The sequence below is a fragment of the Aythya ferina genome, assembly GCF_964211825.1.
Source record: "Aythya ferina genome assembly, chromosome: 20".
Lineage (NCBI taxonomy): Eukaryota > Metazoa > Chordata > Aves > Anseriformes > Anatidae > Aythya > Aythya ferina.
This window is the reverse complement of record NC_140318.1, coordinates 3,506,793-4,019,292: the sequence shown is the minus strand read 5'-3', so window position 1 is coordinate 4,019,292 and position 512,500 is coordinate 3,506,793. Positions and strand designations below refer to the sequence as shown.

At 52.0% G+C, this 512,500-nt stretch overlaps 28 protein-coding genes and 13 long non-coding RNA genes across 109 annotated transcripts in view; 18 read left to right on the top strand and 23 right to left on the bottom strand.

Annotated features, from left to right (window-relative positions):
• The window catches only part of FNBP1 (formin binding protein 1), a 96,495-nt gene extending 71,329 nt beyond the window's left edge, over positions 1-25,166 (top strand). For 5 of the 22 annotated variants that reach the window (XM_084493973.1, XM_084493969.1, XM_084493965.1 and 2 more), the window contains 6 exons: positions 11,050-11,159; positions 13,797-13,929; positions 15,090-15,211; positions 15,683-15,822; positions 16,691-16,849; positions 19,533-19,793. In XM_084493973.1, coding sequence (XP_084350099.1) covers positions 11,050-11,159; positions 13,797-13,929; positions 15,090-15,211; positions 15,683-15,822; positions 16,691-16,849; positions 19,533-19,567 — 699 coding nt within the window. In that variant the 3' untranslated portion in view covers positions 19,568-19,793. Of the gene's footprint in view, positions 1-4,003; positions 4,106-7,445; positions 7,461-7,609; positions 7,646-11,049; positions 11,160-13,796; positions 13,930-15,089; positions 15,212-15,682; positions 15,823-16,690; positions 18,825-19,532; positions 19,794-21,970 lie in introns of those variants that run through there. The other 17 variants (XM_084493967.1, XM_084493975.1, XM_084493970.1 and 14 more) reach the window with 10 other exon arrangements.
• LOC311421733 lies at positions 14,264-15,742 on the bottom strand. The gene is made up of 2 exons (XR_014684984.1): positions 15,598-15,742; positions 14,264-15,447 (listed from the first exon to the last, which is right to left on the bottom strand). It is a non-coding gene; the product is annotated as an uncharacterized lncRNA (long non-coding RNA).
• On the bottom strand, positions 20,092-50,036 carry USP20 (ubiquitin specific peptidase 20). Of its 9 annotated transcripts, none has more exons than XM_084493962.1 (27): positions 49,881-50,030; positions 49,495-49,632; positions 49,041-49,079; positions 46,469-46,573; positions 46,051-46,104; positions 45,277-45,339; positions 45,003-45,134; positions 44,325-44,421; positions 44,094-44,163; positions 43,368-43,481; positions 42,178-42,256; positions 40,440-40,881; positions 39,389-39,526; positions 38,274-38,386; positions 37,655-37,827; positions 37,075-37,169; positions 36,471-36,504; positions 35,970-36,015; positions 35,519-35,699; positions 34,955-35,081; positions 34,673-34,842; positions 33,949-34,030; positions 33,437-33,545; positions 32,942-33,044; positions 32,609-32,680; positions 31,389-31,573; positions 20,092-21,644 (listed from the first exon to the last, which is right to left on the bottom strand). In XM_084493962.1, exons 4-26 carry the CDS (start codon positions 46,547-46,549, stop codon positions 31,413-31,415), a joined length of 2,736 nt encoding a protein of 911 aa, XP_084350088.1. In that variant the 5' UTR covers positions 46,550-46,573; positions 49,041-49,079; positions 49,495-49,632; positions 49,881-50,030; the 3' UTR covers positions 20,092-21,644; positions 31,389-31,412. The 9 variants fall into 9 exon arrangements, with proteins under 9 accessions (XP_084350088.1, XP_084350085.1, XP_084350087.1 ...); XM_084493959.1 differs by lacking the exon at positions 20,092-21,644 and adding an exon at positions 24,670-26,372; XM_084493961.1 differs by lacking the exon at positions 20,092-21,644 and adding an exon at positions 26,411-26,610.
• Positions 50,037-50,093: 57 nt separating this feature from the next.
• Positions 50,094-55,228, top strand: LOC311421731 (splicing factor C9orf78). The gene is made up of 9 exons (XM_084493985.1): positions 50,094-50,251; positions 51,088-51,147; positions 51,845-51,896; positions 52,096-52,166; positions 52,337-52,414; positions 52,889-53,086; positions 53,464-53,600; positions 54,361-54,459; positions 54,908-55,228. Exons 1-9 carry the CDS (start codon positions 50,139-50,141, stop codon positions 54,997-54,999), a joined length of 900 nt encoding a protein of 299 aa, XP_084350111.1. The 5' UTR covers positions 50,094-50,138; the 3' UTR covers positions 55,000-55,228.
• An 895-nt stretch (positions 55,229-56,123) lies between these two features.
• On the top strand, positions 56,124-61,753 carry TOR1A (torsin family 1 member A). Its single transcript, XM_084493952.1, has 5 exons — positions 56,124-56,392; positions 57,108-57,373; positions 59,387-59,562; positions 59,654-59,781; positions 60,412-61,753. The coding sequence occupies exons 1-5, from the start codon at positions 56,161-56,163 to the stop codon at positions 60,660-60,662; spliced, it is 1,053 nt and encodes a 350-aa protein (XP_084350078.1). The 5' UTR covers positions 56,124-56,160; the 3' UTR covers positions 60,663-61,753.
• A 1,026-nt stretch (positions 61,754-62,779) lies between these two features.
• On the bottom strand, positions 62,780-67,996 carry TOR1B (torsin family 1 member B). Its single transcript, XM_084493953.1, has 5 exons — positions 67,747-67,996; positions 67,397-67,662; positions 66,404-66,579; positions 65,253-65,380; positions 62,780-64,839 (listed from the first exon to the last, which is right to left on the bottom strand). The coding sequence occupies exons 1-5, from the start codon at positions 67,934-67,936 to the stop codon at positions 64,562-64,564; spliced, it is 1,038 nt and encodes a 345-aa protein (XP_084350079.1). The 5' UTR covers positions 67,937-67,996; the 3' UTR covers positions 62,780-64,561.
• A 795-nt stretch (positions 67,997-68,791) lies between these two features.
• Positions 68,792-71,701, bottom strand: LOC311421725 (torsin-1A-like). The gene is made up of 5 exons (XM_084493951.1): positions 71,403-71,701; positions 70,074-70,342; positions 69,816-69,991; positions 69,516-69,643; positions 68,792-69,383 (listed from the first exon to the last, which is right to left on the bottom strand). The coding sequence occupies exons 1-5, from the start codon at positions 71,587-71,589 to the stop codon at positions 69,139-69,141; spliced, it is 1,005 nt and encodes a 334-aa protein (XP_084350077.1). The 5' UTR covers positions 71,590-71,701; the 3' UTR covers positions 68,792-69,138.
• A 1,038-nt stretch (positions 71,702-72,739) lies between these two features.
• On the top strand, positions 72,740-90,383 carry PTGES (prostaglandin E synthase). 6 transcript variants are annotated; one of them, XM_084493948.1, is made up of 5 exons: positions 72,740-73,035; positions 83,658-83,787; positions 84,464-84,651; positions 86,459-86,541; positions 88,581-90,383. In XM_084493948.1, the coding sequence occupies exons 3-5, from the start codon at positions 84,544-84,546 to the stop codon at positions 88,828-88,830; spliced, it is 441 nt and encodes a 146-aa protein (XP_084350074.1). In that variant the 5' UTR covers positions 72,740-73,035; positions 83,658-83,787; positions 84,464-84,543; the 3' UTR covers positions 88,831-90,383. The 6 variants fall into 6 exon arrangements, with proteins under 6 accessions (XP_084350074.1, XP_084350072.1, XP_084350073.1 ...); XM_084493946.1 differs by having other exon boundaries at positions 72,743-73,035; positions 84,363-84,651; XM_084493947.1 differs by lacking the exon at positions 72,740-73,035 and adding an exon at positions 75,893-75,919 and having other exon boundaries at positions 84,363-84,651.
• A 5,258-nt stretch (positions 90,384-95,641) lies between these two features.
• PRRX2 (paired related homeobox 2) lies at positions 95,642-115,665 on the bottom strand (the record flags this gene model as incomplete). Its single annotated transcript, XM_084493944.1, has 4 exons — positions 95,642-98,159; positions 98,672-98,850; positions 98,984-99,168; positions 115,422-115,665. The coding sequence occupies 4 exons, from the start codon at positions 115,663-115,665 to the stop codon at positions 98,024-98,026; spliced, it is 744 nt and encodes a 247-aa protein (XP_084350070.1). The 3' UTR covers positions 95,642-98,023.
• On the top strand, positions 112,773-114,390 carry LOC311421723. Its single transcript, XR_014684983.1, has 3 exons — positions 112,773-112,791; positions 113,138-113,471; positions 113,684-114,390. It is a non-coding gene; the product is annotated as an uncharacterized lncRNA (long non-coding RNA).
• Positions 115,666-121,064: 5,399 nt separating the features above from the next.
• On the top strand, positions 121,065-125,435 carry ASB6 (ankyrin repeat and SOCS box containing 6). Of its 2 annotated transcripts, none has more exons than XM_084493939.1 (7): positions 121,065-121,128; positions 121,530-121,727; positions 122,012-122,193; positions 122,274-122,380; positions 122,681-122,789; positions 122,907-122,993; positions 123,502-125,435. In XM_084493939.1, the coding sequence occupies exons 2-7, from the start codon at positions 121,633-121,635 to the stop codon at positions 124,179-124,181; spliced, it is 1,260 nt and encodes a 419-aa protein (XP_084350065.1). In that variant the 5' UTR covers positions 121,065-121,128; positions 121,530-121,632; the 3' UTR covers positions 124,182-125,435. The 2 variants fall into 2 exon arrangements, with proteins under 2 accessions (XP_084350065.1, XP_084350064.1); XM_084493938.1 differs by having other exon boundaries at positions 121,067-121,128; positions 121,530-121,745.
• A 697-nt stretch (positions 125,436-126,132) lies between these two features.
• Positions 126,133-129,072, bottom strand: NTMT1 (N-terminal Xaa-Pro-Lys N-methyltransferase 1). Of its 4 annotated transcripts, none has more exons than XM_084493940.1 (5): positions 129,004-129,072; positions 128,302-128,349; positions 127,361-127,543; positions 126,998-127,250; positions 126,133-126,669 (listed from the first exon to the last, which is right to left on the bottom strand). In XM_084493940.1, exons 3-5 carry the CDS (start codon positions 127,520-127,522, stop codon positions 126,413-126,415), a joined length of 672 nt encoding a protein of 223 aa, XP_084350066.1. In that variant the 5' UTR covers positions 127,523-127,543; positions 128,302-128,349; positions 129,004-129,072; the 3' UTR covers positions 126,133-126,412. The 4 variants fall into 4 exon arrangements, with proteins under 4 accessions (XP_084350066.1, XP_084350067.1, XP_084350068.1 ...); XM_084493941.1 differs by having other exon boundaries at positions 129,025-129,059; XM_084493942.1 differs by having other exon boundaries at positions 127,361-127,548; positions 129,025-129,039.
• Positions 129,073-133,245: 4,173 nt separating this feature from the next.
• LOC311421994 lies at positions 133,246-136,150 on the top strand. The gene is made up of 2 exons (XR_014685124.1): positions 133,246-134,891; positions 135,777-136,150. It is a non-coding gene; the product is annotated as an uncharacterized lncRNA (long non-coding RNA).
• Positions 136,151-137,905: 1,755 nt separating this feature from the next.
• On the bottom strand, positions 137,906-151,349 carry LOC311421719. The gene is made up of 3 exons (XR_014684982.1): positions 151,051-151,349; positions 149,980-150,098; positions 137,906-142,002 (listed from the first exon to the last, which is right to left on the bottom strand). It is a non-coding gene; the product is annotated as an uncharacterized lncRNA (long non-coding RNA).
• Positions 151,350-162,020: 10,671 nt separating this feature from the next.
• Positions 162,021-184,461, bottom strand: LOC311421716. Of its 3 annotated transcripts, none has more exons than XR_014684977.1 (2): positions 184,410-184,461; positions 162,021-162,214 (listed from the first exon to the last, which is right to left on the bottom strand). It is a non-coding gene; the product is annotated as an uncharacterized lncRNA (long non-coding RNA). The 3 variants fall into 3 exon arrangements; XR_014684978.1 differs by lacking the exon at positions 184,410-184,461 and adding an exon at positions 180,574-181,422; XR_014684979.1 differs by lacking the exon at positions 184,410-184,461 and adding an exon at positions 173,122-173,214.
• Positions 184,462-203,864: 19,403 nt separating this feature from the next.
• On the bottom strand, positions 203,865-215,339 carry LOC311421718. Its single transcript, XR_014684981.1, has 2 exons — positions 213,698-215,339; positions 203,865-205,051 (listed from the first exon to the last, which is right to left on the bottom strand). It is a non-coding gene; the product is annotated as an uncharacterized lncRNA (long non-coding RNA).
• Positions 215,340-216,318: 979 nt separating this feature from the next.
• On the bottom strand, positions 216,319-227,248 carry LOC311421717. The gene is made up of 3 exons (XR_014684980.1): positions 227,024-227,248; positions 216,974-217,031; positions 216,319-216,683 (listed from the first exon to the last, which is right to left on the bottom strand). It is a non-coding gene; the product is annotated as an uncharacterized lncRNA (long non-coding RNA).
• A 15,458-nt stretch (positions 227,249-242,706) lies between these two features.
• IER5L (immediate early response 5 like) lies at positions 242,707-244,165 on the top strand. Its single transcript, XM_084493937.1, has one exon. It carries the CDS (start codon positions 243,148-243,150, stop codon positions 244,135-244,137), a length of 990 nt encoding a protein of 329 aa, XP_084350063.1. The 5' UTR covers positions 242,707-243,147; the 3' UTR covers positions 244,138-244,165.
• Positions 244,166-254,559: 10,394 nt separating this feature from the next.
• PTPA (protein phosphatase 2 phosphatase activator) lies at positions 254,560-275,348 on the bottom strand. Of its 2 annotated transcripts, none has more exons than XM_084493934.1 (10): positions 275,289-275,348; positions 273,797-273,897; positions 272,514-272,600; positions 267,977-268,102; positions 267,171-267,288; positions 265,633-265,732; positions 264,234-264,358; positions 263,633-263,733; positions 259,235-259,342; positions 254,560-254,996 (listed from the first exon to the last, which is right to left on the bottom strand). In XM_084493934.1, exons 1-10 carry the CDS (start codon positions 275,311-275,313, stop codon positions 254,922-254,924), a joined length of 966 nt encoding a protein of 321 aa, XP_084350060.1. In that variant the 5' UTR covers positions 275,314-275,348; the 3' UTR covers positions 254,560-254,921. The 2 variants fall into 2 exon arrangements, with proteins under 2 accessions (XP_084350060.1, XP_084350059.1); XM_084493933.1 differs by having other exon boundaries at positions 275,293-275,321.
• Positions 256,504-259,228, bottom strand: LOC311421713. The gene is made up of 2 exons (XR_014684976.1): positions 258,512-259,228; positions 256,504-258,343 (listed from the first exon to the last, which is right to left on the bottom strand). It is a non-coding gene; the product is annotated as an uncharacterized lncRNA (long non-coding RNA).
• A 336-nt stretch (positions 275,349-275,684) lies between the features above and the next one.
• Positions 275,685-292,089, top strand: CRAT (carnitine O-acetyltransferase). Its single transcript, XM_084493932.1, is given in 16 exon segments — positions 275,685-275,837; positions 275,839-275,873; positions 277,451-277,553; positions 278,643-278,906; positions 279,337-279,455; positions 281,779-281,832; positions 282,831-282,996; positions 283,561-283,735; positions 284,237-284,415; positions 285,496-285,596; positions 286,027-286,146; positions 286,641-286,763; positions 286,976-287,111; positions 287,578-287,640; positions 288,142-288,279; positions 288,821-292,089. Coding segments are annotated over 16 exon segments (2,130 nt in total). The 5' UTR covers positions 275,685-275,699; the 3' UTR covers positions 289,037-292,089.
• Positions 292,090-294,644: 2,555 nt separating this feature from the next.
• DOLPP1 (dolichyldiphosphatase 1) lies at positions 294,645-306,884 on the bottom strand. 2 transcript variants are annotated; one of them, XM_084493935.1, is made up of 8 exons: positions 306,757-306,884; positions 300,844-300,944; positions 299,143-299,227; positions 298,799-298,898; positions 297,859-297,957; positions 296,413-296,541; positions 295,638-295,727; positions 294,645-295,162 (listed from the first exon to the last, which is right to left on the bottom strand). In XM_084493935.1, exons 1-8 carry the CDS (start codon positions 306,830-306,832, stop codon positions 295,126-295,128), a joined length of 717 nt encoding a protein of 238 aa, XP_084350061.1. In that variant the 5' UTR covers positions 306,833-306,884; the 3' UTR covers positions 294,645-295,125. The 2 variants fall into 2 exon arrangements, with proteins under 2 accessions (XP_084350061.1, XP_084350062.1); XM_084493936.1 differs by lacking the exon at positions 297,859-297,957.
• A 321-nt stretch (positions 306,885-307,205) lies between these two features.
• LOC311422013 lies at positions 307,206-323,021 on the top strand. Its single transcript, XR_014685138.1, has 3 exons — positions 307,206-307,352; positions 307,511-307,579; positions 322,889-323,021. It is a non-coding gene; the product is annotated as an uncharacterized lncRNA (long non-coding RNA).
• MIGA2 (mitoguardin 2) lies at positions 309,252-324,750 on the bottom strand. 2 transcript variants are annotated; one of them, XM_084494610.1, is made up of 15 exons: positions 323,752-324,750; positions 322,923-323,118; positions 321,786-321,898; positions 319,667-319,784; positions 319,053-319,192; positions 317,719-317,836; positions 317,452-317,552; positions 316,978-317,093; positions 316,592-316,664; positions 316,165-316,251; positions 315,461-315,559; positions 315,077-315,211; positions 314,358-314,411; positions 313,772-313,888; positions 309,252-313,145 (listed from the first exon to the last, which is right to left on the bottom strand). In XM_084494610.1, exons 1-15 carry the CDS (start codon positions 323,845-323,847, stop codon positions 312,945-312,947), a joined length of 1,764 nt encoding a protein of 587 aa, XP_084350736.1. In that variant the 5' UTR covers positions 323,848-324,750; the 3' UTR covers positions 309,252-312,944. The 2 variants fall into 2 exon arrangements, with proteins under 2 accessions (XP_084350736.1, XP_084350735.1); XM_084494609.1 differs by having other exon boundaries at positions 322,923-323,133; positions 323,752-324,748.
• Positions 324,751-326,100: 1,350 nt separating this feature from the next.
• Positions 326,101-347,943, top strand: SH3GLB2 (SH3 domain containing GRB2 like, endophilin B2). Of its 5 annotated transcripts, XM_084494611.1 has the most exons (12): positions 326,101-326,315; positions 333,151-333,292; positions 333,629-333,757; positions 334,924-335,057; positions 335,554-335,646; positions 339,080-339,142; positions 342,305-342,328; positions 344,328-344,417; positions 344,621-344,721; positions 345,008-345,022; positions 345,576-345,840; positions 346,490-347,943. In XM_084494611.1, exons 1-12 carry the CDS (start codon positions 326,253-326,255, stop codon positions 346,595-346,597), a joined length of 1,227 nt encoding a protein of 408 aa, XP_084350737.1. In that variant the 5' UTR covers positions 326,101-326,252; the 3' UTR covers positions 346,598-347,943. The 5 variants fall into 5 exon arrangements, with proteins under 5 accessions (XP_084350737.1, XP_084350739.1, XP_084350738.1 ...); XM_084494613.1 differs by lacking the exon at positions 339,080-339,142 and having other exon boundaries at positions 326,102-326,315; XM_084494612.1 differs by lacking the exon at positions 345,008-345,022 and having other exon boundaries at positions 326,103-326,315.
• On the top strand, positions 327,617-332,896 carry LOC311422014. The gene is made up of 2 exons (XR_014685139.1): positions 327,617-332,058; positions 332,146-332,896. It is a non-coding gene; the product is annotated as an uncharacterized lncRNA (long non-coding RNA).
• Positions 347,944-349,754: 1,811 nt separating the features above from the next.
• Positions 349,755-378,005, bottom strand: NUP188 (nucleoporin 188). 2 transcript variants are annotated; one of them, XM_084493931.1, is made up of 44 exons: positions 377,962-378,005; positions 375,913-375,967; positions 375,240-375,313; positions 374,559-374,643; positions 373,798-373,878; positions 373,289-373,333; positions 372,585-372,677; positions 372,327-372,446; positions 371,699-371,910; positions 370,828-370,942; positions 370,122-370,322; positions 369,290-369,379; positions 368,602-368,667; positions 367,953-368,072; positions 367,335-367,461; positions 367,059-367,214; positions 366,579-366,705; positions 365,884-365,971; positions 365,718-365,794; positions 365,423-365,537; positions 364,965-365,085; positions 364,667-364,733; positions 364,115-364,243; positions 363,240-363,373; positions 362,733-362,839; positions 361,773-361,979; positions 360,926-361,095; positions 360,506-360,575; positions 359,816-359,883; positions 359,402-359,597; positions 358,800-358,877; positions 358,352-358,437; positions 357,776-357,921; positions 356,412-356,593; positions 355,834-356,034; positions 355,080-355,172; positions 354,714-354,872; positions 353,840-353,977; positions 353,347-353,421; positions 352,442-352,651; positions 351,620-351,751; positions 351,415-351,485; positions 350,825-350,954; positions 349,755-350,608 (listed from the first exon to the last, which is right to left on the bottom strand). In XM_084493931.1, the coding sequence occupies exons 1-44, from the start codon at positions 377,985-377,987 to the stop codon at positions 350,438-350,440; spliced, it is 5,214 nt and encodes a 1,737-aa protein (XP_084350057.1). In that variant the 5' UTR covers positions 377,988-378,005; the 3' UTR covers positions 349,755-350,437. The 2 variants fall into 2 exon arrangements, with proteins under 2 accessions (XP_084350057.1, XP_084350056.1); XM_084493930.1 differs by having other exon boundaries at positions 364,115-364,240; positions 377,962-377,998.
• Positions 378,006-378,042: 37 nt separating this feature from the next.
• On the top strand, positions 378,043-382,586 carry DOLK (dolichol kinase). Its single transcript, XM_084493927.1, has 2 exons — positions 378,043-378,121; positions 380,079-382,586. Exon 2 carries the CDS (start codon positions 380,184-380,186, stop codon positions 381,753-381,755), a length of 1,572 nt encoding a protein of 523 aa, XP_084350053.1. The 5' UTR covers positions 378,043-378,121; positions 380,079-380,183; the 3' UTR covers positions 381,756-382,586.
• Positions 382,587-383,953: 1,367 nt separating this feature from the next.
• On the bottom strand, positions 383,954-391,030 carry PHYHD1 (phytanoyl-CoA dioxygenase domain containing 1). Of its 2 annotated transcripts, XM_084493929.1 has the most exons (11): positions 390,745-391,030; positions 389,587-389,745; positions 389,267-389,342; positions 389,102-389,149; positions 387,698-387,753; positions 387,443-387,505; positions 387,322-387,343; positions 386,842-386,970; positions 385,642-385,758; positions 385,372-385,498; positions 383,954-384,460 (listed from the first exon to the last, which is right to left on the bottom strand). In XM_084493929.1, the coding sequence occupies exons 1-11, from the start codon at positions 390,775-390,777 to the stop codon at positions 384,415-384,417; spliced, it is 876 nt and encodes a 291-aa protein (XP_084350055.1). In that variant the 5' UTR covers positions 390,778-391,030; the 3' UTR covers positions 383,954-384,414. The 2 variants fall into 2 exon arrangements, with proteins under 2 accessions (XP_084350055.1, XP_084350054.1); XM_084493928.1 differs by lacking the exon at positions 386,842-386,970 and having other exon boundaries at positions 390,745-390,892.
• Positions 391,031-394,443: 3,413 nt separating this feature from the next.
• LRRC8A (leucine rich repeat containing 8 VRAC subunit A) lies at positions 394,444-415,443 on the bottom strand. Of its 12 annotated transcripts, none has more exons than XR_014684970.1 (6): positions 415,236-415,338; positions 413,934-414,059; positions 402,916-405,079; positions 396,336-400,021; positions 396,149-396,220; positions 394,444-395,522 (listed from the first exon to the last, which is right to left on the bottom strand). XR_014684970.1 is itself a non-coding variant. In XM_084493917.1 (5 exons), exons 4-5 carry the CDS (start codon positions 405,070-405,072, stop codon positions 399,746-399,748), a joined length of 2,433 nt encoding a protein of 810 aa, XP_084350043.1. In that variant the 5' UTR covers positions 405,073-405,079; positions 413,410-413,551; positions 413,934-414,059; positions 415,236-415,338; the 3' UTR covers positions 394,444-399,745. The 12 variants fall into 12 exon arrangements, 4 of the variants coding, with proteins under 4 accessions (XP_084350043.1, XP_084350041.1, XP_084350040.1 ...); XR_014684971.1 differs by having other exon boundaries at positions 394,444-395,138; XR_014684974.1 differs by having other exon boundaries at positions 399,257-400,021.
• A 2,575-nt stretch (positions 415,444-418,018) lies between these two features.
• Positions 418,019-427,542, top strand: KYAT1 (kynurenine aminotransferase 1). 4 transcript variants are annotated; one of them, XM_084493920.1, is made up of 14 exons: positions 418,019-418,157; positions 419,697-419,818; positions 422,093-422,151; positions 423,066-423,216; positions 423,492-423,641; positions 423,730-423,816; positions 423,931-424,059; positions 424,317-424,437; positions 424,849-424,925; positions 425,041-425,130; positions 425,221-425,407; positions 425,621-425,697; positions 426,061-426,147; positions 426,543-427,542. In XM_084493920.1, exons 2-14 carry the CDS (start codon positions 419,735-419,737, stop codon positions 426,609-426,611), a joined length of 1,368 nt encoding a protein of 455 aa, XP_084350046.1. In that variant the 5' UTR covers positions 418,019-418,157; positions 419,697-419,734; the 3' UTR covers positions 426,612-427,542. The 4 variants fall into 4 exon arrangements, with proteins under 4 accessions (XP_084350046.1, XP_084350049.1, XP_084350047.1 ...); XM_084493921.1 differs by lacking the exon at positions 418,019-418,157 and adding an exon at positions 419,511-419,616; XM_084493923.1 differs by lacking the exon at positions 424,849-424,925 and having other exon boundaries at positions 424,317-424,427; positions 425,077-425,130.
• Positions 427,543-427,976: 434 nt separating this feature from the next.
• LOC311421705 (putative methyltransferase C9orf114) lies at positions 427,977-432,679 on the top strand. The gene is made up of 12 exons (XM_084493925.1): positions 427,977-428,077; positions 428,201-428,243; positions 428,337-428,462; positions 428,740-428,899; positions 429,258-429,347; positions 429,656-429,705; positions 429,945-430,075; positions 430,495-430,567; positions 430,932-431,030; positions 431,694-431,796; positions 431,950-432,097; positions 432,283-432,679. Exons 1-12 carry the CDS (start codon positions 428,042-428,044, stop codon positions 432,355-432,357), a joined length of 1,134 nt encoding a protein of 377 aa, XP_084350051.1. The 5' UTR covers positions 427,977-428,041; the 3' UTR covers positions 432,358-432,679.
• Positions 432,680-433,081: 402 nt separating this feature from the next.
• ENDOG (endonuclease G) lies at positions 433,082-435,741 on the bottom strand. Its single transcript, XM_084493926.1, has 3 exons — positions 435,084-435,741; positions 434,421-434,530; positions 433,082-433,791 (listed from the first exon to the last, which is right to left on the bottom strand). Exons 1-3 carry the CDS (start codon positions 435,597-435,599, stop codon positions 433,506-433,508), a joined length of 912 nt encoding a protein of 303 aa, XP_084350052.1. The 5' UTR covers positions 435,600-435,741; the 3' UTR covers positions 433,082-433,505.
• A 20-nt stretch (positions 435,742-435,761) lies between these two features.
• TBC1D13 (TBC1 domain family member 13) lies at positions 435,762-447,756 on the bottom strand. 2 transcript variants are annotated; one of them, XR_014684975.1, is made up of 13 exons: positions 447,645-447,756; positions 447,461-447,534; positions 447,302-447,342; positions 446,809-446,870; positions 446,411-446,510; positions 444,975-445,057; positions 444,657-444,816; positions 443,649-443,856; positions 442,734-442,897; positions 441,068-441,228; positions 440,782-440,839; positions 436,360-439,807; positions 435,762-436,321 (listed from the first exon to the last, which is right to left on the bottom strand). XR_014684975.1 is itself a non-coding variant. In XM_084493924.1 (12 exons), the coding sequence occupies exons 1-12, from the start codon at positions 447,752-447,754 to the stop codon at positions 439,742-439,744; spliced, it is 1,287 nt and encodes a 428-aa protein (XP_084350050.1). In that variant the 5' UTR covers positions 447,755-447,756; the 3' UTR covers positions 435,762-439,741. The 2 variants fall into 2 exon arrangements, 1 of the variants encoding a protein (XP_084350050.1); XM_084493924.1 differs by having other exon boundaries at positions 435,762-439,807.
• A 237-nt stretch (positions 447,757-447,993) lies between these two features.
• On the top strand, positions 447,994-469,533 carry ZER1 (zyg-11 related cell cycle regulator). Its single transcript, XM_084493912.1, has 16 exons — positions 447,994-448,134; positions 452,428-452,691; positions 453,535-453,685; positions 453,957-454,393; positions 455,805-455,981; positions 457,119-457,233; positions 457,757-457,903; positions 458,156-458,329; positions 459,029-459,244; positions 459,929-459,970; positions 460,326-460,445; positions 460,899-461,014; positions 461,364-461,552; positions 462,514-462,611; positions 463,014-463,116; positions 464,199-469,533. The coding sequence occupies exons 2-16, from the start codon at positions 452,534-452,536 to the stop codon at positions 464,254-464,256; spliced, it is 2,301 nt and encodes a 766-aa protein (XP_084350038.1). The 5' UTR covers positions 447,994-448,134; positions 452,428-452,533; the 3' UTR covers positions 464,257-469,533.
• On the bottom strand, positions 448,892-460,939 carry LOC311421700. Of its 4 annotated transcripts, none has more exons than XR_014684963.1 (4): positions 460,802-460,939; positions 460,219-460,439; positions 450,755-450,939; positions 448,892-449,130 (listed from the first exon to the last, which is right to left on the bottom strand). It is a non-coding gene; the product is annotated as an uncharacterized lncRNA (long non-coding RNA). The 4 variants fall into 4 exon arrangements; XR_014684964.1 differs by having other exon boundaries at positions 450,755-450,929; XR_014684965.1 differs by lacking the exon at positions 448,892-449,130 and adding an exon at positions 449,290-450,648 and having other exon boundaries at positions 450,755-450,929.
• Positions 468,401-472,608, bottom strand: LOC311421699. Its single transcript, XR_014684962.1, has 2 exons — positions 472,485-472,608; positions 468,401-470,648 (listed from the first exon to the last, which is right to left on the bottom strand). It is a non-coding gene; the product is annotated as an uncharacterized lncRNA (long non-coding RNA).
• On the top strand, positions 470,643-477,400 carry ZDHHC12 (zDHHC palmitoyltransferase 12). The gene is made up of 5 exons (XM_084493913.1): positions 470,643-472,050; positions 472,492-472,628; positions 473,616-473,702; positions 474,576-474,742; positions 475,336-477,400. The coding sequence occupies exons 1-5, from the start codon at positions 471,966-471,968 to the stop codon at positions 475,643-475,645; spliced, it is 786 nt and encodes a 261-aa protein (XP_084350039.1). The 5' UTR covers positions 470,643-471,965; the 3' UTR covers positions 475,646-477,400.
• An 871-nt stretch (positions 477,401-478,271) lies between these two features.
• On the bottom strand, positions 478,272-497,763 carry PKN3 (protein kinase N3). 2 transcript variants are annotated; one of them, XM_084493911.1, is made up of 22 exons: positions 497,620-497,763; positions 493,942-494,224; positions 493,261-493,415; positions 491,624-491,753; positions 491,368-491,519; positions 490,818-491,013; positions 490,212-490,403; positions 489,840-489,949; positions 489,202-489,345; positions 488,193-488,268; positions 487,039-487,225; positions 485,919-486,030; positions 485,118-485,191; positions 483,683-483,749; positions 483,006-483,097; positions 482,454-482,630; positions 482,302-482,364; positions 481,643-481,719; positions 480,968-481,110; positions 480,603-480,710; positions 479,962-480,042; positions 478,272-479,151 (listed from the first exon to the last, which is right to left on the bottom strand). In XM_084493911.1, the coding sequence occupies exons 1-22, from the start codon at positions 497,638-497,640 to the stop codon at positions 478,939-478,941; spliced, it is 2,853 nt and encodes a 950-aa protein (XP_084350037.1). In that variant the 5' UTR covers positions 497,641-497,763; the 3' UTR covers positions 478,272-478,938. The 2 variants fall into 2 exon arrangements, with proteins under 2 accessions (XP_084350037.1, XP_084350036.1); XM_084493910.1 differs by lacking the exon at positions 497,620-497,763 and adding an exon at positions 495,058-495,143.
• A 5,081-nt stretch (positions 497,764-502,844) lies between these two features.
• On the bottom strand, positions 502,845-510,959 carry SET (SET nuclear proto-oncogene). The gene is made up of 8 exons (XM_084493909.1): positions 510,469-510,959; positions 508,848-508,905; positions 507,689-507,831; positions 506,902-507,005; positions 506,616-506,729; positions 504,924-505,094; positions 504,677-504,823; positions 502,845-503,756 (listed from the first exon to the last, which is right to left on the bottom strand). The coding sequence occupies exons 1-8, from the start codon at positions 510,539-510,541 to the stop codon at positions 503,733-503,735; spliced, it is 834 nt and encodes a 277-aa protein (XP_084350035.1). The 5' UTR covers positions 510,542-510,959; the 3' UTR covers positions 502,845-503,732.
• Positions 510,960-511,099: 140 nt separating this feature from the next.
• Positions 511,100-512,500, top strand: part of LOC311421693 — an 8,506-nt gene continuing 7,105 nt past the window's right edge. Inside the window, exon 1 of the long non-coding RNA XR_014684960.1 lies at positions 511,100-512,494. This is a non-coding gene — a long non-coding RNA (uncharacterized lncRNA). The remainder of the gene's footprint in view (positions 512,495-512,500) is intronic.

Below are 512,500 nucleotides of genomic sequence, written 5' to 3'. Positions count from 1 at the left end.
CAACAAACTCAGACATCATGACTGTGCTGAGAATTTGCTAGTGCAGTATTGCTTTGGCTCTTGGGTTAAGGGTTTTAAAATCATTGTTACAAAAATTACAGGAAGGAGACACAACAGTTCAATATCTTACAGCCTGGTCTAAAACACATTTTAACAGCAAGGAAGTAACTATATTAAAAAGCCCAAATTCTGCTCCAGGGACTGCACTGACATTTAGGGATGAAGGCTGGAGCGGTATAAAAGTAGAGATGATTTCAGTGGGGAACTTCAGTGGTTAGTCACAGAGAATTGAAAACACTGTCGTAAACAGTATTCTGTCTCATCTGGTTACAGACAGGACACTTTAAAAAAAAAAAAAAAAAAAGCAGTTTTTGGTTCTTTTCTAAGGAATTGTTTAATGATGTATTCAGGCTAGAATCAAAAAAAAAAAAAAAAAACCAACGAAAAAACCCTAACCCTTTTCTGGTGCTTGTCACTGGGGAAGCGGGAAGTTTCCAACTTGTCCTAGGGCAGGTTCTATAAGCGTAGCTCCTTCCCTCCCCTCAGTTGCAGTTTGGCTCAGAGCATCTCTTCTGGGTAGATTTTAAGGGGGGAAAACAGTCTTTCAGTTCTGCTTCTGTACCAGCAGGCTTGCAGGGTGTGCTGGCAGTGGCTGTCTTCATGGCACTGCCATGGTGGGCTGGCTTCTGGTGGTCCTGAGATGCTTGAGCCAGTAAGCCCCTGCTGAAGGTGGGAGTTTAGTCCTCCAGTAGTGCTGTTCACCAAACAGATGATTTGAAATAATGTGGAATATTTCTAATTCAAGTTAGAAATGCTAGTTTACGGGTCCCTGGGCAATTCACCAGCTCATATTTCAAATGTACAAATTCTTCTTTAGTGAGTATTTGGCCATGTAAGCAATTATGAGTAGTTGCTTTTAATATTAGCCTGAAGAAATGCCAACATGTGTTATCTGGGAAGTGCAAGCGAGTCTTAAGCATGCTTTGTTTTACACTGGTTTGTGTGAAAAGTGAAATGATGAGAATATTTTCCTCTAGCTTTCTCTGGAGTCCCTCTAATTTCTGCTGACAAGTTCATTAAAAATGTGAAAAAGGCGGCTCTTGCTAAATCTTGATTTGAACCTTTTGCGAAGGTCTCCGGTTTTGTTTCCTTCCCCTGTTTGCTACCAGGATGTTTGTATCTAAATGGTTTTCCTGCCTGACTCATCCAACAAAGTTGGTGGCCAGCATTCAGGTCTTTGTAGCTTTTTCTAGAGGGGCAAATTCAGGCCACTGAGTGCGTCTAGAAACACGGAGCAGGAGGAGCTGCTGAGACCTGGCAGCTTGCTCTGTCTGACTGGAGAATTTGTAAAGTTCACATATCAAAGGTCCTTGGTGATTTGGGCTTTCAGGCTAAAAGGTCAAGAAAGTGCTTTATGTTCTTCAGAAATAAAATTCTAACCAGGCAAAAAAAAGACAATCCTCTCCCCCCAATCCTGGTTGTTTATGAGATGAAAAATGAGTTGTTGGCATTTGTTTCATCTGAGAGCTCTGATGTGGCCCGTTTATATTCAGCATAGCTAGATAATACTGTTAATTCTGCTTTTACACTGTTACATTTTGTAAGATTTCCTTTTCTCAGCTCCTCTCCATCTTCTTGTCCTACTGCCAAATCCAAGAGCATCTGAATTTGCTCACGAGCAGTAATGTTGCAAATACTGGATTGTGATCTTACCAGAGAAATCAGATGAGGAGGTGGGGAGAAGCTCTCTGCACAGAATGTTTCACCCGTACAGATACACGGGAGTGAAGCAACTTCTGGAAAGGTCACACAGGGAACCGAGAGGACAGCACAACGTTATGGGTGCTTGGCTTTGGACACTGAAGAATTTCATTTGCTTTGAAAATTGTCTCTGCACTGCTGGTTGTGTTCAGAGGCAAAATGCCACTCTAGCCAGACACCTTGCAGTAAAGGTGGCCACAGCATTTCAGCATTTAGGTAATTAAAATTATCGTAGATTATTCAAGCAAATTGTCAAGAAGCGGGTCATGGAATCATAGCATCATTAAGGCTGGAAAAGCCCTCCAGGATCATCTGGTCAGGCCACCCCCTACCACCAATATTACCCACTAAACCATGTCCCTAGGTACGTGTCCTGGGACCATGTCAGGTCCTTCCTGGCTTTGTGGATAAACTGAGCTGTTAGCTCCTACAAAAGGCAGTGTAACAATTTGTTTATTTCAGAGGAAACTCCTTTTTTGCACTAGTTTAAGGAAGAAGTGCATGGAAAGGAACTACTTATTGTGAGCAGGCCCAGTAGATAACAAAAGCTTAGCAGGATAAATGCAAGCAGCAGAACTGCGTGTTGTAATTGATCCTTGAAATGGGAGGGAATGGATTCCCATACAATTCCTCCATGAAGTCTTTGAGATCTGAATGTGTCTGGAGAGGCAGCATGTTTTATTAATTTCCTTTAGAAGTTCTGGGTTAGCATCTTATGTTGCATTTGGAAAGAGAAATTACAAAACTAAAGCAGAAAAATCACTGGTGACTGTTAAAATGAATTATGTAATTAGTAATGATATGTCCTGTGCCCTGTCTGGTTTTAATTTTGCTTCCAAACTAAAAATCCAGTGAATCTTGTTTTCATGGAAGGAAACAGATGCCTGGGCAATTTAGAACAGATGCAAGGTTAATGTAGAGGTACCTCTACCAGTATCAGTGGTCACTGTCAATACAAAACCCTAGCCTCTTTGTTTTAAAAAAAAAAAAAAGGGGGGGAGGACAAAAAAAAAAAAAAAAGGTGCTGACTCTTGTCAGCATCTGTGGTTTTCTAATCATGTTTTCCTATTTTCTTTAAAGTTTCTTCCAACCCCAACAGCAGAAATGCCCACTGTAGTGGATAATGTAAAATTGTTACAGCATTTGCCATGGATCAGAACTAGAAGAGGAGGGGAAAAAAGTCTTCTAAGCAGAGTTTTTCAGTGCTGTTTTTAATAACACTTTAAAAAGATGGTTTAAAAAAAAAAAAAAGTATAGTGCTTAAAATCAACTGTTTCTTTAGGGAAGTTAAAGCCAGAAGAGTACAAAAATGAGGAACCACTTACATAAGTCATAATTTCATTTATGCTTGCTCTGCTTTTTCTAATTCCATTTTGAGGACAAAGAAAACTCGGTACTCTGCTAGTTGATGTTAATTTTGTGTTCTTTTCTTTTATTGCTATACCGGCAGTAACATCAGCACCTTTATTTAAAGAGCAATACTTCTGAACTAACAAAATCCAGGGGTAGAACTTACACCTTCGAGCTGCCGCGTGCCACTGTGCTGGTTTGCTTTTCCTCTCTTCGCTCAGAGACTGGGCTGGGAGTAAGCAGAAGATGGGGCTGGGAGTTGGGATGCAGATCCTGCTGTCGCTACCCAAGCCCCAGTCTCCCGGCAGCCCTGTAAGGCACAGTGGAGGGATTTTTGTGGTTTCCTTCTTAGTGGAAGTTGTTGACTTCATTACGATGGCGTTTGATTTCCATTGCACCAGTTACCGTTTCCCCTTACCACCTTGTCCTGCCTGTGTGATGCCCTGCGCACTCTTCCCCCAGTGCTTGGTGGTTGGGCTGCCTTAGTGACTGTTACTTGGCTTGTTCTGTGAGTGAGCAGAAACAGCAAACAAACCCAACCACCCCTTTTCACCTGCTGTGCTCCCCGCCTGTAGGAATACTCGTTATTGTATGCAAGTGTGTGTGTGTGTCTCTGCCGGGTGTTGGGTGGGTGGGGTCGGTAAAGCTGTGGTTTATTCCAGCAGAGATGTTTTCTGACCTGACGTCTTTAAGCTAGCCTTTAAAAAATATGAGATGTAAATGTTATGAGAGTGCTAAACCCTACTAATACTCACCTAGTATCTAACAAGCTTCCACTTTGCACTTAAAGGTTCGTTAAGCGCCAAGCTGTCTTTTGCTGTAGAAGCAGTAAACGCAGGTGCTGTGCTAGTCTCCACCGTAACGGATGTGTTTTCTTTTGCTGACTCACCAGCAGACACAGTCTTTGTATTTTCACAAAGAACTCATGAAGAGGACTTTAGGGACACCCACGTGTGCCATTGAGGCTAGGGAATATGTTGTAAGTCCGCGTATGGTGTGATCAGCCCATACCGTCGCTGCACAGTCGCTAACCCCACTTACAACGCCGCTAGAGTGTGCTTTGGAAATGTGCTTTGTCAAAGATAAATGGCAAACTGCAGCCTTGGTGAGAGGCAAGTTGCAGCTTACTGTGTTGTGTGCAGGAAGATTTGTCTGCTAGTCCTGGAAATGCTGAAATTGGCAGAATTAAAGCAGCTGGACCTGTGAAATTCAGACTACAGTGGGAACCGCTTAAAGTGTGCGTGGCTGTAAAAGAAATAACTAAAAAAAAAATAAATTGGTTAAGCTTGTAGGCTTACCCAACCTGCTTTTACAGCTCAGTTGTTCTGGGTAAAAAGAACTACAGGTGGGTTCCATGCGTTTATTCTGAATTATTTTATGAGTGCAGTCTGGACCAGCAGGAGCCAACCCCTGATTCACAGCAGTGCAGTGACACGTTCTCTGCCTTGGTGGTAGAGTGCTCTGAAAAGCTTTCTGAAGCTTCCCCGAGCTCTCTCTAATGATAGTTCATGGAATCAGTACTTGTGACCTCTAAATCTGATACCCAGATAAAGCATTGTATAGGGCAGATTGCTACAGGAGCACTAAAAAAAGAAAATTTCCTCTAGGAAGCGGAGTGCTTTATTTCAACCCTGTTTTTTGTAAGTGAGGTTAGTGTCTGTGACTGTCCAATAACACATGGACTTGCTGGCTTTCATGCTCTCATGTGTTATTGAAGCTTGTGGCTCTTAGGCTCTTCATCTTTTCCCTGCAAGACTAAGCTAGACGTGGTTTAAATTGACATCTTGAAACAGATTTGTGTATTTTATAGCAACGCAATTTATTTGATCGTTTGGAGGGAAAAATGCTCCGGTTCTTCCAGGAGCTGTAAGCAAGTTTCTAGCTTTGAAAACCCAACTGAGTGGGCAAAAGTAATTATTTAGTGAATGTTTAATGCAGATTTATTTTGTCTGCTTATATTTGCTTATAGCAGTTGAATCGCTGTCATGTAAAATCACCAATGCATTTCAAAAATGAAAAACGGACTATGACGTATTTCAGCATTTCACTGTTTTCAGTCCATGAGCTGCTTTGTTATTTGTACTGGTTGTAACAAGCCCCGATGTGGTCTTTTTGGAAATGCTTTTAATAAGTTCTCTATTTTTGTCATATTTAACAGTGTACGAATTTGGCATACAGTGTCTGTAATCACTTTCAAATTTGCTGAATTCACAGCGAAAGACTAGTCTTGATGCAGATGGTTCCTCGCAGTAGCGTAGTGCCTTTAGAGTGAGTAGTGTGTAGAAACTAGCGCATGTAGCCTACATTTGTGCCTTTGATAGAGCGCTTCATAGGTAAATATTTCTTCCGCACCATAAGTCTTGTCTGTATCTCTATGTATGAGGATCTCAGTTTGTGCTGATCACGTCTATGCTAAAGTTCACAGGAACGCTAAAGCAATTACGCAAACCAAAGCTGCCTCCGCTGAATTTCTTCAGCAACACGTTTTAGCTCATTTTCTCTTCTTCTGTGATTATTCTCTCAAAAGGATTAGTTGTGTTTGGTTTTTCAGTGGCCTCTTAGCTAAGAGAGTAAATTTCTTTACTGCACTGTGATTGTCAAGTGTTTACGTACTAGAAGAATGAACTTCAGAGGGAAGTTTAACTGCTGCATTGTCAGTTCAAAGGGATTTCACTATTTAAGACCATATATTTTCCTTGAACGGTTGGTGTATATCACTGTATAAATTCTAACTAGTGATAATTATTCTATTTGAAAATCCTGTATTTGCTAGGCATGCTGTCAAAAACACCATAGATGTAGAGCCACCTTTATTTTAAATCCAATCTGAAAGAACTGTGCTCCTGCTAAAAAATACAAAATACAAAATGGAGCATCTGATTCTGAGAGCACCATATCTGGGAGCTATTAGTGGTAATAATTACAGAGAACTCTTGAAAAGAACATGCAGAAGTCTGACGATATGCTCATCACCTAGAGCAAGAGGTGTTTCCCTATTTTCACTTTTCAGCTGTCTTTAGCATACAGCACACACATTTATGCACTTCAGTTTGTTGCATGGATTGAGCATTTCACGACTGTCCCCAGAGATCTGGTAGCACAGTCACAGTGCAGGTTACTGGAAGAGGAGGCTGGACGCAGGTTTGATTTTCCCTTTCAAATCTGGGTTTGTATCTTGAATAGCAGTCAGCTTGTGCTCCTTGGCATAGAGCAGAAAGGCGCTGTGACCAAGAGGCTCCCTATCTCTTGGAAAACGTCACGAATAGCAGCTGTCATAACATCTTGCAACACTGGAAGAGGGCTTTGGTAATTTTGGTGGTCGCCTGCCCAAGCACATTTGTCCACCTGTCACTTTGAGGCCCTGCAGCACTGTTGAGAGCTGGATGTGTAAGTGATGTAGGACAGAGGCGAGCTGTGCTGCTGTGTAGGTTTTTAAGCGTGTACACTTCACTTTTTGCAGTCTCTTTTCTTTCCCAGAGTAAGTAAAAGATAACGTTTTGGCTCTGTACCAGGAAACGTGTTAACCTTTGAAAAATTAGATCATGTAAATCATTTAAGGGGCTTGAATAATGTCATACTGGGCTGTCATTGAATCGATTTGGTATAAAGAGAAGGGATTCTTTTTTTTCCTTGTTCTTGGTCCTGACCTTGTCTGACCGTGTGGCCAAAATAAATTTGAGATGATGAGTGTCTGTGTTTGAATTGTTCAAGAACATGAAATGGCTTAAAGGACTGCCCGGATGGCGCTGTCCCCAGTAAATAGGGATATTTGGCCACGGGCCTGACAGCGAGGCTCTGGCTCCTGGAAGTGCCTGGAGATGGCACCATGCAGCAGGAGGCTGAGCAATAGCACCTTGCCTCTTCATGGCATTTTGGCCAGGCGTGATCATCCCCTTCTCTTGCATAAAGCAGCTGATGCTTGTGACTGCGTTTCAACATTTTTGATCTAAAGCCACTTGCATACATTTGCAAGCTCAGAGGGCTTTTTCCACTTCAAAGTTGTTGCGTTAATGAGAGAATCACTGTGGTAGCTGCTGTAAATGAGCCAGGCCAGGGCAGATTTTCACCTGCAGTACTGAAGCACACATGCAGAGGTACAACAAACACTTCCATCCCTGCTCCTGGCGAGGAAATGGCAGCTGGCTGGTAATGCTGGGCCCTCTTGTGAACTTTTGCACAGATCTGTTAGCGTTACCCATTTTGCGTTCCAACAGCAAGGGGAGTATGTGTCATTGTATTGTAACGTCAGCCTGAAAAAGTTCCTCTTCTACTGATGCACTGTTGTTTTTTCTCTTTTTCCCCCCACCCTGTATCTCTCCAATTTTTACATGAAGCTTTCTCTCAAGCTGGTAAGCACATTTACAGCATGCCTGTCCTGTGTTTTAATCACAATTTTCTGTGTGTGTTAATGTGCACTGTGCCACATGTGACATGACACTGAAATTGTTAAATTTGTTTCTTCTTTGTGTTTGCTTTTTTTTTTTTTGATGTTTATCAGATAACTCTGAATACACAGGTCTGGAGTCTAATAGAGGTGATCGGAACTCAGTCTTTCTAATAAGTTGCTAAAAAAAATTAACTCTAATATCTAGTTTAGCTTTCATTTTTGTAATCCAGGGCTACGAAAATGTAGAAAAACAGTATCAAGTAATTCTGCTACTGTATAAGTATAAATTAAAACATTAAAAGAAATAAAGGTGTCCATATTTGGACCCTTTTCAGAGAGAAATGCATGCATTTTGTTTAACTGTAACATAGCTGCCAAGTTTACTTTCTGTGTCCAGGTATTACTGGAAATCTGCATCACCGCCTACATTTTACAGCCCTATGTAGTCCTTCCGAATAACTAATAATGATATTAATTACAGTTCTGTAAACCTTAACCAACAAGGTTAACTCAGTCTGATTTGAACTTGCAAATTATGTGTACAAATCCTAAATTCTATCTCGGATGCAGCTGCGAAGGTTGCTTGAACTACGGTAAGCTAATGTTACTGGGTTGGAAAGGGAACGGGTGAGCCTCATGGGGAAAGCAAATTGGGTGCTCAGCTTTACATTCAAGGTACTGTACTGCTTGAGATATTCCACGCCTTGATGTTCCTGATAGCTTGTGGAGATTCCTTTTGCCTTTGATGATTCCAGTCACAAGGGGAATGCGACTGGTTTGCTGACCCACTTGGTGCAAGCATGCTGGAGCCACAAATGACTGGTTGCAATTTCAGGGAGCTTCCGAGGATCCCCAGTAGCTCCTGAACTGCATTAGCTTCAAAGTTTTCTTGTTCCTCACCAGTCAGTGCCTTTAGGTGCACTCTGCCTCTTACTCCTCTCCTCCCTGCACACACCTTGTTCATGGATGCATCATTTTGGACCTGTTCTGTTCGTAGCAGCTTATTCTGAGGAAAGGGCTGTGCGCTGAGAGCTGCCTGCTGTAGCTCTGGTATGTCTCTGGAGGTTTCAAGCCCTGCTGCTGCACTGTGCACCACAGCAACTCGCTTTGGCTTCACTGCAGTATTGCTTCCCTGAAGACCTGTGGTAGGCCTGAGGGATGATGGAGATCCCTAGCTTACTTGCAAACCTTGTTCTTTTGGCTGTTGCCATCCGCTGGCCTGTTAGCCCAAAGGGTTTATACCAAGAATTTCCATTTGTTGTTTTCCTGGCCACAAAGTCAGCGTGCTGGGTAGCTGAGCCAAGCCTTAGTGAGTAGGAACACAGCCTCCCCAAACAAATGGCTGACCTGGCCTTTCCCCAAGAACTACACAAACCAAAAAGATGTGCGTTTCTAGAAAACACAGGCAGTGCTTACTACTAAAGAGATAGCCCAGGCGTCTTTTGCTTGAGAGCATGAAATGTGCCCAGCATGTGCAAAAACTGCTCCTTGACTCTTTTCTGCTAGAAGAGGATCTGTAGCTTCTGTTCTGGTGGGAAGTTACCAAGCACGGAATCAAGTCTCAGTGAGTTCACCTGCTCTCAGGCATGCGTTCCCACGCGACACTAGTGCTTTGGTCTGAAGCATTGTCAGCACAGATATGGAATTTAGCCCAGCCTGGAGCTTTTGAGTGAGGTTGAAGCAAAGAATCAAAAATAAAAAAAGCTTTTCCAAGTTGGTTTGACTAAATCTAGTATAACAGGGGATATTTTCAAGCATCTCTGTCTCTTCTGGATAGAATTGAGTAGAACATCTTAAAAACCTTTCTTTTAACTACTCATTTATGAAGCTATATCCAGATGCTTTGCCTTAAAAACATATGCATGGCTTTAGTGTGCAGATTAGACTGTTTTAATATATTTTACAGTTAATGTGATGGGGGGGGGGGGGTTACTATGAAGCAAAATGCTATCAACATTAAAGAACTAATTAAAATACAGCTTTCCTGTACCATGAGCAGTAATTCGGAACTGCAAGGACTGCAAATGACGCAAGTTTTAGAATGAGTCCAACTTATTTAGTTTCCCTCATTTATTTTAAATTTGCTTTCCCATTGTATCATAAAATGGAATTTTAAGAGTTTGTTACACAGAAGATCAGGCTTTGATTTAGCTGCATGTGCTGTCTTGTACTGAACATTTCGTTAGGCTCTGCTCTGCTTTCTTGCAATTACTAGAGCAGAAGAGGAGGAGATTACCTCTCTGTAGTTCTCCATCCCTCTGACACCCGCATGCTTTCTTTATAGATAGCATGTCTTGTGAACGCAGAAGAGAGTGCCCTGTCTCAGAGGGCACACTCAGTGCAGAGCCAAAGGAGTCTAATGGGCAGCTTTGTGGCCAAGTGTCCACTAAACCACTTTCCTCTCAGAGAAACATTTGGCATTTGAGCAAAACTAATGTTGTAACTTCACTCACCAGCTTTCAGTAAGTTCCTGAGCTATTGAATTGCATTACTCAGCTTTGTGGTTTTTCCCCTTCTGTCTCGCACATGCCAGTATTCCCTCTTAGAAATGGCATGTGGAATGAGCAGAAACCAAGACAAGAAAAACCTTTACAAATTGTAGATTACATGAAAGAAACTCATTCTTTGACAATGCAGCTAGTTATCATTGACATGTGTTTGTTATAGCTCACCCAAACTTTCCTCCTTGCCTTCTTAGAAGCCAAAAACTGTTGGTACTTTGAAAATAGTGTGGGCACATTTTATGTAAGTCTACCTGCAATATCACATTGGGACGATCAAGAATAGCCATAGCAGTCTGAGGGCAGAAAAGGGGAGTTTTAAGTAGAATCACACAAGGGGAACCACAGTGGTCTTCCATTTTTTTTTCCTTGAGTTATGGCTTCAATCTATTTGAAGTGGCTTTGATAAAATTCCTGATTGCTATGCCAACAGAAGTAAGAAAGGAAATACTGAGGCTTGGATGTGAAACGTGGATTCCAGAGAGTGTGCAACGTGCTCTTAAATTGTATAACCCCGTATTAAGTGCTTCTGTTACCTTCCTGTGTTCAGGAGAGTCCTGACATAAGTTAAGCACGTTGGACCAACCCTCAGACTATGTAGAGCAAGCCAGCAATTAGTAGTGGGCACAAGAAGCATGACTATGAAACAGGAGTAGAAGCTAGCGACTGCTCGAAAGGGTTGCTGTCTGTAGAAGAGTAGGGAAAGACAGGGATAGCAAACTTTCCATTCGAATGGAACTCTGTTAAAATCTGCTATTAAATGTGGATAAAAATGGGTTTTCAGCTTTGCCATTGAATTCTGGCATTCTTTAGTTGCTGATCTCCAATAGCCATTTGGTAGGAAAGTGGGACGAGGTCCAGGGATTAGTAGTTAGGCACTCAGATTCCTAGCCATTTAGGGACTGATAAGTACTAGTACAAGCAGTAACAATGCTTCAGACCATTCGTTGTGTTTTTTCACAGATTTTTGTGAGATATTGTCAAAATGCAATCCTGAAATGATTCTTTTAGATCCTGACTTTTTCTTTTTTCCCTCATTCCACTCTGCAGGGAGCTGGGCCAGAAGACTTCAGCAATCTCCCACCTGAGCAAAGAAGAAAGAAGCTTCAGCAGAAAGTCGATGAACTAAACAAAGACATTCAGAAGGAAATGGATCAAAGGTAAGCCAACGCCCCCCAGTGAAAAATGAAATAGGTGGTCTTATACAGCAGACCTGAAACAACTGCAAAGTAAGAGCAAGGTTCTAGGGTTTTCTAAGGTGCTGTTCCAAGAAAAGGCACAGAGGTTACATATTGCGAAAAATGGGAATTAGATATGCGATAACTGCAAACAATTTTTCCTTCTTTGTGGAGATTCTGTCTTGGCTCTTTGCAGCAGAGTAGTAGCAGTTTAGTCACGATCTAGACAAAGATCAGTGTTAGATACACAATTTTGTACACAGTTTTTGGCTGATGTGATCTGGTACTGGGGGTGGGTGATGGCGGTGTGGTTTCTGTTTTGTTTGTTTATTTTAGGTAAGTACAGGGTGTAAGTACATTCTCAATCAGGAGCACAATCAGACCTCTCAGCACTTAGCAGGTCAGCTATAAACATATGATGGGCAAAGGTGGGCACGGGTAGATCCCAACAAAAGAGGTTTTATGAGCATGATAACATCGTCAGAAGTGCAGATTGATTGGTCTGCTACTCTGGTCTGTAGCATACATTTCCTGGAAGCAGAAAAGATGAGTCCTGTGCTTTTGTGGATGTTTTCTCTACAAGGCTTTGTTTATCATTGTGGTTGAGAACAAGACCATTTTAGTTACACACTTTTTATTGATTCTGGCAGCTTGTATTTGTTGCTTCCAGTGATTGCTGGTATTCTGGCTCCTGCAGTTGCATTAAAGATTCAGCATGCTCTGTTCGTAGGAGACAATTTTTTTCTTCTCTGAATGATTTTAAGACTAAGCCTCACTGGTGTTAGTCCATCACAAAATACTGCTTCGCATTTGCGAAGATATGCCTACGTTTTCTGCTGTTTTGCTTTGAAGATCCTATTTACGTTGGTTTGGTAACCCAGACCATCTCTTTTACACTTTATATCATAAAAGAGAAAGGAAGACTGCACATGGTTATATTACTTCTATAGCATTTTTCCCTCTGTGATAAGTTAATGTTTGTTTCTGTATGTACTTTCCTTTCTGCTCTGTATTGATTCTGAGGTAACCCAATATTAAAACCTGATATGAAATCAGAGCAGAATGAAGCAATTTTAAAATGAAGATAGTATATGATTGAGGAAGTAGCACCAGCAGTTAAGCAAGAGTTAAAAAATTAAAATCATCATGACTCATAGGTTTGCAATATTGTCCCTTAGGGCTTCAACCACAGAGCAGTCCCGCTTCCTTGCCACCCACTCTTTTTCTCATTTTCTCTACACACAAAGCAAAAGCAGGCACAGGATTGCAATTGTCAAGAGTTTGGTGGGAAACTCTAAAATATAAAGAGTGTTAACTTGAGTCGTGGGACTGACATTAACCTTTCTCCCCCCAAGTAATGCCTAGAGAAAAGCCGAATAGCTGTGCCAGTAATACAGGAAATTGGCTCGTAAGTCAGCCATCTCTCAGCTCTGAAACGTTCATCATGCAGATAACTTTTTTCCTTAAGTTCAGCTTCAGCTTGCCTCACGTCAAAGGCAGCACATTGCTGTCAGTGAAAGCTCCGCAGGCTTCCCTAAGGGATCTCATGCATGTACTACATTCATGTTGGTAAATTCATCATAGTAGGCCCTAAAATTAACAACTCTGAAACCCAAGGCATTTGGCATCTGGGTTGATATGAAACACAGCCCCCAGAAACAGTCTAGTAAAAATAATGTATAACTTAACAGGATGCGGGGTCGCATTATGTGGCCTAAGGTCCATCTGTTGCTATGCTGTGACACATGCAAACCATCTGGATTTCGCTTCATTTTAAGCAGTGTGAAATAAATATCTTACAAATAATTTGCATTGCAAAGGACAAAATCCAACAAGCAAGGTAGGAATTCCTGGTTATCACTCCGTTTTTGTTATTAATACGTCCATGAACAGCTCTTCGTCCTAGCTTCTCAATTGGATTTCAGCCTGTGATGGAGGAGAATGATGCAATTGTTTGTTGTACCCCCTCGAGATTGCCACCCCACCCTTTGGGCTGGCAAGTGGAAATCATAGTACTAAGTAAAACACTGTGTCAGGCTAAAAGTCAATACCAAATTCATTCTTTTGCCTTGCAAAAGGCAATTATCCAAGCGTCCAGTCACATCTCTGCTGAGGTTCTTCATGTGGGCCACATGGAGCTCAAGTCATTTGGTCTCAATGCAGTGTGTGCTTGTAGCAGTGCAGTACATCTGTGTGGCCAAACGGTTCTCTGGTGATGTTCCAGCTGCCAGCCTTGCTCATTTAAAAAAACCCTCTGCTGGTTGTAGAGTAAGAAGCTCCTTTTAATGTAAGGACTGAAGAGTTAGGCTTGTGGACAGTGCCTCTCATTACCTTGTAGGTAAAGGTATCACACACTCATGCTTTTTTTTTTTTTTCCTTCCACCTCTGACAATGTGAATTCTTTTGGTGAGTGATTTTGCTGTCACTTTTTGATGGTTGGTTCTATACAAGACAAAAGTCCCTGTCTGGATGTTCCCCATTACCATTTTAACAGATAAGACTTGAACCACAGAGTAAAGAAAAGGCAGTCTATTATCCTTTTGCCTTCCCTTGTTTAGAGAAAGAGATTTGCCCCCAGGTGCACTAACATTTATATGCTTTGTTTTTCTTCTCTTTCAGAGATGCCTTAACGAAAATGAAAGATGTGTATATCAAGAACCCACAGATGGGAGATCCAGCAAGTGTGGACCACAGATTAGCAGAACTCGGCCAGAACATTGAAAAGCTACGATTAGAAGTTCAGAAATTTGAGGTATGGGAAGAGATACAAGAATAAATGTACATTAGTGATGCTCGTCTAAGTGAATACGCCTTGCTGGAAAGTAGCTCAGCACATGCTCGATTCTAAGCAGGTGCTTCAGTGCGTTTCTAGATAGAGATGTATTGAAGCATTTTCTCCCTATGTATGGGGAAGTGCTACTTAAGCACTTAAGTTAATTGAGATCTTTCAGCCTATTTGTGTAACATAAATATGTACCATCTCTTGTGATTATCAGCCAACTTGCATGCTCTTTAATTTGCCACAGAAAACAAGCTATGCTAAGTAGAGAATAAGAGAAAATGTAGCACTCTCTGGACTGCTCAGAGGGGTTCGGATGCTTATTTAATTAAATAATCTGAAGCATCATGTTACAGATGTCTGTGGAAAATCAGAGGAACGTAAATGTGAAGTACTGTTTAAAGTCTTAACAGCAAGACAGAAGCCATCAGAAGAAATACATTTTAAGGAACAGTCTGCCATTAACAGAAGGCTTCTTAGAGATGCAAAATCTCAAGAGTATGAGAAATATTTAGAATATAAGAAGCAATTATAAGTGTATCCCATTATAATTACACCGGAAGGATTATAGGACTGAGGAAAGGTTTCACTCTCTAAGTTAGGCTATGAACATAAAAAGATATAAAGCTCGTTAATTTTAGATGTTTCTTGCAGTCGTTGGCTTTACTATCCATTGCTTGCTTAGCCATTTGAAAATCACTGGCTCTTTTTTTCTCCCCAGATTACTCCTCTTGCATTCAGCAGTCACTAAGACTGCTGCGTGTCTGATGTTATTGAGACTACTTAAACTGCCACATATCTTCGTACTTTATTGTGACGAGAGCAGCAGCATGTCCAAACAGCTATTAACTGCTCCTCTTAACTCAATGTTTTCAGCACCCAGCATCACAAAAGAATCAAGTTTTCAGTAAGCGTGTTTTGTGGCAAGACCATGAGTTTTAATAAATGTTGAACATACAGAATCTATTTATACCCAACAACTGCAACTCAAAAGAAAACTTTTAAATATTTACAATCTGGTTTTAGTTCCGTAGTCTGAATGTCAAACATAACAAAGCAAAGTAAAAACAACATATGTCCCCCTGCAAGTCTAAGCACCGGGGATGTGTGAGACCGCTGCTTTTCCTTCGCAGGGCTGGCTGGCCGAGGTGGAGGGCAGGCTGCCCATGCGGACTGAACAAGCCCGACGGCAGAGCGGGTTGTATGAAGCCCAGAACACCTCAGCAGTAAACAGCTGCGCACAGGACCGGGAGAGGTACAGTATCTGTACAGAGCTGACTTGTTTGGAATGACATTAAACCTGATTTCCTGAGCTTCTTAAACAGGAAAGCTGTTGCTCTGCAGCGTTCAGAAGTTTATTCGATGAGCAGACAAAAGGCAGGCACTCCGTGAAGGGAGTCTTGCTCACTCTTTTTAACATATAGAAGATTCCAACTTGAACAGCTGCTTTTCTAAGTATGATGAAATTTATAATAGCCCCAGTGCTCAGTGCTGTGAAGGCAAGTGAGGTGGACATATTTTACAGCTTTTGAAGAGAAAAATGACTAGTCTTACCCATTGTGTTGTGACAGCTGCTAGTGGTAGCAGCCTGTCCTGAGCATGCTTTGGAATTGCTGAGTGGCTCCAGCTCGAGTTGCTCACCTTGCCTTAAGCATCTGGTAAACAAGCCGTCCTCTTTGCTCCCGAGGCTGGTTGCTATAGTTGCTCTGTATTTTCCTCTCTTGAGCAGCCCAGATGGCAGTTACACAGAAGAGCAAAGTCAGGAGACTGAGATGAAAGTACCTGCAACGGATTTTGATGATGAATTTGATGATGAAGAACCACTACCAACCATAGGAACATGTAAAGCGCTCTATACGTTTGAAGGTATTACTCAGCATTTACTCTTGTTTTGCTTACTGTTTTGTTTGGTTCCTATGACAAGTGGGAAACATCCGTTTAACCCCTTCAGCACTTAAGTAGGCAAAGAAAGGCTGAGTGAGGCTTTGGTGTGATTCTGTTTTGCAGAGGCATCAGGACAATGATTTCCTTTGCATTTTGCAGGGCCTCAGCAAGGAAAAAAATTATCTAGAACTGTGCATCCTTATAGTGCCAGGGAGAAATAGGGAATAAAACATTATCTATTTAAGGCATTTCCTTCCCTCAGTGTGCTTTATCCCATACTTACTGAAGGTCTCTACGAGAATTTTTTGACTGGGATTGCTTGCTGGGAGATAAGCTCTAATCATATTATCACAGGAGCACTGTACAAACCGCTGGTGGAAAAATCTGTTATGTTACGTGTTTGGGAGTTCTGCTGCGAGGAGAAATTTGTGTAAAGGTAGCATTATTTAGGATTATGATACTCATTCGAAGTCAGTTCTTAGTGGTACGTACATTGCCCTGTAATTTTAGGCTGCCTGTGGTAAATAAACGCTCTGGCCTGTGATTACTGCTTTCCAATAGAGCAGTTGTAAAAGCTGGACATTAGCTACACGAAATTTTGTGAGGCTCATGGGTGCTTTCTCTCTGTTGGTGGCAATAGCATTTCCTATGGCAACCCTGATGTTAGGATCACATTTCTCTGGTTCTTTGAGCGTGCTCTCTTGGCTCCAGAATCATATATTCTTGTTCATGCTGCAGTGACACAAAAAGGTGTCAGCACCCTGCCCCTACATGCCATAAGCATCCCCCACTCCATCTGTGATCCCCATTGCACAGGGTAGCCTAAAATCCATGTTATTGTGTCTTTCAGGTCAGAATGAAGGAACAATTTCTGTAGCAGAAGGAGAAATGCTCTATGTAATAGAAGAAGACAAAGGTGACGGGTGGACGCGAATCCGAAGGAATGAAGATGAGGAGGGCTACGTCCCCACGTCGTATGTTGAAGTCTATTTGGACAAAAATGCCAAAGGTGCTATGACTTATATTTAATACCGTTATTATTATTACTTTATTTGCTTTCACAGAGATACCCAACCCTGCAACTGCTCTGCGTTGCAGAGAGAGCCTTTTAAAAGTCTGTACAATGCCACAAAGTGCATTATTTTGTACGTGGACTAATACCGTGTGCTGTACGCAAAACATGCTTTTTATTGATCAGAGGAGGATAGTGTGGTAGAGGGAAAATGCAGCCTTTCCTAGTAGGTGCTTATTCAACTGTCACTGCCATTGCACACCCAACTTAGTGCAGGAAACAGCCGTTTGGAATGATTATTGGCTTTCCTTAGATATCCAGGGGGCATCTCAGAGGTATTCACAAGTCAATTGTTCCAAACTGGTTCAGTGAACCGTTACATAGGAAATATTTAGCTGCTGTTTTGTATCTCAGTCTTGTAGCTTTTCAGAGCTTAATGAGTTCTGTGGACCTTTTGAATTGAAAGCTGTTCATCATTTAGTTAGCCTCCTTGGAAGAGCAAGGAGAGATCTTGCCAGGTGTCTACACGGCACTGTGTCATCCTTAAATCATTGACATTAAGGAAGATCCTCTATTCTTTTCCATCTTGATACATTTCAGAAAATGGCCTTTTGGATGTATTTGCTATTTCAGATGAAATACGGTTATTTCAGATGACCCATAAGAAATGGCTTCATCTTTTGCTCACACGCAATCAATGGAGGCATGCTGAGTTTAGACTGGGCTATCTTCTGCTTCCTTTTTTGCTTTTGACTCCTCACAAATAGATGTTTTGTGTAAGCAAGCAGAGCAGACAGGGAAATACTGGCTAGAACACATGCTAACATGTAAACGCCTGGTAATATAATACACAAATTATTTTAATCCTGTTCCAAAACAGGACATTTGTTCCAAAACAGTTATTTTTTTAGTCAATTAACCCTTCAGGTTATTGTGTGTCCTAGCCCTTGAAGTTCTGGGTGTGAAGCAAGGTGCCTCATCCAATTTAAAAGAAAGTTGAACCATTCTTACAGGGGTTTGCAGACAGTTGGGAGAGAGTAGAGCTCTCTCTGTAAACAAGCACTATAACTTGATTAGTTTGCTGTTCCTGGATTCAGTATTAAACAGTGCAGTGCCTTGTCTGCTGCAGATGAATGTCAGGGGTCTTGTATTTTGCCATCATAAAGTAGTTTTGTTTGTGTTGGCAAATACAGAGTCAGTTGAGATGCAAAAGAGCGCAGAAAGCTTAGCGCCTCTCTGTCTGCTTTTGTTAACCTTTGAAAGACGGCTGTGGATCGTACGTTTTCCTTCATGTTCAGAACAAGACAGCACAGAATGAGAGACCCCTTCTTACAATTCCATGTTTTCTCCTTTGGAGATTGACTGCTCTATGTATGGCAGTAGCTGAAAGCCACATTATTATTTTGCTGGAGAAATTTGCTTTCAGCAGAGTAGGCTGCCTGAAACAGCTAAGCTAGTATGGCATTTAAATCTGTCCCAAGGAGCAAGCATGACTCTCCACAAGGTGTGGTTCACATCAGAGGGCAGGTACAGCAAATCACCTCCTTATGAGCAGAGCAGTGGGTTGGATAGGAAATGAAACAAAGCATCTCTCTGGGTAGGATGACAAATTCTGGCACAGTCCTGTTAACTGGAGCAGTGAAAGTTTTCTTTAACTTACTCTCCTGAAAAAAGAATATTGCAGGAGCATTACAATACCAGCCAGAAGATAATGTTAGTCTGTTAATGGTATAATGCAAATTACAACATGAAACTGAATGGTCCTAAACAGGCAGTCTGTGCTTGGGGGTAGGTAGGTGAGTGCTGCTACAGTTGCAGTTACTTCTGCAGCAGCAGTGGGGGCTTTCCTGACCCCTTAAGTTTTTCCATTAATTTTGCTGGACTTTAAGAACAAAATCAAGTGGATGTGTGAATATCTGATGTAAATTAACTATGATATTTACATCTTTTTTCTCAAATCTCTGCTGAAAAATTTAAATTCCCCAAAAATGTCACAGTAGCAGTATAAAGATTTGTGGGAGATGCTGCTGTGTTTAAAAGTCAAACTTTATTGCAAGTTGAATATTCTCATTTGATATTAATACATCGGTAGAAGTGACTTACTCAGTCCTTGCATACTTAAAATGGGAGCTACAGCTTTCCTGAAAATGTCACTAAGTGCTAAGGCATTTATAACCTTTGGTAATTCTTTCCTGCTTTTGAAAAGATGCTCGAGCAGCTGGTACCTCTAAATGTAGTTGTGTGAAGTGCTAAGAGCATTTCCACCAACTGAGCATGTTCATGACTCTTGCAGCCAGCAGAATCGATAGCATTGCAGGCCTGCCTGCATGATGAGGCTTTGCCTGTCATGAGCTGCAGGTTCCTGAGAATGGGGTTGTTAAATGCACTGTGAAAAGCCACTTGGCAACTGGTGTGGTTTTCCAGTTAGCTGAAAGCTGTGTTGTCAGGGCTGTAGTGCTACAGCACCTGAGATGGATGGGACAGGTAAGTCGTGTGCTGCAGCCACCCTTCTGACCATAGTCGTCATGCAAGCCAGCCTAGGGCTGTGTGTTTCTGCAAATACTTGCATGAGGGCTGCCTGTAAAGTTTACAATACCTCCAGTCAGAAGCTGGTAGCAAACCCTATTGCAAAAAGAACAGTAATGTCTATCTTGTTTTGCCTTTTTTTTTTTTTTTTCAGATGTGTACAAATCACTTCAGAAAATCTCTGAGTAGGTTTGCATAGGCCTGTTCACCTTTTATCCTACTGGTTTGCTGCTACGATTGTTTTAAGAGATCTATTTCAGAAGGTTTTCTTTTAGAAGAGATGAATGCACAAGTCATATCTCCATCACTGAAAGACTCCGTTAGGTACCGTTCCCTGGGCTGATGCATGTATAAGTTCTCCTTGAAATTTAAATGTGCATCACTGCCAATAAAAGTACTGGCCTGATTGTACCAATTCAGTTGTAAACAGCATTGTTGTCCTTCCTAACATAAAGGAGAGCCAACACGGTTCATTCTCCTTGTGATGCATGCAGGAAATTATTATAAATGCTAAAACCGTGCAGACTCAGAACTGGATCTCTTGGCTGTAAGCTCACATTTTGGGATTTGTGCCAACCTCTAACTGCTAGGGGACAAGGAACACAATTCCTCTGCGCACGTTGGTGTCGCTTCTTGCAGGGCTTTTACCTGTCAGGTGTCTGGTGCTGACAACAGACAAATACTGGAACTAGTTGGACCTTTTTGCCCAAGACTGACCATTCCGTGTTATTAAATGTGGTACCTCAATCTGCTTGGGAACAAAGCTCCCTTTCACTGAGGGATGTTGTGAAATAAAATGTGATACACACGAGAAACTTGCACGAAGTAACTGGTGTTCTGTAAACTCTGCATTGCACCGAGCAAAAATGCTGTGTGCTCCCACCAGAAGGACTGGCTGCTTGGGTTGATGCGCAGTGAGCAGACTGATGTGTGAAATTAAACTTCCTGGGGGGAGAACAACAACAAGGAAAAACAGCTTTGGAGCCCTGAGCTGATTAGCATTTCAGTTCCTTTGCCACTGTGGGTCTGTTCCTGTTTACCTCCCCACCCCCCAGTTATATAAATAAATCCCTTACAGACAGCATTGTGGCTCTGCTGTTTGCTTGCTCTAACCATTAGGCAGAGCCTTGACTTATATAAATAAATAGGTGAAAGTTAACCATGCTGATGCACTTTTTATCTAGGATATATCTGATTATTTAATGCTTGCCAAATTATTTAGGAAATGGTAATTAATTATAAACTGGACCGTGTCTTTTTTTTTAAATCCTTTTGTTAAATACTTGTCCTTAGTTCTCCCAGTATAAAAAAAAAATTGTATATAACATAACTTAAAAAACTAAAGTTACTTGAATTTGAATTGGTTTTATCCTTTTATATAAATATATAAATATAAATGGTTTTATAGGTTGTTGTTCTGCTTAACCTAGCTGTTGTTTTGGTAACTATTCAGTCCTTACATTGATAAGCCTTTTTGGTTACTCAGCTGCCTGCATCTGGTTGGAATTGCATAGAAACTTTTGTTTTGTGTTAAAGTTTGTTACATCTGGCCAGTGTGGTTGTTCCATTTCTATTCCTATTTTTTGAAGAATCATCATCTGTCAGGAATCTCTTTATAGCTTGATGTACCGTGGTGTCTTCTTCTAATAAACATTATATTTTCTCATTCCTGTGAGTTTATTAATGGCTATTCATTTAAGTTTAACTTTATTAATGGCAAAGAAATGGTCCAGAGCTGCTTTTCACTTGCTTCCCACACAGAGATACACAAAGTATAAATGCAGTTCTTTTTCAGGAATAATATTTTGTTGTGAATCTGTGAAAACATTTTTTGTGCTATTGTTTTGGAATCTTTTCTTTTGTTATTGTTATGGAAGTGGGTGCAAAGGAGATCTGAAGGTTCCAACCTGCTCCCAAGTGTCAGGGAAGTTTGGACTCATCTTATATCCATCCCCTTTGATACAGCAGCCTCTTCAGCCAAATCAAACTCCTGGATTGTAGCTTTATTTGACCACAGAGAAAACTTACCCTCAGCCAGCGGTCTGTGGCTACAGGGATGTGACAAAGCGTGAGTTTAGAAGCTAAGAGCACTGTCACTTACCTGCTTCTTACCAGGCTTCCCTTAGAAGTGAAGGATCTTCACAGCCTGTTGTGTAAAGGATAGCTAGTCTGGTCTCATCTGCGAAATTCTTTGTGTTTTAGCTTCATGTTGTTCTTCAGTATCAGTCATGGTCTTTGGAGCTATCACCTGATCAGCTACAGCACTCTGAGCAGATCAAAAAGGAGAAAGCTGTTTGTTTTCTCTACTGTTGCACTGAGAAAGTGCTGGCAGGGTCCTGCTCCAGGGTTTTACATCCTCCTCCCAGGGGGGAGCAGTGATCCAGTGATGCTTCCTGGAGGGAAGGGCTGAGGGTGAATGATGACTGCTGGTGATGTATGCCTGAGTTCAGGAGCTTGTCTTAACTCTTTGTAATCTGGTAGGTGCTTGGATTTCCTTTAATCTCCTGCAGGCAGTGCAACTCTTAAGGGATTCCTTTTTCCCCAGTCTCTTTCTAATCCAGTCTCTTTCTTTTTGTCTTTCTTATGTTTTAGATTCCTAAAGGTGTTTGTGCTGGTGCAAGAACCTCGGGGCGAGCTTGTCACAGAAGGAGAAACAAAATGGTCTGTTTACCCTGCAGGCAGTTAAAATACACCCACGGAAAGCCAGACTCCCAGTCTTGTCTGGAGTTCCCACTTGAAAAACTCAGACCTAAATTCCATCCCAGTACCATTCAGATGCTTGCTCTTTTTCATGGCATGCTACTTGTGGCTCAGATTAACTTATCAGCCTTCCTTACTCTTCTGCCAGCTTGGCACTGCCCTTCCATAAAAAATAACCAACACTTCCCCCACCCAGTTGCTCCCGATACCGGTCACAGGACCGCTGGCTGCCCTTTGCAAAGGGTAACCAGGGAGTCCCACGCATGTACTGGTCTGTCTTCTCTCCTCCCTTGTCCCTCAGTCCATCTGAATGTACGCACTGGTCCATCAGCATTTCACGTGGTGCCTTTAGCGCTAATCCTGCGGGTAGTTTCATCAGGTAGCTTGGAAAGGAGGTGTAATACACACAGAAAGCCACTCCGGGAACAGTGTTACGGCAGCTGGACTGGACTCTGAATTTGCGGATATTAAACTTTATCCACGTGCATTATTCAATACTCTGCTTTCCCCAAAAGGTCACTAATACTTTTCAGCCTTTATTTTTTTTTAAATCTAGGCTGATGCTCATTCCAAGTATTAAATCCCTAAGACCTTGCTGTTTCCTGAAAGCCTTCAAGCTCACGTATGTACACTTGCTTTCCTGCTTGTTCTCTCAGCTCCCTCCTCTTTACTCCCCCTTCCTTTCTCCCTCCTCTTCCTCACACACACACACAGACACACACACACAAACACAGACACTGGCGTTTTGGTTTGAAGCCCCATTTTGCTTGTCACAAAGACCTCATTTTGCTCTTGTTTCGGTCTGCATGCTCGCCCTGTTGCCTTGCCTGCGCCCACCTTCCTGAGGGCCACGTTATTTTGTGGCTCGTCGTTAATCTCGTTGCAGTTTTCTTTTGTTGGTTTGTTTTTCAGCATTTCAGACTTGCCTTCTCCTTTTGCATGACCTCTTTGTGCGTTCTCATCAGTTAATGTTTGAGTAACAGAATTTTTTTAGAAAAATAAAAGAGAAGAAAAAAAGAAACTGCACTCTATTTCGTTCTCCCACCTTGTCGTGGACTGGACCTCGACCCAGAAGCCAGACAGGAATTGTGACTTACTCCTCAGCCACCCTGTTTCCACGTGGTTTTATTTGAAGCAGAAGTAGCATAAGCGATGCTGTACTGTATCATGTCATGCAGTGGAGAGGAAGCTTTAATATCTCCAAATACCACATGATCTGGACCTAAACTGCCTAAAAAAGGGGTCAATTGCTTTCTAAACCTCTGTACTTTAAAAGTGTTGGTTTCCCCTGCATCTTTACTGTTGCTAGGATATTCATCTTGTACGTGGTTAAGCCCTGTAAGAGTCAGTTGTTCCCAATAGCTCCTGAGGGCCTAATTTATTCATAAATCAGCCCATCACTGGGGGAAATCTACTTGCTCTTAGGGAACCTCAGCATCTCTTGTAAAATCCCCAGAATTGGAGGAAATTGCTATGGAAGCCGCTCTGGCTAGCAACCCTAAAATGCAGCCTCTCAGGTTTAGTTTGCAGACAAACGTGTGTGCGTGGCGTTTTGCTGCCTGCTGCGCTTCTGTGCGGGGTCAGCATACGGAAACGTGTCCAGGAATCATGTGCTCTCCACGCTGGGGACTGCTTTGGTCATCCCCACTCAGGATGAAGTAACTTTTGAATTAGTTTCATGTTGTCTCCATGACTTTTGTCCCTTTCTCTCCATTCAAGATCCCGATTTTTGTTTCCAGTAGCACAACGTCCCTCAGCCCTACAATTAGGACTGTAGCTGTCGTATTATGGTGCTTAATACCTGCGAGCATCAACCAGCAAAAGGTTATACGTTTTTTTTAAGCTAATTAAAGGGGCTCAGGAGCCTGCACCTTTGGGCAGGCACAACCAGCACTGACACCTCAGCTACAGTGTTACCGGAGTCGGAAGGGTCATCCCCAAGGGAATTGCCATCCTTATTGCTGCTACCGTGGTCCCTGAACTGCTTAGATCCACGAGCCTCTGAGAGCCTCGGCACCCGTGGCTTCGGCCAGGGATCCGTGACAGCGGTGCGAAGGCGTTGTTGCACTGCACAGCCAACGTTACGGCCGTCAGGGGATCCAAATGGTTAAGCAGTTAACAGGCGTGCAAGAATATCTTTAAAATATTTTAGCTGCAGTATTTTTATTCTCATGTCCAATGCACTGTTGAATCAGCAGCTAGGAGAATTCGTTTTCACCTATTGTTGTGCCATCTATGTACAAATTAGATAAAAGTTTGCTTTTATATATTTAATCTAGGTGGACAGTATATTATTGTCAGCCTCTGTGGAACATTTGAACAATTGCAATGTCTGTGTCGCTAAATAGCGCTTTAGAAGGAGCATTAGCTTTAGCTGCCTGGTTTTCTTTGACCGTTTTAATGAAAAGGCCAGAGTTTACAGAGTTTTTATAAACTTGGCAAGTAGTTCCCAAATGCCTGGATCTTAAAACTAAATACAAGAAAAACTAGTGACAGTCACATATTGTAGCCTACACATCTTTATTCTGCTGCCTTTATTCAGGGTAAAGAATGGGTCATTTTTGTTGAGTTTATCTTTACAGAATCTGAAGGACTAAATATGTGACTGGCTTATAAAAACTCTGCTTGAATTTACTAATCCTGCCCAGAACTGTGGACTGTACAGCCTACAAAATCGCGTTGTCCTCAGCAAAAGTCTCTAATGCCCTTTCTTAACATCTGTAAATAGAGAAGAAACATATTTACTGATACGGAAAGTTGTGTTTAATGCTGAGTATTTTTCAGAGGTTCATTTAGTTTGATGCATATTGTTTGTTTGTTTTTTTCCTGCCTGAAGTGTCAAAAGACCTAAAAAAAAAAAACAAAACAAAAAAAAAAAAAAAAAAGCCAAATTCTATTTTAACATGATGATGTCGAGCACTTTTTTTATTTGTGTATGTGTGTGTATGTGTGTTTGAGCACTGATCTCTAGATTTCGGTGGCATCTCAGTATTGTGATTTCATTGCCAATGTAAAAGGTTCTGGTGTTGCCCATTCATTTCTGGAGACAGAATTCAACTTAAATAAAGTGCTTCCATTTGAAAGCGAATATTGACCTTGTAACAATGAAAGGAAAGTCATCCACATATTTAAATAAACATTTAATTCCAGAAGTCTAGTTCACTGGACCCTTTTGATCTTCCAGGGAAGAAGAAAAATGGTTTTGTTCCTTTTCTTTCCCAATAAAAAAGGCTCTGCCTCTTTGCCGGGGCCTCCCTGATTTGTCGAGGCATTATATCCATTGCTCTCCAGTGACCGTTCTGTCTTGCCACAAACATTTCCAGTGGAGAAAGGGAATTTAGCTGTGACTTATTGTTTCAGCCAGACATCAGTTTTATAGCCTGAAACTCCCCTAAGCTGCTCTCCTACTCCTCAGCATTCACCTTGCCTGGGAATGGATGTTGTAGTCAGATCTAGCTGTAAAATTTTCAGCGGAGAAGCGGAAACAGCCTGCTCCAGCGCAGTGTTTGTGGCTAGCTGCTGTATTCACAAGAATGATGGCATCCTTACTCACGGCGCTTGGCTTTTGGTTCTGTTTCTCATACCAGAATTTGCAGGTGTTTGGAGTATTGATGTGGCTCTGGCTGGTACCTTTGGGTGGCTGTCCTACGCAGCCAGTTCCCAGCAGGTCACTTTGAGACACAATTTTATCAAAGTTTTACCTTTCCAGAAGCTGGCACTGAACGTTAAAAAGGTTGGGGGGGGGGTTGTTATTTTTTTTTAATTTGGTTATTCGAGGGGGAAAAAAAAAAGCATCGTTCTGGTTGGAGTTGTTGGTGCACTTGGGTAAGGCAGGTATTCTTTGCTTGTTGTCTATTTTTTGTTTTATTTTAAAACTTTCCTACCTCAGGAGGAGGACACAGGAACTGGAAGCTCGGGGAAAATATTCCCTCTAACACAGAATTGTGCCTTGTGGTGCCCATAGTGAGTGCTTTGGTTTAACTGGAAGGTTTGGCAGATGGTTTTGATCCTAATTGTTTATAAACTGAAATTAAGTCTTGTGTGACCCTAGCAAATAATGCACTTGTATGTGCATGCAGGAACAGACAGAGGTACAAAATACAGTACTGTTTCCCTTCACTGAATAATCTGAAAACCAGATACATTTCTGTAAGGCTGGATAAGGATATTTAGAATTCTATTTTAATGTGCAAGGGGTGGTCAACAGTGGATGGATGGGGCTCCAAAGAAATCTTCTGCCAGGTGCTGTGGGTACTGTGCATGTACTTTGCTGGAGCTGGCTGCCTTTATTTTCCTTTAGAAGAGAAACAAAAAAACATCTTTAGAAGATTGCATTTTAAATGCCTGAAGCTCACCACAGCCCCGGAGAGATCTGAAATGAGCGCCGAGGTGCTGCTTTGTTTCTCAGCCCATGCTTGTGCTTTCCAGCATTTGCACGTGTTACAGCTGTCTCCTGTTTGAGCTCTTTCTGCCCAGGTTTGGGGAAAGGTGGTTCATCGGAGGGGATGGGAACCTGGCTCCCTGGCCAGCACCTGGATGGGGAGTCATGAAAAAAATGTAAGGGATGCAGCTGAACACAGCAGTTGGTGGGTGTCTGTGCAGAGAACTGAGACAGTCCCTCCCTGCAGACATTTTTCTGGCCACCGAGCTACGGGGAGGGAACAGCAGCCAGACAGCGATGGGGGGGAAAAGGGCACAGGGCTCACAAGTGCATGGTTTAGGACTCAGACAACTTGTGAAGTTCCTTTGGCAACTTTAGCCTTGCTTTTATGTCTTTTGTCCAGCGTTAACAGCACAAAGTAACTGTGGCTGGACCAAATCTCCCTTCCTCTTTTTTAAGAGAGAAACAGCTTGTGCCAAAGAGGAAGCGATCCTGGACTGGCGGATGGGGAGTTCCCTCGGCTCCTTCAAATGCTGCGGTAGGAAAGCAGGGGCTCTATAAATCAGGGCGTCAGGGAAATGGAGAGAAATGGGCAGGTAATTAAAGTGTAACACAACTTTCTCACTCTGGGAATCAGCACGTCCTCTACCCTCTGCTTGGTTGTGGGGCTGAAGTGGTGTGCCAGATTCATGGACGGTGCTGTGTGGTGCCGTGTTGCACAGTGCTGCTCTGCTGACACTCTGACCTTGCAATTAAGCTCTAGATTGACCTAAAAAGGCTTCCCTGTCCTTGAGAACATTAATCTAAGAATCTCTTCTTCCTCTCTCTAGCTGAGCCAAAAAGTTGAGTAGCTTCTGGACAGCTTCTTCATCACCTGTTAGCCCAGATCATTGGAAGTAGCCTCATCTAGGAACCGTGAGGATTTGCAGTTGTGTCGCTCATAGTAGGTGATACTTCTACTTGAAGCAGTTATATAGAGATCTAAGATCAGATTGCTGTTTTGTTTAACAATTTCAGTTGTTCTTTGTCAGCACTTACTAACAACACTTATTAAAACCGGGCAGAGAGATAATGTGCTTCATGCCTTTGCATTTTTGGGGGAAACAACGAACAGCAGGGAGTGTCAGTCTGGTGCTTTCATTTTTATCTTAAGCGGTATTATTAGCATTGCGAACTTGAAATAGAAACAGCACAACCAAATGAGTGAGTGAAGGCAGGAAACTGAAGCCAAGGTGAGCAGTAACTAGGAGAATAATAAAATGAGCTTTACATACACCAGGTATGTTGCTGGACACGTCCCAAATACAGAATGCTATTTACTTTGGTCATTCTGGAGGGTGGAGAGGTGCCACTGGCACCAATGTGGTACAGAATAAGGCTGTGACCAGGTAAGAAGTCACGAAGATAAGCTGTGGGGTGCAGCTCCAGTACGTTGGCCCTGCATCACCGAAGGAAGAGCTATTGATTTCTCCTTTACAGGGGTGGAGGTGTGATACGTACACCATAAGGTAAGGGTGTGTGCAGGTCACTGCAGGGTACTGAACATCTCTGTATCACAGCCTCAGCTGCCTCAAAACTGTGTCTGTAAGGCCGTAGTCTAAGCATGAGTAGGCAACAGAGCAGCAGCTCGTGTAAAGCAAAGTCCCCAGTACTTGCAGAAGACTGGGGAAGGGAGCAAATAAGCTAACTAGCGAGGCTAGCTCCATCAGTCCGATGCAGGAACAGTTCTTTCCTCTTTTTACAATGAGCAAGAGACTTGATAAAATAGAGGGAAAAGGAAGTGATTTGCAAAAAGAGCTGATACAGCTCAGCCATAACATTTGGCTGACATTGACAATGGGTCACAGAGCTAGCTGCAGTGAGAGGTGCTCAGAAAATACCCCAGACACCTACTATGAGAGGCAGAGAACAGCAACAATGAGGTCAGCTTTCCAATGAAATATAGATGCAGAACTAAGCTTTTGAGTGTTTTAATGGGTAGAGAATAACAAAAAGTACCGCTCTGGTTTTGCCAGTGCAGTGCTCGAGCCGTTTGTCTAGACACTATATAATCCACCCCTAGGGGAGGTAGTTTGTTAACGTCTCCTGGAATGCTACAAACTGTTCTCAGTTGCTGAGGTTACGGGGTTTGTTTGCTAGATGCAAGTTTTGACGGTCGACTTCAAGTTGCTAGAGAACGAGCTGCGTGTCCTTATTAACCCAGCTCCAGCTCTGTTTCTTCACATAGTCCAAATTTCAGCTAATGCAGTAACATTTGCCAAGCTGGCAGCGAGCCGCCCGCCTCTTCCAGCCCCGCACCCCTGGGGGCAGTGTTCCTATCACCTACCTCTTTTAGCAACCTCGTTGCTCACAAGGGCAGAACTCGCCAGCCTGTTAGTTAGCGTTTCCTGGCACGCGGTGGCAATGCTGCTGTCTGCATCGTGCCCACGAGCAAAGCTATGCACATGAGTGTGATTAGAGAAGAGGTTTGGATCAGTAATGAAATTGTCAGCCACCCAAGGCTGACAGAAAACCACACAGGCTCTAAGAACAGCTCCGTGGAACTTCAGCCTCTCCCCTCGCTTGTTACTTCCATCACGCTGATGGTCACGGATAGCACCTGCTTCCTGGACAACACGGGCTTTCTGAGATACAGGCAGCTGAAACTCAGCAATGAAGCAACACGAACAGGAAATCTTCATAAACAGAGGCTGCAAGGGGAGGGTGCAAGTGCAGTATGATTTCATGGACTGGGCTACTGCTGCTGCTCAGAAGGATCTGTTATTGCGAGGCCTCCTGGCAGCAAGAAACTTGTTTTTTTTCTGTGTGTTTTTTTCATTAACACTGTAGGTGCCATGGAAACTGTCAGACCCTCTGGCCCTGCAGGCAGCAGTCATGCAACTCGTTGAATGCACATATATTTATTGTAACACATTTTTAGCACAGAGTTTAACACTTAAGCACGGGAGTGTTATTACAATCTGTACAGCATCCTCCGAACAGCACAGACAACACAGACATGCAGCCCTACAGGCTCTGCAGCAGCTTCAAAGAAGGCTGCAGTGGCTAACAAAGCTTAAAACAAAGAGAAATCCCAACAGTGGCTCATTCTTTGACCTCCCCTTGGGCCTGGCTGGATATATACAAGCATCCAATAAACAGGATAGTAAAACTAACATGCTGAACCATTTACAGACACTCTTTTTAAAGAAGAATTTGCTGTTGGCAGCAAACATTTGGTCTAAAAAATCTGAAGGCCACATTTTTCTAACTCTCCTCTCCTACACACTTTTCCACCTTTTATCTGCGAGTCAAAGAGCAGCCTTCCTCTTACCCCCTCCCTTTCTTTCCCTTTTCACGTGGAGAGCTCAGAGCCCCAGACCACCACAGGGTGGCCAGACTTGGTGCTGTGGAATCATGCAGGTTCCAGCACCACGATGAGCACGCGCTTCGGGTCCTCAGCCCAAGAAAGGTCAGCTCTGCCTTGCCAGCTCTGCCTCACTCCGATTCCACTAAAGCTCACTGAAACATTTGCACAGGCGTACAAGGTGATACTAGTGCCTCGCTGGCTTAGATGAAGGAAGAACTTTTGGAAATAGCCTTGCTAAGAAAAGTAGTGTTTAGCCTCTTGTCTTTGTGCCTCTCTGTTGGCTGTTATCAGATACTCTATGGCTGCATTAGCGGCAGTAGATTAAGGAGCTAGTTACTTCTGTTCGTTACATGAGCCACTGTATACACAAGTAACATCTGCATTGAGAAGCTAGAATGACCTCAGCACACAGGTGGGGGCTTGTTTGCAGAAAGCAGCTCGTTCCTAAAAAGCTGCTTCAACAGCCTGGACCTGCTCAACCAGGCACCTTCCCCAGCGCTGAATGACTGCCCCAGCCAAGGCTGACCCATCTGAATAGGCCCTGTGCAAACAAATGGGCTCCTCCTCCTCCCTCACACACCCTCTGCTTCTTAGGACAGCCGTGGAGCCAGGTCTAGGCTTACAGCAGGGTCCTTCTCAGAACAGAAACCGGGCTTATGAACCAGCCCAGGAGCCCTAAAGCCTGCAGCAGAGCAGTCCTGTATCCTGCTCCAAGGAAATCTAACCATCAAACAGCTTTATGATGAAGCTGCTCGCGTCCCAACCCTATGGGTTTAATACCTGGAAGGCTGCATCCCATATCTACAGAGCTGCCAGGAGCTTTAGAGGAAACAGTACAGCGGGAAGCCAGTGTGCAGGAGAACTTGTCTTCCAGCTTTGTTCTCTGAAAACATGCTGAACACATGACATCAGATACAAGGAGAAGAAAAGTCTACCAGGATGGTGAAGGTGCGACTTTAGGGCTTGGGGGAGAAAGAAACAGCTTATTTCAAAATTTCTGAGTTGCAACTGAAGTTGCAGGAATTAGATAAAGAGCAAAACTAGGAAGTTGTGACAGCTGTGCACCATCAGCACAAAACTACAAGGAGACCTTGTGGCTTTAGTTAACTTCAAATAAACAGGTTTCTCTAGTTGCAACATTGCTCACTGGAAACATAAATAACATTTCATTTTGTCTTTACACATTTGGGTTAAAAAGGAAAGTGCCAAAAGCAAAACCTGCAAAGGAGCAGAGAGATTCAGTTTGCTCGGGGCAAGCTGGGAGTGCTGATTTCTTGTAAGCAAACAAAAGGGAGAGGGCTCAGGTCAAAACAGATCCTAGTGACGTTTAGTTGCAGTCTCACCACCATTTTTTTCCCCACTGGGGCTGCAAAGCTGAGTTACAGAGAAATGATTTCTCCCGGTCTTTCCCAGCACTACCCCTATATTCAAAGCCCCATGAAAGGATGGCAGAGGAAACCTGCCTTCCCCAGCAGTGGTGGTGGGAGCTGCACACACCTCGAGTACCAGATAAAGGAAGCGTTTTGACTCCTCAGGGTTCCCCAGCCATCCATCCCCACGCAGACATATTTGTGCCGTACCTTCCCTGCCCCCTCCTGCACAGATCACACAGCCCGGGTCTCTGCTTCGATCTTCTGCTCCCCGTGTAGGTTTTCCAGTTCTTGGACCTGGGCCACGTTCTGTCTGATAGCAATCTCTGGCCCCCCTCCATACAGTGTGCTTAAATAAATCCACGTCTCCTCGGAAATCTGCCCATAATCAGCACCTGAAAAGGACAGCAGACATGCAGATAAGCAGACGTGCAGCCGTCGGACAGAAAGGACATGAACTGTGTCCTAACTGAAACCAGGACATACATCACAGCACGGAGGACATCTTCCCAAAAGCAAGGCACACCTGGTGCCTGCAGCTGCACTGTCCAAGGCACGCAAAGCCCACGCCCGGTGGCAGCCCTGCACCAGAGCTGCAGCAGCAGCAGCCGTCTCCTCCAGCCCTCTGCAGTGCCACCTGCTGCTGGAAGCCACCGAGGCTCCGCTGCAGTTCGGTTGACAGTTTTGGAACCCACTGCAGTCACTTCTTCCTGGCCTCAAAGGGAACTGAGCAGCAGCAGGCCACAACAGCAGGGCCTGCCTGGCCACCTCTCTCGTGCCCAGCAGTGAATGAGCTCTGGCAGCCCAAGGGGCCTACAGAAATGCACTCAGACACACCAGTCCCAGGCAGCTGGGGCTCCACTGCTTCAGAGACTAAAAACACTCCTCTAAGCTGTCCTAAGAGGGACAAAAAGTGGTCAAAACACAAAGCAGGGATAGCAGAGACCTTTGTTAATGAAGGTTACAGAGAAGGAGGAGAACAGAAGCAGTTGCTTTGAGAGATAACCAAGATACAAATGCAATCTTCATCTGCTTGGCAGGAGAGCCCAGCAGTCCAGTGAGGACAGCATAATCAGTGCTGTTTCACAAGCTGGACCACAGCAGATGTTGAGTAAAGACAAGGCAAGAGCAACACAAGATCACAGATACAACACGAGGAAAGGGAAATGATGGAAAGGATCTGGGGACAGCAACAGCAGGAGATGGAGGTCAATGGGATTTGCTGTAAGAGGTCATATCAGCAAGCTGGTCATGCAGGAGCTGCCAATGGAGAAGCGAGATGGCTCACTCAGGGCTGTCAGCACAGGGATGTGCAGAGAACTGTGTTCCTCTGCAACACCATCGTGTTCTGTTCCTGCTTCATTACAGACAGACAGACCCAGGGGAATACTCTCCCTCAAGCACTACGAGATGGCAAGGACATGCCTTACCCTGCTTAACTTGCACGTGGCCACCTGCTTTTGTGAGTGCAATCTTGCTGTTGTCAATTGGTCCAGGAGGTTCTGTAAGAGAAGAATCAACACGTTTAAAACCATTCTGCATTCCTTGTTGCCACCCAGTTCAGCTTATTTCCCATGCTAGTTCTCTTGTTATTTCTGCCCTGCCCTGGGGGCCCTGCAGGCAGTCTGGGTGGCTGGACTCCTCGCAGCCCCAAGTCGTTCCTGCCAGGTACAGCACTCATGGAGGAGGCACACCGAGCATACACACTTCTTGCCATTCTACCTCTCACCACCACCAGTCTCCAGAGGTCTCTGGCTCCTTACCATTATCTTTTCCTTTGACAAAGGCTTCCCACTCACGGAACCACTGCATGCTGATACAGTAGATGACACTTGGAGACTCCTCTGCCTGGAAAGCCTTGTTCAGCTGGGAGAGCAGAGAGATGCAGGAAAGATTTAGTCACTGCTGAGATCCAGAGGAGCCCCTTCCATTAACTGTAAGGCAGCCTTTCCACTCTTCAGAACTACCCTTTGTAATTCCACCACCTTCTTTGCAACCTGTTCCTGCTAACTAGAGCAGGCAAGAGACTAGGATGGCTTCAAGCTTTACATCTCTGCACAGTCACACACAACATTATTGTATTCCAGCTGTCCTTCCCCATGGTGTTAGCTATGCAGAACCCCAGGATGAGTCTCCTGACCGTGTTCTGAATTATGTTTGAAAAATGAGGGTGACAGTTTTCCACTGACTGCCTGTGACAGATCTCCATTTCCCACCTCAACCTTTTGCCATTACCTCCAGATCCTTCCCATACAAACCTTGATGAAGGTGTCGATTTCAATTCTCCTGCGTTTGGCAAGCGCTTCGATCTCCACTTGGCAAATGGAGCACACGTATAGATGGTTCACGGCAGGGCCGCCCCCAAACCTGAGCACAGGAAGAGAGGGAGAGGAATGCAGAACTGCAGGAAAATGGAAGTGCTTCCCAGCCCTGAATACCACACAGAGAGATTCTTACACTGCTCCAGACAGCGCTGAAGGAGATGCATCTGCAGCTACTCTCTGAATGGAGACTGCTGCCTTTATGCAACACAGAATGGGTTCTGGGACAATTTTGTTCTGGGACAATGCACTGATACAGCTCCTTTTGGTTTAGATCAGTAGGCTCTACCAAACACAAGTCTTTGCCAGTCCACACCAAGTACTTCATACTTTTAACATGCCATTGGAAGGCATTGTGTCTTCGTAAGTGCCTGAGATGGGAATACCCCAAGCAGACTATCTAATAAAACAAAATACATTGGGACAAATAACAAAATGGTAACGTTTACCTGTTGTAGAGATACTCCCACACGTTCTGGGGCAGAATCAGAACCAGGTCATCAATGTAATGGTATTTATTAGGAGGGATGCCTGCGAAAGAAAGGCAAGGAGGAGAATTAACCAGGGAACTTGTTATTGCTGGATAGACACAAATAGCAAAAAGAGAGATCTTCCTTGCTGAAAACTCCCTGATTCCAGAATCTGCTTCCTCTGGTAACAGAAGATCCTAAAGAGTTTATTGATTTTGAAAGCTCCTTGATTCACAGCCTCAATTTTGAATCAAGTGCTTCATTTCCAATTGGAGATACACAAACACAAGGGCTCCTAAGCATGATGGATGTAAGAGAACAGTAAAATGTGGTATCAGCTCCCTTCAGCAGTGTGTGCTCCATTGTCCAAACACTGAAGAACAACCTTGCTGATAGGGTAACACAGATCAACATTGTCTCATGTGCTTTCTACAGGTTTGTTTTTAAAAACAAGTAGGGAACTGAACGCTGTTGTTTCCCAGCACTAGCCATTCCTCCGGTCCTCTGATCAGCAGGACAATGGGGTAATTTTCTCATCTCTCCCTGAGCGGGCTGGAGCTTCTGCAAATGAAGCAGATCCTACTGAAGCACGCACTGTAACAGATCTACAGCTGAAGCTTTTTTTCTGCATTTGTTAATGCACCAGGCAGCAAAAAAGCATAGCTGAAAGTTGCTTTTCCCAGGTTCAGCAGCACCGTCTTACCTCCATGAGAGCACAGAAAGGTGTGATTGGTGATGGGACCAGGCTCAGCAAAGGTGTTGAATTTGTTGAGCCATTCTCGAGAAATGTAGAACTGGAGTAAACTGTGCTCCTTCATGCTGGCAAGGGACACGACTTTCTGACGCTCTCGCACAGCCTCTTCACTGCTTTTCCTTAAGGAGGGAAAGAAAGAGAAAATGAAGCAATTCCTGAATTAGTTTTCCACCAATATTTCTAAGTATTCTGCAGCCATGAAGAGACTGCTGCGTCTGGGGTGCTGCTCACCTGTAGAACAAGACATAGGCTTCTGCATTCTGCACCACGGTCTCATGGACTTCGGTGACATACTGGTCATCAAACTCGTACCACTGGCCATTGATCACGTTCTGACAGTAGGCTATGTAATGCCCACCTGCATCAAAAAGAAATACAACACAGCTGAGATTCAGAGTGCAGGTGGAACTCAGGCCCGGGGTAAGGTCAGCAGCACAACAGGATTAGCTGCTAGCAGAAACAGGAGAGAGAACAAAATAATAATAGTAATAATAATTCCTGTTCAGGCAGCTTTGCAGGAGCAGGGCAGTCTGTCACTGTCACCATGGTTTGCCTTCCTGTGAAAGGGCCTCTAGGCCAACCCATGGGTGAGGCCACAGCAGCTGCAGAGAATCTGTCAGAAGCTGTCGAGTTCACTTCTCAAAGGGCAGAGGCTGAGCAAGGCTGGGAAATGGAGGAGCAGACCTCACACTGCACTTGATCCCAGAAGAGGGATAGCAGAACACACTCTGCCTTGCTCATACTTGTCTTGTTCCCGTTCACCTCTGCCGCGTACTCCCAGGAAGGAGGACTTACTGCCTGCTGTGCCGTGATGGCAGATGACTGACAGCAGGTCGTAGGTGGTGATCTGGGAGACACACTCCTTGGCTAGGAAAGGTCGCAGGTCCAGCCCTTCCAAGGGGAAGGAGACGTGACTGTTGATCTTGAAGGAATACATCACCTCGTGCCGGAACCGTTTCAAGTGGATGCAGAGAATCTAAAAGACCAAAGACAGACAACAACAAAGTGCAGTTTTGCTGTGGGTATTCTGATCCAACAGCGTATCTCTGGGCATCTGATCTTTGCAAAGCTTTTTTTCCTTTTAGCCACAAATCCTGCTGGCTCATCAGCTTAAAATGGGAAAGTCTCTTCTGGTCTAGATATAGGATTTTGCCACCAAAACTGATACTTCAGTTCTACATCCAGCCTTACCTCCTCAAACAGCAGATGCTGAAAGAAAAGTAAGAAACAAAGTGCTCTTACTCACCTCTGGTAGCCGGAGGACTTTGCAGTACTTTACTCCATTCCTCAATCTGAGGGAGAGAGAAACTAGCTGTGAGAAAACTCTCAAGCAAAGGGATGCCAAAAGGCAAGGCAACTGTCTGGCTGCATCTTGCTCACTTTGAAATCCAAGACAAATGCTGACTTGCAGCAGCAACAAATTCAGGCTTTTTGCAACATCCCTCCCAAAGGAGGCACGACACGAGCGGTTTGTCACACCTCTTCTTTCTAATGCAGTAACTCCATTGCTGCCAAGCCATGTCCCTGTCCATACCCTTCTTCCTTTCTTTCTCCCCCTCTGAAGCAAGCACTTCTCCTACCTGCAGTCAGTGTCTCAACACTCAGTATGAGAAACTCAGTATAAGACAAGGCAGATTTTACATGACACTCAACAGAAGAAATGTCAAGGCAGAGGGTATAACAAAACGTTTAACCGTAGGATAAAGAAACAAATTCCAGAGGTATAATACATGGAAAGCAGACTTACTTTTTACACCGTTCACAACTGTACATGTTGTCCCCTGTAGACAAAGAGAAGAAAGTCGTTATGCAGTTACTCAGAGCACACAACTCTGATATGAATACATTTCCATCTCATGCAGAAAGATCACATTAAGTTGATCCTGAAACTCTTCTAAGGGTGAGAAGAGATCCAAATAACTATTTCCCTTAATAAATGTAGGCAAGAGAATGGAATCACCTAGGAGAAAAATTCACACAGAAGTGAATACAGCAAATTTTTTAAGTCCTTAGGGAATTTTTTAAGACTTAGGGAATGAATGGAGAAAGCAAAGAATCTGAGAAGGCAAAGGATCCGTAGCACTTAGAGACAACTAACAGCCATGTCTGCTCCATGTCTGCTCCTTGCTAAGAACAGTCTCATCTGCATTCAAAATGAACAAACAGCACCCTTGAGAGCATGGGAAAACTCATTTCTGCTCAGAGAAGCTGAACTATCAAGTATTGGTAGTGTCAGATCCTAAGTGAAATACTACAGCATGCCTTCCAGACTTAATCCGCCCCCCAAATGCATGTGAAACGCTGCAGTTTTTCTTGTTTCTGGCTGTCAGACCCCACCAAAGCTAACTCACCTTTCAGCTCATCCGCTGCAAAAAAGGCAGCAAGACAATCCTCCAGCGTCACAACAGGACCCCAAAACCAGCTAGGGATACAGGACACCACGAATCTGCAGAGGAGAGGAGATCAAGAGAAAGAGTTACACGTACAGCAGTTGGGCACTTTGGCTTACAAAACCCCACGTGGACGGGCGTTCTTCTAGCTGTACATCCTCAGCTCATCACACACCCTCATGGCACAGGGAAAGCACGATTTCTCCCAGCTGATAACCCTATTCTAATTGCTCAAACTGGAAGTGATTTGGAGAACTATACTGCTAATTCATTTGCTCTGGAGGGCAAGACAGAGCTAAAGGCAGAACTGAGGGATTATCATTTGCACACGAGATCTCAAGGTGAACGACAGAAGCAGAACAGCAGCTGCTGGCTTATGTGAAAAGGCCAAAACAGACCCGTGAGGTACCACACACTGTCCTTGTCCAAGGAACGGTTACAACTGGCATTTCTGCTGTAAGCACCACTGCCTAGGGACAGCTGCCTTCCAGCCACTGCAGGGCAAACCCCAGAAGAAAGAGGTCCCACGCAGGGAACACACCTCCGGATATACTCCATGATGAAAGCAATCCAGCCTTGTGAGGCATAGTTGTCCCCACATGCCCCTGTCTTAGCTGGCACGTTTTGGTAGATGGCAGAGTGCAGCTTGGCCAGGTCCTCCTTCCCTGGGATTGGGAGTGACAGGTCCTGGAACGTCTCCACTGTTGTAGAAACCTGGAAATATCCAAGAGGAAGAGTTCTGGGTTTCTTGTGCATGTAACGGAGCTGCGACCTGACTTTCATCATCACCTTTTATCACTGCTTGGATTTTGTCTGGGCTAGAAACCTGGCCTGGCGCTAAGAGAAGCTCTCTCTGTCTAATTATTGAATTGCTGTCAGCAGGAAGACTCCTGTCATGTTTGTGGCACTGGAATCTGCTTTCTGATGTGAATGTGATATTGCTAGACCAACTAAGTGACACAGATAAACAGACCACTATGGAGGCAGACAGTTTCTTGGCACAGCAGGTCTCTCACACCTCCTCCACCACCCCCCTCTCAACATTTTAGCTGGCCTCCAAAATGCATCCCACAGTATTTGGCAATAGGAGCTCCATTTCCAAAGAAGAGCTCTATGAGCTAGAAGACTGCTCTTGGACTGACAGCTACCAGGAGACTCACTCTGTCACAGGTGAGGCACTGCACCAGGCTGAGAATGGAGCCATCGAAGATGTCCGAAATCACACTGCGATAACGAAGTTCTTTCTTCTTTTTCCCAGAAGCCTGCATCTGGGCTGAAAGAGAGACAGACCATCATGTAGTAGCTCTTTCCCAGTCTCTGGTCTCATGCAGAGTCACACAGACACGCATTAACACAGGACAAGAACTGATTGATGCTGTGTGTTTTGCTCTAAGCTTTACACTTGACTTCCTGTCCCCCTCACCTGTCCGTGTATTTTGTCCCTTTTTTCCCCTCTAACATTTACCAGGTGTTCACCAGGTGTCTTGTGCTGGAGAAGACTGCACAGCAGGGACTGGCCAAACACAGAGTTTTGGTTAATCACAAACCTCCTTCCCTAGGCACATAGGCATGGAGACAGAGCGCTTTTCATCAGGCCAGAACATCTGCGGCTGTGCTGACCTCAGCCAAGGGGCTGGGGCACGGTTTTGGACAGAACAGTATTATTGAACAGCTGTAGGGACGGTGGTATAAGCACATGTCATTGTGCTTGCTGGCTACGCAATGCTGAGATTTTGTTCTGCAATTTGCTTGGGACAAAGAGGACAGTTGGACACAACAGAAACCAGGCTCTGAACTGTAACAATGCTCCCGGCACCAGACTGACATTTGCAGCTTAATTCTATTACTGTGAGCCCAAGACATCTAGGAGCCCAGAAGCTCTCTCTCAGTAAAACATCATCTGACACTTCCTGGACCCACGCGCTATGACGTGCGAGCCTGGCAGACAAACGTTTACACACGCTTCCCTAAAAGGACGGGGCTCGTGCCTAGGACTTCATAGCTTTATTTTTTAAACACAGCATGCAGACATAGACATGGAAATCATTTCATGCCCCAGTATGAGCATACTAGAACATCTGTTGTACCCAGAGAGTTACCTGTGGGTTTCCTGTAGTCTTTGCCTGGCATGATTTTATAAAGCACTGATATTCCAGGGGGATCAGCACTTCTTACAACTGCTAACCAAGGATCACGAAATCTTTCTTTCCTCTTTGAACCCCTCATCCACGTGCTCCCCTTTGCCTCCCAGCATACCCCGACCCCTTTGCACTACCTTTCTTGAGGACGTAGGAAGGTCCGAGCCTGGCAGGACTGGAGCGAGGAGGACTGCTAGAGAGCTTGGAGTGCATTTCGTGATGGACAGGACTGCAGGGGCGTGAGGAGCAGCGCACATAGGCATCGTTATCAGGTTCTGTTTGGGAAAAAGGGGAGGCAGAAGAGCACTGGTGAAAACCTGTTATGAAAATCAACTCTGTTAGAGTCAGTGTCAGCCCAGCTCTGTGTTCCAGCACAGAACCTTTCTCAGCACTCACAGTTCAGATGTTATGAATTGTCTTACTTGCATGGGTTGGCAGATACAGCTCTCAGTGCACTTATAAGAGTGCATACAGAGCTATACTGAACAGCTAATAATTATATATATAGAAAAAAAAAATGCTATTTTTTCACACTTGTGACTAATTAGGTTTTACAGCTTGCTCCTGTATCCCTAATCCACATAAACAACATTGCCTTCAGTGCCAGTTGGCAGAATAAGACTCTTACATAAAGAAGTGTTGAAAGATCGGATATGTTCAGTTCGGGGTGACTCCACACCTACATCTTAACAGCTGCTCTTTTCCCTAACACACCAAAAGGCACAAACTGTGCATCACCCTCTTCTCTCGAGTCTGTAGTCCAACATTAATGAACATTTTCTTCCATGTCTTTTTTCCACAGCCAACATTTCCCCAAGCCCGCCTATCAGATAAAGCAATGTATATACATCAAAACTTTTTCTTAAGTTAGGAAAATGCACAAATGCTGCATCTGCAGGCTTGGCAGAGGCAGCTATTGCTGCCTCAGGATGTAGGCTTCGCTCAGTTCCATAAGCACTTCAACCTGACTAAGCACCTCCCTGGCTCACTTAGGTTTTCTTACAGAAGCAAGCGTGCACTAAGGCAGAAGGACTGCCAGAGACACTGCAGAGAGTCTTGGATGTCAAATTTTTTGAAACCCACAGAAGGAACACACACATCATGTGCTGTGTGCCACTGCACTACACCACCACCCATGTAGGACAACACCACATCTCACAAAACACCGTGACTGGAAGAAGTTTATACCTGGTGTCCTGCATGGGCTGGCAGGACGGGGAGCTGGAAGCATCTCGGGTGAGGCTCTGCCATCCACTGGCATCATGGTAGTGTCCACATCTGCATCCTCGTCCACCTGCTCCGAGTTGCTGCGCCGATGGCCACAGGAGAACTTTCTGTCCTTCATCCTCTCTTTCTCAGAGATCCCTCTCCCCGCTTCATCCTGGATCAACAACTCTGTCTCTGCCAGGGAGCTGCTGCCCACGCTCCCTGTGGTCCGGCTTTGACCATCTCCTTCACCCCTGTCACTGCTCGAGTCACAGGAGAGGAACTCGTCTTCTGAAGGACTTCGGTCACCCTCTCGCTTGTCATCCTGGTCACCGGTATCCAAATCTCTCGTCTCTGCAACGATCGGTTCCTTCAGTTCCTCGTGGAGCTGGTCCATCAGGCAGCGCAGGAACTCCTGAGTGTCCTGAAAAGCAGCAGTATTTCCATGTTAGCATCCATCCAGAAATCGGGCAAACAAGGGACAAAAAACAGATACAGCTCCATTCACAGCCTCTTTCAATGCTGCCCACGAGTTATCCAGCTCCGTAACACACGGAGACCCTCCTAAAGCAGGGAGTTGGAGTTGTATTTTTACCTGAACATCTTCAGCTGAAAAACACAGAGGAAAACTAGAGAGCAGCTGCAACATGCAAACCACGACCTTATTTGTCAGGGTTTTACCACTGATAAGAAGCAAGAGACCAGGAGAAAGCCGAGGAAGGCAGCAGGCCATAGAAAACAGACTCCTAACCACAAAACAATTTTCATGAACACTGATGTCTGCTTATAGGAATCCCTCTCTTAGAGAGGGCAGATTAAAATCTTTAGTAAATAGGGAATGAAACCAGGCAGAAACCAAAGACTATACAGTCAAGGTGCAAGCTCCTAAATTTGCAATGCATTGTAAAAGAAGTGATATGTTGCCTTCAAAGGAACTGCTGAAAGCAACTTGGTATTTTGACAATTCCAGAAAGTTAATTATGATGTTTCTGTTATTTTAAAGAAGCTTGGCTTTCAGCCTGCCCTGTCTTCCTTTCAACTCTATCTCATAACAGCTAAGTTTTCCAATCCAATATACTTCACATCAAAGATAAATATAGAAATTCTTTCATTAATCATTATTTTTATCCTCTGTTTTGACTTGCTGTCAGAATCACAGTTTAGATATACTGTCTACTGTCATTTTCTTTTGTAAATTTTCAAATCAAACATAGTTTGATGTTTACATTTTATTCTAAAGAATAAACACTGGAGACCACGATAAATACTTCAAAGAAGAAGATACTATCTTTCAAATGAGATTTAGTCGGCTGTAATTCCCCAGAAAAAGAATATAGATCATCGGTATTTTTAGCTTCTCAGTACAGATTAATCCACGTTTCTCAGCTATAATATCAATAAACAATACCCAACTTATATAGCACTTATCGATAGATCTCAAAGCCCTTTATAGAGGAGGTCACCATCAATTTTAGAGGTGATAAAGCTGACACAGGAAGATGCACTGACTTGGAACCAGCAAGCCAGAGGCAGAGCCTAGAAGAGAACCCATTCTCCTGAATCCCACCCAAGTGCTCCATCAGATCACTAATATTGACACAAGACAGGCGTGACACCTGAGCTCAAGCTCTTCTGTCTATTCACAAGCACCACCATTGCAGGAAGGAAAAAAAAAAATCACCATCTTTGTAATAATGGCATGTTTGTGTTGAGGCCCCACCTGCTGTGCATAGCCTCGGAACATGGGGTTGACGAGTTTAATTCCATGAGATAGACTGCTTGGAACAACATAACTCGGGCTGTTTAAATATGGAGAAAAAAAGAAGTTAGTTTGCTTATCAGGCCTGGAGCCAGTTTGTGTAATAAGCAACAGAACAGGGTGTGGTCGCTAGTTAAAGAGGACAAAAAATAATTATGCACCTGCAAATCCTGGTCTTAGTTCCTCTATTAGCTGGGTGACATACAAATCAAGAGAAGGAAAACATCTTAGTCATTTCAGCCTATCCTTCCAGAGAGAATCGTCCCCAGAGCACATTTAATTTAAAGCTCTGTTCACACTTTGAATTGTCTCAAGTGATTCTCTCTATAGCAGGGTTTTGCAGTTAGTTACTCAGTTTCCTTTTGCAGCAGCACGTCTGTCTCAAAATCTGGGTGGGCTGGCCAGGGACCAGTAAATGAGGCAAGTCAAAACCAATACTAAATTGATATTTTTCTGCTTCAAAGTCTGCAGCCTGGTACATAAAGTTACAGTTCACTCTTGCTCTGCATCTTGCTTATCCCTTGTTAAAATCTAACCTGAAACAAACATCAGACCAGGAATCCAAATGGTATTGCATTTTTCCCCCTCAATCAATTACAGTTGCACAGAGCAGACGTTTAATTTCAGCAGAGCTGCATTATTTTCCACTGTGCTTTGAACTAGTCTAGAAGGTGAGCCACTAGCAAACACTTCCCAAAAAGCCACCTGCATTTTCCACTCTCTTTGGTAAAATCTCAGTGTCAGCTCTGTACCACTTTCTCCATCCAAATCATCAGTCCCTCTCCTAACCAAGAACAGTGCTTTCAAGCACCAGTCAGTCCATGCAACAGACTCAGAAATAGCCAAGAGAGTTCCATTATCCCACCATTTTTTCCTTCTCTGCCAACAGAAAAGGTATATATAAAAAAATCTCTTCCTTTTAAAAGTTATTAAGAATGTATTATTTTGATCACTGACAACAACATGCACCAGAACAGCATGTAGGATCTCCTAGATAAGGGGAAATCCATGCATACCTGTCTATGCAGGGTTTGACTGCCCTAGAAGGTGCCTTTATCACTGAAGATCCCACTTCTTTTTGCTGATGCTGTATTTCAGAACCAACATATACATGAAAACTGTCCAGATTAGATTAGGGAGCGACCACTCACCGTTTCTTATGCCAAACCTCAGACACCAGCTTCTGGTAACTTTTGCACAGTGCTGGTTTCTTATCTGTGCGGACCAGTCCACCACATTCCAGAAAAAACTGTGTGAGAGGTGGGCTACCAGGAAAAAACAAAGAATTCAGCACATAGAGACTTCTCTTTTGCCTCTATATAAGAGCAATCAAAACTTCAATGCATGTCTTTTTAAAAACATGCATAGGATACTGCTTTTAAATCAAGGGAAGAATTGATTTCAGATGCAGACTTAGTTTCTAACTTAAAATAGAAAAAGCTGATGTGAATCTGTCACCAGGTATAGAGAAGAGATCCTGAAACTAGTTTTCAGCAGGATGGCTACCGAATATTTTAGGATAGGAGTTGTTACAATGATATCACCTGGGAGAACAGAAAGAGGTGACATGCTTTCCCATGTGATAAATACATTTCTTTCACAGTGGAAAGAAGATTTACTTCCATTATTCATCTATACACAAGCCACGAGTTCACCCATTTCCTACTTTAAAACTTCTGTTTTCACTCATTTTCCTATGGTAAAACTTCTGGTTTCCTAAACACTAAATTTTTCACACTCCTTTTCATATTCCTTTTTCTGCACCTAGCCTGGCTGATTTCTCTTTGCATGACTCACAAAGGACTCAGATCAGAGGTGCCACTTTTGATATTTAGTGTAGTCTAGTAAAGACTCAACTGAAAGGCCCTAATGCCTACCAGTTAGAGAGAGCCTGAAGTGCTGCATTCATGTAGCAGGAGTTCCCAAGATTTTTCATTCCAGTAAGGCCTAAAGCACAAACAAGAGAAGCATGAAACTTTCCAGAAGTGCTGCTTTCTACATTCCTTCCCAAAGGAGAGGGAATCTGGCCCTTGCTAGGGAGGCTCTGCACTCTGCTCCTATTGCAGAGTTACCCTCACAGCCCTTTCATCAACTCGATGCAGCGTTACCTCTTGGTTTCAAATCATCATCCTCGGATTCGGATTCGCCTTCATCAGCCACTGCAATTGGAACGGCCTTCAAAGGGTGAGCAGGCAATGGAGAATCCTAGATTAAAGACAGAAAAATAAGCATCAGTGAGAGTCCTACTTCAGAAGATGAGTTACGAGAGGTATCATCTTATATGTAAATCTAGCCAGCCTTTAGAAAAGCACATTTGGGAGAGAAGAACCAGTTGTGCTGTCTGTCCTTCTCAGTAATGCACACAGGAAATAGAAATGATACAATTACTGCTTCCAGTGTGCATGATGAAAGAGGCATTGGGAATACGCAGCAGTGTCACAAGTACATGCGTTTCCAGTCTGACAGCTAAAATTTTGATAGGCTATGCAATGAAAATTAAGACGTTATAGCTGCTGTCATACCTCCCAGAAACAGATGCCCCACAGAAGAGGCTAGGAAAGGTTAGAAAAAAATCAAAATGGATATTGAATTCATTTGGAAGTCATGTGGGGAGATTCTGTAAGATAAAGCTATTGGAATATGACTACAGTTTGCCACCTTCAGCGAAAGAGTTCTTATCACAACAACAGCCTGGACAATAGTGGAAATTTCTTGGCTAATTTTGCAAGGGGTAAACAAAAACCCTGTTAAGCATCCAACCCTGCCGTGCTGCGTCACAGACCCACCGGTTCAGTGAACTTCACTGGCGGTGACTGCGGGTGCGCGGCCAGCCGCTGGTCCAAGAACACCTCCTTCTCACAGGCGTAACACCAGACCCGGAAAGTGGTCAGATTCACTGTCAGGTTGTGCTTTTTGGCCTAGAAATTGAAAGATGAAATAACGATTTGACAGCTGGCTCAAACTGAAGCACATGACCACCAGATTACCATAGAAGAGGATTAGGTAATGGGAAAAATCCAACTCTCCCTGTTTTAAGGTGGGCAGCAGAGAAAAGCTCACCTGTGCGTGAAGCGTGCTGTGGTCAGCAAAGGACTCCCCACAACCAACATAAGAACAACCGAGCTGGTGAGAGAAAGAGCAAAAGTACAGTGGCACAGCAAATTAAAACCTTCACAAAACAGTCTGCAACCCCAGTCCTACCAGCAGCTGCAACTTCAGAACTGATCTTGCCATTTTTCTAGCCTTTTTCTTTTTTTCCAGGGCCCAGAATAAGACAGAAATTTGGAATTGCTGAATTTAAGAAAAGAAAACCTGCAAACCCTACATGGGTTTGCACCTGTGTAACCTCCCCATTCCAAGGCAACTGCTCCAACAGGCAGCTCATTTGCCAAATCTCCAAGCATCTGGGCATTCCAGTGTAAAAATAAACTGCCCCTGCCCACCCTTGTGCCCTTTGTCATTCCTTTCTGCCTCACTGCCCTGAGCACCTGCCCTCTCTTCTAAAGTCTCACACTTGCAGCCTCCCTTCACAGCTGCCAGCAGAGGCAGTCGATGCTGGGAATGATATTCATTCCTAGTGGGGCTATTCGGGGGGAAATCACCTATGAGAAGCAAACTGTTAAATCTGAGTGTATTTTGACAGCATTAGCTTTTAATCTAGGGAGACTTTTTCTTGGAATCCATCAAAAAACAGTGCATATTTCTACCGTGAAGTCCACTCTTCATTTTTATTTTTCCCCTGGTCAAATACATCTTCTTTTTATATTTTTAATTAGATTTATATTGAAGAAAAGCCCCACCATATCATGCACACAAATAGCAAGCCATTTTTACCTGAAGACAAGCCCAGAGATTTGGTCCCACAGCTCCACATGACTGGCAGGTTCCCTGCATATTCATGATAAAAGAAGGTTTGTTTGCTTGTTTGTTTAAAGTAATCTAGTCCTTCAGGATTGGGAAACTTCTCAGTGAGACGGGCCTCCCCAGCCTGCAGCTCACAGTATTTCATTTCTTAAACCCATGCTTCTGATTAAATATGCAATTTGCAGTGCCTTAGGTAGGTGACACATCTGAGCAGGATACAGTGTCAGTGAGAAATACACCAGATGGGACTGACAGGGGCTTATTTTATGGGACATGTGCAAGGTACTCTTCTCTACAGAGACAGGCAGCATTTTCTTTGAAAACCAAATATGCAAAAGCATGCACAATAGCAAAAAGGGAAAGGACTGACAATCAGAACACCCTGTACCTTGGATTTGAGCAGCAGATCATCCCTGGTCACCTCTCCTATGGAATCCAGGTGAGGACAGATGTCTCTTGTCTCCCCCATTCTCACCTGTGGGAAGGTGTTTTCCTAGGACAGGAAAGGATAGCTCTACTCAGTCACATGTCAGAATTGCTCTCACAGGCTGCAAGAAGAGAAATTAGCTTGTTTTGTATATTGGAGGTTAAAATATTCATCTTAAAGGTTCAGTGAGACCAAAACAAATCTAAATCTGGACCCACTGACATCAGGTAGCACAGTTCTGACCCCCTTTAGAGCGGCTGTGTTATGATATTGTAGGTAAGTGAGCGAGGGAATGGGGTGTGGAGGAAACACATGAACAAAGCTAATAATGTGTGTAATGTGCAATGTGTGTTCAGAAATGTAGGAGGGTGCTCAGCACGCAGCGACAGCAGCAGGAGCACGGCTGCTGGTTTGGTTTCAGGTAAGCTATCAAGCCGAGGGACGATTTGCTGTAGCTGGTAAAATCACACCACAAAATGAAAGCAGTGGTACAGTGAGCCACTGACCACCCTCATCTTAATCTCAGACTCCCAGACTGATCACGTAGCATCTCTGAATGATGCAGGGGCCTAAAGCAATAAATAAAAACTGCCATTAATTCACACATGCCTCGCCTACGTACCTTAACTGGGCTTATATGCCATGAATACACTACTCCATTAACCTGACTAGGCTGATAAACTCCACTTTTCCCCCTAGAAAATGGGTTTTATGTTCTAGCTCAGCAGGTAGGGTGGGAAAATAAATGTGGTGGTCTGAACGTAATTCCTCTTGCCAAACAAACACGCAGCACAAAGAGATACAAATCTAAGTAGCTTGTTTGCATGAAATTCAAATTAAAAGCAAAAGGGCACTGCAGCCCAAGACAAGTACTTAGCATACGGTGTCTGGGGGCCTCGAGGTGCCCATACTGTGCTGATTTGTATCTAACCTTTAGTCCCTTATCACGCTACTTTATCAAACGTTAAAAATACAATGATTGTTTTAATGAAGCTGTGCAAGAGGGAGTAAGACTTAAAAGATCTGTAACTGATAACCAGTCTTCAGCCTCTGAGGAGTTTAGTATTTAATATAGGTTTTTAGCGAGTCACAAAGCTCTCAAAGACTGTACGAAATGTAACACCCTGTTCCACCCATCTCATGCATCCAAGCGCTGCAAGCACAGAGGATTTCAGAGCTGCATGCTTCCGAGCACAATAAACACTTTCATGGTGGTCCACGGGCACATTAAAGACTTGAAACATGTCTCAGAAACGTGCAGCTACAAAAAGAAGATAAAAAGGGTTTGTGTTTCTTAAGCATAGAGCAAGGAACCTCACTTGTGACTGTTTAAAAAAAAAAAAAAAAGATAAGTAATATTAACAACACAACCCAGGATCCAAAATATTGCTGTTGGCTGGACACAGAGCAGACATGAAAAGTTTACATCATTACCAAAAAAACTAAAAATTTGGATGAACTTAAAGTTAACAACGGTTGCTACTCTGTGTTCTTTTCACATTTTGAGGACATTTGAAAGAATTTCCAGTGCTACTTGGTCTGAATCACTAACAGTACAGAGAAAAAAAAAAAAAAGAAAAAAAAAGAGAGGAAAACAAATAAGCCATTTCAGCATCCTGGGAGCCGAAAAGCTTGCCTAGCACCTTGCCTTGGCAGAAGACAAACCCCAAGGATAATTTTGTAACAGTGTTTTTGCAACACTCTTTGGAACTGAATTGGAAGAGCAAAGCAAAACTGGAGGGGGAAGGAATCATACTGACATCCTACAAACAGCTGTGGTTGGAACCAGGATCACAGCAACCTGTGAAGAGATGCTTAACAAACAACCGAGTAACGTCAGGCAGCTTCACAGACAGGCAGAGCAGTGCCTCGTAACAGACACTGATTTAACAGACAAGTGACAAGACCGCTGTATCCGTGGCTAACACAGAAAACTGGGACGCTTTCAGACTCAGAGATCCTTCTACAAAACCGACTCCTTTTAGTATCAATGCCATTTTTGCTATTTCGCCTTCCCTGGTTTCTTATCCCTTTCCCAAAAGAGGTTTCCCAGAAAACCAAATTAACAAAATATTGCTTTAAAACGAACTCCAGACCCCCTGATCTCCAGCAGTTTAAGCTAACTGGGGACTGCTTTTGGAACTCGCTACGTTAAGCACAGTCTTGTGGATGGTTTTACTGCATTCCACGGGACCACCCCTCCATTCCAAATTAAAACCGTGCCTTTCAGCCTTCCAGCGCCAGGATGCCGAGGTTCCCACCTACACTTTCCTTTCCTTTCCTAAATAAAAGAGCAAAATCATCATTTTCTCCTCTCAGCCCTGACCAAACACATCAGAAAGGTTCGAGCTGTGGCTGTTCAGAGGAAAGTACTAAATCCCTGCCTCCCCACGGCTCTGCCCCAAGAGCTTTACCTGGCGCAAAGAGCTCTCAAACGCTGCTCAGGAAACTAGGAATTTAATAACAAAAGCACTGCCAGAAAGCTTAGCTTTGCTTGTCAGAACGTATTGAGCACAATAGGAAAAAAAGTTACCTTAAAACAAGTCCTCCAGCCTGTCTCTCTCAAGAAGCGCTGGGGAAGAACAGGACGTGAACATGTCAGAACAATTCCACGGCAACTGCAACCTACTTTCGCTCGCTTCAGTCGCTGCCAAAATCAGCGGCTGTGCCTGCACGGCGACACGTTTCTCTTGTTATTTTCATTTCAAAACAACTGCTCGGTCTGCTACCGGAACGAAAGCCGGTTTTCAACAGTTCAGATTCAGAGCGTGTAGATTCGGAGAGGGAACGAATAAAAAATAAATAAATAAACAAATAAAACCAAGCCAGGCACAAACCAAACCAAGCCCCGGCGCTGCTTTCACGAAGGTGATCACCAGATCTGCTCGCTCATCCCGCACAACCCACCGCCACGACAGGAATTACGAAGGGAATTAATGACTTACCGAAGGGAATTAATGACTTACCGAAGGGAATTAATGACTTACCCAACCGCTCTCTGGACGAGAAAGAGCCAGAACCCAGGGGCTCCTCAGCACGGCGCGGGCTCGGCTCTCCTCACGGGCACGTCTCCACCGAGCCTTAGCCCTGGGGGGTCAGCACGGCGCGGAGATTTGGGCACCTGGCTGAAAACAAATATTAAACACTGAGGGTCTGGGGATCGCCCTAGATATATAAACACCCTCACAGCGGCTGGGGCTCGCCCCTCTTTTACCAGGGGCTCCCCGAGGGGCTCTGCAGGCCCCTCCCGAGGCTTCCTCAGCCCAGCCCCGAGCCCCGGGGCCCCGCTGCTGAGGCCCACGGGCGCCGTTGCGGCCTCTGCGCCTCGGGAGCGGGGCCGAGGGCCGGGACCCAGCCTCCGCCTCCCGCTCACCTGCTCGCGGCCCAACCTCTGGGGATCCCTGAAGGACCCCAGGGCGATCTCCGCGGCCGCAGCCCCCGCCCCGCCGCCGGGAAGGGAGCGGGAGGGCGGCGGGGGGAACGTTTGAGGCGGGGGGGGAACCAAAGGAGCGGGGCCGCGGGGCGCGGCCGGAGCGGAGGGAGCGGGGCACGCCCCTCGTTTTGCCAGGCCGAAGCCCTGGCGGAAGGGGCGGTGTCGGCGCGGCGGAGTGACGTCATCACCCCGCGACGGATGGGGAGGGGAGGGGAGGGGCGGGGCGGCATGGCGGCCGCCAGGACGTTCAGGAAGCGCCGGGAGGAGCCCGAGGAGGATGAGGAGGACGAGGAGCTGGCCAGGGAGGTCAGGTGAGAGCACGGGGGCCGCGGGGGAGGTAGGCCAAGGCCGCTGCTTGGGCCTGCCGCGCCGCCGTGATGTCATGTCGCGGCATATCGCGTTATATCGCGTTGTATCGCGTCGTGTCGCGGCGTCACATCGCGCTGCCGTGCCGCAGCGTGACGTCATACCGCCGCGCCACGCCGCTGTGTCGCGTCACGGCATCGCTGCGCGGCGTCGCGCTGCCTCATGTCACATTGTGCTGTGTCATATCGCGTGCTATCGCGTCATATCGCGACCTTCCCCGCCGCTTCCCTGCGTTTACACCCCGCGGAGCCCTGCGGGCGGGATTTCCTGAGGCGCTGACATCTCCGTGAGCTCTCGGCCCCAGAGCTGCCCTTGGTTTTGCCCAAAACGAGCGTTTTGTCGCATCCCTGTGACAGAAGCGGCTGCGTCGTTCTGTGAGCTCACGGGGGTGGCTGCAGGGGTAAAGGAGCCCTGCGTTAGCTCCTCGTGTCCCTCTGCCTTACTGCCAGGGGGGTCTTCGTTGTCTGGAGGTCTCAACAAACTGAATCCAGGGGCAGGGATCCCCGGCTCGTGTTTTCCATATTGGCTCCTCGAAGCCTTGCGGGGTCTGGGTGTTTTGCTCCTCATCTGAGGGCAGATCTGTTGGAGGGGCAGCCCAGCAGACGCCACGTGTTTCTTCTGGTCTCTTTAACAAAACCTTTAATAAAGTAAAATAGAAAATATCTACTTAATGTGTAACCAGAAGCGTAGGTGGGCACTAATACGTAAATGCATGAAACCAAACCAAGTGAAATAACTAAAACCAAAGCATCAGGTACCAAGTCCAACGTTTTTTCTTCAGGTTAAAACTCGAGGAAGCCAAAGAAGTGCAGAGCCTCAGGAAGCGACCCAATGGGGTGAGGTAAGGGCTGCAGCACCGGGGGGGTGAGGATGTGCTCTGTCTGGTGCTGTAGGGAGCAGTGAATTTCTCCATTGCTCTGTGCCTCCTTTCCATAGGAAGCTGCTTGTCCAGCAGTGCCAAAAGGATGTTATTGATAGAGAGGTTTATACGTTAAAGCCTGAGGATGGAAAAGAGGGCGAGTCAGTTACAGGCACACAGTTCAGTATCAGTTTACAGCGTGCAAAGTCTAAAAAAAAAAAAAAGATTAAAAAGATTTTAAAAAAATATTAAAATTGGGATTTATGATGAAATGCGTTTAATCAGGTTACATCTGTCCCGTACACATAACAGAATGGTAGGTGTAACTTGAGCCCCTTCTCATCTGCATCCTAATTTCCCTCTTTCCTCTCTTACCTACTGTCACTGGTTAGCTGGTGAGCTATTTGAAAAGTGCCCCAGCAGTGAGCTGTGTTCCTTGTTTTGGTGACTAAAACCTAAATTAGTAAGGCACTAAAATTTCTCTGCATTATCTTCTCATCTCCCTAAAATTTGATAGGTCCTCTGCCCATGTGAAGGGATTAAGAGGATTGAGAACTCAGCACGAGTGAAATGTTTGAGATCGCATGTTAGATTTGGTGAGGGGCGAACAAAGGTGGTGCTGTTGGCAATATGTTTAATTCTACTGATTTTTAATTTTTTACTTTATCTGCCTGATTAGCGCTGTAGCTCTGCTTGTGGGAGAGAAGCTGCAAGAAGAAGCAACGCTTGTGGTAAGTTCTCGATGCTTTCAGCACCTCACTGCTAAGCTGTAACGATGAGAGATCAGCGGTGTGGTGCAGTGGGTCAGTCTGGCCTGGAATAGGGCTGATGTCACAGCTCAGTGGTTTTCTTTGTTTTCATTCAGATTTTGAAAACTAGCATTAAGCTGATGGGAAGCTTCAGGGTTTCTCATTTTTTCTTAAATTCCAGGATGACCCATTTAAGATAAAATCTGGGGGGATGGTGGACATGAAGAAACTGAAAGAACGAGGCAAGGACAGGTGGGTGCGTGTGAGCTCTGAAGACCTTTCCCTGGACTTGGTATTAAGACACAGCAATAAACTGACCAGATGCTGAAGAATTTAATATAATTCAGTTTGGCTAGCTCCTGTTTTGTTAACCTGTCACATCAGGTAAAACAAACAACTGCAGCGCTGTGGTTTCCATTTAGGATTAATGAAGAGGAAGATCTCAACTTGGGAACCTCCTTCTCGGCTGAGACCAACAGGCGAGATGAAGATGCTGACATGTAAGTTGAGCTGCACTGTGCGACTGGGATGTTGAATTCTGGGTTGGCTGTCCTCTTTCAGTTGTTGTGGCTGTTTGTTTTCCTATGTTCAGTACTGCGTGTTCCCAAAACATCCTCCTGATTCTCACAGAAACCTTTGCTTGCTCTTTCACCTTTTGGCTGCCAGACTTAAGGCGGCATTTTGGGCAAAGCTGGGAGGTGCCAATCAGCCGGGCAATGTGGCATTAAACACCAGCAGCCGCCTTCCCTGCTGGTTGTGAAAGAGCTTGGAGGATCCGATCATTTCTTGGACAGAGTTGAAAATACCTTGTTTCATGCGGTTGATGTTAGCTGAGTGCTTTTGGAAACATTTTTCATTCCTCCCTCCCAGCCACTGAGCGCTCACAGAGTGCTCGCAGCTGTGCGCAGCAGCGTTGGGACAGAGTACAGAAAGCAGAGCTAAATACCACGTGTCCCTTGTGTGCTGCACTTTAGGATGAAGTACATTGAGACAGAGCTGAAGAAGAGGAAAGGAATTGTGGAGAATGAGGAGCAGAAGGTGAAGCTTAAGAATGCTGAGGACTCTCTGTATGAGCTGCCAGAAAACATCCGTGTCTCCTCTGCCAAGAAGACTGAAGAGATGCTGTCCAACCAGATGCTAAGCGGCATCCCTGAAGTGGACCTGGGAATCGAGTACGTTGTTCACAGAGCTGGTAGTCGTGGCCTGACGTGGCAGTGGGAGCATTGTGACTAGAGACTGTTGACTGGCACAGCAGTGGTGTGGTTGGATTATCCAGCTCCCACTGCGCTCTGTGATGGGGTTCAGCCTTGGTCTGGATTAGTGAGGTGTTCAGCAGATGTGAGCTTAACCTTGTGCTTTGGAAGCAAAGCATCTAAGCATCAAAGTTTCTATAGCTCTGCTTCCTCCCTCAGAAAGCATATCAAATACAATAGCAACACTATTACTACACCCAAATCCTTCTGCTTAGGATAATTCCTTTGCCTGTTACCCTTCTTAAATATGATTTTGTTGTTGTTGTTTTTAAATATGATTTTTTTTTTCCTTCTAGTGCAAAAATTAAAAACATTATCTCAACTGAAGAGGCAAAGGCCAAGCTGCTGGCAGAGCAGCAGAACAAAAAGAAAGACAGCGAAACTTCCTTTGTTCCTACGAACATGGCTGTGAACTATGTCCAGCACAACAGATGTAAGTCTCCTGGAGCTCTCCTGACCCAGGTGTGACCTGCTCCTTTCTGCTTTCTTTCTGCTAAAGAGCATCGGTCAGCTGGGATGGAGTCTGGTTCAGGAGAAATTAGTTCATGGATCAGCACAAGCAGCTGTCTGATTCCTTTCTCTGGGATGCTCGTATAGACCCCATGTGGCTTGGCCTGTTTTTCCCATCCATCAGCAAGGAGGGGGACATATTACTGACGGCCTAACTTTCTGCTCTTGAACTCCCAGCTGACAGTGCCTCATAAATTTCCAGACTTTTTCTTTAAGTTGTTCCGTGAACGTGTGCTGTAAATGCCTGCCTTGTCTGTGATTATAAATGATGGGTTATAATTTAGAGAATCAATTTTCCGGGCTGCCAAAGCACACAGGTGGTCAAGCATACATAGATCTTACTAGACAGGAGATGGGAATTAATTTCCGGGAGAGACGCTCATACTGCAGCCATCTGGAGGAACGGCAGCCTTCTACTGTGTCTAACCACGCCTACAGAGGTGATTTGGAGTCAGATTTGTGTGTTCCAAAGGAAATGAAGAATCTTTGGACCACTTCTGATGAAACAGTGCTACTGAAATTTGCTGTATCCCATCTTGCATGCATTGATTATCCATATAAGCCAATTACAGGAATGCTTGTTCTGTTCTTTCTGCTAAAGATCAGTTGTAACAAATAGAAATACGTCTGTCTAAATAACACGCCTCTGAAATGTTCCTTATCTGATGTTTTCCCTCCTTTAGTTTATCACGAGGAGCTAAATGCACCAGTGAGAAGAAATAAAGAAGAGCCAAAGCCCCGTCCTCTGAGAGTGGGGGATACAGAGAGGCCAGAACCTGAGCGTAAGTTCCGAACTTGAAATGTCGTAAGAGGAAGATGCTGAAACGTAACAGAGAACCGATCTAGCTGCTCTTGCTTTCTCTTCTCTGGGTGCCCTGAGTTAGTGGGGAAGTGAAGCAATCTGTATTTGAAGTCCATAGGGGGCAGTTACACTTGTACCCATGGCAGGTCACACAGGATGGAGGATGTTTTAGGGATTCCTGAAGGTGAAGTAGCAAAGGTCAGAACTGAAACACATTGGCCAAGCTGATGGGCAAGGGTTTGCTGAAAGCTGGGATGACAAAGGGCACTAGATTAAGGAGCACGGGTTACTAAAGGAATACCTTTTCTCATGGCAAGGGGCTGTAGTTCTGTGGAGTTTGTAAGGGAAGTGGTAGAATTAAAACTTCTTTCTGTTGCGTATGTGAAAGGACAGGAAATGTTATTTATTTCCTTCTCTGTTGTTTGAAGGGTCTCCTCCAAATCGCAAACGTCCACCCAATGAAAAAGCAACCGATGATTATCACTATGAGAAATTCAAGAAGATGAACAGGCGATACTAATGAACGTGGACTGAAGTCTTTGCAGAAGTTCTTGTTTTCTACTAATAAAGAATTCTGTGTCAGTGTCCTGAAACGGAGGTGGAGAGAGTCACTGCCTTTGCGTGCTGGTGTTAACTACTAACCTTTTCTTGTGATCTTGTAGTGAATCAGTTTGCAGGTGGTTGTGAACTCTGGTCGGTAAAATTGTGTATATAATTTATTTTCAGTTATAAAACTTCTTTTATAAAAATGTGAGCTTTCGTCTTTTTTTATTGGGAAAACACATTTGCTTTTACAGATTCTTACACCTTAAACACTATGGAAAACATAGGTAGTTTAAAAGCAGCAGTGCTGTTTGCCTTGTGAATTTGAAGGGAAGGTTTAAAGCCATCTTGGGGAGGATGCAACTTTGTAAAACACTTCTTCTGTGTTCCCAAGGGCCCTCGCTGCATGTAGTGCAGTGCAGAGCAGTGAGCTCGGTGCTCCTGGAGGAGCCCAGTGCTGTCGTGTCACAGTGTGAGGAGTGACAGCAGGCACCCAGCATGGGGATTATGGGCTTTGTACTGTGTGTGGCCTTTTGTATTTTTCTGCCTGTAGGCCTCTGCAGCAGCTCACTGCCTGCTGTGTGGCTGTACCTGGGGAGCCTGAGGAACATCTCATTTCAGCTCCCTGGGCAGCTGGGGGTGAGCCCCTGCAGCCTTCCAGCCGGGAAATGCCCTGTGGGCGAGCCTGAAGGCAAAACTTTGAATTTAAAAACAATAAAAGTGTTTTGAAACTGTGGTAAATGAACTTTTTTTTTTTTTTTTTCTTTCTGGGTTGGGCACAGCTGCCTTTACAGCTGATGATGCCCCTCTGCAGGGCCGGGGGCTAATCCCAATTGCTCCTTTAGCCAAAAATTGGGGGTGGAAAAAAACAAAACAAAACAAAACAAAACGTCCAGGGTAGCTGACTGCGGTCTTTGGCCCATCCTTAATGAGCAGCCCTTAATTACAGCACCCTCCCAACATGGCCGCCGCCACACCCAAGATGGTCGCCGCCACCCTCAAAGCGCCATCTGCCCCTCCCAAGATGGCCGCCGCCCCGCCCGCCAGCTCCGCCTCTGCCCGGTCCCAAGATGGCGGCGGCGGAAGCGGCGCGGCGGGGCCGAAGCGTTGGCGGGGAGGCGGCGGGGCCGTGAGGGCCATGACGGGGCGGCGGGGCGGCCCGCGGGCGGCCCCGGGGCTGGCGCTGCTCCTGCTGCTCCTGCTGCTGCCGCCGCTGCCCGGGCCCGTGGGCGCTGTGGAGCCCATCAGCCTGGGGCTGGCCCTCGCCGGTGCCGCCGCCTCGGCGCTCACCGGCTTCATCTCGTACCCGCGGCTCTACTGCTACTTCAGGGAGTGCTGCCTGCAGCGCCACGACCCGCGGGCTGCCGCCGGTACCGGGCGGGGAGGGGATGAGGGGATGGTGGGGACTCGGCCTGTGGTGGCTGCGGGAGGATTGGGGGGGGTCCCGGGGGTCCTGGGGGATGGGGACGGGGAGTTGGGGTCCCAGGGGACAGGGAAGGGGGCCCCAAAGTATGGGGAAGGGGGGCAGGAAATTTGGGGATGGGGGAATGGGGAGTTGGGGTCCCGGGGATGAGGAAGGGAAACTGGGGGTGTTGGGGCTTCTGAGGGCAGGGGGCTGGGTCCTAGGGGGGTGGGGAGGGGGATTAGGGGGTCTGGGGGTTAGGGGGTGTCGAGGGATGGGGAAGGGGGATAGGGGAAGGGGGTGAGGAATTGGTGCTCTGGGGGATGGGGTCTTGCAGGGATGGGGAAGGGGGATGGGGAATTGGGGTCCTGGGGGATGAGGAAGGGAACCTGAGGGTAGGGGGCCCTGGGGCTCTGCAGGATGGGGAATTGGGTCCTGGGGGGATAGGGAAGGGGGACCCCAAAGGACCCCAAGGAACAGGGAAGGGGGCCCTGGAGCATGGGGAATTTAAGGATAGGGAAGGGGGACGGGGAATTAGGGCCTGGAGGACAGGGAGGGGACAGCGGGTTGACTCCAGCTTGGCCAGCCCTTTGATCCCGTGGCTCCCGTGAGGCTGGGGAAGGGCCGGGAGCCGCGGGCGGTTCCTCCCGTCTCGCCTCTGACCTCGTCGTCCTGCTCCCCAGCCCTGCAGGAGAACCTGGACAGAAAGCTCTTCGGGCAGCACCTGGTGAGCAAGGTGATCGTGAAGGCCGTGAAGGGCTTCCTCAACAACGAGAACGCCAAAAAGCCTCTCGCCCTCTCCTTGCACGGCTGGACTGGAACAGGCAAAAACTTTGTCAGTAAGATAATTGCCGAAAGCATTTATAAAAACGGTCTGAAAAGTAAATACGTCCATCAGTTCGTGGCTACGTTGCATTTCCCTCACGCTCAGGACATCAACACCTACAAGGTAAGGCAGAACTCGCGGCAGGGGGCAGCAGTCACTGCTGCGTTCACTTGTGAACGTTACAACCTCGTGGTGCTATAATTATTAACCTTTATGGTTTGAGACACATGGCTGAGTTTTTCATAAGAAGAGGAACGTTCCTTGTGCCTAACAGCTGGCAGTGGAGGGGTATTTGCACCTCCTGTACCCAACCTAAGGCATTTTGGGCTGTGCCACCCCACGGGCTCTGCCAGCACTGACTGCACGCCCAAGCCCAAATGCTTTTTCACTACGATCGTGGTTAATAAAACTTCTGTCTGAGCTGTCTAAAATCATATTCTCATTATTGTATGTTCGGACTTCCTATGTTCTCTGACACCACCATCACAGCTAAAAACCTAGGTGCTCTTTTATGCTGTAAAATGTACCCAATTGCAGAAGATTCCAAAACTGCCTAGAATTGGGTAAATCCTAACATACAGCAGGACGGGTTTTCCCATGAAAGTAAAGACTTTTTTTTTTTTTTTTTTTTTAATGTGTTTTGAGCCTCTCTTTAGGGAAGAACAACATGGTTAATTTTTATCATTCTCCACTCTACTTAGAGATGTGTGTGACTTAAAGCTAACAGTCAATGGGCAGGTTTCCATGGTTAGGTGATTTGCTGAGGGGCACTGAGAAAGACAAGGAATAGTTTGTGGCACTGGAGAGCTGTCTGGTGGCCGCCAGGCACGTTAGGTACTGTGGAAAGCTGAAGCTTGCTGTCTGAGGCACGTGTGTAACTTCCTGCTTCTTGTACTAAGCAAATTGTTTAGTTTTGCTATGCTACCATCTCCCAGCTGTAAAACAAAATAACAGAATGTTGTGTTGCCAGAAGGGTGTAGGTAAATTTAGTTGGAATCATTCCCAGGGTTTGGGAAGCATCAGTGCAGCGTTGTAGGCAGGTGGATATCATGGGGCAGTATTTCAGATGCATGTTTTCTGTTGTGTTTTTTGTTGTTGTTGTTGTTTTAACCGTGTTAACAGCAGAGTTTGAATGAGTAGGGCTGCGTTTTCTAGTACCGGATGTTTATAATCCATTTGTGAATGTCGAAAATAGGAATAGGTCTACAAGCCTACTTTCTAAATGGCAGAAGTAAGTGTTTCCTCTTTTACAGCTTGCTTTTATCCTCCTTGCAGCTGAGCTGATCTAAAATAAAACAGACCCTTTTCTGCTTTTCTTTTGAGATGAATACACTGCTTGGTAAAGTTGCTGCCCGTGGCAGTAGGAGGAACTATCACTCCTTGTCCACAATATATCCAATGCCACCTTCCTTTGCTGCCTGGTTGTGCAGTGAATCTCAAAGAATGATGAATCATTGGAAACGGTCAGAGCGGTTACTTCTCATTCATTTGCCAGCAGATCAACCCATTTTTTTCTGATTTACTTTGTTATTGATCTTAAATGTCACACGAGAGGAAGACATAACCATTAAGCGAGAGAATCTTTACAGTAAAGCATTAGCCTGTCTGAGCAATGCTGTGGTTTAAGAAGGGCCCATAATTGTCTTCATTTAACTTCAGAATGATTAGGGGCTGAGAACTGAATTCTGTTTCTACTTGTGCTGGTGACTACAGGTGGCATTTCTTGGTGGTGCTGTTCACGTAGTAAATATAACACTGTTTGTAGTTTTGACCAAAGTGCTGCCAAAAGTAATCAGCTCACTTGACAGGGCTTTGCTTTGTGTTGCTGTTCCTTGGTGGTACCTGTCCTTTGTCCTGATGACAGGCTTTCATTTTTGATACATTTTCAGGAACATCTGTTGAGGAGATTTCCTGCTTGTTCAGTCTTGTCTCTTGGTGTCTTCAAAATTTCTCAGCACTAGCATGACATTTGGTTTTATAAGTTTTATTTACAGCTTTCAGCCATGTTTTAGCCAAGAAACCAAAGCTATTGAAATGACACAATTGAAAAGAATACAAAACCCAATAGGCACCAGTCCTGTTTTCTGTCTTTTCAACACAAATTCTCTCAGCTGCTTCTGTTTTCATGCCACTCAGGACCAGTTGCAATCATGGATTCGGGGAAACGTGAGCATCTGTCCCCGATCAATCTTCATATTTGATGAAATGGATAAAATGCACGCAGGACTCATCGACTCCATCAAGCCATTCCTGGACTATTACGAGCTCCTGGATGGAGTGTCGTACCGGAAAGCCATCTTCATATTCCTCAGGTAGGAGGTGACACCTCAGGCTTGATGTCCTGTGCGCTCGGTGCCTTTTAAAACTACCTTCGGGTACAACCTTTGTTTTCTCTTTACTTAGCAATGCTGGTGCTGAAAAGATAACGGAGCTGGCGCTAGATTTCTGGAGAAACGGGAGGACGAGGGAAGACATAGAGCTCACAGACATACAGAACTCACTGTCCGTGTCTGTCTTCAACAACAAAAATAGTGAGTGAAACTGTGATCGTTTTGGAGGTGCTGAAAGCCCCACAAAAGCGATGGTCTCGTTTAGTGTACGAGCTGTACTTTGACTGCTGTGGGTTTCTGCTTGGTGTTACCTCTGGGGTTTGGCTACTGAGGAGCCACAGAGCAGTCTGGGGGCCTGTGGGACAGCTCCTGTGAGGAAATAGAGGTTAGGAGCTCTGCGTGCACCTTGGTTGGCTCACATACGTGGGGGGAAGTCTGTGCTCTGCATTTATTGACATGCCCATGGGCTAAGGGAAAGCAAAAATAAAAGAAATCTAAGGCTTGATGAAGGCTCTGGGGAAAAAAAAAAAAAAATCAGCTCTCCCAGAGCAGCTTTTCTTGCTCTTAACAGAAAATTTGCTCTTCTCTGCGTGAAAAAGGTGAAGGTGTGAGACCAGTGTCTGGGGAGCAAATGTGTTTGTTGGAAAGAGATCCAACAGGCCGTGCACATCTGTGTGTGTAAGATCATGCAAAAAGCACCATGAGAATGAACTGACTTGTGTGTTACAGGGCTCTAAAAATACAGATGAATGCTTACTGGTTGGTAGCAGAGGGCTGTGATCTCGTTGTGTTTAACCAGAGGAAACAAGGCCCTTGTCTTTCCCTTTGTAGGTGGATTTTGGCACAGCACCTTGATTGACAAAAACCTCATTGACTACTTTGTTCCCTTCCTGCCTCTGGAATACAAACATGTGAAAATGTGTGTCAGGGTTGAGATCCAATCACGTGGCTACACCGTGGATGAAGACATTTTAACCAGGATAGCGGACGAGATGACCTACTTCCCCCGAGAGGAGAGAATTTACTCGGATAAAGGCTGTAAAACTGTGGATGCGAAGCTGGATTATTACTATGACTTCTAAGGCTTTATTGCTGCGAATTTAACTTAATCACAAAATGAGGAGCCTGGGACATTTCATTTTTAAGCACTTTGTAAAGAAAGGACCGTTGTTTTAAACTGGTGTATAAATAAGTGGCAGTGCCTCTGCGTTTTTATTGTCACGGCTCCCACGTACGTCGTGTTGTGCCATCAAGGTAAGGAAGAGCTGCTCTGTGAACGTGGGGACTCTTTGATCATGCCCAAGACTCCTCTCAAATCGTGTATCGATCGCCGGAACCGTTCGGCGGGCTGCTGGCACATAGATTGGGACTAAGATTATGACCTGATTTTAATTGGGTTTTGGTTTGATGTGGATGGTCTCTAGGAAAGATTGAGAATCGTGGTCAAAGTCCCTGCCTGTGAAAGCCAGCACTGGGCTTGTGTGGGTAAATTCCTGTAACAGCATTAAAAGCAAACGTGCGTTTTCTCCCCAAGTAGCTTGGCCACAGTAAAGATAAGGGAACATTCTGTAATTAAAAAATACGTATGTTCTTTCCAGTGCTGTGCAGTAACGATGTCTGTCTCAGTACAGTGCTATAAATTGGCTTCCTTTGAGTCAAAATTAGTGTGAAACTCTTTGGTGTGAATACTGTTCAGCGGGAAGACTTAGTATGAAGTAGAAAGAGGAAATAAGTGAAAATCCTTGACTGTATACTGTAGTTGGTTCCAGTTTTTGGTTATTTTTTTAATGGATAAAGTTGCCCACAGTGCTCTGTCCTAAGAGTGATCCTCCTGGGAGAGAAGCCTGCTGTGTGAGTGCTGGGTCAGCTTCATGGGAAGGCTGTAACGTAATGGGAAATGTGTACAGGTTAAATTTTACACCAAGGAACTGGAAAAGAGGTTTCTCCTCTTCACCCCCCTGTAGAATTCAGAAGCCAAATTGTGGGGTTCTGCCTTTCCTGTTCTCACAACCCCGCATGCCTTGGAGGTAAGGATGAAGAGCAATACAAATGCGTTTGTGACCAATGTGAAAGCTCTCAGCTGAAGTGACTGCAGAGTGCCCAACTTCCTTCTAAATGCAGAGGCTTTTTTCATTCCAGTTTCTATTACAAATAAACTTTCCTCATCAGAAACCTATTTCGTAGCTACCTTCTGGTGTTTTTGCGTTGAGTGACCTGATGTTTTCTGAAGCGTTCTGCAGTGCTTGAGTGCAGGTATTTCCCTTTCTGAGTACAAAGGGAATGGGTGCAGGGAGCTGTGCTTCTTTTTTCTGCTGCCTGGTGAAAGGGAAACAAGTGGACTTTGTACTGGAAACTAGATCGTTAATACTGGCTGCGCTCAGATGCTTTTTGCAGAGGGCTTTGTAGCTACAGATGTGCTAAATGCTGTTGTAAGGATGAACTTGTCTTCTATAAAGAAGGTAAGGTAGTGGGGTAAAACCCCACTTCTCATACCCTCCCACCATGATGCCACTGCCTACCTACCTTCCAGGCTGTGATCGAGGCCATATGCGTTTTCAGAAGCAGCATCTTCAAGTTTTCTCCCCAAAGGGATTAAAAAGAAGTCATTAAGACTTCAGCTGTCCAGTTCTGCTCTGAAGCTGTGCAATGTGCTAATGAACTTAATGGGCCTAGATTCTGACAGTGAGTGCTCTGGCCTCAGGTATTTATTTGCTGCTTTGACCTCATGATTTTAGCAAATGACTAATTGATGGAAAAAAAGCAGGCGTGTGAATGATAAACTTGTGGTGCTGACTGGCAGCTTCTCAGAGGAAACTGTCCAAAGGAGCAGCACCGTGGCTCTTCCAACCTCTTAGTTGTGCTTCATGTGCTATTGCAGCATTAACAGGAGCATTTGACAGGCACTGGCAGCAAGTGTTTCAGTATATCCGAGCCCGAGGTGGCTTAGGGTGGATGGAAGAAGCTTCCTCCAGAGGTGGAAGTGATGGTGGAAGGGTGGAGACCGGCTCCCTGTCACATCTCCCCTCTCTAAACCAGACCTGGCTCGGAGCATCGCCTGCAGCTGGGTGAGAGAAGTGTTCGTGCGCCTGACCCCGCTCCCGGAGTTGATCCTTCTGATCCTGCAGGACTAAAGGAGGCTTAGTGGAAAGCTGCCATAAAACAGGACTTCTCTAGGGCTGGAAATAATCAAGGCAAGAGACAAAGTGACTTACGATTTATTCCGACTGCAGTACAGCAGGGTTACTTAGTGTTTTGAAACTGCACGAGTAGTTGGCACTTGGAGTAACTGAACCTGGTGACGCTTACACCTATGAATAAGTCAGTTAAGAGGCAAAACGCTGCTTAGGAAAAGCAACAGTCCAATGTCCCAAGGTTAACAGCTCGCCAGCATTTGGCTCTGGAGATTGCATCAGTGTCAAAGAGTTTGCCAACGTCTGACAAACTCCACGTGGAGCTGTAAAAGGCAACTGACACTTCTGATTTAGAGCCTTACATAAACGCTGGGCTCTCTGTTGCAACTTCTCAACATTATTATGTTAATTTGCTTATAAGTTTTGCATCACAGTTGTAAGCCTAAGCACGGGTGAGGGGTTAGATGCTGCAGTTCGAAGAGCCCGCTGCCTTAAAACAGTTTAAAAACACTGCAGTCAGACAGGTGATAGGTACTGCTGCCCTGCACCAGGGATGGATAGGTGATGAAAGAATTGAAGCTGTAACAACGTCTAACCCCAGCCTTACCACACACGTGAAGGTTAAACCAATCTTTCCCAGCCTCCTAAACTGTCACTCACCCTTCCACACAGACACCACTTCGCATTAAAAGCTCCTATAAAACAAGCTTCACTAGATAGGTGTGGGGTTATCGGAGGCTGAGCTCCTTCCCCAGACTCCCTTCTCTGGTTCTCTAGCATTGCATTTTTGTTGCTTACACTTCAGTATAAAAATACACTCTTAAAAATAACTTCAGCCATGGACGTGTCTTCCAAGCAGCACGAGAGGGGGATTACCCACTCCTAGGCTCTTGGGTGCAGCTCGGGGGACTGACGAAGATCTTGAGAACTTCAGATTGTTGGAACAAACGCCCAGCCTAACCTGACGAGCTGCAGCAGTCAAATCCTCGAGTTTTCTGCTTAAGAAGAAGACACCAGCCTAGTAGGTTGCAAGTGACACCCCTCTGTTTAGGAAGACAGACACTCTGGAGTTACCGTGTAAGTTCAGTCCCTTCAGAAAAGTATTAAAAGAGAAAATATCACCATTTCTTTTTCCCCAGAGGAGTGGAGTGGCAAGTCATTACATTCATTCCCTTTCTCCCCCATTTAGTACCAGATCTTCTGAGCTCATCGTGACTTTCTCTATTACCACAGCAGGAGACGTGCTAGGATGTAACAGTCAAACCAGAATCCTGCTGTTCCGTTCCTAAATAGCTGGATCTCATCGGCAGAAGCCACAACAGCACCAGACTGCTGTGAAGGACAGGGAGCCTTCCAACACTGCACCTTCTCCCTGCGATATATCGAGGTATGTACCCTTGCAGACAACATCACAGGCAGGATCACACCATAAACTCCTCTAACTTCGCTAGCCCATGACCTTCTGTGTACGTGGAAGGGCGTATAATGGCCTGCAAGAGTTCCTCAGTTTTGAATTGTTTTGTGGAAAGGCAAATCAGGGATTTAACTATCCCAGCAATTAATAAATCAGGAGAGGCTTTATCCAGCGCTGTATGTGCCATGCTCAGAAGTTTTCTATAGGTTAAAAAAAGGGGGCAATATTTGGGTATCAGCCAGTTTAGAGATGAACAGTGGGATTTTATGTTTTTGTTTTTAAAAAAAAAAGGTTTAAAAGCCCACACTGCTCTCTCCAGAATTTTCATCATATTCCCTGCAATAGTAAAAAAAACCCAACCAACCAAAAAAAAAAAAAAGTGCAAATAGACAAGTTTCCAAAAGCTCTGGCAGTGCTTTGGAGAGGTGAGGGGTAATCAATCCTTGGCATTCGTGTATTTCACTGCGATGTCTTCGTGAATATCCAGCTTGGCCTGTACAGTCTTGCAGCCTTTATCGGAGTAGAGTTTTTCTTCTTTTGGGAAGTAAGTCATTTCGTCTGCCACTGCCTCCACAACCTTCTCATCGACAGCATGGCCACGGGCTTTCATTTCAGCTCGGACGCACATCTTCACGTGCTTGTGCTCCAGGGGCAGGAAGGGAACAAAGTAGTCGATGAGGTTCCTGTCGATGAGGCTGCTGTGCCATAGTCCACCTGCAGGAGAAGGGGGAATTAAAACAGCTACTGAGGAAGGATTTCCTCTTAATTTGGGCCTGCACAGGGCAGGATCAGCCGACCAGGCTGAATTCACAAAGCAATTTATCTCGACTGCTGCCCAGGGAGGCAAGGCGTGCTGGTTAGCTGCATGGAGCAGAGGGATTGCACCTTGCAGTTGTTGCTGCTACTCTTCAGTGTCCCCACATAGCACCCTCTGTGCTGAGAGCTTTCTCCTGGCAGGATGACATTGGAGTGAAGGGACAAAAGGGCAGGGAGCTGGGACACCACAGGAAGGTGTGGGGGTGTCACAGGAAGCAGGACAGGGTCATGGCAGGTGAGGAGCAGATTGCAGAAATAACCCTGTCTCAAGAAGTAAGGGAACTTCCCATTTTCTGGGGAAAGTGACTTACTGTTCTTGTTGTTGAAGACTCCCACGGATAGCACACGCTCCAGGTCTTTCAGCTGAATCTCTTCCCTGTCCTTCCCACTTGTCCAGAAGTCAAGTACTGCTTTATTAATTAAGTCACCACCGGCATTGCTGTCCATAAAAGAAAAGTTCACAGCAGTGAGCTGAGACACAATTAAGCCAGAATTCCTTTTTAGCTGGTTACATGAATTGCTAGTCACCTTGAAGTCGCAAAAGTAACCGAAACAGAAAGATGTAAGCCAAAATGTAAGGGAAAATCTCCGCTTCTTATCAACTGCCATCAGTGTGGGGCAGGTTGACCCCAGCCAGCAGCCAAGCACTCCCACAGCCACTTTCACTTCCCCACAGTGCCCCCAGCATGACAGGAGTTAAAAATAGGAAAAACAGAAGTGAGGAGACTTGTTGGTCAAAACAAAGACAGTTGAGTAGATAAGGGAAAGAGAAAGGACAATAATAAAAATTTAAAAGAAGCACATGGCTAAGGAAATCCCTCGCCATCCTCCCAGGCAGACCAGTGCCCAGCCAGTCTCTCAACAACTGTCCTTCTGGAGGCTGACACCTCACACTTCCTTCTCTACCCCAATTTTTCTTGCTGAGCATGGCACTACGTGGTTCAGGTCAGCTCTTCTGGCTGTGTCCCCTCCCAGTGCCTTGTCCACCCCCAGCCTGCTCTCTCTGTGTGCGTGGGGGGGGAAAATCCTTGAGGCTGTGCAAACACTGTTCAGCAACAGCCAAAGCACTGGGGTGTTATCAGCACTGCTTTAGCTACAAATGCAAAACAGCACCAAACAGGCTGCACGGGGGAAGTTAACTCCATCCCAGCCAGACCCGGTACACGGTGCACCCACCCCAGAGAACTGTCCCAAAATCTGAGCTCTCAGCTTAACCGTGCTCTGGGCCAGTCTCCCGAGCTCAGCACACTGCAGTGAGCTGCTGCGCTGTCAGAACTGCTCCACCACAGCCACGGGCCCTGCGCTCACAAGTGCAGGGTGCTGCCTTCTGTCTTTGAGGGATGGTCTTCACCCCAGGGCAGCTCTTCTGCTGTACCTGAGCTAGGTCTCAGGGGAACATCGTTAGCATCATAAATACAGATTTATTTGGATGTCTCCAACAACTGAAAGAAGTGCTACTGACCTGAGGAAGATGAAGATGGCTTTCCTATACGACACCCCATCGACCTGCTCGTAATAGTCTAAGAAGGGTTTGATGGCGTCGATAAGGCCCTGGTGCATCTTGTCCATCTCATCAAAAATGAAGACGGAGTAAGGACAGGCACTAACATTGCCCCGAATCCAGCTCTGCAATTGCTCCTGGAACAAGAAGGTGAGAAACACTGAAAAGCCAGGGCTGCAGGGGACGTACTGCACGGTGGCCACGTGTCACAGACTCCAGGGGCACCCTTGCAGCCGCCCAGATCCTGCGCTCACTGGTTGTATCCTGTACCCTAGAGAGGACCATAAAAATGTTTGCGATTGAACCTTTGATGTGACACTGAATTTAACTGAATTCAGATCCTGCTCACAAATCAGAGACTTTCATTTTCTTCCTGCTTAGCATACGGCTGTGACACTACAATCAGGCTAGGATGGGAAGTCTTGGAGAAATGAAAGTATTTTCTGTTTGATTTCACAGCATTTCCTCCTCCATGCAGAAACCACGCCTACCAGCTCATCAGCCTGGGGCAGCTTCAAGCATTGAAACGTGAAGCTGAGAAGTCCCTTGTTTCAAGGACTGAAGTCACCTGAAAGCTCTCAAGCAAGTTACACTTCCTCGTGGCCCAGCAATGTGGTTCTTAGTGCTCTGCACGGTGCTACATGGTGCAAAACACTCCTTGGTGACTCCAGGCCAGCTCTCCCACCTGCATCCCCCTCCCAGCCTCTCGCCCACCTCCTCCCAGCCCACTATGGAAGAAGCAAATGAGCCCTGAGGCTGCTCCAGCCACAACCCCAAAGCACAGCGTGACAAAGGGTGACAAAGGGCTCCAGTTCTCGGGAGGGCTTTTAACAACAGGCTCCTCTCCCACAAAGCCAGCAGCAGGTAGCACCAGCGGGCAGGACGGCTCTGGGGCAGCCGCTCTGCCCATTCCCTGTCCCCTCTCCCAAAATTTCGTGCCTCTCCCATGCTCACCTGGTAGAGCTGCAGCTGCTGCGGGTGCGGGAAGTGCAGGGTGGCCAGGAAGAGGTGCACGAACTTACTGCGCAGCCCGGCGGGGTGGACGTGGCGGGCCAGCAGCTGGCTGAGGAAATTCTTCCCCGTGCCGGCCCAGCCGTGCAGCGACAGCGTCAGCGGCTTCTTGGGGCTGGGGTTGTGGCTGAAACCCGTCACGGCCCGCAACACCACCTCCTTGGCCAGGTGCTGCCCGAACAGCCGCTCGTCCAGCTGCTCCCGTAGCGCTGCGGGGAGATGCCACCCTCAGAACCCAGCCCTGGGCTCCCCGCTGTCCCCCGTCCCCTTCCCCTTGTCCCCAACCCCAGTACCGGTGGCGTTGATGCGGTGCCCGGCGCTGGGGCAGCACTCCACGTAGCTGCAGTAGAAGTTAGGGTGGGACAGGTAACCGGTGAGCGCTGAGGCGACGCCGATGGCCAGCCCCACGCTGAGCGGCTCCAGCGCCGCCAGCCCCGGCAGCAGCAGCAGCAGCGGCAGCAGCAGCCCCGCCGCCCCCGGCATGGCGGCTCCGCGGCCCCGCTTCCGTCCCGCCGGCAGCGGGCGGGAGGATGAAGCCGGGCCTGCTCCGCCTGTAGCCGCCGCCGCCATCTTTGTTAAGGGCGTTTCAGGGAGGGGGGGTGCGCTTTTAGGTGATTCGGGAGGGCTGTGACGTGATCTTGGGGTGACGTCACGGCTCGGAGTGACAGCATGAGGGCCTGGTGATGTCATGGGGGAGCTGGGACCGGGGCTTGGTGCCTCAGCTCCCAGCTGAGCCCTGCTGAGGGGGCTGTGTGGGCACAATCCCACCTCATGCCTGAGGGGCAGCGGGAACAAAACCCATGTTGACAGCGACATCAGGGTTGGGAAACCTCTGAGCCCACCGGGTCCAACCGGCCCCCTGCCACCCGTGTCACTGCTGCACCCCGTCCCAAGCACCACGTCCAGCCTTGCCCCTGAAGAAGCTTCCAGAGCGCAGCGTGGCTGCCCTCTGTGCGCATCCCCTAGGCTCCCAACCGTAGATGTTAACCGCATGCAGAGCATAGAGCAGAGTGGAGACACTAAAAACGGCTCCCTGGGCATCACCCCCAGCTCCTTTAACCTCTCACACCACAGTGCCTCAGCCCCCAGCCTCCTTTCTGCTCCCTCACCACAGCCTGAGGGAACAGTGTGGCAGCCTGGGCAGGGTGGGATGGCCCCGTCGGCGTGAGGTAGTGGTGCCGTGCGGGTGGGCTGCTGACCCCAGACCTCTGGCTGGGTTTGGAGCACTCGGTCTCCTCCTTCCTGCTTTGGTTTCCACGCCTGTAAAGCAGGAGCTGTGGTGCTGATCTGCGTGATTGCTGTGAAGAAGGTGGGTGACTGTAAAAAGCAGGCAGATACTACTCCACACGATGGTTATTTATTAATAGATCGTATTAATTAGTGTAATGCTGGGTGCAAACAGTCCTGCCACAAAAGCAGGAGATTGTCCTCTTTGAAATACTTATATTTGGGAGTGATCGTGTGGCAAGGAGAGCAAACCTCATCCTCCATGTACGTCCCTCTTCCGCTTACTCTGTGCTGTGATTGTTGCATTGCCCTTTGTGTTTATCTCAAGGCCCCTCTGCTATGGAAAAGCCCGAATCCCATCAAGGAAGAACATGTAGCTTGATGGGGAAGGGAGTTACTGGTTCTTTCATCTACTTTGGTCTTGCAGTAAGAACACAAGGCGTTTGGCCTCGTGAGGTCTAGATGCTCAGAATCACTCTGGAGGCAACAGTCTTGCAGCCTTTGCTGGAGTAGATGCTTTCCTCACTGGGGTAGTCGGTCATTGCCGAGGCAATCTCTGTGATGAGGCCCTCGTCCTCAGGATGCCCTTGTGCACGCAGCTCCTCCCGGACACACTCTTTCACGTGTTTATATTCAAGAGGAAGGAAAGGGATGAAATAGTCAATCAGGTTCTTCTGGATCAGTTGACTTTGAAAGAAACCACCTAGAAGAGAGAATGGGGAGCTTTCCCATCCGAGTGCTGCGGAGGCCAGCGCGTTGCTGCCCACCTCCTGGAGCAGTCTGCAGAAGACACCGGACATCAGCGGTCCTGGAACCTGCAGCCAGAGGTACTCACTGTTTGTGTTCCTGAAAATTTCCTCAGATAGCAGATCCTGGAGCTCCTTCACAGGGATGTCTTCTCTTCTCTTTGGCCTTCTCCAGTAATCAAGAGTCATCTCTGTTATCTTATCTCCGCCTGCATTGCTGTTCGGAAAGAGATTCATGGGCTCATTAGAGCTGTGTCTGCCATCTGTATTGCTCAGATCTTGGCAGTGGTTTAAGTTGCAGTCAGCCACAAACCTATTACAAAACTGTTACTCCCTTTGTCCCTGCTGATTCTTTGGGACTGTAATTCCCTTTTTTAAGCTTTCCTTACTTCAAGAAGATGAAGATCGCCTTGCCATAATAAACTCCATCAATCTCTTCATGGTAACCAAGGAACGGCGTAATCGAGTCTATCAGGCCATGTGGCATCTGATCCATTTCAGAGAAGATAAAAAGGGACCGTGGACAGGCACTGACATTGCCCCGAATCCAGTTCTGCAGCTGTTCCTGTGAGAAGAGGCAACGTTATCTGGGGCTTGCACTCACAGTTGCAGACAAATTAGAGAAAATGAGGTGAAGCTGGAAGTACCTTATAGAGATGGACACGTGAGGCATGTGGGAAATGCAGCACCGTGTTGAAGTGGTGCACAAAACTCCTTCTTGGTGCACCAGGCTGATAGAGGTTCTCTGCGATGATACTGCTGAGAAACGTTTTGCCTGTTCCAGTCCAGCCATGGAAGGACATCACCAGGGGTTTCTTGGGCCGTTTGGAGTAAATATTTGCATTCAGAGCTCTCAGAACTAATTGGACAGCGAGATGCTGGCCAAAGACTTTTCGCTCCAAATCCATCTTCACAACTGGAAGAATGAGAGGGGAGGCAGAAAATGCCATTTATTCCTCCCTTTTTTCAGCTATAGCTGAACGACCATCAGAGAGAACAAATATTCCCTGCCCTCAGCCCATGATGAGACTGAACCAGCAGAGATGGGCAGACATCCCAGCAGCACGGTACCTATTGCCTCCTGTGAAGCTCTGGGATGGGATCTAATTTACTTGCAGAGACATTTTCTACATGCGCTAAATTCTCCTTAACAGTTTTTGTGGCATCAAGCACACCTCATATTTATAGAAATAAGTCCTTCTGTTGCTGTATCACATCCTCTTAAAAAAGAACCACGACTCTTTTTCAGTGTTAAAAACCGTTCTGTTTGTAACCAGCCAAATCCAGAGCCGGTGTGAAGAGATGCACTGAAGTACCTGGAGGCACACAGTTCTCAAGTGCTTGAGAATTCCCTTTGAAATCTGTGTCCCAGCTCTGAAATGAAACAATATTTGTAGTCCTATGACAAAGGGATTGGGGATTTTCGAGTGGCAGGATCTGAAAATTTATGGTTGAAAGGTTGTGTAAGCTTTTTTCAGACTCTGCACTAGTTCCCCACAGGCAGGGTGAGCCAGCTGCCCGTCTTCCCCTTTCTCAGGAGACTTCCAGCCTGCTTGGCCCGGGGAAATGAAACGGCAAATGTTCTGACTCCTAGAGCTACCACTGATTGCTGCTCGCTTGATATCAATTATAGGACACTGGTGACTGGGGGCTGGGATACCACCGGGGTGTCCATCTCATGACATGGGATTTTTGGCTCTTAGCCTTAAATTTGCCAACAGAATTTTGCCTGCTTCTGCCAATGAAAACCAAGACACGAGCGAGGAAAATGCTCCAGTCCTTGTATGACAAACAGGGTACGTGGCCACGTGCGGGATAAGCTTTATGAGAAGCTTTTGCCTTCTGGAGAGGCTTTGACTCTCATCTTTCCACGACCACCCGAGGATGCTGGCGTTACGAGGGAAGCCCTCGCCACCCTGGGACCATCAGCAGGCCCCACTGGCAGCTGGCTCCTGATGCCCTTGCCACTGCCTTACCTGAGAAGTTCAGCGTGTCCTTCACATTGCAGCACTCCAGGAGACGGCACTTGAGCCAGGAGTGCGGGGAGAAGAGCTGCCAGGTGACCGCGGCCCCCCCCATGAGGAGCGAAGCGCTGAGAGGGTCCAAGGCTGGCACCAAGGCGGGCACGAGAAGAAAGAACACACCAAGGCTCAGAGGCTTCATGGTGGAAACTGAAAGCCAGCCTGGCTCAGGAGGGAAACAAAGCGAAACAGAAATTGCAGAGCAACTCCCTGCAGTGTGGTGCTTCAGGCTGCGCCAGCGAATGGGAGCCGAATTTCCTGGAAGCTGGATGTGACGATGATTTCGTGTCAAGGGCAGGGTTACGGCTCTGTGCCGGGAGAAGTGAAAGTGTCTGAGCAGGGCATCGCCCAGGAGCGGGCGGTACCGCGTGGGGAGAGTGAGAATTTGATCAGAACAAGCCCAGCTCTGAGGGGAGCAGGACTGGAGCCTCACGGCATCTGAGGCGAGGTGCTAATTGATCTGGTGATTACAGGAACATAGCGGCGCTTGTTCTGGGCTCGGCGCGGGGCTCTGCGCCCAGCCCAGAGGTCTCCTTCTGTGCAGCTCACAGGACTGAACACATCAGAAAGCTGCTTTTTGCAAGCAGGTTCTCAGAGCGGGTATTTCGTCCTGACAGCTTCGTGATCCCTGCCCTGCCAAAAGAGCGTGCTTGCACAGGGGAGGGACAGGCGGCAAAACATTTTTCATTTTCTCAGTAAACAGTTTTTAAAACGATAAAACGTGAAAAGCAGATGTAAATAATCCCCGCTTTATTTTTAAAAGCCTCGCTGGAAAAACACCAAAGAGCATTATTTGGTAGCCAGTACACACATTCAAGATGTGATGTCTCTTGAAACCAGGTTTGCCCTGTGCCGCTTATGGGGAAAGCGATGGCGTTGCCCATTTCAGGTGCTCGCTGTCAGCTGCCCTCGAGCTCCTGCTCTTTGCTCTTTATTCCAAAGCAGCTTGCCCAGGCGGCTCCCCCACGGGGGTGTCCCCAAAACCCCAAAACCTCAGCTCCTGGGCTGCCCAGGAGCTGAGGCACACGGAGCTGGGCTCGCTGGGCTGTCAGGCTGCCACCTCTCCTTCAGCTCAGCCAGAGGCTGCCTGGAGGAAGGGATCAGCACTGGAGGCATCGTGCAGGTTTCCTCATTGCCTGGACTCTCCTGAGGTGAGTTCAAAGGATATTTTTACAGAAGTGGCTTGATACGGCTGAGAAAAATACTGGGAATTTTCCAGCCAGCGCTGTTTCCTCGGCGCACCGCTCCTCTGCACTTGGCTGGGCTGAACGCTAGATGGGGTGTCAGACAAAGGGTTTGGGCCAGAATTTACGGGGGTAGGAGGACTGCAGGGACTGAACGTAATTCCTGAGCAAAACAGGAAAGGAGGTTTTTAAAAACATCGCCTTAAAAACAGAGGTTGGGTTGTGAAATGTGATTTCTTGGGACACCAGACAGGACAGTGCTCAGGGCTGCTCGGGCTCCACCAGGCAACCTCAGAGGGGGCTGAGGGCAGCCCGAGTTATCTCCTGAAGGAGGACGGAGAGTTTGAATAAAGAAACGAGGCGGCAGAGCTGCGATCGGGAGCTTCTTTGGCTGCACATCCGAGGTAAAGGTGCAGGCAGGTTGCACCGCTCACCCTGCAGATGTTTTCCCCTTCCTCTGTAGGGATAGCAGGGTCCTGAGCACGGTGAGCTGGGCGCTCAGCCCTGAATCCCTCTGGGATAAAGCACAGCAGCAAGTTGTGTCTTAGGAAGGGTGTGTAGGCTTCACAGATGATAATCTATGTTTTCTCCTCAAATATATCTGGAAACGAGCCTCTTCTGACTGACTGTGTGAGGGGGACAAATCCTTCACTTCGGTCTTGTGTCCTCCCACAAGCTTCCACCAGCCTGCAGGGGACCACATCTCCCAAACTGGGTTAAAAAATGTAAAGTGACACGCTAGAAACAACGCAGAGAAGGCGAATTATCTCATTCACGTACAAAGAAGGGGTAGCATGGGACACATCTATAGATCTTCCCCTTTCCATATGGGAGGGAGGTGGCATATATTTCCTATACAACAATAGGATGTATGCTGCCTAACAGGTACCAGATGGGTGTTTAAATAACCTTCAGCTGCAACATGTCATGCTGTTATCTCATTATCCCTTACAAGTTAAATGGGTTCAAGCTGGGCCCGGACATGGATGAGATGTCTAATAGCGGTGCTGAGGCTGACACTGATGGCAATTTCCTCCAACAGCTGTCTGGAAGCTCCAAGTGGAGCACAGACCCCGCACACGCAGCGTGCGCCGCGCCGTCTTGTTGCCAATTGTGCTGTGCTGTTGAGCACCTCGCTCAGCACCCTCCTGTGCCCCCAAAAAAAACCCCAAACTGGCCTCCTGTCCTGTGCTGACACCGGCCCCCATGGGCGTAGGGCTGGGGGCGGTCAGCCAGCAGCCAGTCATGGTGAATCAGCCGCCCCAGGCTGAGGGAGCTGGAAATTTGTGGCTGGGAAGAATTTTCCGAAAGTGTTTGGGGTGTAAGGGGTGGTTTGGGGTGCCCGTGATGGGTGGTGGGAGTGGGAGGGGGGAAAGGCGAGGGTGTGGGAGGGGTAAAGGCATGGGGGAATTACAAAACGGGGGAAAGGAGGGATTTGGGGAGGGGTGGGGTGGGCTGGAGGATGTGGGGTGTTTGCAGGGGGTAGGCAGGGGTGGGATAGGGGATAGGGGAGGAGGTGGGCAGGGTGTGTTGCACAGGGAGAGACAGGGGATGCAGAGGTGGAGTGCTGAAGGCCAAGGGTGAGGAGAAGAAAGTCCCAGGAGAGAGCTTTGCCTGCCCTTTCTCTGCTTTCCGTATGTTGAAATTTGCTGTCACCCGCCCACGGTTTGATTTGTGCGTTGTTGGTTTCAAGGCAGCGCTCCCGGGGCTGGCTGCGAGCTCGCAGCCCCGTGGCTGAACTGAGGGAGTTTGGGACAGGGCTGGTTAGCAGGGCTGGGTACCTGCAGAGCCAGGAAAAAACATCTTCAGTCTTGGGGCAAGGCAATAGGGATCGGGGTTTCAGCCCTGCCTGGTGTCCTTGGAGTGCAGGAGGTATCCGGGAAGAGTTGTATGGTCAAGGAAGCGATGCTTTTTCCAAAAAAAGTCAGTGTTTTTGTTGCAAAATGTGTATATTCTCTATATTTCCAAGGTTCTCTGTATTTTCCTCCATGAGAGAGGTTTGGTTTCCCATCATTATTTTAATCTCTACCTAAGCACACCTCTTTCCACATGCTCCTCTCCCTGCAGTCTGACCCTAGCTAGACCCTCTCTGATGCTCGAAATTGTTCTGAAGAGACTTTTATTTTTACTTTTTTTTTTTTTTCTCCTCTTCTGTATGTGCGGTTTGGGTTTGTTTTCTTCCCCTTCTTCAATTTCAGCAGCATCTTTCCAAGCCCTGAGCACAGAGACGAGGCAGCGACAGGAAAAGGCTGTCGCTCTGACGTACTTTGGGACCTCTGAAGGAGGGGGTTGCGGTGGGCTTTATCCAAATACCGAGCTCTGAGGACGGCACCGACGCTGCGGGAAGGCTCTGACTCACCGGAATGTGTTCGTTGGCCTTTCTGCAACGTGGTGGTTATAGAAATAACACCGGGCACCGTAAACCTACATTAACGATGAGCAAACATTGTCTAATCCTGGCAACACCCCGGGAGTCAAGAGACTGTCATCCTCCTCCCGTAGGTAGGGAAATTGAGGTTTGGAGGCAATGGAAGTTCTTAATGTGACCGTTCATACCTGGAAAGCTTATAGCGAAGGGATTAGCAGCTCTGCTCTCTCTCTGATGTCTTTGCTGAAGAGCCTGAGATGTGATTTGCCTTGAGCAGGTTTAAAAATCCTTGTCTGGGACACAAAATCAGAGTTCCTCACGTCAGCGTGTGCTGCTGGGGGCGGACAGTCCAACAAGGAATGGTACGGAGGAGTTTGGGGTGTGGGTGAAGGGGAAACCTCGTGCCCATGTCCAAAAACCTCTGCTCGTGTGAAATAATCCCTTTGTCTGAACCCCTGCGAAGTGCTGATGTACCTGTAGGATTTTTTCCTCTGGATGCTGTCTCCGGAGAGCACAGCTGAGAGGTTCTTCCCTACAAGAGGAAAGGATTTCCCAGCTGGGTGCCCAACCTGAAATCTTTTATCCAGAGCCTGTATTGCGGTCGGGGGGCAGCCTCAGCACGCTGTACGAGCAGCACCTACCCCGAGCAAGGTGCAGCAGCTGAGGGGGAAGCGAGGTTCATCAACGCTCCTGATGCTGCTGGGTGAATGCTGAAGGTCTGCAGAGAGAGGAAAAAATAAAAAGGGATTTTTAATCTGATAGCGGGTGGTTTTCAGCAGGTGGAGCCAGCCGGGTGGTGTGAGCTGGTGGGGACAGGAGCAAAAGGAGGAGGAAAGGTGTTCACAGCCACGCTGGGTCTACAGCACCGGTGTGGGTGAGCGAAGCTGCTGCCTTGCCTCCTGTGGGATCTCCCCTGGAAGGTAATGTTTTAGGGGTAGGTGCAGGGTGGCCGGGTGCCCCTCTGCTCCTTAAAGCTCTGCTAGGAGCTGTTGCTGAGGTGCCTGTCTGACTTTGAGCTGTATTCATCCCCTCCAGCAATGAGGAAGGAGAGGGATGGAGAAGTGCTCTCAGGACAAGCACAGGGAGGTGTTTGAGTGCCCAGCACCCAACCTGGCTCTGCTCCTCCTCACCCCACAGCGTGCCCATGGGGGAGAAGGGACGGTGGGGCAGCGCTTTGGCTTTGGGAGGACAGAACTTTCTGCACGAGGAGATGCCAGGACTGCTGGAGTGACAGGCTCTGAGAATGGGGTTTTCAAATCCATAGCTGTGCAATTTTAACAGGTGTTTGTTCCTGAAATGGATTTTGGTGGCATCAACACACTCCAGGTGTTTCTAGTTTTGGTGCCAGGAGGGAAGAGGTTAAGATACAGTTTGGAGAAAACCTCTGTAAAGGATTTAAGTACCTGAGCTGCGAGGACAATGGGGCTCCAGGTGTTTTGTGTGCTGGCCCCGGTGTCTCTGGTTACAGGGCAGAATAGTCCAGGTCTGACGGTGTCACCTAAAGCCAGGTGCACAACACAGCAGCCACAGGAGGACCATGCAAATCCTCCTGGGCTGAGAGAGGCAAAGCAGGAGGGGGCCGGTGTGCCACCAGCATCACCTCGTCACCCCTCACTGCCCAGGGCTGGCTCCTCTCCTGCCTCCTTGCCTCTGGGCTTGGATTTCAGTGCCTGTGTTGTGCAAGATCGAGAGTGAAAAATGGGCAAATTTGAGATGACAGCCAGCGGACGGGCTATCAGGTTGCGCTGCGTGCTGCTGGTTAGTCTCTGTTTTGACTCGTAAGCTCCCGGTGCAGACATCACATCATCTGTGGTTCAGTGACCAGGTCTGGGGACTGCACTGCCACCCCAAATGTCTGGCCACGGAGGTGTCACCCTGTGCAGAAGTCACCTTAGCTGCTCTGTGAGCTCCTCATTGGTGGGGTGGCGATGCTGTGAGGCTGGGTTTTGCCCGTCTCACTCCCATATTTATTTTTTTTTTTCAATTGAGATCAGAATCTGAAACTGGGGACTCTTGTGGGGTTCCAGTCTGGAGCCGGGATCTGCTTTCTGGTTTTGTTCTCCAGGCTGGCTCGGAAGCAGCTGGAGCGGAGTGGTTCTCGTCCGAGCCCGTTTGTGTAGCAATAGTTCTCACCGAGAGAGCAAGAAATAATAGGGAAACTCTACCCCGTGTTTCCTTCTCTCTTAAAACTTGATTTCTATTGCAAAAAATAATAACTTGGGGATGAAAACTGTGTGAAAGGATGAAACCTGAACCTGACTAAGTAAGAAAACACTGCACTCAACGTGGCGGGGGAGGATCGCTACGGGAAGAGGATTATAGGGCGTAAGTAACCAGTGCCCTCCGGTCATGGCCTCTCTGATGTGGCGAGTGGCTTGTATCTCATCCAATGTACATAAGGTGGTGGAGCTATTAACCAGGAATCATCGTCCAGCGCTCCGGGACCCTTAGGTGAAAGAGGGTTTGAAAGTGTTCAGGAGGCTTTGGGCTGGACTCGAATCACGGGCTGCGTTTGCCTCGGGGTTTGCAAAGCTAAACACCCTGCTCCTTCGCCCATCTCCTGTGGAAGAGCAGTAAACACAGGCCACCAAATTTAGTCCTGCCAAGCAGCTATTCCAACTGGCGCCTCTCTTTTTCCTGCTCCTCTAGTTCATGCTTGGGTAAGGACCTCTGCCTCGTTTTAACCTGGCTTTGAGGGACATGTAGATCCACCAGGAGGTAGCCATGTGCTGCTGTAATTGTTCCCCAATTTGTTCTGACAGGCAGAGCCTGGCTGCCCTTGGAGGTTTCCGAGCTGGGCTGGTGCTTGCTGGCTGCTCACAAGGCACGAGGAGGCTGTTTGCCAGCATCAGGGAGGGATCTGAAAAGGTTCGGTTCTCTTTCCAGGAGAAATGTGGTCTAACAGGGAGGAGAACGGACTCTGCTATGAATAGCCGATGGCACGCAGGGCTTCAGTTTCCAGCTATTGTTAAAATGTGTGTGAGAGCTGGGAACCCTGTGGCTGGCAGTGAGCTGGAGCGAGATGAAAACAGCACGGACACGCTCGACAAAGAACAGTGCTTGGGCTATGCTAGCAGCAGAGGAGATTGTGCTGGGGGATACAGAAACACCCTGGAAAAACAGAGATGAGAAGGCAGATCTGCTGCCGGATGGCTGCGGGGTGAGTGTCCCGGGCTTGTCTCCTGCCAGAACATAGCTGGAATTCCTTCAGTTTGGAAGTAGCCCCTCCAGAGAACTAAACAACTTGGTGCGGAGTCATCCTAGCCCCCCTCAGTGAGGACTGGTGGCATTTAAAAGACAAACGAGCTCTTAGCAGGCCGGAGGACGGTCGGAGCGTAGAGAGCTGGGAGTCATGTGCTGGTCATCTGCTTGCTTCAGCGTTGGAGGGAAATAAGAAAGTATGACTGGGATAATCAAAAGCACGGAGGAATCTCCTTTGAAGAGAGATGAAAGTGAATGGGACTGTGATAAAGCTGAGTAAGAGGTGGTTTCACAGATATGTATCAAAGGAGGAGTACGCTAGACAAAGCTGAGCAAGAACTGCCGTTCTTCCTAACCCCCGGCGTGCCTCTGTGACATGAACAAGAGGGGAGGCAGATCCTATAAAAAGATTATTATCATCATCTTAACTTAAACTGTGTTTTATTACGGAACTCATTGTCTGTAGCGAGTTCACTGTCCATTGTCAGCCGGGCAATTTAATTTTAGCAGTTTGGGAAAGTGACTCGAGACGTGTAATTATCAAGCATTACCGTCAGCTATGACAACAACAACTTGGGAAAGAGAATTAAACCTCGTGATTCAGAGCTTAAATTAATCCCCAACCTTTGAAGGTCAGCAGGGTGTGTATGGGGCCAGCGAGCCCCAGTCCATTGCTTTTTTACCCCCGGTAGGTGATGGAAATGGTGGTGGACCTGAGGCATGGCTGGGCAGCTCCCTGCTCCCTTCCACCAGCAAGTGTCCCACAAAACCCTTTTAATCACCCAAGTCCCCTTTTGGGGCAGCTCCAGCCCTGATAACGTGGCCTCGGCATCCTGCAGCCCCCATCTCTTCCCACCTGGTCCAGCTTCCCCCTTGTTAATGGGTGAGCTTGTTCGGTTTTGGCCAAGCCGGTGGCACTGTCCACAGAAACGTGCCGTGCTAGGCAGATGCCTTCTGCAGCGGTGTAAATATTTGTACATGAGAACCTCTCTCCTCGTGGAGGGCTGTGTAAAGCAGTCGTGGTTGCATAAACACAGCGTGGAGCAGATTTCTGGAGCGCACGTCATGGACACGGGAATACGGCCGGCGAGTCAGGAGAGCCATCGAGGCACCGGGCCCGTCAGGTTGCTGGAGGCCTGCTGGTGGGTCGCTCATTGAAGCTGTAGGACGGTTTATCTACATTTATGATGCGGCCCATGATGTCACTTGGACATTCCCTCTGGGAGGTTAGCTGGTCCTACAACCCCTTCTTCCTTGTTGTGGGTTTAGAAAACCCGCTAAGGAGCCACCAAAGCAGCCTGATTTCACCTCAGGCAAGGTAACCGAGCTCCTGGGTGGGGGGAGGAGAGGAGGGCAGGGAGAGGAAGTGCAGTTTTTTGGTTGATTTAAGCTCTTCACGGTGGCTGCCACATCATTCTCGGTGACTAAGCTCGGAAAGCATGGCTGAGGTGAGGTGAGGAGCTCGGGGCGATTCGCGGAGGCCTGCTGGGGAAGGAGGACAAGTGCCTCGCCCCGAGCAGTGCGAGCCTCCAGGAGATCGGCGTGTGTGATAAAGGGGTTTAGAAAACATGACCTATGAGGAGGGGAGGGAGGAATTAGCCCTGTTTAGTCTAGGGGCGACGGAGGGGACGGAGAGGACTCGGGGGTTTTGAAAAGAAGCGCCGTGTTTTGGAAAGGTTTGCGGTGGGTGAGGCTACGTGGCAGGCTGTGAAGGGAGGCTCTCTGTGGAGCTGCTCTCGCCAGGACGGTGTCACTGATCCGCTGGTTTTGGGAGAAGTGAGGACATGCTGCCCCTTCCCTTCCCCTTGTGCTACCTTTGTGTCGCTGCAGCAGCCTGAAAACGCCTTTTTAAGACCCGTTTTCAACAGAAAGCTTCAAAATGGGTGAGTTCTGCTGTTCATCCCAGGTCTCAAGGCAGGGGCAGTGAGGAGCTGAGAGGTTCCCACCTGCCCCAAATAGGTCCCAGCCATTGAGGTGGGCACCGCACTGTGTTCCTGAGGGCGATCAGAGCCCTGTGGGGCAGCCCAGCAGGTCACAGTGTGCTCAGCCCCTGGAGAAAAGCCTCCTTGGGTTGTTTTCTTCTTCAAGCTCCTCTGGAAGGCTGAAACGTGGCCCCACATCTGCGCTCTGTCCCGGCCGTGTTAGGCAGAGCTCTCACAGCTGTAAAACGTGCCCCGAAACACGGCGTGTGAGGGCAGGACCGTGCAGCATCACCTACCTTCACTCTTGCTCAAGAGCATCCCAGCAGGGCATCTGTAATTGTTTTGTACGTTTGCAAATGCTTGCTTCAAGTCTCAGAAACGCTTCCTGATTTTGGAATTTTTGGCAGCGGGATTTATTTCTCTTCTCTCCCCAGCCTGGCTGGGAAACCCCCTCGTTTTGGCCAATAACTTAAGTGTTTTTTTTTTTTTTGTTTTGTTTTTTTTCATGCTGTTTACAGCTGGTAGGATCTGGTTCTGGGGAAAAGAAACACATCGTGAGTTGATGCAGTGTGAAGCAAGAGAAGCTGGCTTCATGTGCCCCGTCCCCTGTCGCCCACCCTCACCCCATGGCAGCAGTGGCAGGTGCAGCTCTACAAGGAGCCAGCCTTTGGGCCAGCTGGGTAAAAGGGAGAAAAAAAAAAAAAAAGCAGGGGAGAGGAGAGGAGCTTCCCTCCCAGCTGGGCCGCATCCTTGTGTGCGCTGCAGCCCAGCCAAGGAATTCTTTCCTCTAAGAGAAAGCTCAGGCGTGAATCCATGGGAAGCTCAGACCAAGAAAAAATAATCTGCCTCCCACATGCTCGCAGCCTGATGGCCTCACCTCCTTGGGGCTACAGCGGGGCTGGGAGCAGGGCAGCAGCCCCGTGGGGTTTGGGAGCAGATGGAGCCCTGAGGGAGAAGCGGGGAGGACGTGCCACTGCCTCGTGCACTTGGCCTTGGTGAGGAGGAACAGGAGCTGCCTCCGCTCCTCTGCTGTGTCGGGGACCCCGAGCCACTGCACCCCTTCCCCAGGCCCCTCTGCTGCTGCCAGCATCTGGTCTTCCCCAGCACAAAGCACAATTTGGGAGAGTCCCATCGCACATTCCTTGTGCCTGAGGCCTCCGAGGCAGCTCCTGCCAGTACAGCTGCGGGGAAGAGTGCTTTACAAAGCGACAGACAAAATCTCTGAGAGTTTGCAGGAAGGCTGAAGCAGCTTCGGGAGATGCTCACGCTGCTGGTTTCATTGCCGAGTTACTTTGTGGTGTCTTCTCCTGTCCCATACACCCCAAAGAGCAGCGCAGACCCCCAGGGGACAGGGAGCTGCGCGTGGGGCAAGGGCATTTCACTGCCAGCTGGGGCAGGGCCCAACTGCGTCACCCTGGCTTCATGCAGGCTGAGCAGGGAGCGCAGGTGGAGCGCTTTTCTGGTTGATAAATAGCCGAAACGACTCATGCCTTTACTTGAAAACGTGGCTGTGTTTGAGCTGGAGCAGCTCTGCCTGCCGTGGATCACTGGGTTCCCCAGGGCTGGCACCCGTCTGCCTGCTCCTGGGCTTGGTGCTGGGAGAAGTGGGGCAGGAGGCACCTGCGCTGGCAGCAGCCTCGGATCAAGTTGGGAATGTGGCTGAAAATCCCAGCTGTGCTCGGGGAAGGGCTCTGCACCCTGGCCAGCAGCAGGCAGGAGCACCCTGGGGCCATGCAGCAAAATCCTCTTCCTTTCCCCACAGCTCCTGGGGTCACTCTCACCCAGCGACTAAGCCTTCAACCCTTTCAAAGCCTGGCCCTGATTCTTATTAATCGTTTTCCAAAGAACGCTGTGTTTTTTGCTAGCAGGGTTGTTTTGGGGTGTTTCTTTTTTTTTTTTCCTGAGCTGAGACCTTGTGCCCTAAAGGCTTTAGGGCAGGGCTTGTGTTGTGAAGCCATACTGCCCTTAGGACACGGTTTATGTTCAAGCAGTGGCTCTGTCCCAGCAGGATGCGATCCGTGTAGGAGGATCAGCACGCTGACAGTAACAGCCTGCTTCCTCCTGACCCTGTGGGGGGGCTGAACTTGCTCCTGGCAGCCGGCGTTGCCCCGTGCCAGGAAGGTGCCGCCCTGCAGAGGCTGTGTCCCGCAGTGTGAGGACCCCAAAAGGTGAGGCTGGGATCCCAGGGGCATCCCCTCTGCCTTCAAAGGTGGCTTCTGCCCCTCGTCCCCATCCAAGCACTGGGCTTCAGCCCCGTGGGAAGGAGGCTGAAATGCAGAAACCCACAGCAGAAGGCCCTTTCTGTGCCTGCTGCAGGTTTAAACACCCTGGATCCCACCCCACACATCCAGCGTGTGTGTCTGGGTCTGCTCCAGGGGCTTGCACCTAAAACTGTGTTTCCTGATCACTTCGTGTAATTGATATTGATGTAATTGGCCGGGACATCCTGCCAGTGCTTGAATAACACCGCAGAGAAAGTCTGTCCGTCCGTCCGTCCGTCTCCAGCTGCCAGGAGAAGTCCTGGCTTGCCTGCAGGTGGTACCGAGCTCGTGCCATCCTGCTGCTCAGCAGGGCATGCTGCTGCCTCAGGAGGGGAAGGCACAAGATGAAGGCACTGCGGGATGCCTGTGGGCTCGGCTGGCAAACCCAGAGCAGGGTGTGAGGGGTCGGAGAGGGGCCCGGCAGCCTGCCCTGGCTCCAGGCTCCCAGAGGAACCCTCGCTCCTGTGGCAGGGCTGGTCTGTGCCTCGCATCACCCAGCCCTTGGGCACCGAGGTCCTTCTTGCCAAGAGCATCCCTCACCCATCAAAGCGCTCATTTTCCTGCTCACAACATCGTGGGGCTGAGCCGGTGCACAGCAGGGGGCTGGCACAGCACCTTGGGGTCCACGGCATCACCGCAGAGGAGATCATCACGGCGAGGGAGATCCAGAGGTGGATGCAAAGAGGTGGCAGAGCTCTGCGCCAGGAGAGGGGGGCTCCTGCTCTCCGTCCTGCCCCGAGCCCCCCCAGAGAGGGGGCTGCGAGCTGCTGGGGTTAAATCTGTCCTCGTGGAGCAGGGAGGGGCTGTGGTTGGTACCTGAGCTTGGTCCTGGCTCCTCCTGGAGCAAAGCTTGCTCAGTGGGTAGTTAAAAGGTTAAAAAGCACAAAAGAGCAGGAGCAGACCCAGAAGCAGCAGTGCTTCGGGAGATTCTTTCGACAGATACCGCCCATCCTACCCTGCTCATTGGTTTTCTGGGCTTTTTTTTTCTGTGGCTGGAAACAACTTTTTCTAGTCTAAAACAACAGCTAATGAAAAAACCGCTGACATCCTCAAGGCACTCATTTTCCGCTCGATCTCTGGGAGTTTCCATGTGCCTGACACACGTCTTGGTGTGCTTTAAAGAAACCCAGCCCCAGATCCAGGCTGGGGGAGCCCCTCTGTGCCCCTTGCTGCGGGCTGGGGAAGGAGGAGTTAAAGGCTCACAGCAGAGCTGCGACCCCTCCGTGAAGGCTTAAATCCTGCTCTTTTTTTTCTTTTTTTCTTTTTTTTTTTAGCTGGCTGAGGAAAGGCAGCTCCAAATTTAGGTGCCGCTTTTCCAGACCTGGAATCACGTCGTACCTGGCTCCCCTGCTTCACCTTGCTGGAGAAATCCCAAGCCTCGCTGTCCCCGGGACGGGAGACTCGGTGAGTTTTCCTTCTGCTGCTCGGGGCTTTGGGGTTTTATTGGTGCTCGGGGGCTTCGGGAGCACCCCAGTGCCCTTTTGGGACAAGGGAGGGCTCTGCTGTCCCCTGTCCCTTGGCAGGTGGCAGCGGAGGGGAGAGCTGCCTGCCTCTGCCAGGGGAGCGCTCAGCCCATGCTGGGCAGGACTGGGAGCACTGGGAGCACTGCCACGGTGGGGGTGGCTGTGGGATCGGAGGGGTGGCTGCGGGATCCAGGACAGAGGGAGCACAGCAGCACGGGCTGGGTGCAGCCGAGGTAGGTGCCCTCCTTCTCCCCACCTCCTCCTCCCTCCCACCCATCACTGATGGGTGAGGGATGCTCTTGGCAGCTCCAGACACAACCGGGAGCGGAGCTGGGTCTGGGGGGCCGTGGTGGGTGGTTTTAGGGCTGGGTGGTACTTGCTGCACCCCCTAAGCAGCTGAGGGAGCCGTGTCCCAGCTCAGGACATCCCAGGGGGGGCACGAGAAGCACGGAGCAGGGCGAGCGGCTCGCTCTGCTGCCCACCCTTGGTTTTCACTCGTTGTTTGCTTCTGCCCAGCTCCGAGAGGCTGTGGGCTTGCACCGAGAGAGCAACCGTGCCGAAACACCCCTGCTCCTGCCTGCAGCCCCGCTGACACGCCGCTGTCCCTGCCCCTGCAGAGCCCTCGCAGCCCAGGCAGGAGCTCCGGGGGCTGGAAGCGCTGCAGACGGCCCCGGGTGGCTCTGAGCCTCTCCCCAAGATGATGGAGAACAAAGTGTTCCTGTCGTTTGCGTTCTACAGCACGGTCCTGATTGTGAAAATGTACGTCGTCGCCATCATTACGGGGCAAGTGAGACTCAGAAATAAGGTACGCTCCGTTTTCTTTTCCCTTCCTCACCCATTTCTGCTTTTTCGCCTGGGTTTCTGTTTGGGTTTTCTGCGAGCCCTTTCTTCTTTTAATCCTGGAAAGGCCGCCACAAAGTTTTGCAGAAGCAAGGCGGGTTTCCTTTGACTTGAGTTGAAAGCAAAACATGTTTTATAGCTGTGGCAGATAAATATCTCACTTCTCTTTGGCTCTTTTTGTTTGTTTCTACCATCTGTAGCTTGATGTTTATCGTTCCTGAATCCTAATCTAAATAGCAATTTCAGATTTCAAATGCCATGCAGGTGAGCTGCTTCTGGAAGGAGGCTCTGTTTACAGTTAATTTGCTGTGTCTGGAAGAACAGGAGAAAAAAAAAAAAGAAAGGTTTGAGCACAGATCGTTGAAATGCCAGAAGAAACGATTGTGATGGAGCAGAAAGCTCTCGTGTGCTTTCAGAGGCCGAATCGCTTCGTGGGCGCTCCAGGAGAGCGAAAAGTCGTGGTGAACAAAAACAATAGCGGGAGGAAATGGGTCTTGGACACAGAGAGAAAAGGAGCAGGAGCTTGACTGCCTGCAGCCCAGTGGGAGCTGGTGGCAAAACTCCGCTGTCTGTAAAAATAACTTGAAAACCATTCGAGACATTTCCTGCGGCATCAGGGGAGTGCGAGGGAGAAATTTCTGCTCTCAGGCAAAATGCAAAGATGGACACTCCTGTGCTGCGGCATCATTGTAGCTAACAATTTGGCTTCTTCCTCAGTTTGTGAGAGATGCTGCAGCCCTGGCACAGCCTGGGCTTGTAACACGACTGAAGGAAGTGCCAGGGTCCCTTGCAGGCTGCAGAGCGAAGCTGTCGCGTGTAAACAGGTCCCTGCCGAGCAGCTTCTGAGCATAGGTGGGGAGCTTGCATTAATCATTTCAATTTGTGAGCCTATTGATGACGAATCCAACTCCCCTGGGGCCTGTTTCAGTCCCAGAGCATCAGTGCCCAAAAGCCAGCCAGGGAATTTTCTGTCTCGGTAGGGCAAACCGATCTGTCATTCCCTGTTATCTTTTGGATGCTTCCTTCACCGTCTGCAAGCGTCGTGCCAGGAGTGATCTCATTCGGGGGTTGGCAAAGGCTCTTCCAAAAGGGTTTCACAGAGAGAAGTGGGCTGGGGCCAGGCCAGCACGGGACCCCTGGGAGCTTGGAGCCCAGATTTCTGATCTGCTCAGGGGGCAGTGGGATTTTCAGGGGACCGAGCGGGGCTTAACCCCCAGGGTGGTGCACGTGGAGGTGCGTTTGCCCTTGTGTTCATGAAGGGTGGTGAGAAACAGGCTCAGAGAGCTCCTTGGTCTCGAGGGCCAGGGGCAAAAAGCCCACCTGTAGAGTTCCAGGAAGCGTTGTAAGCTCTCCGAAAAGCGATGGGGACATTGGGGTGGAAACTCCCAGCTCCAGCTGGGACCTCCTGCAATAAATGTGGCAGATCAACCACATCTCCTTGGCATCCAGACAAGATGTTGACCCTTCCTCAGCCCTGCGTGCTGCCCAGGGTGGGCTGGGGGCCCCGCGGTGAGCTGAGGATGGGAGCCTGGCAGGGATCTGCACCACCAAGGGCACCCAAATGATCTCCAGCACGCCCCGAGGTGCAGCACAGGAGGCCCCGAGCGAGCACTGACTGTGCTCCTCCCATCCGGCTGAGCGGATTTAACGATTTTTTTTTAACCTCCCCATTTAAGATTTGCACGGAAATCCACACAAAACCCCTAAATGAAGCTCCCACATTGGAGACGTGTCCCCTGACAGCCCCCCCTTGGGGGATTTTTCTCTTGCAGGCCTTCGCCAACCCCGAGGACGCACTGCGCAACGGGGGGCTGCAGTACTACCGCCAGGACCCCGATGTGGAGCGCTGCCGCAGGCGAGTACCGGGGCCGCCGTGGAAAGCTAAAAGGGTCATTAATTAAGTAATTACCCAGATGGGTGGAATGCCTGCAGGTCCGAGGCAGGCCCCTGTACACCAGGGCAGCCTAATGTTTAACGGGAGCCTGGTGTGTGCTAGAGCGAGGAGAAGTGGAAGGACGCGGGTTTGGGGCCAGCAGACACCACAAAACCCCGGTGCTCAGAGCCCTGCTGGTCCTTGGGGGCTTGTCCCATGCCCACAGCTGACACGACCCCAATTTCAGCGTGACTGCTCCCAGCGCTGGGTGGGCTTTGCAAAACCTCCCGTATCACCAAGTTCCTGGGCTGCCAGGGGTTAGGAGGAGGAGGCAGTGAGCTGTTCGCTTGCTAGGGGAAAGAAAATAATAGAAGCAATGTTAATCATAACCCTTTTGTTGGTTACTCAGAAGAAAAACAGGCTGCCATAAAAAATTAATAACCGGAGCTGGAGGAGCAGCCTGGGGAAGTCTGGGGCTTGAACTGTGCGGTGAGCACAAGCCAGGTCTGACCTTACAAATCCTTTTGCAGCCCTGGGGGAGCCAAATTAAACCCGAGGCCTCTGTCCCCATTAGGGTGCAGCAGGGTGCTCGGCCCTGGTGCTGTGCTGGGGGCTGTGGGGGCTGCGTGGAGCAAGCGAGGTTTCCCCCTCGCCTTGCCTGGAGGCCCCTGGCTGAGCTTCAGCCCTGGAAGGACAATTTGCTTTTTTTTTAACAAAACAAAACAAAACACTTTTCTCCTCCCTGTTTTTCACTGGTCCTTCCAGCCCCGCCACAGCTCTGCCAGGCTGGGTTGCTGGGGACTGGTTTGGATGTGGCAGGGACGAGCAGCCACGAGCTGAAACCCGTGCACAGCACCCACAGCAGCACGGTGGGGCTGAGGGACTCATTTCAGTGCCTCCTCCAGGCCAGTTCCTCCCTCCTGTCCCAAAACCCTGCAGAGAGCTGCTGCAATGGGCTGTCCAGCGGGCTCCTTGCCACGTCCATCCCTCCTTGCTGGGGGACAGGGCCCTGAGGCCGGGCTCTGCCCCTCCTGGAGGTGGATGTAGTGGGCAGAGCCCTCGTGCTGCTGCTGCATGTGGGGCTCACGGGGTGCTGGAAGCCCTGGATGAAGCTTTCCTGGGCATCACCCTCACACTGCAGCAAAGCCAGGGCTGGAAGCAACTCAGGTTTTGGCAGACGTTGTCCTGAGGAGCTTGGTGTTTTTGGGGTGCAGCAGCCAGGGCAGACACCAGGACATCTCCCCCGCTATGAGCCGCCTCCAGGGGCAGGAGAGGGGCTTTATAACACAGCTCCTCTTCTGTTTGCAAAGCCAGCCTCCAGCCAGGCTCCTCGCAGCCGTGTCTGCACTAATGAGCTGGGTCTGAGCAGCCTAAAACCTCACGGCCACTTCTCAGCTTGCACAGAGTAGCAGAAGCATCTTGGCTTTTGCTTCAGAGAAGAAATTATCGCAGATTTTCTCTAGGCTTTGTGGACATTTGAACATGCTGGGGCACAGGAGTTAGGGAGCGGGCAGGGTTTGGCCCCGTGGCCATCCATGGGTCACCCTTTGGGCCACGGCTGTCACCACAGCCCCAACACACCTCGGTTCCACGGGCAGGGGGCGAAGGGTGAACACACCACGAGTCCTCCCATCCCAGGGACACATCTGCCTGCAAACCACCCGCTTGTTGAGCAACTCGGCCGCATTTGGGGCCGTGCCGCGCTGGCCCCTCGCCAGCTCGCAGCGTTTCGCAGCTCCGCGCAGGGTCTTTGTTTGGCTTTGTTTGGCTTTGTTTGTTTATAACTCCAGCCCTCGAGCTGTCAGCCACCGCGCCAAAGGCGTCCCAGGCATGGAGGGCAGCTCGCCGCCAGTTTTGGGAGCGCAGCATCCCCTCCGGAGGGATGCCAGGTGCAAAATCCCGCTGCGTGCATGCGTAGGGCGGCGGATCGGAGCCTTTTGGGGGCTGCATCCACCCCTTCGGTGGGCTGGGAGACAGCGGGGAACCCCACTGGGAACGAGCAACCTTCTCTCCCTTTCCAGGGCGCACCGCAACGACATGGAGAACATCTTCCCCTTCCTCTTCCTCGGAGCCATCTACTCCCTGCTGGAGCCCAGCCCCGCGGTGGCGAGGCTCCACTTCTTCGTCTTCTGCGCGGGGCGCGTGGTGCACACCCTGGCTTACCTCCTGCGGCTCAGGGCGCCCACGCGCTCCGTGGCCTACAGCGTGGCGCAGCTGCCCTGCTTCTCCATGGCCCTGCAGATCCTCCTCGCCGCCGCCCCGTATTGGTAACGCCCAACAAGACCGGCCACCCAAAACCCTCCTCGTCCTGCTCTCTGCAGCTGCGTCGGCACCAGGATGGCCCCGGCTGGAGCGGGTTGGGGTGTGGGGGTGCTGCTGGCGCTGCGGGGATTTGTGACGTGGCCGCTGTGAGGTCCCCGTGTCGGCGGTGGAAAATAGGCAGGGGAGACCCCCGGGGGGAAGGGAGGGGATGCTGAGCAGGTTTCCCTCGCTCCTGCACACATCCTGTCCTCGAAGAAGGGGTTTCACCGAAGGAAAATGGGTTTTCTGGCTAACTGACCCAGACTGGGGTGGGGAAGATGTGTCCTTTCTCCTCAGTCACTGACACCCCATGCATCAGGGAGAAAAAAGCCAACAGCAGTCCCACGGCCCAACAGAAGCCCTCGTTTGGCAGACGTGGGTGCTGGCAGAGGGACAAAAGCAAACACCCTTCTGGTGCCAGGAGCGCCGCAAAGCCAGCGCAGCGGGGGCGAGCGCAGCCCCCTGCAGCCCCTCTTATGATCAGGGGCAGCTACTCCAGGCTTTGGGTCTCGGCCCCATCACGGGATGCACCAGGGACGTGCCCAAAACAGCCGGCAGGAACTGCCTGCCCTGCAGGGAGCTGCGCCCTCGCCCGCATTGCATCCACACGCTGATGCTTGGAAAGGCTCCTGGGGCTGCGGGGTAAATCTCTTCTCTTCCGCTCGCAGCCTTTCCCTGGCTGCGGGGCAGCCCGTTGCTATTTGGGGAACGTGCCGTGGCCGCTTTGGGGTTGTTTCCTTTCAGCTGTCCCCCTGCTGTCCGCCGCTGCTGCGATCAGCTGGTGCTGGCAGGGAGCTCTGGAAACGAGCGGAGCCGCTTTGAACACGCGCCCAAAAATGTGCCCCTGCGGGAGGAGGGTGCTGCTGCTGCTCCGTGGTGCTGCGTGAAGGGCTGGTGGTGGAGCAGAGGGGTTGGGACCGGAGCCTTGCAGGAGGACAAGCCCTGCAGGAGGACAAGCACTGCAGGACAAGCCCTCTGCTGCCACGCAGCTGTCCCCCAGCACCGAGCGGCAGCAGGCGATGGGGCGCCCCTTTGGAGGGCAGGGCAGGAGGGAGGAAGCCTCTGCTGCTCAGGGCCTCCTCTGAGGGCAACGCAGGGCTTGCTAAGATCACAGGGAGATGGCAGGATGAGCAGAAAATAAACTCCCTTTCCAGCTGTCCTGAGCACAAAAGCTCTTCCCTTTGCTACACTCTCCTCTTGGGTGCTCTTACCGAGAGCGCACGGGGGGCAAAGGCAGCTCAGGCTCTGAACCCACACCCAATTTGGGGAGCAGCCCCCATCCAGAGCCCCCAGCAGAGACGTGGCCTCAGGCTGAGCAGTTCGGGGAGGGCTCAGCAGATTGTCCCTGGCCTCATCTCGCTGGCACAGCCCCGGCTCAGCAGATGGCCGGGGGGTTCCCCTCGTCACGAGCCTTCGCTGGCTCACGCGGCGCACGAGGTCTCAAGCCCCCTGCGCGTTCCTCTGCTGCCGCACATGCATCCTGGTGGCAGGAAGCAAATATTCCCAATAAAAACAAATCATTATGCTCTGATACATCCTTCCTTCGGGAGCAGCCGATGCAGCTGGCCAGCAGCTGGGCCCAGCCCCAGCAGTGCCCCCGGGGCTCCTGGAGAGACCAGGACCCCCTCCTCCAGGCCCACCTGCCCTGGAGAGGAATTTTTTTTTCCAGGTGGGCATCGTTTGTGCTGATCCTTTAAATTTAGCAGAGCTGGGGCTCGCAAAGCAGCTGTGTTTGGCTGTCCTGTCAGAGCAGCAGGCTGCTGTAAGGTTTGGTGTGCCCCCAGCCCCTCTCCATGCCTGTTCCCAAGGGGAGATGCTTTTTCCAAGCAAGTTTTCTCCCTGCACTCCTTCCTCGTGGAGCCAAGCTGGTGCTTAAATCCTGGAGGGCTGGAGATGTGCAGGTAAGCTGTAGTTGTTTTCCATGCTGTCCTTGTGGCTTATACAGGAGCCACCTGTGTTTTCTGAGCTCAGCAGCCCCCTCCTTTTGCTGGAACTCACTAGGAAGCAGAGCCCTCACCTCCCCGATTCCCTCCTGTTTCCTTAAGCTGTCGGTGGTCGGGAGGCGCTGCCTGCCCCGTGCCTGCACGAGGTGGCTGGGGTGGACAAAATGGTTCCCCTGGCAGGCGCTCCTTTCCCTCTGCTTTTTGTTTTCAAGCAAGGGAGGCGGTGGCTTTGTGGGATGGCCTCCATCCAGTACACGTTGCTGTGCGTTGGGATGGAGCTGGACTGAGGCTCGGGATGGGAAGGAAGAAGCGGGGCTGCAGGAACCCCAACCCCCAGAGCTGCGATTCCTTCCAGCCTCCTCCCAGCTGCTGGTTTGGTGCCTGGGGCTGGTGCCCTGCTCGGGGAAGCCAAGGTTATGTGCAGAGCTCTGCTTGCTTTTTTTTTTTTTTTTTTTATTAAAAAAATAATAAACCCTGCTGCACTGGCTGTAGGGAAAAAAAGCTTGGGAACGTGAACTCTCCTGGCTCCAAGAAAACAAACAGAGAAAGCCCACAAGGCAGACTTCAGAGAGGCCCAGCCATCGCGTTTGTTTTGAAACCCTGGAGGGAGGTGGGTGGGGGACCGGACAGAGCCCGGCTGGGCCCTGCGTGGCCGGGACTGGGACCAGCACCGTGTCACTGGGAGCTGCTGGCTGCGCGTGGGGGAGCGGGGAGCCTGGGTGGGCACCCAGCAGGCTCGGTGGGGAGCCAGGGTGTTGCAGGGTGGTTTTTTTGGGGGGGGAGAGGTGGGTGATGGAGCCAGATATCCTCCCTCTTGCCCTGAGGAGCTCAGGGCTGCTCACCATTAGTGCCAAGGTGCTGTCCCCTGGGGCAGGAGGGTGCAGAGCAGCGAGGAGCTCCCTGCCTGCACCCTGCGGGCAGCACCTTCACCCAGCGCTGCTCCCTGTGCTGAGCCCTTCCACCTCCGTCTGGCTTTGGGCATCTGGCTCAAACGTTATCCTGAAGCTCCAAATTTCCTGCTCTGGCCTCGGTGCAGTGGGAAGGGATCCCCGGTGTCCCCTGCAGCTCCTGGAGGGGCTGTGGCTGCAGCTACCAGTCCCCAGGTTAGCGTGTGTGTGCCACGTGTGCCAAGGGCTTGTTTTCCACACCTGGCTCAGACACGAAGCGCTCACCCTGCACACCCCCCCTGGGACCAAACATCTGCGGCGTTCGGTGCCGAGGGATTTGAATATGAGTCACTCCGCCAGCACACCCTGAGCCCTGGGACCCTGGAGGTGGGGGAAAAAAGCAAGCGGGGACCCAGCGAGGAGCCCCTTCCCCTGCTGCAGCCAGCTCAGGACCCCTCGCTCCCCCGGGCTCTGTGCTTGCCCCTTCCCACCCCGCTCCATCCTGACCTTCCCCTGGGTTTTGGGGCATCTCCACGTGTGCCCAGCCTGCTCTGCCCTCACCCCAAATCCCATTTCCTCTAGCAAGCGTGTTTTGTTTGTCCCCTTTGTGTTTTTTTGCCATGCAAATCCTGTTATTTTCCGTGAGGATTCCGTGTTCCTGTGACTCACAGGGACAGCGAGGAGCCAGCTCTACAGGTACAGGCATCCAGCAGGCTTGGCCTTTAGGGAAATGATGAGTGTTCCCCTCCTGGTCCCTGGCATTTACAGGGCTCAAGGTAGCCTGTGGAAAGCTTTATTTTGGAGGATTTTTGCTATTGAGCCATGGGGTGTGCCCTGGGGACACCCAGGAAGAGGGAGCTGGGCAGGGGTGGGTGCGGAGAGGGCAGAGCGGTGTGGTGGGGGGCTGTGGCTTTTGGGGCAAGTAGGATGAGGCTGGGGGGTCCCCCCGCTTTGTGAGATGAGGGGAGATATTTCCAACCCCTGCTGGAAAAGCCGGTGGGAAGGAGCTGCGGGGCCGAGCTGTGTCCCCAGGGCCACCCGGCGCGGCGCTGCGTGGTGCTGCAGCACCCTCGTGTGGCAGCGGGCCGGGGGGGCACCCCAAAGCCACCCTCAGCCCCTGGGGACAAGGAGGGGACCCCCCCCCCGGGAGTCGGGGTGCTGGAGGGGGCTGAGGGTCCTGGGCAGGACAAGGAGAGGGGGTTGGAGCTGGGGGACCCCCTCCTCTGTGCCCAAAGTCGAGCCCCTCGGTCCCCTGCTGAGGGTTTGGTGACTTTGCTCCTTGGGGTTGTCATCGGGGAGGGTTTGGGGAGGGGTCCTGGGGCAGCTGCTTGGGGAAGGGGCACGGGGGGCTCCCAGCAGCAAGCCTGCCGTGTGGCTTTGTGACACCGGCTGCAAAGCGGGTCTCGCTTCCCAAACTGTCCCAAATTTAAGGGGCAGCCCCCTAAAGCCCCGCATCCACCTCGGGCTGCGTCCTCTGGGGGCTTGGGGAAGGCGCAGCGAGGAGCAAAGCGCCCGCTGCAGGGCGGGGGGGGGTGCTCCCTCCGAACAGCTCGGGTTTGGGGGGGGGATTGTCGCATCCCCTGGGCCAGGAGGGGACTCTGTGGGTGCCCTGCGGCGGGGATTTGGTGGCTGGGGGGGGCCCTGCGCCTTCCCCTTGCCACCAGAGGGCTCAGCGCAGCCGGAGGGGAGGGTGCTGTGCCGCTAGGTGCTGGCCGGGGATAACGGGGCTGGACAGGGATAACGGGGCTGGCATCCCTGCGAGCTGGAAAATGTGAGCTCTGTTTTGTCTCGCTGCCGTGGTAGCCGGTGCTGATGACAACACAAAAAAAAAAAAAATTAAAAAATTGCGTTAAAACATCGCCGGGGCAGACTTCAGGTTCCCATCGGGCGGAAAGCCCCGTGCGGGCATCGGGCTGTGAGGTCGGGGACGAGGAGAGGGGTGCGGGATGGTCCTCCCATCATCCGAGACCTCTCGCTTGGGACTCGGCTGGCTGAAAACCAGCTGCTTCAGGGAAGGAAACGGCCCTGAAAACCACGGCCCTGCAACCCCCCCAGCCTCCAGCCTGAGCTAGGGCGTGGGGATGGAGACCAGAAGCTGGTTCTGGTGCTGGATGTGGCCGTGACGGACCGCTGCCGAGGAGGAGAAGCCCCCTGTGCTGGGAGACGAGGAGGCAGCACGGTGCCTTTGAGCTCCCCATCCCTGGCAGATCCCTTCCCCGGTGATGTGTGGACCCTGCCTGGCTCCTGGCTTGCAGCCCACCAGCTCCTGGAGCCAGCGGGACATCGGCTGGGACCTCCTGCTCGAGCTGGGGGCAGCAGAGGCAGGAAATAAGTGACATATTTCCAGCAGCTAACGGGAATGAGTCACTGGAGCAATCTGCCCTGGGATCTGCGAGGTCTTCGCTTCCAAGGGTCTCTTGACTCGGGGCTGGATGCCCTCCAAGGGGATGTTCTGCACTGGCCACATGCTGAGGATGTGAGGATGCTGCCTGGGTGATGTCCTCTGCCTGGGGCCAGGCGGGACGAATGGCCATAAAGCTCTGCGAGTCCCTTCCTGAAGGGGTAAATAAGTGGATATGGAGCAGCAGTGAAGCAGCACGGAGCCCATGGGGGGGTCAAGCTGCTGCTGAGTGGGACCATGGCTAGCAGAGGGGTCGGTGTCACTGTCGGTGATGCCAGCTGGCTCAGGGGGACCGAGGCAGGTGGTAGAAAGCAGCAAACAGGCGGTGTCCTCCCCACTGAGCCCTTCTGCTGTGTGCATGGCTCCATCTGGGCCACGTCTCGCTGCCGCAGATCCACCCGCCGTTGGCTTTCTGACCCTCTCCGAATCCACTTCACCCCTTTTGGTCTCCTGCTCCACCCAAGCAGCGCTGGACGGGGCTGCTCGGTGGCACCTCCGCTGTCCTCCTGCGTTTTGGAGCCCTGTGCTGTGAGCTGTGCCTTGTTCCTGCCCTTCTGATCTTCACGTTCGCCAGCTGTGGGTGCTGGGTCCGATGTGCCAGGTCAGTGCCTGCCTTGGTGTGCAGGGTTTGGTGCTGCCTCCTGCTCCTGGCGATGCTCAGCCCCTACCGAGTCGGTGCCCTTGGGATCAGCACGGGGCTGCGATGAGAGCACAGGCAGCCACCTCCTTAGCTCGGGTTCTTCTCCAGGCAGATCCAGATCTTTCTGCCTGTCCTGTTGGCTCCCAAATTTGTGTGCTTTTCTGGTCTCTGCTGTGCCTGCAGACAAGCGCTCATCCTGGGAGGACAGGCCTTCTGGAGCAGATGCTCACCCCTGACATCTGTGGAGCATCAATTAGTGGTTGGAGGCTCCCACCCCCATTTGTGATGCTGGATTTGACCTGACAACGTAGCAGTGAGGGGCTCTGCTGGCTGCTGCTGGCCTCGTCCCATCTCAGCCCCTTGCCCTGCTGCAGGGGGACGTGTGGGTGCTGCTTTGGGGGGGTCTGCAGGCTGCTGGGGGCAGGTCCCTGTTGTTCTGCTGCTCCTAGCATGGATCTAAAGGGGAAAAGTGAGCTGAGCCCACCTTGTGGGTGCTCCCTTCCCTCTGTAGCCTGCTCTCATTGCCTTGTAATGAACTGAGATGGACCTGGCAAGGTGCTGCAGTTTGAGCATCTCCAGTTTGAGCATCCCCAGCCTGAGGACAGGGCTTGGCTGCAGGACCGAGGTCCCCTGCCCCATCCTGGCTCCGTGGGGCCCCCCAGCACGCTCCCCCCTGCCCCTCTCCCAGGGTGCAGGGACCAATTGGGACCCCAGGATGCAATTTGGATCCTAACGGGGGCAGGTGTGAAGGCAGATGGGGGTTTCTCCCCATCCTTCAAAGCCTCCCAGGGGACCTGCAGCAGCTCCTGGTGTGAGCAGCAACAACCCTGGGCAGAGCAAATCCCTCAGCAGCCTGGGGGGGCTGCGAGGTGCCGCTTGGCCAGGGCAGGTAGGGGAGCCGACAAGTCTCTACTCAGTAAAATATTTATTCCTCCATTATTTCACAAGAGTTGTTTTTACAGAAACCTTACAAAAAATTCCAAAAAAACACAGACATGCAAAAAAAAAAAAAAATTAAAAATCCACCGTGGATCTTGTTACAAGTAATTGAAATGTACAAATAGAAAGGGAGAGAGCAAGCTCAGGTTACACTAATCCCTCCGTCCTGATACCCCTCCGTGGGTGCAATTTGCGTCTCGTCTCGGTGAGGCTTCGACGCTGACTGACAATCTGTGATAAGCTGCCAAGAGCGTGGCGAAGGAGGGGCCCGAAGATTAGGAACGAATGTTTTCAAATATATATATACATATAGATATTTAGTGAAGAAATATTTATTCCCTGCTTTTTTTAGGTTTACAGAAACGGCATCTGCAAACTATTAGATGGGTTTATTTTCATTAATGCTCGCAAAGAGGCAGCGACATTTATATCCCTGTGGTTTCAGCTCGTACGGCTGGAAAAAGAGCCCCGTGTGCTTTCCATGGGAATGGGACCCCCTCGCCCCCTGCCCCAGCGCTGTTCCTGGGGGGGTTGCTCTGCGGGGAAGCTGCCCCCACCCCGGCAGCTCTTGGAGGTCCCCGCGGTGTCTCGCTGTGGCTATCCATGGAGCTGCGTCCTTCCCACCCAGCAAAGAGGGGGAGAAGATAGAGCTGAGGACTCAGGTTGGGCTTTTGGGGTGAGCGCATCCCCCTTGGGGTGTCTGTACCCCCGTGAGGGGTGGGCGGTGTTGGCTGTGCCCCCTCCCTGGCTGCAGAGCATGGGGCAGGGAGGTTGGAGCAGGGTAGGGGCCAGGCTTATCCCAGCTCGGCTGCTGTGGGGGCTCTGGGTACTGGGTGAAGCCCCCGGGCAGGCACCACCTGGGGTGTCCCCGAGGTCCTGGTGTCACTGCTGGGAGCTGCACAGGGCTGTGGCCAGAGCCCTGGGGGGGGTGGAGAGGGGCAGGATACCCTCGGGTGGGCACGTGAGGGGTTTGGGTGCTTTTGGCCTTGGCTTTGCGCACCGGTGGGTGCTCATCTTGGTGTTCCCGGCCTTTGTGCTCAGCTCTGCTGCTGCATTTCAATGATCTCTCAAGGTCCCTTGACAATTCTGTGATTTTTCCACTCAGTATTCGCTCCACCAGCCCGTCTGGGTGAAGCCCTTCTGCAGAGGCAGGGCCGGTGCCTTCTCCACCCGTCCAACCTGGCACTGGGCTGCTGCTCCTTGCCTTGGGTGCCGCGGCCTCCCGAGGACGTTTTCCCTGGGCTCCAACCTCCACCACCCCAGCACCAGCTCGTCCCGCGTCGCTGCGATATCAGAGCTGGAGCCCTGGGGCGAGGCCGCCTCCCCCGTGCCCATTTTACAAAAAGGAGCCCCCTGGTTCGGCTGCGTGCTGGGGTGGGGCGAGGGGGAAACCATTTCCTTTGGGCACGAACACAAAAATGCCCCATGGAGCCTCCGGCCGCGGGCTCCGCGGCACATCTGCGGAGCTGCCGCCGGGGAGGCTGTGCCTCCGGAAGACGAAGCCGGCTCTGCCGTTGGCACGAAGCGCCGGGAGCCGCCTACTCAGCTGAAACCAACAGCTTTTTCCAATTTTCTCTTTCCCTGGGACGGTTCAATGACCTGGGGCTCTGCAGGATTGCTGGCAAAGCCCCGGCCAACCGTGGGGCGGCGGTGCCTGGCCGGGGCGCGGTGATGTCCCCCCCACAGCTCGAGGGCTCCCGGTGAGGATTTTGGGATGCTCCAACCCCGCTCAGTCTTCTGGGGAGGGGCAGAGCCCGGTGGGACAGGCACTGGGAAAGAGCCTTTGGCTTGAAAAAGTCTCTGCCGAGCCCCACGGCTGGCGATGAGCGAGGAGTTGAAGGCACGGGTCGGCTTCGGCCGCACGGGCGAGCACCGCGGGTCGCAGCCCGGCACAAAGTGGGGGGGCCCTAAAAATGGGCCTCGTGCAGCTTCATGATCCTCCCGGCGCTGCGTGCCGGCCCTGCGGGAGGAGAAGACCCAATAACTCTTTGGCTCTCCGGGCAAGATACCCAAATTGGTCAAATCCAAAAGTCCAAGATCCTTCCATGTTTGGAAGCAAATTCTTGTTCGCTTGGCAAGTCTGTTTGTCCTCGAAGAGCGTGCGGGGGGTATGTGTGTGTATATATAGCCTTTATTATAAGGGTGTGCGGAAAAGCAAGTTTCTAACCAAGTTTGCTCCATATGTGGCTATAATTATGTGCCACTTCGGACTGGGACTTGACTCTACCTTCGAAAGGGAAGAGGAGAGGAGAGGAGAGGTGCTGAGCCGTCGGGTGGGCAGCGGGGTCGTGCCGGCCGGTGCAGGACCCTGCTCTGCGTCCTGGATGAGGCCACGGGGGGGGGTCTCCCCCGGTCAGTTCACGGTCGGCACCTGGTTCTGATGGAGGCTGAACTCTTTGGCTTTGAGGCGCAGGCTGGCGATGCTGTTGGCCATGTTCACCCCTTGGGTGGGCGTCGCGGTCCCGCTGGAGCTGTAGGACGGCACAGTGCTGCGGGGGGGAGCGGGGAGGAATGAGGCTCGGCCCAGGAGCCCCCGCGCCCCGCCGGCTTCCCAGCCCTCATCGGCTGCTCCCTCTTAGGGCATCTCCCACAAGAGCAGTCAAGGCTCTTCGGCATTTTTATGTGGCTGGACGCATGTGGGAACCCCTCGAAGTATGTGCCAGGAGGCCCTGCCGCTGGCTTTTGGAGAGCTGGGAACCGAAGGGACCCGCTCCACCTCCTGCACCGAGATGTGGGAAGGGTCAGCACGAGGCCAGGAGGGCCCCTTGTGGGGACCAGCCCCTCCCCGGCCCCAAAACGCATGGAGGCTGCTCTGCAGGGGGCAGAGGATGTGCAGCCAGGGCTGGTGTGGATTCCCCAAAACAAACCCGTGTGCGCTCCTGCCCCTAGGTCCTTTGACCCCCAGGAAGCTCCCCGTGTCCTCAGCAGTGGCACGGGGCTGCCGTGGAGCTGGGGACGGTCCCTGCCCCTGCACCCTGTCCCTGTCGGTGCCTGCACCCACCTGTACGGGGAGGTGCTGGTCCAGGAGAGGTACTCGGGGCTGAGCGCCGTGGGCCGCGGTGCCATGGGCTGCTCGATGGCGGCTTCTTGGCTGTAGGACTTGAGGAGCGACGCCGACCTGTTGGCCAGCATCGCCCTCTCGTTACGGCGGAATTTGGCCCTCCGGTTCTGAAACCAGACCTGCACGGGGAAGGGGAGGCATTAGCGGGGTCCCGGGGACGTCCCCGGTGTCCCTCCCATCACCCAGACCCCGGTGGCGTGCGGGGGAGGAAGGCAGAGGGGTCCTTCTTCTGCCTCACAAACCTGCGCTCACCTGGACCCTCGCCTCGCTGAGGTTCACCCTCCTGGCCAGCTCCTCCCGCACGAAGGCGTCGGGGTAGTGCGTCCTCTCAAAGACTCTCTCCAGAGCCTGGAGCTGGCTGCTGTTGAACGTGGTGCGGTTCCTTCGCTGCTTCTTCTTCCTCTTGGCTGCCCCGCGGCTCGGGCTCAGGCTCTCGCCTAGGGGGGAGATCCCAGAAGAGGCCCCGTGAGACCCCACGGACCCCACCAGGCTCGGGACCAGCCCCGCTCCCCTGGGCATGCGTGATGGCCACACGCGCACAACCCTGCAGCATTCACAAGAATCCAAACCTATTTCGGGACCTGCTGGAGTTTGGGGTTAAACCCAGCACCTTTGGTGTCCTCACGCCTGGCTAAATCCCTCCGGGATCTGATTTCTGCTGCCAGCCTCCGGAGACTCCCGTGGGGCAGCGCTTGTCCCAAACCCAGACCTCAGAGGTGCCCTGGGCTTGGCCCTTCCTAAACCTTCCTAACCCAAGGTTCAGCACCAACACCCCTGAGATCTGGGGCTCCGCTCCCACCTCCAGCAGCCTCCGGAGCTCTGTCGGAACAACACCATCCCACAGCCAAAACCCCAATGCTCCCCAAACCCCATCCACGCAGCCAGGGAGAGACACAACCGCGTCCCTTGGGGCTCAGCTCCCCCCGGGTTTGTTTCAGCCTCCGCTGGCTCGTGGCAGCACGGAGCGCAGGGTGTAGCTTCATTTCTCCCTATTGATCCTGGGCTTTCCGCCAGGCCGGGATTAATCTGCTCTTTGTCACTAGATCCTCAGGTTTAGGCAAGTTTGTGAAGAATTTTATTTTATTTTTTTCTGATACCCGGCCTGCTGCCTGCGAAGGCTTCATGGGAAAGGCATCGCGCTGCTGATCTTCCTCATGGAGGTACTGGGTAATTATTTTTTCCGTTAATAAAGCATCTGGATCCAATCTGTACCTACTGGTGGGAAAGTATTTGGGAATTATTTGAAATGTTAATAGTTTTATGGCATCGCTCTGATTCATAGCAGGGTTATATTCGGGTTTTCTGTTCTGTATCAGTGCAGAGGCCACGATGGCAGGAATTACTGCTCCCTGTCTGTGCTGAAGAAACAAATACTTGCTAATAAGCTATCCTGATACTTATTAAATAGATGTGCAGGGTTCTCAGACGATACGAGAGCAACAAAATCTACTGGAAAAGATCTTAACTCCCCTGCTTCGAGACACCACCGAGATGTCGAGCAGGAGGAAACAACATGTTCCAAGATCTTAAGGCCAAAAAACCCTTCTTGGCCCTTAATTCCGAATAACTCAAGCTGTGAAACCTCTGCCAGCAAGCTCTCCACCAAGCCCCTTGGGTCCCTTTGTGCATCACGCTCCGGGGCAGCCCGCCCCGAAACACAAATGGCTCAGGGGGTGCAGCAAGAGCAGGAGGGGCTGCAGGTCGGTTCTCTCCATCGCTGGCCATGATTTGGAAGGAGCAGGTCAATTTTCCAGGGCTTGGCCACACGAGGACCAGAGGCAGGGTCTGGGAGCTCCGGGTGCCTCCAGCACCACGACCCACGGGGGGACCGAGCAGGAGGCGCAGGGACGCGGCACCGTCCCCGGTCCCCGGGCGCACACAGGGATGCTGCAACATTTTGGTCATGATGGGGCCAAGCTGCTGGGACCGTGGGGAAGAAAAACTGTCCTGGGGCTGGAGGGGATGGCCAGGAGGACAAGCAGCTCCATCCAACCCCGTGGCATTGCTTCAGCCACCGTCTCTTATGGTGCTCTGGGTGCTTTTGGACCTTGGTTGGCCGTGCGCTGGGCTGGGAGCTGCCCGTGCTGCTGTAGGTGGGACGTGGGCTTCTCGGTAGGGTGAAGATGTTGTGGTCGGTGTCGTGCTGGTGATAACGTGTGGGTTTGGGGCCCTTCTCCTGCCTGGGAGAATGCAGGCTGCCCCTCGCTGCGGTTGGCGTAAAGGCTCACAAATAAAATTCCCCGGATTCCCTCCAAGCCCTTGTTTCTGCCGCTTCAAATGTTCTGCCAGTCTCCGCTTTCCAGTTGCCCCTTTTAGTTAAACTCCTTTTTTGGTCCTGTTTTCCTTCAGCGAGCTAACGAGCCGCTGGATTAAAATACATGGAGGCCGGCCGTGGTTGTCCCTGAGTTTTTTGGGAGCCAGGGACCGAATCGGGGCCACGGGTTGGGAAGGACGTGCGGGATGGAGCGGGTGAGCGGTGCCTGCTCCTGGGCTGTGCTCACTTTGGAGGCTCCTGGAGAAGCGTGGGACCTGGTTTTGGGTCAGAAAGTGCTGTCCCCCACGGCCCCCACCCAGCTGGCTCCGAGCGATGGTTTCAACAGACCCCTATTAAATGTATAAATAAAATTTATGGACCCCGTTTGATTTCCTCCCGGTTAAAATTCTGGCTATAGGACTTGTCCGTAAGCAATGGCTGCTCTCGCCCATCCTGAATTGGAAAAAAAAAAAAAAGGAAAAAAAAAAGGAGGAGAAGGGCTTGCTTAACTTGACTCTCAAAGCACCCAGGGAGCGGGGATGGGGACAGGTTGGGTCCCATCCCCGTGTCACTGCCACCGTGGAGCCCAAAGACCTGCTGCCACCTCGCTGCCAGCCGGAGGGAATCAGATTTAACCAAACTCACCGAAACCTTCACAGAAGAATCAGAAAACCTTTCCGCACCCTGATGGCTTTCCAAGAAGAAGAGTCGCAATTGCCCGAAGTCAAAAACAGCTCGACACTGAATTTCTTTTGCCCCCAAAGCCTCACCTGGGGAGGCTGGGGGGAGGTTTTGGTGAAAGCTGAGCCCCCAAGTTTGTCACTTGTAACCTGGGGGGGCTGCCAGCGGCGTGGCTGGGGCTTTGGTTGATTGTCCAAGCCGGAGGTCAGAGGGGACGTCTGAGCAACCCCCCCTCGCCTCGGTGTATTTACCTTCCACTGATTACAATTTCCTCCAAAGGGAAAAAAAAAAAAAAGAAAAAAAAAAAGAAAAAAAAAATAAGAAAAAAAAAGGAAAAAAAAAAAAAAAAAGAAAAAAAAAAGGAAAAAGAAGGAAAAAAAAGCATGGGGAAGGGGGCAAAATGGGGATACCATTACTGCCCAGCAAAGGATGGCACTGGGGAGGGCAGAGGGCATCTCGCACAGCCCCATGGCTCACGGCACAACACGTCCCGATGGGGCCGAGCACCAGGGCTGCCACCACGGGCATCCCCCAAATCACTTCGGGACCCCCAGCCGTGCCCCCAAATTGTGCTAACGAGGGCAGGAGCCCCGCCAGGACCGCGTGCTGCTGGAGAACGGCCCCGCAGCAGGGGCAGGGGCAGGGGGGGAGCGCGCGGTCGTGGCCCATTTGCAGGAGCAGTGGCCCCAGCGCTGCTGGGTCAGAGCCGTGTTGGTTTAGCTGAGCACGGAGCGAGCCCGCTTTTCCGCCTCTTGCCCTTTTCCTTCCCGTTTTGACTCGTTTTCCGCAGGAACGGCGCGCCGGGCTGTGAATTGGTGATCCGTGCTGGATTTCCACCCGGGCTCCGGCTTGGATTTAGGATCGTGGGGCCGTGCCCAGCTCCAGCGCTGGCCTCGTGGGGATGCTCGCAGGATCCTCCCCACCCTCCAGATGGATTTTGGTGCTCCTTCTCCTCCCGTGCTTTCCATTTTCCATCGCAGCGCCGACCCCGAGCCCTGGCCCGGCCGCAGTTGTCTGCCATTAAATTATTTCACACGTTCCATTTATTTGCAAGCCCTTTGCCAAGGCCCTTTTAAGCCTTAAATTCCATCCCCCCCCCAGCCAGATGATCAAATCTGCCATACCATTTACTTTCCTGCTCCTCCTGGAACAGCATTTTTTTTCCTTCTTTCTTTCTTTCTTCTTCTTGGGTATAATTTAAGGGTTGAAATAGCCTGGAGGGAATTAGCTGTAAATTCTTCCTAAGACAAATAAATTCAGCCCTCTAAGTTTCTACGTTTCTCAAACTGTTGAGAGACGTTTTAGGTTTGTTTTACTTGAAATAATGATCGCGGCATATCTGACCCTCAGGCTGCGGCCAGCTCTAACCAAATAAATAGCTTTTATTAATTAAGGTTTATCCTTAACAAATAAAACCCCAATTTGATCTCGGCCGGCTGAATTAGCAAAAATAAACAACTGGTTCTCCGGGCACTTGATGTGGATTTAACAAATTAACGCTGGGCCTTCATCAGGGAAGCCGCAGGGTGGTGGAGGCCTTTTACAGCCAAGAAATCCTTTGGAAAAACAATGTCTTTCGTTTCTCCCATGGTCTCTCTCTCTCGGTAAACATGTGGACTGCCTTCATCCCGTTATATACTCGGGGGAAGCGAGGAGGCTCCAGCGATGACGTCCGTGCGCGGCCGGTTAACTTGTTCCTCGCGGCCCCGTAATTGGGGAGGAAGCGCTGCCCTCGGGGTCGTGCCGGGCTCCCTGCTCCGGGAATTTCTCCCTCTGGGGGTTTCCCCCCTGCCCTGCTCCGGATCCTTTTTTTTTTTTTCCCGTAACTTGCGGCCGAGCTGCCCGAAGCAGCGGCTGGGGGCATTGGGGCAGTGCTCTGGATGGAGCCGGGTGAAGGATGGGGATGTGGAGAGGGGTCTGCTGGGCACAGGGCTGGTGGCAGAAATGATGCTGGGAACCACCCCACCTCTGATCTCCCCAAATCATCTCCGAAAGCCCAGGGAAGGTGAGGAGCAGCTGGAAGCTCCCGCAGAGAAACCCTTGGGGCCACCAGCCCCGGGGTGCCGGCGCCCAGCTTTACTCAGGATGATGCCGCATCGCCCAAACCCACCCCAGGACCACCCCACGGGCATGGGGACGGGGTGTCCCGGGGCTGCCAGCCCCACTCCGGGCTCTCCTGCTGTCGACACAGGGCTCCAGCCCCTGCCCCATCCCACCACCGCTCCCTGCGCCTCCAGGGCAGCCCCAGCTCCCCCAAAACCCCAGCAAAGCCCCAGCCTCAGTGGGGGGCTGGAGAGACCCAGGGGGGGGGTCCAAATGTGCTGAGTCCGAAGGAAACTTTCCCGGCTCAAGTGGCCTACATGAAAAATTTAAGAGAGGGGCAAGTCTCAGCTACCGGAGAAACATTACAGCGAAATGTTTCCGAGGATGTTTCACCTCATTAATTGTGAAAAAACTGAAACGCTGACACGTTTTTACAGGCTGCCAGTTTTGCTGGGGGAAAAGTGTCTCCGTTAAAAAGGAGCAGCGAAAGCCTGTACCAAGAAAGAGGCCAAGGCTGTCCCGGGAGGGTCTTAGCCTCCGCTCACTGACAGGCAGCAGCCGACTGTTTTATGGTTATGGAGCCGCCGCTGCACCAGCCAGCAGCCACCCAGCGCCGTGGACACCCACATTTCGGCAGGGTCCTGCCTGCGGGGAACCCGGGGAAGGTTCTGGGGAAAGGGCAGCAGGACCTCGTCCCGCATCCCCGCGGGGATGTGCCCAGCCTGGGCTCTGAAGCCTCCGTCGGCTGCTAAGTGGCACCAAAGCCATGGTCACCCATCCCTATAGACAGCGTGGTGGGACCGTGAGGCTTTTATGGGGTCTTGGGGCTAGAACGAAGCTGGAAAAGAGCAGCCCGGTCCCATGGGATGCTGCATCTCGTAGGGACGGTCTGAGCCCCGCAGCAGCCACTCTCACAGCCCAGAGCCAGCCCTCCAGAAAAGGCAGTGATTTTTCTGCTGCAAACCCAAGCGCCCCGGAGGAACGAGATCGGGATCTGTCACAGCGAGGAGGGGACAAGGAGCCGGGCAGGGGAGCAGCCAGGAGATGACCGGGATGCTGTGGTTTGGGGAGGACACCCTGGAAGACGAAGCCTGTGCTTTCATCCAGCTCTCCTCCAGCGCAACCCCTGGCTGCTCGTTGGATTGATTCGGGGACAAGGGCCTGGTCCTGCCCTTCCCTTCCCCAGAACAACCCCAGTGGGGACACAAAACTCCCCGGTGACACTCCGGGTGTGCCTCGCTCGCACAACTCTCCCGAGCTGCTGGCTGCTACCAGGACACAGCACCTGGTGAATAAATGAGCACTCATCCTGCACCCCGCTTTCCCTGGCGGCACGGGGAGAGCTCAGCGACTCAGGGGGGGGATCCAGGCTCCTGGGGGCACACGGAGCCCTAAAAAACTCCCTGGTGCCAGTCCTGCTGTGGGATGCCCCTCGAAAATGCCCCAAATTTGGGCAAAAGGCCGACACGAAGGCTATCAGGACGCGGTGCGTGTGGTGGGGCTGTGCCCGAGGATGCGCGCAGAGCGCACAGCGGACGGGGGGCTCCTCGGGGTGGGGGGGGGACGCTCGTGGCCGGAGCTGCACCGCAGCGGGTTGGTGGTGCTGAGCCAGGCCGAGCTCCGAGCGGCACAGAAGCGACGGGGGACCAGGAATTTTTAATTTTCTCCTCCCGAAAAAAACCTGCCAGCCCCCGCGGTGGGGGCCCACGGGCCAACAAAAGGCGCTGGCTCTGCCCCAGCCGCCGGTGGGGAGCCTCCCCGGCCAGGAGGCATTTTTTTTTGGGGGGGGGGGAATTTTGCCTTCATCTGCCGGCCAGGAGAGCTTTAGTGGTGGGAAGAGCTCAGCACAGGGTCTGTGCTGAGCCCCAGGGCTGCTGCATCGCCCTGCCAAGGGGCCCCCGGGCACCCACCCGGGGCGCAGCCTCTCGGTTTCACCAGCGCCGCCGGTGCCGTGCAGGAAAAGAGCCGAGAGCGGGGCCTGGCAGCGCCCTGATGGCTAACAGATGTGGGAACGGGCTGCTGCGGGGAGCCAGGAATCGGGGAGAGGGGCAGGAGAAAGCTGCAGACATGGAGAGGTTTGGGGCAGCCCCGGGGGACTCCGGGGTTGGTGGCGGGGTGGGGAGAGGGGATGGGAACTGTGGGGTGGGGTGGGGTGGGGATGGGGATGGGGATGGAGATGGGATGGGATGGGATGGGATGGGATGGGATGGGATGGGATGGGATGGGATGGGATGGGATGGGGACAGGGACGAAGATGGGATGGGGATGGGGATGGGGATGGGGATGGGGATGGGGATGGGGATGGGGATGGGGATGGGGATGGGGATGGGGATGGGGATGGGGATGGGGATGGGGATGGGGATGGGGACGGGGACGAAGATGGGATGGGATGGGATGGGGATGGGGATGGGATGGAGTGATGAATGGTGCTGGGACTGATGATACTGGGACAGACAATACTGGGATGGAAGATAATGGGATGGATAATACTGGGATGGACGATACTGGGATGGACCCCACCATCCTGCACCCAGGCCGATGGGGCCAGATGCTGCTTCCCTCCCACCCCACAGGCACAACCACTTTCAGACCCACTTGGTGCACCCAGAACCATGACCCCGCAGCTCCCCGGTCACAGCCACGGAGGTGCTAACACCGCTCACCTGCCCTACCAGCAGGGCACTGGGCATGTGCAGCTAATTAACGCTAACGAGACTTGTGCAGCACCCACCTGCGATCGCAAAAAACCTGCTGAAAACTCCTCTCTGACTACAAAGTGGATTTACCCGGGGATGGGGGGTGGGTGCCCTGCATGGATAGCGCCCGGGGAGTTTTGCAGGGTGCTTCGAAAATCCAAATGCTCGGGGATGGCCGCGCAGCAGGAACGCCGTGTAGGGGGCTGGCCCCCAGCCAGAGCCCCCTGGCATGGCAATCGCAGCCTTCCTCTCCACCCCCGGCAAAAAAAAAAAAAAAAAAAAAAAGTAAAAAAAAAAAAAAAAAAAGTGGTTTCTTGAAATTTAATAAGCAAAAGCCCGTAGCGAGCCAGCCCCAATGGCATCTGGCACTGAAACCCAACACCAGCCCTCCAGGTTAGAGCGCAGCCCTAATTGCATTAGGGTCATTGCCAAGACGGGGGGAAGAGGGCGTGCAGGGACCGGGGGGGACGGCGCAAACCCCGCAGGACCCCCCCTCAGGCCAGCTCTGGGCACCGGGACCAGCCCCTGGCACCCGTCTGCCTCTCTGCTCCTTCCTGAGCCCGGCTGGGGGCTGAGATGCCACCGAGCGCCCGTGTCACCAGCAGGCACCGACAGCAGCACCTGCCAAAAACCCACCCTGCAGCCCACGGCCACGGGTCAGGGTGCCAGGACGGGGCCATCGGCAAGTTTGGGTGGGCGAGGGCCGGGCACGAGGTGCCTGCAGGGACCCCGTCCCCCCCCTCCTGCTCCAAGGAGCACCCCATGGGCGCCTGCACACGCATTCATCCTGGAAACCCTCGCCAGCCAGCAGAATTGCTGTCCTTCGGTCTGGTTTTCATTTGAGGTCGGTGGCCTCTCGCCAAATTTATTGTAAAACATTCATTTTAATAAGTGGCTCGTATCTTTTTTCTTTTTCTTTTTTTTTTTTTTTTTTTTTTTTTCTCAACCCAGCCCATTTAACCGTTTCCAGGTTAAGGCGCAGGGTCCTGGATCGGGATCCCCGGGGGCAGGTGCTGGCTGCGGGAGGATGCTGGGGGGGGGTGCTCGGAGGTGCTGGGGTTGGGGGGCTGCTTCGGGGTCCTGCTCTGGAAAGGGTGGCAGAGCCAAGACCCTCGCGTTCATCACACCAGCACCGTCCCCTCTGGTTCCTTGGGGAGACAAGCGCCTTCTTGCCATGCTTGGGACCCCAAAACCCATCCAGGAGCGCAGTGGGGGACACATTGGGGCTGCTTTTTGGGGTCCCGGGGCACCATTCAGCAACCTCTGGGTTCTTTTCTACGAAACTCGTTAAAATGTATGACCCGATGGGTACCCTGGTGGTGCCGGAGCCAACGCACACACCGAGGGGACAGTGCCTGGTAGTTCAGTTCTGACATTTGTTTTAGGTTTCACAAACCCCTAATACTAATAGAAATGCTGCAGTGTCTTTTAATTTAAACGAAAACAGTTATTTTTTTAATTTAGGAATCCCCCGGAGGTATTTACAACCCCCAAATTACAGCCATGTGGCCGGCCGAGGATGAGAAAGTGAAATCGGGGAGGAGGCAGCGTCCCACGGCCACGGTCGTGCGGGGCTCGGGGCGCGATGCGGGGCTCCCCCATCACCGATCCCCCCCGATTTGGGGTGCGGTGGGATCCACCCGCCTCGAAACTCCTCAATCCCACGCACCAAGGGTCTGTGCAGAGATGCTCCTGCCCCTCTTGCAGCGCCTGCACGGCTCGGGGTTCAGTGCCACTCCCCCACGGTGGCCCTGCAACGTCCCTGCTGGATTTGGGGTCCGGCTTGGGGTGCGCTGCAGCTCCCCACCACCACCACCACTGCAATGCCCTGCGCAGCTCAGGGAGCGAGGGAACCCCCCCCCCCAAAAAAAAATCTCCTGCAACGGCTCTGGGGGCAGTGCAAGCCGCTCGCAAACTCTGCCATGCTCTGTATGGCTTGGGGTGGTGATGCCACCCCCAAAAAATGCTGTGGTCTGTACAGCTTGGGGAGTGATGCCACCCCCCAAAATATGCCATGGTTCTGTATAGCTCAGGGTGCGGTGCCACCCCCCCAAAGCCCCCCCGTGCTCTGTAGATCTCCGGGTGCAATGCACCTCCCCAAACAGCCGTGCCCTGAGCACCTCAGGGTGCGACGCCACCCCCCAAAAACCCCCAAGCTCTGCACATCTCCTGGTGCAATTCCCCCCCCCATAACACCGCCGTGCCCCGCACACCTCAGGCTGCCATCCCACCCTGTTTTAACACCCCGCAGACCCCGGGGAGCAGCCCGCACCTCGTGGAGCCACCGCCACGGCCGCGCTGCCCCCTCTCCGGGTGCTCCCCCCCCAGGAGGGGGGGACGCCGGGCTCTGCCCCCTCCCCTGCGCTGCCATGTGCTCCCCGGCGCTCCCCCGGCTCCCCTGCCATGTGCACTCCAGTTTCCTTGCGTGTGAAGCCTGCAGCCTCTCAGATTCAGTGGCTGGAAAGGATGGCGCCTCCACACATCTGGTTCAATGCGAGAGCCTGGCGCCTGGCTTAGCCACAGTCTCCATTCAGAGACACACAGACTTTAATAGACTCATACAATTCTTCCTGATCTATCGCTGCAGCCGCAGCTGAAAAGCTGCTTTATTATACCCGCTCCAAAAGGGGGAAGAGGAGGGAAGGAGGAGGGGGCCGGCGGCTGGCGCTGCCGCTCTCTGAAGGCTCCGGAGCCCCCCGGAGGTTTCGCTCCCGCTCCCCCAGCCCGCCCGCTGTCCCCCCAACCCCGGGGGCAAGGAGCAGCACGGTGGCGGCCTCGTTAGGTCCTCTGCTTAATTAGCGCCTGCCCGGGGAGCTGCTGTTTGCAGCCCGGTGCCAGGCACTGCTCGGTTCCCGATGGGGACCCCGCTTGTGCTCCTGGTGTCCCCAGCGGTGTGCCCTGCCCCGAGGTGGGACAATCTCTCCAGATCCTCCAGAGCCAGCGGCCCCTTTACCCCCTGCCCCACTCGGGGGCACGCAGGAGGGTCCTGTCCCCGCAGCATCCCCCGTTCCCTGTGCCGGGGGGGGGGTCCCTGGGGCAGGGAGGGATGCTGCTGGTTTCGCTGCGCCGTGGGAAGGTCGCCCGCAGCCACGCGTCCCTTGGGCTGGGAACGCCTCGAGGGTGAGGGTGTTTTGTTTTGTTTTGTGTTTTTTTTTTTAAACAAATTCTCAGAAATTTGGGGGTGTCCAGAGAAAATAAAAACAAAACACACAAAAAAACCTTTTCTGCAGCACGGTGGGAAGCGGGTGATAGATCTCGCCCTGAAAGCCCGAGGCAGCCCCTTCCCAGCAGGAGGGCTGGCTGGCCCCATCCTCCCTGGCCACCGCCAGCCCCACGCAGGGGATGGTTCCTCGTGGCCACCGGTGCCCGGAGCTTCTTCCCTCTTCCCCGCTGCTTTTTCCAGCCGGGATAAAACCCAGCCGTGTTGGCCCTGGGCTAAACCCTTCCCCGTTCCCAGCTCAGCCCCCGACCCTGAAGTTTTACAGGATGCTCTGGGCTTCCCCCATGGCACGGGGATGCTGTCCCAGCCTCGCCACCCCCCGCGGGATAAATCCTTCCAGCTGCTGCTCCCGCCGAGCGCGCCGCAGGCAGGGACACGGTGCCAGCCCGGGGGACGCCCAGGCTCTGCCAGCCCCGAGCCACCGGGGACTTAAACCGCAGCAAAGCACCCGGGCCCCATCCTGCCTCCAACCCCATCCCTTCGGCTCAATCATTTCACAGCCCCCCCGGGGGGGTAAAAAATTGCCTGTTGCCAGAGGAAAGCAGCCCTGGGAAAGGGGGCGATCGCCCCGCTCCCTGGGAGAGGGGAAGGGTTTCTAACGAGGCAGCCTCAAAGCCCTAAATCATTTCATCAGCCTCCCAGCTACAGACACACGCCCAGGCTCTCTTAAAATGCTGATTCGTTGAAATTCGCCCATCTTGGCTGTGCGGAGCCGAAAATTTCATATTTTTCCTGTGAATCAGCCCCGTTCCCTGAAATAACAGCCCAAAAGGAGAGGGGAAATAGTCTCGCACTGAGCTGTTCCTGGTCATGCTAGACATAACAGCCCGGGGGGGCGGGCAAGGTGTCCCCGTGTCCGGGCTCTCCCAGGGCTGGGCACGGTGGCACCAGGCACCCGGAGCTGTTGGGGGGGCTCTTGATGGAGCAGGGCAAAACCCTGTGTCCCCAAGGCACACAGGACCCCTCTGTACCCTCCGGACCCCACCAAGAAAAGGTTTCCACACCCGTTTCTTGCTGGAAAGGAGGGGGGAAGGAGCATCCCCTGCGGCGCTGCCACAAAAACCCAGCTCGCTGGGGGCGCAGAGGGGAGAAAAATCACATCAATAGGGGAAAAGGGGGATTTCCAGGTGCTTGGTTTAGGATTTTTTTGTCTTTTCCCCATGGCAATGGCTTGCTTTACCCCGCCACAGAGGCGAGCAGCCCCGCGGAGCTGTGCAAACGCTGCAGGACACGTGCTGGTAGTTCTTTGCTGGGAAGGGCTCTGAGCGCACAGCACCGCTGCCAGGGGCTGCAGGTCCCCGAGCTGCGAGGTGTCCACACCGGGAGGGGGGTCCCGGAGCCCAGCTGGGGGCGTTCGGCCCTTTTGTGGGCAAATCCAACCCAAATTGGAGCCCAGGTGCCACCGGTCTGCAAGGGCTTGAAAGCAGCCTGGGGCTGGGAGCATCCTCCCAGGGCATGGAGCAGAGGGCGATGGCACCCTTGGGGGCTGGAGGAGGATGGGGAGCAGTGGTTCTGGGGTACCCACGCCCAAAACCCCATTTGTAGCTGGGGTATCTCCGTGCCTGGCAGTGGTTTGTGCTGTTTTGGGGTGGTTTGCAGGGTTTTGGGATGCGCAAGACCCGGGGACCTGTCCCACTGCACCTGGGGGACCACCAGGTAGGATGGGGGGTCCTGCAGCAGGAGTGTGGGGTGACCGTGGTGGGGGGGTCCCCATTTGGGGAGCGGGTGTCTGGCCGTAGGGTCTGTGCTGCAGACTGGGGGGTTAGGGCCAAGGTGGGTCCCTCCCCATTATTTTTTTTTGCCTGGGATGCTCTCAGATCCTGCCGGTGAAGCTGGCCAGGATTAATTAATTAGCAATTAATCAACCTGCACGATGGATGCTGCACCTCTGGGGGAGTGCTGGGCTCCGACACCCAGCCTGGTGGTGCTGTGTCCCCCCCCCCAGCTCCACGGGCAGCACCCCTGTGCGGACACAACCCCTCGCCATTGGGTTTGCATCCTTCCCTGCAGGGCAGGAGATGTCCCCACACCCTGGGGACAGCGACGGTGGCACGCAGCCCCTGGACACCACGGCCAAGTGAGTTTTGCTCCTGTCCCAGCCCCGTGTGCCACCCGTGCTGGCTGTGCTGGCCTTACAAGGACCGAGGCAGCTCGCCTCCCCCGGCACCCCCAGCGGGGGAGGCACAGGGGAAATTCCTGCAGATTTAGGGCTGAGATGTGCCGGTCCCCACGGGCCTGTACTCCCCTGGGCCAGGCGCAGGGGTTGGCCATGAGTTAACGATGGTGTCCCTAATTGCAGCCCAGTGCACAGATTCCCCAAGGAAGGAGCCCCCAGGGCCTCAAAGGCACAAACCGACTCTTTTCCAGCAGCCGAGGTGTCCCCGAGCTGTGCCCCTGCCCGGTGGGGACACGCAGCGTTTGGGAAGGCAGGAAAGGCACGGCACAAAATGCGTTTTGTGACCTAGGACCCCGGGAAATTTTGGGACTGCTTGGGACAACCGGCCAGCCCCTGACCCCAAAAGCGAGCCCCTTGCTGTCACCAAGCCCCTGCTTCACCTCTCCTTTTTCCATCTGCCCTTGTTTGTGTAATTAAAAGGGATTTGCTGTAACATCCATCACCTCAACCCCCTCTGCCCCTTTGGGTGCAGCCTCTCGCTTCACCCCAGGACCAAGGGCGATTCGTCCACCCCACATCCTGGCGAGGGGACGGGGAGAGGAAGGGTCTGGACCTGCTGGTGGGGTGCCCGGGGCTGCCACCCAGCCCCATCCCATCGCCCGCTCCCATCTGGGACCAGCCAAAATCTCCCGGTGTGCAGGCGATGGACACTTTCTCCCCCACCCCACCCCATCCCTGGGGATGTTCCCATGGGGTCGCAGCCCTTCCCCAAGCCCATGACAACCTCGGCTCACTCCAAGCTCCCAGCCAGCCCCCAAAGCATCCCCTGGAGCCAGTGCCCGACCCTCTCCCATCGGCAGGCAGCACCAAAAGGCCGCTCATTGTTTGAAAAGCCATCAGTCAGGGCCTGCTGGCTAAAATTACCCTCCTGCTTTATCATCTTGAGAACATTAAGGGCTGTTGTTAACAGATGTTTCGCGTTACACATTATTTGTTAGTCTAATGAAAGGAGGTGAACAAGCTTTCAAGACCTCAGAAGTTGTGCGGAAGGTTTTCGCCGGGAGGCTGCCGCGCCGCTCCGGGGGAGGACGGGGATGGGGACGGGGACGGGGACGGGGATGGGGACGAGCCCTTGCTGCCCCCGTGGCATTTCCCATTTCCTCTGCCGCTGTCCTGCCTGGCTTGTGGGGTTTCTGCCTCTTATCTTTGGGGAGAAATGTGTCGCAGAGCTGTTATCTGTGCCCAGCCCTCGGCAAGGATGCGCTGGGTGCCCTCGGGGCTGGGTTGGGGCAGGGGCTGGGCAGCCCAGGACCTCAAATACAGGGCTGTGGGACTTGGGGTGCTGAGGAAGGGCCTGGATCCTCCTCAGGAAAGCATAAAACCCTCCCTTTTCCAGCATGGTGAGCCCTGCACAGAGGATGGGGTGCCTGCAGCAGGTTTGGGGCCACCCTTCCTCAGCCCAGCAGCGCAATGACCCCAATAACCACCGCCCAGCCGGACACCGAGCTGCACCCTGCGGAGAGACATCGGATACAGGGCTCGTTTGCTCTGATAATTAACCTGCTGCCACCAACCCGTGGGGCTCCAGACCTGCACCCAGCAGGAGGAAAAAAAGCGAGGGTGAAGAGGAAGAAGAGAGAAGACGCCAGGAGCCCGTTTCGCTTTAGGGCGATGACAAAAGCTAGCGCTACCAGAAAAAAACTCCTCTGCTGTCATCACGCTGATGCATGGTGAGATCTGAAGGGCAAGGGCAGGGCTTTCGCCTGGTATTTGGTGTTTCCCCATCCCGACTTCGGAAAGTGCATCCCAGCCCCGGCGGTGCCGGTGGTGGCAGCCCCACAGGTCAGCGTGTTCACACACTGGGGTTTTCTCGCTCCGTTTCCTTGCTCGTCTTCCTGCTGCTTTCAGCTCCCATCCCTCAGGTATTTCCTTCCCTCTCCAGGTGGGATGGTGGGGAGAAAGGTTTCCATTCCTGCGCACGCTGCTGGCGCATCCCAGGTGCCGATGGTGTCTTCGTCCCCGTGCCTTCGCAGAAGCAGGTGCCAACGGGAAGCATCCCCCTCCTCCAGCGGTGCCAGGATCAGCGTGCCAAAACCCACGGGGCTCTGCCCCGAGAAGAATGGGCTTTCAGGGTAAAAAAATGGGCTGGTGAGGATCAGCCGGCCCCCTCGGCTCTCTCTCTGGTACTTGCAGCACTCCTGGTCCCCGCTGAGCCCCTTTGGAGAGTGCTGGGATTTCAGCAGTGCGGTGATTTCTCTGCCCTTCTGCAAATAGCCCCGCGAGACGAGCTGTAGGATGGGATGGGGGTCCGAAAGCTGTGCCCGCCCCGTGCTGCCTGCAGCCCCCCCCGTATGGTCCCATCCGTGGGCGAAAACTTCCCCCGTGGTCCCAAAGGCAACGTGAGAAACGCAAACAAACCCCAAGGGAAGGGGAAGGAGGATGGAAAACACCACCAAAAGTACCCGAAACCACCCCAGAAAGCAGCCCCCAGCCCTCAGCACCCCGAGCAGGGTGGGGGGCTCTCCCTGTGGGGGAAGAAGGTTGTGCAGGGAATAAGTTGAGGGCAAAAAGGGTGCTTCAGCCCCAAAGCATGCACACAAGGAGGGGGCACGGGGAGCACCCTGCTCCCGTCAGGACCCCTCACTGCAGCTCTGGGGGGGCTGAGCCCCCTGCCCCTGCCCAGGCACGGGTCAGGCCCTGGCCAGGGCACGAAACGAGCTGGGGGTACCCGAGCCCAGCCTGGCAGCAGGTTTGGGGTCTGCACCTCCACCCCGAGCTCCCCAGCCCCTTCTCCCTTCCAGCACCCCGGGGGGGCTTCCAGGTACCCCAGGAGCGGGGCCGTGCAGCGGGGACGGGGCCAATCCTGCTCGCTCCGGAGCCGGGATGCGCCCGGGCGGAGCGGGTTTGTCCCGGTACAAGTGCTCCTCCCGCTCAGATCGGACGAGAACCGGGGTACCGGGACCTTCCCCGGCCCCAGCCCCGTCCCCAGCCCCCCGGGACACGATGAGACCCGCTCCGGGGGCTGCGCTCCGGGGGCTGCACCGGCTCCCACCTCTGGCCCGGGGGGGAGCGCACGGACAAAGGCCGGTCCCGGGGCCGGTCCCCCCGCTCCCCCCGGGGTCGCCTCCGCTCCCGAGGCGCAGAAACCGACCCGGGGAGCCCCGGGATGGGGGGGGGGGGGGGCGCAGCCTCGCAGCCCCGGCACGCACCGGGAGGGAGCTCGGCACCGGCACGCCCGGTGGCAGCGGTGTCCCCAAGCCCCCGGCGCGGTGTCCCCGGCCGGTGCCGTGCCCGTGTCCCCCCTCCTCGACCTCCGGTGCCCGGTGCCTCCCCCCCCCGGCGCGATGTCCCCCTGTCCCCGGTGTCCCTGTCCCCCTGTCCCAGCCGTCGGGGGCTTTCGGGGCGGCGGCGGCTCCTTTCCCACCGGCATCCCGGAGCCCCCCCCCGGTCGCCCACCTCTCCGACGGCCCCCCCTCAGCCTCCCCCCGCCACATCCTCACCCCCCATCCCGCCTCCCCCCCCATCGGGGTACCCCGAGCCCTTTTGTCCCCCCTGCTCAGCGCTGCCCACGGGCCGTAACCTGGCCCGGGGGGGGGGGGGCAAAGGGGTGCAGGGGGGTCACCCCAACCCCAAGGCTACCGGGGCCGGGGGGGGGGACATCCCGGGGCGGCGGCACTCACCGTCCTGGGGCGCTGCTTCGCTGCCGCTGCTGCCTCCCGACGGCTCCGGCATCGCCTTGCCGCCCCCGGCGGGTGGGGGGCCGGCGGGGGGGGTCCCGTTCATGCCGGCCGCCACCTCCTCCAGGTCGAGGAGGTGGCTGACGCTGAAGTTTTTCCTGCCCTGGGGGTTTTCGGGAGGCTCCGGAGCGCGCACGGTGCCGGGGGCGAACGGCTTGTCCATGGCGAAGGCTGGCGCCGAGTCCATGGCTCCCACCCCCAGCCCACCCCGAGGTGCCGGGCCGCTCCCCGGCCCCTTCCCCTTCTCCACCCTCCCCCCCCCCCCCACACACACCCCCCTCCAAGTAAATAGTAATAATAATAATAATAAAAAAATAATAAAATAATAATAATTAAAAAGGCAAAAATAAATAAAATAAATCCCGGCTGCCCTGCGAGTCCGGCTCCCTCCCCAGCCCCTGTTCCGCCTTGTGCTGACGTCTGGGGAAAAAAACCACGCTCCCAGCCCAAACTTTTTTCCCCTGCTCTTTGCTCTGGAGCTGTTCAAACAAACGCCCCTGCTCCGAGCCGAGCGGGGCGGCCCCTCGCCCCTCGCCCCTCGCCCCTCGCCCCTCGCCCCCCGGGCCGGCGACCTGCCCCCTGCCAGGGGCCGAGCACCGGCGGCAGCGGAGCCCGGGGGGGGGGTTAGGGGGAAGGTTTATGGGGAGGGGGGGGGGCAGAGCCCCGCTATCCCCTCTTTGCCCCCCCCGCGAGCCCCCCCAGCCCTTCTCCAAGTGCTTCTATCAACAAGTGGAAGCGGCCGCGCTCCGCGGGGGGGGGGGCTGCGCCACCCCGACCCCAAATGGGGCTGGAGGGGGAGAGGTGACCCGCGGGTGACAGGGGGACACGGCCCCCCCCTACCCCCTCTTTTTCCACCTCTACCCCCCTCCTCTAAGCCCCAGCAACCCCGGAGCAAGGTCACCTCTCCTGGGAAAAGCCTGGCTCTCTCGCCTTAATGAGATAATTACGTCCTGCACCACAGTTAAAAACTCATAGGCTGCTTCCCTTGGGGCTGCGAAAGAAACCTCCCTAATGAAAACCAGCCGCCGGGAGAGGAAAAAGGAGTTTTTCCCCCCTTCTTTTAAAATCCAGTCCCGCTAGGGGTATACGTGTGTGTGTGTGTAGATGGAGGAGGCGATGGGAGAGAAGGGGGCAGAGCTGGAGGGGGTTTGGGGCTGGGGGGCGATGGGGCTGCGGGCGCATGCCCATGGTGCAGGGCGCAGGGGGGTTTCGAGGTGAAACCGTGCAAGTTTGGGTGCTGGAGCCCGGCTCTGAGCTCCCAAAAAGCCCCGTCCCGGGGAGGCGAGCCCCCGGCTGAGTTATTTTAACATTTGTCGCAAGCTTTTTCCTTGCGCTCCCTCTCCCCTTCAAGTCGGAGGCGTGCGGATTTCGAAGCGAGCCAGCGCTGCCAAATCTGATCTCCCTGACGGGGGAAGCAGCTTCCCAGAGCTCGGCAGATTGGAAGGGGTGTAGCTGAAGGCAAGATTTTGGCTCTCCGAGTCCGCGGGGGGGCTCCCGCAGCGTGCAAAAAAAAAAAAAAAAAAAAAAAAAACGAGCCAGCCCGGCCTCCCAACCCCCCTCCTGCTTTTTTTGGGGGCTGTTTTACTGCCCCTCCTGGCCCGATCTGCTGGCCCCAGGGTTGAATACAGGCCGGAATCAGCTCCGGATCCCCATCCTCCCCTTGCCCGTGTAAACCTGGAGGTGGTGTCACTCCGGTTTTGCCGTGCCACCCAGCATGGCACGGGGCACACGGGTGGCACACGTCGCCGCCAGCCCTCCGGGCAGCTTTGGGGGGCGACGTGCCACGTGCTGGGGCCGTGTGAGGAGCCAGCACATCCCCTCCTTGGCCCAATATCCACTTTATTCCGCTTTTTTTCCCCACGGTGGCTTCCAGGACGTGCTGTCCCCAGGATGGGGGGGACACCGGGTGCTGCACAAACGGCTCCAGGGACAGCCCGGCCCCTGCAGATGGTGGCGACCCCTTGGAGCTTGGTGTCCTGGTGGCGATGCGCCCGGCTCCGTCGGGGTTTTGGGGGTTATCTGGGGGGCTGGGGGGCTTGGGGGTTGTTGGGGTGGGAGGGGGCAGCCCCGGGCACTGCCCCCCTGCCTCCTCGCTCAGGGCCAGAGCTCGTTCTGGAAGCGTTTGGCTCTTCCAGGGGAGAGGCCTTTCGCTCAGCCCCTGGCATTAAATAATTAAACGGGGGGGAATAATCGTCGGCGAAACCCCCTCGGGTTCGCACTTCCTCGGGCCCTGTGATTGCCGATATTTTTTTGGGTGAAATATGACCTTTTTTATGATCAAAGGGGATCGGAGTTCCAAAGGAAAGTGAAAAAAAAAAAAAAGAGAGAGAGAGAGAGAAAAAAAAAAAAAAAGAGGGCAAGCATTTTCTTTTTCCCAATCCTAGCGGTCTGGTAAAGTTTCTTTAGACATGCAAAGATTTACACACCTTTCTGCAGGGTGCCTTAAATTACCCTCCGACTCTTTACACATTTCCATGAGCAGAGCAAGAACAGTAAGTCATTGAGAAATTAACTGGCCTTTCAGTAATATCCCCTGTCGGCCTTTCAGAAGGAGAATGTCTAATGACTTTTTTGAAGTAGAGGTCAGGGTTTGCTTTTTTTAAATAAAACAATCTGTATTAATGCAATTTCCTTTTTAGCTCTAGGATTTGCTTTTTTTTTTTTTTTTTTTTTTTTTAAGCATCATTTTTTTTTTAACTCCGCCAGCCACACAAGGCATCTGAAGCTAGACCCATTTGTCTGAAACCCGCTCTCCTGTCGTTCCCCAAGCCTCTCGTGTGAGATCTTCTCCTTTTTTTTTTTTTTTTTTTTTTTGAAAAATGCATTTTAAGCGATCAAAACTGGACCTTCGGAGCTGGCAAGGTGGCTCTCAGCCGTGCTGAGCAAAGCATGTTTGGTGAAAACGCAGCCAAGCACGTTTGCTGTGCCTAAACCCGAGCGGGGCGAGCGCTCCGACACCGCCGAGAGGGGCTGGGGGACCAAAGCTCAGCTCCCTGAGGGTGCCTTAAAAAAAAAAAAAAAAAAAAAAGAAGGACAATTTAATTTGGGTTCATCTCAATTTATGTCCTTCTAGGGGATTCCTGGTGTTCCTGAGCCACCTCCCGTGGCTGTGCCGCGCTGGGTGGGAGCGCCGCGGGCACCGGTGCTGCGTGGTGCACTCGGGGCTCCTTTCAGTACCAAAATGCTCATTCTCCTCGATATTCCCCAAATCTTGCCCTTTCTATATTATTCTGCAAAGAAACTGGGTTGGGGTGCCCGCATCCCCAGGGTTTCTGGTTATGTGCCCCGTAACGAGGAGGACGCACGGGATGGAGACGGGGGCTCGTGGTGCCTGGCCAGGACATGGAGAGGGTCTTGGGGTGGGTGGCACCACTGTGCCCTGCTCCATGCCAAGCCCCCTCCCCAAAATTAGGCTGGAACAGCCTCGGGATGGCACCTCTGTGCCCCCCCCCAGGGGATGGGGTCAGCCATCCCCACAGCAGCACCCCAAACCTCGCAGCGCTGGAGGTGCAGAAGGGCCCTGTTGACCCACGAGGATGGGGCAGCTCGGGGCCAGCTGAGCCACCACGGGGGGGTATCGGGGCAAGCACCGTGCTCGGTTTGGCCCCCAAAATATGGGCACCCCCCCCATATTTCAGCATCCACAAGTGGCTCCCAGCCCTGCAAGCACCCAAGGGTGCCTCGTGCCCCACCTTGTGCCCCATGCTTCATCCTTGCCCCCCCCCCACAGCTCCTTGTCCCTGGTGGCATCGTGCCCCCCCCCAGCCCGTGGTAAAGGTTTTTCTCCTTTTCTCCCCCATTCCCCGTTCCCCCCGGTTCTGTCTCTTTCTTTTCGCTCATTCTTTCTCTCGCTCTCTTTCTTTCCCTGCCAGGAATCCCAGTCCCAGATGAACCAATACTCCGTGGCTCTGCTATTTCCCTTTTATTCCCCCCCCCCTACAACCCCCCCCAACCCCCTTCAACGGCGAGATGGGAAAAGAGTGAACTAAAAAAAAAAAAAAAAAAAAAAGAAAGAAAAAAAAAAAAAAAGAAAAGAAAGAAAGAAAGAAAAAAAATCAAAGCTGCACATATTGGATCCAGATGTGCTCACAGCCCTTTCCAGCAATTTAATTAAATTCCCCCAGACAGCCAGGAGGATTTCTTAATGATCAAATTTCCCTGGCTTTCCTCCTAAAATGCCCCTCTTTCTTCGGCTCGCCGCTGCTCTGTCTCCCTGATGGATCGCCAGCTCGCATTCTTCCCCGGCCGCCCCGCCAAGGCGCTGGGGAGGCCGGGGCTGATCCCGGCCGGGCACCGGCACGACGCCCGCCGTGACCCCAGGGGGGGTCTTTGGGGTCGGGGTCCCCCTCGTGTCCTGCTCACCAGCGTTCAGTTTTTTGTCTCAGACCCCTTTTGGGGTGAATTCCCTCCAAATGGGGAAATTTCCTCCGGGGGAGGTTGGGTCTAGGAGGTCTCCAGTGGTGCTGTGCGCACGGGGATGGTGGCGATGCCCGGTCCGCGGAGGATTTGGGGACCCACAGAGGATTTTGGGGGGGTTCATGGAGAACTTGGGGGATCCATGAAGGGTTTTGGGGCCATGGAGTGTTTTTGGGGGATCCACGGAGGGTTTTGGGGATGGGGGCAGGAGAAAAGCGCCCAGGCAGGGTGACCTCCTCGCCCCCCCTGCCTCACGCCGCGAGCTGGAAGCGCCCCGCCAGAATGAAAGAAATCCCCCGAATAAAATAAAATTAAAATAAAATAAAAAATAAAATAAAATAAAATAAAATAAAATAAAATAAAATAAAGTAAAATAAAATAAAATAAAATAAAGTAAAATAAAATAAAATAAAATAAAATAAAATAAAATAAAATAAAATAAAATAAAATAAAATAAAATAAAATAAAATAATAAATAAAAGTAAATAGGAAACTTGAGGCGGCTTCGGTTAGGGCCGGCTCTCCGGAGCTCCATGCAGCTGGAAATTCCACCGGAATAACAATAATAATAAAAATTAATAATAATAATAACAAAAACAGTAATAATAATAATAATAATAATAATAATAATAATAATAATAATAATAATAATAATAATAATGATAACGGCAGGGAGGGGGCACCCGCACCCTTGGGTGCTTCCTGGGGGATGGAGGAGGTCGGGGCACGGGGTGGGGGTGTGCATGGCTGGGTGTGCACGGGGTGAGCGTGCACTGGGTGTGCGCGTGCACGGACGCGCGTGAGCGTGCAATGCGTGTGCACGGAGCAGTGTGCAAGGAGGGGGGCGGTGCGCGTGCACCTTGTACGTGCACGCGCCCGGCTGAGCACGCCCCCCCCCCCCCCCGTGCGCGCCCCCGCCGCCGCCGCTCCCCCCCCCCCGCCGTTCCCCACCTGCCGCGCGGCCTCTGCTGCCCCCTGGCGGGCGCGCGCACCAGGCCACGCCCCCTTTAGACCACGCCCACTCAAACCACGCCCCCCTTAAACGACACCCCAATGATCCCCTAGACCACGCCCCCTTAGACCACGCCCAAACTGCCTCCCACCCAAACCACGCCCCATATATGAGGCCACGCCCCCTTGTAGTCCACGCCCCCCTGTTTGACCACGCCCCCTCCGGGCTTAGCCGCCGGCTTCCGCTTCCGCTCCGGGCAGTGGCGGCGGCGGCGGCGGGCAGGTGGGGGCGGCGGAGGGAGGGCTGCGGCACCGGGACCCCCCCAGGGGCCTTGTGGGACCCTCGTGAGCCTCAGGGGGCGGCTGGGAGGCCCCGGGGCCGTGCTCCGGGCTCTGTCCCGGGTTTGGGAGGGTTTTGGGAGGGTTTGGGGGGGGTTTGGGGCTCGCCCCCCCCCGGTGAGGGGCCTGCAGGGCCCTGGGGCCCGGCCCTGTGTGTGGGGTCTGGGCCTGTGCGGGTGGGGCCGGCCCCGGGCCCGGCTCTGCCCTGTGCTGCCCGCAGGAGATAAGGGCGAGGGGTGTGGGGGGGCTGTGCTGCCCTTTGTGGCCTTTTATAAAGCTCTAAGGCGGCTGGGGGGTGTTTTTGAACTGTTAAATCTCTCAAAACCCGCGTTTGTTTGGAAACAGGGGGAATCCCGTGGAATTCAGGCCCTGCTGGCGTCTGCCCGCCACAGTCCTGCGTGGGGCAAGGCGCCACTGCCATGCAGGGGCCCCCCCGGGCGGCAGCAGCATGCCCTTCCTGCACGGCTTCCGCAGGATCATCTTCGAGTACCAGCCCCTGGTGGACAAGATCCTGGGGCTGCTGGCGCTGCAGGACGCGGCGAGGCGGAGCGAGCTGGAGAGGTGACGGGATGGGGCTGGAAACGGAGCTGTCCCGGGGGGCTGCCGGTCCCAGGGACCCTTTGGGAGCGTGGGGTTGGAGCAGCGCAAGCACGGGGCTGTGTGTGCTCCCCAGGAGCCTGCCTACGTCAATAAAACCGCACCAGGTTGCGGGACAAGAGGAGAGAGCAGGGCTTTTTCTTCCTCTTGGGTGCTGCTTTGACCTCTGCAAACCCGTCTGAGACGTGTAATGCTCAGATGAGTGACCGTCTCTCTCTGTGCATCCCCAGCCATGCCTGCCTGGGCAGCGACAGGAGCCAGCTCTCGGCTGTGAGGCGAGTTTTGGAGAGGGAGACCCACTCCCCCTTCTACCAGGAAGGCGTGAGCTATGCCCTGCTGAAGGTCACCGAGCTGGGGCTTGTCACCGCCGCGGAAATCCTCCTGGAGTTTGGCGCTGACCTCAGCTTCGAAGGTACGGCTGCTGGGAAGGGGGGTGGGGGGCGTGCGGGGCTGCTCCCTTCTCCAAAAAACACGGCGTGTTTCTGCCCCCAGACCCCGTCACCTACTACACCCCGCTGCACATCGCGGTGCTCCGCAACCAGCCCGACGTGGTGGAGCTGCTGGTGCGCCACGGGGCGGACATCAACCGCAGAGACCGGGTACGGACCTGGCTGCCTGGGGACAGCTCCCCCCTCGTGTGTCACCTGCTGTTGGGGGCCTCCTGAGACGCTGCCTTTGGCCAAACAAACCCGTCCCTGCTGCGGTGGGTGGGAGGAGGTTGGGTTAACCCAGCTGTGGTCACTGGGATGCTGTGGAGGGGCTGTCGCTCTTGATTTTAATGGGATGGGGTGAAATAAATGCTCTGATGTTGGCCGTGATGAAGCCCTAGCAGGGGGTTTATAGAGGAGCTCACAAAGAGGCGTTAATGCTTGTGTTTTTCTCCCCCTCGATCTCTGCAGATCCATGAGAGCAGTCCCCTTGATCTGGCCAGCGAGGAGCCCGAGCGGCTGTCGTGCCTCCAGAGGCTGCTTCAGCTGGGGGCTGACGTCAACGCAGCCGACAAAAACGGTGGGTGTGCCCCCCCGGGTGCTCCTGCAGAGAGCAGGGAGCCGCTTCTGGGGTGAGCGTTTCTAGGTGGAGCTCTTTTTTTTTTTTATTATTTTTATCTGTCTTCTCCCGCTGCAGGAAAGACAGCCTTGCTGCACGCCCTGGCCAGCAGCGACGGCGTCCAGATCCACAACACTGAGAGCATCCGTCTGCTGCTGGAAGGAGGTGAGGAGAAGCTCCCCTCTGCACACAAAAAGCCCCTCCAGGCTGATTCTTTGTACAGCAGCAGGTGCTGCCCTCCCGACTCTTTTACGTTCCTGACTGAGCAAGAGTAAAGCCCGGCAGAGGCAGGGTTAGGGCTGTCCTGGTCTCTCTGGCTGTGTTTTTTCCAAAGGATGCTTCCTAGATAAACGTATCAGATACAGAAATCATGCTCTCTGCTTCTTGCTTCTGGCAGGAGGTAGAATAGGATAAAGAGAAAAGCGTCTTTCTCAGAAATCAGGGCCTGCAGCGTGGCTCCTCGTGGAGCACGTGTTGGGCTTCTCATAACAGGGAGACAACGATCTTGTCCTGGTGTTTAAGTTCTGCCTGGGGCAGGCAGCGGGGAGGCCCTGGGAATTCTGTGGTCTCCTGGGCCCGTCCCTGGAAGGAGAAGGGAGCAGAGGAGGGTTTGGTGCTGGGTGCCCTCCGTTTCTCTGCGTTCCCAGTTCCGTTCTCCGTGTCTCCCCCCCAGGTGCAGACGTCAGGGCCACCACCAAGGACGGCGACACCGTCTTCACCTCCCTCATCTTCCTGCTGGGCGAGGGGGTGTGCAGCAGCAGCACGGAGGAGGCGCGGGTGACAAATGGCTTCTGCTTCCGCGTCGCCCAGCTGCTGCTGGCCCACGGGGCCAACCCCAGCGAGTGCCCGGCCCCCGAATCCCTCACCCATCTCTGCCTCAGCAACTTCAAGCACCACTTCGCGCTCCTGCGCTTCCTCCTCGAGTCGGGCGCTGCCTACAACTGCTGCCTCCACGGCCCTGCCTGCTGGTCGGGCTTCCAGCTCGTCTTCGAGTGCCTCTGCTCTCACCTCAGTGTCTCCGAAGAGGACAGCTTCTACGCGGACCTCCTGCAGAAGGGTCAGACTCTGCTGGAGCTCATGATGGCCAGCTCGCAAGCCATCCGGCTGCCCAGCAACTTTGAGGTCAACACCAGCAGCTGTAGGTACCACGGGGACAAGGTCAGGACTCTCTTCTGCTCCCTGAAGCAGCTGGAGCACACCCCCCAGGCACTGAAACATCTCTGCAGGGTGTTTATCCGGCAGCGCCTTAAGCCTTGGCCTGTAGATGTTAAAATCAAAGCTCTACCTCTTCCGGACAGGCTGAAGTGGTACCTGCTCATCGACCACGCTGCTGTTGGGCACGAGGACCTCTGAGCCTGGCTGGTGCCTCTCCACCTCCCCTCTCCACGCTCGTGGTGCCCGTGGCCAGCCAGCAGCTCGCTGCTCTGCACTGGGTCTCCCTGCAGCGAGGGGTGCTGCCCTCCCCGTGCCCACGGGGCCTCTCTGCTGTGTTTCAGGGCCGTGCTTCTCCGTGCACGGTGCTGCACGCGTGTCCTTGGAGGCTCTGAGATGAACACCTGCTTATTTTGATTTAATTTTACACCAGAAGGAGCCCGGGGGATACTCCTCGAGCACCTTGTTAGGGAGGTTGGCCCTCTGCGGGTGAAGAGGGCTGCTGGAAATCAGGGAGACACTGGGGAGAAAGGGTTGTGTGGGTGTTGGGTGAAGGGCCAGTGTGGCTGCACAGCTCCCCTCCTTCCAGCCGTGCTGGCTCTGCAGTGGGCAAAGCAGTGCCTTGGATGAGGGGCAGAGCTGTGAGACGCCTCTGGGTGCTGAGAGAAGAGGTGTTGCCTGTCCCAGGGGCTGAGCAGCAGCACGGAGAGGTGCCAAGTGCAGCCAGACCCCCAGGGGAGCGCTGGCATCCAGTTCTGTGCCTCCTGCTCTGCTGTGACGGGGGCAGGCCCTGCCTCTGCACCCCGATGTGGTGCTTTCAGCAGCCCGGCTGCTGAGCGCCCTCAGAGCTTTTGCCAAGAGCACTCGATCCTCTCGGCACGGGGGATGCGTCTTGGAGGCGCTGGGCTCTGAGATAAGTGGCTGTTTTTCGGTGTTGTGCGTGCAGGGAGGAGGATTGGGCAGCTACCTGCTCCGTGCCTTGCTTCTCCCTATCCCTGGGCCTTTTACACGCTCCTCTTTCACGAGCTCCAGCGCCTCCTGCCCAGGAAGAAAAAATTGCAGCAGAGCTCGGGGTTTTCTTGCCAGGCTGCTACAGAAAGCCCCGACCTTTGGAACTGGGCATGAAGGTCTCGTGTCCCAACCTGCTGCAGCCGTCTGGCAGCTCCTGGGCATCCCTGTGAAGTCCAAAAGATGCCGTGGAGCTGAGCCTTGCCCTCAGAACGGATGCAGAAGAGGAAGGAAATCATCTCCTGTGGGCAGGTATTCACAGCAAGCAGAGCTGGGATCTGCAGGGGTGTCTCCCCACGCTGCCCTCCCGGCAGCTCCTGTGCTTCACCTTCTCCCACCCTGTGGAATCCGGGCTGTGCGTCCCGAGGAACTGATGTTCAAAAACAAAACAACAAAATGTGAAATCCCTTGGAAAAGAGAAATTAAACAAAGCCTTTTGTAACAGCAGCCAGGGGCTCGTTTCTTCTGCAGGGGGGCTGGGGTGGTGACGAGGGCTCTGCGTGGGACCTGCCCGCTCGTTTCACCTCTGTGCTGGGTGGGAGGAATTGCACGGGAGGAGGCTTGGCAGAAATGCTCTGGATGTGGCAGGGGAGGAGCTGGGAGCGTTCAAAGCCGGGGGAGCAGTGCCAGGGTGTGGGGGGGCAGCTCAGAGCAGGTGCCCTGCTAACACCGAGTGCTCACTGGATCCCTTCTCAGGGTCACCGGGGCTGGTAAAAGTGCTCCAGGAGGCAGGGCAGGGCTTTGTCTGCGCTACCACATCTCCGGAGAACACGAGGGAGCCAGGATTACAGCTCCCTTCTCTTTTGCTGTGCACGTGGGAGGCCTCCTGGTGGGTTTAAAACCCACCTCAGAACCCCAGAAGCCGTAGCCCACTGCAAGGAAACACCGGGGGGGTTCTCCCATTTGCTTTACCCAGCTTGTTGCTGAGTTAAACCCTTGCTTCTGTGAGCAGCAGCGAGCTCGGGAGTGGGAAAAGGGGCAAACTCCCACGCGAGGAGGGGCGTCCAGCCCGTCACAGCCACACCAAGCCCTTAGTGAAGCAGGGAGCACCCATGGGTGCCCAAGGAGCGAGTGGTGTTGGGCAGAGCCCCCGAGCGTGGCCTCAAACCACGGCGCTGCGCCTGACAAAGCCCACGTGCAGGAGTGCGACAGCAGGAGCGTGTATTTGGCAAACACCTCTTTTTTTTTTTCTTTTTTTTTTTTTTTTCCACAACCAGCAGCAACTTTGGAAGACAAAGCCCCGTCCTCGCCACCAGCCCCGGAGGAGGGGGAGTCGCGACGCCCTCGCCGCTGGCCACCCCCCGGCGGTGAAGGCACGGTCCTCGCCCCCTCCCGGCCCCGGCAGGACCTTCTGTCCTTGCCCTTGCTGCTCCGAGCTGGCCTTGGAGAGAGACCCCCCCCCCCTCTCCGGCCGTCGGGCAGCCTCATCTCATGGCGAAGGTGTAGACGTGGTAGATCTCGTCGGGGAAGTTCTCCTGGCGTTCCTCGGCCAGGAGGTGCAGCCCGGCGCGGCGGATGATCTTGCGGACCACGTCCAGGTCCCTGCAGACGCTGCTGTCCACATCGTCCATGATCACTCCCTCCTGAGCCATGTTGTCCTTGATGACCACGATGCCGTTGGGCCGCAGCCCGGCGCGGCAGCGCTTCAGGAAATCGGAGAGGTGGTTGTCCGTGAGGTGTCCTAGGGGGGGAGCAGAGCAGAGAGGGGGGTTAGCGGGTGTGAGACCACCCCCCCGGGCAGCGTGATGGAGAAGGGGAGGCTGTTAGGATCCCTCCTGCTCCAAGCAGTCAAAATATTTGAGCTATTTTCAAGGGAGAGCTTGGGGGAGGGTCCAACTTGCATCCCATGGGCTCAATCCAGCTCTGTCCCACCCACGCCCTGGCCTTGAGGGTTTGGGGGAAAAAGACCCTACAGTGTGACACCCTCCACGGGGCAGATCCCAATCCCAGCCCTCCCTGGTGCCCGTGGGGCTGGACGGGGAGAGGACAGGCCACGGAGCGCCCCTCACCGATGACCCACTGGATCCAGATGACATCGTAGGAGTTGGGCTCGGGGCTGAAGTCCTGGAGGCCGCAGCAGAAGTAGTTGCGCACCCGCCTGCCCTCCTCGCCCAGGTAGCTCTTGGCCTTGGTGAGGAAATCCTCCGTCACGTCCACCATGTCCACCGTCTTGAAGAGGGGCAGCAGCAGCCGCTTGGTGATGCGGCCGATGCCCGCCCCGCAGTCCAGAGCGCGGCTCGTCCCCGTCCTGTTGGGGCCATCCTGGGAACGAAAACCACGAGGGGCTGAGCTCCCCGGAGAGGCAACCGAGCAGGAGCAGCCCAGAGGGAAGAGCTTTGGGCTTTGGGAGCACCTCGTCCCGTGTTACCTACCCGCAGGAAGCGCTGCAGGAATTTCCTGGAGCTGTTGATGTCGATGCTGGAGATGTGGCCGTAGCCCCCCAGCATGCCGTCCACCGTGGCGGGCACGTCCTTCCAGTACTTCTCCGCCTTGGAGTAGAACTCAAACTCGTCCTCCACCACCTCGCTCGACATGCTGGCCCAGCGGGGGACTCGCTGCTCTTCCAGGAGGGGAAAAAACACGGGTTGGGAACAAAGAAGCCCCCCAGCGTGAAGCCCCCCCAACCCAGTTAGGGCTCCCGGTGAGCCCCACAGTGGGACAGCACCACCGCCATCCCCAGCTCGGTGTCACGGCTGTGGGATCAGCTCTCTGAGCGTCCCAATATGTGCCTGACACCCCTTTCCCTCCCACCAGGGCTACTTCAAACCCTAAAAACTTCTAGGAACAACAAGCAGGAACAAGGACCTCAGTGCTGGAGAGTTTTGGAGACCCTCCTGGGCAGGGAGGGTCTCCAAAATATCCAACATACCCTAAAATCCCCAATTTTTTTTTTTTTGAAGGCTGACCCACCCATTTCACCTCTTCTGCCTCCTCTCTTCCCATTTTAAGAGCATTACCAGATCAAAACCCCCCAGGTCCAGGGGGAGTTGCTGGAAGTCCCCCCAAGCACCTCCCCAAGGGCTGTAAATCTCAGCCGTGCCCGTGAGCTAAGGCATTTGTGATATAACAAAACCAGGCTCTAAATCAGCCCTACAAGCCATAAATCCCCCTGGACACCCCATAACTCACCCCCCCAGGGGTCTGATTAACGCCGGGGGGGGATTAGCAGCGAGATTTGAGGTGGCCCAAGGCTAAATTCAGCCCCTTCCAACACCTCCACAGACAGAAATACGAGGGGTTCGTGGTGTCAGAGCACCCCAAAACCTTCCCCGGGGGGGCTTGGGGTGGGTTTGGAGACCCCCAAGGACCTCACCTCACTCCTGGGGGGCCAGCTTGGCGTGGAGCCGCTCTGCGCTGGGCTCTAGGGGGAGAAAAAAACATGTTTTTAGCCCCAAAATACTGCAGTGCTGCAGGTGGGGGGGGGGGGAACCCACCGCGGCCCCGAGGAGGTGGAGGTGAGACCCCCCCCTCCCCCCCCAGACCCCATGGGGACCCTGTGGGCACCCCCTGGCCCCACAGCCCCGTTTTGGGGGGGAATCCCCAAATCTGGGGAGGCTGCAGGCCGGGGAGGGGGCCTGGTTTTAGGCCTGGGGACCCCCCCCCGTTCCCTACACCCCCACCTCGGGGGTCTATAGGTGGGGGTCCCGGTAACCGGTGCTGGGGGTGCCCCTGCCCCCCCCACCCATTTGGGGGGCGCTGGGGGGGGGTCCCTATGCTGGGGGAGGGGGCACAAACCGGAGGGGTTGGGGGGGGGCTGGTGAGAGGCAGCGAGGCCTAAACGGACCCCCCCCACCTCCCCACCCCCCCCCCAGCTCCGTGTGGCCCCGCTGTGTGCGGGGGGGTCCCGGTGGCAACGGGGGGGTTCCTAATTTAAGGGGGGGGGTCCCGGTGTGGGGCTCCCGGTGCTTCCCCTTCTCCCCCCCACCCCCCAACCCCGTACCCGCTCCCCCCGGTGCTCCCCCCCCCCTTTTTCCCCCAAAATCCCCTCTTTTTCTCCTCCCCCCCCCCCCCTCACCGGGCGGCCACGGGCACCCACCGGGCGGCGGCGCTCCCCGTGACGTCACCGCGACGGGGGGGGGGGGCACGGGGGGGGCGGGGCCTCCCTCCGTTACCGGCGGGGGGGGTGGGGGGGGAGCACCGGGAAACGGGGGGGGGGGGGGGTATTAAGGGGAGGGGGGCTGCGAACGGGGCTCTATGGAAGGGGGGGGTCCGGTGGGGGGGGGGGGGGGGGGGGGGGGGGGGGGGGGCCCCGTGGTCCCGGTGCTGTCCCGTCCCCGGGAGCCGTGCCCCCCCCCGGCCGCGCGGTGCCGCTGTTGCCCCGCTGGAGGACGAGCGGGGGGCGCCGGCGGGCAGCGGCTGCTGCTGGGGGGCGGCACGGGAACGGGGGGTGTCCGCACACGGAGGGTGTGCGGGTGGCACTGCAAGGATTAAAAGACCCCCGCCTGTCACCTCTCAGTCTGTCACCCCCCAGGCTGTCACCCCCTGGCCTGTCACCCTCCGTCTTGTCACCCCCCATCCTGTCACCCCCCAGCCCGTCACCCCCTGGCCTGTCACCCCTCACTGTCACCCCTCAGCCTGTCACCCCCCATCCTGTCACCCCCTGGCCTGTCACCCCTCACTCTGTCACCCCCCAGCCCGTCACCCCTCAGCCTGTCACCCCCTGGCCTGTCACCCCCCAGCCTGTCACCCCGTGGCCTGTCACCCCTCATTCTGTCACCCCTCTCTCTGTCACCCCTTGTCCTGTCACCCCTCTCTTTGTCACCCCCCGTCCTGTCCCCCCTCATCCTCTTGCCCCTCATCCTGTCACCTCTCCCCACAAAGCCCACCTTCTCCCCCCATCATGCCCCAAACCCTCCCATTTTTGCCTCCCCTCGCCCCATCCCGCCGCTGCCCCCCTGCTGCCTCTGCACCCGTCCCACCCCCGACACCCCCCTTTGCTCCCACAACCTTAACACGGAGGCCGGTTTTGGACCCTGGCCCAAAATTATGACAAAAACAAACAAAAAACAAACAAACAAAAAAACAGAAATAGAAATGGGTTGAACACCCCTAAGCACCCATGGACACCCGGACTAGGACAAGGCCCCAGAGACACCACAGGGCCCCAGCACCCAGTCTGAATAATGGGAAATTGCCCCCAAATTGCTGCCTCCAAAACCCCGAGGGCTGTGGAGACCCCCGAGGGCAGGAGTGGCGGTGGGGGCTTCGCCTCTCTGAATGTGGAAGGTTCCAGAAGGCAGCAGCTTGCTCTTCTCACCCAGTGCTGGCTGTGCCAGGCCAACGGCCCTCACGATTTTACTCAACAGAAAGAAAAAGCTATGCATAGAGTTGTGTTTCTTTTTTTTTTTTTTAACGAAAATCCCCCATTTCACAGCAAACCCAAAATATCCCCTCCCCAGCCCAAGGCCCTGGCCCTGTGGTCCGTTTTACCCCGCTCCCGGCTGGGTTGTGCAAAACCCAGTGAACACCGCCCAAACACACTCCAGGTGCTTAATCACCCTTATTGCCCTTTTCTGATGAATTAATTCTAATTCGTTTTGCACCAGCATTTGGAGGAGAGGTGACCAGGGCAGTGTGAGCTGCTCCAGGTGATGGGCAAGGCGCATCCCTCTGCGTGCCCTGCTCATGATCTGAATAACTCGGGGGGCTCAGGGCTCACCCCCTGCAAGCCCCCAACTCCTTCAGCCAAGGCCCGGTCTGGGCAGTCGTGATGAATGAGCTCAGGCTTCTCCCCACACCGGTGGTGATGTGGGTGCCCCAGCACCGGCCCCAGCAGCTCCAAGCCCCCCCAGCCCCAGTGCCGGTGTCCACCCGGTGCAGCCAGGGCTTTGTCCCCGCGTCCCCAAGAGCCGAAACGTGGCTGGTTTGGGTGACCCTGCCCTCACCGTGTGCGTGCCTAGGGGCAGAGGTCATCGTCCCTTTGCTGTTTGTCTGGTGCCCGGCAGTTCTAAGTATATAAAATCGATTTATTACATGGGAAGTGTAGTCTATGCTATGTGCTATATGCTATATGCTATGTGCTGTGTGCTATATGTTATATGTTATATGTTATATGTTATACACTATACACTATATATATAGTATATAGTATATATATATATAGGTATATATATACTATATACTATATACTATATTTTACTTTATACTGCCTTATACTATAAGCTATATACTATTTACTTTATACTATATGCTATACATTTTATATTATAAGCTATATATGAGATACTTTGTACTATACGTTGTATAGTATTTATATGTTATATACTAGATACCGGATAATAGATAACATAATGTATATATATATAAATTATCTCCATAGACCGTGTGTATAACATTATGAGTACAATACCATGTATATGAGTGCATGTATATACATACCCATAGAGCAATTGGACTATGTATATCCATACAAATACTTATGGATACATGCATATACATGTATGTAGATGTACTGTATACACCATGCCTACATACAGCTATTTTTATACACCAGATAGTCAGATATACATGTAAGTATATGGGTACCTGTATACATATGCATACATATACACAGAAACTATGTATACATATATAAAACTTTTTAATATGTATGTCTGGTGTGGTGGGGAGGGAGAGAGAAAGAGCAAGCGAGCAAGAGAGTGCGCGTAGGGTGCAGCATCGTGTCTGATCAGCAGAGCCGTGGTGAGCACTACGTGCATCCCTCGTGTCCCAGCTCGGTGACGGTGACACGGCCCCGGCGCGCGGTGCGGGGCAGAGGGGAGGGAGAGGCGGCGGCACAGAGGGAGAGAGGCGGGCGAAGGCAAACTGCTCCGAGTTACAACGCTCCCTGTTTGATTAATTGTACTTTCTGTTTGATAAATGTTACTCGTGAGTATAAAATACGCAAGGCACTTAGCAAGTTCACACTGTTTAAAGAACTCAACTAACCAAATTAAAATTCTATGCTAGGAGCCGAGCCGCTGCAGAGCAGCGTGGGGAGGTGACGCTTGGGGAGCTGACCCCTGCCCGTGCCAGGGCCACCCTGCAGCCCACGGGAAGGCGCCTCGATCCCCTGGGGCTTTGGTGAGGCCGTGGGCAAGGGCTTCTCATGCAGCCCCTGTGCTGTATGTGACGAAGCTGACCACTGCCAGCACGCTGGGGCAGGGGCACGCTGCTGGCTTGGGTGCAGGACTCAATACTTCGCCCTAATTCCAATCATTTCGAGTGGCAGCAGCCAAGTGCTCAGAATCTCCCCAAAATATGTGTGGCTCTGGTGGGGCACCCAAACCCCCAAAACAGGGGTTTTCCTCCACTTCTGAGCCCTGATGCAGCACATTCCCCCCTGTAACACCTCCACTGAGCCACGGCATCGTGGTACCCTGGCAATGTGACACCTCCCTGCGTGCTCACACTGCTCTGTCCCCTTCCGAAACAGCACCCTGGGATGAGCAGGAGCCCCCAGCTGCCCCAGAGAGGGAAAGAGAGCAGCAGCCTCAGGCTTTGGCACTGGCTTTGCTTGTGCCCCCATGGGATGGAGTTTCCCTGTAGGTCCTGATGACTTTCTGGTCGCTCTTGCAGCTCTCCATGGGTAAAACCTTCTGCAAGGCGTGACCCACACAGTGCAGCCCCACCTGGGACAGACCAAAGTGAAACGCATTTTGCAAAGCCTCCCACCACTTTTGGGTGCTGCATGGAGGAGCCAGAGCGTGGCCCCCCCGCACCTTGTCAGCCTGTCCCTGCAGTCTGAGCAATGCTTTAGCACCCATTAACTCATGTGGCTGTAAATCCTTGCTCAGGCAAGCCCCAAATACTCATTTCGGGCGCTGCAGTTTGTGTCGTTTCAGCATTAGCATGCACACTCTTATTAATTAATACTTGCTAAACCGGGACTAAAAATAAAGCGCTCGGCGTCTCCTTTCGGCAAACGCCTCCTGCCCTTGCGGAGCAGTGTGCCTGGGCTTCGACGGGCTCGGCACACGGGGCTTTATCCCTTCCACAGCCAGAAAAAAAAAAGAAAAAAAAAGGGCTTCACAGAGCCAGGAATGCCGATAAAGCAAAACCTTCTCCTTCCATCCAGGCAAAAGCACCCGTGGCAGCTATTGCTTCTGCACGCCACAGCGTGAGGCTCACGCTCACCTCCGCGCCTGCCCGGGATGAGCTTTGGGGTCAGAGGGCTGCCGCATCCGGGGCGGGGAGTTAACGTTCCTTTTCCATCCCAACTTAACTTTTTTTTTTTTTTCTTTGCTGCTTTTTTCCTTCCTGGGCTGGGCTGCTTTGGTTGCACTTCCCACTCGGAGCTGATCTCTGGATTGCCACCGAGGGAAGGGTTTAAGCAGCTGGGTGCTGCGGGTGGGTTTGTGCACGCACAGCTGCTGGTTTTGATTAAACTGAAGGCCAGCGGTTGTTGCAAAAGTCCCTTTTCCCTGCGAGGGGCTGCTGCTACCCACCGGCACCCCCCTGATTGCAAAGCTGCTGCATCCTTCACCCCGTCCCAGCTGGGAGCAGCTTGGACTGTGCACAACACGTGGATCTGGGGGCACAGCTCCGAGATGCTGAGCTGGGACAAGGGAGGACCACAGGGATCAGGGGGACGTGATGGAGCCCCCGGGACAGCACCGTGGAGGGGACACGGGGAAGGGGCAGGTGGCATCTCGGGGCCGGGGCTGGAGGGCATCGCCGCGGGCTGGGGTTGTGCAGGTGTTGCAGAAATCGTGTGAGTTATTGCAAGGGGCAGCAGTATTGAGATAATTATAGTAGTGGTAATAATAATGGTAATAAGGAATTAATTCATCTTTATTAATCTTTATTAAAGAAAAAAAAAAAAGAAAAAAAAAGAAGCCCACAACTTTATGCAAGGCCGGGACAGCCCAGGGCCACCAACCTGCATCACATAAAACTCCAACTCCTGCAAGATTTAGAGCTGCTCTTTCCCCCCAGCTCAGATCCCATCCCTGGAGCACTTTGGCTGTCATTTGTCCAAAACCCCCAAGTTTCCAGCCAGCCCAGAGGCTGCAGAGCAAAGCCTGAAGCCAGGATCCCCCTGGGCACGGCCAGGGCTGAGCACCGCTAGGAGCACCCTGCTCCCCTCCCCGCTGTGCCCTTCGTTTTCCTAAAAGACCGGGGTGACAAAAATAAAGCAGCCCCCTCCAGGGGTGAGGATGGGGCCAGGCGAGGGTGCCTGGAGGGGTCAGGGCTGGTTCCCCTGTCCCTCACCCCCCCGGCCAACGCCAGGCCCCGCAGCGAGGGCTGCGCTTGGTGCTGCAGCGCGGCTGGCTCGCGCCAGGAGTGAATGTCAATGGTGCTGAGCTCCTCAGAGAAACGCTCAGATTCTCCCTCTAAACCAGGGAGGAAAAGAAGGAGAAGGGGGGAGGAGGGGAAACCAGCTCCGCAGATTAATTCTGCTGATGAAAATTAAAATCGGGCATCTCCAAAGCGAGCCCAGAAGGAGCTGCCTCAGCGCTGCAGCCCCTGCGAAAACCCAGCTTGGCTTCAGTCTCCTCCAGGGTCGGGTCGTGTGAGCAGGCATTTGTCCTGGCTTTGCTCATGCTTGGCCCACCAAAAACGTGCTGAGGCAGCGGCTCCCCGTGCAGGTAAACGTGCTGCAGGTGGTGGGGCAGGATCGGGCCCCCAGGATGCTCCGAGCTGGCCATGGGCATGGGGAGGGCGCACGCCTCCTTTGGGAGGGCAAGTCGGCCTCCCGAAATCGTGAGGTTAGTTGCAATGCCAAGGGTTTAAAAAACAAGCTGTGGAGGGCTTTTTTTATAATCGTCATTAACTTTCTGGGCTTTGGGGCTCTGCGGTGTACTTTTTTGTCCCTGTGCTGGATGGTGAGGACAGCTCCAAAGATCCCCCAGGGTTGGGATGAAGGCAGAGAGCGCGGGACTCCGGGAGCTGCTGCTTTATAAATGAAACCATCCGGGCAAGGTAAGCGCTGGGAGCTGCTGCAGGATCCGACCCTCCTGGCCAGAACCTACCTCCTGCTCTGCTCCCACAGAGCTGGGAAACCTCGCGGGGTGTCCCTGTGGCACGGACACAGCTCCGGGAGGGCAGTTACAGGGTGGCTGTGGGGACAGGAGGGGACTTTCCTCTGCTCGGACAGCTTTGGGCACATGGGAGGGCACCGGGCACTGCGGAGAGGGGCCTCGAGGTGTTGGGGTTGGGCACCCAAGGGTGGGACCCCTGCTGTGCACCCCGCTGCGCCCCACCTTGTGGCTCCCCCGGCAGCGTCCCCGCTCCCTGGCGGCGAGCTGGGTTTTATCTCCGGCTGCTTCCCTCCTCCCTCCCTCCGCCCGCTCCCTTCTCCTCCTCGCTGCCAAGTCCGCAGGTTTCCTGCTGTGACCTTGAGCTCGTTCCTGGAGCTGGTTGTGGGCTTCTTAAAGGAGCCGTGTGGGCAGTGGGGCCCCCAAAAGTCCCCTCCTGATGTCCCCACCCTCACCGGGAGCCCCCAGGGCTGGGGGGCACCGGGACGAGAGAGCACGGTGGCCCCTGAGCGCACCAAAACTGGGAGAGGGTGCAGGTGGCCAATTTGGCATCCCCAGGGCCATGGTGGTGGTGCTCCCACAGCGCTGTGAAAGGGATTTCGGTGGCAAAACCTCTGCCCATGCTGGGGGTCCCAGCAGTGCCAAGACCCCCAGGGGTGGCAGTGGCATCAAGAGGCTGGGGGTGCGCCCACTGCCCCGCACCAACACAGACGGGTGGCCGTCGATGGCACCATGGTGGCCCTAGGTGGCAGCTCGGTGGCCCTCGATGGCAGCACTGCTTCTGACAGTGGTAAAGAAAAAGTTTGAAAGCTGTGTCCTCTGCTCCCAGCTCCGCTCGGGACCCCTCGAGCATCCCCCCGGGGGCTGTCGGTGCCACTCAGGAGCAGCACCCGGAGCCGCAGCGAGGCAGAAAGCGCCCCGGCTGCCCTCACCCCGCGTGCCAAGCACACAGCTCGGACTCACCTTCCAGGAAAATCCTTCTCCGTGGGAGACCCCACCTGGGGAGCTGGCCTGGGCTCAGATTTAGGAGCCGAAAACCCAAGGGGAAGCACAGCCAGCATCCCATGCCACGGAGGTCTGAAGCTTGGTAAGCTGGATGGGCTGAGGTTCCAGCCTTGCTCAGGACACGCTAAAAGCTCCGTCGGCTGGAGAGGACCCCGATCAATAAGTGCCTTGGAGGCACGTAATAAAACTTTGAAATTATGCAGGCGTCGCCTGGCGCTGCGCAGGGAAGGCGGTGGTCAATTCACGGGGGTGCCCCTGGGGAGCCAGGGCTGAAATTAGGGAGCTAGGACGAGGGCCCCAGTGCTGGTTTTCTGTGGGTTTTGCCACATCAAGGACTACGTTAGCCATAGCCCTGGAATTACGTGCTGATAGCCATCCTTCGTGCTATCGGGCAGCAACCTTGGTGACTTGTAGCTGCTGGCCAGGTGGTGCCAGGGCGAGATCTGCAAGCCTGACGCAGCCAGGGCATGATGCGAATTAAAAAAATCAGCACCTAGAAAGAGGGTTAAGGGAAATAGGAATTGTAGGAGTCACCAGAAAGGCATGAACCTGCTCGAGGGGGGGGGGATTGTGCACCCCTGTGGCACCGTCCCCAGGCTGGAGCGAAGCACATGGGGGGTGCTGCATGCCATCGCTCCCTGGGTGCATGGATTTGGGGACCGTGGAGATCAGCGTGGGGATCCCAGGCCCTTTGAGCTGGGAACCAGCCCCGGCTCCAGCCCCAGGCCCAGCCCCGGCTGGCTCGGGGTGTTCTCAGCACCAGCTCTTACAGCTACATGTGGGGAAACTGAGGCACGGTGCAGTTACAGATGGAGAAGGAATAAACGACAGGGGAGAACCTCAGCAGGGCTCATGCCCAAGAGCAAACCAACCCCGCAGAGGATGATATTTTACAGCTTTCCCTGTGTCACTGAAAATACAAGGGCCATGACATAAAGGCTCTAACGGGCCACTAAATTCCCAGCCCGCTAGCCAGGACACCCGACAGGAGCTCATCATCTCCCCAAAGGAGAGGTGAAACCACCCCTCAGCGATCCTCAGGTGGGGTGCTGAGCCCCATGCTCAGTGCTGGCCCACGGGAGATGGGCCCAAACCTCCAGGGCTGTGGGATGGCACGGGATGAGCAGCCCAGGGCTGCCACCGAGCACGGGGACGGCTCTACAAAACCCCATCCCGCACCCCGCTGGGACTCAACCTCCACCTTTCCCAAGCCCTTCTGGCAGCACCAAGCCGGGGTTAGGCGGGAGGGAGCCGGAGGAGGCTGGCGAGAGGGAAGAAAAAGAGAAAAATGAGTTTTCCTGCTGCCCCAGCGGTGTGGCGATTGATCGGGTGCAGGTTAGTGTGGAGCGGTGCTGAGAGCCTCATTCCCAACCGCCGGCTCACAATTATTGGAAAAAAACCCGCGCTGCTGCTGCAGCGAAATTAGTTATTGATCTCTTGTCTGGGTGACGAGCGCGGCGCTGGGGCTGCGGGGCTGCTCTCCCCCGGGGGGCTGCAGCCTCCCCGCTGTGTTCGGATGGGGTTGGAGGGCTGGGTGCTGGGGTGCTGGGTGCTGGGGTGCTGGGTGCTGGGGTGCTCAAGGTGCTGGGGTGCTCGGTGCAGCTCCAGCGCAGCTCCCTGGGGGCACCCCAGCCGCAAACTCAGGGGATAAAAAGGCTCCGAGCACCCCCAGCTGCCCTGTGCCGGCCCCCAGCAGAGCTTTGCCGGGGGTCCCAGCCCTTAGGGAGCCGTGGCCCGGGGCATCTTCTGCCTCCTGGTAATGGTTGGGGGGATCCGGGAGGTTTTGTGGCCCCAGAGGCTCCTCGCCCCCCAGCCCCGGGCTGGTTGGAGAGGCTGGAGCAGCGTCAGCGCCCCCAGCACCAAGGGGATGGGGACGGGAAGGGGGAGCTGAGGTGGGACAAAACCTTTCCACCCATCCCAGGGCTGCTTTCACAGCTTCGATACACACACAAAACCAAACTAACAGAGGTTTATTTTCTGTGATTCCAGCTGCAGAGCAGGAGCAGGCAGCATCCGAGGTGCTCCCATCCAGGGGCTGCCCTCCGGAGGGTTCGTTTTGGGTCTCACCCTTTGCTTTTGGTTAATTCTGGAGGTTTTTGGTTTTTTTTTTTTGCACAGCACAACAGCATCACGGGCAAGGGAGGTGGCTGGAGGTTTCCGTGGGCATATCAGGGTTGTTTCACCCTCCGAAGGTTTTATTCCCCCCAGCTTTTTGCCCCAGAAGGAGGCTGCCTGAAGCGACGCCTGCCCAGGGCGTTGGTGCCTTGGCTTTTGGGATGCGAAATAAGAAGTGACCCGAGGGGCTCCTGGTGGGCAGGGGTCTCTGCAGCACCCCCAGGCTTTGATTTGGGCTTTTTCCATCAGGACGCAGCCAGTGCCCCCCTCCTCTGAGGTCCCATGGGTGCAGGGACCCCCCCACATTACCATCTGGGGGTGCCCGGGGGGGTACCCACGTAAAGACCCTAAGGCTGGTGGCGATGTGACACCAGGAGGGGACACAGCGGGGACAGGACGAGCAGCAGCTCCCTTCTCCTGCCTCCAGGGACAGGCAAAAAGGGCCGGGGGGGGCCTCCTGCCTCAGGCTCAGCACCCCGGGCAGCTCAGGACCCCATCCGCATGGGGGTCCCTGGGGGAAGCCGGGGGGGTCCCGGCCCCTTCCCCTAACAAAAGCCTGGGAACAAAAGGCTGCTCGAGGCGGGGAGGCATCCCCAGGCCGGGGGGGGGGTTATTTGTTTAACCCACGGGGGAGGTGGAAGGGGGAGAGGAAACTGCATTTCAAAGCCTCTCGCCCTTTGTCAGCCCCTGGCAGCCCCCCCTCGGCGCAGGCATTCCTGGCGCAGGGCCGCGCAGGGGGGTCCGGTTACACAGCGGCCCCCTCCCCACGGCCCCTGCCAGGGGGTCCTGGCCCCTTCCCACAGACCTCCTCTGGGGGTGGGGGGCACAAGGGGAGAAGGAAAAATGCAGCTGGGAATGGGGCAGAGCGGCCCCAGAGCGCGTTCCCCTGGCTCAGCCCCGTTTTGGGGAGCTGAAGGTGGGGGTCCCGGCTGTGCCACTGGCCTGGGGGCCGCCGTGCACAGCCACAGAAAGGGGTTTCCTGGTTTTTGGGGGGGTTTGGGTGGACTAAAAGCATCCCTTTGCCCCCTCCCCAAGGCTCCTGGTCCAGGCGGGGAGGCTGAACACAACTCCCCCTTGGTGCCTCCTTGGAGAGGCAGCTCCCCAGTTTGGCACTGGGCACCTTGCTGGGGAGAGCCGAGCTCGTCTCACCCAGCGCTGGCACCGCACGAGCACAGCCCCAAAACCCCCAAAACCCCACCGCTGGGATCCTAAAACCTCCTGACAGCCTCCATGGAATTAATAATGAACAAGGGGCCCCGAAACAACCCGCTGCATCGCGCCCCTGGCACCCGGGGTTTGCTGGGCCAGGCCAGGCTGCTTACACCCCCAAATGCTTTCCACCCGATATTTGTCCACCCTAAAGGCTGCCCTGGCTGTCACGGCTCCGTGTCACACAACCAAACGCAGGGACAAACGCAGAACGACAGGGACAAACACCACCCCGACCCCGTCCCCATCCTGCCCCGCTCGTCGGAGCTGGCTGAAGCCAAGCCGGGGCCGAAAGCAGAGGCTGGGCAGATGGGAAGACCAAATGATGGCTTTGCAGGGGGGCTCGGATTTGTTTGAGCCGTCGCTGTCTCGGTGAGCGCCTTCGAAGAAGGGACACACTTGAGAAAATCGCCATCTGCTCCCGGACCATTGGCAACCGGAGGAAAAGGTGAAAGAAATTCAGCGGCTGCGGCACCCGCCCGGCCCCGACACCGGCACCGGGGTTGTGCTTTGTGCCGTGTCCTGAAAGGAATTGGGGAATGAGAGGATGGTTTTGGGGCGAGCAAAGCCCAGAAATTAGGAAAGGGTGGATGAGGAGAGGAGCTGGGCTCGAGCGCCAGCAGCGAGGCTCTCCGAGCACCCCGGTTTTGGTGAATTTGGCAGCAAGATGAAATCTTGCCAGATTGATTTTTTTTTTTTTTTTTCTTTCCTTCCATCTCTGGGTTTCTAGTGCCTCCTGCTTCCAGCTGGGCTGGAAATACCACAAAAACAGATGCTACAATGCAGCACTTCAGTGCTTCGAAGCCGGCAAGAAAACGACATGAAAAATAAAAGCAGGCAGGGGGCGAGAGCCCAGGGCACCGGGAGGTGACCGCAGGGCTCCTGCCCCTTTTTTTTTTTGGTCTGTGCTGGGCACCCCAGGGCACGAGCCTGGGGAAACTCCACCCAAGGTGACACTGCTGGCTGTCACCCCGGCCACCTCCCCCAGCCTGAAAGCTCCCCGTGGGGCCCACAGCTCCAGTTTTGGGTTTTCCAGCTGGCTGGAGGTGGGCAAGAGGCTTCCCAAAACGCTGCTGGTTTGTTCCCAGAGGGCAAAATGCTGCCGTGCTGCTGAGCTGTGCCTGTTGGGGAGCTCTGGGCTGGCTGTTCCTGCTGGGAGACCCCATCCCAGGGCCTGGGGGGGCTCCAGAATGGGGGCTCTGCCCCACGGTCAGCCCCCCCTGGAGCCACACAGGGGTTTCCATCAGAGTCCTGGGCATGGTGGTGCCGGGTGGCGATGGGTTTGGTGCCCTGGTGTGCGTTTTGGGTTGGTGTGGGTGCAAGCATCGCTTCTGGAGGGTGCTGTGGCCAAAGGGGATGGCACACAGAGCCCCCCAAGGACCCCAGCAGCCCCTGGGCACACCAAACCCTGCACCGAGGGCAGCTCTCACCCTGCACAGCACACGGCAAGGAGCAAGGAGCCCGGAGCGGGGAGCAAACCCAGCCGGACACCCGGTGAGGAAGAGGCTGAGGCTGAAGAAAAGGAGGCAGAAAGGCAGGAGGAAAAGCTCAGCCGAGCTGCAGCGAGCAGGAGAGGCTCAGGCACGGCCGGGCGAGGGAGAGGGAGCCGAAATCTGCCGGGCAGGCTGCGCCTCGCTGTCAGCCGGCTCTGATTAACGGGCTGCCTTCCAGCTCCGCGCCGGCTGCGTTCCTGGCAGCAGCCGCGGCCCCACGGCTTCCTGCCGTAGGAGCGGCTTGCTGAAAGGTTACATTTGCACAATGTGCCGCTGGAAAAAGCGGTGCCAGAGGTTGCAGGCGGGGGAGCCGGGCGCGCGAGGCAGCTCCGCGCTCGCTCTGCCTGTGTCATGGAAAAAACCCTCGGGGTGCGGGGGGGGACGCGCAGGAAAAGAGCGCAAGGCGGCTGCGGAGCGGGGGCAGCCGCCCTGCCAGGGGATGGGGGGCACGGGGAGAGGGGTAGGGGGCTGCCAGTGCACCCCCCTGTAAGCTGGATGCTGCTCGGTGCCAGCCCAAACGGGGGGAAAATCGGGGCGGTTTGGGTTCTGCCCACCCGGCCCGTTGCCGCTCGCCGAAACGCCGCTTCGTGTCGCCTGGCACGTGCCGTGATGGAGATCTGGGGGGTGCTGCCCCTTGGTGGGGAAATTTGGGGTTGTTCAGGGGGAATTCACAAACCTGGCCAGGATTATTGCCTTCGGTGGAGCCTCTGAGCCGGAGCGCTGCAATTTCTGGTGCTGGGCACGGCCGTGGCTGCGCCCGCCCGCACGCGCTGCCCATCCCGAGCCGTCCCCAGGATTTTTGGACCAGCTCCTCGTGGGCTCGCTGAGCCCACCCCAGCTGCTCTCTGCTCCACAGCTTCCCCTAAAAACCTCCGCTCGCCTCCTCCACCGCACCTCCCGCACCAAAAATCTCCTCCAAGTGGCCCAGGCTGCGGCCGAAGCCACCTTGGCACGCGGGATTTCCCTCGTGGAGCCATCCCGACCTGCCAAACGCTCCCGATCCCTCCTTCAAGGCAAAGGACTCCGTCTTCAGCCACTTGCCCCCCCCGTATCGCCCTTCCTTTCACCTTCTCCCCCTTCTCCTGCCCCCCTCACCTTTGTGCCCCAGCACGGCAGCATCCAGCCTCACCCCGGGGTGCTGTGGCCGGCTTGCTGCACCTCGCAGGAGCCGACGTTTTCCTTTTTGTCTCCCTCGTTTCCTTGGTTTCAAGGTTTTTCTTCCTCACTGAGCCCCTAATTAACGAAAAACAACAAGGAGGATTCCCAGATTCAGGGTGCTGCAGGGCTGGGAAGGGGGATCACAGGTGCCCCAGCCTGGTTCTCCCTCCCTGACCCAAAGGTTTTGCCCCAGTTCCTTGGTTTTGCCCCAGATTTTTTATAATCTCCTTCCCCCTGTGCTGTATCTCTCTACCAGAGCTGCCCGGACCCCAAACCAAGCCACATCCACCCCACACAGCATCACCCAACCCCAGCCCCATCACGCTTGGATGCGAGCCCTCCCCCTGCAACGTCCCCAGCTTCCCTCTGTGTCTGTTTCCATCGGGATTTGGAGATAAGCTCCAAAATCAAGGCAGTGCTTTTGCCCCTCTGCCTTATCAGCCAGCATCCCCCAGCGTTCCCAACGGGGTGGCACGGGAAGGGGAACAGAGACCCCAAATCTCTTGGACTCCCCTTCCCCACATGCAGAGCAGCCCCACAGCCCGTGGCGGGGCTCCAGAAGGTGCTGGAGATTTTGGGAATCCAGCTGTGCACCGAGCAGCCCCTGCCCGGGGACGGCAGCGTGCGGCACCCATGGGTGTGGGCACAGCCCAGGGACCTCGGCACACCTGGGTTTCATTCCTGGTTCTGCTGCTGGCCCAGGGATGCCCTTGGGCGAGTTGTTTCCCTTCCTGTGCTTCCTCTCCTGTTTTATCTCGCACTATCACAGCCTTTTTGTTTTTATTTTTAACCACTGGCTCTGCCCGTTGAGGTCTCACCAGCCCGTGGCTGCCTCTGTCTGTCGGGCATCACTGGCAGGCAGCATCTGGCCAAGTGAGTGTGCCATGAAGACAGCAGCATTTGGGCCACTTAAAAAAAATAATATATATATATATATTAAAAAAAATAAAAAATAAAGACCAAAAAAATCAACAAAAACCGTGGCCCAGGCGAAACAGCTGCTCCCTGCGGAGCTGCATCCTGGCCACCACCACCACGGGGAGATTTTGCATCAAGCCCCCAAAATTTGTGCAAACGAGCCCTGAGCATCCCCAGGGGACAGCAGGAGCAGCCCCTGAGTGCACAGGGAAGCCCCCCCCCTGCTTTGAGCCCCCTGCCCACGAGGCGCTGGTTGTCCCGTGCTGGGTTTTATGGCACAGAGCACCCAGGATCCAGCCCAGCTGCAGGCGGCTTCCATCCCCCTGCTGCTCCAGGGAAAGCAGCTCCTGCATGAGCCTCCCCACGGGATCTTCCCCCGGTGCAGGACTGGGAGATGTCCCCCCAAAAATCCTTGGGGGCCTTGCAGGAGGGCAGAGGTGCAAGTGGGACCTGGGACGAGGGGCAGCGGGGGCGATTTTAGCCCCCGAAGTGCCTCCGGTGTGGACCAGATGTTGAGAAGAGCTCGGCTCCCGGCCACCCCCGCTGCAAGCCCCGTTGCCAGATCATGCGAAGAATCCTGGCCCCGAAGCAGAGCCAAGACACCCAGCTCCTGGGGGAGCCAGACCTGGCCAGCTAGAGGCAATCAGCGGTGGTTTTGGGGACAAACGTGTCACCCTACAGCTGCTGGCTCCTCTCGCCTCCTCCCCGCACCCTGGAGGCAGAGCCCGTTCCCAGGACGAGGCTTTTTCCCCCTCGCCCCTTTCCCCAAACGACGTCTCTGGCCGTGGCAAAACGCACCGAGCCTGCCGAGCACTCGCCTGTGGACGGCGGAGATCTGGCTGCTCGCACGGGCTTGGCTTTCCTCCTCGTTTCCAGCTGCTAAATTGCATTATAGGCCGTTAAAAACACGGCGCATACTTTCCTAATGTGGCTTTTCCGCGGTAAGCGAGCAAGCGCGGCCGCCACCGAGATGCTGGGCGACGGCGAGCGGGCTGGGGGGGGTCACGGGGAGACCCGAGCCCCAAATTGGACCCCAAAAGAAGAGAATTGTGTGGTCCCGTGGGGGCAGCTTGCTGCCCTGCCCCGTGCCTCAGTTTCCCCAGCAGTGGGAGCTTTGGTGGTGCTGCCTCTGCGATGAGATCTGGCAGCAAGCAGGACGCGTGTGCAGCACCTCGGTGTTCTTTAGGGGGGAGCTTTACAGGAAAAGGGGCTTTTGCTCAGAAATTGGGGCTTGATAGAAGTCCAGAACCGAGCTAGAAGCGCTCTGTTAACGGTGTAATGGCACAAAAAACCTGATTTCTGGGCACGACTGGAAGTGCCACGCGGCACCCCAAATGGAGACCGCGTCCTGTCCGAGGCAGCAGCAGTGCCGCGAGCTCAGAGCCATCTCCCCGCAGCACCGATGTCCCCATGGGCCTGTGGCTACAAAACCACCTCCTTTGGCTCGCTGCAGCACTGCGAGGAGCAACCCAAGTGCCTGAGCGGGTAGGGATGGGTTCCTTCGGGGCTGGGAGACATCCCAGTGAGAATTTGACCACGTTTGGGGCTGGGGCACAGGCGCTGTGCCCGAGCAGGGGGTTGGGGAGCTCTGCCACCCCCCCAGGGCTCCCAAACGCCTCCTCCCTTGCCGAGGACTGGGCATGGAGGTGACAAAGGCGCTGCAGAAGCTGTCACACCTCCTCGGACCTGCAGCACCACGATGCTGAGGGCTGCAGGCACCCTCCTAGGGCACCCAGCCCAGCTCCATTCGGTGCCGGTGGCGCAGGGAGCTGCGCACCCATGGGTGCCAGGGTGAAGGTGCCAGGGTGAGGGTGCCAGGGCAGCCCTCAGCTCCTGGCAAGGGGCTTGAGGCTGCTTCCAGCCCACTGCAACCCCTGCAGGCACCTCCTGCACCTCCAGAGGAGCCAGGAGAGCCCCACAGGCAGCACCCAGCACCCAGCGAGAAGGGGAGAGCCGCGAGAGGGCGAGGAAGGAGTTAAAGCCCGGCGCAGGCAGCCCCCACCCTCTCCCTTCTCTGCTAACTTTGGGAGGAAGGGAATAGCATAAAGGTAAGAGTGGAGGAAGGAGAGCGAGGAGACAGATGAGGGAAGGAGAGAGAGAGAGAGAGAGAGGGAGAGGGGGAGCCGGGAGAGGAACAGACGGCAGAGAGGGAGCGCGTGGGGGGGAAGATGCTGACGCTTCTCCTCCATCTCCGCGAGATGCGGAGAGAGGGGAGCCATAAAAAAAAAAAATAAAATAAATATAAAAAAAAAAGAGGCAAAGACCGAGGGAACATGGGAGAGGGAGAAGGAAGGAGCCCGAGCGAGGGAGCATGTGTGAAAGTCGCAGCGAGAGAAGGGGCCTCTTTGATTCCCCGTGCCTCATACCAGACAGTGTCTAGACTGCAGCAATTATTGTCAGCTCAGAACACCCAGGCATTGCCATTTCAGCTGAAAGGGAGCTTAACAAAGAGCGGGGAAGGAAAAAAAAAATAAAAAATACCCTGCCAGCGGCGAGCTGGTCTCCCTGCAGCACAAGGGGCTCTTCGGAGGGCCCTCGGTCACCCCTCGCTCCCCGCAGACCCCGGCCCCGTGTGCCCTGCGTGGCGGGGGGGTGACGGGTGCCAGCCCCGGCCCGCAGACCCTGGGGGTGGCAGCGGGTCCTGCTGCAGCCCTGGGGCTCTTTGCTGCTTTTGGGGTGGTTTTTTGGGCTGTCTGGGTGCCGGGGTGCAGGGATTGGGGTTGGGGAGGTCGGTGCTTCAGGCTCCCCGTGGGTACCCGAGGTGTGCTGCTCCGGCAGGGCAAGCTCTCCAGCTCTGCTGGTTTAAGGAAAGGATGGGAATTCTCCTGGGTAAAATCCCAGGAAAATCTCCTTCCCTCTCCCTGCTGCTCCCTTCCCCTCCCCGTCCTCCCTCCCCGCTGCTCTCAGACGAGTTACCCCTTCCCCTCTCAGGCCCTTTGCCCTCTGAGAGGTTTTTGTGCCTTTGGAGCCTCCTAGCAGGGAATTAACACCGAAAACTGGCCGAGAGTCAGGAATTCCTGCCGTGCACCCAAATGCCCACGCCGTGCCCACCCCGACCCTCCGGCGAGAGCCAGCTCTGAGTAAGACGGAGAGGAAGAGGCCAGGAGGAAGGCTGGGTGTCCTCCCTCTGCCCTGCCTCCAGTTTGGGGAGCCGAAACGATCCCACCCCACGTCTCCAAGGCTTCGCTGCCCGTCCCCAAAATGTGGGTGCCGAGAGCTGAGCGAGGAGGGGAACTTCCCCTGCCCTATGGCTCTGGGGACCGTCCCCACGGCCCCTCTGCTGGGAAAGGCAGCTGATCCCTCCCTGCACCGAGCACAGCCCGGGATTAATTAGTGCTGTTAATGCTCAGAAGGGAGGCGCAGGGAAATACCCGGGGGCTCGCAGGGTTTGCGCACTGGAGAGCCGGGCTGGGGGCGAGGGAGCTCCAGGTTGCGTGGCCAGGACGGGGTGACCCTGCCCCAGGGGCTGAATGTGGGTGACCCCCACCGAGACCCAGCAGAGCAGGGGCACCTCGGCCAGGAGGCTGAGAGGTTTTGTTGGTTTAAAGCAAAATTAGATGGAAAAAAATTGCAAACTGCTCTGCAGTTCGAGAGGCGCCCGCTCCCTGCTCCGAACCCAGTCTGGCTCAGGTGAACTCTTTGTCATCGTCACCTTTGGGGAACAGGATCCATTTTCTGGCCATGTCTGCTAAAACAAGGACTTCTCCTTGAGAAGATGGCACCGACGTTGCTGTGTGGCCAAATCCAGACCCGTTCTGGATCTGGCCCCTGCAGCAGACCAGAAAAAAATGGCAGCAGAAGTCCTACAAAGGACCGAGATGGCAACGCCTGTATGGGGAGGCACTCGTGCCCCTTGTTCGAGGTGGGCTGGCCATGCAGAGCCACATTTCCCCACCCAGGGCTCTCCAGGTGATGGTCCCAGGAGGAGAGCACCCTCCCTGCCCACTGCTCACGTCCCTGGGGTCTGGGCAGCGCGGGGGGAGCAGGGCTGCAGCGAGCAGCACAAGAAAGCACAAAAATGAGGATTTCTACCAAGGAGAACGAGATGTTTTATGGAAGGACTCGGGCTGGTGGTGCAGCTATGGGGGACACCGAGTTTCCACGCAAATGTGGGTGCTGCAGCAATGCAGAAGTACTGGGGGTGTGCAGCTCTTCACCTCATGGGCTTGGGGAAGGCTTTGGCCTTCACGGGGAGCTTTGTGCCAGCCCGTGCTGGCCCTGGGCAAGGGGGAGCCTGGCTTGCAGCGTGTCCCACCACGGTCCCATCAGGGCTGCGAAGCCACCACGGGCTTTGTACCTCAGACCAAACACATCCACGTAACGCAGTGGGAACGGCACCAAGAGGGATCTGCAGCTCGCCCGTGCCAGACTCCCACTGCAGCGTTGTTGGGCAATGAAAGAAGCAAGACCTCACTTTCTCCTCTGCCATACCTCCTCTCCAGCTGCCTGAAAAAAAACAAACCAAAACCTCCCTCAGGCAGCCTGGCCAGCCTTCCAGAGCGATTTGGGGACCCCCAGCTCCCCATGGAGCCCCTGCCAGCCCCAGCCCCACAAGGCTGCAGAGCCCCCCACTTGCAAGCAAAGGCTGGGAGGAAACCCAGGCACATCCTGCAGCCCTGGGGCACCCAGCGGGGACACCCCCAGGCAGGGCTGGCACCGCTCTGTGTCCCCCTGCCCATGCACCAGGCACCCCAGCACCTCGCCACCCCCCTTCTGCCAAGCTGTGTGCAAATGCCAACTGCTTGTTTTCCTGTTCCTCCAGATTTACCCCCTCTTTTTTTATTTTATTTTATTTTTTTATTTTTCTACCCCCTCCCCTTTCCTTCCTTTCTTCTTCCTGGGTTAAAAATAATCAAGTTTCTGGGAAGCAGCAACTCCTGCTGCGCCTGCCTCCCCGCACTCGCCCCGGAGAATAGCAGCGCTCGGCGCTGGGCTCCGGCCCCTCCTCGCTGCCTGCTCCTTCCTCCTCCCCACCCCCTACAGGGATCTGACTAATATGCTTGGGCTCTGCTTGCCAGCTCAGCTGGAAAGGAATTTAACCGTTGCGTGCTCTGTTGGGAAGAGCGGGGAGCCGGGGGCTCCCCCAGGCAGGAGCCACCCGCGCTCCATCGCCCCGGCACCCCTGGGTGGGCTCGGTGCCCGGCCACGCTGCCCTGGGCACGGGGAGAAGGGTGATGGAGGAGGTGGGATGCGTCGTGCTGGCACCCCTGGGTCCCAACCCCGAGCCCCGAGTGGGTGCGATGATCCCAGGGGCTCCCTTGGACGTGTCCTGGCTTCCCGTGGGGGAGGCGAGGCGGAACGCGGCACCCCAGGTGCCGTGCTCCCCGCGGAGCTCCTCACCCACCCCGGCTGCTCTCCAGGGCACCTAAACCCCAAAGCTCCGAGCCTGCGACTTGCCACAGGCCTCAGCAAAAGCTGAGGTGCGAGCTGGAGCCCCACGGATGCTGGCAGGGGTCTCGGAGCTGCCCCACGGCCCCAGGTTTCTCCTCCGGTCCCCCGATGGGGCTGGCAAGCCCCGGGCGCGGGGAGCTGCGGCTCAGAGCTCTGCAGTGCAGCTCTGGCAGGAGCCAGCAGCCTCTCCTCCAGCTCCGTGGGTAGGAAGCAGCAAGCAAAGGCAATGTCATGCCTGGGTGAAAACCCCGCGGGGAGAGAGCTCCCCCGCCACCCCCCCTGGTAAAGGCTAGCTGCTAAAAAAGCAGGTTTTTTGGGGGGGACCCTCTGCTCCCCTCCCTTCCCAGCCAGGGGTTTGGCACAAGCGGGTTTAGCAGCACGGCAGGAGGAGCAGGGAGTCCTGTTTGAAAGCAGGGCAAGCCCCACAAAAAGCCTCGACCGAGGTTATCCCAGCAAGGCTGTGGCAGAGGCAGGAGCTGACCCCGTTCCCCGAGGCTCCAGCTCGCTGCTGTACTGCAGCACCCCCCTGCTCAGCCAAAAACTCCCCTCGAAGCCTCCTGGCCGTGGCAGAAACACTTCAAAGCCAGGAAAGCCAAGCCCAGCACCCCGGCGCTGAGCAGAGCCAGGAGGCTCAGGAGGCTGCTGCTCACCCTGGTTCAGCGAGAAATGGGGCTGAGATGGGGCTGCGGAGGAGAAAAGGGCTCCGGGCACGAAGCACGGGGAGCTGGGGAGGCTCAGGGGGGGCTGCAGCCAGCAGGGGACCCTTTATCTGCTGGGATGCTCGCAGCAAGGTGCGGCGTGCCCCAGGGGATGGGGATTGCTCTGGCAGGAGGGAATTGGAAAGAGGAAGATGGGGCTCTGCTCCGAACCCTCAGTTTTGTAGGACAGGGCAGGATGGAGCCGAGTTTTTTTTTTTTTCTCTGCAGGACCCAAGCTCAGCCTGGGACTGCAGCGCCGGGCTGGGCTCCTCGCTGGCAGCGCCGCAGCACCGAGGTTTCTGCAGCCCTGGGTTCTGCTCGTGTAAGCATCCTGGCACAGCCACTGCCCGGGGCAGGGACGTGGGACACGGCGTGCCACCTCCCTGGCTCGGCAGAGGGACGGGGAACGGGCACCCGCTGCGCTCCCACCTCGGGAAGCAGCAGCCGGGGCTGCACAACCAGAGCCTGCTCCAAAACCAGAGCCTGCTGCAAAATCAGAGCCTGTGGTCAGGGGATGAAGCAGCAGCCAGGAGCAGGGTCAGGCTCCAAACATCCCCGGGCGAGCCAGGACGCATCCGTTTGCTCCTCGATCCCAAATTTCCTGGTGTCTCCGGTGCCTGGGGAGCTCCCCCAAAGGGTTTCGCTGCTCCCCTGCTGCTCCCCCCATGCCCTGCGGCAACCTCAGCGGCCAGGAAACGCTGGCAGGAGGGAAAGGGGGGTTGAGAAACTGCAGGCAGCAGGATGAGGCACGAGCCAGCACAAGCAGGATGTGACTCGGGGTGACGGGGACTGCTGGAGGGGTGCCACGAGGAAGCAGTGCCCGGGGGGCATCCTGTAGCCTCCCCCCTGCGCTCCAGCCCCAGCCAGGGCTCGGCTCCCTTGCACGTCACCCCGGCCCTTCCCCGGCCCTTCCCCACCACCTAAATCCTGTCCCGAGTGACTCCTTCTCCCTCTGGCTGCTGTAGGGTGCTGCGCTCCCCGCCCCGGGCACACACAGGGCTGTCACCCAGCCTCCCAGCCCTGTCTTGGTGTCTTCCTGGCAAACCTGGCAGTTCCCAGCGATTCCTCAGCACAGGCTCGGTGGAAACGTGGGGAGGTTTTGGGGTGGAGGGGCTTCAGGACGAGACCTGGCCCTCATCTCTCCTCAAACCGGCTGCGTTAGCGCTGCAGGAAAAGGGAGAGGAGGGGATGGAGGAGGAGGAGAAGCAGGGAAAGGAGAGAAAAACAAACAAAGAAAAAAGAACGGAGAGATTACTTTTGCCCCCAAAAATGGTGCCCAAGGCAGCTTTGCTTGGTTTTCCCTCTGGATTTATCTGGCCCCAAGGTGCTGCCCCCTCCCCAGCTCCCGGCTCCTTGTCCATCCCCTGCCTGTCCCCTCCTGCCTGGTGGGGACCCAGAGCATCTCCTTGGGTTTCGTAGCTCCAACAAGGCCAAGAAAAGCCCGTCCGTCAGCCCCTCCTGCACAACGAGCTCCAACCCCAGGCACAAACCACAGCACCCACCCCAATAAAAGCCAAGGAGGGAGATGCAAATCACTCCCCCAGCCCTGCCACACCAAAACATGTCACAAAGCATCACAAAGACCCTGATGGCTAAGGGCACGCACAGATATTTGCTTCGTGGCCATTCACCATCGCTCTTGGCTGCAGCTCGCCCCGGTGCCGGGCTGTGCAGAAGGGATGTTTTTTGTTTTTTCCCTGGGGAGGAGGTGGGAGATGTCGCCCACCGCTGCTTCCCAGGGAGACGGCTCGGACAAAAAGCCAGCGCTCAGCAAAGAGCTTTAGCTGGGTCAGCACCCTCCAGCCGAGGGGTTGAGCTCCATTTCCAGCCCCTACCTGCACCCAGACCCACCACCACCTCTCCACATGGGGATGGATTTACAAGGAGATGAAGCCAGCCAAGCCCACAGATGGCTGAGCTGCTTCCTCGCACCAGGACAAGGAGCCTCTCTGCTCCCTGCAGCATCCAGGGCATCAGCCTGGTGGGGCCAAGCCCTGCTGCTAGCCCCAAGCCCCAGGCGCTGTCCTCCCGGGTGGCCAAAAGGGTCTGGGGAGGGGGCTGGAGCCTCAAGGGAACGATGCTCCGGTGCCTCTCGGGCTGAGCAGGCAGCCCTCACCTGCTACAGCACGTCCTGGACACTGGGAAGGGATCCCACATCCCTCGGGGAAGAGGCAAGGTGGAGAAGACCCCGTTATACCCCAACACCACCCCCCAGACAACAAAATCTCCAGGGCTCCGGGATGCTGCAGCTCTGCTGTTCCTTCTCGGCAGGGTTGTGGTGGGTGTGGGGCAGGGAAGGAGGCTCTGAAGATGCAAACCTTCCTCTTCCATCGTGCACGTGATGGATCGGTGTGTTTGGGCACTTTCTAAAATAATTTTGTGACCTTTTCATTCCAATAAATCTACTTTTTTTTTTTTTTTCCAGCTCAAATATAATCTCAGTGTGAAAGAGGAGACCTAAAAAAAAATATAAGTTAAGCACCCTCCAAGCACGATGAAACCAAAACCTTTCTGCCCAAAGCAGACCTGAAACAAACATTCATGCTGGTTTGGGGTACATTGTGGGTCCTTTTTTCCCCCTTTGTGAGAAAGTCCCTCATAAATCCCAGCTCTGGGTTGCCCTGGCCCAGCTCCCACACCAGACACGACCCCTTTGGGCACCAACCATTGCCCCCCATTTGTTTTCCCAGCAATGTGGTTCACCATCCATGGACCAGACCCGTTGGACTCTCGTCTCCAAGAGCAAGGAAAGCTTGGGTTCACCTTGCTCACCTCCAAGCCTGCCCTGAGCATCCCCCGGAGGATCCTCACCTGACCTCCAACCCCCGGTTTTGGAGGAAAAAAAGCCTCCTTCCTCCTCCATAACTCAACATCATGGCAGAAAACTGTTTTTACGCTGGAGGAACCTCCTCTGGTGTGGATGTCTCTCCTCAGGAGCCCTTCCCAGCCCAACCCAAGCTTCCTGCCACCACCCAGGTCCCATTTTCCAACCCTCCTACCCAGGGGAGGTGGCGTTACGGCGAGCACCAAGCTGATGGGGACGCTTTGTGGGGAGGGGGCTACACAAAGAGGTGCTGGGCTGCGTTTCCAGCCGCCCACCCCTCGCTGCAGAAGGAAGCAGCGGCAGGGCCGTGCCCTCCGACCCGAGGCAGAGAAGTGAAACCCCGGCGAAGTAGCAAACAAGTCGAGGCGTAAACACGGCACGGATCCGCGGCGCTTCACCGCGGCTCGTTATCTCCGGTTAGACTGGAGACGGTAGAGCCGGGTTTGAGAAACGCAGAAATCTCAGCAATTAAAGATATGTCGTGTCAAAAAAACTCTAAACTGATTAAAGTTGAAGGCTCCGTTTTCTTCTTTTCATCAGAGAACGGAATCAAAACCTGCCTGGAAAGACGCGCTCCCCCCGTTCCCAGCGCTCCGAAGGCAGCGCCTGCATCCGTCCTGCTGTGTCCCTGCATTTTAATTACCACCTTATTAATATTCATGAGGATAGGCACTCAAGGGGGATTGCAGTCTGTCATTCTCTCTCTCTTTCTCTCCCCCCGCCACCTCTCCCTCTCTCTCTCTCTCTCTCTCTCTCTCGCGGCTGAATCTGTTTTTTTTTTTTTCTCCCCTTCCCAACAGTTGGCGTGCTGCAGATCCGTGCGCGGCCGCGTGTGCACGCAGAGCCGCGGCGCTGTGCGCGCAAGGGGAGGGCACCCATGGGTGCCACGGGGTGGGAACGGGATTACCCTTGTGGCATGGGGCAGCCCTGGCACCCGGAGATGAAATTGAGCCCTGCTGCTCCGGTGGGGAGTGAGTGTGTGTGCGCCTCCGTGGCTGCTGTGCGCTCGGTGCCGGCACGGCAGCGGGGAGGCCCGGTGGCTGGTGCACGTGCGAGGGTGTGCACGAGGGTTGTGTGCACGGCTGCGGGTGTTCACGCTCACTTGCATCGCTCTCGGCATCTCTGAGCACTCGGGTTACGGTGTGGGGCCTCGTGGAGCTGCAGGCTGGGCCCTGAGGGTGAGGTGTGGGACCTCGCGGGTGCTGCACGCACCCAGCAAAGGTGGGGACAGCCCCGGCTGTGCCCCGTTTGGTGGCGCGGCGTGCTGGCCAGGCACAGAGGGTCCTGGCTGCTCTCGAAGGTCTACAGCACTGGCATGCCCTGGGAGGAGAAGCAGGAGAAAGCCACGGGTGCAGGAGGGAACAGGTTGGTGGTGGAGCTGGAGGAAAATGGATTTTCTCATCCCTAAGTTGAACAACGCGGGGTTCGCCCACCCCTGGCTGCCCTGCAGCGCGGAGCCTGTTCTATGTTCCCTACTGAACATGAAGGCCACGTGGCGGTGGAGAGGAGCTGGCTTCCTTTATGCAAACCCACACGTGCCCTGCTCCCCTCTCGCTGCAGGGAACCTCACAAGGGCTGTTCCCAACCAGGTCCCAGTCCCTGACCCTGTAGGACAGCGCTGGGGCGATGCAGGGCCCGGAGCTGTGGGCTCGCAGCCCTACACAAACCTCCCAACCACCACCAGCCCAAGCACCAAGACCCCACGTGCTGCACCTGGACCACGGCCCCGTCTTCCTCCATCATCTTCCTCTTGGCTAACGCCACCCAAAGCGCCGTCAGGAGCCCAAAGCCCCCTTTGAGGAGACTCCTTCAGCCCGGCGCGCGGCCCCGCCGTCACCAACCACCTGCAAGAAACCTGCCTAGAGACACTCCAACTCGGCGGCTCCCCAACGCCCCACTTGCTCAGCTCCACAAATATTTGAATTAAGGTCCCCTGGGGAGCCGCAGTCACAGAGTAACTGATTTCTCCTCCTTCATTATATCTCTGTGTAATTTACCGAGGGACGGCGGCGTGTGCCTCCGTTCGAGTGAATTCCCAGCAGGACTCCCCAGAGCTCACAAATCAGGCAAAGGCAAGGCATTAGAATATGAAAGGTGAGGCTGGTCTCCCCACCAAGACTCATCTCGCTCTTCCCCGGCTCCGGCAGCCCCGAATTACGTTTTATTTCCGCCTGCCGCCTGCGAGCGGGTTGGAGCTGGGCACGGGGCCGTGTCCCCGGCTCCGTCCCCAACAGCTCCCTTCTGGGCAGGGAGGGGAGCGGGGTCACCTCCCTCCCGGCAGCATCTCGGGAACCAGAGGTGCAACGAGCACAAAGGGAGCCAAGGTTTCCAAGAGAAAGCCAGCAGAGATCCTTGCCCTGAGCTCCGACTGCTTTTCATGAGTAGCCCGTGCCTCAGTTTCCTCACCTAACGGATAAGAGCAATCGCTCCCTCCATTTACTGGTCTAAGACCCCAACTTTTAAATGTTGGAGGTCTGTTAAGCCAAGCAGGACGGATCCATCTCCAGCCAGGAGGAGCTGGAGGACAAGTTTGCCCGTGCGCCTCGATGGTTACCTGGAAGAGATGAAATGAGCACCGAGAAGAAACAGAGGGAAAGGGAGGGACGGAGGAATTTGGTCTCAGGATGCACACGGAAGCTGCTCAGGGCTGTTATTGTACGAAACGCAGTGCGAGGAGCTTGGTCTTCAGCAGACCCAACTTGGTCCAAACTGAACCCAAAGCTACGCCCTGCGTTGATGTGCAGGGTGGGAGCCCCGAGAGCGGGAGGCGTTTGGGATCGGGGGCTGGTGGAGGGGCACAGGACCTCCTGCGGGTCTGCTCAGCGCCTCCAGGCTGGGCAGGAGCTGTCCCTCCCCGAGCCTCCTGGCATGGGATTGAGGGGCTGTGGTGCCGGAGCACGGCACCAGCTGGGCTGCGAGGCAGCGAGCTGTGTTCCAGATCCTCAGCAAACAGTGGAGGGCAACATTTTGCTTCCTGGAAACCCAGAGAAAGAAGTGTTTTTTCCGAAGAGCCGCAGCTCAGAAGCAACCTGTAATGGAGAGCTCGGAAAGCTGGGTGTTCCCCCTGCCACCTCCTCTGCGAAGACAAAGCCTTGGCAGATGGTGGTGGCGCGTCGCAGCGCTCCTGCTCGGGTTTGCTCTGGGAGCTGGGTGCACGAACCCCGATTCTGTTTCCTCCCTTTAGGGGTTCGAGCAGTGTAAAATCAGCCCGTCCCTCGGACACCTCAACTTCCCAGAGCCCACCTACTGCCTCCCCGCACGAGCTGACTTGAAGACCTCAGGCTGTTCAATCTGGAACAAAGAACTCCTTTCTCCCAAACGTTCGCCAGAGAGAAACGGGCTGTGCTGAAACCAAAAAAAAAAAAAAAAAAGAAACAAAGCCCCTGCAAAAGGCAGCTCCAAATCCCCAGCCCCAGCAGGACAAGTTCCCTCCCCGAGCCTGGGCGAGCCCCGTCCCGGTGCCAGGGCTCAGGAGCACGGGCAGGTGAGCTGGTGTAGGGCTTCCTCCTGTGCTGGGCATTTGTAGAAGGCTGTGAGAAGATACCTGGGAGGAAAATGCGCCACTAACCCTGCTCCAGAGCATCTGCAGGGGATGCCAGCCACGATCTTGGAGCCGCAGAAAGCCCTGGAGCAGGTCCTGAGCTGTCCCCGTGGGCACCCCACGGTGCTCGCACGTCCCCCAAGGGTTGTCCCCAGTGGGACCCTTCCAAAAGCTCTGCCCATCCCACCCCCTGGATATCCCCAGCGGGTGCTTCCACCCCACCCCATCCCATCCCACCCCACCCCATTCAGGGCCAGGTCCCCCCCAATGGGGCAGCAAGGAGCCGAGCAGAGAGGTGACAGCAAATGAGGGGTCTCCATCCTCCAGATGGGGGGAATTTTGTGGCAATAATGGGCAGAGAGCACCCCGGGGAGGGTTGCTGCTGGCTCCTGGGGGTGAGCTGTGAGCCCAGGACCCCTCGCCTGGGGGGCTCGGAGCGGGATCAAAGCGCCGAGCGCAGCCTGAGGCCGGGGGAGGCAGGCGGCGCGAGATGAAACGGAGCAAAAAGTTCCCCGGGTTCGGACGCGGGACTTGGAAAGGATTCGACGGCAGCTTGGAAAAGGAGGAGGAGAGGGCCGGGAGCAGCAGCGTTCAGCAGAAAGGAATGTCCTGATGGGCCGGCAGCCTGAACGCCAGCCAGGACCCCCCCACACACACCCCCCCTTCCCGAGGCTGTTTAAAAGCCCCGGACCTCTCCAAGCCCTTTAATTGGAGCTTTAAAAAACTTCCTTGTTCCTTGACGCGGCGAGCTTTGCGTTTCATGCCCAAAATGACTCAATTCCCCCTCTCCCTCCCCCCCCCAATGCAAGAAATCTCCTTTGAAAGGTCTGCGAGGAGCCAGCTCCGTCCCCTCCCCACCAGCCCCGGTAGCCCCCCAGCCCTCGCCACCCCCCTCTCCAGCCCCCTGTGTGCGTTCTCCCCTAATAACCCCCAGCCCAGCTGCCTCCCTCTCCCTTCGCCCTCCTCCTCCCTCCCTGCCTCTCTCGCTCCCTCTTTTCTCTCTCCTCCCCCCCCTCCCCGCCGCCTCCCCCCTTTCCATAACTCAAAAGCTTGTCAGGCTGGTTCCAGACTGCTGGCGCCAGGCTTCACTCCAGGAAAAAAAAATAAAGCAAAAGAGAAAGGCATGCAAGGCAAAACAGCCCCGCCACATGAACACACATCAAACCAGCCCTTTATCTCCCCGGAATGCTCTCCCCTCTCTCTCTGCACAGCTCCCTACCCCGTCCGACACACGCACACGCTGTAACCCTAATGCAGCACCGCCAGGCTGCGAGCGCGCACGCCCCGCCGGAGAACAGCGAAGGAGCAAATCCCAGATCTATTATTTATCAGCCTATCAATTATTTAGGGCCCCGTCGCGGGGAAAGGGTGGGGAGAGGAGGCCTTGGCGGAGGAGGTTTTTACCCCGGTAATTCGGGCGAAGGGGGGGTGCTGCCCCCAACCCGCTGCCCACCCGCGGGGAGGTTACGGGGTGCCTCTGGCTCCAACCTTCTCCCTTATGGCCCACCCCAGTGCTTCCCCAGAGCTTGGCAGCCCCGTTATCCCACCCCAACAGCACCCCAGTCCCAAAGACATCAGACCCTTTACCCCGAGGGGTGATGGCTCCGGCTCCCCCCTGCCTCCTGGTGCAGCCCCCGGTAATGGGAATTTGGGTTTTGATGCGCAACGCCAACCCCACTTGCCTGGTTCAGCAGCAGATCCTACACGTCTCTGTGGCACCTCTTCCCGGGACCACCACCGATGGCCACCCCAAATGGTGGCTGGTGTAGGGCTCTGGAGCCCCAGGGGAGCCCCACGTGCAACCAGTCCCCACGGGGCCACGTACGGACCCAAGACCCCGTGGAGCTGCTCCTGAAAGTCCCTTCCCTTCAGGAGGTGCAAGGGCCATGTCTCTCCACCTCACGTGGGATTTGGGGTTGGTCTGGACCCCAAAAGGTCAAACCCAACAACGTGGGACCCAACCCATCCTTTGGGGGAGGACTACACCAAGGTACACGGCCTCTCCACGCCCTTCCAGCCCTGTTTTCTCCTGGATTTTGGAGCAAGCCCCAGCCCCCTATTTTTGTGATGGCCCCAATCCCCAGGCAGGTGCCACCCCGGGGTGCTGTGCCCATGGGCTATTGCCGCAAGCTCCCAGATGGCCACTGCAGCCCCCCTCGAGGTAGCCGCGTTTCGGCAGCAGATCACACTGAAGGAGCTACAGCGGGAACGTGTGAGGAGGTGGGTGTGCTGCGAAGATTTTTTTTTGGCAGACTTCAGGATGACTTTATTGCTCACAAGTTTTCGAGTCATGGCTGAGTAACACACTCATCGCATGTCTGAAGCAAAAAAAATATATATATAAAAAAAAAAATCCCTTACCCCAGCACAAAATAAATAGCCTGGACGGAGCGTGGTTGCTTTGCTCCCCTTCCCCGCTCCGGCTCTGCACAGCCGGGGGCTGTAAGGCTCCACGGGGGCTGCAGGCAGGCGGTGCTGGCACAGGGGGAGGTTGTTTCCCCTGCAGTTTGGCAGGGAGGTTTGCAGGGATGCGAAGATGCAAGCACGAGCACCAGCCCCTTCCCAAGACGTCCCCTCTGAGCGAGGGATGGGGTACGTGGGGCTGAGCCGCGCCGTCCCCTCAGGCAGGACCTCAGGGGATGATTTGCACTGGAGTGGCACAGCCTCAGGTGTTTTCTTCTCTTGGCACCAAGAATTTTGCAAAGCCTCCGGGGCCAGAAGGAGCGAGTGGCCCAGGGCACGTCCGTCACGCCAAGAGCTCGGCCCTGGCACCACGTCCCCAGGCAGGAGATGTGGTTGCATAGCCCTAAACCTACAGAAAACTGCTGCTCCTGGGCAGAACCAGGCACACCGAGCTTCTGGCACATGGCTTGCTTTGGGTGCTGCTTCTGGGCACCAGGGAACATGGAGCTTTGCTGGCTCAGGACAAAACGCCTCCATCTCTGGTGCTTTCCAGTCCTGTAAAGCAGGAGCTGCTCCTGAAAAGCGCCCGGAGGTTCCTAAACCAGGAGGAAAACTCCTGCCCCTTGCTCCATCCGAGTGGGTCGTGGTTGACCAAACTCCTGCAACAACTCAGCACGATCACAGGGCATTAAATAAACCCATGGGTGCAAAGACAGAGCCCTCCTCTTCCCCAGGTCGGGGAACCAAGGCAAAGAGGGACAAAGCAGCCTTCATAAGGTCACCAGAAAGTGGGATGGAGAGCCGGGAAGGGACCCCAGAACACGGGGGCTCTGCCGTGCTGCTCCCAAATCCTCACATCCACCCTGACCCCCCTGATTTCTGAGCAAAGAGAGAGGAGATGGTTGGGGTGTGAATCCCTCCAGGTGTTGAGTTTTCGGTGGCAACAGCATCACGAGCTCCCAGGGCTCCTCTAGAGCACCAAAGGAAGACAACCGGGGGGAAAATCCTCCCCCCTTGCGCAAAGAAAGAGCAAAGCAAAGAGCTGCTCCTTGCCATCCGCTGTCCCAGCCCTTCCACACCAAAAGCTTAGAGCAGATAAGAACTAGCTTGAGAAAGGTGAGGAAAAACAATAAAACTTATTAATCCCACTCTAATTTAATAGGTTCAAAAAAGATATTTTCCTTTTTTTTTTTTTTTTCCCTAGTATACTTGTTATCCTTTTTTCAAAAAGCAACATTGCAGAAAAAAACATTCCCTGTGCTCGCTGCTACTCCTCCTGAGGGAGCTTATCTCAGGGAGGAGAAGAGGGCGACTTAGGGAAGGAAGAAATTTCACTGAAGATTGAGGGGGAAAAGCAGAAGGACGGGAGGAACCCTTCATTTAGAAATGTCACAGGCAGTTTTGCGAAGAAGGGAAAAATTCCATTATGTTGAGATTTTTTTTTTTTTTTTTTCTTTTCACGAAAACTTTGCGTGCGTTTGTTTTTAAGGGCTGGTTGTTGGGGCCTTTTTTTTTTTTTTTTCCAGCTAAAAATAAAACTCCACATGCAAAAAAAAAAAAAAAAAAAAAAAAAAAAAAAAGTCAGCCATCCTTGGGCAGAGCTGGGAGCACTTGCAGGGACAGCAGCGACCCTGGGACGGCTTGTGCCACTTCCAAACACATGGCCCCAGTCGCCGTGACACTGCCGGGGAAGGCTCGATGGCCAAAACCTGTCCTGTGCTGCCTTTATCACCACCCAGGGCACAGAGAACCAGGTCTGGATGCACCGTGGCTGTCAGCAGTGGGGTTTGCAGCGAGCAGGGATGCTGAGCACGAGATGGGGGCTGGCTCCTCCAGCTGCCCACCCATGGCACGGGGACGCAGCCACACGTGAGCACCGCGCTCGGTGGCACCAGGCTGGATGCTTTTGCTGCAATCCCTGCGCACTGGGAGGCACAGGAGGGGTATAGAAAGGATCCAACCAGCTTCCCTGGACCACGCTGGGATGCTCCATCCACAACGCGTGCCCTTAGGAAAGGGGGAAGAGGCAAATCCAACAGCGAGGGCCAGCGCGTGCCGGTGCACAGGGCGCGGACGGTGGCGGCGCTGGCCGGTCCCAGCTGTATCCTCTCCCCATTTCCCTTCCATGCGTGCAGCCGGGCTCCCCACCCCGCTCCCGCCCCGCTGAGGTCAGCTCCGGCTATTCTCTCCTCTGCTTCCCCTGCTCCTGCCACGCACTTCCCCTTCTCCCTTTGATATTTCACCTTCACTGCGTCATTCCCCGCGTGCCGTTTCGGGGCTCGGTTGCACGGGGACGTGCTGTTCCTCACCGCCCTCACAGGGTGAAGTAGGGCTGACCCTCACCATTGGGGTGCACATCACCAAAGGCCAGCCAGCCTGGTCCTTTTGGGGGCTCATCTCAGGCCAGGTAGAAGAGATGGGGTGGGTAAGGAGCAGAAAGGCAGCCTGGCTCCCTGCGCCAGCACCCAGCACCATCAGGCACTCCCTCAGCTGCTGGCTGGGTGTGCACACAAGAAATAAGCCATCAGGCACTGATGAATATTCAACTTTTAAGAGATTTAAGAGATCTTTTAAGAGATTACCAACCCAGGAACCCTCCAACCCTACGGAGGTGCTGACTTGCAGGTCTCTGCCCAGCACCATGAGCCAGGCGCTCGAGCACCCACCCCACTGGCACCAGCAGCAATGTGCCAAACCCGGAGCAAAGCCCCTGAGCGGCTTCCTCGTGCTCCCCCAACCCCACAGTGAGCTAAACGCCAAGAGAAGCAGCTGGGCTCCTCCCCATGCTGCCTGATCACCGCTCGGTAGCGAGCCCACATCCCATTTGGGTGAAACGTCCTCTCCAACAAGGAGCTGCTGGGCTGGGAACAATTCCCCGCTGGCCTCGGGCACTCCCTGCCCACACAGCCCACGGGCACCAAGCCAGGACCCTCAACAAAAGCACGAACCAAAGGACAGCACGCGTTAGCTCTGCGGTGGGTTTCCCTGGAGGGTCTTCCTCCAAACCCCATCGCCCCAAGCCCACGGCAGGCTCATCTCCTGGGCTCACTCAGGCACCTCCCCGGGCCCGTGGTGTCCCCAGGCACCGCTCCGGCTCCTCGCCACCGCCAGCCAACATCTGCTGGAGACCTCCCGAGCACCGTGCCCGTGTCAGCGAGCTGCAGAGCTGAGCACGGGGGCTGCTCCCTGCGGTTTTAGGGAGGAGGCGGAGGGATTCTCCTGACACGACAGCCTGGAAGAGGAGCCTGACCCCAGCTTATAGATTTTCTCCGGTTTCGATGGCAATCACTGACAAACGCTCGCAAGTACATTTCTTGGGAGGAACAGAAGCGCATTAAGACAGGAGAATGAAGGGAAAGGGTTCAGTCCTTCGCCCCCGTGCTCCTTGCCCATCTCCTCCAGCCCGGATCCATCCTGCCACTGGGTGTGCGCCGCAGATGGGCCTCGCAGCCAGCCCCATCCTGCCCTGCAGACGGTTCCCAGCAAAGCACAGCACAGCATTGTTATGGGTGAGACCTCAAGCATTTGTTTTTAAATACCTTTAGGCCTTCCCTACCTCCTCGGACAGCATGCACCTCCACCACTGCTGTGGGATGGACTAGGGTGGCCCCAGTCTTCCACCCCTCTGCCCTTTCCAAGCCGTGAGCTATCACACGGCCACAAATGTGCTCCCAAACCATCAAAGACAGCACTGCTTGCTTCAAGTCTCTCAGATATCACTCAAAGGGGGGAAAAAAAAACCTCAATGCTCCTTCCCAGCCCCACAGAGCACCCAAAACATGCAGGAACCATGAGCTCCATCCACACAGATTGGGAGTAGGGCACAAGCAGAGCAGAGGCTTGGCACAAAAAGGCACCTGCTCGGGGTCTTTTCACCAAGCAGGCACTGCGGTGGTGGGAGTCATGCTGCAGGACACAGCAGGGCGCAAACAGCTCCAGAAGATGTTGGATAAGAAGGTGGAAGAGGCACCGTCAGCAAGCAGGTACAAGAAGTGTCGGCCAATATTCCCAAACCTCCTCCCTGCCTCTTGCAGCTCACAGATGCTCCCTCCAGGGGTTGCAGCCTTCAAGCACCAGCACAGCCGCCCCTCTACCTATACCCTGGGGGTCCTACAGGAGCAAGGAGGGCGCTGAGAGAGGGGAGACGTAGCAAAAAGGAGCAGTGATGGGCTGGGGACTAGGTGGCCCCATTGCCCAAGGGAGAAGGACCCAGCTCTGGGTGGTGGCGGTCTCCCAGCACATTGCGAGGGGCAGCAGGGAGCAGGCACCATTTTGTGGTTTCGGGCTCAAATGCAAATCACTGGAGTGAGTCACAGGGATTTTTGCCTCTCTCCTGGAGGCCTTTCATTCATTCTTTTTGTCATTTCTGATAACCTGAAATATTAGTCAGCTGGACCGAAGCTGCACCCACCACCTCCAAAGGAAAACACGGCCCCAGCACCGAAGGTAAGCAGAGCGCAAACACAGCGGGGTCAGCTCCGAGCATTCACATCTCCCAAAGATTTCCAGACCCTGGAAAAAACAGGGAACAGCTTTTAAAATGATGAGATTTGCAAGAGAAAAAAGGAAGGAGAGGAAAAAAAGGAAGGAGAGTGGCTGGCTTGTTTTTATTTCCCTACTGGCTTTTGAGCCTGTAGGCCACTCTTACATCACGCTGCTGCGCTCCTCTCTGCTACGGCAAGGAAAGGAGCCCTGAAAGCAGCCAACCCCCTGCCAGCACTCTGCAGCCACACGGCTTCAAAAAATGAGGTTTTAAGGAACGAAGGAAGAGATGAGAGATGAGGCAAATGGTGGGAGCAGTGCCCTCCGAGCCCCTCTCCATCTGCAGCCACCCCAGTGGGCTACCAGGAGGGCTCTGGGGAGCACGGCACAGCCAGGTCTCTCTCGGCACTCAAGGAGGGTCCCAGCAAAGTGAAAAGACTTCCAGCACATCTCAGCAATTTCTCTCCGCTCCCAGAGGAAGGCTGTTTATTGGAAGCCATTTTCTGCATAAATAGCCTTTTCCTGCACTTCTCACAAACTCGGGCTAAAATCATTTCCTAGGCTTGAGGACGCCAAACCACAGCCTCCTAGATGAATGGGCAGAGCCTGACCTTATGCAGGACACCAAAGACATCCCTTAAATACCATCCAGAGCCCACCCGACTGTCCCAGAGATGCTCCTGAAGTTTCTCATCCCCTCCCCAGCAGCACTGGTACCAGCTCGGAGCTGCCACAGCCCCCCAGCTCCTCCTGAGCGTTTTTCCCTTGGGGGGTCTCAAAGCCCAGTTACCCCCCATGCAGCAAGCGTGGCCCCAGATCCCTGCTCAGCACACAAAGAGCAGGGAGCAGCCCAAAGGCAGCGTGTGCTACGAGCTAAACCTGCTTTATGCATGCCTTGAACAGTGTGCAAGGCAAACAGCAGAAATGGAGGCAGCTCTCCCACCTCACCCTAACGTGGGACACCGGGTCTGCTCCTGAGCTGGTGATGGGGACAGGCAGACACAGGGGCACAGCAGGATTTGGGGGGCTAAAGAGGAAAATAGCAGAGCTGTGGAGCTGCAGAGGCAGCGCTGCCCGGGGCAAGGACTGCAATGGGGACCCCTCTGCTCTCCCCATTTTGTAGCCCTGCACGGGGTCCCGCCAGGCTCCACTGCTCCTCCTGGACTGGGACAGGCTGAGCCTGGCAAGAAAACCTCCTGAAGACCACAGCAGGGTGCAAACCACCCTGCACGTGGCCTGACCTTCCCCAGCAGGGTCCTCACCCTGCCCTCCATGGGTAAGCAGCCCCCAGCCACCGCTGATATCCTTGAGCTTGGGGCAGGGAGCAGAGGAGGATTTGGAGAGGTCTCTGCTTGAAGCTGCTCAGGGGGTCAGAGGCAGATGGAGAGCAGCGCTCTGGAGCTGGACATAGGCAGGACACAGCCAACACCCAGTTCCTCGTGCTGGAACAGGAGGAACTCAGCTTCATACACCCCATGCGGGATGCCACAAGGGGACAAAGAGCCCCAGAGCCCTGCGTGGCTGCGGGAAATTGCCCCAAGCAGGGGCACGGCCCCAAGGGACAGAGCCACACGTGGCCAGGAGAAGCCAGGGAGCTCCAAAACCGTGATGGCACCGAGCCACCAGCTCCAACCATGCCACAGGGGCGACATCTCAACCCGGGGACTGCCACCCTGGCCGGGCACGGACGCATCCCCATGCGTGGCGTGGGGCAGGGGGCTTCGCACCGCCTCGCTCGCCGGCTCGGGGAAGCAAATACAAAGGCTGGGCTCCCCAGCCCTCGCTGATGGTCGACCTCTCCGTTGTCCTCGCTGCACGCCTGTCCCAGTTCCAGCAGCCGGTTGCTACAGCAACTGAGCTCTGACTAATCATTTGCGCAATGACCTTTTTTCCCCCCAGAGAGAGGGAGGGAGGGAGATGGAGAGGAGGGAGGGAGGGGAGGAGAGGCAAACCGAGTGGAGGTTAGCGAGAAAAAAAGCAGCCGGGGAGAAGGGGGTTTTTTTAGGAGATGCGAGATCTAGGGGGACAAAAGGGGGGAGGAAAAAAGGGGGGTGTTATGCGGGTGCCCCCATGCCCCAGCCGGCTCCGATGGGGAGAGCGGAGGGGGCCAAGCTGCGTGCCGGGGGGTGCAGCGTCTTGCTGGGGCTGTTTTCATGGTGAGGGGGTGGTGGAGGCAAAACGGGGCTCGAACACAACACATCCCTCCTCCTCCCCACCCCACACCCCCCCGCCAAGGGCCAAAAGTCAAGAATTTGGCTCCGCTGTTGAGTGCTCGCACAGGGCTGACGGTCAGCCCGCCTCGCGCGCCCCCGGCACAGCACCACAAGAGTGGGTGCAGCTCCGGGGGGCTACAAGGGGCTGAGCCCAGCCCCAAGCACCACACCAAGGGGCAGCAGGGCCAGACACTGCTGCTGGGCCACCAGATCCATCCAGCAAGAAACCTGAGCCCAGCTCCGGCCACCGGCACCGTGCCACCAGGAGGGGTTCGCTCCCTCCGCCGCCGATCTCAGCCGGGCGAGAGCAGGGTCAGGGCTGGCTCCGGCTTCACAGCTCGGTAAATAATGCACGAGCCTCTCTGCACAGCCCCGAGGAACACACGTGGGATCGCATCCGCCTGATTTTTGGGGGGGAGAAAGTTAGTTTAGGGGTTGCAGGGATCTCTGCTCCTCGCTGGCACGTCCCCAGGAGGCAGAAGTGGTGAGAGCAGGAGCGGTGGCAGGCGGGTGCTCACTGAGGGTGGATCGCTGTGCCACCAGCCCTGCGTTTCCACAGCAAAAGGATTTGTGCTTGTTTCCAGTGGGAGCAGAAAAAAGAGCCACATCTGACCTTGACCAAGCGCAGAGAGCTGAAGCCAGCGGAGATAGCCAGCAATGGAGATCCCCAGTGGCCGAGGGCTGAAATCTATGGAGATTCATGGGAGAATGGGTTGGCTGCTGGGGGGAAAAAAAATAAGAAAACGAGAATAGGGATTTTGAAGAAAACAAAATGTTTCTGTGGAGAGAGATTCCACAACTGGGAAAAAGCCTGACAAGCTCTGCAATACTGCGGGGTGAGTTGGCAAGTTTGGGGAATGAGGAGAGGAGGAGAGCTGGTGTGGCTGAGGAGCAAAGCAGGGGAAGGGCGAGCTGTGCCCGGGGTGCTGAGCACGCACCCCCATGCAGGAGCTTGAGGACACCCCGAAAATGCTGAGCTCTGCTCAGCACAGACCCAGAATTGCTCTGAGATGTTCTGGTGGCGTTGGCCAGCCTGTCCTTGCCCTTTTTGTGCTGAAAATGGACCCTTAGGGACGCTCAGACAAAATCCTTGCTCCAAACACCTCCAACGTTTGGCCCCAGAGCCAGAGCACGTTTGCTTTTTCGCTAAGGCTTGGCACCTACAGAAATTTCCCCCGCAGGATGTGACCCCAACCCTGGCAAAACCCACAGGGACTTCACAGAGGGCTCGGAGCACACCCATAGCAGTGCCAGCACTGCACGGTGCGCTGCAGGCAGCCACAGCTCGCTCCGCTGGAGCTCGAGCAGATCAAAGCCATGTCAAGCCCAACGCGATACGCGCTGCTGAACGGCAAGAGACAGAAACTCGGGCTTGGTGCTACACAACGCGGCCACACAGCTCCCAGATCGGGCCCAGGGCATGGAGACCCCCAGCTCATGCCTGCCTCCGAGCCACCTTGTAGCCAGGGGCCACCGCGAGACTGAAAGGCAGAGCGCAGAAATAAAACTGCTTGCCACCTCTTTTCGGTTAAATCCCTGCAGCTCGCAGAGCTCCACCAAGGACAATTATTTCCAGCGTGTGCCGTGCGTGAGCGCTGCAAGCAAGGCAGGGATGGAGTTTCATCACAGCCCGGCTTTGTGTGCAGGGCGAAGGAGGAGGAAAGAAAAAAAAAAAAAAAAAGGAACTTGGAACTCAAGGCCCCCCCGGCCTCACCCTGATCCCGAGGAGGCTCCGCTCTGCTCTTGCTCAACCCGACACCGAGAATGAGGAAGCGGAGGAGACAGGCGGGGGAGGCGGAGGAACGGTCAAGCTGAAGACAAACAGCCTCCACGCCGCGCCGCTGGGGAAGCTTGGCGAGCCAGAGGGCACGGGAGCAAAGGGCGCTCCCAGCAGAGCCCCCGGGCTCCTCGGGGTTGGGGTCCCCGTGGCACAGAGCTGGGGGTTTGATCCTGGTTTAGGTCTTCGGGTTTGTGGCGTCCAGCACCCGGAGACAGAAGGCCAGCACGGAGCTCGCCTTCCCAGGTGACAGCCGAGCCACCACCCGGTGCTGCCCTGTCCTAGCAGTGCACGGGGACACGGCAGCCGTGCCAAGCCGAGCTGTGCCATGCCAGCCAGAGCCAGCCCTCTGCCTTCCTTGCTTGGTTCTAGCCAGCAGCTCCCTCACTCACCTCTGCCCTCCTGAACGCCAGGAACCACAACCCCTCAATCGCTGCGAGCAGAAGTTAGCACAAAAAAATTAAACCCAGCCAGGCATGAGGCGTTCTTGGCAGCTGCTGGAGCCCGGGGCCCTTTCCCTTCCCCAAGCCCCTGGTCCCAGCAGCACTATCACCATCCCCATCCTCCCCATCTCGACACACAACTGGTCTCCCTCCTCATCTTGACCCCAAGAGAAAGAGAAATCCATCCCGGTGAGGTGAGCCCTGTGCACCCACAGCCCTGTTGGTTTGCTCTTCCACCTGGTAGGACAGCCAGGAGGTGCCTTGATCCTCTTAGAGGAAAAAAAAAAATATTGTAGCAAGGACGTCAAGGGACTTGCCTTCTAATCTCTCTGGGAGAAGCAAGAACGAGCCCACAGGGATGGGGACGGAGCTCGTTGCAGGTGCCCAAGCAGGACCATGGCTAGGCTCTGGGAAACCTACTCCAAAAGGTTTGCTGTTTTCCAAGAAGAGCAGCAAATCCCACGGGAAGGAGACCTTCAGGAGAGCCGAGGAGGCAACCAAACCCAGACAGGGACCAGACAGGAGAATGCAAACCCAGCAAAGCCCCTGGGGAAAGGAAACCCTGCAGAGCCCAGTGAAAAGAGGAGTTTTCTTTCCCCTCCCTGCAGCCATCCCAGTGCAGGAGTTGGGGTGAGGGTGCCGTCACCCTCTGCCTGTGCCAGCCAGGTACTTTTAGCCAGGAGCAGAGCCCGATGGCAGAGGTGCCGTGGGAAGGCAGACGAGCGCTGGGACCCGTGTGATTGCCCCCAGCAAGCGGCAAATCCTGCGAGTTTACACCCGGCTCGCATCTGACCCTGGGGGCATTCTGCATCCAGAGCATCCCTGGAAGGGAAAACCAGCTGCCAAGACGCAGGAGCTCCGCCTGCCCAGAGTTTGCATTTCCAATTTGGCTGGGAAACTAGAAAAAAAAAATCAGACCTGGAAAGCCAATTCCCCCCAGAACATCCATCACCACCCCCAAAATACACCGGGCTCCAGCCCAGCAAGGTGCCAGGCTGGCTGTGGGTAGTGGGGGCACCATTTGCTGCAGCAGTGCCTCCATCGAGGGGCAGCTTTTTTGGAAGTGAGGCCGAGGGAATGGCAAATATGCCAGGATGGGGTCCGGGTGCACCTGCTCAACACCTTTTGAGTGACCCAAAAATGAGCAAACCCATCCCTACAGCCCCATCCGCGGGACCAGGCGAGGAGTGAGCCCCTCTTAGCAACAGCACCAGATTTAAATAAATAAATGTAATTCTGCTGAGAGGGGGAAAAAAAATAAAAGGAATAAAGGATGTGCCTCTCCAGCTCCTCCTCCCCTCCCAGAAACCTGTGTGCTATGCAAATATATGCAAACGAGACATGGAAGGGGGGGATGAAACTGGCTGTCTAAACCAGCATGGTTTTAGACTGGGAAGCGTTGGAAGCAGCTCGGTGGAAAGTTGAGGCAGAAATAGCTGCAGCAGGAGAGGGACAGGCGGTGACGACTGGAGGGTGCGTGTCCCAAAACGCCTCCGGCAGCGGGATCAGCTCTCGCAGCAGCAGCCCCAATCCTCCCTCTCGACACCCCATTCCTGCAGCCGATGCTAAAGTGCTCGCAAAATCCCTCTTTCCCTTCATCTAGGAAAAAAAATAAAGCAGAAAGCTCGCTTTGCTGCTGCTTATGATTCCCAACGCACCCAGCAAGGGATGGCAGAAAGCACCGCAGCGCCTGCGAGCCCTTTGCCACCGCGGTGCCCGGTGCTGAGCAGGGGCTGGGGACCACGGGGTCACGCTCTGCAGGGTGGGCGCTCGCCCCGGGGACTGCTGGAGGAGCGACACCTTTCCTACATGAAGAATGGGATCGTGTGAATTCCGGCTCATTTGTTCCAGGCAATTTATCCACCCCGGTATTGCCTTGTTTGGTAACATTTTCTCAAGGGGGTTCTGCCGAGAAGCAGGTGAAATCTAGAAAGTCTGAAGGCTTCGGGGTGTAAACACCATTTGCCTGAGCGATGCTGCTCACGTTGATAGTCAACGCCTGAGCATTTTTACTCAGAAACAGGAGGATTTTTTTTTTTGGATGTTAAACATGCTCTGCTTGAGAACAGACCTGGCTGAAGCAGTAGCACTTTTCTTCCTTTTGAATCAGCCTAGATTTTTTTTTTTTAATTTATTTTTTTTCACAGAAATAGCTGAGATGTTCTGAACTCAGTGGAAAGTTTCTGATAAAGTGCCAAGTGCCCGGGCAGCCCTGGACCATGGCAGCCTCGTGTCGGTCAGTGTGTGATTTCTGCCAGCACTCACAGGCTGCAGCATGAAGGTGCTCCCAAAACCCAGCCCCAACGTCAGGATGGAGGGGACAGAGCAGCAGAGAGGGGCTGGTTCCAGGCTAGGGTTAGAGCACTCTCTATCAGCCCCAAGGCTGATATTTGATGCGTATATGGGGCGAGAACAAAGCATCTCTGGCTGTTCCCTATGTTTTTCCATCCTTCCATCCACCCTTTTTGCCATATTTCCCCGGCACCTCTTGGGGAGCCGCTCCAGCACCCTGAGAAGGATGCATTTCAACACATGCACTTTTACCAACCAGAACGGTGCTAAACAAGCCTACAGAGCATGCAACAGCGGGTGCCAACAGCATTTTGTGACCTGTAAAAAATTACAGCCACCCCCAGACCCCAAAGAGAAAGGTACCACGAGGATGTCATGGATGAGTTCCTGGGGAAGGGGAGCGAGCTGCTGCTCACTGCCCCCTCCCCAGCTCCTGCTTCCCACCCAGCAGCCACCGATTTCCCCCCAGCCACACAGCAAAGCCCTGCACAGAGCTCCCTGCAGGTTGCACGGCACAAGCAGGTCTGGGGGCAGACTTCTCAGCAAATCACATCACCCTAAAACAACAACAAAAAAAACACAACACCAAGATCGACCCCACGGCTCCGCAGACGGTTGTATGCAAAGGGTTACATGGGGGTGGGAGTTATCGCCCTTTCTCTCAGAGGCTAAAACCAACCCCATAAACCTGAGGAATAAAAGGTGCAGACTAGCTGGGATTTCAAATTCTGTGATTAAGGACGGAGGCAATTTTTCCCCTCCCCGGGCTGCTGGAGCACGCAGCGGATGAGGCCAGCTTTCCGCGCGCTGCCAGCAGCTGCGATATGCGCCTCTGCCGTCACCAAGCAGAGAGATTATTCCCTGGATCTCCCAGGCTGTTTATCGGGAACGTTCGCTGCTGCGGCCCTTAAAGCAGCTTAAACACCAAAATTAAAAAGTAATGATAATCAAAAAATCACTTCCTGAACCTAAGAAGGAAAGGGAAGGGGAGGTTAGAGCACCTGGGAGATGAGTTGGGGTCTTAAAACAGCCCTGGGCAGTGCTAGGAAGCCAGCAGGGAGGTTTGGGGGGGATAAAGTTGGCCATGCCCACACGCACACATCTCCTTCAGCAGCAAATTTTGGAAGAGAGTACCCAAGGAAGAGGCACAGGGCAGTGCCCCTTCGCCACGCAGGGCTGGGGAGGCAGCAGCACACGGCAGGGATAACAAACTGCATGAGAGCTGGGAGCTGGGGACTGCACTGGAAGAGAAGCCACGAGGTCTGATTTCCTCGGGCATCCGGAGCCTTTGAAGATCAGAAAGCAGCCGAGTGCAAGGCAGGCTTTCAAGCTGCCAGCACGGGTTGGTGGTGGGCCTGGGACTCCCTGGGGAGCCAAAGATGCAGGATCCCAGCGGCTGGGTCCGATCCTGCCTCCCTGCCACACATGGGCAGAGGGGGAACAGCTCTGTTGTCATCACAGGAGCTCATCCTCCCTGGGTCATTAATTAGGACATGGGTGCGAGCTCAGGAGCACCCAGCTGGTTGCTCAGAGCTGGCTGGGTGCTCGCTGGTGTTGGATCGCCCCAGCACAACCCCCTGCTCCCTGTCCCCTTGCGGCTTCTGTTGGGAAAACTTCCCATGCTGGAGGTGGGTACAGCCCTGGGGACTGCAGCTGGGACCCCCAGGAGCATCCCCTTTGGATGGAGGGCTCCTGCCCTGCTTTGGAGGCAGAGTGGGAGCCTCCAAACCTTCCTCTCCCCTAAAACTCAGGACGAGAGAGACCCTTCCTGGGGCTTCTGGCAGGCAGGGAACATCCCAGCCACTTGCATGAAAGGTTAAGACCACTTTCCAATTAGAGAGGCAGGAGCCATCGCAATAAAGCTCTTCTGAGGGGATATTAATCAGGGCATCTTCCTCTTGCGGAAATGCAAATCAGCCAAATGGAAATGGGAGTGATTAGAGCCAGTGATTAACGTGGGCACCTCGATCCCTGCTCTCGGCATGGACACAGGGGTGGAGGAAAACTGCCCCGAGACCCCACCTGGGAGAGCTCAGCAGCAATCCCCGGGTCAGTGCCTAATGCCCCCAGTCCCCCCAAGCTCTCCAGCTGGCTGCAGGCTTTTGGACCCTCCTCTCCCAGCCAAGAGCAGCAGTGGTCTCATGGGGAGCTGCTCAGCAAGGGCACGGGAGGCTGGAGGAGACGTGGGTGAGGGACCTGGCAGGAGGGAGAGCAAAAGGAGGAGCGAAGCAATGGAAAAATGGGCTGGAAGAAAGGCAACGAGGAAAGGGGCCAAAAGTGGTGGCCCCACTTCTCCCTCCCCTGCCCGGAGAAGTGCAGCACCGAGGCCGGAGCCGGCTCTGCTCCTCGCGGCAGGAGGCATTAGATCCAGCTGAGCTGCTTCAACGCAGCATGCATGTAAATCAGCCGGACAGGCAGAGAGGAGAAAAACAAGGGGGATGAGATAAGAGGATGGAGAGAGAGAGAGAGAGGCAAGGGGAGGAGGAGAGGGAGAGAAAAAAGGGGAGGGAAGGAGAGGAGCAGGTGTGGAGAGAGAGAAGCAGAGAGGGCAAAGGGAGGAGGAGGGCAGGGAGAGGGGCACAGGGAGCCATGGGCAGGGGCTCCCAGCACTCCAGGGGGTGCACAGGGTGCCCACATGTGGCCAGGCCACGATGACCATGTGCAGTGACACCCCTCCTGCACCCTGCAGCACCGCCACCGAGCCCACTGCCACCTCCACCCATGTCCTTCCCAAAGGTTTGGGGGTCCCCAAGCACCACAGCACGCTTTTGCAGCCACGAGGGGAGATTTTGGCACCCAGTCACGTTGCCAAGCAAGCAGCCAGAGTGCCATCCTATAATCCCTCCTGGAAATGTGATTCCCCTGAGTCACCTGCCCTGAAACCTGATGTGCATTTATTATGGACGAGTTGGTGGGCACCAGCCTGGAGGTGACTGCACCTGGGGGGGGTGAAGTAACTGAGACACATCGCTCATTTAAGTCAGCAATATCTTGCAAAGCACACTGGCTGCTGAAAAACAACAGCCTGGCACCGTCCCTTTCAGGCAGGGAACTCAAAGGCAAAATATTATTATTATTTTAAACCCCTGCGTTGAGGATCAGCAGCTTCATGAGAAGTTCTCATAACTGGGCAGGACACAACGCTCGCCTGACATCAACACGCACCAAGCAACCAACGCTGATGCAAATACCACCTGCTGTAATCATGACATCACCCCTAATTGTATAACAAGCAAGGATGACACCAGGCGTGGAGTCCTGACATCACCAGCAGAGCTGGAAAAAGGTCCGGAACAGGATGATCAAAAAACACGAGTCCACAGGAGGAAGACCTCAGCCTGGAAAACAAGCAGCCAGCGAGGCATGTTTGTGGCCTCAAGAAGGTGAACCAAGATTGATTGCTCGCTGCATCTCCCAATAAAAGAATTAGGAGGCATCCAATAACATTAAGAGGCAGCGGGTTCAACAGACACAAGAGGAGACGGTTCTTCACGTGATACGTGGTTAAGCAGTGGAAGCCCTTGCCACAGCTCTCTGGGGATGATTAAAGCTTATGTGTTTACAAAAATCAACTAGACAAATTCATGGGAAATCCATTGAGGAGTATTAGAGACAAAACGCCACTCCGGCTGGGGAAGTCCCCGAGCTGCCACGTGCTCGGGAGGCACTTTGAGCCTGGCTCTGCTCCTCGCACCACGCTGAAGATCACAGGTGCCATCTCCAAGCCCAGTCACTGCTGTCAGTGCCTCCTGCATCACACCCTGGGTGATCCCCCAACCCCAACACCCCTCTATTTCATTTCCAGCCCCATCTCAGGAGGCACAGAGCCCCCAAAACCGGTGTTGTCGTCATTGCCACTGCTCTTATAGAACAGCCCTGGGTTTTACGCCAGGTAGTAAAAAACCACCCAGCCCAGCACCAGCTCACAGTGCCAAAAGCTGCTCCCAAGGCCTCCAGCCCCGCTCCATCCCCTGGGACCCCAGACTCCCTCTTCCCCACGAGCAGCACCCACAGAGGCAGGCGCGCAGAGCCCACGCACGTAGCCACCCCAATTAAAGCCGAGCGCATCGCAACGGGGCCTGGCAGCGCTGCATTTATCAGCCTGCCTGGAAGGGGCTTGTGCAAGCTGTCCCCCTGGCTGACGGATTAGACAGCAGACAATTAGGTTTCAGGCACACACACACGCACACACACACACGCAAGCACACGCACACAAATCCTTTTCTCCATCCATCTGCACGGCCGAGGCGGCTGAGCACAGCTGTGCGGCTGTCCGGTGCTTCTGACGCTGCGTGCGGCTGAATAAGAAAGAGCCCCCGCGCCTCGGCTTTCAGCGGCCGCTCGCAAAATGAGCGAGAGGTCCCCAAAGAGATGACACAATCGCAATGGAAATGATTAACCCTTCCCGGGCTGGCTTCACCGCCTCCTCCCCGCTCCAGCCCGGCCGCACGCTGCTCCCGCTCGTTGGGTTTCAAGGACGAAGCCGGAGCAACTTAGTGCTCAGGCAGCTCAACCATCACTGAAAACGAGTGTCCTCCTGAAATCACATCTCACAGCCTCAGCCTGGGCTATTGGGGATCATTTTAGGCACATCTCATCACCAGGAGGTCCCCGGCTCCGCTAAGCAGGGATTGTCTCAACACACGCAGCACTTCTGCGAGCATCCCACCAAAACATCCCTCTCGGCACCCGAGAGCAGAAGCTTCGATTGCTACATCCAGATCCTAGGCACAACGAAAGCCGGTGGTGCTCCTCAGATCATCCCTTCTGAGGGCTATTCAGAACAATAACTCAATAGCAGGCAAATTAATTGAAACATTACATGGCTAAGAGAGGAACGGAGCAAACTGGGGGCTTCTGAAAGGTGAGGCATGCACGTCTGCTCTGGGAGATGATTTCTGATGGAATCAACAAAACAATGGATAAAGGGAACGCAGTAGATATAATTTACTGGGATTATCCTAAAGCCTTTAATAAAATCCCACATGAGATGCTATTAAGGAACCCAGGCATTACTGGGCGAGATGCAAAGTGCTGCCGAGGAGCAGGACAGAAAGAAGGGCCAGAGAACGGGCAGGTAATGCCCCTGTCTGGAGGGAGGTCAGGAAAACCTTGATCCTCACCCAGCTGCCCACTCCCTGAGAGGGTCTGTCTGAAATGGTCTGTCCCTGCTGCCTGTCCTCCCATGTTAGCCAGGGCAGCAGGGCATTGAGCAGCTCCATTCTGCTGTCGCTCACACATCCTTGAGGTTAGATAAGCTGAACATGACACCAAGAAGGACTGTGTCAGCCCCTGGCCTCGCACTCACAACCCTTGATCTCCCCCGTGTCCTTCCAAGCAGTCTTTCATCTGCCCATCTGGAGAGGAGAAAGCCCAAGGAGAGACATCTCACATCCTTCATTAGGTAGGGGATATGCAGGGGAGGGAGGATCCTCCAGAAATGCCACTCAGCTGCACCTAAAGCTTCCTGAAAACACCTCATTTTAATTTTTCTTGTAGCTTTGAGGAAAGGGAGATCAGGTCAGAAGAGCCATCTCAGTGCATGGTACCCCTATCAGAGGCATCTCCAAGACAAGTGCCCAGGTAGAACCAACCAAAAGGACAACTCAGCCCATGCCTCAAATCAGTGAGCAATTTTCTGTGTTTCATTTACAAAAACAACATAGATATCAGCCCTAGTGTTACAAGATACATCACCCACTAAGGTAGGGAACTCTCCAGATGCACTGGGGAACATCCAAATGTTTGCCAAGGAAGCCTGCTGCTCTCTGAGCTCTGAATATTATTAGGAACACAACACCGGACACGTGAGGATGGCCCCAGCCTCACAGAGCACATCACACAGGAATTTAGGACTGGCTGGAGGCTGCCAGTTCATTGCCTGAGAGCAGCCAGGTCATGCAGACAGTTCTGCCCCATCTCCAAACCTGCTGGCTTCCTCAAATGCTCCAATGGGGCTGGACAAGATCCTCATCCCCGCCTCCAGCTCCTCACTTCTCACCCTGAACTTACTCCTGGGCAGTTCAGAGCCACTTGGTTGCACACCAACAAGACCTGTACAAGATCTGTCTGTGAATCAGCTCATCTCTCACCCCATGTCCTGTGGTCTACCTGCTTCTCAAAACCAAGTCTGCAGAGTCCCAGGACATGGACCACTCGCTGCTGCTCCTTGGGGACTTGACCACCATCTCTTGAACCAATCCATAAATCACCCCTTCAGATTTACCAAGGACCTCTACATTTCCCTCTGCAGCACTAAGCATGGTGTCAGGGAGAATTTTCTGATAACTACACTACATTTTCCTCCCTTTCTCTTATCCCATTACCCATATCCCTTAGACCACTCTAAATAATTACTCAGCCGGGTGTTTATGACCTTCAGATATTTGCCCAGACCCAGTTTTAGGTGAACTCTTAGCCGAGCTACACTTAATATTTAGACTGCACAGAGAAATGCTCATGTTCAAAGTACTTCCAGGACAAGAGGAGGGGAGAAAAGGGGCAGAAAGCAGCTTCCCAGGCACTGCTGTGCAGGTTGGGAAACTGAGGCATGGGGAAGCACCCACAGATTGATCCCCCATCCTACCACCTCCAGACCCCCAGGACACTGGCCAGAAAGCACGTAAGACCAGGGGATTTGATAAAAAATGGTGGTTATGCAAAGTTTACTACAGGTTTGAGGCCTTTCTTCAACCTCAGGCAGCTTTCTGCTTCCTCAGCCATGGAATACTTTCCTGTGAAGAATCCCAACGCCTGGAAACCTCAACTGTGTGCTTCCCCCTCCTTAGTCTGGGAAAAGGGATGAAGGAGCTGTCTGTATGGGGTGGTTTGCATGGGGCTGGGAGGTCAGAGGCTCTGCCCCCACGCTTCCAGCTGCATCTAAACACCCCCAGCCACCTCCTTTGCAATGAAGAGCTGGGTTGTATGGAAAAAAAACATAAACACATTGGAAATCACAGGCAGCAACTGTCGGTGCAGCTCATGAGGAGCCAGCCTCCAAAACAACAGCTACAGAGCTTTCCTTTGTGCCAGGAACATCACCGGCACAGGCATAAACACATGGTGGAAGCCAGGCAGGGAGGGAAGGGCTCCATGTCCCTTCCCAGCCCCCCAGGACAAACACCTCTCCTCCAACAGCCCAGGCAGAGCCAGACAGCAGGACTTCAGAGGGTGGCATTAAAGAATGAGTGCCTATGGAGAGCTCAGCTTGGGCTGGTTATCACACAGCTTCGGCTTCCTGGTGTTTTAGGTCACGTTTTCCTTCTGCTAGAAGAATTGCAAAGCCTACCTTCAGCTTTTTTAATTCAAGCTGAGACCTCATGACCACCAGACTGCATGAGCTGGGGCTTTAAAGGCAGCGTTTGCCGCTGAATAAACAAAGGGAAGAGGTGGGTGCCACGGGTCCCTGGGCAAGCCCCCAGCCCCACACAAGGATTCTCCCCAGTGCAGACCTTGGCCGAGCCCACAGGCAGCCCGGGTTTCTGTTCCTGAGAGCTTGGCCTCGACGGTTGGTCCCCATCTACACCCTGCGAGAGGCCCGGGGTTGACTCACGGAGGGGAAATGACTCGTCGTGGTTACAAAGCACCACTTGGCCAAAAAGGAAAGCGATCTGGCATGCGAAACAGAAGCTCCTTCCTCCCGTAAAAGCCAGGCATCACCTTTCAGGAGCCGACAGACGAGGCAGCCCAGCCCGCACACCATCTGGATAACGAGCCTTGGATCCTCCACACCGCGAGTTTCTCGGCTCAGTCACCAAAACCTCTCCTGGCGAGTTCCCAGTCCAGCGATGGAGACAAAGGGCTCTTGTGGGGCTTCTTGGGGAAGACAGGGAAAGGCGTTTCCACCAAGCTTGTGACAGCCCAGGGATCTCCACATCCAGCTCTCAGCCCTCCAACATCTAACCCCAAACCTGTTCAGGTCTTCCCTGGGGGGACAGGGCTGCCCCCAGACCCTTAGCCCCAAAGGGAACTGCTTTGGCCGCATCCAGCCCTACAGAAGAGCATCCTCCACTCGCTCCCTTCAGCCCCAAAACTGCAGAGAAACAACTCAGCACCTCCTTGATGTCTCCAGCTCCTCAGGGAGGAAAACCGAATAGGAGGGAGGGAAAACTGAAAGAGAGGAGGGAAGCCAGGAGTGGGGCAGGGGAGCGGGGGCCTGGCTATGGGCCCTGCAGGCCTCACCCCACACCAGGCGATTTTCTGCCTTCCCTCTTCCTCATCACATCGCCATGGCAACCCATCAGCCCGAGCAGCTCTGCTCCAGCTCCACTTCCCTCCCCATGGAGGTTTTGGGGGGCTTTTTCCCCCCTCTTCAACCTCCCATCCTTCTTCTCACCCTAATTTTCCTCCCCATGCCCACCTCAGCCCCCATCCCCAGAGGCTCCCAGCTCCAAGCGAGGATTTACAGGGGTGCTCATCATCCCCCTCATGCAGCAGGGTTTGGGGGGACATTTCCAGGACCCCCAACCCCATTAAAGGGAGAGGGCAGTGGATGGAGCACCCATGGAGCAGCAGCAGGGGCACAGCTCTTATCTCCAGCCCCAGGGGCTCCAAGCACCTCCCCATCACAAAGGGGACACACAAAGCATTTGGGCAGCACCCATGGGAGCAGTGCTGCAGGCCTCAGCCAGAGGAAGCCCCAGGGAGCAGGGTGACAGACCCTACCTGCTGGGGAGGAGTTGGGTAAGGGTAAAATTATTAGGTAAAATCCTCCTGCCACGGGGGTACGTCAGTGCCAAAGGGTCCCTTTCTAGCCCTGTTTTCCAGAACCAGTAATCAGAGAAGGCTAAATGTGTCATTAAAATGTTAGCTGAGCCAGAACCACAGGTAAGCCTGTGTTTTTGTAATCAAATAGAGAGAGAGAGAAACGTAACAAAAGTCAAAATGGCCATGGAAGATGCAGAGGAGCTGGAAGGAGAGGGCACAGCAGGAAGAAGAAAGGCTCCTGGGCTCAGCTCAGACACATCCAGGAGCAATAACAGAGAGCCACGAGGAAGAGGGGGTGTTGGGAGCACCCCCCAGCATTAGGTGCTTTCTTCCACTTACTATCACAGCTTTCCTTTTGTTCTTTGAAAGCCCCAGCATTAAATAATGAGCAAAATCCCTGGCCACATGAGAGCCCAACTTTGGGGAGACCAGATTCATCCCCAAAGTACAATCTCATCTTCCATGCCTAGCATTTGGTCCTGCTGAGAGCCAGGCGGGCGCATCCCCACAGCTCACACATCCCCGAGCCTGCCAGCTCCTCAACAGGACAGCAGAGCTCCTCTGGTTTGTTTCGCATTGTTTTTGGTGCTTGCAAAATAGCTGTGGCTGGAAACAGAGGCTGGGTTAATCTGACCCTGTCATACACATCAGATGTGCAGCAGAAACAGCCCTCCAGTAAATGTTACCACGCTGTTTGTGGAGGCTTTTTTTTTTTCTTTTTTATAGCAGACATCTGCAGCAGGAGAAAAGGGATGGAGCAGAGAGAGGACTCAGAAGGGACCGCAATTCTCCCAAAAGCTGAACCCCAGTGGCTTGAAGCTCCCTGGCCCCAAGCCCCAATTTGCTCTGCCCAAAAGCAAGGCAGAGGGGAGCAGCCCAGGCTCAGGGCCATGCAGCACAAGCCCCTTGCACACAGTTATCCCCGCGCACGTCCGCACCAAGCTCGAGGTCTCTTTATGCGCAGAATCACGCCGCCTTAACTTAAGGTGCAATTTTGCAACCGCTGCAGACACTTGCTCTTGAAGCCGAGCTCCTTTCAATGTGGTCTAAGTCAATTAGGAGCAGGTTGAAGCTGAAGGGAATTAAAGCATTCAGCCCCAAATACAAGTGCCTGCCTGGAGGAGAGGGGAGGGGAAGGCAGCTCTGCGCCACTTTTAGCTAATCCAGCGCAGTTCGACCAATATAAATCTGAGAACAGACAAGGCAGCATCCTTTTCTCCCTCCTCCTCCCTGTTCTCACTTCGCTCCCCCCTTCGTGCTTCCCCCATCCCCTCCCCGAAGACACTCCTGCTGTTCATCCTTCCCCGCGCGCAGCCCCCCCTCCGTGCCCACATGCGCGAGGGGGCCGCGAAGCAGTTGGAGAGCAAACTCCTGGCAGCGCCGAGGCATCGGACGTGCCGAGAGCCTGAGACAGCTCCGGAGCAGGGAGGCAAAGGAGTGGGATGGGCGAGAAGCAGGGGAACCGCGCGCAGCTTTAGGGTATAAGGAGGCAGGGGAGAGCGGCTGCTTCACGGCACCGAGCACATGCAGTCGGTGGGTTGTGCCCCCACACAGATCTGCCCCAACCCAGCATTTTTGAGGTGCTTTAAGCCCAAATTTTAAGGTGTTTAGAAGTCTGTAAGGAATTTTAATCAAGCAGGAGGATGCATTAATGTGGACGCCATGGGGTATTTTGAAAGTTTAAATGCCCCTGAAATACCACCTTCCCCTATCCCTCAAGGAGAGCCCTCAACCTCCCAGACTGACATTTGATTTTCCTCAGATCTTTAATTTCTCCTAGATCTCATCCAGCTATTCAGGTGTCAAATCCCTGGGAGGAGGATCGCTTCTTGACAGGGTCCCACTCAGCCCCACGCTGTGATGGCAGAGGGCAGGGGCAGCTCCTGCACACACCAGGAGCCAGCTCCAGCTGCCCTTTGCAGCTTCCCTCAGCAAGGGGAAGAGCACAAAGAGGATCAAACAGCCCCACACCTGGGCTCTTGGACCACACAGGGCTTCTCTGTGGCTGCAGAGCATCTTCATCCATCCCCTGCAGCCACGAGCGGGGCTTCCCCAGGAGGCTGGGAGAGAAGAGGATGAGGATGCCAGCAGCCTGACCCCACAGAGCTGCTCAGATGCAAAATTCCCACTGCAGGCCATGGGATGCTGAAAAGCTCAGTGCAGAGATACCTTCCATGCTCCGGCTGCTACCTGGGATTCGCACATGACACAAAGAGCCTGCACAGACAACACGCAGCCACAACAAAACCCCCCCGCACCCTGCTCCGCACCACAGGCTGAGCTGCAAAATCCTCATCCCTGGGTGCTCTTTGCAAAAGGGCAAAGGCACCAGCTATTTCCAGAGCTCCCTGCTGCAGGTTGAGCAGGAGCGCTGTGAAGCTGGTCTCCGTGGTTCACGGCATTGGCTGCTGCCAGCAAAGAAAAGGAGGAACTGTTGGGGAGAGCAGAACAAACACAGTGTGAGGATGATTAATTAGAAAAGCTGCCCGAGATGTGGGCTTTCTAGATAAACTTTGGGCCGTCCCTCCAGTCCTCATCAGTGCAAATGAAATGGGAGGACCTGGGGGACACCCTGGGCTCCCCTTTTGGGTTTATACCTGGATAACAGGGTAACGAGGCTGGCTCTCCTCAGCCCTGGTGTCCCCCAGCCCATGGCTGCAGCCTTTTTAGCATCCAGCAGCACCAGCTCAGACAAGGATGTGGGAGCTGAACCTGCTGTGCTTCTAAAGGAGGCATCACCAGAAAAAAAAACAACACAGTGTGGACAGACAAAGGAACCTACAGACACCTCTCCCCCTGTCTGCTTCCCCCCAGCAGACCCCATGGCCACCCCTGCTTGGTAACGAGGCTACACCCTGCATTTGCTCTGAGAGCATCCTTCAGCTGCTGCTTCCCTTTACATCCTGGGAGCAATGAGGAGAATTGAATAGATGGAGAAAATACGACATAGATACACACCAACTACCTGCTCTCAGTTCAGGGGGAGAAAGATCCAGAGCACAAAGCAGGGAACGACAGAATTGCACAAGGACACGAGGAGTGACGTGGAGCAGACGTGTGCTGAGGGCTGAAGAGGAAGGCTGGGCACACGGGGCACGAAGCCAGAGCCCATTCCTGGCTCTGCCACCAGCTCCCTCCCTGACCTTGGACAAGCTCCAGGGGCACCAGATATTCAGGCAACTTCTGCTCCTCTTTGGGCCCAGACCTCCCCAGGCTGGGTCTGCTTTGGCACACGGATCACAAAGCCCCACAGCTCCTCGTCCTTCTGGAAGGGCTTCTTCAAGGCTGCTCTCCTGCGACCCCATTTCCAGCTCATTTGTCAGAGGCACTTGGGTAGGAAGGAGATGCTGCTTCAGATCGGTGCTGGGGGAAAGTCCCTGTCCTCCGGAATGGCTTAGGGGAGCCCAGAAAAAGAAGCAAAAAGAAGAAAATCCACCCTTGAAACCAAACAAAAGCAGTGGGTGCTTGCAGATAGTCAGGGTGGATACAGGAGTCTCATTGTATCAAAGGAGGTCAAGCACTGGAAAATCCTTCTGAGCTGAGCTGCAGCAAGGCTTGAAAAGGACTTGGAGGGGACTCTGATTTCTCCCCAGTTCTCTGGGGTGCCTGGAGCCTAAAGCTGCCCCAGAACAGGCAACACCTCTGCTTTAAATGCTTGCACAGACACAAGGAGCTAAGAAAAAGCAGCAGAAGCACAGGGGCTGCGTGCTGCCCTCTGAGCCCCAGCACCCACTGGACCAGGCTGGCCTCTGCTCCCCTTCTTGCTGTCCCCAGCAGAGGTGCAGCTGTTGGCCAGCGCAGCTTTTTGGAGACCCTTTGGGTCAGGGCAACCAGGGCGAGCCGGCACCTAACCCTGCAACGTCAGCTCAGAGCTCCAGCCCTGACAGCAGCAACAAGGAGTGGAAAAATACAGAAAGGATCTCAGCAGAGCTCCCCGTTAAAGGGGCTCAGGCCACGCTTTGGACCCGATCTTCCACCTTTGGTCCTTTGTCTTGACAGCTGCAGCGTATCCACACACAGGGAGCAGATCCAAGCTGCAAACTTTGGGGAGGGGGAAGAAAAAAAAAAAAAAAGAGAGAAAAAAAGGAGAGAGGGAACGAGCAAGCGAGAGAGAGAGAGAGAGAGTGTCTGACTACAGCCCTAAGGGCTGTCACAACAGATAAAACCTCAGCCAGGCTTCGCAGTTTGAGCTCCTGCACGCTAATGCACAGCAGAGCTAAAAATACCGACGTGTGGAAAAGCAGAGGCTGCTGCTGCTGCGCTTGGAGCTGCTCGCAGGCTCCAGCTTCCCGGCCAGCTGCGTGCCCAAGGAGGGGGGAATGCAACCCCAGGCAGGGGTAGGGGCACCCAGGGGTGTCCCCAGCACGGCCACGGGGCTGGATGTGCCTGTCCGAGCCGTCTGATGGAAAGGGTTGGGTTTGTGCTGATGTGGAGCAAAATATCTGGGCCAGGCGCTTCTGCTCTGCAGGCAGGGAGGAGGAGAGGAGCGGCCTTGGGGAGAAGGCTCGATGTGCTGAGCGAGGGAAGGAAAGGACGGAGCCTGGGGTGGGGATGACGCAGGGAGGCTTTGCGGGATGGCAGAGGGACAGGACAAAGCCAGGGCCCTGTCCCTTGGGCTGGGAAGCGAGCGGTCCCAAAATCAGCCTCGTGTGATGTGGCAACGAGCTCCCGGCTGTGTCGCAAGCCCAGCTCCTGATTTATCGGGGCCGGCTTCCCTCCCGCAGTCGTTACCCTATCTGAGGCCGGGGAACGGGAACACACTTCACCATACACTTAAATTCAAGCACGCACTTCAAGTCTATTCTCCTCAATGGAACAGAAGGACATGCTTAAGGGCTAGCACGTGATGAGCTGCTTTCAGCAGAGGTCACTTCTCCGAGCCAGGGCCTCCAGGGGCCTCCTCATCCCAAATCTGGGGAGGACACCCGGGTGCTGTTGGGCTGCTACATCCCCGACCATGAATTCAGGCAAAACCCACTGCTCCTGGGGCTGATCCCCCTCCAAAAGGCGGATGTCCTGCTCCCTGGGGAAGGTTTGGGCTGACCCCAGCATCCAAAAACCACGGCCCCACAGAGCAGGGGGCACAGCAGCAGCTGAGAGCTGATGAGCTCCCCTAAAAGCAGCCAGCTCACAGGGGATCAGGATGCTTTTAGAAGCCATCTCCATGCTGAAGGCTCGGGTGGTCTCTCCCTCAGCTCAAGGATGGACAGATCACGTTTCTCACACCCTGTGCTCCAGCTCCATCCCACAAGCAGCTCAGGGGCACTTGGCCCCAAGACCCGGAGCCCAAACTCAGCTCAGAGGCACTGAAACAGAGCCTCCAAGCCCTCACCTGAGCACAACCACCACAGGCTCACCTTCCCCACCCAGCACCCCCATTTCAGCCCTGCTTTGTGCCTTCCACACTGGTGCTGACCCCCCTGCTGAGTTCACAGCCCAGTTAGCCCACATTTCACCCCATTTCTTTCCCACTCACAATAACATCCGCGACACAAAGTCCCCACAGGTCCGTTTCAAGCTGCACTATCAGCACATCCAGCTTTTTCATCACTGCCCCCTACAAGAGGCCAATTTATCTTTATCCCCAGAGGCTGTGCTCCCCTCCAGGCAGCGGCCGTGCCGTTCGCAGCCCCCCTGTGCTGTGCCACGTCCCCATCCAGGCACACGGCCAGGGAAGCAGGGACAGCCCCAGCCCCACAGCACCAATCCCCCAGGTCCCTCTGAGCCCGAATGGGAGATTTTCACCCTAGCAGAGCCAGCCAAATAGCAAGGCAGCTCCCGAATAACAGCCATTACTCAGATTAATTAATTGATGCTTCCACAGTGCATTGAGGGATTAAAAGAGGGAGAAGGGCGAAGGACGGGGCAAAACAACCCCAGGAGAAGTGCTGCATAAGCTCAGAGCATAAGCAGTGTGCAAGAAGAGAGGAGGGAGCTTTGTAGCACCGACAGCATCAGCATTTGGGGTTACCCCAGGAGGAGCTGATAGCAGCTGGGCCAGCCTTGCATTGGGGTCCTCTCTCTTTGAGCCTGGCACAACCCATCCCTACTGAGCATCAGGCACTCAAACACCAAAAAAAGTCAAAATTCAGGCTACTTTAAAAAAGAAAAAAATAAATAAAAATCAAATACTCACCAGCCAGCCCAGCCCCACACTTCCAGCATTTTAAGGACTCCTCCAGCCCTCTTTTTTTTACTGCACAGAAGCATATTCGTATATCTACACTAGATACATAAACCTTACACATCACCATCCTGTTATAACTCACTGCTGGCAAATAGCACAGCAATATCACAGGATGGTGCAAAGCCTTTTGACTTCACAAAGCCCAGCTCCCAGAGTCACAAAGTTAAGGAAGAAAAAAAAAAAATCCAGAGCCCACAACTCTTCTTTCATTAAAGAAAGAAATTCACAGCCCTTGTGGTTAGAGGCAAGAGGGTGAGAGTATGAGTCCTGAAAACATGGCTCCTGACCACACGAAGCAGAAAGCACATGGAAATCAAGATTTTTCACACAAGTCTTCCAGCACCCTTTTGATTTGGGTGCAGCAGCTGACATTACAATCACTTATTTGCTTATGCTTGAGGAGATGAAGAGGATAGCTCCAACAGAACAGCATTCACAGCCCAGACTGCTCCTCCAAGGACAGGGATGCTCACATCAAAGCCTAAGGATGAGCTGATCCCACCTAACAAGCAGCCCTATAGCCCAACCACCCAAAAAAACCCTTGGTCAAGCAAGGACCCCAGTGTGCTCCCACCCCTAGCTCCCAAAAAGCAGCCCCAGCTCCTACCTCTCTGCTGCTGAAGACCTTGGGCAGCTCTTAGCACTTCTGCCAAACCACCCCACAGCTTCCTCACCGACTTTTTAACTGAGAACCAACCCTTTAGGGGCTGTGCTGCCCCAGCTGCGGTCACTCGGGAAGGTCTCACCTCGTTAACACTAATTAAAGGGGTGGCTCAGCCAGCGGGGAAAGGGGCAGGGGGCTCTCACCTGGAGTGCTCAGTGCCAGGACCTGAATGCAGCTCCCCAGTTTTGGGGTCTGATGCCCTGAGTGACCCCATGAGGCTGTACTCCTTCCTTACTACATCCTTGCTCCCTCCTTACTCCCACCCCTACTAGGACTGCAAGATCCATGGGGTAAGGAGCACCTTACTCTAACAAACCTAAGCAGCAGCTCAGCTGGCTCCTAACCAACATTGCCAGACCCATCACCGTGCCTTGTTGGGGTTGACCGTGTCCCAAAAAGAGAGGGGCTTTGGGCTTTCACACCTCACCGTGCCTCCATCGGGGTCGCGAGCCAGCACGCAGAGCTCACCCTACAGGCTTTGGGGCAGGTCAGCCAGCCCCACCTGCAGCCTCCGTGCCCCATCCCCAACATTTTTTTGGGGGAAAACCCAAAGCCATTCAGAGCTGCAGGCGGTCATCGGGGCAAAAAGCAAGGTGTTTGGGCAACGTGCAATGTCCCAGAGCCTGTCCTGGCACCAAACTCCTAGAGATGCTCCTGATCTGGCGGGCGCTGCCCCGCTCCTGCCACGAGGTCTCTCCGCCAGCTCCCGCCTCTTGAAATTCTGCACACTAATAAAATCCTTGCTCATTTACATCCGAGATGGGGAGTGAGTGGCAGCAGTTGCTATAGAAACCCTCTCCCGAGCCCTGGCTCCCGGCTTTCTCTCCGGGAGGACACGTTCGAAGCCAGGTCCCCTGGTCCCGGTGGCACGGGACATCCCTTGGTGTCCGGCCCCACAGGGGCTGACCCCAAATCTGCTGCCCCTGGTCCTGATTAAAAAGGGAGAGGGGGTCCCCATCCTCCTCCAGTCTCCATCCCTGAAGCCCCCTGGCACCACCTGTCCCCAAAAAGCATTTAATCGTGGGCTCCTGGAGGTGGGGGTCCACGTGCGAAGCCCCTCTCTGGTAAGGAGAAAGCAAAGCACGAAGGGTGACAAGGCAGAAAGGCTGGCTGAGCCTCCAGGCTTTGGGGGAAAGCTGGCAGACCTGAGCCAAGTTGCTCACCAAGAGAAGGGAAATGTGCTTACCGTGTAACGTGGCTGTTTTGCGTGGTTTTGTTGGGTTTTTGTTTTTTTTGTGTGTGTTTTTTTTTTGGAAGTTGCGCTGATGATTATTCAGCACACGACCCGTGGCGGGGTTAATGCTCTGGATTGATAGCAGAGCTTACACAAGACCTTCCTTTGGCTCTGCCCGGGCTGAGCCCTGGTTTGTAGCAGCTCAGCTTCCAGCCTGAACCTGGGCCGGCCACCGGGGACTCCCCACTCCCTGACAGCATTGGCACGGAGACGGCACCTCTCCGAGGCGAAGCGCCTAGGAGTGAGCTTTTTGAGCCAAAAAGCGAGCAGAGGACACCCTATCCACCAGCCACCAGTGTGAGGGAGGGGAAAAAGCAGCTCCCCTTTCAGCAAAACAAAGAGGAGAGGCACACTGAGCCTCACCCCCAGCTGCACCGCCACCAGTGCTGTGCCCTAACCTGTGCTGGTGGCACCTGGATGCAGCCCCGCTCGTGGCAGCGCACGGGAGGGTCGGTGAGGTCCCCTGGGCCAGATCCTGCTCTCGTTTACAGCCAGAGGAAACAGGAGGGAATCCGTTTTTGAGCTGGCACATCAGCTGGTGCGTCGAGGAGTGCCAAGTGCCCGTGTCCTGGACACGTGCCGGTGGGGATGGGGAGAATGCCTTTCCTCTCCTGGGGACGCGTTCCTTGGGTCTTCCTGGGGGCAGGATCCAGCCCACAGCACTCCTGGACCAACTCCCCTCCTTTCCCTTGGCCAAGATATCAAGGCTGTATGAAGGTCACGCTGCAGGGACACCTCCCTCGTCCTGCAGACGTGCTGTGCCACGGGGGCACCGTGAATCTGGGATGGGCTCATCCCTGTCCCCAGCACAAGCCCCCCCCAACATGCCTCAGAAGCTATTTCTCCCTCCCTGCAGACCTCAGCCGCCTGCTCCATCGCACGGGGAAAAACTGACTCAGAGCTTCCCAAGATAAGGAGACCACATCTGCAGCCCAGCTCCCCAGGAATGCAATCAAAATAGCGACCGGCAGGCGAGGCGAGGGAAGGAGGGGGCAGCATTTTTCGCTGCTGACTCCGGCCCCCTGATGGACTGTTGCTATGGAAAGGCAGCGAGCAGACCCAGCTGGGGTCCTGCTGAAGGATTTTCCCTGCTTGGCCTGAGGCTAGGGCATGGGGAAGGAGGGGGGAGAGCTGCACAAGGGCTTGCATCTGGCTGCGAGCGGGCTCCCCCGTCACCAGGTGCAGAGCTCACCTCCCACTTGGCTGGAGCATCCGGAGAGGTTTTTGCATCCAGCACCAGGCTCAGGTGCTGCTCGGCACCGTTTGAAGCCTGGTGCAGGAGCGCAGCTAATAAAGCCAGCTCCTAATTAATGACAGAGGTGGCAGGGAAGGGACGGAGAGACGGTAACCTAAGCCTGGCCAGTCCTCCTCCGAGACTGTGAGCCTCCGGGGCACCCGTCCAGCTCCTCTCCCCTTCAGCTTGTTTCCAGTCCCTCGTTTTGGCATGAAGAAATAGGACAGTGATTTCTCTCCTGTGGGGAGAAACAATACAGAAGCTAAAGCAGACCCCTTGCAGGCTGCAGGAGCAGGCTGACATTCGGGGGAAGATTTGCACAACTTTCTCGTTGTTAAAAAAAAGAAAAACAACACTCGGTGACAGCATCGGGCCGGCACCCGCACAGCAGGAGACCCTCGGCTCCCTCAGCAGCCCCTTCCCATGTCAGCTGCCACCTGCGGGGGCAGGATTCATTGGAAAACCCACAAGGACACACGTGGGGCTCCTCTGAAACCTCCCAGCGACAGCACTGGGAGGTGTTGTGCCTCCTGCCCAGCTCTCCCCGCACCATTTCTGTGGTCAAAGCCCCTTCCAGCCAGCAGCAGCCTGAGGATGAGCACCGAGCTGTGCTCCTACCCTCAAACCACGCCAACCGCTGAGCTGAGGTCGAGGCTCCGTGCCTGGCTGCAGGCACTCGCCCCTGCTGGGACCCTGCCTTCCCCGTGGCCGTGGCCACCTCCACGCTCTTGCTCCGTGCGCTGAGATGAGGAGGGGGCGGCCGGAGCTGGGGGCTGCCTCCTTCCACCAGCGCCTTGGCACCAGCCACCGCGGGATCTGCTGCCAGCAGCAGGCACCCAGAGGAGCCGTCACCCCTCCCGCTGCCTCGCTGGGAGCTGGCAGGAGGGGACGGACAGCTGCTTTTCCATAATCATTTCTCCGCCGCTGATGACAGGCTGGAGCTAATTTTCGGAAGACACCTTGGGAAGAAGAATGCGTTTGCAACAGCCGAAGCAACAGGGAGAGCGTCTCTTTCCAGAGACCAAGGATGCGCAGCAAAATAAAATGTCGCTTCTTGTTAACCCTTGCAGGCTTTGAAAAACCATCCCATGCCCAGGAGGGGAAAGGAGAGCTAGAGAAGGTGAAAGGAAGGGAGGGGGGACGCCACCTGCTTATTGATCTGCCTGCATGAAAAGGGTTTTTCCTCTGGTTCCCGAGCTGGAGACGGGAACCTATTGGATAAAACCCGCAGCTCTCCTGCTGCCCTGCTTTCAGCCTCTCCAGGCTGCTGGTTAATTAGATGAGCGGGAGCAGAAAGGCAGCTGGGCGGCCAGGAGGGGCCCGCTCTCTGCGCCCACGGACGCCGGCCACGGGGCTGTGCCACCCGGGCACCCACACGTCTCCTCCGTGCAGACGGCCGAGGACCAGCCCAGGCAGCATCGTGCAGAGCCCTGGGCTCCCTCCCAGGACCCATTCGCCCAACAGAATGCAGCCATTAGCCTCTTTCCCCCGGATTTCAGCTGGTTTCTGGCTAGAGCAGCTCCTCTCGCACCACCCCCGGGGTCAGCTCAGCCTGGCCCTGAGCGCGGGGCCACCGGGAGCCAAGGGGGTTGGAGAGCAGAGCAGAGCATTTTTCCTGCCTGCATCCTTTCTGGGGGGAAATTACAACAAAGTCGTGAAGGATTTGTGGTTATTTTCACACTCCTTTTCCCAGATTAACACGTGGATCTGCTTTCTGTTCTGCAGTCAGAGTGCCTTGTCTCTGTCGCAACCTCGCTGTCCCGCATCCCCGGGCTTCCCAGCGCCCCACCGATGGGTATGGGATGTGAACAGGAGCTCGCTTTAATTAGCGCGCGTTTCTTAATTGGGCTGAGAGCTTCCCAGCAAGTCAACTAGTATTTTGTCTTCATTTTTCAGACCTGGGAGAGAGAAGGCTGCGGGAGGAGCAAGGGACGTGACCAAGGGGCAGCAAGAAGCTGGTGGATCATCGGAGAAACCCGAGGAGTCCCCCTGTCCCCATTGCCTCCCCTGACCCCAGCGGTGACACTGCCTGGTGACAGCTCACCAGAGCGCTCTGTTTGCAGGGAATAATGGAAAGATCCCAGGTTAGCCACTTGCATAAGCCAGCCTCTCTCCCTTGCTATCAGCGGAGCGACACAGATTTGAGGAAACTGGGTTAGCTCCACGTTTGTATTGGGATGCAACGCTCACAGGTTAAACAAAGTTCCCCTGACTGATGCCAGATTACCCACAGGATGTTCAAAAGAGAGAAGGGAGCTGGGCGCCCAGCTCCTGTTGGATTTAATTTCTTTCCACTTGCTTTAAACCTGCAGCCTCGGAGCTGCCCGCCCTCGCAGGGATCCGCTCCGCACGGAGCGATCGATGCCGGAGAGGGAGAGGTGCACGCGTGCTCGTGCCCACCTTGCACACCTCGCTCTGCACGAGGCAAGCGCAGGCATACGGACCCCAGCCAAAAGCTGAGCCCCAAAAATAACAACACCCCAAACATCCCCGGGCAGCTCCGTGCACGCGTGCGCAGCACCGAGGCACCGCGGGGAGGTTTTCTCCCGAGCGATCCTGCCCGACCCCAGCCCCGCAGGCGCATGAAAAGCCCCAGCTTGGGAGAGAGGGGGTAATTGTATGCCGGGGGAGCAGCTGATTCAAGCCCGTGCTGACCCCAGGCTGAAGAGTTCTCCTGATCGATCACGGAGATGCTCTTTCATTTTCCTCGGGCGTTTCGCTGACGGATGGAAAAATCAATGCCCCACCGAGGAGTCTGGAGGGGGTGGAGCAAGGGGAAGAGAGGGGGAGAAAAGGGAACGAGGGAGCAGAAGGGAGGTGAAGGGAGAGGGGAGCATGCCGGGGGAGGCTGTGGGTCTTCATGGGGTGGGTTGGTGGCACCTACAGCCACCCCCTGCCCCTGTGGTTTGGGGTCTCCTTGCTGCAGGAGGAGCAAGGCTGCCCCACACCCAGCACCACTCCTGCAGCCCCGATGGAAGCCCCAAATCCACACCTTGTGTTCCCCTTGCCGAGCCACTGCTGCTTTCCGTGGAAACGCCTCCCCGTTTCAGACATCCCTGGTACCCACGGCCCAATCTAGGAGAAGAAGCCCACCAGGTCCTCGAGGATTTTCCCCCTTAGCTCGTTTCTCATGAATATTCCTGTGCTGAGCTCCCCCAGCTCGGGCTCCCTGCATATACACAGCCCAAACAGCACCTCGGGGTCCCATCCTGCCCACGCGGGGTGCCCAGGCGGGGGCACCTCTGCCCTGGTGGGCTCTGCCTCTCCAGCATCTTGCCAGTCCTGCTGAGCCGAGATGCTGGCAAGCAGGACTTCATCCCTTCGGGGGCTAAATCTTTGCTACAGAGCGAGCTAAGCCCCACGTGAGTCATTCGGCTCCTGGGCTCTGCCTGCTGTGGTTTTCAGAGGGACGGCCGAGCCTCTCTGGTAAGCTCTGTGCCTGCTGACAGCAGTCGCTGGAAAAGACACCTCCAAATCTCCCCTCGGGTCGGGGAAAAGCCAGGCCCACGCTGCTGGACACAGATGAAGCAGCGGCTTGACTCGAGCTGTTGGGGCTTTCCAGTGTTTTCTTCCCCACGTCCTATTAATAATTAACCGAGCTGCAACGAGGCTGGCTCTTAAGAAGCTGCACCGCCACGGGCTGGATTTCAGCCCCTCTTCCAGCAGCAAAGGTTTATCTGTAACCACTGGAAACCGGGAAGGCTGCGGTCTTGGCCGGGGATGCCAGCCCCACGGGAAGCCGTCTGTGTCCCCCCGGACTGAGCCAAACCTCCCCATCGTGCTGCTGGAGCCATCAGCTCCTTCCCCACATCCCATCCTCAGCTGGAGACGGCTCCTGGTGCCACTTAAAAACCAGCACCCTCTTCTCCTCCTGGCTGAGCAGGCTGTGAGCTCACTGGGCAGGAGGACGGGCGAATGCTCACCCTTGAGACGGGCTTTGGAGGTTAAAGGGCAGAGCACAGCGCTCGGGGTGACCTCTGCCCACGGACGCACAGCCCCTGGTGTCTGCCAAGCGGTGGGCACGTGCCCAGGGAGCCAAACCAGAGCAGCTCCGTGTGGGTTGCTCCTTGGGGTGTTTTGCAAGATCTCCATCCATTTGCCAAGAGCACTGCCCTTTGTAAATGGGGGGGGAGCACCCTCCCGACCACCACAGCTCCCCGCTGCCCGGCCGTGCCCTGAGCCCCCCGAGAAGGGCGAGCAGGGCTCGAGCCACCCCGAAACACACGGTCTGGATGCAGCGATCACCACTCCAACGCCTCGCTGGGGAGAAAGGCAAGCAGAAACCGAGGCACGATGGAAACCAAAGCCAGGTTGGAGCCCCGGGGCTGCCGGCAGAGCCGTGCTTGCTGCGGCCGGCCCCACGCGGCGCGGCAGCACCAGCCCGGCCGGTTCCAGCGGTGGCGGCGCCCCGGGAGGCAGCGCGGGCCCTGGCGAGGAGCAGCTTCCCCGTGTGCTGCGTTGCCTAACCGCCCACTCCCCGCCCTGAAATACCAGGGAAATTATTCATCCGGGAGCCAGCGACCTGAGCAGTGGCGGTGGCGTTTGGCCACGGGTGCCCCACGGGGTCCGTGAGCACCCCGTTGCCCCGGAGTGCGCGGCACCGCCAGCGCATCCCATGGACACGCTGCAGGAGCCCCAAACACCAGCCCCAAGTGTGGGCACTGATGCTGGCAAACCCCTTTGAACCTCCTTTTCAACACAAAGCTCTCCAGTTCTCCTCCTCCCTGTGCTGCAGAGTGGGCTCGTCCCACACTCTTTGCGCCCTCGAGCCTCTCCTCTGGTGCTGGCTGGATCCTGCAAACAGCTCCCGAGGAGCAAACCCACCCAGGCTCGAACCCATAACAGCCTTTTACCTCCAGCAACAGCATCCCAGCCCCCCTCACCCTCCTCTCTATGGCAAAACCTCTCCAATTAGGGTTTGGGAAGGAGGCAGCCGTGGAGACACCGGGGACACGCTGCCCGACGGGAGCCCAGCGCCGTCCCCGTGCCCAGCAGCCTCCAGGGCTGATAAAGCACCTCCGAAAGGCAGTGAGCAGGCAGGGCTGCGGCTCGCTGGCATCCCGGCGGGTTTACGAGGGGATTTTAGCAGCACCAGGACCAGTCCCCGGATTAGAGCTCAGGCTTCAAAAGGAGCTGATGAGCGCGGGAGCCGAGGGCTGGAGTCACCACGGCTTAAAAGGGAAGGCTGCACATTATAAATAGCTGCCTCCCTGGCAGCACATCTGTTTCAGGCAGCGGCTCTGGAAGGCTGCGCGTGTTCTGTTTTGGCTATTTTGGGGGGAAGAGATTTGAAACTCACTCATTATTATTGTTTGCCCGAGAGATGTGAGTGATGCGCGTTTCTTCTGTGCCTTTTGGAAAAAAAAAAAAAAAAAAAAAAAAAAAAAGGAAAGGAAACAAAACGGGATGTGTTTCAAAGCGTGCTGCTGCTGCAGTCGGGTCCCCAGGAGCTGCAGCTCGTGCTGGGCTGTGGTACCCACACCCTGTGCCACCGGCTCAAGAGGTGATGGCACTGGATATGGCAGCACCATGCCAGCCCTGGGGATGGCCACAGGAGGGGACAACATAGCCCTCCCCGCTCAGCCGTGAGCCACGGGACTGAAACCAGGCACTGACGTGGCTCTGAGCCCTCTGGGTGCTGCGGGAGATGCCAAAGCCCTGGGAGGGCAAGCTTGGCACGGCGGGGATGGGGTGGGGTGGGTTATGGGGAGGGGATGGGGATGGGATGGGATTGGAGATGAGAATGGAATGGGATGGGGATGGGGAATGGGGACTGGGAAGGGATGGGATTGGGGATGGAATGGGGATGGGATGGGATTGGGGATGGGATGGGGATGGAACGGGATGGGAGTGGGGTAGGGACAGGGATTGGGAATGGGGACGGGGATTGGGATGGGATTGGGGATTGGGACTGGGAATGGGGATGGAGATTGGGATGGGGTATGGATTGGATGAGATGGGGATGGGATATGGGGATGGGGATGGGATGGGACAGACATTGCAGTCCCAAGGATGCTCCACCACCACCACCAGCACTCCTGGGGACACCTCTCCATCCCTCGAGGTGCCGATGGCCCGCGGGGCACCACCTGCCCGGGCAGGGCAGAGCTGGATCTGCCCGGGGCGAGCAGAGGAAGGCGGCTGGGGTCTGGTGGCAGCAGATCAGCCCCGCGGCGCCCGTCCCGGCCCGAGCACAGCCGTGCAGCCCAGCGCCGGCTCATTAATCACTCAGCACCGCCGCGGGATCGAGGGCCTCACCGCCCGCCGCCAATCCCCGCGCCGTTACCACAGAAACAACCCTTACCCTTCACAGGCTTCAAAGGGTTTTGTGCGTGTGCCTGTGTGTGTTTCTGCATTTCTTCCCCCCCCCCTTTCCCTCCCTTCCCTCCCTTCCCTTTCCCCGGTTGTTGTTTTGTGTGTGTGTGTGTGTGCGCGAGCGAGAAAAGAGTTTTTTCTCCTTCCCGGGAAGCGCTTGGCACCGGGGCTCAGATCATGTGAAAAGCGAGCGAGGGAGAGACAGGCAGACGGAGCAAAGGCGAACAAGCAGAGTCGTGATAGTTGCAAGGCTGTCGGGGGCTTCGGGAAGGAAAAAGGGAAGGGTTTTGTGTGTTGTTTTTTTTTTTTTTTTTTTTTTGTGGGGGGGGTTGGGGGGAGAGTGGCGGCTGCGGTGGTAACGACTCAAAAATAAATATTTATACGGGGAGAGTTTTAAAACCCTATTTTGCATCGTTCTGATAAATTATTCATCCGCTGGTTTCTCCCTGCCTGCCTCTCCTGTTGGGGAGCCGGGAAGGGGGCTGGTGGGGAGGGTTAGGGGGTGGATGAAGGGGGTCACGGATGAACAGGACCCAGAAACGGGGCCACCCCGTGCCCACGGGCATCCTGGGGACAGGGGCTGGGGGTTTGGGGAGCGGAGAAGGACCCAGACCCAGCTCGAGGCTGACGATACCAGATGGTGCGGGGTCAGGAGAGGTGGGAGCTCCACAGCTCCCGACCCCCCTGCCCACAACCCTTTACCCCCACACATGTGCCAAAGCAGGGGAGGGGATGGGGGGAGCCCTGCACCACCTGGGGCACGGCTTCCAGGACCCATCCTCTCCATTTCTCTTCCACCTATGTGCTCCCACCCAGCGCAGCCCCCTGCAAAGCTCGCTGTGGGCTCCCCGTCAGGACCTTCGGCAGCATCCTCGAGGCTGCCCCAGCCTCGATCCTGACCCCTCTGGGCACAGCAAAACGTTTGTTTTGGTTGCTATCGCGTGTCCCAGTGGGCTCTGATTGCAGCTGCCGTCATTCCCACTGGCGTACGAGGGCTGAAAAGAGCCACCGTGCACAAAGGAAAGGTTTTTTTGGAGGAGCGGCTTCGCCGGGGCTATTTCCAGGCTTGCTGCAGTCGCGCCTGCCAGAACTGCTGCAACAGAGACAAAAAGCACGGAGAGGGAAAGCAAAGAGCCCGGCTGAGCAAGACACAAAAAGCTCCTTGCCTTGCCGAAGGCTTCCAGCACACAGAAGGGGAGCTAAAGGGGGACAGCGAGGATGAAAAATGATCGTTTGGATCACCCTGCTCCCCTCGGCTCCCCACAGCCATCCCCGCCAGCTGCCCCCATGACCTGCCCCTCGGGGCATGCAGGCAGCCCCCTCGGTGCCTCAGCCACGAGATGTCTGAGCACCAGACCTAAATCTCCCTCAGCGCCGCAGTTGGAGCCCGTAACTTCTTGTCCTACCCACGGGAGGACACGGGGAATCGTTTATTCCCACCCTGTTTGCGGCAGCTGCTGACACGTTTTTGAAGGCTGTTATCACATTTCACCTTCAGTCTCAGACCTTTTCATGAAAGATGGAGCAGGAACACGGGGCTGTGACGGGGAAGGAAGGACAGAATAACAACGAGGGTTCCTGGATCACACGTGGGAACCAGGAAACCCGGTGAAAAGGCAGGGAGCCAAGGCAAGGGGCAGCGCACAGCACTGAAAAGCAGCCTCGGTGCCCGCAGCCAAGTCCAGGGCACGGGGAGAGACGCCGGAGACAGATCAGCGGAGAGGAAAAGCGGTGAAACGAGGGTCGTGGTGACATGGTTGAGAGCTCCGAGACAAAATGGGCCCTGGGTTCCCATGCAAGGTGATCTGGCCGTGCCAGGAAGGGCTGCCGTGCCTGATCCGAGGAGCTCGCTGGCCTTGCTGTCACCGTTCCTTGCGCCTGGCAGCGTGCCGCCGCGCTCCCGGGTGCTGCCCAGCCAGGCTGGAGCGGTGCAAGAGAGGAGCACGGAGAGGGGAAGGGCAGGAACCCAGCGCTGCGATATGCTCATCACGCCTTTACACGTGTCAAACGTACTTACGAGAGGGAGATAATCTAATTTGATAAGGGAGAGGGTAGAGGAGCAACACTGTGGGCACGGATATCAGGAGCAGGAAACAAAGGAGAGGCTGCGGCAGGCATCTGCTCCAGACCCCCAGGACTTGAGGAGAGAAAGAAAGAACAAAAAGATTCCTGCACCAACTATCAAAGAGCTCGCAAACACAGGATACTTGTACTCAGGGGGCACTTTAACCACCCAGACATCTGTTGGGCGACAAACACATCAAACCCCAGCCGGAACGGTCTCTTAGTTGTGCGGAGGACAATTTACAGATGAAGGAAGTAGAAAGGCTCCACAAATCTACTCGCCAGTAAAAAAAAGAAGCTGTTAAAAAGGCAAGCGTAATGGGGGAAGTTTGGAGCCTGTGATCACAAGCGACACGAATTCGCCCGAGCGAGGACCCAGCGGCACGAGATATTTATTGGCAGCAAAGAGGGGATGTGGCTGCTTAGGGCAGCCCTGTGCCTTGCCCCGTTGGACACCACGGCTGATAACAGGGGACAGAAAAAGCTTCCCAAACACCACGGAAAGAAGAGAAGCAGAAGAAGCAGCCCTTTGCATCGGAGACAGCCCTAAACTCTTGCCCAGAGCGAGGGGAGGTGAAGGAAGGACCGGGCTGCCTGCAAGAGCTCCGGACTCGTGGTCATCAAGGCTTTCCGTGCCTGTTGCATGAACAGAACCAGCCCTTGCACATCACCAGAGAAGCTGAGCACGTCCAAACACCCAGCCCCTTCTTGAACATCCCCCCTTGATCCCTCTGACAGCGTGCCAAAAGCAGAGACGAGGGCTGTGCTTTGCAGAGCCCCAGCACAGGGCTGGGCACGGCCAGGCTGTTGTTCTGCTCTGGCTGCTGCCTGACCCCCCCTGAGATGCGGGGGCACGTCCGTGCGGGCTGCTGGAAAGGGCTTTCACAACACCCGGGCGCTGCAGAGACACAAAACACTCTTGCACAACTGGAGATGCAAAAGTAAACATCCCTGACAAGCCTGCGCCGCAGCCCAGGGGGTTTCCCAGGGCAAAAAAAAGCCCGGTTTTGGCTCAGGAAAGGAAAGGAAGGAGCCCCTCGGAGGTGGTTTTGGGGAGGATTTTTGGGAAAGGTGCTCCAGGCAGAGCCTCGGGGGGCACAAGTAGAAGGAGGCTGCCTGCAGCCCCCCCGTGGTGCTCCCTCCCCGCAGCCCCACGCCGTGCGGGGCGCCCAGCCAGGATCAGCAGCTCTGTAAAACAGGGCTCTGGCTCCACGTGACGGGGTTCAGAACTCAAACAAACATGAAAATCCGGCCCTCGGACGTTTAAAGGACCTAAATTTTGTCAAAAAGGGTGGGAGGCAGCACGAACCTTCATCTCTCTTCCAGAATGATCAGGGCGAGGAGGGGGCACCTCATCCCCTGCTTCCCACCCCACGAGCCAGGACCTTGGTTTGGTGGGGGACTGCTTAGTGTCAGGTCAGAGGTTGGACCAGGTGATCCTGGAGGTCTCTTCCAACCTGGATGTGATTCTGTGACTTCTTCAGCCTCCTTCGTTACCTCCAAGCAGGTGCAAAACCCAGAGATCTGCAACTTCAACCAACAGGACTTTAAAAAGCAATATAATCACCTGGGGATGGGAAAAGCTACCCTGCTTTTGGCCACCAAAGGTGGTTCCCACATCTTGGTGCTGGCTGGTGCACACCCTTTCCCATTTTACTCCTACAGACGTAGAGCTAGATATACAAGTGTCCAAGTTTCACGGGTGCTGGCTTTGAAGTGCTCTGGAAAAATACAGCCACTAAAAAAAAAAAAGGAAGGAAAAGAAAGCAGCAGCAGCCATACACCACCCTTTGCTGGGAACACCTCTGGACACCTCGCCCTTTATTTACCAAAGAGGAGACACCCCTGCTTTTCAGGACCGAAGCCCCAACTTTGGTTGCAACACGTGTCTATTTATCGGGAGAAAAACGGCGTCTTTCCCCTATCACAAGATTATTGCCAGTGCCTGGATTTTTCCCTAACCTCCAGCTAAAATCCTCTGAGCCAACACTCTGAAAATGGACCGGCATACGAAATCCACGCTCCGACTCTCCGAGTTGGAGGCCTCGCCCCCCCCCCCCCCTTTTCTCCCAATAAACAATTTTGCATATATTTAAACCTCCCTCCTCTGCTTTCCCAACTCCTCCTGCCTCGCCGTCCCCCCCCACCCCTCCCCAACCAAGAAATTACGAAAATCCGTCATTTCTCTCTTTTCCCTTGCACCTCCATCTATCAGCGTTTCAAAGGCAGTCTCCTCGAATGCCGAGCGGAGCAGGAGATGGGCAGCGGTAATGGGAATGTGCTCCTGACTGTGCAAACCCACACAGAGAGTGAGGACAGGAGAGACTGCATTTGCATACATATTAAACGAGAGCAGTAAAAAATGCAGACGTGCAAACCATTTGGACATGGCTCGCCTCGGCGATGTGCCCTGCAAGGGAATCAATCTTCTGCATTCTTAAAGGGAAAAACCTGTTACGGAGCAAAAAAGCAAAGCCAGAAAGGCGGCCGCTCGCCAACACGGGCGAGGTTTGAAGGCGATCTGACCTTCTGCCTTCGCTGGCAAAGGCTGCCACGTAGGAGGGTGAGGCCCTTGAGTGAGTTTCCACCTCCAGCTGCTGTCCCTGGGGGGCAAGCTCGTGGGATCCCCATCCCGAGCCAACCCCGTGGCTCCTTGCTTGAGCTGGAGCCCAATGCTCCAGGCACGGAGACCCTGAAATAGCCTAAGCAGGGCTCCACGGAGGAAATGGGTGACACCTGGGTGTGCTGAAGAAGCCCAAGCTCCACATCCCAGCTTGGCACCTGAAACCCAGAGAAGTGGGCAGGAAGAGTCACATCCTGCGTTGGCCCTGGGTGCAATCCCAGTTGCAGCCAGCTCCAAAAATCGAGGCTCTGAGCCTGGAGAGCGTGGCTCCCAGCAATGGCTTTGGTCCAAAGCTTTCGGGAGTCTCTGCTGGCCCCATGGAGCTTTGCATCTGCCCTGCCACAGCACTGTGCACGCAGGTTTGTCTTTTCAAGGGCATCTCCCATGCCCCAGGACCCACCCCAAACTCACCTCCGTCCATCCCACTGTCCTTCTCGGGACGTTCCCAAGGTGGGATGTCACCCCCAAGACAAGCTCAGTGAGGTTACGGAGCTGATCACCCCCAGGTGCCTGCAAGGGTGCGGAGCTAACGAGGCAAATCACACAGGCAGACCGACTGATTTCAAAGTCTGCAGGTTCAGATGCATAAAAAGTGCAAAATCAGTAACTTTGTGTTGCCACTCAAGGAGCCACAAAGATAAAAGCGATATTCTGGGAGTGAAGGTGCCGTGAATATTTCTCATCTGCACTTATAAGGGATATTTGGGACCAACGGCTCGATTCCGCGTTAGCCTTGTTCAAATGAGATAATTTACATTCCCTGCCGGCTGCAAACAGGCTGTCAACATATTTACTTGTGTCAGCTTTCACTTCCCCAACCACGGCGCTGAAAAAACGCACGTGGGGAGCGGAGGTGAGCTCCGGGACCCGCAGGAACGGCGAGGACGGGGCCCGGTGCGGGCACCCCAGTGGGCTCCGAGCCAGCCAAGCACAAAGGTCCCTTGGGGAGGGACACGAGGAGGCACCAGCAGCTGCCGTCCTGTGTCACATCCCCCTGGCTCTGTCCTCCCTCTGTGACACCAGGAGCTTGCCAGGCTCAGCTGTCCATCCCCGAAGGTCCCAGGGCTGCGGACGGACGGCGGGACGCGGCTCCGTGTCCCCGTTACTGCGGGCACCACCTCCTGCTGCCCAAACCTCACCCCAGCAGGGCTCGGCCCCTCTGTTCCTGTGGGAAACGCTGGCTTGGAGCCTCCCTCCTCCTCCTCCTCCCCTAGCAGCTACCCCCTGCTAGGGCCAGATTTAATCTCACCGCCTGCCGGGAGGCGGCTGACTCAGCCCCGCCTGCCCTTGCACCTACAGACCCTAAAGGGGAATGGGGATTTTCGGCTAACCTTCCCCACCAGCCCCGCTCCGTCCAGGTTCCCCCAAGCCGTGGTCATCAAGGCTGCGTTTAATTGCCCCTCTGCCCACCTCCCAACAAGCCCCCGGCCGGAGAAGCGAACGAAGCGAACGTGGATTCTCCGGTGGCTCGTAAGGGTTGGGTTCGCACGCAGTTGCCGAGCGCTCGAGTCTCTCCTCTTTAGCCACCCACCCATTTTCACAAGACTTGCGGGAGCCGTGCAAGAGCTCTACCCTTCAGCCAAACGTAATTGAAACTCGTCGCTGGGTAGAAAACAGGGGGAGGCGGGAACAAATGGAGAGAGAGAGAGAGAGAAAGAAAGAGGCACGTACACGCACATGCACAGACTGGATCGTGGAGGCCCTATTCCCTTAAAAAAAATAGGGAAAGAACAAAAAAAAAGAAAATTAAAAAGAAAAATTAAACCCAAAGTAAGACTACGGTGGCAATGGGCACCAGCTGAGCTGTTTGCTCGCGCCGCACGATCCCAGCCCTCTGGGTCAGCTGCTGGGGATTTGCCGGCACAAATGCTCCGGGCAGAGTCGGTGCCGCCGTTCGTGCAGCACCCCGCACAAGAGCGGCCCCATTCCCAACAGCAAGCAGCGATACGTAGCTATTTTACGCTGCTAATTATAGTCTGATTACATTTTTTGCAGTCACGGTGCCCCCCATGAAAGGACAGCAATCCTGCCCCCATGAAAGGACAGGATCTCAAAGGGGAACTTGGGGATTTCCACCCAGAAATTGTCCCCGTGTCTCACCAGAGACATAAGGCAGAAGAAAGTGGAGTTCAAGAAAGCAACAGGAAAACAACTTATTGGCTATCGTCATTTGGAAAGTGTAAATATATTACTGACTGTGTTGATATTAGGCTCATACCAAATTAGCTAAATTTGATAATTGCCCGTACCGAGAACTTAAAGAAAAAAAAAAAAGACACAACACAACCATCAAGTCTATTGCCACTGGCATCTGAAATGCCTCTTTTGGTTGAATAAATTTCATTTTTTAGCTTATCTGGAGTTAATAAGAAAGTTATGGTGTAGCCACTATCCCAAACCAAGCCCCTTTTAATTCCATTACTGACTGATCTCCCCTTGCGCCCTTTTTGACTGATCTTATTTTGGCATCAGCCTGACAGCCTGGAGCAACCGAGGGCCAGGGACTTTATTTATCACTTTGGGGTAGATTAAACGACAGTAGGGGGAAAAAAAAAAAAAAAAAGAAGAAAAGGAAATTCTTTTGCGTCCCCCTTGAGGCAGCCTCACACGTCCAGGAGCCGGGAGCGAGGCTGCCGGCAGGAGGGCCAGGAGCACACACGAGGCGTCCCAGCACAAGTCAGCGATGTCAAACTCACCCCACGAGTGCCCCCGAACGACATTTTTAGAGAGGCTGTGTTATCTGAGCCTACGAAATTAGCGCCCTGCAGCAGCCTCGCTCCGCAAGATGGTTCCTGCCAGCGTGGATGGCTGTGCTGCGCGAGGACCCAAGGTAAAGCACGGCCCTCGAGCCGCAGCAAACCAAAAAAAAAATAAATCTCCAGAGTGAAAAATTATGCCTGCCGCTTGCCTAAATTAGGCAACCCACGCGCACAATTCTTCAGGAATATCCAAGAGTCGTTTGTCTGAGAATTTAGCCGTAAAAGCATCGCCCTTCTGCCGAAGAGTTAACAGCCCTGGGAGTAAATCAGCAGGCTCGCTCTTGCTGGGGGACTTCTCCCAGTGACACCACGTTCCCACTTGGAGACAAGTTTCTTTGTTTGTTTTTCCCCAGTTATATAAGGGATATAAATTTTTGGTGCAGAGAGAACTCCAGGCAGCCTGCATCTCCCCTCCGAGGCGTCTCGCTACGTTTCGGCTTGAGTTCTGCTGCTGTGGCTGCAATTTTCCAGCTCCTGCGTCTGCACTAACCCCTCTCCCATGCCCCAGGAAGCAGGAACCCACACAAAACGCATTGTTCAACCCTTTGGGGGGCATCCAAAGCCTTTTGCCACCCCCTCGTCCCCAACTTTGGCATCATAAAGGCAGAGAGGTGAGCAAGGAGGAGCCACAAAACCTTGGGCCAGCACCAGGATGAGCCCGGAGACGCTCCCTTGCTCAGGAGCATTTTGGGGAGCCCAGGGGAACGCTGCTTGGCAGCTTGACCCTTTTCCAGCTCTCCTCCAGCCCCTGATTTTGCTCTCCCGGCAGGTCCCAGCTCCCCAGCCCCATGGCTCAGTGCTGGGGGGGAAGAGCAGGGGAGGGGAGGCCGTGCCGGGAAGGTCTCACAGCGCTCGGGCGAGGGCTGGGTGCTCGCGGCCGGCCGGCGCCGCATTGCACGCATACCAGCAAACCTCAGCAGCCCCGGAAGGGGAACACAGCAGCAGCAGCAGCAGCAGCAGCAGGCGGCTGCTCCCAGGCTGGGCAGTGAGGAAGCCTTAACCCCTTCCCCGCTACCAGCAAGAGGCTCCTGGAGAGCTGGGAGGCAGCGGGAGAGAGGAATCCACCCAAAGGCCAAGCATCGCCGTGCTGCATCCCTCCCTCCCTAAAAAAAAATAATCCATGCACTGCCCTAAAACGTCCCTGGGAATGTGGCTCTGCTCTTCTCCTTCCCATGGCCCCGAAGGGGGAGGCAGGGGACAATCTGGCCAAAAGCCATACATGCTCTCAGCACAGCCCCAGACACCACGGAGCCCTCCCCAGTGCCCGAGCACCCCTCTGCTCGGAGCCAACGACTGGGAAACTCACACCCTGCACACTGGTCCCCATGGGGGACCCAAGGAATGGCCACAGCCTGGTGAGGTTTATGCTGCACCCAGGGGAGCAGGCACTTTGGGCACCTCCATCCCCAGCACCTAAAATCATGGCTAGCAAGGAGGGTTCCTCATCAATGCTGGTGGAGGAGGAATCCTTCGAGATGTGGTTTTGGTTAGTCAGGGTGAATCCTCCTGGGACTTAAAGGCAGAGCTGTGCTTGCACTAGGCAAGAGAATGCCCCCATCCTTAGGTGCCCAGGGAAATCCCACCCATCCTGGGTTTCTCTGGACCTCCACCCCCAAATGCACTTGGCTCTGCTCTCCTGCGCAAGGCGCAGCCACTGCCTGCGTCCCCAAGAGCCAGGGCAGGAGGAGGTGGCACGTCACCGGGGGCAGGCACCAGCACTGAAAAACCCGCAGCCGGGTGGTGCCCCAGCTCCTGCGAATGAACCCAAAATGCCCCGAGCAGGGCTGGGCCACCCCATTTGGAAACCAGCTCAGTCTGAGCTGTTTCCAGCCACACTTTCATGAGCAAAAAAAATAAATAAATAAATCACACTTCTGGATCCAACAAGACAGCAAAGACTTTTCCCTTTTTTTTTTTTCTCCTTTTTGATTAAGTGGAGAAAAAAAAAAATAAGAAAATGGACAAAGCCCTTCCTAGCACGTGTAAAACCACTGAACCCCAGGGCTGAGCCCCTGGCTCCAGCAGGCAGAAGGAGCAGCAGCAGCTCTGGGGGCAGCGGGTCCAAGCCAGCCCCGCGGCTGCCCTCGGTCCGGCGCCGATATTCAGCCCTGCTCGGTTCTCGCCAGCGCCAGGAGGATCAGATCAGGCCCAACAGGATTAACCACATAACAGCGCCAGCAGAAAGCAGATTTGCCATTTAACAAGAAAGACACGCACACGCCCCAAAGCCCGTGTTAAAGGAACTGCCTCGGTGCGAAAGTGGCCTCCAAATTTAGGTTTTCTAAAATTAAGATTTCGTATTTTTATACGGATAGAATTAGACCCTCCATAACAAATTAATAATCAAAGGCCCACAGAAATGTTTCCATGAACTCTTTTTTTTTTTTTTTTTTTTTTAATTCCGAAGGAAACCATTTGTTTAAAAGAAGCAAGTGTTCCCCTGCAGAGTCGGCACTCCAGTAATTGCAGCATGATGATAGAAAATGGGGCTGGATAGTAAAAATAACTTAAAACTATTCTAAACAACCATGAAGCTGAGTAATCTGTTTCAAAGTCCAAGTGGAGATATCCCAGTGACAGGGCGCGCAGAAAATGCTAAGGTGCATAGTTAGAAGGGGAGGGGAGAAACAAAAACAAACAGTAAAAATAGTACAAATTCCTTCGGATACTATTTGGGACAAAAGATGAAAGCTGGGATTTTCATCTGCTTCCCAACATCCCTCCTGCCCTGCAGCTCGGGGGCTTCGCGAGGGGTTCTTCACATCAGAACCCCCAAACGCAGCGGTCCCACGGGTGCAAAATGAATACTGAACACCAGAGCATGGCCTTCCTCTGAAAATATCAAAGAAAAATCAAAGATAAATCAAGGCACCTTCTCCCCAGCTGGTATCAGCCAGCACAACCCCACAAAGAACAGGGGAAGGACAGGCCAAGCCCCGATCTCTCGGGCTGTTGTGCTCCGTCCTGCCTCATCCGCGCTGCTGTCACGTTACGAAACGTGTAAGTGGCTGTGTCGGCGGTGGCAAGGTGCCACCAGCATAAATACATTCGTATCTGCACAAAGGATCTGTCCCCAAGTCAGGATCTTCATTAAAAATGAGTGGGTAAGCATTTCCCTTCATTCTTTTGGTTCCTTTCCACCAAAACAAAACGTGGCGCTGCGGCAAGGTTGCGAGGACACCCAGCACCGGAGCGGACCCAGGGCTCGGCGCTTGGACCAAGCCAGCTGGGTTCACGCTGTGCTCCCAGCTCTCCCAGGCTGGTCGAGGTGGGGATTTAAAGTTGTGGCAGGGAGAATGATCAGCAGGAGTTATATTGATGGGTACGCCTCAAGCACAGCCCGGGGTGGCTGCAGCACGGCCACGGGGAGAGCACGGCGCAGGAACGGGCGTCCCACGCGGGTGCCCAGAGGTCATGGGAAGAGAGTGCCAAAGCCACAAGGAATAAAACCACCCTGGCTATCCAAGCACGGGGATGCAGGGCCGGCACCTTGCTCAGGAGGCTTCTCAGAGGCCATTGCTGGAGGTGGGAGATCTCTGAGGGAAGGTCTCGGCACGCTGCTCATGTGCTCTCCCTCACCACCTCCCTGCCAAGCAGCCCTGGCTAGTCCTTGACACCCCACTAATTCAAAGCTACTTGAGGTAGATCTGGAACGTGTTGCCCACACCAAGTTGACAGCAAGGCACTTGAAAGGCAACTGGAACTTGCTTCAAACAAGCACGCGATGAACAGCGGCGTTTTGGGGAGCTGCTTCCAAATCAGCTCAGCACCACGGGGTCCCCAAGACCCGGGGGAAATCCGCTGTGGCCAGGCTCCAGGGACAATTGCCCCGAAATTTCACAAGCAGGTGACAAAAGTGGGAACCCCCGAAGGAAGTGCCAAAGCGACAGCAATGCCCGTGGGAACAAGGGGCAGGGACAGCCCTCTCCGTGTGCGTGCTCGACAAAGGCACGTTGGAAACCTCAGGGCCGTTCTTTCCGCAGACACCCGTCTCTCTCCAAAAATCCCTGCAGCCTTCCCTCCCCTCTTCTTCAATATCCGACCACCTTAAATTCCGCCCCGTGCTGCTGCAGCAAGGGACAGGCTCTTGCTTTCTGACCACTGAGGAGGAACCAACGTCCAAAAAATGAGCATGGATCCGAGGCAGACAGAGCTTGCAGGGAGAGGCCGTCGCTTTTATCAGGCCAACCAACAGAGCCGGAAAAACAACAGGCTGAATTTGGGGCACAACTGGCTTTCTTCAAGGTCTTTCTACGTTGGATGCAGGACAAGCCTCTAGTTCAGACAGGGTGTTCCAGTTTTTTTTTTTTTTTTCCTAGGCTGCACCCTGAGTTAAAAACACCACTGGCTGAAGAGCTGGAAAAAAAAATAAATAAAAAAAAAAGAGGAGTTCAAACAGGCAGGGAGCTGAGAGGGGGATTTCCAGAGAGGTGGGGAAGAAACCATCAAAGCAAGATTTCCAAAGAGCTCGGTGCGTGGGGTGCTCTTTGGGCAGGGAAAGTTTTCCAAGATCTGACTCCAGCACAACTTCAAGACGTCGACGCGCGGAGCTGCCGCAGTCCCCTCTCCTCCGACAGAGGTGCAGGCAGACAGCTGGGGCTAGGAACAAAGCACGAGGGAAGATCTGAACCTCCTGTCCCTGTCACACAACACTCTCATCGGAAAGAAGCCATAAAGCAGAACTATTTTAACTCTCCTTTTCAGCAGAGAGAGGCATGAAAGGGAGGCAGTGCGCAGAGAGCCAAGCCTCACACCTTCATCACCACGATTTGATCGTCCACCAACCAGTAGCCAGGCAGAAAGGCTTTGGGATTTATCCCAGGTCACTGCTGGAGTGGGGAAACGTCTTCCACGTCAGACGTTACTGCATCAGGGGTCAGGAACCCGCTGGGTTTGATGCCTGGTGGAGAGAAGAAGGTCCCCTCATCTGCCAGCAGAGTATGGGTTGTTCCCTAATGGCAATCACCAGGTAGATTCACCCAGCCTCACCCAGAAGATTGCTCCCTCTCACACCTGAATGTCTCAGCCTGTCATTAAATTCCCAGGTCTCACCATTTCCCACGTGCTTGCCCTCTAACCACCCCGAGAAGCGAGGCAGCACTCACCCATCGTTCACAGATGATCAGAGACAAAGCCCCCGTGTCCCTCTGCTTCCTCAGAGCACCAGGGCTGGAGATCCCGTGGTGCTCAGCCACCTGAACCTTGCTCTGAGGGGTAAGGAACCAACCCTAAAATCCCAGAACCCTGGAGCCCTGCCTGCTGCCCCCCTTACAACGTCCTAAAGAGCCGAGATCTCTCTCCTAGGCTTCATCCCCTGCTCCGGGTTGTCTCGGAGGATCAGCACGTGCTGCTCGCAGAACAAAACCCTGCCTTTGCTGCTGTTGGCGCTTCCTCCACCAGTCGCTTTGAGGATTAGGGCCAGAGCCTTCCGTTGGCTTCAGGAACTGATGGGGAGCCAGTGGAGCAGCTTGAGCTCCCGGTGGCCTGGCCCTTCGGGCAGCTGGGTGGCCGTGCCCTGCACCAGCTGGTCCCACCACCGCAACGCTTCTGCTCAGCTTCGGCTACAAGGCAGCAGAAGAGGAGGAGAAGGCAGCATTTCTGGAAATGGTTACTGGAAATGGTTACTGTCTTATCTTCACAGCTAGCACAGAGACAAGTGAGACCAGGATGCTCCAACCCTCCCCTCCCGGCCCAAGGCTGCCTGCTGACAGCAGAAGGCAGGGTGTCACCGCTGGCTTCTCCAGCCTGCCCTCAGCAAGACCCAGCTGCTCGTACCCCACGTCCCACGGCAGCAGCACCTCCGGTGGCGGTGCCAGCTGGGAACAAGCACCGCATGGCATTTCCCCCTCCTCGCCCCCCATCCCCAGGCTGCCCGACTTGGGGACGACGGGCAGCAGCAAGAGCAAAGTGTCCCGGGGGTAAGGAGGTGGGAGGAAGGCTGGGAGCGTGAACAGCCCCGATGGGAGCCCAGAGTGGGAACGTGCAGGCACGTTTTGAGTTTCTCTCTGGGTTTTTCACCGGACCAGTTCCACGCCCACAGTCTTAGGCTCTGCACACCCACAAACACGTGCACAAAGGGACCATCTCTGCTCCGATCAGTACAGTTTCAGCACGGATTACTGCCTGCGGAGTCCTGCACGCAGAGCTCAGACAAAAGCTCCAGCCCCCGGACCACGTCCCCTCCCTGGCTCTCCCAGCTGGGAGCCGTGGATCGGCACAGTGGGGTTGCGCCCGCACCCAAAACCCACACCCTTTTCCCAAATTCCCCAGCCCCTTTGCAGGCTCAAAGGATGCTACGGGAGGAGGCACACAGACCACGAGAAGCTACAGCTCCTCTCCCCACTCAGGCTGAATCCCCAAACGAGGGAGGAGATCCACGCATGACAAACTTGCTTCCAAAGCATCTCCCTGCGCCAGGGCACAGGGGCAGTGAGGCGCTCGGTGCCGCCAAGTGACATGCATCGAGGGAACATGTAGCACAGCCACAGCCACTCTATTAATTTAAGTTAATTTCCTGCAGTTCTGTCTTAGTTTTCCAGCAGATTCAGGACTTAAAGGTTAAAGCGTAACCTTGTCTCAGTAGCTTGCTATTCGCTCCATGCAAATGTCTACCTACAGCCTGGTAATTACATGCATTTCCAAAGAGCCAATCCGCCGTCAGCCTGACAGATACTGATCTTCCCGTTTTATTTTTAGCTCTGTGCTTCCCCCTCTAGATGCAAAAAAAAATTCTGTTTGTTCCATCTTTGCTGCAGCCTCTTTTTTCCCCGACTCACCAGCGAGCTCCTGCCTCCGCCGGGCTGGAGCCAGCAGTGGCGCGGGGCAGTGGGGGGCACCTGGTGGGACACCTCCACGGGTCTCAAAGCAGGGTAAAAGAGGGTGGTGGTCGGCTCCTTTTGGGCCACCGAGGGAATTTGTCTCCTCTGGCAGAGGGGAGCATTTAAATGGGAAACTCGACCGAGGCAGAAGGAGCTGCAGCCCCCTCGGTGCGCACGCGTGCCTGTGCCATGCAGGGGAGCTGGGCGCTTTCTCTTTGGGACACCACCAGCACGCACACGCACAGGCAGCCAGGTCCCAGCAGGGAGAAAAAGGGCCAAATCTGGCAAAATCCAGCCACGTGTTCCTGGCTCTGCAAGCCCAGGATCTTTTTGCCTCGTGGGGCCACCCAGAGAGAGGAGGTGATGCTGGGAGCGGGGGCAGTGGAGGCAGGTCAGGCACATGTAGGCAAGGCTCAGTTGACGCTTCCAGCCCTTAAAATGGGCACACATGAGATTAAATGTGTGCAGTGCTGCTGAAGCCAACACGCTGCCCACCTCCATGAGCTGCCCCGGTGGCTGTGGGGAAGAGGCGAGGAGCGCAAGCCGCTAGAAATGTGAATCCTGCAGGAGTTCGGCCCAATCTGGACGCCCACCGCCAGAGAGAAGCCCAAAAAGCTGTCTGTAAATCATGAGACTTGGAAGAAACGGGGTCAGGTTCTTCTTATTCGCCTTTCCTTCTGGAAAGTCTTGGAGTGGGGATGGGTTGGGCTTTGAGGGGTGAGGTCTGCACGCCTCCCTCTCTCTCCCAAATGCATATTTTACATTTAAACCAGAACAGGCTCGCACAAACTTTAGTTACATGATGGAGAAAAAAAGACACCGAGCCTCACAAGCAGCGTGGTGGGAAAGGGCTGGCTGTCGGCACCATGGCACAGAGGCCAAGCTCACCATGGGCAGCGTTGGCACATGCTGCACAGCTCTGGGACGTTAAGGGGGTAGGAGAGGGCAGTGCACAGAGCACAGAAAGGACACCTGGATGCAGGGAAGCCAGGTAAGAAAATGCTTGACATAAACAGCTGAAGAGGAAGGAACAAAGAGGAGCAGGGATGGGGTGAAGCAGAAGGAAGGTCTGGGAGGTGTCTAACCCCTACCAGACTCCAGTAAGAGCAGACAGAGCTGGGGCTGATGCCTCTCTCCAACACCACCAACACCTCCCTGGTGCTCAGCCCTGCGCCAGTGGCAGCCCCCACCACGCTGGAAGTCATAATTACATCTCGTTCCTGCAAGGAAAGGATTGCTTATCTCGTTATGCCTGCAAGGATCCTCCTGGTCAGAACAGCACAAAAATCCAGGAGTTATCCCCGCACGGTATTACATTTCCAGGGCGGTCTCCTCTGAGATCCTGCACAAATAAAGCACGCGACGCTGGAAGATGCCTGTCCGGTGGCCTTCAAACATTTCCAACAGGTGGCTTTAGGCAGCTGGTGGGAACAAAGCCTTCACAGAGCTCCACGGCCCCAGCTTTCCCCTCCCATACCCATAACCTACAGGCCAGGCTGACCCACCACTGGGGAGCAGGAGCCAGCCCAAAGCTGCAGGAGACCACAGGAAGGCAGAGCAGAGCGCACGGAGCAGGACGCACCCATCCCCATGGCAGAAGAGCCCAGGAACAGAAATTCAGCTATTTACTTAACAGCCCACGAGCTCGGAATGGAGCTCAGATCCCAAATCCCCATCCTTCTGCACAGAAACAGATAAATGAAGAAGCTTCACGTTAAGGAGGGGGTTAGGGAACTCCTGGGGAGCTCTGCCACCCGCAGCACCTCTCCAAGCCCCACATGGACACGCGCCGTGGCCGTGCCCCACACAAACCGATTCCTCCAATGCCAACGAGTTCAGCCAAAGGAATTCAGGGCGAGCAATGAGAAAAGGCTGGTGCAAAGCTACCCCTTCACCACGCTCCTGCGAAACATCTTTAAATCGGAGAGCTTTGCATAATCGTGTTTTAAACAATTCAAACCTGGCACTGCCAGCGTTTCGTTTGCGAGTCGCTTTCTTGCTGCTGGCTCATTTGTTTTTTTAACCGCTATTCAGCCTCCATCCTCCTTTGTGCAATTCAATCACGTCGCTCCCACCTTAGCTTGAAATTTGAAAGGCTGGGCACCCCTAAGCCTTTTTCCTTGTGTTTGCACCCTGATTTTAGAAAGAACAGGGACAGCCCCTGCCACTCGCCACCTAACCAAGGCCAGCACCCTGGGCTTTGGTTGTTCACCACATCCTGGACACCCCCTGCAAAGCAGCCGGCAGAATCCGGGGCCTTAACTCTTTGAACCTCTCCTCCCACACTCACCCCTCAGGCTCTGTGTCATCACGGTGCCTTTCTCCAAATCCCTTCCCAGTGGGTTTCCACCTGAATGTCATTGCAGCGCCCAGGCTTGGGCACTGGGAAACAGCGCTGCGAGCGCAGGCAGCGGAGGAAGAAGGAGGGTAGTGTCTCCAGGGCTGTCTGACACGCGGCCTCAGCATCTGTTGCCCCAAAAATATCAAAAGGCAGAGCTTGCTTTTACACAAGACACGCACAACAGAGGGTTTGAGCTTCTCTGCAGCCATAGCTGGCTTCAGAGCTGGATCCCCACCAGCGCCGTTTTGACCAGTGCTTACACCGTGCTCTCCAGCCACGTGCTGCAGTTTATCCTAAGTCTTCTGGCTCCTCAGATGATCTGCAAGAAGCTTTCCTTCTGGATCTCTCTTGCTGTTATACCCACTTGCCATTCACCAAGTCACATAGCTATTTGTGCCCTCTCACAGCTAACCTGCCCAGGTTTTCTCTCTCTGCCTTTCCTCCTTGGTATTTTCAGCTTCTATCTGCATCTAACGAATACATTCACCAGCATCTGGGAGAGGGCTGGAAATGCTGATGTCAAGGTGCTGGTGGGCAGCGTGCTGAATGACCCCAGGCACGCACAAGGTGCTCCCTGTCCCTCAGCCTCCTCCTGCTCACCTGCAGCTTTCACCTCCAGCACCTTGCTCAACGTTTTGGCATTGAAATCGCAGCGAGGTGTCTGGAGGCACCGGGTAAATCTTGCTGTGGAGCATCACATCCATGGAGTTCCCTTGGGCTGCCGAGACCCACAAAAAAGCCCTCGTGCTTGCCATGAAGTGCTCTTCCAGCAGCCCTGGAGCACTGTTTGGGGCACCACGGAAATGAATGTTTAACTTTGGGTGCATTGCCAGGAGCCATTTGAGCACCACGTCTCCTCCGTGCCTGCTCTGCTCCTTCACAAGAGACTCACACCAAGAGGACACATGGAAATCACCCAAACCAACCCCTTTTTCTCCCTCCATCTCCCCTTGCCACGTGCTTTCCTCTTGCAGCCACAACATGGGCAAGGTGCACGTGGCAGCCCCGCAGCAGGGACATCCCCGAGCTGTGTCCGGGGAGCCGAGGGGATTTCCCCCCCCCATGACTTCACCAGCCCTGGCTTCGTTCCACCGTTCCTCTCGGCCTGCCTGCTGCCTCGTGGGCTGCTCTTCTATTTTGGAGCCCCTGATTGTATCTGACAAGGTCTCCTAATTGTCTCCACTGATTTTACCAGAGACTGATTTTAAAAGCAGCTCAGTAACTTCGTCACTTCGGTATCGTCGCTGAATTCAGCTCCCTCATTTATTAATGGCTCTACTTCTGCTCTTTCTCCCCTGATATGTTTGCAAAAATCTCTTTTTATATCTCTTAACCCCTTTGGCTAACATTAACAAGCAAAAACTCAGTAATATTTGATATTATATGTGTATAAATAAAAGCAGGAAAAGATCTTATTCACTCCTGTTATAGCAGCTAAAGCGGGCCTAGGGCTCTGGAATAGCAGTTTTACTGCACACTTTAAATATCTCCATTACTTTATTAATGTGCAGAACGTTGGAATTTTATCGGATAGTTTGGTTATTTACCTTATAAAGCAACACGGGCATCACAAACCACAAAAAGAGGGTATTTAGCACCTCCTCCTTAAGTCTGCCTCGCTACAAACTGAGTCCAGGCAAGGCTGCAAAACCCAAACCCCGCGTGCTATAAATGATCTGCCTTTCTCTTCCAGGAGGTGGAGAGGAAGGGGAAGAGGGGAGAACGGCACTTATCCTGGCAGCGATGCCATTGCAAATTTTTGCTCACCAGGAATTCGTAAGGGCAGTTTGCACAGAGCAACCTGAGCCTCCTTGGATGGCCACGACAACCACCGCCAAGTGCGAAGCGCCTCTCAAATGCCAGAAGGAGGTCCTGGGGTACCAGCTTCAACAGCCTGCACCAGCACTGGCACGAGAGATTGAAACAAAAACAATCCAAAACCCAACACAGGAGCAGTTTGCAAGAAAGAATTTTTCATTTTCCATCCTTTGTTGACTTCCCATCCACGGTTCAAGTGATGCGCTGAACTGTCAGCAAATCTGGAATAGTCGGACCCACGTAGCACAGTGCCCAAAAAACACTTCCAAAAGTCCTAGAAAGACTTTTGAAAGGACTAAAATAAACTGGATAAGCAAAGTCAACCCTGCTGAAAGAGGCCAGCCTCCCAACTGCAGGCTGGACTTTTATTTATCATCCTTTAAATCGCTGCCTCCAAGACCCCCCCAACCTGGGCACCCGGAGAGCTGCTGCAGCTCCCTGCAGGCAGAAGCTGACCAGAGAAACTCAGGTGATCACTGGAAAGAGCTGCTGGAGGCTCCCATCCAAGTCCTCAGCTTTGCAGCTCCCTTGGGAACCTCAGACTGGGGTGCAGAGGCAAGTGAGACCAGCTTAGGGAGTGCCTTTTGGAGCCGTGGGACATCTGTGCTGGATGCCCCAAGCAGACATTCACAGCACTCACCTTTCTGATGTAAAGCTGGGGTAGAACCACTGATACCAAAGAAAGAGGAAAAATGAAAAAGGGAGAAGCCAAAAATAGGCACGAGGGTCTCAGCATCTCTCTGTTTCCCCCAGACCAACCAGTACTGGTCCCCAGGGGGCCAAAGAGACAGGAGCGTGGCTGCCACAAGGTGGGACAAACCCCCGGGGGCCAAGGTGCAACAGGAGGATGAGCAGGGGGAGGAAGGATGCTCGGACCCCACCTCTGCCAGGCACACCACGGGTGGGCAGGAAAGGAGCCGGGAGGCACAGCTACGGGATGAAACCCCCAGGTCACCCCCCCAAGCAGGGGGGAGGTGACAAGGACAAGCATCACCCCTGCAAACACCTCCCAGCCTCTTTTCTGGGGGGCGCAGAAACTGCAGCAGCCCGGATCCCTCCCCTTCCCCATCATCCTCAGCCACGCTCCCTTTTTTTTTTTTTTTTTAAAGCATAAAACTTCCCCCACCACCCACCTATTTTTAAACCCGGCCAAGGCCAAGCAGGGGCCGGGATCCTCTTTTTTCCCCGGGGGCTGTGGCTGCAGGCGAGGCGGGGAGGCAGGAGCACCCGCGGCCACCACCCCGCAGCCGCGCGCGGGGCTCCAGCGGAGCAGAGCGAGGGCAGGAGAGCAGGCTCCCCTTGCAAAGTCTGTCCTGTGCTGTCTAATAACACAAGGTGTCATTGTATACCCAAATCAGTGCCTGGAGCTTTATTTATAACAACTGAAACACAAAACCCAGCAGGCCAGAGACAGCGAAGGGAGCGAGAGAGCGGAGAGGGCAGGGGAGCAGCCGGGCGAAATCTCCCCATGTTGCGGGATTTGCCCCGAGGTTTTAAAGCCGGGTTGGGGCTGGGGGGGCTGCAGGGGGCCACGGGAGGGGGAAAAAGATGAAAGGGAGGGGAGAGCGTGCTCGCAGAGCATCGGTGCCTCCCTGGCCACGGCAGGGTGACAGAGCTGTCACCACGACACGGAGCCGTGGGGGTGCTCCGCTCGCAGCCCCCCACCAGCTGGCAAAGGGAGAGGAGGGACGAGCTCCAGCTCCCCTGGGACTCTTGGGCTTTTACAGCTAAGCTTCTTTAAAGGCCTTTTGGGGGCTTTTCAGCCATCCCCTCGTGCCAGGAAGAGCTTTGCAGCTCAGCAGCTGGCTCCAGCGCACTCCCTCTCGCTCTGCACCCGCTGCCTCTGCGCCCTTGGCAGGAGCCACCCGAAAGGGACTCGCCCAGCCCAGCAGGCAGCAGCCCCGGCACGCTGCCTCGGGCACACCTGCGACCAGACCCGACTCCTGCGAGCAGCTCGGTGCCCTGAACTCTCGCTGAACTCAGCAGAGGCGTCTCGGCACCGAAAGGTCCCAACCCTGCACTTACGGCATCGGGAGATGCGCTTCTCCTCGGGTGGGTCCAGATGTTATCGGCACCGCCGCCGCCACCACCCCCGGCGGCTCCTTCGGCTGCTCCCTTGCGCCCGAGGCTCCTGCTGCTGGTGGAACATCCCTCCTGCTCTCCTCCGTGGCTCCTGGGCAAAGCCTGGCAGCTTGCCCTCAAGCCCCTTTCCCCAAGGAGATGAAAGGAGGCTGCTGCCAGCCCTCGTACTGGGGCGGCTGAGGTGGGAGCATTCGTGTCCCACTCTTCTGAGCTGGGGTTGGAGGTGGGAAGGAGATAGCAAACAGCTGGGGGGGGAGAAAGGGGAAGGAAACCTCTCGAGGAGGTACCCAGGGATGCCGTTTGGTGCTCACCTCCCCTGCAGACAGATATTTAAATCGCCAGGTGCAAAAGCCACTGAAAGTTCAGGCTGAGTCACGGCTCCCAGGCTTGACCCATTACCAGGAACGAGGGTGGGCCCGTCAGGAGAGGAGGCTGAATGAGGCTGGGTCCTCTCTTGTGGGGTCTCTCCTGCTCCCAGGACCCCTTTGGGCCCCTTTGGCCCAGCTTTGGTTCTCCTGGAGGCAGCAGGAGCCCGACCGTGCTCCTTGCAACCAAAACCCAGCCAAGCTACAACAGTGAATCCATAATCAGCGAGGGAAAGGGCTCCCACCAACTTGACCAAGGGCTTAAAACTCTCCCTCTCCTCCCACTCTGCCCCGGCGTTGGTGTCAGATGTTTTCTCGCTCTCCATCTGATAAGGGAACACAAAGCAGCACCAAACCCGCACTTGCAGAACCTCCACCCGGGAAATGTGCGGCGAAATGCTGTGAAATCAGCGTGCCTGGGATCAGACGTTCCCCGTGTAGTGCAACGAGCGTGCCGGCAAATCTGCCTCCGCCTTTAGCCATGCTGCTGCAAAAAAAAAAAAAAAAAAGGAGAGGCAAAAACCCCCCGGCTTGTCGCGTGTCCCCACCTCGGTGCTGGGGATCCCGGTCCTCACAAAGCCACAGGGCTGCAGGGCACGGCCTAAATCCTTCCCCGAGGGCTTTGGGGAGCACGGCAGCAGGAGGAACGGTGAGATCAGGGCTCTGCAGAGCTCTCTGCGCACATGGGCGAGGTGCAGAGCATGAAAACGAGGGCTCAGAAAGCACAGGGTACTGCCCGACGAGCTGCAGCACGCAGGGACTAAAGGACACGGGTGATCCCGGCCGCTTGGTTTCCTCGAGGTGAAAAGAAGTGATTAGGAACAGCAGGACCCCAGGGAACTCAGGGCTGCCCGGCACCTTCAGGGTAAGCGAGTCAAGAGGGTGCGAGTTGTGCCCCTTCAGCCCACACAAGGGGGTCACCGGTTACTCCAGAACAGGGCTCAGAAAACCCAAACCTCACTGGAAATTTCTGGCAGGTTGCTGCAGAAGGGTTTGTCCTATACAGTAGGAGGGCAGAGATTTTTCTTGTAAGGTCTTTGTGGACAGGAAGACATCTCTCCTCCTCCTCTCTGAGCTCACCATCCCAGTCTCATGTCCCACTAGGGCAAGGCACCGGACAGATCCTGGAGGGTGAGCAGAGCAGGAAGGGTCCTTGTGCTGGTTGATTGCCACAAACCCATTGACAGTGCACGTTTTGGGGGGAGAATACCCAAGGGGAAAGCCTCAGCAGGCAAAACCTTACGGCAGAGCATCCTCATGCTGGATGGAGAGAAGCAGCGCGGCAGCGGCACCCCGACACACACAACCTGAAGCCATGGCCACGTAGGAAGCTGCAAATTTCCACCAGGCAATGGCCAAGCTTCACGGAGCATCCAGCAGAGGATGCCAACCTGTTGTCTGAACACACGGTTGAGGAGATCTCCTTAGAGGAGGGTAGGAGGTTTTCCGCATGAAGCAGCACGTTCCCCAGCCTGATCCAGGGGTTGCAGCTAGCATGCAAATACCTGATATTATTTCTCACCTGCTGATGGGTCCTGACCGTGGGAGGATTACACAGTCGGCCCCAGACGGCCCTACAGGCTGCAACAAGGGCTCCCCGACGGGGCGGCCTCTCCCTCCCCAGCCACCCTGCCTGCACCGCCCTCGCTCGGGGCTGCCCACCTCCTCCCGCTCTGCCTCCAGAGCTCTGAAACGGTAACAAAAAAAAAAAAAAAAAGCCCCAAGCTGAACTTTGAGGCCAAAACGGGGTTTGAAGCGCGTGGGGAGGGGGGTGGCGAGGGAAGGAATCTGAGTTGCATCACTTGGAAATACCCGCGCGCCGCGGAGATGTACGTACATGTTCAGCTTCCTACTGCCTCTTCAGGAAACTGCTGGGGAACAGCAAGGCGACACCAGAAAGAGCCCGGTGACATTTGCCTACAGCAAGTAAAAACAGCCTTGAAACGAGCACAAGTTGGCCCACGTGCGAAATATTCCCCTCCTCGGAGCTAGGTGCTTGGTGGGGGCTTGGCTCTCCAGGCAGCCAAGTGGGGCAGGAGAGGTTTGAAACAAAAACCAGTCGAGAACTTTTGCCCTTTGACCGGCCTCAAAACCAACCCAGAGATTTTTAAGAACAGGGACTGAAACTGCCTTTCTTTCCCTTCAACAGAATCGACCGCCGTGCCTTCATGACGAGGAAAATAAATCGGAGAGGAGAGCTTTATTTCCAGCCAAAGTTTCATTCCTTCGGAAGCCCAGGCTGCCTCCCAAGCAGCTCTCCTGCAGACAGAGCTGCAGCCAGCCCCGAGAGCCTGCCGCCACCCACACAGGCTCGCTGAAACCCGGGGAGAGCACGTGGACGGTGCTGCAGGCGTGATCCTGCTGCTGAGATGGGACGTGGCTCTGGAGGGGCCAGCCTGGATGCTTGGTTAGCTCGTAAAACTCAAAGGAACTGCGTCGGGTCCGGCTCAGCCATTTGATGTGCTGGGCTAGAGCAGACCCGGCACTTCCCTCCCAGCTTCAGTCGAGGCTTTGCTCCGCTGCAAAAGGCAGATCCACCCTGCTGACCCTCCAGGTTCTCCCTTCTGCAAGGGAAAAAGAGGGAAATGTGACAACCGGGGGCTTGATGCTCCATTTCCAAAGCCGCCGTGAGCCACCGAGGCAGCCTGGAGCATCCCGGCTCGACGCCTGCAGCCCTGGGGAGGGGGCTGCTGGCCGAGGCCGGTCCCTCTCCCTGCAGCATCCCCAGCCCCTGCTCCCCCCTCCACGTCCCCTGGCGAGGTGCCCGGCCTCTCCCCCTGCCCGGTTGCGCACCGGGGTTGGTGCAGCGGGGAGGCCAGGTGGCTCCGCTGCGTGCCAAGCGGCTCCGTCTCACCTGCAGCGACTTGTCGAGGGGGGAGCTGCGTCTCTGCCCTTTCTTGTCTGGCTTTAATCTGCCTGGGGAGAAGGGAGGAAAAAAAAAAAAAAAGAAAAAAAAGGAGCGGGGAAGGGTAAACACAGCTTAGGCAGCTGCAAGTCCCGGCAACTGAAGGGCTGAGCAGGTGATTCGGAGCGGGGGGCCGACGGACACCCCCTGCCTCCCACCGACGGCTCCTGGGAGGTGCTGGGGGGAGCGAGACGGCTGCTGGGGCTGCAGCATCCATCGCTGGTCCAGCAAAAGCAGGACCTGGGGTAAAGTATTGCCTCTCTCTCTGCTTTACCACCTCCCTTCCAAGTCTGGTGCCACCCAAAGGATGCAGGACCCCGGACGAGCAGGCATGAGTATGTGTGACCCCTCCTCAGACACTTCGACAGCATTGAAGCTACAAAATGTGGCTGCAGCAACTGCCCCAGCTCGCAGCTTCCTCAGCATCACCCTGTGCTGCAGGACTGTGCTGTCTTCCACAAGCCCTTGGGCTCAGCAGCTTCGCCACCGACCCGTCCTGGCATCAGCAGCTCCCGCGCCCTGGGCAGAGACAGGAGCCCAGGCACAACCAGGCGGAGGCTCATTTCCATCTCTGCCTTCCCACAACCCAAAGAAAATCCCAGTTAAATGCATTAAAAATAATAATAATAATAAAAATAAAAATAAAGGGGGTTGAAGGCTTTTGGTACACAAACATATGACTTTTCACGGTGTCACAGCCATGGTGCAACCCGACCCAGCTCCTCCCGTGCCCTTTGGGATGCAGGAAAACCCACAACAGAGCTGAGCCCAACCCCGGGGGTTTGCACAGACGCCCGTGCGTGGTGGGAAGGCTCAGGACCAGCAGTGTTTGGTCTTCAGCCAGCCACGGAGACAGATGCTGCCGTGGCTCAGGAGAGGAGGGAGCCTCTTCCAACGCAACCAAACCACTGAAGCCGCAGCCCGAACGTTGCCCAAGCCCTGATACCCAGCCCAGCCGAGCAGGCAGGGATGCTGGGACTGACCCAACCTCACTGGTGAGGTGCTCCAGGACAGGGCAGGAACACGAGCAGCGATGGATGAACACAGGGCAGGCAAGAAGAAAGGGTCAGACGGGCAGGGACGGGCAGCGACTGCCTCAAAACTAGGGCACGGCTCTGGAGAAGACGGGAGACGTCTCCCCGGGCACCACCCACGCGGGATGAGGGAGAGGAGCCGGGCTGGCCCCACGCGCGACAGCCACCCCACGCGACCCACGCCGGCCCCACAGGCAGGGCTGGGCAGGCAGCACGAGCCCCAAGCCCTGCTGCAAATCCAGGAGAGCCGCCGGGCTCCCACCCACGCTCCATCCCTCCTCCTCTGCTTCCCCCCCGGGGGCACGGGGTTACCGACGGCTGGGTGAGGCTTCTTGTCCCTGCAGGGACTTTTTGGCTGCTCGGTGGCTCTGGGAACAGCCAGGACCTCGCAGATCCCCTGCCCCTACCTGCCTGGACCCCGCTCTCCGTGCAGGGCACGGCTGCACCCAGCGCACCCCGACATCTGCCCCAGCCTCGGCCCCGGGGAGACGGGCGAGCCAGTCAGACCGGGCGAGGAGCCGGCCTCACCTGGGAAGCATGGGGAGACCAGTGCTCCCAGTTACCTCCCCAGCAGGTCAGGACGAGGGCCCTTCATCTCCCAAGCCTTTGCCCTAGTTATTTTCATTCCTGTCCCCACACCCTGCCCGTAGCAGCGGGGGATCAGGATGCCTATTAGGGCACAGCGAGGCGCTGCCCTGGCTGCAGGGAGCGCAGGGGAGGTGAAGTGGCCAAGCCAGAAGGGAAGAAAGGGCTCAGCAGGGCCAGCCTGCGAGGCTGAACCCGATCCCACACACATTTGGGGTGCATTTGGGGCAGGGCAGGTGAGAGGACGGGGCTGGAGGGTCCCGACTGCAGATGCAGACACCGAGCTGGGTCGGTGCCCATGCACACAGGCAGCTCGATGCTGCTACATCCATGCTGGCTTCTGAGGCTGTGATGGGCAAGAACGCCCCCAAAAAAGTCACATCGATTCCTAATCGGCACCTCCTGGTGCCCCAAGTGGCACCTGTGTGTGGTGAGGGCTAAACACACCTCAAACTTTCAGCCTAACCAACACCAGAGGGATAATAGGACGGGGGAAGAAACCTGCGGGTAGGGAAGGACAAATCAGCCTGAACAACGCTGAAAGAATGAAATTAGAAGAAAAAATGGTGGGGAAAATAGAAATGTGGGCAGAACTAGTCAGGCTCTGGCAGCAGTTTAAACTTCCATGTGTTTAGATCCCTGATTCGCCGGCCAGAGATGCTACAACAAATGTCACCTTCACGCCCGCACCAGAACTGCAATTTTCTCATCATCCTTTTTTTTTTTTTTTTTTTTTTTTGTTTCTCCACCCTTTCTATCCCTTTCTGAAGCCTGTTCGGAGGCGAACCTGTTGGGGGCAACCCCCCGGTACCCTCGCACGAGCCGAGTTTTCCCTCCTCGCTTTCCCTCCCCTCTTTGTCCTGCTCCGCCGCTCCCGCACGCACCGGCTCCCTGTCAAGTTTTCTGGCGGATCCGGAGGGAGACGCGGGTCCTGCCAGCCCCAGCATCCAGCCAACTGCTCTTCCCCGGGCGCTGCAGTAACCATAGAAACTGCAGCCAACGCGCAGGCTCCGCTGGGGGGGCCCCGACGCGATGCTCAGCCACATGCACGGGCAGGTAGGGAACCAAACCAGACAGGGCTCCACCAAAAAAACGCCTCCAAAACCCTGCCCGGGCCGGCCGATGCGCCAGGAGGAGGCTGACGGCGGAGGCTGAGCTCCCCCGGAGCCTCCCCAGGTTGCTCCCGAGGCTCGGGGTGATGGCAGGAGGTTTTTCGGCTGCTGGCTGGTCGTGGAGCTGACGGTGCATTTTATGGGGAGATGGGAGAGGTAAAATCGGGAGGATTCTGGTGCTCGGCTGTCTCCGTCTGCCCCGCGCTGTGGCTGCAGGCGAGGTGGGGACCCGGGGCTCCCGCAGTAATCAGCTCTTAATCCTCCAGTCCTTTTTGCACCGTGGGTATAACCAGGCCAAATCCCGTCCCCGGCTGTGCTGGGGAGGCACACGCACCTCCAAGGGTGAGATTTGGAGCGGCACAGCTCGGTAAGGAGCTGATCCAACACCGCGTTGGAGAGACCAGGCTGGCACACGGATATAGGCAAAGACATAAAACGGGGACACCTCGGTGCCACCAGCTGTTGAGCTCATCCCTCGTCCCCATCGCTCCGGCACCGACACCAGCAGAGCTCCCATTTTGCAGGGAAAAGTAAGAGCCTACAGGAAATTAGGGGGGGTTAAAAATACCAACACTTCTACCTTTTTAAGCACACACACCCGAAAATGAGTTCGCGCAACTGCCCGGCCCCCTCCTTCATTTCTTCCCACCCACCCCCCAGCTCCAGGCCATAAATACCCCACGAAAACCCCACGCGCAAACAAGCCGCGGCCTCTGCGTAAAGAGGCCCAGCCTCCGAAGGAGCCACCCGGCTCCTATTTTGGGCTGTGACTCCTCAGGGTGGAACAAGCCGGCTCAGCTGTCCTCCCTATCCACAGCCCCGGGCTCCAAGCCCTCAATGGCCCCATTGTTCGGGGCCGGGAGCTGTGCTGCGGGGCCAGGGTGGCCCCCCTGGCTCCCCGACATCCAGCAGGGCACGGGGCTCCAGCGGGGCACCCGGCACCCTGCAGCCCCCCCCCAGATGAAGGAGAGGAGGGGGATGCGCCCCAGCATACTCAGGGTTCCCTCCCTCCCCGAGGATGACGTGGGGTGAGACAGACTTTTCTCCACGGGAAGGATTTTTTTTGGGGGGTGGGTAAAATGTGGGAGTACAGCAAAATGAGAGGCTTGGGAGTTGAGGTCTCTTCTCCCACCCCAAAGACATGGTGTAAAATCTTGCTTCTTCCCCATCCAGCTGTCCTTGTCTTGCTTCTTTCTGCCAAACCCGGGGGGGTGAAAGCACTCCCCTGGGCATCTCCTGTCCCCAAAACATCCCCAAAGCAGGCCGAGGGATGGCCGGACACGCACGCAATCCCTCCGAGACGCCCGGAACAGGTCCCTGCCCAGGCTGGCGTCAAGACGGACACACTCGAGCAGATCCCAGATCGGCAGGAGATCCGGCACCCAGGGAGGTGCTCGGGGACGGGCCGGCCCTCCCGCGGCTCGGCACCCCGCCAGCGAAAATCAGAGCCCTCGAGCTACGGCGCTGAGCAGCTCCGGCACCCTCCGCCCAGGCGGCGGCTTCAAGGGCTCTGCTCGACACGCAGCCACCTCCACCAGGGGCTGAAATTTTCCTAGAGGTCAGCATCAACATTTATTTCTTTTTTTTTTTTAAAAAAAAAAACTCCCAGGAGTTTCCCGGTGAAAGATGCAAGGGAAAGGGTTGAAAAAATCCCTTCCTTGCGCAGCGCGAGTGAAGCAGCCTCAGCCAGCTTCAAACACCACCCGAGGAAAATAAAATAAAATAAAATAAAATAAAATAAAAAGAATAAAGAATCTTTTAAAAAAAAGAATATTCTTGGAAAAGAATAAAGAATAAATCTCACACAGATTTAGCCTGGGGGGGGCTCCCCGTCTAACCCCAGCACACCCCACGTGCCCACCACAGACCTCCCCGAGCCAGCCCCGTGCGCAGCGGTGCCACCGCGTGCCGGCGGGTGCTGCCTATGGACACGAGACGTGCCTGCTTTCTGCACAGCTCCTTTCTCTCTCCTGAATGAGAATAGCTCTCCTGGCAGCGGCAGGAGCCCACGCGCAGGAACAGCTTGCTGCTCGCACTCGAAGCAGGGAAGCAGCACCCGGCCCTGCTCCGCTCGCTGCTGCCGACGGCGTTATCGGGGTGTTAGCGACTGCTGCCCTGGTGCGAGGCTGTGCTGACCCGAGCAGGGATCAGCAAAGCAAAGTCCTCCTTTTTTGCTTTTTTTTTTTTGGATTTTCCCTCGCACACACACACGCAAGGCGCCAATGGGGGCGGGGAGGCCCAGGCTGCGCTGATTTATTGGAGGAGATACAACTTCAAACCCGCTCCCCCCTCCCGGCAGCTCCGCAGCTTTTCGTATGTAGCGTGAGCACTTCTCGTGCTATCCACGCAGATTGCCTCCCGCGCCTCGAGCCCAAACGAAGAAAGCAGCCAAGCGGTCCCCAAACCAGCTACGGCCAACACGTGGCTCCCAAAACCAGGGGGAGAGGCAGCATGAACCTCTTCCTCCCTGCACGTCCCCAGACCAAATTCGGGGGAGAAGACAACCCATCACCCCAACGCACTGAAGGTCACGCAGTTTCACCGACCTCCCATGCTCTTCTCGCCCCCAGTGTCCGTTCCCCTCTTTTGGAGAGTTTCTTTGGTGGATTCAAGGAAAAAGCCAAGCACAAACCTAACTGGACCCTCTCCCTCACCAGCTTTCCTTGTAGGATTTCTCTGCTATGGCCTGACCCCTCCCTGTGCCACGCAGGCCCTTCTGCATCATTCCTGAAGGTCGTTTAGCAATTGCTTCCTTCCCGTCTCGACCTCTTGTATCTTTTATTCTGCCACTCGCCCCACCTCAGCTCGCACAGGAGGATCTAGCAGAACAGCCAGGTCCTTGCTTAAGACCTGGAAGAGCCCCGTGATGGGCCTTGCAAGCTCAGGAGGTGCTTTTGTGGAGCAGGTTTTGTGGCTCCATAGCTCCACGTCCCCAAATTGCTGCTGGAGACAGCAGCAGCAGAGCCCGCTGTTGCTGCAGCCCCTCTGCTTGCCCTTCAAGCTCTGGGTGCTCTGGACATCCCAGAAGGGATTTGTTTGCTATTGTTGAATCCAAACACCCAGGGAACCGAGCTTTGGCAGCAGAGAGCCCCGTGAAGCCATTCGTGTGCCTTCCTCGAGCGGTTTCACCCAAAGAGCCTGCACGCGATGTCACATCCAGCAGCGAGGCGCTGCGAGAGCCCTGTGCCAGATCTGTGCTGATAGCTCCAGAAGATGATTCACCCGAGAAATATTCAACCCAGGGTCTCCCCGTCCAAAGGGAATACCCAGGGATCTGATCTCCCAGGCACTATATTTTACTCAGCATTTAACACTGGCAAAACACTTGATAGGACCCAGGGGGATTTCTGCATCTGCTAACCCGCCGCCTCTCCTCTCGGTTCCTGTCCAAGTTTTCATTGTTGCCTCAGATTTGGCTCCAGCCAGCTTCCTTTAAGGTATGAGGCTGATAGGATCACACCGTTATCTCCCCAGAAGTTGTAAACCTACTGACCCACTTCCAGCCCAGCTTTTCGGGGCAGGTGGAGACCTCAGGCGGCGCTCCTGCAGCCGCGGGGCGCGATGGTGGGCCAGGCTGGGATGCAAACTGCTTGGACATCACTCTGCACGCACAGAGAGAGACACGACGACTTCCCCTCACCACCGGGAAACAAAACAAAACAAGCTTTCGGTATCAGAGCCCATGGTTTCAAACCCAGCTGCTAGACAAAGGCGGGGAGTTGGGCATCGCAGGCTCCAGCCCCACAAAGCAGCACATCCAACACCACTCACCTATGAGGCCAGAAGCGAGGTGAGACCCAATGTGCACCTCAGGCACCTCCAGCCTGCTTGTCCATGCCTCAAAGCAGCAGCTCTGGCCCCAAATATTTACTGGAGGGGCTGTTTTTGGGCCGGCCACGCTGCTCCCCCACCAGAGAGCCCAAGACCCGCCAGCGATCCCCGCAGACCCACGGCACGCCTGCCCCCAGCGCTGCTCAGCACCAGACGCTTTCCCAGGAGCTGCCAAATTAAAACAGAAAGCCCAAGGACCCCAGCACTAACGAGCCATGGGTAAAGAGCAGGAGAGATCAAGGACACTGCAAACACCTCGTGTTTCTGCAAGAGCGAGGCAAAATCCCCCGGGGATCCCGGGAGAGGGATTGAGCCCCATGCTACAGAGCAGGGCTCCCGCCAGCACAGCCAGATCCAGGATCAGAGAACTCAAACCTCGTGGGCAGCAGCCCCCCAGAGAGGCATCCTGGAGCTGCAGCATCCCCAAGGAGCACCAGCACTGCCTTCCCTTTGCAGCACGCCTCTTGCTGTGCCCAATCTCCCCGTTTAGAAGACAGCAGAAAAAAAAAAAAATAACTTCAGGTGCCAGCTTGCTACACCAAGGGCTGCAATGAAAAAAAAAAATAAAAAATAAAAAATCATGGAGAAAGCCTGGAGAAAGCCTTCAAACAAAGGATTTGGGATCACCCCAACCAATTGAATTGCTCCCCCTCTGTATCTCCTCCTGCACACCAGGAGGAGATACAGCCCTGTGTTAGCCCCCAGCCACAGGAACGAGGTGGGAGAGGGTCACAGACCCCCACCACATCCCCCAAACCCAGAGGGAGGTTGCCTGACCCCCACCACATCCCAGCCACCCAACCACCCTGCTCCAGCCCGTTACTGGACGTCCCATTTCATTAGGAACGAGCCACCGGCGCGCCGGCTCACGCAGCCTCCCCAGCCGGCTGCCCAATTTGCGCAGCCAGCCCCAACTCGGGGCTGCAAATCTGTGCCAGGCGACCTGAGGTTGTTATCTGATTAGCCCGTTTGATATCGCGGCGCCTGGTTCAGTACCCGTCCAAATCAAAGGCCCCTTGATCTCCTCGGGGCCCGGCTCCCTCCAGCCGAGCACAACCACCCCGTCGTCACCAGGCGCTCCGGCAGCCCGGGCCACTGCTGCATAATTAGAGGGCACGACGCAGGGTTTAACCCAACGCACCAAAATGTTCTTTTTTTTCCTTAACAATGGTGAATAATTTCCCCTCGCTGTGGACTTCCATCCCCGAGGGAGTTAAGTGCCGTTAAAAGCTTCCCTAACCGCTCGCATCCGAGGATCTCAAAGCACCGCCGAGACACCAGGGAGCTGCGTCGGCGGCTCTCCCAGGAGATTTTGAGCAGGATTTAATACGAGGTGGAAAGGGAAAGCACCGGGGGATTAAATTGGGTCCATCCCAAACCGTTCCTGGGCCCAGTCATCCCCTTACTCTCACTGCAGACCCAAGTCAGAAGTGGCTACCTCGAGCCGGAGCGCCGCGGAGAGCGCAGGAACCTGGCCCGTTGCACGCAAGCTGCAATTTGAGATGCTATTTATTTTTCTTCTGCTCATTCAGGAGCAGAGCTGCCCATGTTAGCAGACACGTCAGTGCTTGGCGCCGCGGGACCCGGGCTGAAGGACAACGCAGCGAAGGGAAGCGCAAACCGGAGGCTGCTCCACGCTGTGTAAACGAGAGGAGGAGCAGTTCTGGGAACCTGGCGTCTTCCGGAGCCAAAAGGGACGTGGGATCCCAGTCCTTGAACCCCAGGGGGCTGGGTTCCCGGTTTAGACCCTTACAAAACCCATCTGGAGCTGCGGGAGGACAACCACGAGGATCGAGTTATCGCTGAGCCTTGGAGCCTGCATGAACCCAGAACGCCGTAGGGTGGGTGACAATAAAAGTGGGGCTCAGAGCTCCCCTCCAACAACGTCCCAGCAGGGCTGGGGGCAGCACAGGGAAGCAGAGCTCCTGCCTCGGGCCCAGGAGAGGTTCCCTTTGCTGCTCCAGCATCAGCAGCCGAGATGGTAAAAGCCTTCTGCATGAGCAGGGGGGGAGAGAAGAACAGGGCTGGCAGCGAGCAGGACAGAGCCTCGCTTGCTGCAGCGGTCACTTCCCATCCCGTTCTGCTGAGAGAAGGACAACGACCCCCAATAAATAAATAAACACACCAAATAAAACACCAGGGTTGGGGGAAAAGGAGAAAACCCCATCGCTAAGCACGTCTGGCTGGATGGCAGCGCGGCTGAGCAGCAGGAACAGCAAACAGCAGAGCTCACAGCAACGGCACCGGGAGCTGCAGGGCGGGTGGTTTATGGGCCAAAAAGTGGCTTTATAAAGCCGGATCTTTAAATATTTGCTCCGATGTGCCTTCCAAGTCACATCTGCCACGGCAGTGAAACGCTCGCTGTCCTCGCACGTGGCCGGCTCCGGCACGGCACGCGGCGACCCCTGCCCCGGGGAGAGGGGTCCCCAGGGGCTAAGCGGGGAACACCAAGGTCCTGAGGCTCTGGGACCCCAATTTAAGAGACAAAGCAGCTTTGGATCTCGGCCATGCCGTGGGATTAGAGGCTCCAGGAGGTAACATCCCCGTGGGGGAGAGAGAGAGGCTGAAGCCAGACACAGTGGTGCAGAGCCCGGACCCAGGGTACCCAAACGCCGGAATTTCCATTCAAACCCAGCCCCGACCTCCCCAGGCTGAGTAAGAAATGTGACGAACGTAGCACAAGCAGCTTCCCCGCCGACTTCCAGCACAGCAAAAAGAAACACGAGGAGGCTGAATTCCTCCCCGTGCCACCCAGAGCCCAGCCTGGATGCCTCTGGGCTTCGCAGAGCCCTGCTGAAATCCCGGGGGCTTTCCGAGCAGCTCCGGCAGCGCAGAGGAGGCAGGAGGAGACCTCGGCTGGGAGGAATTTAAGCCTGGGCACACAGAAGGTGCTGAGCTGGGAGACCCCAAAGCACCGTGGATGCACATTAATATCTGCTTTACCTGCCAGAGAAAGGGCCAAGGGGCAGGGATGCGTGCAGGAGGGGACAGGCAGCCAAGGAGAAATAGGAGGCAGTGGGAAGAGAGGCTCCGGGGGTCTGTAGGAGAGGTGGGGACACCTCAGGGGACAGCCCTGAGTCCAGCAGGATGAGCCACACACATCGCTGCCCACTCCTTACCAAGGGTTTTTTTTTTTTTTTTGCTGGGTTTTCCACCTCTCACCTCCTTCTCTTCCCATGCTCGGGGGCTCTGCACGGAAACTCCCACGGTCCTTTTTGCAAAAGCAGCAGCCTCCAGCTCCGCACAGCCCCAGGATGTCCCCCCCCTGCTCCTAGCACAGGATTTTGGGGTGACCAGAGACTGTTTACAGCCCCCCCTCAACCCCTGCTGCCTGCCCGCCCTATACAGGGACAGGATTTGGGATTTTTCTGGCGCTGGACTGGGAGAAGGCTCCTGACCGAGCCCTCGTGGGGCATCAGCATGGGCAGAAACCTCACCTCGATGCCTGGAAGAGCCAGAGGGACTCCAGCCACCCCGGGGCCAAACACCCTCGTTTGTGTACGAGGAGCCTGAAGGTGCCTCTGTGGCACAGGGGAGCAGCATCCAGGCTGCTTCATTTTCCTGCTCTTCCCTTCCCCTGCCCCTTGGCTGGGGCACAGGAGCCTTTTTCTCCTCGCTCCACGCTACTGAGCAGCCTCCAGCTCCCCAGCTCTAAAAAAAAAAAAATAATAATAACATTTCTTCCCCCTCCCTTTGCACCGGATCCGCTGAGCAGCTCGGGAGCAGGCGGCATGAAAGGTACTGACAAAATAAAGTTGGATTGTACTGCATTATTGAAAAAGTGACCTCCAGTGGTCAATAAAGCCTTTGCCCACCGTTTCCAGGCAGCGGTGCCTGTTGTCAGCCTCTGTCTCGGTTCAGCGGGACGGCGCTCCGGCTCTCCCAGTCCCGGCTCTCCCACGGGTGGCTCGTTAAAACTTGGAGCCAGCACTTTGGTAACGAGGAGCTCGGAGCCTTTGGAGGCACGGCTGCAAGCACGAAGGGAAACGGGCTGCGGGCAGGAGAGCGGCGTGCCACCAGCCCCGTCCCCCAGGCTGGCTCCGGGCAGAAGCGCGGGGTCCGATCAGGGAGGCTGGCAGGAGGAGAGGTTCAAGGACGAGGCTTTTTGGGGTTTTTACTGCAAAACCTCCAGCCGCGCAGCACGGGGAGAGGGAGGGGAAATCCGAGGGATGCCGAGCGCGGAGGCTGGAGCAGGAGGAGGCGATGGGGTGGGTGCAGGTGGCACAGGGTTCCCCGCGAAGGTGCCCTCCTCCGTGCCACCACCTTCCTGCTCCTTTCACGGGTCATTTCTAGGAACAATCACGCAAGCAGCTGCCTCCTTTCCTTCCTTCCCCTCAGCCCAGCTGCAGGAGGAGGAGAACCCCGACGCAGCCCACTCCCAGCACGGGACGTCCCCTGGGACGAGCAGAGGCTGCTCCCCTCCGTGCCGCACACGGAGAGCTGTGGGCACACGGCTGGGGGCTCCAGGGGAGGTTTTCCTCATTGGGATTAACTCCAGGTAGGGCCCAGCTGCAAGAGGTCGAGGTGCTCAGGATGTCAGGAGGGAACAGAAAAAGATTTAGCATCCCCCAGAGAAATGGAGGGGAGGCCCTAAAGAAGGGTGGATTTTAAGAATCCCCCTTTTAAGGATGCCCCTGACCCTCCTATTTTGGGGAGGGAACACAACAGCAGCTTTCTGCTCCAAGTCCTGCACCACCTCAGGACCAACGCTGCTCAGAGCCATCATCCCACCTTGTCCAGGATCTGGGTGAGAGCAAGGAACGACCCCAGCACCTTCCCAAACTGGGCTGGACTGGGAATTGCTCCCACACCTTGGCAGACGCTTGTGAGGGGAGCTGGAGCCTCCCCACCAGGGAAAGCTGCACGGGGCAGAGAAAAGCTCCACAGATGCCTTTCAGAGGGGGTCACCAGCCAGGAGGGGGGCTGTGAAACACCAGCAGTGAGGAGCAGGGGCTAATTAACCATCGCCACCCCCACGGGGGCTGGTTTAGACGGCACCAAAGATTAAAGGTCTCACGGATGCAAGGGGAGCTGCCGGGGAAGAGCTTCCAGGTCCAGGCACAGCACAGAGCTCGTAGGGGCACTGAGGACCGGGATGAGACCCGTGGGCATGATCCAGTGCACAGGGCAAGGAGATAACCAGATGAAAGGTGCTCCCCTCAAGTCAGTACCCACGGTGCTCGTCATCTCCCAACTTTCACCCTCGCAGCACACCCCACGAGCTGGGCAAGGCTCACGTCCATCGACGGTTGCCTCAGAAGAGGCTTCACCCACTGATTTCACCCCAGCTGGTCACAAATCCCCCCTTCCAGGTGCTGGTGGCATTCAGTCCCCTCTCCTGTTAGCGGTGAGAGCAGCTCTGGCAAGGATGCCTTCCCCTCCAGCCCCCTAGGAGAGGGTAAAGGCAGGCATCAGGGACCCAAATTTCACTTTGTGCCTCTTCTCGCAGCACCAAGCATCACGTCACACGGATGCAGGCATTGCTCTGGGCTCTGAAGGTGTCCAGCAGGACCCGCCAGGCTCAGCCACACATTTTCTCCCCAGAGAGATGAGGACATGCCATACCCTAGGAGTACAAGTCACGGCAGGATTTGGGGATGCCACATGCCAGGTTCACCCCTCCAAAGCTTTGACACCAAAGCTACAGTCTAAAGCCAGGCCCCACGGCTGGGTGGAGGCAAGGGACAGGCTGACACCTTCACCAGTGCCCCTTGGGGCTGCACCAGCCCCCAGCACGCATCCAGAAACCACATCCAACCTCACATCCCCATCCCCATCCCCAGCCGATGGGGTCTATCCAACGAACCTGGGCCCAAGTCCCAGCTTTTCAGCTTCAAGGCTCAGAAGTTTTGAACAAGCCCAAGCCTCACATCCCGCATCCAGCTGCCTTTTGCCTCGCCCAAAGCCTCATCCAGCGCTGAACCAGACAGGCAGGGACCAGGAAACCTTCCCGTCCTACCTCCGCGGCGAGGCTGCGCACCCTGCCTGCCCCTGGGGTACCCGGCTGGCAGGCAGAGCAATTTTTTGTTCTTCCAGGCAGCCTCATCCCACAGCCCCTCCGTCATTAGGGCTGGATCTTGCCTCCAATTCCACCCAAAGTCGAGCCCTTCCCGGGGGGACACAGCTGGGGATGGAGGGGACACCTACAGGAGGGGACAACTGGGGGCCACCGCGCACCAAGAGGCCGGCAGCGAGCTGCAGGGGCTGCTCCCTTTTCCGTGCTTCCCTCCTGTCCCTGCAAATCCCTCTGGGTTTCACCTCGTGAGCCCCAAAGCAAGAGACAGCGGGGTTGTACCTGCACGTGGGGGTGAGTCAGAGCCGGCCAGACACGCACAGGGCGCTCCCCAGCCCCTTCCAGCCTCTGCCTCCTTGGCGTGCCCTCACCAGCAGCTTAAAAAAAAAGCTTTTTTTCCTCCTTTTTCTTATTTTTTTTCCCCCCTCTTCTTTTATTTTGTTTTACAGTCTTTTTCTTTTCCCTGTCTTCAGTCCTCCTAGTGGGTGGGGAAAATCCCGGGTGTCAGACTTCAAAAGGGAAGGCAGCCTTTGCATCCATCGCGCTCACGGCCGGGGCTCAGCCCAACCGCAGGCTCCTGCCAGCACCCACAGCAGGGCACCCCGTGCTGGGCCACCCCTGGGTGCTCCTGGAGGGCACAGCAATGCCCGCTGCCTCCCCAGCCCGAGCCCCTTTCCAGCAGAGGACATCCCCACGAGACATCTCGGTGGCACAGCACGCTCCGAGGCTGCTTTATACCAGATTTTGCTTTGGGCATTTGGATTTCACTCCCGGGCCAGGTGATTTTGGCCAGGCAGACACAGCCAGCTCCCAGCCGCGCAGAGCGGCCGCACCGAGGAGGAGGCAGGGCGCAGACCAGCTCGGAAGCACCAGATGCACTCCGCCGTGCAGCCAAAAACCCATATTCTGCAACCAAAAACCCAGCTGGGCTGGAACACTGGAGGCAGCTCGTCCTCTCCAAGCGTTTCAATCCGTAGGAACAGCTAAACCAAGCCATCCGCCCCAAACCCACTGTGCCACGCTGAGCCCAGTGCTCTCTGCACACCCCAGAGCCCAACACAGGGCAGCAGAGCCCCCAGCCCACGGCAGCAGCCCCACCAACACCTCCTTCGCCTCCCCTGGCTGCCAGGTAGCAGAGCAGGGCAGCTCCGACCCGGTGCTGTCACAACAAAACGTGTTTTCTTTCCCCAAATTCACCTGCAACAAAGACAACCGGGCGCACAGACAGCCGGAGGAGAGGTGGCATCTGTTTGATTTCCTATTGTCCTCCTGAATAGGATGCTCAAGCCTATTCAGAGCTGATTTGGGTCTGGGTTTGGTGGCGTTTGAGACCCTCGCGGGGAGATGAGCTCCTGCTGCAGAGGAGCTGCCAGGAGCCAAAGCAGCAGGGTTGGGAGCCAGGTCCAGAAACCCATACAGCAAGGGGAACGGGGCTGCTCGGAGCTGGGGAGACAAAAAAAAAAAACCCTGTGCTCACACCACGAGCCCACATTTAGAGGTAGGAGAGAGATTTGCTCCCTGCCAGGAGTGGAGAGAAACACCAGGGTTACCCGGGCGGCTTTCTGCTGAAAGGCAACGAGCAGCAGCGTGGGAGGCTGCGGCGCTGCTCCCTCCCCGGAGGAAAGGGCACAGTTTTCAGCAAGGAAAAGCCGTCCCTGCTTGGTAGCCGTGCTAGGGAGGCTTGGGAGTGCTGGATGGGGGGCATCACAGCCTCCCCTGACACCCAGGGATGTCCCAGGGCAGTGCTGACACCCAGAGTGACCCTCAGCACCTCGCAAAGACACAAACCTTGGTCCTGCCCTCTCCATCGGGTGCCCAGCCGGGCTTCAGCAGATGTGTATAACCAGGAAAAAAGCCCTTTCTGATTGCATTTGCCATCTGCTGTCCCTGCAGGTAGGCAGGACCCCATTAGCACCCCAACACGCTGATGGGGCGAAGGATGCTTTGCGCAGCACCCGCTGCCATGGGACGAGGCACCTCTCCGTGGGACAAACCCAGCCCAGGAGGCCCCCAGCAGCCCCCCAGCAGCCCCTCCGCAGGGTTTTCCACTGCGGGCAGGAGGCCAGGAGCTGAGGGAAGGGGGCTGCCACCCCCCAAGCCTGCGAGCCAAAGGGGACGCACGTGACGAGGCGCTGGCTTGGATTTCCAAGCCCTGCCACGGCACCAGCTGCTCCTGCCCATCCCTTCGCGCCCAGAGGGGCCCGCAGATTGGGTTTCCCGAGCAGATAACACCCAGGTGAGTCCCCGCAGACCTGGCCAAGGTCCCCCTGTCCCCAGCCATCCCAGGGAGACGCTGGCCCAGCCCTGCACGGGCGAGCACCGGAGCAGCCCCGTGGGGACGAAGGCAGCCGGGGCTCCGCGCCCCCACCGACACCGGGGATGTGAGCACGGCACTGGGCAGGGACTCACCCCGGCAGAAACTAGATCTGGGCTGCTCCAGGACCAAAAATAACCCGCCAGCTGCCCGGGAAGAGACGCCCAGATCATGCACATGTCAGGAGGGGAGTCATCTGCACCCACCTTCGGGGGTAACCGGGGGGGAGCGCGGCTCTCGGTGCCATTCGGGGGATAGCGGCAGTGCAAAACAGCCTGCAGGTAATTTGGGGGAGCCAAGCAGCAGACGGCTAACACCCCCAGGGCTCTGTCCTCCATCTGGGGATGAGCTGCGATGCCTCGGAGCCGCGGGGACCCTGGTGCAGCTGTGCCAAGGAGCAGAGACCCCTGCTCCTTCCTTCCCTCCTCTCGTCCCCCAAGAGGCAGCAGCGGGGACCCCGAGGGATCAGCACTTTTGTGTTGGGTAAGAGGGTGTCCCTCCACACCCCGCTGCAGCCGTGGGGATGTGCAGGAGCAGCATTTACCAAGGAAACCCTCCCGACCTGAGCAGAGGTGCCTGGTGCTTGGAGCAGGCTGGAGAAGATGGAGGGGGAAAAAAAATCCAGAAGAATAAAGGCAACGTGGACCCTTCGTTTCCCATCCCCAGCACCCTGCCAGAGGACACAAACCACAAGCTGCTGCTTCTCAAAACCACAAAGCGAGAGCCTCGATCCTCACGGCTTTCATGGCTTTTTTTTTTCGGATTAGCTGTGATGTCCTCCCAGGGGATGGGGGCAATGGGGGCACAGCATCCAGAGCTGCCTTGGGGGTGAACGCAGGCAGTCAGACCCCATAAACAGCCACCCGCTGGGCAGGCAGGAGTTACCACATCCCACACGCATCCCACCAACTAAGAACAAAACTCTCAGTCACCAAAAACCTCTGCTACCAGCACTGGAGAGATGCAGCTCCTACTGCAGGGCTCCCTGGTGCTCCGTCGCTCAAGGACGCTGTCCCTGAGGGATGTTCCCAAGCAAGGGCACAGGTTTTCCACCATCAGAAAAATGTGATTGTCCAACTAGCATGATTACGTGAGGATCACCACCCGTACTGGCATGTAGGGCTAGGCTGAACTAGAGAAACGCATTATAAAATTCCTGCACCAACCCATGCTTCCAGCAGCTATTTTCCCCTAAATCTTCCCCCAGTATTTCCGCTTTTCCTGCTTCTTCCTGCCAACGAGGCACCTGCAAAATGAGATTTCAGGACCTGTCACCTCAAAGCAGGTCAGCACCTGCCCCGAAACGCAGGCAAGGACCAGACAGACCTGGCACGAGTCGCTCACAGCCCTGTTTTCACCGGCGTACCGAAGGCACCAGCGGTGCTCATCACCAAATACCGGTCCCGCAGCCCGAGGGAGGGCATTCACGGGGCACAGCTCATGGAACAGCTCCATAAAAACGGGGCCAAGCCCTTGGCAGGTACGAGCTGACCTCAGGGGGAAGGCAGGAGGCTTTCCAGCCAGCCCTGGGAGGGGAGCTGGCAAGAGCAGCGCGAGGGCGCAGCGCTGCGGGATGCCAGAGCCTCCCAGGGTTGCGCACGGGATCGGGGCTGCTCCTGCTTCCCTGGGCAGGAGGAGACAAGCAGGGAGCTCGTGGAGTTTCCATTCTCTTCCCTGCTGTGGTGAGGGAAGAAAGCAGCGAACGCTGAACAAGTCTGGGGCTGCCAGGTGCCCGGCACCCTCGGCGGTGCTGCCCGCACCAGCACGGTGCTCCTCCGCTTCCTTCCTCCTTCAGCATCGCTGCGGAGAGAGCAGGAGCAGCTCTGCTTCCCCAGCCCAGGGGTAACAGGACGTGGGGAAGGATGGAGGTGGCTCCTTGCAGCTTCCCAGCCCTGGCGTGCTGCTGCAGCCAGAGGGGAAGCCTCCCTCCTGCTGCCCCGGCTCCTGGCAGCAATAGCCAGGGAGGAAAACCCTGCACAGAGCTGTCCTGGGAAAGGCTGGATGGAAGAGGAGGTTCCTGGTGCTTCCCAGCTCCGTCACCAGCTCCCCGCAATGGTTTGGGCAGAGCTGCTCCGTGCAGGTCCTGCTGCTGGCAGGGACAAAGCCGTGAGCCCACCTCGCACACCTGGATCCTGCTCTCCGCACCTCACCAGCCTCTGCTCACCATCAATGAAGTCTTCTGGGTGGGAAGCTTTAGAGCCCGGCACTGCTGGCTCTGCACAGCTCAGCAGCAGGGAGAAAACCCTTAACTCTGCTCCCCATTGTGGGTTCTCAAAACATCCACCTGGGACTGACCCTCGGCATCCCAAAGCACCGAGCAGAAGCTCAGGCACACAAGGGAAGCAGGAGCTCCACGTTGGTGCTCTGCACCCTCTAAAAGCCTTTTATTTCATTCATCTTGCTCTCTCATTTCAAGCTAGCCACCAATACCTTGGGAAACCCAAGCTAGAGAGACTCAGGATTTATTTTTGAGAGCTTAACATCCATTACGCTCTTAAAAAATTTATGCCCTTAAGCATCTCCACGGTGGCTGCTGAACACCCATTAAAAAAATTTCATCCTTTCTTAAGCCTGACGAGTCTCACCTTCGAGAGATACCCACGGAGTCCTGGCAATGTGCTCAACTCGAGCCCTGAGCTCCTCAGACCCAACACAAACAGCCCTGGGAAAGACGTTGTCCCCTCGGGAGGATGAGACCCCCGAGGAGAGGTTGAGTCCCAGGGCAAGCGCTTGGCTGCAGGTGGCTGCGGCAGGACAGCTCGGTGTGGGTTGGAAATGCAATTAGCTCCACGTGCAGGGGGATAAGGGAAAAACTGAGCTTCCTACGGGTGGCTCCTAACTCCCCCAGCAACGCTAGCCCAGCAATGTTATCCACGTTCCTTTTCTGCCCTTCCCAGAGTGGGGAAAAAATAACCCTAAAGCCTTGGGAACGGCGGTGTGCTGGGGCAGGCATGCACATGGGAGCTGTTTGCAAAGAGCTTCACCTCCAGGACCCCAAACCCCAGCTCCTGCTGCCTCCCCCGGGGGCTGCATTTCACCCTTTGGGCCTTTCAGAGCAAGACGGGGCTGGGCTCCGTTGGGGAGCAGGACGCAGGGGCTGTGTCAGAAGCAATCAGCTCGGGGAGCGCGGCGGGGTGCGCGCCTCGGCACGGGGCTCCTCCGAGGCACCTGCTGCCACGCAGCCATCGCAACACATTAAGCAGCCGGTCCGAGGCTCCTGAGCAGCAGGCAAGGGGTGAAAAGCAAGAAGGAACGAGCAGCAGAGCTAGACAGGTGCCTGCAGGGGAGCTTTCTGTGCTCTCCCCCACCGTATGGGTCACCGTGCAGCCCGTGATGCCCTCCCACGAGCCGTGTCGGGGCTCCGAGCCTCGCAGGTGGGTTCCCCAAAGCAGCTTCTCCCACTCTGCTGCAGGTCCTGCAGCAGCCCAGATCTCTTTTTCCCCACCCTCAACGTGCCCAAGAGATCTCAGCTGCGCGGGTGGCGATCCGGCAGCCGGGTCCTGGCACCACGGGTCCCCTCTGCAGCTCCGGAGAGCTTCAGCCCGTCTGCTCCCAGCAATGCCAGCCAGGCAGCAGGAGCTCTCTGCACCCCAGGGGAAGATTTCATCTGCTCCTGGTGAGGATTTCACCCAGGCAACCCCGATTCCCAGCTACAGCAGGGCCAACGTGGGCTGGAAGCAGCACGGACACGAGCCTGAGCTCCCAGCAAATCCAGCTGGAGCCTGGGCCCAGACAGGACCCGACGTGCCCAATGCTGCCTCCAAACCTGCACCCGGGAAGGAAAAAGGATCTAACACAGCCCCTCAGCAAGCAAACACCCCCCCAGCACCCCAGGAGAGAAAGCCTGGGCTGCGAGCAGCGGGCTCAGCGCTGCCCCAACCCTCCCCTTGCCTTCAGGCCAGCAGCAGCCCGGGGATGAGCTGCGGTGTGCGGCCACAGGCAGGCCAGGACCACCTGCCCCACAGCACGGCTCAGCACCAGCCCGCTCGGCTGCCAGCTCCCCACAGCACCCAGCCCTCCTGCCAGTTGTGTTTCGCTGGCAATTCCAGCTTTTCCAGCCACCGAGACTCCCGTGCTGCGCTCCAGCAGCCCCTCTCCAGCACATTTTTTCCTCGTTTCCACCATTCCAGCCCCTCTGCTGCGAGGGGCAGAGCAGCCAGAGGCAGCCGGGTGCCAAGGGATGGCTCTACCAGGACCAGCATCTCACGGACAACCCCATCCCACCACGGGGTCCGCACCCCGCTGCCAACCCCAGCCCTCGCCCCTTTCCCCTCGCCCCCCAGGGGTGGGTGCCTCGCTCTCGGCTCCCCCCTAGGACCTCGCAAGCTGCCTGGAGGTAGCCGCTGGCCAGGAGCCAGGCGAGCCACGGCGGCGGCTTTCATGTGGGTGTCTGGCTGGGCACACGCCAGGGCTGGGCTGGTTGGAGGCACCGGGGGGGGCAAAAATCCCCAGGTCACGGCTGCGCCACCAGAAACGCGCACGGCTGCCCACGGCGCCTCTCCGTAGAGCTTTTTTTATCCGCAGGGCTGCCGAGCGGGGACGTTCCCTGCGAGGAAACGGCCTCGGCACTGATTTTTCCGAGCCCTGGGAGCACCAGGGGATGCTCGGAGGAGGATGCTCCGAGGGGGATGCGGGAGCAGCCCGGTGGCGAGGCCAGCGGTGGTGCCCAGGCGCCGAAGGAGTTACGGCGCCCGCTCATCCCAAAGGCCACGCGAGTGATTTTTATCTTTAAAAAGCCCACGGCCTAGGTTGCGCGGCTCCGCTAGGGAGCTCGCTCGGGCGCAGCCACTGCTCCTTTAAGGTATTTAACAACAAAGTGGGTGAAGGCGCTGGCTCCTCCCCGAGCCTGTACATCCCCTCCGGGTCCCCCGCCCCAGCCACCGGTGACAGCGGGGACCCCACAGCGGGCTCGGGGACTACCAGTCCCGGCATCCCCCCGGCACTTCGCTCCCTGCCGGGGATTGTAGTCCTCTGGCCATCCATCCATCCATCCATCCATCCATCCGTCCGTGGGCATGGCAAGGCCACGCTGCTCCCCAGCTGCAAGGGCTGCGTGGGGAAAAGTTGGCGTTTCCATGCTGCTTCACCACCCAGGAGCCCCACACCATCCGGCTGCACACATTTTGGGGCGCTCCCCCAAAAGACGGGACCCCCACCGTGCCCAGATCCAGGGGAGCAGGCGGGTGCCGCGTGCTGTCACAGCCTCCAGACCCCATCCGAGCCGTGGCTCTGATTTTTATGGGTTTTGCAGCTGGGGTAGGGGCTGCGCTCAACAATTAAATGAGGTTGCTCTCAGGTACCACAGCCCTGGCTGCCTGGGGCACCCCAGCCCTCCTGGAAGCGATGCTCCAAGGGCAGCAGCGAGTTCCTCGAGCAGCTCCAGGATGCCAAAAGCCCCCCCCCAGCCCTGCGCTGAGCCCCCTGGCTCAGATTTGCTTTCTCTGCAGACCCCCTGCTCCTGTCCATAGCCTCCAGCAAAACACACGCCAGGGACCCGGTCTCAAATGCAGCAAACAACTCTGAGGGCTTTTCTTTTGTCTTTTCCTTGCAACAACACATTTACAAGCCAAACACCAGCACGGAGAGGGAGCCTGGCTGCTCTGCCCACAGCCAGACCACGGGGACAGAGGCACATTTCCCAGGCAGGGACGGAGCTCAGGGCTGTCCTTTAGCCTGGCATTCACCTCTCCCCTGGCTCCAGATGATATTTGTTCCCTTCCCTAACCCAAAAGCCACCTCAGGTCACAGCAGCCCCCCCCAGGAGTCACCCCACAGGCCGTGGTCACAAGTCCCCCAGGTGAGGGACCTGCCCCGAGCAATCCTAAGCCCCTGCCTCCCACCAACAACCAGTGCTGAGCACGGAGGGACTGCATGAAGAGCAGCACCACAGATTTTCACCCCTGGGTCCAGGGAAGAACCCAGTCTGAGGTGCTCCTTGGAGGGCTTGGACACCAAGCTTCACCCCTTCCCCTCCCCAAAAAGGCAGCTCCTAAAGCTGCAGCACCCAGTTTATCTCGTGGCTTTCCCACCCTGCAGTGGTTCTGCGGGGAACCCACGTCCTCCAAACACCAGAAACAAGGAGACAACAGCTCCTTTTCTCCCTAGCAAGGAACAGAGCTGCTAACGCAGCCTGAGCTGTGGGAACAGCGAGCCAGCAGGAAAAGGATGCACGGGCTGAAAAAGCAGCGGCACGGGCAGGGGCCCCCCTCTTCTGCTGGGTCATCGCCAGCCAATATTTGGCCACTCGTGGCAGAATAGTGTCGCAGAGAGGATCAGCGATAAGATCCTGGTTATGATCATCTTCTTAATGCCACCCTGCCAGGGTTTGTCCAAGCAGGAGCCACGCAGCTTCCCAGCACTGGAAGGGGCGCAGGAAGCACCGGCACCGTTTGTAAGCACCACCTTGGGCCGTGCAGCAGGGAGATGCCATAAAAACACCGCCGTGGGAGCTCGCAGGTTCCTCCCATGCCCTGCGCAGCATGCACAGCACCAGGGTGCCGCACAAATGGAGGAAATGAGTCAGTGAAGTTGGGCTGGGACGGATCGGATCAAAGTGCTGACCGCTTCTCCCAAGCCCCGTGCTGCAGCGGTGCTCGGGAGGCGTTACACAGCTCCTGGCTAAAAGCACGGGGGGAGAATACTTAATTTAAAGCTTCCAGGGTACGACTTCCACCCCATTTTCAGCAAGATTTTAAACAAGATATGTGATCCTGGGGGTCCCAATCTCTTGCTGATTGGGACTGCAGTTGCAAGAAAGAGCTAACAGGTATCATGCTGAGGTGCCAGCACGCCCAATAAATACAGACAGACACACTGCCACCGAGCGCTGGTGGCTTCTGGAGCCAACGTGCCCTGTGTCCTGCAGTCCCCATGAGCCCCACGCTGCGGTGCCACCAGGCTGCATCGCTCCCGCTCGGCGCAGGGGATGGAGAGGGCAGCCCAGCACCCAGAGCTCAGCCTGCGCCCTTGTTCTGGCTTGTTTTCCCACTAGCTTTGGGTGCCTGACTCGTAATAAGCGAGCCTGAAAAGCAGGCTCCTTTTCAGACATGCCAGGCACCCGCAGCTCCAGCTCGCAGACGCGTCTCCGGGGAGGCAGGTTCCAGGTGCGCCCAAAAAAAACCCGTGTTTCAGCCAACGCTTCCTCGTCTGCGAGCGGCTCGGCAGTGCCCGGGCCTGAGACCGAGGCTTAGGGGGAAATTGCTGTGTAGCAGCTAGTCTAATTGCGCTGAAATTACAAGATCAAGCAGTAAATTCACGTCTGCGTTCCTTGCTCGGGGTGGCAAAGACACGCCAGGCAGCCCGCTCCCCCCCCCCCTCCGACCGCTGCAACAACTTTCGGGCTTCGGTGGGAAGGGAAGGAGGGGGTTAACAGAGGAGAGCGTTGCCAGTTGGAAGTGCTACCTAAAAAGGGTTTCTCCTGGTAGCTGAAGCAAAATGGTTTCTCTTGCCAGCTTGTTTACTCTGCAGCTGAGAGCCGCCGGCCGCCAGGTTTGCTGCTGGAGCCCGCAGCAGCGCGGACGGGCGCTGGCACCGGGACACCCGCGGGGCAGCTGAGCCCTGCTCAGCCCCACGGCTCCCCCAGGACCAGCAGCAGGCAGGGGAAACGCTCGGCTACAGCCCTCCAGGCAGCCCTGGGCCCGTCCTCCTTCCCTTTGGGGCAGCGATGGCACTCGCCGTTTAATGGCCAGGTGAAAGCTGCAATTAGGTTTAGCCGAGGTGGTGGCAGACCAAACGGCCCCTCCAGCAGCAGGGTCCTCGGGGGCTTTTCCCATGGGAAGGGCGTGCAAACCCCATCAGAGATCAGGTGCTGGGGATGTCGGACAGGACAGAGTGATTTTCCTGGGAGAGGCAAGCACTGAACAACCCCATCCTGCCCCAGCTTGCTGCTGCGGGGCCAGAAAACGGAGGGGACTCGCTACCCTCTTCCAGAAGAGCAGAGCTCACAGTCCTGTGCCGAGACAGGTAGCAGCCAGTCTCCATCCCTGGCAGATTTTGGAGTTCCCAGGCCAAACAGGAGCTGCACAGCTCTTGCAGCAGGCAGCCCGTCCCGGCTCCAGGATTAAAGCCACCGTGTCTGCGAACAAACCGCTCGCGCTGCCAGCAGAGCCAGCCGGGAGGAGAGGCAGCAGGCAGCCGCCGCCGGCCTCGCCAGCAGCAACAGAGTGCCCAGCAGCCAGCCAGAGGATCAGGCCTGTGTTTTACAGCCTGATATTAATTACCCAGAGCGGAATCTTATTTACGTCGTCGTCTCCCAGAGGCTCCTACTGTGCTCTTGGGTTTTCTTGGTGCCACGAGGCTCTGCAGGCAGCTACAGCAGAGGGCACTTCTCTGGGAGCCAGCAGCAGCATTTCCTGCACCAGGGTGTCCCACAGCACCCAAACAGCCCCGAGGATGCAGCACCCCCTGCACCCCAATAAATGCAGCACCACTGCACGCAGAGCCCTGCAAAGTCCACCTGACCCTTTGGGTAAAGCCACAACCTTTGGCCACCGGGGCCACGGGATAATTTAAACAAGGAGGGCCAGTGCCAGGCAGTGTCCCGAGGCCACGCTGCTTTCCGAGCCAATGCAGGATGGCGAGCAGGAGCTCGAGGCAGAGGACACTTGCCAGGACAATGTTTTGTGGCTGGCACCGTGCACGCTGCCCGAGCCACCCCGCAGCAGCCGGCCGACAAGCGATCCAGGCTCTCAGCCTGGACCACCAGGGCTGGAGTTTTACAGCTTGAGATGGTCCAGAGAGCAGCAAACGTGAGCTGGGTAAGGCACAAGCACTGCCTGCACGGGCCGGCAGCAGCAGCACTCACTGCTTCCCTGCAGCAAGGGGGGGTCTGCAGAGCTGCAGCCAGGGCTCAGCCCGCGGGCACCAACACCAGCAGGGACAGAGCCTTTGGTCCCTCTGAGTGGGAGCAAACCATAATCCAGACACGAAAGCAGCAAGAACTCAGCACAATTTGCCCCAAGAGCCAGCCCTGCTCCACCGCATCACCTCCCGCAGCTGCAGCACAGCCTTGGGAAGGGCGACCTGCGGCAAGGAGGGTCTGCAAGGGAAGGAGACTGGGGGAAGAGAGAAAGATGCAATCCCACACCAAAACACCACCCAAACCCACTGCCTTTATCAGCCCCCTCTGGACAGGGCTGTGATTAGTTTCCATTTTGCAGACGAGGAAAGCGCAGCAAGAGGATCCTACAAGAGCTCGGTAACCCTCAGCGTCATTCACCCCCATTTGCACAGCTGAGGGCACACGATGAAGGCAGGTGCTCCACGAGCAAGGATTTACACCAGTTGCCTCTCAGGGAACAACGAGCTGCCCCAGCCCAGCTGGGGTCCCACAGACCCCTCCACAGGGAGAAAATCCCCCATGGTGGTGGGCTTGCTCCCCTACCCATGGATGAAGCCCACCAGCCCCACGGGAGGATGCAGGAGAACCGAGCCAGCAGAGCCCAGCCCAGCCCCTACAGATCCAGCCATTACAGGGTGCCCCCAATACCCAGCAGACCAGGGAGGGCACCCCAGTGCCCACCAGCACCCCTAAATTCGGGGGACTGGGCTGCTCTAGTGGGCTTGGGGATTTTTCCACCCAACACACTGCAGGATCGGGGGGATCACCGCTCAGGTACGCGCTCCAGCACCAACTTTTCCATACCCCAATGCAAAAACCATTGCCCACCCTACCCCAGGAAGCAAAGGGGGAACCCCCAGCGCTCCCCACAGCCCTTCTCCCACCCCAATGTGGCAGCCCCCTCCCCAAGCACCCCCTGCCATACATCCACACCAGCTCCTACCTCCTGGCCAAGGGCAACTCCTCCATGCCAGGACTGCCTTCCCCACGTACTGCTACCTCTTGGGGGGTCCCTGGGTGGCCGGATCCTACAGCAGCCAGCTCAGGGACACCCCCCTTAACCCCCAAAAACCCCGACCCTAAATACCCCTACCCCAAATATCCACCCCATACACCCATCGGAGCAGGGGCCAGGCAAAACCAAGGCTGCCACGTGCACCAGGGCAGGATGGGAGCCCTTAATTAGCAGACCCTGATTAGCAACAACCCCCAGCCACCCCCCGGTCCCGATTTTGGGGTGAAAAGCGACGGGATTGGAGCTCTTCCTAAGCAGTAACCCACGCGCAGCCCCGCTCCCAGGAGGGGAAGGGGCGTGCAAAGGGGGGCGTGGGGCTGAGCCTGGAGACCTGGGGAGGCTTCGGGGTGAGGGGACGGTACCGGGGGGGGTCGGGGGTGCAGGGACCGGTACCGGGAGGGGGTCGGGGGTGCTGAGGGGGGGGGTCCCGGTGCCCCCGGGGTTTGTGTGTTTGGAGATGCCACTGTGAGAACAACGTCGGGGCTCGGTTGGGAACCGGGGGTGCCGGGGCTGAGCCCCACGGGTGCGGGGGGGGCTCAAACAGCCGCCCTTGGGCGACGGGGAGGCGGCGGAGGGGGCCGCAGATCCCGCACCGGGGCGCCCACCCCGGGCTCCCCTCAGCCCCGGCCCCGCCGCCCCTGTCAGCGTTTGAACGGCGCCAAGCGCCCGCCTCCCTCCCATTGGCTCCCCCTGCCGCCCGTCAAGCCTCACGCCGCCTTCCCGTTGGCCGCTCGCCCCGGGAGGGGGCGGGGCGCGGCCGGCGCCGCGCTATAAAAGGCGGGGGCTGGGCGGGCGGGCGCTCAGTGCCGCTGCGCGACAGGTACGGGCCGGGGGGGGGGGAGGAGGAGGAGGAGAAGGGGAGGAGGGAGAAGGAGGGCGGGGAGGGGCGGGGCGAAGGGGGCGGGGCGGGCGCGCGCGCGGGGGCGGTGCGCGGGGAGGGCGGGGGCGCGCGCGGCGCTGGTGGCGCTGCCTGCACGCGCCGTGCCTGCTCGGAGCGCGGCGGCAGCGGCGGCGGCAGCAGCAGCAGCAGCGGGAGCCACCGGCGCGCACGGCGATGCCCGCTCCGCTCCCGCCGCTGGCCGCCCCCTGAAGACAGCCCTCTCTATTCCCCCCCCCTCCGCTCTCCAGCGACCTCGAGCTCTGCTGTCCCCTTCCCCTTTTTTTTTTTTTTTTTTTTCCCTCCCCCCTTCCCCTTCCCCTTCTATTTCCCTCCCCCCCCCCCCACCTTCCCCCTTTCCCTCCCCTCCAATCCGCCTTTTTTTTCTTTTTTTTTTTTTTTTTTTTTTTTATTATCCTCCTTTTTTGCAACCCTCCGCACCCTTCCCGGCTTGCCGTGTGGATGCGGCCCGGGCTGCCTGGCTGCGCGGGTGGCGAGAGCAGATGCTGAGGGGCCGGAGGAGGATGGAGTGCACCCTCGATGCGCAGAGTTTGATCAGTATTTCCCTGCGGAAGATCCACAGCTCCCGCACGCAGCGAGGCGGCATCAAGCTCCACAAGAACCTGCTCGTCTCCTATGTGCTCCGCAACGCCCGGCAGCTCTACCTGAGCGAGCGCTACGCCGAGCTCTACCGCCGCCAGCAGCACTACCCCGACGGCGCCCCGCTCCTCGCCATGCCCGCCTGCCCGCCGCCCCCCGCCGCCTCCGCCGCCGCCCCACCGGAGCTGGGGGCGCTCCCGCTGCCCCCCGACGCTCAGGACCGCGAGGCGCGGAGCTGCTCGGCCGTGCGGGGCGGCGCGGAGCTGCTGGAGGTGCCCGTGTGCGCGGCTCCCCCCGAGCTGCAGCAGCAGCGAGCGCCTTGCAGAGACTCGTCCCCGGCTTTCTACCGGGCTTCTTCCACCGCTCCCGGTCCCGGTTCGCCCCCGGGGCTGCTGTACGCCGCCGGCTGTGACTTCGGGGCGCCGCACTGTAGCAGCCGCACCACGGTGCTGGATTTGGACACTCACGTCGTGACCACGGTGGAGAACGGGTACTTGCACCAGGACTGCTGCTCGCAGTGCCCCTGCTGCTGCCAGCCGGCAGCGGGGCTCGCCTCCCCGCCGCCCGCACCGGGCACCAAGCGCAAGTATTACCCGGGGCAGGAGGAAGAAGAAGAGGAGGGGGTGGAGGAAGGGGAGCCGGGGGGAGGCGGGGTGGCGGGCGGCCCCCCCTTCGCCCCGTGCACCAAGCGCGCCCGCTTCGAGGAGTACAGCGCCGAGCACCCGCAGGACTCTAACAACATCTCCAACTTGATCTCCATCTTCGGCTCCGGTTTCACGGGGCTGGTGAGCCGGCAGCAGGCGGACTCGGAGCAGCCCCTCAACGGGCAGCTGTGCAGCAAGCAGGCGCTGGCGAGCCTGGGAGCCTGGACTCGGGCCATCGTCGCGTTTTAGAGAGGAGCGGGGAGCCGGCGAGGGGAGGGGAAGGGAGGGGGGGGAAAACACCACCGAGGGGCTGGGGTGGGGGGCGCGGAGCCGAGGGACTCTCGAGGGGGGGGACCCAGAAACAAAGGCGGGGAGGGAAAAGGGGGGGGGGATGAGAAGAAGGTTGGGGGCGAGGGGAGTGGGGGGGCGAGGGGGGTGCCGAGGGGTGCGCAATGGAGAGGGGTGGGGGGGGGCGGGAGGGCAGAGCCACGCTAGTGTTTTATAAATTGTACAATAAAGGAAAAAAAGCTGAGATCTTGGGACTTTATTTTTGCAGAGATGAGAGAGAGAGAGAGGAGGGGAGAGAAAAAAAAAAAAAAGAAAAAAAAAGAAAAAACAAAGCAAACAAAACGCAAACAAACCAACAACAACACAACCCCAGCGCCGAAAGCACCCGGTTAAATAATCCTCTTTGTGTCCGCGCCGCTCGGGGGGCTCGGGGGTCGCCGGGGGCCGGTGCTGGCAGAGCCACGTGAGACCGGGGTGCCCCCCCCCCCCCCCCCCCCCCCCCCCCCCACAAACCCCGGGTCGCTTTTGTGCGTTTCTTTATCCTGGGGTGGGGGGAGAAAAATAATTAAACAAAAAAAAAAAAAGGAAAATTGAACTTTTCCTCCCGGCAGAAACGCGTGCGAGGGGTCGCGGTGGGGCTGCTGCTGGGGGTGCTGGGGGGGTCCCGGCCGCTGCCCCAGGTGCCCCAGCCCCGCTGCCCCCTCCTGAAGTTTCAGCCTTCGCCCCCCCCCCCCCAGAACCAGCATTGTTCGGGCTTGTGAAGAGATCTGTCTCCTGTAGAGTCTCTTGGTTTTGTGTTTTTGGGATTATTATTTTTTTTTTTTTTAAGAAAAACCTTTTGTTGTAAAAAGGTGGGTTTTCTGCTCTCCCCCTCCCCTTGTTTATTATTTTTTTTCTTTTTTTTTTTTTCATTTTGTTTCCTTGCAGCCTGCCCCCTCCCAACTCCCCGGTACCAGCACTGTGTGTAACTGAGGATGCTTTGCCAAACGGTCTGTTGGGGTTCGTTCTCTTTCTTTTTTTTTGTTGTTGTTGTGTTTTTGTTTTTTTTTTTTTTCCTCCTTTTTCTTTGTTTGTAAGCCTGTATTTTTGTGCATATGGAATTGTATATCACCGGGTAAAACTGTTCAGATTTGTTTAAATTTATAATCTTAATAAAAAGTCGATTATAAAGTTGCTGTGCCCTCGCTTTCCTCCTCACCGCAGCCTCACTCCCGACCCCCCCGGGCCTCCGACCCCCCCAAACCCCACAGCGGCCCCCCCAAACCCCACAGCCCCCTTTGTCCCCCCCTCCCCAGGACCCTCGGCTTCCCCCTCACTCCCCCCCCCCGGCAGGAGGCACAAACCCTCCCCTGGGCTTTCGGGGGGCTGCTCAGAGCCCCTGGGGAGGGGGGGGACACCGAGGCTGCCCCCCCCGGTCCCCTTCGTTCCCCCCCCGGGGCAGCTCCTGCGCGCTCCCCGCGTCCCCCGGTGCGCTCGGGAAGTTTTTTTAAGTTGGAGTTTGTTATCACCGCGCTGTGCCACTTGGTGGTGCGTGTGGGTTTTTTTTTTTTTTTTTTTCCCTTTTTTCCTCTCTTTTTGTGTGCTTTTTTTTTTTTTTTTTCCTCTCTCCTCTCTCTCTCCTTTCCTTCCCTCCCCTCCCCTAAACCGAATGAATGAACGCGACGGGCGCTCCCGACCCACCTCCGGCCTCACCTCGGGACGCGCGAATTCATTTCAGAATTCTGATTTTAGAAATAATTATTTAAAAAAAAATAATAAAATAAAAAAAATTAAAAACCCGACAGCTGCTGCGACCCCCCCCCCACAGCCCCCCAGGACACCCCCCCAGCTCCCCAACACCGCTCATCCCCCCCCCCCCCCCCGATTTTTGGGGCTGCCAAAAATCGGATGCTGGGGGGGGGTGGATAATAGGGGGGGGGCCCTCGGAAGGAGGCAGCGGGGTCGCGGCCGCTGCCCCCCCCCCAGCTCAGAGCCGAGCCGGAGCGCGCCCCAAAACCCCCCCCGCACCCCTCGCCCCCCCCCCAGCCCCCCCACGGCCGCCGCTCCGCGCCCACGGCGCCCCCTGGTGCCCGCTGCGGGCCCCGCAGTGCCTGGGGGGGGCGGCCCCGACCCCAGCTCGGGGCAGGGGGCGTCCCCGTCCCCCCCCCCAAATTAAAATTCATCAATTTAAAATTCACCAAGAACCCCCTCGTCCAGCCCAGCGCTCCTGCAGCACCCAGGGGTCGGATGCTTTAAGGGGGTGGGGGGGTTCTCCCCTATCCCGGGGGGGGGGGGGGGGGGCAGAAGCCCTCTCCTTGTGCTTGGCAGCCCGGGGTCTCGCTCGCCCCCCCCCCAAAAAAGCTGCTGCCTGCCCTCACCACTGGGGAACCCGGGGGGCTGCAGGCAGCGCCTGGGGGAAGTTTCAGCAGCCGGCTGCTCCTGCAGACCCCCCCCCTACAGATCAGAGGTGCCAAAGCCCGAAGCCCCCCCCCCCAAAAAAAAAACTCCTCCCCAAAATCCCCCCCATGCCCTGCTGCACCCCGCAACCCCAAAAACCCCAGGACGCAGCACCGGCAGCTTGGTCCCAACCCGCACCGTGGCTTCCAGGTGCTGCGATCACCTGGAGCCCCCCCCATCCCCATGGGACCCCCCCATGCGCACCCCCCTCTCCAAACATCCCCTCCCCGGGGGCAGCCAGCCCTCGGCACCACTCCCGGGGGGAAGTTTCGGGGGGCTCCCGTTAAGCTTTCAAAGCCCAAAAGGGACAAAAACCTCGCAGGTAACCACACGGGGTGTGTGTGTGGAGGGGGGGGGACACGGATAAACCCCCCCTGGAAGCGAGGAGCGAGCGGATCCCGCAGCTCCGTGGGGTCGCTGAGACCCGGGCGCTCTCGGTTATTTCTTTATTTTCAGCCCCGGTACATGACATTTCTCTTCTGAAGGCGGCAGCGAGCCCATCACACGCAGCCTCTCCTGAAAGCAGAGCCTGGAAACCAGCGCCTCATCTGCATATTCATAAGTACCTGATAAATTAATCATGATGGCAGAAGCATTCAGGCTAGAAGGGAGGTGACAGGGGAAGGTTGCACCCCCAGCACAAGCCCGTCCTGGCGCTCGCGCACGCACGCTCCTCGCCTCCCAGGCACAAAAAAAAATATTTTCACCCCTCCCGAGCCCCAGGAGCACCCGCAGGGCAGCGCAGGGCCCTGGGGGCGAGATGCTGAGCAGATGGGTTGGAGCACCCCCAATTTGGGGGAACCTCACACAAGGGACCCCTCCAACCCCACTCTGCGTCCCAAACCTGCTCTCCAGAGTCACACTGGGCTGCCCCACCTCATTGCTGCTGTTCTATCCCCAAAATCCTTTCGTGTTTTTTATCCTTGCAGCCATTCGTGCGCCTTGGTGAAGGGGCATCACCAATTTTGCGCCTGGCAGCCCCGGGGGCGGCAGCAGCTCTGGAGGGGCCCTGAGGATGGAGCGGGGCTGGGGCAGAGCCACAGGAGGTGCAAGGGGAGCAGGGGAACTCCTCAGCCCAGAGCCTGCGCTCAGCCACAACATAACAAAACGTTCTCCAAGGGCAGATCCCGTCCTCGGGGCCCCCTCCGTGTCACTGCGCTGAACCCCCTTGGTTCGGGGCACGAGCCACCCCGCACTGGGGGAGATGCTGCTCCAGTATTGGGGCTGGTGCTGCCTCCCCGGCGTGCAAGCTCAGCACCCACCCGCTTTCCTCCCCCCCTGCCCACTTTGTTCGGGGCTGCATCGCTCCCAGCAAGAGGCAGCAACACCCCTCGGTGTTTGGAGGGCTCGCTACAATTCCACGCATCGCTCTGAGCTCGGGAGCTGACAGCCCAGCCGCGTCCTCGTGCCGCTGGGCTGCAAAGAGCCCATGCCCAGGGGGACGCCGCCGCGCACCCAAGGGCTCCCTCGGCACCGGGAAGAGCGGCTCCTGTACTCTGCGGATCCCAGAGCAGGATCCATCAGCTCTGACGAGCTCCTGCCATCTCCCCAGCTCAACTACGAATGAGCAGGAGCGCGTTTGGGGACCCGCACGTGTTCGCAGCTGTTTGAACTTCTCCCATGCGGAGATAACAGCGCGAGAGCTACGGGGGACACAGCGACGCGGACCAGAGGCTGCTCCTGTCGGCAGCGTGTTTAGTATGTTGGGGTTGGTCTCAGCCCAGGTAATTAGCATCCGAGCGGTAATTATTCACATTTGGCCTTTCTATCTCCTGCTTATGGGTCTGATGATTAACGCTGCTCCTCGCGCTCAGCCTGCCCCGGATTCACCGTGGAAGTTAACGGGGGGCTGGCGTGTGACAGCAGCCCCCGTCCACTGCCTCCACCAGCAAACAACGCGCTGGGGGAACTGGAGGAAAGGCACCGAGCACAGAGCAGCCATCACCGACACACAGAAAGCAGGAGAAGCAAAACCCTGAGCACCTGGCAGCCACCAGCTTTGGGGTTTCGGCAGCACCGGGCAGACGCACGGAGCACATCCCGCAGCGAGTAGAGGCGCACAGACCCCCCCCCCCCAAGCAAAACCCAACAAGGGGTCTCCAAAAAAAGGAGCTGCTGCCCCCACAGGCGAGGAAACAACAAAACCCAGCTGCTGCCCTCCCAAACCAGGGCTACAACGGCTTGGCCAAGCAAAGCCCACCAGCTTTTGGCTTATCTGCCCTCCTCGGTGCCTGTCCTGGTTGCCAGCAGAGGATGGGGCCGAGCTCCAGTGGTTGTGTTGTGGCCCCACAGGGCAGCAGCAGCCCCGTGCTGTAGGGCCAGGCACGGCTGCCTTTGCTCCATGAATATTTCCACAGTCTCCTTTTGGGGGCTTTTTTTTTTTTTTAAACTTCCAGCAAAGCCCCGTTTTCCCCCCTTTTCCTCCCTGCAGTGAGGCTTTTGCATAGAAACACGTGACAAGACGTTGATTTTTTCCCCTGTTTCCCCAGGTTTTACAAACTAAAAGTGGACATCGATGCAAAGGGAGTTTTGAAGCAGGGGGAAGTCCTGCTCAGAGGCTCCGGTTTGCTCACAAAATCTCCCATTCCCAAGCTCCCCAACAATTTTCTGCACAACCTCCTCCTCCTCGCCCAGCCACCCGGTGCCCCGTGCTGCTCCAGGCTTTGCTCCCCCCTTGCTCGGGGTATGGGGCATTCGGGGGAACTCACCCCTAAGAGGGAGCTGGGGTGCGGGATGACCCCGTGCAGGGACGAGGCAGTGCCCGGGGAGTCCCCCCAAGAAGGCTGCAGGGCTCGGTGCCACCAAGAACATCAGAAACAGCCCCCCTCTAAAACAGCCCTGCCTGCTGCTTTAGGCACCGCCACGGGCTTAAAGCTTGGCTCGGGAGCTGTCAACTCTGGAAAATCCCCAGGTTTTGGAGCAGGCGCAGCCCAAGGAGCAGCACCGGGGGCAAGGAGGTGCTGGGGGTCGGGAGATGCTCCGGCCGGGCAGAGCGGCGTGCAGGGAAGCCAAGAGATACCGCAGCAGCATCTCGTGTAACATTTCATGTTTTTATGTCACCTCCTGCCTGGGTTTGCTGGGTTCAGGCAGCGGGACCTGCTTTGATTCCTGGTGCACGGGTGGGAAACAGAGGCAGCGCGCGCGGGTAGGGCACGGGGGGGCTGTGGCAGAGCTGGAAACCCAACACGCAGCGTCTCCATCCAGCAGGACCCCGCGCAGCTCTCATGGATATGCAGTTTGTGCTTTACTCTCCCCCCAGGGAGCCCTCTCCCTTCTTCCCCCTTTAATTATAAAAATTAGCGGGTTTGAGGTGTATTCGAGGGGGTTTTCTCTTCCTGCGTTGACAAAGTGCGCCACTTGACAACTCTAACCCCAAATTCTCCGTGACACGGATACCCTGGCAATTATAAAATACTTCCAAGCTCGCTCCATAAACCCCTTTGCTGTTGCTATTAGTATGCATTAACATTTTATTGGTGTTACAGGATGAAACATCCAGTCTTGCAGCTCCAGTGGGCTTGGGGATTTCCAGCATCCTGCAATATGTATCCGTGCAGAGGAAATTAAAATGTGGATGGATCAGCAAGATACAGGCAAATCCTCTCCAGTAATTTGGAGAAGACTAAACTCCGCTGCTAGTGGAGCATATTCCAAGCTATCTAATAGAGAGCTGATGATCTCTGTAACAGCCTTTTTGTAAGTTTTATTCTTGCCTACAAGGGAATTTGTTCAAAGGGGAGATGTAATACCTAAACTAATATTTTTAAAGGCACACGCTCTGCGCACGGAGAAAGGGAGGCGCTTTGCGGAACGGCCGCTTTCGGTGATCAGCCAGCACCCCGTAAAGGAATATAACCCATAACTGAACACAACCCATAACTGAACACCTGGCTGGAATTTCTCCCTCACCACCCCACCAGGCGATTTTACAGAGTTTGTCACCGTCGCAGGACGTGTGGATGCTCAGCAATATTGGAAGTTTTGCTCCTTTACGCACTGGTTTCCTCCCGCAGCGTCACCTCTTCGGGGTGAAACCCCAAGTGTTGTGTCTACACGGAGGCTGCAGAAGAGCTGTGCCTAAAACCTTTCATAAAACCAGGAGGAATTCATGTCAACATAGATAATTCAGGTATCTTGACTCGTGCAGCGCGGGCTGCTTGGATTTCTCCCTCCCAGGTGTCTCAGAAACAAGACCTGGGAAGAAACCGGTCCCCTGCTTTCTCTCCTTCCTCCCATTATAGGATCCCGAGCCCGGGCTTTTTATAGCTAGCAGAAGCGCCCACTCCACCCCCTCAAAAGCCTTTTCCAAGCCCCGAAGCCTCCGAGCTGAGGGCTAAACCCCGCTGAGCTGCAGGGGGCCTTGTTCTGGTTTGGATCTCCCCAGCTGCAAGCTCCGCGCCCGGAGAAATCCGCGTCTGCCCCAGGACAGCCGGGGAGTCAACGGGAAGGGTGCTCGCCCCCGAAGGGGAGGCTGTATCCGACCCGTTAGAGGACAAAGACCTCTTCTTCGGCTATTAGAGCACCAAGTGACTCCCAAAAGCCCCGTTGAATTCTACATCTGGGCATGGAGAATCCTTCCTGAAGCAGCACCGAGAGCCCTGTGAGCTTCTCCATTGCAGAAAGTTGGCAGGGGTGAGGTGAGGTTTTATTAGCGGTTATCACAGCCACCAATTCCGCCTTTTCCCACCCATTTCTGCCTCTCGCAGGACCAGAGGAGGTCAGCACGGCTGCAGGGACCTGGTGGCACCTTCATCACCACTCCCTCCTCGCTCCCATCTCCCCTCTCCATCCCCTCTCTCTCACGGTTTCGGGGTGCACCAGGACCCCATTTTCACCCAGGTGGAACCAGTGGCTTCTGCACACCCCAGCCCCGTCCTGAGATCCACCACCACCTCCTCGGGGCGTGAAGCTCGTCCTCGAGGCCACCAGCTCGGGTTTTGCTGCTCAACAAACACCGGTCCTGCAGCGGGGACGTCTCTTTGTTTATTTAATAGCAGGAGCCCAGCGCTACACCGTGGAAGCAAGCCGCACGCCAGGGACAAGCTAACACAGCAACAATGGAATGAAACACTTCTATTTTTTTATCCTTTTTCCTACTATCACCGCACGAGGCTGCTTCTCTTAACTCTTACCTCGTTTATTAGGGGCTGTCACGAGCGGTCATTTATAAAAGAGGGCTGCAAAGAGCCGGGGGGAGGCTGGTGGCGAGGGGCGAAACGCGCCCCACGGCGGGGCGACAGCTGCTGAGCAGAAACCTCTCACCGAACGGCCCACGTCCTGCTGCCCCAAAGGATCCAGCTCTGAAATCCGGATTAAAAAACCCGGCTCGGCCAGCGGGCTGAGTGGGACGATGGGGAGGAAGCCACCGCGTGGCTGTCGCGCTCACCGAGGGATGGGTTCAAGACGAACCCGAGCGCCTTCAAGGAAAAGATTTGGGGTCCACGATGATGTTTTCTGCCCGCCCTCCGTCCCTCCACGCTGCTGCCACTTTTAGCAGCCCGCTCACACACTTGGCCTGCGTTGATGGAGAGGATAAAAGGGTAATAAGGAAAGCAGCCTTTGCTCGGCACATCTACACCAGCTCCGGCCGCTCCCCAGCAGACCCAGGTGAAATTTTCTGCATAAATCCAACAACGCCGCCGAGCTCACCCGCCGCTGGAAGTCCTGAGTCAGCACCTGCAGCAGGACGGGAAAAAACATCTGAAGAAAAAGGGTTCCCGTTCCCAGGCAGCCTCAGGAACAAGGCTCAGACGTCCTTTGGTCACGAGAGGCTCTGATCTTCAAGAAGAATTTGCTGGCTTGGGAGCAGGCGGCGCACATCGCCCACCTGCCAAACCCAAGCTGGGAAAGGGGGGAGGCATAGCACAGAAATTAAATAAGTAATAAAACACTGTAAGACGGAAAAAAAGAGGCTAGCAAGGGCGCAAAGAACATGCAAGATACCAACAAACACGACAAATGCCTCTGCACAGCACCTGCCCAAGGCTGTGGCCAGCAGCAAACACCCCGCAGCGGGAGCAGATCCCAGACCCAAGAGAGACCAACACAGGCACCGGTGCAAAACACAGAGACTTTAATTAAAACCACGAGGTCGGCAGAGGTGGGGAGCTGCTCTGGGCACGGAGCAGCCCCGGGTGCTGCTGCTGCATGCGCGGACCCAGCGGGACAGGAGCAGAGCCCCCAAGGGCCAGCGGCACCGGGGGAGGTGGAGGAAGGTGAGAGACCGGGTGCCATGCTACGGGGACGCGTCCCGAGCGGTGGGTGAGACTCAAAAATTAGCTGCTTGAAGTCCCAAAAGCCCTGGCAGGATAAAAGTGCAGAGTCGTGCAAGCAAAAGCTCTCCGTGAGCCCCGTCCCACCTCCTCGGAGGGTCCCAAGCCCAGGGACACCGTCCCTGGGGGGGCAGGGGAAGGGAGCACCTCCCCACCCATTTTTGGTGCTGAATTTCAGCTTCTTGGTGTCCCTCCCAGCATCTAGAGCATGGATGGATGTCGGCGTTTCCACCCGTCCTTCTACGTGCAGCCCCAATCCCCTAAGATCACCGGGAGAGACGCGTTCCCATCCCTTGGGCAGCTTTGGGACCCCCCGGCTTTAGCTCAGCCCCCATGCAGCCTCTAAAGCAGGGGGACACTTGCCAAAAAGCCACGCGGCGAGGCGAAGGGACACCGATGGAGGAGCCTGGGGGCTCTGCTCCAGCACCCCCCGGGCCCTGCGGACACGCAGATCTCCTGCCCCGCTCCCGGAGTGGATCCCTTCGGAGAGCCGAGGTGATGCGCACACATCCTAGTAACAGCTTGGCAGTAAAACGAGGCTGGAGTCTGTCATTTTCATTTCAAATGTGCCTTTATAAAGTTGTTCCGGGCAGCTCAGGAGGTCCTGGCCCTGTCCCCCCAAGCTGCCAGCCCAGGACCAAGCCACACCACAGCCAGGACAGAAAGTTTGGCTCCAGCTCTGCAGGGACCCGCATCTCCCTGCCCAACCCAGCCTCTCCTCCTGCTCTGCCTCCCTGAGCTCCTCGGAGAACCTTCGCAAGGAGGAGGGACCAAGACAAATGGACACAGCTCTGCTCAAACCCGGCACCAGCCACTTCTGCCCCCCCAGGTGATGCTGGCCCCGCTCCGGATCCTGGCCCCATTCATTCCTCTGCTGCTGGTGGCACTGGGAGCGTGGTTCCTGCTGCCTGAGGTCCAGCACAGCAGCACCAGCAGGCGATAAGAGGGGAAAATAGCTTTTTTTGTTGTTTTTTCCAGGTACAAGCCGCTGTCCTGGGCTACTTTACGCCTTTTATTTCCAGCACAGGTAGCACAAGGCGTGCAGAGCCGTGTGCTCGCCCCCACGCTGCCTTCGCTCCGGGGATGCCGCCCTGAAAGAGCTGGGATCGTGCTGCCTGGTGGGGAAAGCTCCTCGCTGGGGGCTGCTCTGGTTTCTGACCACGCAGCAGCAGCAACCCCGGCGGCCACCTCGCCCCCGCTGAGGCCAGCAAAGCAGAGGAGGAGGAGATGGGGAGCGCAGGGGGGCAAGGCTGACCCCAAACGATGCCTGAACAGCGATGGCAGTGGGATGGTTTGTGCCCGTTCCCTACGGAGGGGAGGGAGCCTGAGCAGGCGCAGCTCCAGCGGTGTCTTTGCATAGCCATGCCCACAGAGCCGGGGCCCTCAGCTCCAAGCCAGACCCCACAGCCCAGCAAACTCCTCGCTTCACCCGAGAGAAGAGGCGGTGGCGCGAAAGGAAGACCCAGGGAAGCTCGCAGGAGGGAGGAGGGAGGTGGCTTTGCTTACCTAGGATGAGGGAGAGGTGGCACCCTCGGCTTCCAGCAACCCGCAGCCCTTCCCTACAGCTTCCTTTACCCACTCAACAACCCCCCGTGCAAGCAGAGGTGGCCGCGTGCAGGCTCACCCCTCACCCCTCGCAGTGCTTTCCAAACCAAACAGCGACAGGAAACTTCGATGAAATTCAAAAGAGAAACTGCAGTTACCCCTGCCCAGCGCGTACACGCGTGCCTTTTCCCCCCCCTTGACACCCCCTTTCCTCCCGGGAAGGAAAGCACGGGGCGATCAGCTGCAAGGCAGCCCCTCATCAAACCCCCCTCGGTGCCCGGATCGGCGGGCGCAGCAGAGCAGGGGGGCGTGCAGGAGGAGCTGCTCTGGTCCCATCTCTCGAGTGCTTGGGATCCGTGGTTTGCCCGATGGGGATGCGCAGGAACGAAGGGGCCGTGCGGCGGGCGAGGTGATGAGGAAGGGGGCGAGGGGTAGGAGGAAGAGCGCCGCGCTGCGCCTCCGCGGCCTCGGACTCCTCCTCCCGCGGCCTCCTTAGGACGTCACGGGCTGGATGGGGAGCAGGCTGCCGAACTTGAAGTGCTGGATGACGGGGAACTTCTCCAGGCACTGCAGGAGGGAGGGGAAGATAAAAAGAGGGGTGAGTTCGGGGAGGCAGTCCCACCTGGCACAGGCAGCCGGAGCTACGGTCTGGCCCCCCGGGCACAGGAGGAGGCAGCGAGCTCGGGGCTGCTGGCGCAGATCGGGCAGAGCAGCAGCTTGTGTGGGAGCCCAGTGTGATGCCCCCCACCCCATATTCCAGCAGGGTCTTCGCCCCAGTAACGCTTCATACTGGTGACACCCCCTGAACATCCCCTTTCACCGAGCCAGAGCCTTTTCCTTGCCGCAATTCAGGCCAGGAGCGTGAGCTGAAGAGGGATGTTTGTGTCAGCAGCTTTCTCCCTCGCCGCCTCCCAGCGCTCTAGCCGATTTCTTTTGAAGAGTTTCACCCTCCAAACCCTTGGAGAAGCACAGAAAGCCCCCGGGGAGGAGGCTCTCCATCCCCAGGACAGTGCCAGCATTGAGGCACCACCTTGCAGCCACGAGGCGCTGCCCAAATCACGCTGCAGACTGGTCTTCGTCAGCCACGTCCCAGTGAGCCAAGTCACAGCCAGGTTCTGTGCTCACCTTCCTGCCAGGGGCTGTGGTCAACGAGCTAGGGCAACATTTTCCAAAACCTGCCCGACAGAGCCGCTCAGAGCTCTATTTTTGAGTCATTACGGATTCAGACCGCCCAAAAACTCGGGCAGGACGTGGAGCAGACTCATCTGCAGCCACACATCCACAAGGGTGCTGGGGGCACGGCGAGCGAGGTGAGAAGAGAAAGCGGCCACCAGGTAGGAGGCCAAGTTCTGCCCTCCCTAGACTGCACAATCTAAAGAAGAGATCTCCAGGTCTTGGAAAGCCTTTCTCCTGTTCCCAGACGGTTCTGGGGACAGGACTCTTACTCCACAGGAGAGGTGAAGTCCATCCCACCAAAGCACAGCACCTACAAGCTAACAGGAGTCCAGAAGTCCTTGGCACAAGCAGCTCAGAGCCAGGGCAAGGGGGAAGAGCTGCAGGGGAGCAGCAGGAGGGTGTCCGACCCCACCAGCTCCTGGCCCTAACCAGGCAGACCTCGGGACAAAATTCAGGGCCCGTTCCTCCAGGCACTCGTGGCAAAGCACGGTTCTTTCTTACCAAAGGGAGGTGAGATCCATCCCCGGGCAGCCACAGCTCTCCTTTCCATGGAGAAGAGCCTCGTGCCCTGCCTGAGCACAGCTCCTTACCCCACGCAGGGCACGGGCAGAGGAAGGCTGCCCACACGGGCAAGCAGTGGGATTTGTGCTCAGAAGCCCAGGCCTGGGGCAATCCCGTTGGAAGCAGAGGTCAGACAACTTCCAAGGAAACCAAACCGCTCGCAAGCAGGCTGGAGACAAAATAAGTTTGGAGGCAGTGAAAATACACCACGGGTGTATTTGCCCTTGGGGAAAAAAGTCATGAAAAAATTCCCAAGCCTCCCAGGCAAGGCACCATCAAGAAGCCAGTCCCATAACCATCGGGGCACGTCACCTTCGAAGCCTCCCCAACACTTGGAAGCACGCAGAGGGGCCCCAATCCCTCTGCACAACCACTCAAACCCTGAGAGGAAGCAGCGCAGGACGGTGGTGATGTGAAGGAAGGACGGGGAGAAATGAATACTGGGGATGCTGACAGCTGGAAACGTCAGCCCAACTGGCTCCAAGGAGCCCCACGGAAGACCAAACTGGTTTGGGCTCCTGACGAAGAAACTTCACCAGCAGTTGGAAGAATGGGAAGGAACCCGTGCCAGTTTGCACATCGGCAGCCCGAGAAGAAAGGAGCGGAGACACTTCTCCTCCTCCTCCCCTCTCCAGCAGGACTGGCAGAAATGGTGTGGATTATCAGAGGTGCCAAGAGGATCCTCTCTGCACGGAACTGCCGCAGCCAGCACCAGCTCGACGGAGGGGACAGGCTTTTTCTATTCTTCCCAGCAGCCCAAACACGCTGAAGTCCTGGCTTGAGACTCAACTGGGGAGTAGCTTCGTGCATCGAGTCCAACCTTTAAAGATGGAACTGGGACTGGATTAGTTACAATGGAAAGTATTTCCCGTCTGACTGCAGTAGAGAAGGAAAGGTCAGGAGACTCAAAAGCAGGCTCAGGGGAAAAACATCAAGGCTGCTGCTTTAACCACACTGTTCTGCCGACTTCTTCACTCGCCTTTGAAGGAGAGAACAAGAAAAGCCCTTGCACTTCCAAGCTAACTCTTCTTCACCCATTATATTTATATTATAAATAGGCACATTTGAGATTTCATAAACACGCAGAGCAGAAGACACGCTGCCTTGAAGCTGCTGCCTGTCCTCAGACCCTGCAGCAAGCACGCTGGAGGGCCTGGATCCAGGCAAGAGCACATGGCCGTGCCTGAGGCTCGTGCTGGCTGTTTAAAGTCATCCCACAGCAGGGATGGCGAAGGGACAAAGCGCCCAGACTGCGTGTTAAACAAACCAGGCCTGGGAAATGCCCCACTTCTGCCAAGTGGGAGCGAGCCTCTGATTTCTGCTGGTCTGCTCCCGGTGCCGAGCCCTCCTCGGTCACCCCCAGACGTGTCAGGGAGCTGGACCATTGGAGCCTCCATCCTCGATTTCATCTGAGCTAATTGCAAACTGTGATCAGAGGGTGTAGACACAGGTAGGAAGGAGAGGGTGAGGAGGAAATCTCGCTCTCAACGCTAGCCAGTCAGCCAAAAAAGCAACTTTACAAACCCAAACCTTTCCCCTCTTCACTGCCACAAACTGATTCCTCAGCAAGCCTCCCTCTTCTTCACCCTTCCAGGTGAATGCAGGCCCCGTGCAGTGCCCAGAGAGGACTCTGCTGCATCAGGGCCATCACTTGGGATTAGTCCTTGAAGACCTGCAAGTGTTTTTGGAGGAAAAAGCTAAATTTGAAGTCACGCAGCAGTTTGGTTGAGCCAACGTTTCCTGTACCTTAGCCTAAATTTGTGTTCTCACTCTTCCCAGCAGCTTTTGCATTCTCCAGCATGCAAAATGGCCCCAGCACACTGCACCCAACCACAGCAGGGTGCGTGGGGAGCCTGGGGAATATCAGAACCCGTCCAAAGGAGTGGGAAAACCAAGGCAGCACAGCAGCCCTTGCTCCAGCCCCAGGATTTAGGGACCCTGTGCTTGATTTAGCAGTGCTCCCAGGGCTGGGGACTCTCTGCCAGGACCCCCAGCTCTCCCAGCAGAGCCTCCAGCTCAGGGTTTCCCAGCACAGAGGCACCCCTCGGGGGGGGGGTCGACCCCCAGCCTCGAACTCTCCTCCTCGGAGGCCGGGAGGAAAGCTGAGCTGGGGGCGGAAGGAGCCAGCGGGCCTGGGAGTGACACCTCGCAGATTAGAGAGGTATGTGGCCTGGAACCTAAACACAGGATGTGAAGTGCAGAGGAAGGGCTGGGGGAGGGAGAGCGCCTGGGTTCGGCACAGTTAACCCCTTTGTGCGCTGCAGCCGCCCGCCCAGCCTCTGCCCCACGTCCCAGGAACGGGAGCAGAGCCCACAGGGTGCAGGAATAGCTCCTTCGAGCCCTACCTGAGGGGATGTTACACCCCTAGCAGCGGGCGGCTGCGCCACCCCTGCTCCTCTCCATCGTGTTTAGCACGGTCGCTGCCTCCCCTCGGCACGAGCCCCTCGGCCGGGTCCTGCTGGAGGCCCACGCGTTGCAGTTCCTGCCCCGCTTCCTCAAGTTCAGGGTTAGCTTCGGCAGGAAGGAGAGATAAGGGACGGCCAGAACTGCCCGGTTCCCCGGGTCAGGGTTCGCCAGGAAAGCCTGGGGAGGCTGGCGGGTGGAGGATTGCCAAGCCCCGGAGGCCGCGGCCTCGCCAGGCTGGTGCGCTGCGCAGACACGGCGCGCGGCCAGGGGAGGCGGGCAGGAGGCGTTCAAGCCTGCTCCAGGGCTTTTAAAAACACGGGATGGGGTTAACCCAAGCCTCCTCCAGCTGGGAACAGAGCGGGGTGGGAAGCAGGAAGGTGCGTTAAGATGCTAGACCTCGTTTTGGAGGCCTCGCGTCTCGCACCGTGTGGAAAGATGAGAAATGGCACAAGCCGCGCCTGCAAGGAACGGCAGCCAAGGACTGGTTTTTGGGGCAAAAATGGGGCAGGCAGGAGCCTCCTTCTGTCCTGCCAAAGTTCCCCGAGCCACGTTCAGCACAGAGCAGCTGCTGGGTGCGACGGGGCCCCCACACCGAGGGGCACGAGGCAGCAGAGCCGACGGGGTGAGGCTGAGCCAGGCCCCCCCTTGCCCACGGCGCTCACCTCGGCCTTGTACATGCGGATGAGGCCCTGGTTGACCTTGGACCAGGAGGGCACGGCGCTGATGTTCCAGAGCTGGTTGGAGTGCTCAGCGAAGGGACCCGTCTTCATCTGAAAAGAGACCCGAGAGCGGGGCTGAGGCGCGGGGCCGGGCGGGATGCTCAGGCTCAGGCTCTCCAAGCGAACGTCCCCGCCGGGCCCTGCGACCCACGTGCCGCCCGATCCTGCCTCCTTCCCTCCCCTCCTTCCTTCCCTCCTGCTGCACCAACATCGCATGAAGCCATGGCAATCCAGCTCCCAAACCATCCCTGACGACATCAAGCCTTTTTCTGCCGCTTTGCTCCCCAAAACCTCCCCACGCACACCTCTCCTTTAACAGCCACGTTAAAAAGAAAAAAACAAAACACCTCAGCCCCATTCTGCCCCCAGCAGAGCTCGGCTTAACGCCGTTCCTATCCTACCCGGAGCCCTCCCAGCACAGCACCGCTGGGCTTTCCAAGAAAATAATGACTCATTCCCCCTCCAAATCAACAACAAGCAGCAGCAGCGACGGCCGCGCTGCCTTCCCCGCGTGCAGAGGGCAGCTCCTGCCCGGAGCACGAGGCCCCGGGGCGGGCAGGAGCAGAGGGAATGTGCTCCAACCCCGCTCTCCAACCAGGCTCCAAAGCTGCTTTTTGGTGTTATTTGTTTGAGACACTCCGGCGTTTCTCCTCCCAGGGCGAGGGGTTTGGAGGAGGGAGGGCAAGGAGGGGGGGGGAGCTGCAATCAGGGACAGTCGCAGGCAGGCTCCCCGGGTAGCTCTCTCCCTTCTTCTCCGTGAACAAAAACAGACCCTCGGGGAGAAGAAGAAATATAACGCAGCCTCTCTGCCTGAGCAAAGTTCCCATGACATCAGAAACCACAAGGCCGAAGCTCACGCTAGAAAGGAACGTGGGGAGGGAGGAATCTCTTGGACTCCCGTTCTCCACTCGGGGTTGAACAACCAACTAACCCCTTCCCTCCACGCAGGCACAGGCTCGATCTGCTCGGAGGACGACGTGCTTCGAGCAGGCTGACCTCGGGGCTGGAGCCCGGTGGGAAGGAGCTCTGCTGCCCTGCAAAAACCTGGCCCTGCTTTTTCACAAGCTGGGCAGTGACCGCTGAGCCGCTGAGCCCTTCCTGCTCCCCTCCGCCGTGTGTTTCCCTCGCAGATTTGAGACGAAACGGGCAGATCCGCAGAGCACAACAGCACCGGCGTGCCACGAAGTGTGGGATTTAGCACCCGTGGGCACCACGTGGCGGGGGAACAGGGGGCACGCGTGTGGCCGAGCCTGGCGTGCCGGGTTGCCGAGCACCCCCCTGGCAGGGCAGGGCTGGTTGTGTGTGTTTCGACGCCAAACCTTCCTCCAGCATCGCCATCCTCGGTGCGGGCACAGCTTGCAGCAGCCCCCACGAGTGCGTTTTTTGCTTTCTTCCCTCCTTCCTGAGCCGCAGAGGATGAGCGGGGAGCGCGCGGAGGCGGCGAGCTCGGGCAGCCGGCCCCACCATCCAGCCCGTTGGCTCCCCGAGCCCCCTGGCACGGCCACGAGCGTGGCCCCCCTGGACCCAGAAGCCCGGCGAGGGAAGGCTCGGCTATTGTTTCAAACTGGGGCGGGAGGAGAATGGGGAACAAGGGGGAAAATGAGCTCATTTCAGCCACAAAGGGAGAAGAGGGAGAAAGCGAGCGGGCTTGGGGGGGGGGGGAGCGAGAGCGGCAGCGAGCGCGCTGCAGTCCCGCAGTGACCCCAGGGGAACGGAGTGAGTCAGAGCAGCCATATTGAGCAGGAAATTACTCACAGACGCTGCGTTCCTGCCTCTCCGTTCCCAAGAGAATCAGCCTTTTGTAAATGGTTCCTCTGTCAGTAACTGGGGGAGGGGGACGGCTGAGGCTGTGCTTTCCTGTCAGCTCCTTCCCTTCCAGCCGAAACCCGAGCCCTCCCTTCCCAAACCTCCAAATTTAGAAGCCAGATTGGAGATGAAATTCTTGCTGCCTGCCCTGGGCTCTTAAAGCAACACAACCCCGGCCGCTCCACGCCGCCCAGCCGCCCACGGAGGGGGCCCGCTGTGCCCTAGGTGCCCCCCTGGGGAGCTGGCGCTTGCAGCGGGCTTCGGTTTCAGCTGGCTCAGGAGCAGGCTCCGTGTTTTGCCCCCTACGAGGACGGTGCTGTTCAAAGAGAGCATCTGGGTGGCTTCAGGGGGTGACACACAGCACCCTGTGCTGCACTCACAGCTCAGGAACAGGCATTTGGGTCTAAAAACCGCCCCCCAGATTTCCCAACACCGCTCCGGCTTGCGTAAGGCTTGCTGCCGTGTCCATGTGCAGCGCGGGGTGGTGCTCGGGGAGGAGGTTGCAGCGGGTTCAGGCTGGCCACCATCCCGCCGTGTTACTTTAAGAGCCCCGAGGTTTAAACATCCACGTGGCAAAGCACCACCACCACCAGGGTGTACGCTCACATCCCTGAGACGTCACCCAGAGGCTGAGGAAAATATCTGCTCCCGAGAATATTCGCTGGGTTGAAAGAAAAACAACCTACCCTGGTCGTAGCTGGCTGAAACAAAACCTGCTCTCACGTCAGTAAAACCTCCCAGACCCGGTATGGGAGCTGCTGCGGTGTTTACTGTTTGTTTTACACCTTTAAAGGAGGGCTGTTCTCAGCTGAAAAGCTCGGAAGAAAATAATATCATTAATGTATTAAAGTCGTTAATCCCTTCCATCGTTTCGCCTGGTATTTTGTTTTGTTGTTGATTTTGGAGAGAAAGCGAGCGTTCAGGGCTGTCTCAGCACCCCCTAGTGGCAGTACCAACCTTCCCAAGCGTTTTAAGGGGGAAAAATCACATCTTCAAGGCAACATTTTTACAAAAAAATAAAAGGGAACAGAGCTTGCAGGAAAACGGATTGAAAATATCATGCCTTTGACAGCTCAGGCTGTGGCAATCCCTCAGCAGCTCACACCAGGGGTGACCGACAGGAGGTTTCCCTGCCACCAGGTGGCACCGAGGAGCTCAGCAGAGAAACCATGATTCCGAATAAACGTGGGGAAAAAAAAGAAGTGAAATTGCTCATTAAAAAAGCCTCCCGAAAAGCTACGTTTCTGCAGGCAAAAGCGGAGCGACCAGAAGCAGCCTGGTGCTGGGTATTTTAACTTCACGTGTCATCTGCGTACTGCAGGATTTTCTGTACACGTAAGAAATGTGTTTTTATGGTTTTTAAGAGGCTAGTACGCTGTCTTCACGTTACAGATGCCCAAAATAAAATAAATCTGAGAGCATCTTGGCTCCTGCTTGCAGCGAGGCCGAAGCAGGAGCAGATTTCCTGTCCTCAGCTCAGCCCCTTCAGGCAGTGCCTCTCCCCTGTCCATGGCATGATTTAAATCTGCACCGAAGGTTAAATCCTGCGAGGGGCTCAGCACCAACGAGCCCTACTAGATTCAGCAGGGCTTGAGGCAGCATCTCCTGGGGTTTGGGCCAAGGGCTCCTATGAAAATTTCCTACGGGAAAGGGTAAGTTTGTGTTCTGTAACCTCCCTTCTCATCTCATCACTAGATGAGAGAAGGGAGAGGGGGGGAAAAGCGAAGAGAACAAAGGGGAAGAACCGCACTCTGTCCTTCAAAATTAATCCCATCACCTCTCTCTTGCCAGAGACAGGAAATCCCTCACCACAACAGAGCATGTGGTTCTCCCCTCCCTACCCAGACCGTGCAGTAGGGGGGGGGATGATAAAAACACAGGCAGGTCGCTCGCTGCAGCTGAGAGAAGGAAGCTGTGAGCTCCTGCGCTCAGAAACATCGCCCGTGGATGGGAACAGGCAGAGCATCGCCAGTCCCTTGCCCAAGGACTCCAGAATATACGAGGAGAAACACGGCCCTGATCCTGGTCCTGATAACAGCTGGCTGAACCTCAGCACTCTCCCCCCTCCGGATCGTTTGTAAGAAAAGGCACATTTAACGGGCAACTCCTGGCAGAATCTGCTCAGATCTGGAGGAGAATGAGCTGCACGGAGGTATGGGAGCCTGCCCTAAGCAAGGGGAGGCCCAGGACCTGCCAGGCAGCGCCCAACGACTGGAGGCAAGGGAGGTTATTTTGGCAAGCCCAGCTGTTTTGCAGCTTTCACTTCATCTTCCTAGCACACTTACAAGCACCAGTCTTCTCCATCCAAGTTCCCACTGACTGATCCAAGGCTATTTGTTTGATATCCACAACCCATCCGGCTTAATTCCGCTTTCCCTTCAATATCTCTGTTTCAGCTCATTCAAGGAGAGCAGCTCAGACACAACAAGGAATCTTCCGCGCACCTCCACGAGAGCAAACCCAGGAGGAAGAGAAAACCACAGCCAGAACTGCCTGTCTAATGTCAGGAGCACTTCCCTGTGGGACAAACCTCACCTCTGTAATGAAGAGGATGCACTCCAGGAACATGAAGTCTTTATGGTTTTCGTTTACCACCTTCTCATCAACAAAGTGGCGAGGCTCCAGGTTCGGATGGTCTGAAAAGAGTAAAAGACAGTAGGAAGTGAGCTGTATGGCACCCCTTTCTGAAAGCACATTCAGTTAGGTCTTGTCCTGTCCCTCCTTCACAAGAAGGATGATTCTCCCACCACAGTTTTTCAGGAGTCAGCACAGAGCTGCTCCCTTCCACCTCCTCTCCAACTCTAATGCCTTAGCAATGAGAGCAACTGGTAAGCTCTCCAGGGCAGAAAATGTGTTTTCTAGCACCAAAAACAAGGCTTGCCTTTCAAAAAGCTTGTAGTACTGCAATAAAGACAGCTGTACTGCACAACGAAGCCTTCCATCTCCCAACCTAGGCAACCAGCTTTATTTGGAAAGCTGAGAAAAAAAAAATCCAAGCCCCAAGCAAACCCTGGCGCTGTAATACACAAATTCGACACATTTGAATTTAAAAGTCAGTCCCAAGCCCCATCAGCTTTGCAACCCAGACAGACAGGGCAGAGGGCAGGCTGGGACACGAGCAGATTTTTATTAGTACCTATCAGCTGGGAACTGCCCCATATGAAAGGTAGGAACTGGAAGTCATCCAAGCCCCAGACGCCCTGGCTGCCAGCAGGCTCCATCCTGTAGGTCTTCTGAAGTTTTCGCATCACTTCTAGGTACCTGATACGAAAGAGAGGAGTTAAGACAAGGCTGCCTTCTGGACTCCAAACACAAAATCCACACCTCTCCCTTTGCCAAACACATAGGAAACCCAAACAGACAGACTATTGACTCTTGGAGGGTCCCAAACCCACTTTTGGGCACAACAGAAAACCACGATTCGAATTTAGCAGCTGAGGGAGCACCAGGAGGAAGCCTTGAGACAGAGCAAGGGACTCAGGTTAACAGAAGGAAAACGATGAGCTGCCAGCACAATGCCCACTCGGATGAAATTACAATCAATGGGCATTCAGCATCACCTCTCTCCAACGAGATTTCCAAGCCTTTGTAGCTAGAGGGCTGGTTTGTTCAGGCTACCTGAAGAAACATCAGCTATCCCCAAATCTACCCACGTGTGAGGAAGGGGACTCACAGTCTTATGTCGGTGCAGATCTGCCCCCACCCCCACTGTTATTTGAAAACATTGATACTTCTCACTCCCCTCCGTAACTTGCAGAAGAGCTCAGGAAGCTTTCTGCCTTACAGCAACCACTCCTTCCACTTTTCAGGTGGAAAATTAAAGCTGGAAGTACTGCTGAAGGAAATTGTTTCCATGCCACCAAACAGCGACACAGCTGGGATTCGATCTCTGGGCTCCACACGCCCAGTCCGCTGGTTTCATCAATACCAACTCCAGCTCCTGGGCTGGAAACACATCTAGAGGAGCAGTGGAGGCCTGGTAGTTTCACATACTATTTCTTTTAATGCCTGAAGAGATGTGAGATCAGCTGATCAGATACTGTTGTTGATCACAAAGCACAGGACTTCACCCACGTACCTCTGCAGAGCTCAATCCCTTGCACCTGACTGAACTGACTTCCCAGAAAGGCAGCCAGCCTCTAAAAGAGGAGGTGCTGTCAGCCCTTTGGGAAAGTAAAAGTACCTCTACCTCCTCATTTTGTTTAAATTTGCCTTCTGTTTTCTCATTCTCCCCTTCTGTAGGCCAGCAAGCCCTTCAGCACTCACGCTCTCTAATTGCGCATACGGCTTCATGGCAGGCCCTTGATTTTCACAGCTCACACCCCAGAAACAGGATCTTGTTACCAAGATCTTATCTCCTAACTTCCAAATGGGTGTGGATGGATGGAAGAAAGGGGGCACGATCAGCCCAAAGTACAGGAAGAGGCTGGTGGACAGGACAGCTCACACACCTCAGACAGCTGCAACGGGACAGCATCTGAGGTGTGCCCTCAGACAGCCCGACGTTTCCAGCCCTTCTCCTTCTGTTACCTCACCTGTTAAATACTTTAAAGACAATGGCCATCTGGTCATCCACTCTGAGAACACCGATTTTGCAGAGGCAGCAGAGGAAGGCTGCAAACGCAGCTTCGTGCCCTGGAGTGAAAAGAGATGAGAGGTGATGCCGGTGCTCCTGGTCCACAGGACAAGCCCTGTGGGCACCACAGCAGCTCCTCAGAAACCCCAGCAGTCCCATTCCCCTAGAAAAACCCCAGCCAGCTGCCCCTAAGGTGCTACCTTATCCTATTAAGGACAAGAGATGACGGTATTTCATCCCCACGTAGTACCCACCCAAAATATATCTGCTAGATAACTGTAGGGTTGCTGTTAACTTTGAGAAAAAAAAAGTTCCTGTGGAAAAACAGCTCCAGCACTGGGTGTGCTGGGAGCAAGGCAGGAGCTCGGCACAGCAGGGGAAGCGGAGCGCTGCAGAGTCGTCTGCTCAGAGGATGTGAGCGAACCTCACATCTGCAAGTAAACAGATTTCCTCCCACTTCAAAAATATCTGTGTCGGAAGGATGCGGATCCCGTGACGCTGCCAGGAACAGGCTGTCCCAGAAGGTACCGGGATCTCTGGCTGACCCTCAGCAGCTCGGTCCCCCGGCTAACAGCAGGGAAAGCAACAACCAGCAAAAGCAGAGCGATGTTTTTTTGGTGGAAGGGCTCACAGAGCAAGGAAGAGCACGAGATCAGCAGCTCCACGCTGTAAAGTGCAGCTCCCAGCGTACGAACAAAGTGTACCCAGGGTCTAGGCACTGCGAGTCAGGACACGGGACACAGGGTCGGGACACGCAGGAGGGGAGGAAAGGCTGAATTTCCTTCCCCAGGCTGACAAAATCCCAGCCCGTGGGTCCCTTTCCAAAGACAACATCTCCCCCTGGTGCTGGCGAGTCGCAGCTCTCCTAGCAAGCGCTGCTCAGCCTCCAGCTCTTCAGCCTTTCACCCACGTCCTCCTCCTCTTCCTCTCCTTGCCCTGGTCCGTGTTTCCTTGCACCCACAACATCCTGCTCCCCTGCCGCTTGGTGGGGACAGCCCTGTCAGCACACCTGTCCTCCAGACAGAGGAGCAGAGCGTGGCTTCACACCAACGAGGCTGGATTTGCCTGCGCAATCACTCTAGCCCGCAATTCCTTACCCTTTTTGGTGCAAAACGCTTCAACGTTCACATTTTCAAGTCCCCCTGTAAGCAGCGACGTCACTTCAAGGCAGCACCAGACCTCGAGCGCTTCCCGCTGCCCACAAACTTGCTTCCCAGTCTGCTCACAACGCCAGCAATTATATTTTATCCTAAATGGCCCGTCGTGGATCAGCCGTGTGATACAGCTGCATGTGCTAAGGCTGCTCCTACAGCCCCGCTCCCAGCCCCAGCTCTCTCCCAGGCCCTTTGGTCCTAGCCCACAATGAACGTAGGGGTGAGGAGGAAGGTGTTTGCAGCAAGCTGGCACTATGAAGAGTTGCTAAAACACATTTAAATGCACGCAGGGACAGGCTTTAAAGCGTTGCTACCCAAGGAAAACCAGCTGTGAGCCAGGTACCTGTGCCGTAGTCGATGCGGGTGGAATTCCCCACAGCCTCCTTCAGGTACACGGCCACTTCTGGGGCAGCACTGGCCAAATGCTTGGGGATCACCGCTGCCACCAAATTTTCGGCTTCCTGGAAGACAGAGAAGGCTCCCTGAAGTGAGTACAGACCTGTCACAGTCCCCAGGGGCAAGGCACCCCCCCTGCTCACACACTGCTGCAGAAGGGGAGCTGCAGCGGTGCCCTCCTCCAACAGCAAGGGTCAGCGTGACTGAGGAGCGAACTCTCCCGCACAGAAGTCACCTCCAGAGCTGGAATAATTCTGGGAGAGCTCCCTGTAACGCTTACGCAGGCCGCCTGCATCCTGCAGAACAAAAAAAACCCTCCACCACCCAGGTACATCAGCCCATCCTGGGTCATCTCCAGGACGAGCAGCAGAGCACGTGCAGGGACATCGATGCCTGGGCTCTGCCAGTGCCACCCCCAGAGCTCGGCGAAGGAAAAGCACTGAGCTGAAGGAAGTCAGGCAGTTTCACAACCTTCCTCTGATCTTCTCTGTCACCTGTTCGGGAAGTTACAAAGCAAAGGACTCCCCTCAAGGCTCATCCAGGACTGGGAGACTCAGCCAAGAGCTTTTACACAGACCCTATGGTCCCACAAGAGGGGAGGGCAGCACCAGCAAGCGACGTGTGGCAAGGAAGAGGCTGATCCTTCACAGCTCCCCTGCGTAACACAAAGTGCTGGAGCCGTTCTGGCACCCCACCGGACACGCTGCCCTCCTGCAGGAGCTGCACTGAACGTTAGAGGTGAAAGAGGCTCACCTGGTCTAGCTTGGCGTACCAGGTCCTGAAGGCTTTGTTCCCGAAGCGAGAAGGCTGATCCACCGGCGGAGTTTCATCGATCCATCTGTCGAGGGTGTTGAGGAGAGCCACCAGCTTCTCAATGGGCTGCAGGGACACGGAGAGGAAGGGGTCAGAGACATGAAACAGAACACAACCCCTCAGGCGCCACCACCCCTGCCCTGTTCTGGGGCCTTTAAAGCCCACGCCGTCCTTCCCAAGGGCGGTAAGCAGGGCTGGGAGGTGCCAATCTTCCCAAAAAGCAGAGGCCAGGCAATCCTCGTTCCCCTCAGATCACCCAGTACAAAGCCCAGCCCCGGGCAGGCTCTCCAGTCGCCCACACAGCCTTTCATCAGCTGCAACAGCAACCGTGCTCTAAAACCTCAGGGAGAGCTGAAGCAAGCTCCCAGCTGCAGGACGTGCAGGGCTGCCGAGCAGGGAGTTGCTGCCCAGTTCGGGGATCTCCAGCACAAAACCCAGGAGCTGCATCTTTGGGGTCCTGCACGTCCCACAGGGCACAGCCCAGCGCTTACAGCACGTCCTCACCGGTGGCTGGTTGCGCGGTCTTGCTCAGAAACTTCCCTTCTCAAGGCCTCTCAGCCTTCTCCTGGGGTGTTTCGGGAGCCAGGAGCAGCAGAGAGGGGGTTTGCACTCGCACAGCACCCAGCTGGGCCCAATTCAACCTCCTTCGTGTGCCCTTGGTGCTTCAACCTCGTACCAGCCAGGCTGCCGGGGCAGCTCCAGCCCCACGCCACCTCGCAAATACGCTCACAAGCTGGGCAGCACCACGGAAGCTCTGGGAATCCTCGCTGCCAACCTCGGGAGCCTGCCAGGGGGATCTGGGATTCTCCTCGGCCACCTCCGAGCAGGCAGAGAGGCGGCAGCAGCCACAGCAGCTGGGCAGGCCCTGGGCGATGGCGCAGGCTCCCGTCTCGAGAGGGGAATTCCTCCTTCAAGGGGGGGGACAAAGAGGACGGCAGCAGCGGGCGGCTGCTTTGACTTTGCTGGAGGCATCGACCGCGCTGAAGCCGGCTGGGTCTCCTGGGCTGCGCTTCAATGCTGCCTGGCGGGAGGACGAGCAAACAGCCGAGCCCAGCGAGTTTGCAGCCCTTGAAGTGCCACTCGAAGCCCTCCCCAGCACCTCTGCGCCCCTGGGTGGTGCTCCCTGCGAGCTGGGGGTGACACAGGGGTGGGAGGAGGAGAGCCGAGCACGCAGGGAGCACAAACGACCCCGCTGCAGGCGCCCCAAGGGATGCAGCAGGATGGAGGCTGGTGCTGAGGGTCCGCACGCACCCCAAAATGCACCCCAGAAAGCCAGCCCCTCCCCGCTGAGCTGGGTCAGGTTGGGGCTCAGCCCTACCCCTTCCCGGCTGCTGCATCCCTTTCCAGTGAAGCGAGAGCAGCCCCGGCACCGGGCTGCATTAAATAATTAAATCCTGCTGGTGATTTATCCCCCCCCCCCGGCACCAGCACTTCGTTACGAGCGGCTCCCCGATTCCCAACCCCTCTCGGTGCCAGCCGGGTGGTGGGGCCGGGCTCCTTCCCCCCCCCCCCCAAATCCTCCTGCAGGTCTGGGGGAGGCCAAAACCTCCCCTTCCCCTTCCCCACTCGCTGGCTTTAAAGGGATTAAGAAGCCCGGTGAACGCGGGGCGAGCAGGACCCAGCTGCTGGCTCAGCCGCGCCGATAAATAATTAAAGAGATGCAGCTCGTTTGGGGCAGGCAGCCCTTTGAAATAAATAAATAAATAAATAAATAAATTAAGGGGTTGTGGGGGGGGGGGGAGGTTATTAAAAGCAGCAGCTTCCCATTGTCCTGCAGAGGAAATTCGGGCACGCGGGGCTGACCCCAGCCTGGGGAGGGAGGGAGGGGGAGAGCAGAGCTTACGGGAACACCACCGCAGCCCCGTTTTGCCTGGCTGGGTTTTTTTTTAAGCTCTATTTTTGCTTTTACCTTTCCAGCGATCAAAGCAAGGGCAGCCGCAGCCTCCCCCCCCCCCCCATCCTCTCTCTCTGCTCTTCCCGTTGTGCTGATTTTGCATCCCCTTGACCCTGAGCCTGCCACGGGTCCCCAAAGGCGAGCCGCCCAGCCTCCTGCCGACCTGACCCGTCAGCAGCTCTCGGGAGCAGGGGCCGGGCAGGAGGAGGTGCTGAGGAGGCACTGCAGCAGCCAGGGCTGCCCGCAGGGACCCAGCCTGCTCCCCGTGGGCTCCTTGTGCCCTGCCAGAGCAGGGAGCTGCTAAATCAGGGCTTTTGCTGCTTCCTTCCTAGAGCCAGAGCAAGTCACTGTGCTGGCCAGCTTCTCCCAGAGCCAGGGAGGCGGGTGGGCTGCATAAAGGCAAGCCTGCACCTCTCACGGCCAAAATTAACCTTCCCCTCACTGTGCTGCTCCTCGGAGCCAGGTCACAGCCCTAAAAAGCTGCCCCAGGCCCCGCACAGATCCCCAGGAGCAGCACTGCCCTCCGGGAGAATGCAGCTCGCAGCCTGTCAGCCCCGCAGCCTCGTGCCCGAGCCCCAGCCACCCGCCCAGCCCTCGCTGCTCCTCGGGTGCTTCCAGCAAAGCTCCAGACGGCTTCTGAGAGCAGAGCAAGCTCAGCACGGCTCAGAAGGGGCTCAGACCCCGGAGCATCCAGCTCTCGCTGCAGCAGGCAGCTCGGTATCGACACACACCACTCCGGAAAGCACCAGGCTGCCTCTCTGCAAGCAGAGCAGACCACGCTCTCTTTTTTTTTTTTCCTTTTTTTTTTTTTTTTTTTCCCTCCTCCCCGTGGCAAAGCGCTCGCAGGAAGCCGCGGAGGAGCCGCCCGCAGCAGGAAGAATTCCAGGAGGTCGTTCGCCAAAGAGAAGGCGTCCCCGGCGTTTGATCAGGGAGGAAGATGGGACGGCACCAAAGCACCTCGGCAGCAGGTACAGCAAAAAAAAAGAGAAGAAAGCCGAGCGGAGATGCAAGCAGAGGGCACAAGGGGCCGAGCCTTTAAAAGCCACGGCGAGCGGCTTGATCTACAAACGGAGCCGTGCGAGCAGGCAGCCTCATCAACAAGGCAGCCCAGGGGATGCTCCACCTGTGCCTCGAGTCACAGGTTTGTGCTCTCCCCCGTGTGAGGGTAACGGGACGTGTTCCCTGCCACTTCCCAGGTCAATGGGATCGTGGCTCTTGTTTATTGCCTGCGCTGGAGCCGCACGTGGAGCACGTTCGTTGCAGGAGGGATCCGGACACAGCCCGGACACAGCCACTGGGAGACGGCTGGCGGCTCAAAGAGGTTGGAGGAAGAGGGATTTGTTTTCCTCCCCCTTTGTTTTGTTCGTTTTTTAATGGCTTTGTTCCCTTGGAACTGCTCTGTGAGCGAGCAAGATCGTGACAAAGACAGAACTCAGAGGTGAAACACAAACAGCAGAAAGCAGGAGCGGCGTTTGCCGGCACATTCTGCCGAATTAAAGGGACGAAAGAGGGCCACAAAGCCTGCTGGAGAGGCATTCATCGCCCCTGGGCCCCCCCAGGAGCTACAAGCAAGTTTTTCATTCACACCCGGGTTCCTTGAAGGGGAGGCCGGACCTGACGTGCCCGTTTCAGACAGAAAGGAGCAGGGTAAAGATCGTGGCAGGCTGCCTTCGCACAGCAGAACGGGCTCTAGAAGCACACAGCCCCAGCCTGCTTCCCATCCTGCCCAGATCTTCTCCAGGCAGGCCGCTCCCAGCTGTCTGGCACAGCCGTGATAAGCTCCAGCAGTAAAAAGATAGCCGAGAAGCTCCTCGCTGCAACACACAACAAGGGAGAACTCGTGCCTGGGACGGCTTTCCCCAAGCCTGGGGCCAGGCAGTGACAGCAGAGGGTGCCTGCCCTCCTTTCCGACACCCACAGCAGCCCCAAACGATCCTGCTGTGCCCCCAAAAGGAGAACGGGCATTAAAAGTGGCCCAGCACCAGGCAGAGCCAGGCAATTGGCACCTGCGCTGGGCAATCCTGCCTCACAGGCTGAATTTGCCCCCCAGCCCGGCTCTGTATCACGCTTCTTGGCCCCTGCAGCCCTGAGCAGGGCACCTGGGGATGCAAATCCAGCTGGGCACGCCCTGAGCTCACACACAGCCAGACCTCGCGCTGCTCAGCCGTGGTGCGGGCTGAGATGGGCACTGGTAACACAGCCTGAGCAGCGAGGAAGCCCAGGGACAGGGAAAAAGCCTTGGACAAGGTCACACAGCTCCCTCTCTGGCAGCAGGAGAAGCAGGAACATGACAGACACCTCAGCCTTCTGGCTGCAGCCAGCGGGGGAGGACCAGAACACCCCTGGCTGAAGCCAGACTGCAAAAGCAGGGACAAAACACGGCCCTTCTGCATCTTCTTTCCACCAGCAGCTTCCATCCGCCTGTAACTCGCTCCTTTTCCTACCCCACAGGCACACGGAGAGCCCCTGCATCCTGCTGGGAGCACCGCAGGCTGACGTTTTGCAAAAAAAAAAAAAAAAAAAAAAAAAGAGCAGGAAAAAAAAAAAAAGGGAGAAACGAGTGGATCCAAACTCCCCTCCTACCTCTGAGACTTTGTAGTCGCAGGTCAGCTTCTTGCCTCTGACGCCTTCGTTCAGGGTGAGGATGAAGCCCATGTAGTCCGCGTAGGCCTGCGAGCACAGCCGAGAGGGGAGGGCGTGAGGGAGCAGCCACGGCCTGTCTGAGCCACTGCTGTGGCACCGGAGCATCCCGGCACCCCGAGGGAGCCCTTCCCAGAGCACAGCTTCCCGGAGGCAGCCGGTGACTGCACCGAGAGCTCTGCTCTGAAAACTACAGGGGGGAGAGTCCTAAGGAAGCTCACGCCGTCCCTGAAATCCTTCCCTCAGCTCCCTGCCTCTCATCGGGTCAAATTCAAAGTCCCTGGCTCTGCAGAGTCTCAGCTGTGTCCAGACATTCTGCTCTGCGCTGCTTCTCCCAGATCTGTGCTGTTATCTCCCCTTTCTCCCTTCTGCTCTTCTCCTGTGTGCGTGTGAGATGGAGAAATGGGGGACTGCTATTTTCTTTAAATGTGCTGCTTTTGAAGCATCAAACCCCGAGCAGCTCCAAGCCTCTGAACTGGCCAGACTCGCATGCTGCCACCTCTTCCTCCTCAGGACCCTCCTGGACTGAAATAATCCTGGTCAGGAGCAAGCCCGTGAGCCCAGGAGCCTCAGTGAAGGGAGCTGCATCCACAGCTTGGCTCGAGACCTGCCTAATTTCAGCTTCTCAGATCAGTCACCAAGCAAGAACTCGTTCCTAAGCAGCAGGACCAACAGGAGGGACGAGTCTGGGCCGTAACCCCAATCCCTCAAAGGCAGAGGGCAGAGAAGCTGCCTGCCCCACGTGTTATAAACAGAAATTACCCAGGAAATTGAAGGCCTTGGCTCTTTCCACAGAGCAAGGTGGGCGGAGAGCAGGAATCCACCCACCCTGACGCTACCAGAGGCCAGGCAGCAGGACCACGTCCAAGCTGAGTTCAAACAGTGCGGGGTGAACCCAGTTTTGCTATAACTTACGGGCTAGGCGGGGTGAAATAGCGACCAGCTTCTACTCTTGCACGCTGGCAGGGAGCAGCAGCAACGCTCACGCAGCCCCAGCCTCCCCCAGCCTTTGGGCTCTCCCTGGCTCACACCTTTCTGGGAACATTTGGCTGCCAGGCTCCACACCGCCTCCCTGCCAAGTCATTTTCCTACAAACAGGCAGCGGCTCTCCCTCTCTAACACGGATCAATTAATTTCTCATTACTTGCCCACACCTGGTTTTCCCCGGTGGCTGTTCCCAGCACGGGGCTGGCACTCGCCAGGTTTCCCTGAACCCGGAGCCATACCTGAGAGCGTTTCCACTTGCCCATGTCAGAAACGATGTTTATCTCCTTCTTGGGGATCATGAAGTTCTGCTGGATGGGAGGAGCCATCTCCTCCGAGGCGCCTGCGAGATGCAAGGAAGGAGTAAAACAGAGGCAGCGGAGAATTAACCTTCCCCTCCTAGAAATCAGCAGTAATTTCCCAGGAGACAGAAGGCAAACAAACCCATCCCAGCCTGCACCATCATCCTGCTGTGTCCCACTCACACAGGATCGTTTTCAATCCCCAAAAACATTCCCCTAAGGACACGTCGGGGCAGCACAAGGCTGCGTTACGTTTGTTTTCACTCCCAAAGACACGTTTCCAATCCAGGCAGAGAGGTTTGCAGGAGCCGGCACAGACAACACGCAGCCAGTTTCATTATTTCTGCCCAGGGAGGACAAACCTCGGGTCATGCAGCACCGAACCTCCCTGACAAACTAACCCTGACTGGCTTTTAGGGTGCTAGGCACGAAACACATTCCCCTAAAAGGGATGAATCCTGCAAAGACAAAGCAGGAGCGGTTCAGGAGATGGCAGGCCAGAGCCACAGCCCCCAGCCCAAGGGCTTGATGGGACCCAGCACCTTCCAGGAAGAAGCTACAAAGAGTATTTACAAAATTTTATGATTTATTTTAAATCGTAAAGCTCGACCAGAGCCCAGTTAACGTAACATTTAGCGTGTGCGCTGATCCTTAACGCAGCTCTTCCCTTGGGCATCCCAACCTAAACACGTTCCTGTACGGACAACTTTAAGCAGCACGATTAAAGCAGACCCCGGTTAGGGAAACTGGGTGACAACGCGAATTTGGGAGTTCTCTTGGGATTAAAATTCATCATTTTAATCCTAGGAAACCCACAGGCATTTGTTCAGCCCTGGCTCCGCACCGGGCTCCTCCGAACCGGAGCTCCCCAGGACACCGCGGGCTGCGTTGGCATCGAGGCACTTAGCAGCAGATCGGGGGAAAGGGAACCCAAAATCCCAGGAAATGTGCAGAATCTGCTACAGATTGGTCACGTAACCTTCAAAACTGATTCCCCACCTGAGAGCTGGTGTTAGGTTTGTCCCTGTCCATAGGTTCCAGTAAAACCAAGGGGACAGGGATGAGGGGAAATTCGCCCCATGACGGAGCTCCTTATAACAAAAAAAGGGGATTTTCCCCCAAAAAAGGGGCGCTTTTCCCCAAAAAAAGGGGGAAGCTCCCCCCGCAAAAAGGGGAGCTCCTCCCCACAAGGGCGGCTCCTCTTCCTCCAAAAGGGCACTTCTCCCCCCAAAAGGGCAGCTCCCTGCCCCAAAAAGGGAACTTTTTCCCCAAAAAGGGCAGACCCCTTCAAAAAAAAGGTGTTTTCTCCCCCCCCTTACGGCAGCTTCCCCCAAAAAAACAGCTTAGCCCCCAACCGCCCCCCCAAAAAGCCGCCCCCCCCCAATCCCCCCGAGTCCCCAGGACCCCGTCAGGGCCCCGCTCCCCCCGTCACCTGCCCGCTGCTCGCTCTCTGCCATCTTCCCGGAGCCCGGCCGCCGCCGCCGCCACCACCTCTCCCCTCTCACCCCCAGGCCGCGCTGAAGCCGCCGGCGGCCATCTTTGAGAAGGGCAGGCCGCCTAGCACTGACGGGCAGCGGCTGGAAACCGCCGGCTTGGTCCCTCCCGGCCGCCGTCGCGCCCGCGCCGCCATCTTGGTGTAGGGCACGGCTTTTGCCCGCAGGGCCATGCTTGTGAAGGGCGCAACGGGGAGCGGGCGAGCGGCGTTGGGAGGCAGGAGAGGCACTGCTCAGCGGGCAGCAAGCCTCCTCGCTCAGCCCTGAGCAGCTCCTCCCGCGGAGGAGCCGCCTCGCCCTTCAAAAACCCCCCTCCTTCCCTCAGCAGCGGGGCTGCGCCCTTAAGCAAGATGGCCGCGCCGGCTTCGCCCCGCTCCAAGATGGCGGCGGGGCGGCCCCGCCCCTTGGCGGCCGAGCAGGGCTGTGGTGGTGGCGGCGGCGGTGGCGGCGCCCGGTGTCGCCGGTGTCCTTGTGGCGGGCGGGGGGGCGGCGGAGCCATGCTGGCCTTCGTGGCCAGGGCGGCGGTGAGTGGGGGCTGAGAGGGAGGCAGCGGGGCCGGGAGGGGACAGGGAGGGGGCGGTGGAGCGGGGCTGGGCATGGGGCGCTCAGGGAAAGGGTCGGGGGGGGGCTCAGCCCTGTGGGGTTGGCGTTGAGGGAACCCTAAAACCGTGAGGGGGCAAAATTTTGGGGGAGGGGGGTGGAGAGCTGTGTGCCCCAGCACCGGGAGCCCCCCAGGGACCCCAACACCCCCCCGTCCCCATGTTCCTGCTGAGGGGGAGGCAGCCCCCCAATAGGGCAGAGCTGGCCACGAACCCCCCCCAGACCCCACAGACCCCATAGGGAGGCGGTGGGGACCGCTACGGGACGGCTTCGCGCCCCAAACCGCCTCGTCGGGGTGCGACAGGGCTCCGCTGGCTCCTTCCAAGGAAAAAGACAAACCCCCTGCCACCACAAACCCTGCTGCAACCCGACACAGCCCCAGGTGGGTTCCCCAGCCCCTTGGCAGGCTGTAGGACAGGGCAGCAGCCCAAGGAACGGGGCTGGGCACGGCCATACACCCCGCACCCAGCTGGTGTCCGCTTTCCTTGGCACTCGTGAGGAAAAATCGGGGCTCTGCGCTGTCCCTGCCGCCTCCTCTGCTCAGCTCTGCTCCTCCTGCCGAGTGGTTTGACCTCGAGGCAAAGGGCGTAAAAGAGGAAAGATGCAAATCCCCCTCCCCGTGCTTTTGGCGTGTGTTCTTGGCTTGGTTTGGGATTCTGCTGGTTACCCCCGGGGAAAGCTGAAGCCCTTTGCTTAGGATCATCAACCTTCATCTTCGCTACGTTAAAGCCTGCTTGTCTGCCCCGCAGCTGCTCAGGCAGACCCAGAGATGGGGTAACAGTCCTGGCGACAGCTCAGTTCTGTTGGTGCCCTGCTTCGGAGACAGCTTTTCACTTTTGTTTTTTTAAGGGTTGATGGCCCAAGAGCTCCCCACAGCCTTGCAATAACGATCAGATGTGTGTGGGGGCGAGGGCAGCAGGACACCACCTTCAGCCCCCAGCGAACCTGCTCCTGTCTCCCACTAATTCCCCTACTGAGGCAGTCACTGACCCGTTCCCATCCGACACCCTCAGCCACCTTTGCTCAAGTAAAGCACCAAATCCCCCGTCCCCCACAGAAGTCCTTCCCATGCAGTGACACCCCCTGGTGCCGCCTGCTTCCAGGACAGAATTTGGGATCCCTCCTGGACAGAAATCTTCTGCTTTCTCTCCCCCTGGCCACTGCCGTTTGACTGCAGGCAGCCTCTAAGCAAGAAGCCCTTCACCCCTCCTGCGTGCTGAGGGCGAAGCATGCCCAGCACCCTGCCTTCTGCCATGGCTGGGGGCCCAGGACTATCGATCGAAGAGAAATCAGCAGGCACCCAACAGGGAGCGTGGGGCTGATGGTCAGGAGCAGAGGGAGGGCTTCCCGGAGAGCTGCCTTCGCGGCGCTGGCTGCAATCGGACGGTCCGATCACCCCCGGATTAGCCCCGGCTCTCCCAGGCCTGCCTCTGGCCTTTAGCCCTCTGATCACAGCAGTCATGTGGCAATTTGCTAATGAGGTGACGCCCTGCCCGGGCAGCACATTGTCAGGGGGAAGAGGAAACCAAGACAGGCCGAGGGAGAGCTTTACGATCATTTCTGTCCTCCCAGCCATGGATAGGAAGCAGAAGCAAGCAGAGAAGGTACGGTATGCCCACGCTGCCGTGATTAACCCCCTTCGTTTCTTCCCAGCCCCTCTCCTTTCACGCTTCAGTAATTCCCCTTTCTCTGGTTCTTAACATTCTTTCCCCAAATCTTGACCTCGTAGTTCTTAGCAGGCCCTACGAGGAGCACGGAGCGTTTTCTCTGCGGGCTCAGCCCTGCCTGGCAGGCTCTGGCACCTCACAGGTTCAGCTTTCTTCTTCTCTCTGCTTACCTCCTGGGAGGTGGGGGCCGGCGGCCACCTCTTTTCTTACTGCTTGGGAAAGCAAAGGGCGCGTTCTCCCTGGCTGTGCATCCTCAGGCCAAGTCACAGCCCTGTAGAAGAGCATCTGGTGCAGGGCTTTCGCTCCCTGTGCGATCTGTGCAGCCTGTTGACATCAGTCACAGTTTCCCAAACAGCTCGCTCTGAGCCCTCTCCAAATACTCCTACAATTTGGCCAGTTCCACAACGGCCCCACCGGATAGAGGTTCTAATAAGCAGCGTCCTCCACGAACTGCGAGGTTCACCAGCACATCCCAGCCAGTCCTCCCCGACCCTCACTGGTGATAAAACCATCCCTGGCCAAAGCTGGGGCGGGGGGAGCTGATCGTGCCTCAGCTTTGATTCGCCTTAACTACATTCTGCCTCCTCAAAGCATAAAGGGCTGTTTGATTTGGCACAAGGGCATCTTTTACCATGCTGTTGTGCATCGTAAGAAGCAATGAAACAGTTTCTGGCTAAGAGGAAATTTCTTCCACGATTTACCTTGTTCCCGCTTAGCATGGGATGGAAGGGTTTGACGTTGTCAAATGCAGCTGAGACAGCGGGAGATGTTTCATTATCCTGGCAGTGTTTCCTCTAATTAGATGAGAATCGGGATCTCGGGAGTTCAAGCAGAGATCCTTGGGAGATCCTACAACCATCTAGAGCATGCAGCCAGCAGCCCTGAACCCTGCAGTGGCACTTTGTGCGCTCTGCTCCCATGCTGAGACCTTCGATTAGGGATGGAAACCCCCAGATCCAGGTTTTTTGCTACCTCACGGACATCGGGGGGGAGCTTTTGTCTCGACATTTGCTCTGTGCTTTACAGGCCAGGCCTTACGGCCTGCTGAAGCCGACGGCTTTAGGCAAGATCCCGGGCAGGTTCCTGCTTCATCAAGAAGCGCTGCCCCACCTCCCCGTGCCGCCGCTGCAGCAGACGCTGGACCGCTACCTGCAGATGCTGCAGCCCATCATCAGCGAGGAGGAGCTGAACCACACGCAGGAGCTGGTGGCCGAGTTCCGCAAGCCGGGAGGCGTCGGGGAGAGGCTGCAGAAAGGCCTGGAGAGGAGAGCCAAGAAAACAGAGAACTGGGTAGGTCGGGACTTTGGCCCCAAGTGCTGATTAGGGAGGGAGGCGGTGTGCTGCACAACTCTCCCACGTGCTGGCTGCAGCCCCTGGGATCTGTGTTTTTATTGCATCATCTTCATCAGCAGCCTGCTGCTGGCCTCCCTGAGCTGTGCAAGTTCACCAGGATCTGGGTGAGCAGAGATTACAAAACAGGGAGTCCCTGGCCTCGTTTGCGGTCACTAAATCCCTTCACCTGTTAGCATCACGCAGCTGCCCTAAGAAATTGAAGGGAATTCTCTGCTCAATCCCTATCAACCGTACCATAAGCAAAGCACAAACCCCAAACGCTGCCTGCCAAGTGTGGGGCAGAGCTGGGGGCAGCGTGCTGAGAGCATTCAGCTGGGCTCCAGACAACCAGATGCTGCAGCTGCATATTTGCCTTTCTCCATCCCAGCTCTCTGACTGGTGGCTGAAGACGGCTTACCTGGAGTACCGCCTGCCAGTCGTGGTGCACTCCAGCCCCGGCGTGGTCTTACCTAAGCAGGATTTCCTGGATCGACAAGGGCAGCTCAGGTAGAGTCCCTTTTCTGCCTTCCCCTGGGCTTCAGATGGGACGAGCTACCTCCACCAGGCAGGGAGGAGGGTGTTTGGGCTGACTGGGAAAGGGATTAATGAGCACACGATCACCTAATTTGATAGCCTGTCCGTGCTGTGCTGTACGGATAAGGAAGGCTGTAAGGAAAATCCTGGTTGCACCAGGCTGAATATCTCACTAAGAAGAGAGGCCGGTGGCTCAGGCACTGAGCTGAGACTCGACACCTAAGTTTTGGTCTTTGCTGTAGCACAAATTGTCACTACATGATGGCCAACACCTCCTCACAGGGGGCATTGTGAGGATACACCTGACACACCGAAGCCGAGAAGGCGCTCGGGTTGTGTGTGCAGCTGAAGGAGGCACAAAAACCTGCCCAGGTGTGTGAGGGAGACCAAAAAACATCTCTGGAACGTGCTAGTTCTCAGGGATGGGGGAGGCTGCTGTCATTCAGACCGTTCCTGCAGGGCGCTGTCCCCTATTTTGTCATTTCACCTGTGGATTTATGGTTTGGAAAACTAACAGTCTCCAGACCCTCTCCGTCCCCAGCTCTCTTACAATCAAACCCTGCTTTTTGTCTGGCTCCTTTCTGCCAGCGAGCAGCGTCCTGCAGCCAGCCCCAGCCCGCTGCTGCCCACACACGCAGCCAATTCCCTCATTCCTGCACCAGCCTCTGAGTCCTCTCCTCTCTCTCTTGTGGGATCCCTTTAATTTTTAACCACCTCCATGTGTGCGTTTCAAACTCCATCTGCAATTGCCCTCTGCACTGACCTTTACACAGCAATACCTTTCCCACCGCTACACATCCCCACGGCTCCCCGCAGACCAGAAGCAGCAGCCAGGGGAGCAGCGAGGCTGAGAACAAACCCTCCCCTGCCTTCCACACACCTCAACACACCTCACCGGGGGCGCAGAGGGGGAGCCTTGCAAGCTCAGTGCAAGATGACACAAATATCTTTGAAAACTCTTGCTCATATTCACTCACGTTATCTACACAGGAGGTAGGATTTGGAGTTCTACGGGTGCTCCAAGCAGCAGAATGGAGCAGCTGTGTGATAAGGTGGGCTCCCACGTCAAATACAGTTCAGAAGTGTTTGCACAGTTTGTGACTGCATAAAGAAGCTCGACAGCATGGCTTGAGGCTAAAGCTTCAGGTATCAGAAGGCAAGGTTAGAAAGTATTTTTCAATCCTCAGTCAGGCAACGCTGCTGGCTGACAGTAAGTCACCTAACAAACCTTTCCCCCGTCTCCCACTGAAGCCCTAACTCCGTTCCCAGGCTCTTTGCTCTCTGGAACGGAACAGAGGCTGTCCCACTTCTGTTTCCAAGCAGTTTTACTTCTTCATTTTCTTCTCAGTATCTTCCTGAAGTAACTCCAAGTAATTTTTCATTGAAAAATTTTGTAGAGATGTGCTTTATTTGTTTAACAGCCCCGAGCTTCTCGGCCTGCCTGCCTTTCATCTTTACGAGGGATGGAGAGGCTGAGCAAAGCTGTGACACTGCCTGCAAACGCCAAATGCTCCTACCACGTGGAAGCCTTTGAAGCTCAGCTGAGTGCAACCTCTTGTCACAGTGACCTCTGGCCTCCTTCCTCCCGTGCTTGGGTGGCAGCTCCCAGGCTGGAGCGGGCCCATCTGTCGCTCCCAGGCTAAGCAGTTTGATGTGGCTCGTCCCAGCCTCCCTCCCTGCTGGGAGCTGACATTTGCAGTGTTTATGTTGATCCTGGTAAACACAGCGCCGAAGCATCGGCGTGCAGCATACCTGCTTTTGGTACAGCCCCTTGGGTGCCAGAGGAATGCTCTTAGGGTTGCATCAGCAGCAGAAACGCGCAGCGGGCAGGAACTAAATCGGCAGCGATGAGTCTTGGATCCAGAGATAGTGCTGGGGCTGAACTTGAAACTCACAGCTGGCTCCCGGCCAGGGAGAGGCACAAGTCCCCTTTTCTCAGCACTGCCACGACTCTGAACTACAGAGCGACAAAAATCAAAAAACATCGTAGAAAATGCATCTGTGAGAGGGCCAGTTATGCCTCCAGACTATGCCCTTTCTTTAAAGTCGTCCAGAATTCCCTGACAATGTAGCCACATAAAAAGAAGTGCCACATGGTTGGACTATGCAGCAATCTCAAACTAAAACCCCACAGTGGCTGCATCAGCGAAGCAGAGCTGGACACAACAAGGGCTTGGCAGAAAAGCTGAATTTCCTACGGAGCAGAGAGCAGCTCTGCTGCTCCTCATCAGCTAACCCCCCAGCCCCAGCTACTCCGTGTTTGAATCTCAACTTGTTGCATTTGTTATTTTGCCAGGTTTGCTGCCAAGCTGATCGAGGGCATCCTGGACTTCAAGACCATGATTGACAAGTGAGTTAGCAACCTTCCTGACTTCTTGCACATTCCTCGCTGTCACAGAGAGGCCGAGTCTAGTCAATTAATCTCCTTTTTAAAGAGAAAGCTGAAAGAAAACAGCACATATTTGAAAAGAGATATTGTAATCAACGTTGCTGCTTACTGCCAAGGTCACCACTGCTAGAGAAGAGCAACTTTTCTTTCCTTTCTTCATGATCTTTGTTTACCTTAACACTCGCACTGGCACGCGTGCACGCTTGGAGGGATCGAGCCTGACAGTCTTGTGGAGTTGCATACTTGAGTTTGCCCACAGAACAAGTCATAGCTCAGGCAGCAAGAATTTCTCTCTCTCTCCTTTTGGGTTTCTGGCGTTCCTCATCTTCCAGCTGGCTTTGGAGAGACTCGTTCCTCCCTGCCCCCTCTCTTCGGAGCACCAACAAATCTCCAGCGCACATACATGATTTATGTTCCCGAAATAGCATCTGCTAACACGCTGCCAACACCACACCTTTACAGCCAAATTCAGATAGGGCTCGGGGCCAACCACGGGCAGGGCAGTTGGAGGATGACTGAGGCCCAGGCGGGTTCACAAAGTCATAGGAGATCGCGCACCCACCACCCTAGATTATAGCTGAAAACCTGTTTTGTGCCGTTTTACTGGAAAGCAGACATCTCCCAGCAAAACATGCCCTGGATTCTTCTCTGCAGGCAGCACGGTGTGTGCTAAGCCACGTGGGAGGCCCACAGATCTATTTCTCTGGTGCTGTAGAGGGGGACGGTGTTTTTCCCCTTCACAAAAGGCCAGCAAACAGACACTTTCTGTGGTTCCTGTTAAAAAGTTAGTAGGAACGGGGAAGAATGGCCCTTTTATGCCACCAGCACCCCTATTTAGGTCTTACTGGAGGGGGATAGAGCGGCTGCAGGGCTGATCCTGTGCCTGGTTTGTGGGGGAGCGCAGGCCTTCTCGCTGCTGTTTTCTCTCCCCGTCATTCCTTACCTTGCTGTGCCTCCAGTGAGACCCTCCCAGTGGAGTACATGGGTGGGAAGCCCCTCTGCATGAACCAGTACTACCAGATCCTCTCATCCTGCCGCATTCCCGGGCCCAAGCGGGACTCCATTGTCAACTACGCCAAAGGCAAGAAGCAGTCCAGGCACATCACGGTGGTTCACAACTTCCAGGTACGGCAGCTCTTGGGCTTTCAGGGTCTGTTTGAATGCACGTGTCCCTCTCGAGCAGCACAGCTTGCTGAGGAAAGCAAACAAAGTCTCTGCCCGCAGGGTTTGCCTCACCAGGGATGCATTCCAACTTTCTTTATCCTCTTTGGCCTTAGCTGGACAACAGCTGGGATTGCCCCGTGTGAGCAAGGGATGAGGCAGAAAAAAAAAAGCTCTCTTCTTGTTTTCTTGTCCCTGCAATTCCCATCTCTCAGTGCCGACTTAGGAGATTGGGCCTCAGATTGGAAATTGGTAACAAATTTTACCAGGGTGGGCGAGTCTAGGAACTGGGAATTCCTCAGGTGTTTTGGCCCTCATTACCGTGGTTTCTGAGCTTCTGAAAACCTGGGCTGTATTTATGACCTGCAAGGGAATTTGGACTCGAGTCTCTCAATTCTGAACATCCTTCAAACGTCTGCTTACAAGCTGCGTTCTTAGGTCAGCTCTTACCTCCTTAGCACAGCTGCTCCCTGTTCCTGCAGGTAGATTTCTTTCATTTATTATATCTTTGTCTGCTCTTTTCTTCAGTTCTTTGAGCTGGACGTTTACAACAGTGACGGAAGTCCCCTTACCACCGACCAGCTCTTTATTCAGCTGGAGAAGATCTGGAACACCTCCCTCCAAACAAACAAAGAGCCCATCGGGATCCTCACCACCAACCACCGAAACAGCTGGGCAAAAGCCTACAACAACCTTTTGAAAGGTCTGTGCAGCCCCCGGTGTGCAAGAGCTCCCACACACCACAGATGTTTGAATGCCAGCTTCATCGCTGTGCTCTGCTCAGTTCTTTCCTTCGGAAAGCTTTTGAAGCTTGGTCTGGGCAGATATGTGAATTTTCCACCCCCAAAGAAGAAACGTATTTCATTGCAAAGTGTTGCTGTATCTGTTTTAGAAGGTACGCACCTGAAGTCTGAAGTTTGGTGCGTTAAACCTGAAATCCTCGAGTTTGTTGCCTCGCAAATGGGTGAGATAAAAGAACCATGAAAATACGAGGCTGAATGCAGCGTGCTTGCACCTGTAGCAACACAACTGCCTATAACTTTAGGAAGTCATTAACCCCACAATGACAAATACTGCATTACAGCCCAATGGGGATCCAACACTGCGTCCTTCAGACTTCCTCTTTCAAATTCCAATCTCTGTCCAATTAAAATGCAAATATTTCAGCTCCCCCTTCTTACTTGCTGTTCCTCTTCTCTCCCAGATAAGACCAACAAGGAATCCGTGCGTACGATTGAGAAGAGCATCTGCACTGTCTGCCTCGATGCCCCAATGCCGCGGGTGTCCGAGGACATCTACAAGAGCCGCGTGGCCGCTCAGATGCTGCACGGGGGAGGCAGCCGCTGGAACAGCGGGAACCGATGGTTCGACAAAACCCTTCAAGTAAGTGCTGATGCTCTGAAGATTTTGAAGACGTGGGTCTGACAGAGGTGATTCTTCCTGAGATTATAAGGGCCCAAAAAGATCCAGAAACTTTTGCAGGAAAGTTTCTCTAATACCAGAGTGCAAAAATAGGAGAGACAAGGTAGGGAAGCTGGCAGCGTGTAATCCTTTGGTTTCCCTTGCTGTCACCACACACACTCATTCCTGCTTCAGGGACTTCTCATTCCTTTCGCTGCCTCTGCCCACGCTTACTCACTGTAGCTATTCTTTGTGTTCCTTGTAAATCAATTTTCTGCCTGCGGTGAACAATGCCTCATCTGCTTGGAGGCAGCCCAAACATAGGGAGGTCTGTTTCTTGTATTTTCCCTAGGCTTGTCACTTTTCCCGTTTCAGCAGAAGCTGCCCAGGGTTGTGGAGTTTATTTTATTTATTTTTTTTGGTTGTGGTGTTGTTCTCTTTCATTGTTTTTTTCTTCCAAGCATCAGCTGCCATCCCACAGCATCCCTCTGTTCTCTTCTCCATTCAGTCTTGTCGAGAGCCTTCAAGAGCAGCTGTTACTCAAGCTTCTCCTTTTAGTTGATCTGTCTTGGCTCACAGATTGTCGCAGTGGTGCTTTAAAAGATTCTCATCTCTGCTGAACTCTTTGTGTTTTCGGTTATTTTATTCCTATTTGGCACTCTTCATCGATGGGATAGAGCTTAGATGTTTCAGCTAATTGAAAAGTGAGGCTAAGTCAGCACACGGTGATATTATTCCTGTATTACGTCTGCATCTAAATAAATCAAATCCATTGAACCACACTGTAGTGCCAGGGCATTGAGCACACCAGTAAAGCTATCAGGCACACACTTTTATCCAGTTAACTTCGTAAAACTGTAACAGTGCTCTCAGATCCTTCTAGACCTGCTCAAAGACTTCTAATGCTAAACGAGACCTTTGTGTTACCTTTCAAGCATGCAGGAAAAGGAGAGTTGTCCATTCTGGCATGGAGCAGTGAGATACTCAGAGCTCTGTCCGGGTAGCTCCTGCTTCACGTACTGGATGTCCATCCTCAGCACTCTCCTTTGTTCTCTCTCACAGTTCATCATTGCTGAAGACGGCTCCTGTGGTCTCGTATACGAGCACGCTCCCTCAGAAGGCCCACCCATCGTTGCTCTTCTGGATCACATCGTGGAGTACACGTGAGTCCTGCCTTCTCTGCTTTTCCTCAGCTTTGGAAATGGGTTTTAAGCCACCTGCTTCCCCAAGAACATGCCTCTTCCTAGCTCACCAAGAATTTGTTCTAGAAGAAGGGTAATGCTATGCTATGCAGTTAGAGTAGTTCTTGCATTTACGATGAGAATTGAGCGTCCATTCTTAGGGAATTCCATGGTTCAGAGTTAGCAGCAATTCTGCCTGAGAGAGGTGTTCCTTTTGGGCAGAAGACACAGAAGAGACTTTGCTCTTGCCCTTCATAAAACATTGCAATGTTGCTGTGAAGTATATTTCAGCATGTGACAAGTGTCATGAAGTGCCAGGGCTGATTTCTTCTGGATTTCTGCACAGGTTCTACTGTGCTTAGCTGAACTTCGCATCAAAAGACTGGTTAAAAGTAATCATTTCTCTGAGCAGGAAGAAACCTGAACTGGTGAGATCACCGATGATTCCTCTGCCAATGCCCAGGAAGCTGCGGTTTAACATCACTCCAGAAATCAAGAATGACATAGAGAAGGCAAAGCAGAACCTCAACATGTACGTATAAAGCACTCAGAAGTCTGCACTCCGGTGACTCAGAGTAACTCACACCCTCGTTTGAAACATGTCAGCCTTCCCCTGCTGCAACCAGGGGTGTTTCCAAGTAACTTCTTGGGTCAGCAGCATCAAACCTAGCTGAAAAGCACGCTAAAGCCACCTGCCAAGAGGAAACTCAAAGGTGCTGAAAAGAGGCAATTGCTTATCCATCCCACTTACTGAGAAAGAGCAAGGCTTTAGCGGATCCAGCGAGGGTTACTAGATACATACAAAGACATAAGCCCATCAACTCAGTGCAGATTTTTCGCAGCGGCCAAAAAAAGCTCATCTCCATGATGCTGTTTAAATGGCTCTCTGTATGATGGAGCTGTGGGTCCCTGTGTACATCAGGTCCAAGTACTGTTCTCTCTCAGCTTCACGAAAGCCAAGTCATACCTTTACGTTACAAAAACAAGCTAAAGGTGAAGGAACACTTCCTCTTTCTTTCCTTGCAGAATGGTTGAAGACCTGGATGTCAAGGTCATGGTCTTTCATCAGTTTGGGAAAACCTTCCCCAAGTCAGAAAAGATAAGTCCTGATGCTTTCATCCAGCTGGCCTTGCAGCTAGCATATTACAGGTAAGCCCACTAACAGAAAGCTTTTCAACCTCTTCACCTTCAGACTCAAATATATGAGCTTGATAAAGGTGTCACAAACGAGTCTCTAGCAGGCTGACCTGGTCTAGTGGAAGGCGTCCCTGCCCAGGGCAGGGGGATTGGAATTAAGATGATCTTTAAGGTCCCTTCCAGCCCAAACTGTTCTGTAATTCTCTTTCTTCTCCCTCTCCCAGGATGTATGGCCACGCCTGTGCCACATATGAGAGTGCATCGCTAAGGATGTTCCGTCTGGGCCGCACAGACACCATCCGCTCCACTTCTGTCGACTCTCTTAAGTTTGTGCAATCCATGGACGACCCCAACAAATCGGTGAGGATCTCAAAGAAGTGGAGCGAGAGGACTCCACTGCAGAAAATAAGGAAAGCCACTCATTGGGCTAACTCTGTCAACTGGTTTCAGCTAAGCAGAACTGCACCCGATAGGAAGGTTAAGCTGAAACACAGCTTGGAGTATGTAATTGCACACCTTGGGTTTCATTTGGCTGTCCTGTCACGTGTTGTTTCCCTAGCTTTCAATACATGTGAAGTTCTCTAATCCTACCAAAAAGTCCCTCCCTTCTAGAAGTCTGCTTAGCCACTCGCATTAAGTTCTACTGCTGATGGATGGAGAACTCCATTCAGAGCGATGTAACGCAGCCAAACAAAATAATTTAAAGGTTAACATTAGTTTAACTTAGATACACAAGGCAGAAATGCCTCCATCCAACAGGAACAGCCAAAATGAGGTTACCCATTCTGGGCAAAAACTTACAGCCAGATCTGTGTGTTCTCCTCAGGACCAGGAGAAAGCAGACTTGCTGAGGAGAGCTACCCAGGCCCACAGGGAGTACACGGATATGGTAAGTGATCTCTGCAACTATGGGGTTTTAACCAGTAAACGAGGGTTCTGGTTAAAGATGAGACCTAAAGAGCATTATCTCTATGGCACAGCAACGCGGCCACTAGTGCTGTTGCACAGAGCTAACTCTGATCTGACAGGGCTCTAGGGCACTGCCTGAACGCCTTCTCTCTAGCTAGCAGTGCAAGTGCCCCTTGTGACAGGAAGAAAAATCAACTATCAAAATAGCTTCGGTCTTCACTGTCATTGTAGCTAATAAATGTGACAGCTGCATGAGGCCCCCTTAAACCACAAGCACATGGGCAGGAACTGTAAGGTTGGTTCCGCTGGGGTGTTTCATTGTCAGGCATTTGAAACAAGACTGGCTGTTGCTCCTAAAGGCAATACCCAGCTGTAGACTTGACAGATATTTAGAAATGTTCCCCCCTTCATCCCCCCAAAGTTGATAGCGTTGCTCACTTTGACGCTAGACAAGCTCTCACCTACTCTTCCTTCTATACAGGCAATAAGGGGGAACGCAATAGACCGCCACCTCTTAGGTTTGAAGCTTCAAGCTATTGAAGACCTGGTGAGCATGCCTGAGCTGTTCATGGACACAGCATATGCTGTTGCAATGCACTTCAATCTCTCAACCAGCCAGGTAGGCCTCATTTGAGCAGCGATGGAAGCGCGCTCTTCATTGTCTTTCTTCTCCACATTTCTCCCTCGTCCCTTTCTATTAGAAACTAATCTCCACTTGAGCATAGAAGTTTAAGCCTGCTACCGATCCCATCAAGCTGCAGCTCTGATCTTATTGCTGCCACTGTTCCCCTCAACCCTGTAAAAACACCAGCATGACCAACGCCAAGATCACCTGCAGTGCTTGGTGTCTACATGCAATGGTATCAATTAGAGCTAGATGCCAAAATAGCTTTGTTTATCTGCCATGCTGTGTTTTTTACTGAGGAAGTTCTACTCAAGACTTACTACAAGCTCCTATTGGGGAGAATTCTCCTTTGCAGAAGCACTGCAAAATGGCAGAACCCAGTACATGTACGCTGGTAGGTGCATCTGACCAAAAAGGCCCTCTGTAGAGCATGCTCATGAGATGGCAGTTTCTTCTGCTGTTGACACAGTTGTTGGCATTTGATAGCTGTGTTTCTGTCTGGCTAGTTAGAAGCTTAATTACATTGTCTCCACAGGTCCCAGCAAAGACAGACTGCGTGATGTGTTTTGGTCCCGTGGTTCCAGATGGCTACGGAGTCTGTTACAACCCGATGGATGAACACATCAACTTTGCAATTTCAGCATTCAACAGCTGTGCTGAAACAAATGCAGCTCGTATGGCACATTATCTCGAGAAAGCACTGCTAGACATGAGGATCTTGCTCCAATCCACTCCCAAATCCAAACTGTAAGAGGCAAATACGATGCAAAGTCCCCAGCTAAAGGAGCTGTCCCTCGTGCACTGAAGTTCCCAGTTCCTCAGAAAATGATTGAGGGGACAGCTTGCCCTGACTGGAACCCAGGAGGGGCATCTACCATTTGTTTTCAGCAAGACCTTACAGAATTGCCATCCGCAGATATTAGACTGTGCAGTGAGAGGCAGCACTGTCTAAAACCAAAGTGGAGCTGACCTGTTCTCTCCCATCAATGCAAAGTGCACCTTCCTGTCCTCAAAGAGGACTGAAATAGGATCTTTTTATGGAACGTACTGTAAGAGAATATAGAAAGCACAGTCCTTACCAGTATCTAAATCCGTTTGGTGAGGAAGGGAGTTCTTCTCCAGGAAAAGCAGGGAATGTTTGTTATGTGATGGAACTACTGTAAGACCAAGCCTTTTTCCGGTTTAGTCTTCTGGGGAGTGCAGCATCTTTGAAACTTGTCTGAAGAGTTTTCGTATACTCCAGCAAAACATCACCACTGAACTTCGGCAAGGGGAGAAAGAAGTTCTCAAGTCAGAGCAGACCCAGTCTTGTTAAGAGTGCACTTTATTAGCCACAGACACCTGCTCATTACGTGCTTTGGAGGCCTGGGAACGTTCCCTTCCCCATGTTTTAAGATGCTGAGATCTCCTTTCTGTTGCACTGACCCAGCTAACAAGAGTAGATCACCCACTACAAGCTAAGGTAGTTTTTTTTGTTTGCTTTGTTCTGGGCTTTTTGTTTAAGCTTGCTGTTATGGTCCTAGTCATACAAATCTTCTTTCTTACACAGGTTTTGCTAAGTTTGGCTTTAGGTACTTCAACATTTGTGGAGAGGAAAAGGGGTTGCCTATGCATTTTAGCAGAACAGTTGCTTTGTTGTACCTTTCTTTGGAGCTGAGGAAAAGAAAGAGATGCTGACGTTCTGTTTACTAGTCATAGAGCCACATGCCTGTTCACCTTCAGGGCACACGTTACATCTAAGGTGGTTTTATACTTTGCCTTCAGAAACCACATTTATGCATAAAACGTTATGCCTAAGTTGTGGATAAATAGAAGTATTTCTGATCAGCAACTCGAGAATACACTTCTGATTTTGGCCCACAGAAATCAGATCTGTTAGAGCCAAAGAAAAATCAGCTGCAGAATATCTCTTCTGCACATCATTCTGCTTTAAAGAGGCAGAAACACCTGAAAAGAGGAAGAAAGCTGAGAATGTGCAGGCACTTTAGATGTTTGTCCACTTTAGCAGCCACTGTTCCTGCAGTAACAGTACAGCACCTTTTCTGGAATTCCTTTTTACTGCAGTGTTACTCGGATTTGTGCCAGCTCTATTCTGTGAAAGACATGGAGCTTGTCATAGTGTGCTCATGTTCAGCTGATGGCCTTAAGACAGTAAAAGGTTATGTAAAAAACATTAACATACAATTTTAGCATAGGAACTTTTGTAAGCATTGCATCCAATCAATCTGCCAGAATCCAGGCTCCTTTTATTTTTATTTAGTAAAACTGTATGGTAATGAAGAATTCTAGTGCTATTTCTGCAACAAGAAAATTAATTTAATATTTGAACTGCACACCCTCCAAGATGTGACTGTTGGAACATCACCATAAACAAGAAGCATTACAAGTTTGATGGCCTGTTTTATTAGAGGGAAATATTTTATCATAATTGCTACTTTTATGATGATAGACTAGCAAGGGACGTGATCAAAGTGCCTTGGTAAATGTATATGAAGAAGTTTGCACTAAACCAGTTTAGAGAAAATTATTATTCTGATCTTCTTGAAAGACACGTGCGTATTGAGTTTTTTTCTAAAAGGATTTTACTTTAAAACTTCATATACCTAAATAAACCTTAAAAAGGAAAATTTAACTGAAACTCACCTGCACAGCCAGTGATTGTATGAACTGCCACTTTCACATCATTTACATGGGTTTAGTTGATCTTTTAGAAGAATCCTGAATGGAGTAAGATAGTGGGGAAAACAAAACAAAACAAAAACACGCACAGTGGGAGCGCTACAAACCTGTGAACACACATCCCTGCTCTGTTACTCCTCTGCTGTGAAATAAGACTGAAAACTGCAAGAGGATACTTGGTATTATCAAAGTGCAAGCAATTGTAAATACTACATAAAAGACCACACCTTGCTGAAATAACAATATCTACTTTTATGGAGCCTTTTAATTTGAAAAATATTTGTCTTGCCAAAGTAATCCTTCCCCCGTACTGAATCAGCCTCTGCGCTAGGGGATGAGTTACTTTGGCGTCTGCAATGCCTTCAACCACCAATACTACAGTATTGCCACTAAAGTATTTGTAACTGGCCCTTTTCTACTGTCTTATGAAAAGCAAAGGGTCTCAAAGGAAAGTGCCTATTAAAGATTACGCAGAAGCACGCTCTGCTGCGAATATATCTCAGAAGATGGGATTGATCTGTCTTGGATCTAAATCTGGAAATCCCACTAGCTTCAGCAGAGTGCCTGCAAGAAGAGCAGTATCACAGTGAAAGACAAGATTCTTAAATCATTTTACGCATTCTTGAGGATATATGGAGGTGAAATTCAGATGAACAACTTTTTTTGAAGTGCTTGAAAGGACACTAAAATCATTACAAGGTTTCTCCTTTTTTTTTTTTTTTAAAAAAAAGTATTTTATTGTGCAAGTTCTAGAATGTGGTAGTATTCTGATTCACACTTTCGATTTTTTCCAGCGTTGGCTTACTGAATACTGTTCTCCTCCCTGGTTTTGATTGTCCGATTGCTTTAGTGAGAGATGTTCATAGTCTTAACGCCACGTTAAGTACACAAAACTTAACGTCTGGAAAAACTACTGAGTTGGAGCAAATAAAGAAATGCATAGACTGAGAACATTCAACTAACTCCTGGGGTATAAGTGCAATTTCTAATAGAGCCTAGTAGTGTTTGCATGCTTTGCTGGTTAGCTGTATTAAGTTCTGTTTCAATAGTGTAATCCATGTCATGCAAAGTTTTGAAATGTTCTTCGAATAAACACAATAAACATGTGCTACAAAAAGGCTTAAATCTTAAACACTGCAGAAGTTACATTACTACCCTTACGGGAGAACGTTTGTGTGTGGGGACAGCAACAACAGCGGACCATGACATTCTGTCACCTTCCTTTTATTGTCTTAACATCTCCATCCAGCCCTTGAGTACAGGGGAGGAACTTGAAAGCATCTGCTTGCAAAGCCGTGTATTCCAGAGGAAGTATTTTAGAAACTAGTGGCAGGAGACTTCGTACAAGTATAGGATAGTAAGGCAGAGCCGGAATCTTTTTCCTGCACAGCACCATTTAGTTAAGAAAAATCCATGGGATCACTAACAAATTTCTACCACCAAGTATTGCAAGTATTTCTGGAAAGGTACAGAAAGAGTAGGCAGAAGATGCAGGTAACAAACAGATCACAGAACATAGGAGAGTTTATTACAGAGTCTTACAAGAGCTCTTCTCCCTCTCTTACTCCTAAGCATTACGGTAGGGAGCTGGGGTTTGAAGGCAACGTGAAGAGGAACAGCTTTGTACCTTATGCATCTCCTCATGGAGAGCAGTAATCTCTTCCCTGTGCTCTAGTTCAATTGGTGCTTCTGCACAGTTTTTCCAGCTCTCTTGCAGAACAGCTTACAAGAAGCTGGGAAAGTGCTAGTCACCCTTTAAACAATCTTCTTTCAGCCTTGTCCATGCAAAAGAGAGCTGTGATTCTCTTTCTTGCTTTGTAAGTTAATTTGTAAGAGATACAGGGAGAAAATAATTGGGTTTGCAAGTAGTCAGTGATTAGTACCAGCTTTCAGATTCAAAACATATGGTTCTGCCATGCCACATGGCCTACCTGATGTCCTGTCCCAATTTTAACAGAGCTATTTTAAGTCAGAGTGAATGTCCTTGTGAAAGCTGTAAGATGCCTCTTTATTCTGATACACCTTCCAGGCAGATCCAGTGCTCAGGTCCTTCAGATGTTAACAGAAACAGGACTGCTTATGTTATGGAGAAAAAAAAAAAAAAGCAAAACAACTAAACAGATCTTAAACCTGGTTTGATGCAAGTGAAAAACAGTTTACTATGCAAAGCTACCTGAACACACAAGCTTAAAGAGCTTAATTCCCGATCTCCTAGATCAGGATCACTACTTTCTACAGTTAATGCTCTGGTTGTCCAACAGTTTCTACAGCAGCCAACTCCCACTCCGTATGAACACACAAATTCCTATGGCAACAGGCACAGATGAAAACTTAAAAAAAAATAATAAATTATATATATCAAAATCAAGGTGAACAGAAATACATCTCACTTCAAGCAGCTTTATAATGCAGGAGTCTGTTTAAAGTGAAGATAGTAAAACAGGCAGCAAGACTGAGATGTGACAGTCATTTTACCTCTGCTCACATGACTGCATCGAAGGCACACCGATGACCTTTGAGCCAGTTCAGAAGCTGTCCTTTATCTGTGAAAGTTCAAGTCAATTGTGCTTTGAATAAATATTTCTCTGTAGTTACACTTGAACTGCTGCATTATATACCAGAAATACAGAAAGTGTCCATGCACAGCCCTGAAGCACGTTGAGTATAGCCCTTGCCAGGTTAACTCATGGATCACTGAAGTTGGAGCACACACAGATGGCAGGCACACTCCCACAGAGACACAGCATCCAGAGAGCTGACTGGCCAAACGAGGAATCAAAATGGAAGAAGGATGGAAAGCAAAACTTGCTTGCAGGAGTTTGGCACTCGAGATTATGCCTGCAGAACCCCAAACAACCCCCTGTAACAACTGGTAGGGGTATCTGCTAAAGTAAGCTCACTACTGAGTTCACAACTGGACTCTAACAAGACTTCGGAAAATTCAAACAACTGAGCTAGTTATTAGGTGTTCACCTTATTATTTCTTTATGGTTGTCACTTTGTTCATTCTTAAAAAAAAAAAAAAAATCCCTCCCTTAAGCTTTAACAAAAATAAAATAAAATAAAAATCCAGTGCTTAAGACAGAGACTAGCAACTGAATTTTGTAAGGCTTTGGGCTGACTTATTGGAGCATAGCATTGCTTAGAACCAATGGGCCTTCTAGCGCCATCGGTAGCACACCAAGTACAACAACAGAAGCTGTACAGATCCCAGCAACCCTGAGGTAATAAAAGAATAAAAGGAAGAGATGAAATAAACATGAGATACGTATGGTAATCTTGCCACCTAGAAGAGATTCTGAGAAAGACAGCCTTGCTAATTACACACCAGGAGCAGCAGTGGAAAAAAAAAATATATATATATATCAGTGTATTTCGGTCTTCCTTCGTTGTTTTGTTTGTTTGTTTTTGTTTGTTTTTACACACACACTCCCCTTAATGGAATCCGTGCAGGCTTCCCCAGAGAACCATCACTAGTGTTAAAAATCAAATCTTTTAGTGCTTTCTTTCTGTCTATACAAAGTGCAGTTGGAATTGAATTGGATCTCCCAAACTGGTGGCAGAAAGGAAAGAAAACCTTCCTCTCCCTTCTACCTACGTTACACCATCTTAGTTCCCCTCTCCCCTCTTGAGAAATTCTTCAAAACTAAAAGCCCTAATTAAGCATGATCAACTGGAGATTAGTTTTGTCATCTTCTTCCAAAAAGAAAAACCCAAACAAAAAGCAAAAACAAAACACACAAGGCCTCACCCACCCCAAAAACAATAGCTCCGTTTAAAAAAATAAATAGTGTGTATATTTCATGCTGAAGAAAAAAAAATAAAAAGAAAAAAAGTCACAGAAACGATTCATTTTTGGTTTTCCCTCCCCCAAACATGACACCAGACATCGTCTCCCCCCTCCCCTGACGTAGACATGATGGTACATTCCAACCGGCAATGTGCATCTGTGTTGAAAATGAGTTTCTACTCCTGCACGGTCCCACATGCATCAGGGAGCATCCAGCTAGCTGCTAAAGCAGAGCAAAGGCTTTCAGGTTTTGGGTATGGTCCCTGCCTGTTCCTTTGGTCCATCTGTTAAAAGGCTCCTTGCTGCTCCCAGGTCTCTGCTCTTGTCTGTCTCCATCCAAATGCGCACGCTGGTCCCCAACACCTCCTGAGTCACTGGAGCTTCGTCCCCAGCTTGCGCTGTCTGTTTCTGCAACGCCAAAAGAGAGGGCAGGGTGAGGGAGCTGGCCCCAACTCTGTATCAGTGAGCTGTGACAAACCAGGGGGCGAAAGATGGGATTAAAGTCAGGCTCTGCTTAGTTCCACACAAAAATAAAGCTGCCCCGCTGCACTCTGCAGGCAGATCAGTCCTTCCTGCCCTTTCCAGTCCCCGAACAGCCACCACATCTGGAGTGCCCACAAACTGACGTGTGGACATGAGGTTAGCAACACCTGCTGGCAAAGAACGCGGGCTGGGGAATTGAAATAGTGATTTTTTTAAACAAAACACTAATCTCAAATCCTCCCGAACAGACTCACCTTCCAGACCTGGTACTTAACTCACAACCTGGTGTTTCTTTACTCCACACCACTCTATCCACGGCAGCTCTCTACACATTAGCAGACAGTAACGACACCTCACAAGTCACACCAGCTCCAGCTCTTCCTCCCCTCAGATCACTTACCTCGCCTCTGCTCTTGTGACTGTATATTCAAACCACAGGATGTTCGGAATGAGGCTGGTGTCTCGGATTAAAAAGAACTCTGAAATTGGCCTGAAAACAGACAAAGGGGTGGAAAAGGTGAAATAATTAGGCTTTTTCTCTACCATAATTTTGATCAGCATACAAAAAAAAAAAAAAAACACAACACAGCCACACTGCATAAATTCTTGTAAACATTTAACATTGCTTTCCTATTATCCTTCCATTTGTGAAGAAGGCTCCTTGTTCAATTTCAAAGAAAAAGTACTTGTTTTTCACTCCTTATATAACATTTCTGGACTACATTAAGTCCAAATGGCTTTACAGTCTCACTTGGCTATTATTAAACTGATTAAGGTCTGTTATGGTTCAAAAGTTACTCATAGCCAATACTGTGCCACACCCCACAAATTTACTAGGGCCTTAAAACACACATTTCTTAAACGTCCTCTCTCTCCTACCCGTACCTGGCAAGGGTGTGTGCTTTTCGGACAGGCATGCACAAGAAAACATGGAGGAACAAGTTACAGAGCTCACAACAGTTAGTACACAAAGCTGGAACAGAACCCAGGAATTCCCGTTTCTACCATCAGTAACATAGTTCACAGAAGTCTGAACAACTTTTATTTTTTGGTCAGGGAGTTGTGCTCCATCTGTGTTATCAGATTATTCCAAGGAGCTCATTTAATGAGCAAAACAGCGATCCAAGAAATGCAGACTCACAGGAATAAAACCTTCACTGAATAGCGAGACTTACCACGCAGCTATCCTTGGGAAGAGAGGAGTTAATATCTCCTGTGTGAAGGCAAACCAGGCTATGGCCATAATGCTTCCTGCCACACCTCCATATAAGACTTGGCTCCAGGTGTGGTAAAGCAAATAAACCCTGCAGCGGAAGAGAAAAGTCACCAGATAGACTTTAAAGCCAAAGGAGGCGTGATTCAAGGGCTGATGTCTCACTGGACTCTCCAAAGTTCTGAAGAAGTTATCCTCCAGATGTTAGAAGTGGATGTTTGACTTAAGTTTTCATTATTAAAAATAAAAAGGGGGAAAAATTGGGAAACCGTCTTCCCTGCTGCAGCAGTTTCAGCTTAGGGCACTTCTAATTTGAGTTTAACTCAATAATCCTCCACGTTCCTCTTCGCGTATCTTTGGCTTAGCTAAAGAACTGCTGCCCTTGGTTCCCACAAGAGACTTCTCCAAAGCCAGCAGCAGGAAAAGTCCCCCCCAAACCACCAGAGCTGGAGCTTGAAAACTTTTAAGAACAGACAGCATCTTTGCCTTGATGTTGCAGCTCTGAAGCGTGACAACACAAAGGCTGCACTACTACAGAGCAGCTACTGTGACTGCAGCCAGCCAGAAAGCTGTGCTAACGAGTTTTAAGTTATCCCTGCACAAAAGCTACATGAGTCACATTCAAATTCCTTTTCACCCATTTATCATGGCCATTAAGATCATCTTAGCTGGCCTTCTCCCTTGCACAGGCCAATGAATTTCCTCAAATTACTTTTTATTTGAACCAGACCAACCATCTTTTATGAAATTGTCCTGACAATTTTAAAAATACCCAGTAATAAGGAATCAGCTCTAGTACACAGTCAGCTGTGCCAACAGGTAATTACTTTTCTGGGGAAAACATGGCCTGATTTCTAGTCTGAACCTGTCTGGTTTCCAACCACTGGAGCTCATTATGTTGTCTACTAAAGGAAAAAAAAAAAAAAATCATCAAAACTTCATTCTCCTTATTCATCACGTTAACGTAACTGAATCCTGCAAGTCAGACAGCTAAACACGTCTGGATTATCTACTGCTCAAGCAAAACAAAATCAGTTTGACCAACTGTAGCAATCCCCATGCTGCAGATGCTGGTGTGCCAAGGCATGGTGCGATGCTTTCATGATTAGTGCTGGAAAGAGGGCCAGGCAGCGAGGCTAGAGCAGGGCAATGGAGCCAACGGAGACGTGGTACAGGCTCAGCTGATCCCGGGTTTCATAAAGGCATCGGTGAAGCACCAGACATGGAGCACCTTTGTTTGGGCATTTAAAGGGGCTCGTGGCAACGCAGCAACCTCCGCAAAGCTCTCGCTTGTGCAGCGCAGTCGTTGAGAATCAGATGGGAAAGGCGGGATAAAGAAGGGCAGGGCTGCTGGCTGTTAGAGGCCGCAGGACTGTATGAGAGCATAAGACAAACGATTGCTCCATACCTACTATATGAGACTAGCAAAGCCACTGTGACGAGGCAGATGGACAGCACATGTCGCCATAGTAAATCCAGAAACCTCGCATTGTTTGTTTGGTGCATTCTGAAAGAGATGGAGAGCCATTAGCACAGTGGCAGGAAGCTGAGCAGTCCTTGTACCTATTCTCGCTATCTCCAAACTCCTAGGAAAGCTCTACTCCGAGGGATCAAGGGCAGCTCGGGATCATCCCAGCATCAATCTGTCCTGCTGGCAGCGCTTAAAGAGAAGCCAGAAAGCCACGCTGCTTTCTCCAGCTATTATCAGCGATCGGTGTGATGGAAGGCAGAATGCTCGCAGCTACTGCAGCTGATGTGGAAGACACGTGCTGAGCATATGCAACAGGGAGCAGAGACAGAGCCCTCCATCACCCACAGAGCCAGGAGGAACCGGGAGTTTTGTCTTCCTCCACGCCTGGAGCCACAAGACAGAGCCATGCCCCAGCGAGAACTGCAGGAAAGCACAGCACAGCAGAAAAAGACAGTACTCGGTACAGGAGATGGACTAAGAGGGCATGCAAGTGGGCGAGGTATTACCTAAAAGACTGCAGACAACCCCGCTGACAAAACCGAGTAGACACATGAGAAAGCAGCTCTTCTTTCCTCCTCCCTCCACGCCCCCCCCGCCCCTTCCTTCGCCCTGGTGGGTCGTCGTGGCTTATAAAAGCAAAATCGGGAGCGCTGTACCCAGAGAGGCAGCAGGAGGCCCACCCCGATCCTTCCCTGTGGGGCAGTGGGAAGCACAGTCCTACAGACTGGGAGAGACCTGCTCCACCCGCCCTAGTTACAGCACGTTGGGCAGGGCCTCGGATTTAATTCTGCCGCGTGCTGAAGTGGCAGCGAGGGAGCCATCTATTTGAGGCGTTTCAAAGTATTAACAGGCAAAAAACCTGACAGTGAACTTTTACCTTAAATAAAGGAACAGAAATGAATAGACTGAGAAAAACCACATGAACTGGGAGTGGCTGGACGGCATCCCATATTTTGTGGTCACTGTTGAATGGGCTTCTGGGAAGAGAAGAAGAAAGAGTATGGTCAAGGTCTACTCCGTACATAGCAGCTGGAACACTCCAAAGGTGAAGCCAAACCACTCCACCAGTCTGTGCGCACGAGGACACATCTCTGCCAGCCTTCTTACACCCAAACATCCAAAGCCAACACGAGGCAAAGGGGAAAACGCCCTCCAACACCCCACGATTCTCATTCCACTGGAAAGGAACCGACACCGTGGCACCCACGGGCCATACCATACCTTCACAAGGCCGTGGCTCCCGGATAACGTTTTTTATTAACCAGTTCACTCCCTCGTTGAACGCCAGCCCTCCCAAGAAAGAGATCTGTGAAGGCAAGACAACTGTGTCATCCTATTTAAAATATCCACCTACTTACCAGGCAATCCCTCTGTTAAGAAAACCCCAAACCGTGCATTTCTAATATTCAGCTCCTTAGGTGATAAGCAGCAGCTTCACCATTCTCTAGCAGAGGAAGAAAAGCTTTTGTTTTTCAGCCTGCTTTGTGTATCTGGCACCACGTTGCATAGGCACAGCTTTTCAGCAGATGATTCGCAAAGACAGACAAAAATGACACTGTACAGCAATAACATTTCCAACAGCAAGTGCAGAAAGCAAAGTTTTGGGACAGGGCAGAGGTTTCTAGGGATTGTCGCTCACTGCCGACCAACAGGGGGAGCACACACCCCATTATTCGAGTAAATAGCTAAAAGAAAAACTTTTTAGGTCTTCTCTTTTCCCTCTACAGATGTTTTTTTCATCCTGAAGCTCCTGTAAATGAAGGCACGTTGTGAACTGACACAGCCCACTAGCATTTGTTTTTGCTGTCACCCCACCATCCATCCCCCTCCCCTACAGCAGTCCCGCTGCTGTGACCAAATTCCCAGCTGGTGCTGATCCTCTGGCTCCTTCACACTCGGTCCCATTTCAGATGAAGCCATTTTCCACCCTGTGTCCTGAGGTGAGGCTGCTGCAAGCCAGCTGGTGCCTCACCCCAGCTCAGCAAGGATTTCTCCATGAAGTCCTTGGTATAAAGGACTGGGAACCAACCTTGATGCCACATCACCACCATCCCCAACAAGCCGGGTACTCAAAAACCCACGAGTTTGTGACGAGTTCCTCTAGCTTATTCTCTTGGGCCAACAAAAAACCTTCGGGCTGCCTAGAATTAAAGCTGCCTCTCTAGCCAGCAGCAGTTCAGAACCTACAAGTCCCATTCCCAGGTCCCTTGGGCCATTGGTTCCCATGACACCACGGCCTCGTGTTGGAAATGTGCTGCCAAAAGCCTTTTGCTGGCCCCGTTTTATCTGTTTACCGAGGGCAAATGTCACAAATTTGTACCTCCTGAAGGGAATTTAGCCGTGACACTGATTCCCAACTACCTGTCAGAGCAGACAAAGAGTTATGCATCAAGAGTCCCTCATTGCTCCCTGGGACAGAAGCAAGAATCAGTTCTGTCCCTGCTGCTCAGTGCCCAGCTGGGAAGCAGCCCTTACAGACAGATCCACTCCCTTGGGAACTCGGAGGCTTTATTTTGGACCCCATTTTGTGCCTCGGCAAGGTTCAAAGAAAGCACATCCTGCTGAATTACAGACACTTTCCTGCACACACTGCCCAGCTCACAAAACCCACTCATGCTGGGATCCTGCTGCATCTCAGGACAAGGTAGAAATATTATTTCCCACCCTGCAACAGCCACCTTCAGTTTCTCAGGCATCTCCCACTGATGTTTGTAGACAGCTACTGCCCAAAATACACCACGGAGTAACAGAATGTCAGCAAAGACTAAACCTGTTACAAGTGACAGGGTCTCCTGCTGCTGACAGGAGATCACCTTCCCTAAGCTGGCTCTTTAAAACAAAAAGAAGCGTGAACACAGGAGCAGCGAGCCATAAATGAAAAGATTTGTGTCCAAAGAAGCTGGAAGGGAGAGGAGGACTCACCGTGTGAAGCTCTCTCTTGAATATGATGAGCGTTACAAAGCCGACGATAATGAATATCGGACCGAGGCTCAGATAAGCTAAAAGCTGACCCGAGAAATCACCTAGGGAAACAAACGAGAGAAACAAATCAGGTGGCTCTTTCCCTCCCCTTCATTCATGTTGCCTCTCCCTGCCCCGGCAATTCCCAGCAAACACTCCCCAACCAAACCCTTCCCAAAGGGGGTTCCTTTTCAGCTGGATCAGCCCCCTCATCTGTCTCACCGTGTGTCTGCACCACCACTGCCATTAGCAGCACGGGGAGGAAATAAACAGCTAAACATTGCAGGAGATGAAAGAGAGAGGAAAAAAAGGAGACTGCTTTTTACCAGCAGCCCACTTGTACCATACAGGGGTGCCTCTGGGCCTCCACCCTGACTAGAAAATGTCCAGGGAGAACTGGGGAGCAGGGCCAGGACCTCCCAAGAGGACACGAGGCACCTCAAACCCACCTCTTTATCCTCCACTGTCACAGAGGCAGGAGGAGGTGAACGTAAGAGAATAGCCAGACATTGCAGCCCAGCTCCTGGCACAGCAAACTTTAACCTCAGCCTCTGAGCACGGCAAATGGGAAAAAAAAAATGGCATTGCACTGCTCCAAAGTTCAGGCTGCTGCTGCTGTTGCCTCACAGCTGTGGTTGCATCAGGTACAGCGTGCAGATTCCTCTTCACTTCCAGGCTGTGTTAGATTTGGGAACCGGCAGCAGCACACAGCTCTTGCAGTAGTTTTAGTTCACAACCCTGGGGAAATTAGGAAGGATTGGAGGACAAAACCCCCCAGAACAGTAGGTTTTTGCCGGAGCGTGGTTGCATTTCGGTTTTAAGTGTTGGAAGACCCCAAATTGGAAACTTTTCTTCCACCCTGCAGCCGGTTTGCCCCGCGTCCAGCAGGCTCCACGCTGCTCCTCCACCCGCTGGGTGCTGCTGCCCCAGCTACGCAGAATCAAGCCCCTCACGGCTCTGCGTGAATCCCAAACACTCCACAAAACCTGGCTTAAACGATGAGGAAAGAGCTTCAGGAGTATTTCCTGCAGTCTGAGTCCCCAAGGCATCGGCGAGAGGTTTCCTCAGCGAGGCACCAGCGTGGCTCAGGTCATTCCCGCTGCTGATCCATGGCAGGCAAAGATTTTGGTCCTTTATACCAAGCCCTGATTTTGCCAGGAAATAACCAACCCGACGACTGGCACAGATGGTGGAAGAACACATAACGAGACAGCCTTTAATTTAAATAGCACCGGCAGCACCCAGCTCCAGACCCTCCCTTACCTCACCACCTAGCACACCCCGTAAATCCCTCCCCAGCCTCCAGCAGCTCACATCCCTCGCTCCAACCCAGCCCAGGAGCAGGAATCGTCGCCCAGATGCCGCCTCCAGGCGCAGCACCGCGTCCTTTACTCGGGCAGCTGCCAGCTCTGCACACCGTAACGCCCCAAACATTTCAACTGTCCGCTTAAAACAGCGCAGAGGTGGCATTAATGGTATTTCAGATCGCTGTAGCCAGCAGCAACCAAACACAACCGCGTGCTGAAGCTGCTTTTTCTGGGTGAGGAGGCAAATAAACAGCTGTGCGTTAACTGGAGGCTCAGCTCTGCCCTGGGAACTCCATCAGAAAGGCACTGACACCATAAATGTGCTCTGAGGCGGCTGCAAATCCCAGGGAAGGCAGAGCAAGCAGGAGGGCTGGCAGCCCTAAGCCCACTCAGACCCAGCAGCAGGTTCCCCTTTAACCCTTCTATAAAGTTATTTATTTCTTCATTTTGCTTGGTATTTAAAATAGGAAGCAATTCCTACAAGCAGGGAGAACAGAGCCCACCAAAAGCACCCGAACCTCTGGAAATTGCAAGAGAAAGATCTGTGTGATGTACAGTCCAGGTTATTTTTGTTTGTTTGTTTTACTTCTGCTTATTTCAAGTCCAGCCTTCCCCGGGCAGGGCATTATTTGGGGATGAAGACGCAAAGCAGAGAGCCCAACCGCCTCGTTTTAGGGATTCAAGAGATAAACGGATGAACCAGCACCCGCAGATCAGAGGCACGCTGTTGTTTCAGCCTCCATTCAGCTCCTACTTCTGCTCTAATTCAGCATTTCCCCCCAGCAACCTTTCAAGGGAAACGCGCAAGGTTTACCACACCAGCTCAACCTGTACACACCAGAAATATGAATCGGCAGCGCTACCCACATCCTGCCACAAGGTCTGGCTCTGCCACCGCCGCTTCCTACTGAAACATCTCTCTGCGGCGCTGTCGCTGCCCATACTTTGTGTCGAGGTGCACACACAGGGACAGCCTCTTCGTTTCACGCCTGTTTACACCTGCAGATACTCCTGACAGGTCGGCGTTTCCTCTCCTCGCACGTGTTCCGATAGAACGAGTTTGGGAACAATAAAAATATCTTCAGGAAGCTTGAAATTCCAGCCCGCGGCGCGCAGACTTGAAGCTTCTGCTGGGAGATGAAACACCCGACGCAGCTCTGAAGAAGCCAAACATCCCAGCTTCTTTCACCAGATATTGCTGGGGTGGGAAACGAGCCCCAGCTGGGCAGCCAGCACCCCCAGCAGAAGTCACAGCGAGGACTGAGCATGAAATACAAGCACAGAGCGAGCTCCTTTGCTCTGACACATCATTTCTCTCATCAGGAACGGTGCACACTTGCCTCTCCAGCTCTGCCTCATCTTAGAAATCCTCCGACACGTGAGGAAGAGACTCTGTCACCCTGCAGAGAAGGGCTCTGCCTCTCCAGGGCTCTCTCCTTGCAGAGTTTGTCCGAGGTGAGAAGGCTCAGAAGGTCGCAGAGCTTTAAGAATCCCAGCTGCACTGAGGAGAGGAGTTGTGTTGTGTTTTTTTTTTTTTCCTCCAAATAATAATAAAAAACAAACAGAGCAGGAACTCGGTGTCTCTCCAGTGAAAAACTCACCCTACAGACAGGAAGTCCCTGAAGATGAGTTTTAAGCCTGCAGCAGCAAGTCATGCCATGCAAAGTAATGCATACAGGGAAAAACAGCCCTAATTACACAGCCCTGGTGAAGGGACTTAGTTTAACTATTCAAAATAAAAAATAAAAAGTCATCTCTGGCTTCGTGTAAGCACAATACCTCCAGAGCAGCACCCAATGCTCCGCAGCAATGAGCCAAGAAGAACATTTTTAAGAGCAGAACAAAAGTTACTGTTACAGCACTACCACAAATTCATTCCGTGACTCTTGCCGCGCCACCTGAAAAAGGAGCAATAAACACAGGAAAGGCAAACAGAAAGGAGACGGAGACAGCAGGAACGGCACCGCAGCCGCTCTGAAAATATCGAGTAACTCGGATTTTCGGCTGAAAAGGGAAAATGAGAATCCAGCAGTTCTGTAAGATCGCGAATGACACGGGGAAAGGGACAGCAAACGTTTGTCACCTCTCACTGACCATGAAATAGCGAGCGTTCAGTGGAATTACTGAGCAGGGGACTTCAAAGCAGAGAAGAAACACCATTAAATCACAAAGCTCAGCGCCAAGGGTAGAGATCCAAAGCGGAAATAGGTTCAAAGAGCAATTAGGCACATTTGGAGTATGGCTTTTACATACCCATAAAGGACATAACAATCCTGCTGCCATCACCAGCTCATTACTGGAAAATAGACAGAAGCAGCATTATCCCTGCCTACCTAGTGCCAGGGGCCCCACACGATGCCAAATCTCACAAAAAAGCACAGTTGCTGCTAAGAAAAGCACCAGGACCGACCGTTTCCCAAAGTGAGAGCATTTTTAGAGCCCCCCCCCTCTTAAGCAGCACGGTTTAACGCCCTGTCAGGTAACGCTGCAGTGAGAGTTTCTTCTCTCTAGGTTTGATTTTGACGTTTTCCATCAATATTTCCCGTTAGGTCCCAAAAACACCGCTCAGACCATTTGCGGGCAACCCCACCACAGCGTTTATCTGCTGCTTCTCAGCCGCTCTCGCTGAAAGCTGACATTGCAGAAAGCCCCAAAGACCGAGCACTAAGGACGGGTGCTTGGAGTGCCTGAAACACCACGGCTGACAAGGGAACACCAGACGGAGACGGGAAGGACGAGCACCCTCCTGCAGGCACCCATCCCTTCCACAATCGCAAGCAGAAGCCCGAGGAGAGGGCTTCATCTGCCAGACAGGAATCAGCACTGACTGATTTTCAGCTGGTCGCAGGGAAAGCGCCTGTCGCTCGAGGCAGATGAAAGCAGGAATGACAACTCTTCTGTACTGCAAGACTTCAGAGAGGAGAGATTTTTAAGAGCCAGGTGCCACAGCGGGCCAGCAGCCTCAGGGACCGGCCAGGAGGCAGCGAGTTCGCCACCCAGCTGAATGCATCACGCCGAGACAGCTTAATAATTGATGTGGGTAAAAGCAGGATCCATTTCTCATTCCCTCCCTCTCTATTAGCACGGGGTTACATTAATTCCCCTGCACCGAGCACGCTGCCAACATCGTTATTTTATAAATGTATTATCTAGCAGCTTTATGGACCTGGCCAAAAGCCCCACACAGGCAGGACACAAACAGCTTTCTAAATAAAGTTAGAGTGCTCTCCCCAGACCCAGTGGAAAGCATCAGACCTACCAGCTTGCTGCAACTCATTTTTTCTAGACGAAGGTAAAATTAAGACTCTTTTGTACCTCCAGATGTTTTAATTTTTAGCCTTTTTTCTCCATTTCACAGCCTTCCAGCATCAGGTATTTTATCCAAGCCAAACACGACACTCTGTACCACAGAACCCCAACCTTGGTGGCGATTTACCCGCCCTAGACGGTTACCTGCTGTGTTTGCCTGTATAAAAGCAGCGAATACAGAGAGAAAATAACCGATTTGTCCCATTCTTTAAGATCTGGCAGACAACCCTCGTGCAGTGAGGTCTGCAGCACCCTCACTTCCCAAACCAACCCAACAAACAGCACATAGGACACGCTGTGTACAACCCCAGGTTTAAATAAGGGCATAAGAGGAATCTACCAGCATTACAGGAGAGATTTTATAAATATTCCGCCTTCTCTCCTAAACTTTCCTGCGAATAACCGTGAGGAGGGGCAGCAGAACCTACGGGGCGAAGGCAAACACAAGGCAGGCGAGGAAACACCAGTGTTTCACTGAACTGTGAGGCAAAAATGCCGCTGTTTCAAGGAAGCGCGAGGGAAAACCCTACAAACCAGCCGTGCTGGTGGCACAGGGACTGCATCTCCTGCTCCAAAGCCTTTTGGTGCCGCCGTGTCCCGGGGCTCCTGGCTGAGGCGTTACTTGTGGTCCCAGAGACCCCTGAGGGCTCTGGGGCGCTTCTGAGGGCAGCTCCCACAGGACCCGAAGCCCACACGCAGGGCTTATTAAGGCGGGTGAGGGAGCAGCGAGGCGCCTTAACCCCAGATTCGGGTTCCGCACCCCACAGGCCGTTTTTTCTCGGATTTTCCACCAAAATCGCCAAAAAGCAGCCCCCACACACACACAGCAGCGCCGCACGAGGCGCCTCGACTGCGGCTCCCCGAGACCACCAGCACCGCCGAGACCGCTGTGGAGGACGCTCCAGGGCGGGTAGAGCCTCGCCCTGTCACACCATATCGCCCTGTCGCCATGTCGCCGACAGGCAGCGCCCTGAAGCACTGCCCCCCCCCCCCCCACAAAGCCCCTCAGCCCCCGGGGCACGGCGCCACCTCGCAATGCGCATGCGCGGCGCCCCGTCCTCCTTCCCCCCCCCCCATAATGTGGCTCACTATCTGGCAGCGCCCCCCACCGCGCACGCGCGCCTCGCCGCCTGCGGCTCGCAGCTCAATGGCTCACTATTTGGCAGCGAGCGGCCCGGCCCTCTCTGAGGTGCGGGGGGGGCCGCGGGGAGCCGCTGAGGGGAGCGGCGGGGCGGGGGGGGGCGGCGCGGGGCTTTACCTGCCGGGTACTCGACGTGGGTGAGGGAGAGCGGCCGCCACGGAGCGGGGAGCGAGCACTCGCCGACTGCGGCCATCTTACCCGGATACCGGGCCGGGGCCGCCGCAGCCAATCGCCGCCGACTTAAGGGGCGGCGCGACCAATGGGCGGGGGAGGCCAGAGCGGCGGGCCAATAGAATTGAGCGGCAGGTGAGGCGCCGGCCAAGCGGCGGGCAGCCAATTAAAAATCCAAGCCGGGGAGCGGAGGGGCCAATAGGGTGCTAGGAGAGGTGGCCAATGGGAGAGGGGCGCAGGTAGCAGGAAAGCCAATCGAGAGAAAGGCGGGCCTCGTCGCTTTTCCTCATTGGGCAGGGGAGCGATGCAGATTAGCCAATCAGCGGCTGCCGTTGCCGCCCGCTCTGAGCCAATGGGCTGCGGTGCTGGGGGGGATGGCGGGGGGCTGAGGAAGGGGCTCGGGGGGCGCCCAAGATGGCGGCCGCCGCCCTGTGAGGGGCTGAGGCGCTGAGGGGCCGCTGCCAGCGGGAAGCAGCCAACAAATAAGGGACAAATCAAATCGCCCTCCCCTCTGCGGTGGGGAAGAGATAAGTTTTTGGAAGGTAACGGTTCGTTTCTACAGGGCTGGGGCAGTGGGTGAGGGTAAGGGCTCTGCCCTCACAGGAGGGGAAGGGCTGAAGCAGAGCGCTGCTGGGAGGGGGGAGTGGAAAGGAAGGGGGAACAGTGCACAGGGCTAAAGCGTGAAATAAAATCCTCACAGATTCACTGCTAAAGCAGCTGCTGCAGGTACTGCATGTGTCCTATTGGAGCCCGGTGACAGCTGGTTCAGGTAATAAGTTCTGTTTCCACTCCTCCCACCTTTGAGTACTGAAAATGCCCCCTCTGAAGCCCAAATCTAAATACACGCTTCCCTATTTGACCACAAGACTTACCTAGGGAGCCAGAGCAAAAAGCAGCACACACAAAGCACAGCGCTCCGAAAGCTGCGTACGCAAGCACGATTACACAGAAAAGCCCCTAGAAGGCAAATATAACTCCAGAGCAAACCACCGAAATTAAATCAAGCTTTTTAAAAAAAGTATGCAGAAGCTGCTCAGGGAGTAATAAACTTAAGTAAGGAACAAGGGTTTGCTTTTTGTATGCCAAGATAGCGCACGCTAGGATTTCTGTCCCTTAACGTATTCATGTTTTCACATTCTGAAATCTAAGATTTCAGAATCGATAAAGCACACCTTTTCTTGCGGCCGTAATCCACCAGTTTTCAGGTAGTAATTACAATTACGTCCAGTTAACTTAAAAGCCTTTCCAAAATTGACGCTCTTCTTGGCATTTCAAGGAAAATAGCATTGAAGTCTTTCTATTGGGAAAGAGAAAATATTTACTGCGGAGGTTCAGTTCACTTCAGAAGAGTGATATAAGGTAGCATGAGTGATTTACTGCTTTCATTATTCAAGTTAAGTAAGTCTCCTCCTTCCTGAGCTGTTGAATATAGAGTTATGCTGGCAGAGTGGATTACATTTGATCTATGTACCATGACAAGCACTGAAAATTGTGGGCTTCATTGCTATATTCACCCACTCCTTCCTGAAGATAAGAAGAAAGTGTCAATACACGGAGCAGCCTTTGCTCTGCTCCTTCAGCATAAGAAAGCTGAAAGCTGCTCTGGAGATGTAATGAGTATACAGTCTGACACCATGGAAACCAAGATAAACTCCTTTTTAACTCTTTCAACTAATGTTCTGGGTGGGGCACGAGACAAAAATTTTCCTATTCATGCACATCTTATTTGCATATATCACAGTTCATGACAGGTTTGCATTAACGCTAACTGAAGCTTTTTTTTTATTATTATTTTAAACCTATGGATGAAATTTTAATCACTGTGGAAGCAAACAACATAATCTGATTCAATCTGGTTTCTGTATCATTTGAAAAGGAAAGTATTTACATACTGTAATTGTTTCAGAAGAGTAAGATGCGTTTCCTGCATGGCTCAGCAGATAGGCATCTCTGATATCAGCCCAGTCTTTACTCTGTGTTTATTTCACATAGTTTGGGAGGCTGGTGAGTATACTATAAGAACGAGGACAATGTTTAATAATTCTGTTCCTTACTGGGATTTCTGTTATCAGTTCATTGCAGCCAGCTAGCCTACCCACCCCACAGCCAAACACAGTCAAACCACCAAGGGAAAAAAATATGAAAGAGTAAAACCCCAGAGTTTTCAACCACTGCTCAAAGTGCAATGAGTTGTCTTGTTTAGTTTATAGCTTGCTTATTCTCAGGACTTGTCTGCTGTAGAACCAGGAAGACTCCTCATACCAACAAAACCCTTCAAATTTACTTGCTGTAAGTTTAGAATTTTGACCCTAGGACAAAGGAGCCTTGCTTTACACCATGACTCTAGCATGAGAGATGTCACCACAGCTGCAACCTGTATTGGAAACCAAATACCAAGTTGCTAGCACATTTCACCAGGAAGTTCAAAAACAAAACCCACGGTCGTGAAGGAAAGTTTTATTTTGCTTGTAATGCCCACATCCTAAGGTTAGAGGTAAAAAATAAAATAGCTGCAAAGATGAAGAAAGAAGCAAAACACAAATCGATTTGTACACCCTTAGGAGATCAAGAACAAAAAAATAGGCACAAGTTTACATTCATTAGTTTGATATGGCAGAGGAATGTTCAACCGAGGAGGGGTAAATAAAATCCTACTTTCCCACATCCTTGTATAAGACAGCACAAGTCGTGCTTTTCAAAGCCACGCTGGTCTTGTAGATACAAGAAGGCAGACTTTTCCTCATATATACTTTTTTTATTAATATATTTTGGCTTTAAAGATTATAGAGACCCTCCTAGAGCCACGTGGCGTAGTCTCTGCATACATACTAAAGTACCCAGTATGTACTTCAACCACTACTGAAGCTCATTACAGCAACCTCCACATAAAAAATGAAAGTCATGCATATTTGAAGTTCTGTTTAAGCATCAGAAACTAGTGAAGGGTTTTATTTCATAGCTGGTAAGCCATCTCAAATCCCCATCAGTGTTAAAATCTCACAAGTGGCAGCCCAGCAGGATTTAACCCCTTGAGAATAAGGGCTCGTTACAAAAGCGGCAAATATCTTGTCTCTTGAGATCTAGCCAAATACATCTCATCTGCTGCTAATACTCAAGCACCTCTTTTGTTAAGCACAAAATGTGAGGGAAAAAAAGATTTTCAAGTGTCCCCTCACTAAGCTGGAGGGGAAGCAGTTGCTGAGTCCTAGCCTTTTACTCTGCCCTGCAAAGCAGATGAGTTGGTTGCCACTTTCAGCCAAGCACGGCTCTGGAAGAGATGAGTGGGAGCAGCCCAAACCCCTGCTCAGGTTCACATCCAAAAGGAGCTGAATGCAGCTGGAGACAGACCAATGCCTCTAAGGTCAGAGAGCTGCTGGCGCAGGAATACCTCCTCTGAACCCACTGATCTCAATGATCCCTTCTAGAGGCTGCAAGCATCTTCCTTTTGCTTTTCCTCTCAAGTCACAGTGGGGATTGGGGAGGGAGAAAGCGCAGTAATGGAACAGGAATGGGCAGCGCAGAGAAGTTTAACCTTGTCCCCAGGAAATAGCAAGTCAGTTCGTCTCCGCAGACATCCGTGGCTTGTGCAGGAACAAGTCAGTCACGGCGGGTGGAAGGGGCTACAAGAAGCTGCAGATGTCCTTGGGGAACATCCACCTTTACCTTCACTGGAAGGGCCGTACAGCCCACGTGGAATAAGGGCTGAGGGAAAGAATAAAACTGCAGTACAACTGTCTTCCATGTCATTGATTAGGAATTTACAGTTTTAATTTAAAAAGCTACAATGCACGTTAGCATTTGCTTCACGAGGACCCTGTTGCAGTGTCCTCTCCTGTGAGGATGCAAAAAGACCGGGGGCAGCCGTCACCACCCTCGTCGTACACAGAGGGCAGGCGGCCCCAAGCACCAAGACACCCAAAGCACTAAATAAATACACATAAAACAACACTAAAACTCTGAAGTGAACAGCACTGATTGTTTAGAATTACACCCCACCTTGTTACATCAATCTTCACATTTTAGCATCTTTTTAACCACTGTACAAAGCTGCTGAAGTTTCTCTTCCTAATAAACCCGCCATACGAGAGCACAGAGCGCTATGAAATACTTTTGGCAAAGCAACTTGCTTCCAGAATTGAGCATACTTTCACATCACAGTTTACACAGAACAGGTGTGCCACGCGTACACAACATCCTCCGTTTCCTCTCTCACTACATGCTGCCAGAAGCCAGACACCTCAGAGACCTTTCCTAGTTCCAGTTGCTCTCTTAAATCCTTCCCATAACAATTTATTTCACGCAGCCTCGCTCAGCTCAGCTGCTCCTCACTTCTGCCTCCACATCGCCTTGTTTATTGCATTAAACCTGGTCGTCAGCATAAGACACATTGGTCGGATGTGCTTACAGAACAGCTGGTATGTGCTGTGCGCCTGCCCTCTCGCAAGCATCCCAGGAGCATTATTTACTCCTTTTACATCCTCTTGTTTACTCTTTCCCTGCTTGCTTCCTTCCCGCTTTTACCAGCGGAATCCACGTTAGGCATCCGAAGAGGAAGGAAGAAGAAAACTATTCTCCAAATCCGTGCACTGATTTTTCCACTCCTGTGGAAACTCCAGGTTCTTACATTTTTTTTTTTTGCCCTTTGCAAAGATAGGGCTGGGCAAGATTTGTGCTTTCTATCTGGGACAGCACAAGGGATAAGTCAATCTGGAGAAATCCAGCATGGCCCACGTTTTTGTGCAAGTCCCCATTTTCTTCCTGAACACCTCCTCGTTCTGAGCCTGGGCTTTGGAGCCTCGTGTGGGCTAAAACAAGAGAAAGGACACGAAGGCCGAGGGCTAAGCCTCTGAGGCGTTACAATCACAGAGGACTCGGAAAATCTCTGCAAGCCTTGCACAAAAGCCAGGGCTTCTAAGTCCACACTCAAATGCTGCCGGTATCCACTTCAGCACACGGTCCAAAGCAGGCAGAGACTTCAGGAGCCAGCTGCACCTCAGCATCACACGGCGTGAGAAGAGCCCATCTCAGCACTACGAGGACATAGGTGCACATGCATTTGCTATATCACCAAAACTGTATTATGTTTCTCAGGATAAACACAATAAATAAAAGAGTTTTACCTCTCTAGCAGCTTGATCCCAGTTCCCCAGCTACCTGCACAGCATCTCCTGTACATCCCGTCCAGCTGTACACGTCTGCCTTGTGCGTAATAGGAAGGAGCACCACAGAGCACCACTTCTACACCAGTTCCCTCTGCTCGTGCACTTCACGCCCTGCACCTCCTACCCAGTGAAAACTACTGGCGAATTCTGAAATACGGCAAGGCACTTGGAGGGATGTTAGAGACCTTGTGCACACACGGGCAGGATGCAAATCCTCCCCCTCCTCCTGCCAGCTTGCCTTAAGGGCAAACGTAGACCTCAGCAGTCTCCTAAGGGAAGATGACCGCAGCACAGAGCGAGTCACCTGGCCCGTGAACAGCCACACAGAGGGAACAGACCCACTTCCTCGGAGCTTCAGACTGCTTACAAAGGTCTGCATTTTACTTCAGTGCTTTACAGAACTATTTCTTCCTCCCTGGGAAAAAAAATAAAAAAATAAAAAAAAATCCTTGCTTGTCACATTGCATGTGCTAAAATATGTAAAGTAAAATCAGCAGTAATGTCAGTGGAAATACAGCAGAGAAATAGTGATAATAAAAATCCCAAAGCAGAAGAAACCTTGAGAAGCTACGGGTCAAGTGGAGAATTTACCAGTGATGTTCCTGCACCCCACACAGTCACGAACAGCAGGGATCAGCCATCTGCCAGGTAACACGCAGGCAGCACAGGTACGTACGTTGCCCTTTTCATGATATTTGGGCAAAAATCTCAGCCCAGACAGTTCGTGGGTTATGACACATTAAAAATAATAATAAAAAGGAGGGTGGAACAAAGAAGAAATTCAAACCATAAGCTGGCAAGTGGTCCTGGATCCATCCCAGCAAACAGTACTGGCTACAGAAAGCAGAAGGTCCCACCAGGTTGCTGCGTGTTGAGATAGTCCCGTGGCCACCACTGAACACTGCAGGTCGTTTTATCCAACTCCGGGAGGAAAAGAGTCCTTGTACCAAACCGTTTTCCTCCTGCCTGACATCAGATGAGCTCCTTCAGAGGCTCGTTTTCGCCGGGAAGCGTGCCGTTCATCTCGGGGGCGCTCTCGGTGCCCAGATACCCCAGGAGGATCTCGCTGCGCCGCCGCGACAGCTGCAAGATGTCTTCTGCCAGCAGCTGCACCGTCGTGTACCTCACGTTGTCGAAATCAAACATGTCCTTCAGGTACTGCACTATCTGGTGCTGCAAAGAGAAGAGGGAGGCTTTACGGTAAGGTCCTGCCAGCAGCACCTGCCCGGACGGCAGCAAGCAGAGAGCCCCGGAAGGAATTTTGTGTCTGCATCCAAGCAGATCTGCCTCAGGGTGGGTATTACTTTTGTGGCTATCTCCCCTTTGCCTCTGGAACAGGACAGCAGAGCTCCTGAAATTTTGAGTGCTGATGTCCATGGCAATATCCGTGCAAACGTTTAATGAATGCAGCATCAGCCCCTGATGGTTTTATCCACAGGCTTTAAGACCGAGTATGGAACCCTTACAGCACCGTGTACTTGGGCAATGCACTCTCTCAACATACGTATATGCACCCTTAATCTCTTCCCATAGTGATTTATCAATTTATATTTTATAAAATGGATCTTCTCACACATCTTCTTGCTATCAGTCATGGCAAATCACGTTGGGAGTTCTGTCAATCTGCATTCAGTGATCTGCATCTCAAAAAGCAGGGATTTTTTAGAAGGCTTTTGTACCGAGCCAAGTTTCTTAATGCCACGTCAGTCAAAGCCAGCCGCCAAAAGCACACAGCTGCAGCTTGAAGCCGAGAGCCTGCAGGCCTCCCCCACAGCCCAGGTCCAGAAAAGCCACCTTACCTTGAAGAAACCACAGACTTCAGAGAGCTGCTGCTTGGGCCCCAGAAAACCGAAGGCTAGGACAGGGCTGACATGCTCCGATACGGAGTAGAAATGAGAGATAAAGCCATCTGGTACCTGTCACAAGGAGGGGAGGAATCAGTTCTCAGGCAGAATCAGCAGCTTATTCCGTGTTAACTACAGGTTTCTGTGCCAAGAAGCGCTGGGCTTTGGTAACTGAAGAGCTGCCTAAGAACAGCTCTGCCTGCAGAGCTGGTCCAGGGTTCGTGAAGGAGGACCGGAGCTTTCTATCTGCATGTTTCTGAACTACTCTTTCAGGAGAAAAATGAAGATAAAGGGTGCCTGATGGCCGGGAACACTGGCTTTTAAATCCTCACATTAATGATGCGTGAGAATAAACTCAGAGCAGTAAAACACCGGCATTGCAACAGAGCAAAGAAATAACAGCGGGACCCCAAAGCATCAGAGGGGATGCAGCTCAGTTCATTCTTATACCTCTAAAATTTTGTATTTCATCAAGATGTAGGTGATAGCTTTTCAGCTTCAAATGTTTCAGATTCTTTCCCTTTTAATCCATTTGGCTTACCATCAGAAGCCTTCTTTTTGCTTTCAGAACCGACCAACAGGCAGTTGCCAGGGCCTACAATTAAGAGAGAGAGAGAGACCATCACTCGCTGGGATTACTTCCCAGAAGAAACCAGTTTACCAACACATCCCCAAAATCCCAAAGCAGGCCCTCTTGTGCCAACAACTCTGAAGTGAGTTAGAAAATCTGCGTGAACTGGAGGGCGATTTGTCCACTGCAGACAAGCAGAAGTGTTTTCGAGGATTGCTAACACGATCTGGCACAGCTGCCAAATGCCCCAGAACGCAGACAGCTGGTGGAAGGTGCCTCCCAGCCATCTCCTGTCTACAAAACTCATGTCCTACATCCACAGTTGGTGGCCAGGACCAGAGGAAAGCGCTGCTATTTGAGCCTCAGTGTCTGCTGAGGTGCCCCCAGAAGGACTGAGCAGCTGGAAGCAGAAATCACCCACGTCTCTCCCTACGTTTTGATCCTCCCGTCCTTACTCTTCGTTTCCGCTGTCATCCTTTAACATCTCCACACCATCACTGCTAGCAGCCGCTGCAGACAGCGGTTATCGGCAGCAGCCAGGTGCCTTCAAAAGAAGGCAAGCTTTCCTCTAAACGATTTACATGTGCCAGAAGGCTGTTGCTTAGAGTTTCAGGTGGCATTTCCAGAGAGAAGATGCAGCTCAGCAAAGCCAGCTTTTCCCGAGCCTGAGCTCGCAGCAGGTAACTCACCGTCTCCTTAAAGCTGTCCGACAGCCAGCGGTTGCGCAGCACAGCCAGCACGGAGGAGGGCGGATTCTCCAGGTCCTCGAAAGCATCCATGAGGATAAAGTCCAGCACGATATCAAAGAAGCTCATGCACACCACCTGTCAGAGAGCGGAACAGCGTGGGAAGGGAACAGGCTTTAAAAAAAAAAGCAATTTTGAAGTAAGAAGACATAATGAGCTGAGTTTTGCCACCAACATGGGACTGAACAGTTTTCCCTTTGCCCTCCTTCACAACGTATGCTTCCAAAATAACCCCATTTTCAGCAGTTCTTTCAGTCCCGGGCTGTTCCCCCACAGCCATCCTTCTCCAGCTCGTCTCTAACTTTTAGAGAGAAAGCCTTTACCGACCCCTCTTCCCTCCAGCTCCTGCTGGGTGGTTGGCCAGGTCTCTGGCTTCAGCGCGTAGTGCAGCATCTCCTCGTAGCTTTCCAGAAAAGCTTTGGGATTCTGGAAGAACAGAGAAACAAAACACTTCAGAAGGTAAAGCAGCTGCGGGCACGTTACCACAAAGGCTGAGCACTATTTTGAGCTAAAACATCAACACGTGCAACACCTGTGTGCTTTGTGCAGGAAGAGGTTTATTTCTGGGAGGCAGAGATGCCCCAGGCTGGGACTTAAAACACTTAGGGTAGAGACACCCGTACTCAAACCAAGTCCAGGAAGAGCCTGGGAAGTGACTCTCCCTTTTTAGGGGATAACCAGTGGCTAAGGCAGTGAGCTGAGCAGGGGTATGTGGTTGATGGCAAAGGTTTTGTTATCATTTCCCTTTCCTGTGTTTCTTGATGGTGCGTTCTGATTCCTCTGGTGCATTCTGTAACCTCTGCTCTCTCTATAACACGAGTGTCAAACTGTGTTCAGGCGCTGCAGAGAGCCTCTTTCAACAGAATTTGGTTAAACGACGCTAAAAACAGGCATTTTGTTTCTCCCAGTGACCACCAGCACACAGATGAAGCTTTCTCCTTGCAACACACGAGGCAAATTGTGGGCTGGGATGGAGCAGTGAGCATCCACGCGTTCACAAGACACAACTGAAACACCACCAAGCTCCCTACCTTTTCAGCCTTTGTCATCAGTCCTATCACCATTTGCTTCCCAACCTCCCCAAAAAACAGCTGATTGCTTTCATCCTCCAGCAGCTCCTGCAAAGGGAACAGAAGGCTCCGTGAGCGGCAGTGGCAGCTTCTGGGCAGCTCTGGACTTCCCAAACGCTCACTTCCCAGAACTAAAGCAGCAACGTGGCCAGGTAAACACCACCAAAGCTGGCCACAGGGGCCAGGGGATGCTCTTCCCCCCAGATCGAGACAGGATTACGAAAGTTAAGCAAGGGGAGCTTGAGCTGTTTCAGCTTTTACTTGCTCTAGAGGGGCAAAGACTTCGTTCCTGCTTGAATTCAGGAGAACACGCTGCCAGAAACGTGCCGTGGGAGTGCAGGAGCCACGAGGAAGGCCAGCCCCAACCCACTCACTGAGACATCCTCACCTGGAAGGCCTGCCTGACGCAGTGCAGCTTGGCAAGGAAATCCTGGTCACTGTAGCAGCCGAGGAGCTCTGTCCTGGAAGGAAAGGGGAAGGACTGCATAAATGTCACTTCTCCTGGCATCCGTGATCCTAACAAAAATGCTCCTCTAAAAAAAATATCCCAGTCTCTGCCTAGGAGGAAGTAACAACTGCGTTCCCTTTGTACAGCTCCTTGGAGGACCACAGCACCCCTACTACGGCTGTTAGAAGTCCAAACAAGCAGGAAAAATACTAAAAGCTTCCTGCCCCAAAGGGTTATTCTGGTTGTAGGGCTGCTCAAAAGCAAATGAGACGGTCACAATCAAAGGGGCCGTGACACCAGGACCCCTGACTCCAGGTGGCACTCACCTCAGCGTCCGGCACGCAACCTTCCCTTCTTTCACCAGCTGCAGAGCTTCTTCATAGGCTGCCACTGGCTTCGAGAGATGGAAGGGTATCTCCTCAAAGTGAAGGGAGTCAAAGAGCTGTAAAGGTGGCAAGAGACATGAGAAAAGAAAAAAAAGTGATCTCTGATACCTGCAAATACCCAGAGACTGCACACAAGCACGACGTACCTCCTTCAGCTGGGAAACTTTTGTTAGTGCCAATTATTTCATGCAAAGATAATTCTTTTTCCACCAGTTTCAAAGCTGCCTCAGCTCTGACAGCTCAATGTCCCCTAAAATTACCCAGCCAAGCCACGTTACATTAGATTTACAGTATTTTCCTAGCTGTTGTGGCATGTTTTATCATCTTCCTCTACTAAGATGTGTTTAACCCTGCTGTCTTTGTGGCTCCCCTCCAAGCAGTTGACCTGCTATGCACCACTGAAACTGAAGTCACCTCTGCTGCGGAGAAGAAGGAGTCCTCGGAAATGGAGCTGTCCTCATCGTCCGTCCGAAGCCGTAACGACCCGTCCGCCAGGGGCAGCATTAAGGTCTTCTCTGGAGGTGGGAAAGGAGCTGCATGTGTTGGAGGTTACAGACCCCCAGTCCTCAGAGCCACCGTGCTTTCTCTTCCAGCCACCCACCCCCCAAAAAGCGCTGTCACCGCTTCATCGCCTGGCTGATGGAGAGAGACAAAAGCATGGAAAGGAAGCTGCCGGCTCACCCAGATCCAGCAGCATGCTGTCCGAGGGAAGCGAAGACCCAAACTCTTCCTGGAGGTGGTAGGCTCGGTGCAAGAGGGACTCCAGCTTCTCTGCAAACTCCCTTTTCTGGGACTCCTCCTTGAACAGACATAAATGGCACGCTTAATTAGTCAGCTGGCAGGGACAGACTGACAGCACAAACACGGGAGGAAATTTCAGTCAAATAGGATTTACAGTTTGCAGATTAAATGGTGAATGAGAACTTAATCCTACGATACAGCTAATAACGCAAGGGAAGGAAAGCTGCTAGACAGCCTAATTCAAACCCTCCGGCATTTTTAGCTTCACTATTTCATTTTCCTGATTAGAAAAAAAAGTGGAAGAAAGAACTTTAACCTGCCATCCAGGAAAACAGGTGTCTTTATAGATCACTTAATCCTCCTAACTTGTGACTTTAGCCTAATTTCAAGAGGGAACAGCATCAGAAAAGCCATGTTGAAAACAGCAGAGTACCCAGAACTGGATAACAGAGTAAGAGTCCTTGGGTTAAAGTGCTGGGCATAAGCAAAGTTTGCTGTAAGCACGAGTGGATAGACAAAAAGGAGGAGAAAAGTAAGACTTACACAGCATCTTGCCTTCATGCCCCTGTGTCTGCATGAGTATCTCACCCAGTAGATAGAAGCATTAACAAGAAGCACAAAATCTATTTGGATAATGAATCGACTGTTTGAGTCAGTTGCAGAAACACCAAAGGACAGTTCAGGAGGGGACAGCAAGGAGAGAATCCAGATTTGATTTGGGTAAGTTATCCACCACAAAAGGCCATACACGGACTACACCAGGACCGAGCTCCCACCAAGTTACCACTTGGTTTTAGTGATTAACACAAGCAGCTGGTCCTGCTTCTGCTCAGCTCCCTAGGAAGTCCTAGGGACTACCACGATCTCCACGTTTAACACGTTAAAGAGATACAGGCACAACAGCGCCAGGCAAAAAGCTCCTTCTTCCCTCCTCCCAGGTGCTGTGTTTGTTGCAGCCTTTTCCTGCTGCAGCCTCTACTGCTCGAGAACTTGCACGACAGTGACTGACATGATCTGGAAGGTGGGCAGAAAGCTGAAGAATGAGGGGGAGAGACTTATTAGAAAGAGGAAAAAAAAAGAAAAATTAAGAATTCGCCCACTCAGGCTACATAAGGAAGCCAAGAATATAGACAGCTCTTAAACATCGTCTAACCCAGCTCTGCCCTTGCTTTGCTCTTCTTCTACTGCCCTGCAGTGACTCCTCCTAGCAGCCTGGCTGGCCTTCCAGCATGTTCCCCAGCTGCCAAACACAAGAGGGAAAGGCAGGGACCTACCTCTGCGATGCTCTCAGACAAGGTGTCCTGGTGTTTCTTGCCGTCCCAGGGCACGGGGGTGCTCGTGCTAGCGCTGTCCCGCTGCCGGATGGTCAGCGCCTGCTCCCACTTCTGCAGGGCCTCCTCGAACAGCTCCATGCCTGGCAATGCAACCAAACAAGCTCAGATCCTCAGGCCACGTAGGTACAAAGCCATGCAGCAAGAGCCTGCTCGCTCAGGTAACCCAGTGAAGAGGGAATCTTCTCCCCAAGAGAAAGAATCCTTGCCCTTTAAAAGACAGTTTTATTTTCAGTAGAAGTTAACAAGAACATCCCCCAACTCATTAAAATATCCTCTGTGTTATTTTCAAGGTGCTGTTCCCCACAGCAGATCAACCTGACGCTCAGCGAGTAGGAATTGGGAAGCAAATTGTTCACTGGGAAGAAAGAAAAGTTTCTTTAAGTTCTTGTAACTACCGAGTGACTGGGATCAAGGAGAGGACAGGAGAGAGCTGCCTTGGAGAGCACAAAGGTGCAGCCACACGATGCTGGCGATGCTCTGCGTAACTTCATGCTGTGTATTTGTTCTTGCAGTGCCAACCCCGACCCGCTGATGCTCCCCTCGTGCTCGTTTACCTTGCACGTAGAGGCTCTCTGCACTGGAATCACCCCCGGCTCCGGCGTCCCCCATTGCCTGGGCCTCCCACGTCCCTGCTGCTGCTGGTGTTGGACTCGAAGAGTTCACTGCAACCATCTGAGGGAAGGGAGCAGAGCAACAAACGCCCGTTGAAATGCCGATTGCCTTGGAGAGGTGAAACCCCTTGCCTCGGAAGGGGAAGGTATCAGCAGGTACCACCCGCCTCCCACCTCGTTTCACGCCACGCTGCCAGCTGCCCAGAGCTGCAAGGTGAGAAGTGCTGCCCTTCCCCACCCGGCACCAAAAAAAACACCTTCCCCACCAATTTACAGCAAAGCTTCCTCAGGAAACTGCGAGGTGTGCAACTGGGAGCCTGAGCAGGACAGCACTGGTGGAGGAGACAGCCTGAGAAAGCTCCACAGCCTTCTGCACGGAATAACATAGGAAGCTGGGGTAGCAACCACAAAAAAAAAATAAAAAAAAAAAAAAAAAGGAGCAGTTTATCAGCAGAAATACAGCTGAGGACTTTGGCCAAGGGAAATTCCAGTTTGCTTTGTAACCAAACCTCCTCACAGGAGGGCTGAGCACCCAGACCCGCGGTGCAAGTGGCCAGCTTTCTCAAATTTCGCCCTAGTGCACGATGTCTTCTCAGGTCTGACACTGAAGTGCTGGGCTCGGGCACTGCCAGTGAGCAGCGTTTGATAATTTTTCCATACAAGAGCTGGGGGATGAGCTCTTGCCCTGCCTCTGTCGATTCATCTCCGTGGCAGGGCAATAAATCACGCTGAGATCCAGGCCTGCAAACAGTAACTCGCTGCTGCTGACTTATTTACTAGGTGACAACGCTCGGGAAGCCAGACAGGGCAGCAGGGAGAGCCTGCAGCTGTGTGAAGGCTGTTCTGTGCCGTTTTCCCATCAAATAACAAAAGCAACGAGGACGAGGTGGCAGCAGCTCCCTTCCCACGCGGTAAAGGGGGTACAGGAGCAGCTTTCTCTGCGTGGATACGATCACCAGCAGCGGAAAAAGGAACGTAGGCAGCTTATCTTAAGCACACCAGCCCTCAGCAGCACAAACCCTGCGGCTTCTCCTTCCCCACAGTGGGCTGGGAGCGTGAATGGACGCGAGTCCCCGAAAGGGGAGGAGGCCAGGAATGGACACAGCAGGGTCTGCACCTCCCATCGCAACCAGTAACCCCAGGGGAATACTGGGGCAGGCTGCACGCCCAGCGCCGTGTCAGCACTGCCGCCTGCTGGAGGCACGCTTTGACCAGCGCAGGTTTTGTTTTGTGTTTTTTTTTTGGCAACTTTCTGCTGCTTGAATCCTCCCAGCACGCTAAAATCAAGCGATGCCCGCATAGCGCGGGGGCTGGCTGCCCGACAGCTGCCTTCCAAGGGGGGATTTTTCCCCCTTCCTGCTAACTAGACACCAAGAGGGGGTTTTGTGGGACGCTGTGGTGGAGGAAGCTGCTGTTCCAGCAGGAGCTTTGAGCACTGGGGATGTAAAACAGGCCTCGAGGGCAAAAACACTCCCCGGCGCTTCTGCCTCTGGTCTGTCAAGAAAAGTGGATATGAGCAGCGAGGGCTTCTGCTTGGTACAGCCTGAATTACCTGTATTCTGTGCTTGGGAGGCTGTGTGCTCACCCTGCACTGTTTCATTACCAGAAATACCTGGTTTTGGCAGTTCACTTGGTTCAAAGAGCCAAATGAGCCGTGAGCAGCCTGCATAGAGGCAGGAGGGCTGCTGGACCACCCAAACCTCCACCACAGGGGGAAGCCAACGAGCTCCCCGTTGCTGCAGGACCCAGCCACAGCCCAACCTCACACCTGAGGGGGGCACGGAGAGCCCCGAGGAATCACAGCCACGTCCCACACCGGCCCCTCAGTGGCCGAAAACACCGGAGAGACCTTGGGATGCTCCGATTTCAGCTGCACGCCTGCCCCGGACACCTCCAGACCATCGCTGCTCGGTTTTATCACAGCCTGCCCTCCAGTTACACCCCACCTCATCTGCTCCAAAGGTTTTGGCATCGTCCCCCGGCCAGCACAAGCCCAAGAACCCAACGGGCTCGTTACACAGAGGGGTGCTCACGTCTCCCAGCCCACCTGGCAGACCCTTACCGAGGCGAGGCTGTGGGAGGAACTGGAATGTTTGCTGGGCTCGATGGACGATATCCCGCTGAGCGTGTCATTGCTCTTGCTGCCAGGACTCTGGACTCTCTTGCTGGAGTACCCTGCGGGTTGGGAAGGTCACACAAAAACAGGGTTTTAGCCGTGCTGGCCTGTGAACGCAGGAGATGGAGACAGCAAGAGCTGTTGGCTGTGAGGTCCCTGCAAGCTACAAAAAGCGTGGTCCAGGTAAGAAACTACAGCAGTCACAGGAAAACCTGGTACAAAGCAAAACAGTTTCACTGCAGCTGTGAAGAGGGAGGGGAAGAGCACCCTGTCAGGTGTGACAGCAGCTAGGCAAAGCAGCATCCGATACCTAGGAATGAGTCACAGATCTCCTCTATGCTCTCAGACATTAAAAACCTGGTATCAGCAGGGGCCTGAGGCTGAGGATTGAATATTCATTCACCGCCGAGGATGGCAGGAGGGGAGCACAAACGGAAAGCAGCGAGGAGAAACTCCTCCAGCTTCCCCCGGGCTGGGCAGAGCACGGCCACAGCAGCTGCTGGGAGTGCCATCACGAAGCACACTCACAGATTTCCGTGTTTTACAACCAAAACACTCCCCCAGTGCTGTGCCGAGGAGCTGGGTCGATCACACCCCAAAATCCATCCGAGCAGGTGAAGCTGCCCAAAATCCAGGAGCCCCAGCAGCGTGGGACGGACGCTGCCGACCGAAAGCTTGGCCAAAGCCACCCTCCCCTCCGCCCTCCACCCTGGCAGCACGCAGCAGCCACGATCAATACGCAGCCAGGTCACGGCGTGCCCCAGGCTGTTACCATCAGGGCAGGGTGACGAAACAGCTCCACGCTCCTCCTGGGGCAGGGGGATGGGAGCTACAAGCCTTGGGGCTCATAAAAAAACCTCCCCACACACAAAGGCTTCGAGCTCAGGGTCTCTCCTGTTCCTCCAGTGCCCTCGGCATGGTGCTGCAGGTCGGTAACCCCACTCCTCATTAAGGCACTGCGCTAATTGTTTTGCTTTCCTCCCCACCCACTCGCCAGGAACCTTTTTCTTTCTTTGGATGCTCTTTTAACAATGTTCTCCTCGCTACAGGGCTTGGGGGCCTCTCCCTTTTCACAAGACCAACCTTTCTTCACGGACGAGACCCTTCTGGTCGGCAGGATGGGCACCGTGATGCCTCCGGGCTTGAAGCCACACTTGTCTGGAGCAATCTGCTTCTTTCGACGCCGGCGCCGCTTCAGCTGATGAGCTGCAAGAGCCAACGCAACCGTCCCGAGAGCTGTCGCGAACAGCACCTTACGCAGGCCTGGGGAGAGCCGCAGCTGAGAGAAGACAGACTTTAAACACAAAAGATATGAAAGAGCAACAATGAAGAACCAATTCCGCCGCCCGTTTTCCTTCTAAGCAGTTGTAAAAAAAATCAGGTAAGCTGAAACCTATCCCGGCGCTCCCCCTCCCAGCCGCAGCACAGCTCCCGTTGTCTGCTACACAACTTCACAGCAGGGAAACTGCAGAGCATGGATCAAACCTGGAGATCCTTCTCATCAAAGCACGCTGCAAGATTTGCATGCACCCCACAGCAGATGAGCTCTGAGATACCCGAGTTGAGCTCCAGAACCCTGATGCGTATCTGAGCTGTATTGCTCCAAGCGTTGCGTTAATACAAGCAGGAAATATATTTATGATCTTAAAATATATATATTTTATATTTTTTTGTGCTTTTGAAAAAGGGAAAGGTCACAGAGGGATGCGGGAAGCCCTCCTCTCCCTATTCCACCTCCATCCCCACACCCCGGGCCTCTCAGCAACTTTTCCAAGCTCCCACATTCCCCCCAGCACCACCCCCTCGTGCCTCTGCAAAGACTCAGCTAACGCAGGTTCTTCTTTCTCCGCAGACAGCCCTCAGAGAGAAAACCCAAGGAACCACCCAGGAAAGCCTTTCCTGCTCGCTGTACCTGCCCAAACGTCGTGTAAACGAACACGGGGATCTCTGCCACGGTCATTGCCAAGGCCTGGATGATGGACATGCCCTCGGTCCTTCGGAATGCCATGGCTGAGCCAGGACCTCAGCGCCTCCGGGAGCCACAGGTGGGAAGGGCACTGGTGGGTCGAGCTCACGGGGAAATGCAGCTTCCCTCCGCCATCGGGCTCAGCGCCCTGAGGTCAGCCTTCGTGCAGCAATCCTCCTGAAGGACGAGGGGAAAAAATGAGGCCAGTGGAGGGAACACACAACCCACCCCTCCTCGTGCTGCCCTTCGCAAACAGCACGCCAGCTCGCTCAGAGCTGCAGCAACGCTGCTAGAGCCAGGAGATTTAAAGCATCTCCTCCCCAGCAGCAGCAATTCTTGCTTCTCCTAAGCTCAGGGGCAGATTCCCAAACTGCTCTAAAGCAGCAGCGCCGTCCTTGCACTCAATAGCTGCAACCGTGCCAGAGATTTCCACATGCCCCAGAACTGGCTGCACACGGCCGGAGGGACTTTTTGTCAACCCGTGTATAAAAAAAATATATATAAATAGATAAAACCCTGCTGCCCCTCAATTTCTGTGGCTGCAGCAAAGCTCCGCTCACGAGCTCCCAACCGAAAGCTGCTTCCCTGAGAGGCTTCAAAGCTGCCAGAGTTTACACAGCGCTCTGCTGGGCAGCGGGGACGCGCTTCACGTCAAGGACAGAGCTCCAGAAGAAGGCACCGCAACGCGGGAGGCGTCTTTTAAACGCCAAACAAAGTTCTGAACGCTTCGGCCCTGCTCTCCCTGCTAGCCCAGCTTCGCAGCGAGCCTCTTCTGCTGCGACACGGAGCCGTGCTCCAGCCCGCGGGGCTCCGGTGTCTCCGCACACCGAGCAGATGAACCCATCCCATAAATCCAGAGCCCACGCATCGCTCGCAGCAACCTGGCACCCCACAGCCCCGCATTTGGCAGCGGTCTCGCAGCAGCAGCACCCGCAGGGAGCAGCCACGTGCGCCGGGCTCACAGGACAAGGTGAAACGCAGCAAGTTTGGGCTGGAGGTGAGCAAAGAGCGAGAGATTTTGGGGACAGCATCAGGCCTGGGGCTTCCTATCCTTGACGGGTCGGGGGCAGCACGCAGCCAGACGCCAAGGGAATCACCCCTGGGGAGAGCACAGCCCTGCTCAGCCCGGCTTCTAGGGTCACCCCGTGGGGATGTGGAAGCGTTGAGCAATGCCCTACACCCCGTGAGGCTCTGTGATCCCAATGGGATGCCCCATAGCAGCACCGCAGTGTGCCGGGGCTCTGCAAGCAGGGCTCCCCGAGCTGCCTGAACCACTGCAGCAGCTCCCTAAAACACTGCACCCCTGCAGCAGCCCCCTAACCCCATACATCAACCCCCCTAAACCCCCTTAAGCCCCCTGCACCCAGGCAGCAGCCCCTTTACCCCATACACCACCCCCTTTAAACTCCTTTAAACCCCCTGCACCCCTGCAGCACCCCCCTAAACCCTGCACCAAGCCCTTTAACCCCCCCTTAAACCCCTTTAAACCCCCTTAAACCCCCTGCACCACCCCCCTACCCCATACACCACCCCCTTTAAACCCCTTTAACCCCCTCATACCCCTGCAACACCCCCCTTAAACCCTACACCAACCCCTTTAAACCCCCTTAAACCCCTTTAAACCCCCTACATCTCTACAGCACCCCCCCAAACCCTGCCCCAACCCCCCTAAACCCCCTTAAACCCCTTTAACCCCCCTGCAGCAGCCCCCTTACCCCATCCCCCTCCTCCCCCCCCCCGGCAGCGCAGTGGTACGGCCCAGCCCCCTCCCGCCCTGCCCAGCCCCCTCCCGCCCGGGCCGCACCACTCACCGCGGGGGGGGAGAGGAGGGGGGGGGGAGGGGGGGGTGTCCGCGCGCTGCCCCCCTGCGCGCCCTGTTCCCGCCGCCGCCGCGCGCCATGGCCGCGGAAGGGCAGCGTCTCCTTCCCCCGCGCCGCAGCCTACCCTGCCCGAAACCCCGCCCCCTCACCCCCCCTCTCAACCAATCAGAGCGCAGCCCGGCCCTCCGGCGCGCCAATCGCCACGCTTCCCTTCCAGCCCGGCCTCAGGCTGCGGTGGAGAGCGGAGGGCGGGGCGAAAGGCGGGGCGGCCGCCCATTGGCCGGCTCCTGACAGCTCCCCCCCCCCGCCGCCCCCGCGTGCCTTAAAGGGGCCGCGCCCCCTCCCGAGCCGCCCCCGCCCCCTGCGGCGCCGCCCGGTTCCCGGGGCCCGGTGCGCGCCCCGCGGCCTCCCACGGCCTCTCCCCACCGCCCTCCCCCCCCTCATTGCCTCTCACCCTCTCACCCACCCCTGGACCCCCCACCCTTCTGTGGGCCCCCCACACACCCAGCCATTGCCCTTTTAAGAGGCCGCGGCGCGGCGCTATAAAGCCCGGCCGGCGGCGGCCGCGGGGACAGTGGGGGCGCGGCAGCGGCGGTGACAGGAGCGGCACCGGCCCCGTCCGCAGCCATGGACTTCAACGTGAAGAAGCTGGCGTCCGATGCGGGCGTCTTCTTCTCCCGAGCCATGCAGGTGGGGGCCGGGCCGGGCCGCAGCGCGTCGCCATGGCAACGGGGGGGGCTGGGGGGTGACAGGAGGGGCCCTGGGGCCTGAAGAGGGGTCCCAGGGGGGTCCCTGGGGCCTGAGGGGGGTCCCTGAGGGTCTCTGGGGCCTGGGGTGGGTTCCAGGGTCTGAGGGGGGGGGACCCCGGTGTCTAAAGGGGTCCCTCAGAGCTTCAGTTGGGCCTTGGGGGGGTCCCAGGGTCTGAGGGGAATTCTGGGGGGGTCCCAGGGGGGTTCCCGGGGCCTGGGGGGGTCCCAGGGTCTGAGAGGTGGGACCCCAGAGTCTGAGGGGTTCCCTCAGAGCTTCAGTTGGGCCTTTGGGGGGTCTCTGGGGCCTGATGGGGGTCCCCAAGGCCAGAGGGGGGCCTGATAAGAGGGTCCCCAGGACCTCGGAGGTCCCCAAGGTCTGAGGGGGGACCCTGGGGCCTGAATGGGGGTCCCAGGTGCCAGCCCTGCCCCTGTCAGCCCTACAGCATCTTCCTCCACTCCTGTCTCCCAGGCACAGAGCATCCCTCGCCATGCCCCGGGATCCTGGGGGGAGGATCCCTATAAATACTGTGGGTTTAGCACGGTTTTGTTGTCATTTGTTTTGGTTTCCAGCTGGAGGAAAAGTTGTAAAAAGGCATTTTGGGGGTGGCACTGAGCTGCTGGCTCTGGCAGTGCAGGCTGGCCTGAGCTGGAGCCCCCGAGCTGGGACCTCTGGGTGCTGAGGGCTCGGAGCCAGGCTGGGGAACCCCCAGCAGGAACCCACCTGAACCCCGCTGTTGCTGCCACTTCCCTGGGGTGATGGGGAGGCTGCCCAGAGCTTCCTCAAGTTGGTGGTGCAAACGGCCCCAGAGATGCTTCTGACCCCTGCATTGAGGGGTTCCCCAGCCTGCTAGCACCTTGCTGGGGCTGCAGTGCTGTCCTGAAACCGTAAACTGAAGAAACTTGGCTACCCGTGAGGAACGAAGCGTGCAGCAGGTGCTGAGATGTGGCTGCCGGCTCCGTCCGCTCCCCAGGCGTAAGAGCTGGGAAGGAAAACTGCTCCTGGCCAGGCAGGGGAGGAGAGGGGAGGCAAATCGGAGGTGGTTGGGATCCTGCCTGAGAGCTCCAGTCCGGCTGGTGGCTTCAGGACCGGGCTCCTTTTCTACCCGAGGTGTGAGGGTTGACAAAAACAAAGCAGCGCTGCCTCGGTCCAACCCGTCTGTGCCACGGAGGAATCCTGGCTCGTTGAGGAATCGCTCTCCTGTAAACAGATCGCATCTCCTGTAATCGTGCCGGTGAGTCATGTGTGAGGAGCAGAGAAATATTAACTACAGGTGCAAAATCAGGAGCAGATGGAAGGCTTAAAGATGCTGTTCTCATGCAAATGACCTTGGTGGCAGAAGAAAGGCAGAAAGGCTGCACAGAAATCGCGTGTTTGGAAGGCTCATTGTACGGCTCTGATAAGTGTTTCTGAGCTTCAAGGCGTAGGAAGGAGACAGGCATGGGAACAGCGTCTGCACGCCGCTTCTAGAGCAAGGAGGCGTTTATAAATAGCGGCTTCTGCCTGCTACACCTACTCCGCATCATCTTGGACGCGACGATTCGTGTGACTAATTAAGGTAGTAATTACTCGAAACAAAATGGTCAAGGGAGGAGACGCCTCGCCGAGGCAGAGCCCCACCTCCTGAGACGTAATCCCGAGGAGAAGTGGGGCTGTTTGGGGCCGTCCCACACAGCCCTCATCCAGCAGGGGCGAGCATCACCCCGTCACCACCTCCAGGAGCCAGAGGTGACAGCCGAGGCCTGCAGGGATCGGGTTTGTAGCGGTCTCCTTGCCCAGCAGATCTTCCAGGGGAGGGGAACGGCCTGGCTGGAACGAGCTGCGTTGTCTGTAGCGCCGGGGCTGCTCTCCTCAGCTCCAGGCACTTCACAGAGCGATGCTTTACTGGAACTGCGGCGACCGGGAGATAAATGGACTGGCCGTTATGTGCGGTGCTGCTCAGACAGCATTAGCTGTTGCTGTCTGGTGGAGACGTCTGGCCAACACAAGGAGAGCTGGCTGGCACTGCGGGAAGGGCTGTGGCTGTAGCACTGCTCAGGTCGGGGGAAAGGAGGCAGAAGGTGCTCAGACACCCCCCTGGGGTCGCCTCCCAGAGGCAAGAGGTCCAAGAACCGTCCTGGTTTGAGGCCTGTCGAGTACAGCCCGAGGTGAAGAGCAGGAAGGATTTTAGGCCTAGGCTTAACCTAACAAAACTCAAACCATCACCACCTTTACGTGGCTTTTTGTAGCTCAGGCAGCAGTTCGTTGCTCTCCTACCCGAGCTAGGAGCTTGCAGGGCTTGCGTGCTCCTGGGCAGCCAAACCTGTACCCACCGCCAGCAGGAGAGGCACAGCCCTGCCCAAGAAGCTGTGCGGTACCTCCCCGAGGCTGTGTGTGCAGTAAGTACCTAACGGGGCTGTCCCCTGGCCTTTCTGGCATCTCTTACGCTCCCAAAAAACGCTCTTCAAAAAAGCAAAGCGGAAGGGAAAGCAGAGGAAGGTGGCGGTCAGATCTGCTGCCCTGGGAGCGGGGAGACGAGCTGGAAACAACCTGCAGGTAACGGCTGCGTGGCTGAAGAGCTTGTGGGGGATTCAGCAGCCCGCACTCACACTGGCTCCGGGAGTCCCAGCCATCGAGCTGCCATCCTCAAGGGCTGCGGTCAGGTCCCTTACAGCTCTGGGTCCTGCAGACAGACTCCAACCACGTCGTTCTCCTCACTGAAGGAGAACACAACCTCTGGTCACCCGCTGCTTCCAGCTACCAGTAAGCGGGCTCGATCTCTCAATCCCAAACCCCTGCAGAGAAGGCGACGATGGCAGCTCCTGCCCTCCAGGAACCGGTGTCTCTTCCTCCAAAGAAATGCTCCGGGTGCCTCTGTTGCAGCCAGGCTCTCTCAGGGAGGTCTGGCAATCACTGTGGGTTTCTGTCTCCTGTCACTCCTGATGGAAACTTGCTCCGGGCAAAATTGCCCGAGCGCCAGTAGAGCTTTTGGGTGCGCAGCCCCCTGCTAATGCAGTTACCGCTGGCAGCTGGAGGTTGACTTGTTCTGGCCTGAAGCTCCCGAGGCAAGGCAGCCTTCCCCAGCTCTCCAAATCTGGTGATGAAAGAGACCTGTCCCCTCTGCTCGCTGCCCGTGCCGGGGTTAATGCCTTGCCTACCGGACACCTTCAAATTCAAGACCGCGGGAGGTGACTGAAAGGAAGGGTTTTGAAGTCAAGAGGTACAGGCGGGGTCCCGTTTCCGTTTGAAACACGTCTACGAATCCACAAGGGCAAGAATTTTTTATTTTTTTTTTTACTTTCCTAAATGCTTTGCTCCTGAGTTAACAAAGCTGTCCTGCTAATGGCTTCCTTCTGTCCTCTAACACAGTTCTGCTTGGCTCGCAGCCTGGCTGCCCTGACTCCCGCTGACCAAACCCTTGAAGCACACCCTGTGTCTGCTCCAAGGCAGCCGAGATCCAGGTAGTTTTTAGATGCTGACTAAGTGGCGGTGGCTTCTTTCCTACTGCAGCCCTGTACAGGGGCTGAATCTGCCTCTGAGCACCAAAAGGCACCCAGCTGTGCCTTTACCAACTCGTGTGGGGAAAGAGCAGCTTTCCCCCAAGCTGTAACCGCTGGCAGCTGCCCTGACTGCAATCCGGCACGGCTGTGGCTTTTGCAATCCGTGCCTGTTGCCCGAGTGTTTCTCTCCTGCTCCGTCAGCCTGCCTGTCCCTGAGGACGCCTCCAGCATTCCCGCTGGCCAGCCAAGCCTCCCGGAGGAAACCCAACCTTTGGCTGAATTATTGATGCCCTGGAACGTGGCGTGACTCTCCTCTTCCTGGAGAGTGCGAGTGGCACTCGGCTAAAGGCTGCCCTGCATTATTAATCACTCCTTCAGCCTCCCTGCACAAAAAAACAGGGCTGCTGCTCAACTGGGTCAGCTTCAGGGACCAGCAGCAGCCTCTCAGCACCCTGACCCAGCCTCCCGGAGCTGCTCCTGTGGAACCAGAGGAGTTTTGTGGCAGCAGGATCGAGGAGCTCGAGGTTCTCCCCTGGCACTGTGCTCACACAGGCTCTGCCTGCCCTGACTCTCCTGGGTGGGTGTGCACCAAGCCATGCGACAGCCTGGTACGAGCAAACAAGGCTCCCACTTGTAGGGTTTGGGGTGTTTGGAGCTGTAAGAACCACCAGTGCTTGGGGTCTGGGAGCAGCAAGGCAAAATGTTTTTAATCTGGCTCTCTACAGTCAGGAGGAGGGACTGCACGGCGAGCCTGGCTGTTCCCCTGCATCTCCCAGCCTCACTGGGGAGCCTTATTTCTGTCCAGTGGGAAGCAAAAATGCAATCAAATCTCTGAAAGTGTTATGAAAACAAATTCCTAGCAACAGAAATCCTCTAAGTGTGGAGAGACGGAATGGGGGGGTTCTGCTCGAGCAGGCAGACTTCATCACAAGCTGCTCTTCTTCCACCCTGCTCTCCCCTGGGGATGTGGATTTAGGCAACCAGCTCCGAGGATCAGCTGAGACCTGTTGCCACCTGAGATCTCAGACCTCCAGTGGCAGCAGCTCGTAGGATAAGGCAGTGTAACTTTCCTCTAATCCCCTCAGCTGGCTGCGCGTTCATGAGAAGCTTCATCTCACCCTGCTGGAAGCTGCTCCTGGGAGCCGTGGCTCTGCTCATCCCAGCACCCGTGGGCAGGTTCCCAGCGACACGGCGCGGATGAGCGAGGTCTCTGAGCCCCCTGAAAGTCATATTAAGGGACAGGGGAGCTGGGGCAGCATCTCCCCGTGCCAGCCTGCACAGATGAGGAGGTAGGAGCGAGCTGCAGGAGGAGGGCGTGCTGCCAATGCCCTGAGGCTGTGGCCGGCATCGAGCTGGGTGAGGGAGGCACGAGGGGAACGAAGTGGGAACGGAGCAGCAGCCTCCTGTGCCCTCGCACCCACTCCGTGACCTTCAGCCTCTGCCTCGCTGCTCCGAAACGAAGCCTGAAGAGGAGATTTTGTGACCTGCCCCGCTGGAGCTGCGGGCTGTGACTCACGTTCCTGCCCATCCTCCCCTCCTGGCAGTGAGCACGATGCGTCCTCAACCCTCTTGCAGGACAAACAGCTTTTGGTGACCGAGTCCTGGCCCAACGCTCTGCGAATAACCACATTTCCAGGGCAGCGGGAGAAGGGCTGGCCTACGGAAAACAGCAGCAAAGTGCAGGGAGGCTTGTGAACAGCACAAAGCTCCCCAGAACCGAGGGATTCAAGAGCCTGCTGACAGCCCTGGGGAGGGCTTCGGCAGCGATCTGGCTCTGCAGCAACGCTGCGAGAAGCTGACTCGAATCGGCTGCTAGGAAATTGGGTTTAAGCTTGACAGCTCCAGGGCAGCTGCTGGTGCAGGATGTCAGAACTGCAGGAAGAGGAGCTGGACTTGAAAGGGAGCTGAGTTCTCAAGAAAAAAATAAAAATAAAAATAAATCTGCCTGGGAAAGGGGGGCGAGGGAGACTGCTATGCTCGCATCAGAGAGGCTCGGTGTATTTAGGAGAGCTCTAAAACAGCTGACTCGAGCCTCGGTGCCAAATACCTGGGAAGCCCCAGTTTGCTGCATGGCAGTGACTCAGCCCAGCCTGGCAGAGCCTGAAAACAGCCCCGGGCTTCCCACAGCCACAGAGGAAAAGATGCTTCAGCTGCTCCCTCGGGTCCGAGAGCTGCGCCTGTCCCCCAGAGACGATGGCAGGAACCAGGTACGGAGCAGCACGAAGCCCTCGCCTCCATCCCCTCCTAACTGCCTGCTTCTTACCCCACAGCTCACGGTGTAACCTTACCTGCAGGGCTCACGTCTCTCTGACATCCAGCAGCCTTTGCACGTGGCTGATAACGCGGCTCCTGAGCGCTGCTCCTGGCCTGCTCTGTCTCCCTTTGTCCCCAGCGCTGTGCTGGGTGCGCACACGGCTCGGGGTAGGCTTTAATCTCCTGGCACCTGGCTGTGCCAGGTCCTGATAGCTGAACGGGAGCACCTAAAGGCAACAACAAGGACTAAAAGGACAAATGTGACCTCTGTAGGGTGCCGAGGGTTCTTTTAGCGTGATCCAACGAGATCCTGGCTCCATCAACAGCAGGAAACTGGGCTTAGAAAGAGGTCTGATACCATCGTATTTCTCTCAAGAGACCATGTCAGAAGCTGTCCAGCCATCACGTCTCCTAGAGGAAGACTTGAAGAACCACCACTTGCTGCAAGCATTTTCATCAAAAAGATGAGTTTGAGCCTCCGTAAACCCCAGGAGCTCCGTCAGCAGCTCGGACCCTGTCTCAGGGCAAGCACAAGCCCTGTGGTAGGGCAGGTGTCCTCTGTGTGCTTGTCTAAAGAGATAAGAAGTCAGATTTGGGTATTTCTGATCCCAGCGGGTCTGCAGGATGTAGAATTGCTTAGGAGGAGGTAAAAGGAGGCAGCCCAGTGCCTCATTTGGAGGCTCTCTGGTGCTCTCCGGCATGAAGCCACATGTGTATTTAAATAGAGCCCTCACAACTACAGCATTATTTTTACCATGCTACTTGCCTTAATAAAAGTTACTTATTCTGGAACACCTCTCAAACCCGGCCTCTATTTTTAGCTCAATGTTTGTTCTACTCCTTGTTAAAAAAATAAAAAAATAAAAAATGCCTTCTTCCCCTGAAAGATGCCTGGGAACAAAGAAAGACACTTTGAAGGCTTTTATCTTAATTTTAAGATAATTGCATAAGACAGAAGCAGCCTCTCTCGCTCTTAATGGCTCTGTAGCACATCATCATTTTGCTGTGGTAGAACTGAACTTCTAACGACTGCCTCCTTTCTGCAGTTTACAGAAGAAAAGTTGGGCCAGGCTGAGAAGACCGAATTGGATGCCCACTTTGAAAACCTCCTGGCCAGGGCAGACTCGACGAAGAACTGGACAGAGAAGATCTTGCGCCAGACTGAGGTCCTGCTGCAGCCAAACCCCAGTAAGTCCAAACCTCACCGCTCGAAGGACAACCATCGCTCCTACCTCAGCGTTAAGTCATGCCCTCTGGCAGAAAGCCCTGCTCGTTGGGGCTGCAAGGAGTGCGTCTTTGTGCCTGTCCTTCATCCCCTCGTGGCTGAAAGGTGACCGCTGCTGCCCCACGCAGCTCCCGAGGACAGGGAAGGACGGGGAAGGTGGCCGGAGGGAGGGGACACATTCCCCCAGTGCTGCTGTTTGCTGCCCAATGCGTGACTGAGGACTGCAGGCCATGCTGAAAAGTTCCCCGGGCCCCTCCTTCACCTTCCTCCTGTAACCACCGGTGGTATCTTGGTTCCAGGTGCCAGAGTAGAAGAATTCCTCTATGAGAAACTCGACCGCAAGGTGCCCTCCCGGGTCACCAACGGGGAGCTGCTGGCGCAGTACATGACAGAGGCAGCCAACGACTTCGGACCGGGGACACCTTACGGTAAGCCAGCCTGGCTGAGCCCCAAAAATCATCCCCCCAAGAGGATGATTCCCCACTGCCCTTCTGGTTAAGACTTCCACGGCAGAGAAGGGCCTAGCACAGGAGCAAACAGACCACCTGGAGGAGGAAGGCAGACTTACTCTGCAGCAAAGCATCCTCCAGCCTTGTGGGGGACAAGGGACGGGGGCTCCCCAGCCCTAATGCAGTCCTCAAGGCTGGCAGAGCAAGAGAGGAAGCAAAGACCCAAGGTAGCCAAAAATCCAGGGGAGCCAGTGGAACTGGTTACAGGATGCAGAAACCATTGTGTTATTGCCATGGCTTTCTAAATTACCCCGAACAATGACTTGCACTGAATGGTTTTAGCTTTGTCAAGTTTGAGAATTACTTTTTTTTTTTAATCTGAAGTGGTATCTAGTTGTAGTTTCTCTAGGCTGTGAACAGGAGAACTGGCCTTTAAGTGTGGCTTGCAATTAGAAGGGAAAATCATTTCTCCAGCAAGAGAACAAGAAAACAGCTTTGGGAAGGTTGGTGCTTGGTTACAAGCTTCAGAAGGCCCCTTCCTTATCACCCAATGCATCTTGCTGCTCATAAATCCTAGCAGTTCCCTCTTCCTAGGGGAATTTAGGGCTTCTTTAAGCAGCAGACCCGCACAGAAGCACTGCTTGAACTTCCAACTGTCCTTGCTTCTGCCATAAGCTTTGTTGCTGCTCACCAAATCAATCGTTCAATAGCGAATCCTGTTGCAGGCAGAACAGCTCTAACTGCATCTATAGGCAGCGCTGCCCCAGCTGAAGCCTAATCGACTCATTTTTTCTGCTCTGGTGCCTTTCAATTTGCTGCTCTGTTCCTGTGCCTCTGGTTTATGAGACAAAGACCATACTGCCCAAGCAGGTGCAGCAGCAAAAGAACATCAGTGGAATAAGTGCCTCAGCAGGCAGATAAGATCAAAGCTGCACTGGGAGTGGTTGAGAAGAGGCCAGAAGCTGAAGGCAGGCTGGTGGTAGGACTGAAGCTGCTGTGGTACGGGCACGGTCACCTTGTCCAGGCATGGTACACCGTGCCTCCTGCTCCCCAAAACTGGAGCCTGGTAGCACTGGGGGAGTTGGCTTAAGCCAACACAGCGTTAATCGGTTTCTCCTGGAGTTGAAGGCTCCCATCATTTGCAGGGAAGACCTTGATAAAAGTTGGAGAGACTCAGAGGCGCTTAGGTGCAGCGGAACGGGACTTCATCCACTCTGCCTCCATCAACTTCCTGACCCCACTGCGCAACTTCCTGGAAGGGGACTGGAGAACCATTTCTGTGAGTATGGTGGCAGAGAAGGGACACTCAGCAGGGCAGGGAAGGGCAGCTCATCACCTCACGAGGGAGGAGGAGGAGGGCAGGGGGAAGTGGAGACAGTGCTGGGAGAATGCGTCCTTCTTCCCTGGGAGAAAGGATGAGCCCACATCTCTCCCCTTGGGGAGCACAAGGAAAGGGAAATGCCGGTCCTAGGTCTGCTCAGGGCTCCCTCTGGGTTGCTGTCTGGTGTGGGTGAGGACAGCACCTCCTTTCCTGACCCCTGCAGCTGAGTGGGCACTGCAAGCCCTCAGGCTCCCCTGTGTCCAGAAAGTTACGCTGTATCCCTCGCAGCCATGCCCCAAACTCCTGTTAGCAGGATGAACACAGAAACTGCTTCTTTCTCACAAGCACTTTTTGCTTAGGAGATAGATTTGATTCCCAAATGATCCCTCGGCCCCTTTCCCTCCCCAACAGTTCCTAAGCAGCCTGCTCTTACCCCATTTTCTGTCTCTTCCAGAAAGAACGGAGGATCCTGCAGAACTGCCGCCTGGATCTGGACGCCTGCAAAGCCAGGCTGAAGAAAGCCAAAGCTGCCGAGGCAAAAGCAGCGGTAACTCTTTCCTTCATTCTTTTCTGTCCTTCTGACCCCAGGGTTTGGCTCACACGAGCAATGCCGCGAGCTCTCTGGATAAAAATCAGGCTGCCCTACGACCTCCTGGCTCTGGCAGGCATGGGTGGGAGGATTCCTAATCTGGTGTGCAAGGGAACTGGGAGCAGGAGCCCTGTGCCTGTTCCTCAGATGCCCTCCCATGGGAGAGTTGTTGAAACAAACAGTTCTGAGCTGCCAGAGGCTGGAAACTCACACTTACCACGCTCCTACCACCTGACTGACAGTGGTTCCTGGCTGTTCAGTTACTAGCTGAGTGATTTGTGCCGGTAACGACGAGGCTGTATCTTCTGAGGACTTGCTAAATCTCCCTGGGGATCTGGAAGCAAGCCAAGAGAGAGCTGAGCTGGAAGGTGCACAAGAGGAAAGCACGCTGGGGCAATGCAGGACTCCTGGGATTTCAGCCTAGTTGTCGTTTGGCCAACCAGGTCCTTCCCAGGTGGAAATGCTGGGGGAGCTCGTAAGGGGTGGCGAGGGTCAGGCTGGCCACCAAGAGGCCCCTCCTGCAGCCTCCCCGTGCACGCAGTTGGCAGTGCTGTCGGGTTACCTGCTGCCTCGCCCTCTGCCTTTGGAGGATTCGTGGCTGGCAAACCAGCAAAGCTCCCAGGTCAGCGCAGAAGGGACAGGCAAGTCAAGCAGCGTCCCTGTCCCCAGGCCTGAGCAACGGGGCTGTGGGACAAGGTCTGCAAAGTGCTCTCTAAGCTGAGACCTGCCACCTCAGGAACGTTCCCCGGGCCAGGTCAGGTCAGACCCACCAAAGGTACCTTCAGGGGACCTGAAGGGGACAGTGCCCCTGCTCCCAGTGGAAGCAGCGACCCTTATTTTATCTTAGGCTTAAGCCAGAGCAGGAATTCAGGCAGCTTGTGTGCTTCCTCCCTTTCTACCCTCTTCCTCCTCAACTTGCTTCCAACACGAAGCGATCCCAAGGGCTCTCAGCTGCAAACAGACCCTTGGGTGAGGGCCTTCGAAGTAGCTAGAAAAGCAAAACCTGCTCTCCCACTGCAGCTGCAGCGCTGGAGTGCTCCAGGTGGGACGCAGAGCCAGCCTCAAGGCTTCCAAAAGCCTTTGAAACAGCTCTTTGATACAGATCACCACGAGAGAAAAGCAACCTCAGCTGCTTTATTTGACCACCCAGCTCTTACCCAGCTTAGCCTGAAGGTGAGGTCCGTGGCCTCAGGGTGCCTCACTGACTACCAGGGGACGAGGCACGAGGCTGCTGCCTCGGCACCAGACGTGGTAGCTCATGGTTAGCCCACGGTGCTCCTGCAGTGTGCCTGGAGTCCTGCGTCACACCTCTCCCAGCTCACCTCTCTCTTGCTGCTCCTCTCCTTTGGGTGCAAACCTGTGTTCCTACAGCTTCTGTCTCCGAGTGTGCTGCTGCCCAGCCCCCTGAGCTGCCGTCCGATTGTCTGGGCTTGTGCATTTCCCTCTGATTTTGTGCTTTGTCCTTCCTGTTGATGCTGTTTTGTTCACTAACCTTTTTTGTTTTGTTTCTTTGTGATTTGCTCAGTGTGAGGGAGATGTGAGTATTGACTGTGCTAACGGTGCTGTGATTTTCTTTACCACCTCTCATTGTCTCTTCCCCATTTGAAATGAAAATTCCTATTTTTTCTCCCTCCTCCATCAGGACCGGCCCTGCAGCATGTCCTGCTCAGGGCCCTGGCTGCCAGGGGAAGCTGCCCTAGAAAGATGGGAGCATTTATCAGCTGCCCACAGCCCCTCTGGAGCATGCACCCAGCTCCATCACCGCTGCTTGCGAGCAGTGCTCGAGGGGCTCACCTAAAAACCCCCTCAGGCTCCTCTGGCCCCAGGCAGGAGGAGGTTGGGCTGGGCGGTGAGTCCCTCCCTGGAGGGGAGGCAGCCTGGAGACAATGACAGGCAGGTGGACCTGGTTGTGGTGCTGTGCTGCCCTTCAGGCTCAGGGCTCTGCCCATTTTCACCATTGCAAGAGTGGAAGAGGGAGGAGGGGAGGGAAGGGAGGGGTTCTTCGTGCCCACTGCTTGCAAATACGACTTGCCCATGCACAGGAGCGCGAGAGCAGCTTGCCTCCTCCATCCCATGTGCTTTGACTAGTTTTGGGACTCACCGGAGAGCAGGGAACGGGAGGAGAGGTTTCTTAAGTTGCTCGTGATTTAAAACTAACAAATATCACCGTGGAACTCCTCTCCCCACAGGGAGGAGCCCAGCCTATCCACCCCACTAGCCTCAAATTTCCCTGGTGCATTCCTCTCCCTGCACTCAGGTGTGACTCGTAGCAGGAATCCCTCCTCCTCGTTCTGTCCTCCTGCTGTCCCCAAAACTCCCGCAGGGTTTAACCATCTCTTCTGGCTGGGACCACAACGCCTGCACTTCACCCACCCACGGCTCATTCCAGCGGGCTGCTCGGGGCTGCTGCAGCTCCCAGCAAACCGGGGCAGCTCCTATAAGTAGATCTGGGTGAGCTGCAAGGAGATTAACCCGGGAGAGGAAAAGTGGGGCCCGAGAGGCTTAGAGACCTGTCGGGGTTACAGCGGGGTTGTGCGCCAGCCTCGTGCCCCAACCCACTGCAAAATAAAGGAAGGAGCAAGCGTGCTGTGTCCTGCTGTGAGCTCGCAGGTTGGCTGAGCTCTTTGGGGGATGCTACAGCCAGGGGCTGGTCTAGGAAGAGCTGAGAAGTGTTACAGCACAGGGCAGGGGCTTAGCTGTCAAGAAGCTGGCTTTTGGGGGGGTTTTCTGGCCTCTAGGCTGAAAGCTTGCACCCTGCCTTTGGTGGCAGCCAGGCCTCGGGTTAGATCTGCTTTGATGGAGCCGTGCCCTGAGCTGAGAAGAGCAGCTCTGAGCCTGGTAGGGAGAAACGAGCTGAGAGGCTCGGTGAGAGCGACAACAAGTAGATGGCTCTGTAACAGGCACCGTGCAAAGCGTGCTCCGAAAGTCAGCACACCCAGTTCGAGGACAAGGCCCCGTGCGGGGACGTTTTAGGGCTGTAGGTGGGAAGCCAGGGAAAAGAAAGCCCTGCCCGCTGGACTGGGCCAACGTGAGAAGAGCAACCTGCTGGCTGCCAGGCAATGGGGAACATTTGGGATTGTGCTGCCTCATCACTGCTCCGACTGGCTGCTGTAGGAGCAGACAGCTGTAAGTACAGGCAGAGTTTCTACGAGTAGAAACTCCTGCTGGTAGGTTCCAGGTGTGCCCGCATGAGCCAGTCCCCTCCTCTCTCTCTGTTTCCCACCTGGGGAGAGTTTCCAAGCACCTCCTGCCACCCTGGGAATCTGAGCTAAGTTCCCAGAACTGAGAGGGGAAAAAAAAAAACCACCAGCCCCTTCTTCCTCCTGTTGCCCCAGTGACTCCTGACAACTCCTCTGCGTGACTTGTACATGAAACTCTATTCCCCTACTAGGCTGTGCCTGACTTTCAGGAGACTAGACCTCGTAATTACATTCTCTCCGCCAGCGCATCAGCGGTAAGATTGCTTCCTCCTAGATGTTGCCTCTCCAACCTCTTCCTGCCCCTCTCTGCACCTGACAAACTTAGCCCCGGCGCTCTGCTGTTTTCAACATTTTAATGTGACATGGGATGCCTGGAGTTTCTCTGCCTCGATGTGAAGTCACCTTTCGAGGGTGCACTGGCAGGGTCTGGCAGTTCTGCTGCTTGGGTCGCTTCACTTTCTCTCCCAGTCTGTTCCCACATTTTTAGTGGCAATCTTCTGACAGCATTTCTATTGCTAGAGGAGCAATTGAAAGGACAAAAAACCTCACAGGTTGGTATTTCTGGATGATCCCAACCGTATACTGGCAATATCACGTGTTACTGCCTGCTCAGTGCTGTGGCTTCAGTGCTCAGAGGCTTCCTAGCCAGCCAAGAAAAGCAAAGGAGGAGGCGTCTGTGCCACCCTGACGACAGGCTTGTCTGTTCTGCAAACAGAGGTCCTTTATTTTGGCTTCCACTTGGGGCCTGCCCTCCTGCTGGCAGCTCCTGGTGGCTGTCACCCAGGCACGTGCTGGGGGTGGGTGAATAGCCCGTCGCATCTCCGCTGCGTGGTTGTGCTCCGACAATCGACTTGCTGTGCTGTGCTCGTGGCTCCCCATTGCACAAGGTCGCATTTCTCGTTAAAATGTTGAAAACTCACCATCTCGCTTCCTCGGCGGCGTTCAGAACAACACTGATGCCTGTTCGCAGGGCGATCTGGTACTGGGAGGGTGGGCCTACGAGCAAACCGAAACACGTCCCAGCAGCAGGTTGGATGTGGTTAATGGGCAACGCGTCCCGTTTGGAGAAAGGCTCCTCTGGGCTGCTAGCATCAGTGTTAGTTCCCAGGGGTACCTGTCCTGACCTTCTTGAGAGTGATGCTGGGATCAGAAATAGCTCTGCACAGAGCAGAGATCTGCCCCACCAGGCGGCTGGCTGGGCCAGGAGACTCCTCGGGAGGAAACTGGTGCTGAAATGCTGCAGCAAGCGCTGCCCCCAGCTCTCCTAGCACGCGAGGAGCAGCCAGGGGCTTCCCTGCTGGAAAGGTTTGTTCCAAGGACAGCGCAGGAATTTAGTAACGGGCTAAAACCTGAGCCCTGGGAGAATCAGAGGAGAGAAACTGCGCTCTCCTGGCCTCCCAATAACTCTGACTGGACCAGAGTATCCTGACTGCCCCCTGAAGGTCTCCAAAGCAGACCTGAAGGCATTTTGGTATCCTGTTCTGGCACCTTGAAGAGTGCTCAGATGCTCAGCTGAACACGTCTAGTCCTCACCTAGCTGCAAGCTGGCCAAGTGCAGTAACACGACTGGGGAAGCAGATTTGAGCTCTCGCTAGCCCGCAGGTACCCACCACGGCACATCCGTGCCTGCTTCACTGCTCCCTCTTCAGAGCTCTGCTGGGGAGGCTCTGACAGCCAGGATGACACCACGGGACACAGAGCCAGGCTGCAGGAGACACCAGCTCAGGGTAAGCAGCCAGCCCTGACCTTGATCCCCTTTGCCAGCTGCACAGGAGCACCTGCGGCAAGCACTGCCCCTGCCAGCAGTGCCCTTGGGGCTCCCAAAACACCTCTGAGAGGTCGCAGCTGGTGTCTCTGACTCACAGAACAAGGCCTAAACCCGAGCTGCTCCCCAGCTCAGTGCGGGCAGCGCTGCCCTGCAGCAGCCCTCTAATCCCAGCATTCATCCCAAGGGGTCAGGCGCCGCAGCGAGCTGGGAGCATCTCGTGCTGTTGCTGTGCTTCTCCTCCAGGCCAGAGGCTTTCGTGCCACTTCGCTGCCAGCCCGCAGGCTGCAGAGCAGCTGCTGCTCACCTCGCTTTGCAGCTGGTCTCTTCTGGGGCAGGGCTTGCTTGTGGCCGGGTAACAGCTTGCTCTGGCAGGGGAGCAAACAGGTCGGCTCTTTCCTGGGCCATAGATCCTCAGCAGGGCCTGGGGAACTCTGATCGTGGTTTTAAACTCACGTTGTTGTTTCAGAGAGGTGGGTAACACGGTGCTGCTTCTATTTTTCCCCTTCTGTAACCGGGCTGGAATTAGAAACAGCCGGAGCCAAGCCCCAGGGCTCAGCCCGTTTTTGTATGAGCTGGAAGCTGAGGAGCTCTTTCTCCTCTCTCCCACACTGACCTTCTGTTTGTGTGTAAGGCATCCATGGGCTGTGTCGGCCTCAATTTCCCTTTCCCTCAACGCCTGCCACTTGCCATGCTCTGTCTTTCCAGGAACAACCCCGAGAAAAACATACTGAGTACCTGACAGAGGGTTCCTCAGGCTCCAGCTGTGCTTTCTTTTGCCCCCTTCGTGGTCTGAAGTGTTTCTGACTATAGCTGCGTGGTGCCTTCGCCCAAGGCCAGATCTGGGCAAAGCTGGACCCCCGAGCACCCCAGGGTCACAGCTGGGGAAGGGAACTGGCTGCCCAAACCCTGCCCAAACGGGGAAAATCAGGAAGAGGAGCTGGCTGGGTACTCACCAGGCAGGAGCTGAGCCACAGACCGGGCAGCAGAAGCTAGAAAGGGACCCAAAACACCACGACACCCAGCACCTGGCCCAGAAAATGGCTCCCAGGTGCTTTGGGGGCAGGTTGAGCCGTGCTGCCTGGCCGCCGAGGACCTCTGGGCAGCCTCAATGTGTTTTTCTACCTCTCCTCTCCCTTCCTCAGTGCTGTGCGTGACCCCAACACTCATTTCGTGTCCTGGAGCCAGATCCCAGCAAGCAGCTGGCGGGGCTGTACTGCCCCAAAATGTGCCCTGGGGGGGTGCTGAGGGGAAAGGGGAGGTCTGGGGGGGAGCAGGAGGAGGATGGGGAGGAGAAGGAGCCGCTTTTTGCCTGGCTCAAAGGCAGCACCCAGCCATGGCTGGCTGCAGGCTGCCTGGATTACGGTCCCATTACCCTGAGCTCTTTGAACCGGTGGGTGAGGAACTCTGCTTTAGGCTCCCAGGACTTTATTTGTGAGCTGAGCAGCCTTGCTCCCCCGCTGTGAAACCGAGCTCAGAGGTGCAGGACTGAGGCCGAGGGGCAGCAGCCCGGCCGCTGCTGCTGGGTGAAGGGCGAGCTCGTCCCCGGAGCCGGCCCGCGGCGCGTCCTCGCCGCTCGGTGTTAACGCCCGGTGCTTCTCGACGTCTCCAACACTGATCTCCTTTTCCTGTTGCTCTGTGGCCCTCACAGCTTTGGAGCGACGAGGTGGAAAAAGTAAGTACCCAGCCGCGACCGTGCTCGGAGCTCTGCGGGTGGCGGGGAGCTGCCGGCTCCGTCCCTCCCCGGTGCGCCCACACGAGGGAAAGGGGCACGAGCGCTGCCAGCCCCGGCCCCCTGCTGTAGCTGCGTGGTTTGATGTGATGCTGACAGCAATTTGGGAAGGGGAACCCCAGCCCCATGGGCCAGTTGGCCACACCGAGCATCCCGGGCAAACTGGGAGTGTGGGGCGGGATGGGGGCAGCACTGGGAGCCCAGCCCTGGTGTCGGGGAGCAGAGGTGATGTGCTGCCACGTGGTTCAGCTCTGCTCCACCTCTGCATGTGCCTCGTGGTGGCTTCTGGCAGCCCCTTAGTGCTCGATCTGGGGTCTGAGCAGAGCTGGAGCAAGGACTGAGGGGCCTCACGAACAGCCCCCGCTGATGGGAGGCTTGGAGCCTGTCATGGAGCCCACTCTTAACCCTCCTGAGGGGGTCAAGCCCCAGGTCCTGCTCCTTTCCTGGGCTCCCCGAGGGGTGCTGACTCCTCCAGAAAGTGGGTGAGTGCTGCGGGGGGGCTCCCAGAGGCACCTTCTGGGATCCCAGTGCCTTTCTTAGCTCAAATCCCCCAGCCTGAGCTGCGAGGTGGGAGTTTGGCACGCTGCTGCATGCTGTGCATGATGGCACCCCACTGCTGCCCCGCTCCTGCAGCCTGCCTGCTTTTACCTATCCAGCCCCTCGAATGAACTGACTGCGGGCAGCTGGAGGCGTGTAAGGCTCTGAGCCTCCAGTCCTGGTTGGGGAGACCCCGGTGTTGCTGCTGCTGGCCACAAGTTTCAGGCAGCTCTGCTGCTGCTGAGGGCTCTGCTCTGCTCAGCGGAGCAAAACCCTTGGTGTTTCGTAGGGCATTGCACTGCCAGTTCCTGCTATCTCCCCTTCTTCTCCTTTAAATTATCCCTTTTATTCAGGGGATGCGAAGAAACAGATCAGTTGGAGCTTAAAATAGACAAATCTGATTAAAAGCCAGTGGAAGCATCCCCTTGGTGTAGCCGGTGTGTGCCCCAGTGCTGGTACACGCTCCCCCTGCCCAGGAGCCCCCGGGGACGCTGCTCAGACACAGCAGCAACCTCACCCTGTGGCATCAGCCCCCTGGGGACAATTTTAGCCCTGTCCCTCCTGTGCCAGCCTGCTGGCACCAGCACATCAGGCAGCTCGGGTGCTGGGGGAGCTCGGTGAGCTGCAGGTTTTCCAACCCCACTGATCCTGTGACGCATCCAGGCTGTCCGGTACTGCAGCATTGCCACTGGAAAGCTGCTGGTTGCTGCTGGGGGAGGAGATACCTGCCTGGGGAAAAGGTTTTCGGGTGTCAGTCTGCCTGGAGGGGGGCAGGAGAGCAGCCTCTCTTCTTGGGACAAACTGCAGGAGGCTGCCACGTCCCCAGAGCCTGCATGGAAAGGAGAGGAGCTCTTGTTCCCAGAGCTCCACCACCGCATTTCGGAGCAGTCTGGGACACGCTGGCAGTGGGAATGGTCCTGCTGCTGGTGTCACTTCAGCAGGGTACAGCCACGGTGTGCAGCTCCGGCTGCCCGGTTCCTGGAGCCCTCCCCCAGGCAGTAGGGCGAGGGGGTAGCACGGGTCTGGCTTGCTGCCCCTCTCAGGACTAACAAAACCTCTCCAGCTTCATGTTCAGGTCTTGCAGGAGCAGGAGCATGCTGGCTTGAAGCATCAGTCTCGGGCTGCCCTTCCCGGAGCTGCAGCAAGCACTGTAGGATTTAATCTGGTTTAAATACAACCAGAGCCCTCTGGGAGCCCAGCCCAGGGGGTCCCGTGCCTGCTGCTCGGTGTCAGAGGTGCATGGGGATCCCACCCAGCACCATCGGCTCGGTGCCAGAAGGATGGGGGGTGGAGGAAGAGGAGGAGGAGGGTGGAGGAGGAGGAGGAGGAGGGTGTTCCTCTGCCTGGAAAAGGCAGAGAGGGGCCCGTGCCCTGGCTGCCTTCCACACCCGGTCCTGTTTTGCAGGCAGAACACGAGCTGAGGCTCACTCAGACCGAGTTCGACCGCCAGGCAGAGGTGACCCGGCTCCTGCTGGAGGGGATCAGCAGCACCCACGTGAGTCCGCCCGGGGCCCTGGGGAGGGGGCTGAGGGGCACCTTGGGCCCCTGCGGCCATCCCAAACTGGGCGAATGAGCCCACCCCGCTCAGCCAAATCTTAAATCCTGGGCTGTGCTCCTCTGCTCCCCTCGGGGCAGGAGCTGCAGGACCAGGGTTCTGCGCTCCGGCCCCCAAACTCACTCTCGCTCCCTCCCACACAGGTGAATCACCTCCGCTGCCTCCATGAGTTCGTGGAGTCCCAGACCAACTACTACGCCCAGTGCTACCAGTACATGCTGGACCTGCAGAAGCAGCTGGGCAGGTGAGACCGGAGGCTGCTTCCACCTCCCCAGGGGTCACGGGCTTCCTAGTTCAGGCCTCCCTCCTCTTGGAGAGAAGCTTCCACAGACTGGGTTAAGCCACACTGGAAACAAATTCCTGATACCAAGCGAGGGGCTTGAGGGTCTGAGCCAGCAGTAACCGAGCCAGAGCTGCCGGCTGCACGTCCTGGCTGCGGGTAGGGCTGCCCTGCTGCAATGGTGGGCTGACCCCAGAGGGGCCTCTGCGTGCTAACTCTGCTCCTGTTTCGTTCTTTTCCATGCTTGCAGCTCCAAAGGAGAAATGTAAGTATAACGTCCAGCTCTAAGAGCTCTACACCTCAGCCAGACTGCATGCAGGCTTGCTACGATGCCCAGAGCTACACTCCCCTAGCACAGGGGCAGACAACCACAGATAAATACGACCTAGCTGCGTTGCTGGCTCTATCTGGAGAGCCCAGAAAGCCGGGGAGCCTCCAGTTGTGGTATCTAGCTTAACAGCAACAACGAGCATCCCAGTCCTGAAGAACAAGCAGGCCAAACACCACGTGAGAGCAGGGCGAGGGTACGGCAGTGCAGAGCCTGAAGTGACACCTGCCCAGCCCCCTGGTCTCATCCTCTCTGCACGTTAGGTAGCAGTCCTGTACCAGGGCGCTGGAAGAAAAGTAAGCAGAGAAATACCTGCTGGGCAGGCTCAGCACCTGAGTACTGGGCACGTTTCCCTGCTTGAAGGGCAGCGTGGACGTGTTACAGTGCTGGGACACTGCAGCAGCATCTCTGCAGCATAGATGATGAAGGGAAGAGCTGTCCGGGTTCCTCACGCTGGACACTAACCGAGCTCTTTTTCCTCCTGTGTAAGATTTTCAGGCACCTTTGTAGGGAACGCAGAATCCTCATCTCCTCCCCCAGCTGCTACCTCTCCGCCAGCTGTCGGTGCTGCCACTCTCCCTGCCGTGCCCACCATCCCGGTTGTGCCCACCATTGTCGGGGTGCCCAACACCGTGGCAGAGAGCGTACTGAACCCCAACGAAGTCAAGCCTCCTGCCAGCGGCACGCGGAAGGCCAGAGTCCTGTATGATTACGAAGCAGCTGACAGCAGTGAGCTGGCACTCCTTGCAGACGAGGTTGGTGGCTTTTCTTTGCATCGAATGTTGCTGGGAAGTGCCCAGCAGCAGCCTGCTGCCCAGGCAGCGACCTCTTGGTTACTCTGCCTGACCCTAAAAGCCCCGTTTTATGGAACTGATAACAGAATCTTTTCCTTACCCGTAGTATCCTTTGCAGTGAGTTTGCACTCGGGGCCGTTTGGTGTTTTAAGACTTGTACAGCCTGTTGTACCCAGCTAACAAAACACCCCGTTTGGTATCTTCACTGAGACCCTCACACCCAGCTAGTTTATGGGATAAGCTACTGCCTGGAGACCTGGTCTAATCCTGCTGAGAACAAAGGAAATTCAGCAAGCTGCAAATTGTTTTAGTGACCAGGCTGAATTTTTGTATCCAGAAAGGATGGTGACAGAGCAATATCAAGCCACCCGGTATGCAAAAACACTTTTAAGTCAATTTGGAGAATGAAAAGGCAGCAGGGACATCAATGGGCAATAGATCTTGTGTCAGAGCTGCAAATAGTTCCAGGAAGGCTCCAGGAGAAAAGTGCAGATGCCTGCTAAATAAACTTTAGGAATTAACTTGCTGTTCTTTTGGGTACACATCTGACTGCGCTTCTTGGCTCTGCGTGCAGAAGCAGGTCCTGTTTCATGCTGTCTTCTCTCCCCAGATGATCACTGTGTACAGCCTGCCAGGCATGGACCCAGACTGGCTCATAGGGGAAAGAGGGAACCAGAAGGGGAAAGTTCCTGTCACTTACTTGGAACTGTTAAGTTAAACGTCTCCGGGACGCAGAATGTACACGCGGAATGCACCCCTCATCTCCTGGCACTTCTAATGCGGATTTCTTCATCAGAGCCCATTGCTCTCGTCAGGGCTGACACTCCATTGCTAACACGGGAATTGTGGGAAAGAAGTGGTAAAACTATGACAGGTTTTGGGAAAGGGCTAACGGCACCCGCGACTGAATTCATTAACGACCAGTGCAGCCTGCTTTGAGGTTAGTCTTGTTGGCGCAAGATTCCTTGATTACTTTTTCTACCCTGCCCTAGTCTTGTTTATCACAGTGGCTTTCCCAGGGCCAGCAAACTGTCTCCTTCAGCAGCTGCTCACGGAGTTTAAGTTAATTTCCCTTGTGTTTGGTGTGGGTTAGTGCCTGTCTGCCCCTCCCATCCTCTCTGTTCTTCAGCAGTAGTTGCCTGAGTCAAACCATCAAGCACTCCGCTGGGGAAGCGTCCCGCACGATCCCTCTGAGATAGTCTGGCTCTTAAGGCAAAAAGCTGAATTTAAGAATTACGAGCTGGTTAAACCCAGCTGGGATGCCAGTAACGCGAGGCTTTCTAAGAGCCATGCTTACTGCAGCACTGCCTGACGGCTTCCATCTAGAACTGCCCTGTGAAGCTGGAAGGAAATCCCTCAGTCGAGACCAACCTAATAACACAGAGCCTGTATGTCAAAAAATGAAACCTCAGTACAAGGGACCATGCATCTTGCTTGCATTTCCTCCGAGAAACTGCTCTTGGACTGCAAAGAGTTTACAAGCCTTTTTACAAGCTTTGCTCCCTGTGTTAATTGTCCAGGCTTTTCTTTCAGTGCATCTGTTCCAGGCATGTTTTAGCCTGACCTTATTTTCACCCGAGATCACTGATTTAACTAATACCTTCCCCTCCCGTCTCTGCAGTGAACAGACTTGGTGCATCCCAGTACAGGAAGGAGTAGCCCCACTTACTGTTATCTCCAATGAGCCACTCCTGGCCACATCCACATCTAAACGATTCAGGCTGCCCTCGGTGTGTGTGGTGGGGTAGCTCGAAGGGAGCAGTCAGGCGTGTATGCATTTTAATCCTCTAATGCTCTTTTTAGCTAGAGCTCCACTAAGGGACTGCTGTCGCTGTGTGAGTAGTTTCCCACTCAAGCTGGCTCGAAGAGAAATTCACCGGCACCAGGTTCTCTGTTCACTCCCTCCCCTTCGGTATGTCAGAACTACCCTTGCTTGTTTATTGATCTTTTGCACTTTCCCCCCACTGGTATTGTGACCACTCTAATGTAACAGGGCACTGAGCGCCTGTGTATGTAGGGCTCATGGTTTTCTGCACTTATTTGCCAATAAACAAACTGCCTGACCTCCTGCCTCCGTGTCTGGTGTGGGGTCAGGGCTGCTCCAGCCGTGTGACTGCAGCTCGTAGGGACAAGCAGCGCTGTGCCAGGGGCAGGGGGATGCAGGGCGGGTGGGAGCTGTGCCACGCTGTGATCCCAGCCCTGGAAGCTGGGTGTAAAAGCAAAGCCAAGCTCCTGATCCTTCCTGAAACTCTCAACGTACCTTAAGCTCGTTAATGTCTTTCACTCCCTTGCCAGATGACACATCCGAGTTGTACTACAGATTCGTGAGTTTTAAGAAACAACAGCTCCTCCTTAACCTGAAGCAAAAACAGAGCAGCAGCACCACTTTAGCTGCTGAGAGACTGCAAACGCGATGCTAACTCTACCCAGCCCGTTTTGTTGTTATGGAAACCAGATCGGCTGCTAATTTAAAATCCTAAAGCCTTGTCCCTAGCACCCAGCTTGGAAAGGAGGCATGGAAGGAACTCCTGGGAAAAGAAGCTGTTAAAATGCTCTGCAATGTAGCGATAGCTCCGGTTTTTACTACTAACAATCTCAAATGGAGTTCATAGAGAATCAACCTCTGCTGCCATTTCAGGGAGCTTTACAATAGCAATTACAGCTTCTGTAGATCTGCACCTGCCCCTTCCCTTCCTACTGTGTGTACCTCTCCCCCAGTACGGTGGCATCCCTGTTACCCCTCTCCCTGACACATTACAGAAATAACAGCTTTAGCACAACCAGCAGCGGCGCTTAATGATGCGGAAAATGTTGTCTCTTCCCCCAGAACAGCCAGGAAGCCTGCCCAGCACCAGCACTCCTTTCCTTCAGCGGCAGAGAAAGCAAAGGAAATCCAGAGCTGCTCCTAACGGGTTTGGCTCTCTGATAAAGGCTACGCTCCTGTGCTGCTTACAGGCAGGTGCACGCTCTGCTTAATGCCGTTCCCTGCCCCGTTGTGCACGATCAGAGCACTGCCACAGCACGCCCCTCCCTGTCAAAGCAGCTCACCTGAGTTTTGGGGAGGTAATCAAGCCCCTCTCCCTTCTAAGACCGCTTTACTCCAGCCAGTTAGTTCAAATCTCTCCAAAGCCTCCAGGGCAAGTAAAACTAGATCAAACAAGTGCGACAGAATTCCACTATCACTTAAAAGCTTACAAGGAAACTAGAACAACCCTCAAAGCAGCATCATCCAATTTCCTCGCTCTGGTCTCTTAAAACCATCAAAATTAAAAAGGTTCTGACTGGTGAAGCAACCAAGGGTCCCTTTAGGAAAGAACTGGTAGATCAGTAGCTCACAGCTACATTCAAATTTAATTTCTTACCTCAGAAAAGTCTGTCTAAATTTCAGGCTTTATTTTAAGCAGCAGTCACTGACCTTCTTGTCCGGTCTCCATCCCATGCTGAGCCTTGGAACCTTCAGGAGTTTGAGGGAGAGATGAGGACATGACAGAACTTCGCTGCAAACACCTCCAAGGCTTTCTTGCAGCTGGAACCTGCACCCTCCCCAGCTGCTGCAACAGATGTCAGCCCCTTGGAGCTCCGCAGAGCAACCTGTGCTCATGGCCCACACCGCGTGCATCAGGCCTGAGGAGTAGCAGTGCTTGTTTAAAACCTCCTGTGAGCTCCCCAACGGGAGAGTAAAGAAGGAGCGGGTGTGGGAAAGACGAAGGAATCAGCCTTGGATTATAAACTCTTCAAATGGTGCCTGGATTGTCACTCACAAGACACAACTCACTGCTGTTACCTGGTGCTTGACTGATGCAGAACTACCACGCAGAAGAGGCAGAGACCGGTGCTGCAGGCTGTGACACCCGGTACAAAACCACAAATCCAGCTGCTGTCTATAAAGGTTTTAATATCAGTATAAATAGGGCACAGTTACAAAAAATTGCAAGACTGGAGCAATGGAACTTTGACTTAAAAACCTTGAGTGAGGCCTTGCTCTTCAGAAACACACACAACACACAGACTGCAGGGTGGAGGGGAGGCGTGAGCACACATACACCATCTTGCCTTGAACCATTCAGTACAAAAATAGGAGTAGAAAGATGGTCTCTGAATTGCTGGCTGATCCCTAGGTTGTGCCTTAACTGGACTCTGACTGTGAGGGAGAGGCAGATTGCACCTTGTGTTACGAGCAGAGCTAATGCCCAGAGGGAAGTCTGTCCCCTCTCTCCATCCAGCCACAGCTGCCCCAGCTGGGAGGTACAAGCTATAAAAATAAAGGTTTTGACTCTTCAGCACTTGTACCTGGGCCAGGACGCTCCAGCAGGTGGAGCGTGGGCTGCTGAGTGAGGAGCCCCTCTCAGCTCTCCTTACATTCACTCTGCTTCTGCACCGCAAGAGTTCAACGGGATCTGGCTGCTGCTGTCACAGCTCGGTTCACAACGCTGCCCGGACCAGGCCTCCCTCCCGCCCCAGTCCTCGTTCCAAGCTCTGCCAACGGTGATGCCTTCTGTGGTGGACATGAATCGTTCTGGTGCAAGTCCTGCAGAGGGAGGCGGCGGCAGGATCCAATCTATCTCTGCACGTGCCGGACAAAGGCCTGCACGAGCTGAAACAAAGGCTCCTGCCCCTCCGGCCCCAGCTTGGAGGCAGACTTTCCCTGGGGAGAGGGAAGGACCCCGCTGGCAGGTGAAGAGGGACCACCACGGCGGAAGTAACGAGACAGGCTGGAGAGCAGGGTACTCTGAAATCAGAAGCACGCAACCAGTTAGGTTCTTCCAAGCACGCAGCCCTCTCCCTCCCCGAACAAGGCACCACAGGGACCAGCCACCACCATGTGCAGCCAGAGGCTGTCAGCTCACGCAGGGGAACGGCTGTCCTGGGCAGCCAAGGACAAACGACCTCTTCCCACAAGACAACTCAGAGTGAAGAGTGAGAAGGGACGGTACAAACTGCTCACCAGCTCAGAGCTGAGCTCCTGTTTCATGCGCTGCTTATCGCGGGGATGCACAGCCGGGTCTCTCAAGTACCGCACGGCCTGGGAGATGAGCAGGTAGAAACAGTTTTCCATTGTAAACATGAGCAGAGACCTGTGCAAGGAAACGCAGATCAGCAGGAGCCAAACATTCTAGGTTCGAGGTCACACGCCCTTAGAAAGGCTTCACCCGCAGAGTCCATATGACAGAACGCTGCTGCAGCTCAGATTTTGCTCAAGCAGTGATAGCCAAAAAAACACGACACCTACAGAGTACAAATCCCCAGTGACCAACAGGAAACTCTTGCCTTAAATTTTCTGATAAAAAAAAAAGCTTTAAACAACTCTTCACCTGCATCTTCAGTGGCAGACTTAAAATGGGATGGCTTCACACAGCCTCCCCAGAACATCCCTCCTTGCTTTTTTGGACAGTCTCTGATGGGCTCCCTGAACTCCTTTGCCTCAGAATGAGAAGCTCTGAAGATACACCAACGCATCCAAATCTCAGTTCTGATCTGAGGAACACTGGGTTCTGCTCCTCAGCCATGACTAAATAAAAGGGTTAGAAAACTTACTTGAGGGTTTTGGTTCCCTCTTGCGTATTCAGCCCTGCAGCTTGAGGGAAAGGTTCCTTCTTCTTATCCAGCTGAGGGGAAAAAAAAACAACATTAGAGACAGCAGATAGAAGGGAATAAATACTCCCACTCTTCGAAATATTAGTTGAAAAGTTCTCTGAGGTTACTGCAACAGCTGTGCTTTCCCAAACAGAAATGCCAGTACCTCTCCCAGCATGTTCAGGGCCACGTTGACCGTGGCAAGGAGGGTCCCAAAGGAAGGTGCCACATCTGAATCAAAAGCTGGTGTGGTGAAACTCAAAACAAAGAGCACGTTGTACTCAGCCAGGTCCAGTGACTGTGGAGAAAAGGAAAGAGGAGTGAATGACCCTTGAGGCCACGAGTATGCTACTGTCATGGTAACAGCAGTATTTAGTACCTATATCACACTTTTTGTATGAAGAACTTTAAGCACTGAGGTCACTTCCCAAATCTCAAGTGTGCAGCCAGAAGAGCAAAGATTGCTCTGCACACGCAGACCGTACAGCTCTGCTCACATGCATGAGCAGAGCCACACAGCTCCCAAACTGTGTAGCTGTGTAGTCTGCCACTCGGTGGCAAGCTGAAGTAATGACTGCAGGTAAACGTAACCTGCAGGCAGCATAAGGAAAAGGAAGTAACTATCCAGAAGAAAGCAGCAGAACACTGCCAGATTCAAGGATTACACCTTGCTTGTCTGCACTTGGAGACCAGCCACTAGGTCACACCTACACAGGAGAACAAGAGGTGACCTTCTCCAAAGACTGACAGGCTGAGCACACAAACCCAGCTGGGTTACTGGGCTTTTTTTTCAGACCAGTGGCTGATAACTAAGGGGAATTCCTTGCACCCCGCTTTCCTGCTTTGTGCAGCAGGACAGCAGACAGATGTAGAGTGAGGTCACTGTCTCAAGCCAGACAGGCTGTGCCTCACTTCACAGACCCAAAATGGCACTTGGGATGCTGGAAGCTTCCCCACCCAGGTAGCAGCATCCCTCCTGTTCCCCTACCTGATCAAGGAGTATCTGGCAGACGTCGGGGGTGAAATGGCGCAGGGCAGCAAGAGATTTGCTGAGGATCTTCAAGAGGCTGTACTGCACCATGAGCAGTGCCTTCTGCTCTGCTGCCTCTGACTCAGGGCTGGGATGTTTGGAAGAGGCTTGGGGATTACGCTGCACTCGTGGAGTCACACTCGATGGAAGGGAGTCGCCATTTTTTGTCTGCAGAGAAAGAAAAAACTGTCTTGGACACAGGCGTGATTGTTTTGCACTAAGGCTGATGCTTTCAGGGAAATAAATGCAACAAACAAAAGCAATGAGGAAATAAGGCACCCAAATTCTATCACCTGCTGGAAGTATGAGAATCTGCACTTAGTGTGCATCAGGGGAGGCACTGAATTCTAGGGAAGCTGCTGCAGAGGCTGTTCAGATCTCACATTCTGGGAAAAGAACCCCTAATCATCGCACGCCAAGCCTTAGCCATGCTGAACAGCACAGCAGTAGCAACCCATTACCTCCACCTCATATTCAACAAAGGATTCTCCAAGAAAAGAGCTCTATCTCTTAACCAAATTAAACCACATCAAGGACACCACATCAGTAGTGTCTTAATTAATGGCCCTACCGAACACTACAGCAATGCAGCTTTCCTGCTGCAGTGTAGGCAGCTCAAATGATAACAGCACCACTCAGGCGCTGGCTGCTGTTTCTTAAGGACTGGATTTACACAATACAGAGTTTGCAAAGTCTTCATTTGAAGGGTTTTTTTTTTGCTATGTAAAGATGAAAATCCTAGCTATTAACGATTGTTAGTAATCACTGCTGGGAAGAGAGCCTGGATATTGAGTAATATTTGCTATTTAGTAGGGAGCATAGGTGCACAACACTCCTAACTTGGTTTAGGATCCCCATCTCACCTGTAGGTAATGCTGGAGCATCTTGCGGCTGTGCAGGAGGGAGGTACAGGCCTGACACAGGTAACACAGATTCACCTGAAATAAGTAAGAGGGAGAAACTTTGTAAAAGACCAAATCCTATCCTTTTATTGCCATTGGTGGAAGCCAGGAAAGCCAGTTAAACAGAACAGTGTGACCGTAAAAAATCATGCACTCTCTAGATTTCCCAGTATTTTCTCTGAGTCGCCTGGCACTGGGAAATGGGAGTCAGACGTGGAATTCCCCAGGTCGCTTTTCCAAGCTACCATCTCTCTGTCCCCAACACATTTACCTTTCCTTACTCGATTCAGGACAAGGCAGAATCACGTTACAGAACAGACATTTAAATGACCTCAGTGATAATTCCTACTAGAAGAGCATAATAAAAAGGCAGTGAAGTGCCACTTTCTCTTACCGCATCCAACTTCCTGCACTCCAACACAATTATTATCTACAGCAGTATCCTGACTCCTACCTGCATGTCCCTCATAAGCTGCGGCAGGTGGAAATGCCACTCCTTTGTGAAATTTGAGAGCTGGAGAATGAAGCCAACAGTGTGATCAGCCTCTTCTAGACAGGCCAAACTCTGTACTGTCCGTACTGCGTTCAGGCACTGGAAAGGACAGAGAAATACATCAGAACAGTGACAGCTAATGCAGGGAGTCCAGTCCATTCCCTTCTCTAGAAGGAAAAGCTGAAGGTGCGGAGATCTGCCCTTAAGGACAGAGAATGCTTTCACAAAAGTGGTCACACAGCATATGGGTCAGAGACTCAGAGCACTTCATATTCTTATCCAAAGGTCAACGCATTCCAAAACTGTGCTGCCGTATGAGAAGACAGTTATCTGTCTGGGGAGCCTGCTTCTGAACGGGGAACTCACCACCTGTGTACAAACAGCACCCACCCAGTGCAGCTATTTCAGTACTGCAGGACACGAGAGCTCACCAGCCTGAATGGCAACTGAACTCTGACTGCTGCATCTTCACTACTTGAGCAAGGCTCTCACTCTCTTCAGAACAGAGTCATAAAGTGAGTTCCCATCAAACCTTCAATTCTGCTGCTGTGTTGAGTGGGTGTATTCAGCACCTGTAGCAAAGTTGTAACACCCCCAAGTGTGAACAGCACCAACAGATGGTGACTGCCCAGCTCTAACACCACCACAACAACCATCCCTTGCCTCACTGTATGGCTTGTAGGCTTCCTGCCTTCTCCCACTATTTAATTCTACTGTAAATCTTTCTGAGACACGAGCAATGTCTTTTCAGTGCTTCTACAGTTTCTGACACGTTTCCACTGCTATTGCAACAGAGAAGCCAAGCGAGCCATCACAGAGGAAGTACGTGACATACCTGAAGGATCCTCTCCTGATGGACACCAACAAAGTCCATTGCTTCCGTCAGGAAGTTGTATCTCAGCGTCTTAAGAAGGCGCTCCATCAGGGACATGGAGAGACGATACACACCAGGCCAGGAGGGAGCATCCAAAGACTTCCGAGATGAAGCAGATGTCTGAAGAAAACAGATGTAACAACAAATGACCTATTCACACTGCTGCCCAACATGACACATGCCACAGCCCCTTCCCTTCATTTTGGAAGCCTCCACGTTCTAGGGGAGCTGCTGTACTCCCACACCCCAAGGGCTCCTCTCCAGACACAGCCTGCAAGGCAGAGCAGGGCAAGCTCTCCTGGCACATTCCCACTCAGAAGCACCCACCTGAATGGCCCCATTACTGCTGAGCTGGTACACGCTCAGGAGGGGCAGGCAGACACTCTGTGTGACACCAGCTCCAGCCACTGCTGCTGCTCCCTGCAAGGCACAGAACAAACCACCATTAAGATCTGTATGCATCTCCCCTATGAAGAAAGAGGCTTCTTCTGCATTACGTATTTCTGCCCTTTGCACTGCCACCACCCTTTTAGAGAGCCTTCATCACACGTCTATATTGTTAAAAATTCAGTATTGTGAAAAGCAACACTGTTCTTCCAGTAAAATCTGATCTGCATAACTCTACTACGAACTCTTTCTGTATCATCTGATTTGGTAAATACCTAATCTTTGAAAAGAGCTGGCTACGGAATTATCTTGCTTTCACCTTAAGTCCAACAAAAAGTTGAATTTGTAGTAGAAAAATAACATTTTATTGCAACTAATGAGAAACTAGGTTCCAACGTTTAATACTGCTTTAAATAGCTGGGATAATTTGCATTGCAAAAGAACATGTTGAGTGAAAGTGCCTGCTCTAAATTACAGGTCTGCTCTGGCTGGCTCAGCTCGTCCATCCTCGACATATCACTATCTAGAACAAGGCAAACTAAGCAGGCATACAAACAGGACCTACTGCTTTCTAGCCTCTAAAAATCCTTTTAACTACAGAACACTGTTCAGCTGCAACGCAGACAGAATAACAAGATATATGGCTGCAATTAAGATGTATAGCTCTGTGCTTTCATTTCTCAGCATATCTCACCTGTTGCGTCCTTGCTAAAGTCAGCAGTAAATGTAATGAGGCCTCTGTGAAGTGAAGGTTTTGCTTAACTCTCAGACTGATCTCCAAAGTAGCAAAAATTGTAGGAAGTACAGGGACTTTCCTAGTAATCTGTAGCCAGTAGTCTCCATCTTCATCAACTTCACAGAGCTCTTTTGCCAGATGCAGACCCAAAACACATACCTGGAAAGGAGAGCAAGGTAGAGGCTTGACATGTATACCAAGACAGAAATATATCTTGAAAGCATTTCACAAGATGATCTAAAGCTCAATCATTCTCAGAATTGTAAATTAAGGCACCCGGTGACCCTTATACTCTGCAAAATTCCTCGCTCTAATAGCAGTTGTGACAATGATCCTTAGGGCAGATCTGAAGGAAAGGCAGCAACAGTCAATTTCCCAGACTGACATGTGCCAAAAAGCCATGGAGTAATTCTCAGGTAGAAACTGCCAAAGCTTCCTTTTTGGAGGCAGCAGGCTGCGAGGGAAAGTTGTTCCAAACATACACAAAACTTTTATTTAGAGAAAGACACTGCAAATCAGGTAAACAGGTCTTTTACCCCATCTCGCTGGTCCTTGTGTTTAACCCGGGAGACATCATCTGTTTCCATGCTGTCCTTGTCATCTGCAGCATCTCCCAGGGTGAGGCTGTGCCGAGTCTGATCAAAGAGGGCAATGACCTCGTCTTGGAGTGTTTCACACACACTGAGCACCAGCTGGGAGTACTGTGGGATCTCATTCACTGTGACATTCACAGGAGAGACAACAGTTAACACGCAATTCTTGTACTTTGGTTTCCAGTTTAACTGATAACATCATCGGTACACCTTCCTTGGAGGCAGTATTTACTATTTTCATTTCAAAACCTACAAAGCAGATTGCCAGGAACTGTAACTAGGTTAGACGATTAAACCTAGGAGGATGCAGTCAGTGATAAGATTACCACTGGAATAATAAAAACCATACAGTATTCCCAGGAAGTCAAGTAAGTTCATGACATTTCAAAGCACAAAGCAAGTACTACTATGGACAGATCATTCCATAGCTGCTCACTACAGCATTTCTTACCCACTTCTCCAGACTGGTGGTACCAGTCCATGCATGCAGCCTATGTTCCGTGAGTCATGTAAGTTCTACGTTCTCATCAAAACCATTATAGGAAATTGCACCTCCTTTTACCACCACGATCGAAAATTCAAATTCATCAGCAAGAAAAATGTTTAAAAAATAAAATATTTCTCCTTTTTATTTATTTTCTGAAAGATATGGGCTTGCAGTGCCAAAGCAGTGGGACAAGGACTACACTCAGGTAAGCTGACACACTCCTCAACACCACAAGTGCCTTTATTGCACAGCACAGAGAAATAGTGCTCAGATTTCACTGAGGGTCTTCAAGTACTACTGCAACATGAAGTGTCCCACATGTGACTGGAGTCACGACCGGACCAGTTTCTCCATTTATTTATTTATTTATTTATTTTTTAACAAAATGTACCCTCTTAAGATTTTCTTGCGTTTGCATTTGTTATCTCTAGCTAGAAATTACCATTAGGGTTTAAGTTCTACATTCAGTCTGTGAGATGGCAATACTGGGGTGTGCCTACCACACCTGCCAAGCTATTTTCAAAAACATGCAGCAATCCTACCTTCATCTCTATCAAACTGATCAAATGTAGGGGTTATTGGTGGGGAAAGACAAGACAAGGGAAGACATGCATATGGTGACCAGTAAAACTAAAACTAGCTAAAACAAACCAGAAAAAAAGCAGAGTCCCACAAGCTTCTCTACTTTTTCTCGTTTGTTTTATCCAGCCAACATCCTGCTCTACAGCTAGCATCACACACACAGTGGAAACACGAGAGCATTAGGGTGTATTCAGCCATGGCAGCCCTGCTCTTGACACTTGTACATACACCACCTCACCTTTCATCTCCTTCATTTGCAGCACAGTGATAAGAGCTGAGAACACTTTGGCTTTTGTTTTCTCCATCATCTGCTGATCTGCCTGTAGTATTCCCTCCAGAATCTGCGTCAAGGAGTTTATGATTTTATCCACAGAACCCAACTCGCTGACAACAAAAAGGGAGAGCTCTTCAGATTAGACAAGATCCCTCAACAAATATACTGGCTTAACTGAGCTGTGTGGATCATAGGTTCTATGAGCCACACAAATAAAAACAGTTCCTCCAAGCAAACTTTAAGTCACTACTTGGATCTCACTAAAGACATTCCACAACACAGTCAGAGTACAGGACTATCACAAAAGCTTTTTGATACACTTTTCACCAGCAAGCAGGAAGCCAAACCACACATTTATTGCTACAAGTTCTTTCAGCCACAAACTACAGATATTTGCCATCCCAAAAGAACAGTCCATGATAAGGCATCAATTTCCTCCCCAAATCACTAACGGGAGCTCACTAGAACAAACACTCACACACAATCTTCTTTTATATTTAGCAGTGACTAATAACGATCCATGCAAAAGCAAATACCTACCTCTTCCACTGCTTTAGCAGGATCAGAAGAAGGGTACATAGCATAGACCCCAGCTGCAGACAGGATACTGACATGGGAACTAGAAGCTAAGAAGAAACATTACAAGAGTTAGAGGTGCCACTAGTTACATACTGGAAATGCTCAGCCCAGTACTCAAATGCTGAAATGCTCAGCATCACCAAACGGCCAAGCTGCATCTTCAGCAGCTACCAGTGACAGGGGACCAGAGTCAGGACCCTCTGCAGAGCCACCCACTGATGACAAGAATGGCACATAGCAAAAGATTTATAAGACGCTCATCAATTCAGGAGAAAGACGTTGTTTCAGCCCAATTTCACCAGATCTAAAACAACCTCTGATGGCAAGCAACTGCAGAAATAGAATTCCTCATAATATGGAGGAGATGAGCAATTGGGAAATTCAAGAACCAAGAGGAACAAACACCTACCAAAACCTTGGTTCCATTTAGCACATCCAGAAACAATTGCTGATGAACCGCGGAATCAGTCAGATGCATTATATCTGCCTAAGAACCACAAAGATACAGAGATCAACCACATATAACAGAAGACACACACTTTTTCCAGTCTAACATCTTTGTACTGTTTTGTTACTTTAAGAATTCACCAATTTTATCATCTGCCAAATGATACCATTTTACAGAGCTCACTGAAGTGCATGATCAGTTAACAAAGTCAGCAGTGGCTAATTTCCCTAGTGGGGTATCCCTGCCTCGCTTGATTCAACAAAGTCTAAGTAATTCTATAAACCTGAAGAGAATTGCCATAAAAATAATATACTACCTCCCCTCTGCTGAGAGGGGCAATATGCTCAGTTCTATTAAACAGCAAACCACTACCTACTCTAAATTCATACAACACTTTTACCAACTTGTGTAGTAAGCATATACACAACATAACTAAAAGAAAAGAAACAGTGCATTTGCAGTGCGGCCTAGCTAGCCCTTAGAAGTTGACACTGTGTTATTCAAAATGTTAATTTCAGATTATTATGAGATATAAGAGGAAAAAGTACAAGGGTAGCTCTTACGTGGCTCGTAGAAATAATGAGCAGCATCCGCCAGGCTGAGATCAGCATTTGATACTCTGTCGCGGAGGCACAGCTGCTACCCTCTGTCTCTGCCACATGATATGCCAGGAGCTTCACATATTCTGACCAGTAACCAAAGCGCTTCTTGTTGGAGAAATTCTTCAGCGTGTCTTTCAGGGACTGATCCAGTGAGCCCCTGACCAAATCAAGAGCACAAGATCAGCATATTAAAGGAAAGTTACATTCAGAAAAACAAACTTGGTAGGAGAAAGCTGCTAAAATGTTATTCAGCAATGACTGCAGTATGTATAACTTCTTTCACAGTTAATTTTAATAACTACTGTATGTTCTTATTCTGGCATACAAGGAAAGTAGTAACATTCTTGCCTAGAGAAGGGACTACCAGAGACTCACTTGACAACATAGTAGATCTCCAAGCAGATGATTTTCATGATTAACGCACAGGTGTCCAAGACACTGAGCTGCAAAGACAAAAAAAAGCAAAATCTGAGCACTTTGTTCTGCAGAGCGAGTGGAACTCTGATTTAACCCTACCAACCCACTCGCAGTGACTGATCATCCAGTTTTGCAGGAGATAGGAGTAGTCATTTGACCAAAGACCAGCGAGGATAAGGAAAGAATGCTGGGTTCAAAGCAGCAGTCAAACTGAGCGAGAGCACAGGCTCTTCATAACGAAGAGGAAAACTCCCACAGAAAAGAATGCAAAGAACCTAATCAACTCCTCTGGGATACCAGCTAGCCTGAGGTATGCCTTAAAAAAGATCTTCTATCAAACAGCATACACGGTATGGATACAGATACACCACATACAGCACACCTTCCAAAGAGTGTTAACACAGGTGCCAGATAACATCTATTTTTGCTTCACATGTGGGAAAAAAAGAGAACTTCAAAAGATTGTCCGTTGTTATACAGCTACTCTCTGCAAAGCCAGACAGTGCATGCTTCAGCTGCTGCATGGTGTTTGAATCAGTTGATCACACTTCTTTTTAGAAAGCTGCGAGCACAAAGAGCCACAGCCACTCTCAGAAACCCACTATGAGAAGAACATGCATCTACTCAAAATGAAGGCAGTTAATTCACCTCTGATGTTTCTGAAGGTGGAGGAAGGGTCCCAAACAGTGGATTGGTCAAATTTTCCCAAAACTTTGGCCTAAAAGATACATGCAGAAGTAGTATCAGTTATCTCCCCCACACCACATGCCCATAAGCATTTTGACTGTTCCAAATGTCACAGAAAATACCCTTTAGTGCACAGCTATATAATCTTGCACTTCCAAAAGAAACAGAACAACAGATATTTGCTTCTGAACACACACATGTGGGCTTCTCATCTTCTCTCCCCAGAGACAGTACAGATCAAGCTCAGAGCCCACAAACTGCATACTTTTACCAAGACACGCAAAGACTGGGATGCAATTGTCCCTGAAAAGTCTGGTGAACCCAAGAAAAGTGTTATGGAAAAAAGGCAGCAAAACACATTGTAGGAAGACAACGACTCACTTTGTCCTCAGAACCAGCATGGCACTATCTCGGCGGTCCTGCCACAGGGCATGCAGGAAGGCAATGGCAGCACGATGTAAGAGGGGAGGGCACCAGTACCTCTCCTGTTGTTTGGAGTCTATCAGCTCTAAGACTACTTGGAGGCAACTCCACTCCCCTAAGCTGAACTCCTAAAGCAAAAGGAAATGAGAGAGGTTACAGCTCCACAATGCAGGCACCTATTAAAGCAGAATGTGCTCAATTCCACTCAAAACACACACGCACAAATAAATCTTGAGTATGTGATGCAGAAACAAACTTTGTAAATGACTACAAGGAACGTGCAACAGGAGAAAAAGAATGTATATTTTTAGGGGTATAAAAAATTGAGCTAAGCTAAGACTTGGTAAGACCAAGTGCCTTAAAAAGTGCCCCAACCCAAGACAACCCAAGACAACCAAGTGCCCCAACCCAAGACAACCTCCAACTGCAGCACACTAGAGACTGAGTGGGAATTCTGGAAAACTGATACCATCCATTGTGTATCAATCTTCCCACTGAATGGCCACTGTCAGGAGTCAAGAGAGAAAGTCACAGGTATCTTTGGTCTGACCCAGTACAGATGTTCTTATGTTAACTCGGTATCTTCCTTGAAAACTGGGGAAAGTTTGTCTTCAGTTGTAGGGAAAAGTGAAGCTGGGACAACAGCACATCCATTCATTGCAAGCACATGCTGCATTTACCTTTACGTTAGGCACATCAGGCTACATACACGACCTTTTGCATTTTAGAGACCAATGCCACAAGACTCCTAGGAATACTACAATAAAAGACTAGTGAGTTCCCAGGCAAATATCTGCTCTTCTACCTTTGACCCATCACTGCCATCCTTGACTTCCAAGTTCAGGAACAGTTCAATGAGTCCAGGCTGTGTCTCCACTGCAACTGTAAGGAATTCCAGTATCATGACCTTAATACGCATGTCCTCAATCTTGCTCTGCAGGCGGGTGAGGAAGGCATCACGGATAGCAGCAGCATCACTGCCAAGACAGGCATAAACAGACATGGGAGCAACCTGCAAGAGGAAAAAAATAAAATCAGGAAAAAAAGGATAACTTCTCTATTCATAAAAGTGACCTGCATTTTAAATTGAAACTCCAAAATGTTTGACAGTGAATCTAGGAATATATATAAGGGAACTCAGAAGTAACAGCTATTGTTGTTAAGATGGAAGAATCTTGCAAAGTGATCTAAATTTTCTTCTCTGTCAATTTTGCTTTATCTATCATCTGTTTGTAAGGGAGACCGGAAAGGACAAAGAAAACAGATTTTGAATAATGCTTCTTGAAATTAAAAAGAGATGGATTTAAACGCTTAAATAGAACTGCAAATACAATCTAAGAAGTATAAGCAGCCAAAAAGAGCACGTCTGAAAGGCAAAGTTGAAAACTCCTCTTAAAAACTTAAAGGAATTAAATTTAAGGTGTAGGAAGAGCATCTGAGGATGTACCTTGAGAAAGTTTTTCAAAAAAGTGAAAATAGGTCAACTGGAGGTGAAAATACTCTGCAGAAAACACCCCACTCGTGAAAACTCTCACTGAGATGCAGAGAGACTTCTGAAACAGCAGAGTATTGTGTTAAAAAAACTAAGGGCTCTTTGTGTGATACTTTATGTGCTCTGACATACAACTTGCAGTCCACTCTACCTTCAAATGACTTGCACTAAGCTCCCAGATACAAACAAGCCTGAAAATATCTTGAAAGAGTTTCAGTGGTGGAATCAGTCACAAGGGGAGAAGCAAAGGAGCTCTTGTGAGGCTCATCTTACCGTAGCCAGTCGCTTGAGCAGCTGGATGGCCAGGCGTGGAAGTGCAGGGTCGTGCTTGTGGTAGATGTATTTGGCCAAGACCGCAATAAGGTTGTTTCCATGAGCACCTGAATTGAACACAGTTAAGACCGAAGAGAAAAAGCTGCAATAAGATCCGACTATTTAACAGAACTACTTTCATAACAGAAGGTGAGAATTAGGTCAGTCTTTCAGAAGACCAAGGCACGGGCCCAGTCAGATGATAACTAATGGCAGATGATTTACTATATTCTGTAACTACACCCATCCTATTACAACGCAGCAAAAAATTAGCCACGTTTCCTTAATACTAATGAAATTCCCTCGTGGAGAATAATGCCTCAGAGGATGGAGAATGGGCCTTCTCCCATCACTAGAAAGCACTTTCTGGAACCATCACAAACTCTGTTTGTAATGAGAAACACGCTGACTCTTTGCACGTAACAAACCCCACAGCTTCCCAGGGCATCCCCACAAGGAAATACATACCATGCTGAGTAAGGGCCTGCTCTAACGGAGACACCACGCTGGAGGGGGGCTTCAACCGTATGACGTTATTGGTAACCGAGAATGCCAGCTTAACTGTTTGTATCAGCAGCTGACCTTGGCCTTGTGTCTCATCACTGCATTTCAAAAATGAAAACAAAGTAGTTGTGTCAACAATTGTCATTTATTATTTGCACAACATTCAAAGAGTAAATTCCATACTCTTGTCAGTCACAGGTTGTAAGACATTTTTACTCACTGTCATGTCACCACGTAACAGCTGCTGAAATACAAACCCCAACACAGACCTTCTAACAACCCCAACAGACCTTCCAGCAACCTTCCAATAAAGGGGGCCTCCAGGAAAGCTGGGGAGGGACTCCTAACAGACAGTTTTGTAATAGGACAAGGAGTAATGGTTTTAAACTAAAAGTGGGTAGATTTAGATTAGATATAAGGAAGAAATTCTTTACTCCGAGGGTGGTTAGTCACAGGAACAGGTTGCCCAGGGAAGTTGTGGATGCCCCATCCCTGGAAGTGTTCAAGGCCAGCTTGGATGGGTCTTTGAGCAACCTGGTCTGGTGGGACATGTCCCTGCCCGTGGCAGGGGGTTGGAATTACATGATTTGTAAGGTCCCTTCCAACCCAAACCATCCTATTATTCTATAACCACACGAAATGGAGAGCGTGTAGTAAAGACTAAACATGGATCTGTAACAAATAAGGCTTGCTCCTCCTGAACATACAAGACAGGCTCCCACGGACAGTCACTGTGCTGATCCCCAATTAAGTACAATCCAGTTAAAGCTACATCTCAAATATTATCAAATATCTGTTGCTTCTTCCCGCACACTATTGAAATAAAAGACAAAACTCACCTACTAGGCTGGGAAGCCATTACCATATCAATAGTGTCCACGCCGATTCCCATGATGTTAATGACAGCTTGCCCTGCTTCAGTGTTGGCCAGGCTGAAGATGCACAAGGACTGAAGACTAGGGGCACTGCTGGGAGACACAAACAACGCAGGACATCATCATGTGCAGGACTTTCCCACCTAGCACTTGGTAAACTACCATAAAGTGATTTCTGAATTTCCACATCCCTGCCAGGCCCTACTTCATTCTTCCTTCCACTTTCTTCAGAGTGGATATACCAAATAGGAAAGTGGATGTCAGTCCGTTCCCCAAAATATATTTTCTCTTTCTTCATCAGGTGTTATAAAAACCAATGTACTTTGCTCTATCCCTAATCTTTTTTCTACCCTTCCTGTACTCAGTAATGCAGAAAAGCACTGAAATCCATTCTACACAAGCATGCCATTTCTCTCCTAGTAACTTATATCCAAAAATTGAAACAAAGACAGTGACACAGCCCTCCTGCACTGTAAGCCAGGCTACTGCAGATCTGAAACCCATCATGCATCTTACCTACTCCGAGGATCCATTTCAGGGAATAAATTCAGTATAGCATGAATCAACTGCAGAATTAGGCATCCTGAAACAGAGAGAGAATGGACTACTCAGTTTTCAGGAAGATCTGTTGCCTAGTCTGTAATATCTCTAAACAAATTGCAGCATCTAGCAATACTGGTAAATGCAGAAAGCAAATCCTAAATGTCTGCTAGAAAAGGTATGATAAAAAGTGGGAAAATTTCACAAATTCTCTCCAATAAGACAGGTGATGCTTTTTAATCTCTTCAACTTCTCCTCTCTCAAATATCCTTACCAATTTTCTCTCTCACTCCATGAGAGTTGTAACGCCATTTGTGGTAATTTGGTAACATCTCCTTCAGGACAAACACAATGCAGGGCACAAGTCCTTGGCTCTGGGTGCTACCAAGTTGTCCCTAGGAGAAACAGAAATGTTAACTTTCCCCTTCTGGTTAAAATAACACGAGATCTTTGGTAGGAAGATAGGTCACGTGTCTTTGAAGCATGAGAAAACCACTGAGCTTGAGGACACAGAATTACCAGCTATTTTTATTCTCTTGTAGATATGATAAATCAAAGCCGTTTTTTGAAATAACCACAGGAAGCACAAACTGTAGCATAGCAGGAAGTGTCAACCAGTGATTACTCATACAGACCCATGGCCCAAGGGATGCCAGACACTGCTGTATTTCACTTTCCTATCATAACAGCCTACAGCTGACTTCACAAGCAGACCACTCCAGAAGCACTCACCCGGACAAGAGTTGTGATCAGGTTCAGGAAGGAGATGGTAACGCTGTACTCCCCTTGAGGCTGTTCTATGCTCATCAACAGGTTTCCATAGCCCCCAGCATTCATCCCCTCTGCACTGTGAAATGAGCACAAAGGTTTGTTGTATGAATAGCAGCATTTTTGACATGAGTGAGAGATGTTGGATGCACAGATTCCACAAACCTCAGATTTCACACCAGCAAAAAGGTCTTATGTTATGAACAGTTCAGGTCAAAAAAAAAATAAAAGCTGGGGTTGGGGGGGAGGATGTGAATACCTAATCATGTGATTCATACTGGACACTGGATTGGCAACAAATGGTAAGAACCCCGTATGGTGAAGGTCAGTCCAAACCTGCAAGAGAAAAAAGTAGAGATATTCCCTCTCATTCACATTTACATGTCTACTAGTTCTCAAACCTAGAAAACCCAGAAGATTCTTACCTTGGCTGGCATCCGAGCAGCCAGTACTGTCAAGCAATTGACACAAGATGCAATAACGTCCACAGGGGGAGAGATTACAGTTGTCAGCCTCGAAAAGAGAAATATTATGCATAAAATGCACTGCCATCTGTGAGCTAGCCTATCTACTGCTGCTGTGATTCAAAAAGCATTTCCTTCACTGAAGCACACAAGCACAAAACCTACGCTCTGGTGCAGACACCAGTCTGCACTGTCAGTCTAGACTTGACAGCTCTCCCTCACACCTGAATCAGATCAATTTACTGCAAGAAGCAAGGCTCAGTAGACAGCAGGCTGGCACACTGAACAATGACTATCCAGCAGATTGACTGGGGGGGGATAGTTAATAAGTGTAACTCTTTTATTACCTGGAAGTTACTGCTCTAATTGTATGCTTTATTCCCCTTTTATGTAAGTATAGTTACCAATAAAAAAGCCTTTAAATGGATAAACTTGTACAACTCATGAAAGTGAAAGAGGGGTCATTCTGCTACATCAAAGCATTCAGCAGTGTGTAGCCAGAACAGTCCTTACTGAACACCTGCCTCGGGGAGTTGAAGCACTGAGATACACTTCTTTCAAATCTTTTGGCAAAATAGCTAATTAACTGTTCTTCCAGCTCATTGTACTACTTCTCAGGTACTCTGCTGTTAGCTCCATGCTGGTCAGTGACTTACCTCTGCAGCAGCATGTAGATTCGCGACGTGATTGGCAGAAGGCAATCTGCTATCGATACATCAGTGCTGATGACTTTATGAACCAGATCGATGATTGGCTTCACCCTCTGGCAATGCTGAATCACATCTGCATAAAGCAAACTAACATCAGAATGCAAAAACCATACTTACGCAGTAAAGAAACTTAGAATAATGCACATTAATCTTACCCCACATCCTTGGGATTGTTCCCCATACCAAAAATCATTTATTTCTTGTATCTCAGCTTTTCTCTCATCTAAAATTCATATAATCTCACTGCAAGCTCTCAATTCACTGCCTTTTGCAGTGAATTATCATAATTTAAAACACACGCAGGTTTCTGGGGTACTACTCCAAGCTCTTCCAGAAGTACTCAGAGCTGCTCAGTCCTGCTGTTAACCTCAAGCTGATACCAAAGAACAATTACTTATTCTCTTTTATACTCCCAGCCTATCTCACCTGCTGTTGAAACAACGTGGAGCAGCATTTCAATCTCACAGGTAAACAGTGTCCAGCTGCTGTACGAATACTCCCATCGTACCAAATAAGCTCGATCATCCAGCATTACTTGGCCCACTGTTCCCTGAGGTATCCGCAGATTTGTCTGACCTAGTCCTAGAGATAGAAGAAGCAAGTGAAATCAAGCCACAAATTTCCCCACGAGTTAGAAAGCAGGTAAAGAACTAAATTCCCCAAAACACCTGAATAAGAAAAGGTTAAGTGCAGTTTCCTTACCAAGAGGATAGAGGAGCTTTGGAGCCTGTCTTCGCCAAAGTGTGCCATCTTCATGAGAGATCACATCAGGAGGTTTATGCTTGTACAGCTCAATATAAAAGGACATTTTATCCAGGAAACTGTATACCTGCATAGAGAAAGAGCTTAAGCAATATAACCGAAGAGCCAGACCCTCTTAAAAATTAATCAGTGAGGTCATTTCCAGGAATAGGCAAGTTTTCCTTATGTAGACAATAACCTTCTAATATGTCAACCCTACTAAAACATTATATGGTTCACACGTCCAGACAAGTCTGATCTAATGAATCAGGAACTTCTCAGAAGTACAATAAAACCCGAAAAATTAGATAGAACTTATCTAATTTTTTAGAATTAATGGCTGAATTTATCTTCAGCCATCAGAGTTGGAGAGTTTACTAAAGGCCAGAAAACAGTACCCTGCAACAGAAAAGGACTTAAAAGGTGCCCTGTCTTAGATAACAGACATAAAGCTTTTATCAAAGATTGTAAATGAGATATGTACGTATAGCGGGAAGAGAATCACACAGCATTATCACATAACATGTTATGCCTGTCTTGAAATAAATCATCTCCCAAACACCAGAAGAGATCCTGTACCTTTTTTGCAGTAGATTTATCTGACACAAGGGCCTGGAGCAGCTGAAGGAGAGGAGTAAGAAGATGGGGGAACATCCCACACACACTGTCCAGGATAATGCCCAGACCTGCAGTTGGTTCCTGGTGGTAGAAGCAGCAAACAAATGTCTTATTGTTACAAAGAAATGATAAAACTTTCTCAGTACAGCATAAGGATATAGCTTCTTTAAGTTGTACATTTGACATTAATCATGCACAAAAGTATCACTCCAGTCCTTGTACAGACTAAAGCATGAGGCATTGTGCAAGTAATAAGGCAAGAAGTAAGACTAATGCATTACACATCACCCTATTTCTGTAACAACAACAAAATAAGCATGATGCTTTTGCCAGCAGTTAGTTCAATCTTTGCAATCCCAGCCCTGGTTTAAACTATCACCTATATTAAAACTTGTTCCAGTATCCTTCAAGAGTAAAGCCAAGGATGTACCTAAAAGGCAGGAAAGGGCAAAGGTAAATCAAAGATAGATACAAACAAACACTGGCTCCTCAGGGCCTTCTAAAAACGAGCTAACTAAATATGATCAGTCTGTTCTTTTCCTAAAAAGGAATCTTTTATCAGGTTTTTGTTATAAGCAAGGTAAGTCAAAGAAGTTGCCAGCACACTCACCGTCTTCCAGAAGAGCTGAGGAATGCTGGTAGCCGACAAAACTTCACACGCAGCATCAATTATATCCTTCAAAGGAAGAGAGGAAAGAGAAGTTAAATGCTAACTTTACATAGAAAGTTCACATCCCAAACAAATTCTGTCACATCTTTAGAGTTTAAGTTTCCATGCTTACTAGCTAAGATGGAACTAATCCCTCTAGTCAGAACAGAGGGAAACACCCCCCACGCACAAACTCAGACCACATGGAAAGTCTAACACCATGCTCCTTACCAAGGAGTGGACTGCCCAGGACAAACATGCCCACTAAATCTGCAAAAGGCTATATGATGTCTTCTTAAACTTAAAATGTATGTATTGAGTATGAAATAATACATACTACAAGTATGTATTATTATAATAATACATACAAGTATGTATTATTTCCATTGCTTTGCACACAGCACATCAACAACTAGTTCCAAATCCATAGGACTTCCAAGGGCAAGATATGCAATGTTTCACTATTAAGCAGTAAACACCTCTGAACACTGGTTTACACAATGCAAATTTAGCCAGTCTTTTAGATCGATCTAAATCACAAGGTTTGCTATTTCAAATGCAGGATTGAAATTTAACAACAGTAACTTGCATCACTTATGCAAAGTTCTATCAAATTAGATAACAGATGCGATGAGTGTTGGATGCTTACCTGCTGATTGCCCAACGTATGTAACTCCAGTGATGTCAGGACAAAGGAAAGAAGCCCATAAATACACATACAAGCTGTGCTGACAGTACACTGGGAAGAAAGAATACACAAGACCGTTAGAGGAAAGATTATGAATTACAGAGCACGCTGTGTAACAGTGCTTGGTCTCCTTTACAAACTGTGGGCACCTCTGAGTAACTGCCTCTTTTGTACATCCTTGCTGCAGTCAGCAAAGGGGCAACAAAATAGGAAGCAGTCACCACTGAAGCTACACACAGCACAAAATATTTCACTGCTTCTACCATTATCATTAAAAACACCTTCAAAACACAGAGGAAAAAAAAAAAAAGAAGCATTCAGTGTTCAGAGAAATCAGAACGATTTGCTTTCACTGGTGTCTGCCTACAAGGTCATTTATTCTCATACACTGTGATGTCTCATGAAACTGTATACAGAGAACAGTGCAGACTTAGAGCAGCTAGTACTCAAGACCTACACTGGCAAGTACACCTATGGAGGGAAATCAAAAAATGTGATTAAAGTAGTCTATTCTGTTCAAAGGAGATATAGCTCCTCAACTTACAAAAGTTTCTTTTGTATTATTCTTTTTTAATTATTATTTCATCATAAAAATCTGTTTAGTATCAGTTTGACTTTTACTCTTCACTGAAAGAAGGTGACATGACAAAACGTGCTCTGTTGCATGCTCTGGTTCAAAGCAGATTTAGTTTGCAAGAACGCTGGTTCAAAATCATCCACTTCCCAAGACACCTTTACATCATTAGTAGTTAAGAGCCTTTAAGAGCTTACATATATGACTGTAAGAACTCACATTCTTGCCCCCACTGCTCAATGATCGCAGAAGTTTCGTCAGATACTGGAACACATTCAGCTGGATAGCATTGCTGCCCATTCTCCTGATAACGTTAGTTGACTCCTCTGGGTTTATGGTATGACGGAGCAGCGCCCATGCCAAAAGCACTGGAGCATGATGTGAGACATCTCCCAGCTGCAGCAGCTGACTGTCCATTTCCTGCACAGAGACAAAAGCAAGACAAGTGAGATCCTGTGAAAGCAGCTCGTGCTCAGCAAACATGTAGCTGATTGCACCCTTCTGCTAACACTCAGCTTTCTCTTGCAGATAATTATTTCAAATATACAACTGTCCAAATTACACGGTTGCAGTCTTGGTCTGTTTTTGTGTGTGGTTTACTGACTTACAGCTGTTCTAACCTCAGATGTCCTCTGTCCTAAAAGCCCTGATGCTGAAAATCTCTCGTTTCACTCCCATCTCATGGCCTACTTCCCTGTGCACACCTTTATTTAGAGAAAGGCCCAAAATAATCAAGCAAACCTAAGTGGGAGAAGAATCAGTCTCTTTCTTATTTGTCCCAAATCGTTACGTGGATGCTAGCTGTTATATTTGGCCAACAAACACAAGAAACTTACAGATGTAATATTTTTAACAGCGCTGCTCGGGTAACCAAAGTAAATTCTATATTGTTAAGCCAAACGGGGTTATTCTGCTACTGCTTTACCTGGTGGATATGTGAATTATTGGCTAATTTGTGCTCCTCTGTCCTATCATCCAAAGCTCGCTCATGGAGGGAGTCAATTTCCATGCCTTCCACCAGAATAAGAGCACTAAAGTAGCTGCAAGTAGGAAAAAAAAAAAAAAAAAAAAAAAAGTAGGTTAGACACTTTAATTAAGAATTCAGTTTTCAAAAAGCCATTCATAAATGGTCAAAGAACAACCTGTAGTTCGCATGGGTTCAGCTGTTCTTTGAAGCAATAAGAAATTAAGATGAAATTAACAGCAGATAATCCAAATTTTGTTTTGAAATGCTAGTATCTGACAGATTAAAATCTTCAACGCTACCATTCCTGGTTGAACAGGAAGTCTCTGAAATTTGAAGATAGCTTTTCCACCTTTGAAACTTTTTATCACTCACCGGGATTTTCATTCCTTCTGGCTGCAGCTTGAGTTATGTCCCACAAAGCAAAACGAAAATGTTATTACCACTCTTTCAAGCAGACCCATGATAGTTTGTGCTGAGGCAACACAGTTAACAGCACAGGGCTAACCTCTGCCTCCGAGCACAGGATTGTAAAGATGCAGTTTCACTTTAATACTAGACTATTTAAGAACAAATGGCACTGTCTTCACTGCCATTCACACCAGAGACAACTAGCTTAAAGCTAGTATATGGATGCCTCTCTGTTGTGCAATCACACTTATTTTGCCACAGACTTCCAATGTGACCAGAAAATATATTTCACCTTCATCACAATTAGCTTAGCTTGAAATAGTCATGATTTTAAGAGGCAACAGAAAGAATTATAAAATATTTTTTTTACTGAGGAGAATTGTTTTGTTCTGCACTCACTTGACAAATACACTTCACTTACCCGATACGATCCACCAGGTGATCCATGCTCTCATCTACCAAGTGTCTGTTGGTTTGTCTAGTGCCAAACCCCTGTTCTTTGAACATCTTTGCAAATTCGAGAAGCTCATCTGATGCCATTTCAAAGTATGCATAGTAGAGGAAGATGACTTCCAGTAGCATGGACTGCTCACGGAGGCATTGCACAAACCAACGAGAAACCTGACGCTCTGTCTGCACAAGGAGAAGTCCTACTGTCACACACAAAGCTCACTGATTGGTCAAAGCAATTAGAAACCAAGACAGGTTGAACCATTTCAAAGTTTGCACAGTCAATGTTTTGCACCAACTGCAAGAAAAGCCACTATAAATGCAGAGTTTACTGATGCAAAGAGATTGTAAAGAGCTGCACGGAAATGGATCTGCAGGCCTAGTGCTGTCAACACATTTCTTACAACGAAGAATACGTTTCTAACAACTCGCTTTGTTTCTGAGCAAAAGTGTGTTCTGCTAAGGAGAAAACAATTTTTATATTTCTTGGGCCAAGAGAACCATCCGTTCTAACTGCATCTGCACATACACATTTTCCAATACTTTCCATACCATGAAAGACTTTGTAAGTTTATTAAAGAATAGTATGAAAGAAATACCATGAGATTTCCGTGTGTTTCCCATGTAGGAGCTTCTGCTTTGTACAGTTCTTCATATTTTTTCCGGTAATTAGGAATTAGTTCCTTTTCCAACTTTTCGACACACTGGAAGTACTGCGCCTTAAACAAATAAAGAAATCAACTTTTCACATGCACATCTACGTGCTTTTTACAATCTCAGGTGGACAACTTCTATGCAACTTAAGTATTTAGCCTATTTCAATGACATCATATCCAGGAAAAGGTTCCTGTACTCACTGTGTAAGGGTGCCTCTCATCCTGAAAATAAGTGAGTAGATGGAGGACACAGCGCAGAATACACATCCTCTCTTCATAATAATAGTCAGCAAGCTGTGAATACAGAACGTCACCAATATCAGTGTGGTATTGTGTCCACCTCCCATTCACCTTCCTGCCCCATACACAGCCAAGGCCCTCAGCACCAGAACACGTAGGGCTCAAACACTACTACAGATGGAGTTTCAACTAAGCAGTTTTAAGTTATCTGAAAAAAAAAATACTTAATTAACTTTACAGAATTCAATAAAACATGCCCATAGGGACACGTCTATAATTACACTGCTAACTGAGAAAACTCAGGAAAGGAATGCAAAAAGATACAGAGGTCACCTCCCATTCTTAATCTTCAGTAATCTCTACCAGCTGTGATCATCACTCTCTATTTCGGAGTTGACACTTCAGACAGCAACACATAAGCCTACAAGCTTTGGAAAATGTGGGAGCATACATCTGACCAGCTAAATTCCCTGACATTAAGCCTACAATTTCCACAGCAACTATTAACACTGCTCAAATATATGTATGTCCATCCCTATTTCAGAAGAATCTTCTAAAATTTGTTCGTTATATGAGGGAATACTTCAATCATTCCAAGGTTTTTGAATCCATAAAAATAAAGTTGGTTCTCAGATCAATAGAAAACACAAACAGAAGTGACTAACCTTCAGCATCAGAGCCTGACTCTGCCTCTCATCCTGAAGAACTGTCTAAAGCAAACCACAACAAAATAAACAATTATTTACCGCAGAAATATCGACTGACAAAATATTCATGCAAAAAAAAAGACTGAAAGAAATGAGAGAATTTTTCTGTTTCTTTTGGAAAGACAGATTCCAAAAGTACTAAGTCAAAACATTCATTAATAACTATCTATTTGTTCATCTCCACTCGCTCTCTTTCACAAATCTGTAGCTTTGCTGTATTCCTGAGACAAAGAAGCTGAATCCCTGCAGAGAGATTCAAGCAGGAAGAGCTACCAGAATGTTAAGCTTGGATATCTGCTATCACATTTCCGTAAAGAGGCACATGAGCATTGCAGGTTCAGAGAAGAACAACTACAAAGTCATTTCCAAGTCAGAACTTGGGCTTGCATGTGACCATAATTCGTCAGCAAATTACTGGTACTAAGGAGAGATGCAGAGTGAACAGAAAATATATGGGAGCTATGGACCTTCAGGGAGTCTCTTGTTCCTCTGTAATCTTCTTGAAGATAACACTGCAACAACTGCACACTCTGCTCTTCATCCAAACCCTGAAAAAAACAGAGATGCTCTGAAATGAGTAAAAGGCAACTGAATTAATTTGACAAAGACTCTCTCCAAATACTCAGGCAGCCTTTCCTCTTCAGAATAAATAATTTCCCAAATACACCAATAGAAATCTTTTTACTTTTCGGGATGACATTTGTTTAAGTTAGCAATTCCATTTAAAGCAAAATACGTAAGTTTTGATGTCATTTAGATGTAGCCAGATTAACTTCAGTGAAAGGAGCACAACACATTTAAATAAGGGTACAGCCACCAGTCACCTATTTTCTGGCTTGAAGGAACATAATCTTGCAGCAAACAGACATATTTTCAATCATAGCAGCTACTTTAAGGGACATCAGTTTTAGCTGAGCAGTCTCAGATAGCTTGAAAGAACACAAGACCAGATGAGAGTGACTGTTTTTGAAAAGCTGAAACCCCTTTCTGGCAGGAGGGTTCGTTAACCAGGAAAACTGAAGCAATTCAGGGCCACCAACAGCTTTAAAAAATGTTCACCTAGAGCTCCTACGGGTACTTGTAACATCCTTTAGATTATTTTTAACTGAGAGAATCTTAAGTTTGCCTCTATTCAACATCACGAAGCTTACTGAAATAACAGAATCCCAATAACAATGCAATCCAAGTGCAGGGATAAAAAAAAAATCAGCATAGCATCTTCACTCACCAAAAACTTGCTGACCCTCAGACCCAGTTCTTTTAGTGGAGCAGCTACATCTTTATCAGCTTTTATTTTTTCTGCTGAAGTTGTACTAAAGAAAAAAAGAAGTTTTCATTGCTAAAAATGGAGCAACACCAAGGAATGAGCAGAAGAGACTTAATTTCAAAGCTCTCAATTTTATCAGTTTGAACTTGACATTTCTTTTCCCTCTCAGTGGCCTATCAATGCTTCATACAGCACTATTGAGTAATCTTCCTACCAGATAACACTCAACATTGTTCGCTATCTTATTAATACAATAAACACAGGCTATATTCATTCTATCTTTTCCAGTGAGAGAGTCTGGTTATCTTTCCTGCATGACTAAGTGTCAAGAGGAGTCAATTCTCTGCAGGCTGCACGCTTGTACTTGATTACTGCAACCCAACAGAGGCAAAGGTTAAGAGATACTTAACACTGGTAATGAGAGCAGAAACTGCTGTTACTTCTTTCTGATCTTTATTTCATGCCTCAAAATGTTATTTGGATTAAGCACTTTCTACTGTTCTTCCTCTCCAGAAATCTCAAGTCAGACAATAGAGTTAAAATCTGTTTTTATGTAATTAGAGAGAAATATTCAACATGTTCTCAACTTATTAGTAGATCCCATTTTAAAGGTTAATTTCTAAAATCAGGCAATTACCATACCTTGGAGGTTTGTAGTATGAAAGTCCCTCTAAAAACCTCTGCCAGTGCTTGTTCAGTTCTGCCGCAATCTGTGCCTGAAAAGAGAACCAAATACTACTGAACAGACTCCTCAACATCCACCATTGAGTGTCAGATTTGTTTAATTTGAGTGAAGCAAAGACATTCCACCACCAAAACCAGACAAAAACACAAGGCAAACAACAACAGCATCTATGATTCAGACTGATTCAAGGTGTATATTGCATGAGAAAGCTTGCTGCCTTGCCTAATATTGGGAAGGGAGAGGAAAGGAGGCAACGGACTAGGTTCAGATACGTTTGCATTTCCAACCTCTCGGCACATTCTTGAAAGCACGGGCTCCATCCCAGAAAATAAGGAAGCAGGCTGTACCACTCATGAATACCCCAGACCAGTCAGTCTAGAAAGTAGCACTTGTGTCCACTCCAGAAAGGGCACCAGCTTTTCACATACACCCTTCCAGGCAGCAGTTCATGAAGCAGCTATAAACAAGGAGTGGAAGAATAAACAAGTAGCGGGGAAAGAACAACAAAAATCCCACCAAGGAAAAGGGAAAAGCAGCAAAATTCATATTCAAACAGATGTACAAATGATGTATTTGTCCATGGAGTCCATTCAGTGACAGGCAAACCTGCTTAGCAAGACATGGACTTACTGGTTCTCTTAAAGCTGATCTGCCGAGGAGAATTGTCCACAATTCTCTGCTGCTCCTGTAAAAAAAAAAAAGTGAAGAGTGCTTTAATAATGAACACCAATTCAGGCTTCAATTTATTGCACACCTTTTCAAACTTGCAGTTATTTTGGAGATCACAATGCAATATAAGCTATAAGAAAAAATAATTAAAAGACACCAGTGTTTAGCTGAGCAACTTCAAACGTGCTGGAAGAACCCAGGAAAGCCCAAAAGAGTGACTGCTGATATAACAAAACTTGTAAACTCATATCAAAGAAGTATCCTATTTCTATCAGCTTATCTGCTCAGTCTGATCTTGCTACTTCTATGTTTGGGGGTTATAATAAACCCAATTACAGAACAATTTTACTCAGTTTCATTTGATGCCACACTCCAAACAAATCCTTCTTTAACACTTTCCACCTTCATGCAAAGTGGAATATAAAACTGGGTGAAGTGAAAGAATGCAACACTTTTCCATAGGGCAGAATATTTGCCTCTGGTCTTCAAAATATTTATCCCGAGCTTGTTGTTTCTTCCTGCTTGCTGTGAAACTTGTAGAAAAAACAATCTGCTAAAACGTAAAGATCAAATCTGCTCCTTAGCACATGCATCTAGGAAGATTAGTCTCCCTACAACAGCCCTGCAAAGGATGCTTGCCAACAGGAGCAGTTCAGGAACTGAGCAAGCTGATGATTTCTAGCAGTGTAACACAAACCAGGAGTCAAACGCCACAATTCCCCACGCAAAGCCTGTCTAGGAAAGCAAGCACACTCATTAACTCGTCTTTAGATTGGCAGCACTGAATCAACTGCCTGTGGCAGCGTAAGTCACCTGGCACTTCTGACACACAGTGCCATTTCAGCGGCTTATAAAACCTATCATTTTTATTACACCTGTCAACATAATTTCTTCCCTCAAACTTCTCGTCACTGCGGGAGAGCTCTCCTGACCTAGGCAGCAACCAGCTGTGGGTGCAGCCTCCCCGGCACACCTGGAGCACTGGAAAGCCGCTGAATTTTACCAAAAAATCACTTTCCAGGACAGAGCAGCAGCCTAGAGGAGCCAGCCCTGCTCCTTGCCCTTCCTTCCTAACCCGGGGTTACAGCAAACCAGTGCTCCTTGCCAGTTCGTTAACTGGGCTCCGAGGCAGCCGGGGAAGGGCAGCTCTGCACGTCAGGTAACAGCGGTGTTCTTGTCCCGTTAGGAGGCATTATTTTAATAAAAAATTAAGCATCTAGGAACAAACAAGTCTAAAACGCCACAATAAATGTCAAAAAGCAAACAAAGGCGCTACCCTAAAGCCATCACTGAAGCAGGGGGTCATCAAATAGCCTCCTTTACACACCTTCCACACCACTTTTATCTAAGTTTTACGGTCGCAGCTCTCCAAGAAGGGAGAAGCCGAGTCCTGAGCTCTATGCTCTCCGTGAGGACTGCTCTGTAAGGACACCTGACAGAACCCCGAAGCTTTTGAACAGCGGTGCCACTTTAGCGCTCCATTTTTCATGGTACCACAGGGCAGAAGAACCACGAAACACAAAAAATATACATCCCGGGTAACACCCGCTGCCTGTTTTGGACAATCAAGCCTCAATCCACAGAAAGCTTTGGCGTTGGAGCCGAAGCCGCCCATGAGGGATCCCCTCAGCGACCCCCCCCCCCCCCCCAGGCACCTCAGCCCCCGCTCCCTCAGGGGGCTCCTGAGGCGAGGGGCTGGGGGCGGGGCCATGCTGCAGGGGGCGGGGCCAAACCCCACATTTAGAGGCGGGGGCAGGCAGCTGGGGCGTGGCCTCACCGCCCTCTGGGGGCGTGTCCACGCGGCAGGGGGCGTGGCCAGTGCTCAAAAGGGGCGTGGCCAAGCCGGCGCGGGCCCCGCGCCCGTTAACCCTCCCCTCCCCGCTCCCCCCCCCTTCCCTTCTCCGCCGCGCTCCCCCCCCTCGCCCCCTCCCTCCGCGGCGAGCGCGCGCAGCCCCGGCTCCCTCCCCCCCGCCCCCTCCCGTTCCCGCCGCCGCCGCCGCGTCCCCGCACCTCGCGCCCAGCCCGCCCGCCGCCATCTTCGCTCCCCTCTCACGTGACCCGCCGCGCGCCGCGCTCTCCCCCGCCGGCATCACGTGGTCTTGGGGGGGGGGGGGGGGGGGCTCCTCGGTCATGTGACAGCGGCGGCGCCAAGATGGCGGCGGGCGGCCCGGTGGGTGCGGAGCTCCGCGGAGGGACCCGGGGATGGGAGGGGGTGTGGGGGGGTGAGGGGGGTCCCGACCCCGCGGGGACACGCGGAGAGCTCCGGGGAACAAAGGGAGGAGGCTGGGGAGGGGGAACAGGGTGTTTGGGGAGCTGCCCCGCGCTGTTGCTGTGCCCCGTTGCCCTCAGCGTGAGGAATTTCTGCATCGTATCCCGTCTAAATCACCCCACCGCCTGCCTCGTAAATAATTCCTTCCTTATCTCCCATCTAAACCTCCCCTCCGCCCTCATCATCAATGATTTCTTCCGGGTACCCAACCCAAACCTCCCCACCGCCCTCATCGTAACGGATTTCTCCGCTATACCCTATCCAAACCTCCTCTCCACCCTCACCATAATTAATTTTCCCTCTATCCCGTCCAAATTTCCTCTCTTTCAGCTCAAAGCCCTTGCCCCGTGTCCTGTCACCACGCTCCCCGAGGAGGAGCCCCCCAGCAGGTCCCTCACAGCCCCTGTGAGGCACAGGAGGTGCCCGGGGGGGGCCGCAGCAGGCCCAGAGGCTGCTCGGGGGGGAACTGCCTCAAAAAGGGCACCCGGGGGCTTTCAGGAGCTGCTGCGATAGAACAGAAGGTCAGGTCGGCATTTCAGCTGCTGAAATTCTTCCTGGTCCTGTGGCCCAGCTGACAGGCTGCACCATGTTGTTCCTGGTGCAAACGCTGTGCTGCAGCCTTAAACTTGCCAGGCAAAGTGCAAGAACTTTCCCAGTCTCTGTCCAGTATGCATTATTTGCCCTCCCTCTTCTCAGACACCTGTTGAGTTTCTCCTTCCCATGCCCAGAAACTTAAGGGGTCCCAAAATCATTACTGGTATTAGGCAGACATTGCCCACGCAAGATCTTTTTTGTTATCTCCATGGTTAATTCTTTTCCTGTTCTATCAAAAAAATAAATGGCAAAAAGATCGCACTTGGCCTGATTTAGCTGTTTAGCAACAGGACATATAACGTAGGTGGTTGGCAGTCAAGTATTTCAGGCTCTACAGATGCCAAAAAGCAATCTAAAAAAATGTTTTCAATATGAGGTCATAAAGAAAACTCTCCAGACGCACAGTGCAAGGGACTTTGGCAGTACAAGTGTTGATAGAAACCCATTAATATTCCTGCTAAGATCTCTGAATGAAAAACAGGATTTAAAATAAAGTGATAGCCTTCCATATAAACTGATAGGATGTGATGAATGCACCCTCACGGCTACAGGCAAGACGATTTGGTTGATTTTTCTGTGCCAGGCTCTCCAATTGAGCTTATCTTGACAATTCTGATAATAGATCAAAATCAGGTCAAGTACACCACTTGGTTTTTTTTTCTCTCAATGATTGTTTTTTTCCCTTTCCTACTTCTCTTGTAAACACTACATAGCATTATAAAACCACTCTTGCTGTAGGGGAAGCGTTCAATCATTACACCAAGTAAAGAGAAAGAGGTGGGGGGAAGCAGGTTGCACAGCAGGGAATTAGAGAGGAATATTTAGTAAAAGGAGAAGGATTCTGTAAAACTGCAGTGAAAACAGCATACGAAAATAAGTTCTAAAATTACCTTTAAGCTATTTTACATCAACTGTATTTTCAATTTACACTGTCACATTGAATCCTTCTGGGAATAGGTATGGCTTGCACGCTTCATATTTCAATGCAGGCACAATATAAAGTATTTCTGTTGCAGCGTATCTGAACAGCCCTGTATCGAGTGGTTTGCTTCACCACTGCAGACTGATGTCTTGGATTCTCACATGGAGATAACGATTTTGACTAATCCCTTATCGCTGTGGTTTTATTGGCTTTATTCACCTGTCTTGGCATTAATAGTTGGCACATAACTATCAGCTTAAATTGAGCTTAAAAATAAGACAGCTGCACAGAAGCTGTAGCTCTTCTATCATTCACTTTAATTGCTTGTTTGTTTTTTAATAGGAATTGCAGTAGCATGAAAGGGAATTCTGTCTGGTGGACCACTACTGAGAATATCAGGACCCGCAAGAAGCATCCTGAACCCCCGAGCCACGCCAGACTGGAATCATGTTAAACAAGCCCGTGCTGGTGGAATCGCTGATCGTGTTCACCATCGTGCTGTGCGTGCACGCGGTGGTGTGGGACCGCTACTCCTGGTGCTCTGTAGCTCTTGCCATCCAGGCTTTTTATGTCCAGTTCAAATGGGACCGGCTGCTGCAGCTGGGGGGGGCCGTCTTCCAGTTCCGCGCAGCAGCGAACAGCGGCCTCCTGCCAGCCAGCATGGTCATCCCCTTGCTGGGGGTAACGATGAAGGAGAGGTGCAAGGCTGCTGGCATTGTGTACTTTGAACGTTTTGGCATAGTTGTAGCTTCCACGGGCATGTTGGTTGCTCTCTTTTTGTCTGTAATAGCGGTGGGCATCACAAAACCCGTGCCCACCAACACTTGCATACTCACCGGTGTTGCTGGCAGTATAATTATCTATACCATGAAGCACTCTTTGACTGTTTCAGAAGTGATAGAGGTCCTAGAAGTGCTGCTCATTTTTGTCTACCTCAGCATGATCTTGCTTTACTTGTTGCCTCGGTGTTTTACCCCTGGAGAAGCATTGCTAGTGCTTGGAGGTGTAAGTTTTGTTCTCAATCAGCTCATCAAACGCTCGCTGAATGTCGTTGAGGGCAGAGGTGAGCCCATAGACTTCTTCCTTCTGGTGGCGGTTATCGGAGTTATTCTTCTTGGGCTTTTCTTCACTGTTCTCTTCATTTTCATGGATTCGGGTACGTGGATCTCCTCCATGTTTTTCCACATGATGACAGCAGTGCTAGGCTTAGGGGTCATCATGCCTTGGCTTTACCGACTGATCCAGAGGAACCCTTTATTCTGGCTACTCCAGTTTTTATTTCAGACACAGACAAGAGTTTACCTTCTTGTATTTTGGACCTTTTTGGCTGCTTCAGCGTGCGGCATAGTTTTCTACCAGAACGCTAAGAGATCATCTGAATCTAAAAAGCACCAGGCCTCAACTATAACCAGGAAATACTTCCATTTCATTGTTGTAGCTACTTATGTTCCTGGACTGATTTATGACCGCCAGCTTCTCTATGTTGCTGCAGTCCTGTGTCTGGCAGTGTTCATATTCTTAGAGTACATCCGGTACTTCAGGATCAAACCATTTGGCCAAACTCTTCGGCATTTGCTGTCTCTCTTCTTGGATGAAAGAGACAGCGGGCCTCTAATCTTGACTCATATTTATCTTCTTCTTGGCATGTCCCTCCCAGTGTGGTTGTTTCCTAGATCTTGTGCTCCTAAAGGCAGCTTGTCTGGGGCAGGAGCATTGGTTCCCTACGCCGGGGTGCTAGCAGTAGGGGTAGGAGACACCATTGCCTCTGTTTTTGGCAGTACCATGGGAGAAATCAAATGGCCAGGAACAAAGAAGACCTTTGAAGGGACAATGACAGCTATTTTTGCTCAGATCATTGCTGTGGCTCTTATTCTGATCTTTGACAGCAACGTGAATCTGAACTCCAGCTATGCCTGGATTCTGGCATCTGTGAGCTTAGTTTCCCTTTTGGAAGCTTATACTACCCAAATCGATAACCTGCTGTTGCCTCTCTACCTCCAGATAATGTTCATGGCTTAGAAGCACTTCCAGGAACAGCGATTTCTAGAGAGTTCTAGAGAAAAGTGGAAATAGAATATGCACTAGAGATGAAAGCCACTCTAAACATTGGTTTTGGTACAGCAGATAAAATTGTTAAAAACAAATGGAAAATTTGTTTTCCAAAACAAATGACTACTTAAAATAAAAGTTTTGGTTTGGTCTCTTTTTTTTCCTAGTTTAAAACAGCATGAGTTGCTCTTTGGCCTCACAAGAACCCACCCCTGACTGATAAATTGGATTATTAAATAAAAATGATCTTTTTAAGTCTCTTTTGGGTGCCCAGAAGCAGAGGAAGAAGAGGTAAGTTAATTACAGAAGGGAGATTGTGCCACCTCTGTACTGCATCACAGCCAGAACTTGTCATACTGTACTGAATGCTGTCATCTTGTATTGCTGCATATGTGAAGTCACTCCTGTATAAGCACGGTTTAAGCACGTTTTGTGAGGGTCACTGCTCTCTACTTAGTGACTGGGTACAGCCAGACAGTCATGTTCACTCTATCAGCTGAGCCCTATTAATGCACTGCACTTCATGATCACAACTTCAGATAGAGGAGTTACAGAGCTAACTTTATCAGAGGGGTTGAGAATGTAAGAGACTGTTCATTCCAAGCAGTGCTAACACAAGGGTTATAGTTTCAGGCCTGGATATTTCCACAAGAAAAACATTTCTCAAGCTTTTAATCTCTATTAAACATTATTTCAAATAATTTAAAGTGAAGAAAAAATAAGCAAGCTCATAAGAAAAAAATTGCACACTAACTGTGAATGCGGGAGGTCTGTTGAAGTCAATAAACGTCTCTCATACTACTGCAGTCTTCCACTTTGCACGTTTTTTCAGCTTAAGTTACCGTGAGGAAGTTTATCCGGAGAGCTGCTTAATCAAATCATTTATGAAAAATGCTTCTGTTGACAGAATGAGTAGGACTGTTTACTTCAGTCTAATTAAATCCATAGCTGCCATGGGGGGAATCTAGTTTCTATATATTAAACACTTCTGTATTGACTGTCTTTTCCTGCCAGTTTGCCAAGCATCCATTAGAACAGGACACGTTAACTAATCTCCTCCTCCCTGCCTCTTCCATTCCCCTGAGAAATGCCCAAGCAGAAGATTGTCTTTCCAGGCTCCTTGTTTGAGGGATGAAGTTACATTCTGACACTCCTTTTGTTCACATAAAAGGACTGCAGTACAATTTTGGGAAGAGCTTAGTGCCACCCCAAGATCCATTACACAATCCTCTCCTGCAGTCCTAACTGTGAGACTGTTAAGAGAGCAAATAAGTCAGGGTGGAGCAAAATTCATGCTTTGGGCTCACAAAACAGGCCCCTGGGACAAGCCAGGACCAGCCCAGAGGCAGCGTTGCCCAACTTAGCACCGCCTGGGCAGGGCTCCTGAGACCTGACAGTGCTTTTCCTGAGCACCACAGAGTCATTCAGCTTGTTTGGGTTAATAATGCAATAAATGATCAGATAGTGTTTGCAGGAAGCAATTCAGTAACCCTGCTGGACTGCTTACTTCATATTTACCGGTAAATCCTGTAAATTCAGTCTAGCTTCTTGCTTGCACTTATACACTTGAGGTAGATGTTTTTGCAAATTGCAGGTAGCGGTGCGTATAACCAGGGGACAAACTATCATCCCTCAGCAGAAAGGTACTATTCTAAATTATTAACTCTTGTAATGGAAAGATACAGAAAAACCTTTAGCTGTTTCCACTGCTAAGATCCTCAACCTTCACCACTGAAGTTGTAGAGTAGCATGAGCTTAAGAAGAGTCACTTTCCCTCCATCCCACTCACAAGGGCACCTGCAAGGTTGTTTTCCTTGCAAGTATTTAGAAGTGAGCTGAAGTTCTAATTAGTCTAATTTCATAGTTTGTGCTTTTGGCCCAACCTCCTGTAGTCAGGCATTGATTCCTACAAAACACACGCAGCTTTGCCCTGGCCACTTACGTTGGGAGAAGGTCACATGCTGACTTCCTCAAAGATGATGTGAGGGAGATGAAAAGGAAGACTTCCAACCTTTTATTTAAATGTTAGTTGTTTTTTTCCCTCATAATTTCAACATTAATCTTTAAGAACTAATAATTTTAATCAGCAAGTCTATAGTTTAAGTGTTCAGCTGCAATTTGCCAGAAATACCTAGAAGAATAATTATAAAAGTAGACTTCCCACTTCATTTTGCCCACAATAGTATTATCTTTAATTATTATTCAAACAATGGACAGAGATCTAAGGCTAAAAGTCAGATATCTTCACATGACAGATTCACTTGCATTGCTGTGATTAACAGAGCCAAGCATTAAACCTCTTTGCTTGAATGGAAGAAAATACTAAAGATCTGCAAGGAGAAATATTTATCTGCCCCTATAGGCAAGGTGGAATGGTGTTTAACGCTTCATTCTCAAGGCTGAAGAAGTTTCCTTACCAAATGGGCTGGGTGACTATTCTCAGCACTAGTAGGGTTCATGCATTAGAAGCTTCTGACTACTGCAGGTGTATTCAGCTGCATGAAAGTTCACTCTGAGGACAGGATAAATTAATCTTGAGAGCTGATGTAGTGACAGTTACATGTAAAGATGAGCAAACAATCAAAGGAATAACTATCAGCTACTTGACTCCAGAAGCCAGTCACTAGCTTCAAGTGTAGAGCGGTGGAAAAGGCAGTTCAGGAGTTGGCTGGAGCCTAGGAGGTAAGGAAGAGTTAAAAAACAAACTTCAGAGACTATTCCAGTTCTCGGGTAAATCAACTGAGGTACTACTGATGGAAACTGTGTCTAAGGAACGCTTCATCCAGCAGTCCCCAGGACAAAACCTGATACAGCAAAAATAAAAACATTTTAGAACGCTTCGGTTTGAACACTACGGTTACCTGCACTCATTAGTTCCATCTTTCAGGCACTCAGCTGTTTTATTTTAAATTTAGTATAAATTACTTTAACTGAGAGGCATCCATGAAGAATATAAGTAATTGCATGTTTTTTGTGAGGTGGGAGCGCACTGAGAATTGTAAGTACAGAATTTTCTCTAGCTCCAATATGCTCGTTGCATATGACCTAGAAGGCTCATTAAATGCACTAAGACGTGACAACTTGAAAGCTTCCATTAAACAACATCCTTCTAAGAATCATGCTTCTCATTCTGTCTTAGTTTTTTTTTTTTTTTTCCCCTCTTCCCAAGAGAGCACTGCCTGCTGTGCTGCAATCCAAGAATTGCAGATGAGTTTTTTTTATTGCTGGCTGAAAATGAGCAGATCCAGCCGTGCAGAGCTAGGGAATCCTGGTCAGTAGGTAGACAGTGCTCATCTCCCACAGGAACAGGCTCTGAGCTGTTGGGAACTGCTCCTGAGCTAGAAAATTTTAGGATAAACCTGCAACAGTGCTGGTGAAGAGAAGTTCTTCAGAGCATATGCAGAGGTAAATACAGAGCTACAACATTTATTTCAACAAAACTGTGGTTAGCACAGCTCCGTACAAAGCAGAGAACAACTTCTTGCACATGTTGACAGGATTGTGCTGCCAGCATGCAAGGAGACTAATAAAAGTTTTATCTTGGTTATTGCACAGAAAAGGCTCTGTTTCAGGATAGCAGCCTTACCAGTTCTCCTTGCTCCAGCTGGTGTCCTTGGCTTCCATTATGTGGAAGGTGAACACATGGCGAGAGAACTCCGAGCTGTTCAGTTCACTCTTATGGACAACTTCCCCGTGGATGAGAATGAGTCCACCTGTTGGAAAGACATACCTGTACTGCTTTTTTCAAATTGTGAGTGCTAGTTTAGGAATATAAGGAAAGTACAAGTGTTACAATGGTATCTCCCTTGTTTTTTCTCGAACAGTGACGCATTTCTGTTTTGGGGCGTGTTTTTACCTTTACTTATAGGCACAGGTATGAACTGGCTGTCGTCATAGGTTGGCTCTGACCCTACAAACTCCACGCACGTTGAGGCACCTGAAGCTGCACGCACCATTCTCCGTGTAATCCCATCTGTAAATCCAGAAAAGAAGCGAACACCCATAAAAATTAAAGAACTAACCAGATTTTGCACAATGGAGGAACAACATAGTATTTTATCTTAGCACAGACAGAAATCTTATTATTGTGCATTCAATTCTTTCCTTAGAAATTTGGGGATTTTTCATCAAAGATCTGGGATTTTCCAGATGAGGCAGAAACTGATGAATAGCTCCTTTTTGTTTGCCTCCCTGACTTTCTGTGCGTTGCAACATAACCATTTAGGAATACAAATGGTCAGGCACTTAGGCACAACCAACCTTTCATCCATTTTTCCTTTCTAGAAGAGTATAAATTGCTATTTGAGTGCAACCAACTCCAAAATCTATGAGGGTTGAGTACTTTAAATTAAGAGTACTGCGATTACTCTGAGTAAACACTTAAGTTGGAAGCCAAATAGTGCCCTAGAGGCAGCAAAAGGCAGAAGACTGCACCCATAACCCAGCAGTGGTTAGAGACACAGCAGCCACCACCCGTCACTCTGACATGAGCCTGTGCTGATCTGGTCTCACCCCTGTTCCAGGCTGCCTGGGCATTGTCCAAGAGATCCTTGCATAAACTTGGAGGCCCCCCTTGTTTACAGAAATTGAGCCCGATGTTTGGAAATAGTACTGTGGGGAAGAAGACTTTTGTTCCCCTTACAGATCACTGTCAGGAATAAAGAGATTATTGGCCGGTGGAAAAAAAAAAAAAAAAAAAATCCATCCTTTGCTTCTAGGATAGATTTCAATTTAGAACTAAAACAGTATCAGCTACATATGGTACCTATTTTCATTAAGAAAATATTGTATATTAAACTCCTTTGATGGACAGGTGGCTAAGAGCAAAGTGAGGCAGTCAACAACCTGCTGAAAAACTGAGTGTAGGTTTGACAGCAGCGTAGAGGAAGATCCCTGTGCAGTAGATAGTTTTCTTTTCAACTAACAAAGCCAGTAGCATGCTTCTGCAAGCATGCTGCAAGGAGAACATGTAACGCCATGGACCTTACTCCTCAGCCTTAAGCAAGGGAAAGGGCGAGTGGGTTCTGCAGCACACACCGAATACCGCGACCCTTACTGGTGTGGGAGCCAGGAATGAACCACAAGCAGCCGTTCTCCTGCGTGGCATCCTCCAGCGCGATCCAGAAGCCCATCACCCTGCCCAGAGGCTCCGTGTGCAGAAATGTGGCGTCCTGGTGTGGTGTCACTGCAGCAAGAGGCGCTGGTTGGGGGCTTGGAAAGTCCCTGGAACCCAGCACCACGAGGACGGGGCACTTGGTGCTCTTGGACTTGACCTACCCTGCCCTCCCACCCATCACACACATTAATTCAAACACCAAAGCGTCACCTTTCAGCCTGCTGCAAAGGTCAAGCTAGCCCTTTGTTCACGTTGCATACGATGTAGAAACATTCTGGAAAATGCAGATGCCTTTTCTTATAGTTTCAACAACATTCAGAGCACAGAATTCATAAGCTCAAGACCGAGCCTTTTTCCTGGTAATAATCCTTTCCCCAAGGAGTATTATCTGCAGTGTAACAGACACGGGATGAACCTCACCTTCCCCACCAATGCCGGGTTGCTGCAAGGAAAAGGAAGATGTGTGAAGAGAGGAGTCTCACAGCTTCCCACTGAGCAGCATCTTACTCCTGGGGTGACACGGAGACCCGAACTGCCGTACCTTGAAGATGTACATGCTTTGCACAACTACTGGTCTCTCCAGGCCTAGTTTTCTTCCCAGTTCCTGTTAAAACAAAAATCCAAAAATTGTATTTCCTTTTTCCTCGAGCTACAAAGCATTATTACTTGAAGATATTTAAATTCTCTTTTATGGACAAAGAGACTGCACTTAGTCCAGAATATTAAAATCAATTATTCCAGAATTCAGGGTCTGTTTTTTTTCCAGACAGCTGCTCTAGGGACAGCATCAGCTTACCTGCACCTTGGGGGAGTGAGTGATTTGCTTGAAGACAGGATCATGGGCATGCAAGGCTAAAGGGAAAAGACAAGGCTCAGGCTGAAGATTTCACAAACAGAAGGGAATCTGAAGGCTGTCAGTGATGAGCCAAGCTATGTAAATTGCAGCCAGAAACTTTCACATCCCCCCAAGAGTGGCCACATGTGGATTAGCATCGTGCCTGAGGTGACACAGCCCTTCTGGGTTAGTACCATCTTCTTTAGAGACCAAAATACAGTGGCAGCAAACCACTGCTATATAAAAAATGCCATATAATCAAGTTTAAAAACTTAACATGATGTGATTAAGCATTATATCATGCAAAACACATGAAAAACTAAAGACGCTGAGTTGCAGCTCCCTCCCTGCGGGGATCCTGTTTGCAGCCAGGACCCGTCCCAGCAGGGGCTGCCACTGAGCAAGGCTCAAAGGCTGAAGGCTCAGTCATTACAGAAAATAAATCGAAGAGGAGCCTCTGCACTGCTGAGTCAGCAGGCGGCTGTGGTGGTTTTTGTTTCCCAGAGGAAAAGCTGAAGTGTGAGAGCACAGCGGAGCAGCAGAGGTTGGTTTTTGTGGGGGGATGTGTTGTTTTCCTGAGAAAACCAGAGAGCCAAGAACTCGCAGTACTGATTTCTCAGTACTGAGTTTTCCAAGTTTGCTGAAGTTAAATCTGACCAAAGTTCAGGCGGTGGGGGATGCACTGAATCACGCTCTTATTTTTCACATATTGTTTGAAAAACAAAAAGGGATCAAAATGCAAGTCAGGTAGGTGGGAGAGAGGATATGGGTCACCAACTGAAGCCAGCAAGAGCAAAGAAAAGATGCTGGCAATGGCAAAGGAGCAAAGACAGCTTCAGCATGGGCAACACACTGTGCAGGAGGCAGGAGCCATGGTTTGAACTGTCCTAATGTAACCAGCCTCAGGTGGGGAAGTTGCTCAAGCCACCTCTGATGTAAGAGGGGCTGAAGTCCAAACTTCTGCACTTCGCTGTTTCTGTGCTATGTGTAACCCTCCTGGAAGTGTTGTTTTTTTTCTTTGAAAAGGTAACTGAAAGCTGTGAAGTCCTTTGACATAATGGAATAAAGGGCAACGTGGAGAGAACCACAGAGGCAGTGATGGAGTGATGTGGGACAAATGGACTGCTGTGCCAAAATTTAATGCAGAAATCCACAGCAGAAGAGGCCAGGGGTGCAAAGAAAGGAGTTATGTGGCCACATTGGCAAAATGGGGTGAGGTTTGTAGTATTGGAGGTCCCCTGGAAGCACACTGAGGAGCAGCAGAGCAGGGAGGTTGCACCCAGGAAGGTTGAAACTCCAGTCCTCGTGTCTGAGAACTGCCTCCCTTTTGCCTGTCCCTCTCAAAATACCCTCATTTAAACGTACCGTGGCCAATCTTGCTGACAGATCTCTCCTTTGGAATCAGAAAGTTGCCTACGAGCAAAAAGCAGAATTTAACATGGTTTGCACAGCAGGAATTGTCCACAGAGCTGGAACTCGCCCCTGCCTCCTCCCGTCCCCTCGCTGGGGCCAACTCGGATCAGAGCTTACCTCTCTCATCCAAAACACCTTTCTCAAAGAAGAATCTAATCTTGTCTCCACTGGTTAGGAAATAATCCGAGCTGCCCTGCCAGGGATAAGAGCCCAGTAAAGACAGCAGCCTCCTAAATGCATACAGGAACCTTCCATCCAAGGGGTAACACTCACCTGCATCTTTTTCCCCACCGAGCCGCAGCATGAACAAAGCACAGTCAGTAGAAATCATGTGTAGGTTTCCCCCGATACTAAATCTCTCGGCAGCGATTAGGACTTCACCAGAACCCACTTCCCTCCCGGGGCTGTAACGGGGCCAGCCCTGCCCCTTGGGGTACCTGTGCCTGGAGCTGTTCCCCTTCCTTGGTGGAGAACTCCGTCCGGCAGTGCGGCGGCACTTCCATCTCGGCTATGATGCCCTGAATCTGCTCCCTCATGCTGTCGCACTCCTCCGGGGTGAAAAAATGCTCCAGGACGAGGAAGCCATCCTGGTGGAACTAGAAGGGGGAGACGGGGTGGGTGGCTGCCCTCCTTCAGGGCAGCTCCGGCCCTCGCTGTGCCTCTGCTTAGTGTGAAAGGCACCCCAGGCTCAGCAGCTGGGTGATGTAGTAGGCACGAGATACACCTTGACTGCCATACCATACACTTAAGGTATGATTAAGTCACTTTTAGTGTCTCTAATCTAACGCAAATTATTTTTTCTGCTGCTCCCAGCACGTTCTCTCATTACGGTTTCATCCACGTAGGACAAAACCTAAGGGGTGGGTTGGTTTTGTTCGTTTTTTAAAGTTCAAGAGGACTTTCTATTGAAAAAAGGATAACAACTAGTTAACAGGTTTAGATTCCACAGAGTTAAGGAGAACAAATTTGAACTCTTCAGCCTCAAATCAGAGAAGACATCACTGCTGGAGTCTCTGTGACTTAAGGGTATCTTATCTAAGATACGTGACCAGCAGCTATTGAGTTACAAATCCTGCTAAGACGAACAGAGAGCTCATACCCAGAATCAAATAAAAGTGAGATTCCTTTGCAGAGGAAAATAATAATAATAATAATAATAACACTTTCCTGGTTTAAGGGAAAAATCCCTGTGTGATTTCTCATGGTTGGCTGCACAGCCCCTTACAAAGGAAAGCAAACCCTGCTGGCACTGCTGTTTCCTCATATAGAACACCCCAGAGATTATCCCCTGATGGGCAGATTGCAGCCTCGCGGGTGACAGCTGAGCAGCAGACAGCAGGGTATGAGAGAGATTCCCCAGGGAGCTCTGCAGGACAAGTGGCTTTCGGGGAGAGTTTGTGGCCATGACAGGGTCCCCACACACTCACACGAATGCAGTACAAGAAGCTGAGCAGAATAAAAAGTGTTTGTAGAAGCAAATCTCTGCTAGACTGAGCCAATGCTAACGAGTAGCAGCCATGCCTTACAAGCAGCGTCACTGCCCGTGCTGGGGACACGCTCCTTTTCCCCAGGCACGCTTCCCACCGGCTCCTTACCTTCTGGATCTGATGCTGGGTTACCAACGCCATCGGGGCAGAAGCTGCCAGGATCCCACAAGCAAGACCACGGTGTCGGCCGGGCTCCACACAGCGGCCTCCCTGCACGTGACCCTTTGGCAGCCTGTGATAAACGCAAGCGCTGGGACAAACCTCCCTGGGCTGCTCCCCCCTCTCCGGCTGCTTGTTCCCAGCAGGAACATTGGGACTGGAGTTTTGCTTCTGCTCCTGGTGCTGTTCCACGTGCACAAAAGGTGTTCTGCTCAATTTAAAGAGTGCGATCGCAAACCTGGTCACTGCTTGACTCCAGGGAGAAATGACTTAACCCAAATGGGAAGAGTTAAACTCGTAAACAGAGTTGTAAAAAACAGGAGGTAAAATAAGATTTAAAGTAGGATGAGATCTCAAGGGCTGCTGCGAAGAACAATAAAAAAAAGAGATCCAGACGTGGCAATCCAAGCTCCTGCAGAGCTCCCTTCGCTCTGCCAGTAACCCCTGCCTCATCTGAAAGGGAACCCGGTGACCCAGGAGGTGCCAAACGCGAGCCAGAAAGGTGTCAAAGCTGGAGAGCTTTCAGCAGGGATCCAGCAAAATCCAGAGAATTCAGAGAACGCATCAGCTCTTCTCATCCACAGCTGCTCTTTGGGGATTGCCACTTTCAGTTGCCTTATTTGCTCCGAGCGTGCATGTAAATAGGTGAACCAAAAGCACAGAGCACTTACCAAAGAGAGAAAATGCAATAAAGGGGAAAAAGAGCAGTAATTGGGTCTAAAAAATGAGGCAGAAAGGAGCGAGTACCAGCAGGCAGCCCAGCGGTGGCGCTCGCTGCCAGCGCATCCTTGGAGCCCCTGGGGAAGGTTTTGTGTTTTTTGTTTTTTTTTTTTTTTTCTTCTTTTTCCTCCGAAGAAAAACGCCTGGCTCCCTCGGGAAGCACCTCGAACATCCCTGCGGTAGCACTCCGAGAAGGGAAGGCAAAAAAATAACATCACAGGGACGCTTTTATGCATCAGGCATCTAACAGAGGAAATATATAGGGAGTAAAAATGACTCCTGGGTAGGTGATTACTTCCAAACACACATGCTAGCAAGTTAAAATCCATCTTAATTAGATGCTGTTTGGAAAAAATAAAGTCCTCTACTCTGTAAGGGAATCAAATCTGGATTAAAAATCCCTCTTCATCTCATTTCATTTTTTTTGTTTTTCTTTTTTTCATGAAAAGCAAATTAAGTGTTTTCACTAGAGAGCATCTCATTTTGAGCATTAACAAGCTTTCCTCCACACCCAACAGGATGAGTTTGGTACTTAGAGCTAAATTTCACAGGAGAATTTAATTACAGGGCTATAAAGGTGGAGGGGAAACAACCTCCTGCATGGCAAAACTCAAAGAATAATCAGGTAGTTCCTCCCTCTTAGGAGAGTTTCTCCAGACAGCAAAGCTGAACTGTTCAAGAAAGCTGGGTAACCAGCAGGGAAAATAAAAATAAAAACACCCTGCTGCAGCTATTGCCTGTAAGGCAATCTTATGAGGACCTACCCCTCCACTCATGAGTAGCCCTGCTTGGGAGGTAGCAATCCTGATAAATATTTAAAAACAAACAAACAAAAACAAACAAACCAAAAAAAAAAAAAAAAAAAAAAAAAAAAAAACACTGCCATGCTGTTCCTCAATCCCTCGGTGTTACATGGGTCATTCACAACATCACTCGTCGTTCCCAGTAATGTAATTCAGCAATTTAACACATCATCTCCTCCACTCCCCGCATGACGCACACCCAGTGACTTCAGAAGTTGTTGGAGTTCGTGCACGCAGCAGGAAACCACAACTTTCCTGGTTTGCTTATGGAAAGTGCTGTAAACAAGCACCACGAGCTGCACAAACAAGAGGCAACCACCCGAGTGACAGGAGCCTCAGGAGTCCTCCGGGCCTTTGCCATTGCAGCCGTGCTCCTATTTCGAGGCTCAGGAAGGCATTTTCAGCAAGAGGAAAACCACCACCCCTACGTAATGCCTAAAAGGAGGCAAAGAGGACGACGTAATCTTCGCAAATATCTCCTCTTCCAGTAAGTTTAAATAAGGAAGGTAGAAAGCACTCGGACAAAAGTGGGAAGTGACCCCTCTTTCCTTCCCTTCCTCCCCCTCCAAGAGCTCCATGCAGGCTGTTAACACTTTCTCCTGCCAGCTCTGCAAGAAAACTGCATTTCTGGGAAAAAAAAAAAGACATTTCTGGCAAACTCCTGGGAGGCTGCCAGAGCCCAGCCCCTGCCTGCAAGACAGGTACAAGAGCAAGCAGCATGTGGATCTCTTCTCTCTCCTCAAGTCTTCAGTATGATCAGTGATGGAGTGTTTCATGAGAAACAAGGAGCACAGGAACAAATATAGTGTTAAAGTTATATGAAGTGGTCTATTAGTATACATTGAAGGTGGCATTGATACAGGACTACTACTCTTTTCCCTCCACTGACAGTCCCCACTTCTCTCAAGTTCCCAGAAGCCTCAGGAACGGAGGAATTTTCCATCAAGAGAATTTTTGGTCATCCACAGGTACAAGCAAGATACTTTCGTTCTGCAAAAATCAGTAGGTAAAAAGCTTATGGTGTGGCAGGGCTAGAGAGGTGTGCCTGAACAAAGCTACCAGAGCTCCAACTACCTCCACTACATCCCCACTCTATAGTGAGCTACAGAGAAAGTTTGGAATTTTGGGAATTATCTGGATTAAAAGTGCTTTTTCTAGCAAAGACATCAGTTTTTACCTTTGGGCTCTTTCCCCATCCCTTTATTAGAGCCTCCCAGGAATCCAGCAAGCATCAGTTCTCTGATGGCACCTTCCATTCATTCCTTTTGCTCAACTATTCAGAGAGTTGGCAAACGCTTGCCAAAAGCAGCGTCATTCCTAGAGGGCCTCAGATGACAAGAGGCATTTTGTCCTCTCCTTCTTTAGTTCCATCCTAGTGACATTTCTTTAAAACTCAACGCCAATAAATGGCATTACAGACTTGCACCCTTCACAGCCTGCTGAAGTGGGTCTAATGGCACTGTGGTCAAGCAGCCTTGGACAGAGGAAGAAAGGGAAGACAAAAGACAAGAAGCACCTTTCTGCGCAATAAATGAGCTGCACAGAAACTAAAGCTGCCTTTGAAAGCCACAGGCTGATTCTCTGTAACACATCGTGAAGATGCTCAATTAGGAGAGGTTACCTGCCAGCATTTCCCAGTTGAAAGGAAGAAAGGTAGTGCGTGGGGTAGGCAGACAGCTAGGAAACACAGACTGTTTGTTACCAGTAGCTGGCTGAAGGCAGCATTTCTATGGCAACTGCAAGTTTACTCCATCCACTTCAGTGCCTACCTTTCTCCTGAGGAAGGAGAGCACAAGATGCGTTCTGAAAACCCAAGTTTCTACAGATGCAAGCAGACGATCCTCCAACAATCTGTATTTGGCAATGTAAATTGTTTCAGCCATTTCTTAAAGCGATGGTGAAACATGTAAAGCAGTCCAGGCTTGCCACTGAGCAGAATCTTTCACTGCACATCTTTCTTATTCATAAAGTGCTGTAATCCACAGGAGCTCAAGCAATGAGTAAAAAAATAATAATTCTACACAATAGCTAGAATTATTAACATCTGTCTTCTGAAGAGTGAGATCGTCAGAGACTAAGTGCCTTTGCATACAGGAAACCAAAGAAAACAGACATAAAAGGAAAATGCAAATTAAAAATTAATTTTTTTATTCTGTTAAAGTGTCCAGTCTTACAAGTCTTTCCGAGAAAACAATAGCAGCCTTCAGTGCTTAAGGTGGAGGTGCTGTTGATCAGCTGCCCAAACAATCCCACGTACAAAGTGAATGTCATGATTCTGAAATGTTACACCAAGTTGCAGGTCTCGGATGCCAAACCACAACCCTGCGAGCACATCTACAAAATGGGAGTGAGCAATGTTTAAGCCATGAGTAGTGTCTTACTTAAATGGATGCGTTTGTCAGCTTTAAAAGTGACTCAGGCCAATTAGCCCCCTTCTCATTAAGTTGAAAAATTTTCCCCATTGTTCAATAAGCTTCCTTTAAAGGAGACAGAGAGAGGAATGGAAGGGTATTTCCAGAAATCCCAAATTAAGCCTTTCTTTGTGCAATTTCACATGAAGTTCATCTTAGTCATTGGAGTCCATCAATTCAAGTGCAATTACTTTTGAAAAGGGATTTCAGACAAAACTTCTGATGGATTTTACGCTTCCAAAGCGGTTAATGTTAACCTGTCACTGCAGCTGGAGCAATGGAGAGAGAGAAAGGTTTGAGACCAACAGTACCTTTGTCCAATTCCAGTTCTGCTTCATGCACTGCCACAGTGCAGGTAGGACAAAATCCATTCTGTTTTGGCACGTGCTTATTAAGACTACAGGATCTGCTGTGTTGCCAAACAGCAATAAAAAAAAGATGCAATGAGGAGGAAAAAAAAACTCAAAGTGAAACTCAGCACTGACACAGCCCTACCTTTGGTAACATTTCAGAGTAGATGGTGCTACTGTTTATGGTATGACAAGATTGTTCTTCAATGAGAAAAGTCATGCCGGCACTTAAATCTTTCCATGCTCTCCACATTTGAAAGGAAAAGAATCAGAGGGAAGAGCTGGCTTCAGGCAGAGACAATTGCAAATACTCTAGAAGAAGCAAGTGCCTCAGTGGAGCAGTTACCTTAATGTCTGGAGAAGGCACAGCTCCCAATGAAAAAACTATTCCTCCCCTGAAGGGCTGAAGAAAAAAATCCAGAGAATTCAAACCATGCGAGTCCCTTTCCAAAGAGGAAAAAAGGTAAAGGAAGGGAAACGATGTCACAGCTGTTGAATCAACAACATTCAAGCCTTTTTTCCTCCCCATACACAACATCCCCTGAAAAGGATGCGATGTTGTTCTGAAATTCCTAGAATTGTTTCTTAGAGCAAAAAGAAGAGGACCCTCGGTGTGGTTCAGCCACAGAAAGCCACTTAATACTATTTATGGTAATGAACACCAAGATCTTGCTTTAATTAAAATGAAGCGAGCTAAATGGAGTGTATAAATGGTAATAAGAAAAATAAAAAATGAGGTAGGACATTCTCTGGAAGTGACAATTAATACGAAAGAACACCACATCAGGAAAGATACCAGTAACAGCTTGTATTGGGCTTCTGTTTAACCATTCAGACCAGCAGAGGACATTAACTGCAGCTGCTGAATTAGCTAGGGACCAAAGAGTAAATTCAGAAATCTTAAAGAAAAGCTTCAACTAACATTCCAGTGCATAGTTTGAGATACAGCAAGTTTTAACGTATTTAACAGGTTTGGTATCCCTTGCCTTACAGTTAGTTTAGAAAATCAGTTGCAACTTACTACTTTTTGGGGTATTTAGCAGGAAAGGTAGAATTCCATTTTACTAACCTTCAGTCCTAGCATAGGATGATCATGCTTGTGATCAACAGGGGCTCCAAGAACTCATTCAGCTCAGCAGTGCTATTAAGGAAACAGTTTTAATTCAAGTTGCTTTTATAGTTTAGCAGCTAATAAATCTGTTTTGCCATTAACTAGAGTGCTTTGAAAAGACAGGCCAGGAAAATAAGACGCTGACCTGTTGATTGTCTGCTTCAGTTGAACTTCTTTCTGAACATACAGATCTGTATCAGAAAAAGCTAAGCTTCAGGCTGACAGACTTGAAAGAATATCCACTGACCGAATGCTTGCAAATGAGGAGGGATTGTTGACGTAAGCTCATCCCTCAAACTGAGTGATCCAGGCTGGTATGGGAAGTGGACTGACTCACTGCGCTGTGGGTTGAGTTTTGCTGGAGTCCTAAGCAGCAAACATGTTCAGGACCTCGTGGTTTAGACCCTATCCTTGAAGTTTTAAAGCTTCTTCCATTTCATCATTGGAAACTGATACTTTGGAACCATTATCTACTTCATGGAAGACCAAAAAGCACATGTCAGGAGCAGATAAATAATGTCATCTTCCAGAAAGGCGATTTATTTTCGTGCCACCTGTGTTTGTGGTACAGGAACTTATCAGACTGCTTATTCCAATTTTGCCACCCAGGAATCTATCTCAAGCCCTAGCAGCCATGATTGAAAAATTGAGCTTGGAATATCGAAATAGGAGCCAAAAGCTAGTGTTCCCATGCATGATCAATACTGGCCTATCTTAAAAGTTGCTTTGTAGACCTCAGGCATAGGACAGTCTATTCAGCAAGCAGCAGCATAGCTCTGTTATTTGATAGAAGTTAGAGATTCTTGAGACCAACTTCTCCAATGAGTTCAGCACTGACATACGCAGTTCAGGAGACTTACAAGCTTCTAGAAGCACTGCAGCACATAAGCAGGGGCTGCTTATAGAAAATTCTAGCCTAGCTGCAGAGTTTAATTGCATAACTAGCATCGTCCCTAAAATCAAGAGTCAAAGCACTCATCTACGATGAGCTGGACACACAGGAGAAATCTCTCTGCTCCCATAAGCTAGGTTAAAATTCTGCTCCTCTAAGCTAGGTTAAGACTCTGCCAGGTGCAATACCTTTTCAGCCCTGCCTAGCCTAAAACGCACACGTTGTAAACCAATTACCCAATGGCCTTGAATACAATACAGAGTTCAAGCCTCTATTCAGTTACAATTGCTCTCCAGCACAATATTTTGGCACCAAATAAGGAAGAAAAAAAAAGCTTCCTTCACCCTCCAATACACCTTTCACCCTGCCCCTGCAGCCACCACGAGGGACCGCCTGGAAAACAGCATTACCCTAGCTAAGCCTAAAGCCACTCCTGCCTTACTTAAGCAGCATTAAACCCACCTCACAATTCCTCTCCCATCAATCCGAAACGCTCGCGTGAATGAGTCCAATCCAAGAGGCATTAACGCTTCTGAGCACCAGCGTCTGCCCCGATGCAGTGCATTTTGGAGTAGCTTCCTTCCCCCATTGCTTCAGCAGCGGCCCCAACCCTAACAGGATTTCGCCAGGCTAACCCTGTTACAAACAAGAAGAGCTTTTAGAGTGCCTTGCCTTCCAGATAAGGAGATTTAATTATTGTTGCTCCCCTGGACTGTTTAGACTTCTCATGATGAACTAAGGGAGGCAGAATTTGCATCCTCCTTAAAAGCAGTTTTATAAACAGATTTCCTAGATTTTAATGTAGCTTTATTTAAGCGTCTGAACATCAACAAATCCAGAGCCCGTTTAACATTGTCCATGGTTTCGGCGTATTTAGTGTGCATATTTCATATCTTACATCTGATGAAGAAAGCCGTAGCGTGTGCCCTACTGCACCAACATCCAAGGGATCACCAGGATTTGCTAAAACCAGTGCTCTCGCTGGCCCTTTGCCAGGAACCGCTCTCAGAGCCAGCTGCAGCTTCCCCTTTCCATACACACGGGAGGCCTCCAAAACACTTGGTGCCTCAGCTTGCAGCACTCCACCTCGCAGACGACCTACCGGCTCGATGCAGGGTATTGCAACCCAGGCCTGCAAGTCCACGAGCCTCTCCTCTTCCTTCTGATGGAAAAGCGCAGACTTGGGGCGTACTGCAGGCACCCACCTTCACCACCCCGCCTTGGGGACACGATTAGCAGCAGCTATCGCGAGTTATCTACCTCTGCCAGCGCAGGGTTTCGTCAAACGATACCAAACAGGTCAGGCTCGTTTCAATAAAGGCTGCTCTGTCCCAGGGATTGAGAGCTCAGTCCACAGAGGGTTCTCAGGCTGCTCCTTAACAATGGGGGAACGAAACAGGAGGACAGGTTACTTTTCCAGCACCGAGTTCAGTTGGGATTAGCCTCTTATGTAGCGCAAGAGGTGTAACAGGAACTGACAGCTGCTACAGCGAGCAGGGCAACGGGATAAGAAAACAAAATCAAGCAGGTTTGTAGTTTGTGCTCCTGAGGAACACTTGGCAACACATCTAACGACTTCATGGGGAGGGGGCAGAGGAAAAGTGAGCATTCCTCTTCACTATAAACACCATCAACCCTGGGAGAGACCTTGACACACCGGTCAGTTTTGTGTTCGCATTTGCCACATGACAGAATACCAGGAATTTAAAAGCAGATTGAAAACTTTAAAAGCCAAATCCTGAAGTAACTCAGTGCTTCTGGGAGAAGGAATTAGACAGTCCAACCGCTCTTTATCCAGATCTTCTCCCGCTTACACTATAACCATCCATTTCAGACCAGGCTTAAGCTCTGGAATTATTTCAGTTAGTGCCTCCAACACCTCAGCTGGAGAAGGATGCTGTGTGATCTGCTCGTCAGCACAGGTGACTTGAAACAAATAAAATAGTGCAACCTCAAATGTGCAGACTGAGTTTTGGGGGAGGACCAATTCCTTCCCTAGGGGCAGAGGACAGCATGTCAAGTGCAAGAGGGAAATACAATTCGAAACAAAAGATGATCCTGCATCCAAGCTGATGTCTGAGATAAATTTACCCCCCCAAATCCTAATCCCAACATCTAGATAGAAATCAGCTGTCTGTGTCCTATCTTACCCCCTACTGCAGGGCCTCACTTACTGAATTGCTGAGCTGGAGGGAAACTGTACCAGGTGTCAGAGATGGAGGTTCAGGAGGTTTCCTAGGCTCTTGATCCTTGCTTGCAGGACACTGGACACTCTCAGTCCCTGACACGTGTAATCCCCATTTGAGGCAGTGCAGCAATCCCCATGTTTCCTGTTCTCCTCCATTCAGAGGAGATTTCTTCTCACCAGCACCATCCACCTCACCCCATCTCCTGTCCAGAAGAGCAGCGACACCTCTTATCCCACCGGCCCTCGCTCAGAAGCCATCTAACCTGCCTTGATCCTCATCCTGATCCCAAGCTTTCCCCATCCTGCATCTGAGGCAAGAAGCAGCCTCAGTCAGAGTCATGATTGTTCAGGGACTCCTTGGCTAGTCTGATAGTGATTGGAGAGGAGGAAGGGGAGGATCTGGGAAAAAGGGGACTGGAATGGCCTTGGGTTTCCTTCTAGCTGGTCAGAGGTTTTTCCCCCTTCTTTCAGGGGCTCAGGCTTGTTCTTTGTCTGCCCTCCACAGCCGCTCTTTGACTTCCAAGGGCAGCGTGTTGAACAAGTCCTCCTCCACCACCAGCCCGCTACGTTTCAGCAGAGGACACTCTCCCAGCTCCACCGGCAGGCACTCCAAGCGGTTCCCCCGCAGCTCGATCTGGGAGAGGTTTGTCAGCTCTCCAACCCGGGAGGGGAGGGACTGCAGCACATTGTTTCCCAGGTTCAAGGTTCTCAGCTTCCTGCACTGGAACAGCTCTGGTGGTAGACTCTCGATCTGAAGGGAAAAAAAAAAATAAAATAAAACCACAATCAGAGGCAAAGTCACCAAACAGAACAAGCTCAAACAAGTGCACACAATGTTCCAGGCTTTACAGAGTTTTCAGTCATCCACTTCTCCCTCAGGTGAGCTCCTGCTTCGCACCACAAGGACTGTTCCCAAAGCAGGAGGCACCACACCGTAAGGCTTCCCACCACAGTTCTCCCACTGGTCTTTTCCAGCTCTTCTCGGAGCACTGCCCTGCCAGCAGGCCTCACAACTGTTTGGCACCTCCCAGCTTTGAGATCTTATTATATTAACTGCTGTAAACCAGATCGTTCTTCAGTCTTCGTGCTGTCCACTCCCAATTATGTGCACGACACACTGGATTTTCATGCAGGCCCTTTCCATTTCCTGAAGCAGAAGCTACGTGGGTATAATTTAGAACTGCGAGTAGTCTTCCATCATTTCTGCAGGGCTTGGAAGTGTTGCAAGGACTTTCTAGGCTCCAAAGTGCATGGCTTTTTTTTGAGGGGTGGGACTGGGGACAGTGACAGTGCTACAAAACATGAAGGTGGTGGTGGGAAAGCTAACAGTTGGTGGCTTCAAATCACTAATTTAATAAGACTTATTTCTATCAGCCCAAACCTCCTTCCAGAGGATTTCTAAGAAAATATAGCTAAGGTTTAACAAATACTAGGCCAGGAATTAAATGCACCAATTCAGTATTCTCTCCTTAAAGCCTCATCATGAAGACTTATTTGCCCTTAAGCACAGACATGCCTTTTTACAACTTGAATTATGCACGATACAGCTGAACTGGGCTGTAATCAGTTTTGAATGAGATTGAGTCCAACGAAAAGCCACAAGACCAATTAAACGCAGTTAAATTCAGCCAGTGCCATTGGTACTGTCAAGTGTTATGCAAACAGCAATGTGCAACCAAATGCTCACAGACTCTTGAAAGTAATAGTTATTTAAGGGACAAGGATTGGTTTAGGAAGGAAGCAGCATGCTATAACATGGCCTGCTTCCCAGAACCCTACACTGGTACCAGCCAACTCCAGGAGCATTTATTTGCTAAGAAAGGACATTTGAGATAACTCCTGGCCTTGGGAAATGCCAGCCCACCAGCTCTTTTGTTTCTTGCTGTCACTGCTCCCCATAAATAACCAGGCTGTCTGAGCCCCAGGGTAATTGTGGCACTGCCCAGGCACCTGCAAGGGATATAAGCAGCTTAGCTGCTGCACTGGGTCCTCACCACCTTCTGCTTCAGAACACACTGGCACAACGGCTGCTCCACCTTCCCTGCTGCATTAGTATTTTTGCAGAGAAAACAGGGTGGTGCCATATTCTGATGCAGAAAATGGAGCTGCCTCCAACTCCTTTTCCTCCAAGAGAAGCTCCACCCCGAGACTGCACTGCAGATTAACTCTCAGGAAGCTCTGGTTGTGAGATTGCCAGAAGACAAATGGGACAGAGTTAAGGGCAGCAGCTGAAGAGTTGTTAAAAACTTCCCCCTCTTCGCTTTACACCATCCTCAGAAGCTCCACCTATCAGCCATGCTCACCCTGAGAAAATATTTTAGCTTTTAACCTAACTTGAAGCAATGTGTGCATACCGTGAAGTTCAGAGCTTAAGCCATCCAGGCAAGCTGATGCACAGCCACCCAGGCCACGAGTGCTGGGGAAACTGAGTGAGCAGCTATTGAACTGGGACAGTCGAGTGGCTGCTGCTTGCTGTTACTCCTCAGGGGTGCAAGCAGGCTTGAACCTTCAAATATTGACCTGAAAAAGCTGGCTGGAGTTTTAGAAACCCTGCATCGTACTGAACTGAGTTAGAAATTAAAAACTTAATCTGAGAATGTTTGCCTTGCAAAAGCCACCCAGTCCTGGAGCTGCTGCGTTTGCTTCTCTCAGAGAAGGTGACAGCGTTTGGTTATGGAGACATCTCGCCAGTAAGGGTCTCGATATATGGCAGTGAGACCAGGACGGTTCTACTGCATGCTCACTGAGAACCCAGCAGCCACTCATCAGTCTGCCTGCACTTTGTGCAGTTCTGTTAGAGCCTTCTGCATGGCAAACTTCAGCAAACAGAGCGAATGAAGGCCTCAACAAGTCCTTCAGCTCAGCACAGCCCATGCACTCACAGGTTGATCTTTGTGCTACCTGGCAAGTGGAGGGTCCTTCATCCCAAACGCAGAACAAAGATGCAAGAAAGCCCATGGGTACACTTGGCTTTAAGCAATTAAACTTATTCCAACACAAGGGCATCATAGCACACAGCCACCCCTTCTAACCTGCCTTGCACTTGGACACCTAGGGCTCAGACTTCCCCTATGTGGAATTAGGCAAGAAGGCACGCAGCCACCAGCGTGAGGCACAGCGAGGTGCCACCACACCCCCTACCCTCAGGATCAAGTTCACTTTCACATCCAGCTGAACTGTAGAGTACTCCCCAGAAACAAGGGGTGCTACGTGCAAAGTTATGAGCCACACACCCCCTAGATGGCTGCTGTCACAGTGTACACACGTGGCTTAAGGTGTGGTGCTAAATTAAGACTATTGTTTCTCAGACCTTCATTTTAAGCCCAAATCTGATGTCAGTCTAGAGAGTACAAGCTTCCAACTGCAGAGAAACAACTAAGACAGGATTTATGAAATAGCCTCCAACTGCCTCTTAAAAGCAATTTCACTGGAAGATAAGAAACGATACAAAACAAGAGCTGTTCAAAGAAAGGCCCCTGGAGTTATTTGTCTTAGATAAAACCCTCAGAGAGGAACAAAAGCTTGAGAATTTAAACAGAACAGCAGTGCCAAGAGTATTTCACACACCAGGGTACCATGTTTAATTACAGAGACAAAAGAAGTAAGAGCTACTACTCAGGAATACTCAGCTTCTCTCCCACTTACCCTGTTGGCTGTCACAGCCAGGTTCTGCAGATTTTGGAGGAGTCCTATGTCTGGCGGTATGAAAGTCAAGTTGTTGTGGCTGAGATCCAAATACCGAAGTTTTCGGCAATAGAAGAGCTGGGTAGGGATCTTCTCGATCTTGTTCCGATTCAGGTAAAGGCGTTCCAAGTTGGTGAGGTTGCCTATTTGCATGGGGATGTAGGCAATGTGGTTGTACCACAATTTAAGGCAAGTGAGACGATGTAAGTGCTGGAAGCTGATGATTTCCTCAATGGTCTTGAGGTTATTGTCCTTCAGATCTATCTCCTGCAGATTGTGGAGGCTAAAGATGGAGTGAGGAATGCGTTCTAAGTCACACCGGATCAGCTCCAGCTCTGTCAGGTTGACCATCTTCTTAAGGCTGTTGAGAACAATGAGCTTGGTGCCCTCGTTGTTGATGGAAAGCTTCTGAAGATGCACGCCAACGTCCGTCACCACCTGTGGCAGCTTGGTGAGGTTACTCTTCAACCTCAACACCTTCAGCCTCTTCAGCTCCCTCAGGCCATCTATTACGATGTACCGGTTGTTCTCAGCGCTCAGATTCCCCGTCAGATGAAGCTCCTCTAGTGTCTTCAGGCTGTAAATCCAAAGAGGAATCTCCTTGATGTCTGTGAACTTGATGTGCAGAGACTTCAAGTTCTCCCTCAGGAAGGCAAGGGCTGGAGCCTCAATTTTGGCAGCGGTGTGGTAGAGCCATAGTTCCTTAAGGCTGGTGAGCTGGGCGATGCTTGGGGGAATAGTGACATCAGGGATGAGCTCCAGCTTCAAGACCTCCAGCTCAATGAGGTCAAAAACCGTGTCGGGAATGCCACTCAACATGAAGAGATGTAGTTCCAGCTTGTCCTGGGAGTTCTTGGTGATCCTCTGGCGCAGCTTCTCCAGAGTCCACTCGTTGTTGAGGTTCAGCTGCCGCAGTTTGTTCTCACTCACCTCCGACAGAAAGACAGCGAAGCGCTTTGAGTACAGGGGGTCATACTGGTCAATCAGGTGGAGCATAAAAGCAAAGTCATTTTTCACATCAGGAATGTCACTGTAGCTGCTCTCCTCCCGGATAGACTCGAAGGAGTACTTCTTGAGCGATCGCCTCAGCATCCACCAGAGCGTGTACATGCAGATCAAGCCATAGACTATCACCAAACTGATGTAGAAAGACGCCAAGATTTTGAAGAGCGTGGCCAAAGGATGAGCACAGCGGTACATCCTGTAGCCAGTCAAGCTCTCAATGTCCACTTTACAGTCAACGTCAAACGTTATGTTGTTGACATAGTAAACGGTATAGCAGATGATCAGGATGAACTTGATTACTTTGATGATGGTCTGCCTCATGTAGAGGCGGTACACTATATCTCCCTCTTCCACGTGCGTTCGGAACTTTTTCACTTTTTCAAAGAGTGCTTTGGCCTGCTCACCTTCCTTTTTGTCTAAGACTCCTGTCTCAGACCGGTCCACGATCCCTTGCTCGATTCGAGACTTTGTTCTCTGCAGCATGGGAACGGTGGCTTCCACATCCTCACTGACTGTGGAGGATTTCTTGTCCATGGAGCCATTCATTTTCCCAAACGCTGGCTTGGTATCACTCTCTTCCACCACCGTCTCAGATAATGCCCTCGTTGTCCACGGAGAGTCAAAACATTTAAGCAAAATAGACACAAAGTGCTCCAGCTTGGAGCTGGTCCGTGGGAATTTGAACCAGAAGTTGCTACAAGCCAGGAAGATGAGAGTATGCAGCAGCACCAGATAAGGAAAATACTTGGCAAACCAGTGAAGGCGGTTTTCATAACACACCGCGTCCACGTAGTTATACTGGTGCCGGTCCAAATCATACCGGATCCCCGTCGGCCCCGTATCAGCAGAGGGAACAAGACTGGAGTTATAGTAGGTGCGCTCCGGGGCTGCGGCTGTCCAGCCTCTGACAGAGTCATTGCAGGAGTCTTTGGTAACCCATTTACAGGGCAAACAAATCATTTTGTCCTGGGTGACCTGAAGTGTCCCTCCAAACACTGCGATCATCAGCATTACTATGGAAATGTAGTCCGTGAAGACGTCCCACCATGGCTTCAGGATGCGGTACGCTGGCTGCGTGTCAGCAAAGTATCGCAATTCAGTGACTGGAATCATGATTCACCTGGAAGGAAAACACAGGCAGGCATTACTAACCTCACCTCTTTTGTTCTGCTTCTCTAGAGGGTATCAGGAAACCTCACGTTTTAAGTGCTGGCACAGCAAGAGTGGAATTATTTGAGTCCCTGTTTCAAGTCACTCAGACACCAGTAAATGAAGCTACCTCTGAGTAATTTGCTGCAGCTGAGGCTGTGAAGTTATTTTGTTTTCCCTGACAAATGAGCTGTCACAAGCCATCAGAACTGATACTTGTCATTAGGAGTCTGCGGTTAAGAAATTCACACCTACAGCAAGCTCCCGGGAGCAGCCTAAACTACGCTGCCAGAGCAGGATCTGGGAGCTCACAGTTTTATCTGAGGATTTTATTTCAGGATGAAGGAATTTGCCAGTATTGTTAGGAGAGAAAACCCCCACACACAGCATAGCAGTCATGAGCCTGTTACTCTTTAACAGAGCTAATAGTTCTGCACTGCATGACTCAAACAGCATTATAGTTATACTTCCTAGAATCACTTGACAGATACAACTCAACACATTTAATCAATAAATCTGGAAAAGAGAACAAAGTTGCCCGATATTATGCCTTCTCCTTCCACATAAGTTGTGGCTTTCCTCTTTCCATCAATTCCCCAAGGAAAAATTAATTACCTGCCCTCTGATAGATTCATTACTGAAATCCTGTAAAAGCTGCTCTGTCTTATTCGCTTCAGAAGTATAGGAAGGGGGCGACATACTTAAATACAAACTCACTTCCTTGAGCAACCACTCCCACCCACAGTTCATCTCAGCTGGGATTTAAGTGTCACAAAGGAAACCAAAAGGTTCTGGGAAGCGGGGACCTTGTGGCAGTGCTCGTTCTGTCCTTCAGACTTCCAGAAGGAACTTCAAACACATTCTTCCTCAAGCCACAGAAAACCCAGAAGCCTGACCGACTCATGGAACTGCAAGCTCAGAAACTTTCCACATATCTGATGAATGATCGACACAAACGAAGTTCACGAAATCGTTGTACCTTGTTCTCATGGCGAGCAGTGCTATCACATCACACTTGCTGGCAAAGTTCAGCAGCAGAAGCACAAAGCTCTCGGTCATTTTGAGACTCCCATCAACTCAGCCGGAACGGAGGAAGACCAAAGGTTCGAGCACGTTTCCTTGTAACACTCAGACACGGTCCTGACAAGCCCCTGGGGGCTGCAGGCTCAGCAGTGGGTTTTTATATAGCACTGGCTAGTCAGCGTGCCCACACCATCTGCTTTGGTGGAGCTGAAGTTTGTATTTAAAATTAACTTCCAGCACAGAACTGCTAAGGAAGCCCCTCCTAATGGGAGCTCCAGAAGCACCACATGCCCTAGGGACACTGAATACAGAATGCTGTTCCCTGGTTTGCCACTTGCAACAATAAATAAACGGCAGAACACCAACATAGTGAGGCTGGGGTAACCCTAGATAGTTTTTTTGTTTTGTTTTTAAGGAGGGAACGTTGGAAGAAAGCAGCAATGTCTGTTTTGGAAGTTCACTAAGACAAGGCACATCTATGAATTTACCAGCCAGTAAACTCATGCGATCACAAACCAGTCAAGCTTCTGGGTTTTCTTCGTCTTGTGGAAGAATGGGTTTGAAGCTCCTCCTGCAAGTCTGAAGATTACACATTGACGAGCAGGCGAAACTGAACAGCCAGAATAAGAGGGCTGACCAGGAATGCAGAGCCCCCCGAGTCTTGTTGCTAGCTTGCTGCAAGGCCTGGGTAAGGCATTTCAGCTGTGCCTCAGCTTCCTTCCCTGCGTACATCCATCACAAGGAGAGCCCAGATGTGGTGGAGAGTTTGTCATGATTCCTTTCAAACTACACCTAAGAAGTAACAGATGCTGCTGCACCACTCGTTGCTCTCCCATAGGGCTGCGTAGGATCCCATCCCTCTTTTCCTTACAGCAATGTGCAGTGAGGACAGTGATGCTGTTTGTTAAACAACTGTTCCCTGCTGAAACAACTCCTTACTCCGGCCCTACACCAAGAAAAAAAAAACAAAAACAAAAAACACAAAAACAAAGCACTTCTCTTGCCTAGATACAACTTGTCCCCAAGGATCCTTTCATTTTCCTTCCTGTGCTTCACTACTCTTGGTAGAGAAGCTTCTGTAGGAATTGGTAGGTCACTCGCAGCTGTCCCTGGCAGGGTTATGAAATAGGGAAGAGGTCTCTTCAGGAACCAGTCTCACGGTGAAGGCATTTCCAGACTTGAGCTGTAGAGCTGGGTTGCTAGTTCTGGTCAATCCAGGAAACACTTGACTACTTCTTGCAACAGTCTGACTGTGTTTACTTTGATTTGTACCTCCAGACAGCTGGGAAGGAAAGCAGCAAGCAATTAGGGCAGCAGGCTCCCTAATTCTATTTACCAGTCACATGGGGTAGGAAATCTGCCTTTACATTGTGCAGTTCCAAGGCAGCTCACAAGTCATCTCTTCCGATGTCCCATAGCAGTCCATTACCGCTCAGCATCAGCGATTAAACCCTGACACAGTGGAGCAGGAAATCCCCTGCCCTCCAGTAACAATGATAGGGTCACTGGAGGAAGAAAAAGACATTCATAGCCAGTCCCCACTCCTCCTGGCAGTGACAAAAACCCTGTTCAAATCCCAGATGAGCAGCAATAAAACAAGGGATCACTCCACAGAAGCTGGAGTTTCCCGTGTCTTATCTTATCTTACAGCATCTGCAGCGAAAGGGAGAAGTGACCACCAAAAACTGGAGAAAGCAGGAGGAAAAGCTGCGTCCCTCCTCGCACAGCTTTCCCACGTATGCAATCCAGTTCCAGTTCCTGAAAGGCCGATGAGTGTTCTGCATCGAGATGCAAGTGTTGTCTTTATTTTGTAGTCATCCATTTTGTAATCGCCTCAGAACACGATTCGTGTTGCAACACTCCCTCCTGGACGGGTGCAGGCAGTTTCACGTCAGGTTCTCAGGGGCCACCTCTGCCACTTGATGCTCCCCTGCACCATAGAATTCTTCCCAGGGGCACCGAGGGTCCGACCACCACACAGAAACGAAGCAGGTGGCTGAAACCCAGACTCTCACCAAGTACACTGGCGGCTGAATAGTGATTTAGGAGGATATTACTCTGGTTTAAGACTAGGAACAATTCTCATATGAAAACAGCTAGCCAAAACAAAAGTTACCACCCTCGTGACCAAAACCAGACCGAGCTCCTTAAGAACAGCAAGAAAACTGCAGAGATCTCAAGCCTCTGCTCTTTAGGAACTGAACCCCAGCGTGCTTTGTCAGCAGGAAAGTGTTTCCTGAGGAAAAAGCGCCGTTCACTAAGTCACTTGGGTCACGGAGCCTCACTGAGGGCTGAGCACGAACACAGGAGCTGAGTGGGATGGGCAGAGGGAGCTGTGTGAGCAATTCACTGAGGAGGTCAACCCAAAGACCAGATCATGAAACTTCAGCCTGCGTGCTGTGTAGCTGGAGACATGCAAGATAGTCACAGCGGTTTTCATGGTGCTTCAGAGTGCCACCAACTTCAGCGTGTAGACTACAGGAGTTTATGGGCAGGAACAGCCTTAAACTGGGAAAGAAGTGCTGTACCTGAGCAGGCTGGGTGAGGAAATTTGAGCTCAGGTTGCAGACCTTTTCAGCTGGAGCTCAGGAACAGGGGATCTGCTCCAAACGGAGTTACCTCCACCACACGGAGGGCTGATACCGAGATTTTGAAAGAGTGATTTCTTCAAGTTTTAAGGTTGATCTCAAATCTGCATGAGCCAATAGGTAGGAACGTGTGTGCTTCAAGCCCTGAAGACTTATCAGAAGCAAAAGGAAGCTTTCAAAAGGTATAATTAAATAGGCAGGTTTTAGGTATTGCACACTGAGAAATAAATCTGTGTGTATCTGTCTCAAAGGTGTTTCAGCTTTCACATTCCACAGCCCTCTACGAGCTACCACAGTTTCATGAGCAGTTCCTCCCCCAGTTAAGAAATGACTTCACCTTCAAGGGCTCCTGCTGCACCGAAGCAGTGCTGCTTCGAGCACCACAATTCGGAGCCAGGCTGGAACACCCCAGAGCAGGAGCAGCAACATCCGAGACCACACAGTGAGAGAGACCTGCATGCTAAAGCCTCCCTCACACAGCAGGATTACGATGTATCCTGCCATCCAGCCCACAAACACACTCCTGAAGTCTCTGCAATGCACACAATTCCCCATTTGGATACTACATCTCTCTCCAGTGCCTGCAGATTTACCTGGATCCAAGTTTGCACCCCACTTCTCCTCTCACCACGCAGCCTCAGAAAGAAGGGCAGAGTCTACTCCATCTGAACAAACCCCGTTCGTGTGCCATCCCCACATCAGCTGCTGGGCACCGACCCACCACGTACGGCATTGGTGCTGAACAGGCCGAGACAACAGAAGAAAAGGGAGTTCCAGGCTTACATAACAGCCTGCCAAAACTACCCAGACTTCAACCAACCATAAGCATCACCGAGTACTAATCCCATGTTTTACTAGACACACCTGGAGGAGAAAGATAATCACTCATCTTAGAAGAACAGGGACTTTCTGAGTGCACCACACCTAAAGAGTGGAATCATTCAGAAACAAGATTAAACGTATCCAGCTGACAATGTATCCAGCTCATATAGCAGCACCAACCTTACCCTGTAAGTCAGACTAACAGAGCCAGGAGCATGAATCCCTTCCACAAGCCTCAGGACCCCTGTGATATTTAACAAGTACAAGGGATAAACAGAGCAACTGCTGCAGGAGCATGAGTATCCTCTCCTTTGGATGTGTTTTTTTTTTTTTTGATAGAGAAATAACCACAATCTACACAAGTGGAGATGGACTTACTGTAGACAGGCACGTGGCTGAGCTGTGCTTTAAATTCCTGCCTGCAGCTGCTGACCTTATCCAGTTAGGGACAAAGTGAACAGGAACATTACTCTTCAGTTTCTCCGGCTAGTTTGTCAGCTTGACTCATCATTTGCTGAATACTTTATCCAGCCTCCTCTTCTTTCCGCTGGCCATTCTGTTACTAAAGGAGATACCGGCAGAACAGGACTACATGCAAGACCTCATGACGTGCCCCCCCAATAATTTCCTGAGTTTCCATCCCTTACTTCCAGGTCCTCCCTGAAATCAGGGAAGTCCTTACCTTCAGTGGGAGGCAGCTTCCCAGTGAGGCAATTTCAGAACACAAACCTGGATGGGCAGACAGGGATGTCTTGTATGTCAGCCACCTGCAATTCTTTCGTTTGTACTACACATTCTTAACTCTCAGGGGCCTTATTTCTAGGACTCACGCTGCAAAGCAGCAGTCGAGCACTGCTGACAGTTTCTTACCTATCAGAAGCCCAGAGAACCAGGGAGTTGTTCATCAGCTGACAGCGTCAGAGGTAGATAAGGGAAAGAAAAACACTGATGCTCCTAAGACTATATAGCCCTGATCATTGACGAGCTACAACATGTTGCAATGAGCTTTCAACACAGCACAGCTTCCCTCACCAGCATGCTGCCACCTGAAATGCTAAAGGAGGGCAGGACACAGAGCTCTTTGTTCAAACACTGGGAAACGCAAAGAGCTTTGCAAGTCAGAAATGGGAATGGCAATTTGTGTCCCCTCCCCCATGTTTTCTTTTAATTCCGACTCTAATAAAAAGAGAAGGCTAAAACAGAGCTGCTTTCATGCACCCCTCAGAAAACCTTCCAAGCACAGGGACAGCCATGTGATAACTGGAAAAGTCCAAGCCGTGAGATGGAGTAAGTCTCGAGTTATTTTGTCCTTCACTGTTTACAGAAGTAAACAGCAAGGAAGCCAGATGCCAGAGTCTGGAACAAACCATGACCCTTACAATTGGTCCTTTCTGCAGGAAAAAAAAAAACACAACTCCTATGGAACAAAACTTCCAAGCAAGAAAAGCAAACATGAAATTCAAAGGATCATGTGTGTGCCATTCAGACTAGCAGGTAGAAGAGTGGAACAGCAGCTGCCAGCACTTACATTCTTCACTTGGAACAGCCAAACTCGATGCTGAGAGAAAAGTAAGGAGGGTTTCACATCACCGTCCACCAGCCTGTATGCAGCATGCAGCCCCACCCAAGCCAATGGATACAGAAGGATTAAACAAATTAGCTGGGTAACACCTTTTTCCTTATTTATTTCATGAGCTTCAGTAGAATAGCCCACCTGCACTACAATCTTCACAGGAACCTCTTAATCGACTCTGCCTGCCAGATGCAGGACTGCCCTTCTTTTCCTAAGCCCAGTGCAACAGCTCCTGTTTACGGCACACAGGCAAGCCTGTCCTAACAAGCACACGGAAGAACATCTGCACCATCAGACCTGGGTTGGCCTGCCCCGTTTGCTGCCTTTTGAGAGCGTTCTGCCCCAGCTGCAGGGAAGTGAGCATTCTCTGAATTTACCTGTATCACCAACACTCGGCCCAGGGGTGTCAGGGGGATACAGCTGTGGGAACAGCAGCGCTGTCAGATGCCTTGCTCCAGTGATGTGAACCAGAGAAAAGTGCCTGTGTCAGCTCACGCATTATGAATGCACAGGCTTGCTGTCCAAAATTAATTCTCTCTTTGCCATAGAAAAGATGCTTCAAGGACAGGGCACTGGAACTTGTCTCGGAAAAGTATAACAGCATTCTTCCCACAGGACACTGCACAACAGCCCCGCATACTGACAAATGCAAGTGATTTTATTAATTGTTAGTAACTAAGATTAAAAAATAGCAACAGCATTAACCTGGAACAACCAGACCAGCTTCAAGCAGCCCCTCAGCTGCAGCAAAAGCCTACTCGGCATTTAATTCCAGCTTTGGAGACTGATACAAGAAGAGGTAAACAACTGTTTGCAGCTGAAGACAAATGGTGGGCAGAGCAGAGCTTTGACAGATCTAACAAGAGATTAAGAAATCAAGACACTAGATTCAAAGCAAGCGAAAACTCTTAAGCAAGGGGTAATCATAATTGATTGCTGACAGGCTGACACAACACACACAGATCTATTAGCTTGGAAACAACTGTGGCAACACCCAACGAGATGAACCAAAGATGAAAGATGATTAGACAAGAGCAATGTCAGACACCAGCTATCAACACAATAATATTTACCCTCAGCCTGACAAAAGAAGAGGAGTATGTGCGTGTTTACGCACTTACCCCCAGCCCTACAAAACTTGCCTTCAGGACCATAAGCTTCAAGACACTGGCTGTGACTTCCAGCTCAGAACATTCTGACTGCATTATGTGAGAGATAAGGGACAGGCCAGCTAACCTGCAATCACAGAGCTGCTAAAGCCACAAACCTAAAGCAGAACCTAGCAACTAGTCCAGTGCAGGGCTCTACTGTGCACAAAGGTAGGCTGTAGCTAAAGAAATTGGTTGCAAATTCGTCACAACAGAGCAGCTTTGTATTGCCAAGGTAATCTTACAGCAAACATTAACAATGCTTAGGGCAGGAGGAGGAAGCACTATTATGTCAGCAGGGAGGTCACGACTGAACAGCTTTTAGTTGCAGATGCAGTTTGATAGCAGCAAGGGGGCCATACGTAACCCAGCTGTATCGAGTGTATTTCAAGCTGCAGTACAAAACACACATCTTATCTACAGTTTCAGGAGAAAGCAGCTTGGAAGATTTCAAGATGTCTTCAAACCACGTAGCCCGTTAAATGCCAGCTCAGTAGCAGTTTGAATATCCTAAGCTGAGGTTAGTTTTGAAAACATGTACTTGGGAAAAAAATGCAGGGAGGAGGCTTGTTGCACTGCAGAGCATGTTCAGAGTTGATCATTATCAGAACAATTGCTCTGCATCCCCTTACATTGAGGAGCCTCCACAAAATTCGTAAGTCCTTCCCCTCCACGCTCCGCTTGCTCCTCGTTTTCTGAGAGGCCAGAGAAGCTCAATTTATCACCGGAAGTGAGTTTTGCTTCCCTTTTAAATACCCCGCTGCACAAAATCCTCCTTTACAACGTGGGAGAACTACATGAAGGCTGTGATCAAGCCTGCTCTGATCACATAGCGGCAACACTAACTTACACAGTCAAGTTTTGTGATTAAAAAAAAACATCAGAGCACCACAAACCACGGAATATTTTTCTGAATGTCAGCAGCATTTAGCGAATGCTTAGAGTTGCTGCATTCCAGTAAATCATCACTGGAAGGCTTCAAGCACTCCCCATGTCAAACATGGAAGCATTAGCTTTTAACACATGGCTTCTGGCATATCTTAAGGAATTATTTATGCCATCGTCTTTGAATAAAGTTAGGGTTTCCAAATACCATGAGAGGATCAGCACAAAAAAAAACAAAGCAGCCAACTGCCAGAACACTAACCAGAACACTCGATAAGTCCTAGGGATACTTCTTTTCTGGAAGCAGCATGCTGCACCTCTCAATTGCTCAGAACGACCGATCTGGACTGCATCTCTCATCTTGCAGACAAGCAGGCAATTCTGCAGCACCTTTCAACGCTGTCCTAGTGGAAAACCAAGGAGGCAGGGAGTTTCCTGCAACTAGTCCTTAACACAAGGAGTCTCCTGTATTAAGTCTCCTTAATACAAGGAGAAGTCGAGGTTTATGTGGCCAGGAGTTACATGTATGGGTGAATGTAACAGTTACATTCTGCTTTGGACAATGCTCAGTTCCTGTACTCATTCTTCATCTTCAAACTAAGCACTCACAGACTTAGTAAACACACCACTACACTCCCCACATCATCCTCCAATCCACCACCTTGTTCCTTGCTCTTTATCAGTGACCTCACCACCACCCTGTGCTTTGCAACTACATTTAAGTCACGTTCTAGTGAATTACTTTGTCTTTACCACGCCACTCAAGAGCTGACCTTAAACCCTTACCCTGCAGCTGGGTTCTGCTATCTGCACTTCAGTTCTCTGTGCTGGAAGTGGATGATGTTCCTGCGGGCTGGATCCTGAGCGGGTGCTGAAGCGTTGCATTCCCCACACGCCATGGGAACAGCTTCCCTGAAATTAAACAGAGATTATCAGCAAAGAGAGAATCAAGTTCATAGAGGGACCATGTTAAGACCCAAACTGGTTAAAAGGGATTAACCTCCTGGAAGAAAGGTCTAGATTTTTTTTACAGATGAGAAAAACAACTCACAGCTTTACTACGTACTTTCTAGTCTGACACATTCAAAATTACTTTAAACGTTACCAACAGGAATCTGAAAACGCAGCTCATTTCCCTTATGATTTTGGATTCAAGCAACTGCTCCCTTTCTTCTCGACACATATCTACCACCATTCACCTTAAAAGCAGCAGCTTAGCACCACACTGAGAATTACAACAGCTGTTTTTCTCCTTGCTTCGTGCATGTCAGCACGGGGCATGGGAAAGCAGGCAAGGGAGCAACCCTAGGGCTTTGAGAGATCTCCCAAGCACCCAGCCATGGAGGACTGCAGAACTTCTGACAGCATTTTGTCAACAAGAGGTGAAAAAAAGCACCGGAAAAGGAAGATGCATCACTAAAAATAACAGGTGAAGATGCTCCGCTAAGAAGACATTCCTCCCGCTCCCCAAGCTGGCACTGGGGGTGGCAGATTTTGAAGTGGCCCACACGTAACCAAAGCGGTTCTATTTCAGCCAGCCTGCTGCAAAGGAAAGCTTGAAAGGAGAGGACTCCCCGACCTGACCTTCCCTCCCCACGTCCCCTCGGGTGACAGCCTCAGCGCCACCCCCGGACCCCACTCACCCCCGCAGCGCCTCAACCCCACACCTGCCCTCCAAGCTACCACGTCACCCCACATTTTGTGAGGGAAAAAAAAAAAAAAAAAAAAGAAAATTAAAAAAAAAGACAAAACAGCCGTTTGGGAAGCAGCCAGAAATGAAGCCAAGCCAGCAGCCCCGACCCACCCCACCACCGGGGAAGGGAGGAAGGAGCCCGGACCTCGCCCCACACCCCTGGGGACCGCCAGCCCCGGCTCCCCCCCGGCTGTCAGGGCGGTGGCGGCGGGCACGGGGGGCGCCCCGTTACTCAGCACATCCTCCCCGCGCTCCGCCATCCCCTCACGGATCCCCCCCTCAGGCACCCCCGGACCCCGCCGTGCCCTGCCCGTCCCCTCACGGCTCCTGAGGGGGGCGCAGGGAGGGGACGCACCGCAGCACCCCCTTCACCGTCTCCACTCGCCCGCACCCACCTGGCCCCGCCGTCCCGTCCCGTTCCCCTCCCTCTCTCCCTCACGCCGGCTCCGGCTCCTTTTGTTCGACCCTGACCGCACCGCGGCCGCCCCACCCAGGAACTGACCTCACCCGCCCGGCATGGCGGCGGCCGCCGCTACTCAGGGGAGGAGGGCGCCGCCATCTTGGGAGCGGGCACGAAGGGCAGCGGCCGCCATCTTTACGCAGGGAGCGGAGGGGGTGTAATGAGGAGGAGGGGGGGGGAAGGTGAAGGCGTGGGCGCCATCTTGGTGCAGGGCAGGTGGCAAAATGGGGAGTCTTAAAGGGGCAGCCCCAACGCTGGCCTCAGCCCCGGGCCTGTGGTGGACAGCTGTATTTTGGAGTCCCAGCCCTTTCTGTAAAAAAATCCTGTATAAAAATATTTACCTTTGCCTTACGGTTTATAGTGGATACAACCAGCATCAACATCAAGGCTATTTAATAAGAGAGCAAAAATATTTTAACATCGTTACCCAATCATTTAATCATCATTACCACTCATTCCTCAAGAACCCACCTATGGAAAAAATTCTAAAGGGGAATGTTCTATGATTCTATGCTGAAAACCCCATTCTTCTCATCGAGAATCATAGAATCATAAGGGTTGGAAAAGACCTTTAAGATCACCTGGTCCGTCCATTACCCTACTACCACTGTCACCCACTAAACCCTGTCCCCAAGCACCACGTCCAACCTCTCCTTGAACACCCCCAGGGACGGGGACTCCACCACCTCCCTGGGCAACCCATCCCAACGCCTGACTGCTCTTGCTGAGAAGAAATTGCTCCTCATTTCCAACCTGAACCTTCCCTGAAGCAACTTGAGGCAATTCCCTCCGGTCCTACCACTGGTTACCTGTGAGAAGAGGCCGACCTTGAGCTCCCCACACCTTCCTTTCAGTTAGCTGTAGAGAGCAATAAGGTGTCCCCTGAGCCTCCTCCTCTCTAGTTCAGCAAACTAAGACCACTAAAAACACAGCATTCGTTTCCTCGCTGTGGGAATAGGAATACTGCTGTGTGGTGAGGATACATCCACCAGCAGTTCTGTGGGGCCTGAAAAAAAGCAGGCTGATCCACTCATGATTATTTTCATTTGGCTGACTCATTAGAGGACGATGGGCAACATCATTTTTTAAAATATTCATAAAGGATAGTTCAAAGGCATTCATTATAATTTCATCAGTGTACAAAAAGCAGTTCTGAGTGGTTAAGTGCAGCCAATTTTAACTTGTATATACCAATGATTGCTATTGTAGTAAAATAAGCATATCTGTGGCTTTCTAGGAACATTATTGGTCTTAATATCTCTGTAGTCATGGGCACAGAACCTGCACCAAAGGAGCTTTGATCCTGCCAGAGGACAGGTTTGGAGACAATAACACAGGGCAAGGGCTAGATTTTTGGAAAATATGGCATTAAGAAGGATTGCTTATGTTTAGATGTACTTAAATCAAAATATGCTTTCTTCTTTATTTCAAGAGGAAATTAAGGTGAAGTCACACGTTACAGTTGAGCCAGTATAAAGGCCAAATCCTGTCAAAGAGGATGAGAGTTCATACTCCTGCCCATGTCCTCTTTCCCCCATTCCCTTCTGCTCTGGGCCCTGCCCAGGTCTCCACTTCATAGCTGTGTCTTTAACGCTCACACCCTGCCCTGGGCCTATTCAGCTCACGAACCTGACAGAAAACTGCCCATTTTTTTCTACCAGAATGGCTTTCTGCTGGTTTAGCATGTCTAGTGAGCTCAACTCAGGGTCAAACAACCCCAGATTAGGGCAGCAGGAGGGATTGAGCTGTAAAATTGTCTCAGGATGTGTTGTGAAATCCTTACAGGAGCAAACAAAAGCTTTCTTTCCAGTTGTTTGTTTCAGTGTTTGCGTTAAACAGAAGTTTAGCAAACAAAGAGTTTGCATCTGCCTGCACAGAAATTCCCTCCCGCTTAGTCATGGCAGTGATGCTGTGGGCCTGGCGGCGGGATGTCGTGTCAGGAGTTGGGAACCTTTGCACAGCGGACGTCAGCCGCTTCCTTCCCTGTGCCTCACTTTTTCCTACTGAGAGAGACAGAGAGACAGTCATTACTCAGGAAAGCTACACGACCTGATTCATCAGGGCATGTAATACCCTGTCACAAAAGGAAAAGGGAAGCCGAGAGAAGATAATTTGCTCTCTACGCCTCACTTGAGCAATTGTCACCTCTCACACACCTGGTGGAGAGTTCAGTTCCTGCATACCTGCCGAAATCCCCCTCTGAGGCTGCTCTCTGTCCCCCTGGCCATCCGCAGCCCAGGAGTAGGATGATACTACAGGGTCCTACTTTAGGTTATACCATGGACACTTGGTCATTATCCCCTGATAAACATAATGAAGATGCCTTCACTTTCTGTATCTTTAAACTGTTCTCTGTAACAACATGAAGCCTGCAGTCTGAAATTTTTCAAAGTGCCCAACTGACATAAAAATTATTTTTTTCAAAATGACTGAGACCTGCACTCAAAGAGAAACTCACTGCCACTGCCGTGCCAAAGTAATTAGAGCCCTGCCACACTAATTACCCTGTTATAGGTACAAGGCTCCATCTGAACAACAGGCTGCGTTATTTTCCCAGGTGGCCACGATCCTCTGGCACCTCTGGCTCTGAGCCACTGCAAGAAAGGCACCGGTCCCCCAAAGCCCTCTCCTTCCTGGTACTTCAGAGTGACCGGAGAGATCCTTTTCCCCGGTACCATCTTCTCCACCCGAGTGTTGTAGCTCAATTCCTGCCTTCCTGCAGCTCTCGAGACTCCTCCCAGGAAGTCCTGCTGCAGATGAAGCGTTTTGGTACATGGGGAGACCGGCATGTGTGTGAGGGCAGCCTGGGTGGTCGTGCCGGACTTTTGCAGCGTAATGCAGTGTGGCCCAGCTTGACGTAAGTCGGATTTACCCCCCACTGCCACCCCTGCTGAGGGGCTGCCCCGTGCCAACGCGTGTGCGCTCGCTGGCTGCTGCATGCACCCACGCTCCTGTGGTGCGGTGGGTGCAGGGGGACCCTCATTCCCCAGAGCCCTTCGGGTGCACCCACGAGCGTCCAGGCTGGCCACTGGGGCAGCACTGGGACGGAGGAGATCGCCGGTGAGTGACCGACCGATCCCTGCGGTGACCTTTCGGTTGCCTCCTCCAAGATCCTGAGTGCTCCGTCCCGCCTGCCCTGCGCCTTGCAGGGAGCGTAGGTACGGCACGGCCTCAAAACTCAGCCAGGGGAGAAGCTCCCTGAGCCTTTCCCAGGCTTTTTGACTCTCCGGTGGCTGACCCCACTGCAAAACATTGCCCAGGGCTGGGGAGGCGAGGCAGAGCCCCCTGCCCTAGCCCCAGTGCTCCCAAAGGTGGCAGTGCCCCGAGCCCAGCACTCCCTCTAGCTCCTCTAGCAGGAGTCCTGTGCAAACCTCTTAGGCACGCTCCACAGTTTGGTGTAAGCCAGTGAGAAATATTATGCCCTATTTTCCATAAATCATACTGTGTTTTTTTTCCCACCTGGGCAAAGAGACGTAAAACTGGCTGGCTGCTGCTTTTTGCTTTTTAGAAATAACACAAAATGCAAGCAGAGGGGACTCAGCCTGCGCGTAAGGATGGGGAGTGCATCTAGCAGTGCTGGGAACCTACCCATGGGCTGCCCAGCTTCAAACCTGTTTTTTGGTGTGTTTTTTTTTTTTTTTTTCCAGTAAAAGTTGCAGTAAATTAATCTGTAGCTGATGAAAATAAAGGCGCTTGCACCTTCCAGACTCACCCCTTTTATCTAAAGTATCTAACAAAGCAATTTATTTTAGCTTAAATACCATGTGCTTTGGCAGTGCTGCAGAACAGTTGAGGGGACCTGAGGTGAAGGAACAGTCTGCATCAGGCACAGCAATTAATTTGTTTGGGGCCTTAAAGGAAACCTAAACACCAAAATCCATAAGCACATTAACCCCTGAGGCCCCTTGTTTCCCTTGCCAGCCCTGAGAGGCAGGGTGCCCGAGCCGTGAAGCCAAACCACAGCCACATCAGCGAGGAAGGTGAAGGGGAGAAAGGGCAGAAGCAGGAGACATGAGGGAAAAAGCAGGTGGGAAGGTGATGAATGACACCCGATTCCAGAGGATGCCCTCTCGCTGGTGTCTCTACTGCTCCCCCAGTGCAGAGGAAAGCAGTGGTAGTGTGCAACTGGGGGGAGAGGAGGCAGAAGCTGCAGGTGTTGCCCTTGTGATCCTGCTTTCATGCGTGTCATAGGCACAAAGTGCAGCCCCAGCCCTGTTTGACATTGCAGTGACAACACACAAAGTGTCTGGGCTGCCTTTTCCTATCCAGAGGGAAGTAACCACAGCTTTGGGCCTGGACCTGCAGTGTGTCCCCAGGTAAAAGAAACATTTGCTTCGTGCCTGCAGCTACGGAGCGATTTTCTCATCCCTCTGCTTTGTGTCTGGGGGAAATACAGGTCCGTGCCCACGAGCGTGAGCCAGCAGGAGCCGTGGCATGCTCAGGAGAGCAGGACCATCTCTGCGTCACTTCTTGCTGGAGAGGAATTGCGGCGCTGGATATAGCTCCTGCTCCAGCGAGGTATTGAATGCCCAGCATGACTGCTTCTGGCCCGCAGCCTGCTCCCTGGCTCAGGCCACAGTGGTGTGGAGCTGGGGAACGAGCCTTGGCAGCGGCAGCAGATAGGGCACGTCAGGAAAAGTCACCCTGATGCAATGTCCGCTGCAACCCAATTATTTCCAGGTAGCCTGGTTAAAGGGAACGTCTCACACAAGCAAGAGAATACTCTTTACACAGAGGAAAGCTCATTGTTTGTGGGATTGCCTCATCAGAAGGTGTCTTCTGCTAAAGCCTCTTGGGTTGCAAAATACTTGGAGCACGAATTATCAGCATCCTCCTGGAGGTAGAAACTTGTAGAACAAGGGACTGACGTGCGGTGAGGAGTCAGTGGTAGAGTGCAGAGCACGGTCGTGGCTGCCAAGTTGTCTGCTGGGCAGATTGTGCCTGGAGGAACAGCATTGGGTTTGGGAGCAGAACAGGCTGACATGGATTTGGGGGCTACGTGGCCCTGAGCCCACGTTGCTCTCCAGCCCAGTGGGCAGCCAACCATGGCAGCGTCACACAGGCTGGGGATGGGACAGAGGGAAGTCAAGAGAAGAAAGGATGTCATTGCCACTTCTGAAAGGGTTGGAGCAAGCAGGGCCCTTCCTCAGAATCGGGAATTTCTAGGCTTATAGCACCCTGCTCCCACTGAGCCACCTTTCAGAGCTGTTACATTCTCTGAGCTGTGGCCAGCAACAACATGAGGGGACAGTGCTGGAGCTGTTAATGTTTAACCTCCAGCTAGCTTTTACTTCCCAAGCCACAAATCCTACTCCCACCACAATCAGCTCAAGCCTCGGGTCTTGCTGACTGTAATGCACATGGACCTGTGCAGAAAAGGCAAAGAAGGGGGCTGGGGGAGATGTGTGGGGCTCCCCTACAGCCGGGGAGGCAGTGACTCCTGCTCACCCTTGGCCGCCTGCCCAGCACCGCAGGGGAGCGCAGAGTCCACCCGCTGCCCTCTGAAACTCAGGATTCCTTGTAATTTATTTGCAAAAATCCCTAGCGAGGGCTGAAGCCGCATAAAAAAAAAAATCCAGAGACACAAATCAGTGTTGGGGCAGTACTCAAACGCTGGTACAGCCTCGTGGGAAGGGCAGCGGCAAGCAGGTAAGTGGGGAGTTACCGGTGGGGGGGCACCGTAACCCCACCATCCCGGCACAACAGAGCGCAGACCCTTTCCCCGTACATCCCAGCTCCTCCACACCTCACACCTCAACTGCTTGCGTGTGTTCTCCTCATCCCTGATTGTGTTTTGCTCGCTGTGGGGATGGTCGTTTTCTTGGCTCATTGCTTCACAGATGCCCTCCTCCATCCTCACAGGGGCTTTTCTTGGCGCGTTGAGCATCCTTTGTGTCCCATCTCCAGTCCCCTCGCTGTCTGGTTGCCTTTTCTCCTGCACTGCTGTTACTAAATTCTGCCTCTGTTGCTTTTCATCATCCTCACGATAAATTCCCCAGCAAGCACATCCTCCACATTTCTCCTGCCATGCTCACCAAACGGGAAGGAGGATTTTGCTTGGTGTCCTCCCTGCTGCCCCTCTTCCAACCCCCCCAGCCACGATGCACGTGGACGTAGGCACTGGTCAGGCAAGCAGTCCCTCGGTGTCTCCATGTGCCAGACTGCCGTGTGTGTGCTGTGCTCCCTTCCTGCCTGCACTCAGCTGCTGCCTGGTTTTGGTGTGAATTTTAGGTGCAGAATTTACCGGCATTTAGTTTAGGATCTAGGGCAGCCACGGGCTCCAGCAGGCCAAAGGAGCAAACACCATTTCTGCCGCTCCTCAGGGCGGTGTGGAATAAAAATGTTTGTTCTTTTAGAAAAAGGGGATGTTTTGTGGCCTTTTCAGAGGTCCTTCTGAAAAGAGAGGCTATGGAAAAGCAAAAGTCTGGGTCCTGGGGTTATTGGCCTGGCTGTTAGAGCCTGGCTGAGCTCATTTGACCCACGACTTACTCCAACTGCAAACAAGGTCCAAGGCATTGCTGGTGCCCCGGTGAGGTACCCACACCCCAGTCGTTCAGCTGTTTTCTTTCTGAAACTCGGAAATGAAACATCCTCTGCCAGCTCTCGTCAGTCTGAGCTCTCATTAGATGTGTGAATCTTCTCCCAGAAGCCGCTGTGCCAGCATTGCTGCCCTGGGGTCGGTCAGCAGAGGTGGTGAAGCCTCGCAGGAGCGCACACCTTCTGCTGGGGGCACCCCTCCTGCAGCAGGACACCCCCTCTGCCACGAGCTCCAAGCTCACTTTCTCTTCACAGGCAAAAATGTCAAGGCCAGTGCAAGCTCGGAGGCTGGAGGGAATCGATAAGAATATCTGGTGAGTTAAGCTGCTACTGGGCAGCCCCTGGTTTACCCCGCGGGTATATGTGGTTTTGGGCAGCCTAACATCAGACAGAAACCGCTGCGGTTGCACGGCGTGGAGCAGCACCTCGCTCGGCTGCTTTGCATTTGTTCAGGAAACACACCAGGGGAATTTTGTCCCGTGAGGCTTTACACCAGTTCAGCTGCATACCTGCTGCTCGTGCTTTGCAGCATCAGCTCCTCGCTGTCCCGAGGGAAGGCGGTCGGCAGCAGCACCCAGACCTGAGCCGAGCGGTCGCAGCGCGCTTTCTCCAGCTCAGCATCAGCTTCAAGCCCAGCCTCGGGCACTGGCAGCAGGGAGGCAGGCGAAGGGGTGCTGCTAGCTCTGCTCCCAGCCTGCCAGGAGCTGTGGCATTGGGAACGCTGCGTGCTTTAATACAGGTGTTAAATGAGTTTTGCCCTGCTGTGCCTAGCTTCGAGCTACAAAGTGCCAATAAGCCATAATAAGCCATAAGGGTGCAATGAGCACTGAGTTCAGGCTGTCTTACCCCCCGCAGAGGCCTTCACGGTGCCTGGTTGCTAATTTTTCTAGAACTGGCCTCAGCTTGAAAGCCTCCATGACCTCTCCTGCTCGGTTGGGTCTGACCAGAAGTGGGCATCCAGGCAGCACAACTGCCGTGTCCTTCAAAAAAAGCTAAAACCCTTCCCAGTGCAATAGTGCCTGGCTCGGTTTTAATTGAAACTGGTCTGAAACGCCCTGTGCCTGGTGCAAGCAGTGAGGATGGGGCAGAAACCAGCCCTGCTGTGGGAGCTTTTACCCCAGCCGGTGCTGCCCACCCACCTCGCTCCCTGCCAAAGGGATGCCAGCAAGCAGAGCCGGTGCCAGACCCTCTGTCACGCTTGTCCTTCTCTTCCCTTCCCTCTCTCCAGGGTGGAATTTGTAAAACTGGCTGCCACCTACTCCACGGTGAACCTGGGCCAGGGCTTCCCCGACTTCCCCCCACCGGACTTTTTGAAGGAAGAGTTCACCAGAGCCTTCAGCGGGGAGAAGCACATGCTGCACCAGTACACCCGTGCCTTCGTACGTAGACAGCCCCTCTGCTAGGCGCTACCCCCGAGCCCTGCCCCACATGGACCAGGGCTTGAACAAGCTCAGGCACCCCGAGCAATGCACACCTCATGTGGGCGCACAGGCCAAAACCCCGTAGCACGAGGCACCCACATATGTGAGACAGAGCCATCGCGACAGGGAAACCCAACACAGGGCACTTGGCTGCCCAGAGCCATCCGAAGGCCTCATCCCTGGTTTGGGAGGCTTCCACCACCCAGTTCTCACCCACTCCTCTCGCCCCACAGGGCCACCCGCCTCTGGTGAAGATCCTAGCCCAGCTTTTTGGGAAGCTGCTTGGACGAGACCTGGATCCTATGACCAACGTGATGGTGACTGTAGGGGCGTACCAGGCCCTCTTCTGCTGCTTCCAGGCTTTCGTTGATGAAGGCGATGAGGTAACCCAGGACCCTTCCATGGCTCTGCGCAGCCCTCAGGTAGGTCTGAGCAGGGCCCGGAGGCTGCTGCCATGCCCCTCTCTTCCAGGTGATAATTATTGAGCCCTTCTTCGACTGCTATGAGCCAATGGTGAAAATGGCTGGTGGGACACCCGTGTTCATCCCGCTGAGACCGGTGAGTGGGCCAGAGCGGAGCCGTCGAGGAGGGAAGAGGATTTGTAGCACGGTGAACTCTAAGCAAAGCGCAGAGGCAGCAAAGCAGGCTGAGGTTCCCCTCTGTTCTCTCTAGAAAGCTCCAAAAGATGGAAAATTGATGTCTAGTGCGGACTGGAAGCTGGACCCTGCTGAACTGGCTTCAAAATTCAGTGAACGGACAAAAGCCATCGTCCTGAACTCACCCAACAACCCTCTGGGCAAGGTAACGCCTCTGGCCTCGCTGTGGGCAGCCCCGAGAGCAGCTGGGGTGCTACAGCTGGCCCAGACATGGCTGTGGTGTGGCACCAACTCCACCTTCCTGGCACGCAGGTGTGCTCTGCTGGCGTTTTGAAGCCCAATCTCATGTGCCAGCAGTGCTTTTGTCCTGTCCTGGCCCAGGAGATGGTGCAGCCAAGGGTGTGCAGCAGGGCTCAGAAATGTACCTGCTGTGTCTCAGCTCTGCTCCCTGCCCTGCTGCAGGTGTTCAGCCGAGAGGAGCTGGAGCTCATCGCAGACCTGTGCGTGAAGCACGACGTCCTGTGCATCAGCGACGAAGTGTACGAGTGGCTGGTCTATGACGGGAAGGAGCACGTCCGCATCGGTATGGAGGAGGGCTTGGCTGAGCCTGGGCGTCTTCTCCAGCTACAGCATCTCCTGGGGAAGCACCTGGGGATTTAATGGGGGACCCCTGGCACGCACATCTTGCTGCACTTCAAACTCAGCCTCCACACCAGGTCTTAAACTGGAGCCCTGACTTCCAGAACCAGCTGGAGGAAACAGAGCTGGTTTCACAGCGTGAGATCTGGAGCAAAGAACCCTCTGGCTCCAGGGAAACTGGATTTTTGCCCATTCGGTGTAAAACTACCATTTTCTGTGTGTCCCTAGTTTTGGGACATCCATTTCAACATGATTTCAGAGGCCTGTTCTTCCTGTTGCAGTAACATGCAGTTACCCCGTTGCAGGGAGCGTGCTGAGCTCTGCCATCAGTGTTTCTCTCTCGTTTCATTGCCAGCCAGCTTGCGAGGGATGTGGGACCGCACGGTGAGCATCGGGAGCGCTGGGAAAACCTTCAGTGTCACCGGGTGGAAGGTGAGCACCCCCACGCAACCCCTCTTTGTCTCCCCATCCCTATCCCTTCGCAATAAAGCCGAACACGAGGAGGTACCAAAGATTTAGCATCCTCCTCCTCCTCTCCTGGCCACAGGTGGGCTGGACCGTGGGCCCCAACCGGCTGCTGCAGCACATTCGCACCGTGCACCAGAACTCGGTGTACCACTGCGCCACGGCCGCACAGGTAAGGCAGCTCCCTGCCACCAGCCCTGCAATCCCCCAAACCAGCTTTGACCGTCTTCCCACCAGGCTCTGGATCCTCTTCCCCTCGCAGGAAGTCGTGGCTCAGGGTTTCCAGAGGGAGTTTGAGCACTACGGGAAGCCAGACAGCTACTTTGTCCAGATGCCCAAGGAGATGCAGCAGAAGCGAGACCAGCTGGTCCAGAGCCTGGTCGCTGTGGGGATGAAACCCATCGTCCCCGAGGGCACCTACTTCTTGGTGGCGGACATCTCCGAGTTCAGTGAGTTGTGCAGCGGCCGTGTTGCTCAAGCAGGGCTGAGTTTGGGGATCAGTTCAGTCTGGTCCCACCAGCGGGGACAGGAACCTGCACAAACAACATCCAACGAGGGGAGGGACTGCACTGCATTGCCCAGCTGAGCTCCCAGAGGCCAGGGATTTGGGGCTTGGCTGAGGCACCCACCCGGCCACAGCCTCTGCACTGCTCCTCCTGCAGAATCTGATGTCCCTGATGTCCCCAACTCTGACGAGCCCTACGACTCCAGATTTGCAAAGTGGATGGTGAAGAACAAGGTAAATGCACCTGCCCCTTTGCAGCACGTTTACCACGGCGTGTTTGTGCCCTCCCTGCAGAGCCAGCAGTGGTGGCAACACCACCAGTGGGCAATGTCCCTCTCCAGACCCGTTTTTAGGGTGGAAGACGCCAGGGCATTGCTTAAGTCCATGGTAGCACCAAGCAGGGCTGGGGCTCTCCTGAGGACGTGCATGGGTCCAGCAGCCCAGGGCTGGGGCATATTTGGGGTGTCTGTCAGCAGCTGGCCTCAAGCAGGGCAAGCAGAGCACCAAGGGGACTTGTGAGCAGTAGGTGACAGCTTCGTCTATGCTGGGACATGGCCCCAAGGCGCTAACCTCAGCTCCACGCCTTTCCCTCCCCAGGGACTCGCGGCCATCCCTCTCTCTGCTTTCTACTGCGGGCCCCACAAGAACAACTACAACTCTTTCATCCGGTTCTGCTTCGCTAAGGTGAGCCCTGTGGCGAGGTGAGGTTGGGGGTAATAATCAGGGCTGCGTGATGAGACGAATGCCAAGGAGAAACACGCAGAGCCTCGGGCACTAGAGCCCAAGCACGGCACCGCAGCTGGGTCCAGCCAGCCCGAGCCCCTTCTGCAGACACACAAGCGAAGTCGGGGCAGGAGGTGCTGGTGCTGCCCCATTGGGGTCCCACCTTTCTTGGTCAGGGCAGGGGGTCCCCTGGGTGCACGTTCAGCTGCTCAGGGCACACTGCCTGCCCCAGATTGGGCTGTGCCTGTGTCACACCAAACACAGAACGAGAACGGGATTTTATTGTGAAAACAGCCCGGTGAGGGGAAGGGGAACATGGCTGGAAGCCACGAACCAAACCTCGGGGGTTTGTTTAGGAGGAAGCCACACTGAAGGCAGCAGATGACATATTGCAAAAATGGAAACTGGAGAAAACGACTCCCTGAAGGCCCTGGGGAGGGAACCAGACTCTCCTTGGTCATCACCCACCACGATCGCTCTTCTTCTTCCTTTGCTTGGCTACAAACTTTGCTACATCCTTATTTTTGTGCCTTCAACCACATTTTTTTTTTTGTCAAACGGGTAAGAGGTTTGCCAGGCCCATGGTTTAAGGGGCTTTTCTGTCACTGTGCAATGAATGCACTGTTTCTTGCAAGAAGCGAGCCTTCTGGTGTGGCTCCGCGTTCAGTATTACTTCTCCTCTTTAAAGACTTTGCTAATCAGTTCTGGGATGCATCCAGCAAAACACGAGGTAAGGACGGCTCCACCACCACATTCTGAAAAGGTCCTTCAGGACCTACCTTCAGGGCCGTGCTGGGGTCAGGGTGCCTCGTCTTGCTCCACATCCCCACTCGTGTACTGCAGGGCTCAGGACGACGTTTCCACCAGCACCCACATTCCCCACATGACTGCAGCATCGCTGCCCATCAGCAGGTTGTTTCCCAGGGCCCTGAAAATTGCACACGCAGCGAGGTGTTTCCCGTAATTAGCAGTAATTCCTTTGGCTTTTCTGTGCATCTCTGGGGAAGGCGACCACAGGTTCAGGAACCCTCTGCCCTGGACTATTGCTAAGCCTTCCCCGCGCACCCCCACGCTGCCCTTAGGATTTGGTCGGGGCTTGGTGGCACCCCCAGGCTGCAAAACCAAACCCCAGCCTTTGACAAGAGCAGGTGGTGGCCAGGGAGGTAGGGCAGGGCTGCTGCCTGGCTGGTGGGGCAACACGAGCAGCATTCGGGCAGGTAATTCTAGTGTCGTTCTTGATTTCAGGCTGGATAAGGATGTAAAGTAGAGTCCTCAATCGTGCAAGAGTTACGCGCAACAGAATGCGGGATAAATAGTAGTAGTGGTTAAATTATTAAAGTTGAATTACTGCAATTACCAAAGAGTAAATGTCTCTAATGGTTATGGGGCTGACGCAGATCTCCTGGAGAGCTGAGGGTGCTGCTCTCGCACCCACCCGCGGGCAGGTGCTGGGGGACCCACGGCCACCAAAAGCAGGCGAAGAGCTGAGAAATTTAATTATGAGCACAAGCGCACCATCCCCAGCTGCACGGGCTCTTGCTCTAGGCTGTGACACGCCCCACAAGAGCCAAGGATCACCCCACATCCCCTCCAGGCACGCAGAGCCCCTGCAAACGCCCCCAGACGCGGAGATCCGGATGTAACCCCCTGCTACCCGGAGAAGCCGCACGCCTCGTGTCACCCATCCACCCTCGCACCACGGCAGCCCCTGCTTAGCTTGGCAGGCCGCGCAGGCGATTTAAAACCCCCTCCTACCCCCGCCCCTTTGCCCGGCCATTGGCTCGCGCGACGCTCCGCCCCGCCCACTTGGTGCGGGCAGCGGCCAATCACGGCGGGGCCCGGCAGTGCGCACAAGATGGCGGACGGCGGCGCGGCCAAGCGGCCCCGAGAGGTGAGGGGGGGGGTGGCGCTGAGGAGAGCCCCGGGAGGGGGGGAGCCCAGCGGCCCCAAAACGGCCCCAAAACGGCCCCAAAACAGCCCCAAAACGGCCCCAAACCGGCTCCTGTCTCCGCAGGTTGTGGAGAGGAATGTGGACTGGCGGCGCTGGAAGCAGGAGAGTAAGGCTGGGGCCGGGCAGGGGTTGGGGGTCCCGGATCTCGGCGCTCGCCGCTGACGGCTCGGGGGGGGGCGGGGGTTTTTGTGCGCCTCAGGGAAGGCGGAGAAGAAGAAATGGAAGGAGCTGAAGCTGCTGAAGAAGCTGGAGAAGCAGCGCATGAGGGAGCTGGCGGAGAAGCAGGCGGAGCAAGCGCGGGAGGAGGAGCAGAAGGAGGACAGAGGTGAGGGGCTGGGGGGCTGGAGGGGGGCTGACAGCCAGGGGAGCTGCCAGACAGGGGACATTTGTCCCCATAGATCTGCTCGTAGCCAGCCCACGGGCACAAACACAACGCAACGGGCACCGCACGACTGGCCTTTATTACCAGAAAACCCCTAATTAAAATCTGAGAAGCGGAGGTTGCGTTGTTCTGCCCCGTCTCCTGCAGCTGAAGCACACGCAGCGCTGTGGGTGCAGCCGGCAGGCCCTGCGCGGCCCCCATCCCCTCGCCCTGTTTGCAGGGAGGCACCACACGCTGAGCGTGGCCCTGCCCGGCTCCATCCTGAACAACGCTCAGTCGCTGGAGCTGCGCACCTACCTCGCCGGACAGATTGCCCGAGCCTGTGCCATCTTCTGCGTGGATGAGATCGTGGTGTTCGACGAGTATGGGGAAGATGCAAAGTAAGGACGAGCTGTTTTGTGCTGTTTCTTCTGTGTTTTCTGTTCCTTTATTTAGCTGAGACCAGGAAAGAATGGTGTGTAGCTCAAGCAAGGGTTTGAATTTCCCATAGACAGCAGCATTACAGGGAGCCCTGCACTGGGCACAGGTGTTCACTTAACTGCCTTGGAATTTAGGATCATTTATGACAGCAGGGGGAGAACAAAGCAGAAGGAAAAGGTTTCCTAGTGCTTTTAGGGTTGATGGGGAAGCTGCTTCTATTCACAGATTAAGGAGAAATAGTCAGATCTCCAGAAGACCAAGACTTTGTTGCTTTGCAGTCCCATACTGAGTTTACAGACTGCTCTCTTTCTCTTCCAGGAGTGTGGAGGGGGAATTTGAAGGAATTGGAAAGAAAGACAAGGCTTGCGTGCAGCTGGCTCGGATCCTGCAGTACCTGGAGTGCCCTCAGTAAGTCTACTGCAGTCAGACTGTGTCAGATGAGTATTAGAACTAGCTCCCAGCTGGTGATTTGCATGGGTACCTCATGGTGTGGGCTCCAGAAGCAATATAAACTCTGTTTATATTGCATGATTATGCATGAATACGGGATCTGATTGTTTCACGTCTAATTCAGGAGTTTAACTGATAGAACAGAAGGGACTTGGGAGTTAATCATGCCCTGTACTCAGCTCCTTTAGAGTCAGTACAAAGCTAGAGCTGAGGCCCAGGTGCCTTAGAAACAACTGTTTTCATATTTAAATCTTCTCTGATAATAGGTACTTGAGGAAATCTTTTTTTCCAAAACACGGAGATCTGCAGTTTGCAGGTAATGATTCGGTTGCCTCTATCCCACGCTGTTGGCTCCCCCTTCCTGAGCTCTGGCTCTCATTTTGCATGGGATGCACAGAGCTTAAAAACTTTTCCCCACCAGTGGGAATTTTCCCAGTGCGGATGAGGCGCTGTGCTCCACTGGACCACAGAGGGAGGGGCAGCAGAGCAGCTGTGCTTACACATGTTCCTGCAGTTTGTGCCCTGTCCTTACCTGTTCCTTTCCTGCTGTTCCAGGGCTCCTCAACCCCCTGGACAGCCCTCACCACATGCGGATGGATGAGGACTCAGAGTACCGAGAAGGCGTGGTGTTGGACCGGCCAAGTAAGCCGGGCAGAGGCTCTTTTGTCAACTGTGGGATGAGGAAGGTACGTCTGTGGGTGAAACAACTCATCCTGTCACTGGCAGATCTGAAGCAGGCGTGGTGGGTACAAGCACTGCTCGGCTTCTGAGCATCCTGCTTCACAGCAGGCTGGCACGGGGGTTAGTGCTGGTGCTGTCCTGTCCCTTCTGGCCTGTTAATGTTTGTAACTTCCCGAGTTCTGGCCTGCCCACCCAGCACCTCACTGCTTTGCTGCTGAGTTTGAACCTTTGAGCAGCAAAGTCTCAGGCTGCTGATGCAACCACGCCTGCTCTGCATGGCATGCAACACAGCCCCTGATTGCAGAGCTCCTCATTCCAGCTCCAGGCCAGAATAGGCCCCCCCCTTCTTCAGAGCATTCCCTCCCTCCCCACCTTCCCCAGTACCTCCAGACTGTCTTGACACTGCTGGTGACTGTCCCTGCAGGAGGTACAGATCGACAGACAGCTGCAGCCTGGGCTGCGAGTGACGGTGCGCCTGCAGGAACCACAGAATCCAGGTAATCTGCTGCTACGTTAGCACCTGCAGACCTTACTCCTGCTGGAGGTAGTCCTTCTGTATGACAGCCTTCAGATTACTAACATTTGAAGATAGCCAACAGCTCCACCTTCTCTTCACTACACACACAGAGTAGTAACACGCTTACACAGCCCCCTAGTGCATTGGAAGGACCTGTCAGCTCTTTGGCCAGCAGTAAATAGCCCAAACATGCTCACACTTTCCAGAACACACTCAAAAGGGAGGCTCGTGGTTGTGCAGTGAGTCGGTGCCTTGCCACAGGAGAAACCTCAGCATGTGGCTGGTCAAGTTCAGCTCTCAACAGGACCTCATGGGGGTTGTTAATCTCTTTGCTTCCCTTTCAGAAGCAAAAGTGCGGAAGGGCATCGTGGTGTCTTCACACCACCCTCGGACGGTGTCAGGCTTGTACTGGGGCTACAGTGTCCGCCTCGCCTCCTGCCTCAGTAAGTATTTGGAGGCATTTTCTGCTTTCTGCTGTGCAGAAGGAGCTTTATTCCACCTGGGCTTCCACACCAGTTTCAGGCTGCACATCTGTAACATGTTAACGTGTTATTTAAAATTCTAGTTTTGTCTCACAGGCAGCAAACACCCTATGCAGCTAGCAGTCACAGAACAGTCAAATTTGAGGGATAAAGCTACAGCTGTGAATTGCCCCACTCACCCACCAGTGCTTGGCCCTCTACTTTCACATTCACCGTTTTTCCAAATGCATGCACCGCAGCAGCTGATGAGAGCTGGTACTTTCCATCTCCATTTGTGATAACTCCCTCCCATTCATTCACATCTAAGCCTGCAGTGACTTTTGAGTGCAAGAGCCCTGCAAAATCCTTTGCCACTGTCATCTGAGAGACTGTATCTCCTAGGAAAATCATATTTTGATTTTCCATGGCTCCTGGTACCTGTCTGAGGTGATGCAGCTGAGTGCCAGGAGATTCCTGCAGCAAGGGAATTAGGCAGGAAGAGGGATCAGTCTTCTGATGCATTAGTGGTGCTGGAAATCAATTAATTCTGCTGCCACAAGTCACCTGTGGAGTGTCTGAACCTGCCCAGAAGGCAGCACAGGTGAGGAGCCCCATGCTGAACCACGAGCTGTGTTTGTTTCCCAGGTGCTGTCTTTTCGGAGTGTCCGTTCAAGGAAGGCTACGATCTCTCCATTGGGACCTCAGAGCGGGGCAGTTCTGTGGACCAGGTCACTCTGCCCTCCTTCAGGTTTGTCACCCACATCTGCAACCCCACTCAGAGCCCCCAGTGGGGCCTGGTTCAAGGCACACAAGAAAAAAAAAAAAAAGCTCCTAACACCTGCCTCAGTATGATGGTTTGAGCTGTTCTCCCTTCTAACCCTGTCCCTGCGCTGTCCCCTAGGCACGCCCTTGTTGTGTTTGGAGGTCTTCAGGGCTTAGAAGCTGGGGTTGATGCAGATGCAAACCTGGAGGTCACTGACCCAAGCCTTTTGTTTGACTTCTACCTGAACACTTGTCCCAGCCAAGGCAGCCGAACCATCCGAACAGAGGTAGGGCAGGTGGCTCATGGTGCAGCGGGTGCGGTGCCTGTGCACACAGAGCAGTGCTGCCTTCCTCTGGCAGTGACACGTACAGCCAGTGTAATTCCCCCAGCAATGCCTCAAACAGCCCCTGGATTGCCCGGGGGTCCCTTGCCAAGGACAGCAGCTCTGAGTGCTGCACGACTCTGTTCCAGGAAGCGCTGCTGATCTCTCTGTCTGCACTGAGACCTCGCATCGAGGAGGCTGTGAAGACACCCACTGACAGCTGAGGGAAGGAAAGCCACCGACCTTGTCCTCCACTTCGGACTGCCTCAAGGAAGAGCTTTTAGCTATTCAGACGCAGGGAAGCCCTGCCAGGCTCCTGGAGCGATAAGCCTGGGGGAAGCTGCAGACACCTGACCAAAGCTGGCAGCGCTGCTCAACCGAGTGTCTGGCTCCTGCTGGGACCAGCAAGTCTGGGCCCTTCCACACCTGCAGCATCCAGCCAAGAGCAGGTCACTGCCTTGCAGCAGCCTGGGACAAGCTTAGCAGCAAACTGAGTCTCGGCAATTCAGATGTCTCAGGTGGGGAATAAAACAGTACCAAACCTCAGCTGCCTTGAAGTCTGCATGTGAATGTTTTGTGACAAAGATGGGCACTCAACGCCCTTGCAGCCCTGTGGCCTTCAGCCTTGAAGGAAGTAATTTAATCCTTACCCTTATGCAGCTGTTCCCATCACACAGCTAGCCTGCCTCCCCAGCCCCCCTTTAACCCAAAGGCTTCCTCCCTTCCCAGTGGCAGGAAGGGCTGGAGCTTCACTTGGCTCTGAGCTAACTGGATGATCTTGAAGGTCCCTTCCACCCCAAGCTGTTCTATGCTGCTAAAGCACGTCACCATACCTCGTTACAGTTTGGCTCAAAGAGAAAAGCAGCTGGAAAAGCTGGCTTTGCCCTTTCCCCTTCCTGCCAAGTTATTCAGGGACTTCAATAGGAGCAGATAAGAAACAACCCATACTTTGGATTTTCAAAGCTTTACTGCTAAAACCATCTTCCGAAAGAAAACAATTACACAGTCCTTTGGACGCAGAAAGGCAAGGACCTCTCCACGTGCCTGTCTTGCTCCTGTCCTTCCCTGCTTCCCCTGTAATTTCCCTTTGTGCTTTAAGGGCCACAAACAAAAGGAGTTACAAGAGTACCCCCAGCTACTGCAGTGTAGGGGCAAATCCTAGAGAACTACTTGTCAAGTGCCCAGGAACCTTCCATGCAACCTGCCCCTGAGACATGCTTTGCATGTGTTTCACTGTTACATGAAATGGGAACGGGCTGAGAGAAGCACTGCTTTGATTCTTAGTCCCTGTGTTTAAAATTGCACAAGGAGATACTGTGAACTACTGCCTTCGGTCCCTCCCAGAGGATACCTGGATTTCCTCAGTCAGGGTTCAACGCTTGTTTCCAGCCGTGATGGCTTTCAAGTTACTTGTTCTCTTCAAGATGTTGGGGACGAAGAGGAGCCCCGAGGCTCGCTCAATGCTCTCGATGGGAACCAGGAACCGTTCAAGGGGGATGTTCTCGTCCACGGGGCTGTTGGGCATCACGTAGGAGCGCAGCTCGATCTCCCCACTCTCCTTTTCCAGGATGAGCACCTTGAAGAAATGGGTGGGGACGGCCACGTTGTTCTTCCCAATCACCTGGTACTTGACGTACATCTTCCCGTCGGCCTCCATCCTGCACCAACAGCGATGTCCCACGTTAGCCCCCAGTCTGGTGCCTCTTCCACCCCTCAGCCCTCCAGCACCACCCTAAGAGAGCCCCCGCTGCATGGTGGTGGTGAGGCTGAGCTTTACATGGGGTCTGCTCCCCCCAGATCCCTTCCCCACTGTCTCTTCTTTAACAGCCTTTCCAAGCTATTTCCTGCTGTGAAAAGATCCCAGCTGGTGAGAACTGCTCTTCCCAGTCCTACACAAATATCCTTGCAGATAATGTCATGCTCTTAGGTGAGCAAATAGTCCATAAAATGAAACCTAGGAGCTTTATTCTGCAGGGAGGGGTTCTGCAGTCTAGTCTCTTAATTTAATGCTGCTGCATTAGGAAGAACTGCAAACAAAAGTCACCAGGTTACCTTGTATCCCACCCTAGGTATTCCCAAAATAACTGTCTGAATGGGAAACTAATCCCAATCCCAAGAAGTCACCGTTCTGCAGAAACTCTGCACGCTGCTGGTCTCACCTACTGAAGGGGCTCTTAGCAGATCACTCCTGTTTCCGAGCAGCTGGGAGGCTGCAAGCCCTCGGCCTGCCTTACCTTCCCAGCACGACATCGCTCGAGTGTGGTCCCAGCCGCATCCTCTTGTTTACCTGGGCAGGTAAAGAGGTCCCGTGCAGACATAGACATTCTTGTTGTTCCTTGCCAAGCTTCTGCTGTACTTCTCAAGGTTATTCCAGGCATTTTGGTTTAAATGAGGAACCTGAAAACACAAGAAGTGGACATAAATGGTAGTTAGTCACCAGGGAACCTCCTCCTTGCTCAGTTTTCCTCATAACAACATCCGCCTTTCTGTAACCCTTCTGGAGTGCTCGGGGCACTGCAAGCCAAGGTCACTACTGCCACCTGCTCTCTGGAAGCTGCGTACAGAGATCCTGCTCTGCACACGCAGCAGCAGAACCCACGAGCCTCAGACTATCACCTCTAAGCATTTGTCCACCTGTTCAGCTGCCGCGCACTGTTCTGACTGGGATCCTTCCTGTGGATAGAGGGAAGCACCCAGGCAGGTCCTTACCGAAAGGTTCCTGTTCGCAGAAGCTCTTGGGGCTAGCATTATCACCACCCCTTAGAGATATCATTTAACACTTAAATTGCCCTGTGTGGAGTCAGGAGCTGGACTCGATGATCCTTGTGGGTCCCTTTTAACTGAATATATTCAGCAACTCTATGAACCCTGCCACCCCAAGCGAACACAGCCTCTCTCTGCCAGAGCTACTCCAGGCTTTGAGCAGCAGCACCCCAGGGGTGAGACCTACCTGGGGGGCGACGTTACTGAGGTAGAAAGTGTCCCTCATGGCCTTCTGGCTCCACTTGTGGTTGGCGGCAGCCGCCAGGTGACCGCGGTCGAAGCCGCTGCCGCGGTAGTCGGCGTTGGTGGCGCGGTGGTACTCGTGCACCGAGTCGTCCTCCTGGAAGTCGCAGGCGGCGCGGTCGGAGGCTCCGCTGAGCGTCTCGCGGTTGAGCTGCTCGATCACCCAGAGCGCGCTGCGGCTCCGCGGGTCGTAGCACAGCACGTAGGACTCGCGGCTCCGCAGCTGTGCCAGGCCGGGCAGGCCGTACTTGGTCAACTCCACTCTGCCAGACCCGGTGACCGCCGGTGGGCCTGCTGCCGCCGCCGCCTGCACCGCAGGCAGCACGGGCACGCGGCCCAGCAGCCCCGCCGCCTCCTCCGCATCGCCCTCACGGCGCTGCCAGAGGGTGGTGAGCACCGAACCCAGCCCCGCACCCAGAGCCAGGGAGGCCCCGGGCAGCAGCCAGCGGCCCCGCAGCATGGCCCCGCAGCGACTCCCACTCCCAGCGGTTCCTTCTCAAGGGTTTTTTTTCTCTTCCGGTGCCCGCCCCGCCGCCACCGCCACACGCCCGTGAGGGAATTGGCCCTTCAAGGCCTCCACGCTCCTCCCGCGGTGCCCACAGAAGCGCAGCTGGCAGCAGTGTGCAAAGAAAACACTTTATTGGGGCACAGCGCAGCGCTGGGCCCGGCCGCGGGCGCTACGAGGCCGAGGAGCAGCAGCGGCCCCGCTGCCACCCCAGACGGCCTCGCTCAGTGGGGTGGCGGCACAAAGCCTCCTCCTCCTCCCCCCCCGTCTCACTAAAGGAAGCGTTATAAAAATAGTGTTTAAAAAGAAGCATAAAAGAAGTAGTTTTAGAGTGAGGAAGTGTTCTCTGCACCCCGTTCTGGCAATTCTTTCCAGACAAGGTAAAGGGAAATAAATAAAAAAAAAAAAAGTGTTATTTGACAAACCGCCAGGTGTGTTCCTCTCTTCCTGAGGAAGGGCAGTGTAGGAGAGAGCCCCGAGAACAGTCACTGACCCTCACTCAGGGAGACGGCTCCTGCTTCCCCAAACACCCCGGAGTGCCCCCAGTCAGCTCCTGGCCCTTATTTCACTCACTGCCAAAGCGTGAATAATTCCCTGTGAGGTCCCAGAATTCAAACTCAGTCATTCTGCACGACCATCATCAACTTCACCTCCGGTATCCCGGTCCTTCTACCTCACTGGCAGAGCTACAAGTTCCCAGGAGCCTGAACTGCACACGGTGAAAGTCCTGGACCTCCTCCTCCTCCCAGGGAAGGCTCGGGTCCCCACATCCACCGTAGCACCCTGATTTTCTTCCTAGTTGAAGATGGGTCCTCTCATCCCACCCAGCAGCAGTGCCACCTGTGAGGAACGCTTCCTAAGAGCTATTTAAACATCCCCTGTTCAGGACCCTATGAAAGAAGGCACCCTCAAGGCACCCCCGGCTCCCACCTTCTGACCCCAAGAACTGCTGCTGCAGCCAAACTCACTGCTGCTGCAGCACCTTCGGTCTGAAAGAAGTCAGAGGAGGAAATATCCCCAGGATGGCACTGGTGCTACTTGGCCACACAAGCCAGGAACAACCATAACCTAGTTAATGCTATCTGACCTCAAAAAAAAATATATTAAAATCATCACAAACAGCCTTTGAGGAATGAATGCACAGAAACTAATGAGGTGATTCAAAAGCTGGGAACAAGACTTTTTCTCCCCTCAGAAGATCCATTTTTGCTCTTAAAGAAAGGGGCAAGTCTTGGAATAAAGAAATGGGTGGCCCAAGTCATTGAAAAGTAGAACAACTCCCTTCAAAGCCCTTTCCAGCAGCAGAACAAAGTCCTGCCACACAGCAGAGGGAGAAGGAGGGACATAAAACAGCTTTTCATGTAGGAACCAGCCTGCCTGGGTGTATCAAAGTTGTGAAAAGTTTTCCCCCAAAAAGAACTCAAATTAACCAGTTTGGCAGCCATAGGCTTGTCTGGATAAAGCTATTGATTGAATTTATCCCAGAGAACCTTTCCAGCAGCCAAAGCTCTCATCTCATCCTGTTAAACCACTGCAAATTCCTTTTAAAAGTGTTCACCATCACCCACCCTGAAGAGAAATAAAACAGCGTAATAAGCCCTTGGACACCTAGGAAGGGAAGAGACAGCATGACACCTGTACCAGCCAGCAGCAGACCCTGGTGCTCCATTACCCACCTCCACGGTGTCTTCCTCAAGCATTTGTGCTGCTCCAGCCCCACACGTGACTCTGAAAACAAGCAGGAGTTCATCCACAAGGAATGTCTTGATCCTCATTTGCCTGCTGCCTTCTGAGATTTTTAAGGAGACTCACAGAGTGAGTCTTTCAGAGAGACTTTCAGAGCAGGAACCCTCACGGAAGCTGCTGTTACCAGTGAGAAACCACACAGTAAGCACTTGCAAGGGGGACCCAAAATAGCCAGCACGGGCATACAGGGAGATTGTGCATGGAAGGTATGAGAGCTACAGCAATATTCAGAAGAGTGTTTTGGAGGAGGTCCAACTCTGCTACGAGTCTGACCCTCCAGTCCCACATCTGTGGCTACCATCTAGCAGTTTGGCCACGTGAGGTCTGATAACTGGCCTCTGTAGTGCAGGTTCCCAGCAGCTGAGACCACCTAGAAGAGCGCAGTGATCAAGGCAGGAAGAACACTCATCCTGTGGCTAGAGCTGACAAGATGCTCCATCACGCAGCCGTCCTGGTCCTTCAGTTCCACTTTTCTTGGAGGAAAACTCTACCCTCTAAAAGGATTGCAGCAAAGAGGGATGCTGTCAGCCACAGGTATTAATTACATTGTTTTAAGCCTTCAGTTGCTCAGGATCCACCACAGCAGCAACATCTGGCTGCATCAGTGTCACTTGAGCATCTTCTAAAGAGGCAGACAGATTGCTTGGGGTTGCTAAGAACATAGGTGCGTGCATCAACCTGTCTGCCAGTCACCCCACACAGCCTCAAATGAATTACAGTCACCTGCAAAGAACTGGCCTTCAGTGAAGGAAGTAACACTTAGTAAAACAGCAAAAGGCTGACAACATCCCTCTTGGTAGGGCCGTTCTAGGCCATCAGCAGCGTAAGCAGATCTTCAAAAGATGACTGACCTTTAACAAATCAATACCCATAATACCGAAAATCGCAGTGTCAAACAGCTACGCAGAGGTGAGCCAGCACAGCACAGAAAGAGGGTAAAGCATGCCGGATTAGTGTTCACTCAAGAGCTTCTGCACAACCCAAGCACCTGGGTGCTGGCAGTTTCTCCCGTTGAGGATTATGGTTTCTGATCAGCAGGTCAGCAGTTCTTTCCATAGCTTGTCTTCGTCGCTGTTCACCTAAGCCTGCTCTACAGTATTCAAAACACAGCAGCTTCCCTCTGAGGAGGGACAAGTGTCCAACTCACGCCTGTCACACCAGCAGGACTGGTACAGAGGATGTGGATCAGCCCCAGGAGTCAACTAATGACTGAAATGCTTGTATGCCCACTGGATTGCACTGGATTAGGACTCTTACTTGTAGCTCAGACCTGTAACGTGTCCCTTCCTGGTGAGAAGTGCTATTAGACAATACCAGGGTTACCATGACCAGAGCTTACGTGGAGTAATACTTTGCAAGCCACTGAGGCAGGAAACCTCAATGCCGTGCCTGTATAAGTCCCTAAATATAGCTGTCTTCATGCAACTAGATGCTTGTTTCTTGTGTTTCGGAATCCTGATTGTAGCTGGATATCATAGAATCATGTGGATATGCCCCAGTTCAGAGACAGAAAAGCAGCTTGAGGCCTCAGCCTCCCTGCAGCAACAAGCTCCTGCTCTAAGGCTGTGCGTAGTAAGGCTTGACTTCAAGCTACACTTCACTCATCGATTAAAACCACTGCAGCCTTGCTTTCAAGGAGACCTTCTTGGTAAGGCCATTCTGGGTTCAGGCAGTTTCGGTGCACAAAGCTGGCAGCTGTAATGATGTCTTCCCCTCCGAGCTTCTCAAGATCTCTTTCCCATGTGAAGAGGTCCAAACTGTTGGATGCCAGATGACACCAGAAGCTGATGCAATCTTCTTTTTTCTTTTTTTTTTTTTGCACACCCCAGGGATGGCTAAGTGCAGCCACGAGGGAGAAGAATCCAGAAGCTACTTGAACAGCAGGGTGTGTGACTTCGTTGGGATACATTCTATTCACAGGAGAAAGATTCTTCTACACTCACCCACTGAAAATCCACTGGATCCAGCCTGTCCCTTCCCCATCCGAAGTTACTCCATGTGAGCTACCTTCGTGATGCAGAAGGAGTCCACCCCTTGAGGGATATGCTGACAGATGGTTTCTTTCTCCACTTAAAGTCATTAAAAAAGATACAAAGAACTGCTTTTGGCAGCACAGAGGCATTTGAAGTTTGAGAAATCTGGAGTGCAGGACCCAAGCAGATGGGGAAGTAATCAGTCCTTGACCTAATAAATAGAGTAGAAGGAAGTCTTCAAGGTGGCCAGTAGCCCAAATGCAAAACCTGAAGTCCTGCAGAGACCGCTAGGAGTTTTAACGCGCCACACTTCACAGGGGAATCTCCTAGGATCCACTGCCATACAGTTTCTCCAACACCTTTTGTGAGGCTCGTGGACTATTTGGAATCCTGAAGTTCCTTTGCCTTCTTCAAAATCAGGTGAACATCAGAGATAGGATAATCCTACGGTAAAGAAAAACAATTTAAGTGACAACTTCACATTTCCTGCACACATCATTCCACCGAAGCAGAGCAAACCTTGGCAGTACAATTCTTCACCTATTATAACACATTGTCATGTTCAGTTACCCCCCTGACAGTTATCAGCTTCCTGTTTTGTATCTGATCAAACCCCGATACCCTTCAAGAAGTTTTTGTAGCTTGTCCTGCATGGGTACAGTCAGCTGGCCTGCTACAAGGGCTATCTTCATGCCAAAACACCTTATCAAAGCCAGTACCTTGCACAGCCCCAAGCAGGAACTGGCAGAATCAGAGATATCCTGCTGTTCTGTGAAGGTGTTCTCAACCTTGTGCTCTCTCAGATCTCAGAGCTAAACAAAAGTCTCTGGCCAGCAAATTTGACATTGTTACATAGGGCATAAGAACTTTGCTAGAAAACATTTTATTTTTTTTTAATGCTAAAAGCCTCTAGTCTATGAGGATTTCTCTGTAGACTAGGAAGGGAGCACATGCAAAAGAAGGCTCTGTGTTAATGGTAGTGCTGGGCTCCAGACCACAGTACTGTGCCACTGTGCCTCACCAACAGCAGACCAGAGAAGGAATATTGGTCTCTGAAACAGAGCTCGTTGCTTTTCTAGCACATACAGAGCTGAGAAGACAACACAGGTAGCATACAGCCACATTCTGTACGTGGAAGTGAAAGCCCAGGTAACAGCACAGGGAGCAGAGACCACCACCAAGGAGGTGAAGGCAGTCATTCCTCCCAAGTGAGTCTGGTTTCCCTGTGGGTGGTGGGGACCACAGCACGCAAAGATTCGTACTTCCAGTAAGAAGCTTGCTATGAGAACAACCTTAAGATTTTTCTGCAAGCAGCCATCAGAAATCCGGTACTTCTCCTCAGCCAGGCCTACCACCACCCTCTCTATTTAAAGATTCCCCAAATTGCCCCCTATGCCCACTCTATTTATAATCCTTACCTGTAGCAGCCTCATATTCAAAGTGAAGTCTCCTTCCAGCAACTGATCCCGGATTAGTCTGAAAGATGGAAATTAGTCCAGCTACTTCTGGTTCTTTTCAGAGGGTCTCTAAAAGTGGACTACACTGTGCCTTCGTAGAGGCTTTTGAGAACACTTTCACTACCATCGTGACAGATGTCTGTAACCTATGCACCAGATGCATTAACACATGCCTGTGGAACTCCTGGATCCATGGATTTCATTAAATGAGAGAAAAAAAGAGCAGGAAGGCTACCTCTGTACTTACGTCAACATGGCACAACAGACGAGGAGCAGAAAATCGAAGCGTTTTTCATCAGCAAAGAGGGAGTCCCAGATCCGGATGACATCTGGCAGCAGAAACTCTTGGGACAAGAGCAGCGTCAGCCAGCGGAAGGCAAAGAACTGGGGTTTGATGTTCTGTTCTTGCTGTCAGACATGCACCAAGCAAAGAATGAATACATGCTCTTGGCCCATTCCCTCCAAGAGGTGCACCCCTTGTTTCTATCCCAATCTCCACCCTCATACAGCTCTAGGCTGCCAACTCCTATCAGCACGGCAGTAAAACCACTGCCTCCTTTGAAGGCCCTCACGTTCAAGCTATATTGAAACAAAGATTTTCAATGCAACTAACTTCCAAGTCTACAAAGCAAGAAAATGCTCCTCTAAGACACAAGTAAAGGAAGCTTTTCTTCCTGAAGGCACTGTTTGTGTTAGTTCAGCTAAACTTGCCAAGTAATTTTAATTTCCCATTTGAATAACATTTTATCTGCAAAGCCGCAGCCCTCCCCCTCTAGCAAAGGCACTGTTTTGTCAGGATTTCCTCTCCTTTCCAGAAGCCCTGTATTTATCAAAGGTTTACTGCTCACAAAAAGAAACAAAACATGGAAAAGAGTTCACACTGATGGTCACTAAAACACACTGTAAGCACTCCTAGCCCACAGCTTTCTTGTTTTTTTGCTATCAAATCCCAAGAACCATAAGTTTAAGTCAGGTCAAACAAGCTCAGGATCCTGATGACATTCTTAAGCTGCTGCATGGCCAAGACCATTTCCTGGCAGCCAAACAGTAAGCAGTTTATTCTCTCCCCACTGAATGAGTCTTCAGGCAACATTGTGAGAGTTGTGTCACTGTCCTTACAGATCATCTTTTGGGTTACAGAAGAAACATCTTGCCTTCTCTAAATATATAAACAGCAAATCAGAGTGATTTGGTGAAGGTTGGAATAATGAGACCAGCTTTCCTTTCCAAATTCTTGTTGGATTTTGGCACCAAATGGACTGCAGGACCTAAGGAGGTCTGCAACAAGAGCTGCCTTTTGATGTTCTACAAAACCCACACCAAACCATGGCACTCTGAGATCCCTGAATGAAGGAGAGCTATAGAATTAGTCAAGTAGGATGCTACAGGACTTCAGTTTACTTCTGGAATGATCTCCACAAAGTTTGTGTTGTTACAGCATCCAATAACAACAGAAGAGGGCAGGCGGTGGGGGAGTGGGAAGGTTTTTTGTTCTGTTTTTGAAGACTGAGGCAACCTTAACCTTCCTTTAACCTCAAATCCCAGGGGACGCCAGAGCAAAACTCATGTTTACAGCTCCAAGTAAACTTCAAGCCAGGTGACGAGGGAGGGTGGCCAAGGCACTTTGGTTGTTGCAGAGCTGCCGACTGTGACTCCATTGTTTGCTTTCAGCCAAGCAGGGGAGGAAAGCCTTGCTGTGTCAGCTCACTCTAGGCTTACTCCACGGAGAGCTTGTTTCAAGCTTCTAGATAAGACAGCCTCTATGTCCTATTGGCAAAGGCCTTCACGGAGCCTCTTAACCTTTCCATTCAAGCCCAGTAACAGTTTAACAGAATTGGCTGACATTTAAATGCACTAATAAGCTGCTTTCCCCACATTCCAACCAGGATTCAGAGAAACACCTAGCTCCTCACCAGTTTCAAGTACAGCTCCACGTCTTTTTCCTTCAGGGTGGAGTAGACCTTCTCCATTTTGTAGGTTATACCACACTGAGAATCATCCAAGCTCTTAATGAAGTTGTCCCGAATTTCAGCCATGAGGTTGGTAAAGCAGAAAAATGTGTCAGCTTCAGCATGTTCTAGGGAAGAAAAAAAAAAGTTAATGGGGGCTTAGAGAAAGCATCACTGTCAGAGGTACGCAGAACTGCTTTTGTTCAATAACCTGGTTCCTGTACTTAAGTAATCTATCTCAAGACCTTGGCTTGCTTGGTCTAGGATGAGACCAGACAAAAATTTTTTTTTGGAGTAGAAATATCTACAGAGCCACTGCAAATACAGACCCTGCGTGCAACACAAGGTCTTCATGACACAGGGTCAAGAAGCAGTTATCTATGCCTGAGAACACCATCTGCTCTCCCTGCCATCACGGCACACCCTCAGAGCTCTGTGAAATAAAAGCAACAGGCAAAGTACTCCCACTCCATTCTTCTTCTTCTTTCCCAGTCTTTTTTTTTTTTTTTTTTTTAATTAAAAAAAAAGACAAAAACAGAACAAGAAAAAGCACCTCTCTCTCCCAAGGTATTTATAGTACAAGCAAACAAGAGCTTCTAAAGGGATTTTAGGTTTCAGTCAGGAAGTACAACTTGGATCCATGCAAAACAAAAAAACCCAAATCCTCACTTCTCACACCCTCACCACCCACAGCCCATTCGGTTTCTGTCAGTTTGCTGTGGTTTCAGAGTCCTCATCTCTTACTGCATTTGCCTTTTTTTTTTTTTTTTCCTGATCAGTCAAAACTGAGTTGTTCAGAGTCTCTTTCCCAAGACATTTCTTTACACAGAGAGCACGCAGTACACCAGCCATTACTGAGCATTCAAAAGAGTCTCTCACCTTTCCACTCACTGTTAGGATCTGTAGCAAAGGTATAGTAAAGAGGCCCCACTATTTCATTCATCCCCTGAACATACGCTATCCCGGGGTTCAGCTTGGCATAGATGAAAAGGATTCGCTCCACCACTTCCCAGTGAGCTTCGCAGCCGTTGGGCAGAACTTCGTACTCACTCAGAGAGTTAGGAGATGTTTTAAGAGGGGAGCTCACCTGAAGAGCAAGGCAAGAGTAGGACTGATTCAGGGTAACCAACTGGCACAGAGTTTTACACGTGACGAGCTTGGCTTTGAAGGCACGTGGCCCCCCCCAAGATTTGGGCAGCGTGCACCAAGCAGGCAGGCATTCACATAAACCAAGTACCTCAACGAAGCACAAAGGCACCAAGTCCTCTGTGCTGCTTATCCCTGACAAACAAAGCAGTCTGTGCTGCAGCAGTTCCCCTGAATCATTGCATCACCTGATCCCATACAGGAAGAAAACACAGCAGTTCCACCTCTTTGTTAGTAACGTAGGAAAAAGCACAGTTCTGCTGCAGCAGCTAGCCGCCTTCCCCAACACCAAGGGTGTAGCACTTAATATTGTAATGCTCTGGAAAGAGGAAAAAGACAACGCAAACTTCAGCAGATAGACTCCTTTCCTAAGTGCAATTTTAGGAGATCCAGCTCTGGATGGCTATATAAATTCAGCTTTGGTAAACTGACCCTTCACTGCTTTGTTCTCACGCAGGAAGGCACACATCAGGCACAAAATATTCACATCTTCCTGCAACTCAGGCTTCTACCAGAAGTCAGGAAAAAATAATCCTTAAAATTAAATGTACCTATAATCCCCTACCAACTGTCAGATCCATCAACTGGCTCTTTAGAGCTGTCCAGCCACAAAAATACACAGTTATCTGCTGGGGTATTCCCACAATTCCTCCACGCAGCAGAGACAAACGGCCAGGAACCACCCTTCGCCTTATCAGCGAAGATGCCTCGCCCCACGGGCAGCCCACACCTAGATCTCACATTTGTAACCCCACTGCGGTTCCGTGCCACCGTCTGCGACTTGAGCGTGGTCTGCTCCACCCGCTTGCGCAGCGTCTCAAACTCGTTTTGGGGGTCCAGGATCAACAGGCAGGGGTAATCCGTTGGGCGCTGGAAGAACGCCATGTCAGGGTACAGCCTCCTACGATGGACACAGGAGGACATGAGGCACAAGAAGAAGGAAGCACATGTCCCGTGCCGAACAGAAAGTTCAGTTTAATATTAAACTCGATTTTCAAAGTACAAAGTATTAACCAAACCACTCTGGTTCAGAAACCCGAGTCGTTATGCCTCGCATACCTGACATCTTTGTCTATCTGGAGAAGCACTTCATTATCCTTGAAGTAAGTATTCCATCGGCTGTCTGGGTTTGGATTGAGGGGCTAAAGAAATAAACAACAGAAACAGAACCAAGCATGCTTCACAGATACCAAAGCCCTCAGTAAACACGCACTGATTTAACATTTCTGCTGTCCCTTTGTCAGCTGGTACCAGCACGCTCCTAGCACATCAGGATTAAACTTTCTCTTGTTTAGTGCTGCTTCTTCAGACAGTACACACAGCGCAGGATGCAGGTCAGAGCTTGAAAAACAAGTGAGCATGCATGTTCACTCAGGCAGAAGCCAACATTTCCAATCCTTTTTCACCTGCCTCTTAGTGACTTTGCTCCCAAACCAAGTATCCTGTTCTCTGTCAACAAGATTCTTGATTGCAACTCCAACCTGTCTAACATAGGCGGTCTTTGTACTTAGCACAAGAGTTAACCACAAGTGTTGTGTGGGTGGGTAGGAGTTACAAGCTTACCCCGCTATCTCAGCTCTGGAGAAGGCTGATTAAACATCACCGTTGTGCCCAGGATAAAGGAAATACATTATTAACACAAACAACCTGTCCCCTGTGCCATCCGTTTTCCAGTATGACAAACTCAGCTCCCCCTCCCCTATGTGCACTTGCTTCTCTCCAGATCAAGGCTCAGGCAAACCTAACAGTCAGCTGAGAGAGAAGAGGGAAAAAAAAAGCTCCAAGAGATCCAAAGATCACTGTAACCTGCCAGTGCATGGAGTGTTACAACAGTGATGGTTTTATAGCACCAAGGCTTCCAGAGATCACAGCAGCACAGCTGACTGTACACTAGCAGAGAAGTTTACGTTCAGGATAAGCCATAGAAGCAGTTGTATTATTTTACAGCCTCCTCTGATCAGTTACTTCATCCCCTGCCTGGACACAAACTTAATGGCACTTCCAGAGAAGTAAAAAAGGATGCAGGAAACAGTCAACACATAAAAAAAGAAGTCAGTCATCAGCAGAATTGGAAATAAATTCAATCTCCTGCCTCCTGTGCTATAGTCCAGCTCAACTCTGCTGCCTCTTCTACAACCTCAGCCTGTTCTGAGCCCACCCATGGACAGAGCTTCCCAGGAAGGCATCTCTTTGGTAGAGCAACCTCTCTGAGCCTCTCTTCTTCCCTAGGAGACCCACAGGCTGGACAGTTAGCCCCAAAGAAGAAAAGAAGATACATCCATAGCTGAAAACAGCTTCATAACTATTGGTGCTCTGCCAGTAATTCACACTGAAGGCTACTAAGACATAGATGCAGGGCTGGTACCTAGGAACCATCCCTCCTGCTAACAGGGCAAAATACTCTGAGAACAGAAACAATAACAGCATAGGAGTCCAGACTCCAGAACATATAGCTCTGGGGAATTTCCTTCAACGTGAAGGTTAACCGCACTTACGTGATCTTCTAAGGTCACATCTTCCCTTGAAACACCCAGGTTGGCTTTGGCGATCCCAGGCTGGATGATCATTTCTTTTAGGAACTGGGAATACAGATCCCTTAAGGGGGAGAAGAGGAATTTGTTTTGAAGCAGAGGATTACATCAACGTAAGCACCTGGACTGAGCTCAAACAGACATCCCTGCACCACTCCGCTCAGCCAGAAAGCATTTGATCTCTTCTCTTCAGTTGAGTTCAACTGAAGAGTTCAGTCCACTGACCCCAAGAGACAGACTTCAGAACAGCGCATTCCACACGAGAACAATTCAATTTATGAAGGTACTCAATTATTTAAGGAACCATTCCCCTTCTCCATAGATACCGTCAGAACTAAAGGAGCAAGCACAGACGTCCTCACCTCTGCTTCTTCAGCAAAGAGCTCCATAAGGCTTTCTCTAAAGGGAGGTAGTTCAGGAGTATCTGTACAGAAAACAGATGCAGACGTTAGCGTTTGGAGCGTGAGCTATCAGACCTGTAAGACGAGCAAACCAAAATACGGGGAGTTATCTCCATGAGGTTTATATCTTTGCCAAATAGCAGCCAGGAATGTTTCAGGGACTGGTTTTTGACACAGGCCTACTCAGAGCGTTGATCAACAGCAAGCGGGAGTGAGGCGCGCTCCCAGGCTGTCCTGCGGGCTGTGCTCACAGGGAGCAGCCAGCCAACGGCCATCACCCGAAGCGATGGCCATAACCCTACTGTCACCATGCCAGTGCTGACCCCACTGATTTAGAGTGCCTTTTAAGATCCATATCGCTATTTTCTGTTGGCTCCGAGAGCTCCAGAGCCCCGTGTGCACACTTAAGGAACCCAAAGCTGGCGAGAAACGAAGCGCCCCAAGCAGCACCCACCTTCCAGCAGAGGCAGCGCAGCCCCCCATCGAAGGGAATCCCTGTGGAGGGGCAGGCAGAGAGACAACCGTTAGCTCAACCGTTAGCTCAACCGTTAGCTCAACCCACACCCTGCGCGCCGCCACCGCCCCGAGCCCCCCTCAGGGTTTGGGCACTCACCGCTGAAGCAGAGCTCGCGGAGCTTGCCCAGGGCCACCGTGGGCTCGCCCAGCACCTCCTGGAAGTCGGCGATGCTGAGGGGAGGCGGGGGGGGAGCCGTTAGCAACGGGCGGGGACCGCAAACCCCCCTCGAGCCCCCAAAATCCCCCCTCATAACCCGCCCCCCCCCCCCCCGGTCCCTCACCGGCTCTGGTGCAGCCGCGACATGGCGGCAACGCTCCGGCTGGAAACACGGCCCGAGGGGGCGGGGCTACGCAACGCCCCGCCCACCACCCCGCCTACAACCCCGCCCATTCGCGTCTCACCACGCCCATCATGGATTAGGCCACGCCCGTTGTGTGCTAAGCCACGCCCACCCACCCGCTAAGCCCCTCCCCGCAGGGAGAACGGAGCAGGGAGGGAGGGGGGGGGGGAGTGGGGGCGGAACGGGACCGAGGGGGCGAACCCGGAACGTTCCGGGCCCGGCCGCTGTTTCCCGGGGGGAAGCGGTGGCGGAGGCTCCTCCTCCGGTGCGGCGGCCCCCGGCTGGCGGAAGTGACGGCGGGGTTTGTTGACAGCGGAGGCCGCGGCGGCGGCGGCGGGGGGAGGGACGGGGGGGGCCCCGAGCAGGAGGAGGCCGAGCCCGAGCCCTGCCCGCCGGCCCCGGCCCTCCGCGGGGGGGGCTCTGGAGCCAGGTGAGTCCCGTTCCCGGCCCCACAGCCTCCGAGGAACCGGGGTTGGCACCGGGAAGGGAGCCCCGGTGTGTGTGGGGGTGGGGGGTTGGGGGCAGGGCCCGGGGCTGTCAGCGCGGGGAGGGGGGGGGGAGAAGGGGCAGGGGCAGGGGGCGGCTGGGCCCAGCCCGGAGAGCCCGGCCCGGTAGGCACGGGGACCCCCCCCCACCGGGATCCCGGCCCCACTCCCGGCTGGGAGGTTGTGGGCACGGGGCCGGGGCCGTGCTGGGGGCTGGCGGGCAGCGCCGGAGTTTCCCCGGCCAGCTGCGGGGGGAGAAATGAAGAATTACGGGAGGAGAAATGAATAACGATGGGGGGACAAATGAATAATTGCCCCCCCCAGCTGGCAGCTGGAGTGACAGTGCAGTTTTCCCTCAAAACGCGCCCCGGGCCACAGCCCGCAAGCACGGCACGGGGATTTTTGGAGCCGTTCCCATCCACACGCGCTCTGTGCCCTCTCTCTCTCTCCTTGGGCACGGTCCTGGTGCTCCCCAAGTCGGTTTTGCCCCTCGGTCGTGTGGCAGCGCCGTGAAGGCTCCGGCCTTGGCGTGGAGCCACCGTGAGTCAGGCTTGGCTTCGGGCAGCGGCCCCGGAGGGAGATACCGGGGGAGAAGCCGGGTCTCAAGTCCAAGGTAGGGAACGTTGGCACGGGCAGCCCGAGGCCGCCGCCAAGGCTCACGTGCCCGCAGAGCCAGAAACGATGTAAAAATACCAATGTAGGCTGCAAATCAGCAATACTTGCCAGAGAGGCTGGCTGGCTGTGGAAGGCTGGTGCTGGGGATGAGCGAAACTGCGTGGCGTGGTGCTGCAGTTTCTTTTGGGACCCACAGCTGGAGGGAGGGTGCTGTTACTCCGTGGAGGAGGCTGCTTCTGGGGTCAGCCGGGTGTGCAGGCTTCGAATGCCCACTGCAGCAGCTCCCAGGGCCTTGGTTCCTTCGTGCATTGACACAGAAGCGAAAGCTGCCCGAGAAATAAATGGTAAAGAAGATTGGCAGCTGTACTTCTGACTCCTTTCGATTCCCGCACTTGAATTGTCAGCATCCTGCACGTGTTTTTGACCCTCCAAGAACACACATGCACAGGACAGCTCATTACCCATCGCTGGGCTGCACTGGCGACAGTCTGCAAGGCGGGCGACTTGCAGATCTATTGCCTGTGGAAAGCTGCCCGAGGATAATGATTAGGCAAACGCTAATGATTTGTCAGCATATCTAGTTCATTTATTTTTATCACCAAAGCACACCGAGCTTATATCTAGAGCCAATACTGATCGGTGCAGCTATCGACTTCCTTACTTCCCTCTCCCCCTGCCTCCATCACCTCTCAAGTCCAGTTTGAGGAGGCCAGGACTAGTTTGTCTTGTGTCCCATACCACAGGGCCACAGGTGCAGCAGCAGCTCGGGTGCTACTCGAATACACCCAGTAAATCACGAGGATGAATGCTTCTCTTTGGGGTTATTTTACTGGGGCGCTTTCCTCTGCGCTAGCTTCCTGCACGGGATTTTGTTGGTAGATTTTGGGAAGCTCAGAAGTTAACGTGGGATTTCTCTAGGGCTAGGATCAGCCGGCTGCATCGTGCTGGCCACGGCAGAGGGGCACAGAGGATTGGCAGAGCAATAGGAAGGCAGCCCATTCCCTTTAGAGTTCTAAGCTGCTTGGACAAGCCCCAAGCACCGACCATTTCCAGCTCCATGTGACAAAAGGTTGTCAATGGGGGTTTGTTTCCAAGTTCTCTGGCCAGCGGTAGGAAGCCAGGGAAGAACACTGGCTGCAGGGACCTCCTGTCTGGTGGCACGGGTGAACTGGTAGGGACAGCAGAACACGTTTCCCTGCTGGCTCAGATCTTCCTGTTCATCTTGCCTTTCTGGAAAGATCCTCTCCAGCGAGCTTCAGGCAAAACGTGTGAGAGGGACTCGTTCTGGAGCTGAAGCAGATCTGTCTCCAAAGCAGACGCCACGCAGGGCACAGGACAGCTTCCTCCCACCTGCATTCCCTCGGTTGGGACCTCACCACTCGCGAGGCAATTCTCCGCCCTCAGCGGCACATTTCACCCTCCTGACATAACTACAAGCAGGACAGCTGTTGATCAGGGATTTCCTTCTTTTTTTCAGGATGAAAACCCATCTTACTCATTTTTGTTCCTTGTGACACGCATCTCAAAGGTCTCCAAGTTACCGTGGCACCCCTAAGTCATCAATTCTATGTTATCACGTCGCTAGCTCAGGGCTCAGTGACCCAGAGAGAGACTGCACCCTTTAAACTGTCTCTGATCAGCACATCAAGTACATTTTTGGTGATTGCTGGGTTTTATTCATTTTTTTCTCTGCATCACCTGCTTGTGCTCGGAGACCTTTTCCCTCTTGAGTGAAAACCAGCAGAGAACCTGCTTGAGATCCCCACTGGAAAAGCTATTGAAAGTTCTAGGTCAGAACACAGTGGGCCAGGAATTTGGGACTGAAGCAAAATCATTACGGCTGCCTGCACGTATAGTTCCCAAAAACATTTAGAGGAAGAAAGAATTATTGAAACAGTTCAAGTAAAGCCAGAAGGCAACCAAGGTTCAGTCCCAGTATTGTCCACTTACCCTAGAGCAAGATTTGGCCCAGGGAGACAAGGCTTAGGGTAGGTGTTCCTCAGGTGTAGTCCAGCACTGCAGTTCCTCCATCGCCGAGCAAGGAGCAGCTCTGCTGATCTCGCTTGCTTTTTGAGGCTCCTTCGTGCCTTGGGTTAATTCCTTGGCCAACTTCTTGTCCTTGGCACTGAAACACACTCAAAAAAAATAATTACTGAGACACAGAGGGAAGAAAAGAGCTTTGATTTGCAACTTGTGTTGCCCTTGTGTCTGCACAGAAATCCATTCTGCAGCGTAGGGGGGATCAGGAGGCCGGGAGCCTCAGTCAGGGCTGTGCTGCTGTCTCCCACAGGGACCATTTGGTGCCTGAATTTGAATTTGCCTGAAATTCTTGCATCGTGTGCTGCTACTGCAGGAACGAAGGGAAGAGAGCACCAGAGGCTTTAGAGTAACACTCAGAAGCAGAGAGCTAGAGACAGACATGCGCCCCAATCCTTGCAGCTGCAGGATAAAGATCAGAAACGGCATATAGTTCACATTTTGCAACAGCTTCCCCAGCAAAGGCTGCTCAGCTGTTGTGCAGAGGAGAATAACTCCATAGCATTCGTGTCCTCGCTGCAGTAGGGACACACCTATTGAAAAAAAAAAAAAAAAAACAAAACCAACAACATGTTTTTCCTCAGAACTAAACATTTCAACACAGTTCTTGTATGCTCATGGAAACGTATTGAAGGGTTCACATTAGGGTTGTTTCTAACGTGATTTGAGCCTTTTGAAAGTGAAACAGGAGTTGCTGTTCTTCAGTCATTTCTCCTAAACACCGTCAGTGCACTCAGCTAGGGCTCCTTCGGTGCCAGCAAGCGTGAAAAGCAGAGCCAGGAGATTTTTGAAACAAGAAAATGGACAGGAATAGCCTCTCCTGACTGCCTGCCTCGCCATCCTTCTTCATTTGGTGCTAAAAACCAAGAAGAGGAAAAAGTCCCTCGCCTTTTTCCCAGTCAGTTGCCTGTACTTTTTTTTCCTAACAGAATTTGGAACGTTTTAGGTGAGCAAGTTCCAGCTGCACTCATCGATGTCCTTCACGTGCATAAACCTTTTCGCTGCACTCAGCAAGGGAAGCCAAAGCAGTTCATGTCCTTCCCTCTGGCTTCTGATCCACTTCATGGTCTAGCTCAGGGACTTGCACGAAGCTTCTGGCTTGGAGCTGCAGAGAAGCACCCAGCTTGAACTTCACTTGGAACGATGGCCAACAATTACAGGCACGAGATACGGGGCCGCCAGGTCCCACTGGGGCTGCACAAAGGATCTTCGCAACAGTAAATTTTCTGGTGGTTTATCCGAGCCACTCTGAAGGAAACCGAGCACTGTGGTTTCTGCCACTTCCCTTTCAGAGGCCCTTCGTCAGCCAGATAACTCCTGCCATGAGGAAGCATTTTCTTGCTGTGTAGCCTCATTTCCAAACATGTTTCGTATTAACTCATTCCCTCGGTGTCCCCTGGGGGTGGGGTTGCCAAGGAATTAAGTCCCAGAGAGGCCAAAACGTTGCAGGTTCTTTTGAGGTCAGCAAGTGATGGGCTGTAAATAAACCCATCAACATCCTCGCTGGTACAGCAGCTCTGCAGGATGCTTTCCAGTCTGCCTTTCTCAATGCTTTTTTTTTTTTTCCCCTCCTCCTCTGCTTATAGCTGCCCTGATGTCTCTGTAAATCCATCCTGGGATTTCGTTTGAGGAAAGGATCTTCTGAACCAAAAGCTTCCTTCTGTCCTTCCCCTGCCTGCTGCTTCCCTCAAGATGGCATCCGACAGCCCGGAGTCACTAATGACCTTGTGCACAGATTTCTGCCTTCGCAACTTGGAGGGGACTCTCTGCTACCTGCTGGACAACGAAACGCTCCGACTCCACCCTGACATCTTCTTGCCAAGCGAGATTTGCGACAAACTTGTCAACGAGTACGTCTCAGGGCTGTGGGGAAGCGGTTGTCTGGTTTGGAAAGGAGCTGGGAGGCTTGGGGAAGGAGGACCATGGTTTTTCTAAAAAAAAAAGTGATGGAAAGCTTACAAGGAAAAAAACAGGGAGGAATTCGTAGGGCTGTTTTTGCTGGTTTAGCCTCAAATTGGAAATAAGGATGTGCATTAAATTCAGAAGGAACTATCCCCAGGGGTCACCATAGTCCTGCCAGTCACCATTTCCATATAGCTAACCCCAGATTGCAATGAGCAGTCGCTGCTTCTTCCAAGAACATCAGTAAGCAACAAGGGAGCTTTCCTACTTCCCACCACGGCAGCATTACGATTCTCTCCCAAACCAGAAAAATAAGAGTGCAAAGTGCTAACAGATGTTGCATTTTAGGGCAGCTGCTGCCATAGCTTCACAAAGCAACCTGTTTCCAGGGATTTCTAACTTGGCTATCACAGTTTCTCTTGGCTGAACTCCTGCCCACAAAGTCTGGCAGAAAACTGGCTAGATAATTTTCTGAAAATGAAAAAATCAAGTTAATAGCTTTAAACAGGGAGGAAAGAAAAATCCCGGAGTCTGTGCTTGCCAGAAGCCGGTTTGCTCAGAAATACACATGACCTTGCACAAATCTTTGCCTTAGATTTTCCTAAGGAGTATTAGCTTTGTACAAAAAGAGATAATAGCCTAGCTCCCATTATCCCAGCATTATTCTGGATGATCAGGAGGGAGTCTGTGTGCTCAGGCACTTGGTAACGTTTTGCCATGACCAGTGAAGGTGCTAGGGCTGTACCTGAGCCTTTGCGTTGTGCTGTGCTAACGCCATTGCCCTAATGCAGGTATGTGGAGCTGGTCAAGACGGACAGCATCTTCGAACCCCATGAAAGCTTCTTCACCCTGTTCTCTGATCCCCGGAGCACCAGGCTAGCTCGGATCCACTTGCGGGAACAGATCGTGCAGGACCAGGACCTGGAGGCCATCAGGAAGCAGGTGGCATTGCCGTGACAGCACTGCTGCATGGGGAACGGCTAGAATCCCAGGCATCCAGAGATTCCCAGGATTGTATCCAAGTTTTTTGGGGGAGAACCTCAGCATCTCCATCCTCGGCACCCTAAAGGCTGCTGTAGGGAATGGGCTGGGGACACTGGTCGAGTCTGGTGACACGTGGTCTCAGGCTGTCCTGGTGTGAGGTGTTATAGGGAGCAGGGTGGGGCTCTCTGCCTGTGGGAGGTTTCTAACTGTTCGATTTTCCATCTTCCAGGATCTTGTTGAGCTCTACCTGACTAACTGTGAGAAGCTGACAGCCAAGAGTCTGCAAACCTTGGTGAGCTTCAGCCACACGCTTATCTCCCTTAGCCTCTTTGGATGCTGTAATATCTTCTACGAGGAGGAAAACCCTGGAGGCTGTGAAGATGACTGTTTGGTGAACCCCACTCGCCAGGTTTTGGTCAAGGACTTTACTTTCGAAGGCTTTAGCCGCTTGCGCTTCCTGAACCTGGGTCGCTTGATTGAAGGGGTAAATGTGGAGACGTTGCTTCGGCCTCTGGCCTCCCTTGCAGCTCTTGATCTCTCCGGGATCCAGCTGAACGATGTGGGATTTCTGACCCAGTGGAAGGACAGTCTGGTTTCCTTAGTGCTTTACAACATGGACCTTTCAGAGGAGCACATCCAAGTGATTGCACAGCTCCACAAGCTCAGGTCAGCAGATCTCTTTTTCCTTCTTTAGCTTTTCCCCACTGATAGGAGCCACGCAAGTCTCTTGGGGGTGGGCTACCTGCCTGCTGAGGGAGAGCCATCTGCTGCTGGCTTCAGGTTATAAACCCTCCCATGAACAGACTCTCTCACTGACTCACTGTGCACATGGGGGAAAATTAAATAAATATACACACACAGAAACATATCCACTCTAACCAAACAGAAAAAGAACAGCAGAACACCCAAGATGGGGGGAAAAATGGCTACGGATGTACACAGATACCAGTTCAGTGACAACCACACTGTGAAAGTCAATCCTTCATACCACTTGTTAAACGGGAACATCCAAAGTTCAAAACTGGCTCTGAGATAAAACTCAGAAAGCTCTCAGCTCAGACCATCTGCTCGCTGTGCTTTGTGTAAGCGCGCTGTGGAGGGATGGTGCAACCAAGGAAAAAAGCAGCGTAAATAAATAGGCACTCCTGACCTAACAGTGTTGACAGTGAAATGACTTCCTGAAACAGAGTCGAGACAATTGCTATTCAAACTGCACAGTGGTATCAGGAACAAGACCCGAGCCAAAAAGCAGGGCCCTAGCATTCACATGAAGCATACTTTGCAATGCCTTCAGTATTGTCTGCACAGACTGCAGGCACTAGGGGGTACCGCGTTAACATGTGTCCTGGGAGAACCTCCTGGGTATCACTGGCTAAATCCTAATGACTTCGTTTGCCTGCTGGTGATTTGCGATGAAACTTGGTTCACAACATGGAGAAAACACTTCTGAAAGTAGGAAGTTGGCTCCTGCCTTAAGCAGTTTAGTCTCTCCCAAGGGGTCTTCTCTCAGCAGGCAGGAGCATGCCCTGCCCTATAAGGGACCCTACTTGCACATGGTAGCCAGTTAGTTTGCCCCACAACTCCCTTCGCAGCAGGGGTTTCCCCTGGGTTTAAGCATTTAAATACTGCATGGTACATGAAATGAGAGTAATAGCCTGGAGTGGAAAAAAAAAAAAAAAAAGATTGGGGAAGCAGACAAAAACTTGTGTAAATTAATTTGTGGGATGAGGCAACAAATGTTTCTGGGAATGCAAAGATCCTCTAGTGCATCTTAATCACCAGGCTTTGATGGAGCTTGGGAAAGGCAGTTCCTGAGCCTAGAGCAATTTCCTTTGTGATGGTGTGGCCGAGTGAGTCATTGTGCTCCATTTTAAGTAGACCTCTACCAGATACCTGTGTGCTTCGGTTAGACACAAGGCCAGATCCTGCTGCCAGATCCTACAGAACCACATTCCTGTATCTTAGGAAGGGAATAATAACAACAATCACACTTGGCTCATCACTTTCCCCAGTAGAGTCCCATTTTAGCAACCAGCTGATGCTTTCCAGACACTGAGCTGCTCTCTGTCGTTTGCAGGCACCTGGATATCTCCCGCGATCATCTGTCCAGTTACTACAAATTCAAGCTGACCCGGCGGGTTCTAAACCTGTTTGTGGAAAACTTGCTAAACCTCACTTCGCTCGATATCTCAGGGCACACCATGTTGGAGAACTGCACTATCCCAAGCATGGAAGAGAAGATGGGCCAGACAAGGTAAGGAAACAGCAATTACCGAGGTCAGCTTGGATGGCTAGTTTGGTCAAAGATGAATTAAGGATGTTTCCCTCTTCTGGCCTTCCAAATTTGGTAGATCTAATTAAAGCAAGATACAACTGTTCCTAGTTCCTCCTGATGCTAAAGACTAGTATGGGAATCAGCAGTGTTTTCTGTATGTGACACAAATAAGGACTGCAAAAGTAATAAATTCATTCTACCTAGCTTCCATACATAACTGAAGAAGTTCTTTTCTACACGCATTCTTCTAGGGATCACTTGCAATGGTTTAATAGATCTAAAAGGACTCCAGGGCCCTTTACGCATTTTCCATATAAAACATTTTTACCTTCACTGAAATGAGGCTTTTCTGAGACAAAACACTTCTACACTAAGTCAACACACCAGTGTTCACAGGAGGGCAGAGTGTTTTCAGAACTTAGAATTTAAAGGCAGATTTTCAGATGTGACCTGGATGCTGGGCAAACTAACCTTTAAAAATGCTGGTCCACCTCAGTAGGACATACTTAGAGATGTGGTTTTCCAGGTCAGCTAAGAGCTCTGCCCTCCTGTTCTGCAAGCACTCAAGTGCAAAAGCAAACAAGTGAGACAGTACTGACTCTTTTCCAAAGCTGGTAAAAAAAAATATGTAATTATAATACTGGCTCTTGGTCAATAAAGAACATGGCAGCAAAACAAGTGTTCTTGCATAAACATACCGGTCTGCTTCTGTGATCATCACAGAAGCACAGACACACATGACAGAAGCACATGACACACAGACAAGTTTGCAAATAGTTTGGATCAGTGAAATCCACATCCCTTTCCTAAGAAGCGTTCACCCCAACTAGTGAATTTCCAGGACAAATTCTATCTAGGAAAGCTGCATTCTGCCTGCGTGAATTCTTACTGCTGTTTTTGTTCGACACATTTAGCCCTCCACTCAGGATCATCTGGGATGTGTGCCTATTGTTAGCTTTAGGAGAAGCTGGCTGGTGTACAGCTGAAATGCAGATGATATCACTCTAGTTACCGAGCAGTACAGTCAAAATGAACAGAGAGGAGGTAGCTGTTTTTATGGCAGGAGACACCCGGAGAAGCAGGGTACCAACACGAGCGATCTCTTTCTTTCCTCAGCATTGAGCCAGCAAAGAGCAGCATCGCACCCTTCCGGGGTCTGAAACGACCACTCCAATTCTTGGGCCTTTTTGAGACGTCTCTCTGCCGCCTGACACATATTCCAGCCTATAAGGTAATGAGGGTGCAAGAATATTGGTAGTAGGTACTTGGCAGAAGTTCAAAGAATATGCAAATCACTGTCTGCTAGTAGAGTGGAGTTCTTAGGGTCTCACATGTGACAGTTTAGCTCTGACCTTTTTATAGCTACTTGATAACGCAGGAGAGCTGCCAGAGGGCAAGACAAGACCTATATCCCACACAGATTTTACAGGTGTTTAAAAAAATATAAAAAAGACACTTACAGAATGGGCTGAAAAACTAATCCCCAATTAAGGATTAGGATTGTCTGTGACTACCAGAAAAAGACAATAGGAGTCTTGTGAATAGCATCCTTCTGCCCCAGAGGTGCCTTTTCTTGTCATTCTGGGCCAAGAAGCGACTCAAACATCTTTGCTCCCATCATGGGCCTAATCCTACTAGAAGGACAGATGCAAGTTGCCCCCTTTGACCTTTCAGACCTACCCTCAGAGTTCCTTTCTGATGCTGGCTTTCCTCCCTCATCCTTTTTTCCCCTGACCCTTGTTCCTCCATGCTAGGTGAGTGGAGACAAGAATGAAGAGCAAGTCCTGAATGCTATCGAGGCGTACACTGAACACCGGCCAGAAATCACTTCGCGGGCCATCAACCTCCTTTTTGACATTGCCCGCATTGAGCGTTGCAGCCAGCTGTTGCGAGCCCTTCAGGTAAGCCCCATGCTAGCATTTACCTCACCCTTACAAGGGAAATTTTGCAGTCCCAGCCTTTTCTTCACACCAGGATGCCATATCAGGCCATTCTGGAGAAAGTTCCAGTAGTGCAGTGGAACTGGATACCTTCATTTCATAAGCACGTTCCTTGCAGGCTTGTGACAGCCTTTGTCCCACACAGCATTAACTGTCCTTCCAAGACTCAACAGCAAGTCAGTGGCACTGAAGCTTCACGTTGCTTCCTTGCAGCTGGTGATCACAGCCCTCAAGTGCCACAAGGATGACAAAAACATCCAGGTGACAGGCAGCGCGGCGCTGTTTTACCTGACGAACTCCGAGTACCGCATGGAGCAGAGCGTAAAGCTGCGGCGCCAGGTCATCCAGGTGGTGCTGAACGGCATGGAGTCCTACCAGGAAGTCACAGTAAGAGCTGCCCGGCCTCCTTTGGCTCCCCCAGTTCTCCTTCCTATGTTAGGTCTTTAGCTTGGTGTTAGAATTTGTGGATTCTAAGCCTCTGGTATGTGAGCTGAGGCAGGCACCAGAGAACTGTTTGCCCAGATCTGCTCTTTGCCTTCACTCAGAGGTGGGAATTACGTGCAAGGTGCTCCTTAGCCTTGTGATGTTCTCCAGAACCAGGGGAAGCAAGTGATGGTAGCAAGGCATCTTTTTAGCTGATGCTAAAGGTCAGAAGGTGTACAACCCACAGCATAGGTGTCCAATACTACCTATGGGGTGAAAGGGGTGTGGACATGGGGGTGTTAAGCTAACAGAAAGAAACGTCATGCCAGCGCCCTGCTATCAGAAGCTAGCTGACAATATACATTGCAATGCCTCCGAGTTACAGAGTGGTGACTCCTGAACAGAAAGCTTAAAGGCAGCAAAGAACCGCCTTGAAAACTGACGTGTGTTGGGCGATTGTGTGGCAATGTGAGACCAGTGAGAGAGAAGAGCCTACTGATAGAACGCAGCTCAAGCAGACCGCTAGGTAGGAGGGTGACAGAAATTTCAGTGGTAGCGGTCAAACAAGAAGATGGTTTCAGTACAAAGCAGAAAGAGAACTTGAGGGGATAAAGTCAGATTTTTGTAGCCAGCTGGTGCAGCATTTGCTTCCCTTTGACCCAGGTACAGCGCAACTGCTGCCTGACGCTGTGTAACTTCAGCATTCCCGAGGAGCTGGAGTTCCAGTACCGCCGAGTCAACGAGCTGCTGCTGAACATCCTCAATCAGAGCCGGCAGGATGAGTCTATCCAGCGCATCGCCGTGCACCTCTGTAATGCTCTGGTCTGCCAGGTGGACAACGATCATAAAGAAGCTGTGGGCAAGATGGGTTTTGTCATGGTTGGTATGGTCCCAAGGCATCTGCTTATCTTTAACCCAGGCTACCTCAGTTTCCTTGCAGCAGTCCACCAAACAGGCCCAGCCAGTGAACCAGCCTCACCATATCACAGGAGGGAACTGGTGTTCCAGCAGCATTAACCTCTCCTGGAACCTGCCCCTCCACGTGACACCTTTTTCTGGCTTGCCAGCCCTGGAAGTCATGATCTCAGAGACAGGCTGTCCATGAGAGCAGGGAAGCAGTGTGACCTGATACCTTCCTTCTTTGCTGCACCGTTTCCAGAACCAGTACAACCTTTTGATTAGCTCCTTCTGCATCTCCCTAAATTTGTATCAGCTCCCCAACTCACATCAACGCATATCTCACCCCTCCACAAAGAACTGCAGAGGCCAGAGCTTTTTTGCAGTTCTACCACATTCCAGACTTTGTCACACAGGTCACAACTGACTTGACTGTAAACCCAACAAACTTGGCTGTGACATGGTTCAGCTCTTCAAACACACCTGCAATCCTGAACATAACCCAATCCCACTGATTTAGAGGAAAAAATATCAAGTAACTACTTCGCAAAGGGTCAAAACTTCATATGCCTGCAAGGGGCTGCAGCCAGTCCTGCAGCACCTACAGCTGTCGGTTTTAGCTCTGTGATTCTTGAACTGTTCTCATTCTTCCCCTTCTGCCCACAGACAATGCTAAAATTGATTCAGAAGAAGCTGGCTGATAAAACGGTGAGTGTTTCCCACAGAAGTTTATACATAGAGTATTTTTTCTTCAGTCTGACTTTGGCATGGAGATCAGTCTGGAGCGCTAGCCCAGCTTCTCTACCAAACATGAGACATCCCAGCTGGTGCTGCAGAATTTCTTGTCACTGGAGGGAGGGTGGCAGGGCAGGAGGGAATGTGGCAGGGAAGCAAAAGTAATAAACAAACAAGCACACTTGCTGACAAGCTGAAAGCGAATGACAAGATTTTCTTACCCCTGAATTCATCTGGGGCGATGGCAGAGATGAACCACAAGTGGCTGGTTTGCACTGGGCTCCCACATTTGCAAAACTGTTTCTTCCCTTTCTCTTTGGCTCCATAGTGCGATCAGGTGATGGAGTTCTCCTGGAGCGCCCTCTGGAACATTACTGATGAGACCCCTGATAACTGTGAGATGTTCCTTAACTACAGTGGCATGAAACTGTTCTTGGAGTGCCTGAAAGTAAGTACATCTAGTTTTCTCTAGATGAACGCTGACATTAGCAGTGGAGATACAAGTGTCTGGGCACGATTCCTAGTTATGCTAATCCATAAGCAGTACTTCCTATGTTGCGTGAACAGAAAAAGCTTGCATGTTTCATTCTTTCTCTCATCCACCCACCCACCCAGTAGGAAAGCAGAGAAACTTAAACTGAACGCATCCCCCTCTTTCCTGCCTCGTACGCAGTTTTCCTTAAGTAGAGCACCAGTGAGTAACAGGCGCTGGCCTTGATTTCTCATTTCACATGGATCTTGAAGGCTAGAGATCCCATCAGAGAATTGCTAAAGAACCAATGCTAACTACCCAAAAACACTCACCCTTTTTAGAAGCACTGCACAACCTTTCCCCAGGGTCTCTTGTTCTCAATATCACCGTGCTTCTACTATTGTATAATCCTGTCTCTGACTTTGTTAGGAGTTCCCAGAGAAACAGGAGCTGCATCGCAATATGCTCGGCCTCCTTGGCAATGTGGCAGAGGTGAAGGAACTCCGCCCACAGCTCATGACCTCCCAGTTCATCAGTGTGTTCAGGTGAGTGCCAGGCTAATGAGCAGCTGGGCCAAGTGAATGCTTGTGTTGGTCCTGAATCACCTGGAGACTTTTCAACCTTTGATGCCTCAGATTGTTTTTGCATTCTAAAAAAGCTAAAAGGAAATCATTTGACAGCTTTGTAAATGCCTTGGATTGTAGGGGCTTATTTGTGGTGTTAATGTCACTGAAAAGCTGCATCCCTGGAGAGCGTTGCTCCTGTTTCAGGCTGGAGATGTTTTCTCCAATGACTGTTTCTGATCACAATAAAACACGTGCTGGTTTTGTTTTTTTGTAAGATGCTAAGGAAGGTTGTTCTGGAACCTCCCAATGATCTCTTCTCTCTTGGCAGCAACCTGCTGGAGAGCAAAGCAGATGGCATTGAGGTATCCTATAATGCCTGTGGCGTGCTCTCCCATATCATGTTTGATGGTCCAGAGGCTTGGGGTATTTGTGAGCCACACCGAGAGGAAGTTGTAAAGAGGATGTGGGCAGCCATCCAGAGCTGGGATATCAACTCCAGAAGAAATATCAATTACAGGTGAGGAATAGAGAAGTATGACTCATTTTCTCAGCAGCCAGGCTTGTCACAGAAAGCAAGCACCAACAGACAGAAGGGAAAAGGTACAGCAGAGTGTGGAGGTTCTGCTTAAAGTGAAGGAGAAATCCTCAAGAACATATTCTTTAGTGAGGGCTTCACATCTTCATTTGTCTGAATGTAGCATGTTACACAGGCTGCTGAAAATTAATACCTTGTCTGGCAAATCCTATGAGAGAAGCAAGGGAACCCAGCAGACTTCATTCTGCACATTTCTGGTGAAATTGCATAGTTCAGAAACCCACAATCTGACTATCTGAGATTGACTAAACATCGTTCTTTGAGACTTCTGTCCTTGGCACCTTAATTCTGAAAGACACGTGTATTGCTGTAGCTTTCACTCTCCTCTGGGGGATATATAGACACAGTTCCCAGAAACCTCTTAATGGGTTAATACAACCAGTGGAATCCTCCAAAGTCCTTCCTCTGTGAGGGTGTCAGGTACTGCGTATTCCCATAGTGCCTGGCAGGAATCCTGAACGAATGGCATTCCAATTCCTTAGCTACAGTATAGACACATGATTGTCAGAAGAAACAGAGCAACCATTGCACGTGAGCAGCTGGCTTTGGCTGGATATAATTTTGCTTTGGACCCTCTACAGAATGACCCGTGCTGCTGGGTTTCAGCTGTCACGAGGAAATGACTGACAGAGGATGGAAATCAGCTGACTTCTTTGCAGCTATGTATCTGGGCAGCGTGTTTATGCTAAAGCAGCAGGGCCTGTAAGCCTGCCAGTATTGCCATGTGACACAGACTTAGGCTTTGATGCCAGAATCTTTGACATGCCAATAGATTTACTGCTGTGGTTTCTGTGAGCACAGGGTTTGTATTGCTCTGTGTAGCAAAGGTGCTGGAAGAAGCAGCTCTTGGATTTTTAGCAAGTTCTACAATATTTCTGTGCAGGTCATTCGAACCAATCCTTCGGCTTCTTCCACAAGGGATCTCTCCGGTCAGCCAGCACTGGGCTACTTGGGCACTGTATAACTTGGTCTCTGTCTACCGTAAGTTCCTGTTTCAAAATCACACCCACTGCACTGTAAAAGCTGACATTGTGAATCTAAACTTGTTACCAGAAAAACTCATCCCAATTTAGCTATGTAGTTAGAGAGAACCTTCTCTGAATGATGCAGGAATGTCCAGGCAGCACAGCCAAACAAAAAACAGTGAGACTTAGTGCATAGGAAATTCCTTCAATGTTTTGATCCCTCTGGCCATGCTCTTGTTTCTCAGTCATTTTGTGTCCTGTTTTTATAGCCAAGGTACCCCTAACAGGTTGTCTTCAAAAAAAAAAAAAAAAAAGTTAAAAAGTTTTGAGACTTCTCCAGCAGCATCCTACCCCTCCTGCCACCCTTTATTCCGCTCTTGTGAAGGTTCAAGGACCTATTTTATTCTTTTCTCTGCAGCTGACAAGTATTGCCCACTGCTGATCAAAGAAGGTGGGATTCCCCTTCTGAAGGACATGATTAAAATGGCCTCAGCACGGCAAGAGACCAAGGAAATGGCCCGGTAGGAAACCAATGCATTGTCATCAAACATTCAGTTTAGCTTCAAGTTAGTTTTTACTCTTACATCAAGTGAGGCTACCAAAGAAAGGCCTGTGCTGATCTCTACAAGGGGTGAAGCAAACATGGGAGAAGAGCAGGAAAACTGATAGAAACAAGACTAGAGAGGTGATAATAGGTGGGCAATAAACACGTCATTGAGGGTTCATAGATGCCAGGCAAATAGGTTATAGGAGTGGCTTGTTGGATAAGGGAGCCACATTGCTAATTGCATCTCGTATTCTCATAGTCCCCAGTCATCGCTACTGTCCATACTGGAGGTGTGGGGTCCCTGTTTGTAATCATACAGGCCTGTCACTAAAAGAGCTGACTGTGACTGCACAGTTAAAATCAGAGGATTCTCAAAAGGTGGAGAGAGTCCCCCACCGCTGTGAACTTCCCCAGATTATTACATGACTTTCCTTTGGAGTCATTCTTTCTGAGTTTTAAGAGAGAGCTGCAGTTTCTAATCATTGACAAACTGAGCTCTACAATTTCATGCCTGCAGGATGAATATAAAGGAGAGGTAGAGATTGGCTGGGAATATGCACCTGGTGGGTGAGCGGCAGGCATTCCTCACAGCTGAAGGGTTGCTAACTGCTGGAGGTGACAGAACCCTGCAGAAGAATACCATGGGTTAGGCAAATTATGTGTGGTGATGTGACAGTCCAAGAACAGTAAATGGGAAGAACAGGAAAAGCAGGGACAGATAACAGCAGAGTGAAAACAAACATTTGTATGCATGCGCTTCCTGGTGTGATTCAAAGTTATCTGATGATTTGGATATGAGAGTGAGAAATGAATGGTCTCATGGATGAGGATTTATACTAATATGACTTGAAATCCCAAGGGAATGAACAGCAAACTCTATGTTGCTTTGTGGAATATGCTCCTTTTGATACAAACATTGCTTAATGCACATCAGAAGAGCCTGCCTGCTGCAAACAGCGCATATTTACATAGAGACCAAGCTATGTTCCTGTCCCACAACTGTAATGCAGTAAGCTTTAAACTAAACCCTCTCTCCTTGTCCTGTTTTATCCATAGGAAAGTTATAGAGCACTGCAGTAACTTTAAGGAGGAGAACATGGACACTTCCAGATAGAGGCAATCACCTAGTGCCTCTTGCCAGCACTGTATCCAGCTTCTCTCTAATTCACTGTATATAGGGAGGACTCTTTCTTACCAACTCGCCCGTTGGAAGGAAACTTTATGTGTGTGTGTGAGACCCTCAGTAGATGAAGGTGAACAGGGGAGGGGGGGAGGGACTTTTTGCACAACAAAATGCTTTCCTTAAATTAGTGGACTTTTTTGTTATGAAGTTTCAGATTGAAGTTCTGTGTGTATGATTTCTGTATAAAAAGAAAAAAAACAAAGACAACTACATTATGTATCTTTTAACCTTTTTTTTAGACCACACAGAGAGCCTCAAATGATCATGAGCTTGAAGACCTAGTTGTGTGATCGCTAGTGTGACTTTTTTTATTTCCCACTTTTTAGAAAATTCCCTTTTGCTGTATTGCATGAGGTCCTGTAATGTCTGCAAGATCACCAGTCCTGAATTGGTATTGGCCACTCAGTGGGTTTTATAGGCAATGCAAATTATTTATTTGCTTACAGAGGTTGGGGGACACAATACAAGAGAGTTAGACCAAGAGAACTGACCTTTTTAGTAATATTTGTAAGTAGAGAAAATGGGAAGGAAAGATCTTTCAAGTCAATTCATTCCCTTAAGGTTTTTAATGGAAGACTCATTTTAATAGAAGCACTGCTAAGTGTACGTGGGTCATTTGGAAGTAAGACATTCCCATTAAAGTCAAGAGTTCTGTTTTGTCCCCTTTGGCAGTTCAGTAGGATCTGCCAGCCCACCCAGTCTCACACAGTCAGGGACGACCAGTAAAACCAGTTACCCACCCGTGGCAACACAGAGCTTTTCCGTCTAAGGGAGGCTGTGCAACAAGGAACAAGGTTTGTTCACAAAGGGCTATGCATCTTCATTCCAGTACTTCAGCTTTTTAGTTGTGTTCTGCTTTATGGGAAAGGGCTACAAATGCCAGAAAGTGGATTTCCCCTTGGCATAAGAAGTTCTCTTAGACCCTAGGCAAGAGCAGCTTGTTCCAGTGCAAGTTCCAGTAACGGACTGAAGTTGTCCTACCCGTCTTCAGTCTGCATTGGTACAAGCCACACTCAATGACAAAGTAATCTCCCTTTATAGGAAGCTTACTGCAGCACAGGTGCTGTCACTGGAGCTGCTAACATCCTCTTTTGAGACTAGGGAGTCTCTATGCACACTTTGGAGTGTGATCTCGTGAAATAGCACCTCTTGTTCCACCCCAACATCTTCCCCTTCTTCTGGGAAGCAAAGGGCCCTATTCTTATCCAATTCCCACCAGTGCAGTCCCACTCACATCAGCAGAATTACTCCAATTTATATGGTGTAGGGGAGAGGGAGTCCGGCTAAAGTGGTCTTGATTTTTAAAACTCTAGACCTATAAGATGCTTAAGAAGCCAAAGGCCAAAGTTTGCTGCACAGCCAAGCACTCAACACCACATCATGCAGTTCATGCTCAAGAGCCCCCTGCTTGTCACAGTTCTTTCACAATTCACAGTTCTTCCCTTAAAAATGAGTTTAGAAAATATTTTACATCTGCAGTTAGAGGAAGCCATGGCCACGTGATTTAGGACATTTCAGGCCTCACACAGCACAGTAACCGTCGCTGCTCTCTTCCCTTACATTGCTCTCAGATTTGACTCGCTGCTATGACAGGTTCTTCTAATGCTCAGAGTTAATGCTGTCGTTGCTGAGCACATTATAGATAGATCCTAGAGACACAAACTGACACTTTAAATGACAGAACACAGCTGCCCTGAGAGGTTTACTTTTTTTCTGCCAATATGGTGTTACTCAATGTCTTCTTTTCTCTTTTTAACCATACGTCATTTGTTTTGATATTGTGAGATCTGTACTTTTTTCTTTAAGTATTTTTCAAACTTATATATATTTTTGTGTCACTTTTGAATTGTTTTCATATGGTTTGCAAAACTTGACAAATTATACTTTTTTTTTTTTGAGGTTGTTTGATTGAAATGTATTTTTATCTCTCTGATTCCTGTTCCCCAAGAATGTGTGTCCCTATAAGCTTTGAGACAGACAAGTTTATTTCATGATGTTTTCTGTGTAACACTTGCTAATCGTTCTCCTAGATGCAAAACTAAGAGCGGCTGCATATACTGCTTACCAGCCTCCACGCGTTAGGGGAGTCAGGCTTTGCTCATTTAATCCTCCATTTACTGCTCTCCTTTTGAAGTTGTCTCATGTGACAGTACCACCCACTAGACTTTATTCCTCTCTAACGCCCATGTAGTGAAAGCTCCTGCCACTAAAATCTTGAATCAAGTGACAAAAAGCACTCAAGGTTCTGACTATGTTGGCAAGGTGGGATTGAAGGAAGTGGGGAAACATCACAGAGGCAAGAGGGATCAGCAACCTAAATGCAGAATCCCCAGAATTTAGTTGCCATGCTGAAGAGACAGCTGAAGCACACCTCAGCCTCGCACTGTAATCACAGCAAATCAGGCTTTTTACTCTGAGATGTTGGCAAAACTACATCAAGATTAATGGACAAATTATGGCTTGGTTCCATCAGTCTCAAGACTGAAGAACACCAAAAGTTTGTTTTTTTTCAAACTAATGCCTCTGTAAGTTGAGTTACTACTGAAGTCTCACCTGCTGCAGCTAGACTGTGGTATCATAAGCTATCAAGATCCAAGCTGCATCAGACTTTTGTTTCACAACGTAGAGATACCCTCTGTCCTAGCTGCTCACATATCCTCAGCAAGCTGTACCTGAGCCTGAACCAGAAAAAAAATATTTCAATTTCCCAGCAACATAGAAATTAATGGAGTCAGGCCAGCTTGCCAGAAAAGCTTAGTTTTATGAGATCTGTCACTAAGCTCAGTGGCAGGGGGAAATATAACTGGTCTATTACACCTAGCTACGTGTAAGATGTTGAGATGGACCAAAAGCCAGGTAAATTCCTGAGACAGTATTTTTAAAAAATAGCATAATTGTTAGAGTAACATGAGCTTTTGCTAAAAGCTTCAATTTCTTTAAGACAACAAGCTTTGTGAGGTGAAAAATACCATAGAATGGTTTGGGTTGGAAGGGACCTTAGAGATCATCCCGTTCCAACCCCCCTGCCATGGGCAGGGACACCTCCCACTAGACCAGGTTGCCCAAAGCCCCATCCAGCTTGACATTGAACACTTCCAGGGATGGGGCAGCCACAACTTCTCTGGGCAACCCGCTCCAGTGTCTCACCACCCTCTGAGTGAAGAATTTCTTCCTTATGTCTAATCTAAATTTACCCTCTTTTGGTTTAAACGCATTACCCCTTGTCTTATCATTACAGGCCCTGGTAAAAAGTCCCTCTCCATCTTTCTTTCAAACCCCCTTTAAATATTGAAGGGCCACACTAAGGTCCTCTGAGAACCTTCTCTTCTCCAGGCTGAACAACCACAACCAGCCTGTTTATTTATAGCAGAAATATTGTTCTTTCAGTAAGGAGTGAAAGGTGTTCTCTGAACATGGAAGTATAATCCAGGAATTCCTGTGAACCAGAGTCTGAAGCTAGGTTGTACCTCAGTCTCCCTAAATGCAACAACAGGAGTTGTCGTATCCTAGGCATAAGGCATGTACTATGACCTGAAAGCACTTTTTGGATGCAAAGAGGAGTTAATGAATTGCTGCTGTAGATACAACGCTCAGGACGGAACAGGACAGTTGCCTTAGCTGCGGAATATCAATATTCTACAGAGAAGGGGAGGGCAAAGTGGCTGGTTTTTATCAAGGTCTTACATGAAAAGAGGAAGTTGGATTTCTGGAAACGCTTGCCTGTTACAGAGAAAGCTCTCAGACATTCCAGCTTTATTGGAGCAAAGGAATGAAACGTGAGACTTCAGTTCCACACAGAGCCAGCAACCAATCCAGCCTAGGAAGCTATAACAGGGTTCTACCTGTCTGATGAAAGTGCAGCTGGAGAAAAGCTCACTACGTGTCAAGATGAGGTAGAGGGACTCCTAATGGTCTGTAGTTGTCCCATTCACACTCTCATTCGTGTTTTCACTACTACATTTCCTTTAATATTTAAAAGCTTAGCAGGCAGAGCATGAACACAACTCAGTAGTTCTCTGCAGAGACTGTACCAACAAAGGAACCCTCTACCTTCAGTGTAAGTAGTTTTCTTCCTGACTGGACAATACCTCATGGTTCAGTGGCCCAGGTCAATGATGCAGCAGTCCTCAGCATGGAGGGTGTCAGTCAGGTGTCTGCCATTTTCTCTAGAATAGATAAAAGAACAAGTTAGTGGGCAACTTTCCACAAGTGCTTCCATTTTACAAGATCCGTGGGAGGATTTGCTTATACAGATTGGCATCTATTTGTGTGATGCTTAACAGCGGCAGCACCAGACTTTCTCATCTAGACCAAGCTGAGGAAGCTTAGCACTGATATTTGTGGCATTAGCAACAATGCAGATAATTCATCTGACCTGGCTGCATCATGGCTTTTATCTCCCTGCACCTACCTACTAACTCAAATGATAACTCCTCAGCACTGAATCCTACCCGGCCTGTCACCCTGGCTGGACTTCCATTGGAGTTGCTTTGGTCTCTGCAAAAGATGACTGGCAAGAAAAGTCTTGGAGCTGTGACCTTATTCCCCCTATCACTTGCAGAAGGCAATTAAATACCAGTAGGGCAGCAGAGGTAGGAGCACTGCCTGAATGCAGTGCTCTACAGAAAAGACATTTTGCTAAGATTGTTTAGGGAGGAGCCCGCCACTGCTCAGGTGTTAGAGGGTGGCCTGTGCTGGAAAAAAAAAATAAGTAAGGAAAAAAGCTGGTCTCCACGACAACCATGTGTATGAAGCACAGAGGGTAACGGTTGTCAGGGATGGATGGAAAGTAACATGGGGACTGGAAAAGAAGACAGCACTTAAAAAAAGGAATTAGGGATGTTTCCTGCTTAACTGAAACATTTCTGCTTTAACAGACTATTTTGGTTTCAGATAATTGTCATCGATTCTCTCTGTAATTCCTTTCTTGTTAAAAAAAAAAAAAAAAAGTTTTTAAGCTAACCAAATATGTATTTCCTTGTTTTGCTTAAAGAACATAATCTCAGTTATAATGAGCAAGCTTCTGCTTTTACTCTGTCTGTTGACCTGCCTAATGTTGAGAGGCCTGGTTCAAATGTTTGTACATGGTGAAACCAAGCAAAAAATAATAATGCACAACTGTTGCTTCCTTACAATTCTGAATGAATTAACTTTTCTGTTGTATCCATTGGGATACCTGCTGTGTATTAAACCTAGTGCTTAACAATGTCTTCTTCCTTTGGTCTATGAATGTGGTTTATTTAGGTATATTACTGGTCCATTTGTTGTCATATATTTCATTAAAAATGAAAGGAACTGCCATGTGATTGTGCAGTTCAGTGGCTTTTGCTTTCATCACTCCAAGGGGTACAATACTGTTTGTCAATAGAAAAGAGGCGTGGAGGAAGCGAGTATTGTTATGAAATGACATAGGGGGAAAAAATCAGAACAATATTTGACTGCACAGATTGCCTCTGAACTCTGTAATGGATCTGTGGCTAGCATTCCACAGCCTAAGGGTTGCAAATGGGCAGAAGCTGAGTACTTAGGGAAAGACTCTCTACTTCAAACAGACAACCTGCTTTAAGGTCAGCTGGACTTTCTTCTTAACTCCCCAGTCCTGCACGAGTTCAACTCCCAGTTAATTCAATGGTCACTGTAAAATCTCTAAAGGGTCAGATTCTCAGTGGCTGAAGCAAGAGAAGGAATTATGTGAAACTGAACTGCCTGTAGGGAGCTGAAAACATACCACATTGTAAGAGAACAGAGACAATTTATGCTTCCAGCAGCATGAAATTCCTAGCTGGAATGCCATAAGAATCTAGATTCTCTGCTCAGAAATTCGCTAACGGAGTTTTTCTGAACTGAGCCTAACTTCAACCAGAGACATTTGGGTTGAAATAAACTCTGCTCTCTGTAAGGCAGGTTTCAAAACTGTGAGAGAAGATAAGAAGTATAACATGCACCAAATTCTTCTAATCACAAAGAGAGAGAGAGAATATATTCTTCTTTAGGACAGATTATTTTGGAATATCAGAATATTTCTACTATGAAGTGGGTAATACTGTTACTACTCAAATTGCCTTCGTTAAGCTTTAAAATTTACACCTGTCCCCAAAAAGCAGAAGGACATTACCCACCTTATTTCCTGTTTGCAGACAGAGATTGATTCTGTTGTTCTGAGCTTCCTACTGTTCTGAAAGGTTTTCTTTGCAATTGAAGAAACAGAAGGATTTTTAGGATATTTAAAGCATGCAGGGCCATCTCCAAACTCCCAGGTTTGACAAGCACTGATCCAGTCAGTGAGGTTTCTGAGGGATGATTTCTGTAGGTTTTGCATTTACCTAGAATAATTTTAAAAAAGCAAGAGGATTTGAATGACCACTGAAAAGGCAAATTTAGACCGTTATTTTTATTAACATTTCAATGCAGCTGTCTTAGGTAAGTAATTTGTGACCTGTGCAACCAGGTGCTTTCCTGGAACCAGCAGGTGGCCACTGATACACTTAAAATAGACTAAAATAATTCAAACCATGTCATTTATGGTCAAACAATAACAAGCAATCAGCTACTTTTCAGGTGGTGGAGGATAAATTTGCAAAGAATGTGATTTTTCTTCCTAAGTTTTTACTGGGAAGGAAGTTAACAAAAGCTGCAAATTAAGAGCTACATTAAAGCCAAAGAAAGTTTAAAGAGAAACCACTAATTTCAGAACTTCCACAGGCTTGTGGTGAGATTCATCTCCCCTAAATAGACAGACATTCAAAGCGTAAATGTGTACATCTAAACTAGTCATCTTGGCTCTTTTATTGTTAGCAAGAGACAAAAGCGCATCTAGGGTGCAATTCACCAACTTCTGGATGTCTGCTTTCGGGTGAGGAGGGCCATTCTCCAGACATGCCTACTTCCCTCCATGGCTGTCAGGGGAGTCTAACGGCCTCAGTCAGATGCACTTGCAGACATCTGAAGTCAGATCAAATCCCACACTGACAACCTCCTCCCCAAATTATGACAGACATTTTGTAAGCTCCGTTTGCATTAAGAGAGCTGTCTAAATGCGCTCAGCCACGCACAGCCTCTGCATTTCTCCCCAGGGCGTGGAAAGCAACAGATAAAAATAAATTGGCGTGACCAGAGTTAACGCCGCGGTGCTGCATCTCGCCCAGCCAGCACCCCAAACCCTCACCTCCCAACCGTGCACCCCTGTGGGGCCCCTTTTATTGCTATATACGTTTAGCAGTGTTTCCCTCGGGTCTAAATGCAATTGTCACCCGTAACGCTGCCCTGAGAGGCCTCAATGGCTGGGGAAATACAGCCTGATGGCTGAGGTGCCCGTACAGAGCCCGGGGGTGAGGGGGGAAAATGAAGAAAGCGCCTTTCTCTGGGCAAAACGCAGCGGGGCCGGCGGCGTGTGAAGGGAAGGAGGAAGACCCAGGGACTGCAGCGGCCCTACAAAGGCGAAGGGAGGAAAGAAACGCGGGGACCCGCACGGAGGGAGGGGAGCTGCGCCCCTCAGCCCCTCACAGGGCCTGGGCCACCTCAGGGAGCGGTCCCGGGGCCGGGAGCTCCGCCGGGCCGAGCCGCTCAAGCCCAGGCTCCGCCTCAGGGCGCTGCCCGTGGCCGGGGCGGCGCCGCTCGCCCCTGCGGGCCCTCCGGGCGCCATGGGGGTGACGGGGCTGGGGGTGAGGGCAGCACACACGGCCCTGAGCGGGGGCTTGGCGCTGGGGCTCCTCCTGCACCCCACAGGTGAGGCGAAGCCGCCGCCGCCGCCGCGAGGGGCCGCCCGCCGCGGGGCCGGGCTTGTGCCTGAGGGGAGGCGGCAGCGAGCGGGGCTGGGGCCGTGCCAGCGCCTCGCCCTGAGGGGGGGGACCCGTTTGTTCCCCATCCTTCGCGCTGCCCTCCTTTCTCCCCGTTCCTGTGGGGTCCTTCAGGGCCTGGGGAGGGCTGGCCCTGAGGGGAGGTGGCACCGCTGAGGTGTTGTTGGGGTGCTGGGAGCAGCAGGGTTGCATAACGCGGTGCCTTAGGAGGGGAGAAATCGGGGCATGGGCACCCCCAAAGCTCGCCCGTTGAACCGGCTTTTACGTTCCCCGTCCTGCTGCTGAGGGGTGTCGCCCTTCGGTAAGGGTGGGGAGAAATCCTCAATGTCTCACGAGGAGCCACTGCTCTCTTTTTGGGGGTACCTTTTAGATCTACGAGAGCAAGTGGAGCGTGGAGAGCTGCTGCTGCCAGTGATCTTCACCGTGCTGGTGCTGTGCTCTGTCCTGCTGTACTTTAAGGTGTCTCTCATGGATCCAGGCTTTGTTAAGTCTGAAGAGGAAGTGAAGGTATATTATTTCACAAATGTAAACAAGTGCTGGGGCTATAAAATCCATACGCTTTTTTCTTTTTCACCTACTCTGTCTGCTACATAAAAACAATATGAAACATTTTCTGTTGGAGATTAGGCGGCAGTCTCTGATTTGTGTCCTGTAACAGGGCTCACATACTTGTAAAAGATGCACATGAAAGTGCATCTTTTACCCCACGCTTCCCTATGTTCAGTGCATTGTGCCATTGGAGTGTTGTCCTCTCTTTCCTCAAAGCACTACTCTATGAAATATTTATATTTTATACTAATCCTTACTAACTGGTATGAGTACAAAAATCCTGAATTGAAGGGCAACCTTGGAAGAAAGTTCTCTCTGCCGCTCTATTTATCAGATTGTAGATTTGTTACCCTCTCAGAGGACAGATACACAAACAAGTTACAGTGGAGTAGACAGAGGTGCAAAGTTACAGTAACCAGACAGAGTCTACTCCAGGTTTACTGCCTTGCTTGTTGTGTAGGACAAAAGCTGCAAGGCAATATCAGTTCTAATCTTCCATCGTTAATGTAAGTGGTGACTGTTTATGAATAAGTATGCTTCCTTATACTGAAACAACATCATCATTACGTTTGGAAGTAAGTCTAACCTTGTTTATTTGTGTCCTGAAGTGTGGAGTTGGGATCTGTGTGGTATCTTGTCCACAAGTATTTCTGCCTCAATGCAAACATTCTTTAGATGGTTACAGCAGTCTACTCTCTGGATGTGCCCTAGCTATCTGCAGTGGAATTTCATGCCACAGTATTTATATAGCAACTTCAGTACTTCACTGGGGATTATTTTGTTTCTCTTTCCTAATGACAGATAACCAGCACTATGTAACTGCTAAGTAAGAGGATACAGATAGCTCAGTCATGCCAAGCGGGCTAGTAGCTGCTTTACTTCAGAGAACACAAAACATCCTTCCTCACTCCCTTTCTCACCTCTTTTTCTTTTTTCTTTTTGTAGGCAGACAAGAACGAAGAACAAAACATAGTGATACCCCAGGTTTCAAGCAGTATTAAGATGCGGCGTTGTGGCTACTGCATGGTGAAGGTAGGCATTCGTTACACACTAGAAGAAAAGGGGATGACTGATTTGCAAGTTTGCATTTTTGTCGACATCTTTATATAGCTGGTATTGCCTCTGTTTTTCTGCTCTGCCATTGCTGCTCACTTCTCAGTGGTTTGGAGGCATGGTAGAGCTGATTAATTCTGTCACAAGGTCATCCTCCTGCTGAAAAACTCACAGAAAAAAGTACAACTAAATTAAACTCAGATGCAGTCCTAAAATGAAAAGTGATCCAAATGGATTGCATAGCTAACGATGACCACTGGCACGTATGCTAATTTTCCAAGGTTGAAGCAAGTCCCTCCAGGCTCGTACAAACAAGGATCTTTCCCCATATTCCACCAGGGGAAAATTGTGTTCTGTGTTCTTACTGTCATGTGTGTCAGACCTTACGGTATCTTGATGGAGAATCAGGCAGTCAAGCATGACATACAAGAACTGCTGGTGGCTGTGAGCTTGTTTGGGGGCCTAAAAACAACAAAACATTAGCCTGAATTGTAAAAGATAGCATGAAAGAAAAAACAAAATGAAGTAGCTTTTAAGAGTCTGGCTAAAGCCTAGAAATGCCTGTTTTCACAGTGATCCTTATCATTTTAATAAAATCCAGCATTATCCCAGCTTCCCTAAATTCCTGAAGAATATCTACCAAGAGAAGTCAGCTTATTGCAGGAGGATAAGCTGGCAAAACATATATACACATCAAGGAGCAAAGCCTAGAAAGGACATCCATACTTCTTTCCTCAGCTATATCTTCTCTCTGTTCTTGGTACTTGAGCTCTTCTACCAAGGAGAAGGTTTAACAGGAGTGGAGTATTGCTAGCATTTTGTTTCTTTTCCTTATTTGTTTTTGTTTTGCAGCAACCAATGCGAGCCAAACACTGCAAGGTGTGCCAGCACTGTGTACGGCGTTATGACCATCACTGCCCCTGGATTGAGAACTGTGTGGGAGAGAAGAATCACCCCCTCTTCATAGTTTACTTGAGCATACAGCTTGTAGTTCTGCTGTGGGGAGGTCACACTGCTTGGTAAGACCTGGAGGCAGCACTTTTGACCTCTAAAGTTAACAGAAGCCATAATGCTCCTAGAGCCCCACTGAAGGGTTTGTATCGAACGCAGCAGTAGCTGGATTGGCCTTGTATCTTCAGTCTTTTGCATTCTGGAGATCAACTTTTCTGAGGAACAACACAGCTGATCAGTAGTTGAAAAGAATCTGGTAGTTTGGGTTTCATTGGTCATCTTTGTTTTAAGCTTAAATTTAATAGAACAGTACAAGAGCTAACCAATTTTGCTTCAGTTACTGTAATACAATTTTCATTTACAACTTGAAATATTGGATACTCTAATTGCGTTTCAGCTGTGTACCTGTTCAGGAAAGGAGTTAACTGATGTTTATTGCAGTTCAGCTGTAAGGGGAACCGCCTCCTTTAAATTTCTTAGAATTTAAGTCAATGCTGTTGCAGTCTGTTAAAAATGTGTAGTATATTAAACTCTCTATAGTACCTGATGATCAGAAGTTCACTAGTTACAAATCAAACTTAAATGTGACATCACGTTTGCTTGGTTTATGTAACTAGATTTCCATCTTTAATCTTGAATTCATTTTTCTTTGAATTGAAAGGTCAGGCCTCTACTTTAAACAGTCCTGGGACTGGCTGAAGCACAACATTTTCCTCCTCATGTCCTTCATCCTGATAGTCATATTCACCATAGTTGTCCTGCTGCTGCTTATTTCACACCTCTACCTGATCTCATGCAACACCACCACCTGGGAATTCATGTCATATCATCGTATCTCCTACCTGCGACACTCTGAGTTGGAGAATCCATTTGACCAAGGGGTAGTCCTCAATCTCTGGAGATTCTTCTGTTCATGCCATCTCACTGCATGGGAGAAAATCTATTTTCACAGGAACTATGAGCCCGTCTAGTCACAGTAGTACCTTCTCAGTGGAATGCCAAGATATCTGCAGGTTGCTGGATAAAACTTTACTAATGCAATCTCTCCTATTTCCTTGCATGGAACTTAGTACGTCATCAACTATGCAACCTGTTCCACAACCTGTTCATCCATAAACACAAGTTACATTTCAAGAAGGATGGTCAGGGTTATTTTTTATACACAAATAACACTGTTATAGGAGAGAGACTGGTTCTGGGAAGGCCAGAGGGTGAATACTGGCCTGAGCAATAATATCTCTCCAAATTTACTTCCTTCTTTTAGCTGCATCCGTATCTCCCTATAAAAGATGCAAGAAAAGTGTGAACAGCCATGTACCTTCCATTAACTTTCCTCTCCATTTGCTGCTAAGGAACAGCAGCCATTACAAACAAACCAACCAGAATCAATATCATTCCTGTGGCCTTTCTTCAACATAGTTTTCACTGTGAAAACTGCAGTGCCTTTTGTCAATAGCGTTGGGCACATAATAGAAATATTTGAGTAAATATTTGGACAGTCAAAAGCAAATTTCATTTTGACTACATGCCTAAATTTCATGCTCTTCCACAGATTTGAGGTTTTATAGTATTAATGTGCATGAGAAACAGCTGTAAGACACCAAATTCAGCTTATGAAATAATTAATCTATCCTTTGCAATACCCTGACCAACATCCTAAAAGTTGTTTTTTTCCTCTCTATGTTGATATTAACAATTCGCAGGGTATCTTGAACGAATTCTGCAAAGAATGATGGCATCCACTTTTCTGTTGACAGAAAAGCAATACTTGCCTACTAAATTATTTCTGCAGATAACCTCATGCTCTAGGCCATCGCTGTAGCTAACAGGGAAAGAGCCAGTAACAGAGGAGTGTACTTCTTGCCTGGCTCAAATAATACCATTGGTAATGCTACTACCTCAGCATATTAGTAAAATTGTAATGAAATAAAAAGTATCAGTGGAAAGGAACATTCAAATAAAAGGTTCTACATCCTATTTGTTTCTATGGGATTAGTGGGTGCTGATAGCATCCCAGGACAGCAGCAAGCTTACTTGTTTTCCATTGTAATGGTTCCTACTTAAGTTTCTGTGAAGGACTAAAGGGAAAGTTAGAATGTGCAATTTTAGTCTTAAAAGCAGAAAAGCCTGTGGTGTGAATTTTAGTCCCGACTCTTTTCTGTTTAAAAAACAACAACAAAACTACCCAACAACGTAGTTAATATTATTTTGTGCCTTAATTGCTTTGACACAGAAATTAATGCCAGCTCAAGAACACATCTGGCACACTGGTGGGATGCACTCAGGGTCTAAAGTTGATCAGTACTCATGAAAGGACAGTGTAGTGACTAATACAGCACAAAAGTCCACAAGCAGATTGAAACAGTAGAAGAGTCTCTTATTTTTTGACCAAATTCAGTGTCTGTAAACTGCATCAGTCTGGTTTGTTCAGGAAAGAAACTCCTATCAGAGGGGTATCAGGATGTTAAGAATTATTTTCATAATAATGATGTACAACACGGAAAGGATTCTGCAATTTGTTGGGTCAGTGTGGTGCCTGCCAAAATATGGCTCGTCTGCTAGTTAGCAATTACTGTTTCTTCTGATAGCAGTTGAATAAAAAATCGTCATCAGGTATTACAGCTCAAAACACACTGTGTTGCTCTGTTTGGTAGTTCTTTTTTAAATGCACTGGGATGGTAATTTAAAGTCTTTTTACTATACAAAGTATTAAAAGATTAAATACACCTTGTTTGTTTCTTTTTGCCTCTCTTTATGAGCCTCAAGTTCTAGATTTTACCTGAACTAACAACCCACTGTGCCACTTACCACTTTACAGAAGCCGTGACCTTAAACAAAAATCACAAAACACACCACAGGAGCCAAAAGCAAGCCAACCATTACTATTCAAACAAGGGAGAGGAAGATGTATATCCTACTTTAAATGGTCCATTACGCCGTAAGGCAGAGCAGGAGGCTGAAAGTATGTTTTGTACACTGGAACGTTAAGAATCAGTTATACTCAGCTCTGAAAATAGGAAATTGAGGTTCAGCGTGAAGTATTTGTTTAGCATAAACATACACTCTTACTGAAGATCTTAAACCTCTCTGAATTCTGAAGCACTCAGACCAGTCTTAATTTAAAAAGGACAACTCATTAGCTGCACCCCAGCCTTATCCCCAGAAATAGCACAGTTATATTAATTCAACTTCTCTCTACCTCTGTTAAAGATGAACTGAAAGAAAATAGCTGTGTGTCCCTATTTGTCTTCAGTGGGATGCTTCCCTTCTAGATATGCTTCCCTTTTTTGCCCATCAAGCTAACATTATGAATTTGAGAGAAGAAAATCTATCTAACCAAATGTAATTACGAAGTATGTTGCTAGGCAAATTAAATCAGCTTAACTTCCTGATTGTCCAATATTAACTCTACCAATATTTAGCTATCCCCCAAAAATACTGGATATACATATAAAAAAAAATTGAGAAAGACAACTTAACTGCAATTAGTTGGATGTGACATTTACAGAGAAAAATAAAATTGTGCCTGTTGAGCTTAATATGGTTAGCTCTGATCTGAAACATTCAGCTAACACCAAGGAGATGAAAAGCTGAAAATTCATTATGAGGAAAAGTATCTTTATTTTCAAAAAAATAGCATGTGCAAAGCTGTGGCTTCTTTATATTATTAAAAGCAATAGCTAAGATTTCACATCCTGAAAGAACTATAAAGAGATTCTTTTACCTTAAGATGTATCACTTGGATCATTACCAAACTCACACATCATTATCTTGGTTGTGTTAAAATCCATTCCTTCTTTGGCATACATACTTATGAGTAGGAATGGGCATAAAATCATTACAAAGAAGGAATGCTACATATCTATTCTAAAAAACAGGTGAGAAGTGGCCATCCTGCCTGGTATTATGCAACTTTAAAAATCTGTGCTACTTAGTGAGGCTCTTTCTAAAGAGCAACCTGGGATGCAGAGGTGACTTGGTTTCATTAAATTAAGTTCAGCTTAAATTCCACATTTCCATACATAATCAATGCCAGTGGAAGACACATCCAGTCAAAAATGAACTACTCCTTAAGGGTAATTCACATCCAGTATCCCTCCAGAGAACAAGGCTGAAAAAAACACAGCAGAGTAACTCAGCTTGCAAGGCACTTCAGTACTACCAGTGCTATGAAGTCTGTTGCCTTTTCTGTTGCCCATGCCAAGTCCTCTCTACACCCTCTTGAGATGCTAACAATTTGTTCAAGTTTCTTACAGCATGAGAATCAAACATCTAAAAGGTGTTTGGAGACAAAGTCAAAGTCCTTGAAGACAGCCTGCTCCTTATTGGTTAGGAAAGCAACCTCCTCTGGAGGAGTCACAATTGGCTTTTGCGATGTAAACTCTTCATCAAAGTTGCTAATGTCAGTCGGATCTCTTAAAGTGGGCACAAAAGGGGGCTTCAGAGTCCTGGCGTACAAAGCTTCCCAATCAATTTCCTGTAAGAGAGGGAAGTGAACAGGCTAGATCGACATTAAGATTATTTATGAAACATGAAAGTAAGAGGAAGGAAAAAAAAACATGCTAAAGCAAACAGCATAGCTGGTGCAGGCCAGGTAGTACAGAGATCCTATACAGCCTAAGGCTGCTCTTTAGAACATCAAGGAACAAAGCTACAGGTCAAGCTATATTTAGAGGGATAAAACTAAAGTGCTGCTGTGGCCAAGGTTTATCTGTGGACTTCCCCACAATTTCTGCTGACATCAAAGTTCTTTGCTTACTCTATTGTAGAGCCAGCTGTGTGCTGTAAGTAACTTCTGGCAGATGGGTAACAGCAAGGAGAAATGCTAACACCTTTGCCTAGAACAGACATATGCCACTGACCCAAAGCAAACATGTCTTTAACCCCAATTTCTCCTCGGCTCTTGTATATTCTGCAAATGCAGGTGCCATCAAATTGACTGGCAGTAACTGTCATCACTAGACAGCATCTTCTACTGCTGCAGCTTGATATATGAAGGGGTATTTGTTGATGGCTCAAAAGGAAGATCTATTTGTAGATAGAAACAGCACAATCAGAAATAACAAGCTGACCTGAAAACTTACAGGTCCCAGAAAACACACTTGGGAGGTGTCATTTCCAACATGAACTGAAACATGTATACCTGAACAGAGCAATGAGGTGCAACAGAAGCTGCCACTAAGATGTCACGGGTAACTAATGGAAATTTGCCCCTATGCCAGCAGAAAGCAAACCACTCTCATCTCAAACACAAGAGCTGAAGGGGAGGGACACAGTGAGTTCCTACCTTAAAAAAGGCCTGAATTTTAATCTCTTCTGCATCTCTTTCCCCTGCTCCCAGTCTACGTTCTGGACATTTCCGAAGAAGCTGCAGGAAAGATCAGTTCAAAATTAAACAACTGGAACAAAAAGATGAACAGAAATTCCCGAGAGAAAAACAAAGAGCTGGACCGACTCCTCAGTATCTTCTCATTCTCACTTTGCAGCAAGGTCATAACTGCTAATAATAGCCCAGGAATAGCTCCTTGTAAACAACTCGCCACCATCAGTGAGATACCCACCATAAACCACATGTAGCATCTCATCTGAACTGTGCACCTGTAACTACTGAGTCACACTCAAAAACTGATTCAAGCCATCTTCACTGAATGACTCTGACATTCCTGCCCTTGAATCAACATTTCTCCATTTCAGAGTTAGCAGCAACAGACTTCAGTAAGAAGCCTGCTTAGTCATCCTTAGACAAAAGGATAGCATTTATGTAAAGAAAAGGAACAGTATGCGTAATTTTTAAATGTTTCCTTAGTCTGTGTAGGCAGCTATAGATTACACGCACACAGACACTATCAGCGCCTAACAGAGTCCCTCTGGATCCACTTAGAGTAAAAACAAATTCCTCAGACCCCCAGACGCCCCTCGAGCCATTACCTTACGGATTATAGAAAGTGCTTCAGATGAAAGGAATCGTGGATAGCGGACTTCATCATTTACAATACTATCAAAGACTTCTTCTTCATCATCTCCAGGAAATGGTGACTGCAATTGTAACATTTTTGTTTATTTAACGCACATAGCACCTGTTCCTTGCTAATAAAAAGGGATGAGTTATACAGATTAATTACTTTTTGGCAAGCACTATGAACAACAAATATATATATATACACACACACTACTATGCTATTAAATATAATTTATAAATAGTTGGATAATTTCACCAATATTTAATCTCAGGTGATCAGGTACTACTCTCCCCAAGACTGCTTGGTGAGATTCTTAGAGACAGGTGGTCTTACCTCACCAACAAGCATTTCATAAATGAGAACACCCAATCCCCACCAGTCTACTGCCCGAGTGTATGAGATGTCTGTCAGGACTTCTGGAGCCAGAAATTCAGGAGTACCACAGAAGGTGTTTGTGCGGTCTCCAAAACCTATTCCTGTAGGACAAGAATACTTCTGTAAAATTCAGCACACACTTCTAAATAGATCACACGAAGTCTCACCTCCTGAAAGCTATACATTATCACCTGATAATTTGATGTTAACTGTGCAAGGGCTCTCATCAATGCTTGTAAATGCCAATGACAAAGTACTGATACTTCAAGTCCCTAACAATTCTGAATAAGAGATATACAGACAAAGCTTTAATAAACAACGCAACCCAGGAACATTCCTGCAGATTCCACTGCTCATTTCCTTAAGTACATAGCTTGTAGAATCCTGTATCGTGGCTCCTTTGAGCAAAGTGCATTATAAAGTCCCTCATAATTTTCCTGAAGAGAGAAGAGCAAAGTACTCTTTCCAAGTTTATCATGGTCAGACAGATGAAACTTTTTTTTTTTTTTAAATGGAGATGAATGCAGGTTTTATACACCCATCTCTGTACTTGTATATGTGAACACCTCACCAAAGCTCAGACCCTAAAGTTTGTTCTGATGGTTCAATATCGGCTTCACCAAAGCCACTCACCTTCCTTACACAATCCGAAATCTGCAATCTTCACAAATCCTTCAGCATCTAAAAGCAGATTATCCAATTTCAGGTCCCTGCAGGGTGGGGGGTGGGGCAGGGAGAAAGAGGGGAGGTTGGGGTGAGAAAATGTTGGATGAAGTCTAAGGATTGCCAACACCCTTTTTCGCAAGAGGCAGAAACTAGATATTATAAAGAGAATAAAAATCTACATTGAATAAAGTCTACATTTGGCTTAAACAATAACAATGTATTATTTGGAAGATTCTCCTCAATTTGTTAACATTTTCCTCTTAATGAAAGGCTCACAAAGTAGCTTAGAGCTGGGTGGGGCTTATTTTTCTGGAAAAGAGCATCCCACAATAGCATGACAAATTATTCAACTGTCCAAGTAAAAAAGAAAACAGTGAGTTACAGGTGCCCCCAGAGCATATTGACATGTCAGAGGATGAATCACCTACAACATGTCAGATGAATAGCTCTTAGATGACTTTCTTTACTGTAAGCACAATGAACATGCTGACAGCAACAAGAGATGGCGAAAATAGAGACAGAAAGATTAGAAACCCCAGCAAGACAGTTAGCTCCAAACATGTTGCTACATGAAAAATAAATTTCAAGTTACTGAACTATCTTATAGTTTATTTTTACTGCATTACCTATAAACAATTTTCTTCTCATGCAGGAATTGGAGCCCCAGGACTACACACGCTGTATAAAACCTAAAAAAGAGATATAGTTGTCAGGAAAGATATATAAGAACCAAGACAAGCGTTTACAGTGCCTGGAAACTAGACTAATTCTAACTCACTGTGCCATATGCTCTGGAAAAACATCTTCATGTATGCGCATCATAAGATCACCACCTGGAGTATATTCCATCACAAAACAAGCATGATGAGGTGTCTGGAAACATGCAAACATGTTCACAAGGAATGGATGATCAGAAGAATTGACCACCTCAAATATTCTCTTCTCACAGTTCAAGCTGCCAGGATTTAAAGAATTAAAATGTCAGTGTTAAAACTTGGCAGAAAAGCCTGTTTTGAAAAAGACAGAATGAAAAATAAAATCTTTACACCTTAAGTAAAAGAAATGTTAATTTCTAGGCTAATACAATATTTATCTTTAATACTTCCAAACCTTGAATTTTAGATTGCTCTTCAGGTATGTATCATTGCACCAGAAGCTAGAAAGCAGTGCTGTTCTAAGTTTCTTTATTCCTTATTTTTAGTTATCCCATCCCTAAGGTCACTCTTAACCTTAACAGCACCAAGAGTGGTATACATCATACCTAGTAATGGTTCATTACAGGTGTGATAAAGTAGCTGTGACAATAGTACCATCTCTAAACAAAGCTCACCTATCAATTTCATCTCTCCTAATAATATCTTTTTTCTTCAAGGCTTTGATTGCATACAGCTTCCCGGTTGCCTTGTATTGGGCCAAGAGTACCTGAAAGACAACAGAAATGCTGTACTTCAAACAAATGTTATTTTCTTGTTGGATTACTTTGACTCCCACTGACAAAAACTATTTCCATCCACTCCACACAGTCATTCTCAAAATCAAGCTCAAGTAATTCCAAAAATGGAGCACATTTTCCTACTCTGTGCTGCAACAGCCCAGAATGATGTCACTGTAAGTTACGTTCTTCTCAGAAGCAGTACTACCACAACTGGTCCAGTGCTTTAAAAACAAATCAGTGCTCTAACAGCAAGCAACTATGCACACACTTACGGGAATGAAGCTGTTCCACTAGTGATCACAGTGATAACAAAAAGAATGGTAACGATGTGCTCTGTGAAATGATTTGGCACTCCACGGAGGGTTTTCTCCAGGCTTTGAAGCCACAAATCTTCGGGAGTTTTGGCTGCTAACAGGAGTACAAGTGGTTTGTGCATTTGGGTTGGGTTTGTTTTGTATATCTGCAGTGCAACAAGTATCTTCTGTACTGCAAAATTTGAGACTCCAAAGCAGAGACCCATCTTCACAATCACATTCCTACTGCCCTCCACAGAGCAAGCACTTCTACACTACCTTCCCAAAGTGTCCACGTCCCAGCATGGCGATGCAGCGAAAATCCTCAAGCTGAACTGCCTTTTTTCTACAGAGAAACAAAGAAGAATTGCTGAGACAATACCCAAAAGTTAAAGAAAGACAACAAAGGAGCATGTTTCTGTATTAGGGGAAGCAGCTCTGTACAGCAAAAGGGGAAGTGAACAGCTGCATCAGCTACTTCTTGCCTAGGCTCGAATCCTGAAAATTAGGCCTGCTGCTGCCGTTCTGCCCCTGAAGAAAGGAGCAGGTGACTAACTGTAAGGCAAGAAAACTGCTCCCAGTGCTAGTACTCTGCCTTCCATCTGTACTGGCAACAGGAGCAACAATTCTGTCTCTCCAAGGCTTGTTTCCCATAACGGGATTAGTTGCCTGCATCCCCATTCTTGGGAGAGTAAAATTCAATTTTGCCTACGTTCCTTTCAGTAGACTCAACAGCAATTGTGATAATCAGACATGAACATACATATCACGTGTCACTAGGACAAAGGCTTAATAAGAATAGAAGTTCTCAAACAGGAATTGGAAATGAAACAAGAAGAGACAAGAGACATAAGATGTTGCTGGGAAAAACACAACATAACCAAATAAAGAGATTCTATAGAACATTATATCCGCTACAAGGTGTTACCAAGGAAACTCAGACTGAAGAAATGCTTGGAAAGAATTAAAAAAAAAAAAAAAAAAAAAAACACCACCCCTTCCACTAAAGGCTTAATCCAGGAACACCTTTAAAAGGCAGCAGATGTTCTGTACTCCACCAGTGAGTGAAATGAAGGTCTCAGTAGGCACCCATGAAGCAGTCAACTCCCTCCTCAGCCTTCTCAGAGAGAAGGTAGGTAGCATCTGACTGCATCCTGACTCTAGAGTTTTGAAGATGGAACCACACAAAAGTGATGCTGAAGTTATGAAAATATTCTAAGATCTGAACTGAAAGATCAGCTTAGATAGATTTTATTTGTGCTTTTTCAGACAGTATTTGTTCATCAATAGTATTTTTTCAACTTGCCTTGTTTTTGGTTTATTTCTTATTGTTTACCTTTTTTATAGGCAAGTTGTATATGAAACTGCCACAGACTATAAGCTCTAGGGATGCCAAAAGTGTTTCTGAAATTTCTCTCTTAAAATTCTACTTAGACATGTCTAAATGCACTTTATCAGAAAATTTCATACATAAGGAAGCACTGGAAGACAGTTAAGTGACTTTAACTTCTACTGAAGTCAGCTATCACACTGCCTGTGGACATGTAAAGTTCAGAGCAGACTTTTCATGGTATTGTCCACACTTGGCGCTAAGAATCTGCTCCTGAGAAACCAAAGAATATTTTAAGCAGAATTTTGGCCTGTGTGCTCAAGTATTTCAGCCCAGTTCTTCTTTAATCTGTGACCCGAGACAGCCCATGCTGTCCACAGTTACCTTGGAGATGCCTGGATTGGAAATTCTGTTAAAGCAGAGCTGCAAGACTTCTCAACATGCAGCCTTTTCAGACACTAGGAACAGAGAGAAAGTTGCAGTATGTTATCCTCTGGAATCACCAAATCAGATGTGAGCACCCACATCCAAATTTCCTCCAGTGTAATGATCCAGTATGACATGTGCTTGCAGTTGGTCGCCTCTGCTTAGAGGGAAGCAGCATGAAAACAAGTTGTTTGTGGCCACACAAAACAATTCCCTTGTAAAATATTTCCTGGATAGAATGAATTCCTTTAAAAATAAAGGCTTTAAAAAGTTTAGGGAAAAAAATCTCTTTCTAGGATAAAGGCATTTCATGTCCCCAAAAGAACCACAGTGATCAGAGAATACAGTCTCCTCTATTGCCAAAACCAACCAAGAAGGGTTGGATGTGGTAGAACACAAGTTGTTAGCATCATCCTGTACAATCATCCTGCTCCTTCCTCTCAGGAAAGGAGAGCTCTTAGTTTTGCCCATTTTCTTTAATCACAAATAACTTTATCTGGTCCTAAAAGCCTGCTGACCCTTTGTCCCTACCTTTTCTGTTGAGTCATCTGTTTTGTATTCCTGTCCTGAACTTCCAATGCTGACCTACCTCCCACTTTGTTTCTCCAAGAAAAGCAACCTATAATTAAAAAAGAGTTGCAACACTTTCATAAAGACACCGTGCCAAAACAGCTTACTGGACTCTCAACCCTTGGAGACCAGCCAGCTAACAAGGAGGCACCTGCCTGAAGTACAACTAATTTCTCTGGTAACCATTACCGGAGAATCTGCAGGAGATGGTGTTGATTCTTTGGAGTTGGCCATGAGAAAAAGGCGTGGAGGCTTGGGTGGTGCTTCATCATCATAGGTAAGCTTAGCCACAGGAAAGTCACTGCATTGGTAAGATACAATTGAAGGAGAACCGTTTAGATCAGACCAGTAGACACAGACACAAATGTATCACCTTTACTATGTAAGCAAAGTTTAGCTCTGTCCAATATACTAGACAAGAGACTGTTCGATTCACACAGCAAGTCTGTGAAGTATCTTAAATTGTTAATGGTTAGACTCACATGTCAGCATTTCTCTGATGCTATAAAATTAATGCTACATTAATTTAACATAGAAATAAGTGACTGTGATCAAGAATTTAAACCAACCCTTGACTAGTAGTTGACTGTTTTTTTTCTTTTCTAGGTCTTGTGAATCAGTGGGAATAGTTTCTTCTAGAGAATGACTAATTCTCTAACGACTAATTCCAACAATTTTAGAAAATTTAGATTTTTTTTTTTAAAGAATATTTAAAAGCCTAATTATATAACTTCTGAGTGTTACATTATGCTAGTGGTTGGGGTTTATATGTAACCTCTTGAAAGAAGAGTACATTTTTTACCAAACAATTGTACTGTGACTTTGCAAAGAGTTTAGTTACTGTACCAGTGAAGATATTTAATGAGTGGAATTTTCTTTCCTTTACAGTGCAGAACCAGTACATCTTTCTGTGTATATAAAATAACATTTGAAAATCTGCTTTATTTTTTTTTTCTGCATTATGGTGTTTACTTATGACCACTTTTCTGCCCACAGTTCTTACTGCAGAGGAAAAGAAAGCTACTGAAGATCCCCTGGCTCTGGAACACACGGCTTGTTAGGACAGTAATTTTGAAAATTGGTCCAGCTGCTAACAATAAATCAGAGGTAACCACAGGGTATTGAACAATGTACCAAAACCACATTGTTTCTGGCAGCATTGTCTTTTCTTAAGATCCTGAATTAAATTTCACAGACATAATTTTCTTATCAATATCTTCCTCCACCTTAGTAAGACGCAACAGAATTTTAAGGTGTATTTTATGCTTACTCCAGACTACTATCCAGCAATACGCAGCACACAACTTACCTACTCAGCTTGGTTATTGAGTCAGCGTGATTTTGTGTGGGAACTGGAGAGAAGTCTGTATGAATGGGATCGTGAAGTGGGGGACTCAGAGTGCTCATTGAACTACACGGAGGGAGGAAGCTCATCATCAGGCGACCCCATGCAGCAACATTCATGTTCATTTGAGGAGCTCGGAGAAATTCTTTCCCTGGAGGAGTCATAGTCAAAACACCAGTGAGATTACAATGCATGAATTACAAACCCTTGTTAAACTACCATTTTTACCCAAACACCTGTGGGCTTACTCAAAAAATGTAGTCCACCCTACAGAGAATGAACTTTCTTTCAGGGAATAAAGTTTAACGATGATGAAAAAAAACTATTTCACCCAAGTTCAGATCCATATAGTATCATAACAATCCCCAAGTAGAAGCTGCATAAGATATTAAAAATTGATCTTATTTTAAGCCAGATTTTCTTCTGTTTCTACACTGCATTTTAATCATTCAGCCTGTTAACAGAAAGCTTCTGAAAATATCTTTAAAACAGTAAAACATTCGGTATTTTTTCATTATTTTTTTACCACCTTCTAAAGAACACAAACATAAAATCTAATTTATTCTCACTAACAGTCCTCTGTATGTAAAATCTTACCTTATTCAGCTTCACAGGAAAAAAAATGCAGGCAAAAAAAAGTATGCAAGTCATTCCAGTCCTTAAACTGAGATGCCAACTCTAGCTTGACAGACAATCAATAGCCTGTTCATGCTACAATCTTGTATAATTCAGAGTTTTTCTTCCAATACCTGTTCTTTCATCAGTAACGACATTGCTGGGTAAATTAGTACAGCCTGAGTCCTAGATCTTGCTAAGAAATCTGTTAAATAGCTAGTAATTACATCTTCCTAACGCTGGTAACTGTGAAGATAAACACTACAACAAGATCACAGCATCACACATCATGCTGCAGCCAGGCTGGCTACACTTTTTGCAACCAAACAAACTTTCACATTCTAATAAAGCCTACACAAAACACACACACACACTAATTAGCAAGCATTGTAATGTGCCTCACAAATTTAATGAGATAGAAGAGCATGCAAGACTAGTTGTGCAAACCCCTGCCCTCACCCACACACCCTAGATAGTAAGCAGTCAGTTCTCTGGCAGCTTACCTTTCTGTTTGGGGAAAATACGTTTCTGTCGTTGCAGTTTTGGCTTTCTCTCAATGACAGGATTACAGAACATCACCTGTCAGAGAAGTAAACGCGATTTGTCAAGATGCTTCATTTACACTATGAACACAAACTTGCACATGTGCACTGTCATCAAATTCTCCATTCATAACTTGTTGGTAAGTTAGGAGTCACTCTCACAGACAAGATTCCAGACCTTGTTGTTCTAGCTTCACCCTCTAAACATCTGTTATTTCAATTGTGGTTTTAGATGTTGGAATCTTCTGCTACCTGAAGCGCAGAACCCCTCTCCCCAGATTAAGACCAATTCACATCCCAAAGAAAATGTATTTCATTCATAAAGCTACAGGAAAAAAAATGGTTTATAATACAGCCATTCATAGGGTGGGAAAAAATAGAACAAAATAAAAAAAAGAGGGGGGACAAATTTTGGTACATAAGGTGAAGACCCTACTGTTGGAAAGTTAACCCACAGAATCTTTCATTACAACACACAGCAGAAAGTACTGCGGCTTTTAAGGGATTATCTGGATGATCTCTTCATTGATGGTACTTCAAATTCTTTATTACTAGCCTCAGAAAGATGATAAAATAAGTATACCCAGAGGGAATTTGGATCTGTGATTCTACAGTCTGTGTAATTCAAACCTGACCATTAAGCCATATGTTTAATTAAAGTGTCACCAATGACTCATAATGAAAGCAAATAAAAAAAAAAAAAACAACGGATTTCACAGCGCACACACATAATTACAGAGGAGTAGCTGAAAAGACACTCAAGGCTATGGCACGTGTACATCTTATTATATCACATTGCTCCTTATTGTTGTGTGATATTGATGCGAAAGGAGTCACTCTACCCTTCTATATTTTTGCTCCTTCTGCTCCTTGTATATTGAATTGAACATTGAATTGAACAACTGCTTTCAGGGCAGGCACCCTACATAGACAGAATTCTCTGAAAAAGAAACAAAGCTAACATGGATACCTCTGCAAAAAGCATTCCTTGGGGTTCAAGCAAGAGGCACATCCCATGGCGTTCGTTATCAAGGAAATCATCCAAACGTAAAAACTTCACTGCACACAGTTCTCTCCAGTCTCTCCAATAGATTGCAATTTCTAGCTCACGAGACTGGGCAGAATGGGGGTGGGGGTGAGAGGAGGAGAGAAAAAAGCAGAAGAGTTACGTACTGCCCCATGCTCTGGTCATGCCACACACACATTCTGCTGTAAAATTCAGTCAACTAGACAGTATGAATAAGAAACTTCTTTAATCCTTCTGTTTCTCCGCTGTCTCTGATGTTTTCAGATCTTCCCAGCTACAGACCCTTTTGGAGGTGGCTGTCCTCGCTCTCCATTTTAGAAATGCTTATTAAAGTCACTTTGCTGGTAAGATGAAATAAAACTGCTCAGATACTGAGAAAAGGACAACAGATGCTGTTCAGGCTGATTCTCTGCCAGAGATGCACTGCCTTAGGGGGGAAGACTAAGACAACTGGTACATAAAAGGACATGAGGACAGTGCCAATACAGAGATGAATTAAATGGAATTGCAGCTAAATGAGCAAACCAGGTAAGGTGAAATGGAAAAACAAATACAACTCAGGAAATCTAAGGCAGCCTTACCCGATCCAACTCAATGACAAAGCTCTGGTCCCACGCCTGGTTATTAACTGGTCCCCAGTTTGTTTGGCCAACCACTTTATTGTCCACTTTGAGCACAGCAAGGACTTCATCTGGACAAAGGAGAGAACATGGATTATAATCTTTTATATTGCTATAAAACTAAAGACAGTCTCTCATGCTGAAGGTGAATATCCCAATCAAATATAATTTCCATGAGATAACTATAAGGAACAGTTTGGGGTTTTTTTGTTCTCTAATCTTTGAAGAAACCAGGTTTCTCATAATTAAACTCGTATCAGACTAACACTGTATCCAGACGAGATTCCCCCAAGCCCCCAGTGCCACTTACAAAATGAGGAACCCTATACTCACTACATAGATCTTCATTCCGCAGGTACTTTCCTGCAACACTACGGCCAGGGATACCCAGGCCAACTCTTGTTCGGGTAAGGGACTTCAAATCACTTGGACTGCCAGGGACAGGAGAAGAACCAGCCATTCGGGAACGTCCTGGAACATTTTCCAATAGATCTTGACACCCCATCAGTCTCACTTCCAGTGTTCCTGAGAGATAAATTCAGGAGGGTAAAAAATGTTATTCCGTAAAAGCCAGAAGTGATTCTAGTCAACCTGTCCTCACAGAAGTCCAAGAATTTCTCAGGAAATGGACTAATACCTTAAATGTACCCAAGGTTAGAACAGTATAGAATAACATAGAATAGAATAGTTCAGTTGGAAAGGTCCTAAAAAGATCATCAAGTCCAACAACCTATTTAATAGTTTAAATAGATTTAATAGATTTTAATAGACTACAAATCCGTATGATCAGAAAGCTTTTATGGACCTAGAAGAAGTAAGTACAGTTCATAGAAAATCAAATGTTCGTAAAACAAAAGGCGTTACAACAATGAGAAGAAATGCAACACTTCTTTTTCTTTAATCCTCCCCACAAAAATATGCCATGCAGGATTTATGTACCTGTAAGGGCTGTAGGTTTGATGACTGAAGTAGGTTGGATAATGCCATGCTGAGCTCCCAGGGAAGAAGTATTTACTAGTTCCTGCTTGATCAGTGCTCGTTTTGGGTGATCAGGAGAAAGTTCACTAAGCTGATGTTCCAAGGACAAGCGCAGCAGATCAATCTTCTGAGAGGATTCTTGCAAACGACCCTGAGCCTAGCAATGCAAAGTAGAACAGAAAGCAGGCGGAAGTTTCCCAATTAACAGCACCAGTCCAGGTACTATTATTCCTTTATGAACTACCAGAGATGGTCTCAAGAAAAGACCTGATAACATCTTACTAACAAAGGAATAAGAAGGAATATTTTCCTATACATCCTGACCACCCCAACAGCATCACTTCCAACACTCCTAAGGAATTTCACGAAAGCAAGGAACATTATTCCTAGAATTAAAAGTGACACCAAACAGTCTGTCCTCACAGTCAGGAGTTTCCCAGATTCATAAACCCTGGTCATTTCTGCTCATTTGTGATAAATCACTGATATTGAGGCATAAACAAGTGCTTACCTCAGCTAAAAACTTGCGATCCTGTACCCGACTCCCTCCTAGGATCTTCAGCACATTTTTTGCCCCCTCGGCTACAGCAGCTTCAATGCGCAGATGATGTCTCAGCTCCTCAATGCGCAGCTCCACAGCACTGATGGTGGTCCCCAGCCTCACTGGCCATTTTGGAGATAAAATACAGTGAGAATGAAAACTGAGTAATCTGGATCTTGGAGCTCTGGCCACATCTTTTATGGGCTGCATGCTTAAAACACCCTACCTGCTGGATCCACTGCATCTTCCATCCCTCCTGCGGACTGAGATACCTTCACAATTTGCATGCGGATTATTTCGATCTTTGTCTTACTGTCTTGAAGCATCTGCTGAGCTGTAGCCAGCAGTTTACGCTCCTGCCAAAGAGAAAGCACGTGCAGAGAAAGGACCATGCTCATTAAAAATGGATAATGGTGATGTGTTCAGCATAGAGGGTGAGATGGCACCTGCAAGAAGGGTCATAAATGATCCTGAAATAGTTTACATAAGCAGTTATGTAAAGGAGACACTGCTGAGGATCAAAGACTTCAAGATCATTATCCCCATTTTTAGAGGGAAAGGACAGGTCAAGGAGTCTTTGATGGACTATGACACCAAAGGATAAAAAGAAGATGAGTTGCTACAAAACAGGGCCTGCCTTGTAGTTATGCAAGTTAATACCAAACCTTGCAGTCACTGAAACTTGTGGCTGACTGATAAGCTGTGCTTGCAGTATTTTGTGAGCAAAGGTTTTGAATAAATCAAAATAGCACAACCCTCTACAGTGCTGGTCTTACTGAATTAAGCTTCATAATAAGCTTGGATTTTTTTTTAATTATCCTTTGAATTTTAAATATCATTATGTCAAGCTCAGTAAGTGAGATGAATACGAAACCATCCTAAACTAACTAGTAGTATCAAAACATTACACCAAGTCAGTGAACAATACCAATGCTTTTTTTAACTTTATTTTCTCAAGTCACTGATTGAATGTACCTATTTATACTGTCCTCACTACCTTCCCAAGCTTGGAAAAGATTTTCTAGAGATAGCACTTCTATCTCTTTACTTCCTGTAAGATATTTTTCTCCAGCTCAGATCTGCCTCTAGAGTCACTGTGAACACTGGCGTTAGCCAAGTTAAGCATCTAGACCAAAGAAGGCAAGTAGAGCCTGTAGTGGGTAGGAAAAAGTAGCTCTTTCCAAAGATGTATTCATTTGTTTGTCAATGATAACAGAAGCTACTCTGTAGGTAGCTAGAACTTTCCCCTGAGACTGCAGAACGGTTTAGGTGGCTAAGGTAAAACAATATGATTCCCAGCTCCATCATCAGTATCACTAAGCAACATTCGAGAATCAGAGAATGGTTTGGATTGGAAGGGACCATGTTCACCATGTAGAAATTGCCAACAGGATAAAAACCGCCAGACTATGCCAGCCTGGCTGCTGTAGTAACTCCCCTCTCATAGTGATCATCATCAGATGATTAACAAAAAGGCACAGGCAACTACATCATCGGCCAAAGTAGAATAAACTGCCCTTCCAGAAAAGCCTTGTGCTGCCATCCAGTAATTATAGATTAGCTTAATTTCTTGACAAATGAAACACAGTCCATCCAATTCCTTTTAAATTTTTGCTAAACTCCTAAAATCTGCACATTAGACTCATTATGAAATCTTACTATCATATGATTAGTTGTCCTGTGCAGCATTGTGACATGCTGTCACTATGCTGAGAACAAATATGCAGAGCTAGGGTTCAGTCAAGCAAGCTTTGCAAATTAATTTCTTTCACACACTACCTACCAGAGAGGGTTTGTGTATTGACTTTAAATACAGATTTTGTTCCAAGAATCCATGTTCCCAAATGGTTTATTCCTGCTTACCTTGGATGTTGCACTTGAATACATTTGGATCATATTCTCAGCTCCTTGCTTGACTTTCATTTCAACGTGTAGTTGCTTTTTCAGAGCTTCAACCTTCCTTGCCATGGGGTTTGGGTTTCTTTCCCAGAGACAAGGGTCTGGAGATAAAGACCCATCTGTACATAAAACATCATCAGTATCATTAATCTTTCTTGTTTTATTTCACTGGATGATTCTAAAAAAGAAGGTTAGGCTATAAAACAACACGTAGCAAGGTCTTGCCTAGAAAACTGACTGCAAAATTGTTTCAAATGAAGCTCAAGCTCATAAGCATTTCTTAATTTATCAGTGAACTGCTCCTAACAAGGATTCTACTACTTTTATACTTATTCATCCCATAAACTACTTGGACGTTCAACTGCCCAGAAACTCTACTCAAATCTCTTCAATTCCATCTACAGCCAGCTCCTGAACATTGTCCATGCGCAGCATTCTCAGATGGTCTTCTCCCCACAGTGATCTCTCATTTGCCTCCTTTCACCTTGATTGCCCCATGCCCAACATTTTACTGCACAGATTATTTAATTGGCTGAATACCAGCAGGTAACATTCCCACTGCTTGCAAGTCCTCAACAGAAAATGTAATTAAACTAGCACTGAAGCACTACAAAATTTTCCTGTCAATCGTGACTCATGGCATACCTGTCTTATTCTCCTCTTTGTCTGTTATGACAATCCTTGCATTAAGCTCCTGAAGTTCCCAATGAAGTTGCTCTAATTTCCGGTTAGAAGATTTCAGCACATGCTCTATATGAACAAGATTCTTTCTGTCTGTTGTCGCTTTACGCAAGTTCTCTGCTCCCTCTTTAATCTTCAGTTCTTTTTGTATAGCACGGCGAAGTAGTTCCTTCTCACCCTCCAGTTTTTGCTGGAAGCTTGGATCCATTAAGTTTACACCATTGCCTAGCTGCAAGAGACAGCTGCCCTGCAATCAAGCAGCATTGAGAAAGGGGATTTCAGAGATAACGCAGTTCAATCTTTTTTTTTTTTTTTTTTTATGATATAACAATACCCTCATAAGATTCTACCTCTTTATTTCATTCAGCAAATGGTTCACACAAATTCTGAAGCCAACCTTTTCACAGAGATTTCAAGATGACCACACCTAGATTTAAATTCCAGAGGACAGAAGGCAACTTTGATCTTACTATGACATAATTTAGTTTTAAACCACAGTGGAGACAAAATCTTACTTTTCTTCTTGTTATTTAATGGCTACACAAATATTTGTTCTTCCAGTATCAAAGCCCAGCCAGTATTTGCTCTTGTCTTGATTAACTTTTACTAGTACGATGTAGTGGATACAGATTTTTATCTGCATATGCCTTGATGTTGACTTGACTTTCCAAAGACATCTAACAAACAACCTGTTAAAGATTTTTAGGAATGTCACGACCATGCATTAACTTTGAGCTGCTACCCAAAGAAGAAAAATGTAACCCTTGCAAGAGTTTCTACAAATGAACAAGCAAAACAATAAGCTTAACTTGCAGCTGTTTCTGAAAAGGTAACCAGCCTGTTGTCTCAAGCTTTGTTCCGCCTGTGGTTTACAGGCAGTAAGACCACATTAAACTTTTGATTATTCTGAGTTGCATTAGCAGCAGCATTTAGGTTTGCTCAGGGCTTTTTTTTATACCATTTTCGATGCTCCTTGTTCTGGCTCAATATGCCTCATCAACAGCTCTGGACGGCAGTGCTCTGTTGACAGACTGAACACACACAGTACGGGCAGTAGCAGCACCTGCATATCTCACTGACCACAAAAGCACTGAACTCAAAACAGGAGCTGGGAAAGCTTTATCCACAAGGATGCTGCCTAAGACCTCAGGAAACAGACCCAAACAGGAAGTGATGCTTGTCTCTTCAACAGGAGAAATGGCTTTATGGCATTAAGAGCAATTAACGTATTAATAGGCTAGCATTAACTACTCATCATGTTCCCCACTTAAATTTAAAAGACACAGCTGCACAGCCAAACTCTGCTCCACTAACCAGCTTGGGATCACACAGCACGTCAGCGACTAAAGACAGAATTTGAATCCTGACTCGCTTTCACATTCTTTAACTGGTTGACCACATTTCCAAAAATAAACCACACTGGTTTTGTATTATTTGGGTACATTACTATGCTTTAAGAGCGTGCTATACATCCAAACCCTACGCCACCCGCACACAGATACACAATTATTCAATCACACTATTCGTATATTTTATTGTGCAGCTTGAAGACCCAAACAAACATCCTTGATCAGTTTTCAGTATGACTTCAGCCTAACAGCAAAATAATTAAAAAATAAAAAGGAAAAAAAATCTATTTTAAAGTTGGCCTAAAACCAAGTTGGGTCTGCAAGAGATGCACGATAGCCAAAATAGGAATTGTTCAGATTGGTAACAAAACAAAAAGGTTCAGATTAACATCCTGATTCCAGGAAGTTCTCGCCCAATTAGTAAAGCCAGGAACTAAGCCAGAGCTTTGAAAAACATCCAAGGTTTTGTGAGGAAGAACTTGAATCATGGAGTTCCTGAGTCACAGGCAACCTCTACCAGCTCTAAGTCAGAAAATCAGAAAGCTCTTTATCCATTCTGTAACGAGCAACTAAAAGGAGTTTGTTGGGTATAAGTTTCATTTAATAATCAGAAAAAGCATGCAGATTTATTTTATATCCAAACTATGCAAACAGAGGTAAGCAATCCACCCGTTCCATCTGCCCAGAGCAATTGAATGAATGAATGAATGGTGTGAGATTAATGCTGACAAATGGTACTGAATGCAGAGACCCAGGTATTGATTCAGAGAACAGGTACAGTCTGAGCAGTTGTCAGGTCAATCTTCCTCCACATCACTCTGCCAAAAGTGAGCCTGAATACCAGTTAATGCACCATGCTCATTTTCTAAATATATTTAGGATATAAACATGGTCTGTTTTACTGGATCCTTCTTCCCCTCTGTAGATCAGGGAGTGCCATGACAAAGGCGTTGTTTGCACCAGGAACACAAAATATTCTATTACTGAGGAGTACGAGAGATCCAAATTTGCATTCGGGTTGATGCATTTTGCATTCTGAGTCAGGAATGTCAGTGGGGTGTCAGGATACTGCCCCAGCCCAGGCTGCAGCTGTTCTTGGGTTCCCAGAGAAGGTCGCAGCCCTTTAGGGTATGTCTCCAGCACAATCCAGAAACACATTTACAGTGCTCACAGAAATACCCAAGCTAGCTTAAATTAACTTGCTTTTGGTACTTTTAGCAGGGCTGCCAGAACTCACCCAGGACTTCAGCTAGTCTCATGCCTTACTGAAGCATCTAGATTGCTTCCTAACTAGCAAAGATTGCAGCGGGATCAAAATTACACTCGGTCCTCCGGATTGCAGCCCAGAAAGATCCCATCCCTGGGGCTGCTACACCCAGCCTGGCAACGAGCTTCACCTGCACAAAGCCCAGGGTGAGCCAGCCTTTAGAGCTGCACGGGTGACACAAAAACTGATTTATGGTTTGATTTAATGAGCTAGCGGTCATGAGGCCGTCTCTGCTGCAGCCCACACGCATTTGCCGGGATGTTTTAAATCCCCTTTTTCACTGCAACTTCGTGCTGCAGCAACAAGGGCCATGTTGGGCAACCTCATGTGAACTACATTCACTTTTTATGAGAAAAGGCCACTGCTAGGTTTAGAAAAAGGCAGCTGGAATCCCACCTGGAGCCAGTCCCCTTTCCAACCCCAAGGCAGGCAAGGTTTCCTAAGCAAAGAGCCCAGGCCAGCTGCACGATGGGGAGCCCCTCATCGGGCCTGTAGCAATGGCACCAAAAGCTTTGTGCCATTGCTTCTCACACAGATTAGGCTTGAAATACCTCCAGCAGGCTAGCATCTCCCCTGTTGCATGGGGCTGACCCCAAAAATTAATGCCCTACCCAGCGGGGAGCCTCGCTGCGCCCTCCTCACACACACCCCTTCACCTCCAAAAGGGGCCCCGGTGTTCGGAGCAGGCACCGGCTTTACCTGAACCCCGTTTTCCTGAGGCGACCATTTTCAGGGACAAATCTGAGGGACATTTATAGGGGCTCCCACCCACCCACCCTCCCCAGAGGGGGCGCGAGGGCGGCAAACCCCGCTGCCCCCCTACCCTGCCCAGCGGGCAAGGGGCTCCAAGCGGAGCTCAAAGCCGGGATTTCCCAGCGGGGGAACGGAGGAGACCCCCCCAAAAAGCAGAGGGAGGACCCCCAACCCCACGGGGCGAGCGCCCTGAAGGAGGAGGGGGATCCCCATCCCCTCAGGAGAGCCTGGCCACGCCGGCTCCCCTCTGAGCCGCCCCTCCGCGGCGCTCACCTGCGGGGTCCCCGCCGCCATTGCTCCGTGAGGCACCGCCAGCAACGGGCACTTTTCTTTCTTTTTTCTTTTTTTTTTTTTTTCAAACTTCAGCCTTCCCGGGAAGCGGCGCCGCCAGCGCCCTCTCGCGGGGGCCGGGCGAGCCCGGGAGAGTTCCCGGCGGGCGACCCTGAGGGAACGGGGAGAGGAGGAGAGCCGGGAGCCTCCCGTCCCCACACCCCGCCCGCGGTGCTCCCCGGCCGGTCACGGCTCCCAGCCCTGTCGGGAGCTCGTCCCGGCCGTCTTCGTTCGCCATGAGTCGGGGGAGAGGGGGGAGAGAACTGGCGGCGAGGTCCCGCGGGGCGGCCGGCAGCAGAGCGGCGCCACAAGCCGGACCCTGAGGAGCCTGAGGTACCGCCCGCTTCCCGCCGCGGCGAGGCGAGGCTGGAGGGGATCCGTGTCCTCCTTCAGGCACAAAACTCGCGGTTTTGTGCCAAAGTGGCGGTACGGGGACGCGAACGGGGACCGGGCTCCTTAGCTCGGTGCCTGACATCTCCTCCAAGCCGGGCGCTGTGAGGGGAGACCCCCGCGGCGTGTCCCAGCCCGGGCACGGTTTGTGGTGCTGGGACCACTGAGGTGATTTCCAGCCCCGGTTCTGCCCCAGCGGCTTGTAACCGGCTTTGGTGTGAGGGGGACAGGCAAAATGCTGCCCTCCCGTACACGGGGTGCTGCCCTGGAAAGGGGAGGACGACTGTCTCCAGCACTGCTCTTTGCCTAACTTTCCCTCTGCAGAACTGCCCCTCTGTGGAGCAGGATCAAGATCCCGCCTTTTCAGCTGAATATTTGAGTCAAAAACAACCTAAATGCGTTGACAAGGCTCTCAGTAACCCCCCAGCTTTCATCAGTAAAAACCCAGCGTGCTGCTATACTGCTTTAGCGTTGTGACATGCAGCATGTCATAGGCCCTGTGTTTAAAACAAGTGAAAAAGGCGCTTTCTGCTTTCAGGTGGTAGAGACCTCCTCTTCTAAGATCCCTCTTCAGCAGTTTTGCATAATATTATTATTGCACGAATACACACATTCTGTCCTGAAACAGTACACAACCTGGAGTCAGAAGGGAGCCAGAGCTGACAGTATTCCCACATACAAAGCTAGAAGGATGCTAATAAACAGAAATGTTTTCCTTTTATTTAATTAGAGCAGATTTTCTAACATAAGCATTTTGTAAATGGTCTGCAAGTGAATAATTAGTAAAAGGAAATCACCAGAAAATGTAAAATTGAAATCTAGTTTAATCAAGTTGAATTAATAAAGCCTTAGACTTCTGTAAAACCTTTGAACACACTCCTGTTGTTAATAAAGCAAGTGCATTAGATTAATAGAAACCCGTCTGGAACCTGCTGCTATTTGTAACATGGTCCAGGCTCCATTTAGCGCTTAAGGAATGACTTTAATTAGACTGTTCATTCACTGGAAATACTGGAAAGGGAAAAGATAAAGTAGTAGGCGTTGAATTTTTTGGGCAGGGACATTACTGCATCTGCAGTGGGCAGGAATCCGGGCCCTATTTGGCTCTGTGAGCTGCAGAGGCCTGCTAGGAGCCCCCCGAGGTCGGTTTGCCCAATGCTGCAATTGGGCTTACACGGAGACTTCCCCCCTTTCCTTCACAACTTATCCCCTCCCAGGGAGGCAAGAGAAGAGCTGAAAGGCAATTTATGGAGCCTGGGGAGCAGTTGGCCAAGGTTCGCTTGGCTAAACAAGTCATCCAGCCTCAAGGGATGGGCTGGCCGGTGTCTCAGAGCATGTGTGCTCCCCAAAGCAAGGCTGATCGGAGTCCCAGCTAGAAGCACAAAGTGCCCATCCAGCCCTTCCAGCATCTTGCTGGGAAGAGGTATTTAGTGGGCACTGTGAGCTGGCAAGCAGCACATACGCATAGGACCCAACTCCTTGGGGCGCCAGGGATACTCCCAGGCCCAGCCAGCCCTCTGGGCACAACTTATGCTTTTGAAGTGCCAGTCCAGGAAGCCAGGAGCATGGGACTAGCATGATGGGGGCAGGCAGGCTGCATTTTCCAAAATGCAGGGGGAGTACCAGGCTGGAGCCGTGCAATTGTTTTCCAGCACCTCCTGCAGGGACGGATGGAGGATAAGGCATGTGCCACTGTCGGACCAGCAGCCCCTGTCCTCTGCTAAACCTGGAGGGGTAGGAGTGTGTGCAGGACCAGTTGGTAGCTGAACTGCAACTCCAGGAAAGCCTCTCTGCCCTTGTGCTGGGTTGGCTGCAGTTATGCAAGCAACAAGAGGGAAAAAAGCACAGGAGTATATGGCCCCTGCCTTTCACCTTGGCCAGCTCAGCACCTATTTCACACTCCTGCCCTGGCCAGAGGATGCAGAGTAGCAGAAGCACCTGGATGGTGCTTCCCTCTACTCAGTGAATATGCTGTAGAAGTGGAATCAAGGAAAGTGTCTTAGGAATTTCTGGTTTTGAGGCAGGAGAGAGAGGGCGAGAGATTAAGCATAAATCTGTTCCCCCGCAGAAGCCAAATTCTTTTTATTGTCGGCGATGACCTCCTGTCACCGTTACCCTACTGGGCACCTGAAATCCATAAAAGAAGTGAGCACTATCACCTCCACCCCTGAAAGATGATGCAGGCTTGGGGACTACTAGCTGATTCTTTTGAAAAAGACTCTTAGAAATGGTAACATCAAGTAACAGTTAAAGGTACTTTAATTCCTTCAAATAGAAGGATAGCTTGAAGGTACATCAGAGAAATGATTTCAATTTTTTTTTTTTTTTTTTAAAAAAAAAAAAAAAAAGGAAAAAAGCATGGCTTCAAAATTCAGGAACAGCATCAGATAAACAAAGTGCTACCATTATGCACCTGTTTTAAAGTGGTACAAATAAGAAGCTTACAGATTCAAATGAATGGCATAAATGACTAAGAAATTGATTCAGATAATGGTTGTTTACAGGGACAAAACCTATATTGACAACTATGAATAAGCACACGATATGTTAAAAAACCTATTTACACACATGGATATATTTGCTTTCCTTTGGCACTAGGAATTACAGACAAAAGATTCCATTTTATAGCAATTAAATTTCAAACTTAAAAATAACCTTCAAGTCATTTAATTCATACAGCCCCAACACAGTAGCTTTAAATTGCCACCAATTCTGTATTCTAACCCTGGAAATTCAGGCCACAAAGCCTAAATTCAGCTTCCACCCGTGACAAGTTTCATTCAGCAGGATTAACTGGATGTGAGGAGCTCAAGCAGCATTGGAGAATTAACAAGAGATAGACACAGATGTTTAATGAGAGTTAATCTCCCATTCTTATCCAAAGTGGACATCTACCTTTAAATGCGTTTCGTATGCATAAACAGATTAAATCAAGTAAAAATGGGCATCCATTACATATATTCAGTCAAATTAGACATTAAGTGAACAGTCAGAGCACATGATGGCCATCTGTAGTAGTTCTTCAGTGTTGCAGAGAAATGTGTTAATCCCTACTCATTTCCATTGCTAGAAAAAAATAATAATTTAAGATTACACTTATCCAATATAGTTTACTTTTTTAGTACGTTAGCTTACTCTTTAGCCACTGCCTGGAGTAAGCCAGTAACTTTCACAGGAAGTTCAGTATTATTAATACAGTAGCAAGAGTGTTTTGTCACCCTGTAAGATCCTAAAGAATGTGTAAATGTGTACAAAAACCTCAAAAGTAGCCTTTGACTATCCAGACACTTCATTTCTTGTTCATGGTATTCGACTTTACAGAACCTGAAGCTTTGATTACTTTCAAAACAGTTTTTATAATGTTTTCTGCTAGTAACAAAGACATGTTAACAACAATGGCACAGCATTTTTCACAAAGCATTGAAGTAGGACTAGCTAAAGATTCTTTTTCCTTAAAGAACTACAATCAGTTAGGATTACATAAAAATTAAGTAACATTTATGAGGCATCAGGGCAAGTAACAGCACATCAACCTGCTACTGCAACAGGTAGTGGACTTTAATCTTATAACAATAAAGAATCAAAAGAAAAAATTATAGACTTCATAGTTTACATTTGTTCTCTCTCTAGATGGCAAGAAACCATTACAATTAAAATAATTTGCTCTGCAAACAGTAAGATCAGGGCAGAAGCTTTTGTTGAGATGGAATAAAGTATGTGGCTGCCCTATTTTGCACTGATCACAGGCAGACTGGATGTTGTATTGTCTCCGATAACTGGACTGAATCCAAGATAGACCCGACACTTACAGAATACTCTTTCCCCCCATGTTATTTGGGCACTTCTCAAATAGAGATTAATCTTGTTCTGCTACGTGTATTCCTAAGCATCAAAAAAAGCAGAATTTGACTACAGCAAATTCTGTGAGGAAAAGGAATCAGAGAATATAAGAGCAAGTCTTCCCAGAAGACAGTCTTCTCTACACATCCAAAGAGAACTAGCTGTTTGAATTTGAGATTAGCTAATACAATCTTTTAAATATTTCAGAAGCACAGCATGTTAAAAACAACTTTCATTACACTTTGCGGAATATCAGTACCAACGACCTCTACGTGAAATCATTATAAGCTACTCAAACGCAGTCTCTTAACATGGGGGAAAAAAAAGTACATCCAAAGCATATATACATGCTGCTACTGAGAGAAGAAAGCAGTGAAGTAGCAACTTCTTCATACAAGAGCTTCACAAAGAATCTTGCTAATTGAAATAGTCCAAAACATTAGCTTGCACTTAAGATTTATTTTCAACTGAAAAGACTTCCAAAGCCACCGAAGTCTTACTAGGAGACCCTTTGGTCTTTTTACTCTGAACTTGCATGTTTGTGTTTTTTTTTCATGCAAACTGATTTACTGGAGATACAGTACTGCAAGTTACTTACTCAAAAAATATCTAAGAATCAAATGATTTTTCTTTTTGCAGATTATGAATATATATATATATATAGTCTGTCTTCACCCAAAGTATATATGCACCTACAGCCTCGTCTTAGAGTTATGTAATTCAAAAAACGGAGTGTGCAGGAGTAGCTACCAGATGAAACACTTTCCAAATACTGTAATAATGGAACCTGAACGAACTGAGTATCAGTCCACAGAACCACAAGGTTGCATTGCACTACATAAATACTGACCAAATGCCCCCAAAAAAGCCAAGAAACTATAAGCAAGGTCAAAACAGGGTATTACAGCTGTTTCTTTCAGTGAAGACCAACCAGTCCCTTTGTGTACACATTTAGTTTTATTGTAACAAAGCAACTTGTACACTTTAACGTTTAAAACTGAGCATCTTTCTTTCCTTTCCAGTGAAACAAAAAAAAAAAAGAATTTAAAAATAAACAAGAACAAAATTACAATAGAGAATGTCAATTCCAAATAAGATCCTACAGGTTCTGCTCTGATTCTCCATCAAGTGGCAGGGCTCAAAGTCATCATTAGGAGAAGATTTTATTTTAAAAGTGTCACCTTAAACTGCGAGGATGTTTGTTAAACATCACAATTAAACATGCCAAAGGAGAAGAAGCCATGTTGTCAAAATGCCCACTTAACCCACCCAAACATCTGAAACCCACCCCAGCTGACCTTCTATAACCCCGTTTTTTTTTTATTTTTCTTTTTTTTTTTAAACAAGAGAAAGTAGACAGATACATGTTGGTAAATGCTAACTGTCCATATTCACATAGAGACACAGTGTAATCTCTGAGCCCAATATACAGAGAAAGAAGGAAAAAAGCTAGATTCTATGCACTACTACACAGGGGCCTAGCACTCTTCAGCTTCCAGCAGAGTGAAGGGAGCAGAAGGTTTTCTTTTTTCCCACAGAACATGGTGTGTTGATTCCATAAACAGTTTTTGTTTTGAGACAGAAAGGGATAAAAATGAACTTGAAACAGAAACTGGTAGATTCTTTTCCACTGTGTTCTGCTCAAGGTATTTCCCCCAAAATAAATTGTGAACCATGGTGTAGAGGAGAGAAAAAGAGACCTCAAGAGAACAAGGCGACTGAGCACAAGAAAAAAAAGACAGCAACTTGCTCCCAGGGACTGGAGAAAAATTAAAAAGGTAAAAAGGGGGGAGGGGGGGGGGGGTTTGGAATCCATCAGTGTTCAATTAGTCGTCTTCTCCTTCATCCTCCTGTTGAAAGATAAGCGACAATTAAAAAAAAAAATCTATATCACTAAGCTTCAGATAGCACGACCTTTTAAATGCAATAACCAGAATGTTTTGCTACCCGAGAGACCACAGCCCTACAGTATTGCTCATGAAGATCTCTCTCCCTCTTCACTAAGGAATAGTAACACTTGCCATGAATATCGATCCATGTAGAAGTCAGTTAATATCGGATGTCGCAGTGAAAAACACATCATGCATATTAGAAAAAAATCCACCACTTAAAAATCACTACAAAAACTAGAGTAAGTTTAATACTTAGAAAGACTATTTAGTATATTTATTAATATTCTAGGCTTAAACTCATTATTCAGAATACAGAGTGTCTGGTGCCACAGCAGCCCTCCAGCCTCCACAACCAGGAACATGCTAATACTAAGCCTTAAGTTACCAACACCCTGAATGGTGTCTCTGGAAACCCACTTGCTGCTACAAAAAACTGCTAATTCCTGAACCCAAAGAATCTTGGCTAAGCTGGCAATAAGCCAAAATAAATCAACATGTGGGAAGATGACAGAACTGGATGCATCAGCAAGAGCTTTTTACAAGTAAAACTCTGCTAGAAAGTTCACCAAATAAATTTTGTTAAACTAGAACAGATGCTAATATCCTAAATCATCTTGAGTACCTTCCTTGCAGTAAGTTCACTAAAATTATTTATTTGCAGTCTCACGTACACAAATGTAATCATCACTACACTGAAGCCATGCCACAAATTAAAGCAGTTAACAGTTTTACTCCTCTCCTCCAATAAGTTTGTCAAAGATTTTACAGAAAACTACTTCACCTTTGTACCAATGGCTCATTATACTTACAAGAAGGTCCCTCATAAATTTCTTATTCTCATACACCAGAGATGGAAGAGGTAAAGGACGAATGCTCACCTCGCCTTCCTCTCCCTCATCATCATCTTCGTCTTCTTCCCCCTCATCTTCATCTCCTTCTTCATCAATATCTTCCAATCCTTCTTCCTCTTCATCATCATCATCATCCTCCTCTCCTTCCCCTTCTTCATCATCCATATCAGGAACCTTAAAGACACACGTGGGACATTAACTACAGTGATCAAATTCACTTTTACCTGCGGAGTGCTTTGGTGGACACAGAGCAACAACACAGTGCTATACTTACCAAGTAGTACTGCAGTGGATTTGGCCAGATGTCATCCTTGATGACTTCTCCTAGTTCATCAGCCCCTGCATCAGAGTGGTCAGTGAACCAGGTAAAGAAACTTTCTGGCTCTTCATGCTGCCTCTTCCTACTGGCTTTGTTCTGTGTCTGGCTTGAACGTTTTGTCAGATCCTGAAAAGAAAGTTGAGAAGCTCCCTAAAGCAGCGGTATGTGCATTGCGTCCCTCCCTCTTTTTTTTTTAAGAAGTACCAGTTAGAAGCATACATGTCTTAACAACCACAAGAAGTCACTTACTCCCTCTTTCAGGGACTAATCTTAAAGAAACTATTAGAACCAAAAGGACTAATAGCAAAAGGTATCACTCAGCAGTAAACCCACCTGCTTCTTTTAATGCCTTCCACTGAAATACTGAAAACTCACAGGATCTTGCATTTTTCTTTATGTTTCCATGTCACAGGGCAGCCCAAGTATGACAAATGTTTACTGAAATGCCAAGCTTAAAAGATCTCACCAGTGCTTAATACTACTCCAAGAGTTGTTATTGTAGTTAAATGCTACAATTGCTTCATAAACACAATTTAAGAAACACTCAGGCTCCACACCTCTAAGCTCTGTCCTTAATAGTGAGATAAAGAACCACCTAGCGTTCTTAACCCAAGATTTTCTGCTTTGAAGTCTTAAGGCCATTAATTGTAGTAAGTGAATAAAAACTAGCACGAGCCACTAAACCATATGGTCATGAGAAAATACATCCACCACCTTACCCCAGAAGGTTGGCAAGTTTGCAACACTGTTTGCTAAGTTTGAAAAGAAAGCAATTCTCCTCTATTTATTCTTTATTTGGTTGTAAGGTAACTCCAAACTCCCAAAGTTTGCTTTCTTGATAGAATCACAACATTATATATATATATATATATACACAGACTTATTTTTTAATGAAGAATAGTACCAAAATTCACATTAATTTTGTGGTATATTGTGAGACCATTCAGCTGCTTTGTTCAGGACTGTGATTTCTGTAAATAGGAAAAGTTCCAGTTCTCAGTGAAAAAAAGGTTTTCTTGTCCTGATGGTGACAAAACAAGCAGCAATTTAAAAGCAATCCCCAGTTCTACTTTTAAATACGAATTTCAAAGCCTTTAGGATAAAATGAAAGGGCTCCCAACTATTACAGAAACTACAGAACATTAATTTGGTTTTAATACTGTCTGGAAAATAGATATGCCCACATTATTGTGTGGATACTACTTCTCTAAAGACATGGTGTCTGGAAGGGAAATTAAGAAAAATAGAAAAATTAGACACCCCCATCTGCCCCACCCCTTCCAACCCCACTGGGTTTGGAATTCCTAATTTCACAATTATCTTAAAACAACAAAATACAGCCTAGATCCATTCCAAAGAGAGACAAGCTAGAGTACTTGTTACTCTCTCCATCTGGTCGTACTTGTACTTTCGCTGTCTTAATTGTGGTGCTCAACTGAACAAGAGAATTCACTACAGATCTCCACGTATACGGTGTGTGCCAAACCTTGCAAGAGCTACATATATAGAAAAGTGGGGAGGGGGTGGAAGGGGGAAGAGGCAGCTTCAATTAAGAAAAAAAATAAAAAGAAGAAAGTAAAAGGAACATAAATGAAAGCTAAAGTATGTAGAGCAGCAATTATCTCTCCCAGATGCACAGATACGTACCTTTCCAGATTTCCATTTGATCTCAGTTGATTTTGAAGATGGGTCTCCACTTTCATTCAGATGAAACTCTTTGGAGAGAACTTTATTTTCAAAGTATGGATTCTCATCAAAATACTGCAGATTTGAAAGCAGAGTTAGAACCCACCAATGTAAGCATACATGTGCCAAGTCAAATCTTGTACTAAACAGATAACTGAAGAGATTAAGTTACAAACTACAACGCAATATATAGCCACATTCAAAAAAGCAGCAAAGTCACAAGTGAAGGAATGTTTAATGTACTCACAAAATCTATTCTGTAACCTGATTTGATGTCTTCAAATTCTGTCACCTCAACTCTGGTCAAATAATGCAGTGCTTCTTCGTCTTCTTCTCCCAGCAGTGCAGATACTATGATAGAATCAGTAGTCCCACATTAACAAAGCTCTGAAATGTGTGTCACTGACATGAAATACAGGAAATTGACATTATATAAAATGGGAAAAGCAACACATTTGTCCAGGCTGACTTCTTGTGGCCCATTTTTTTGAGGTAGCAGCCAACAGACTACTGGCATCTGTGATTTTGATGTTATGTTTGCTTGTTGCAGTTCATTAAAAAGCAGCATCTATCTATTCTTCTCTCTAAAACAGATTTCCAGATATGTGGTTTGCCCAATGTAGGCAGTGTATGGACTTGTTTTTTTTTGTCCTGTTGGAAACAGCATATCATTATCAACAGTCCTAAGGAAATCACCCTAAATTAAAAAAACAAAACACCAGAATCCTCATTTGCTTTAAAAGAGACTATTAATTGATGAAGTGTGAAGCCTGTACTTTATAATACAAGAAGAAAACTGCCATGGAATTCTAGCGATCAAGGTGTTCCTTTGGTTAACAAATGTAAGAGCTAAAAAGCTTATAAGACGCACACTAGGACAGAAAGGAAGTGTTTGCATATGTACCCATAGGCTTCTGTTTAATGCCAAGTAACTATCCTAGAAAACACTAAGACACAAGAGGCTCGCGTTACAAGCAAGGAAATATTGAATTTACAGGGGGTAAAAAAAAAAAAGGGGTGTATTAAAAATATACCTTGTGGGTGGTTGACAAATGTTGTTACCCAGAAATTTGGGATTTTGGCGATCAATTCTGACCTCTTCTGGAAGAATGGTTGGCGGAGTTTGTTGTATTTCTGTTCTACTTTCAAAATTTCCTCACTGGCTTGTTCATTCAGTCTGTAACAGACAGAGTCACGTTAACCTCAGGAGAGAGAACTGAAATTTGAAGATGTATCATCAGTACTTAGCTATAAACTGAATAGATTTAATTAAACTAGTCAGCTGCGCACAACAAATGAGGGAGCTCAAACAAAAAAAAAACAGAAGCCCAAACCTGTAACCACTATTAGGAAATACACTACCAGAAGCAATCACGCTCATCCTAATGAAGTGTTCTTTACAGGTTTTGCAGCATTACATGAGGGACAGACCCTTATTTATGCTAAGTAGCCTCTTAAGCGTTTTGTTTGCAAGTCACCTGTAGATGGACAGCATATAAAACTATCACCTGCCCTTTATAATTCTGGGGCAGGAAAGCATGACTGTAACAAAAGCTGTTTGGTACCACACACAATTAAAGTCTTAAAGACATTAACACTTCGTTGGCTTTGTAAAGGTTAGAGCCCTGAGACTGTAACAGTTCCATGAGGACAGAGCCTCACTTGTCACTTGCACTTTGTAGCACAGTGCACGTGGAGGTAAGATACAGGCAAATACTGACACAGAACCCACAGAGTTTGGGGATATGAAACTAATTTTTCAGTGACATTTCCTACCTATTATTCTACAAGCACTCAAATATATAATAAAGTTTTATAATAAAGCTAACTTTTCAACCAAGTTTTCAGTTCTGCTTACAAACGTGAAAATACTTTTGCAAAGCAGCGTACAAATTAACTTCAGAAAGCAGTGAGAAATAAACCTTTTATCAAAACTATCACAGTGAATTAGAAAATTAAGCTCAAGCTCTGTATTTTTAACTTTAAACAATTAAACAAGAAATCAGGATGTTTCTTCTGATTTTTTGATTTTACACAAATACTTGTTACATCTGATCAGGCCAGAACTCAAGTATATCATGTGGGAGTCTGAAGACACTGAGAACTACTACCAAGTGCTTACTTTAGTAAACATTTTATTACCATAAGTCTTTTAATTCCCCCTAAAAACTTCTCAAGTTTTTTAATGGTTACCTGTCTATTTCATTCTGTACTTCATCAATGTGTTCAATTGCTTCCTGTTGCTCTTTTTCTGAAAAAAGAATGAAAATGCATCAAAATCCCTTAATTCTCAAGTCTGACAAATCACTTGGAGTTTTCTCCTTAGACCTTTTCTAGAGATTTATATTACAAGTACAAAGGTATTTCTACTGAGTGTCTTAAGTGTTACTAAACCATAAAGCCTCAGCTACTTTCAGGGAAAACTATGGCTGAAGAGCCAAAAAGTTTCCTGAAACGGGACTTGGAGCAAGTTTACCACCAAAAATTCCAGCTCACGTTCCTCTATACAGTTTTACAAGTCAACTTAAATGGTAAATGAATTCCGACAGTTAGCACTAAGAACGTAATAAAGAAGTTGCACATCTAAGACCAACAGATTTAAAGGAACGTGGAAGCATTAAATAATTTAGAGGGGACAACAGCATCAATGGAAACAGCATAACTGGGAACACGCCGCCTTCAAAAAACCAAAAAGCACGTTGAATGAGGAAAACAAGGAAAAAAACCCTTCCAAGTCACGGTCGGGCAGATAATTTCGCGGCAGGACTTCCCCTGGACAACGCTTGGCAAAGCTCTCGATTAAAGGCCGCCTGTTTACCTAGCGTGCTGGGGGATGAATGAGCGGCAGCGGGAAGCAGCCGGAGCGGTGCAGCCCCAGCTCGCAGCTCCCATCCCCGCAGCAGCAGCCAGCTCTCCCCGCGGAACCCGCAGGTGCGGCGAACACGTGCGGGGCCCTCGGCAGCGGAGAGCCGGGGCAGGAGGCAGGCGAGCTTGCAGCGCCCTTCCTCCACCGGTTAGAAACCCCGCTGCTGGGCCGATTTCGGAAAAAAAAAAAAAAAAAATTAAAAGAAAAAGATTAAAAAAAAAAAAGCCGGAGGAGAGGAACCGCCGCGATCGCACGTGGGGGAGGCGCGGGCGGTTCCTGGGCCCGGCCCCCGCAGCACCGCGTGGCTCCCGGGGCCGGCCCCGGGAAGGGCCCCGGCGGCGGCTCCATCGCGGCGCGGCGGGGGCAGCACCACGCGGCGGCGGCGCCGAGCCCAGGAGGCGGCCGAGCAGCATCATGGCGGCGGCGGAGCACAATGAGAGAGGCCCGGCGGCCGCCGAGCGAGGAAGAGGGGGGGGGGAAGGCAAAAAAAGAAGAGGGTGAAGAGAAAAAGGGGCAAGGCTCCTCAACCGGGCGGGCCGAGGTTAAGGGGGGGGGGTCCCCGCTGCTCCAAGCCGAGCCCGCAGCGCCCCCCGGGCCGGCCCCGCCTGCGCCCCTGGGGAAGGAGGCCGGGCCGGGGAGCGGAGACAAAAGGGCGCTAACATGGCCTCCTCCTCCTCCTCCCGCTGCCGGGGCCTGCACATCCGCCCGGCCGCCACCGCGCTCTTCCCGCCTCCGGCCCGGCCGCGGCCCGCGGGGCTGAGGAAAATGGCGGGCGGTGCGGCGCGGGGCGAGGCGGAGGCCGCGGCGGAGGCCGCCATTCCCTTCCCTGCTCTCCCTTCCCTTTCCCCTTCCCGCCCCCATCCCCCTCACTCTCTCCCTCCCACACCACCCCCCGCACCCCCCCCCCCTTTCCCCTTCTCTCCTTCTCCGGGCCCGGCGCGGCCTCACCTGAGGTCTCGTCGGCCCCATCGTGGTTGGAGTTGAGCTCCTTCTTACTGACTTTGGCCGCCGGCGCCGACATGGTGGTGGCTGCGGAGCGCGGAGGGCGGGGGGGGGCCGTAACGGGACTGAGCGGGGGGAGAGGAGGGGAGGGGGGGGGGCCGGGCGCTGACTCCTCCTGCTGCTGCCGCCGCCTCCTCCTGCCGCCGCCGCCGCCGCTCAGGCTCCCTCCTCCTCCTCCTCCTCCTCCTCCTCCTCCTCCTCTTCTTCTTCTTCCTCCTCCTCCTCTTCCTCCTCCTCCTCCTCCTCCTCCTCCTCCTCCTCCGGGCCGCTCCCGCCTCCTCCGGCCGGACCTGGAGCTCCCGGGTACCAGCGGCGCCCGCGCTGCCTCACGCTCCCCACAGCCAGAGTCGCCGCCGCCTCCTCTTCTTCCTCCTCCTCCTCTTCCTCCTCCTCCTGCTGCCGCCGCCGCCGCTGCTGCTGCTGCTGGCGAGGGGCGGGCGGCGCGGCGCGCATGCGCAGCAACCCCCCCTCCGGGGCACGGGGGGGACGGCGGGCGCCAGCGCGCATGCGCACCGAGCCCCCCTGCCGGGCGCTGGGCGGGCGGGAGGCGCAAGGCGCAGGCGCGCCCCCGGCTGTCCCCTCCTCGGCAGCGGGAGAGCGCTCCCGCCGCGCGCACGCGCGAGCGCCGCCTCTCCTCCCCGCCGCGGGCGGCCCGCGCGCGCAGCCGCGGTCAGGGACAAGCCCCGCCCCTCCCTCCGCCGCCGGCCGCCCCACGCCGGGCGCTCATTGGCTGAGGCTCGCGGGGGGCGGGGCGCGGCGCGGAGACACAGAGGAGGGCGCGAGAGGCGGGAGAAGAGGGGGGGGGAGAGAAGGGCGGCGGCGCGCGCAGGTGTGCGCGTGAGGCGCTGAGGCGGGCGGAGTGCGCATGCGCGGCCGCCCCGCTCGAAGCCGGCTCAGCCCCTCACGGCTGCCCCCGTTCTGTGTGGGGACGGGGCCGGTCTCCCTGGTGGTGGGGGCTGGCCGAGGTCTCCCTGGAGAAATGTGTACATAAGCATATATATATGTGTGTGTGAGGGGCGTTTGGAGCCCATGAACCCGAAGCGGCACTGCCCCAAGCCATCCCCCCAGCCTGCCACCAGCATCTCTGGTGCTGTGAGGCAAAGTCACGCCTGGGGACGTGGCGGCCCCCCCTGTCAGGGTGCTGCCTTGCCTAGCTGGAACATGACTCAAAGGGATAACTTCAGATGTTACGTTTTAAGGGCACAGAGGCCCTGTCAGTCACATCCAGCCCACTCGGTTACTGTGGGAGCACAACTCTAGAAGGTCATTGAGCCCGGGCCTCTGCCAGCACACCTGCCACTGCACCGAGAGCAAGCAGACTTTAAATAACCCTTTTTGTGCCTTTCCTGTCCACCTGTCGTGGAAGAGGTTGCAGCCTCATAGTTAGACTAGCTCTGTTTTGCTCTTAAAGCAACAGCTGAGCCACTCTTTTCCATTAAAAATGCAGCATATCCTTCACAAATGAATATTATGGTACAGATCAAGCCAGGAAGCAAGTACAGCTTTGAGGAACTTGGAACTTGCCTTTTGTAATTTGTTTTCCAGTCACACAATATTCTCATATTCTCCCTGCCTCTATTTCTTTCCTCCTCCTCAAGTTGCCTTTCTAGTGTACTTTTCAGCAAGGCCTGGATTAGTTCTCAGAGGTCTTACTGGAGTTTCCTGATTCCTGTTCCCACCTGTTGCTTCCAAACCCCAACTGCTTTTTCTTTTGTATTCCCAGCTGTCACTTCCCACCAGCTATATCTTTGCTTCCATCACCACCCACAACCGCTGCAGCATGTCCGTGATTTGCATTGTGCTTCTCCCTGCAAACAGCAGGAGAGAGGAGCTGCCGTCCATTTGTCCTCTGTGCTTGCCCATACAGCAATGAGCACTGCTAGACACAAAAGGAGAGAAAAGCTCTGCGACTTTATAAATGCAAGATTATCGACTCCTTCCCTAGAGCTTCCCAAGGCCTTCCTGAAGCTCAGTGCAG

Coding starts and splice junctions, on each gene's coding strand:
- USP20 (XM_084493958.1), bottom strand. CDS start 46,549: ATGGGGGAGACAAGAGACATCTGTCCTCACCTGGATTCCATAGGAGAG. Junction 40,882..42,177: donor TCCGAGGCTATGCACAGCAG/GTGGGGCCTCAA, acceptor GCTGCTTTTCAG/GACACTCAGGAGTTCCTGCG. Junction 34,031..34,672: donor CTTTCTGTGCTCTCATGGAG/GTAAGACGGTGC, acceptor TTTCTTTCGCAG/GCATCCCTCCTAATAAATAC.
- LOC311421731 (XM_084493985.1), top strand. CDS start 50,139: ATGGGGAGGGGAGGGGAGGGGCGGGGCGGCATGGCGGCCGCCAGGACG. Junction 50,252..51,087: donor GAGCTGGCCAGGGAGGTCAG/GTGAGAGCACGG, acceptor TTTTTTCTTCAG/GTTAAAACTCGAGGAAGCCA. Junction 52,167..52,336: donor AAAGAACGAGGCAAGGACAG/GTGGGTGCGTGT, acceptor GTTTCCATTTAG/GATTAATGAAGAGGAAGATC.
- TOR1A (XM_084493952.1), top strand. CDS start 56,161: ATGACGGGGCGGCGGGGCGGCCCGCGGGCGGCCCCGGGGCTGGCGCTG. Junction 56,393..57,107: donor CGACCCGCGGGCTGCCGCCG/GTACCGGGCGGG, acceptor CCTGCTCCCCAG/CCCTGCAGGAGAACCTGGAC. Junction 59,782..60,411: donor TGTCTTCAACAACAAAAATA/GTGAGTGAAACT, acceptor TTCCCTTTGTAG/GTGGATTTTGGCACAGCACC.
- TOR1B (XM_084493953.1), bottom strand. CDS start 67,936: ATGCCGGGGGCGGCGGGGCTGCTGCTGCCGCTGCTGCTGCTGCTGCCG. Junction 67,663..67,746: donor GCACCGCATCAACGCCACCG/GTACTGGGGTTG, acceptor ATCTCCCCGCAG/CGCTACGGGAGCAGCTGGAC. Junction 66,580..67,396: donor AGCAGCTGCAGCTCTACCAG/GTGAGCATGGGA, acceptor TTCTTGTTCCAG/GAGCAATTGCAGAGCTGGAT.
- LOC311421725 (XM_084493951.1), bottom strand. CDS start 71,589: ATGAAGCCTCTGAGCCTTGGTGTGTTCTTTCTTCTCGTGCCCGCCTTG. Junction 69,992..70,073: donor CACGTGTCCATCTCTATAAG/GTACTTCCAGCT, acceptor CTCTTCTCACAG/GAACAGCTGCAGAACTGGAT. Junction 69,644..69,815: donor GCGATCTTCATCTTCTTGAA/GTAAGGAAAGCT, acceptor CTTTCCGAACAG/CAATGCAGGCGGAGATAAGA.
- PTGES (XM_084493948.1), top strand. CDS start 84,544: ATGATGGAGAACAAAGTGTTCCTGTCGTTTGCGTTCTACAGCACGGTC. Junction 84,652..86,458: donor AAGTGAGACTCAGAAATAAG/GTACGCTCCGTT, acceptor TTTCTCTTGCAG/GCCTTCGCCAACCCCGAGGA. Junction 86,542..88,580: donor GATGTGGAGCGCTGCCGCAG/GCGAGTACCGGG, acceptor CTCCCTTTCCAG/GGCGCACCGCAACGACATGG.
- ASB6 (XM_084493938.1), top strand. CDS start 121,633: ATGCCCTTCCTGCACGGCTTCCGCAGGATCATCTTCGAGTACCAGCCC. Junction 122,381..122,680: donor ACATCAACCGCAGAGACCGG/GTACGGACCTGG, acceptor CGATCTCTGCAG/ATCCATGAGAGCAGTCCCCT. Junction 122,790..122,906: donor CAACGCAGCCGACAAAAACG/GTGGGTGTGCCC, acceptor CTCCCGCTGCAG/GAAAGACAGCCTTGCTGCAC.
- NTMT1 (XM_084493940.1), bottom strand. CDS start 127,522: ATGTCGAGCGAGGTGGTGGAGGACGAGTTTGAGTTCTACTCCAAGGCG. Junction 127,251..127,360: donor TCCTGCAGCGCTTCCTGCGG/GTAGGTAACACG, acceptor TTTCGTTCCCAG/GATGGCCCCAACAGGACGGG. Junction 126,670..126,997: donor CTGGATCCAGTGGGTCATCG/GTGAGGGGCGCT, acceptor CTCCCCCCCTAG/GACACCTCACGGACAACCAC.
- IER5L (XM_084493937.1), top strand. CDS start 243,148: ATGCTGAGGGGCCGGAGGAGGATGGAGTGCACCCTCGATGCGCAGAGT.
- PTPA (XM_084493934.1), bottom strand. CDS start 275,313: ATGGCAGAGAGCGAGCAGCGGGCAG. Junction 273,898..275,288: donor AGAGAGCGAGCAGCGGGCAG/GTGACGGGGGGA, acceptor TGCATCTCGCAG/GCGCCTCGGAGGAGATGGCT. Junction 254,997..259,234: donor TCCGCATGTACAAGGCCGAG/GTGAGCGCCGTG, acceptor TCCCTCCTGCAG/TGCCTGGAGAAGTTCCCCGT.
- DOLPP1 (XM_084493935.1), bottom strand. CDS start 306,832: ATGGCCGCAGTCGGCGAGTGCTCGCTCCCCGCTCCGTGGCGGCCGCTC. Junction 297,958..298,798: donor TTTCTGTTCCTTTATTTAAG/GTAAAAGTTCAC, acceptor CATCTCTTTCAG/AATGCACCAAACAAACAATG. Junction 295,163..295,637: donor GTCACAAGAGCAGAGGCGAG/GTAAGTGATCTG, acceptor TTGGCGTTGCAG/AAACAGACAGCGCAAGCTGG.
- MIGA2 (XM_084494609.1), bottom strand. CDS start 323,847: ATGGCATTCCGAAGGACCGAGGGCATGTCCATCATCCAGGCCTTGGCA. Junction 314,412..315,076: donor CGGACAGCTTTAAGGAGACG/GTGAGTTACCTG, acceptor TCTTAATTGTAG/GCCCTGGCAACTGCCTGTTG. Junction 313,889..314,357: donor CAAAAAGAAGGCTTCTGATG/GTAAGCCAAATG, acceptor TCCTTGTGACAG/GTACCAGATGGCTTTATCTC.
- SH3GLB2 (XM_084494611.1), top strand. CDS start 326,253: ATGGACTTCAACGTGAAGAAGCTGGCGTCCGATGCGGGCGTCTTCTTC. Junction 342,329..344,327: donor GGAGCGACGAGGTGGAAAAA/GTAAGTACCCAG, acceptor CCTGTTTTGCAG/GCAGAACACGAGCTGAGGCT. Junction 345,841..346,489: donor TGGCACTCCTTGCAGACGAG/GTTGGTGGCTTT, acceptor TTCTCTCCCCAG/ATGATCACTGTGTACAGCCT.
- NUP188 (XM_084493931.1), bottom strand. CDS start 377,987: ATGGCGGCGGGCGGGCTGGGCGCGAG. Junction 365,086..365,422: donor TGATCACAACTCTTGTCCGG/GTGAGTGCTTCT, acceptor TGTTTCTCCTAG/GGACAACTTGGTAGCACCCA. Junction 358,438..358,799: donor TAAATGGAACCAAGGTTTTG/GTAGGTGTTTGT, acceptor GTTTCTTCTTAG/CTTCTAGTTCCCATGTCAGT.
- DOLK (XM_084493927.1), top strand. CDS start 380,184: ATGTTAAACAAGCCCGTGCTGGTGGAATCGCTGATCGTGTTCACCATC.
- PHYHD1 (XM_084493929.1), bottom strand. CDS start 390,777: ATGGCGTTGGTAACCCAGCATCAGATCCAGAAG. Junction 389,746..390,744: donor CCCAGCATCAGATCCAGAAG/GTAAGGAGCCGG, acceptor TCCCCCTTCTAG/TTCCACCAGGATGGCTTCCT. Junction 389,150..389,266: donor AGGTGTTTTGGATGAGAGAG/GTAAGCTCTGAT, acceptor TTTTGCTCGTAG/GCAACTTTCTGATTCCAAAG.
- LRRC8A (XM_084493915.1), bottom strand. CDS start 405,072: ATGATTCCAGTCACTGAATTGCGATACTTTGCTGACACGCAGCCAGCG. Junction 400,022..402,915: donor TGGCTGTGACAGCCAACAGG/GTAAGTGGGAGA, acceptor TTTTCCCTTCAG/ATCGAGAGTCTACCACCAGA.
- KYAT1 (XM_084493920.1), top strand. CDS start 419,735: ATGCTCAGGAGAGCAGGACCATCTCTGCGTCACTTCTTGCTGGAGAGG. Junction 423,642..423,729: donor TCGTTGATGAAGGCGATGAG/GTAACCCAGGAC, acceptor CCTCTCTTCCAG/GTGATAATTATTGAGCCCTT. Junction 424,926..425,040: donor TCAGTGTCACCGGGTGGAAG/GTGAGCACCCCC, acceptor TCCTGGCCACAG/GTGGGCTGGACCGTGGGCCC.
- LOC311421705 (XM_084493925.1), top strand. CDS start 428,042: ATGGCGGACGGCGGCGCGGCCAAGCGGCCCCGAGAG. Junction 428,078..428,200: donor CGGCCAAGCGGCCCCGAGAG/GTGAGGGGGGGG, acceptor CTGTCTCCGCAG/GTTGTGGAGAGGAATGTGGA. Junction 430,568..430,931: donor GCAGGAACCACAGAATCCAG/GTAATCTGCTGC, acceptor CTTCCCTTTCAG/AAGCAAAAGTGCGGAAGGGC.
- ENDOG (XM_084493926.1), bottom strand. CDS start 435,599: ATGCTGCGGGGCCGCTGGCTGCTGCCCGGGGCCTCCCTGGCTCTGGGT. Junction 434,531..435,083: donor TCAGTAACGTCGCCCCCCAG/GTAGGTCTCACC, acceptor TTGTGTTTTCAG/GTTCCTCATTTAAACCAAAA. Junction 433,792..434,420: donor GGACCTCTTTACCTGCCCAG/GTAAACAAGAGG, acceptor CTGTTGGTGCAG/GATGGAGGCCGACGGGAAGA.
- TBC1D13 (XM_084493924.1), bottom strand. CDS start 447,754: ATGGGCGGGGTTGTAGGCGGGGTGGTGGGCGGGGCGTTGCGTAGCCCC. Junction 442,898..443,648: donor TCCTAACAGTGAGTGGAAAG/GTGAGAGACTCT, acceptor TTTCTTCCCTAG/AACATGCTGAAGCTGACACA. Junction 439,808..440,781: donor TGAATATGAGGCTGCTACAG/GTAAGGATTATA, acceptor TCTTTACCGTAG/GATTATCCTATCTCTGATGT.
- ZER1 (XM_084493912.1), top strand. CDS start 452,534: ATGGCATCCGACAGCCCGGAGTCACTAATGACCTTGTGCACAGATTTC. Junction 452,692..453,534: donor TGCGACAAACTTGTCAACGA/GTACGTCTCAGG, acceptor GCCCTAATGCAG/GTATGTGGAGCTGGTCAAGA. Junction 453,686..453,956: donor TGGAGGCCATCAGGAAGCAG/GTGGCATTGCCG, acceptor TCCATCTTCCAG/GATCTTGTTGAGCTCTACCT.
- ZDHHC12 (XM_084493913.1), top strand. CDS start 471,966: ATGGGGGTGACGGGGCTGGGGGTGAGGGCAGCACACACGGCCCTGAGC. Junction 472,629..473,615: donor AGTCTGAAGAGGAAGTGAAG/GTATATTATTTC, acceptor TTCTTTTTGTAG/GCAGACAAGAACGAAGAACA. Junction 473,703..474,575: donor GTGGCTACTGCATGGTGAAG/GTAGGCATTCGT, acceptor TTTGTTTTGCAG/CAACCAATGCGAGCCAAACA.
- PKN3 (XM_084493911.1), bottom strand. CDS start 497,640: ATGGCGGCGGGGACCCCGCAG. Junction 491,014..491,367: donor ATCGCAAGTTTTTAGCTGAG/GTAAGCACTTGT, acceptor TTGCATTGCTAG/GCTCAGGGTCGTTTGCAAGA. Junction 480,043..480,602: donor CACTTTCTATAATCCGTAAG/GTAATGGCTCGA, acceptor TCTTTCCTGCAG/CTTCTTCGGAAATGTCCAGA.
- SET (XM_084493909.1), bottom strand. CDS start 510,541: ATGTCGGCGCCGGCGGCCAAAGTCAGTAAGAAGGAGCTCAACTCCAAC. Junction 508,906..510,468: donor TGGGGCCGACGAGACCTCAG/GTGAGGCCGCGC, acceptor TTCTTTTTTCAG/AAAAAGAGCAACAGGAAGCA. Junction 503,757..504,676: donor ATGAGGGAGAGGAAGGCGAG/GTGAGCATTCGT, acceptor ATCTTTCAACAG/GAGGATGAAGGAGAAGACGA.